Source organism: Eleutherodactylus coqui, chromosome 4, assembly GCF_035609145.1.
Source record: "Eleutherodactylus coqui strain aEleCoq1 chromosome 4, aEleCoq1.hap1, whole genome shotgun sequence".
NCBI classification, from domain to species: Eukaryota; Metazoa; Chordata; class Amphibia; order Anura; family Eleutherodactylidae; genus Eleutherodactylus; species Eleutherodactylus coqui.
In genome coordinates this window covers 68,080,820-68,657,535 of record NC_089840.1, presented here as the reverse complement: position 1 = coordinate 68,657,535, position 576,716 = coordinate 68,080,820, and the positions used below count along the sequence as shown (strand labels likewise).

Below are 576,716 nucleotides of genomic sequence, written 5' to 3'. Positions count from 1 at the left end.
ACAGGAGATGATCTGGCAAACAAAATGAGCAGGAAAGTATAAAACATTAATAGAATGGAGACACAAATCAATACGTTTCTGGTCTGCTTCATACCCTAATTGGATTGGCAACTTCTTGATAAATGGCAAGTGCGTACCTGAACTGCATTGATTTGTGTCTCAATCCTAATAAAGACATTTTATATTTATCTATCCACAGTGTATTCTAGTTCATCTCCTGCGTCTTCTTTCCAGATTCGCATCTCGGATGCACCTCCTGTGTGGTGTTGATTGAACCCAACCAGTAGAGCCCTGCTTCGAGTCAAAATTTTCCCAAAGTTTTGTTCAGCATGAACCTCAATCAAGCTTTTAACAAAGTTCTACAGAAAACAGGGTTCTACTGGTTTGATTCGCTTAACACAAGTCCCGAACACTGGTGTATAACACTATCTAAGATCTATCTATCTAAGATGCATCGGCCCCTAATTGGATTCGTGACTTCACGATGAATGGCGACTGCGTACCTGAAACACATTGATTTGTGTCTCAATTCTAATGAAGACATTTTATATTTATCTATCCACAGTGTATTCTAGTTCATCTCCTGCATCTTCTATCCAGATTTGCATCTCGGACGAGCCTCCTGTGTAGTGTTGATTGAACTGAACATGTAGAGCATGGCTTTGGGTCAAACTTTACAAAAACTTTCGTTCAGCATGAATCTCAATCAAGCTTTTAACAAAGTCCTACAGAAAACAGAGTTCTACTGGTTTGGTTCACTTAACACAAGTCCAGAACACTATCTAAGAGCCATAAAAGCTTTGAATAAAATTCTTAGACAGCTTTAGGGATTTTGGTACATTTTTGTTTCTGTTCAAGCTAATTCAGACCAAACCGAACTTTTTCCAAAAGTTCCTTGAACACTTGCCAAACCAGACTTTTCAAAAGTTCACTCATCATTTCTATTGTGTCCTGTTGTGCCATTAAAGCAGGCAGCAACCACGGTGTGAGGAATGTATTTAGTCTTGTGTTACATAGAGTTGACTCAAGTGAGCAGTTCCACTCACAGATCGCTTAAAATTGTTGGAATGAGTCTTTACTTCTAGTGTCAATCTCTCCTTGCAAAATAAATTAAAGAAGGCAACAGTAGGCTGTGGTGCCAAACGACGGTAGGTTAAATGAAAGAAGGGGTAGTGTTGTTTCTAATATGATAGTAATGTTTTTTCCTCTTTGGATTGACATTGTAAAAGAAAAATAGGACAAATAGCATAAAAAAGAAATGCATGTAGTCAACCATATTTATAAGGAGTGCATTGCTCTCCCTTCTCCATGCCTCCTGCCATCTTCAATATTCAGCGTCGGCTGCCTCTCTAAACTGAATGCTGTAATGGCCATCATTCCAAACTCATAAGCATGTACTGTAAAGGGTTAATATAGATGACAAGATTTGTTTGTGTTGTTCATACGTCATATACGCTACCCATCTGATGCATTGGTTTCTGATGCATGTGTTTAGATGGATGATTTTCTGCTGCATAAATGCGCCCAGCTGTCCAAGATAGCGCATATGGTGCGCATTCCGGCCGGGCGCTTTTACGCTGGCCAGAAAAGATAGTTCTGGAGCATCTTTTCCGGCTGGAGTACAGCCGCTGCATAGACTCATATGAGAGCCTATGGCAGTTGCCGCAGAAGGGAGGTGGGGGGAGTTTAACAGCGTGACTGCTGAACTCGCAACCCTTTTCCTCCACCTCTCCGCCCCTTGCTGGCTATCTGCAATGGGGATGGGGGATGGGGCGGGAGCTAGTCTGCTAAAGTCCCGCCCCTTCCCATAGGCTAGAGCAGGGAAGGGACTAGGTCTGCTAAGCTCCTTCTCATTCACGTGATTTTCGGCCACAATGTGGCAGTGACATGGTTAGCTAAAAATCGTCATGTTTGTGTAAATGAAGCCTGACTTCTGCTGATATGAAAAAAGTGTGATGAAAGCGTGTATAAAAACAGTTATAAAACATATGTGTAAATCTGAAGCAAGTGTGTTTTAATCGTAAAAATGCATCGTGCATGCAAGGAAATTGAGGTGAAACTACAGGTGAAATGTCCAGTTTTTCACTGACCTATATCACACCTGTCTATGTTAATACAGTCTTAGGTCTCCAGCACACTAGTGTATTTGGGTTTGTGTGCTGTCCGTGTTAGGCCCATTATAGCCTATGGGGCTATGCACACTACGTATCCCGGACAAAACCTAGGATATGCAAATATATGTCAACGTGCAGGCCATCCGTATATCGCACAGTGCATTGACAGGTATCCATGAGGTGTCCAATATGAGTTGTGCCCAAACCTGGCTATAATGGGGTCCAGTTGGGTCCCACTTAGCTTTCCAGCTTTTTTCTTCTGGAATGGAGGTTCCAGTGCAGATGTCAAAGCAGCCTTATCACATCCTGTATTGTGACAGTCACTTACAGTTTGGTATGACTATAGCGAATGACAGTTGTGAAGTTTATTTATCATTCTCTTCTAGTCTTCTGTACTTGGCTTTATCCTATTTACGGTGTAGTATTTGGTCGCTTCCTTTGCTGGACCTCCTTTTTGAGGCGATCGTGCTGCCTATTTTTAGGGATTTAGTGATAGAATCTATAAAGGCAATGTCTCCCCTCTTTTTCTCAGCTCGTTGTCAGATCAATATTTGTAGTGAGGGTACATATTTTTGTTTGCCCTTGTGCTTAGACCATAACTCTGTATAACACTCCCTGATTGCTGAAGAGAATGATGTTTCTAATTTGATTACTATTGTTATACGATTTGCTGAGTTGATTTATCATGTATCAATAAAGGATACACTTTAGAGTTTAGCGCTTTCAGTGATATCTAGTGAGGATGTAACATATAATTTTGATTATTTATGCTTATCCTATTTGAACTATAGGAAAGTGAATTTACCATCTGCTATACATAGGAGTTAAAAAAAGGTTGCAGTTGGCCTCACAGCATGGGAAAGAGTTTTATAGTTTAATACTACATTGAATGGACACTTTATTAAAGACATCTGCTCTTTCGCGAAATAAAAATGATACATAAAATCAATTGAGCATAGTATGTCAAGCTGAAAAAAGACATATGTCCATCTAGTTTAGCTTATTACCCCCAAATGTTGATTTAGAGGAAAGCATATGTCGGTGTAGAAACCTTCTTTCCTCTTGATGTAGAGGGCGCCCCCTTGTTACAGTTACAGTCCTGGTATAAATAGATGATGGGAGAGATCTCTGTATTGTCCTCTGATATATCTATACATAGTTATTAGGTTACCCCTCAGCCGTCTTTTTTCTAAATTAAGTAACCACAATTTTGAAAACCTCTCTGGGTATTGTAGTCCACCCATTCCATTTATTACTTTAGTTGCCCACCTTTGTACCCACTCAAACTCTGATATGTCCTTCTTGAGTGCCCAAATCTTTACACAATATTCCATGTGTGGTCTGACCAGTAACTTGTAAAGAAAAAGACCAATGTTCTCATCATGTGCCCCATGACTTTATTTTGATGCACCCCATGATCCTATTTGCCTTGGCAGCAGCTGCCTGACACTGGTTGCTCCAGTTAAGCTTAAAGTTAACTAAAATCCCCAAGTCCTTTTCCATGTCAGATTTACCCAGTGGTTTCCCATTAAGGCCTTAGTCACACGGGCGTTTTTTCACGCAATTTGCGCATCGCATGACGGATGCGCATGCGCAAATCGCGTGACCGGCGCCGAAAAATCGGCCCAAAAATCGCCCGAAAATCTGCTCCTAGCCGCGTTTCATTAGAAACGGGCCGGAGCTGTCCAGCGCATTGCATTCAATGGAGACGGCAATACAGCGGCTCCATTGAATGCAAGCGCTGCGGGCGAGTGTGGGATGAATTGTCGGGAAGGGGTTAAATATATAACCCCTTTCCTGCAATGCATCCTGAAAAGTGAAAAAATAAAAAAAAAGTATGTACTTACCTGCTCCCGGCAGCTGGAGATCCCGGCGGCCGGCCTGCAGTGGGTGTGAAGGGGGTGTGACTCAGGCTTGCCCCTGATTGGCTCAGCGCTGAGCCAATCAGAAGCAAGTCTCAGTCACACCCATTCATGAATTCATGAATGGGTGTGACTGAGATCAGCCTCTGATTGGCTCAGGCTGAGCCAATCAGGGGCAAGCCTGAGTCACACCCCCTTCACACCCACTGCAGGACCGCCGCAGGGATCTCAGGCTGCCGGGAGCAGGTGAGTACATCCTTTTTTTTTATTTTTTCACTTTTCAGGATGCATTGCAGGAAAGGGGTTATATATTTAACCCCTTCCCGACAATTAACCCCGCGCACGCCGGCAGCCCATTGCTTTCAATGGAGCGGCTGTATTGCCGCTCCATTGAATTCAATGGGCAAACATCGTTCTTCTCTGCCACAGCTGTTCCAGCTGTGGCAGAGAAGAATGATTTGTCTTCTATATGTTCTCATTGGGGTCGGCGCTGCTGCCGCCGGCCCCATTGAGCGCATATTGAGAAGAGAACAGGAATCGCAGATCGCAGATAGGTGCGATCTGCGATTTCTGTTCTCTAATTTATCGGACGAGCGCATAAAAAGCGCTCATGTGTCCGATACCATTGCAAAGCAATGGTTTTAAAAAATCGCCGGACGCATGCGCATGCGCAAATCGCGGCAATAAACGCCCGTGTGACTGAGCCCTTAGTATGTAATGGTGAAATGTATTTCCTCTGCCCATGTGTATACTTACATTTATCAATGTTAAACTTCATTTGCCACTTTTCTGCCCAAGCCCCCAACTTATCCAAATCCATTTGCAACCAACCACATTGTGTTCTGTCCTGTGTTACATAGTGTTGTATAATCTGCAATATAAATTTCCCATATAAATCATTTTAACACCTAGTGAAATCTATGCTGTGCTTGATAAGGACAAAGAAAATCCAACGTGCTACTAGATGGGTGTCCTCAATAAAGTAGCCACTCAGTGTATACCCAATGTAATGTATGATGCTTATGTAATGTGTGTGCATGAATGTGCAGTGATTCGAGAATGACTGAAACTCAATAACTTGTCACTGATTCATTAAGCACAGTAATTATTTTTAGAACATTGCTTTACCCCGTAGTTAAAATCATCTTAAGCAATGATAATTGAAATAACAGCTAATAATTTGCTCAAGCACAAAAATATAATAAAAATATAAAGAAACTGAGGATTATCAGCAGCTTTCCCAATATGTGGTGAGTATAAGACTCTTCACATAATTTCTTATAATATTTTAATTATCTTGGTGTCTGTATATTACTTTACTTTTTAGAAACATTTTTCTATTGCTTGACTGTTTTGTGTGCCAATCAAGTCATAAAAATGTCAAAAAAGCCCTAAAATTAGATTTGCTTTGGAAGGTCCAGCTGTTCTCTTGAGTGGCAAATTTGATCTAAAAATAACAGAACTCATTAGATGGAGTCTGTCCTATTCAGTCTGTGATTTGTGACTAGCCAAGGGAGAATATCCGATATCTAGGAGAATGCCAAAACTGTTCTAGCTTCTTTAAAGTAGCCAATATTCAACATAGATTTCTCTAGATTCAGAATGTGACTCACTCAGACGTCAGAGAACGATATCCTGCTTCACATCTGGGTAGAAGCAGAAAACAAAGGAACAGGTGGAAATAAGGCTTTAAAAATAGCAATCAAAGGAAATTAAAATAATGAAGCATAAACAAATGAGGGCTTACATCTAATGTACTGTAAGCCTATTGTGATGTACTTTGCAGGTTATGTAGCAGAATTAAACTGAGCTAGAATTAAAGGGGATGTCCAGTGGGAGAGATTCTAAAGCTATGCAATGCATTAAAATAACAGACTAATTTATACTTACTCTATAATGTAACAACTTTACAGTCTCCATCTGTATTCTTTGCCATGGTGATCAGCCTATCATGGGAAGTCTGGGTGAAGTGTATTCAAATTCATGGTGGCTTCAGACTAGCATGTTTTTGTGCATGCATACATGCGCACAAAAACACGCCTCAATTGCAAGCAATGCATTCCCTATGGTGTGTTCACATGTCCGTGTTTTACAGGTGCGTGCCTGTAATGATAGGACATGTGTGCACAATAGGGAATGCAGGCATTGTCTTCAAGGGAGCCGCGGCTGCTGCCAGCGTCTCCATTGAAGACAATGGTCGGCCAGCACCCTGTAATTGTTTTTCAGGGAAGGGCTTTAAATATAAGCCATAAAAAGAATTCCCTACCACAGTTGTCACAGATGACAGCTGCGGTAGTGGATCAAGCTGCCAGCATCCAGTAATTGTTTTTCAGGGAAGGTCTTCAAATATAAGCCCTTTCCTGAAAAACAAGAAAAAATGGTGATAAAAATAGAAAAAATCTATACTCACCTTGCTTCAGCTACTGGGGCTCAGCGTGTCCAGCCAGCTCTTCTCCTGCACTGCTGTGAGGAGTATTCAGCAGGGGGGAATTTAAAATCCCCGCCTGCTTAATGGTCTGCCTCTGATTGTCTGAGCACTGTGACCAATCAGAGGCAGCTCTCAGCTATTGAATGACAATCAGAGGCAGCACTCACTCACCTATTCATAAATTCAGGCTAGTGTACATCCTGGCTGCAGAGTACTTAACGCAACAGGACGTACACTTACGCCCTGTGGACGCCGAGAGGTCAGAAGAGATCCTGCACCACCCGGCTATGTTACTGATGTAAATGAAGCTCCCTCTGTATATAGCTGTCCTTATTCACCCCCGCTGTTGCAGTGGGAGCCTTCATTTACACACTAATAAGCTCTTAAGTAGCTAATTAGCTACTTAAGAGCTTATGCAAAGTGAATGTTCAAAACTGTCACTCAAACTGCAGTTTGACCAAATTTTGAGCAACCATCTTGCCATATAAATGCACACAATTATCGCTCAAAAGATTGCTTTTGAGCGATAATTGTTTTTTCTAAATGGGCCTTAACAGCAGTATTTATAGGGTTACTAGACCCAAATCTGTGTTAAGATTTGTGAAAACAGATTTGTGATTGTCCGACCACCGAGACCCCCAGTGATCCGATAGCCCTACTTCCAGTCAAAGCTGCACTGCAGCACTGACTGGAGTGAAACGAGCACTGGCCATGCATGCATGTTGCTTCATTCATTTCATTGGAGCTGGCAGGAATAGCCAAGTGCTATGCTCTGTTATTTTTGTCAGCCTCATTAAAATAAATGAAGCGGCATGTGTGGCTAGTCCTCCATTTAAAGTGACATCACTCTGGTCGGAGTTGCAGTGCAGAAGCTACCTAGAAGTTGGGCAAGTGCGACCCCTGTTCTCGGGATCAGTTGGGGTTTCATAAATAATAATATAATAGGCATAAAGCAATGCACCAGTTTTGCCATGTATGTCCCATTAACAAATACTCACTGACAGTCCTAATTTTTAGCTGCCCTTACATCCTCCTCTGCAAACGAAAGGAAAATGTTTCTGGAGTTAATATCTGCATGAAACAAAGTTCCCACATCCAACTTTTTTCAGATTCTCATTAATTCGAAATATTATTCACACAGAATATGTGAGGAAGATTTAATATTTCTCAAAAGAATCATAGCTCAAAACCTGAGCAGTAAAACATATTCCTTTTCCCCTTTTTCCTTTCTACGACACTGAGCTGTCTTTATTATTATATATGCACTGCTATGACTCTGTCACAAGTAGTGAATAAAGCGTCGCTGAAAATATCATTGAGACAGAAAATTGATTGAAACATTATCCTTCCATTTATCAGGAACACAGTTTATTGTTCTATGATGTTATGTTTTTGTGGTGATTGTAATGCCAGAAATAATTGCCTAGGATGATGTCATCAACTGGAAGAAGAAAAGTAACGACATTTAATGGCTCAGTGACCTATTCTTTCCACATCAATACGAACTATTCTAAATATTCAATAGAATACAGCATCTTGTTAATAATTAGCATTTTTTCACAGGCAATGTACTGTATAGATTTGTTAATGTCTGTTCCTTGATACATTGGCAGATCATTATCTTTTTCAAATGTCTTTGGGCGAAGCTGGTAATGAGGAATGACATCTCTGGGTTTTCTATATTAATGGTTATATTGTGAAAAGGTCACCTTACCATTTAATCTGTGTGTTCTTTATATCATAAATGCAGACAACCTACTGAATATAAAATAAAGGACATGAAATTAGTTTTAAAGAAAGGAAGGACACTAACTTTTGCATTTTTATTTTATAGACATATATATGAGATAGATAGATAGATATAAGATAGATAGATAGATAGATAGATAGATAGATAGATAGATATGCCATAGATAGATAGATATGAGATAGATAGAAAGAAAGATATGAGATAGATATTAGATAGATAGATAGATAGATAGATAGATAGATAGATAGATAGATAGATAGATAGATAGATATGAGATCGATAGATAGACAGATAGATAGATATAAAATAGATAGATAGATATGAGATCAATATATATGAGATCAATAGGTATGAGATCGATAGATAGATAGATAGATGTAGGATAGATAGATATGAGATAGATAGAATAGATAGATATAAGATAGATAGATAGAATAGATAGATATAAGATAGATAGATAGATATGACATAGATAGATAGATAGATAGATAGATAGATAGATAGATAGATAGATATGAGATAGATAGATGGATAGATAGATAGATAGATAGATAGATAGATAGATAGATAGATAGATATGACATAGATAGAATAGATAGATATAAGATAGATAGATAGATAGATAGATAGATATGACATAGATAGAATAGATAGATATAAGATAGATAGATAGAAAGAAAGATATGAGATAGATATACATATAGATAGAAGATAGATAAATAGATATGAGATCGATAGATAGACAGATAGATAGATTTAAGATAGATAGGTAGATAGATATGAGATCAATAGATAGACAGGTAGATAGATATAAGATAGATAGATAGATAGATAGATAGATAGTCAGATAGATATGAGATCGATAGATAGACAGATCGATAAATATAAGATAGATAGATAGATATGAGATCAATAGATATGAGATTGATATATATATATATATATATATATATATATTAGATCAATAGATATGAGATCGATAGATAGATATGAGATTAATAGATATGAGATCAATAGACCGACAGATAGATAGAAAAGATAGATATGAGATCAATAGATATGAGACAGCTAGATAGATAGATATAAGATAGATAGATATGAGATCGTTAGATAGACAGATAGATATAAGATAGATTGAAAGATAGATATGAGATTGATAAATAGACAGATAGATAGATATGAGATCGATAGATAGATAAATAGATATGAGATCAATAGGTATTAGATCAATATACAGATACATAGATATGAGATAGATAGAATAGATAGATATGAGATCAATAGATATGAGATTGATAGATAGATAGACAAATAGATAGAACAATAAAGATCTTTTGACCTTAACAGTGGCTGTGAAGAGCTACCAAGATTTTACTAAGTTAGTATTTGACAGACTAAGGCCCCCAGTCCACGGCCGAGGTGAAATATCGCTAGCAATATTCCACCGTGGGGGATGAGGGGGGAGACCTGTCAGGTCTATGCCTTGAGCCTATTTGACAGATTTGAATACCACAAGCGGAGAATCGCTATGATTCTCTGCTCATGAATAGGGGGCTTCGCTTTCCATAGCAACGCTATGGAAAGCGTTCACTGCGTTACCCGTGGCCAGATTATCGCCGCAGATAACGCAGTGAACAATTGCCCATGGACAGGCAGCCTAAGGTGTCAGAACTATGAAGCAATTAGGGCTTTTACCCCTTACCTAATGTTACGCTACCTGCAGCAGTAGATTGCTTTTTTCCACAAAGCATTTACACAAGCTAAACCACATACAAAACTAAATTTAGCATGACTTTTAATGAGTTAAGATAACTTTGTGTGCCGCAGCCTGTTTGCCCTCCAGGTTTTGTGGATTCCACAAAGAGTGTGAAGATGTCATTTAGTATCTGGCACCAAGATATTATTAACAGGCCAAGAGTTAAGTCCAAGCCGGTGCCAAAAAACACATTGTCCGGATTGGGCAAATTAGTTGTCCAAAAAGACAGATATACACACCTGCTATAACTCAGAGAACAAAAGTATTATTAACAAAATAGAATAAAGAGCAGAAGGGGAATGTTACCATGCCATACTAATATGGGAAAACCCTGCCTAAAGGTGGGGCAAACGTCCTGAAGACAGCGATCCTACAACTGGAATCTTGGGGCTATCTAACCTATTCTTAGATGGTAAAGTGAGATACAATTAACAGATATAAATATCAATAGTGACAACAGTACTAAGTAACAAATGTACAAGACCAGAGAAAATATTAATACTGAGGACTTAGCTGAGTCAGAGATGGCACCTAAAGGACCTAGACCGGATCAAGAACTCAGAGGAATAACTGGCACCTTATGAGAAGAGGGGCAGAATATTTATTGGGCAATCATGATTGATTGGTCATCTAGTAAAACAACCTCCCTCTGACCAATCAAACCCCACACCAGCAGATTGAATTTTTACATATTGGTACTCAATGCCGAATGACAGGATGCACTTGGGCTGGACTGACATTGTGACATCAGCCCGGATCCACTTCGATGTTGTGGTTGACGCACCACAACACCTGTTTACCTTGAACTTTTTGTCACGATCCTCAAACCACTCCTGAATAATTTTGCAGTATGGCCGGGTGCATTATTTTGCTGAAAGAGACTACTGCCACTAGGGACTACTTTTGTCATGACGATGTATACTTGGCCTGCAACAACGTTTAGGTAGGAGGTAGGTGTCAAAACAACATGTATATGAACTTGATAACCCAAGGTTTCCCCAAAGAAAATTGTCCAGATTATCACACCACCTCTGGCCTACCTTATTCCCAATGTGCATCCTGGTGCCATCTCCTTGCTAGGTAAGAGACACACATGTATTCGGCTATCCATGTGATTTTTTAATTTTATTTTTGTCAAGCCCAGGATTGATTTTTCAGCAATTTGTGCTGCAGTAGCTCTTCTGTGAGGTCTGATCAGATGGGCTACCTATTCATTGCACCCCATATGCATTAATATGTTTTGGTTATCCATGACCTTGTGCCTGGTTCCTTGGATGACTTTTGGTAGATATTAATCACTACATATTGAGCACACCCCACAAGACCTTCTGTTTCGGTGATGCTCTGATTGAGTTGTCTAGCCATCATAATTTTTCCTTCGAAATGGCTGTTAACCATGTAAATGCCGCTTTCAGTTCTAAAAGCGACATTTAAATCCCCCAAACAGTTTTGCAGGGTCCTGAACTGCCCCCAACGATGAGATCACAAGGTGCTGTTCGCTTGCCACAGCAGTCTGTGGACTTCTGAAATCCCCAACACTTCCACGGCTGATTGTCTATCAAGGAAAATCTGAAAAAGAATCTGAAAACCTACCTCTTTAAAAAAGCCTACAACCTACAGTAGCCCTGCTGCCACCACTATTTGAGACCTTTCAGGGCTCAGTCACATGGGCGCCCATCCGCTGGTGTTTCAGGACGGGAAGACGGCAGTACGGACGAATCTCTGCACCTGCCAGAAAAAGTACATATGGCTGGCAATGGAGCCGGTCATGCGGAGATTCGTCCGACACGCGGTGCGGCCATCTTCCCATCCTGAAACACGGGTGGATCGGCGCCCTTGTGACTGAGTCCTAACCCTCACCTACTGCCTATTTCCCCTTCCCTTGTAGATTTGTAAGCTCTTCCGGGCAGGGTGCTCTCTCTACATATATTACTGCAGTTTGTAACTCATGTTGCGTATGTCTATTGTTTCTGTTGTTTTTCATATGTAATATATTTAAAGCCTTATTCTCATATGTTCAAGCCCAAAAATTAATAGAACTTTGAAATAAAATTGTATTCTAATATTTTTAATGCTGACATTATGCATAGCTGTTCATTATATTTGGACATAAAAAAATCTAAATATCAAATGACTGTATCTAGCGCTAAAGAAAATCATACCATTGAGTGTATTCGTGATGAAGCTGATTATGTGGAGCTGTTGAACATTCAAAAGATTTTCCGAGTATTACATAAATGTTACGTAAGCCGTTTTTAGAACAGTCTGTAACAGTAATACTGTACTTCCATGTTGATGGGGTCATTTAGGTTCAGCTTTCTTGATGACAACGGTACACTGGTTCAACTTTTTCTGAAATATTATGAAAAATGAATGTAGAGGCTGACAGCTTTTTCATGTTTAAATTTAGCAGAAGTACTAAATCTAAATGTGTCTCTTAATCCTAGGGCATTACATTATTTAAGGTCATTACTATAATAAAAGGCTTCTTGAGTTTTGCTCAGGGAGCAATTTTACTGTATGACCTAGAGTTATGGCTCTGCAAAAATAGGCTACTGTATGTGTATGTTAAGAAGGGAATATGCATGCATCAACTCGGATTATACAGCTGGGATTAAATTACATTAATATTATTGCATGCATTTATCAAATACTACCGTTAAGATTGTAAAATTATACTGACAAAATAAGGGGATAGAGATGTCATTTTCATGAATAAAGAATGAAAATGTCCTCCTAAGTGATGTCATGTAACAGTTGTTTGCAATAGCTGTAGTACTTTAGTGTTGAAGTACATCTCCAGAAACACAGGATGATGTAATCACTTGAGTATGGCGCATGTTGACTTGCCTGACATTACTTAGGATGTCACAACATCTGTGGCCACATTGGTTAGATACTAAATAAAAATTTGTGTTGGAGAGCCCCAGCTAAAATTTTTAAAGGGAACCTGACATCAGTTCTACAGCGATTAAACACCCTACACTGATAAAACAACAGAGTAATGCACATTTCCAAATTCTGTTAGACTTCCTTGGCAAAGCAAACCTTAAAAACAAAGGAATTTACTTTTCCAGTGCCGAATATAAATTATCATTGGTGGGCCAGACTGTCTCTGGGGGCTGACTGGACCGTCACTGTGGACTTGCATACCTTCCCTAATGCTGCTCCTCTCTGATACTCTGATGTGGAGACACCTCACATCATCAATGTGGCAATCAAACTCTTGCATGTAGTGGAAGCTCGGGGAAATAGTGCATGCACAGATGAACCGAACATGCGCCAGTACCTGAGTTCCTGGTTCATGCTTGACAGTATGATTGCTGTATTGATGACATTTCACATGCAAGTAGCAGAGAGGGGCAGTGTTAGGTGAGGTAAGCAGGCCTGCAGTGATGGTCTGGTACGCCCATTGGAGTAATGCACTTGTGGCATTACTTTTGGAATGCGATGATTTGGGAATCACTTCTGCACTGATTAATAATAAAAGTGATCTGATTTATAGACAAGCACAAAATAATTATGCTGATAACACACAAACATTGTATCATTCATGTCTATTAGTAAAGATCTACAGCTCTCTCCCACAGTCTCTCATCCTATTCCCCATTATGGTAATTACATCCAAAGCTTCACTTTTTCCCCTACAATAATCACAAAGACTAACCCCCTACCTCCTGCAGCAGTCACTTTCTGGGATGACACCTTCCCCCTTGCAGTAATGAGAATTCAGAGCTCAACCATCATCCCCCGAAGTAATCATATTCAACCTTTGATAGTCCATCATACATATGCGGATCATAGTAGTAGACAGCAGCACTTACAGTGATGGCTCTCCCACTCATCTTTTGCTCTTCTCTGGCAAGAAGTATGCGTATAATGGGAAATATGGAAGGTGCAGAAATTTATTTTTTTGGGGGGGGGGGGAGGGCGGTGTCACCTTCTTGAGTACTGGAACGTTATGCCGCACCAGGGTGCAGTATCATTCGTGCTGCAAATCACTAGGTTAACACATCAGGTTATATGTTTATTTATTACAAATAGAATAGTTCCATTTCTCTGTTCTTGCAACTATTTTGCCAAACGTTTCTTCTCTTAAAAACAATTTTTGTATACACTTTTATGAATCAAAAATAAGCCAATACTGAGAAAATTTGAATCAAAGTACAAACTCTAATTTGTTCACTAACTTTGGCCTTTTTTTGCAACCATCATTAATTGTTGGATAAGGAGTGTTAAATCATAAAGCAGAAGTAGTCTTATAGAACAAAGTAATAGTATAATGTTTCCATGGAAACTTGGAAAGTTGTCATTTCTTATAGCTAGCCAGCATGAGAGCAAGTAACATTTTCAGAAATCTCTTATTTAGTGTCATCTGTGTGAGTGAATTAAAAAAAAGTGCTTTGTTAGAGGAGAAAAGATAATAGCTTGTTTCCTATGTTGGACAATACTGGATATTACTTTTATTTACTCTTTTTTTCCCTATAATTTAAAAACACTAAAATGTTGGCTTTTTCAACAAATTAAGATTTTGGAGCATTCCTGCTATTCATTAGATATTATTTCTTTGGATTGATACCAGTTGTTAGGCATTTCTTAATCCAATCTATTACAAATAATTTGCAGCAAACACAAAATATTATATAAATGCTCCCCACATTTATTTAAATAGTAAACTCTTAGAATACAAGTACAGGGACAATCCAATCATTTAATACAGTAATCCATGTAAAAAAAACTAAGGCCCATTTAGACACAACGATTATCACTCAAAATTTGTTTAAAAGCCATCTTTTGAGCGATAATCGTTGTGTGTAAATGTGCCCATTTTTCACTGTTCAGCCAAACAATGGAAGTGAGTTCTGCCTGAAAACCATCCTTCAGTAGAATAGCTGATAAGCAGGACAGCATGCTGTGTTCTGTCGGGGAAGCGCTGATAACAGCTGATTGCTTTGTCTCAGCTGTTCTCAGCTGTCAGCCCCGTCAGCAGAAAAAAGCGAAAGTAATCAGGTAACAGCGGGAGGTCTGTTCCCTGATTACAGCTCCCGGCGGCTCACGCGCTGCTACTTGGTACTAACATGCATTAGTACCAAGTAAATAATCCAAAAAAGAGAGATGTGGGCTCACCTCACCAGCAGTAACTTTCAGTGTTGCAGGAAGATCTGGGATCCAACAGGAGCTCCATCCTCAGGTAGCCAACGGCAAACGGCCAGATTCCATATGAGCAGAAAATAGAGATGGAGGGGAGCTGCTACCGTTAAAAATTTCCTTCTTTATTGAATAAAATAAAGCATACAGCTCACAAGTGCACGCTGAACGCGTTTCGGCAAAAGCCTTAGTACCAAGTAGTAGTTTATGCAAAATGATCGCTCAAAAGCCATCTTTTGAGCGATTATCTTTGTAGTGTAAATGCACCTTAATAGTGGTACTACAATCACCAATAGAAAATATAATTAAATGGGTTGTACCAAGATTACAAGTTATCCCCTATCCATAAAATAGGGAATAATTTGCTAATCAGTGGGGCTTTCATGCCCCCCTCTGCCTGTCACTGAAAGATCACTTTGTCTTCCTCAGTGATGTCAGAATGAATGGTGCACTGGCCTAGCCAGTCTGTACTCTATTCATTTCACTGGGGCTGATGGAAGAATTCTAATGCTTGCCGCGCAGTTATCTCCGCAGTCACATTGAAAGTGAATGGAGTTTTAGCGCACTCAGCAAGTTACCCCCTATCTTGTGGATAGGGGATAACTTGTAAACTTGGTAGAACCCCTATTTATTCATGTCAGGCCGCTGTCAGAGGGAAGCAAAGGTGTGCACAGCTGTGTGACATTTCTAGGGTCCATGCCCCCTTTAAACATTATGAACTGTGTAACTATACAGTACCTATTGCATTTGGAAGAACACACAATGCTTATATTTTTCTATTACAACCTATATTGCCTATAATGTCACACACAGCTGTGCTACATGCACGTCACACACATACAGCTCTGCTACATACATTCTTCATCCCATACATCAGGGATCACAACTGACCAAGCAGAGTCCTGCACACACTGATCACCCCCTTGTCATGTGACTCCAGACTCCTCCCACACAGGTGACTGATCACATGCTGCTCTATCTATTACATGCACAGCTCTGCTCCTCTGCCTCACACATGCATGGCTCTGTCTAACATATACATGGCTCTGCTTATCCGTCTCACACATGCACAGCTCTGCTGCTCCATCTGTCACACGCACGGCTCTGCTGCTCTGACTGTCACACGCACGGCTCTGCTGCTCCGTCTGTCACACACATGGCTCTGCTCCTCTGTCTGTCACACGCACGGCTCTGCTGCTCCATATGTTCCATGCATGGCTCTGCAAAGTGAAGGACCTGTGATGCATTGTCGAGGATATGTGCAGAGTCTGAAGAGAGGGCTAATACAGATGACACAATTCTGTCCCCGACAAATTTTTTGGGCATTCAACACTCTGAAGACCTCCTAACAAAGCTTAAGGGAGGATACAAAAATGACCTGTTCTTGAGTTGTCCTTCTAAGGATATAAAGCCTTCCTTTACAGAAAGGCTTTGCAAGCAAGAACACAAACTGTATGTTCCTTAGGCTGGTCGGCCATGAAGTCCTTAAATTAGTCCACGATTCCAAGCTGCCCAGTCACCTGGGGATCACAAAGACTTCAGAACTTCTACTTTGTTCCTTCTGGTGGCCTGACTGCAGGAGGGAAGTGAAGAAGTAGGTCATCTCTTGCAAGGTATATGCTCGGAACAAGATGCCAGGAGCTCACCCTCTGAGGTTGCTAAAGCCCCTTCCAGTCCCATCCAGACCCTGGGAATCTACATCCATGGATTTTGAAGTGGATCTGCTCCCCTCAAAAGATATGACTACTTTCGTTGTGGTCAAGGATTGACTTATGAAAATAGCCCACTTTATCCCCATAGAGAGGATTCCCACCACCAAGCATACCACGAAGTTAAAGGGGTTGTTCCGCGAAACAAGTTTACAAAGGCAGTATAGGTCCAAGTATAAACTTGAGAAAGACTTAACTGTATGGACCGTAAAGCTAATAATATTAAAAAGTAACTTTTATTAGAAATAACTAAAATAAGGAAAAGAGAAAAACAAAACAAACAATTAATAAATCGTATAAGACGATAATGAGAGCATTTGCCACACATAGATGGAGACCAATCGGGTTAGAGTCGACCGGTACCGCTCAGCCCGCAAAGTCAAAGTAAAGCACTAAGACTCGACCTGTGTAGGTTATTGGTCAACAAACGTGACTAAAATAGTCAGTCCTGTTAGTTGTGTGTCATGTATAAAATAGAATTGACACGCATTTAGGCGTTAACCAGTGTTACCCTATGCGTTTCACCCACTTGGTGGGTTCCTCAGGGGTATCAATACGCTATACCAGTAGTGTACTGGGTTGTGGCTAGCATAATTGTTTTGACGAGAATTCAGGGGTGTCTGGAAGAATAGAGCCAGACAACTCAGTCTCGAATATACAGCTGTCTGGAAGTGGCTCTAAGGCCTTAGTCACACGGGCGTTTTTTCACGCGATTTGCGCATCGCATGACGGATGCGCATGCGCAAATCGCGTGACCGGCGCCGAAAAATCGGCCCAAAAATCGCCCGAAAATCTGCTCCTAGCCGCGTTTCATTAGAAACGGGCCGGAGCTGTCCAGCGAATTGCATTCGATGGAGCCGGCAATACAGCGGCTCCATTGAATGCAAGCGCTGCGGGCGTGCGCGGGGTTAATTGTCGGGAAGGGGTTAAATATATAACCCCTTACCTGCAATGCATCCTTAAATGTGAAAAAATTAAAAAAAAGGATGTACTCACCTGCTCCCGGCAGCTGGAGATCCCGGCGGTCGGCCTGCAGTGGGTGTGAAGGAGGTGTGACTCAGGCTTGCCCCTGATTGGCTCAGCGCTGAGCCAATCAGAAGCAAGTCTCAGTCACACCCATTCATGAATTCATGAATGGGTGTGACTGAGCTCAGCCTCTGATTGGCTCAGGCTGAGCCAATCAGGGGCAAGCCTGAGTCACACCTCCTTCACACCCACTGCAGGCCGACCGCCGGGATCTCCAGCTGCCGGGAGCAGGTGAGAACATCCTTTTTTTTTATTTTTTCACATTTAAGGATGCATTGCAGGTAAGGGGTTATATATTTAACCCCTTCCCGACAATTAACCCCGCGCACGCCGGCAGCCCATTGCTTTCAATGGAGCGGCTGTATTGCCGCTCCATTGAATTCAATGGGCAAACATCGTTCTTCTCTGCCACAGCTGTTACAGCTGTGGCAGAGAAGAATGATTTATCTTCTATATGTTCTCAATGGGGTCGGCGCTGCTGCCGCCGGCCCCGTTGAGCGCATATAGAGAAGAGAACAGGAATCGCAGATCGCAGATAGGTGCGATCTGCGATTTCTGTTCTCTAATTTATCGGACGAGCGCATAAAAAGCGCTCATGTGTCCGATACCATTGCAAAGCAATGGTTTTAAAAAGTCGCCGGACGCATGCGCATGCGCAAATCGCGGCAATAAACGCCCGTGTGACTAAGCCCTTAAGACCAGAGCCAGTTAATTGTATGATCGTCTTCACAGACAAACTGTGTCCAAGACATAAGCAAAAAGGAGTAATCTGATCGTGATAGTTATCAGATTACTCTCAGAATATGGTCTAGTCTCAAACAGATAAATTAGCCCGGGATGATAAGCCTGGGGCTAATATAGCCGTTACGGGGTAAGATAACTACCTGGGACACTATGGTGCTGTGCGGGTTATTATAGGTAGATTCTAGCTGCAGTAAACTTCTAGATAAAGCAAAACTCTGCATCTAAAGATTTAGGCACAGATATAGCCATAAAGGGTTAAATGGTTTTAAAGATACCCAGATGCTGTGCAGGTTATACTAGGTAGTTTCTATCTGCAGTAGTCTTTTGAATAAACTAAACCCTACATCTAAAGTCCCAGGAAAAATTGAAATCAAAATAAATAAATGAAAAAAACTGGCAGCATGTCAGTCCTGGTGGTGGGCTGACAGCATAATGAGCAAGCAGTCCTCTCTGCTTTATATAGTAATCCCATGATACCGCCCATCAGAAGTGTGTAAAGATCCAACCAATAGGTGATGCGATGGGAGTGGTATTATGTGGTGGATGTTGCTATAGTTACTGAGACAACACCCAGCTAAGACGCAGCCGTGATCAATAAAAGCAAAACTTTAATTTAAAAAAAAAAAAAGGGGGAAGAAAAAAAAAGGAAAAAGAGAGCGTATCTGGAGATACAGGGAACGCCCGCCCATCAGGGCATTAACAAATGGAAGTCACATTTGCTTGCGATCGCGTACCAGCTCATGATAGTGTATGTAAGTATCGGAGCTGTCATTCAGGACGTGATGACGCATCGACGTCAGGTGACGTCACTCCGTGATCACGTGATGTCTACGGAGCATACACGGAGATTGTAGCGTGTCTTCTTCCACTATGCGACCCCAGTCGGGTCGCATAGTGGAAGAAGTACTTCCGCTTTCACTTCTTAGTACATAGCGCTCATTGAGTGTTATGTAGCCATGATAGGAGAAGGTAGAAGCAGTTAAAAAACACTTTTTCCTTCTCCTCCAGGTTAGTCACAGCTGAGAACTCGACCTGCTCCTGCTTGATTGCAGGAGCAGAGGCTTTAATCCCACGCCATACTTTTGTATCGGCCAGGATTAAAGCCCAGAACTAAGTGCTGTATATTTACCGTGCTCGGTCCTTAAGGAGTTAATCATAATGTGGAATACTGTAACATTTGCATGCATCATGCCAAGACTAGGTTTACACTGTGTTCAGGCATTACGTCCCCAAATATATGTTCCAGACCTTTGTAAGTCTATTTCTATGCAGTTGCATATGTCAGCCATTGACTTTGAAGTAAACATATACAATGAATGTGAATCTAACCTTAGAGCTGATTCATAGTGTCAGCCTACATCCCACATCGTTTCTGTCAGGGCAGCATAACACTATGTGAGGTGATAAGTACTCACAACAGGCAATGATATAATGGAGGGCAGCAGATACCATCACATTTTCTGAAAATCTAATAGACATCAGATGATGCACCACCTATTATATCTCTACTTTTTCATAAAAAGAGAGAAAGATGCTATATTCAAGCAGATTTTTACAAGTGCACTTTTCATGCATGTCATGTTACAGTACATTGATTTTGATTTGTAATGTCAGACTGACCTGGATTCCATTTTTCTCCGGTTTCATGAAAAAACATTTACAAATCACCACAAAGGCAGATTTGCTTTTTCATTTTTTCATATTCATTATTTTTCCTGAGCTTCCAGCTTATATGATCATTTAAGTTCTTGCTGCTACCATACTAGCTAACTTCTTTACTTCTGATTGGTACTGACTTTGCATAGGGAATAGCATGGGAGTATTAATGTGGTTAAAAAGACTGGCCGCATCCACCCTGGCCTACAGCCAATGATTGTCCAGTCTCTCAGGACTCGTTCATATGAGTGTGCATTTGCATATGCGTAGGTGTGCACAAATCCGCGCGTCCACGCACGTACCAAAACATGCGTGAATGAAGCGCCGTGCAGCACTGCTCTCAATGGGGCCACCGCTGCTGCTGGCGGCCCCACTGAAAGCAATGGTCTGCTGGAAACTCCTGCAGTGATTTTCGGGGAAGGGCTTTAAATATAAGCCCTTCCCTGAAAACATCCCTAGCTGTAGTAAAAAATAAAAAAATATATATACTAACCTCTCCACCACGGCCTGGGCTCAGGTGCGTCTAGCCACTTTTTCTCCCTGCTCTGTAATGAACTTGAATTCACTGAATGGCCGAGTGCTGCCTGTGATTGGCTGAGCACTGTGACCAATCACAGGCAGTGCTCAGCTGTCATTCAATGAATGGCTGAGCACTGCCTGTGATTGGCTGAGCGTTCAGCCAATCAGATACAGCCCTTTCAGTAGGCACGGATTTTAAATCCTCGCCTGCTGAAAGAACCGCAGAGCAGTGCAGGCAGAACAGGTGGCTTGATGCTCCTGAGCCCCAGCAGCGGCGGAGGGTGGGATGGGTGTATCTAGCCTGCAGATCATGAATATCCAGAACTACTTCAAGTAGTCCTCTACAAATATGCTACTACTGATACAATGCAGGTTTCTTAAAAACTACTCCAGTGATACATACAGCAAACATATCACTGCAATCAGTGTGACTATTCACTATTTTATGATGCTTTCAGAGAGGGGTGTAAAAAGATAGTGGCAGGGTCTCTTTAAAGGAGTTTTCTGGGTTAGGTCAATAGTTGATCAGCTCACATCCACCACTGGGATCCACCATTTTGCTCTCACCAGCAAAACAGAGGTTATGGAGTGGAAGCAGATAGCTATGACACCTGTGTAGTGGCCATTGCTGTTCTTATTTTGTTTTTAGCACTCTCTATTTGCATACAATGGCTTCTATTACTTTAAAGGCTTGAGTCAATCAACTGTAACATGGGTGGTTTCTATCACCCAGTGTCAATTAAATGTCACATCAGCAATTAACAAAGAGGTGGAGACTGCCCACTTTGGAATTCCTAGAATGGTAGAGTTAGAAGGGACCTCCAGGGTCATCAGGTCCAACCCCCTGCTCAGTGCAGGATTCACTAAATCATCCCAGACAGATATTTGTCCAGCCTTTGTTTGAACACTTCCATTGAAAGAGAACTCATCAACTCCTGTGGCAACTTGTTTTACTCATTGATCACTCTCACGGTCAGAACATTTTTTTCTCATTTCTATTATGTGTCTCCTCGCTTTCAGTTTCATCCCATTGCCTCTAGTCTTTCCTTATGCAAATGAGAATAGGGCTGATCCCTCTGCACTGTGACAACCCTTCAGATATTTGTAGACGCTGTTAAGTCTCCTCTCAGCGTTCTTTTTTGCAAGCTTAGCATTATGAGATCCTTTAACTGTTCCTCATAGGACATGATTTGCAGACGACTCATCATCCTGGTAACTCTTCTATGAACTTGCTCCAGTTTGTCAAAGTATTTTAAAAACAGGATGCCCAGAACTGGACACAGTATTGCAGATGAGGTCTGACTAAGGAAGAGTAGAGGGGGATAATTACCTCACGTGATCTAGACTCAATGCTTCTCTTAATACATCCCAGAATTGTTTTTGCCTTTTTTGCTGCTGCATTACGTTGTTGACTTATGTTCAGTCTATGATCTATTAGTATACCCAAGTCTTTTTCACATATGCTGCTTAACCCAATTCCTCCCATTCTATATGTTTTCCTTTTCATTTTTCTTGCCTAGACGTAGGACTTTGCATTTCTTTTTGTTAAATACCTTTCTGTTAGTCACCACACACTGTTCAAGTTTGTACAGATCTTTTTGAATCCTCCCTCTCTCTTCTCTAGTGTTAGCTAGCTATCCCTCCTAGCTTTGTGTCGTCGGCAAATTTGATTAGTTTTCCCTCAATTCCCTCGTCCTTGTCATTTATAAAAATGTTGAAAAACACTGGGCACAGGACCGAGCCTTCTGGTACCCTACATGAGACATTCTTCCATTTGGATGTGCAGCCACTTATGACCATTCTTTGAGTATGATTACTCAGCCAGTTGTGAATCCACCTAAAGTTGCCTTGTCAATCCCATATTTGGTCATTTTTTCAATAACTATGGTATGAGATACTTTGTCAAATGCTTTACTAAAGTCAACCCAGTCCACAATTTTGTCATAGAAGGATATTCGATTAGTCTGGCATGACTTGTTTGTTACAAACTCATGCTGGCTCTGGTTAATTACTACTTTCTCATATAAGTACTTGCATTCATGCTCTTTAATAATTTGTTCAAAGATCTTTCCCAGTATAGAAGTCAGGCTCACAGGCCTGTAGTGTCCTGGATCCACCTTATTCCTTTTTTAAGGTAGGGACAACATTTTCCCTTTTCCAATCTTCTTGGACTTCTCCTTTTCTCCAGGAATTTTCAAAGATTATGGCAAGTGGTCCAGCAATTAACTCTGTTGCTTCCTTTAGTATCCTAGGATGTAATTCTTCTGAACCTAGAGACCTGAATTAATTTAAGTTAGTTAAGTGTTCCCTCACCATCTCTCTGCTTATAGATAGTCTGCATTCTTTTATTTCCCCAATAGCACTAGGAAGACTAGTTGATGTTACATCTACTTTCGAAGAGAAAACAGATACAAAATAGGAATTTAAAAGTCCGGCCTTCTTAACATCATTCATAACCAATTCACCATTTTAATTCTGTAAACATCCTATAGCATCTTTGATTTTTCTTTTTCTTTTGACATACCCCCCAAATCCTTTTTTTATTGCTTTTAGCCTCTGTTGCAAGTCTCAAGCCATAATTAGCTTTAGCTACAGTTTCTGCAGGTTGCATTATATTCTTCTTTAAATATGCCTCATCTTTTCATTTGATAAACATATTTTTCTTCCTTTTTAACAGCTATGTAAGCTCTGTGTTCATTCATTCTGATTTCTCTAAATGCTTCACATTCTTTCTTCTTTTAGGGATTATTAATGATTGTGCTTTGAGAATCTCATTTAGCAATATTTACCAACCTTCTTGGACATTTCTGTCCATTGGATCCTCCCTACCCTCTTTAAAATCCATTAAAATCTGCCTTTCTGAAATCCAACCTTGAGGTCTGAGTCTTTTCAGGTCTTTATCCCCTTGTTATCAAAAATTCAAGGATAACATGATCACTGCCTCTTAAGGTCTCAGCCATGCCTACTTTTGCTCAACCATTTTCTCCCTGTTGGTAATAAATAGGTCCAAGATAATAGATCCCCTTGTTCTCTCTTCTACCTTTTTGTAGATAAAGCTGTCAACAAGAGCAGATAAGAATTTGTTGGATCCATTACTTTTGCCTGAGAGAGATTCTCAACAAATGTCTGGATAGTTAACATCTCCCATGATCACTATGTCCTGCTTTTTTGAGAGCTTGGCCATCTGATGTAGAACAAGTAGATCCATGTCTTCTACTTGTTCAGGCAGCTTATAGTAAATGCCTACAATGATTATTTCTGTTGTCCTCTTCTTGTATTCTTACTCAAACAGTTTCTACAGAACTGCCATGCTCTGAAGCTTGAATCTCTGTGGAGATTAATGTTTTCCTAACATAAAATGCAATACCCCCCCCCCCCTCCTTTTAATATCTGGTTCTTATAAATAAGTTGTATCCTTCAAGCCTTGTATTCCAATCCTATGTATCATCCCACCACGTTTTCATGAGGTTTATGACATCACATTTCTCTTTCTGTGTTAGGAGCTCCCACTCCCCTTGTTTATTCCCCACAATCTGTGCATTTGTGCAAAAACATTTTAGTTTGTGATCGGTGTCTCTTGCTCCTCTACTTTCCCTCTGGATTTTTTGTCTTTGTTTTTTCTTTCCACTTCTAATAGCACGATTCTCAAATGTAATAATTAGCTGTATATTTTTACCTGTCCTTTTACTTCCACTCCCATATTGTTCTAGTTTAAAGCTTTCCTTATGAGTGTGTCAAGGTGCCTGCCAAATATATGATTACCTATTTTTGTAAAGTGCAAACCTGTCTCTAGCAAGTACTCCATTATAGGTAACTGCCTCCATGGTCTAGAAATCCAAATTTTTGCTGACGGCAACATCAAGATAGCCAACTGTTCACCTCTAGAATGGGTAGTGTTCTGTAGGACTGAAGAGTATTGATAGCCTGTGAAACACATCTTTTATTTGTGCACCTGGAAGACAGCACACCTCTAGTGAGGTTATGCCAGGTCTGCAGACAGCGGCCTCTGTTCCTCTCAGTAGGGAATCCCCCACAACCACCACATCTCCTTTTCTTCATCACAACAGCACTTCTTTTTCTCCATCCAAGAGGACTCTGTGTGCTGTGTCTCTTCACTGTTCCCCTGTGTGAGAACCTGGTAGCGGTTGCTGAGCAGTATTGGTGCTCACTAGAGATGAGCGAACGTACTAGTTTAGGGCGATTTCACAATCGAGCATTGCTTTTTTCGAGTAACTGACTACTTGAGCGAACAGATTCGGGGGGCGCTAGGGGGCGGCGTGGTGGAGCGGGGGTAGCAGTGGGGAACAGGGGGGAGCTCTCTCTCTCCCCCCCACTCCCCTCTGCAACCCCCCACTCACCCTCGGCGCCCCCTGAATCTTTTCGCTCGAGTAGTCAGTTACTCGAAAAAAGTGATGCTCGATTGCGAAATCGCCCTAAACTAGTACGTTCGCTCATCTCTAGTGCTGACTAACACCTGATCCTCCTGCTCCTTTGGGTCACATGCTACCATTCCTCTGTTCAGGTACACTGAACATTTCTTTAATGAGTTTCTCATCTTCTTTAATGAGTTTCAGTGGTTGTTCTCTCCTGAAGATTTTGCACTTTTTCCTCCAGTAGAGACACAAGCTTGCATTTCTGGCAGGTGAAGTTTGGCTTTTCCTCTGGTACGTCTCTAAACATATAGCATACATTGCAGTTCACCAAATAACTCTTCTCCTCTTCCATGTTGTCAGTCGATGTCCACTTCCAAACGAAAAGAATTGTAGTGAAGATATAAAAACTATAACATGCTACTACGTGTACAACTTCTGTTGATGTCCTCTGAGCAGCTAAACCAGGCTAATCTCACAGTCACCCTTCACTCTTCCTAGAATGCACAGGAAATATGTAAATAATCCAATGAACAGGCGGACCCGGAGATCCAACAAGAGAAATCGCCATATGGACACTAATAAGTTTGGGTTCATGTCTGTCACATCAGATTCCACAGATGACTCTTCACACGCATCCACGAAATCCATGAATTTTTTAGCAACACGCCAAATGAGATCTTCCAAGCTGAGATGAGACGGCCAAGGTACCAGCGGCGAGGGGGCCGTAAGCACCATCGATTCCGTAAAAGGACCACAATTTATGATGACGCGATCTACCAACAAGAAGCCACCACCACATGCGACTATATGAATACGGTTGTGAACATTTCTTCTAGGACTTTGACAACCCTTGAGACGAAGGTACTTTGCAAAGGTTTGTCATTTTGCCCTACCCCTTTGACAGATTGGTTCTCCTTGGATCTTGATCTAAGGAGTTTCTACAGGAGATTAAGATTGAAGGCGCATTTCTCTAACGTGACCTCATTGTCAAATGTTGATGTACCTGTCATATCATCTGCAGATAAGGCAACATTTACATAACAGGATACGGGCCTACGTAATAAGAGCACTTTTCAGCCACCGAATAATATACATGCCATTGAGACATACATAGACCTTGTAAACCGTGATATACAAAAATTGAGATCATCATGTACAAGGGTGCGATAGAATAACAACTTAAATTATGCTGAACGTCAGGCTCTATCTAAGCTCTCTTGTGACAGATCCATCACTATAAAACCAGCCGACAAGGGCGGTGCGGTTGTAGTGATAGATTCTGTTAAATATGAGCAGGAGATATGTAGACAATTAAACGACACTACTGTATATGAATTATGTCATATAATCCTACGGACAGCTATCAGGCTGAGCTGAGAGGTATTTTGAACGAGGCACTCTGCGAAGGTAACATTGACCTAGCCCTAAGTAAATACTTGTATATACAATATCCAAGTATACCTACTATATACGTATTACCTAAAATTCATAAACATCTCACTGAGCCCCCTGGATGCCCAATTGTGTCAGGGCGAAACTCTATGTTTAATCATATTTCCATTTTTCTTGATCGCATCCTGCGTGAGTATTCCACGAACAACAGTTCTTATGTCAAGGATACCAGTGACTTCTTAATTAAATTGAAGTCCATTCCTTGTCATGAAAACACAATACTGGCATCATTCGATGTCACAGCTCTATACACATCAATTTCCCATGAACTTGGTTTGGAGGCAGTCAGACAAAAAATGTCATCAGCGTTAGTACCCATTGAATGTGAACACGTAATTTTGACTCTTTTGGAATTTGTACTTACCAGGAGTTATTTTTCCTTTTGTGGGAGATTCTATAGACAGCGCCAGGGGACCGCCATGGGTGCCAATATGGCCCCTAGTTATGCTAACATATACATGGGCATTTTTGAAGACCTGTTTGTATATACATCGGCATATTGGCCCCTGGCAGTCTCCTGGCTGCGTTACATCGATGACATATTTGTCATCTGGTCTGGCTCTGTGGAGGAACTACTTTTGTTCCACCACGAACTTAACAGCATCAGACCAGAGCTGCAATTTACCTTAAAATATTCCAACAGCAGCATAGAATTTTTGAATGTAGCGATTACTAAAACAAGTACCGGTTTTTCAACCGACCTCTACATTAAACCAACTGATCGGAACAACCTCCTGGAGTACACGAGTTCTCACCCTCAAACTACAATTGACTCACTCCCATGGAGTCAGGTTCTAAGGGTCAGGCGCATTACTAATGACGAACAAGTAGGGGAACGTCTAACACAGATGTGTAAGAAATTCCTCAGTCGGGGTTATCCCATAAATTTAGTGTCAGAGAAAATGGAACGAGTGAAAATGCTCACGCAGGATGCACTGCTAAAACCCCAAAATAGAGTTGACAAGAAGGAACGCATTCCATTTGTTTCTACATTCACAACTGTGAGTAGACAGGTATCATCTATTTTACGCAGGCATTGGCCACTACTACAGTTAGCCCCACAAGCAATTGAATTTGGTGAACAACCAATCATGTCGTATAAACGTTGCGCGAGTCTGCGCGACAAATTGGTACCATCGACTTAGGTAAAAAGGTTTTAGATATCGTAAGAGGGATTTTTTCATATCAGAAGGGGTGGTTACCCGTGTTTGGGCTGTTCCAGCTGTTAAAACATGGTTGAAGGTGATCAATTTTTTCACTCACAAACAGGGAAATGTTTTCACATCAAGGGTCGCTATACGTGCTCTTCGTCACACGTTATCTATTTACTCACCTGCCCGTGTAGCCTACAGTATGTAGGTCAAACTACGCAGGAAGTGAGAAGTAGAATCTCTAGTTACAAGAGTGCGATTCGCACTAAAAAATTAGACCTTCCGGTACCGCGTCACTTTTATGATAGTGGACATTCAGTGAGACAATTAAAATTCCGGATTATTGACTCCGTACCAGAAACACCTAAGGGAGGGGATAGAATGCGAGCACTATTAAAAAAAAAGAGTTACGCTGGATTTTTACGCTAGATACAATGACCCCAAAGGGCTCGAACCATGAATATGATACCCATATGTTCTTGTAATTATTCTGGCTATTTTTGCATTGGTTATGCCATTTTTATTATGGATTTTAATTCACTGATATATTTTTTTTTGTGTTTTCACAGTGCATTTGTGAGGTCATCATGGCTCGAAGGATATACGTGATGCATTTGGACTGATATATATGTAAATTGCAAACTTGATTGGATTAAGATATATTAATCTATATGAAGACAATTACGACAATTTTGTGGTAGTCTGTTTTTTATATATGGTGCAGTGCGAGATATGGACTCGAGTAGTGATAAATATTTATTAATATATGATGGATAGAAGCATTAGCATATATATAGTATAAGAAGATTAATGTATATAATATATATCAGCATAATAACAAATACATAAGATGCTAGCGCTGAATCCTTTATTAGGTACTATATACCATTACACGATGCCCGTATGCAATTCACTTTTTGTCCAGCACCAGTATTTAAGAGTTAATAAGAGGAAGTGGTTCTCCCGGATGATGTTAAAATCCCTTGGGGAGGAGCCAATAGGAATAGCAATAGTCCATTAGCCAATTAGCCCTCCATGTGTAGGATGACGTGGTACGTCATTACACGTGACCACGTTTCACCGACGTGACGCTATGACGTCACGAGGATCGAGAGAGGTGTATACACCCCATGACCAATAGGAGCCCTGTAAACTAGGTTACCACGACAACACAGCCGTTGTATGAGGAAGTAGAAGGCTGTTAACATGACGGTTGGCCATGTCTGAAATCTAACAACACATTGGTGCGTGCCATGATGACATCAACGAATGCAGGTGAATTTTATTATGTGATTTGTTGTGATTGGTTAATGTGATACTAGACACACTATATATTTGTATGTTGTTCACTTGTTGTCCATACTTGACAAAGAGTCATGGAGTCGAAACGTCGTGTTTACATGTTTTGGGAGGAATAAAGAAACCTTTATTGCTTTGCACCGCAAACTGCTGCCTTCACCGTTTCTTCAAAATCTACACCAGGAATGGTTTGGTCTGGATCCCAACCCTAGTGGGCGTGCAGGATATTTGTTCAACCTTAGGGCGCCCACCCACTGGCGTTTTTTTTTTCCCTGCGAAATTCGCAGCATTTTTTTTCTGCACGGGTCTATGGGACTTGTAATGTTAAAATCGCGATCGCGCAAAATTGCAATTTACCGCGAAATCGCGATTTTGCGCGATCGCGATTTTAACATTACAAGTCCCATAGACCCCTGCAGAGAAAAAAATGCTGCAAATTTCGCAGGGAAAAAAAACGCCAGTGGGTGGGCGCCCTTATTAGTATTTACACAGTGCTGCTGATATCTCTCTCCTCTTAAATATATGATTACCTATTTTTGTAAGGTGCAAACCTGTCTCTAGCAAGTACTCCACTATATAGGTAATTCCCTCCATGGCCTAGAAATCCAGATTTTTGCTGACGGCAACATCAAGATAGCCAACTGTTCACCTCTAGAACGGGTAGTGTTCTGTAGGACTGAAGAGTATTGATAGCCTATGAAACGCATCTTTAATTTGTGCACCTGGAAGACCGCACACCTCTAGTGAGGTTATGCCAGGTCTGCAGACAGCGGCCTCTGTTCCTTTCAGTAGGGAATCCCCCACAACCACCACTCTCCTTTTCTTCATCACAACAGCACTTCTTTTTCTCCATCCAAGAGGACTCTGTGTGCTGTGTCTCTTCACTGTTCCCCTGTGTGAGAACCTGGTAGCGGTTGCTGAGCAGTATTGGTGCTCACTAGAGATGAGCGTACGTACTAGTTTAGGGCGATTTCGCAATCGAGCATCGCTTTTTTCGAGTAACTGACTACTCCAGCGAAAAGATTCAGGGGGCGCTGGGGGGCGGCGTGGTTGAGCGGGGGTAGCAGTGGGGAACAGGGGGGAGCTCTCTCTCTCCCCCCCACTCCCCTCTGCAACCCCTGAATCTTTTCGCTCGAGTAGTCAGTTACTTGAAAAAAGTGATGCTCGATTGCGAAATCGCCCTAAACTAGTACGTTCGCTCATCTCTAGTGCTGACTAACACCTGATCCTCCTGCTCCTTTGGGTCACATGCTTCCATTCCTCTGCTTCTGCAGGTACACTGAACATTTCTTTAAGGAGTTTCTCATCTTTTTTAATGAGTTTCAGTGGTTGTTCTCTCCTGAAGATTTTGCACTTTTTCCTCCAGTAGAGACACAAGCTTGCATTTCTGGCAGGGGAAGTTTGGCTTTTCCTCTGGTACGTCTCTAAACATATAGCATACATTGCAGTTCACCATATAACTCTTCTCCTCTTCCATGTTGTCAATCAATGTTTACTTCCAAACGAAAAGAATTGTAGTGAAGATATAAAAACTATAATATGCTACTACGTGTACAATGTCTGGTGATGTCCTCTGAGCAGCCAGACCAGGCTAATCTCAGCAATCTTTCCATTCACAGTCACTCTTCCTAGAATGCACAGGAAATATGTAAATTATCTTCCTGCAGCTCCCATCTCTGGTCTGGCGATATCCTCGAAGCAGTTAGACCCTGCTAATCTCAGCAATCTTCCTGCTCACACTTCTACTGTTTTTTGTTAATTTTTTAAAATCATAACACAATGTATTTCAATCTCGTAGAAGGTGTTATTAAAAACATCTAAATAACCATTTATTTTGTAATTTTAAGCAGATAAATTACAAAAATGAAACAAATAAATAGTTTTGGGTTATTTTGCTCTTTACATCTTCTTGCCCATACTTACATGTCACTTTTCTTTTTGCATGGACTCAGAATATGAATACCTATAACTACAAATGACACTGATATATTGTGCTATAATATGCACATTCATTTCCATTTTAAGAGTTAAGCTTTTTCTTATGCCAGGGACTGTGTTGAAGTGCAATGGCTCTATCTCACTGAAAATTGAAAAATCCTTATAAAGTAATGATATTTATGAAGATGTTCTAAGTTTTTCAAGTATTGGCATTTTTGGAACTGATAAAATATATTTTTCATATGCATTTTTCCTCATGACTTAGCTTTGTAATTTAAAAAGTTGAAAAACTTATAAAAGAAGTTTCATGATGTACAGCAAAAATAGAGAGGTAGAAAAATCTATGTGATGTTAAATACTTTTGTGTAAAAAAGACAAAAGTATTATAACAGTGATAGCTTTATACCTAACCAGAAAAAAAATATATTCACAAGCTTTTGGAGCACAGCTACAAATCAATAAACTAGATAACAAATGAATAAGTTATCAAAAAATTTGTACATAGGGTGGTACAACATTAAAGGGGTTGTCCCGCGGCAAAACACAATTTTTTTTTTTTTGCCCAGTCCCCCTGGTACTCCAAAGGAATACCGCTGCCATGTGTTATTTAAAAAAAAAAAATCTCTTACCTGGATCCCAGTTCTGCAACTTTGAAGATTCTTCTTTCCAAGATGGCGCCGCTGGTCTTCTCCCATGGTGCACCGTGGATGTTCTTCTGCTGTCTGGGCTCCACTGCCGATTCCAGCCACCTCATTGGCTGATCAACACCACGTGATGGAGATGGAGCTACGCGATGACGCGGAGAAGAGGGAGGAGCCAGGACGCAGCTCGTGAGCCCGGACCATCCAGAAGAGGAATCTTCAGTGCGCAAGCGTGACTGTTCCTGCGACCAGAGGAGAAGTTTGGTCGACGCCATGGAAACGAGGACACCAGCACAGGGTAGTGGGGACCCCCTGTAGGTAAGTAAATAACTTCTGTATGGCCAATATTTAATGCACGATGTATATTACAAAGTGCATTAATATGGCCATACAGAAGTGTATAACCCCACTTGCTTTTACGGGACAACCCCTTTAAGATAAGATAAAATAATAAAATTGAGGTTTATGTTACCATTTACACATAACCATTATCGCTCTAAATTTGTTCAAACAAACTCAATTAAGCAATAATCGTTTGTGGTTTTTGTTTATCACTGACTGTTACTGTAGTGGATCATATATCCAAGTGCTAGATTGAGACCTTCTGTCTATGACTTGACGATCACCTTCAATTGTCTGAGATAATTTTTAAAAATAAGTCCACCATGGCAAAAAATAATAAACCAGTAAACATTCACCCCTCCGAGCTCCCCTCAAGTTCCCTGTTGACAGCTCCAGGTCTCTGTGACATAGTGTTTACAGGCTGCAGCTGACTGTGTCACAGGCTGCTGCAGCCAATCACAGAGCTCCACAATCAAGTACTAGTCTCCATGATTAGCTGCAGCAGCCTGTGTTATACTGTCTATAGGCTGCTGTAGGTTATATACAATATGTCAGAGAGGAGACCCAGAGCTGTTGAAAGGCGAGAGGTGAGTATTAGCTGGTTTAGTATTTTTTGATATGGGGACCTGATTTTAACAAAAAGTTTTATCTTGGACAAAACTTTTAGTAAAAGAATATAATTATTAGAGATGAGCGAACGCGTTCGTCCGAGCTTGATATTCGTGCGAATATTAGGGTGTTCGGGATGTTCGTTATTCGTAACGAACACCATGCGGTGTTCTGGTTACTTTCACTTCCTTCCCTGAGACGTTAGCGCGCTTTTCTGGCCAATTGAAAGACAGGGAAGGCATTACAACTTCCCCCTGTGACGTTCAAGCCCTATACCACCCCCCTGCTGTGAGTGGCTGGGGAGATCAGGTGTCACCCGAACATAAAAGTCGGCCCCTCCCGCGGTTCGCCTCAGATGCGGTGTGAGTTAGATGAGGGACAGTGCTGTTTGTACCGGAGCTGCTGTAGGGAAAGAATTGGTAGTTAGTGTAGGCTTCAAGACCCCCCAAAGGTCCTTATTAGGGCCACTGATAGCTGTGTGTTGGCTGCTGTTAGCGGTGGCAAATTTTTTTTTCTCAAAATCGCCTCTGCAGACCGCTGCACCTGGCATTAGGGACAGAAGTGCTGCATAGGCAGGGAGAGTGTTAGGAGTGAGTGTAGCCTTCAAGAACCTCAACGGTCCTTTCTAGGGCCATATTTATCCGTGTGCAGTACTGTCCAGGCTGCTGTTAGCTGTGCTGCATTTTTTTTTGCTTCTCAAAATCGCCTCTGCAGACCATTGCACCCTCCATTGATACTGCAGGGAAAGAATTGTATAGGCAGGGCCACAACACAGTTATTATTCATAGAATATACGCAGTGCTGCCTTTTGGTGGAAAAAAACTGAAAACAAATCTATTTGTCCAGCCTCTGTCCGTCCTAAGGGCTGTGGACACGTGTGAGCTGCTTGAACAACATTGCTAAATCAGACGCACCCAGCTACGCTTTACTGCTGGCTTCGCCATTTGCTTTCCTTAATTGGGAAAAAAATACCTGCTCTCCAAGAGTTATAATAACTCTGCTACCCTCACGTTCTGTGACACATAAGCAGGGACACAGCACAGTTATTAAACTTCTCATGTTCATTGAATATACGCAGTGCTGCCTTTTGGTGGAAAAAAACTGAAAACAAATCTATTTGTCCAGCCTCTGTCCGTCCTAAGGGCGGTGGACACGTGTGAGCTGCTTGAACAACATTGCTAAATCAGACGCACCCAGCTACGCTTTACTGCTGGCTTCGCCATTTGCTTTCCTTAATTGGGAAAAAAATACCTGCTCTCCAAGAGTTATAATAACTCTGCTACCCTCACGTTCTGTGACACATAAGCAGGGACACAGCACAGTTATTAAACTTCTCATGTTCATTGAATATACGCAGTGCTGCCTTTTGGTGGAAAAAAACTGAAAACAAATCTATTTGTCCAGCCTCTGTCCGTCCTAAGGGCGGTGGACACGTGTGAGCTGCTTGAACAACATTGCTAAATCAGACGCACCCAGCTACGCTTTACTGCTGGCTTCGCCATTTGCTTTCCTTAATTGGGAAAAAAATACCTGCTCTCCAAGAGTTATAATAACTCTGCTACCCTCACGTTCTGTGACACATTAGCAGGGACACAGCACAGTTATTAAACTTAGATTATTCATTCACTAGAGGCAGTGGGGCCTTTCGTTTTCCAAAAAGGGAAAAAATTATATTTGGCCTGCAGTCTTGCGCCAATTTATTTCCTGCCTGTGAAATCAAATCACTGGTAATACAGCATGCTGAGGGGTAGGGGTAGGCCTAGAGGACGTGGACGCGGCCGAGGACGCGGAGGGCCAAGTCAGGGTGTGGGCACAGGCCGAGCTCCTGATCCCGGTGTGTCGCAGCCGACTGCTGCGCGATTAGGAGAGAGGCACGTTTCTGGCGTCCCCACATTCATCGCCCAATTAATGGGTCCACGCGGGAGACGGTTATTAGAAAATGAGCAGTGTGAGCAGGTCCTGTCCTGGATGGCAGAAAGTGCTTCGAGCAACCTATCGTCAACACGCAGTTCTGCGCCGTCCACTGCTGCAAATCCGAATCCTCTGTCTGCTGCTCCTCCTTCCTCCCAGCCTCCTCACTCCACTACAATGACACCTGCTCAGGAGCGGGAACACTCCCAGAAACTGTTCTCGGGCCCCTGCTTAGATTGGGCAGCAGCGGTTCCTCTCCCACCAGAGGAGTTTATCGTGACTGATGCCCAACCATTCGAAAGTTCCCGGGGTCCGAGGGAAGAGGCTGGGGACTTCCGCCAACTGTCTCAACAACTTTCTGTGGGTGAGGAGGATGATGACGATCAGACACAGTTGTCTTGCAGTGAGGTAGTAGTAAGGGCAGTAAGTCCAAGGGAGCAGCGCACAGAGGATTCGGAGGAAGAGCAGCAGGACGATGAGGTGACTGACCCCACCTGGTGTGCAACGCTTACTCAGGAGGACAGGTCTTCAGAGGGGGAGTCAAGGGCATCAGCAGGGCAGGTTGCAAGAGGCAGTGCGGTGGCCAGGGCCAGGGGTAGAGGCAGGGCCAGACCGAATAATCCACCAAGTGTTTCCCAAAGCGCCCCCTCGCGCCATGCCACCCTGCAGAGGCCGAGGTGCTCTAAGGTCTGGCAGTTTTTCACAGAGACGCCTGACGACCGACGAACAGTGGTGTGCAACCTTTGTTGCGCAAAGCTCAGCCGGGGAGCCAACACCAACAGCCTCACCACCACCACCATGCGCAGACATATGATGGCCAAGCACCCCACAAGGTGGGACGAAGGCCGTTCAGCGCCTCCGGTTTGCACCCCTGCCTCTCCCCCTGTGCCCCAACCTGCCACTGAGATGCAACCCCCCTCTCAGGACACAGGCACTACCGCCTCATGGCCTGCACCCACACCCTCATCTCCGCTGTCCTCGGCCCCATCCAGCAGTGTAGTTCAGCGCACCGTTCAGCCGTCGCTTGCGCAAGTGTTCGAGCGCAAGCGCAAGTACGCCGCCACGCACCCGCACGCTCAAACGTTAACCGTCCGCATAGCAAAATTCATCAGCCTTGAGATGCTGCCGTATAGGGTTGTGGAAACTGAGTCCTTCAAAAGTATCATGGAGGCGGCGGCCCCGCGCTACTCAGTTCCCAGTCGCCACTACTTTTCCCGATGTGCCGTCCCAGCCCTGCACGACCACGTCTCCCGCAACATTGTGCGCGCCCTCACCAACGCGGTTACTGCCACGGTCCACTTAACTACGGACACGTGGACAAGCACAGGCGGGCAGGGCCACTACATCTCCCTGACGGCACATTGGGTGAATTTAGTGGAGGCTGGGACAGAGTCAGAGCCTGGGACCGCTCACGTCCTACCCACCCCCAGAATTGCGGGCCCCAGCTCGGTGCTGGTATCTGCGGAGGTGTATGCTTCCTCCACTAAAGCACCCTCCTCCTCCTCCTCTGTCTCGCAATCAAGATGTGTTAGCAGCAGCATGTCGCCAGCAGTCGGTGTCGCGCGGTGTGGCAGCACAGCGGTGGGCAAGCGTCAGCAGGCCGTGCTGAAACTACTCAGCTTAGGCGATAAGAGGCACACGGCCCACGAACTGCTGCAGGGTCTGACACAGCAGACCGACCGCTGGCTTGCGCCGCTGAGCCTCCAACCGGGCATGGTCGTGTGTGACAACGGGCGTAACCTGGTGGCGGCTCTGCAGCTTGGCAGCCTCACGCACGTGCCATGCCTGGCCCACGTCTTTAATTTGGTGGTTCAGCGCTTTCTGAAAAGCTACCCACGCTTGTCAGACCTGCTCGTAAAGGCGCGCCGGCGCACATTTCCGCAAGTCCCACACGGACGCTGCCACCCTGCGCACCCTGCAACATCACTTTAAGCTGCCAGTGCACCGACTGCTGTGCGACGTGCCCACACGGTGGAACTCTACGCTCCACATGTTGGCCAGGCTCTATGAACAACGTAGAGCTATAGTCGAATACCAACTCCAACATGGGCGGCGCAGTGGGAGTCAGCCTCCTCAATTCCTTTCAGAAGAGTGGGCCTGGTTGGCAGACATCTGCCATGTCCTTGGTAATTTTGAGGAGTCTACCCAGGTGGTGAGCGGCGATGCTACAATCATTAGCGTCACCATTCCTCTGCTATGCATCTTGAGAAATTCCCTGCAAACCATAAAGGCAGCTGCTTTGCGCTCGGAAACGGGGGCGGGAGAAGACAGTATGCCGCTGGATAGTCAGGGCACCCTCCTGTCTATTTCTCAGCGCATACAGGAGGAGGAGGAGGAGCATGAGGAGGATGAGGAGGAGGGGGAAGAGACAGCTTGGGCCGCTGCTGACGGTACACCGGCTGATTGCCTGTCATCCTTTCAGCGTGTATGGCCTGAGGAGGAGGAGGAGGAGGAGGAGGATCCTGAAAGTGATCTTCCTAGTGAGGACAGCCATGTGTTGCGTACTGGTACCCTGGCACACATGGCTGACTTCATGTTAGGATGCCTTTCTCGTGACCCTCGCGTTGCACGCATTCTGGCCACGACGGATTACTGGGTGTACACACTGCTCGATCCACGGTATAAGGAGAACCTGCCCACTCTGATTCCCGAAGAGGAAAGGGGTTCGAGAGTGTTGCTATACCACAGGACCCTTGCGGACAAGCTGATGGTAAAATTCCCAGCCGACAGCGCTAGTGGCAGAAGGCGCAGTACCGAGGGCAAGGTAGCAGGGGATGTGCGTAGATCGAGCAGCATGTACATCCCAGGTAGTGCAACAGTCTTTAAGGGCCTGGCCAGCTTTATGGCTCCCCACCAAGACTGTGTCACCGCTCCCCAGTCACGGCTGAGTCGGCGGGAGCACTGTAAAAGGATGGTGAGGGAGTATGTAGCGGATTGCACGACCATCCTTGGTGACGCCTCTGCCCCCTACAACTACTGGGTGTCGAAGCTGGACATGTGGCCTGAACTAGCGCTGTATGCCCTGGAGGTGCTTGCTTGTCCTGCGGCTAGCGTCTTGTCGGAGAGGGTGTTTAGTGCGGCTGGGGGAATCATCACAGATAAGCGTAGCCGCTTGTCAACCGACAGTGCCGACAGGCTAACACTCATCAAGATGAACAAAGGCTGGATTTCCCCAGACTTCTGTTCTCCACCAGCGGACAGCAGCGATACGTAAGCAATACGTAGGCTGCACCCGCGGATGGAAGCTACGTTCTCTCTCACCATCCAAAACGGGGACATTTCTGCTTCATCAATCTGTGTCTAATAATCCTCCTCCTCCTCCTCCTGCTCCTCCTCCTGAAACCTCACGTAATCACGCTGAACGGGCAATTTTTCTTAGGGCCACAAGGCTCACTCAAATAATTTTTCAGAACAATGCTTAAAAGCATTGGAACTTTAACTTGAACCAATTTTTCGTTACACTGGGCTGCCTCCAGGCCTAGTTACCACTTAAGCCACATTAACCAAAGCGATTAATGGGTTTCACCTGCCCTCTTGGCTGGCCATGGCCAATTTTTGGGATGTACATTAGTACTGTTGATACAGCAATTTTTGTGGGCCCTCGCCTACAGTGTAATCAAATTAATTTTTAGCCCACCTGCATTCCAGCTGACGTTACCTCAGCTGTGTTGGGCAATGCAATGGGATATTTTTGTGTACCGCCGGTGGGTTCCAGGGAGCCACCCATGCTGTAGGTGCACACGGAGTTTTTAATACGTGTCCACTTCTAAAGAACCCCAGTCTGACTGGGGCATGCAGTGTGGGCCGAAGCCCACCTGTATTACGCACGACATTACTACCTCAGCTGTGTTGGGCAATGCAATGGGATATTTCTATGTACCGCCGGTGGCTTCCTGGCACCCACCCAGGCAGTGGGTCCACAGGGAGTTTAACCTACATGTGTCCACTTGTAAAGAACCCCAGTCTGACTGGGGCATGCAGTGTGGGCCGAAACCCACCTGCATTAACCCTTTCCAGTCCACTGTGTGACCTGTGAAGACATTAGGGTTTAAGGCTGTACAGCTCCGTTGTTGGTAGACGTCCGTCGGGGTTCTCTTACTGTATATTGCCAGCCTCTCTGCTGTCGGAGCCTATCCTACGTGTCAGCTCATGCAGTACTGGCTTTAGCCAGCATATAGCGCCGTTGTATAACAGCAGAAAAAGAGTAAGCCCCCTAGGAAAACCATATACAAATTGGATTGGAAAGGGTTAAGCACAACATTACTACCTCAGCTGTGTTGGGCAATGCAATGGGATATTTCTATGTACCGCCGGTGGCTTCCTGGCACCCACCCATGCTGTAGGTGCACACGGAGTTTTTACTACATCTGTACACTTATAAAGAACCCCAGTCAGACTGGGGCATGCAGTGTGGGCCGAAGCCCACCTGCATTAAGCACGACATTACTACCTCAGCTGTGTTGGGCAATGCAATGGGATATTTCTGTGTACCGCCGGTGGGTTCCAGGGAGCCACCCATGCTGTGGGTCGACAGGGACTTCACAATAGGGAGTTGTACCTGCCTGTGTCTATGAATTAAAAAGCCCGGTCTGACTGGGGCATGCAGACACCTTGACAGAATGAATAGTGTGTGGCACATAGGTTCCCCATTGCTATGCCCACGTGTGCAGCTCCTGATGGCGGTGGCACAGGATTCTATTTCTCATTGCTTCTGTACAGCATTGTGGGCTATCGCTCCGCCACTTTTAAAGAGGGTCGCTGCCTAGCCGTGCCAACCTCTGCAGTGTGTGCCTGCGGTCCCTCGTCATGGCAGACGCAATTCTAAATAGACATGAGCGTGGTGTGGCATGAGGGCAGCTGAAGGCTGCCCAGGGACACTTTGGTGTGCGCTGTGGGGGGGGAGGGGGGGCGGTTGGGCAGCATGTAACCCAGGAGAAGTGTCAGTGGAGTGTCATGCAGGCAGTGATTGTGCTTTGTTGGAGGTAGTGTGGTGCTTAGCAAAGGTATGCCATGCTAATGAGGGCTTTTCAGAAGTAAAAGTTGTTGGGAGGGGGGGGGGGCCCACTCTTGCCGGTATTGTGGCTTAATAGTGGGACCTGTGAACTTGAGATGCAGCCCAACACGTAGCCCCTCGCCTGCCCTATCCGTTTCTGTGTCATTCCCATCACTTTCTTGAATTGCCCAGATTTTCACACATGAAAACCTTAGCGAGCATCGGCGAAATACAAAAATGTTCTGGTCGCCCATTGACTTCAATGGGGTTCGTTGTTCGAAACGAACCCTCGAGCATCACGGGAAGTTCGTTCCGAATAACGAACACCCGAACATTTTGGTGTTCGCTCATCTCTAATAATTATGTAAGAATTATAAATTGATGTTTTAAACAGGTAAATAAAACAAAATTGTACTTGTATGCCATAAAATAGATGGACTTGCATTTTCTGGTGGTCAACTGCTAGTAGTGCCCTAGAATGGTGTAACATATAGCACGAATAAGTGAAAACAAGATCATGAATGAAAATGTGTGCAGAGCTTTATACAGCCAAGTCAAGTTATTCACAAAGGTCATTGTTGTTCCTTCCTGTGTATATGGATGGAGTCACAAAATAGAGCATAAGAAAAGTCATCTCCTGTAAAAGTCACAACGTAGCAAATATACAGTCTGTTATAATATATTTGTATGTTGTAACCCAGAGATCTAACGAGGTACTTACTATTGTCATCAATGTGCAATAATCTACCATTAGAAAGTGCCTAGGCAACTTTGATTTAGGCCTCATTAACACAAGCGCGGTTTTAGCGGAGAATAGGCGAGTAAAAAAATTGCGTCTATTAGAACCAATGGTTTCCTATAGTGACGTTCATACGAAGAAATTTTAGACACGCAAAAAACTTGAACTTTAAAAAGATAGATGCGTGCCGCATGAAAAGATAGGGCCTGACCTATCTTTGGTGTGCACTGCACAGGAGATTCCATTAACTCCTATGGGAGCAGGACAAAAAGGGAGGGGGATGGAATTTATCTGTGAACCACGCTCAGAAAAGATTTAAGCTCGCCTTAATTAGGCATTTAATTGCCAATGCAAGCCATGGTGAAGGGTGTTAGACGCAAGCGTGTAAAGGGTTGTAATATCCGCCGGAAAGCCCCATAGCGAGAATAGTTTTTGCAGTATACTCATCAGGTGTTTTAACGGCTGCTTACTACGCTCCCCTGTTTGTTTGCATCTGTTAAATGTCGCTTCTCCCCATGCAAAACGTTCATTCACAAAAACGTTTAAGTATGTTTAATTATGCACGCTGCCTCACCTCTATGGGCGTCCACTATAAAAAGCCTCATTGCATACCGATTCAAGTATAACAGACATTTATATCTTGTCTATTTGCACAAGCCCTATTATCTTGAGATTTTCCACCAAAAAAATTTCTTGGAAATATGGGCAAGACTGTGCTAACAGCAGCAGTGGAAGCCCGCCCGGCCCTCTAGGACACATGCTGCTAAAATGTTAGCCACGCCAATTCCCTCATGTGAATGCACAATTTTTGCCCGAGTGAAGCTTGGGCCTTCTGTGCGGCAGATTCCTCCGTTCACACGATTTTCAACCAAGATAGCTGCAACTTTTTTGCACTGCTATTAGAGCTTGAATGGTCAGGTCAAAGTCCTAGTCTTTTTAAATCCCATTGTGAATGAATGTGGATTAAAAGTGGGTTTTGCTTGCTGAAACCCCTCAAGCATCCCACAGCTGAAAAAATTCTACGTGACTTAAAGGGAAAAAATCCTCACATCATATTTCATAGACACGTAGAAAACTAGAAGAAAAACGTCTACTGAAGGTTGTGCAATGCCAAATCTTAGAGCTAAAGGAGTACTTTCGACAGAGAAATAATTTAAAAGCATTACATTGGGTGCCCTTTCACTTTTACATGACCGTATAATGTAGAATATATTTGATTGTGCAAAAAAAAAAAATTACAGTTGGAAAAAAGATTCCATTATGTGGTAGGTCACTGAGGCAGAAATTCTTCAAAAATAAATGTAAGGGTAATCACTGAAGAAGAATTAATTAAAAAACTAACTTTATTAATAATAATTAAAATCAAACTGGACAGAACACAACATATATCTTAGGTTGAGGTATTAGGAAAAACCCTTCACTCCTCTGAACCTAAGTAGGTCCCTCAGCAATGACTTCCACTAGTAATTATTAGGTGTCTCAGTTCTCATGTGCAAATTTATGAAGCACATGAGATGACAATCTTCCTTTATTGATGTGGCATTAGTCATTGAAGTGAGTGAGGTTTAAACCACCTCCTGCTGATAAATAAATAAATTATGGGGTTACCCTCATGATAGGTCCCCAAAATCAGACAGAAGTTCCAGATAGAGAACAAGGTGTTATGTATATTGCTCAGATGCAATACTGTGCTTAAATATACTTGAGTTGAGACCCTCCTCCGGAGATATATAAAGAGGAGGATTAGATTATGAGCACAGTGTTTAAATACTCCCTATATAACCCTTTATTCAGATGTAGTAAATGGTGGTTATTCACCACTCAAGGAGAGGAGAGGGTTAAGTGTCAAAGAAAGGACCAGCTGAGAGAGAGCCAAAAACTGATATTAATAAGAGTGGGGTAATGGAGAGCCTCCACTTTAAATATCAGTATAGATGTGTAATATAAGGCCCAATTAAGGTTCAGAAGGTCCAGTTAGCAAAGGGTTAAATAGTGCCAAGAAAGAGTGGATAGGAAGAACCAGTGATAAATACAGAGAATGAAATGGTTTTTCTCTCGTAGTTATATATGCTCCTCATTCAAGCAACTCCAAATTATAATCAACCGAAATAGGTAGATCAAAAAGAGGAGAGGAGAGGGTTAACTAGTATATAGAGAGCCCTTCCACTCAAGAAATATATGGCACCAGTTCAAAACTACTACCCTGAATATTAATACACAATTCAGGGAGTAGTTGCTAACTCTTGCACCAAACCAGCACTTAAAGGGTTAAAAGTGCCTGAAAGTCTGCAGCGCTGAAGAGTGCTGTTCCAGTAGTACAGATCACTTGAAATACTAATGAGGATGCAGGACTCTAGGTGAAAAAACCCTGTACTTGTACACAGCAGCGCTGTGAGTAGGGAGAAGCTAAGTCGGCACCGATGTAGCTGCCCGACAGAGGGTATCGGGCAGCCGTCTAGTTCTAACACCTGAACTAACTATCTGGAAGGTTACTGACTCACTAAAACCACGTCATCGACGCGTTTCTACAGTTCTCTTTGGTGTATGCACTGTTTCATCAGGATGCATTAGTAGGTAACAGAGGGAGCAGCCGTGATATCTGGCGGCATCCCTGTGGTGAGGTTATGTGGTAGGAGTGACTTAGATTTGTAATAATCTGACGAAATGTGACACTTTTGATCAAGGGCAGTACTCGTATGTAGAGATAAGCGAGCACCAAAATGCTCGGGTGCTCGTTACTCGAGTCAAACTTTCAGTGATGCTCGAGAGTTCGTTTCGAGTAACGAGCCCCATTGAAGTCAATGGGTGACTCGAGCATTTTTGTATATCGCCGATGCTCGCTAAGGTTTTCATTTGTGAAAACCTGGGAAATTCAAGAAAGTGATGGGAACGACACAGAAACGGATAGGGCAGGCGAGGGGCACTGTCAGCATAAAGATCGTTCTCCTCTGCCACAGCTGTAACAGCTGTGGCAGAGAAGAACGATGTTAGCCCAGTGAATTCAATGGAGCCGGCAATACAGCTGGCTCCATTGAAAGCAATGGGCTGCCGGCGATCGCGGGATGAATTGTCGGGAAGGGCTTAAATATATAAGCCCTTCCCTGCAATTCATCCAGAAATGTGTAAAAATAAAAAAAAAATACTCACCTTGTCCCGACAGAACGATGTTAGCCCATTGAATTCAATGGAGTCGGCAATACAGCTGGCTCCATTGAAAGCAATGGGCTGCCGGCGATCGCGGGATGAATTGTCGGGAAGGGGTTAAATATATAAGCCCTTCCCTGCAATTCATCCAGAAATGTGTAAAAATAAAAAATATATATATACTCACCTGGTCCCGGCAGACGGAGTTCAGCGTGGCCAGCGGCAGTCCTCCTGAACTGCTCTGAACAGCTGTGAGTAGTATTCAGCAGGCGGGGATTTAAAATCCCCGCCTGCTGAATGAGCTGCCTCTAATTGGACACAGCCTGACCAATCAGAGGCAGATTCCACTCACACACCCATTCACGAATTTATGAATGGGTGAGTGACTGCTGCCTCTCATCTGATTGGTCCCGCTGAGCCAATCAGAGGCAGCAGTCACACACCCATTCATAAATATGTTCAGGACACGAGTTGCCTCTTATGGCAGGGCATTTTCCAACGGGATAATGCTCAGCTGCACATAGCTCTACAACATTTCCACACTTCCGTGGCCTGCCTGGACACTAGATTTATTGTCAATAGAATATTTATCACATCCTGCATCCAAGCTTGAGGTGGTACAACACAGTACTACAGCCTCCCTTTAAGTGTTCAGTTTTACGCAATAAATTTTCCTTTTGCTCTGATATTGAAAGTTGCACTCCATTACGATAACACCTTGAAAGTGCTCGTTTTTTTTGGCGGGGGGGGGGGTGTGACAATGAGTGTATATCTTGCAAGAAGAGGAGATATCAGTGAGAAAAGGAGTATTGAAAAATGTCTACAGCGTAAAGTCGAGAACATGCTTAGGAATTGTCTGAGTCCAAAAATGCCAATACCTGTTTTGCAGAGATCAAAGCTAAGATCATTTCCTGAAGGAAGGCAGGTTTAAGTAAAAAGAAAGTAAAACTTTGCACCATGACAAGTCATCTTTAAGTGAACAGTACATGGCTGTATTTTATGGTCAACTAGCGTACCCGTCGCGCGTTGCTGCGAAGACAGACATACATACATACATTCGTTTTTATATATCTAGATGACGGCAGCAGCGACCACTGAGGTTTTGTAGGCCGCTGCTTCCCCCTTGCAGGCTGAATAAAATAGCCGTTGTGTGGAACATCCAATTTATCCGGCTGCTGTGGCTTCTTGGGAAGATAGCCTAGTACATGTTTGCCCACTTCCAACTCCAATGGAGACTGACTGTAAATGGCTGGCGTGCTCTAGTATTTATGGTTTCAAGCTGTACGTGTCATTGCATACAGTCTATCTATCTATCTATCTATCTATCTATCTATCTATCTATCTATCAGGGTTATTGCATACAGTCTATCTATCTATCTATGACATCAGGAAATGAGAGAATTAGATTCCGTACGTAAAATTTGAACGCTAATTCTTTGGCGCTTTGAATTGAATAATCGAGTTGGGACCCATTAACTTTTCCTATTTATGACATAATCAATGCTCGTGCCAAATTTTAAGTTTCTATGACATTGGGAAGTGAGAGAATTAAGTTGGGATGAGACATAAGGCCTTGCCCATAAGCATTCCCCAACCTCCAAGAACTGAACCTACCTACCTGAATGAGATTTTGTAGGCCGCTGCTTCCCCCTTGCGGGCTGAATAAAATAGCCGTTGGGTGGAACATACAATTTATCCGGCTGCTGTGGCTTCTTAGGAAGATATCCTAGTACTTGTTTACCCACTTCCAACTCCAATGGTAATTGGCTGGCGTGCTCTAGTGGTTCCAAGCTGTACGTGTCATAATACAGCCTTAATGACATCACAATGCAGCTTTATAGAACATGTTGGGGCATGTTCAAGGGCGTCCGATGTTGATGACATCAGTGATGACATCACAATAGCAGGTGGCTTACTTATTCGATCTACGTGGGGGGGGGCGTAACTTTCGACGACGCTCGCGCGCCATTTATCGTAGGATATTTGTACTATGCCTATAATCTTCCCAGGAGTGTACTTAACAACTTCCCAAAGTTTCATGGCGATCGGATGAATGGTGTAGTAGCGCATAAAGGACAAACAGACACGCACGCAGACACGCACGCAGACAGACATACATTCAATTTTATATATATAGATGTGCAGTATAACTGTGCACCGCGTGATGGTATCATTTGGTTCTATGTAGCAATGTTATTAGGACTCTACGTGTTGCTATTAATCAGACTCAATGTGGCGGTGTTGTGTGAGCAGTTTATTTTATTTTTTTTGTTAGTTATAAAGTTGTGTTAAAAAACATTACTTTTGAAAGAATGTTTGCAGCTTGGTACATTGCAGCTCTAGGCTCATTACATTTTTAATCTGACACAAGAAGTGACAATAAAGACTTGCTGTATTATATATATTTAAGTGAAATACTTTGGTTTAGAAATATTTATGAATAAATTACTATGCTGTGATTCACTGTTTTTTGAATCCCAAGACTCTGGTTTGAATTTGGGTACAAAGCAGTATGTGCTGCTCTAAACATATCTCAGTCTGCCCTGAGGATATCTTTTGGTGATGCGACTGAGCTGGTGAAATGAAAAGTGACATTTCATGTCAAGTGCTGTTAAGTCTATGTCATTTCAATTTTCAAACAGATTGTGCTGGCAAAAAATAAATGGCACTTTTCAGAAGCCCAGAATGGATGTAGAAGAATGGGGATGTGATTACTACCCATTGAGTGTGCATTCATACTCTCGGTATTGGGAGATATGAGTGCTGGTTAGTAATATTATCTCATGTACAAATCGTCTTGCATTGCAGGATTGAAGTGGTAGAAAGTAGTTAATATTACCGTAAGCAATGAAATCAGGAAATGCATGATAGATAAAAATGTGGATCTAGTCAACCATGAGCAACAAGAAGATTAAAATGGATTATGATTTGCACATTTTTTGGGAGGCATTGATTAGTATCAGGCTCAGAAAAGACAATGACACGCTGGCTCACATTTATTAACAATGGTGTATTGCGTGTTAATGAAATTGGAGGGGACAGTTGGGGATGATTCCACCAAATGTACTGAAATAATAAGTTAGGCACATTTTAAACTATTTGAATTTTTTTTCAGCCTGTTATGAGCAGCTGTATCTTTAGGCTACAAATTTGCACCTTTGTTTAACCTTAACCTTGATAAATGAATCTAAAACCCCATTTACTACCCAACAACACATACTTTTTGACACATTTTTTGCAATAAAAAAATAAATGTCACAAATGTTAATATAATTTTAACAAACAGAACAGTCATCAAGTTTACTCCCTCTCCCACTGGACAAAACTATTAAATATTACACCGCCCTTTTACCCCATTCACTGAACATCAGTGAATATTAACTACTCTTTAGGCATTAAGATGATATTGTTACCTTTTCTCTGTCTACTTTGTAAACTTTGTAAATGTTTAATTTACTGTACTACTCTTCTTACATAACCCAAAGGGCACTAGGGATTATTACCTACCCTGCTTTGTTCTTGCTTCCTATTAAACGCTGTAGATGATAACATTAAGATGAGCGAGCACCAAAATGCTCGGGTGCTCGGTACTCGAGTGAAACTTTTCCTAATGCTCGAGAGCTCGTTTTGAGTAACAAACCTATTGAAGTAAATGGGGGACTGGAGCATTTTTGTATGGGATTGATGCTCTGCATAGGGGATGATTTGCGAAACACCTTAAAACATCAGAAAGTCAGGGAAACACCACAGAAACAGATAGGGAAAGGCAGGGGCAGCATTGTCTCGCGGCAGCAAGTGGGGTTATACACTTCTGTATGGCCATATTAATGCACTTTGTAATATACATCGTGCATTAAATATGAGCCATACAGAAGTTATTCACTTACCTGCTCCGTTGCTAGCGTCCACGTCTCCATGGCTCCGTCTAATTTCGCTGTCTGCTTGCTTTTTCAGACGCGCTTGCGCAGAAGGGTCTTCTTCTCCTGGTTCGTCCGGGCACGAGCGGCATTCTGGCTCCGCCCCCTTCTACACGTCATCGCGTAGCTCTGCCCCATCGCGTGTGCCGATTCCAGCCAATCAGGAGGCTGGAATCGGCAATGGAACGCACAGAGCCCATGGTGCACCATGGGAGAAGACCGGCGGTGCACCATGGGAAGTACCGGCGGCCATCTTTGGGAAACGTTTTATAAGTTGATGAAACACAAGAACTGTGAGTAGAAACCTGCTTTAAAAGCCATTTACACTGATGCATAGTAATGTATGCTTAAGAAGGGGGACTGGGCAAAAAAAAAATCACTGTTGCCTGGAGACAAGCCCTTTAAGCCAAAGTGGGGGCAAGAGCCTGGTGGTCACCCCTCTAACAATTTATTTGGGACAGACCCTTATTAGCAAGGCACACGCGCTGGCACATCTTAGCTAAGCACCACACTAGCTGCAAACAAAGGACAATCACTGCCTGCGGGTGACACCACTGCCTCCTCTCCTGGGTTACATGCTGGCATTGCTGTCCAACCCCCCACATGACCCTGCGTCCACAGCACACACAAAATTTTCCCTGCGCAGCATTCAGCTGCCCTCATGCCACACGCTCGCTTCATAGCCACACCACCCTCATGTCGATTTATAAGTGCATCTGTGAGGAGGAGGAACCAGAGACACACATTGCAGTGGGTTGGCAGGGCCAGGCAGTGACCCTCTTCGAAAGTGTGGGCGATAGCTCACAATGCTGATGAGAATTGATGATAAGTTAGCGTACGATCATCATTCCAATCCCGTGCCACCTCCGTCACAAAATTGTCAGGAGCCGCAAATCTGGGCATAAAGGGGACTCAGGTGCCAGCACTTCTACACATCTCCACAATGCAGCAGCACATACTAACACCAAAGATTGGTTTGAAGCAGGAGGTGTCGCAAAAGTAGCCACCACACGTATACAGTGACCCTGTTAAAGTCTCATGAAATCACTAACACTTCCTGTGAATGCTCCAATCCAGTATCTCAGATAACTGTGGTAATTTGTAGCACGAGAGATAAAACATGTTGACCAACGCTGATCCCCAGACCCCAAGCAGGAGGAGGAGGTGGCTTAATAAGCCCGAGAAACCGTGACCGAGGTAGGACCCGCAATACTCTGTGTGGGAAGCACGTGAGTGGGCCCAGGGTCTGGCTTCGTCCTAGCCTCCACCTTGTGTGATCCAAGTTGTCGCGAGTTACATAGCAATGGTAAATCCATGTGTCCCCACACAATTCATTCTGTGTAGGTGTCAGATAGCTGAACACCACAATGGGAAAGCCATTTGCACCCTACCCAAGTCAGTCAGTGTATTTGTGCTAGATAGCTAAAACAACGCAATGGGAAATCTTTGTGCACCCACAGCATAAGCGAGCCCATGAAACCCAAGGAAAGTATTAAACATGAAGCAATTACAGTGCCCAAACAAGGCAGAGTTTCACCCCGCCCAGGACCTCAGCCTCTGCACACACCCTCAGCAATCATGGGCATAAAGCAGACTAGTAAAGCAGTGAACGTTTCATTAAATCAGTTGCAGTTGCTTTCATCGCTGCAAAGACTGGATGAACCACAAAGAAGTTCCACAGGTCAAACCTGGCACAGTTGCATTCCCCTTGCACTTCGGCCTCTGCCCACATCCTCAGCAATCGTGGGCATAAAGCGGACTTGGATGCTAGTAGAGCTGTGAATGTCTCCTTAATTCGGTTACACTTCTTTTGATTGGTCTAAACCAGTGTCTCAGATAACTGTGGTAGCACGAGAGAAAATACATAAAATACATGTCGACCAACGCTGATCCCCAGACCCTAAGCAGGAGGAGGAGGTGGCACCCTGCACCCTACCCAAGTCATTCACTGTATTTGTGCAAGACAGGTAAAACACCACAAGGGGAACTCTTTGTGCACACACAGCATAGGCGAGCCCATGAAACTCAAAGACAGTATTACACATAAAGGAATCAGAGTGCCCAAACATGGCAGAGTTTCACCCTGCCAAGGATCTCTGCCTCGCCCCACATTTCTGCCCAATTCATTCTTTGTATGTGTCAGATAGCTGAACAACACAATGGGAAAGCCTTTGTGCACCCACAGTATAGGCGAGCCCCCGGAACCCAGGGACAGTATTAAACAGGAAGAAAAGAGAGTGCCCAAACATGGCAGAGTTTCACCCCACCAAGGACCTCGGCCTCGGTCCACATTTCTGCCCAATTCTTTCTTGTATGTGTCAGATAGCTGAACAACGCAATGGGAAAGTCTTTGTGCACCCACAGCATAGGCGAGCCCATGAAACCCAAGGAAAGTATTAAACATGAAGCAATTACAGTGCCCAAACATGGCAGAGTTTCACCCCGCCCAGGACCTCGGCCCACACTTTTGCCCGAATCATTCAGAGTATTTGTGACAGACAGGTAAAACAACGCAATGGGAAGTCTTTGTGCACCCACATCTTAGGCGAGCCCATGAAACTCAAAGACGGTAGTATAGCTGTGAACGTCTCATTAAATTAGTTACTGTTGCTTTCATCGCTCCAAAGACTGGATGAACCACCAAGAAGTTCCACAGACCAAACCTGGGGCAGTTGATTCTTCCCCCCCCAGGACCTCGGCCTCTGCCCACACCCTCAGTAATCGTGGGCCTAAAGCGGACTCGGATGCTAGTACAGCTGTGAGCGTCTCATTAATTCAATAACGCTCCTTTTGTTTGGCCCAAACCACTGTCTCAGATAACTGTGCTAACACGAGAGCAAATGCATGTTGCGCAGCCCTGATCCCCAGACCCCAAGCAGGAGGAGGAGGTGCCATAATAAGGCCAAAAAACCATGACCGCAAAACTCTGTGTGGGAAGTACGTGAGCGGGCCCTGGGTCAGTCTCAGTTCCAGTCTCCACCTTGTGTGACCCAAGGTGCCGTGAGTTACATAGCTATAGGAAATCCATGTGTCCCCACGCACTTCATTCTGTGTATGTGTCAGGCAGTTGAACACCGCTATGGGAAACCTTTGTGCACCAACAGTATAGGCAGACCCCTGAAACCTTTCTGCTGCAAGAGTATAGGCGAACCCCTCAAACCTTTCAGTAGGAAGTGTATAGGCAGACCACTGAAACTTTTCTGTTGCAAGAGTATAGGCAAACCCCTCAAACCTTTTAATAGCAAGTGTATAGGTGGACCCCAGTAACATTTATGTAGCAAGAGTATTGGTGAACCGCTCAAACCTTACAGTAGCAAGTGTATAGGTGGACTCCAGTAACACTTATGTAGAAAGAGTATAGGCGGACCCCAGTAACATTTCTGTAGCAAGAGTATAGGTGGACCCCTGTAACATTTCTGTAGCAAGAGTATAGGTGGACCCCTGTAACATTTATGTAGCAAGAGTATAGGCGGACCCCAGTAACATTTCTGTAGCAAGAGTATAGGCGGACCCCTGTAACATTTCTGTAGCAAGAGTATAGCCGGACCCCAGTAACCTTTCAGTAGCAACAGTATAGCGGACCCCAGTAACATTTCTGTCGCAAGAGTGTAGGCGAACTCCTGAAACATTGGTGTACCAAAAGTATAGGCGAACACCTAAAAAAATTTGGTTACCAAGAGTGTAGGTGAAGGCCGGAAAAATTAGTTAAATAACAGTATAGGCGAGGGCCTGAAAAATTGGTGTACCAAGAGTACATGTGTACCCCTGAAAAATTGCTCAACCACGAGGGCAGGTGAAACCCATAAAGATATAGCTCGCTGCTGCTTAATTTGTAACGGAGCCTGGAGGCAGCCCTCCGAAAAAAATTGGTTTCTGTTAAAGAATCAATACTTTTGAAACTTTGAAAAATTGTAAAAAACTTTTAAACAGAGCCTTTTGGGCCACAAAATTGGAGGTTCGGCGTGATAACATGCTGTTTTAGGAGTAGGAGTAGGAGTAGGAGGAGGAGTAGTAATATCCGAGAAGGATTGACAAAGCTAATTTCCCCCTTTTTTGTGGTGATAGAGGATGCATTTTTCTCCTGTTGCAGCGGAAGTAATCACTAGGTTACACTGCTTTCCGCTGGGGAAGAAGAGAAGTCTGAGGAAATCCAGCCTTTGTTCATCTTTATGAGTGTAAACATGTTGACGCTGGCAGTTGACAGGCGGGTATGCTTATCCGTGATGATTCACCCAGCTGCACTAAACACCCTCTCTGACAAGATGCTAGCAGCATGGCAGGCCAGAACCTTCAGGTCGTACAGTGCAAGTTCGCACCACGTGTCCAGCTTTGACACCCAATAGTTGTATGGAGCAGAGGCATCGCGGAGGTCGGTGGTATGATCGGCTACATACTTCCTCACCATCTTTTTACAGTGCTCCCTCTGACTCAGCCTTGACTTGGGAGTGGTGACACAGTCTTGCTGGGGAACCATAAAACTGGCAAAGGCCTTGGAGAGTGTTCCCCTGCCTGCGCTGGACATGCTGCCTGATCCCCACGCCTCCCCTGCTAGTTGGCCCTCGGAACTGCGTCTTCTGCCGCTAGCGCTGTCAGATGGGAACTTTAGCATCAGTTTGTCCACCAGGGCCCTATGGTATTGCATCACTCTCGTACCCCTTTCCTCTATGGGAATGAGAGTGGAAAGGTTCTCCTTATACCGTGAGTCTAGAAGGGTGTACACCCAGTAGTCCGTGTTGGCCAGAATGCGTCTAACGTGAGGGTCACGAGAAAGGCAGCCTAACATGAAGTCAGCCATGTGTGCCAGGGTCCCAATACACAACACATCGCTGTCCTCACTAGAAAGATGACTTTTAGGATCCTCCTCCTCCTCTTCAGGCCATACACGCTGAACAGATGAGCGGCAAGCAGCATGGGTACCCTCTGCAGTGTGGCCAGCTGTCTCTTCCCCCTCCTCCTCCTCCCCCTTCCTCTCCTCCCCCTTTAAATTGCCCATGTTGCAGCTGGTATTCTACTATTGCTCTATGCTGCTCGTACAGCTTGGCCAACATGTGCAGCGTAGAATTCCAGTGTGTGGACACGTCGTACAGCAGTTGGTGCTCTGGCAGCTGAAACCGACGTTGCAGGATCTTCAGGGTGGCAGCGTCCATGGTGGACTTGCAGAAATATGCGCAGACACGGCACACCTTGCCGAGCAGGTCAGATAAGTGGGGGTAGTTTTTCAGAAACCGCTGAACCACCAGACTGAAGATTTTGGCCCGGCATGGCACGTGCATGAGGCTGCCAAGCTGTAGAGCCGCCACCAGGTAACGGCCGTTGTCACACATGCCCATGCCTGATTAGTTTCAGCACGGCTGGCTGATGCTTGCCCACCGCTGTGCTGCCGCACCACGCGCTACCGACTGATGACGACGTGCTCACACTTCTTAATTGAGAAGTAGAGGTGGCGGAGGAGGAGGAAGGGGAGGGTTTGGAGGAGGTGGCATAAAACGCCGCAGATACCAGCACCGAGGTAGGGCCCTTCCTGCCAGTACTTGTCCATGTGTCCGTGGTTAAGTGGACCTTCCCAGTAACCGCGTTGGTGATGGCACAATTTATGTTGTAGAAGACGTGCTGGTGTAGGGTGGGGACGGCACACCAGGAAAAATAGTGGCGAGGGACCGAGTAGCGCGGGTCCGCCGCCGCCATCGTGTTTTTGAAAGCCCTCGTTTCCACAAGCCTGTATGGCAGCATCTCCAGGCTGATTAATTTGGCAATGTGCACATCTAAAGCTTGTGCGTGCGGTTGGGTGGCAGCGTATTTGCGCTTTTGCTCCAACACTTGTGTTAGCGGCAGCTGAACGTTGCACTGAGAGACATTGCTGGATGGAGTGGACCACAGTGGAGGTGAGGGTGCAGGCCAGGAGGCGCTCATGCCTACATCCTGGGAGGGGGATCGGATCTGTGTGCGTGGCTGTGGCACAGGGGAAGAGACAGCGGTGTGACCCAGAGGCGGTGAATGGCCTTCGGCCCATCTTGTGGGGTGCTTGGCCATCATATGTCTGCGCATGCTGGTGGTGGTGAGGCTGGTAGTGGTGGCTCCCCGGCTGATCTTGGTGCGGCATAGGTTGCACACGACTGTTCATCGGTTGTCTGCGCTCTCACTAAAAAACATCCACACCTTTGAACACCTAGCCCTCGGCATGGAGGCTTGCCGCGAGGGGGTGCTTTGGGAAACAGTTGGGAATTCTTCGCTCTGGTCCTGCCTCTACCCCTGGCCACTCCACTGCCTCTTCCAACCTGTCCTGCTGCTGCACTTGCCTCCCCCTCTGAAGCCCCGTCCTCAGTAGGCTTAGCAAGCAAGGTGGGGTCAGTCACCTCATCGTCCAGCAGCTCTTCCTCCGAATCCTCTGTGTGTTCCTCCCTCGGACTTACTGCCCTTACTACTACCTCACTGACAAACAACTGTGTCTCATCATCCTCATCCACTGAAAGCTCTTGAGACAGTTGCCGGAAGTCCCCAGCCTCATCACCCGGACTCCGGGAACTTTCCAAAGGTTGGGCATCAGTCACGACAAACTCCTCAGGTGAGAAAGGAACCTTTTTTTCCCCACTCAGGGCAGGGACCCGAGAACAGTTCCTGGGAGTCTGCCTGCCCAAATTAGGTCATTTTCATGGAGTGAGAAGGCTGGGAGGAAGGAGAAGCAGCCAGAGGATTCAAAGTTGCAGTTTGTAGGCCGGGAGTAGTGAACTGCGTAGAAGACTAGGTGTTTGATACATTGCTGGACGCGTTTTCTACCATCCATGACAGGACCTGCTTGCACTGCTCTGTTTGTAATAAACATCTACCACGTGGACCTGCAAATTGTGATATGAAGCTGGGGAGGCCAGAAACTTGCCTCTCTCCTAATCCCGCAGCAGCCGGCTGTGATTCACCATGCCCAGAAACTCGGCCTGTGCCCACACCCTTACTTGTACGCCCGCGTCCGCATCCTCGACCCTTACCCCTACTCCTCATCATGGCGGATTAGGGATAGAGCAGGGCCCAAATAAATTACCCCTCTGTACAGCACTGACAACTGTGGCTAATTCATCGCACACAGAGACTTGTAGATAGTGGAGGCTCTATGCTGTGACTTGAAAAAAATTAACCCGCTGTCTTGCGCTGATACCTAGGGGTAATTTACCGCTCACAGAGCCTTGTAGATAAGAGAGGCTGTATGGAGTCCGAGAAGACTCTAAAGTCAGTGGATAGTGCTGGTAACTGCGGCTATCTCAACCCCACCAAGGAAATGGTATTGTGAAACGCTCTGCACAGTGGCAGAGCTGAAATAGTTTGGTGTTAAATTACCTCGGTGTAATGCACTGCGGGCTGAGAACACTATTACTGGAAGGCTGGGAACAGGCCTAGATGCGTAATACAAAAGTTGGTGCACTACTGCTCCCAGCCAGCCACAACTGTAATGCACACGGTGAGATGTAGCCCTAAGAAGGAGCGTTGGGGTTCTTGTACGGAGGATCAGGACTGTAAAACTTTTCTTATAGAAGCAGCTCTGTCCCTAAACTCTGCCTTATGCACGGCACACACAGAACCGTATAACTGAACTACTTTGCAGTAGGCTAGGAATTTTTAGAGTGCAGAAATGAATATACGAATGGTCTTATTTTCAGGGAAACACTGTATTTGAAGAAAAATATTGAACAATATAAATAAATAATAAATGAAGTGATTAGTAATTAGAGATGAGTGAGCACCAAAATGCTCGGGTGCTCGTTACTCGGGACGAACTTTTCGCGATGCTCGAGGGTTCGTTTCGAGTAACGAACCCCATTGAAGTCAATGGGCGACCCGAGCATTTTTGTATTTCGCCGATGCTCGCTAAGGTTTTCATGTGTGAAAATCTGGGCAATTCAAGAAAGTGATGGGAACGACACAGCAACGGATAGGGCAGGCGAGGGGCTACGTGTTGGGCTGCATCTCAAGTTCACAGGTCCCACTATTAAGCCACAATACCGGCAAGAGTGGCCCCCCCCCCCCTCCCAACAACTTTTACTTCTGAAAAGCCCTCATTAGCATCGCATACCTTAGCTAAGCACCACACTACCTACAACAAAGCACAATCACTGCCTGGATGACACTCCGCTGCCACTTCTCCTGGGTTACATGCTGCCCACCCACCCCCCCCCCCCCCACCCCCGCACGACGCAGTGTCCACAGCGCACAACAAACTGTCCCTGCGCAGCCTTCAGCTGCCATCATGCCACACCACCCTCATGTCTATTTATAAGTGCGTCTGCCATGAGGAAGAACCGCAGGCACACACTGCAGAGGGGTTGGCACGGCTAGGCAGCGACCCTCTTTAAAAGTGGTGGGGCGATAGCCCACAATGCTGTACAGAAGCAATGAGAAATAGAATCCTGTGCCACCGCCATCAGGAGCTGCACACGTGGGCATAGCAATGGGGAACCTATGTGCCACACACTATTCATTCTGTAAAGGTGTCTGCATGCCCCAGTCAGACTGGTAATATGTACCTTAACAGTAACCGCGTTGGTGGTAATGTGGTGGCGACTGCGGACCTAGTAGCGCGGTTTTATTTTGTTGGTTTTCGGAATGTGGCCAGGATTAAGTGGGCCGTGGCGGGGGGATGGTGGGGGGGCTCTCTTGTAGTGTCGGTAAAGGTGAAATTCTTGGACTGCCACCAGACGAACCAATGCAAAGGCATTTGCCAAGAATGTTTTCCCTGTTGGAGGAGGAGGGGGATGTTTTTGAGGCACTACGTGTCCTCTCCACGTGTCCGTGGTTATATGCACCTTAACAGTAACCGCGTTGGTGGGAAATGGCCTCGCCGCCATCATGTCTTTGGGAAGCCTCTGTTTCCACACCCCAGAGACATACCATTAGCAGCGGTATAGGCAGAGCCCAGAATTCGTAACATTTCAGCCGTAGCATTAGGACAGGCCCCACTAACATATCACTAGCAGCATTATAGGAGGAGCGCAGTCTTCGTTCCATGTCAGCAATAGTAGCACTCAAGACAGGCCCCAGTAACAATTCCGAAGCAGCAGTATAGTGGGAGCGCAGTCTTAGTTCCATGTCAGCAATAGTAGCACTCAAGACAGGCCCCAGTAACAATTCCGAAGCAGCAGTATAGCGGGAGCGCAGTCTTCGTTCCATGTCAGCAATAGTAGCACTCAAGACAGGCCCCAGTAACAATTCCGAAGTAGCAGTATAGTGGGAGCGCAGTCTTAGTTCCATGTCAGCAATAGTAGCACTCAAGACAGGCCCCAGTAACAATTCCGAAGCAGCAGTATAGCGGGAGCGCAGTCTTCGTTCCATGTCAGCAATAGTAGCACTCAAGACAGGCCCCAGTAACAATTCCGAAGCAGCAGTATAGTGGGAGCGCAGTCTTAGTTCCATGTCAGCAATAGTAGCACTCAAGACAGGCCCCAGTAACAATTCCGAAGCAGCAGTATAGCGGGAGCGCAGTCTTCGTTCCATGTCAGCAATAGTAGCACTCAAGACAGGCCCCAGTAACAATTCCGAAGTAGCAGTATAGTGGGAGCGCAGTCTTAGTTCCATGTCAGCAATAGTAGCACTCAAGACAGGCCCCAGTAACAATTCCGAAGCAGCAGTATAGCGGGAGCGCAGTCTTCGTTCCATGTCAGCAATAGTAGCACTCAAGACAGGCCCCAGTAACAATTCCGAAGTAGCAGTATAGTGGGAGCACAGTCTTAGTTCCATTTCAGTAGCTGCAGTATAGCCAAGGTCCAAGTTACATTTATGTAGCTAAAGTGTAGGCCAACCCCACACACACTTCTGTACCATGAGTGCAGGCGAAAAACATAGAAATTGCTATGATTACACTGTAGGTGAGGGCCCCAAAAAATTGGTGTACCAACAGTACTAATGTACCTCAGTAAAAATTGGCCATGCCCAACCAAGATGGCAGGTGAAACCCATTAATCACTTTGGTTAATGTGGCTTAAGTGGTAACTAGGCCTGGAGGCAGCCCAGTTTAACGAAAAATTGGTTCAAGTTAAAGTTTCAACGCTTTTAAGAGCATTGAAACATATAAAAATTGTTTAGAAAAATTAGATGAGTGAGCCTTGTGGCCCTAAGAAAAATTGCCCGTTCAGCGTGATTACGTGAGGTTTCAGGAGGAGGAGCAGGAGGAGGAGGAGGAATATTAGACACAGATTGATGAAGCAGAAATGTCCCCGTTTTGGATGGTGAGAGAGAACGTAGCTTCCATCTGCGGGTGCAGCCTACGTATTGCTTAGGTATCGCTGCTGTCCGCTGGTGGAGAAGAGAAGTCTGGGGAAATCCAGGCTTTGTTCATCTTGATGAGTGTTAGCCTGTCGGCACTGTCGGTTGACAGGCGGGTACGCTTATCTGTGATGATTCCCCCAGCCGCACTAAACACCCTCTCCGACAAGACGCTAGCCGGAGGACAAGCAAGCACCTCCAGGGCATACAGCGCTAGTTCAGGCCACGTGTCCAGCTTCGACACCCAGTAGTTGTAGGTGGCAGAGGCGTCAGGGAGGACGGTCGTGCGATCCGCTACGTACTCCCTCACCATCCTTTTACAGTGCTCCCGCCGACTCAGCCTTGACTGGGGAGCGGTGACACAGTCTTGGTGGGGAGCCATAAAGCTGTCCAGGCCCTTAAAGACTGTTGCACTGCCTGGGCTGTACATGCTGCTCGATCTCCGCACCTCCCCTGCTACCTGGCCCTCGGAACTGCGCCTTCTGCCACTAGCGCTGTTGGATGGGAATTTTACCATCAGCTTGTCCGCCAGGGTCCTGTGGTATAGCAACACTCTCGAACCCCTTTCCTCTTCGGGAATGAGACTGGGAAGGTTCTCTTTATAGCGTGGGTCGAGCAGTGTGTACACCCAGTAATCCGTAGTGGCCAGAATGCGTGCAACGCGAGGGTCACGAGAAAGGCATCCTAACATGAAGTCAGCCATGTGTGCCAGGGTACCCGTACGCAACACATGGCTGTCTTCACTAGGAAGATCACTTTCAGGATCCTCCTTCTCCTCCTCCTCCTCCTCCTCCTCATCCTCCTCAGGCCATACACGCTGAAAGGATGACAGGCAAGCAGCATGGGTACCCTCACCAGTGGGCCAAGCTGTCTCTTCCCCCTCCTCCTCATCCTCCTCATGCTCCTCCTCCTCCTCCTCCTCCTCCTCCTGAATGCGCTGAGATATAGACAGGAGGGTGCTCTGACTATCCAGCGACATACTGTCTTCCCCCGCCTCCGTTTACGAGCGCAAAGCGGCTGCCTTTATGGTTTGCAGGGAACTTCTCAAGATGCATAGCAGAGGAATGGTGACGCTAATGATTGCAGCATCGCCGCTCACCACCTGGGTAGACTGCTCAAAGTTTCCAAGGACCTGGCAGATGTCTGCCAACCATGCCCACTCTTCTGAAAAGAATTGAGGAGGCTGACTCCCACTGCACCGCCCATGTTGGAGTTGGTATTCCACGATAGCTCTACGCTGCTCATAGAGCCTGGCCAACATGTGGAGCGTAGAGTTCCACCGTGTGGGCACGTCGCACAGCAGTCGGTGCACTGGCAGATTAAAGCGATGTTGCAGGGTGCGCAGGGTGGCAGCGTCCGTGTGGGACTTGCGGAAATGTGCGCAGAGCCGGCGCACCTTTACGAGCAGGTCTGACAAGCGTGGGTAGCTTTTCAGAAAGCGCTGAACCACCAAATTAAAGACATGGGCCAGGCATGGCACGTGCGTGAGGCTGCCGAGCTGCAGAGCCGCCACCAGGTTACGGCCGTTGTCACACACGACCATGCCCGGTTGGAGGCTCAGCGGCGCAAGCCAGCGGTCGGTCTGCTCTGTCAGACCCTGCAGCAGTTCGTGGGCCGTGTGCCTCCTATCTCCTAAGCTGAGTAGTTTCAGCACGGCCTGCTGACGCTTGCCCACCGCTGTGCTGCCACGCCGCGCGACACCGACTGCTGGCGACGTCCTGCTGCTGCTGACACATCTAGATTGTGAGACAGAGGTTGAGGTGGAGGAGGAGGAGGAGGGTGCTTTAGTGGAGGAAGCATACACCGCCGCAGATACCAGCACCGAGCTGGGGCCCGCAATTCTGGGGGTGGGTAGGACGTGAGCGGTCCCAGGCTCTGACTCTGTCCCAGCCTCCACTAAATTCACCCAATGTGCCGTCAGGGAGATGTAGTGGCCCTGCCCGCCTGTGCTTGTCCACGTGTCCGTAGTTAAGTGGACCTTGCCACTAACCGCATTGGTGAGGGCGCGTACAATGTTGCGGGAGACGTGGTCGTGCAGGGCTGGGACGGCACATCGGGAAAAGTAGTGGCGACTGGGAACTGAGTAGCGCGGGGCCGCCGCCGCCATCATAGCTTTGAAAGCCTCCGTTTCCACAACCCTATACGGCAGCATCTCAAGGCTGATAAATTTAGCTATGTGGACGGTTAACGATTGAGTGTGCGGGTGCGTGGCGGCGTACTTGCGCTTGCGCTCCAACACTTGCGCTAGCGACGGCTGGACTGTGCTGTGCGAGACATTGCTGGATGGGGCCGAGGACAGCGGAGGTGAGGGTGTGGGTGCAGGCCATGAGACGGTAGTGCCTGTGTCCTGAGAGGGGGGTTGTATCTCAGTGGCAGGTTGGGGCACAGGGGGAGAGGCAGCGGTGCAAACCGGAGGCGGTGAACGGCCTTCGTCCCACCTTGTGGGGTGCTTGGCCATCATATGTCTGCGCATGCTGGTGGTGGTGAGGCTGTTGGTGGTGGCTCCCCGGCTGATCTTGGTGCGACAAAGGTTGCACACCACTGTTCGTCGGTCGTCAGGCGTCTCTGTGAAAAACTGCCAGACCTTAGAGCACCTCGGCCTCTGCAGGGTGGCATGGCGCGAGGGTGCGCTTTGGGAAACAGTTGGTGGATTATTCGGTCTGGCCCTGCCTCTACCCCTGGCCACCGCACTGCCTCTTGCAACCTGCCCTGCTGCTGCCCGTGCCTCCCCCTCTGAAGACCTGTCCTGTGTAGGCGTTGCACACCAGGTGGGGTCAGTCACCTCATCGTCCTGCTGCTCTTTCTCCGAATCCTCTGTGCGCTCCTCCCTCGGACTTACTGCCCTTACTACTACCTCACTGCAAGACAACTGTGTCTCATCGTCATCGTCCTCCTCACCCACAGAAAGTTCTTGAGACAGTTGGCGGAAGTCCCCAGCCTCATCCCCCGGACCCCGGGAACTTTCCAATGGTTGTGCATCAGTGACGATAAACTCCTCTGGTGGGAGAGGAACCACTGCTGCCCAATCTGAGCAGGGGCCCGAGAACAGTTCCTGGGAGTGTTCCCGCTCCTGAGCATGTGTCATTGTAGTGGAGTGAGGAGGCTGGGAGGAAGGAGGAGCAGCAGACAGAGGATTCGGATTTGCAGCAGTGGACGGCGCAGAACTGTGGCTGGACGATAGGTTGCTCGAAGCACTTTCTGCCATCCAGGACAGGACCTGTTCACACTGCTCATTTTCTAATAAAGGTCTCCCGCGTGGACCCATTAATTGGGCGATGAATGTGGGGACGCCAGAAACGTGCCTCTCTCCTAATCGCGCAGCAGTCGGCTGCGACACACCTGGATCAGGAGCTCGGCCTGTGCCCACACCCTCACTTGGCCCTCCGCGTCCTCGGCCGCGTCCACGTCCTCTAGGCCTACCCCTCAGCATGCTGTATTACCAGTGATTTGATTTCACAGGCAGGAAATAAATTGGCGCAAGCCTGCAGGTCAAATATAATTTTTTCCCTTTTTTGCAAAGGAAAGGCCCCACTGTGTATATTCAATGAACAATACGTTTAATAACTGGTGTGGCCCAGAAAAAGTGTCACACAACTTTAGTGTAGCAGAGTTATTAACTCTGGCAGAGCAGGTATTTGCCAGTCAGGAAAGAAAATGGCGCAAGCCTGCAGTAAACCGTAGCTGGTTGCGTCTGATTTTTGTACGTTCTCCACGCAGCAAACACGTACACGGAGACCTTAGGACTGACACAGGCAGGCCAAATATAATTTTTTTCCTTTTTTGCAAAGGAAAGGCCCCACTGTGTATATTCAATGAACAATACGTTTAATAACTGTGGTGTGGCCCAGAAAAAGTGTCACACAACTTTAGTGTAGCAGAGTTATTAACTCTGGCAGAGCAGGTATTTGCCAGTCAGGAAAGAAAATGGCGCAAGCCTGCAGTAAACCGTAGCTGGTTGCGTCTGATTTTTGTACGTTCTCCACGCAGCACACACGTACACGGAGACCTTAGGACTGACACAGGCAGGCCAAATATAATTTTTTCCCTTTTTTGCAAAGGAAAGGCCCCACTGCGTATATTCAATGAACAATACGTTTAATAACTGTGGTGTGGCCCAGAAAAAGTGTCACACAACTTTAGTGTAGCAGAGTTATTAACTCTGGCAGAGCAGGTATTTGACAGTCAGGAAAGAAAATGGCGCAAGCCTGCAGTAAACCGTAGCTGGTTGCGTCTGATTTTTGTACGTTCTCCACGCAGCACACACGTACACGGAGACCTTAGGACTGACACAGGCAGGCCAAATATGATTTTTTCCCTTTTTTGCAAAGGAAAGGCCCCACTGCGTATATTCAATGAACAATACGTTTAATAACTGTGGTGTGGCCCAGAAAAAGTGTCACACAACTTTAGTGTAGCAGAGTTATTAACTCTGGCAGAGCAGGTATTTGCCAGTCAGGAAAGAAAATGGCGCAAGCCTGCAGTAAACTGTAGCTGGTTGCGTCTGATTTTTGTACGTTCTCCACGCAGCACACACGTACACGGAGACCTTAGGACTGACACAGGCAGGCCAAATATAATTTTTTTCCCCTTTTTTGCAAAGGAAAGGCCCCACTGTGTATATTCAATGAACAATACGTTTAATAACTGTGGTGTGGCCCAGAAAAAGTGTCACACAACTTTAGTGTAGCAGAGTTATTAACTCTGGCAGAGCAGGTATTTGCCAGTCAGGAAAGACAATGGTGCAAGCCTGCAGTAAACCGTAGCTGGTTGCGTCTGATTTTTGTACGTTCTCCACGCAGCACACACGTACACGGAGACCTTAGGACTGACACAGGCAGGCCAAATATAATTTTTTCCCTTTTTTGCAAAGTAAAGGCCCCACTGCGTATATTCAATGAACAATAACTGTGTTGTGGCCCTGCCTACACAATTCTGTCCCTGTAGTATCAATGGAGGGTGCAATGCTCTGCACAGACGATTTTTAGAAAAAAAAAAATATGCAACACTGCTAGCAGCAGCCAGCACAGTACTGCACACGGTTAAATTTGGCCCTAGAAAGGACCGTTGAGGTTCTTGAAGGCTACACTCACTCCTAACACTCTCCCTGCCTAAGCACCACTTCTGTCCCTAATGCCGGGTGCAATGCTCTGCACTGCCGATTTTGAGAAAAAAAAAAAAAAAACACTGCTAGCAGCAGCCTGCACACAGGTAGATGTGGCCCTAAGAAGGACCTTTGGGGTTCTTGAAGCCTACACTAACTCCTAACGCTCTCCCTACAGCAGCTCCAGCATGATACCACTGTCCCTCAGCTATCTCACAAGGCATGTGTGGTGAGCCGCGGGAGGGGCCGACTTTTATATTCGGGTGACATCTGATCTCCCCAGCCACTCACAGCAGGGGGGTGGCATAGGGCTGGAACAACACTGGAGGAAGTTGTAATGCCTTCCCTGTCTTTCAATTGGCCAGAAAAGCGCGCAAATTTCTCAGGGAAGAAAGTGAAAGTAACCCGAACACCGCGTGGTACTCGTTACGAGTAACGAGCATCCCGAACACCCTAATATTCGCCCGAGCATCGAGCTCGGACGAGTACGTTCGCTCATCTCTATTAGTAATCCAAAACTCTATTTAGTGACAAAGAAAAAAAATCTGAAATGGTAAATATGCAGAAATTGCTAGATAATTAAATTATTCAAAAAAGGTTCGGAAAAAAGACAGAAAAGAAACTACCCTCCCTTCCCCCTTAAATGCTCACATAGTAGAGTCATAAAATGGAAACACTATAATATGGTACATGCAATACAAGGCAGAAACAACAAATTGAACCAGCATTAGGTCAACTGGGGAAAAATATATTACATAAATACCATTAAAATGTCATTCACAGAGCATGCTGCCTACTTTAAGTGATATTCTAATTGACATTATTTGTGAAATACAGACAGCTACAGAGAGATTATTTGAAGAAACAAGGATGACTCATTTCTGCAAATTCCTGTAAGCATGAGATACATTTATTGCAAGGCTTTAGCTAATAGAAAGATTAGCATGGCTAAAATCTGGAGAAATATGTATCTAATGGCTGGATTAGAATTTTGTGCCCGGCCTCATCCATTTAGAGTCATTTTTCAACCAGGCCAGAGAAAGATTTACAGTTTTTAGTAAAAGACAAAAATACTGTACATTTGAAGGTGCAAAATAAAGTGCTTACAATCTACGTATTTATGAAGCAATCTAAAGGTTTCATCAATCAGAGTGATAATAAAGATGCCCTTGTGCATTACATGGATATTGCAACAAGAAACAAGTTTGGTTACATGCTTGCCATATTTATTTATAAATACACATAATATGTGTGTTTGTATGTAATGAGCACAGAAATGGCATGATCAATTGGCATGTAAAAAAATAACAGCATGAGCTTGGAGAGTAAATCCTTTATCATTGTTTCTTTACAATTAAGGATTTACTTTCCATCTCATCCAGTTATTTTGCTATTTTTTATTCTAATTAATCAGGGCATGTCTGTGCTCTTTGGTGTGTGTATATATCTGTATTGATATATATGGCATCTATCTATCTATCTATCTATCTATCTATCTATCTGTCTGTCTAGCTCCTCGCTTACGGGATTGCCATCTTCTCCTCCTAAGATGGTTGGCACCACCTGCATAAAGGCTCAGAACCACCAAATTACTTCCTTTCTAGCATCTGCCAGCTTTTTTAATACACAGTAAATGGTTTTTAGCATTAATACGCAGGAACATAACATAATTTTCAGGATTCATAACGCGCAAGGTCCTAATCACTATTCCCCACCCAGGGTGTCTAGAGGGCGTCCTCCTCTGTCAGACAGGTGATTGGCCCAGTCTGGTCAGCGCCGGACCTCAGGATCCTAGTTCCTGATACTGCCACCGCAGCCTCTCTCTCTGGCTTGCAGTACTATTGCAGTATTATGCAGTACTTTTGCCTGATTTTCAAGCTTGTGCAATGCATTTTCGTGTTAGAAACACACAATTTGCATAGCTGCATATGTTTTTCACAGACGTGAAAAAAATCGCATGTGCCTTCAACAGTTAGGGCTCCTGCACACTTGCGTTTTTCTTGCGCGTTTTTTTCACGCTGTGTTTTTTTCATGCCATTGTCAATAGGACGTTCTAATGTTAAAAACGCATGGTAAGTGGGTGCTTTGCAAATTTTGTGCGATGCGTTTTTTTTTTGTTTTTTTTTAAACAATCTCGTTTTTTATTCAATAAACAAGAAATCGCTTACAATCAAAGGAAGTAATCTCACAGAGTTGATGCCGTTGTAGATCATTACTGTACAGATTATGAACGTTACAGACTGGGGAAGCAGTATAGTATAATGATTCGTCCATCTCAAACCCTCAACCCCCTGGGGGGGGGGGGGGGAGGTTTTAGCCGCTCTCTGGACATTATTAGTTGCAGAGGTTTACATTTAGTATAATCGGCTGAGTTATAAAGCGTGTGTAGGCGGGCGCCACCCCCCCCATCACGGCAGGGCCCCATCCAGGTGTCCAGCCACCGGGGTAGGAGGTGGTCTTTGGGTGACAAGATCTGGTGTGTCAGGTCAGTTGATGGCACCCGTCCACCCATGCTCCAGCAATGCAATGCGTTTTTAACATTAGAAAGTCCCGTTGACAATCGCGTGAAAAAAACGCAATGATATTGCGTGAAAAAATCCGCAAAAAAATGCAAGTGTGCAGGAGTCCTAAAATCATATTCACATGCAAATTTCATTTACATGTGAAAGCAATTTGTTTTTTGGCTCCCATACAGAATAATGGATGATTCTTCCATCAAAATCCCCCACAAATAAAACATGCTGCGATTTTTAGATTTTAGATTCTCAGTCTAAGAAAAAAAATTGCTCAGGTAAATTAACTTATTTAAATAATGGGCTCCTGTCTCCTAATCGCCCAGAACTCGTGAATGATTATCACCTGTGTAAAAACAGCTTCAGGGCTTATTCGCACATGAGTATTTTTCATCAGCATTTTGTAAGCCAAAAAAAGGAGTGGAATATACAGAGAGAAAGTATAATGCAAAGATTTCTATTTTTTTCCGTACTTTGGACACAAGACTGGCTTTTGCTTAGAAAATACTGATGAAAAATATTAACATGTGAATAAGCCCTTGCTGAGAGCAATAAAATGAAGGCCATTAAAAAAGCACCCACTTAAGTTTCTGCCCCCTACAGGTGATGGAGAGACAGTGGGATTTGATGTGGTGAAAGCAGCCCAGAGCACTGCAGCTACCAATATAGTCTGCCTTGGAGATTTAGCAATAAAGAGAAGCTGATATACATCCAGTAAAAAGAGGGTGCGAGGATAGTTCTACCCAGGGCAGGAGAGTAAGTAATGAGAGCCTTGGAAGTAATCCCACCACAGTGACTCACTCAAAGAGAGTTCCCTTCTCAAGCTGTACATAAGCAATGTAATAAAGGAGGACCTATGCAATCCATCCAGCAAAATCATACTGTGGAAAATGCTGGGGTAGCACATGGCAGAGAAGTCATTCTAGGTGCATCATGTATTGAGCCTTTATTTCAGCATGATTACCCGTTAATCCATGAGTGTCGGCAGCAGAGAACAACTATAACACCAACAGTGCTAAGAATGTAGAAAATACTGTAATGGAAAAACATCCTGGAGAAGGTTACTTTGAGAAGGTGGACTGGGCAATGCAAAAGCGGGAACAATGGGAGATCAAGTTAAGTGAATCTCACTTCATGTATCTTTTATGTTTGTGCAATACCTGACCTGCTTTCATTCTTTTTTCTCTGCCTGGATAACCTCTTTTAACTTGCAATCCTGGAAGATAAACATTGTTGTAAGAACTTTTAGTTTTGTTGGTCTGATGAACTGGAAAATATAACGGCCTAGTAGCTGAATTTGACTGTTTTAATATCTTGCTCACATGATCATCTGCATGTGTCCCTCTATGAACACAGAAACTAGAAACGTGGCACTATTACGTATATATTGATTTTACATGGGTGGAAGTACAAGAAATGGCTTATTCCAATTCCAATTCTACTTGTTCTCTCATGTCCGACTCTTGGATACTTTGTAGGCCAGTTCTCCCCATGCTTCTCTATTCTCTTTGGCTGCTTGCAATTGTGTGATGTCCATTCCTGTGTCCTTCTTGATGGTGTCCAGCCAACATATATTGTGTCTTCCTGGTTTCCTTTTACCACTGACCATATCAGGTAGCAACTCTTTTTCCAGCAAATTTGCCCTCATCATGTGAGGGTATATGTATATATTGCCATATGTTTTTTATGCTTTTATACCTGTATGCAAGTTCTATTCAAAGTTAAAATGAGAAAAAACTTATATGTCGCCTTACATCAGATATGCCAAGATGCTTTGCAAGGCAAACAAAGAAAGAATGTCCAAAGGAACCAGACGAAGGATGAAGGTTAAAGTGGAGGAGGAAAGAGATACGAAGAATGCATGCTTGAGCCGCTTTCTTAGAATTGAGTGGGTGATTCTTTGCACTGGAGTTAATTGAATACGTGATTTTCTGTACATAAGCCAGAGGCGCCAGTATTAAGATAACGACTGTTCAACTATGCATCTGAACTTTCACTGTCTCAGGCCGGAAATCCGGACTTCCCGTATATGGTTATGAGCCCATCACCCATTCCTGGTGATGAGACAAAGGGTATAAGATCTCATGTAATCTGTAATAAAGCGCGAAGCGCAGTCATGTCCCGTGTGAGGAACTATACCAGACTTCCGTGTGTGGTGTCTCTTCTTACCGCCGGCAGCGGGGCAAGTGGGGTGGGCCTGATTGGTGCTGTACTTAGAAAATTACCCTGACAATTTGGCGCCCGAACGTGGGGCGGTAAAACACCGGAGCGTACAACGCATTCCACCCGGATCCACGCCGCGGAGAAGCCGTCCAGCTGCAAACCGAGCCTGATCAACTCACAGAACTCCAGGTAAGACCAGCATATATTTATGTTGTGTTTTACGCTGAGAGTCTTGCAGCGGGACTGACTATCTGTGGTTTGTGACCGGACGGGTTGGGTTAAGAGTTCTACACGGTAACTTGTGTGGGCTCCGGGTTTGCCGTCATGGACCACTGACCGTGATATGCGCACCAATCGCTCACCCAGAAACTAGTCTGTAGTCTATTTGTACTTTGAAGTCCGTAGTGTTTTAGCAATAGTGAAGGTTGTTTGTTGTATCTGCAGAATTTTTTTTCCTCTTTTTCTTTTCATTTGGTCTCGCAGAAGAAGGAACCCTCGGTTATTTTAGTTGTTGATGGTTTAGCTAAGGAGAGGGAAGCACTCTGTGAGACAGGTCCCATAGAAGAAGAGACCCTCGGTTTTAGTTTAGTTTAGTTGTTGATGGTTTAGCTGAGGAGAGGGATGCACTCTTTGGGACTGGTTCCATAGAAGAAGATGCCTTCGGTTGTTTTGCCATATATAAGGGGCTGACAATTCGGGTCAGAAGGATGCACTCTATGGAGCGTCTTATTATTATTGTTGTTGTTGTAATATGCGTAAGATCTTATTAAAGAAGATAGAGCCCCTCAAGGGCTGCCGACGTGCGGATCAATTGATGGCGGAGAGACAAGGGTCACAATCTGTAAAATGTAACAAAACTTATGAAAATGTGTAACATCGACCCGCACGGTAGATTACAGCATGGTGTCAGGTTTGCTAGAAAGTGCTGGAGGAGGAGGAGAGAGAGACAGTCAGAGAAAGTTAAGTATATACACATTTTTTGTTTAAGAAAGTATCCGTAAGTGAAATGTTGAAAAGTACAGTAAGTGATCAAGAGGGTGTCGGGAGAGTGTCTATTGAAGGTTATATTGGCAGTTAGGTAGGGAGAAAGTGCTGAAGGAACAAGCAAAGTCGAGAAGAAAGTTACAATGCATGTGATTTGTTGGCAGAGAGAAAGAAGAAAAGGTGTATAATACAAGATAGATGATAGATATGGATATATATGTGTGTATATATATGTATATACTGTATGTGCAAACGGTTAACTGAGCTTGCTTTTAGAAGAGAAGGTTTTGTTGACATGTAGCTGCAGTCTGTGTAAGCTTTTCAAGGTCAAGAAGATAACAAAGCGAGAGAAAATGCAATAATAACCCTGGATAATATCTTTGCTTGCTGTAAAGGAATGAAGGTTTGAAATGAATTTAATTAATTATACTGTCTTAGTAGGCAGGAAATATAGCAATTTCTAAGGTATATTCTTACTTATACAGGGGTTGAAAATGAATGTTGCAAGGTCCCAGCATATGTGTTATTTATGAGTTCAAATGTAGGGAATAGTTAAACTAAAACAACTTATTCAGTCTGTGTTTCATATTCGTAGAGAGATAACAGATGTTTTGAAAAGCTGGGGGCTTTCAGACTTCACTTTTTGTTCAGGGTCAAATACAGAGAAGTACAGAGAAAGAAAGGCAGGGGGGCTGAAAAAATACAGCATATAATAGCTTCAGTAAATAAGAAAGATAGAATGTCTCAATCACTTAGCAAATTTTTTACATAATTTGTTAAAGATAGCGCTCATTCACAATCTCATCTCAATAGAATCATGTACTTTATAACATTATAGCACTCACCTCAATGTTTTTCAACTGATGTATGTATGTTTGTCAAACTTTTTTTGTCTGTGCATCTGTATGTACTGGTCCAACTACAATAGGGGGTGACAGAGCAGACTTGAGAGCATGGATGGATGAGAGTTAGTGACCCGTGTTCGGGCTGTGGTGAGTGTGTGATGCAGATATTGACTGGGGATAAAAGTTCCCCCCATGCATGGGACTTTGCTTGGTTGAGATGTGGACGTGTAGACTGTTAAGCTGAAATGAGCTGTGAAAAAAGACGCACGCAGCCAATATCGAGGGGGTGGAGCTAGATGATGTAATAGTACGTAATGTTTCATTCCTCTTCTCGACAAGGGAGGGGGTGAGGATCTTGAGCAGCTAGTAAAAGTTTTTTTTGTTTTTTTTTTCTCTCTCAAATTTGATAAGACATTGCAGGCAGGATCAGACTAATAATGAATTTGCTTAAAGGGATATCACATTTCCAATATTAATAGATGTTTGTAGATTATTCTGCCCCGGTGTAACTCATTTCTCTGTTATTGGTGCTAGCATCTTACAGGCCTTATCTGCATCCATCAAATCTTTTTACAATGTTGTACTACCTTGAAACCCGGCTACTATTCTTCCAATTGCGTACCCGGGTTCAAAGGGGGGAAGATAAGAAGGCATAGGTGATCTAGGTATTGCAAATCAGCCATTTTTAACCATTTTTAAATTTTTTGCAAGCCATTTTTAAATTTTTACATTTTTTGCAACAAGGTTCTAATCTATTTGAAATAGAATACCAGCCTGATTGTAAGCCCTTCTTAACAATGCATATTTTGAGTTGTTTTTTATAGATGGTACCAGGGTGATTGATGACTCCACTCCGGTTATGCAGTCGTAACACAACATGACACGGTAAAAGCAGAACCTCTGCCTCCGCATGTCGCAGTACAAGAAGCGGAACTAAAAGCACTCACGGAGGCGTGTAGAGTGGAGGAAGGTAAGACGGCAAACATTTACACTGACTCCCGGTATGCATTTGGCATAGCTCATGATTACGGCCCAACATGGAAGGCCAGACAGTTTTTTACCTCAGCAGGACAGCCAATTAAGAATGATGCAGCGGGCAGAGTCTCACGGAGGCCCTACTTCTACCTGACAAGGTGGAAAGCTCACACCAATTTCTACACCAGAGAAGCAAGAGGCAACGCCATCACAGACCACACAGCAAAAGCAGCAGCCCTCAAGCCATGGAAGAAAAGAAGAAAAGAAGAATTTAACAATAACCTTGGACTTTGATAATAACTTTGGACTTTGATAAAAATTTGGACTTTGATATGCTAAAGACTTTACAGTTACAAGCCAGCAAGGAAGAAAAGGAAAAATGGACTAAAAAGGGACGGCATATGGTGAACAGTCAATAGAACTTGCCTACCACGGTCCCTGTGCCCCATGATGGCCCAGCTGACGCACGGAAAGACGCACCTCTCAAAGCAGCAATGATTTCGGCGCTTGAACAAGGACAGGTGGATCCCTGGTTTTCTGTAGCTGCTGCATCATTTGTCCAATTTTGCATGATCTTTGCCGTAAGCAACAGGGCAGAAGTAAATTTGCCACATCACACTTGCCTAGACCACTCTACCCATTTCAGGGATTGCAAATTGGCTACATTCAGCTCCCACTTGTTGGGAAGCATGAATATGTGCTTGTTGTTGTTGATTTCTTTTCAGGTTGGAGACCTACCCTGTTACCAAAGTAAATAAGCAGGTAACCGCACAGAAGCTCATGAATGAGGTAATCCGCAGATATGGGGTACCGGAAGTGATTGAGTCAAACAAAGGTACACACTTCACAGGTGAAATAATGTAACACATCATGTCTGTTTTAGGTATATTCCAGGCTTTTCACACACCCTACCATCCGCGGAGTAGTGGGAAAGTAGATCCAAAAGGCAATGAAGAAAATGGGCAAATCTTGAATTGAGTGTCTTCTATTAGTTTTTCTTTTTCTTAGGAGGATACATGTCACAGTGGCCGAGTTTGGGGAATGATTTTCTTGTTAATTTTGTCATAGGCCTCTCCAAGGAATTGTCAATAATGCATTCTGTAGTCTCTGCTTTTCTCCCAGGTCCTACAGATGAGTGTCACAATCTGAAACCAGGTGACAGGGTCTATGTAAAAAAGTTTGAGAGAAACCCGGTTTAAAGGTCCCTACCAGATGTTGCTTACCACCCCAACTGCAGTCAAGCTCGAAGGAAAGCCCACTTGGATCCACACTTCGCACTGCAAAAACTCATGATCCTGCATATCCTTTACATGCTATAATGTGGTACAATTCCTCTAACACACACCTTTGACTACTGTACACTAGCCCCCTGTTTCAGAACAAATTAATACAAGCAAATGTGCAATATGTAGACTACACTGAGGGTGAGAATCCAACACTGCATCGTGCTAAGAGAGAAGTTGACACTCAAGGTGGCAGGTTTGATCCACATGTATACATAGATGCAATAGGAGTGCCAAGGGGGGTGCCAGATGAATTTAATTCTAGAAAGCAGGTTTTGATTTCTTATTTGCTTTTGTCACTGTTAATAATAATGTAGATTGGATGAATTATATCTATTACAATCAGTAGAGGTTTGTAAACTACACCAGGCATACTTTACAAGGGTTAGCTGACCAGTTAGGGCCCACTGCATCCATGGCCCTAGAGTGGCCCTGGATATGATTTTAGCAGAAAGAGGTGGGATATGTAATTTCCTGTTTGTGTATTATCCCTTTGATCAAAAAGAGTATGAGTAAGGGACTGGACAATGTGACACCAAAATTTCCCTTGTTTGAAAAAGATGAAGAGCCAGTTCCGATAATGCCAACCACGTACGTTACCAGAAAAATGGAGAAATGTACTAGTACTGCGCCGCCCCGGTCTCATAAGATGGACTGTCAGTGGACTTCCCATTTGCCTAGGGATAGTGCAGAAGACCTTAGGTTCCGGCGAGGGCACACCCTGTGGGGTGTTAACTCGTACAGATAGAGGGTATGGATGCCCGGAAATAAGCCCAGGGAATCCATGGCCTCCTTCTGAGGTGAGGTAGGGATCCCCCCCTCTTAGGAGTAGGGACTTACGGGCAGTGGAGAAACCCTGATGCAAGGGAGAGGCGACCGAGGAAGAGTGCAAGGTCTGGTACTTGATCTCCATATTAAGTTTTTTAGGGGGGTTTGTGAGGGTATATGTATATATTGCCATATGTTTTTTATGCTTTTATACCTGTATGCAAGTTCTATTCAAAGTTAAAATGAGAAAAAACTTATATGTCGCCTTACATCAGATATGTCAAGATGCCTTGCAAGGCATAACATAGAAAGAATGTCCAAAGGAACCAGGATGAAGGTTAAAGTGGAGGAGGAAAGAGATATGAAGAATGCATGCTTGAGCCGCTTTCTTAGAATTGAGTGGGTGATTCTTTGCACTGGAGTTAATTGAATATGTGATTTTCTGTACATAAGCCAGAGGCGCCAGTATTAAGATAACGACTGTTCAACTATGCATCTGAACTTTCACTGTCTCAGGCCGGAAATCCGGACTTCCCGTATATGGTTATGAGCCCATCACCCATTCCTGGTGATGAGACAAAGGGTATAAGATCTCATGTAATCTGTAATAAAGCGCGAAGCGCAGTCATGTCCCATGTGAGGAACTATGCCAGACCTCCGTGTGTGGTGTCTCTTCTTACCGCCGGCAGCGGGGCAAGTGGGGTGGGCCTGATTGGTGCTGTACTTAGAAAATTACCCTGACAATTACGTGTCCAAAGTATTCTCTATCTCGTGATCTTGCCTCCCAGGAATACCTCAGGGTTGATATAGTCCAGGATAGCTTTGTTGGTGACCCTAGTTGTCCAGGAGATTCGTACAAGTTTTTTCCAATACCACAGCTCGAAAGTATAAATTTTTATTCTGTCTGTTATCCTCAATGTCCACATCTCACAGCTATATATTACAATCAGGAAGACAATGATTGACCTTCGTTTGATAGTGAGTAAAAGATGAAAAAGGAGGGTGGAGCAAGACCCAGTGAGGGTGGTGGAATATTTCTGGAGTAGAAAGTGTTTCCAATGATGAAGTATTTCGAATGGTGGAGGTGCTGCCTACCAGATGAAGCTCCACTAGGGTGGGCGCGAGTGTAGCGAAAAGGATATAGAAAAATACTGGTATGGAGGCGCAACACTCTAAGCTACAAAAAGATGAAGATAAAGGTCCAATATGTGATGGTGAAAGCACTTCTTTTTTATTAATTCACAAATAGCTAAAGCACTTTTTTCTCCCCTGTCCCCCTGCACATAGAGGACCTCTGACACATCCAAAACACCTTTGGAATTGTGTCACCCCCAGGCATCCTGTTGTCCTATACAGCCGAACTGACGAAAGGGTGCGTCCCCGAAGAGTGTTTTCAATTGCTGGTTTTCATTTTGTGCTTTCACCATCACATATTGGACTTTTATCTTCATCTTCTAGTAGCTTAGAGGGTGGCGCCTCCATACCAGTATTTTTCTATATCCTTTTCGCTTCATTTGATAGTGACTGAGACATCTTTGCACTATATAACCCAACCAATCTGCCCATTAGCAGCAGAAGAGGTCACTCTGACAGCGCCCAGTGATGAAATGACAGTGAGCACGCACTGGAGTAAGGTCACAGTGACCAGGACTGATGGTATGGCATCACCCAGACCCAATCCTCACGATGCAGCTAGTGGTGCTGTGACCCTACAGATGTGTTTTCCATAGTTTCCATAGTTTGCATTGGCAGAAATAGATCAATGTTTATCTTATAGGAAGAATTGCTATCATTAAAAGTAAAAATTAACTATGCAAAACAACAGACATCACTTAATTGCTATAATTAAACTGATATATTAAACTTTTATTTGAATCTAGTGTGTATCACCTTTTTGTTGATCACCTACTATGCTGTATAACTATTTATTTATATTAAAGTTTTGCATATATAACTCTTTTATGTTTTCATAGAAAATTTTCAAATTGTCATAAAAACATCTTGTAAACACATAATTGTTTTCTGCATTGCCAGATGTGTCAAACAAAGAAGCCTATTTTTTCTGTCTCAAAATAGATAACAATGTCCTAGAGCACCTTCTTCGTTGGTAAGACAACAGCACTTTCTAAATGACAATTTATATTGAAACATGATTGGAACTTTTGTATGAAAGTTGTTGTTTTAATTGTATGGCATTTCTACAGTCGCACTATTTTCTTAATATTCCCATATAATCTGTAATTAGTATATTGACTTCTTATTTAAATAATATACACTTCAATGTAAAAAAAAAAAAAAAACCCCTAGAAGGACTTGTTAGAATCGAATGAAACTTTATATGTGTAATTTTAGTGTTGATATAAGGCCATGGAAGTATGGCAATGGTGTGAAGGTATTCTTGTGACACCCTTGCTGTGTGTGGCTGAGCATTATCCTGCTGGAAAATGCCCCTTGGAAGTCCTGCCATGAGAGGCAACACATGCAGGATGCCCTGAGCATACCGCTTAGCTGTCATTGTCCCTTATACTACTACTAGGGTGGACCAACTGCCATATGCGATAGCCCCTAAGGCCATCACACAAGTAGTGGGGTCAGTGTGCCGCTCCACAGCACAAACAGGATTGAAACACTCACCCCAAGGTCTCCAGACACAAACATGGCTATCATTATTACCCAAGCTAAACCAGGATATATCACTTAAGACAACCCAATTCAACTCTGTAGCAGTTCAGTTCTGTAGTTCATGACACCACTGTAAATGAAAACGATGGTGGGCGGGTGACAAAAGCAGTACACGTACAAAACACCGTGAGACCAAATGCCCTTTAGCCAAGTGCCTAGAAATGATTTAGGTTGACACAAGGGCCTGTATCCATGGTGCCACCTAACCCTGGATGGTGGACAATGAAACAGTTGGAACTGCTTATGCTTGTCAGATGATCCAATGATCCTCTCTACTGGTGGTCTGTCAAGCAAGTCCCAAGGCCAGTCACCTTGTGTGTGTGCCCTCACATATTCACTCATTTCAACACCTCCTAAGACTCTGGTCAAAACTGCCCAGTTATAGGGCAATTCCTTGGTACAACCATCCAGCTTCTTGCATTACAATAATGGGTTCCCTCTTAAACTCTGTTAACTGGGCAAAATCTCTTAGATTACTTCATAGAGGCATGTGTAGTGGTCAACATGTTTATGCACAGCTGGTTATGGGTATAAATCAGGCAACCATTACCTTCTTATCCTATTCTTCAGTTCTGTTGTTTGACCACGTTGCTATTTTCCAAGAAGGCTGCTGCATCCCTGTTTATATGCAGCTTGAAACGGCATTTCACACAATTCCCTGCTCTGTACTTAATGCCTGTGCATGTCACTACTAAGCACTGTCCAGTTATTGGTTAGCAATTTGATCCTGAGAGATGCATAGGGAAAAAGCAATCCTTGGTCATTCCTACTGAGCAAGCCTGACATGTAGCAGTAACATACCTACAAGTCGCATCCAGGATGTTATACACCTTGGTTTTAGACAGTTTAAGCCATGGCTCCTCAATCTTTTTCTACTAGGGCCATAATAGGCAAAACATGGTGATGCTTAGGACTCACTAGAAGTCAAAGTCAATGTGAAAATGTAAAATATACATAATTTTTTTTCCATTTATCTTCTAAGTCTATTATAATATTCAATGTGACACCTGCCCACAGGCCGTGTGTTACTGCAGCTTAGCACCTTGAAGGAGTTGTCCTACAATGGACATTTATCTCATATCCAAATGACAGTTGGAAAACGTTTGATCATTCAGAACTCCATCACTGAAACCCTCACTGATTACTAGAATGGGGACCCAAACCTCGCATTTCTGCAAAACCACATTGAGGAAGAGTTTATATGGAATGGTGGTCGAGCGTGTGTGGTGTCACCCCTTTACTGTCTACTGTTCTAGTAATCAGTAAGAGTCCTAGCAGTGGAGCCTTCAATGATCAGACATATAAAAACTATCATTGTCAAATTACCCTTTAACTTCAAAGAAGCTGAGCTGCAATAGTGGACATAAATAATGACCAGGTGTAGCACTGTTTCTGAAAGGCCAAATGCACGTGGGCGGAAATTCCTCAGTGGGATTCCGTGTGGAATTTCCGCTGTTGAACGCTGCCATAGGATTGCATTGGTTTACACAAGCCAATGCAGATGGCTGCGATTTTGATCACAGAAAACTTGCACGATAAAAAAAATTGTGGAATGTCCTATTTCAGTGTGAGCCTCGCATGGCTGCGTCATCGCTGATGCGCTGGCTCTGCACTGCGCATGTGCGGCTGTGCACCAGCTTGCAGAGCGAAAACGCCGGACAGGTAAGCCGCGGGTCACTGCATGGGCACAGGGTCGCATCCCACTGCAAGAATCTCGCAGTCAGAATCCAACCCAGCCGTCTGCATTCGGCAAAACAAAACTTCCATGTTTGATTAATCCTATACAGCGTCTTTAATATAAAGAGCTAATTATATTACCAAAGCAAACTGTTTTCCTAGCTGTGCATTACCAGTAAGACTGCCCTCCAGTTTGAGAATCACAGATCTAAGCCAAGAAGCGGCATTTAGTGCATATAGATTTTGCCTTTGCTACCAAACTAATCCAAAAAACAGCACAATGCTATCTTTATAGTTTGTCTACAGTGCACACGTCAAGACCCATGGATAAAATCCAGCCTGCCACCTTATTTTATGTGGCCCACTGGCTGTGCAGCAACCTAACAGGCATTCCACTCACTCAGCTTGCAGCAGTGGTCCGGCACAAATGCTGAGGGGATTGGTCAGTGTTCACAGTCTGGAGTTGCAGGCTGGGTGCATGTAATGCCTGTAAAGATGCTGCCTGGTCAGAGGCCAATAGGGTGTGTGTGTGTGGAGGGGGTTACTTATTACTTCTGGAACCACTGTAGAGGACACTTACTACTGGGGCTACTATGGGGGACCATATTACCACTGAGGCCACTATGGGGGTCACTATTATTACTGGTGTTAATATGGGGGGTCACTATTACAACTGTAGCTACTATGGGGGACACTATTACTACTGGTGTTGGTATGGTGCTCACTATTACAACTGGGGCAACTATGAGGGGGTACTAATATTACTGGTGTTAGTATGGGGATCACTATTACAACTGGGGCTACTATAAGGGGCACTATTACTACTATGCCCACTATGGGGGTCACTATTACTATACAGTCTTACAATTGCAATCAGTCCTTTGAATATAACTATAGGCTAATGTGGCTTGGCATTAACTATTCAGGTACAAAACTGTATTAGTAAAAGAAATGTATTTTTCCTCAAATTAAGTTTGCTTTTTAAACTAAAAAAAAACTAAACATAATTATTTGTCGCTGACGAATGTAGTGACATTATAAAAATCCCTCGAGAATTGTAGCTACACTATTCCTAGCTTTCCTTTATTATTTTATTTGTTTTTTAAGAGTTTTATTGCCCAGGCATATGAGAGGTATTCAGCGCTTGTGTATTATTAGAAGCAATTTTCTCAGAATAACCAAATAATGATTTAAATTGGGATTAATCTTTGATCTCTTGTAATCGATGGGGGACCCAATAGTTGTACCCCAGCAATCATTCACTTATTCCTTATACCTTTTTCCATGGATAAGAGATGCATTTAAATATTGGGACAATTCTTTTAAGTTCTAAATGAAAGGACATAATTAATATTGCCACTATGCTACTTTAAATAGTGCATATTTTATTAATATGGGCATGTCACATTATGCAGGTGCTAGAATGGATTTGATGATTGGAGGAGCCACGAAGTCCAATTTAGAGGAGGACTAGACGTCTGTCTAGCCTCTGAGCTCTAAGCTCATGGGAGGACCTAGAGTCTACAAATAGCCCCAACCAGTTCTAGAAAAATAAATAGTTATTTACCAGTTAGAGAGTGCAGTTATCAGGAAGAGTGCATTCACACCAGCGTGCGCGTACATAGGTGCACACAAAACCGTGCTCCCACTCACGTGCACAAACACGCATGAATGCAGGTCCGTGCAGCACTGCTTTCAATGGGGCCGTGGCTGCTCCCGGCGGCCCCATTAAAAGCAATGGGATGCCAGCAACCCCTGCAGTGATTTTCAGGGAAGGGCTTGAAATATAAGCCCTTCCCTGAAAATCATCCCTAGTTTGTGTAAAAAAAAATTATGTATATACTCATCTCTCCGCTGCTGCTGTGTAAATATTCCCTGCGGAGAGTCCCCTTGTCAGTGAACGGTGTGACAGCACTGTCACAGTGTTCAATGACAAGGAGACTACCCTTGGGGAGTGAAGAATCCTCCGGCCACAGCTGTCACATCTGTGGCAGAGGATCGCGATGTTCTCCCATTGCTTTTAATTGAACCGGCACTTCTGCAGCCCATTGAAAGCAATGGGCTGCCAGCAAGCCCTGCAGGGATTTTCGGGGAAGGGCTTTAAATATAAGCCCTTCCCTGAAAATCATCCCTAGAATGTGTTAAATCCCCGCCTGCCGAAAGGGCTGTATCTGATTGGCTGAGCGCTTAGCCAATCACAGGCAGCAGTCAGCCATTCATTGAATGACAGCTGAGTGCTGCCTGTGATTGGTCAGAACTAGAGATGAGCGAGCACCAAAATGCTCGGGTGCTCGTTACTCGGGTCGAACTTTTCGCGATGCTCGAGGGTTCGTTTCAAGTAACGAACCCCATTGAAGTCAATGGGCGACCTGAGCATTTTTGTATATCACCGATGCTCGCTAAGGTTTTCATTTGTGAAAATCTGCAAAATCCAAGAAAGTACTGGAAACAACACAGAAACGGATAGGGCAGGCGAGGGGCTACATGTTGGGCTGCATTTCATGTTCCCAGGTCCCACTATTAAGTCACAATAGCGGCAAGAATGCCCCCCCCCACCAATTTTTACTTCAGACAAACCCTCATTAGCAAGGCGCACCTTAGCTAAGCACCACACTACCTCAAACAAAGCACAAGCACTGCCTGCGGGACACACCCCTGCCTCTTCTCTTGGGTTACATGCTGCCCCCCCCCCCCCGCACGACCCAGTGTCCACAGCGCACACCAAAGTGTCCCTGCGCAGCCTTCAGCTGCCCTCATGCCACACGCTGGCCTCACAGCCACACCACCCTCATGTCTATTTATAAGTGCGTCTGCCATGAGGAGGAACCGCAGGCACACACTGCAGAGGGTTGGCAGGGCCAGGCAGCGACCCACTTTAAAAGGAGGCGGGGCGATAGCCCACAATGCTGTACAGAAGCAATGAAAACTTCAATCCTGTGCCACCTCCATCAGGAGCTGCAAACGTGGGCATAGCAATGGGGAATCCATGTGCCACACAGTATTCATTCTGTCAAGGTGTCACATAGCTCAATCCACACTGCAAGGGGAAAGCCGTCAGCGCTCTGCCCTCTACCCAAGTCAGTCAGTGCCTTTGTGCCAGACAGGTCAAACACCGGGGGGGGGGGGGGGGGGGGGGTCCTAGGAAGCCCAAGACATGAACCAAAAATTGATCTGAGCGTCCAAACATGGCAGACTTGCACCGCGCCCACGACATAGGCCTCGGCCCACAGCTTCAGCAATCCTAGGCAGGAAGCGGACTTTCACTGCACCAAGGACATAGGCCTCTGCACAAACCGTCAGCAATCGCGGGCCTACAGCGGACTCCAATGCTAGCGTAGCTGTGCACGTCTCATTAACGCTGTATTGCTCCTGTAGTTTGTCCCAATGCAGTGCCCTGGATAGTAGAGCTAACGTCACATTAAATACAGGTGGGCTTTGGCCCACACTGCATTCCCCAGTCAGACTGGGGTTTTTAATACATTGACTCAGGCAGGTATAACTCACTAATGTGAAGTCCCTGTGGACCCACAGCATGGGTGGCTCCCTGGAACCCACCGGCGGTAAATAAAGAAATCCCATTGCAGTGCCCAGCACAGCTGAGGTAATGTCAGGTTTAATGCAGGTGGGCTTCGGCCCACACTGCATGCCCCAGTCAGACTGGGGTTCTTTATAAGTAGACACATGCAGTTACAACTCCGTGTGGACCGACAGCATAGGTGGGTCCCAGGAAGCCACCTGCAGTACATAAATTTATCCCATTGCATTGCCCAGCACAGCTGAGGTTACGTCCGATTAAATGCAGGTGGGCTTCGGCCCACACTGCATGCCCCAGTCTGACCGGGGTTTTTAATACATAGACACTGGCAGGTACAAATCCCTAATGTGAAGTCCCTGTGGACCAACAGCATGGGTGGCTCTCTGGAACCCACCGGCGGTACATAAATAAATCCCTTTGCAGTGCCCTCTCAGCAGAGCTAACGTCTCATACAATACAGGTGTGCTTCGGCCCACAGTGCATGCCCCAGTCAGACTGGTAATATGTACCTTAACAGTAACCACGTCGGTGGGAATGTGGTGGTGACTGCGGACCTAGTAGCGCTTGCCCACTGCTGTGCTGCCATGCCGCGCGACACCGACTGCTGGCGACGTGCTGCTGCTGACACATCTTGATTGCGAGACAGAGGTTGCGTAGGAGGGGGAGGAGGAGGAGGGTGGTTTAGTGGAGGAAGCATACACCGCCACAGATACCACCACCGAGCTGGGGGTAGGTAGGACGTGAGCGGTCCCAGGCTCTGACTCGGTCCCAGCCTCCACTAAATTCACCCAATGTGCCGTCAGGAGATATAGTGTCCATGCCCGCCTGTGCTTGTCCACGTGTCCGTTGTTAAGTGGACCTTGCCAGTAACCTCATTGGTTAAGGCGCGTACAATGTTGCGGGAGACGTGGTCGTGCAGGGCTGGGACGGCACATCGGGAAAAGTAGTGGCGACTGGGGACCGAGTATCGCGGGGCCGGCGCCGCCATCATGTTTTTGAAAGCCTCCGTTTCCATAAGCCTATATGGCTGCATCTCCAGGCTGATCAATTTGGCTATGTGCACGTTTAACGCTTAAGCGTGCGGGTGCGTGGCGGCGTACTTGCGCTTGCGCTCAAACAGTTGCGCTAGCGACGGCTGGACGCTGCGCTGAGAGACATTGCTAGATGGGGCCGAGGACAGCGGAGGTGAGCGTGTGGGTGCAGGCCGGGAGACGGCCGTGCCTGTGTCTTGAGAGGGGGGTTGGATCTCAGTGGCAGGTTGGGGCACAGGGGGAGAGGCAGTGGTGCAAACCGGAGGCGGTGAACGGCCTTCATCCCACCTGGTGGGGTGCTTGGCCATCATATGCCTGCGCATGCTGGTAGTGGTGAGGCTGGTGGTGGTGGCTCCCCGGCTGATCTTGGTGCGACAAACCTTGCACACCATAGTTCATCGGTCGTCTGCACTCTCAGTGAAAAACTTCCACACCTTTGAGCACCTCGGCCTCTGCAGGGTGGCATGGCACGAGGGCGTGCTTTGGGAAACGGTGGATTATTCGGTCTGGCCCTGCCTCTACCCCTGGCCACCGCACTGCCTCTTCCAACCTGCCCTGCTGCTGCACTTGCCTCCCCCTCTGAAGACCTGTCCTCAGTAGGCTTAGCAAACCAGGTGGGGTCAGTAACCTCATCGTTCAGCTGCTCTTCCTCCAAATCCTCTGTGCGCTCCTCCCTCGGACTTACTGAAATTACTACTACCTCACTGATAGACAACTGTGTCTCATCGTCATCGTCCTCCTCACCCACTGAAAGATCTTGAGACAGTTGCCGGAGGTCCCCAGCCTCATCCCCCGGACCCCGGGAACTTTCCAAAGGTTGGGCATCGGTCACGATAAACTCCTCCGGTGGGAGAGGAACCATTGCTGCCCAATCTTGGCAGGGGCCCGTGAACAGTTCCTGGGAGTCTGCCTGCTCCTCAGAATGTGTCATTTTCATGGAGTGAGGAGGCTGGGAGGAAGGAGGAGCAGCAGCCAGAGGATTCAGAGTTGCAGCTGTGGACGGCCTAGAAGACTGTGTGGTCAATAGATTGCTGGATGCACTTTCTGCCATCCACGACAGCTCACACTGCTCAGTTTCTAATAAAGGTCTACGACGTGGACCCATTAATTGTGAGATGAATCTGGGGACCCCAGAAACTTGCCTCTCTCCTAATCCCGCAGCAGTCGGCTGCGATACACCTGGACCAGGAGTTCGGCCTGTGCCCACACCCTGACTTGGGCCTCCGCGTCCTCGCCCCGTCCACGTCCTCTAGGCCTACCCCTACCCCTCAGCATGGTGTAATACAAGATTAGCAGAAACAGAACGCTGTAATTAAATGTGCCGCTTATTGGCCTGTGGTTGGAGGCTGACTTCGCGTACGTAACGCACTGCAGAGCAGGCAACAATTATGCGCAAGGCTGGGTATTAATTCACCAACTACTACCCCCAGCAGAGACGCAGTAAACTGAAGGCAGTGACAGGCAGGCCAAATACAGTATTTTTTTGAAGTTTTTGAGAACAACCACACTGCCTGTGACATACACTGTATTTCGATTTCCCTGTTGGAGGCTGACTTCGCGTACGTAACACACTGCAGAGGCAGGAAACAATTATGCGCAAGGCTGGGTATTAATTCAACAACTACTACCCCCAGCAGAGACGCAGTAAACTGAAGGCAGTGACAGGCAGGCCAAATATAGTATTTTTTTGAAGTTTTTGGGAGCAACCACACTGCCTGTGATATACACTGTATTTCGATGTCCCTGTTGGAGGCTGACTTCGCGTACGTAACGCACTGCAGAGGCAGGAAACAATTATGCGCAAGGCTGGGTATTAATTCAACAACTACTACCCCCAGCAGAGACGCAGTAAGCTGAAGGCAGTGACAGGCAGGCCAAATACAGTATTTTTTTGAACTTTTTGGGAAAAAGCCCACTGCCTATATAGCCAGTATACCTCTTTCCCTGTACCACTGTCCCTGCCTCACCAGTACTGCCCCTATACTCTGTAAAATGACTGCAGACTGAGGACGCTATGGTCTGCATGCCCGATATACAAAAAAAAAAAAAAGTGTGCAACACTGCTAAAAGCAGCCTCAACAGTACTGCACACGGTCAGATGTGGCCCTAAGAAGGACCGCTGGGGTTCTTAAAGACTAAAATAACACCTAACACTCTCCCTATAGCAGCTCCGGCATCAGCAGCACTGTCCCTGATCTATGTCAGCATGCATCTGTGGGGAGCCGCGGGCGGGGCAGATTTAAATACTCCGGTGTCATCTGATCTCCCCAGCCACTCACTGCAGGGGGGTGGTATAAGGCTGGAATGTCACAGGAGGAAGTTGTAATGCCTTCCCTATCTTTCTATTGGCCAGAAAAGCGCGTAAATTTCTCAGAGATGAAAGTGAAAGTAAATCGAACATCGCGTGGTACTCGCCTCTAGTAACGAGCATCTCGAAACCCTAATACTCGAACGAGCATGAAGCTCGGACGAGTATGCTCGCTCATCCCTAGTCAGAACACTCGGCCAAACACAGGCAGCGCTTGATCATTCATTGAATTTATTGCTTTTACACAGAGTGCTTATTATTCATTAGCTGTTTGCCAACATATTGTTTGTAGGGAAGGATCTCTATGCAAATTCATTCTCAAGTAATTCAAATACGAACGGCTGTGACTTTACACTAGTCAACTTTTGATCAGCCAGGAACTATTTTAGGTGAACTGAAAGGAAATGACTAATGAGTGAATTATCGCTTGTCACTCTGCTGGCGGTCGTGTTTACAAGAAATCACTATCGTCTGCATTAACTTTTTTGAGTAATTATTCGGATGATTTTCATCTTTAAAGGAATGATTTGAGTAAATGTAGCCACCCACAACCCTATGGTTAATTTTTATTGACAATAAAAAGTAATATTGAGAGAAATCCTGTTATAGCAGCAACCTAAAACTTAACTTATAATATTAAATGTTAAAAATAGAGCACATAACTTTCCCTTTACTTTTTTCAGTAATGTGCTCTATTTTTAACATTTAATATTGAAGGTTAACTTTAAGGTTTCTCCCTTCTACAGGATTCCCTATATAATTGTGAACCTTATAAGCCCTTTGTAATGTCTAATGTTCAGAGAAGCGGTATAAATATATCGAGTAATGGATGGGTATTGTGAGAGTATAAATTTGTCATTTTAGTGTAAAAAGCAACCGTAATAGGACAGAATGGGAATACTCCTTTAACTTTAGAGTTTACTTTGTCTTAACCCTTTCCAGTCCACTGTCTGACGTCTGAAGACATTATGATTTAGGGCTGTACAGCTCCGATGTAGGAAGACGTCCGTCGGGGTTCTCTTAATGTATATTGCCAGCCTTTTGCTGTCGGAACCTATCCAACGTGTCACCTCATGCAGTAATGGCTTTAGCCAGCATATAGCGCCGTTGTATAATGGCAGAAAAAGAGTAAGTAACCAGGATACAAATTAGATTGGAAAGGGTTAAAGTAGACCTTAATATTTCCCCCTTAACTAGGCTCCAGTCACACAGTATATGCATGGCAATTATAGGACAACCCTCTGTTTGTGAGTGCAGGGTTAGTCACTTGTAGTTTATAATTACTCTGTTACCACTATGATGGTAGAATACTATTGATGAGCGAACGTACTCGTCCGAGCTTGATGCTCGGGCGAATATTAGGGTGTTCGGGATGCTCGTTACTCTTAACGAGCACCACGCGATGTTCGGGTTACTTTCACTTTCCTCTGTGAGACGTTAGCGCGCTTTTCTGGCCAATTGAAAGACAGGGAAGGCATTACAACTTCCCCCTGTGACGTTCAAGCCCTATACCACCCCCCCTGCTGTGAGTGGCTGGGGAGATCAGATGTCACCCGAGTATAAAAGTCAGCCCCTCCCGCGGCTCGCCTCAGATGCCTTGTGAGTTAGCTGAGGGTAAGTGCTGCTGCTGGTGCTGCTGTAGGGAGAGTGTTAGGAGTGAGTGTAGGCTTCAAGAACCCCAACAGTCCTTCTCAGGGCCACATCTATCCGTGTGCAGTACTGTGGAGGGTGCTGTTAGCAGTGTTGCACAAATTTTTATTTTTCAAAATCGGCTGTCTGCAGAGCATTACGCCCTGCAGTAATAGTCCAGGGACAGAAGTGGTGGTTAGGCAGGGAGAGTGTTAGGAGTGAGTGTAGGCTTCAAGAACCCCAACGGTCCTTCTTAGGGCCACATTTAACCGTGTGCAGTACTGTGCAGGCTGCTGTTAGCAGTGTTGCATTTTTTTTTTTTTTCAAAATCGGCTGTGCAGAGCATTGCGCTCTGCAGTAATACTACAGGGAGAGAATTGTGTAGGCAGGGCCAGAAGACATATATTATTGATTGAATATAGTCAGTGGGCCTTCCCTTTAAAAAAAAAAGGGAAAAATTCTATTTGGCCTGCCTCTGTCAGTCCTCAGCGTTCTGTGTACGTGTGTGGTGGGTGGAGATAGTAAAAAAATCATACGCAGCCAGCTACGTTTAACAGCAGTCTTGCGCCAATTTATTTCCTGCCTGGGAAAAATCACCGCTCTGCTGCACTTCATATAACTGCATTTCTGTGGAACACATTTCTTATCTGATTGAATATAGTCAGTGGGCCTTCCCTTTAAAAAAAAAAGGGAAAAATTCTATTTGGCCTGCCTCTGTCAGTCCTCAGCGTTCTGTGTACGTGTGTGGTGGGTGGAGATAGTAAAAAAATCATACGCAGCCAGCTACGTTTAACAGCAGTCTTGCGCCAATTTATTTCCTGCCTGGGAAAAATCACCGCTCTGCTGCACTTCATATAACTGCATTTCTGTGGAACACATTTCTTATCTGATTGAATATAGTCAGTGGGCCTTCCCTTTAAAAAAAAAGGGAAAAATTCTATTTGGCCTGCTCTGTCAGCCCTCAGCGTTCTGTGTACGTGTGTGGTGGGTGGAGATAGTAAAAAAATCATACGCAGCCAGCTACGTTTAACAGCAGTCTTGCGCCAATTTATTTCCTGCCTGGGAAAAATCACCGCTCTGCTGCACTTCATATAACTGCATTTCTGTGGAACACATTTCTTATCTGATTGAATATAGTCAGTGGGCCTTCCCTTTAAAAAAAAAAGGGAAAAATTCTATTTGGCCTGCCTCTGTCAGTCCTCAGCGTTCTGTGTACGTGTGTGGTGGGTGGAGATAGTAAAAAAATCGTACGCAGCCAGCTACGTTTAACAGCAGTCTTGCGCCAATTTATTTCCTGCCTGGGAAAAATCACCGCTCTGCTGCACTTCATATAACTGCATTTCTGTGGAACACATTTCTTATCTGATTGAATATAGTCAGTGGGCCTTCCCTTTAAAAAAAAGGGAAAAATTCTATTTGGCCTGCCTCTTTCAGTCCTCAGCGTTCTGTGTACGTGTGTGGTGGGTGGAGATAGTAAAAAAATCATACGCAGCCAGCTACGTTTAACAGCAGTCTTGCGCCAATTTATTTCCTGCCTGGGAAAAATCACCGCTCTGCTGCACTTCATATAACTGCATTTCTGTGGAACATATATATTTCTTATCTGATTGAATATAGTCAGTGGGCCTTCCCTTTAAAAAAAAGGGAAAAATTCTATTTGTCCTGCAGGCTTGCGCCAATTTATTTCCTGCCTGGGAAATCACTGGTAATACAGCATGCTGAGGGGTAGGCCTAGAGGACGTGGACGCGGCCGAGGATGCGTAGGCCCAAGTGAGGGTGTGGGCACAGGCCGAGCTCCTGATCCAGGTGTATCGCAGCCGACTGCTGCGCGATTAGGAGAGAGGCACGTTTCTGGCGTCCCCACATTCATCGCCCAATTAATGGGTCCATGCGGGAGACCTTTATTAGAAAATGAGCAGTGTGAGCAGGTCCTGTCGTGGATGGCAGAAAGTGCTTCGAGCAAGCTATCATCCACCCACAGTTCTGCGCCGTCCAGTGCTGCAAATCCGAATCCTCTGGCTGCTGCTCCTCCTTCCTCCAGCCTCCACACTCCACTACAATGACACATGCTCAGGAGCGAGACGACTCCCAGGAACTGTTCTCGGGCCCCTGCTCAGATTGGGCAGCAGTGGTTCCTCTCCCACCAGAGGAGTTTATCGTGACTGATGCCCAACCATTCGAAAGTTCCCGGGGTCCGGGGGATGAGGCTGGGGACTTCCGGCAACTGTCTCAAGACCTTTCAGTGGGTGAGGAGGACGATGATGATGAGACACAGTTGTCTTGCAGTGAGGTAGTAGTAAGGGCAGTAAGTGCGATGGAGGAGCGCACAGAGGATTCGGAGGAAGAGCAGCAGGACGATGAGGTGACTGACCCCACCTGGTGTGCAACGCCTACTCAGGACAGGTCTTCAGAGGGGGAGGCAAGGACAGCAGCAGGGCAGGTTGCAAGAGGCAGTGCGGTGCCCAGGGGTAGAGGCAGAGCCATACCGAATAATCCACCAAGTGTTTCCCAAAGCACACCCTCGCGCCATGCCACCCTGCAGAGGCCGAGGTGCTCTAAGGTCTGGCAGTTTTTCACAGAGACGCCTGACGACCGACGAACAGTGGTGTGCAACCTTTGTCGCGCCAAGATCAGCCGGGGAGCCACCACCAACAGCCTCACCACCACCAGCATGCGCAGACATATGATGGCCAAGCACCCCACAAGGTGGGACGAAGGCCGTTCACCGCCTCCGGTTTGCACCGCTGCCTCTCCCCCTGTGCCCCAACCTGCCACTGAGATCCAACCCCACTCTCAGGACACAGGCACTACCGTCTCCTGGCCTGCACCCACACCCTCACCTCCGGTGTCCTCGGCCCCATCCAGCAATGTCTCGCACCGCACCGTCCAGCCGTCGCTAGCGCAAGTCTTTGAGCGGAAGCGCAAGTACGCCGCCACGCACCCGCACGCTCAAGCGTTAACCGTCCACATAGCGAAATTTATCAGCCTTGAGATGCTGCCGTATAGGGTTGTGGAAACGGAGTCCTTCAAAAGTATGATGGCGGCGGCGGCCCCGCGCTACTCAGTTCCCAGTCGCCACTACTTTTCCCGATATGCCATCCCAGCCCTGCACGACCACGTCTCCCGCAACATTGTACGCGCCCTCACCAATGCGGTTAGCGGCAAGGTCCACTTAACAACGGACACGTGGACAAGCACAGGCGGGCAGGGCCACTACATCTCCCTGACGGCACATTGGGTGAATTTAGTGGAGGCTGGGACAGAGTCAGAGCCTGGGACCGCTCACGTCCTACCCACCCCCAGAATTGCAGGCCCCAGCTCGGTGGTGGTATGTTCGGCGGTGTATGCTTCCTCCACTAAAGCACCCTCCTCCTCCTCCTCTTCCTCAACCGCTGTCTCGCAATCTAAATGTGTCAGCAGCAGCAGGACGTCGCCAGCAGCCGGTGTCGCGCGGCGTGGCAGCACAGCGGTGGGCAAGCATCAGCAGGCCGTGCTGAAACTACTCAGCTTAGGAGAGAAGAGGCACACGGCCCACGAACTGCTGCAGGGTCTGACAGAGCAGACCGACCGTTGGCTTGCGCCGCTGAGCCTCCAACCGGACATAGTCGTGTGTGACAACGGCCGTAACCTGGTGGCGGCTCTGCAGCTCGGCAGCCTCCCGCACGTGCCATGCCTGGCCCACGTCTTTAATTTGGTGGTTCAGCGCTTTCTGAAAAGCTACCCACGCTTGTCAGACCTGCTCGTAAAGGTGCGCCGGCTCTGCGCACATTTCCGCAAGTCCCACATGGACGCTGCCACCCTGCGCACCCTGCAACATCGGTTTAATCTGCCAGTGCACCAACTGCTGTGCGACGTGCCCACACGGTGGAACTCTACGCTCCACATGTTGGCCAGGCTCTATGAGCAGCGTAGAGCTATAGTGGAATACCAACTCCAACATGGGCAGCGCAGTGGGAGTCAGCCTCCTCAATTATTTTCAGAAGAGTGGGCCTGGTTGGCAGACATCTGCCAGGTCCTTGGAAAGTTTGAGGAGTCTACCCAGGTGATGAGCGGCGATGCTGCAATCATTAGCGTCACCATTCCTCTGCTATGCCTCTTGAGAAGTTCCCTGCAAAGCATAAAGGCAAATGCTTTGCGCTCGGAAACGGAGGCGGGGGAAGACAGTATGTCGCTGGATAGTCAGAGCACCCTCCTGTCTATATCTCAGCGCGTTGAGGAGGAGGAGGAGGAGCATGAGGAGGATGAGGAGGAGGGGGAAGAGACAGCTTGGCCCACTGCTGACGGTACCCATGCTGCTTGCCTGTCATCCTTTCAGCGTGTATGGCCTGAGGAGGAGGAGGCGGAGGAGGAGGAGGATCCTGAAAGTGATCTTCCTAGTGAAGACAGCCATGTGTTGCGTACAGGTACCCTGGCACACATGGCTGACTTCATGTTAGGATGCCTTTCTCGTGACCCTCGTGTTGCACGCATTCTGGCCACTACGGATTACTGGGTATACACACTGCTCGACCCACGGTATAAGGAGAACCTTTCCACTCTCATTCCCGAAGAGGAAAGGGGTTCGAGAGTGTTGCTATACCACAGGACCCTGGCGGACAAGCTGATGGTAAAATTCCTCTCCGACAGCGCTAGTGGCAGAAGGCGCAGTTCCGAGGGCCAAGTAGCAGGGGAGGTGCGGAGATCAAACAACATGTTCAGCACAGGCAGTGCAACACTCTTTAAGGCCCTGGACAGCTTTATGGCTCCCCACCAAGACTGTGTCACCGCTCCCCAGTCAAGGCTGAGTCGGCGGGAGCACTGTAAAAGGATGGTGAGGGAGTACATAGCCGATCGCACGACCGTCCTTCGTGACGCCTCTGCCCCCTACAACTACTGGGTGTCGAAGCTGGACACGTGGCCTGAACTCGCGCTGTATGCCCTGGAGGTGCTTGCTTGTCCTGCGGCTAGCGTCTTGTCAGAGAGGGTGTTTAGTGCGGCTGGGGGAATCATCACAGATAAGCGTACACGCCTGTCAACCGACAGTGCCGACAGGCTTACACTCATCAAGATGAACAAAGCCTGGATTTCCCCAGACTTCTCTTCTCCACCAGCGGACAGCAGTGATACCTAAGCAATAGGTAGGCTGCACCCGCGGATGGAAGCATCGTACTGTATCACCATCCAAAACGGTGACATTTCTGCTTCATCAATCTGTGTATAATATCCCTCCTCCTCCTCCTCCTGCTCCTCCTCCTGAAACCTCACGTAATCACGCCGAACGGGCAATTTTTCTTTGGGCCACAAGGCTCACTCATATAATTTTTCCAAACAAATTTTATACGTTTCAATGCTCTTACAAACTTTAACTTGAACCGATTTTTCGTTAAACTGGGCTGCCTCCAGGCCTAGTTACCACTTAAGCCACATTAACCAAAGCGATTAATGGGTTTCACCTGCCATCTTGGTTGGGCATGGCCAATTTTTTCTGAGGTACATTAGTACTGTTGCTACACCAATTTTTTTGGGCCCTCACCTACAGTGTGATCATTGTAATTTATATGTTCTTCGCCTGCACTCATGGTACAGAAAGGTGTGTGGGGTTGGCCTACACTTTTGCTACATAAATGTAACTGGGGCCTTGTCTATACTGCAGCTACTGAAATGTGAAAGAGACTGTTATCTCCCTAAACTGCTGCAATGGGAATTGTTACTGGGGCTTGTCTTGAGTGCTACTATTACTGAAATGGAACTAAGACTGCGCTCCTCCTATACTGCTGCTTCGGAATTGTTACTGGGGCCTATCTTCAGTGCTACTATTACTGAAATGGAACTAAGACTGCGCTCCCCCTATACTGCTGCTAGTGATATGTTAGTGGGGCCTGTCCCTAATACTACCGCTGAAATGTGAATAATTCTTGGCTGTGCCTATACCGCAGCTAATGGTATGTCACTGGGGTGTGGAAACAGAGGCTTCACAAAGCCATGATGGCGGCGAGGCCATTTCCCACCAACGCTGTTACTGTTAATGTGCATATAACCACGGACACGTGGAGAGGACACATAGTGCCTCCAAAACATCCCCCTCCTCCTCCAACAATGAAAACATTCTTGGCAAATACCTTTGCATTGGTCCGTCTGGTGGCAGTCCAAGAATTTCACCTTTAACGACACTACAAGAGAGCACCGCCACCATCCCCCCGCCACGGCCCACTTAATCATGGCCACATTCCGAAAACCAACGACATAAAACCGCGCTACTAGGTCCGCAGTCACCACCACATTACCACCAACGAGGTTACTGTTAAGGTACATATTACCAGTCTGACTGGGGCATGCAGTGTGGGCCAAAGCCCACCTGTATTGTATCTGACGTTAGCTCTGCTGAGTAGGGCACTGCAATGGGATATTTTTATGTGCCGCCGGTGGGTTCCAGGGAGCCATGCTGTAGGTGCACACGGAGTTTAACCTACATCTGTCCACTTCTAAAGAACCCCAGTCTGACTGGGGCATGCAGTGTGGGCCGAAGCCCACCTGCATTAAGCACGACATTACTACCTCAGCTGTGTTGGGCAATGCAATGGGATATATTAATGTACCGCCGGTGGCTTCCTGGCACCCACCCATGCTGTGGGTCCACAGGGAGTTGTAACTGCATGTGTCCACTTCTAAAGAACCCCAGTCTGACTGGGGCATGCAGTGTGGGCCGAAGCCCACCTGCATTAAGCACGACATTACTACCTCAGCTGTGTTGGGCAATGCAATGGGATATTTTTATGCACCGCCGGTGGGTTCCAGGGAGCCACCCATGCTGTGGGTGCACACGGAATTCCCATTTCGGAGTTGTACCTGCCTGTGACTATTTATAAAAAACTGCGGTCTGACTGGGGCGTGCAGACACCTTGACAGAATGAATAGTGTGTGGCACATAGGTTCCCCATTGCTATGCCCACGTGTGCAGCTCCAGATGGAGGTGGCACAGGATTGGATTTCTCATTGCTTCTGTACAGCATTGTGGACTATCACCCCGCCCCTTTTAAAGAGGGTCGCTGCCTAGCCGTGCCAACCCTCTGCAGTGTGTGCCTGCGGTTCCTCTGGCAGACGCACTTATAAATAGACATGAGGGTGGCGTGGCATGAGGGCAGCTGAAGGCTGGGCAGGGACAGTTTGGTGTGCGCTGTGGACACTGGGTCGTGGGGGGTTTGGGGGGTTGGGCAGCATGTTACCCAGGAGAAGTGGCAGCGGAGTGTCATGCAGGCAGTGATTGTGCTTTGTTGGAGGTAGTGTGGTGCTTAGCTAAGGTATGCCATGCTAATGAGGGCTTTTCAGAAGTAAAGGTTGTTGGGAGGGGGGGGCACCCACTCTTGCCGGTATTGTGGCTTAATAGTGGGACCTGTGAACTTGAGATGCAGCCCAACATGTAGCCCCTCGCCTGCCCTATCCGTTGCTGTGTCGTTCCCATCACTTTCTTGAATTGCCCAGATTTTCACACATGAAAACCTTAGCGAGCATCGGCGAAATACAAAAATGCTCGGGTCGCCCATTGACTTCAATGGGGTTCGTTATTCGAAACGAACCCTCGAGCATCGTGAAAAGTTCGTCTCGAGTAACGAGCACCCGAGCATTTTGGTGCTCGCTCATCTCTATAGAATACACAAATATTACTATATAATTTCCTTTGTATGTAATAATTACTATTAACCCAGATTATAATTTTGGTAAGCATCTAAAGTAGAGCAGTGTTACACTGACAGCATTGAATAGTTCTACAGCTTTAAGTGATCACATTACATTGCAGAAGTATTCAACTGCACATATGAAAATTAAGGTAGGCTTAAAAATACCCTGCAGATTTGAAGCTCCATCTTTGCCTTCTTCCTGTGGTGCTTTTAAAGCCTGAAGATCTCCCTAGAATAATTAAGCTAATAGCATTGAGCATATGAACACTTTGAAATGATACACTTATTGTCAAGATGCTCTGCGTACAGATGTTACTTGAGTAAGCACAACTCTTTATGGTACTAACATTTACCATTTGCCTTTCTCAGATGTTGCATGGATTACGAAAAGCCCATTTGCTTTCCATTTAGTCATCTGGAAGTACCGCACAAACTTATGTGAAGGAAATGTAATGTTACTTGTTCTTCTACTTGCATACCTACAAAAATGTCTTTCATTTCAAAATGTAATCTAATGTTATGCATCACAAACAACGCTGTTATAGAAGGCATTGCCTTTGATTAGAAGAAATGGGTTGCATTCTTTAAAAGGAGCCTGGCATCAACTGTAAGAAACATAAACTAAGTCATGGTGCTTATAGTTTAGGAGACGTGGAGTCCAGGGAGGCTCTTTTCATACTCATCCAGACCCCAATTTATGCAGTTTGCTCTGGAGAAGTCTCCACGCATACCAGTTTGACTTTCTTAACCCTTTCCAATCCAATTTTGAATTCAGGGTTTCCTAAAAGGCTTTTTCTTTTTGCTGTTTTACAACGGTGCCATCTGCTGGTTAAAGCCAGTGTGTGTGCACCAGAGAGGCTCCGACAGTGGAGTGGCTGGCAATAGATGGTAAGAATACCCTGTTGGACATCTTCTGACATTGGAGACTCTAGCTCTAAATTACTCCTATGAGGAACTAACCGTGTTTCAGCAGGATAAATTGAGGTAGTTCAAGAAACGTTGGGAACCCTGGACTAGACTAGTTCAGAGTAAGCAGAAGGGACACCCAATCTAAGATACGCACACGGGCCTTAACTTATATTAGCCTGTATCTCCTACCAAGCTGGGAACCAAGCAATCTGCCCCATAAGGAAGTGCCTCCCTCCCGCTCCCTTCCTACCCAACCTCTGTTCCCTTTTCAGCTTTCTTTGTTGTATTGTTTTTGCATTTGCTGACCTGTGCATTACTAATGATGTAAGATTGAAAACCAAATTAAAAAACTACATATCAAGATCATGTTGTATTGATATTTAAAGTTAACTTTTAAATTAATCGGGAGCTTTGAATATAATCAAAGTGGAATAATGGAACTATAGGCTGCAATATACTACCAACGTCCATCTACTACACAGTGTGAAGGAAGAGAAACTTCTGAAAGTGCTCCATTTTGACTATTACCAGTGATTGCTAGAGTGGTAATTAGAGTTGAGCGAACATACTCTGCCGAGCTTGATGCTCGTTCGAGTATTAGCGTATTCGATTGTGCTCGTTACATCAAGCCGTGTTCGACCCCCCCCCCCAGTTTTTGGCTCCTCCCCGCTGTGACGCGCCTATTTTAGCCCCTCCCCGCCGCAACACAGCGTGCATCATTGGCAAATTTTTTGTCTGGTAGGTAGGGGAGAGAGAGAGAGAGAGAGACAGACAGACAGACAGACACGAACATAGAAAGAAAAAAAAAAGCTCGTACCCTGAGTCCCACATGCAAAAATGCTCGAGTCTCCCATTGTAGTCAATGGGGTTCATTACTCGAGTAGAGCTCTCGAATTTTACGAAAAGCTCACCCGAATAACGCGGACTCGAGCATTTTGGTGCTAAAACTAAACTGTCATTGCTAACTCTGAAGTGTGCTTTATACTATAATAAATATTGTCTTATATTGTGTGGCACAGAGTGTTAAGGCAGCAGAATGCAGTCCTAAGCTCTCACTTACAGCATGAAGGTTGTGAGTTCAGTCCCCACATGGGTTAGGTAGCTTGACTCAATGTTGACTCAGCCTTCCATGCTTCCAAGGTCCGTAAAATGAGTACCCAGCTTGCTGGGGGGTAATAAACAAATTACCTGAAAGAGCTGCGGAATAAGATGGCACTATACAAATAACAAGTCCCTTTCCCCTAAATATATTTGTGATTGTGAATTACTTGTCTTGTCCAAAGTTCCTTGGATATTTTTTATATTCAGAGATCAGAACATGTTTGAGTTTATTGATAATTGCTCAGTGCTAGAGATGAGCGAGCGTACTAGTCCAAGCTTGATGCTCGTTCGAGTATTAGGGTGTTCGAGATGCTCGATACTCGAGACGAGCACCACGCGGTGCTCGACTCCATTACATTTCCTTCCCTGAGAAATTTGCGCGCTTTTCTGGCCAATAGAAACACAGGGAAGGCATTACAACTTCCTCCTGTGACATTCCAGCCCTATCCCACCCCTCTGCAGTGAGTGGCTGGGGAGATCAGATGACACCCGAGTATTTAAATCTGACCCGCCCGCGGCTTGCCACAGATGCATGCTGAGAGAGATCAGGGAAAGTGCTGTCTTGCTGTAGCTGCTATAGGGAGAGTGTTAGATGTTATTTTAGTCTTCAAGAACACCAACGGTACTTCTTAGGGCCACATTTGACCGTGTGCAGTACTTTTGAAGCTGCTTTTAGCAGTGTTGCACAATTTATTTATTTTTTTGTATATCGGCTGTGCAGACCATAGCGTCCTCAGTCTGCAGTCATTTTACAGAGTATAGGGGCAGTACTGCTGAGGTAGGGACAGTGGTACAGGGAAAGAGATATACTGGCTATATAGGCAGTGGGCTTTTTCCCAAAAAGTGGAAAAAAATACTATATTTGGCCTGCCTGTGACTGTCTTCAGTTTACGGCGTGTGTGCTGGGGGTAGTAGTCGCTGATTAATACCCAGCCTTGCGCATAATTGTTTCCTGGCTGCACTGTGCTTTCAGTAACCACAGTCATCCTCCAACAGGGAAATCCATATACAGGCTATATCACAGGCAGTGGGCTTTTTCCCAAAAAGTGGGAAAAAATCCTATATCTGGCCTGCCTGTGACTGTCTTCAGTTTACGGCGTGTCTGCTGGGAGTAGTAGTCGCTGATTAATACCCAGCCTTGCGCATAATTATTTCCTGGCTCTGCTGTGTCCGTTACATGATCGCCGTCATCCCGCCAGAGGGAAAGAGTATACATATATACGCTGCATACGATGTCTGTCTGGTTTTTCACCTCACCATTTTAAAAAATTGAAGTAAAATACTTAAGGCCTACCACTGGCCTTTGGCCACTTGACTGGTTCTTCGCTGTGAATTCCAGTAGCTCAGTCATACACACCTAGGTCTCACTACAGGCTTGCGCATAAGTGTTTCCTGGCTCTGCTGTGTCCGTTACATGATCGCCGTCATCTCGCCAGAGGGAAAGAGTATATATATATACGCTGCTTATGGTGTCTGTCTGGTTTTTCACCTCACCATTTTAAAAAATTGAAGCAAAATACTTAAAGGGGTTGTCCGGCCATAAACATTAGGTCTCATTACTTCTGTTTGCCAATTTCCATGCACTTTGTAATATACATTGTGCATGGAAAATGAAGCAAACAGAAGTTTTGGACTTACCTGAAGGGATGTCCCCCCCCCTGTGTTGCTCCTCCGTCGTCCCTGGTTACCCCAAGAATCTTTTCTTCTTGTCGGCCAAGCTCTTGTCGGCGCGGGAGCGAGCCCCTTCTCATCCGCGCATGCGCAGTTCTTCTCTCTGCAGCCGGGACCGATATACGATCTTCTTGTGTGCAGGAGGGGGGGGGGGGGGGGATGGAAGAGCCTCAGAGCAGGAACTGAGCTCCCGCCCCCTCTCTGCCTCCTTTCCGCCCCTCTGCACTATTTTCAATGAGGAGAGGCGGGACGGGGGTGGGGCTAAGGTCCGAGAATTAGCCCCGCCCCCGTCTCGGCTCTCCCCATTGCAAATAGTGCAGAGGGGCGGAGAGGAGGCAGAGAGGGGGCGGGAGCTCAGTTCCTGCTCTGAGGCTCTTCCATCCTCCCCCCCCCCCCCTGCACACAAGAAGATCGTATATCGGTCCCGGCTGCAGAGAGAAGAACTGCGCATGCGCGGATGAGAAGGGGCTCGTTCCCGCGCCGACAAGAGCTGCTGCGGCCCAACAAGAAGAGAAGATTCTTGTGGTAACCAGGGACGACGGAGGAGCAACACAGGGGGGGGCATCCCTTCAGGTAAGTCCAAAACTTCTGTTTGCTTCATTTTCCATGCACAATGTATATTACAAAGTGCATGGAAATTGGCAAACAGAAGTAATGAGACCTAATGTTTATGGCCGGACAACCCCTTTAAGGCCTACCACTGGCCTTTGGCCACTTGACTGGTTCTGCCCTGTGAATTCCAGTAGCTCAGTCATACGCACCTAGGTCTGACTACAGGCTTGCGCATAATTGTTTCCTCGCTCTGCTGTGCGTTCCGTAGGCGAACTCAGCCTCCAACCACAGGCCAATAAGCGGCACATTTAATTACAGCGTTCTGTTTCTGCTCTACTCGTAATACACCATACTGAGGGGTAGCTGTAGGCCTAGAGGAGGTGGACGGGGGCGAGGACGTGGAGGCCCAAGTCAGGGTGTGGGCACAGGCTGAGCTCCTGGGCCAGGCGTATCGCAGCCGACTGCTGCGGGATTAGGAGAGAGGCAAGTTTCTGGGGTCCCCAGATTCATCTCACAATTAATGGGTCCACGCGGTAGACCTTTATTAGAAACTGAGCAGTGTGAGCAGGTCCTGTCGTGGATGGCAGAAAGTGCATCCAGCAATCTATCGACCACCCAGTCTTCTACGCCGTCCACAGCTGCAACTCTGAATCCTCTGGCTGCTGCTCCTCCTTCCTCCCAGCCTCCTCACTCCATGAAAATGACACATTCTGAGGAGCAGGCAGACTCACAGGAACTGTTCTCAGGCCCCTGCCCAGATTGGGCAGCAATGGTTCCTCTCCCACCGGAGGAGTTTGTTGTGACCGATGCCCAACCTTTGGAAAGTTCCTGGGGTCCGGGGGATGAGGCTGGGGACTTCCAGCAACTGTCTCAAGAGCTTTCAGTGGGTGAGGAGGACGATGACGATGAGACACAGTTGTCTTTCAGTGAGGTAGTAGTAAGGGAAGTAGGCTCGAGGGAGGAGCGCACAGAGGATTCGGAGGAAGAGCAGCTGGACGATGAGGTGGTCTGCTAAGCCTACTGAGGACAGGTCTTCAGAGGGGGAGGCAAGTGCAGCAGCAGGGCAGGTTGGAAGAGGCAGTGCAGTGGCCAGGGGTAGAGGCAGGGCCAGACCGAATAATCCACCAACTGTTTCCCAAAGCGCCCCCTCGCGCCATGCCACCCTGCAGAGGCCGAGGTGCTCAGAGGTGTGGCAGTTTTTTACTGAGAGTGCAGACGACTGACGAACTGTGGTGTGCAAGGTTTGTCGCGCCAAGATCAGCCGGGGAGCCACCACCACCAGCCTCACCACCACCAGCATGCGCAGGCATATAATGGCCAAGCACCCCACAAGGTGGGACGAAGGCCGTTCAGCGCCTCCGGTTTGCACCACTGCCTCTCCCCCTGTGCCCCAACCTGCCACTAAGATCCAACCCCCCTCTCAGGACACAGGCACGACCGACTCCCAGCCTGCACCCACGCGCTCACCTCCGCTGTCCTCGGCCCCATCCAGCAATGTCTATCAGCGCAGCGTCCAGCCATCGCTAGCGCAAGTGTTGGAGCGCAAGCGCAAGTACGCCGCCACGCACCCGCACGCTGAAGCGTTAAACGTGCACATAGACAACTTGATCAGCCTGGAGATGATGCCATACAGGCTTGTGGAATCGGAGGCTTTCAAAAACATGATGGCGGCGGCGGCCCCGCGATAGTCGGTTCCCAGTCGTCACTACTTTTCCCGATGTGCCGTCCCAGCCCTGCACGACCACGTCTCCCGCAACATTGTACGCGCTCTCACCAACGCGGTTACTGGCAAGGTCCACTTAACAACGGACACGTGGACAAGCACAGGTGGACAGGGCCACTATATATCCCTGACGGCACATTGGGTGAATTTAGTGGAGGCTGGGACCGAGTCAGAGCCTAGGACCGCTCACGTCCTACCCACCCCCAGAATTGCGGGCCCCAGCTCGGTGCTGGTATCTGCGGCGGTGTATGCTTCCTCCACTAAACCACCCTCCTCCTCTTCCTCCGCAACCTCTGTCTCGCAATCAAGATGTGTCAGCAGCAGCACGTCGCCAGCAGTCGGTGTCGCACGGCGTGGCAGCACAGCGGTGGGCAAGCGTCAGCAGGCCGTGCTGAAACTACTCAGCTTAGGAGAGAAGAGGCACATGGCCCACGAACTGCTGCAGGGTCTGACAGAGCAGACCGACTGCAGGCTTTCACCACTGAGCCTCCAACAAGGCATGGTCGTGTGTGACAACGGCCGTAACCTGGTGGCGGCTCTGCAGCTCGGCAACCTCACGCATGTGCCATGCCTGGCCCACATCTTTAATTTGGTGGTTCAGTGGTTTCTGAAAAGCTACCCACGCTTGTCAGACCTGCTCCGAAAGGTGCGCCGGGTCAGCGCACATTTCCGCAAGTCCAAGACGGACGCTGCCACCCTGCGGACCCTGCAACATCGGTTTAATCTGCCAGTGCACCGACTGCTGTGCTACGTGCCCACATGGTGGAACTCTACGCTCCACATGTTGGCCAGGCTCTATGAGCAGCGTAGAGCTATAGTGGAAAACCAACTCCAACATGGGCGGCGTAGTGGGAGTCAGCCTCCTCAATTCTTTACAGAAGAGTGGGCCTGCTTGGCAGACATCTGCCAGGTCCTTGGAAAGTTTGAGGAGTCTACCCAGGTGGTGAGCGGCGATGCTGCAATCATTATGCCTCTTGAGAAGTTCCTTGCAAAGCATAAAGGCAGACGCTTTGCGCTCGGAAACGGAGGCGGGGGAAGACAGTATGTCGCTGGATAGTCAGAGCACCCTCATGTCTATATCTCAGCGCGTTTTGGAGGAGGAGGGGGAGAAGCATGAGGAGGAGGGGGAAGAGACAGCTTGGCCCACTGCTGAGGGTACCCATGCTGCTTGCCTGTCATCCTTTCAGCGTGTATAGCCTGAGGAGGAGGAGGATCCTGAAAGCGATCTTCCTAGTGAGGACAGCCATGTGTTGCGTACAGGTACCCTGGCACACATGGCTGACTTCATGTTAGGATGCCTTTCTCGTGACCCTCGCGTTACACGCATTCTGGCCACTACGGATTACTGGGTGTACACACTGCTCGACCCACGGTATAAGGAGAACCTTTCCACTCTCATACCCGAAGAGGAAAGGGGTTCGAGAGGAATGCTATACCACAGGACCCTGGTGGACACACTGATGGTAAAATTCCCATCCGAAAGCGCTAGTTGCAGAAGGCGCAGTTCCGAGGGCCAGGTAGCAGGGGAGGCGCGGAGATCAGGCAGCATGTACAGCACAGAGGGGAACACTCTCCAAGGCCTTTGCCAGCTTTATGGCAACCCAGCAAGACTGTGTCACCGCTCCCCAGTCAAGGCTGAGTCGGCGGAGCACTGTAAAAGGATGGTGAGGGAGTGCATAGCCGATCGCACGACCATCCTCAGTGACGCCTCTGCTCCCTACAACTACTGGGTGTTGAAGCTGGACACGTGGCCTGAACTCGCGCTGTATACCCTGGAGGTGCTTGCTTGCCCTGCGGCTAGCGTCTTGTCAGAAAGGGTGTTTAGTGCGGCTGGGGGAATCATCATGGATAAACGTACCCGCCTGTCAACTGACAGTGCTGACAGGCTTACACTCATAAAGATGAACAAAGCCTGGATTTCCCCAGACTGCTCTTCTCCACCAGCGGACAGCAGCGGTACCTAAACAATACGTAGGCTGCACCAGCGGATGGAAGCATCGTTCTCTATCACCATAAAAAACGGGGACCTTTTAGCTTCATCAATCTGTGTATTATATTCATCCTCCTGCTCCTCCTCCTGCTCCTCCTCCTGAAACCTCACGTAATCACGCCGAACGGGCAATTTTTCTTAGGCCCACAAGGCTCAGTCATATTACTTTTGTAAACAATGTTTATACGTTTCAATTCTCATTAAAGCGTTGAAACTTGCACCTGAACCAATTTTTATTTTAACTGGGCTGCCTCCAGGCCTAGTTACAAATTAAGCCACAGTAACCAAAGCGATTAATGGGTTTCACCTGCCCTCTTGGTTGGGCATGGGCAATTTTTCTGAGGTACATTAGTACTGTTGGTACACCAATTTTTTTGGGCCCTCGCCTACAGTGTAATCCAAGTAATTTTTATGGGCTTCGCCTGCACTCATGGTACAGCAAGGTGTGTGGGGTTGGCCTACACTTTTGCTACATAAATGTAACTGGGGCCTTGTCTTTACTGCAACTACTGAAATGTGAAAGAGACTGTTATCTTCCTAAACTGCTGCAACGGGAATGTTACTGTGGCCTGTCTTGACTGCTACTACTACTGAAATGGAACTAAGACTGTGCTCCCCCTATACTGCTGCTTCGGAATTGTTACTGGGGCCTGTCTTGACTGCTACTACTACTGAAATGGAACTAATACTGTGCTCCCCCTATACTGCTGCTAGTGATATTTTACTGGGGCCTGTCCAGACTGCTACTACTACTGAAATGGAACTAATACTGTGCTCCCCCTATACTGCTGCTAGTGATATGTTACTGGGGCCTGTCTTGACTACTACTATTACTGAAATGAAACTAATACTATGCTCCCCCTATACTGATGCTAGTGATATGTTACTGGGCCCTGTCTTGACTGCTACTACTACTGAAATGGAACTAATACTGTGCTCCCCCTATACTGCTGCTAGTGATATGTTACTGGGGCCTGTCCCTAATGCTACCGCTGAAATGTTACTAATTATGGGCTGTGCCTGTACCGCTGCTAATGCTATGTCACTGGGGTGTGGAAACAGAGGCTTCACAAAGACATGATGGCGGCAAGGCCATTTCCCACCAACGCGGTTACTGTTAAGGTGCATATAACCACGGACACGTGGAGAGGACACGTAGTGCCTCAAAAACATTCCCCTCCTCCTCCAACAATGAAAACATTCTTGGCAAATACCTTAGCATTGGTCCGCCTGGTGGCAGTCCAAGAATTTCACCTTTAACGACACAACAAGAGAGCCCCCCCACCATCCCCCCGCCACGGCCCAGTTAATGCTGGCCACATTTCGAAAACCAACTAAATAAAACCGCGCTACTAGGTCCGCAGTCGCGACCACATTCCCAGCAAAGCGGTTACTGTTAAGGTACATATTACCAGTCTGACTGGGGCATGCACTGTGGGCCGAAGCCCACCTGTATTGCTGAGCAGGGCACTGCAATGGGATACATTTATGTACCGCCGATGGGTTCCAGGGAGCCACCCATGCTGTGGGTCCACAGGGACTTCGCATTACGGATTTGTACCTGCCAGTGTCTATGTATTAAAAACCCCGGTCAGACTGGGGCATGCAGTGTGGGCCGAAGCCCACCTGCATTTAATCTGACGTTACCTCAGTTGTGCTGGGCACTGCAATGGGAATTGTTTATGTACCGCTGGTGGGTTCCAGGGAGCCACCCATGCTTTGGGTCCACACGGACTTCACATTAGGGAGTTGTATCTGCCTGTGTCTACTTATAAAAAAAACCCAGTCTGACTGGGGCATGCAGTGTGGGCTGAAGCCCACCTGCTTTTAATCTGATGTTACCTCAGCCGTGCTGGGCAATGCAATGGGATTTATTTATGTAACGCCGGTGGCTTCCTGGGACCCACGCATGCTGTCAGTCCACACGGAGTTGTACCTGCCTGTGTCTACTTATAAAGAACCCCAGTCTGACTGGGGCATGCAGTGTGGGCCGAAGCCCAGCTGTATTTAATCTGACGTTAGCTCTACTATCCGGGGCACTGCATTGGGACAAACTACAGGAGCAATAGAGCACTGATGAGACGTGCACAGCTACGCTAGCATTGGAGTCCGCTGTAGGCACGCGATTGCTGAGGGTTTGTGCAGAGGCCTATGTCCTGGGTGCAGTTAAAGTCCACTTCCAGCCTAGGATTGCTGAATCTGTTGGCCGAGGCCTATCCCGTGGGCGTGGTGCAAGTCTGCCATCTTTGGCCGCTCAGATCAATTTTTTGCTCATGTCTCGGGTTTCCTAGGACCCACCTATGCTGTTGGTGCAAACTTAGTTCCCATCGCGGTGTTTGACCTGTCTGGCACAAAGGCACTGACTGACTTGGGTAGAGGGCAGAGCGCTGACGGCTTTTCACTTGCAGTGTGGATTGAGCTATGCAGACACCTTGACAGAATGAATACTGTGTGGCACATGGATTCCCCATTGCTATGCCCACGTTTGCAGCTCCTGACAGAGGTGGCACAGGATTGGAGTTCTCATTGCTTCTGTACAGCATTGTGGGCTATCGCCCCACCCCTTTTAAAGAGGGTCGCTACCTGGCCCTGCCAAGCTACTGCAATGTGAGCCTCCGGTTCCTCCTCATGGCAGACACACTTATAAATAGACATGAGGGTGGTGTGGCTATGAGGCCAGCGTGTGGCATGAGGGCAGCTGAAGGCTGCGCAGGGACACTTTGGTGTGTGCTGTGGACACTGGGTCGTGCGGGGGGGTTGCGCAGCATGTAACCCAGGAGAAGTGGCAGCGGAGTGTCATGCAGGCAGTGATTGTGCTTTGTTGGAGGTAGTGTGGTGCTTAGCTAAGGTATGCCTTGCTAATGAGGGTTTTTCAGAAGTAAAAATTGTTGGGGGGGGGGCCACTCTTGCCGCTATTGTGGCTTAATAGTGGGACCTGGGAACTTGAGATGCAGCCCAACATGTAGCCCCTCGCCTGCCCTATCCGTTGCTGTGTCGTTCCAATCACTTTCTTGAATTTCCCAGATTTTCACAAATGAAAACCTTAGCGGAGCATAGGTCCCATACAAAAATGCTCGGGTCGCCCATTGACTTCAATGGGGTTCGTTACTCGAAACGAACCCACGAGCATCGCGGGAAGTTCGACTCGAGTAACGAGCACCCGAGCATTTTGGTGCTCGCTCATCTCTATTAATAATCTAAATATGGTTTGAATACAGGACCCCTGTCAAGTGATCTAGAAGCAGTTTTTAAACTATTGAAAGCATTTCTGGTCAAGAAATAACTTTGTACAGGGATCTGGCATCATGAGGCAAATAATTAAGTGACGTTGATTGCAGAAAGTCTTAGGTGACAATCCTCACAACTCTTTGGCTATGGATGATTTTTTTTTAAATCAGTGTGCCTTTAAGGGCACAAAGTTTATTATTCATGTGAGGGAAATCAAATGGAGAAAATAATAATTGATGATTTTAAATCACAGTTGGAGCTATTTGGAACTCTAGACCATTATATGGAGTTATCAGTGCAGAAAACAGCTTAAAAGGTATAGATCAACGTGAGAGTCAAGAAGCATAAAGAATATTTGTAAGTAAAATCTGAATATGAGAATAATCGTTCAGATGGATGTTCAGATTTTTGCATTTTAGGTTAAGAGGAGAAATGACACTACAGTAATTTTCCTGTGCAGGAGTATGATGGTAGTTATAGAAACAGTTATTATCCACAGGAGAGATCTTTGAGTAAACATTTCAATGTCTTATAGTCCTGCTTAGCCTTATAGATATCAAAACGGTTTTTAATTTCAATTATAAAATTTAAACTGACACATATCATGCTATATTAAATAAAGGTATTCAATTTGCCCTGATTAAAAAACTTTAGATGTTTTCTACCTTTATTGATATTCTTAAATGTATTTACTCCATTATTTTAGATTTTAAGCATTTTTGAGCACCAAAAGTTGAAATGTTTTTGAAAAAAATTGATTGCTGGTGTACCCTGAGTATTGAAAGAAAAATTTGAAGTTATGGTAGCTGGTCATGGCTCGTGGAGTTTCCAACTTCCTCCTGCCATCAAGTGCTGTGTCTCCATGTCCTCTGTGGTAGATGCCATACCAGCTGTCAGTTTCCTGAGTTCATAGGATGTATACATGAAGCTGGACTACCTCTTAAGGGCCAGTGTGATCACTCAACTTTTCCACCCTTGGCCAATCTGAATAAGCCTCTGTCTATTTAAGGCACCCTACCAGACTAGAGGATGATTGATCAATTAGTTCTGTCTGGCATGCAAAGATGGTTCTGACTCCGAGTTCTGGTTTGACCCATGCTTGTTCTACTCAGGTTTCCCATCTTTTCCACTCCTGACCTCAGCTTATTTCTGGACCATACTATACCTATCTGTTGCTTGCCCTGACCCTTGGTTTGTCATATTCATACACAAGAATTCCATCTGTCCTTGGGACCCTAGTTACCATCCTCGGGAGTAGCCCAAGCCAAATCGGTTTGTGGCCTGATAGATTCACACCCACTGTTCTGACATTCAATTTTAACTCCAAATTTATGAATAATGACTGTGTGAAAGAATTTAGGAGATTTCTGGTCAATCAATGTGATAAAGTGGTTCCAAAAAGCTGGTATAAGAATTTAAATAAAGAAGAAAAGCTGTGACATAACTTGAAGAATGACAAACACTTAGGCCTCATGTCCACGGGCAAAAGAAGAATTAAAATCCGCAGCGGATTTTAACTTTTCTCCTGCCCGCGGATCCGCATCCCATAGGGATGCATTGACCACCCGCGGGTAGATATATACCCACGGATGGTCAATAATAGTGATTTTAAAAAAAAATGGAGCATGAAAAAATCTGGACCATGCTCCATGCTGCCAATACCCTTTTACTTAAATATATCGATAACGATGATAGAAACAGTTCAGACTGAGGATGATACTGTACTGTTTCTCTTTGCTAACTATACTGCGCTGCTACTTATAACCTTCGCTCCAGCTACAACGAGGAATTCTGGGTGAACGTCTCTACCCAATCTTAGGACTGCTTTTGAGGGTGACTTTATCCTAAAGGTATCAATGAACTTCTGTTGTTTAGCTGTTATCTCTAATGGTGGCACTAGGATATTGGCTTCAGAAATAGTTGTGTGCCTACAGGGAGGGCTTTATATACCCCCCAGGATCGGAATTCCCATTTGGATTTTTGAGGTGTTGTATTCTTTGTCATATGAAGAATTCAAAGTTTATTCCTAAGTCCCCTTGTTACTATCTTTTTCAGTATTAGCAGAAGTGGGGAATATGGACTGTTCCCAGTATTCCCTGTCTGCTTTCCAGTAATGACTTATTGGGTTGAGACTCATTTGAGCCTCACTGGTCGCATAAAGAATACTGGCTGGTCAGTCCAGTACTGAAATGGTTAACCAGCGCCGATGACCCTGATGTTTGTCAACAGCTGTTTAGATATATTGTATAGCCTTAGTGCTATGCTGTGTCTATCTTGAGCTATATAGCATTGATTACATACTAGGAGCCCACAGCTCATTGTCCTGGATAGTTGCGGCGGCATGGCCATTTCTCAGTAGCCAGGAGCATTTTGGCAGCAGATCTAAGGAGTGGAGACCACTGTAGAACACGCCCATTGATATGATGAGTAGGTCCATTACACGCCTCCATTGACATCAGGCTATTATGCTGGACGGTCATGTGACAGTTGTCACATGATCGGTCATGTGATATTGGCAAAATGGCCGGGCACAGGGCCCTCCACAGTTTCCTGCAGTGTTATGGAGGAAAGGAGGACCTTTATAATGAGCGTGATATGAGATGCAGACAGCCACGATTGGAGGATACACTGATTACCTTTTGCTCTACATTAAGATACCATTAAAGGTTGGACATTAAACAAGGCTGCATGTTTCCCCTTCCACAAGATGCTGCTGAGGGTGGAGATAGTGATGAAGACCTAAATGATTGGTGCTCGAGAATGAGCCCCCTTGTGGGCAGGAACTAATCAGGGCTTATTGGACCATTCTGTGACTAAGGCTGGTCATTAGTCTCCAGTAGAGATGAGCGAGCACCCAAGTTGCTCGAGTCAAACTTTTCATAATGCTTGAGAGCTCATTTCGAGTAACGAACCCCATTGAAGTCGATGGGGGACTTGAGCATTTTTGTATGGGACCGATGCTCCGCATAGGTGATGACTTGTGAAACACCAAAAAACATCAGAAAGTCATGAAAACACCACAGAAACAGATAGGAAAGGGCAGGGGCAGCATGCATGGCTGCATCTGAGGCTCCCAGGTCCCACTATTAAGCCAAAATGGGGGCAAAAGCTTAGCGGTCACCCCCCTAACAATTTACTTGGGACAAACCCTCATTAGCAAGGCACACACGCTGGCACATCTTAGCTAAGCACCACACTACCTGTAACCATTGACAATCACTGCCAGCAGCTCTTCCTCCGAATCCTCTGTGCGCTCCTCCCTCGGACTTACTGCTCTTACTGCTACCTCACTGACAGACAACTGTGTCTCATCATCCTCATCCACAAAAAGCTCTTGAGACAGTTGCTGGAAGTCCCCAGCCTCATCACCCGGACTCCAGAAACTTTCCAAAGGTTGGGCATCGGTCACGACAAACTCCTCAGGTGAGAGAGGAACCGTTTTTTCATACTCAGGGCAGGGACCCGAGAACAGTTTCTGGGAGTCTGCCTGCTCAGAATATGGGATTTTCATGGAGTGAGGAGGCTGAGAGGAAGGAGGAGCAGCCAGAGGATTCAGAATTCCAGTCCCTAGGCCGGGAGTAGTGGACTGCGTAGAAGACTGGGTGGTCGATATATTTCTGGGCGCGTTTTCTGCCATCCACGACAGGACCTGCTCGTACTGCTCTGTTTGTAATAAAGGTCTACCACGCGGACCCGCAAATTGTGATATGAAGCTGGGGAGGCCTAAAATTGCCTCTCTCCTAATCCCTCAGCAGCCGGCTATGATTCACCACGCCCAGGAACTCGGCCTGTGCCCACACCCTCACTTGGACGCCCGCGTCCGTGTCCGCGTCCACGTCCTCGACCCTTACCCCTATCCTCATCATGGCGGATTAAGAATAGAGCAGGGCCCAAATAAATTACCCCATTGTACAGCGATGACAACTGTGGCTTATTCACCGCACACAGAGACTTGTAGATAGCGGAGGATCTATGCTGTGACTTGAAAAAATTAACAAGCTGTCTTGCGCTGATACTTAGGGGTAATTTACTGCTTACAGAGACTTGTAGATAAGAGAGACTGTATGCAGTGTGAGAAGACTCTAAAGCCAGTGGATAGTGCTGGTAACTGCGACTATCTCAGCCCCCCCAAGGGGGCAGAGCTGAAATAGTTTGGTGTTAAATTATCTCGGTGGAATGCACTGCAGGCTGAGAACGCTATAACTGAAAGGCTGGGAACAGGCCTAGATGCGTAATACAAAAGTTGGTGCACTACTGCTCCCAGCCAGCCACAACTATAATGCACACGGTGAGATGTAGCCCTAAGAAGGACTGTTTGGGTTCTTGTACAGAGGATCATGACTGTAAAACTTTCCCTATATAAGTAGCTGTGTCCCTAAACTCTGCTTTATGCACTGCACACACAGACGGGAAAACTGAAATACTTTGCAGTAGCCTAGGAAATTTTAGAGTGCAGTTTCACGGTGAGAGCTCGTTGTAATGCACTGCAGGCTGAGAATGCTATAACTGAAAGGCTGGGAACAGGCCTAGATGTGTAATACAAAAATTGGTGCACTACCGCTCCCAGCCAGCCACAACTATAACACACACGGTGAGATGTAGCCCTAAGGGTTCTTGTATAGAGGATCAGGAGGACTGTAACACTTCCCCTATATAAGTAGCTGTGTCACTGCACTCTGCCTTATGCACTGCACACACAGAACAGTATAGCTGAAATGGCCTGCACAGCCCTAAATGCTTTTTTAAAAAAAATTGGTGCACTACTGCTCCCAGCCAGCCACAACAGTAGTAATGCACACTATCAGGAGTAGCCCTAAGAAGGACGGCTGAGGTTCTTGACGACAGGATCCTACTCTAACACTGTCCCTATATCAGCAGCAGCACTTTCCCTAACCTCTGCCAGCATGCGTCTGAGGCAAGCCTCGGGCGGGACCATTTTAAGTACTCGGCGGTCCCCTGATCGGCCCAGCCATTCACTGCTGTTGGCGTGCAGAGGGCAGGCACGTCACAGCAGGAAGTGGTAATGCCTTCCCGCATGTTTATTGGCTAGAAAATGGCGCTAAACATGCAGGGAAGGGAAATGCAATTGACTCGAGTACCGCGTGGTGTTCGTCTCGAGTAAAGAGCATCTCAAGTACCCTAATACTCGAAAGAGCATCATGCTCGGATGAGTGTGCTCTCTCATCTCTAGTCTCCAGCCTACCTTCAAGGCTGGAGGCTCTGCTAGACCTGTTTGGTTCATTTATTTTTGATTGTGGTTCCAGTTTCTCTAGACATCTACATTTAGTTCAGGGATCTAACTTGAGGAAACTCAGGTCATTGTACCAGATCACTTTTAGGGTCCAGTTGGAGACATTGCTCTGTTTTGAAGGGCACTGCTAGGTTTTAGGCTGAGATAGTGTAAGGCATTGTTCCATTCTGAGTAGGCAATATTAGGGCTTAAGCCTATCAGATGCTTATATATCCTTTTTGTCCTACCCAGGCTAGCAGACCTGTTAGGGCCCATACTTTGTAACAAGGGACATGCTGTATTTTGGCAGAGTTCTAAAAAGGTTCCTGATGAAGTTGATGACTCAACAGAAACGCGTTGAACCACATGTAGTAGAACTGAACCATATGAATTGGAACTGAAATATATTAAGATAATATTCTCATTTTTTATCACACTAAGATTTTTTAATGACAAGAAGAGATTTGTAGTTTAGTATTTTCAGCCCTCTATCAGGATAGTGGATAACATCAGTTTTCATCAGCATCTTCTAACACAGTCACCCTCACCTAGGAATAGGGCGAGGAGTACTATGTTCCATAAGAGGTCACGATCTACAAACAAATGTGCAAGCTACATTTTGCACATTGCCCCAAAATGCGTTGCATACACCTTCTCTATGTAGCTTGTACATTTGTTTGTTTTTTCATTTTGGTTTTGTTAGAATTAAATAAATATATCTGTAATTAACCTAAGGAGACCACTGTTGAACGTTGAACCACGCTTGGAAGCCTGATGTGGTGGTGTACGTAGCATAAAGGCTTGCATTCCAGGACGGGGGGGGGGGGTCCACATGGAGAGAACCTCCAACAATAATAGTATTTGAAGAGGAAATTGCCTTGCTTCCATAAGGAGCACAGGATAATATTGTTTTGCGGTTTTTTTCCTACTATTTTTTTAGCAGTGCAATTCAGAAAGTAATCTGCAAAATTTAAGTATAAAAAGTTTAGAGTTTGTGTCCAATCCCTGGCAAAAAAATTAGCTTTTCTGGACAACTAAAGGGGTTTTGTCATTAAAACAAAACCTTGTTTCCCAGCTGTGCCCTCCCTAAAGTAAAAGTAAGTGCATACTCACTTCTCCTAGGGTCCTAGGAAGCAGCTGACATCTGGTGCTGGCATCGACAGTGGCTTCTGGGTAGATGGGCTGGGCGGAAGCATGTGACCACTGTGGCCAATCAGAGGCCATAGCGTCAAATCCCTAAGCTCCTGGCATCATGGCGGCCAGGATATGAGCGCTGATGCTAGGAGAGCGAGTGGTGACACTGCAGCTTTTGTTTGCCCACGGCTCATCTACTTAGAAGTCACCATCGACACCAGTGCTGGGTGTCAGCTGCATCTTGGGGCCCCAGGAGAAGTGAGTATACATTCATTCATAATTTTAGGCAGGGCCCAACTGGGGGACAAGGTTTGGTTTTAATAATAAAACCTCATTGCAGTCTTATAATACCTGCCCCCTGAGCCTGCTCGGACAAGAATGCAGTTACTCAAGAAGAGCAATGCTCTATATATATAAAAACTTTTCATCGATTTATGGATGACCTTTTTATAGTCGGGGCGGGCTCAGAGGCTGCATTTCAGATGTCTGTAGAATATCTGTATAATAATGACATGAATATAAGATATAAATCTAAAATTAATCATGAAGGTATGGTGTTTTTGGACATCCAGGTGAAAATAGACAAAGACAAGTTGTGTACAGAACGTTTTTTTTTAAGAAAACCTACAAAAAAATACATACTTGCATTTCAATAGTTACCATCCAAAGTATGTGAAAAGGCAATGTTCTATAGAGAGTTTCTGTGCCTGAAAAGCTTAAATAGTGATAAGAACACATTTATTCAACAAGCCTGTGATTTGAAGGCTCAATTTTTAAATAGAAGGTATCCAGTAGATATTGTAGGAACAGCAATGAAGAAGGCCTTTTAAAAAAAAATGTTCAGAATTATTAAAGAAAGGGAGAAAGAAGAGAGTCTCTGGTAGACAAAAAAGAGGTTTTCTTTACTTTTAAATAAGCCCCCTTCCACCATTGATTAGATCTAGCATCCCTCAGAATTGGCACCTGAGTGAGCAAGATCCTGTATTAGCTTGTAGTAAACAATGTGTGTCATTCAGACATAGCGTTAATTTGAAGGAAAAGTCTGCAAGTGTCACGTGCGTACAGGCCATAGGGACAACGACCTACACGGATGTAACTCAAACATGGGTTGTTCACTCCATTGCATTCACCCTGAACAAAGGACGCACCACGTCCACCACCATGCCCAAAATGAACACAAGGTTGTGTTCACACAGGGAGAGAGATCATGCATAGACAATAACACAGACAACAGATGTCAATAACCATCTTTTATTGTAATGCTACAACAGATACACCTGAGTGTGCAAACAACCAACAACAGAGAAATGCCAAAACACTTCCCAATAATATCAAAATGTATAAGCATATTTTAAAACAGGGGCAGGGCTCCAGAAGTTCACCATAGGAATTAGAATTTTATGAAGGTAGCTAACTCAGTGTGAACAGCCTATCCTCCTGATGGATGGCTGCCACACCTTAATCCACAATGGCATTGTGAGCAATATAAATCCACTTTTGGTTGGAACCCCTCATCCTACTTGGGACATCCAAGGATTGAGAGTGCCTATGGAACTCCATGGGTGGATTTACAGTGGATAAGTATGTAACCAAACAAAATTTTAAAAGTTCTAAAATTCAAAAAACTTCTAACGCTTTAGAGGTTGTGTAGATGACATGTTTAAAAAAGCAGCATGCAAAAAAAGCAAATGACACTTAAGTTTTTTGTGCTTTAAATCGATCACTGCAGAGATAAAGTCCACGAGAGGGGTCCTCGTTGTCTCATGAGTCCCTACTCTAAGGCCTCACTCGCATATTCACTTATAAAATGCTGCATTTGGAATCGTGGCATTTTACCACGATTTTGAGCAGCATTTTTGAATGCATGTTACAGCAATTGACACCATTTTGTAATGCACCCCATCATTGGGATGAGGTGCGTTAAAAAAATCTTAAATGTGCAAAAATAGAGCAGGCATTGCTTGAAAATTACAGCATTAGAATCGCCGCATTTGAGCGCAGGTCTGCAATGCCCCCATTGAAATCAATGAATCTTGCACCATGAGTAGTGCAGCGTTTGAATGCCGCTCTAAAAAGTAAGCTGTGTAAGAGTGGCCTAACAATACAACTGAAACTCCAGGAGTGTTGCCTACATGGGATCGTTAGGGATGGCCATACTCTGGAACCTAGAGCCTTGGATCGCTCTAGATGGTAACTGGCAGAAACAGAGCAAATACAAACAAGACAACAAACCAACAAGCAGGACCTAGTTCACACAAAGTGTCTGCATACCTACAAACAGACAAAACAAGGTCCTAGTGTGCACCCATCAATGGACGAAGGGGACAGGACAAGGATCTGCCATTCGTCCACCAACAGACAGGTAGGACAAACAAACATGAACCGGGTGACTGACAAACAATGAACAGGTGAAACAGAATATCAGACAGAATTCAGACAAGGGAAATACAGACTAAAAAGCATGCAAGCAGACCACAAAGAAGACTGACTGACAGAACAAGACACAAAGATCTGCATAGGTATAAATAACCAGCACCCTCTAGCAGGAGGAGCTGGTATTTAAGTGCACAAACTGATAGTGATTGGCCACGTGGAGAACTCCACACCATCAGCCAGCCAAATCAATCACACCTGCAGTAGGGAGCTACTGGAAACCTACAGAACTTCAGGTTCCAGGAGCACAAGCATGATAGTAAGGAGCAAATATCCCAAACAATCTTCTTGCTGGCTTGAAAAGCTGGTACCAGTTGGGAACATTAAATGTGACGGCTAAGATTCGAATGTACAACTTAAAACAATTAAGGTTGGAGGTTTTACATTTAACGTTAATCATTTTTTGAACAATAAATCAACATTTGTTGTCTATGTTATTTTTTGCCCTCGTGGCTTGTTTTACATAGGCAAAACTATACAAAACTTATATAAACGGATCACTTTGCAGGAATTGAAAGGATCAATTTCCCAAGAAATGGTAGAGATATAGACAAATTTTTACTCTGGAGAGAGGCAAGATGGATTAGTTAAAACCAATGTCTTAGGGGAGGGAGTGAGGTAGGATTAAATGATTGGAATGAATTGCATGCATTCTTGTAATGTTTTTTTAAACGTAAATGTAGTTGTTGCTCTGTTACTAGCCTACAATGGGACGCTGACTATTTAAGTTACGTCCTGATGTAGCTGCTAGAGAAAGTGCTGATTGACGCAAAAGTGTTATCGTATATGTGTACAGAATCCTTGTTATATGTTTATGCACTTTTTGTATTGACGTGTGGATAACATTATTTACACCACACAGTGGACGTCAAAAAAATAAATTAAAAAACAGTGAAATTGCAGTTCTTTAATTTCCATCCTCCCCATAAAAGTCATTTTCTACATTATATGTACCCCCAAATTGTTACTACGAAAGCTACAATTTACACAATATAAACTGTCACATGGCTACAATGAAGAAAAAAAATACATTATGATTGCTGGAGCACAGGAAAAAAAGATGAAATTAAGGAACACAGGATTCTTAAGGTTAAAATTAGTTATGTCACCAAGGGCATAAAATGCAGTTGAGTCCCTTCAGTTATGTGTCAACTATATTTACTTTAGATAGGAAGTCAAAACTGACATTTTTTGGAGGCGCGGTTGTCTAACTTTAATATGACAGGGGGTTAAGGAACACAGACACTTGTTCTCAGAAACCTTTTAAGATCTTTCAAATATTCTTATGTTCAGGCGCCTTTAGCTTTTGAAAATGACTGCAAAAATATAATTTTTCTGCATTTGTATAACAATGACACACTGTGTACTGTTGTAAAACACTAGTACTTTGGGAGGGTGGGGTCACACGAGTGTGTTTTTGTGCGTGCATACGAATGCACAAAAACACGCTTGTATTTGCAACATTGCATTCCCCATGGTATGTGCACATGTCCGTACTTTGCAGGTGCGTGCCTGCAAAGATAAGACATGCGTGCACCATTGGGAATGCACGCATTTTTTCAATGGAGCCAAGGCTGCTGCTGGCGGCTCAGTTGAAAACAATGGTCAGCTGGCACCACTGCATTCTTTTTTTAGGGAAGGGCTTTACATATAAGCCCTTCCCTGAAAAAGAAAGATTTTAGTGTAAAAAGAAAAAAAAAGTTAAAAAAAACATACCTGTCCGCTGCTACCATGTCCCGCAGGGATGTAGAACACATCTGCCGCGAGCGGCAGATGTTTCCTGCATCCCCGCAAGGAAAAAGAATTCCCTGAAAGAATTCCCTGCTGCTACATCCACCACATCTGTGACAGACGCAGCAGAGGAATTCTAAATTCCTGCGGAGAATAAAGGATTCCCTACCGCAGCTGTCACACATGACAGCTGCAGTGGACGATCCTGCTGCCGGCACCCCTGAAATGTTTTTCAGGGAAGGGCTTATATTTAAAGCTCTTCCCTGAAAAATCAAAGAAAAGTGTTAAAATAGACAAAAAAAAATACATTCTCAACTCCCTTCGGCTGCCGGACTCAGCCGCGTCTTCTCCTGGCTGTCCCCAGCTCTGTAGATCTCAGCTATCAGCAGGCGGGGATTTAAAATCCTGCCTGCTGGTAGCTCTGATTGTGATTGGCTGAGCCAAGTAAGAAAATTCATAAATTACCAACTGAATATACAAAACTCTTCAGCTAAACTATGCTATGCACAAAGAAATAAGGTTGTTCAAGTGCAACTATCATTAAAGGGGTTCTGTCATTAAAAAAAAAAAGAATCAATACTCACCTATTACTCCCCAGGCAGCCTTCTTACTGCATCTTCTCCTCGCAGATCTTCTCCAGTCCCCCAGGTCACCTCACTGTAAGCTGGCCAGACCCTCTTCTTCATATGATGTGTAGATTCTCGTCAGTGTTCTTCTTGCAGGTCAGTGTAGGTTATGTCACTAGTGATGTAACGTTCACTGCCTAGGAAGGAATGCCGATCTATTGCCGAGACTGCGCATGCATGCTATCTCGTCGTGAGAGTTCCTATACTGTTGCAGAGAGACAGCGCACATGCGCAGTCTCTGCAATAGCTTGGCAATCTCTGATAGGCTATGAATGCTACATCACTATTGACTTAGCGTTCATTGCCCTGAAGGAAAGAGAGTGGTGAGAATCGTCCAGCTGGAGTTGAGGTGACCCGATGGACTGCAGGACACAGTAGAAGATCGGTGAGGACAAGATGTGGTAGGAAGACTGATGACGGAGGAATAGGTGAGTATAGAATTTTTGTTTTCTAATGACAGAACGCCTTTAAGAAAGGAAATCCTTTGAAGGTTTTTGAAATATTGGGACTCTTAAATGGGTTAAAGATTTTCAGTAAGTAATTTAACAAATTACTGGAGTTGGTTGTCAAACTTATTCTTTATGGAATTTGAGCTTCAAGACAGTAACCTCTTGAAATTGTTTCTGTACACGAGTCCCACTGTCTTATATAGAAAACCTAAGCAAATGAAAAATGTGTAATTGCAAACTGAGACAAAAATTAATTTGTAGACTAATGTGTTGTCTCGGCAGGAGATCTTTCTGCTGTATGTTAGGCACTGCCCAATGTATTTATACCCAATTCACGGAAACATTTCTTAAAAACACAAATTATATAGAATTTTTTATTAAGCCCATTTATTAATACAAGTTCAAAATGAATCATATTATTTTGATTTGCAGCGAGGTCTTTAGATGACACGTTTGAACAATATGCACAGGCAGTAAGCTGTACGCACACGCTGACTATTTGAACCATATGAAATTGTGCTTAAGTTGAGCAAAATATGACATATAAAACTCACATTTAGGGTATAAGAAAATACAATTCAAAACGATTAAAAAATTTTAAATGTGCATATATCTCTGAAGAGTACTGCCATAATTTTCAGTTTTCTGCGTAAAACTGTAAATTTGTACCTGCTCATTTATTTCACTTTGAAAGAAAATGCTAATTTTGTACTGTAATTTTCGGGGCAGTGACCATTTTGTTCATCCACTCATTCTATCTTCTATCATTAATTATCTTGTATAATTTTGTGTCATCTGCAAATATTTTTTTCATCAATAAATTTTTATTGTTCTCATACAGTGAAGAAGTTACATCTATGAATAAAGACATTTGCAACAAGATTTGTAAATATTGTAACATACAAAATTGGGAGTCTCTTGAAGATGAAGAACTTCCGTTGGAGAATAATCCGCTTTAGATTCTCCTTGTTGGTTTCTTGGTAAAAAACCTAGAGAATTTTTGGAGAAAGGGGGGAAGGAGTGGAGGGTAGGAGGGATGGGAGGGATGGGAGGGTGAAACGATGAGGGGAGTTACGGAAAGATGGTAGGGGGAAATGGTATAACAGTAACAACATTAACCAGGTCTACAGTGATTAGATTTTACTTCTGGATTGGGAATAGAGTGAGCCATGGGTTCCAAGATTTCTCGAAATTGGGTAAGCTATCATTGCGGAGGGCTAAGATGTATTCATAAATACTGTGTTCGGAGATTAATTGAGTTAACTCGTTCACAATTGGTGGACTATCCGACCTCCACTTCCTGGCTATTAAGAGCTTTGCACACAGGAGAATATGTCCTATTAGTTTTTTACTAGTAGGAGGGATTGTCCCTGGATCTAGGAGTAGGAGAGCCGTTTTTGGAGTGAATGGGACTCTCAGGCCTGTCACTTTGAGTATAAGGTCGTAGGTGGACTTCCAGAAAGGGAGAATATGGGGGCAGGCCCAAAAGATGTGGATCAGGGAGCCCTGTTGGTCGCATTTCCTCCAACAAAGGTTATTGTTGGATAGACCTCTTCTAGCCAGGATGGATGGGGTGAAGTACCAGCGTGTAATCAGCTTTTGGTGTGTTTCAATTAGGTTAGCGCAATGAGAGGCTTGTCCTGACCATTTAAAGGCCTTAAGCCATGCAATAGTGGGGACTTTTTGGCCGAGGTCCTTCTCCCAGTTCAACAAATGGCTCTTACCCGCTGGCCTTAATGCTCCAGTTAAGTTGTCATAAAAGAGACGCGTATGTGTTTTAGGAGAGCTGGAACAAAGTGTCTTGTATATGATCTCAGGAACTTTAAGCTCTCGTAGCTGGTGATTATGAAGAATGGAGCATACTTGCGAGTACCTAAAATACTCTGAGTTGGTCAACCTAAATTTGGATTGTAATGTTTGAAAAGATAGAGGGCCTCGCGGGGAGAGAAAGTCTGATATGAAGTGGATTCCTTTTTTGACCCAGGCGTGTAGCTGGAGATTGGGAACAAAGTATTCTAGGATTCTAATAGGAATGTGCTTTAGATTTCTAGTATTGTTTTTATCTGAGTTAAAGAATAAGTTTTTCCAGGCCTCTATAGAAGCTAGCATAGGGGGTGACAGGTTCGGAGTTGTAAAGCATGACAAGAGTTTTGGGGACGACCATGCGGCGAGAAGAGCTATCAGCAAGTATTTCAATGGTCTTTGGTGGTTGTTTTCCGTTTCTATAGAGACCCAGCTAACCTGTTGTGTTTGGCGAGTCCACAAACCTAATTGGCTTAGAATTGTGGCTGTTCGGTAGGAGTTTAAATTGGGTAAACCAAGGCCTCCCTGGTATCTGTTGAGGGACAGGATAGAGAGAGCAATTCTAGGCTTTTTATCGAGCCAAATGAATTTAGATAATTGACTTTGGAAGTTTGCCATGGTTTGTCTTGGAATTAATATAGGGAGAGTTCTAAAGTAGTGTAGAATTTTGGGCAAGATGAGCATTTTATAGATGTTTATGCGTCCAAGCCAAGAAATCGGCCGAGAACGGTAAGAGTCCAGCTCCTTTTGGAGAGCTGCAAGAAGAGGTGGAAAATTGACTGTAATTAAAGGGGTTGTCCCGAGGCAGCAAGTGGGTCTATACACTTCTGCATGGCCATAATAATGCACTTTGTAATGTACATTGTGCATTAATTATGAGCCATACAGAAGTTATAAAAAGTTTTATACTTACCTGCTCCGTTGCTGGCGTCCTCGTCTCCATGGTGCCGACTAATTTTCGCCCTCCGATGGCCAAATTAGCCGCGCTTGCGCAGTCCGGGTCTTCTCCTCTTCTCTATGGGGCTCCGTGTAGCTCCGTGTAGCTCCGCCCCGTCACGTGCCGATTCCAGCCAATCAGGAGGCTGGAATCGGCAATGGACCGCACAGAAGCCCTGCGGTCCATGAAGACAGAGGATCCCGGCGGCCATCTTCAGCAGGTGAGTATGAAGACGCCGGACCGCCGGGATTCAGGTAAGCGCTGTGCGGGTGGGTTTTTTAACCCCTGCATCGGGGTTGTCTCGCGCCGAACGGGGGGGGGGGTTTAAAAAAAAAAAAACCCGTTTCGGCGCGGGACATCTCCTTTAAGTCCGTTGTTGGGAAGCATAAGTTAATGCCTAGATAAGGAATGCTTTTAGATTGCCACTGAAATGGGAATTCTTTTTCTATGTCTTGTTTAAGATCCTTGCTAACGTTAATGCCTAGAATTTGGGATTTGGTTATGTTTAATTTGTAGTAGGATATGGAGGAAAATATGGACAAAGTATTTTGGACTGTTCTCAGGGAAAGGGTTGGGTTTGTGAGAGTGAGTAAAATATCGTCAGCGAATAAGCTGATTTTATGTTGGCGGAGACCTGCGGTAATTCCCTGAATATCTGGGTGAGTCCTTATGTGTTCCGCTAAAGGCTCCATTACCAAAGTGAATATTAGGGGTGATAAGGGGCAACCTTGGCGTGTTCCATTAGAGATAGTAAAGGGATTAGATAAGAGACCATCTACCATGATTTTTGCCGATGGAGCGGAATAGAGGGCTTTGATAGCCTTGAAGATATAGCCTGAAAAGCCAAATTTATTTAAAGTGGAGAAGGCATACCCCCAGTGTAACCTATCAAATGCCTTTTCGGCGTCAAGGGCAACCAGGATTGAGGGAATTTTTGTGGATTCAGATTTATGTATAAGATTAAGAATCCTTCTGGTCCCATCCAAGGCCTGTCTCCCCTTTGTAAAGCCCACCTGGTCGGAGTGCACGATATCAGGCAAGATTTTGAGAAGTCTATCCGCCAGCACCTTAGCAAAAAGTTTAATGTCGCAGTTCAAAAGGGAGATAGGTCTGAAGTTGGCAGGTGATGTGGGGGCCTTGCCTGGTTTTGGGATTGTTATAACCGTAGCTTCCAACATTTCTTTGGGAAAGGAGCTTTGTTCTATGCCTTGATTGAAGGCCTGAGATATATGAGGAGCTAGGGAGGCGGAAAATAGTTTGTAATAATCGTTAGAAAAGCCGTCAGGACCAGGGGCTTTGTGGGATTTTAGGGTTTTAATAGTATTTATAATTTCTATAGGGAGTATTTGGGTGTTAAGGGAAGTGAGTTGAGATGGCGAGAGTGTAGGGAGATTTGTTTCTTTCAGAAAATTTTTGATAGCTTGGGTAGATGGTTGGGGTGTGTCTTTGTCATCTTTTAGGTTGTAGAGATTAGAATAATATTGGCGAAAAGTTTCTGTGATTTGTGTTGGGTGGAAGAGTTTTGTTGAGGGATTGTGGGGGTCTAAGATATATGGAATCTTAGATTTGAATGGTTTTTTTTTAACCAAATTAGCCAACATACGCGTGGGTTTGTTTTTTGAGGCGTATAAAGATGAACGAGAGGCTGTCATTTCTCTTTCAAAGTTGTCCATCAGGATAGATCTGAGTTTTTGTCTAGTAGCGAATAGTTGTTTATGTAATGAGTCTGATGGATTTTTATTTATTTGTCTTTCTATAGAGGAGAGTTGGGCTAAAATTGTGTCCAGTTGTCGGGATTTTTCCCGTTTATGTTGGGCACCGATCTTGATAAGCTCCCCCCTGATAAAGGCCTTGTGGGCGTTCCAGATGGTCAAAGGGGAAACATCTGGAGTGGTGTTGTGAAGGAAATATTCTTCCAGCGCTAGTTTAATGTTGGAATGGTATTTTGGGATTTTTAGTAGGAAAGTATTGTTCCGCCAAGGTTTGGGTCTTTCTTTTATTGCCTCAAGAGAGACATTGATTGAGACGGGGGAATGGTCCGACCAAGTGGCTGGACCAATCTGGGCTTTTTCTACCAGAGGAAGAGTGGATCTGTTCACCAAGATCAGATCAATTCTAGAAGAAGATTTGTGTCTGGCTGAGTAGAAAGAGTACTCTTTAGATGAGGCGTTTAGACACCTAAACGTGTCGAAAAGGGATTCTGTTTGTAGCCAAGGGAGCAGGGAAGTCGCCGATCTCAGAGAACCCCTTGAGGAGTCCAGGGAACCATCCGGAAAAGCGTTAAAATCTCCACATATAAATAGGTGACCCACCTCGCACCTTCCAGCTTTTTTTATTGTTTTATTTAAAAAGCGGATTTGGGCTTGGTTTGGAGCATATAAATTTACTAGAGTAAAGGGTTTGTTGTTTAATGAGCCAGATATAATGATATATCTGCCTTTAGGGTCTATAACCTGTGAGATGACTTCCAGTTGTAGCGAATCTTTAAAGGCAATTAAAACTCCTGCTTGTTTCCTTGGGGAGCAGGCTGAAAAAATTTTTGGGAATTTTTTGTGGGAGAATTTTGGACAGGCGGAAGCCGCGAAGTGGGTCTCCTGCACACAAATAATATCAGCGTTAGAGGAAAGAGCCTCCTTCCAAAGCAGAGATCTTTTAAAAGGTGAATTTAACCCATTTGCGTTGATTGAAATAATTTTAACTGACATTATGAAAGCTCATAATTCTTTTGAGCCGGAATATTAATACAAATTGAGCAGTAGACCAAAAATAGAAGGTAATAAGGGATGTAACATGAAACAGGTGTAGAAAACAGAGCAGATTATAGGGTGCCCTTATCATCTTGTGTAAGATGATATTTCCGTTTGTGGAAAATATTATGGGCAGAAAAGAGTAGTACACTCAAAATTACAGCGTAAGGTGGAGAGATACGCATAGAACTATTACAGGCTGGAGGGCCTGAATAGCTGTATTGGGGAGCGAATAAAGTTCGTCTGGCGGAGAACTGTCCGGAACCGCCTGAGTGCAAAGCTGGATGGGTCCCAACCTCAGTCGACGTCGCGGACTTGGACTTGGGCTGGAATTTGCGCTCTTTTGGAAGAAGGATGGTGAGTGGACGAAGAAGGTATATCAATCTTCCAGGATTTGAGGAAGTGGATTGCGTCTTCTGGTTTTTGAAAGGTATGAGTGGTGTCATCTCTACGAATCAGGAGTTTTACAGGAAATCCCCATCTGTATGGGATTCTAGCTTGTCGTAGGGCATCGGTGACAGAGGAAAACTTTTTTCTATTCAACATGGTGGTTTGTGAGAGATCCGTGAATAGACGTATTTTTTCGTACGGTGATGGAAGATGGGGTAGGTTTCGCGCTGCAGACATGACCGCATCCTTTATGTGATAGAAATGAATGCGTGCTATAATGTCTCTGGGGACAGAGTCGGCAATGAATCTCAGCTTGGGGAGCCTGTGAGCTCTGTCAATAGTTAGGTCTAGGTTGCTAGTTTCTGGGAGCAGCGCACCCATAAGTTGTTTCAGGTAGATAGGGATATCCGAGGAGGAGACGGATTCAGGAATTCCGCGGAATTTGATGTTATTGCGTCTATTCCTGTCTTCAATATCCGCCAATTTTGTTTTTAGCTGCTCAACCTCCTCCACTAACTCGTAGTGAGCGTCAATTAAGGCATTGTGTGACTGAGAAAATTCACCCATTTTATTTTCCGTGTGGGAAACACGGTCACCGATCTCGTCTATGGTATTTTTAATAGAGGTGTTTAGTGATAGGAAGCTGACTTGAATAGAATCACTTAAGGCTACCACCATGTCCTTTATGAAGGATTCAGATGCTGGTTGTGAGGTAGATGGCATGGATGACACGAACTCTCTCAGGGATGGTGTTTGAGGTATTGAGGGAGCTGCAATGTCAGTCCTAGGCTTTTGTTTTTGGGGACTATCGGATGAGGAGGAGGACTGTGACATGTGCGGGGAGGATGTCGGCGCCATTTTAAATGCATGCTGTGAGTGTGAGAAATGTCTCTTTCCTCCTGGTGGTGTCTGGAGTGGGGGCGATGTATCAGCACTCACCCGTCCCTGCTGGTGTAGTCTCGGCGGGGAGCTGTCATCAGCTTGAAGCGGAGCTGTTCCCTCTTCGTTCTGTGTGTCGGGCACGGTTGGAAGCGGAGCGGTAGCTGCCGGAGCGCTCCGGGAAGCCGAGGCTGAAAAGAAGTCGTCCAGGCGCTTGGGCTGAGCGCGGGAGTCCCTGCGGCGAGGCATAGCAGCTGTCACCGAAATCTCCGACAGCGCCGGAGCGAGGAGAGGACCCGTTAGGTGCTTTGAGGTAGCTTACAGGCTAGGACCGGAGCGGAGCTCAGGGATTAAGCGGCCATCTTCCTGCGCTGCCAGGCCACGCCCCCCTGTCATCTGCAAATATTGATATTTTACTGAGGGGCTGCACAGTAAAATATCAATATTTGCAGATGACACAAAATTATACAATATAATCAATGCAACGAAGGACAATGTGCAGCTACAAACGGACCTGGATAAGCTGGGGGCTTGGGCAGAAAAATGGCAAATGAAGTTCAATGTTAATAAATGTAAGGTTATGCACATGGGCAGGAGAAACGGATGTCACCAATATACACTAAATGGGGTTACTGCTAGGGAAAAGTGAGATGGAAAAAGACCTCAGGGTACTAGTGCATTGTAGAATAAACTGGAGTAACCAATGCCAGTCAGCTGCTGCAAAAGCTAATAAAGTCTTGGGGTGCATTAAAAGAGGTATAGGGGCGAGGGACGAGAACATTATTCTACCACTATATAAGGCACTTGTCAGGCCTCACATGGAATACTATGTACAGTTCTGGTCACCGGTGCTCAGGAAGGATGTTGCAGTGCTTGAGAGGGTTCAAAGAAGAGCAACTAAACTAATAAATGGAATGAAGGGACTGGAATACCCAGAGAGGCTATCCAAATTAGGATTATTTACCCTGGAAAAAAAGACAGCTAAGGGGTGATCAAATACCTTTTCAAATTACTATGATCTGTTTATACCCAGGACTTCGTTGGTAACAAGAGGGCATCCTCTATGTCTAGAAGAAAGCAGGTTATCACCACCAACACAGAAAGGGGTTCTTTACTGTAAGAGCAGTGAGACTGTGGAACTCTTTGCCTTAAGACGTGGTGATGGCAAAATCCATGGAGGAGTTTAAGAGGGGCTAGATGTCTTTCTAGAGTGGATGGATATTACAGGATATAAACATTAGGTGACCAGAGGGTTGTTGATCTGGGTCTTACAGACAGGTAGGAACTATTAAAGGGATTAGTCTGAATGCCATTAGGGAGTCGGGAAGGAATTTTTTCCCCAAAAGGGTTAATTGACTTCTGCCTCTTGGGGTTATTTGTCTTCCTCTGGATCAACAAGGAGGTTGAAACAGGCTGAACTAGATGGACATTGTCTTCATTCAGCCTAAAATACTATGTTACTATGTTATCTGTCCACAGCTCTTTTTAATTAGAGAAGAATAAAGTGTCTATCCACGTGTATATGTCTCCCTTTTATACATATTGTAACTTTAAAGTGGTTTTCCAACATTAACCCCTTCCCGCCCCAGGACGTACCGGTACGTCCTGGGAGCCTGGTACTTCCCGCAACAGGACGTACCGGTACGTCCTGGGGATAGCACGAGATCATGACTGACCTCGCGCTATCCCGCAGCGGGAGCCGGCTGTCAGTTACAGCCGGCGTCCCGCTGTGACAGCGGCGGGACATCGGAGATGCGCCCCCCCCGCTGTTAACCCCTTCCCTGCCGCGATCTAAGTAGAAGTAGATCGCGGCAGGGAAAGAGTTCACAGAGGGAGCGCGCTCCCCCTGTGTCTCTGGCCGGCTCTCGCGATGTCATCGCGAGAGCCTGGCCTGTTACCATGGCAACAGGACGCCAGACACCGGCGTCCTGTATTGCCAATGCCTATGATCTCTGTATAAGCGATAAGGCATGGCAGAGCAGTAGCTCTGCCATGCCTTATGACAGCGATCATAAGCATAGTGCTGCAAGTTCCTCAGAGGGACTCAAATAGTGTAAAAAATAAATAAAAATGTAAAAAAAAGAAAAATGTAAAAAAAAAAAATGTTAAAAAACCCCCCTTTTTTATGCTTTTTCTAATATTAGCATAAAAAAGGTAAAAAAAATATTAAAACCCCACATATTGGGTATTGACGCGTTCGTAATGACGTGTACAAAAAGGTGAACATGCCTTTTATTTTGTACGCCAAAAAGCGTAACAAAAACGCTAAAAAACAGAGGCAAAATGCTAATTTTTAGCATTTTGCCTCACAAAAAATGCAATAAAAGTGATCAAAATAGCCATACATTCGCGAATATGGAACCAACAAAAACTACAGCTCGTCTTTCAAATAATAAGCCCTTATAGAGTTCCGTACATAGAAAAATAAAAAAGTTACAGGACTTTGAATGCAGCTATAGAGGAAAAAAAGATTTAAAAAAAAAAGGGTTTTTATTGCAAAAAAGTGTAAGAACCTAAAAAAATATAAGAATTTTGGTATCGTTGTAACCATACCGACCCGAAGAAAAAATTTAGTGTGTCATTTATGCTGCATGATTAACGCTATAAAAAAAAATAAAAAATCTATGGCAGAATTGATGTGTTTTCTCTCCCTGTTATCATAAAAAAAATAATAAAAGTTTTACGATATAGCCTATGTACCCAGAAGTGGCACCGATAAAAACTACAGCTCGCCACGCAAAAAAACAAGCCCTTATAAGGCCGCGTTGACGGAAAAATAAGAAAGTTATGGCTTTTGAAAAATGGAGATGGAAAAATACCAAAACTCACTTGGTCCTCAACGCCAAAATAGGCCTTGTCATTAAGGGGTTAAAAAAATGTATGGACAGGGAATGGGTTAAAATAAAAAATAAGCAATACTGACTGCTTAGAAATTGTTGCCAGTTCAGCACAAAAGCCCTGGTCCCTGTGATCCTGGAAGAAACCACAGCGGTCATGTACCATTCATTGTAGAAATGACAACTCAACCAATCACAGGCTTCAGCTGTCACATGCCATTCTTAGAAGAATCACAGGAATAATCTCTGAGTGGTTAGTATGGCTTTCTTTTTTATTTCAACTCATTTTTTTAATCAATTTCCAACACATACATTTTTGTGTGCTGTCAGAAAACTGCCTTAAAGGAGATGTCCCGAGGCAGCAAGTGGGTCTATACACTTCTGTATGGCCATAATAATGCACTTTGTAATGTACATTGTGCATTAATTATGAGCCATACAGAAGTTATAAAAAGTTTTATACTTACCTGCTCCGTTGCTAGCGTCCTCGTTCCCATGGAGCCGACTAATTTTTGGCCTCCGATGGCCAAATTAGCCGCGCTTGCGCAGTCCGGGTCTTCAGCAGTCTTCTATGGAGCCGCTCGTGCCAGAGAGCGGCTCCGTGTAGCTCCGCCCCGTCACGTGCCGATTCCAGCCAATCAGGAGGCTGGAATCGGCAGTGGACCGCACAGAAGAGCTGCGGTCCACGAAGGTAGAAGATCCCGGCGGCCATCTTCAGCGGTAAGTATTGAAGTCACCGGACCGCCGGGATTCAGGTAAGCGCTGTGCGGGTGGTTTTTTTAACCCCTGCATCGGGGTTGTCTCGCGCCGAACGGGGGGGGGTTTAAAAAAAAAAAAACCCGTTTCGGCGCGGGACATCTCCTTTAATATAGTCTGCTTTCTTAAAAAGGTCTTAGGGACCTTTCACACAGGACAAAATATTCTGCAACATACTGCTAGCTGTGAATTTTGGTGTGGAATTGCTGGCAGGATTCTGCTATTTTCAAGTCGTCACCAAAATCAGCACATTAGCAGTTAAAATTTTGGTGCTGAATATTACGCAGGAGGACATATTAAGGTCCTTTATGTTTGCTGGCGAGACTGTATGTATCATATTTTTGCCTTACACTTGGGACATACACTCTATGGACAAAAGTATTTGTAAATTGCAGAAAATCAGCAAATATGCAAATACTGAGTTTGCCGTATGGTATGCTGGGATGGGCTTGGGTAAAACAAAAAGCTGCTAATTTTGTAATAACTATTCATTCATCCAATCAACCACTTGTGGGATAAACCAGAGCGACGGGTACGACACCGCCACCCACGGCCATCTTCACAACAATCTCTTCTCACAGCCTGGTACAAGGAATGGCGAGCTATTCCTGCCCAGACTTACAGAGAACTTGTGGAAGGTATGCCTCGACATGCTGCCGCTGTAATACAAGCAAAAGGAGGGGTGACACATTACTAAATACAAGGTAACGCTGTAATACAAGCAAAAGGAGGACTGACACGGCACTAAACATTCAGTGTCATACAATAAAAGAAAAAAAATTAAGGTTAAGCATAACATATAGCACACAAGCTTGAAAATGTAGATTAAAATATGTCTCAGGGCTCAGTCAGAAGAGCCGAGATTTGCGCATTTTTCCGCGTGGAAAAAAAGCGCAATGCGTGTGTGGGAAAAATCCGTACCTACAAAAAATAGTACATATGGGTGGCAATGGATGTGGTCATGCAGATTTTTTCCCACACGCGCGAATTTCTGCTTGTCTGATTGAGCTTTAAGATGTTTGCAACATGCTTTAAAGTTCATCTGCTTGACTTGGCTCTTACCGCCTGCAGCATGTTGTCTCCTCTCCTTGTTTGTGTATAGGGAGAGAGCTGTTTGGGCTCCTACTTACGGACGGATATTTGCTGTGGAATTTGTGGTCGGCGTCCGCACCGCAGATTCACAACAAATGTTGCCCATAGCATGCTATGGGAAATTCATTCTTCCTGCACACCTGCGGAAACCAATTGCGGTTTCCACAAGCAGGGGAGAATTCACGGCATGCTCCATTTTTCCACGAATTCTGCTTGGACAGCTTCCATTAAAGTTAATGGAAGCCGTCCAATCCACAGCCCTTTCGCAATGACATTGCGGAAAGGTCAAGGATTCCGCGTCATCGTTAGGCGATGACACGGCAGAAGCGGGAGTTTAAAAAAAAATCCTCTGCAGATCTCCGCATGCGGATTCCGGCTCTGCCATGTGCAGGAGCCCTTTGCTTCATTCCTGTGTCAAACAGGCAAGCTTCAAGGTATGTTTATTCTGAAATGCCACATCATTTCAGGATAACACATACACAGGAGTACTGTGCATAGCTGTCTCAGGTTCATGCTGCCCATAGTTTGGACAGCATGAACCTGGTGATAGGTTTCCTTTAAGACAAACTTGCATTTATTCATATATACACATATATTGTCACACAGTATTGGTAAGTGATGTTTTAACACTGAATATGTTGTAGCCCATATATACTGTAGCTATAGTTTCATTTTCTCCACACCTCAACCTCCCCATAAACAAGCATGCTCGGCTAGAATAGACAGTCCAACTAGATCATGTTTTCCATAAATAGTAAACACATAAGCACAATAAAAAATCTAAATACAAAAGTGAAGCTATACCATAATGATTCAATCATCTGAGTTTAACACCAGACGTAATGCTTTTGAAATTATTGTATGATATTATACTAAATGTTTTTCTATGATTTAGGAACTCTATAAGTCCCAAAAGTTCAAAAATCAATAAGACACACATTGTATTCATTCAGAAAAGCCCCTCTCTATTGATATATCAATAATAGTATACACAATCTTCAAATCCCTGAAGAAAATGGCTTGAATGTAACAGTGCCACTACCAGAGTTGAAATATGTAATTCATTCCAAAACAAAGATACCCACCAGCTATGAACTTATGTTCAATGAACATTCACCTGTAATGGCTTTACATCCCCCTGGCTGTACAGCTCCTGTTGAGAATATTACATCTCCAGAAAGGTGTAATGGAATTATTTTATCCAAACACAAAAAAGTAATAGAAGCCAGGGAGTTTGCAAACCATCTGGATAAACTATGATATGTCAGTGTCTTTATACTATAAAGAACTAGAAACACCACCCACCAGTCCATGACTTGTGTCTAATATTGCAGCTCATTTGTGGACAAATGACGCATAGTTTATGGAAAAATCAGCCATGCTGACAATACATGTATATGTATGCTGTGACTTCATCTGCTCAAGATACCAGTTAATCATATCATTTGTCTTGGAGAGCATTGGTCTTAAAGGATAAAGGGGGAAAGGGACTTGTTATTTGTATAGCGCCAACTTATTCCTAATTTATTCATTACCTCCCAGCAAGCTGGGTACTCATTTTACTGACCTCGGAAGGATGGAAGGCTGAGTCAACCTTGGGCCGGCTACCTGAGCTATGCAGGGATGGAACTCGCAACCTTCAGGTTGTGAGTGAGAGGTTAACACTCTGCGCCACACGAGGCGCAATAAAAATATAAATGAAGGGGTATCAAAAAAAAACAGGAATCTTTTTCTGGTGGGCGGGGTGTTGCTAGTACAGGCTTCAGTTGCTAGGTGAATGTCTGTGGAAACCTTCTGAAGGGATATGCCAGCCAACATTATTTTTTTGTGGCAGGTACATTGTCATAATGGAAGAACCAGTCATCTGTTTGCTTACACAGCTTGGAGTGTTAAGCAATTTTGGCAAAAAACGTCATGACACCCCTGTGTATTCACCTGATCTCACACTTTTGGAATAATCCCTTAATTTAGGTGATACTCAAAGTGTATTGAAGCTTCATCAACCAGTTATTCCCAATTGTCTGTACGGTGCACCAGAGATGAACACAACATGAAGAAAATGAGTGTTGTTTCAAAAATTAGAAATCAGCTCACTCACAGCAGTTTTTTTTTTTGCACAAAATTAGAACAAAGAAATGTATAATAGTCCAATCACAGTGGACAATGCCTTACGTTACACCTTTTTGCGGTAGTAAAATAGCAAATCATTATAATAGTTTGATATTAATTAAACAATAAATAACATGACGTGTGCATGCATTAGCTACTTTGATAAGAGAAGAATAAATTAATACAATGACTAAATATGGTCTCCAGGAAATGCTCAAACATTCCAGTATCAAGGATAGTTCAGTCCAACTTACACTGCTTCATGAGCTTCAGACTAATGTGTATTAACCCCTGAATAATAAGTGTTTAAATGGATCATCTTAATACTTTCACTTATTCCTTCCTTTTGATTATACTTTTACTCTCAAACCAGGTATGTCAATAGGCTAACCCCATGGAGGAGACTTTGGTGCTTCATCTTCCTAGTGATAGCCTCCAAAGTGAACTTCTCTTCTCTTGTCTTCACTCCATTCCCTAATTTGAAAGCTCCTCTGTGTTAAATTAACCCTGAGTGCTTGATGACACAGATTATAGTTATGACAGGGGGTGAGCATTTTTACATAGACGTCCCCTAGGGTAACCCACTTGGTATTTTCTCTTACAAATTTTAAGTAAATAAGGTAAACAAACCATTAAGTTTTTAAATGCAGCATAAACAGCTATGTAAGCAATAATATTTGGAATAAAGTTACAACTATACCCATAATCTATCCTCCGATGGATTTCAACCAATCACTAGGACTGAATACTGTAAATGTGTCACTCCACCATGTATCCTGCTTTTGCTCACATTCTTTTAGTTATTTATCTCTCATCTCAGTCACTACCTGCTCACTAGATTTAATTTGCATACTACCTTCAGGTTTCACATAAAGGCAACAAGTTGATTATATTATTTGACACATCCCACCCTGGGCAGCTGTAAGGTAATGCATTACTATGGTATGTTGATTGGTTACCACATTCAACTGGGCTTGTGTCACATTGATTTAATTGACTAATTCCAATACTGCAAATATTTGGTCATCCAAATAGTCAGTAGCCTCTACTAATTTATCCCACATCTCTATGATCATTGGATAGACAAACAATGTACTAACAACCATATTACCTGGACTCATATACACCATATGAAGTCTTGACTTATTATCCGTTGCTCTTCTAAAAGGGTGTGTTTGGGAACACTCATATATGAGAGACCATCATGTGGGTTACAAAGATGGCAGGTATAAGCCGAGCAATGGTACATAACTCTGTCTTGTTTAATGGAAGCAGCTAACCACTGAGCCAGGATAGCATCTACTGCCTTAGGGCTCATGTCCACGGGCAAAATGACATTTAAAATGGGCAGCGGATCTCCCGCGCGCGGATCCGCACCCCATAGGGATGCATTGACCACCCGCGGGTACATAAATACCCGCGGATCGTCAATAAAAGTGATTTTAAAAAAAATGGAGCATGAAAAAATCTGGACCATGCTCCATTTTCATGCGGGTCTCCCGCGGGGACGGCTCCCGCGGGCTTCTATTGAAGCCTATGGAAGCCGTCCGGATCCGCGGGAGACCTAAAATAGGAATTTAAAGCATTTACTCACCCGCAGCGGGCCGCGAAGCTCTGCTCTTCCTCACGGCTGCATCTCCCTTGCTTCGGCTCGGCGGATGTGCCCGGCGCATGCGCGCGGCACGTCGACGACGTGCCGGCGATGTGCCGCCGGCGTCAGGAATTCATCCGCCGGCCGAAAATGAAGATCCGGCCGTGAGGAACAGCTGATCTTCGCCGTCCGCTACGGAAAGGTAAATGCTTTTAAATTGCTATTTTCAGCGCTCATGTCCGCGGGGCAGGAGGGACCCGCTGCAGATTCTACATGTAGAATCTGCAGCGGATCTGATTTTCCCCGTGGACATGAGGCCTTATAGTAAGACTCTTTGATAAAGTCTTTAGCTAATATGAGGGCTAGTTGGAGGGTTTCATACTCCCTTGATTGCTAATACCCCTATGCAATGAGTTTCGGACTCTTCTTCCAAACACGTTTCACCATTATTTGCTTTAAGAGCAATATGCTCCACATGATCTGGTGGTCTGGGCCTATCTTATAGTAGTGCACTGTATGGCCGCGACTAGGGCTTTCTTACGTATGCGGGCTTAGACATCACGGTTGCCATGGTGACGCATTCTCTAGGTACCTTCAGAACAGTATGGTAAGGACTTTAGAACGCTGTGGACCATGATCTCAAGTGCGCATGCGCAGTCTCGCTATATATTGCGAGAATTGACAGGATCAGGGCCTTCTTAGGCATGTGTGCACTGATGTTACGGTTACCCTGGCGATACATCTCATTGGCATCTCCATGACAGTGTGGTGAAGAATACAGAACGCTGCAGACTAGGATCTTTAGTGCGCATGTGCAATCTTGCCATCTACCGCGAGACTTGACAGGAGAGACCAGACGCTGCTGTATGCTCATTGGAGTGCAGGGGATGACTTCACAGTTTGGGGGGCAGGAATATAGGTATTTGAGCCTCTTTTTGAGCCTACCACCTCTGACATTTCTATCACAGCCGCAAAGGCTGCCATCACAGTCGTTTAGGCTGTTAAACATCCTCATGTTTCTCTAACCAATTGTTTCGGCCATAAAGGCCTGTCTATATATGCTTTAAAGCTCCATCCTGATAAAACAATCTGCATCTATCTGATTGTGGAAACGTGTTGATGGGGGGAAGGGCCATTTGGAAACAATACATTAGGTTCCTAAGCAAAAATCTTTAAGCTCCTAAGTGAAGAGCTATTAGCGTTTTAGTATAGCGATCTTTGATATCTGCTACTTGCAGAATGAGTATGGGATTAGGCAGTTGGTCTTTTATATGCTTGGTTATTCATCTCCAAGCATGAGAAGCACTTTGACATATCTGCTATATCACGGGCTAGCTCGCTGTGAGGCAATCTGTGCCATACCATAATACGCTATTCCTGCATATTCTACTCAGGATTATCTATAGAGATGCCTATATTATTACTGGGTATCCATAGATATGACACATGATTATAGGGGCATTTGATATCTTTGATGCCATCTGATTCATCTCAGCTCCCATAATCTGGGTAACTGAGAAGCCTTTTGATTAACAAATATTGGTGCCTTTAGACTCTTAGTGGTGGTGCCTAAATAAAGGGGTCATTTAATATGAGCACACGGGAATTCCATAATTTCCTGTGACCAGACCTTGATATTGGTCTCACAAGATATCAATATTTAGGGTTTCTCCCAGCTCATGAATAGAAGGCCTCCTATACCTATATACATCTATGTGCAGTGGATTTACTGTATTAATAAAAGTGTAAGTACAGTTATATTTATATGGAAGGCATATCATCAGTAACTCTGACCAGTCACATCCAAGACCCTGATGTTACTCTTTATAAATTTGAGCTGTATACTTAAATAGAAAGAACAGTAGAGCTCCCCAAATAGTGACTAGAACTATATGTCAGGTTAAAGAAATCAGATATTAAGTTGATAAAAAGAGGCTGAATGATATTAGTGGAGTCCCTTTAGGAGTTATTATGTATGGCTCAACTGAGTAATAATATTCTATGAAATCATGAATAGGTGAGTGCTGCCTCTGATTGACTGAGCACAGGGACCAATCAGAGGCAGCTCTCAGCTGTCATTCAATAGCTGAGAGCTGCCTCTGGTTGGTCACAGTGCTCAGCCAATCAGAGGCAGCCCTTTCAGCTGGCGGGGATTTTAAATCTCCGCCTGCTGAAAGCTTCTCATACCAGTTAGACATGGCTGAGCCCCAGCAGCTGCAGAGAGGTGAGTATAGATTTTTTTTTTTTACACATTTTTAGATTGATTTTCAGGGAAGGGCTTATATTTTAAGCCCTACCCCGAAAATCAATGCAGGGCTTGCCGGAATCCCATTGCTTTCAGTGGAGCTGGCTGTATTGCCGGCTCTATTGAATTCAATTGGAGGACATCTCGATCCTCTGCTACAGCTGTGGCAGAGGATTTCTTTATCTCCGCGGGGAGTCCCATTGCTGTCACAGTGTTCAGTGACAAAGGGACTCCCTGCGGAGATGAATAAATCCTCTGCCACAGCTGTCATAGCTGTAGCAGAGGATCACAATGTTCTCTGTAGGTCAATGGGGCCGTCACAGCTGCCGCTGGCCCCATTGATCACTGGTGAAACCCCTGGATGTGACAGCATCCAGGGGTTTCACATCCAAGGAATCCCCTGCTGCAACTGTCACAGCCACAGCAGGGGATAGCGGGCAGCTCTCTTTTTGAGCGGATAAACACTTCTAGGTGTGTTTTTTCTGCAGTGATGCCCGCTTCGGTTACGCAAATTTTTGAACGCATCAGTTATGCGGACAAAAATTTGTGCGGCAAAAAGCCCATGTGACCGAGCCCTAAAGAAGCAGTAATTGGAGGAATAAAAACAATAGAGTAATATGAGATGTTAATAAAGGCATCAACTACACTCATAAGCCAAAAAATGCAGACCATAAATCGGCTTCTTAATAAGATAATTAAAGGGGTTGTCCCGAGGCAGCAAGTGGGTCTATACACTTCTGTATGGCCATATTAATGCACTTTGTAATGTACATTGTGCATTAATTATGAGCCATACAGAAGTTATAAAAAGTTTTATACTTACCTGCTCCGTTGCTGGCGTCCTCGTCTCGTCTCCATGGTGCCGACTAATTTTCGCCCTCCGATGGCCAAATTAGCCGCGCTTGCGCAGTCCGGGTCTTCTCCTCTTCTCTATGGGGCTCCGTGTAGCTCCGTGTAGCTCCGCCCCGTCACGTGCCGATTCCAGCCAATCAGGAGGCTGGAATCGGCAATGGACCGCACAGAAGCCCTGCGGTCCATGAAGACAGAGGATCCCGGCGGCCATCTTCAGCAGGTGAGTATGAAGACGCCGGACCGCCGGGATTCAGGTAAGCGCTGTGCGGGTGGTTTTTTTAACCCCTGCATCGGGGTTGTCTCGCGCCGAACGGGGGGGGGGGGTTAAAAAAAAAAAAAACCCGTTTCGGCGCGGGACATCTCCTTTAATAAATGGATATAAAAAACCATTATAATATTACCAGAGCATCACAATTAGAAAGCGTCAAAAACAGAACATATATGAAACAAACATCATAGGTAGATAGTATAATACATCAGATAATATGAATAAATAAGGAAATAATTAATATAAAACACCAATAAAAATTGTTTGTAGATTAATTAAAAATAATCCATAATACGTCTTAGTGATAAAAAATGAATAATCTATAACCTCATGGGAACATGGTACAGATGAGAGCTGGTTTTAGTGCACAATTGGATAGTGTATGTTATATGAAATAAATACATTTTAAAAAAAGAAGGGAAAAGAAAAAAAAATTGGGGAAGATAAAGCATAATAATAATAAAGTTACTAGGAATACTAAAAGAGTTTTATTACTTAAAAAGTTATTAGTAAAAGATATCTAAATAAATATATTTGATTGGTGCAATTTCTCAGTGGTGGGGCAGAAGAAGAATAAGGAAAAAAATAAATGCATACTAGTCAAAACGTACGTTGACATCTATTAGGAAGTAAACAACATACTGGAGTGATAATAGACAGAATAATGTCATATGTAGTATGCGAAGTGCAGCACTGTGTAGTCGTAGGAACATGTAATTGCTTGTGGGGTGATGGGAGATATTACAATTATGGAGATGCAGCATTAATAAACAGGATTATACCTCAAAAAACCTTAGAATAACGAAACTTACCGAAACATAAAAAAATGTATTATCTGTCGCACTATAAGTCATAGGAACAACGGGTGCTAGCAGGAGGACTTGGGTTGTAACATAAAGCTGGCGGTAGTGGTGGGAATTTTTGGAAAAAACAATCACAGTGCTTTGCCAGGCAGTATTGGCATCCATTCAATGGGCACAGGACTGGAAAAGATCTGTCTTCATCTCTTCATCTCTTACCAAAGAAAGGCAACTCCCAGAATTGCTCCAACTATCCAACAATAGCCCTCATTCCACATGCAACAAGATCCTTCTCAAAATCATGCAGGAAAGACTGAGATCAGTAGTTGAAGCTGCACTCCTTGATGCGCACACAGGATTTCGACGGGGACGTGGCACCCACAACCATATTGCAAACCTGCGATGAATCATGCAAAAAGCTCAAGAACAGCAAATGACTATCTACATGTGCTTCATTGACTATATCAAGGCTTTTGACTGCGTGGACTATGACCAAGAGCTGGGCACATCAGCATATGTAGTCAATATATATATATATATATATATATATATATATATATACAAATACATAATTAAAACACAATAAATAAGTGAAGAAATAAATAATCAAATAAAGAGTAGAAGAACAAAAAAATAATGTTGCACAATCTAGAGGCTCAGTTAAAGAAAAATGTATGCCTCCATGCCCACCCATATCACATTGCAACCAAGCTAGCAGCGGACCAACAGGGTACCAGACCCTCCCTAAGTGTTTAGTTCCACAATAAATTATCCTATTGATCTGATATTGTAATCACTTACTTATATTAACTTTGCAATTACACAGAAAGTTTCACTAGATCCCGACAACTGCTAGGTGCTTGATTATTTTTACTATATACTGTATATACTCGAGTATAAGCCTAGTTTTTCAGCACAATTTTTTGGTGCTGAAAATACCCCCCTCGGCTTATACTCGAGTCAGAGAAGGCTTTAAAAAACCCCTCCATTCTCACCTCCCAGCCAGCGTCTGTGTCTCCGGCGGCGGTGTGGCAGGCTGCTTGAATTCTCTCTGCTGTCATCCCCCGCCGTCCTCTTTGCTCGGCTCTGTAATCCCCCACCGTCAGCGCTGTGTAAGTAAGAGCTGTGATCGAGTGTCAGCCAATCCTGTGTGGTGCTTTATCATTCACAGCCAATCAAGCTGCTTTAGAATTCTCCCTGCTCGGCTTTCAAATCCCCTGCCGTCAGTGCTGTGTAAGCAAGAGCTGTGATTGGATCGAGCACCAGCTGTGATTGGCTGGCGCTCAATCCAATCACAGCACTTACTTACACAGCACTGACAGAGCCGAGCAGAGAGGACAGTGGGGGATGACAGCAGGGAGAATTCAAGCAGCCTGCCGCACAGACACAAATGCTGGCTGGGAGGTGGGAGGTGAGTATGGAGGGTTTTTTTTTACCTAGTATATACTCAAGTATAGCTCGGCTTATACTCGAGTCAATAAGTTTTCCAAGTTTTTTGTGGTGAAACTTATTGTCTCGGCTTATACTCGGGTCGGCTAATACTCGAGTATATACGGTATACATATTACATTTCTAATAAACAAACTGAGTGCATGATTCTGATTAGAGATGAGCGAGCACCAAAATTCTCGGGTGCTCGTTACTCGGGACGAAATTTTTGCGATGCTCGAGGGTTCATTTCGAGTAACAAACCCCATTGAAGTCAATGGGCGACTCGAGCATTTTTGTATATCGCCGATGCTCGCTAAGGTTTCCATTTGTGAAAATCTGGGCAATTCAAGAAAGTGATGGGAACGACACAGCAACGGATAGGGCAGGCGAGGGGCTACATGTTGGGCTGCATCTCAAGTTCCCAGGTCCCACTATTAAGCCACAATAGCGGCAAGAGTGGGCCCCCCCCCCCTCTCCCAACAACTTTTACTTCTGAAAAGCCCTCATTAGCAATGCATACCTTAGCTAAGCACCACACTACCTCCAACAAAGCACAATCACTGCCTGCATGACACTTCGCTGCCACTTCTTCTGGATTACATGCTGCCCAACCCCCCCCCCCCCCCTCCCGCACGACGCAGTGTCCACAGCGCACACCAAAGTGTCCCTGCGCAGCCTTCAGCTGCACTCATGCCACACCACCCTCATGTCTATTTATAAGTGCGTCTGCCATGAGGAGGAACCGCAGGCACACACTGCAGAGGGTTGGCACGGCTAGGCAGCGACCCTCTTTAAAAGGGGCGGGGCGATAGCCCACAATGCTGTACAGAAGCAATGAGAAATAGAATCCTGTGCCACCGCCATCAGGAGCTGCACACGTGGGCATAGCAATGGGGAACCTATGTGCCACACACTATTCATTCTGTCAAGGTGTCTGCATGCCCCAGTCAGACCGCGTTTTTTTATAAATAGTCACAGGCAGGTACAACTCCGCAATGGGAATTCCGTGTGCACCCACAGCATGGGTGGCTCCCTGGAACCCACCGGCTGTACATAAATGTATCCCATTGCAGTGCCCATCACAGCTGAGGTAACGTCCGATTAAATGCAGGTGGGCTTCGGCCCACACTGCATGCCCCAGTCAGACTGGGGTTCTTTAGAAGTGGACACATGCAGTTACAACTCCGTGTGGACCGACAGCATGGGTGGCTCCCTGGAACCCACCGGCTGTACATAAATGTATCCCATTGCAGTGCCCATCAAAGCTGAGGTAATGTCATGTTTAATGCAGGTGGGCTTCGGCCCACACTGCATTCCCCAGTCAGACCGGGGTTCTTTAGAAGTGGACACATGCAGTTACCACTCCCTGTGGACCCACAGCATGGGTGGCTCCCTGGAACCCACCGGTGGTACATAAATATATCCCATTGCAGTGCCCAGCACAGCTGATGTAACGTCAGCTTTAATGCAGGTGGGCAAAAAATTAATTGGATTACACCGTAGGCGAGGGCCCCAAAAGATTGGTGTACCAACAGTACTAATGTATGTCAGAAAAATTGCCCATGCCCAACCAAGAGGGCAGGTGAAACCCATTAATCGCTTTGGTTAATGTGGCTTAATTTGTAACTAGGCCTGGAGGCAGCCCAGTTAAAATAAAAATTGGTTCAGGGCAAGTTTCAACGCTTTAATGAGCATTGAAACGTATAAAAATTGTTTACAAAAATTATATGACTGAGCCTTGTGGGCCTAAGAAAAATTGCCCATTTGGCGTGATTACGTCAGGTTTCAGGAGGAGGAGCAGGAGGAGGAGGCTAAATATTATACACAGATTGATGAAGCTAAAAGGTCCACGTTTTTGATGGTGATAGAGAACAATGCTTCCATCCGCGGGTGCAGCCTACATATTGTTTGCGCTAGCGACGGCTGGACGGTGCACTGAGAGACATTGGTGGATGGGGCCGAGCACAGCGGAGGTGAGGGTGTGGGTGCAGGCCAGGAGATGGTAGTGCCTGTGTCCTGAGAGGGGGGGTTGGATCTCAGTGGCAGGTTGGGGTACAGGGGGAGAGGCAGCGGTGCAAACCGGAGGCGGTGAATGGCCTTCGTCCCACCTTGTGGGGTGCTTGGCCATCATATGTCTGCGAATGCTGGTGGTGGTGAGGCTGGTGGTGGTGGCTCCCCGGCTGATCTTGGCGCGACAAAGGTTGCACACCACTGTTCGTCGGTCGTCTGCACTCTCAGTGAAAAACTGCCAGACCTTTGAGGACCTCAGCCTCTGCAGGGTGGCATGGCGCGAGGGGGCGCTTTGGGAAACAGTTGGTGGATTATTCGGTCTGGCGCTGCCTCTACCCCTGGCCACCACACTGCCTCTTCCAACCTGCCCTGCTGCTGCACTTGCCTCCCCCTCTGAAGACCTGTCCTCAGAAGACGTAGCAAACCAGGTGGGGTCAGTCACCTCATCGTCCTGCTGCTCTTCCTCCGAATCCTCTGTGCGCTCCTCCCTCGGACTTACTCCAATTACTACCACCTGAGTGATAGACAACTGTGTCTCATCGTCATCGTCCTCCTCACCCACTGAAAGCTCTTGAGACAGTTGCTGGAAGTCCCCAGCCTCATCCCCCGGACCCCGGGAACTTTCCAAAGGTTGGGCATCGGTCACGACAAACTCCTCCAGTGGGAGAGGATTCGGAACCATTGCTGCCCATTCTGGGCAGGAGCCCGAGAACAGTTCCTGGGAGTCTGCCTGCTCCTCAGAATGTGTCATTGTAATGGAGTGAGGAGGCTGGGAGGAAGGAGGAGCAGCAGCCAGAGGATTCAGAGTTGCAGCAGTGGACGGCGCAGAATTCTGGGTGGTCGATAGATTGCTGGATGCACTTTCTGCCATCCACGACAGGACCTGCTCACACTGCTCATTTTCTAATAAAGGTCTACCGCGTGGACCCATTAATTGTGAGATGAATGTGGGGACGCCAGAAACGTGCCTCTCTCCTAATCCCGCAGCAGTCGACTGCGATACACCTGGATCAGGAGCTCGGCCTGTGCCCACACCCTGACTTGGGCCTCCGCGTCCTCGCCCGTGTCCACGTCCTCTAGGCCTACCCCTACCCCTCAGCATGCTGTATTACCAGTAGTGCAGAAACAGAACGCTGTAATTAAATGTGCCGCTTATTGGCCTGTGGTTGGAGGCTGACTTCCCTTACGGAACGCACAGCAGAGCCAGGAAACAATTTTGTGCACGCCTGTAGTGAGACGTAGGTGCGTATGACTGAGCTAGTGGAATTCACAGTGCAGAAGCAGTCAAGTGGCCAAAGGCCAGTAGTAGGCCTTAAGTATTTTGCTTCTATTTTTTTTTTAAATGCTGAGCTGATACAGCAGACAGATACTGTAGGCAGCGTATAATATTATGTATACTCTTTCCTTCTGTCGGGATGACGGCGATCATGTAACAGAGACAGCAGATCCAGGAAACAATTTTGCGCAAGCCTGCTGTAACGCTTAGCTGCGTATTAATTAGGACTACTACCCCCAGCAGATAGATACTGTAGGCAGCATATAATATTATGTATACTGTTTCCCTCTGGCGGGATGACGGCGCTGATGTAACAGAGACAGCAGATCCAGGAAACAATTTTGCGCAAGCCTGCTGTAACGCTTAGCTGCGTATTAATTAGGACTACTACCCCCAGCAGACACGCAGTAAACTGAAGACGGTCACAGGCAGCCCAAATATAGTATTTTTCCCCAATTTTTTGGAAAAAGCCCACTGCCTATATAGCCTGAGTATCTCTTTCCCTGCCTCACCAGTACTGGCCCTATACTCTGTACAATGACTGCAGACTGCGGACGCAATGCTCTGCACGGCCGATATACAAAAAAAAAAAATTGTGCAACACTGCTAAAAGCAGCCTCAACAGTACTGCACACGGTCAGATGTGGCCCTAAGAAGGACCGTTGGGGTTCTTGAAGCCTAAAATAACTCCTAACACTCTCCCTATAGCAGCTCCGGCACCAGTAGCACTTTCCCTGATCTCTGTCAGAATGCATCTGTGGAGAGCCGCGGGAGGGGCCGATTTATATACTCGGGTGACACCTGATCTCGCCAGCCACTCACTGCAGGGGGGTGGTATAGGGCTTGAACGTCGCAGGGGGAAGTTGTAATGCCTTCCCTGTCTTTCTATTGGCCAGAAAAGCGCGCTAACGTCTCAGAGATGAAAGTGAAAGTAACCCGAACATCGCGTGGTACTCGTCTCGAGTAACGAGCATCTCGGACACGCTAATACTCGAACGAGTATCAAGCTCGGACGAGTACGTTCGCTCATCCCTAATTCTGATGAATCTGGGCTGTTAAACTATTTGTAAGTGTATGGAAACTGTTAACAGCTTCAAATACTTGATGCTAATGCAACCATAGCAGTTTTGTCTTCTTACCTGGTCTGAAACTACTGGAGATGAATCAATGTAAATCAATCTCTTCTTTGAAGTTGTCATGCAAGAAGATTTTCCTTTAAAGGTTTAGACTTTGCTAAATGAAATGTGCACAAAGGCCGGATTACTTGTTCGTCTTGAGGGGTCAAAGATAGGTTATGGGAAAATTATTGTATGTATCCCTTATATACATTTTATAAAACTTTCTTTTACTAATCATTTTGAGTAGAGAGTACAACCGAGAAACAAACATATTTTATCATTGTACGAGAAAACATCAAAACAAATGCTTCTCGAATTCAAGCTGACAGCCACATGTCTGGTTTCAGAAATCACATGTTATCAGTGGGACACTATTTGTTCAACTGCTAAAATAGTAAAACCTTTAAAATTACATTTATGCATATATATCTCATGGCTTGAAACTCTGTGCTTTGCGTACCCATTACTAACATTCTATCTATGTCTATTTACTTGTTCCCTAAGAGTACGTGTGGTCCGTCCAATATACTAGAGGCCACAGTTGCACTATATTTAGAGATGAGCGCGGGGGGTAGCAGCGGGGAACAGGGGGGAGCCCTCTCTCTCTCCCTCTCCCCCCCCCCCCCCACTCCCCGCTGCAACCCCCCACTCACCCACGGCGCCCCCCGAATCTTTTCGCCCGAGTATGGAAGTACTCGAAAATCGTGGTACTCGGGCGAAAAAGGGGCGTGGCCGAGTACGCTCGCTCATCTCGAACTATATTTTAAATAGTTAATAATTAGTTTGGACTAATATCACTCTATGTTAATTTGAAATCACAGAGGTGAGAGAAAAACAACAAAGACATTCACTGAAAGAGACAAAAAATGCAATACCTTTTGCATGGCGATTGTGCCTGCCTTACGGCTATTGTGCCTATCAGGTATTGCATTCTTTTGGCTCTTTCAGTGAATGTCTATGTTACCCCTTTCCAATCCAGTGTCTGAAGTCTGAAGACATTATGATTTAGGGCTGTACAGCTCCGATGTTGGAAGACATCTGTCGGGGGTTCTCTTACTGTATATTGCCAGCCTTTCTGCTATCAGAGCCTATCCAACGTGTCACCTCATGCAGTACTGGCTTTAGCCAGCAGATAGCGCTGTTGTATAATGACAGAAAAAGAGTAAGCCCCCTAGGAAAACCAGGATACAGATTGGACTGGAAAGGGTTAACTTGAAAAAGCAGACTCTAAGCCCTGTAATGCGTTGTTTTTACGGAGACTTTGTGACTAAATATTTCTAATCATATGGAGATTTGCACATTCATATGAATTGGTTTTGTCTACTTTGCAGGGCACCAGAGAGTCTTTAAGATGCTTAGGAAATTTTCCTAATGCCCAATAGAATAACAAAATTGACCAATGCAAATATGATCATAGCTTTACTAGCTTGAGTAGGCTGAAAACAAAGAATAATATTACATTTATTATCTCACTGTTAACGGTTTTTAATTTTAAGCAGCAATTAAGGTTCTGCATCACATGCTCCATTCAATGTTTGGTACAAAAACAGAAAATATGTTGCATAAAACTCTGTTAACTGATGCTAATACAATAATTTTAAAATTAAATTAAATTTAAATGTACAGAATAGGCAATTCTAAACATTTTCGCACTATGCTTTATTTGGCTATTCCTTACATTTTTCTTTGAAAACCCCTCTTTTGCAGTGCAGCTAGGAGAAGGTATTGCTAGCAAGTTGCTAGAGAAATCCATATTCACCTAGCTGCATAGCAATATAAAAAGGTGCTCCTACTGTGTTTGCACTGTTCCTAATAGTGCAGCTGCAGACACAGATGTTGGCATTGTAACACTGTACTGAATAAATATTTGCTTTCCATTTTATTCTTTTTTAACTCTTTTACTCATCTTCCCCATGTCAGTGTTATAACTCACCGCTAGTCTCGGTGACTCTGTTCCCGAAGGCAGGTGCCTCGAAGGAGAAGCCATTCATTAACTGTTTCAGACAGCTTCTCCCCTCCACAGCACCCGCTCTCCTCCAGACCCAATGCGCTGTCAGGGCCTTAGTGTATCAGGTATGTATGTCACAACTAGTGTTGCTCATCTTGGTTGGCCAGGCAACAAAATCACCCCGATCTTTGCCAAATCAGATTGGCTAAGTCAGAACTGATTTTTATCAAAAATTGTAAAAAAATACCAGCTTTCTGCAGAAAGGACAGATGTGTTGGCTTTGTGGTGCTGCCTTGCAGTGCTAGAGCTATAGACTTAAATCTGACCTTTATGCAGATTTGAACCTGGGGCCTCACAGCTACAAGGCTGTAGTGCTAACCACTGGGCTGCTGCCCCTACCTTCACTGTTGGAAGTCAAATTAGATGACCTGATTTATACTCCCATTGATTTTAATGGAAGTTGGATTCGGGGGCCTTGATTCACAATTATGAATGTGCTTTAAAATGGAGTAGGTCACTCCTGACCCAATTATTTCAACAGCTCAACACTAGTCCCATCTCCATTTTTTGCACACCTCTGTACTTAGAACATATACGCTATTGACAATATACAACAATGGAGCTCATGCTTACAATAAGGGGTATGATCAGAATGTTTTTGATTGTAACATTTTGATTTCTGTGAAGAACTGCCAAATTCTAAATCATCTTGTCATTGGCAGTTGGACTGGTGCCGTTACTTAGCAACCACCATTTGCCTTCAGAATATTCAGTTTAAAGGAAATTTCAATTCAAATCCCAAACTAAAGGGTTTGAGGGAACAGCGCTACATTCATGATCATTTCCATTTGAAATAAAAATAAGCGAGGTGGGGGGGAGTAGAATTATTTTGGAGATCCTTTTATCCTGTTCAAAGCTTTTATCCAGTCCTCGTTTCTATTTCATGCAAAGATAGGTAGTAGATATCAATGCAATATCACATTTCTACTGTAACACCAAGCAATGCTGAACAATGTACAATATGACATTCAACAGATGAATTTAATGGGCATGATAATGTGTAATGTTAATACTTTGAGTTGTTTTGTCACTTTTATTAAATACTTTTGTTTGTTTCTGGCACTTTGTGGGGGCGCGCGCTTTGCAATTCTATCTTTGGGCTGCATATTAGAAGTCACATCTTAGACCAAAATTCAGTGTATTTTTTATCATAACTTGACTTGAGTGCAGACATCGCAAATGAGAATGAAATCATTGAAAATCATTGGTTTCAAAATCATGTGTTTTTACTCACTCTCGCGTCCCAAGAAAATCTATCGCCAGTGTGCAAGAGCCCTTATCAGCAATCCACATGGAAGAATTTCTTACACAAGGCATCACATACATAAAAGCAAAAAACAACACCAAAGACCCAGCACAATACAGACCAATTACATGTCTACTAGAGATGAGCGAGCACCAAAATGCTCGGGTGCTCGTTACTCGAGTCGAACTTTCAGTGATGCTCGAGAGTTCGTTTCGAGTAACGAACCCCATTGAAGTCAATGGGTGACTCGAGCATTTTTGTATATCGCGGATGCTCGCTAAGGTTTTCATTTGTGAAAATCTGCAAAACACAAGAAAGTGATGGAAACGACACAGAAACGAATAGGGCAGGCGAGGAGCTACATTTTGGGCTGTATCTCAAGTTCCCAGGTCCCACTATTAAGCCACAATAGCGGCAAGAGTGAGACCCCCCACTGTCAGCATAACCATCGTTCTCCTCTGCCACAGCTGTAACAGCTGTGGCAGAGAAGAACGATGTTAGCCCATTGAATTCAATGGAGCCGTCAATACAGCCGACTCCATTGAAAGCAATGGACTGCCGGCGATCGCGGGATGAATTGTCGGGAAAGGGTTAAATATATAAGCCCTTCCCTGCAATTCATCCAGAAATGTGTAAAAATAAAAAATATATATATACTCACCTGGTGCCGGCAGACGGAGTTCAGTGCGGCAGGCTGCAGTTCTCCTGAACTGCTCTGAACAGCTGTGAGTAGTATTCAGCAGCCGGGGATTTAAAATCCCCGCCTGCTGAATAAGATGCCTCTGATTGGTCACAGGGGCAGGAGAGCTGCCCCTGAGCCAATCAAAGGCAGCCCTCACTCACCCATTCATGAATTCATGAATGGGTGTGAGTGAGGGCTGGCCTCTGATTGGTCAGGCTGTGACCAATCAGAGGCATCTTATTCAGCAGGCGGGGATTTTAAATCCCCGGCTGCTGAATACTACTAACAGCTGTTCAGAGCAGTTCAGGAGAACTGCAGCCTGCCGCGCTGAACTCCGTCTGCCGGCACCAGGTGAGTATATATATATTTTTTATTTTTACACATTTCTGGATGAATTGCAGGGAAGGGCTTATATATTTAACCCTTTCCCGACAATTCATCCCGCGATCGCCGGCAGCCCATTGCTTTCAATGGAGTCGGCTGTATTGCGGCTCCATTGAATTCAATGGGCTAACATCGTTCTGCCGGGACAAGGTAAGTATATATATATTTTTTATTTTTACACATTTCTAGATGAATTGCAGGGAAGGGCTTATATATTTAAGTCCTTCCCGACAATTCATCCCGCGTACGCAGGCAGCCCATTGCTTTCAATGGAGTCGGCTGTATTGCCGGCTCCATTGAATTCAATGGTCAGTGCTCGTTTAATCGAGACGAGTATCGCGTGGAGCTCGTCTCGAGTAACGAGCATCTCGAGCACCCTAATACTCGAACGAGCATCAAGCTCGGACGAGTATGCTCGCTCATCTCTAATGTCTACCAACACTCTACAAAATTCCGACATCTTGGCTTACTAACAAAATATATACGCATATTGAGGAACACAATGTTCTTACTGAGCAACAAAAAAATTGTCGTAGTAATCACATGGGACGCAAAGATCAATTACTGATTGACTCGGTTATTCTACGGCAATCACAGAAAAATACACATGGCATACCTTGACTACAAAAAAGCTTTCAATAGCATCCCTCATGCTTGGCTACGCATTTACGGAATCCATCCAACTGTCAGCTCATTTCTTCAACACACTAAGCAGCAGCGGAGAACAACAACTACCTCTCCCACTTCCTCACATATCCGTAAAAACGAATCAAATACACATTAGGCAAGGAATCTTCCAAGGATGCTCCTTGAGTCCACTGTGGTTCTGTTTAGTTTTAAACCCACTATCCAATGGTGTAATGGCCACGACATGGCTCAATGATTTCTGCAGTGAACGAGTGTATTTAGCGCTCGTGCCTGTTCAAATACAAAGCAGGCATAGAGCGTGTTTGTGCAGGCACCATTAGTTCACACAGGCAATGGAAAGACCCTGATTTAAAGGGCTATTTTGTCTAACAAGGTGCCAATGATCATGGGTTTGCAATGCTTTTAGCGCATACCCGCGCGGGCAGATGTTTTCACAGCCCCATAGACCTCTATGGGGCTCTTTGGTGCACAAACACGCACATGATAGGGCAGGTCTTATTTTTTGAAATGAATGGGTTCTATTCTCTGTGTTATGCATGCATGAATTTCCCACGTTCATAATCAGGGTGTATCATGCTCCTCTGTTTAAGCCCTCAGGGCTTAGGCTGCCTTCATATGGGTGAGAAAATCGTGCAGGATTTGTGCATTGCAGAATGCACAAATCATGCACAAATATGAACCTGATTCTTTTGAATGGGGTCATATACATAAGCAATGTTTTCCTGCATTGCCCCGTAATGCGGGAAATTAATCACGGCATGATCTATCTTTGTGTGTGTTCTTGTATTGCATCTCATATTGTTTTAGTGGGGCCAGCGGGAGAATCGCACCACGTGCTGATTGCACACAATACGATGCAAGGTCTTAAATTGAAAACAATAGGAGAAACTCTGTGATCCTCTGCCATGGCTTTCAGCTGCAGCGGGCCATCGCTTCCTCCCCAAAGTGATGCAAGGCTGTTATTTTTTTTCAAAGGCATTTAATTGTTGTTAATTATTATCTGCCACCATCTTCTGCACACAATAACTTTTTTATTTTTCCTTTTTTTTCAACAATTAGTAAGACTTTTGTTCTCATTTTTACTCTTTTTTTATTCCCTACAGGGGACAACAACTTGCAATGCTTTGATCGCTCCTGCAGTATGATGTAATGCTATAGCATTACATCATACTGCGATTGGGCAGGCAGTCTATTAAGCCACCCCACGGGGATGGCTTGATAGGCATTCTACCAAGACAGTCCTGGGGTCTTTCAGAAGGCCCCTGGCTGCCATCAAGCCTGCACGTCTCCCTGCGATCCATTAACTTTAACTTTTATTTACAATTTTTTACACTTTTATGCAATGATACTGCCGATCACGTGACTAGGAGGGAGGGTGGTTCCGGCAGCCCCCTATGACAGCTCCAGGCTGTCTCCAGGTAGCCGACAGAATGGAGCTATCGCATCCACAGCCCACGTGGCTTTAACCCTTTCAAATCCACTGTCTGACGTCTGAAGACATTCTGATTGAAGGCTGTACAGCTCCGATGTCGGAAGACGTCCAGCAGGGTATTCTTACTGTATATTACTGGCCGCTCTGTTGTCTGGGGCCTCTCCAGTATGTCACATACTGCAGTACAGACTCTAGCCAGCAGATGGCGCCATTGTATAATGGCAGAAAGGGAAAGCCTCCTGGGAAACCCTGAACTCAAAATTGGATTGCAAAGGGTTAATCCCCAGAGCAAGCGTGTTTCTACTGCCCTTGGGATTAAAGCCTATGAGGTGATCACTAATGGTTTAATATTACACACATTTTCCAATGACATATACATGGAGTCTGACCTAGACAAATGTAAAACACTATACTTAGAAATAGGAATTCTAAAGAAGGAAAACTATGCTTTCAAATAGAGACATTATTTAGAATTCCAGTAGGCTAAACTTACAGAACATGCACAAAAAAAACAACAATTATCTAAAGCCTACAATAGCTGAATAAACTCCATTCTAAAAACACACTTACATACCAAACATACAAGCAAAGCTATAAATATATATGGCATCCCAATGCTCACTTATTCCCTGGACACACACAGAAGTAGAACAACTCCAAAGAAAAACACGAACAATACTAACAAGGCATAAACAGCACCATCCAAAGTCTGCAATAGAGAGGCTGGTTGTTGCTCGTAAAGAGGAGGACAAGGACTTGTCCACGTAATAAACCTACACTACAAACAAATCTAGACACTGCGAGAGTGCTTTTCCTGAAAACAAGCCACATAAAGCAGTAACTCCAGCAGACAGAAACAACACACCACTAAACTTACAGTCCTGTAATCTAGACCAGTGTTTCTCAACTTTAGTCCTCTGGGACCCCCAACAGGTCATATTTTCAGGAATTCCTCAGTATTGCACATGTGATGTAATTAATGTCAGTGCCTCAGACATTGCCACAGGTTTTCTTACTATAGGATATCCTGGAAACATGACCTGTTGAGGTCCCTGAGGACTGGAGTTGAGAAACACTGATTTAGAAATTGTACAACACACCAACACCATTATGCAATCATGGGCCAAGAAGGAGCCCCGTGGTAGCCATGACTTCCACCTCAGTCGAGATCATTTTGACAAAACGTCCTCAAACTGCTGGCTGGCTCAAGGTAACTCTTTGGAGAAACAGAGGAGTTCATGATTGCCATAGAGAATAAAGTCATGAACAAAAAAGCCCCCACACTTACTGATAACACGTGCAGAAAATGCTGCATGGTGGCAGAAACAATGTATGTGCTCATAAGAAAATCAATAAATACCCTGAAACTCTGGCAGGTGGTGAGATGTATGTGGAGAACGGATGGGGTACTTATTGCGCTGTCATCCTTTTTACCATCAGGGTTGTACCACATGTGCTACGCAAAAGTCTATAAACTTTACATCTAAACAAAAACATATTCATGTTGCTGCAGAAAGCAACCATACTAAATACACGTCACATTGTCAGGAAGTTTCTAGACTGAGAAAGAGAGCGTGGCAACATAGGTGGTGAAAACATATCAAACTTTATTCCTCCATGATAAGGATTAGAGATGAGCGAGCACCAAAATGCTCGGGTGCTCGTTACTCGGGACGAAATTATCGCGATGCTCGAGGGTTCGTTTCGAATAACGAACCCCATTGAAGTCAATGGGCGACCCGAGCATTTTTGTATTTCGCCGATGCTCGCTAAGGTTTTCATGTGTGAAAATCTGGGCAATTCAAGAAAGTGATGGGAACGACACAGCAACGGATAGGGCAGGCGAGGGGCTACATGTTGGGCTGCATCTCAAGTTCACAGGTCCCACTATTAAGCCACAATACCGGCAAGAGTGGGCCCCCCCCCCCCCCCCTCCCAAAAACTTTTACTTCTGAAAAGCCCTCATTAGCAATGGATACCTTAGCTAAGCACCACACTACCTCCAACAAAGCACAATCACTGCCTGCATGACACTCCGCTGCCACTTCTCCTGGGTTACATGCTGCCCAACCCCCCCCCCCCGCACGACCCAGTGTCCACAGCGCACACAAAAGTGTCCCTGCGCAGCCTTCAGCTGCCCTCATGCCACACCACCCTCATGTCTATTTATAAGTGCGTCTGCCATGACGAGGAACCGCAGGCACACACTGCAGAGGGTTGGCACGGCTAGGCAGCGACCCTCTTTAAAAGGGGCGGGGCGATAGCCCACAATGCTGTACAGAAGCAATGAGAAATATAATCCTGTGCCACCGCCATCAGGAGCTGCACACGTGGGCATAGCAATGGGGAACCTATGTGCCACACACTATTCATTCTGTCAAGGTGCCTGCATGCCCCAGTCAGACCGCGGTTTTTAATTCATAGACACAGGCAGGTACAACTCCCTATTGTGAAGTCCCTGTGGACCGACAGCATGGGTGGCTCCCTGGAACCCACCGGCGGTACATAAAAATATCCCATTGCATTGCCCAACACAGCTGAGTTAGTAATGTCGTGGTTAATGCAGGTGGGCTTCGGCCCACACTGCATGCCCCAGTCTGACTGGGGTTCTTTAGAACTGGAAACAGATGCATTTATAATTCCCTGTGGACCCACAGCATGGGTGGCTCCCTGGAACCCACCGGCGGTACATAAAAATATCCCATTGCATTGCCCAACACAGCTGAGGTACTAATGTCGTGCTTAATGCAGGTGGGCTTCGGCCCACACTGCATGCCCCAGTCTGACTGGGGTTCTTTAGAAGTGGAAACAGATGCATTTATAATTCTCTGTGGACCCACAGCATGGGTGGGTGCCAGGAAGCCACCGGCGGTACATAAAAATATCCCATTGCATTGCCCAACACAGCTGAGGTAGTAATGTCGTGCTTAATGCAGGTGGGCTTCGGCCCACACTGCATGCCCCAGTCAGACTGGGGTTCTTTAGAAGTGGAAACAGATGCATTTATAATTCTCTGTGGACCCACAGCATGGGTGGCTCCCTGGAACCCACCGGCGGTACATAAAAATATCGCATTGCATTGCCCAACACAGCGGATGTAACGTCAGCTGTAATGCAGGTGGGCTAAAAATTAATTTGATTACACTGTAGGCGAGGGCCCACAAAAATTGCTGTATCAACAGTACTAATGTACATCAGAAAAATTGGCCCTGGCCAACCAAGAGGGCAGGTGAAACCCATTAATCGCTTTGGTTAATGTGGCTTAAGTGGTAACTAGGCCTGGAGGCAGCCCAGTTTAACGAAAAATTGGTTCAAGTTAAAGTTTCAACGCTTTTAAGAGCATTGAAACGTATAAAAATTTTTAAGAAAAATTATATGAGTGAGCCTTGTGGCCCTAAGAAAAATTGCCCGTTCGGCGTCATTAGTGAAGTTTCAGGAGGAGGAGCAGGAGGAGGAGGAGGAGGAATATTATACACAGATTGATGAAGCAGAAATGTCCCCGTTTTGGATGGTGAGAGAGAACGATGCTTCCATCCGCGGGTGCAGCCTACGTATTGCTTAGGTATCGCTCTTGTCCGCTGGTGGAGAAGAGAAGTCTGGGGAAATCCAGGCTTTGTTCATCTTGATGAGTGTAAGCCTGTCGGCACTGTCGGTTGACAGGCGGGTACGCTTATCTGTGATGATTCCCCCAGCCGCACTAAACACCCTCTCTGACAGGACGCTAGCCGCAGGACAAGGAAGCACCTCCAGGGCATACAGCGCGAGTTCAGGCCACGTGTCCAGCTTCGACACCCAGTAGTTGTAGGTGGCAGAGGCGTTAGGGAGGACGGTCGTGCGATCGGCTACGTACTCCCTCACCATCCTTTTACAGTGCTCCCGCCGACTCAGCCTTGACTGGGGAGCGGTGACACAGTCTTGCTGGGGAGTCATAAAGCTGTCCAGGGCCTTAAAGACTGTTGTATTGCCTGTGCTGTACATGCTGCTCGATCTCCGCACCTCCCCTGCTCCCTGGCCCTCGGAAGTGCGCCTTCTGCCACTAGCGCTGTCGGATGGGAATTTTACCATCAGCTTGTCCGCCAGGGTCCTGTGGTATAGCAACACTCTCGAACCCCTTTCCTCTTCGGGAATGAGAGTGGAAAGGTTCTCCTTATACCGTGGGTTGAGCAGTGTGTACACCCAGTAATCCGTAGTGGCCAGAATGCGTGCAACGCGAGGGTCACGAGAAAGGCATCCTAACATGAAGTCAGCCATGTGTGCCAGGGTACCTCTACGCAACACATGGCTGTCTTCACTAGGAAGATCACTTTCAGGATCCTCCTCCTCCTCCGGCCATACACGCTGAAAGGATGACAGGCAAGCAGCATGGGTACCGTCAGCAGTGGGCCAAGCTGTCTCTTCCCCCTCCTCCTCATCCTCCTCATGCTCCTCCTCCTCCTCCTGAACGCGCTGAGATATAGACAGGAGGGTGCTCTGACTATCAAGCGACATACTGTCCACTAAACTCACCCAATGTGCTGTCAGGGAGATATAGTGGCCCTGCCCGCCTGTGCTTGTCCACGTGTCCGTTGTTAAGTTGACCTTGGCAGTAACCGCGTTGGTGAGGGCGCGTACAATGTTGTGGGAGACGTGGTCGTGCAGGGCTGGGACGGCACATCGGGAAAAGTAGTGGCGACTGGGAACTGAGTAGCGCGGGGCCGCCGCCGCCATCATACTTTTGAACTTTTGAAGGACTCCGTTTCCACAACCCTATACGGCAGCATCTCAAGGCTGATAAATTTGGCTATGTGGACGGTTAACGCTTGAGCGTGCGGGTGCGTGGTGGCGTACTTGCGCTTGCGCTCAAACACTTGCGCTAGCGACGGCTGGACGGTGCAGTGAGAGACATTGCTGGATTGGGCCGAGGACAGCGGAGGTGAGGGTGTGGGTGCAGGCCAGGAGACGGTAGTGCCTGTGTCCTCAGAGTGGGGTTGGATCTCAGTGGCAGGTTGGGGCACAGGGGGAGAGGCAGCGGTGCAAACCGGAGGCGGTGAACGGCCTTCGTCCGACCTTGTGGGGTGCTTGGCCATCATATGTCTGCGCATGCTGGTGGTGGTGAGGCTGTTGGTGGTGGCTCCCCGGCTGATCTTGGCGCGACAAAGGTTGCACACCACTGTTCGTCAGTCGTCAGGCGTCTCTGTGAAAAACTGCCAGACCTTAGAGCACCTTGGCCTCTGCAGGGTGGCATGGCGCGAGGGTGCGCTTTGGGAAACAGTTGGTGGATTATTCGGTCTGGCCCTGCCTCTACCCCTGGCCACCGCACTGCCTCTTGCAACCTGCCCTGCTGATGCCCTTGCCTCCCCCTCTGAAGACCTGTCCGACCTGTCCTGAGTAGGCGTTGCACACCAGGTGGGGTCAGTCACCTCATCGTCCTGCTGCTCTTCCTCCGAATCCTCTGTGTGCTCCTCCCTTGGACTTACTGCCCTTACTACTTCCTCACCGATAGACAACTGTGTCTCATCGTCATCGTCCTCCTCACCCACTGAAAGGTCTTGAGACAGTTGCCGAAAGTCCCCAGCCTCATCCCCCGGACCCCGGGAACTTTCCAATGGTTGGGCATCAGTGACGATAAACTCCTCTGGTGGGAGAGGAACCACTGCTGCCCAATCTGAGCAGGGGCCCGAGAACAGTTCCTTGGAGTCTTCCCGCTCCTGAGCATGTGTCATTGTAGTGGAGTGAGGAGGCTGGGAGGAAGGAGGAGCAGCAGCCAGAGGATTGGGATTTGCAGCACTGGACGGCGCAGAACTGTGGGTGGATGATAGCTTGCTCGAAGCACTTTCTGCCATCCACGACAGGACCTGCTCACACTGCTCATTTTCTAATAAAGGTCTCCCGCGTTGACCCATTAATTGGGCGATGAATGTGGGGACGCCAGAAATGTGCCTCTCTCCTAATCGCGCAGCAGTCGGCTGCGATACACCTGGATCAGGAGCTCGGCCTGTGCCCACACCCTCACTTGGGCCTACGCGTCCTCGGCCACGTCCACGTCCTCTAGGCCTACCCCTACCCCTCAGCATGCTGTATTACCAGTGATTTCCCAGGCAGGAAATAAATTGGCGCAAGCCTGCAGGACAAATAGAATTTTTCCCTTTTTTTTAAAGAAAAGGCCCACTGACTATATTCAATCAGATAAGAAATCTGTTCCACAGAAATGCAGTTATATGAAGTGCAGCAGAGCGGTGATTTTCCCCAGGCAGGAAGGAAATAAATTGGCGCAAGACTGCTGTTAAACGTAGCTGGCTGCGTATGATTTTTTTACTATCTCCACCCACCACACACGTACCCAGAACGCTGAGGACTGACAGAGGCAGGCCACATAGAATTTTTCCCTTTTTTAAAAAAGAAAAGGCCCACTGACTATATTCAATCAGATAAGAAATCTGTTCCACAGAAATGCAGTTATATGAAGTGCAGCAGAGCGGTGATTTTCCCCAGGCAGGAAGGAAATTAATTGGCGCAAGACTGCTGTTAAACGTAGCTGGCTGCGTATGATTTTTTTTACTATCTCCACCCACCACACACGTACACAGAATGCTGAGGACTGACAGAGGCAGGCCAAATAGAATTTTTCCCTTTTTTTTTAAAGAAAAGGCCCACTGACTATATTCAATCAATAATATATGTCTTCTGGCCCTGCCTACACAATTCTCTCCCTGTAGTATTACTGCAGGGCGCAATGCTCTGCACAGCCGATTTTGAAAAAAAAAATATGCAACACTGCTAACAGCAGCCTGCACAATACTGCACACGGTTAAATGTGGCCCTAAGAAGGACCGTTGGGGTTCTTGAAGCCTACACTCACTCCTAACACTCTCCCTGCCTAACCACCACTTCTGTCCCTGGACTATTACTGCAGGGCGCAATGCTCTGCAGACAGCCGATTTTGAAAAAAAAAAATTGTGCAACACTGCTAACAGCACCCTCCACAGTACTGCACACGGATAGATGTGGCCCTGAGAAGGACCGTTGGGGTTCTTGAAGCCTACACTCACTCCTAACACTCTCCCTACAGCAGCACCAGCAGCAGCACTTTCCCTCAGCTAACTCACAAGGCATCTGAGGCGAGCCGCGGGAGGGGCCGACTTTTATACTCGGGTGACATCTGATCTCCCCAGCCACTCACAGCAGGGGGGTGGTATAGGGCTTGAACGTCACAGGGGGAAGTTGTAATGCCTTCCCTGTCTTTCAATTGGCCAGAAAAGCGCGCTAACGTCTCACAGAGGAAAGTGAAAGTAACCCGAACACCGCATGGTGCTCGTTAAGAGTAACGAGCATCCCGAACACCCTAATATTCGCCCGAGCATCAAGCTCGGACGAGTACGTTCGCTCATCACTAATAAGGATTCCTCTTTGTCAAGCTTGGTGGATCTTGTTTTATTTACATATAGGTGTTACCTTTTAGTGCGATCCTGCCTGTGATGTTGGTGAGATAACTGCTGCAAAGTTTTCTCTACAGAACAGGAAGTGATCGACTAGTATTAGGCTCTCTGTTCAGCGTGAAAAATTATGGATTTAAGATTTTTTCAAAATACAGATTGTGGCCGAATATTAAAAATAAAATCCCCAAAAATTCTTAACAAATATATTTAACACAAAAATATGATTTATATACTGGGTCATTTTCTGACGACACATTCCCTTTAAATTTTCTATGCTTTCAAAAGATTTTTTGTGTGTGTAATTAAAATTTCACTAGATACGGTATGTGCTATTTTTAGTCTCTTATATTCTCTCACATTCATGTTTCAATTCTTAAAAATTGAATTTATAATTTTTTTGCAAAACGTGATATACTTTTTCTAATAAATAAAATTTTGTTTTACATATTTATTTAAAATAAAATCCCATTAATTTTAATGTTGCCAGTACTAGTAGTATTCATATTCGTCACAGGGAAATTACACAAGGGGGAATATTTAGTAGTGACTAGAGATGAGCGATGGGTCCGCGTTATTCGAGTCGAGCTTTTCGTAAAATTTGAGAGCTCTACTCGAGTAATGAACCCCATTGACTACAATGGGAGACTCAAGCATTTTTGTATGTGGGACGCCGGGTGCCGAGCTTTTTTTTTTTTTTTTCTTGGTTCCTGTGGTTCTCTCTCTCTCTCTCTCTCTCTCTCTCCTCCCCCCAAAAAAAAATTGCCATTGACGCGCGCTGCGGCGGGGAGGGGCCAAAACAGGCACGTCACAGCGGGGAGGAGCCAAAAACTGGTTAACAAACAATATGTAGTATTTATTATTTTCCTTTTGGTAAAGAATAAGACTGAAAGCCTTAGGGCTCAGTCAGACAAGCGACGATCCACTTGGCAAAAAAAATGCAGCTCTCACCGAATGAATGACATGCGAGAACTGCCTTTGATTGGCTGAGCATCTCAGCCAATCACAATTAGCTCTTTCAGCAGGCGCGGATTACAAATCCCAGCCTGCTCAAAAAACAGCACTACGGAGCCCAGAGCACAGAGAAGAAGCGGCTCAGCCCCGACAGCTGAGGGAAGGTGAGTATTTTTTAAAATTTTTTATACCCCTTTTACTGTTTTTTCAGGGAAGGGCTTATATTTAAAGCCCTTCTCTAAAATCCAATGACGGTGTCGGCAGCAGAATCCTCTGTCATGTGTGACAGCTGCGGTAGAAAATTGAAGAATTTCTTTGCTGCATCTGTCACAGGGAATTCTTTTTTTCTAGCAGGAATGAAATAAACATCTGCCGCATGTGGCAGATGTGTTTTTCATCCCCACAGGGGACACGGCAGCAGGGGACAGGTACGTTTTTTTTTGTTTATTTTTATTTTTTTACACTAAAATTCTTGTTTTTCAGGGAAGGGCTCATATGTAAAATCCTTCCATGAAAAACAATTCAGGGGTGCCGGCAGACCGTTGTCTTCAATGGAGCCGCCGCTCCATTGAAAACAATGCGTGCATTTACAATGGTGCATGCATGTCCTATTTTTGCAGGCACATGCCTGTAAAGAACGGACATGTGAACACACCATAGAGAATGCATTGAGGCTAATAGACGCGTGTTTTTGTGAGTGCATATGCACACGCAAAAGCACGCTCGTGTGAAGCCACCCTTATACAGTAGAACCTTACCCAGCCTGCTTCTTTACTTGTTCATATAGCAGCTAGATGTTTGAAGCTAGTTATAGAGTTTGCTTTTTATTATTTTTCATTTAAAAGAAAAACACATCCGTATCACACAGAATGGTCTTGCCCAGTATGCTGCTCTATAGTTTCGCAAAGCAGATTATAGACACTGCAGGAATAGGAACAGAGCATCTCACTAACCTTATGTTTGATATATGTGCACTACCAGTGGTGTTAATCTGCCTTCACTCCCAACACTAAAAGAGAGCGTGTCCTAGCTTTTATTGCCATATCCTTTTCAGCAGAGTGATTTTATGTGGAGTTTAGAACATAACCACATGCTGATAACATGCTCAAAAATCACAGCATTCTCACTTTAACCTAGCCTGTCTGTCTATTATTCATTACAAGTTGTACTTTCTTAACAAAGCAGTTTTCTGTGGAGTTTAGAGCAGTGCATGCATATTATAGTAATGGTAACTGATACCCATATACGACTGCTCTCTTAGTATGAAAAGACATACCTAGTGTGCGGCTTCAGTGATCTAATACAAGGTGGTCGGAGCAGAAGCTTCTGCTCCAACCCTGGTGCAGTGGCTGGTGATTGTAATTGTAGGTACAGCTCCTATTAATTTTAATTGGGAGCCATATCAGCAATTATAATCTACAGCCACTACACTGGGGGTTGGAACAGCAACCTCTGAGCCCACCCCTGAGTATTGTTTCGCTAATGGCAGGAGCTTGATCAGCTGATTGGTCAGGGTTCCCAAGCGGCAGATCCCAGCCAATCAATTATTGATTTATCCTGAGGATAAATTATCAATAGTATTTTCCTGGAATACTCTTTTAAAAGGAATTTGTCCAGTCCTATGAGCTTATCAGCTCAAAACACCTCGGCCACTGAGTCTGAAGGTAATATTGTTGTTCTCTTCTGCCTTATCATTCCCATACGGTCAGCCCCCAAACTAGCCAATTGTGCTTTGAAATGGACTCCTTCAGCGAGATATCAGTTGCACTATAAAGGAGCAGGCAGGTAGCGTAGTAAGAGGAAGGCCAGGGGCCAGTAACAGGTAGGTATCAGTGGCAGTACCAAGGAGAAGGCAGGTAGCATAGTCTGAGGAAGCCCAGAGGTCAGTAATGCATAGGTATCAGTTGCAGTACAAAGGAGCAGGCAAGTAGCACAGTCAGAGAAAAGCCAAAGGTCAATAATGGGTAGGTATCAATTGCAGTACAAAGGAGCAGGCAGCTAGCATAGTCAGAGGAAGGCTAGGGGTCCCTAATGGGTAGGTATTAGTTGCAGTACAAAGAGCAGGCAAGCAGCATACTCAGAGGAAGGTCAGAGGTCAATGACCGATAGGTATCAGTTGCAGTACAAAGAACAGACAGGTAGTGTACTCAGAGGAAGGCTGGAGGTCGGTAATGGGTAAGTATCAGTTTGCAGTGTGGAGGAGCAGGCAGGTGGAGCTTGACTACTGGCTGGGAGCTCAATAATTCCGCAATGAGGAAGTAGAAGAGCCAGGCTTTTATAGAACATCCAATCATGGGCGGAGAGCATCCAACAGGGCAGAGACCAAACAGAGAACTGGACCAAGAGCAAGGAAACATGGACAGGGTCATGCAGAGAAGCTATCTAACCCTTTAAATAGTTCAGCAAGGAGAGACACTGCCTGGAGCACAGGAGCTCCTGGGTTAGATTCCTGATACATAATGAGAGGATAGTACACAAGTACAGAAGGAGTCAGTTTCATACAAAGAGAACTGAGTTTGCAGACTGACAGCATTGGGATGAGGAGGCGGGTCAGTATATGAATACCATCCCTGGACTCAATGGTTCCAGTCCTGTGAGCCAATAACTTTAGTTTATGAGGCTCATAGGACCTGACAGATTTTCTTCAAGCTAAAGTTAGAGCAAAGTAACTGTACCTGGGTGAGAGGTGAACTGAGGGACAGCCGGTATATATCATGAAGGTTACTAGCATCCATGATATAGATCTGGTCCGTTCCTCATTCCAGTATGGAGTTCCACCTGAGCAGGACAGGTGGTGGATATAAAATGGGTCCAGCTGACATGTAGAGGTGGTGTCCTGAGAGACAGAGAGAGAGAGAGAGAGAGAGAGAGAGAGGGGGGTTCTGTAATTAAAAAAGAAAAATGCTATACTTATCTATTCCTCCCCCATCAGTCTATTTACCAGATCTTCACCCCCCTTATCTTCTCCTGTCTCCTGCAGTCCAGGGGGTCACTTCACCTACAGCTGCCTGATTTTTCTCCTTCCTGTGAGGTTATGTACATTTGGTTGGCAATCTTCCAATGTACGTTACATCACAGCTCACAGGCCAGTAGGAGGACTGCCTGTCTTCTTCAGAGATTGCTCATGCAAGCTGTCTTTGAAATAGATTACAATTCCTTCCTAGGCAGTGAAGCTACAGCACAGGGATGTGACCTTCACTGACCCAGCCGGAAGGAATTTGTGATAAGCAGCCCTCATAACAAGTTGGGCCCAGCCTGCAGTGAGCTGACCTGTGGTACTGGAGAAGCTCAACCAGGAGAAGATGTGATAAAGAGACTAACAGGGAAGGGATAGCTAAGTTTAGATAATTTTTTTTAATGACAAAACCCCTTTAATGAACCAAAGAGACTTTTGCGTTTAATCTTGCTGAACTGCTGATTTAAAAAGGGCTTTTCTTATCATTTCTGTTGTCTGGAGACTGCCAGTAATTTATGTTCTATACAGCAAGCGTGAATAAAAACAAGATGCTCAGCATTTTGACTGTGACCTGCTGTGTTTTCCCCCTGCACTGTGACATACCACGTCCTAGAAGTGCTTTTGACCAGCTAGTCTACAGTATCTGGGTGTTTCTAAGTCTTATGGTTGCCTGATCTCCTAGGAAAGCTTGATAATTGATTTATCAGCTTTATCCTTGCAGTAATTACCACATAGTTACAACTCGTAATCTGTTAACCTAGGATCGAAGGTCATTAAAGTATTTTGGACAAATGCAATCTGATTTTTTATTTTTTATTTTGTGGTCTACCAATATTTTTTGTTTTTCTTTCTTGTGCGACATTCAGGCCATTTTTAGGATAAAAAAAGAACCACTATCTTTTCAATTTGTCAGCTTTATACAGAGAAAGTGGACGCAAATAGGAAAAAATGCTACTTTCCTTGGTTCTTTCTCCTTGTACTCTGATCTAGTTGGTAAAAAAATTTAAATATGCCACATTAAAAATGAATCTACTAATTCTCCTGAGGGCTCAGTCACACGGGCGCATCGACGCCCATGTTACTGCAGCCAGCAGACGGCCGTACCTGAAGACGGACGTCTCTCTGCTGCGCCGGGAGGAAGAACATGTGACCGACTCCATTGCTGGTCATGTGTTCTTTCATCTGCGCTGGAGAGAGACGGCCGTCTTCAGGTACGGCTGTCTTCTGTCAGTCACACGGGCGCATCGGCGCCGGTGTACGGGTGCCGATGCGCCCGTGTGACTGAGCCCTCAGGATAAAGATACCAGATATGTAGACATTACTTGTTGACTCATATAGCCATTACCCAGAGGCATAGCTAAAGGTTCATAGATCCTGGTAGAAAAGCTTTACTTGGGGCCCCCAGAAGCTTTTTTGCATTGCCAACGGCCATGGTCCACCCCAAAAATACATACACACACACACACACATATATATATATATATATATATATATATATATATATCAGATGGTTTATCTTAAGAAAATATTTATAACATGACAATTTAAATACAGTGGCTTAGCTCTAGTAACCCCTAAATATTTCAGTCATCAGGTAATAGGCAGATATCAGATCCAGGCAGTGTTACAGATTACAGAGCAGTTACCTCCAGTCATCATACGTGATGTCTTCTCCGATTGGTGTTGTCCACTTCTCTTTTCCTCTCCATCCAGCCCAGATTGTCATGATTTTGTAAGGCTAAATCTCGACTACACTGTTAATGCTACACTCTCCCCATTCCTGCCACTACTCCAAATTCCCATATGAGTACCTCCGACAGTAAAAGTGCGCAATCTTGTGCCTCATAAAATAGCAGTGTCTGCAGTAATTGTTTCCCTGTAGTGCCGACCAAAAGAAATAATGCCACCTTTATAACCCACATAGTAATAATTCCTCATTGTGCTCCCCAACAAAGCAATAATGCTCCCTTTGTGAGCATAGAGGGGTATTAATACTTTTTTGGGGTAGAAAGTAATAGTAGTCCCTTTGTGCCCTTTAAGGTGAATGTCTGAGTTAATTTTTTTTAATGCACCCCCATGTATACAAATAATACACAATCGTATAGTCACTTCTCTTGGCTCCATTCTTGGCATTGGATCTGTGCTGATAGAAGGCAGCAGCTTATTTTACAGGATGTCACAGGCTGCTGCAATCACTGACGTTAGCACTTGAAGACTTTGGTCTGTGATGGGCTGCAGCAGCCTGTGATTGTCTGTACACAAGCTACTGCAGGCTATCAATACAATGTCATAGCAGAGACTCAAGGATGGGATGCTGGAGCTGTGGTGAAGCCAGAAGGTGTGTATATGATTGTTAATTTTTATACATGTGGAGCACTTTTTTAAAATGTAACTTGAACATCACATTTAAAGTAATAGAACCCCCCACTATGGCCTCTCCCCCTCCAAATAAAAGGCTCCCTGAAACTGAGTTCCTCCTGAATCTCCATCAAACCTCCGTCCACTGAAGCAGTAAGAAGACACAACCTTCCTGATTCACCAATAGCAGTGCTGCACTCATGCTGCTTGTTGGGTTACGTGACCAGTAGTGATGGGCCAGTAGTATGAGTGGGCTTCTTCTAGTGAACTATGGCAGCCTACTATGTCTTAGGCCTCCCTCACACAGGGCGTTTTATACAGCGTTTAGCGCTGCCTTTTCAGCCCAGCGCTAAACGCTGTACAACACTCCCATTCATTTCAATGGGGCTGCTCACACAGGGCTGAAAACGCAGCGCCTTGCAATGCTGCGCTTTGACAGCGATGCAAATTCTATTTTGGGGCGTTTTCAGCCCTGCGTCGCCCATTGAAATGAATGGGCAGCGGTTTTAGCACTGCTGAAAACGCGGCAACACTTGGTGCCGCGTTTTTGGCAGCGTTAACCGCTCGCCGATTTTCGGGGTGAGGGCTTGCAATAGAAGCCCTACCCCAAAAATCTGCCACAGCGGGCTAGAGAAAAAAAAGAAAATAATACTCCCCTAGCCGCTGCAGTCCGGGTCGCGGCCGCTGGTCTCTGCCGCTGATTCGGGCTTCCCCTGCATTCACAAGTCTATTGCCGTAGGCCAGGTTTGAGAACCCCGCCTCCGGCAATAGAGTGCTATGATTGGTTATCGGCACGCTCGATGCCCAATCACAGCCCTTCGTTGACTGTCTCAGCCAATCAGAGCCGGAAAGCTCTGATTGGCTGAGACAGTCAATGAAGGGCTTTGATTGGGCATTGAGCAAGCACCGACAACCAATCACAGCACTCTATTGCCGGAGGCGGGGTTCTCAAACCTGGCCTCCGGCAATAGATTTGGGAGTGCCGAGGAAGCCCGGATCAGCGGCAGAGACTAGCAGCCGCGACCCGGACTGCAGCGGCTAGGTGAGTATTACTTTTTTTTTTCTTTTCAGCATTCTTGGCTGCGCTTTCAGCCGAGCTGAAAACGCAGCCAAAACGCTAGCATAAAGTATGCCAGCGCTGCTGAAACGGGGCGGAATCTGCAGTAACGCAGCGTTGAAAAACACTGCGTTTCTGCAAACGCCCTGTGTGAGGGAGGCCTAAGAGTTAGAAAGAGCTCCTGTAAGTTATAGACTGTAACCACTTCACTGCTGGAAAGGTATCATGTGCACCTCATATTGCAGTGAAGCATTAGAGGAGTTTAGGAGCATGCTCACAGATTTGATGTGGATTTTCCATGGGAACATGCTCTTAGGGTTAATCAATGTAAGCATTCTATGGCCACCGAGCCCTGTACCAGGGTTGTGAAGGATACATTATACACTGAGCCCTCTGAGGAATTACTGACAGACAACACCTCAGGGGCATTCAGCAGGGGCAGAAACAAGGCAGCACAAATGTCTGTCATTTGTAAGTTTATGTGAGTCTTCCCCACAGGGAATTGCCGTCTATGGAAAATGTATATGTTGTTGTTTTATTACATTCACTTCAAGTAAAAGAGGACTGTTATATGTGTGGAGCAAAGCCCAGTGGTTATAATAGTGAGGAAAACCTTTGGGCCTCCGTAGTCTAGGGACCCTGCTCCAATTGCGACCCCTGCAACCCTTATTACTATGACAGTTCTGTCGTGGATGACCTTTGGGGGTCCACGGCATGATCAATAGGAATGTTTGCATCCTGCCAAATTAATGTTATGAGGCTGTGCGCACAGTCTGAAGCAATCACACTGACACAAGTTCAGCATATGAAAACTTCCTCATTTCTGCTTTATTTGTGGGCATGTAGCCTCCTTTATTGAGTTTAACATATCCACCCTTTATGGGCAGGCCAAAGATTGCATAGATAAAACGTATGGATAGGCAATTGGATAAGTTCTTTAAGGTTCTTCCTGCATCCGGTCATCTGTTGTTCTTGGCGTTGCCCGTCCCATGGTATCAGTCAGGAGGGGACAAGATGGATGAGCGAGTTGTCTTAGGTGCTACGTGTGGATGGTGCGGTATGATTGGAGGTTCTGACTTGAATTATTTGCATAAATTTCACGTAAACTGCTTATGCTGATTAGTGCGTTTGCTAAAAGCGGTAATGTTAAGACTGCGGTTTCATGTGTCTGGCTTGCTTCTGCTAAAGTCTGCTAGGAATTGGGAAACAGAGAGTTTTACTGTATATTCTTATATGAAGAAATAAAAAGATATATATGTGCAAGTAAACAAGGGATGGGAAAATACTGTCATAGGTAAATAGAAGATAAAGAATGTATAGTATGTAAAGAATATATGAGGGAGAATGTCCTATATATGAGAGTATATGTCCACTGTCACTGAAGTATAGATATTGGGTATATCCACTACAAACCCCCCTTGAAACTGTCTGCTTCACTAACTGTCCCTACTTGTTTAGTTTTTTTTATATTCCTAAGCAGGTTGACCCCCTCAGTACGTAATCCCATATTGTGGTTGCCCACGGGTTTTTCACAGCTCTTGCGACTGGACCACAGCTTGCCCATGGTTCCCTGTAGTGACCGACTAGTGCCAGGGGGTGATCTGACCCTAAGGTGCATTATAGACGGGGGCTGGAGCTGTCATGGGGGTGTTGGATTGTTCAGTATCCTCATATACTTCTAGATTCATGATGACGGGGCCTGTATTGACAGTGGACTTTCTGGTAAACATTATAGTGAAGCAGGCGGTCATCAGGGTTAAAATATACTGTATGCAACAACAAACAGAAATTAGGATAACTATAAAGGTGACAGATATAATCAGCAACTTTTTTTTTATCAGAGAAAACCCAAACCATGACCCCGTTAACTAATCGAACCACCCTTGATCCACTCCTTGTTTGATACTAGTGGCTATATATTTTAGTTGGTTAATTTTCTGATGGATAGATACGGAGTTATCAGTGAGGTTAAAACAACACATCCCTTCAAACTCTAAGGAGATTTATGGGGGCTCTGTTCTGCAGGGTAGCTTTCCTAATGTTTTGTATGTCTAAGAGAAGTAGCACTCAGACCCTTTATTATTTCGCATGCTAAGCCATTAATCACTCTTGCGTTATACTGGGCCAATGCGGGGGTACCCACAATACTAAAGGCTAGTGCAGAGTGTTCTGAAAAACTCAGTAGAGTGGGAGGTCCTTCACAACTGTCGTTCAGGCCATGAATGCCCCTTTGATTCCTAAGTGTGGGTTCATGGGGATCAGGTCTTTGGTACATGAAAATACTTAACCGGGACAGTGCGCATGGCCCTCCCGAAATATTGGTGGGGATATATGTGTAGGTCAAATTACCACAGGACAAGACTAGAGATGAGCGAACCTACTCGTTTCGAGTAATTACTCAATCGAGCACCGCGATTTTCGAGTACTTCAGTACTCGGGTGAAAAGATTCAGGGGGCACTGGGGGGCGTGGCATAGCGGGGGGTAGCAGCGGGGAACAGGAGGGAGCCCTCTCTCCCTCTCCCCCCCACTCCCCGCTGCAACCCCCCACTCACCCACGGCGCCCCCCCGAATCTTTTCGCCCGAGTACAGAAGTACTCGAAAATCGCAGCGAAAAAGGGGCGTGGCCGAGTAGGTTCGCTCATCTCTAGACAAGACCCATCTTGCTTTAACTTTATCTCTGGCTTTATATTCATCTGGTACCCTCATAGGTACCCCTACAGCATCTAGGGGTACACATGGAGGTCTAAGCTACCACCTGGGATCTCGATTTCTCTTTTTGCTCGGTGTGGGAGTTTGTTCTCTGAAGCATCTGTATTGTCGGGACATTAAGTTAGAAGAGGTTCGGCTTTTACTACTTCATGTAAACACTACATAACTTGTGTAGAACCTGCCTTCTTGACCATACCTCGATTCATTCACAAAGAGAGTGTAAAATCAGGGCTATCTAATGACTAATCAACATGACTGAATCCCCTGTCTCATTAGTTAGTGCATAATCATATCTATCAATCTGAAAGAAAAAACTATCAGGTGATTATTCCCACTTCCCTTTTCCAAAGGCAGCAAGGTAGTGGGACCGGAGGTGTTGTAACGCTGGCATGTTGAGTGGCATGAGCAGAGTGCACTGTTGATAAAATGAAGCAAAATCCTAGCGAAAACCTATGACAGTGTTCTAAATACACAATGTTTTAAAACTTAAAGGGGTTGTCCCGCGCCGAAACGGGTTTTTTTTTTTTTCAATAGCCCCCCCGTTCGGCGCGAGACAAACCCGATGCAGGGGTTTAAAAAAAAAAAACGCATAGTACTTACCCGAATCCCCGCGCTCCGGTGACTTCTTACTTACCTTGCGAAGATGGCCGCCGGGATCTTCACCCACGGTGGACCGCAGGTCTTCTCCCATGGTGCACCGTGGGCTCTGTGCGTTCCATTGCCGATTCCAGCCTCCTGATTGGCTGGAATCGGCACACGTGACGGGGCGGAGCTACGAGGAGCAGCTCTCCAGCACGAGCGACCCCATTCAGAAGGGAGAAGACCGGACTGCGCAAGCGCGTCTAATCGGGAGATTAGACGCTGAAATTAGATGGCACCATGGAGACGGGGACGCTAGCAACGGAGCAGGTAAGTGAATAACTTCTGTATGGCTCATATTTAATGCACGATGTATATTACAAAGTGCATTAATATGGCCATACAGAAGTGTATACCCCCACTTGCTTTCGCGGGACAACCCCTTTAATTTTTCTTCTCCTGCTAGGTATGTACCTAACTGAGGAAATGGGACAATAAATGGCACTTAGTCCGTTTTCTCCATTGCCTTTTGTATCTTAGATTTTAGGGTACCATTCATCTTTTCTACTTTCCCACTACTCCGTGGATGGTAGGGTGTGTGAAAGGCCTGGGATGTACCCAGAGCAGACATGATGTGTTACATTGCTTCACCTGTGAAGTGTGTACCTTTGCTTGCTTCAATCCCTTCTGGTACCCCGTATCTTAAGATTACCTCATTCATGAACTTCTGTGTGGTTACCTGCTTATTTACCTTGGTAACAGGGTAGGCTTCCAACCTGAAAAGACATCAACAACAACAAGCACATATTCATACTTCCAAAAAAAGGGGGAGATGAATGTAGTCAATTTGCAATCTCTGAAATGGGTAGAGTGGTCTAGGCAAGTGTTATATGGCCCATTTACTTCTGTTCTGACTCGCCTATGGCACAGATCATGCAAAACTGGATAAATGATGCAGCAGCTACAGAGAACCCAGGAGTCACCCGTTCTCATTCAGCACCGACGTCATTGCTGCTTTTGATAGGTGCGTCTTTCTGTGTACCAGTTGGGACATCATGGGGCACAGGGACTGTTGTAGGCAAGTTCTGTTGACTGTTCGCCATACACCGTCCTGTTCTGTTGCTCCCATCTTTAGTCCATTTTTACTTTTCTTGCTTGCTGGCTTGTAACTGTAAAGTCCTTAGCATATCAATGTCCAAAGTTTTTTGTTAATGTCCAAAGTTTTTGTCACTGTCCAAAGTTTTTGTCACTGACGTATGCTGTCAGTATCTTCTTTTTGCTTCTCCACTTTGTCAGGTAGAAGTAGGGCCTCCATGAGACTCTGCACCGCTGCAACATTCTTAATTGGCTGTCCTACTTAGGTAAGAAACTGTCTGGCCTTCCACATTGGGCCATAGTCATGAGCTATTCCAAATGCATACCGGAAATCAGTTTAAATGTTCGCTTTCTTACCTTCTGCCACTCTACTCGCCTCAGTGAGGACCTTCAGTTCCGCTTCTTGTACTGAGACATGCGGAGGCAGAGCTCCTGCTTTTAGGACATCTTGTTGCGTGAGCTCTGCATATCTGGTTTGGAGTCATCAATCCTCACCCTGATACCTTCTACAAAAGAAAACTCAAAATATGCATGGTTAACAGTGGGTTCCAATAACAGTTTTTTTTTTCTCTGTACCTGAATTTTCTTGTTGCATCAATGCTAGATAATCATACTGATATTCTATTTCAAATAGAATTGCAAAAAAATTAAAAATAGCTGATCTGCAATACCTAGATCACCTATGCCTCCCCCAAGAGCACATTGTAGCCAGATCTGACAGGCCAGAGATAAGTGCTTGGGTTTCACTTGTGTGAGTATGCTCTGGATGTCACGAGGGGTGAGGACCACTATGGGGTAGTCCAATAACCACTGAGAAGATTTGTCAACCATTGCCTGTACTGCTGCCACCGCACAAATACATGAGGGAGCTCCTCGAGCCACTGGATCCAGCCTCATGAAGTAGTATCCAAGTGGCCGTGGTTGTCCTCTGTGCTTTTGTGTCAATACTGACGCCGAATGGCCAGAAAGTTAAGTACAAAAAAGAGTAAAGGGTAAAGTGTAGTTGGGAATATCCAAGGCTTGGGAGCTGAGAATGAGAGTGTAAAAGTTGTCTGTTGCTTCAGAGGAATGGAGAGCTGAGGTTGCTTCAGGGGTGAAAGAGAAAGAGATGATTGAAAGACAGTCATAGATGGTTGCATAAGAAAGGAAGCAGAGTGGATCCATGGGCGGCAGTATAAAACAAGGTCCAGAAAGGTGCAGAGTTTGGCAACGGGCGTAGGTACGGGTGTGGCCTGGACAGCAGCCTTTCATCCCTCTGTCAGATGTCTATTTCAGTGGGCTAAGCAATGACCTAGGAGAACACCCCCTGTTTTGCAGAACTGGAGCTTGTCTTTGGAGGCCTTACAGCCATTTTCTGCAAGAGAAATTAACAGTGAAATTGTTGCCTGTTTCCAGATATACCATCATAGGTGGTACATTCAATTTCCTTATGTCTGTCTTGGAGGTGGCCCACCATTTGTCAAGACCTGCGGGAAATTTAGTTTCTGCAGCAGCTGTCAGGACAAACACATAAGCCGACTCCACCAAAAGAGCAGTTAATTTTCCAAAAACTCTTCTGAACTGGCATCTGAGGTCTCAACCTATAGCAATTCATCCGGTGCCAATTTGATAGATGCAGATAAGGCTTGTAAGATGTCAGTGCCAATAACAGAGACATGAATTACATCAGGACAGAATAATCCACAAACATTTATCCATATCTGAAATGTGATATCCTTTAAGTAAATTTATTATTAATCTGATCCTGTTTGCAATGTCTCATCAATCTTGAGACAATAAAAACACTTTTCCTGGCTGCCCAAGATTCTCACTCCCTGCTTTGTGGACAAGAGAGGGATGACCCATTTTGTACTTTTGCATCATCTAGCTCCACCCCTCTGATTGTGGCTGTATACCTACTTCCTTATATGTTCACTCGAAGTTTGCAGTCCTCGAATTCACATCACAAACAAGTAAAGTCTTATGCAGAGGGGGAAAGTAACTTTTATCTGCAACACACAATTTACATTCATCACAGGCCGAACATGGGTCAAGTCTGCCCACTGGGCCTTATCATTACTTGCTTGTTTCCCATTCTTTAGCTTCTCCGCTTAACTTGGATCTATGCCTAACTCCCTGTAATTTGTTCAATTTTATTCTGTCTGCTAGTTTATCTACCCTGGCACCGCTGGGCACAGTAGTACTAATGCTTTTCCCAGCAAGTTCCTCTTTTTACATTCTCCCTATACAGCCTCTCCTTTCTCCCCCGCAGACCACAATGTACATTAACTCTATAAAATAGAAAGGAAGAGACAAAGAGACAGGAGTATTAGGGATAAAGTGGTTATTTTACTGTTATAACAGTTTTGTTAGTAATCCCCCATAATACACTTGGTATACATTACAAACATGCTATTTGCATATATACACAGAAAAAATTGATTGATCGATTACTGATGACTGCTTCTATCGTTTCCTGATTGTCCACACTTCTCTGGAGGGTGTAAGAACTGACCTTGATACAATGTCTGCTGCCTCTCATTCTCATCTATGGCAGCAAGATTTATGATCATAGGATTATCCTCGGATGCCGGAAACAGTGTGTCCCGCCCTAGAGTCTCCTGGATTTCTGCTACCACACAGTTTAATAATCTACCTACGGACAGTGGTATCCACTCGTGGACGTTCAAACGGTAAACATATATATGGCCAATGCACCAGAAGGTAAGACGGTAAACATATATATGTGCACAATGACCCTCAACCAGTGGACCAAAGCCACACCAGTGGGCAGGGCATGGGCTGTTTTGCTTACAGATCTCCCCACCCCATGTGCTTATAGTTAATAAAAACCCTTTCTTACAATCGGGACAAGACATAGAAGTGAGGTGACATGGATGAGTGCTATTTTTGACAAATTGCGTGAAAAAGTTTGCTGAGTGACTGAGATATTATTCTATCTCCTTATTTACTGAAACTGTTATACAGTTAAATTGTTATATTAAATGCTGGTGTCACTGGCATGCGTGGGTACCAGTGCCATTTCAGCCCCCCCCCCCCCTCTCTTCCCCTGACTGACATTCAGGGAAATTCTAACGTCTCATATGTAACTACTATGTTGTAAATTTACGGTCACAGTTGTGACCACCTAACATTGTATGTGATTACAATTGAATTTGGGGACTTGGCAAACATAGATGTATTTTCCGGTGGGCATGGTGGACTATGCAGTTTGTTACATAAAAATGAAGTCTGAGAGTGACAGCACCCATCTTTGCAAAACAACTCTATTATCTCTGTGTGAATATGAAACACAAACCGAACAAAGTTGATTTAGTTTAACTATTCCCTGCAGGAAAGAAAACATATGCCAGCTGCTTCTGGCAACGCAACATTTTCTACTTTCTTTAACCCTTGTATTCTTAAAAAGCCCCCACAGGATGTGAGTGGGGTATAACTTTTTTACACTTGTACAAAGGACGTACAACAAAGATTAGATTACAAGACATACAATACAAACAGTAGTGGTTATTTGTCACAGATTCTCCATGAACTTGCTTCCTCTTCTACCGCTTGGGTCTAATGAACCTGCTCTGACAATTTAGTACATCACTGAATGTCCACCTTTGACCTTAGACACCAGTAAGAATGTACCTTAAAACTTCTATCTTTCCTGCCTTCTAAGACAGTATAATTCATTACATTCATTATAACCCTCTATTCTATTAAAGCAAACAAAACAACTCCCTTAATTTAGTGTTACATTTTTCTCTCCCTTCTTATGAGGCTTTTCTCAGCCCGCAGCTTCGAGTAAGCAGCCTTTCTCTCACTAAAAGCAAGCCATTTGTATATATTCACATACATATACATCCATATCTATCTATCTAGTATCATACACCTTTTCCTATATATAGGTGACACATTCACACTCTTACACTATATATATATATATATATATATATATATATATATATATATATATATATATATATATATATAGTATCGATCCTCTCTCGCTCTGCCTCCAATGACAATGATGTCATTGAATGGCTGTGATTGGCTGACGGCGTGTGTTAGCTAATCACAGTAGCTTTCTGGAGGCGGGGATTTCAAGCCCTGCGTCCAGAAAGCAATGCTCTGCCAGGGACCAGGAGGGAGCGACATCCTGCAGCAGCGCCGCAGAACGCCGGGGGAGGTGAGTAATGATTTTTATTCTTTGCTCCGCTGTATTCCCGGAGTATAAGGTGACAGTTGGGGGGTCGTCTTATACGCCCCGTCGCCTTATACGCCGGTATATACGGTATATATTTTTATTGTAACACATTTCTGGATGAATTGCAGGGAAGGGCTTATATATTTAAGCCCTTCCCGACAATTCATCCCGCGATCGCCGGCAGCCCATTGCTTTCAGTGGAACCTGCTGTATTGCCGGCTCCATTGAATTCAATGGGCAAACATCGTTCTTCTCTGCCACAGCTGTTACAGCTGTGGCAGAGAAGAATGATTTGTCTTCTATATGTTCTCAATGGGGTCGGCGCTGCTGCCGCCGGCCCCATTGAGCGCATATAGAGAAGAGAACAGGAATCGCAGATCGCACATAGGTGCGATCTGCGGTTTCTATGGCCTAAGAAGGACCGTTGGGGTTCTTGAAGCCTAAAATCACTCCTAACGCTTTCCCTATAGCAGCTCCGGCATCAACAGCACTTTCCCTGAACTATGTCAGAATGCATCTGTGGCGAGCCACGGGCGGGCAGATTTTAATACTCGGATGACACCTAATCTCGCCAGCCACTCACTGCACAGGGGGGTGGTATAGGGCTTGAACGTCACAGGGGGAAGTTGTAATGCCTTCCCTGTCTTTCTATTGGCCAGAAAAGCGCGCAAATTTCTCAGGGAAGAAAATGAAAGTGACTCGAACATCGCGTGGTACTCGTCTCGAGTAACGAGCATCTCGAACACCCTAATACTCGAACGAGTATCAAGCTCGGGCGAGTATGCTCGCTCATCTCTAAATAAGACCAGATAGGAGTAAGGTGGCAAGTGACTTAAATTGAGAACAATGATTATTTTTTGTAAGTTTGAGAAGCTCCCATTCTGTGTGATGTGGGTACGCTATGCAATGGGACAGTGTCATTCTGATAGGGCATTTATTTTATCCAGAATGCATGATGACTCTGTGTCTCTACTGGAAGATGAGGAGCTTTGGTCATTTCTGTTTTTTTATTTTTATGATTTTAGTTGTTTTAGGAAAGTAAAAAGTGCTTACTTTTAATTTTGGGAACCTGGCCATATACATTGGAAATTATCTATCTATCTATCTATCTATCTATCTATCTATCTATCTATCTATCTATCTATCTATCTATCTATCTATCTATCTATCTATCTATCTATCTATCGTACCTACCTCTTGGGAGTATTTTATCATATAAAGTAGCAACTTCCTGAACTCTGCAGAGCTGTGTTGGAAAATATTGTAAAGTTATTATCAATATTTAATTAAAGAGATTGTTCAACTTTAAAATTATTGTAGGTAGTCTAGTCCACACATACAGTTGAGTCATACCTTACCTTTCCGCCTTGGGTCAATATACTGTATCCTGGGCTTAGTGGTACGAGGGGACTGAAAAAAAAATTGATTTATGAAATTTTTTGAAGACATCTTTATGCTATATGTGTTTGTATGTGACCATACAGTGGTTTCGAGACCTTGTTGAGAAAATTTATTAAATTTGTATTGTGAGAGATTGGAATCTTTAAAAAAATTGTAGAAAGGAAAAGCTGGGCAAATCAGTAGTTTTCTACTTTACTTCTTTAATCTTAACTAACTTCTAAAGCAGTGTTTCCAAAGCTCTAGTCCTCAAGAAAAACCCCACAGGTCATGTTTTCTGGATTTTCTCAGTATTGCACAGGTGATGTAATTATTGCCACGGGTCTTCTTACTATAAAATATCCTGAAAACATGACCTGTTGGGGTTCATGAGGACTAGAGTTTGGTAAACACTGTTTGATTGGGGGCCACTTAACTTTCTTTCAACAGATGAAGTCAGGGGCAAGAAGAATTGCAAATGTTAAATTTCAACACCTGATCCTTTTGTTCCAATGGATAGGGAGTCACCCTGGCCTACACCTTGATCAGTGACTCTCTCTTCACTAGCTTCACACCCTTACAATGTTTTCTATTAATAAAATCTTCTTGAGATGATCACCCACAATTCGCATGATAATTGGTCTACTGCATTAAAAACATGCATGATTCTGTATTGCAAATCACTATATAGACTCAGGAAAACTTAGAGAAATCATTGTCTGTGAAAATAGTTTGCTGTGCAATTCACAAATGCAAGTTAGAGCAGTATCATGCAAAGAAGAAGTCATATATAAACACAATCTAAAAAAGGCAGCGTTTTCTCTAGGCGGAAGCTTATTTAAAATGGACTGAGGCAAAATGCAAAACTGTCCTGTGATCAGATGCATACAAATTTAAAATTCTTTTTGGAAACCACGGATGCCGTGATCTGTAAACTCAAGCAGAGAGGATACCATACAGCTTGTAATCAGCACACAGTTCAAAAGCCTGCATCTCTGATGGTATGTGGTTGCATTAGTGCCTATGGCTGGACAGCTTAAACATCTTGAGCAGTATATAGAGGTTTTAGAGCAACATATGCTCCCATCCAGACAATGTCTCTTTCAGGGAAGGTCTTTCCCATTTGAGCAAGACAATGCTAAACCACATACTGCATCCAACACAACAGTAATGCCCCTTGCACACGGGCGGATTTGAATTGTGGAATCCGCAATCGGCACCTGCGTGGACAATCTGCTGTTAAAGTCCCCCAAAGCAAAACATGAGCTTCCACAGCTTCGTGCACACATGCAGATTTGAATTGCAGATTCCGCGAGCAGAAAATAAAGCAGCATGCTCTATTTTAGCACAGATTCCGCGCGGACAGGCTCTATTGATCTCTATGGAAGTGTTTGACTGGCAATGCATCTACAATTACATTGCAGATGCATTGTGGATTTGTAGGTGGATACTTCTTGTTAAAGACCAGGTTGCTTGGAGACCAGGCAGGGAGGTACGGAAAGGCACCATTGGGCTTGTGGGGTTTTTTTCCACGTGAATGATCCGCTGTGCATCCGCGTAATCCACTTGGAAAAACTCGCGAATCTGCGATCGTCCACAATCATTTATAACTAATTTCTGCAATAAATCACAGGTCTTCCGCAGTGGAAATCCGCCTCTGCTGTGTGTAGGCAGCCTAAGCCTTCACAGAAGAAGAGTCTGGGTGCTGCAGTGGCCTACCTGCAGTGCAGGACTTTCACTAATAGAAAACATTTTAAGCATTATGAAAACAAAAATCTAGATAAGTAGAATCCTACATCAGGCAAAAATGGAGAATATTCTTGTCCCAAAACTCCAGCAATTGGTCTCCTCACTTCACACACCTTTAGACCTTGTAAAAAGAAAATGTGATACTACACAATGGTAGACATGGCCCTGGCCCAACTTTTGTGAGATGTGTTACTGCTAGAGATGAGCGAGCACCAAAATGCTCGGGTGCTCGTTTCTCGGGACAAAAATTTCGCGATGCTCGAGGGTTTGTTTCGAATAACGTACCCCATTGAAGTCAATGGGCGACCCGAGCATTTTTGTATATCGCCGATGCTCGCTAAGGTTTCCATTTGTGAAAATCTTGGCAATTCAAGAAAGTGATGGGAACGACACAGCAACGGATAGGGCGGGTGAGGGGCTACATGTTGGGCTGCATCTCAAGTTCCCAGGTCCCACTATTAAGCCACAATAGCAGCAAGAGTGCCCCCCCCCCTCCCAACAATTTTTACTTCTGAAAAGCCCTCATTAGCAATGCATACCTTAGCTAAGCACCACACTACCTCCAACAAAGCACAATCACTGCCTACATGACACTCCGCTGCCACTTTTCCTGGGTTACATGCTGCCCAACCCCCCCCCCCACACACACACACAACCCAGTGTCCACAGCACACACCAAAGTGTCCCTGCGCAGCCTTCAGATGCCCTCATGCCACGCCACACTCATGTCTATTTATAAGTGCGTCTGCCAGGAGGAGGAACCGCAGGCACACACTGCAGAGGGTTGGCACGGCTAGGCAGCGACCCTCTTTAAAAGGGGCAGGACGATAGCCCACAATGCTGTACAGAAGCAATGAGAAATATAATCCTGTGCCACTGCCATCAGGAGCTGCACACGTGGGCATAGCAATGGGGAACCTATGTGCCACACACTATTCATTCTGTCAAGGTGTCTGCATGCCCCAGTCAGACCGCGGTTTTTTATAAATAGTCACAGGCAGGTACAACTCCGCAATGGGAATTCCGTGTGCACCCACAGCATGGGTGGCTCCCTGGAACCCACCCGCTGTACATAAATGTATCCCATTGCAGTGCCCTGGACAGCAGAGCTAACGTCAGAATAAATGCAGGTGGGCTTCGGCCCAAACTGCATGCCCCAGTCAGGCTCGAGTTTTTTATAAGTATACACAGGCACGTACATCTCCCTAATGGGAAGTCCATGTGGACCGACAGCATGGGTGGGTCCCAGGAAGCCACTGGCGGTACATAAATATATCCCATTGCAGTGCCCAGCACAGCTGATGTAACGTCAGCTTTAATGCAGGTGGGCAAAAAATTAATTGGATTACACTGTAGGCGAGGGCCCAAAAAAATTGGTGTACCAACAGTACTAATGTACCTCAGAAAAATTGCCCATGCCCAACCAAGGGGGCAGGTGAAACCCATTAATCGCTTTGGTTAATGTGGCTTAATTGGTAACTAGGCCTGGAGGCAGCCCAGTTAAAATAAAAATTGGTTCAGGTGCAAGTTTCAACGCTTTAATGAGCATTGAAACGTATAAAAATTGTTTACAAAAATTATATGACTGAGCCTTGTGGGCCTAAGAAAAATTGCCCGTTCGGCGTGATTACGTGAGGTTTCAGGAGGAGGAGCAGGAGGAGGAGGATGAATAGAATACACAGATTGATGAAGCAAAAAGGTCCCCGTTTTTGATGGTGATAGAGAATGATGCTTCCATCCGCGGGTGCAGCCTACGTATTGCTTAGGTATCGCTGCTGTCCGCTGGTGGAGAAGAGAAGTCTGCGGAAATCCAGGCTTTGTTCATCTTGATGAGTGTAAGCCTGTCGGCACTGTCAGTTGACAGGCGGGTACGCTTATCCGTGATGATTCCCCCAGCCGCACTAAACACCCTCTCTGACAAGACACTAGCCGCAGGACAAGCAAACACCTCCAGGGCATACAGCGCGAGTTCAGGCCACGTGTCCAGCTTCGACACCCAGTAGTTGTAGGGGGCAGAGGCATCACCGAGGACGGTCGTGTGATCGGCTACGTACTCCTTCAACATCCTTTTACAGTGCTCCCGCCAACTCAGCCTTGACTGGGGAGCGGTGACACAGTCTTGCTGGGGAGCCATAAAGCTGGCAAAGGCCTTGGAGAATGTCCCCCTGCCTGCGCTGTACATGCTGCCTGATCTCTGCACCTCCCCTTCTACCTGGCCCTCGGAACTGCACCTTCTGCCACTAGCGCTGTCGGATGGGAATGTTACCATCAGTTTGTCCGCCAGGGTCCTGTGGTATAGCATCACTCTCGAACCCCTTTCCTCTTCAGGTATGAGAGTGGAAAGGTTCTCCTTATACCGGGGGTCGAGCAGTGTGTACACTCAGTAATCCGTACTGGCCAGAATGCGTGTAACGCGAGCGTCTCGAGAAAGGCATCCTAACATGAAGTCAGCCCTGTGTGCCAGGGTACCTGTACGCAACACATGGCTGTCCTCACTAGGAAGATCACTTTCAGGATCCTCCTCCTCCTCCTCCTCAGGCCATACACGCTGAAAGGATGACAGGCAAGCAGCATGGGTACCCTCAGCAGTGGGCCAAGCTGTCTCTTCCCCCTCCTCCTCATGCTCCTCCCCCTCCTCCTCAACGCGCTGAGATATAGACATGAGGGTGCTCTGACTATCCAGCGACATACTGTCTTCCCCCGCCTCTGTTTCCGAGTGCAAAGCGTCTGCCTTTATGCTTTGCAGGGAACTTCTCAAGAGGCATAGCAGAGGAATGGTGACGCTAATGATTGCAGCATCCCCGCTCACCATCTGGGTAGACTCCTCAAAGTTTCCAAGGACCTGGCAGATGGCTGCACACCAGGCCAACTCTTCTGTAAAGAATTGAGGAGGCTGACTCCCACTACGCCGCCCATGTTGGAGTTGGTATTCCACTATAGCTCTACACTGCTCATAGAGCCTGGCCAACGCGTAGAGTTCCACTGTGTGGGCATGTCGCACAGCAGTCAGTGCACTGGCAGATTAAACCGATGTTGCAGGGTCTGCAGGGTGGCAGCGTCCGTCTTGGACTTGCAGAAATGTGCGCTGAACCGGCGCACCTTTCCGAGCAGGTATGACAAGTGTGGGTAGCTTTTCAGAAAGTGCTGAACCACCAAATTAAAGACATGCGCCAGGCATGGCACGTGCGTGAGGCTGCCGAGCTGCAGAGCCGCCACCAGGTTACGGCCGTTGTCACACACGGCCATGCCTGGTTGGAGGCTCAGCGGCGAAAGCCAGTGGTCGGTCTGCTCTGTAAGACCCTGCAGCAGTTCGTGGGCCGTGTGCCTCTTCTCTCCTAAGCTGAGTAGTTTCAGCACCGCCTGCTGACGCTTGCCCACCGCTGTGCTGCCACGCCGCGCGACACCGACTGCTGGCGACGTGCTGCTGCTGACACATCTTGATTGCGAGACAGAGGTTGCGTTGGAGGAGGAGGAGGAAGAGGGTGGTTTAGTGGAGGAAGCATACACCGCCGCAGATACCACCACCGAGCTGGGGCCCGCGATTCTGGGGGTGGGTAGGACGTGAGCAGTCCCAGGCTCTGACTCTGTCCCAGCCTCCACTAAATTCACCCAATGTGCCGTCAGGGAGATATAGTGGCCCTGCCCGCCTGTGCTTGTCCACGTGTCCGTTGTTAAGTGGACCTTGGCAGTAACCGCCTTGGTGAGGGCACGTACAATGTTGCGGGAGACGTGGTCGTGCAGGGCTGGGACAGCACATCGAGAAAAGTAGTGGCGACTGGGAACCGAGTAGCGCGGGGCCGCCGCCGCCGTCATGCTTTTGAAAGCCTCCGTTTCCACAAGCCTATACGGCAGCATCTCCAGGCTGATCAATTTGGCTATGTGCACGTTTAACGCTTGAGCGTGCGGGTGCGTGACGGCGTACTTGCGCTTGCGCTCAAACAGTTGCGCTAGCGACGTCTGGACGCTGCGCTGAGAGACATTGCTGGATGGGGCTGAGGACAGCGGAGGTGAGGGTGTGGGTGCAGGCCGGTAGGCACTCGTGCCTGTGTCCTCAGAGGGGGGTTGGATCTCAGTGGCAGGTTGGGGCACAGGGGGAGAGGCAGTGGTGCAAACCGGAGGCGGTGAACGGCCTTCGTCCCACCTTGTGGGGTGCTTGGCCATCATATGCCTGCGCATGGTGGTGGTGGTGGCTCCCAAGCTGATCTTGGCGTGACAAAGGTTGCACACCACTGTTCGTCGGTCGTCAGGCGTCTCTGTGAAAAACTGCCACACCTTAGAGCACCTTGGCCTCTGCAGGGTGGCATGGCGCGAGGGGGCGCTTTGGGAAACAGTTGGTGGATTATTCAGTCTGGCCCTGCCTCTACCCCTGGCCACCGCACTGGCTCGGCCTGTGCCCACACCCTGACTTGGGCCTCCGCGTCCTCGCCCGCGTCCACGTCCTCTAGGCCTACCCCTACCCCTCAGCATGCTGTATTACCAGTAGTGCAGAAACAGAACGCTGTAATTAAATGTGCCGCTTATTGGCCGGTGTTTGGAGGTTGACTTCGCTTATGGAACGCACAGCAGAGCCAGGAAAGAATTTTGCGCAAACCTGCTGTAACACTTAGCTGGCTGCGTATGAATTAGGACAACTACCCCCAGCAGAGACCCAGTACACTGAGGACGGTCACAGGCAGCCCAAATAGATTTTTTTTCCCAAATGTTTTTGGAAAGGCCCACTGCCTATATACACTAAATATGTCTTCGGTCCCTGCCTCACCACTACAGGCCCTGGACTATGTAAAATTACTGCAGACTGTTTCACTGTGGACAGGAATACAGCGGTGATGTAACAGGCAACACAGAGCCAGGAAAGAATTTTGCGCAAGCCTGCTGTAACACTTAGCTGGCTGCGTATGAATTAGGACAACTACCCCCAGCAGAGACCCAGTACACTGGGGACGGTCACAGGCAGCCCAAATAGATTTTTTTTCCCAAATGTTTTTGGAAAGGCCCACTGCCTATATACACTAAATATGTCTTCTGTCCCTGCCTCACCACTACTGGCCCTGGACTATGTAAAATTACTGCAGGACGCAATGCTCTGCACGGCCGATATACAAAAAAAAAAAATGTGCAACACTGCAAAAAGCAGCCTCCACACTACTGCACACGGTTAGATGTGGCCCTAAGAAGGACCGTTGGGGTTCTTGAAGCCTAAAATAACTCCTAACACTCTCCCTATAGCAACTCCAGCAAGACAACACTTTCCCTGAACTATGTCAGAATGCATCTGTGGCGAGCCGCGGGAGGGGCCGATTTATATACTGGGTGACACCTGATCTCACCAGCCACTCACTGCAGGGGGGTGGTATAGGGCTGGAATGTCACAGGGGGAAGTTGTAATGCCTTCCCTGTCTTTCTATTGGCCAGAAAAGCGCGCTAACGTCTCAGAGATGAAAGTGAAAGTAACTCGAACATCGCGTGGTGCTCGTTTCGAATAACGAGCATCTCGAACACGCTAATACTCGAATGAGCATCAAGCTCGGACGAGTACATTCGCTCATCTCTAGTTACTGCCATCAATTTCTAATTTTCTTAAATGAAATGGAAAAATGTCTCACTTTCACCTTCTGATGTGTTCTATTGTTAATAAAATGTGGGTATATGAGATTTCCAAACTATTGCATTCTTTTCTTCTTTAGATTTATTTACATTTTACACAGGGTCAAAACTTTTTGGGAATTGGGGTTGTATATATAGACTATGGGGGCACATAAATTCCCTCTGTATTCTGACTAAAAGGGCTGTATGTATTTTCCACTGTATCATGCCAGCATTACATTGAATGAAATCCCCAATTATCCTTTTTGCAGACTTGTGACTACCTGCCGTGATAAATAAATACATAGTTCAGTTTCTAGATCTAGTTTGGAGAGTCTTCCCTGGAATGAAATGTGGCTGCTACAACAACAAAATAATTAAATAGGGACTTGGAAGTGCAAATAGAAGCTACTCATGTGCAAACCGCAGGTGTTTAGGAAGATTGGCTGAAGTATAAAAATAGGACTCTTCCTGCATTAGCATTGAAGCACCAAACAGAATAACAACCCAATTCATTATGTAAGTGTCGTTTAAGCCCATTTACTTTAATGGTATTAATTCCTGGAACCGCTGGACAAAAATATGATGACAGTTTGTTGCTGAAATTTACGGAAAACACCAATTATGACAAACAGCCTAACAAAGGCTTAGCAAAGAATGCTGTATACATAGTATTGCTAAATGCCCTACCATTAACACTTTGATAGAACTGATACAACTGGAAACTGGTGAGTTTATTTTCATAGGATATTTGTATTATATTTATAGTCCACTCTCATTTATATAATTTCTCATTAAAATTGCAAAAGTATAGTTTATTCTAAAGGCACTGAATTTGGGTGTTAATCATCCTTCCAGGATCCAGGCCAGTTCTTCCAGAATGCCTGCCTCTGACAGACTCTAGCCTGGCTCTTATCCGCTGTGTGAGACAGCCTGAAGATGATGTCAGGGGCAGCAATCTTAAAACCCTTTTCCTGATCTGAAGACCTCACCTGAGTATAGACTGCTAGGACTCCTATAGTTGTCTACTACTACTGATCTCTGAATTGCCTCTAACTCTTCCTCTGTTTATCTCCAGGCTTACTATTATGTATAGATGACACTTGGCTTGTTTACTGGACTTTGCTTATTCTGGATACCTAGGGTTGCCGCCCAGTTTTTAATTCACCAGCCCAGCTTGTAATTAAATTCAAAGGCCAATGTTGGTATTTATTTCTTACAAGCCATACAAATGACTTGCAAAAAATAATTGTTACCTGTGAGCATGGCCAGGCCGGAACCACACCATTAAGTACTTTAACTTAATCTCTAGCTTCAGCTTGGCCGCCAGTGATGTAATCAGAGACTCTGACCATTGACCTCTCCCCTCAGCATTTGTGTCCCACTCCCTACACTTATTGTACACAGTGTAGGTGCAGAGGGCAGTGGCCAGTCTCTGGTTACATCAGTGATGGCCATACCAGAGCTAAAGGGTAAGTTAAGGTACTTCATGGTGTGGTTCCTGCCTGGCTGGAGATACAAGAGTGAAGAGGGCAAAAAGGGGGTATTATTATTATTATTATTGGGGCACTATGGTGTCACTGTTACTACTGAGGGCACTAAGGGGGATAATTACAATTAAAGGGGTTGTCCCGCGCCGAAACAGGGTTTTTATTTTCAAACCCCCCCCCCCCCCCCGTTCGGCGCGAGACAACCCCGATGCAGGGGTTAAAAAAGAACACCGGACAGCTCTTACCTTAATCCCCGCGCTCCGGTGACTTCTTACTTACCCGGTGAAGATGGCCGCCGGGATCTTCTACCTCCGTGGACCGCAGCTCTTCTGTGCGGTCCATTGCCGATTCCAGCCTCCTGATTGGCTGGAATCGGCACGTGACGGGGCGGAGCTACACGGAGCTACACCGAGCCCCATTGAGAAGAGCAGAAGACCCGGACTGCGCAAGCGCGTCTAATTTGGCCATTAGACGGCGAAAATTAGACGGCAACCATGGAGACGAGGACGCCAGCAACGGAACAGGTAAGTGAATAACTTTTGATAACTTCTGTATGGCTCATAATTAATGCACAATGTACATTACAAAGTGCATTAATATGGCCATACAGAAGTGTATAGACCCACTTGCTGCCGCGGGACAACCCCTTTAAGGGCACTAATGGAATTATTATTACTACTGGGGGCACTATTACTACTTGGGTCACTATTACTACAGGGGTCACTAAAGCGGTCAATAACACTATTGTGGCCACTAAAGAGGGCATTATTAGTATTGGAGACAGTAGATGGGGCACTATTACTATAAGGGTCACTGGGAGGGGAAAGTTATTACTACTGTGAATAACCAAGGTAAAAGCATATGTTGTGATAAGCCATGCCCCTAAGGCCTAGTGCCCACGGCCGTGTCAGGCTTTGCAAGCGGAATTCCGCAGCGGAGTCCATCACGGCGCCCCCCGAGAGACTCCATACTCACCTCCGGATCCGCTGCCTGATGTCCTGCACCTCGTGCCGGTGCACATCCACAGTACAGCGCATGATGCACCGGCAGTGTCATGTGACACGCCGGCAGCGTCATATGACATGCCCACAGCATCACATGACACGCCGGCTGCATCATATGACGTGGGCATCAGTGGGCGTGGAAGCGTTTTCACGCTATCTACCGCTGTGCTACAGTGGAAGATAGTGTGACGGATGGCTTCCATGGACTGCAATGAAAGCCGTCCGCGCGTACGCCCGCGGCAAATAGAACATGCTGTGGGTGATTACGGGTGATTTCGCGGGGCGGAATTCCACAGTGGAATTCCGCACCATGAGCATTGCGCTATTAGGTTCAATAGAACCTAATAGCTGCGCGGCAACTCCACAGATTTCTGCCGCGTATCTGCCCGTGGGAATTAGGCCTAACAGTGACAGCTAAACCACACACCTTTTTACTTTGGGCAGTATTTTATAGGTGACAGAGGTGGCAGCCATACTGCTACTGTTGGTACCTTAGCTGACCTCATATTTCCTAACCCTGCTTGCTTGATTACACTTTTGTCTCTGTTTCTACTAGTATCACCAATCCAGACTACTTGGGGTGCAATGAACCTGGGGATTTCCTGCCGTTAAATTCATATCTCCATGAGGAAGTTCAAAGGTGAACCCACATAATCCTTTAGACTATGTCTGGTTTAGCCTGCACAAATGGAGATAGCATAATAGAATCATAGAATAGTAGAGTTGGAAGGGACCTCCAGGGTTATCAGGTCCAACCCTCTGCTTAATGCAGGATTCACAAAAAAATCCCAGACAGGTATCAGGGATCAATGGTATAGTTGCAAATAAGGAAGATGAAAAAATAATTCTGCAGCATCTCCTATTGGATGGCAACATCCCTACTAACAAGTCATAACAATGATTTGGAATAGGAAGCTAGAGAATCATGCACATACAGCTGTTTTAGGATGTTTGCCCCTCATCAGTGTGCAGTAGATTTCTGGCTTAGTTCGTGAGAGGCATGCAACGTGGGTCATGAGGGGTGTCGTGTCTCCTTAACGGGAGCACCCAAAAATTGTGTGAAGACACCTAGGGGATGAGTTGGTGGGAGGATAGTATAGTCTCTCCCCAAGGAGGGAGACACCTAGAAGTGAGTGAGGAGACATATAAGGCCATGCTAGCTCCTCTGGGTAATTTATGCAAATAAGAAAGATGGAAAAATACCTCTGCAGCGCCACCTATTGGATTGCAGTATTCCTACAAATCAATGTGACTTTTCTAACAAGTCTTAACAATGATTGGGAATAAGAAGCCAAAAACCATGCACATACAGCTGTTTCGAGGGGGTGTGCAGTAGGTTTCTGGCTTAGTTCGTGAGAGGCTTGTGACATGCGTCAGGAGGGGTGTTGTGTCTTCTTAAAAAACATCCAAAAAGTGTGTGGAGACACCCAGGGGGTGAGTGGGTATGAGGATGGTATAGTGTCTCCCCAAGGAAAGTACACAAAAAGTATAGTTGACACAAATACAAACTTCAGCAAATAGAGCAAGATGAACAACAAACACAGGTAAACTCCCCGAGACGAGGAAATGGATCAGACAAGACATAGTTCACACCAAGTGTCTGCACACCTATCAACAGAGGGGAATTGAGACATGAACCATAGAATCGTAGAATGGTAGAGTTGGAAAGGATCGCCAAAGTCATCAGGTTCAACCCTTGCTCAATACAGGATCACTAAATCATCCCAGACAGAGTTCTGTCCTGCCTCTGTTTGAAGACTTCCATTAAAGGAGAACTTACCACCTTCCGTGGAAACCTGTTGATCACCCTCACTGTCAAAACATTTTTTTCTAATATCTAATCTGTGTCTCCTCCCTTTAAGTTCCATCCCATTGCTTCTAGTCTTCCCTTGTGCAAATGAGAATAGGGCTGATTCCTCTGCACTGTGACAGCCCTTCAGATATTTGTAGACAGCTATTAGGTCTCTTCTCAGCCTTCTTTTTTACAATCTAAACTTTCCTAATGGATCCTTTAACTGTTCCTGATTGTACATAATTTGCAGACCACCGAGTATCCTGGTGGCTCTTCTCTGAACTTGCTCCAGTTTGTCTATTTTGTTTTTTAAATGGGGATACCCAGAACTGGACACAGTATTCCAGATGAATCTTTATGGAGATGTATGCTTCAGAGAATGGTATTCTGTGGAAACTGTTTGGGTCAGACTACAAGGAGAGAACAACAGAAAGGACAATATTGTAGGCATTTACTATTAGCCACCTGGACAAGCAGAAGATATGGATAAATTCTTTGTATATCAGATGGCCAAGTTCTCAAAAAGCACAACATACTGATTAAGGAAGATTTTAACTATCCAGACATTTGTTGGGAATATCTCTCAAGCAAATGTAATGATTCCAACAAATTCTTTTCCGACCTTGCTGACAATTTTATCTTCCCAAAGGTAGAAGATAAAACAAGAGCATCTACTATCTTGGACGTAATTCTTACCAACAGGGAGGAAATGGTTGAGGAAGTAAGGGACCTTAGGAGGCAGTGATCATGCTATCCTTGAATTTTGGATAACAAGAGGAGGAAGACATGAGAAGACTCAGGCCTCAAGGTTGGATTTCCGAAAGGCAGATTTTAATGGACTCAGAAAGAAGGTAGGAAGAATGCAATGACTGGATGTTCTTAAGGATAGAAATGTCCAAGACAGTAGGAAATATTGGCATATCATTGGGAAGGGGGTCAAAGTCCTAAGTGCTTCATAGTTCTGATTCCTTAGTCCCTCAATTACTACCTTTGTAAAATCTTGGTGGCTCTAGGGTAAATTATGCATAATTGTGTCAGTTCAGGGCAGCCATGCCCACTCCTGACAAGACACACCTCTTTTCTGGAAATTGGTGTAGAGCCCCGAAATTCTGTGACATTTTATGCTAAAATGTGAAGTAAACTGTTATCAATTACCCCTGTATCTTTAACTTCACACAAATAAAGTTATACATTGCACAAAATGTGTTTTTCAGCTTCTTTTACATTAACTATCTACCTTTCCATCAATCTGTCTGTCTGTCTGTCTGTCTAATATCCATTGTCTTACATTAGTAGTTGCCATTACGTTTTTTATATAAAAAAAAATTACAGGGCTTTGACTCCCCAGTGTAAGAGGACAGGCAGTGTATACAGCTTGTCTAGTACCATGGCAAAGTTTCAGATATTCTTAGCTTCCCATATATTATGATAAATATATGTCAAAATCCTAGACACATGGTAACCCATCAAGGTAAAAATGATTAAACTGTGTGTTACTCATGGTTTGACAGCTTGCTCATAAATATCAGTTAGCTTTATGTCTGATAAATTGGTGTACTGACATGGTAATATAACTCAAGGCTAAGTATTGTTCTGCAAAGACTATAGAACAAACTCGTAAAACATATTTCATAAACGAGTCTTTAAAATTAGTGTTGCAAAAAAAAAAGTTGATATAATGAAAAAAATTAAACTTGAATTAATCACACTTCATGATTAGATAAAAGAAATGAAATATGTTCAAATATACTTTAATTTTTGATAAAATGTATTTTTAGTTTTCTGTCTTGATTCAGATACCTGCACAGTAAAGTGGCTGGCTGGTACTAGTAACTAGTGAGGATGGCAAAAATACTATTGCTTTAATTCTAATCAGCTTGTATTAAAAGCTGAGTTTTTTTCCTACGTTTAATCCACACTTTTCACTCTAGCCAATTATTCATCTCCAAATAATTAACAATCAAGTAATAGTTAACATTGCAACTAATAGCATTGATTATCTTTTCGTCATTCTAGCCCCTTGTATTTACATACAAGCTTTCTTCCAATATTAAAACATTGGTGGACATTCATAAAAGATTTTATGCATTTCTGGCATAAAAAAATTTGCCCAAAAATCTGTGACTTTTCACTGTTTGCACTACCATTTACCACTTTTTTTTAAAAAAGGGTGAGGCTTCCTTTGAGGGGCATGGCTGCCCCCCACCAACCCATTTATGTAAAATTTATGCCAGAGACTAGCACACATTATACCAGAAATAAATGCCAGATCCGATCTGGCATATATTTCTGTGTAGGTCCAAGGAGGAGCTGAGATTAGCCTAATCTATGAAGAGCCATGTGCATTTTCACGAATTAGGTAAATTATGTGTTGGTGGAAATATTAGTAAGACTGGTGTTTGTTATGCCCGTCTAAAAAAATTTTCTCCAATTGTGTAACTGAAACTAAGCTAGTGAAAGGAGGAGTCCATGGCTGAGGAGATATGGCGTCCTCATCAACTAGATCACTACTATCTACTGGCATTGGCTCCAGTTATGAAACAATTCTTCAAAGCTCTGGGTATTACCTCTGGCTGTATTTTTATACTGTAGAGTCAACACATAATGTCATTGATTACATGCAAAGCAGGCAAAAATGGCAGAGAGGTAAAACATTATGTATCATGTCTGACAGTATTCCTAAGATGTCAGTAAAACAGGAGAGAGAGGGAAAGTTGAATCTTGTGGAGGAAGTTACATTTTTGTTCCTTTTTTAGTCTAGAGCTCCATGTGATTTGTTAATAGTTGTCACTGACTATATACTGTAAGTAGAACTTATTTTGGGAATTGATACTGTAAGTTTAAAGGGGTTGTCCCGCGAAAGCAAGTGGGTCTATACACTTCTGTATGGCCATATTAATGCACTTTGTAATGTACATTGTGCATTAATTATGAGCCATACAGAAGTTATCAGAAGTTATTCACTTACCTGTTCCGTTGCTAGCGTCCCCGTCTCCATGGTGCCGTCTAATTTTCAGCGTCTAATCGCCAGATTAGACACGCTTGCGCAGTCCGGGTCTTCTTCTTTGCTGAATGGGGCCGCTCGTGCCGGAGAGCGGCTCCTTGTAGCTCCGCCCGTCACGTGCCGATTCCAGCCAATCAGGAGGCTGGAATCGGCAATGGACCGCACAGAAGCCCTGCGGTCCACCGAGGGAGAAGATCCCGGCGGCCATCTTCAGCAGGTAAGTAAGAAGTCACCGGAGCGCGGGGATTCAGGTAAGCACTGTGCGGTTTTTATTTTTAACCCCTGCATCGGGGTTGTCTCGCGCCGAACGGGGGGGCTGTTGAAGAAAAAAAAAAACGTTTTGGTGCGGGACAACCCCTTTAAGGTTGAGTGGGTTGGAGTTAAAAAGTGATTGGCATTGGAAAGAAATTGGTTATTTGCATGAAGAATTGTTTCAAAATTTGTATACTGAAGTGTAAATGTATACTTTGACAATAGATACTTTACAGAACATTAAAAACATGTATATCTAGGGTCACCTTTAAAGCATACAGATGTGTCCTTACTAACCATTCCTCTTGGTTTTTGGTTTGACATATCCTGAGACATGTGATACAAGATTATCAGCTTTCAAAAATACATGATTTTGTATATTTGTATAAATGGGGCCACTCAGTGGTTGTAATCTTTGAAGAATGCTGAGGGTTTTGCTAGAATTTAACAAACATGTATTGAGTTTATATTATGGGAAATTACAGTCCTTAAAAACCTTTGGGAAGTTAAGGGTGGACACATCTATATCTACTGTAGTGTTATAATTGTTTTACATAAATGAGTAGTACCTCTGAATGTATATATCTTGTTGGAAGGCAAAATCCCAAAATCTATTCTTCCTTTGTTAATCACTTACTGCATGATATCTATATGTATGAGTGATACTTTCAATGTCACCATTTAGTATACCATAAAGTCTGGTAAAATTGTTGAAACCATTTAAAATGTGTGGGTATTTATAACATTTTTAAAAATTATTTACATTTTTTTTTTCAGTCCTAGAATATGTATTTACTTGATTGTTTATATAATATGCTGCAATGTTTCTGTATTGCAGTGCATTAAGCCTGTCAGCATTGTATTATTATATCTTGACTCCGGCAGAATGTGATAGGAGTACTGTACTGTCAGGATGCGATCTGTCTGGTAGTCTGTATTTTTCATCTATCCATCTGTTTTGTCAATCTTTTGACTTGGTCTAGCCAGCAAATCACCATTCCATCTGAGTACCAGTTGTTCTCGAGGATGAAGAAGAGAAGACGTGTTGCCACATGCTGGCAAAATTAAGAAATATATGCTCTGTCACTACAGAGATTCCTTGTGATGGCTGTTGAGAAAACCTCTGGGTTGTCTTCTTCTCTTCCCTGCTGCACCATCCCCTGTAGTGCATGTTCTAATTGGTTGTCAGGAAGTTGGTACCTCTGGTCAACGAATTAGCGATAACATGATGCTATATAATTAGAGATGAGCGCGCATACTCATCCGAGCTTTGATGCTCGCTCGAGTATTAGGGTGCTCGAGATGCTCGTTACTCAAGACGAGCACCACGCGGTACTCGTCTCAATTAAACGAGCACTGACCATTGAATTCAATGGAGCCGGCAATACAGCCGACTCCATTGAAAGCAATGGGCTGCCGGCGAGCGTGGGATGAATTTTTGGGAAGGGCTTAAAAATATAAGCCCTTACCTGAAAATCATCCTAAAATGTGTAAAAATACTGCTCTGAACTGCTCTGAGTAGTATTCAGCAGCCGGGGATTTAAAATCCCCGCCCGCTGAATGAGCTGCCTCTGATTGGTCACAGCCTCACCAATCAGAGGCAGCTCTCATTCACACCCATTCATGAATTCATGAATGGGTGAGTGCTGCCTCTGATTGGCTCAGCACAGAGACCAATCAGAGGCAGCTCTCAGCAAACCCTTTCGTCCGACAATCACATTAGAAGGGGGAGGGGCAATCATATGACTGAGGGTATCCATTCCTTCCCTCTCTCTAATGTTTTTGACTGTGGAATTTAAGTGAATAAAGAAATTGTACACTGGGAAAAATTTTGAAAAGCATGGGTTTTATTAAAATAACAAATTAACTTATACTCACTCTATTAACCCTTTCCAATCCACTGTCTGACGTCTGAAGGCATTATGATTTAAGGCTGTACAGCTCCGATGTTGGAAGACATCCGTTGGGGTACTCTTTCTGTATATTGCCAGCCTCTCTGCTGTCGGAGTCTATCCAACGTGTCATCTCATGCAGTACTGGCTTTAGCCAGCATATAGCGCTGTTGTATAACAGCAGAAAAAGGGTAAGCCCCCTAGGAAAACCAGGATGCAAATTGGACTGGAAAGGGTTAATGTCTAAAACAGTCTGGTTTCCTGTGAATCTGGTAACAGTCTACATCCAGGCAACTGATCACATAAAACATAACCACTGGGGTCAATCACTGCAGTAACAACATCAGAGCTCCACAATCTTGCATCAGAAACAATTGTCACTCAGAGATCCTCCTGTCCCTTGTAGATTAATAACTACAGTATATCAGAACATGAATATTATTGCTACCTGATTCAAGCTAATTTTTACACGTCGTCATATCCTCTATCCTAAAGTTGATGAACACTGCAGACTCTGTATATATAACATTTCACTGTGCCCATTTGTTCCTCAAGATAATTTTATGTTTAGCTCCTGAGTCACATACAGAATAGTAAAGAGTACATTGAGCGGCTAGAATGCATCTTCTTTCGTCATATCCATCTAAATCTTATTTACAGAATTCAAACAAACAAGCTTGAATGAAGTTTAACTGCTCCAATCAGACCACTCTATTGGTAGAAGCGTACATACTTCTCCATCTCACTCATTACTAATATCTGACCACTCAACAGTAAAATTCTCTGGTTGCTATGGCAACTTCATTTTCATCACATCCTATCGCGTAGATAAACACATCTACTTTATTTTCCCTAGTATCAATAAAAAAACAAGGCTCTCCAAATGTGAAGAAATACAATCCTACTAAAATAGTAAAGTATGCTTAAAGGGGTATTTAAATCTTGGTAAGCTATCCCCTTTATACAGTATAAGGGGAAACTTGCTGATTGTTGGGGGTCCGATTGCTGGTACCCCCACCGATCCAGACATAGATTTCTTGGCAGCGGTGATCTTCACTTCAATGGGAACTGCCGGTGGATAGCTGAGTTCAAGTGCTTGGCAATATCCAGCGATTCCATTTACTTCACATTGGGACTGCCGGACATTGCAGAGTGCTTGGACGTGGCTGTCTCCAGCGTTGGCATGTGTGCATAGCCACTGCTGTCAAAACTTAGGAATGCACTGGGAGAGATATTACTGGAAGGGTGTGGGGGAGCAAACCCAGGACCTCCTGTACTCCAGCCAGATGCTCTTCATATTGAGCTATCCATCTCTCAGGATAAGCTCCCTTGCTGAATCTTTGTTTCTAGCTTCTGCCTTTCTTTCCTTACCCCGTCTCTAGATAGTGCCTGGTTATTTTTTGCATGACCGAAATGGGCATGCAGAATTCGGAAAAGTGAATGAACCCATTGAAATCAATAGGTTCTATCTTCTGCGTATTGCGCGCGAAAATTTGCCTTGGTGTGTGGATTTTTTTTTGCAAGAATTAGCACATAATTAACCCCTTTTTCCCTTTGGACGTACATTTACATGCCACAGAGGTGCAGGGTGGGTATGAAATAGGCTTAAGAGCCAAGCCCACTGCTTACCTGGTAGGTGCCGTCTCCAATGGCAGTTGGCAGTTGTTTGACAGCTTACATCCAATCAATCCCACAGTAACCCTCAGCCTAGTGAAAGCAGTAAGGGCTTTCATGTGTTTAACCCTATTATTAGTGGCCTGCGGCTGGGCTTAATATATTATCATTAAAATTACAATATTCTGTAATACTGAAGAATTGCAGTATATTGTAGAAGGTAGCAAATGATTGCAGGTTCTACATTATCTCTTCTATAGTTGAAAGAATAGAGCAGCAGGTAAATGTGAAGACGATTCATTCTGTTGTGTAGATTTTTTTCTCTTTCTCAGCTGATAATAATTCCTGCTTCCCTTTTTATATATTCTGCTACTTTATACAGAAGAAAAGGTTACAGATTTCTGCCTTCATATTTCATGCCCTCTGGAAGTCTATGGCTGCATTTACTTTTTTGTTTCAAGTTCTACCTTGTTTCTTTATTCTAAGCAGCTCTTTAGAGGATTGCACTTTGACCAAACTTTGGCACCGGGATGTTTCTTCAGGGAATAGAAGTCAACTATAACGTTGATCTTGCTCACTAATTTTGAAGTCTTCATGCATTAACATTTGCAAAATCCTTTCAGATTTCTAAAGGTATTTCTGTGGTCTGGGTTACATTTTAATATTTGAAAGCACAGTTGAAAGTCTAATAACATGTACTGCAGCATTAAAGTATAAAACAAGCACTTTTCTGCCATGGGAGTACTTTTTTTTAGGGTAGAGTGCAACCTTCTGACTGCCAATATAAACTGGACACTGAATCATGACATTAAGCTTGCTTTCACATGGGTGATAAAAATCACAAGATTTCTCACAATCTGACAGCACTACAAATCCAATGTATGTGAAGCCCATGCTTTCCAATGGATTCCTTCACATTTGCAATGATTTCTCTGATGCTATGTTATGAGAAAAAAAAATACTCCTGCTGCTGTCTGCAGCTCCACCATGCATCCTGCAGTCCTCATTCGCCCACAGAAGATCACTTCCGGGTTGTGGGACACAAAACTCCTGCCTCCAGGAAGCGATGGCTCTGATTGGGTCATCCAGTGCTTCTCAGCCAATCAATGAACCAATGCGAGGGCTGTGAGTGGTTCATCCAGCTCTGAATTGATTGGCTGAGCAGAAATTGAAGAACCAATCATGTTATGGAGGCGGGATTTATGAATGGGCCAATCAATGCCGCGGCTCATCTAATTTCATAAACAAAAAACAAGACCTATGTGTGAAACTACTCCTGCTGTTCTAAGGCAACTGAAAAATTAGATTTTTCTGACAGGTATTACTTTTATGAAACTCTCATCTCTATTAAAGAGGTTTACCAGCAAGACATGCTTTCAGTGCCAGAAATCACCGTGGTCAGAACAGAAGTTGCTGCTCTGACCCCGTATATAGTGGCTGTTACTTGCAATTACAGGCATGGTTATATTGATATCAATGAGAGCTGCACTTGTAATTATGAGTGCCGACCACTGAACAGGGGTTGGAGAAGCAATTTGCCCTCCTACCCCGATGTATCTCAGCACTAACAGTGGGCACTGCTTGTAAAACCTCTTTAGGGGTATGCTCACATGGATCAAAACTGCTGCAGTTTTACAGAAAATCTGCAGCATTTACAGCACAATCACTGTGCAGATGTTGCAATCATTAGCACGACTGATGCAATTGGATGATTCAATATGCAGTATTGCAGTACATTGTAGTTACTGTATCATAAAACATTAAATGTCATGTTAACATTTGCTACATTTGTACATGAGATTATAAGAAATTCCATCCACACACTGCAGAGAAAATCCACAGTGCACAATTGTACTGCACTGTGGATTTTACAGCTGCAGCACATCAACTTATACTGTAGATTTTCACATCTGATGACACCCCTTAAAATGAGGGTGTGAAATCTACGCAAAAAATGCAGCAAAGTCTGCACTATCCCTTTCCTCTCCATAGACATCTATAGACTACGGCTATAACTTGATCCCCCCAGTTTCTAACTTCTGTGTGTAGATGTTATCAGTACATTCAGGGTGAGTGATCAGGAGAAGGATAAGTAGATTTCCACCTGCAGCATTTTAACTGAAAGCTGTCTTCCTGCATGATGGTAGGGAGAAACCTGTTAGTCAACATGCAGTGGGTTGGGAGAACAGAGTGTGGTCCACCTCTTTGACTTGAGAGCTTGGTTCCTGAGTCAAACAGACAAACATGGGAGCACGATGCATACCTGTCCTGGGTTCATATTTCTCATGGTGTTATGTCCTACCGATGCTGGATTGCAGCTGCAGGTGTAGGCTTTTATAGGAAGCCCTAATTAGTAGGACAGGGAGACGGGAAGTGAACTTAGCAGGAAACATAACAAGCCTGGGTTTCAGCAAGTAACTGTCTAAATCCTGGATAGCCCAAGCAAGAGAGCTGCTGACTGGAGAACAAGAGGTCCCAGGTTTGAGTCCTGACACATGGTTTTGGCGACACTGTAAGTGTCACGGCTGGCGAGCCAGCGCGCATGCACAGTGCAGGAATGATGTGCCAGCGCTGGGCACATCATTCCTGCGATACTTCTGCAGTGCTCACAGTGGAGGTGTTGCAGGATGGATAGCTTCCATTGATTGCAATGGAAGCTGTTCATGCGATTTTCTACACGAAATAGAGTATAATGCAATTTTCCCCCATGAGCTGAAAATCGCAGTTGATTTCCACTCGTAGCAAGGAAAGAAATTTTTAATATAGCATGTCTGTGGACGGACATTGCTGCGGATTTCGTGGCGTGCGTCTGGCTATGAATTCTGCAGCGAAAATCCGTCCGTGGGCATTGGGCTTTAGGACCTACTTTGGGAACTGAGAACACACAGATTTACAGATGAAGTAGAATTTGACTTGAGATAAAGATTCTATGACAACTTTGCATGCCACAGTTTGTTTACTCTTTTAATAGCTCAGCAATTTGTTGTGTCATCTTAAAGATAAGAGAACAATAGTTTTTTGATGATTTAAGATAAAATAACTTGTAGCAGAAAGTTATACACAAGGTAAACTTTGCTACATCAGTACTAAATTCATTCATATACAGTAGAGTGCAAGAAAATGTTCCTATAAATGTTTTATTTTAAAAAACGGACCTTTTTTAATGTAGCTACCATTAAAGGAGTATTCCCATTTCAGCTTTTCACAGCTGAGATAGAAATCCACTCCAGTAGTGTTAGGTCACTCGTCCAGTAATTGCAAAGAACAGCCAAGTGATTGAGCACAGAGCTGTTTGTGTGGCTCCCATTTAAGTGAATAGGAGCTATAGAAACAGCATAGAGTACTTGACTGTTTCCGTAACTCCGGGGTTACAGAAAGAGCGTAGCATGGCGTGCCACACTATTTACATAACAATCATTCTCTTTAATAAGAACTACGTAAACAGTGCTACTCTGAAACACTTGGTTGTTTCCAAAAGGTGGTCGGAAACAGAAGGCCAGGTTTTCCATCTAAAGGCCCATTTACACGAGTCGATGGTCGCTTGTTTGAGCAACAGCTTTGAGCAATCATTTTGCATAAACTATTAAGTAGCTACTCAGCTACTTAAGAGCAATTAAGTTTGCAAATGAAGCCTTAGCTGAAAGCAATTAATAGCTCGAGGGCTCTTATCTGCTTTCAGTTTTTTTGTTCTCCAGCGGGAAACAATATTATCAGCACTACCCATGGAGAACTGCTGATAAGGCTGAAGGACGATTTTTAGGTTGGACTGAATTTAACGATCAGCTAGCAGTGCATAAAAAGTGCACAATGGGCACACATTTAGAGGCAACGATTATCGCTTTTTTAGCTATCATCGGCTCATTTAAATGGGCCTTTAGCCATGAATATCCGAGATGTGAATACCCTTTTATATTAATTTTAAAATACAATTACTACAATTGAACATCATCTCTACGGTGGTTACATTGTTTTTTCTTGTCCTGAAGTATTCAAATCAAACCAAGAACAACATCTGCATGTAGATTCTATGTTCTCTCAATGATTGCATGGGGTTTTCTCTGGTCACCATACACCCTCCAAAGACATAATGATAGGTTAATTAGCACCCAACAAAATTGTCCTATTGTGTGTTTGACCTAGGGAACTTTGATTGGATTGATATAAATGATGACAACTTCTGTACAGCTCTTCAGAATACATTAGCACCACATGTTGTTGTTAGCCATCGAATCATTCGCGACCCTCGGCAACCCTAAAGCCGAGCTCCCTCTGTGTTCTTCGGTTTTGCACTGCTTCTTTTAGTTATGTGATATCCATGCCAATATCAGCTTTGACAGTATCAGCCATCGTGTTCTTTGGCGGCCAGTTCTTCTTTTGCATAGCGCCACATAATCAATAGTAAATAAGTAATAAATCCACAATCTTCAAATTAGAGACAAAGTCTCTGTCTATGTTTAAAAGTAATATACAATGCCTTCTGTTTAAGGATACTTCTTGAACATCAATCTGAGAAGGACAAAATTGAAATACATTTTCGTGAGTAACAGTGTTTTCCTGTGTAAATCATTCAGTTATTTGGTTTTAACATTGCCCTGTATAGCTACAGCTTTGATATGCATTGACCTTAATGGCAAGTAAAGTTCCGGGGAATCTCAGTGTGTTGCACTGGTTGAAGGTTTGATGTGTGCATTTTTGGAATAAATAAGTCCACTGGGTAAAACTCAAGTACTTTGAAATCTTTACTTCTTAGAAGATACACATACTTATTTTTTCTCTTGTAAAACTTCTCTGCTGATTGAAACATAATAAATGTTTTATCTGATGTTAACATGGTGGAGAAAAAACTGTTGAAAGCACTACCGAACTGACCATGGCCCATGTAGGATTCAACACAATGGGTTACATGATGGTTCTTAGATTATTTCACTTTGGATTTGTATCTGACAGATTGCAATAAACTACATTTTATTTGGAAAGCTATTTTATTTTCTACAAAACCAGTAGTTTAACATATGGTGCGGTATATTTTGTTTCCAGAATATGTCTGCTTGGCATCCATGTGATTAAAATATATATAAACCTGTTCAGCAGAAGCAAATATACTAAAAATAGATCAGAATTCATAAAATACTTTCAAAAAGACACACAACAATTAAATTCATCACCTAAAATTGTATATTATGCCTATAACTATAAATATAGTGTATATATATATATATATATATATATTTTTTTTTTTTTTTTTTTTTTTTTTTTCTTCACACAGTAATCGTTAGAATGGCTACATTCATTGCAGGAATTACCTTATGAACTGAACCTTGAAAAAATGTGTTTATGAAGGGCTGCACTCTATATTTAGTAAACCTAATATTTCTTACAATTAATGCAATGCATTATCAGTTAGTGATGAGCAAACCTTTGAAAAGTTCAGTTTGGCTGGTTCGCCAAATTTTTGCAAAAAGTTTGCTTCGGTCCAAATTAGTTCAAATCGAGCTGAATGTTCACCAAAACCGGTAAACTGGTGTATAACACTTTCTAAGAGCCTCACTGAGGAAGAGACTAGGGTTCTGGTCTCGATACGCATTGGAGTTTTTTAGGCTTTTTTTTAGAGATGAGCGAACGCGTTCGTCCGAGCTTGATATTCGTGCGAATATTAGGGTGTTCGGGATGTTCGTTATTCGTAACGAACACCATGCGGTGTTCTGGTTACTTTCACTTCCTTCCCTGAGACGTTAGCGCGCTTTTCTGGCCAATTGAAAGACAGGGAAGGCATTACAACTTCCCCCTGCAACGTTTAAGCCCTATACCACCCCCCTGCTGTGAGTGGCTGGCGAGATCAGGTGTTCGCCTAATATAAAAGTCGGCCCCTCCCGCGGCTCGCCTCAGATGCCTGGTGAGTTAGATGAGGGACAGTGCTGTTTATACCGGAGCTGCTGTAGGGAAAGAATTGGTAGTTAGTGTAGGCTTCAAGACCCCCCAAAGGTCCTTATTAGGGCCACTGATAGCTGTGTGTTGGCTGCTGTTAGCAGTGGCATTTTTTTTTTCTCAAAATCGGCTCTGCAGAGCGTTGCACCTGGCATTAGGGACAGAAGTGCTGCATAGGCAGGGAGAGTGTTAGGAGTGAGTGTAGCCTTCAAGAACCTCAACGGTCCTTTCTAGGGCCATATTTATCCGTGTGCAGTACTGTCCAGGCTGCTGTTAGCTGTGCTGCATTTTTTTTGGGCTTCTCAAAATCGCCTCTGCAGAGCATTCCACCCTCCATTGATACTGCAGGGAAAGAATTGTATAGGCAGGGCCACAACACAGTTATTATTCATAGAATATACGCAGTGCTGCCTTTTGGTGGAAAAACAAGTGAAAACAAATCTATTTGTCCAGCCTCTGTCCGTCCTTACGGGCGGTGGACACGTGTGAGCTGCGTGAAAAACATTGCTAAATCATACGCACCCAGCTACGCTTTACTGCTGGCTTCGCCATTTGCTTTCCTTAATTGGGAAAAAAAATACCTGCTCTGCCAGAGTTATAATAACTCTGCTACCCTCACGTTCTGTGACACATTAGCAGGGACACAGCACAGTTATTAAACTTCTCATGTTCATTGAATATACGCAGTGCTGCCTTTTGGTGGAAAAACAAGTGGAAACAAATCTATTTGTCCAGCCTCTGTCCGTCCTTACGGGCGGTGGACACGTGTGAGCTGCGTGAAAAACATTGCTAAATCATACGCACCCAGCTACGCTTTACTGCTGGCTTCGCCATTTGCTTTCCTTAATTGGGAAAAAAAATACCTGCTCTGCCAGAGTTATAATAACTCTGCTACCCTCACGTTCTGTGACACATTAGCAGGGACACAGCACAGTTATTAAACTTAGATTATTCATTCACTAGAGGCAGTGGGGCCTTTCGTTTTCCAAAAAGGGAAAAAATTATATTTGGCCTGCAGTCTTGCGCCAATTTATTTCCTGCTGTGAAATCAAATCACTGGTAATACAGCATGCTGAGGGGTAGGGGTAGGCCTAGAGGACGTGGACGCGGCCGAGGACGCGGAGGGCCAAGTCAGGGTGTGGGCACAGGCCGAGCTCCTGATCCCGGTGTGTCGCAGCCGACTGCTGCGCGATTAGGAGAGAGGCACGTTTCTGGCGTCCCCACATTCATCGCCCAATTAATGGGTCCACGCGGGAGACGGTTATTAGAAAATGAGCAGTATGAGCAGGTCCTGTCCTGGATGGCAGAAAGTGCTTCGAGCAACCTATCGTCAACACGCAGTTCTGCGCCGTCCACTGCTGCAAATCCGAATCCTCTGTCTGCTGCTCCTCCTTCCTCCCAGCCTCCTCACTCCACTACAATGACACCTGCTCAGGAGCGGGAACACTCCCAGGAACTGTTCTCGGGCCCCTGCTTAGATTGGGCAGCAGCGGTTCCTCTCCCACCAGAGGAGTTTATCGTCACTGATGCCCAACCATTCGAAAGTTCCCGGGGTCCGAGGGAAGAGGCTGGGGACTTCCGCCAACTGTCTCAACAACTTTCTGTGGGTGAGGAGGACGATGACGATCAGACACAGTTGTCTTGCAGTGAGGTAGTAGTAAGGGCAGTAAGTCCAAGGGAGCAGCGCACAGAGGATTCGGAGGAAGAGCAGCAGGACGATGAGGTGACTGACCCCACCTGGTGTGCAACGCTTACTCAGGAGGACAGGTCTTCAGAGGGGGAGTCAAGGGCATCAGCAGGGCAGGTTGCAAGAGGCAGTGCGGTGGCCAGGGCCAGGGGTAGAGGCAGGGCCAGACCGAATAATCCACCAAGTGTTTCCCAAAGCGCCCCCTCGCGCCATGCCACCCTGCAGAGGCCGAGGTGCTCTAAGGTCTGGCAGTTTTTCACAGAGACGCCTGACGACCGACGAACAGTGGTGTGCAACCTTTGTTGCGCAAAGCTCAGCCGGGGAGCCAACACCAACAGCCTCACCACCACCACCATGCGCAGACATATGATGGCCAAGCACCCCACAAGGTGGGACGAAGGCCGTTCACCGCCTCCGGTTTGCACCCCTGCCTCTCCCCCTGTGCCCCAACCTGCCACTGAGATGCAACCCCCCTCTCAGGACACAGGCACTACCGCCTCATGGCCTGCACCCACACCCTCATCTCTGCTGTCCTCGGCCCCATCCAGCAGTGTAGTTCAGCGCACCGTTCAGCCGTCGCTTGCGCAAGTGTTCGAGCGCAAGCGCAAGTACGCCGCCACGCACCCGCACGCTCAAACGTTAACCGTCCGCATAGCAAAATTCATCAGCCTTGAGATGCTGCCGTATAGGGTTGTGGAAACTGAGTCCTTCAAAAGTATCATGGAGGCGGCGGCCCCGCGCTACTCAGTTCCCAGTCGCCACTACTTTTCCCGATGTGCCGTCCCAGCCCTGCACGACCACGTCTCCCGCAACATTGTGCGCACCCTCACCAACGCGGTTACTGCCACGGTCCACTTAACTACGGACACATGGACAAGCACAGGCGGGCAGGGCCACTACATCTCCCTGACGGCACATTGGGTGAATTTAGTGGAGGCTGGGACAGAGTCAGAGCCCGGGACCGCTCACGTCCTACCCACCCCCAGAATTGCGGGCCCCAGCTCGGTGGTGGTATCTGCGGAGGTGTATGCTTCCTCCACTAAAGCACCCTCCTCCTCCTCCTCTGTCTCGCAATCAAGATGTGTTAGCAGCAGCATGTCGCCAGCAGTCGGTGTCGCGCGGTGTGGCAGCACAGCGGTGGGCAAGCGTCAGCAGGCCGTGCTGAAACTACTCAGCTTAGGCGATAAGAGGCACACGGCCCACGAACTGCTGCAGGGTCTGACACAGCAGACCGACCGCTGGCTTGCGCCGCTGAGCCTCCAACCGGGCATGGTCGTGTGTGACAACGGCCGTAACCTGGTGGCGGCTCTGCAGCTCGGCAGCCTCACGCACGTGCCATGCCTGGCCCACGTCTTTAATTTGGTGGTTCAGCGCTTTCTGAAAAGCTACCCACGCTCGTCAGACCTGCTCGTAAAGGCGCGCCGGCTCTGCGCACATTTCCGCAAGTCCCACACGGACGCTGCCACCCTGCGCACCCTGCAACATCACTTTAAGCTGCCAGTGCACCGACTGCTGTGCGACGTGCCCACACGGTGGAACTCTACGCTCCACATGTTGGCCAGGCTCTATGAACAACGTAGAGCTATAGTCGAATACCAACTCCAACATGGGCGGCGCAGTGGGAGTCAGCCTCCTCAATTCCTTTCAGAAGAGTGGGCCTGGTTGGCAGACATCTGCCATGTCCTTGGTAATTTTGAGGAGTCTACCCAGGTGGTGAGCGGCGATGCTACAATCATTAGCGTCACCATTCCTCTGCTATGCATCTTGAGAAATTCCCTGCAAACCATAAAGGCAGCTGCTTTGCGCTCGGAAACGGGGGCGGGGGAAGACAGTATGCCGCTGGATAGTCAGGGCACCCTCCTGTCTATTTCTCAGCGCGTACAGGAGGAGGAGGAGGAGCATGAGGAGGATGAGGAGGAGGGGGAAGAGACAGCTTGGGCCGCTGCTGACGGTACACCGGCTGATTGCCTGTCATCCTTTCAGCGTGTATGGCCTGAGGAGGAGGAGGAGGAGGAGGAGGAGGATCCTGAAAGTGATCTTCCTAGTGAAGACAGCCATGTGTTGCGTACAGGTACCCTGGCACACATGGCTGACTTCATGTTAGGATGCCTTTCTCGTGACCCTCGCGTTGCACGCATTCTGGCCACTACGGATTACTGGGTGTACACACTGCTCGATCCACGGTATAAGGAGAACCTGCCCACTCTGATTCCCGAAGAGGAAAGGGGTTCGAGAGTGTTGCTATACCACAGGACCCTTGCGGACAAGCTGATGGTAAAATTCCCAGCCGACAGCGCTAGTGGCAGAAGGCGCAGTACCGAGGGCAAGGTAGCAGGGGATGTGCGTAGATCGAGCAGCATGTACATCCCAGGCAGTGCAACAGTCTTTAAGGGCCTGGCCAGCTTTATGGCTCCCCACCAAGACTGTGTCACCGCTCCCCAGTCACGGCTGAGTCGGCGGGAGCACTGTAAAAGGATGGTGAGGGAGTACGTAGCGGATCGCACGACCATCCTTGGTGACGCCTCTGCCCCCTACAACTACTGGGTGTCGAAGCTGGACATGTGGCCTGAACTAGCGCTGTATGCCCTGGAGGTGCTTGCTTGTCCTGCGGCTAGCGTGTTGTCGGAGAGGGTGTTTAGTGCGGCTGGGGGAATCATCACAGATAAGCGTAGCCGCTTGTCAACCGACAGTGCCGACAGGCTAACACTCATCAAGATGAACAAAGGCTGGATTTCCCCAGACTTCTCTTCTCCACCAGCGGACAGCAGCGATACGTAAGCAATACGTAGGCTGCACCCGCGGATGGAAGCTACGTTCTCTCTCACCATCCAAAACGGGGACATTTCTGCTTCATCAATCTGTGTCTAATATTCCTCCTCCTCCTCCTCCTGCTCCTCCTCCTGAAACCTCACGTAATCACGCTGAACGGGCAATTTTTCTTAGGGCCACAAGGCTCACTCAAATAATTTTTCAGAACAATTTTTATAAGTTTCAATGCGCTTAAAAGCGTTGGAACTTTAACTTGAACCAATTTTTCGTTACACTGGGCTGCCTCCAGGCCTAGTTACCACTTAAGCCACATTAACCAAAGCGATTAATGGGTTTCACCTGCCCTCTTGGCTGGCCATGGCCAATTTTTGGGATGTACATTAGTACTGTTGATACAGCAATTTTTGTGGGCCCTCGCCTACAGTGTAATCAAATTAATTTTTAGGCCACCTGCATTACAGCTGACGTTACCTCAGCTGTGTTGGGCAATGCAATGGGATATTTTTGTGTACCGCCGGTGGGTTCCAGGGAGCCACCCATGCTGTAGGTGCACACTGAGTTTTTAATACATCTGTACACTTCTAAAGAACCCGTCTGACTGGGGCATGCAGTGTGGGCCGAAGCCCACCTGTATTACGCACGACATTACTACCTCAGCTGTGTTGGGCAATGCAATGGGATATTTCTATGTACCGCCGGTGGCTTCCTGGCACCCACCCAGGCAGTGGGTCCACAGGGAGTTTAACCTACATGTGTCCACTTGTAAAGAACCCCAGTCTGACTGGGGCATGCAGTGTGGGCCGAAGCCCACCTGCATTAAGCACGACATTACTACCTCAGCTGTGTTGGGCAATGCAATGGGATATTTTTGTGTACCGCCGGTGGGTTCCAGGGAGCCACCCATGCTGTAGGTGCACACTGAGTTTTTAATACATCTGTACACTTCTAAAGAACCCGTCTGACTGGGGCATGCAGTGTGGGCCGAAGCCCACCTGTATTACGCACGACATTACTACCTCAGCTGTGTTGGGCAATGCAATGGGATATTTCTATGTACCGCCGGTGGCTTCCTGGCACCCACCCAGGCAGTGGGTCCACAGGGAGTTTAACCTACATGTGTCCACTTGTAAAGAACCCCAGTCTGACTGGGGCATGCAGTGTGGGCCGAAACCCACCTGCATTAACCCTTTCCAGTCCACTGTGTGACCTGTGAAGACATTAGGGTTTAAGGCTGTACAGCTCCGTTGTTGGTAGACGTCCGTCGGGGTTCTCTTACTGTATATTGCCAGCCTCTCTGCTGTCGGAGCCTATCCTACGTGTCAGCTCATGCAGTACTGGCTTTAGCCAGCATATAGCGCCGTTGTATAACAGCAGAAAAAGAGTAAGCCCCCTAGGAAAACCATATACAAATTGGATTGGAAAGGGTTAAGCACAACATTACTACCTCAGCTGTGTTGGGCAATGCAATGGGATATTTCTATGTACCGCCGGTGGCTTCCTGGCACCCACCCATGCTGTAGGTGCACACGGAGTTTTTACTACATCTGTACACCTATAAAGAACCCCAGTCAGACTGGGGCATGCAGTGTGGGCCGAAGCCCACCTGCATTAAGCACGACATTACTACCTCAGCTGTGTTGGGCAATGCAATGGGATATTTCTGTGTACCGCCGGTGGGTTCCAGGGAGCCACCCATGCTGTGGGTCGACAGGGACTTCACAATAGGGAGTTGTACCTGCCTGTGTCTATGAATTAAAAAGCCCGGTCTGACTGGGGCATGCAGACACCTTGACAGAATGAATAGTGTGTGGCACATAGGTTCCCCATTGCTATGCCCACGTGTGCAGCTCCTGATGGCGGTGGCACAGGATTCTATTTCTCATTGCTTCTGTACAGCATTGTGGGCTATCGCTCCGCCACTTTTAAAGAGGGTCGCTGCCTAGCCGTGCCAACCTCTGCAGTGTGTGCCTGCGGTCCCTCGTCATGGCAGACGCAATTCTAAATAGACATGAGCGTGGTGTGGCATGAGGGCAGCTGAAGGCTGCCCAGGGACACTTTGGTGTGCGCTGTGGGGGGGGAGGGGGGGCGGTTGGGCAGCATGTAACCCAGGAGAAGTGTCAGTGGAGTGTCATGCAGGCAGTGATTGTGCTTTGTTGGAGGTAGTGTGGTGCTTAGCAAAGGTATGCCATGCTAATGAGGGCTTTTCAGAAGTAAAAGTTGTTGGGAGGGGGGGGGGCCCACTCTTGCCGGTATTGTGGCTTAATAGTGGGACCTGTGAACTTGAGATGCAGCCCAACACGTAGCCCCTCGCCTGCCCTATCCGTCACTGTGTCATTCCCATCACTTTCCTGAATTGCCCAGATTTTCACACATGAAAACCTTAGCGAGCATCGGCGAAATACAAAAATGTTCTGGTCGCCCATTGACTTCAATGGGGTTCGTTGTTCGAAACGAACCCTCGAGCATCACGGGAAGTTCGTTCCGAATAACGAACACCCGAACATTTTGGTGTTCGCTCATCTCTACTTTTTTTAGCTTCCGTAGTAAGTAAGGCTAGGTGACGTTCACCCCCAACCTGCAGTGTCTGTGCATGCAGCCGCTACCGGCAGGAGTAGCTGTAGCTCACACTTGTGCTTTCTCTGTACTGCTGGCTATTGCCTTCTGTTCCCGTTCTCTGCCTGCTGCTGCTGGGTGAGTGTTTTTTACATTGATACATTATACTTAATTTACTTTTATTGCTATTTTTTTCTTGTATTTTTTAACATTGCTATATTGCCTTTTTGTACTCCATCCTGCTGCATCCCATATGCTCCTCTCCTTGGTTGTACTTATATAGGCACATTAGGCACCATTTGCATATTATTGTTTTTGCACTTTCTGAGTGCCATAAAAGCCATATATGATACTCTGACAGTGCTATATAGGGCTTTTATGGCTCTTGGGGCTAATGCCCACGGCCGGATTTATGCTGCGTTCCCGGCGGCGTAAATCCGCGGTTGAATAACGTAGCTATTAGGTTCTATTGAACCTAATGGTTCAGTCCACACATGCAGGATTCTGCCGCGGATTTACGCAGCGGGGAAAAAAACCATGTTCTATTTTACCGCGTTTTTCCCTGGAGGGAGGTCTCCATTAATATAGTATTTAATGGAGACCACAGAAAAACGCCATAAAAAGCATGTTTTTCCACAATCGCCAGCAGGCACTTTCTTGTTTATCTCCGCAGGATTCCCGTGGCGGTAAACCGCGGGCGTATACCGCTCTGTCCGTGGGCAGGAAGCTTTAGACAGTGTTATACACCAATGTTCAGGACTAGTGTTGAGTGGACTGAACCAGTAGAACCTGGTTTCTGGTAGAATTTGCTAAATGCTTGGTTTGGGTTCGTGCTGAACAAAACCATCTCTAAAAATATAAATCTGAAAGAAGATTTATTAGAGTGCTTAGGTTTTCAAAAAGATTCAGTATTGCTGTAATTTTTTGCAGTATGGAAAGAGCTGAAAGTTTGAAATGTACTTCTCATTGCATATTTGTCCCTAAGCTGAAATCTGAGTGTCCTTGACTTTGGATACCGAGCGGGTTATTTATTATTTGGTTAGTAGTACCCATGTGTGGTGCAGTTTGCACTTGTTTGTATTAGTTTGCCAATGTGATTGCTTTATCATATTGTTGTGCCTGATTCTTGCTGTTTTGTGCCACATCTGGCAATTTTGCATTTTCTTGGAGGAAGGAGGTATAGTTTATATATTTAGGACACATTTATCATTTGCGACTTTCAAAAGGTCACATTTTTTTTCAAGCCCACTACAGAGCTGAAGTGACATAGCCTTCATGGGCTAATATGAAAAACATAATTGAAAGCTCTGATTTATCAGGACGGACGTTTTGTATGCTGGTGTTAATATAAATTCCGATGGAGCAAGATATAACAAATAGAGATGAGCGAGCATACTCGTCCGAGCTTGATGCTCGTTCGAGTATTAGGGTGCTCGAGATGCTCGTTACTCGAGACGAGCACCGTGTGGTACTCGTCTCGATTAAACGAGCACTGACCATTGAATTCAATGGAGCCGGCAATACAGCCGGCTCCATTGAAAGCAATAGGCTGCCGGCGATCTCAGGATGAATTTTCGGGAAGGGCTTAAAAATATAAGCCCTTACCTGAAAATCATCCTAAAATGTGTAAAAATAAAAAAATTAAAAAATGTCAGCATAAAGATCGTTCTCCTCTGCCATAGCTGTAACAGCTGTGGCAGAGAAGAACGATGTTAGCCCATTGAATTCAATGGAGCCGGCAATACAGCTGGCTTCATTGAAAGCAATGGGCTGCTGCGAGCACGGGATGAATTTTCGGGAAGGGCTTAAAAATATAAGCCCTTACCTGAAAATTATCCTAAAATGTGTAAAAATAAAAATGCAGGCATTCTCTTCAATGGAGCCGCTGCCGGCGACTCCATTGAAGACAATGGTCTGCTGGCACACCTGAATTCATTTTCAGGGAGGGGCTTTACATATAAGCCATTCCCTGGAAATGAATTAAAAGTGATTTAAAAAACAAAAAAAATAGATACCTCCCTTCAGCTGCCCGGGCACAGCCGCGTCTTCTCCTGCTGTCCCCTGCACTGTGGTGCTGAACTGCTGATGTATCACCAGCCGGGGAGCACCTCAGCCAATTACATTCAGCTCTTTCAGCAGGCGGGGATTTTAAATCCCCGGCTGGTGATAGATCAGCAGTTCAGCAACACAGTGCAGGTGACAGCAGGAGAAGACGCGGCTTTGCCCCGGCAGCTGAAGGGAAGTGAGTACCTATTTTTTTTTATTTTTTTTTTACTATTTTAAAAGGCTTTTCAGGGAAGGGCTTATGAAGCCCTTCCCTGCAAAGCCACTAACAGCTGCCGGGGCTCAGCGGGGACTTCTGCCGCTGTCCCCGGCTCTGTAGCGCTGCTGAGCTATCAGCAGCTGGGGATTTTAAATCCCCGGCTGCTGATAGCTCAGAACTACAGAGCCTGGGACAGCGCTAGAAGTCGCGGCTGAGCCCCGGCAACTGAAGGGAGGTGAGAATTGTTTTTTGGGGTTTTTTTGCACTAATTTAAATGGCTTTTCAGGGAAGGGCTTATGAAGCCCTTCCCTGAAAAGCCATTGACAGGATGCCGGCAGCAGGATTCTCTACCACAGCTGTCATGTGTGACCGCTGCGGTTGAGAACTGAAGAATTACTTTTGTTGCATCGGCCACAGATGTGGCAGATGAAGCAGCAGGGAATTCTTTTAACTAGCGGGGGTGAAGGATACATCTGCCGCATGCGGCAGATGTGTTCTTCATGCCCGCGGGGGTCACAGCAGCGGCGGAGAGGTACGTTTTTTTTTAATTCTCTTTTTGTTTTGCACTAAAATGTTTCTTTTTCAGGGAAGGGCATATATTTTTGGCTTAATAGTGAGACCTCGGAGCCTGAAATGCAGCCCTGCATGTTGCTCCTCGCCTACCCTATCCATTTCTGTGTTTTTTACATGACTTTGGTGATTTGCTAAGATTTTCACAAATGAAAACCTTAGCGGAGCACCAGTCATATACAAAAATGCTCGGGTCGCCCATTGACTTCAATGGGGTTCGTTACTCGAAACGAACTCTCGAGCATCACTGAAAGTTCGACTCGAGTATCGAGCACTCGAGCATTTTGGTGCTCGCTCATCTCTAATAACAAATAAAGAACTACCCACCCCTTAATAATACATAATACCATTGGTTCCTACAGAAGCGAGTTCTGTGCGCTGCTTAGCATTGTGAAAATAGCGCTCCTCTGAACAAGCCCTTAGTCATAGAGATCACTGGCATATGTTATCATTTTCTGTACTACTCCATTGCACTGGGGTATTTCATTGTCATTACAAACAAAAGTGCCACTGAAGGGAGGCTTTGCCTGTCCCTGTATTATGCTAATGTAAAGGTGCTAGAAAGAACTCTTAATAAGTAGAAAGACTTTGAAAATAATTATTACGTAAAAGTATAAGGAAGGCTAAATTTCAGTAAGGTTAGGTGCATATATGATATATCCGATATTTAAAATGAAAAGCTCTGCTCGCACACTGACCAGAGGTAGTAAGGTCAGTAAAATCTTTGTCATATTTCATAAGGTCTTAGCATCACTGCCTGCACCTTTTGATATATATGTATATATGCCTTAGCATGTCCTAAATGTAGTGGTTGGATGATCACATGACAGTTGTTTATACCATATAGGACATTGTGGCCTGCGCTCACCAGCTAGGGGGTGGTGTTTAAGGGAGAATGATGCCATCCCACCCACTCATCAGTGTAGTGGAGAGATGCTCCCACTATACTCTTAGTCAGCGCCCAAGTCAAAGCACTATGCAAGAATGTACAGAGTGATGTGGGCACTACCAGTGAAGGTGTAGAAAGAAGCCATCTCATCCAAAATCATTCCATTTTACCATGAGCCCTGTACTCAGCAGTGTAGACTCCCTCTACACTAAACTGCGCATTTTGCTCAACTGCTTCACCAACATGGATTCACCCACTCCTACTGCATTCAGCCCCCAAATCAAAGTGCTGTACAAGTATGTCCAGTATGATTGGGTAGTACCCAGCCGGGGGGGTGCTCACCGGCTTCTGTGCCCAGAGGTTACTGCTGCATTCATCGCTCACATTGAAGCACTGTACGGGAGTTTACAGTGTGATATAGGCACTAGCAAGCATAGGGGGTCCACGCTTTGCCGTTCCTGTGCCAAATGGGTTTTTGCTGCTGAATCACAGGGGGGGGGGGGGGGGGGAAGAATAGTGAAAAATATTTGCCTACATATGCTAACACTAAAAGCAGGCTTAAGAAAAATTCTGCCACTGTCTATAAAAGTAGGCCAGTGGAGTGGGGCAACACGCAAAGGGACCTCTACTTTGGTTTTTTATTACAGTCATCAGCCTAGGACGGGCTATCTACTAGTATATAATATGAAAGGTATTTTAGTACACTATTTTACTATTTCGAACCATATCTTTGCATTATAGGCAAAAATGTGAAATTCTATAGCCTTTTTTCAACATATTTTTATGACTACAGGAATTCTGATTGCACTCACCTAAATGGTTCTTAAAAATTCCATAAAACAAAACAAGTATTCTGAGATGTTTGGTGTCAAAAATACGTTGTATTGAAAATTAGGGCCTTACAATTCCATCTTTTGTTCGTTGTTCGCAATGAATTAAAAAATGCTTAAAATCAAAGACAAAAATCATTTTTTTACAAATGAAATGCAGTTTTCTTTGCACCCTTAAAAATACAATAACATGTTTATTTGAAAATAAGTATACTGGAAAATCTGTTCTTTTAACTCTGTACTGTACAATTCTTCTGTTTTTCCTCCAAGAAAAGGATGAATACATTTTCCTGAAGACTTAGTACCTTTTTCTCCAACTGAGACACAAGCTTGCACTTCTGGCAGATGATGTCTGACTTTTCCTCCAGTAGGTCTGTAGACATATAACATATGTTGCAGCTCACTATATGGATACTTTTTCTTTCCGTGTTGATGTCGACTTCCAAAGTTCTTCAAGTCAAGAATGCTTGTGATGATATATGACCTATAAGATGCTACTAAGTGTAAAACTTTGCTTGTCTGATGACCTGGCGATGTCCTTTGAGCGGCTAGATCCGGCCAAACCCAGCAATTGTCCCACTGACACTGAATCTTTTTGCAAAATGCACTAGCAATGTGCAAATTATCTTCCCGGAGCTCCAATCGCTTATCATTCATTGTAGATATGACTGTCCAGCCAATCACAAGTTCAGCAGTGACACTGCCATGAGTGACACATGAAGCTTATTATTGGCTGAGCGGTCATGTGTACAACGAAGGGCATGTGACACCTGCAGATTCTTCTGGGAGTGAAGCAGCAGGAAATGGGGCTTCTTCACTGGACTAGAGGGAACAAAAACTGATACAAAACACATAAGGTGAGGTCAAGCGCTGGCACTTAATGCCCTGCATTAGATATGATATTTTCCTGAAGTATTATTATTTTTTATTTGAGTCCATTACCTACTCAGATTACCTGATTCAAATCCAGAAATTGAATTATTAAACTTATTTAAAGAGCCACTCCACCAAAAACACATTTTTCCATCCTTCCCCCCTCACCTGGTTGCCTCTCATACTCTGGATGTCTTCTCTGCTTATTACAGTCACTTACATGCAGTGCAGCCCCCGGTCAGATGCTTGTCAGGCACCATCTTGATGTTGCTTTTGCTTTCACTCTTCTGTGCTATCAATTCCAGGATGCATCAGTACAGCATTACATGAGCAGCTAAAGATTGTACAATCTCTGCTGAAGGGAAAACACTACCATTACCATTTTACATCCCCCTAAATAAGCTACAAACCACATGTATACAGTCAGGTGGCTGAGCTGTGATCTCCTCTATTATAACTATGTGACAGGAGCTATGTGATCATCATCAGTAACTGTGATAGGAGTGTTTGCATCCCCTACAAGCAATTTCTGTCGTAGGGTCCATCAATGTTTACTGAGAAACTGATTACAACCTCAATTCCAAAAAACTTAGTACACTATGTAAAATGTAAATAAATGTAAAGAGAAAAATCTCATATAATCATATCCGAAGCTGAAAATGGGAAATCTTTCCATTTTATTTTAAAAAAACAACTCATTTAGAAATTGATGGCAGCAACACATCTCACAAAAGTTGGGACAGAACCATGTCTACCATTGTGTAGCATCACCTCTTTTTTTTTACCGCAGTCTGTAAATCTCTGGGAAGTGAGGAGACCAATTACTGGAGTATTGGGAGAGGAATGTTGCCCCATTCTTGTCTAATGTAGGATTTAGAGACGAGCGAGCATACTTGTCCGAGCTTGATGCTCGTTCGAGTATTAGGGTGCTCGAGATGCTCGTTACTCGAAACGAGCACCACGCGGTACTCGTCTCGATTAAACGAGCACTGACCATTGAATTCAATGGAGCTGGCAATACAGCCGGCTCCATTGAAAGCAATGGGCTGCCGTCGATCTCAGGATGATTTTTCGGGAAGGGCTTAAAAATATAAGCCCTTACCTAAAAATCATCCTAAAATGTGTAAAAAAAATTAAAAAAAATATGTCAGCATAAAGATCATTCTCCTCTGCCATAGCTGTAACAGCTGTGGCAGAGAAGAACGATGTTAGCCCATTGAATTCAATGGAGCCGGCAAAAAGCAATGGGCTGCCGGCGAGCGCGGGATGAATTTTCGGGAAGGGCTTAAAAATATAAGCCCTTACCTGAAAATCATCCTAAAATGTGTAAAAATAAAAAAAAAATGTATACTCACCTTTCCGCTGAAGCCGGAGTTCAGCCGCGTCCGGCCGGCAGTTCTCCTGAACTGCTCTGAGTAGTATTCAGCAGCCGGGGATTTAAAATCCCCGCCTGCTGAATGAGCTGCCTCTGATTGGTCACAGCCTCACCAATCAGAGGCAGCTCTCAGCGCAGGGACCAATCAGGGGCAGCTCTCAGCTATCAATCAGAGGCAGCACTCACTCACCCATTCATGAATTCATGAATGGGTGTGAGTGAGAGCTGCCTTTGATTGGTGAGGCTGTGACCAATCAGAGGCAGCTCATTCAGCAGGCGGGGATTTTAAATCCCCGGCTGCTGAATACTACTCAGAGCAGTTCAGGAGAACTGCCGGCCGGACGCGGCTGAACTCCGGCTTCAGCGGAAAGGTGAGTATACATTTTTTTTTTATACACATTTTAGGATGATTTTCAGGTAAGGGCTTATATTTTTAAGCCCTTCCCGAAAATTCATCCCGCGCTCACCGGCAGCCCATTGCTTTCAATGGAGCCGGCTGTATTGCCGGCTCCATTGAATTCAATGGGCTAACATCGTTCTTCTCTGCCACAGCTGTTACAGCTATGGCAGAGGAGAACGATCTTTATGCTGACAGTGCGGGGGTGGGGGGTGGGGTCTCACTCCCGCGCTCGCCGGCAGCCCATTGCTTTCAATGGAGCCGGCTGTATTGCCGGCTCCATTGAATACATTGGGCTAACATCGTTCTTCTCTGCCTCAGCTGTTATAGCTATGGCAGAGGAGAATGATCTTTATGCTGACATTTTTTTTTATTTATTATTTTTACACATTTTAGGATGATTTTCAGGTAAGGGCTTATATTTTTAAGCCCTTCCCGAAAATTCTTCCTGAGATCGCCGGCAGCCCATTGCTTTCAATGGAGCCGTATGGAGCTGTATTGCCGGCTCCATTGAATTCAATGGGCTAACATCGTTCTTCTCTGCCACAGCTGTTACAGCTGTGGCAGAGGGGAACGATCTTTATGCTGACAGTGCGGGGGGGGGGGGGCACTCTTGCCGCTATTGTGGCTTAATAGTGGGACCTGGGAACTTGAAATGCAGCCCAACATGTAGCCCCTCACCTGCCCTATCCGTTGCTGTGTCGTTCCCATCACTTTCGTGAATTTCCCAGATTTTTACAAATGAAAACCTTAGCAAGCATTGGCGATATACAAAAATGCTCGAGTCGCCCATTGACTTTAATGGGGTTCGTTACTCGAAACAAACCCTCGAGCATCGCGGGAAGTTTGACTCGAGTAACGAGCACTCAAGCATTTTGGTGCTCGCTCATCTCTAGTAGGATTCTAGTTGCTCAGCAGTCTTGGGTCATCAGCCGGATTTTTCATTTCATAATGTGCCAAATGTTTTCTATTGGTGAAAGGTCTGAACTGCAGGCAGCAGCTTCTGCACCCGGACTCTTCTTCTGCGAAGCCATGCTGTTGTAATGGATGCAGTATGTTGCTTAGCATGAAATATGCAAAGTCTTCCCTGAATGAGATGTTATCTGGATGGGAGCATGTATTGTTCTAAAACCTTGATATACTGTTCAGCATTGATAGTGCCTTTCAAGATATGTAAGTTGCCAATAAGATTACAGATGCAGGCTTTTGAACTCTGAGCTGATAATAAGCAGAATGGTGCTTCTCCTATTGAGTCCACAAGACACTGCGTTTACAAAAAGAATTTCAAATGTTGATTTATATGACCACTGTACATATTTCCATTTTGTCTCAGTACATTTTAAAATAGCTTTGGCCCAGAAAAGATTTGGAGTAACTGGATTGTGTTTAAATTTGACTTCTTCTTTGCATGATAAAGCTTTAACTTGCATTTGTGGTTTTCACAGCAAACCATGTTCATAGACAATGATTGCGGGAAGTATTCATGAGTCTGTGCATTCATCTGCATTACAGAATCATGCCTGTTTTTAATGCAGTGCAGCTTGAAGGGGCATAGATCTTGAGCATCAATACTGACCTTCAGCCTTGTCCTTTGTGCACACACATTTCTCCTGATTCTCTGAATATTTTAATGATCTTCTGTACTGTAGATGATGGAATATTCAAAGTCTTAACAATTTTACGTGATGCAAGAAACGGCTCCAACCGGCGGCGTCCGTGGATTAATGTGAGTCCAATTATTTTATATAAATGTGCTTTTGTGTTTGTTAATTGTATGCCTGAAGAGAGCGGGTTATCCCGCAGAAACGCGTAGCAACCGAAGGAATAAATGATTTAAAGTTACCTTGCGGACATTGCGTCCTTTACTGTTGCTGGAACCCACGAGCGCGGGGGTAATTTTTCTTTTAAGTACGACAACAATTTTACTTTGAGGAACATTTTTCTGAAATTGCTACATAATTTTACCGTATTTTCCAACATATAAGACGATGGGGCGTATAAGACGACCCCCAACTTTTCGTCTTATCTGCCGGGAATACAGTGTGGAAAAAAAAAATCAATACTCACCTTTGGCAGCGCTGCTGCAGGCTGTCGCTCCCTTGTGCACGCTGGCAGAGCTTTGCTTTCTGCAAGCAGGGCTTGAATGCCCCGCCTCCAGAAAGCTAATGCTCTAATTGGCTAACTTAGTCTGCCAATTGATGAACCTCTAACTATCTTTGCTTCTGAGAGCCTCACTGACATGCTCTTTTTATACACAGACATGTGACTTACTAGAAAATTGTATTTCATTAGTACCACTTACTTTTCCAGCGTTTCGTTACTCCTGTTCCAACTTTTGTGAGATGTGTTGCTGCCATTAATTTCTAAACAAGTTAAATTTTAAATGAAATTATAAAATGACTCACTTTCTACTCCTGATATGCGTTTTATGTTCTACTGTAAATATAAAATAACATAAAATATAGTAATATGAGATATCCAAATCATTGCATTCTCTTATTTACTTACATTTTTCTCAGCGTCCCAACTCTTTTTTGGAACTGGGGTTGTAGTTTGAAATAGCATAAACCCAATTAAATCAGAGTTGATCAGAATTGAGATCCCATAACCATCAGAGAAGAAAGAGGCCATGAAATCCAGAAAGAATGGAATAACTAACCAAGGTAATACTAGCCGATTTATATATACTGGAGGCTAAATACATATTTCATGAAAACAAATCCCCAGAGTGGCCCTTTAACTTGTCTTGTTATAATTATTTTTGCTATAGTTTTTTGTGTTTTATGTGATATAATTGAATTCAAAATATATCTCCAGTATACATATTTGTCACTATACAGTATGTATCCTTGCAGCTTAATAAAATGTTATTCCCTCTGCCTCTAGAAAGTCAGTATGCATTTAGGAGTCCATCCTAGTAAGGGTTATTTTCTCGCTACTTCCAGTCTCAGCACTTGCTTTCACTATAGCGCATCAATAATAAATGCTTTGTTCCATTATGAAAATAGGCTGCTATCATAAAACCTCCCCTCTCCCTGGCTTCTGTTGCAATTAATAGAGCAAAGTGTAGGTCTTTACACAGTGTGAGGGCTCTCCGGCAAACAAATAGCCTTGTAAGGAGAATTTAATTATGTCAGAGTTTGGCTGGAAAATTGCATCTATAGTTTTGCATTAGGAAAACTGAAACTTAGTTCACGCTAGAGCTAACAAATAGGAAATAAATAAGTAAATAAGCATGTATGTATCTTTCTGCTTGCTTGACTCAACATTTGGCAAGTTAATTAATGTGTAGTACTATAGGAAGTAAAAAAATGTGTAAGGCCTCAGTCAGACAGGCGTATTTTCACGCGATTTGCACATGCGCATGTGATCTGCAGATCTATAGACCCAATGCTTCGCAATGGGATCGATCACATGTCCGCTTTTTATGCGGATCTGCGATAAATTAAAGGACACGATGAATTGCAGAACGCGCCTATCTGCATTCTGCGATTCCTTGTGTTCTGTATATGTGCTCAATGGGGCTGGCGGCAGCAGCGCCGACCCCATTGAGAACATATACTATAAAGATCGTTCTCCTCTGCCACAGCTGTAACAGCTGTGGCAGAGAAGAACGATGTTCGGCCATTGAATTGGGCTGCCGGCGAGCGCGGGATGAATTTTCAGGAAGGGCTTAAAAATATAAGCCCTTCCCTGAAAACCATCCTAAAATGTGTAAAAAAAAAAAAAGTATACTCACCTTTTCCCTGCAGGCGGAGTTCAGCCGCGTCCGGCCGGCAGTTCTCCTGAACTGCTCTGTGTAGTATTCAGCAGGCGGAGATTTTAAATCCCCGCCTGCTGAATGGGCTGCCTTTGATTGGTCACAGCTCTCACCAATCATAGGCAGCTCTCACTCACCCACTCATGAATGGGTAAGTGAGTGCTGCCTCTGATTGGCTGAGCACAGGGACCAATCAGAGGCAGCTCTCAGCTATTGAATGACAGCTGAGAGCTTCCTCTGATTGGTCCCTGCGCTCAGCCAATCAGAGGCAGCACTCACTCACCCATTCATGAATTCATGAATGGGTGAGTGAGAGCTGCCTCTGATTGGTGAGAGCTGTGACCAATCAGAGGCAGCCCATTCAGCAGGCAGGGATTTTAAATCCCCGCCTGCTGAATACTACACAAAGCAGTTCAGGAGAACTGCCGGCCGGACGCGGCTGAACTCCGTCTGCAGGGAAAAGGTGAGTATATATTTTTTTTTACACATTTCAGGATGGTTTGCAGGGAAGGGCTTACATTTTTAAGCCCTTCCCGAAAATTAATCCCGCGCTTGCCGACAGCCCATTGCTTTCAATGGAGCCAGCTGTATTGCCAGCTCCATTGAATTCAATGGCCGAACATCGTTCTTCTCTGCCACAGCTGTTACAGCTGTGGCAGAGGAGAACGATCTTTATAGTATATGTTCTCAATGGGGTCGGCGCTGCTGCCGCCAGCCCCATTGAGCGCATATACAGAACACAAGGAATCGCAGCATGCAGCTGTGGCAGAGGATAGCGGGCAGCGCTGGGCCGTTTCGTCGAAAACGCTGCTAGCTGCAGATTTTCAGTGAATCGTCAGCCCCAGTCACGCGATTTGCGGATGCGCATCTGTCATGCGATCCGCAAATCGTGTGAAAAAAAACGCCCATCTGACTGAGGCCTAAGGGTGCTTTCACACATACTGGAGTAATCCACCGCAAGGAAAAATCCGCACCAACATTCATAGGTCTAACATATGGATTTTGACACAGATTTGAAAATTGTTAAATTCTGCTGCAATCCACCTCAAAATCAGACAAACAAATAGATTTAGGCGCGGATTTCTGCAACGAATATTCTACTGCATCTTTCAGAATATTCTGGTTTGTGTGAAAAAATCCTAAAGGGGTTCTGGAAAGTTTTGAAGGGGAAAACTCCTTGAAAGGGCACATTGAAACTTCTGTATTTTTCATGCAATGTTACAATTGTATATTTCAGACAAAGGTTTTCCGTTATATAATTGTGGCCGCTTGTTCAACAAGTCAGCAAAGGCCAATATACATAGTCATATTACAACTCCGTACAAAAGCTATATATTTTGAAAAGGAAATCTTAGCACATTTGAGACCCATAAAATACATTATGGGGGGCAAAGGTAAGGAAACCAGTGTCCTACGAAGTTGTGTCTCATACTTATGGGATCCCGTGTTTCAGCGCTGTGCCCACAAGAAAGCAGCTGGCACATACAATGTGCCTCTTTTTAGAAGGCCTTCTGAAGAGTCATGCTGTGTGCGCCTCCTCTCTCTCCGGAGCACATTGCTGGAATGGGGGACCAGGTGAGTATGAGACAGAGCTCCCCGTACCAATTATTACCTCACCTTTGAGTCCCATAATGTAGTTGATGGGGCTCAAACATGCTGACAGGTACCTTATAAGCCATAGATGTGATCATGTGTGTGTAGTGCCTAGAGTGCGTTACATATCTGCCCATGTAAACTATATTGTATTTTGAATATAGGAGCTGTCATTGTGAAATAGAAACATTTGGAAGTAACAGGTGTAGGCATAGAATTCTCACAGAAGCAGAATGTATCCAATGGTAATGCCTGTAGCACTTTACAACTGCCTGTTCTTCATTGTCCTTCTGTACTGCTATCATTTCGATTGCCAAGGCTGAGATCTCCATACATATAGTCATTGACAAAAAAATAACTCGCCCAGACAGAAATGTTGGATTGCTGCAAAATATGATATGCAGCTATGTCTCAAGTAGATATGTAAATGATTGCAGGCGTGGTCTGGTTAGGCACTGAGTCTTCTCACCAGAAACTGTAAAACTGCTTGTGTATCCTATAAAAAGCCTTCGAGAGGCCACTTTTGTGTTGAGTACCTCTTGTTGAGAGATCGTTGAACATTAGATATGCCTATATAACAAAATGATACTTGAAGAAATTTTGTTCAGTTAACAGGCTTTGAGAGGGGGCGCATCATTAGAATGAGAGAAGCAAGATAGTCATTTCAACAATTTGCCTGTCATATAGGCTGTCCTGACCAAGCTAGTTTGGAAGTAGTGGTTACATGAGGGCATGCACACATAGATCAACAGTCACTGGATGGCCCAGACAGACCACCAGTAGATAGAATTATTTGATCAACCAATAAGCAAGCGTAGATACAACAGTCTACTATCCAGAGAGAGGTCGTATCTTCATTAAAGACCATTTCCAGTCACTTAGCAGAAGTAAATTTGGAGCCACTGCACCCATTATATGCTCTGCATTAACACCCCAACAGCATCATCTTCATTTGCAGTGGTATATTGAATGAGAAACCTGGACTGCTATGAAATAGAACAGTATTATCTTCAGGTTCTGTTTGTGAGCCAATGATGGTTGTGTTCAAGAATGGAGACCTTGTACTGAGCACATCAATCTTGCCTGTGGAGTGGCACACTACCCCAACTGCTGATGTTATGATCTAGGTCACCATTTCACACAACAGTCTGTCATCCCCAGTAGTGATATGAAGTTCACTAATTCACATATCTTGCCTCTAATGGCAAGGCTTCCAACCAGCATTTTTCACCAGAATATATTATAAGGGTTTCCCAAGAATGTCTCCACCAGGTTGCCACACTTCCTTGGCCTGCCTGGTGGGCAGATATATAGCTGATTGAGCATTTATGGGACTAGCTGGACGCCAGCTTTGGCAGCTTACAAGTGTGCAGGATCTAGAGGCTCAGTTGCAACATCTGTGGGCAAATGTGTTGCAGGATAACATACAGAGCATTACGTTCACTCGCAGGACTTATTTACCTTGCCAGCATGAACATACATAACCCCTAATTAGACAGTAAGTGTCTGGACATAAATAAACACCCCTTGGATATACAAAATACATTACACTTTTATTATAGAAGAAAAGTATGCAATACAAATATATTGTCATACCAATAGCAGGGAAACATCTGAACCTTGACTTCACCTACAAGGGAAACCTGCCTATAAGCGAAGTAATCATTTCAATGAGGATGGTCCCACAACAGGAACCTAAAGCCAAACTCACTCTCCCTAAAAAAGGTCACAGGAAACAGTGGTACAGTTAACACATAATATAAACTCCAGCAAATAGAGAGATGAACAACAAACACAGGCAAACTCCCAAAGACCAGGAAATGGATCATACAAGACATAGTTCAGACCAGGCGTCTGCACACCTACTGTTACCATGCAGTGTTTGCTGATCCTCCCAGGGCAGCAGTGTGCGGGTTCGCGTGGTCGGAGCACATCCCCCCGCTTGTTGTCCAGCTGCCGGGGGCGCGGGTGCCTGGCCAGCGTAGGTGGCATGGGGCTGGTGGTGCCGGCACCGTGCGCACGCGCACCTGTGATTGCAGCTGCCATGCACGAGCTCCCTTTTATTATGTTCTGTGGGGAGTTGGCTGTCTCCCTCTCTCTGCCCCTAGGTGGAGGCTTTTGTTTAAAGGTCGGCCAGAGGCTGGCAATCACCGCCAGTTATTGGTTTCCCTCAGTATGCTAGCTAGTCTTTCTTGGTTGGTCTCCTGCTTCTTTCTCTTGTCTGCTATACTTTGCTATTATCCACCAGGTTTTTCCATCTGTCTGAGTTTTGCTTAGTTTTGTTTGTGTTGGTTATTTACATCTGCCTTTTCTGTCAGTATTCTACCCTTTCCATCCAGGTATGCCAGCATCCCTTTTTCGGTCCCTAGTGAGAGTAGGGATTGCCGCCCAGTTGCCCGCCTGAGGTTAGCCAGGAATGGAGGCAATAGGCAGGGACAAGGGTTGTGGGTGAGATCTAGGGCACCCGAGATGGCATATCAAGGGTAGTTATACCGTAACACCTACAGATGGAGGGGAATTCAGAGTTGGAAAGGATCACCAGGGTAATCAAGTTCAACCCCCTGCTCTGTACAGCATCACCAAATCATCCCAGATAAAGTTCTATCCAGCCTCTATTTGAACACTTCCATTGAAGGAGAACTCACCACCTCCAGTGGTAACCTGTTCCACTCATTGATCACCCTCACTGTCAGAAAGTTTTTTCTAATATCTAATCTGTGTCTCCTCCCCTTCAGTTTCATCCCATTGCTTCTAGTCTTTTCTTGTACAAATGAGAATGGGGCTGATCCCTCTGCACTGTGACAGTCCTTCAGATATTTGTAGACAGCTATTAAGTCTCCTCTCAGCCTTTTGTTTTGCAAGCAGGAGTTATGCTGCATTTACACATAATGATTATAATTCAATTATTGTTTAAAAAAATCATTCAAACGAGCGAAAGTGAATGATCGTTCAGTTCAAGCGCAAGCCAATGACCAAACGATCAACGAGAATCACTTTGCATTTGTCGTTCAGTTTCAACCAGCATAAAAATCATCGTTGCTCGTTCATGTATTATTGCATTTAAACTATCCTCACTCAATGTTTCACATAGAAATGTGAAACTCCGAACAAGAAGTGAATGATTATCAACAATGATCTGCTTGTCTAAACAGGCCGAGTGACTGCGAATGAGTTAGCGGTGACGTCACTCGCCTGTTTGAATGAGAATCGGCTTATCTAAAAGGGGCATTAGCTCAGGAGGAAATTTTAAGCATTCTCACACTTAAAGACAGAGGGAATTCAGACAAAAGCAAACAGGACATAGTTCAGAACAAGCGTCTACACATCTACAGATGAAGGGGAATTTAGGCGTCCTCATACCTAATGATAGAAAGGGATTCAGACAGAAATGCATGCATGCTATCACCAGTGCTCAGAAAGTAGATGATGAGGTATAATGACCAGCACGTTCTAACAAGAAGAGCAGGTATTTATGTGCGCAGACCCCAGGTGGTTGGTTGGCTGGAGCAATCCATGCAACAGCCAGCCAAATCAGCCCTCCCTTGCATCGATGTACTCCTAAAAGTGCTTAGCACTACAAGATCTAGGAGCACAAACTATTATGACATAACATGGAGCCTGCATGCCTCCATGCGCTACTGTTTCTTATTAGATATTGGGGCTAGCTGTGGCCCATCAGGGTACTAGAGACTCTGTTGAATTGTACAGTGTTCTCCAAAAACGTATCCTTTAGTTCCAATATTGTAATAACTTACATATATAATCATTATATTCACACATATAAAGTTTCATTCTATTCCAAAAACAACATCTTCGGTGTCATGGCATGTTGGCTACAATACAGAGACAGACCAGTCACTCTGCCACTATGCAGGTCACTGGTTAAAACACATTGTTTAAGGGCTGCTGGCTGCTATCAGTACCTGAGAGTCCTACCTGTGAGGGATGGTTTGGGGTATGGTTTCTTCTCTGTGCTACCTATCAGCAGGTGAGGAGAGCTTTATATTCCTACTCCTTCTCTTGTCAATTGCTGTTTATTCAGTTCAGTTGGTGGCAGTGGTTGGAGCCCCTATTTTGGGTGAAAGCTATATACATACAGATAAGTGCTGATTTACTTTCCTTTTGCTATGTTAGTGTTTGCACTGTCAACTTGTGGTGTTTAGTGCATCTCTCCAGGCGCCCTCACAAGGACAGTCAGGTTCTAGATGAAGATCGTGGGGCCGTCCTTACCAGGACGCTAACTCTGCATTTAGGCAAGAGTTCCTCATCTTCCTGACAACTAAAGAGCATGTTTCTCCATCTTCCATTGCTTGGAGTGCTGTAGCCTTTCTCAGTATTATATTGTGTGTGCTTTTGCGATTCTGTGTGAATGCTGCCCTGCATTTGTACTGGACGTGGCGCTCTAGCATCACTCGGACACAACAAGAACACTGAAACACTGCATAATTCTTCTGTTAAAAGAAAACTTCTGAAACCAATAGCCATTTCAATTGGTACGTCTTTGTTTGCTGCACACAAATTAACATGCACTGTGGGGGGAAAAGTACAGTATAATACACTAATGTGCACCCAAAAAAGCATTATTCATTTTGCAAATACACAGCGCTCAGGGGCGCACAAATACGCTTACGGCCATGTAAAGCCAGCCTAAATCTGCACAAAATCCATATCATCTTCATTATGTGCAGATTTTATTGAAGATTTTGGTGTGGATTTGTGGTTTCTTCCCCTGTGTGAAGAAAGTCTAAAGGCCCATTTACACTTAATAATTATAGCTTAGAATTTTTTCAAACTAGCGAAAATTAGCGATAATTGTTGTGTGTAAACGCTGCCATCGTGCACTGATTTTAAGGTAACTTAAAATCCATCATTCAGCCGCAGAGAGATAAAGTATCTCTGAACAGGCTGCATGCTGTGTTCTCTGCGGTAGAAAGGAGATTACATTGTATTCTGCCAGCAGCCCCGAGGAGAACAATGCAGCTGTTTGCACAGCAGGTCGTGTGATTAGTCACATGCTGGGCTCTGCAAACTGTTCTTAGAGGCCCACTTACATGTAAATGAAGATGATAAAGTGGTAATGGACATTAGTGTCCATTAATACTTTATGCAAAAAGTTAGCTAAAACTTTTAATCTTTCAATCAAATGTAAATGAGCCTTAACATTGATCCATCTTTTCCTATATTCTTCTCACAAGATAACAAAAGGCTGATATTTCTATCTTCTGTTGATGAATTATTACATTTTTGCCCCACATTTCTTTAACATAAAACAAAACAGGAGGAATCTTTGGGACCAATTACATTTTGAGTTTTCGATTTCTCATTTACCTCTCAGCAAATTTAATGAGAAACTCCAGTAGGAATTTATTTATCAATAACTCTTCGGGAAAGTAGAACAAAATAGGTGCTCTTACATAAGTTTCCGTACAGGCATGTTATTCTAGGTTAGCTTTTAAGATATCTAAGCACTATAACACTACTGCAGTAAGAGTTTGAATAAGCGTAAACCTAACTTTAGCACTCAGAGATTTCCCAGAAGGGTGAAAGAAGCCCGGCTCCCTATACAGTCATGTCTCATTGCTGCTGATTTCCAAACGAATGTAGGTTAAAAAATTGCTATTGCACATTAGTTTGTGTAAAGTCGAAATGTGTCAGCCTCTCACTCCCACTGGAATTGAATTTGCAGGGTAAAGCTTGTATTCCTAGAACTGAAAGAATGTTAAAATGCATATAATGGAATCTGAACGATACAACAAAATACCTAATGATATCTAGTTAGATTTTGATCTCCCTGGAGGTTTAATATTGTCAAAAAAATATAGAAATCAAGAGTATAGAGAACAACACATACAATGTAACAAATCTACCTAATTAATAATTCCATAGAGCTTGCTCAGAATTCTATGCTTCCGTTCTCTCTTTTACAATGTATTAAATGAGGAATGATAAAGCTTTGATGTGGCATTCACTACATGATTAACATAGAATGTGGCTAGTGTGCATTTAATTTTAATGAAGTCAGTGGGCATTTAAGCTGAATGGCCACTTATTAGAGACACCTGCCCTTTAATGATTGGAGCTTCCCTGTATGAAAGTTAGTCATGTGACCCCAGGGTACAGCATATAATCAAGTGAGCATGTTTAAATGGATCATTTTCAGTGTAAGTCCATATTAGATTGAGAAAATCAAACAATCTGAGTGACTTCGAACAAGGCCTGGTCATCGGGGCTAGACTTGCCATGGCCAGGATTTCATACACTGCCAACCTTGTGGGGTTTTCTCTTGTAGCAGCATCAAGTATACCAAAAAGGTGGTCAGAGGAGGATGTTAAGAACTGTTTTGCGAACAGCCAAGCAAATTGCGGCTGAATACAATGTTAGTGCTTTAACTAATGAGTCCGAACACACAACTATTCATTCATTTGTACAGATAGGCTTTACTAGTCCATGACTAGTTTGAGTGTCATTGCTACGAATGACAGAGAGGCAAGACTACAGTGGGCAAAAGAGCTTTTTTGTCTGCATTATATTCCCGCAGAGCAATTTCAATGCCTAGTGTAGTCTATGCCACAATGAATTGCTGGGGTTCTGATGGCTAAAGTAGGTCCAACTCACTAATAGATAGGTGTCTGTAATAAAGCGGTGTAAAGGCCCTGTGGTGTAGACAGATAGATAGATAGATAGATAGATGGATAGATAGATAGACAGACAGACAGACAGACAGACAGACAGATAGATAGATAGATAGATAGATAGATAGATAGATAAATTTCCAATTTACTTCATAGGCCTAGTGTGTTTCTTGTGCTCTGACCTGACATATGTAGTGTAGAGGTGAAGTGACTTATTGGTGACTTTGACATGGCTACAACATTTTTTTTAAAATCAAAACCATATTGTTTTCACAACCTCTAGATTTTATTGCACATCTACAGTGCCATAAAGGGATTCTGTCCCCAGGTTCATGAAGTTTGACTTGGCACTGAGCTCTGAGTCACGGTGGCAGACCATGCCAGTCTCTTCTCACCCACAGCATGTAGTCTGACAGCTCTCTCCCTATAAACAAAAGGGAAGAGTGTTATCAGTCTGCATGTTGTGGGCAGGGAGAGGCTAGCACGGCCCGCCTCCATAACTCGGAGTCAGTGCTCAGGAACCTGGTGACAGAATCCCTTTAAGAAGCATTAAAGGGACCTCAGATGGGATATTTTAGCTTCCTCCCTAGTCTCTTTGGTCACTCAGAATTACTGTACCTCTCTATAAACTATGGTCCTTTGTTAAAGATGTCTGCCTAACATACCTTCAATGGAACAGCTTTAATACATTTGCACAAGAGGACTGAATCCAAGGATGCATGTTTCTTAGATGTGCCCATAATTAATCTTTATGCTCATGAATGGAGAGAGGAGTATTATTTGATTAATCCTCAACATCATTTATGGATATGTTCACCCTGTTTACAAACCAAATGGAGCCTGAAAATATTGAGGATATAAAAAAAAAACTCTTAAATATTGAGAGAACACATCAAACAATAATGGTTATTGTCAGTGTGATCTGCCCATGTCACTGATGGGTCAAAACATGGAATGAAACAAACTTAACCTAAGAACTTGTGCCTTTTGTTGCAGAAGGAAAAGGAAAAATAAAATTTATATTGGATACCATTTTTGTTCCTTTTTTTTTTTTTTTTCTTATCTGTGCAAGTTTGCAGATATCATAATGGGATACTCAAACATGATATAAATAGTGCTTTAACACTTTTTTACACTGTCCAATTATCAGGCAAATATGTTTCTCTGATTGATTGTTCGCCCTACAATTGGATCATGTTAAAGGGTCAGTGATCGGCTGTTTGTTTGTCGGCTGATCATTTATTTCAAGTGAGCAGAAAAAAATGCTTGCTAAATGGCAGTACATCTCCCCACCTGAGTAGGAAGATGTACACCTGGCCCATAGGGTCCTGCTAACAATTGTTCATCTCCATAGAAGCAATTAGCATGCTTGTGGATTGGCATTCATTTACATTGGGTCAAGGAACCTTATCTTACCACATCAACAGACCATCTATAGATACGAGGTGCATTCAAGTTCTAAGGTCTCCAATTTTTTTTCTAAAAAACTACTTACCCCAAAAGGCTGAAAGCTTTGTCACTTTTCAACATAAACTCTCTCTTGGCATATACATTTTTCACAACATTGATACCATTGATGCATTCTTCAGCCCATTAATGCCACGGGATGTATGTGTACATCCTGGCAGGGTGGTAGCTTAGGCAGTAGGATGTAAACTTACATCCTGTGGATGGGGCAGGTTCAGAGGTGACTAATAGATGGCCTCCCAAAGCAACAGCGGGGATCGATGAGAATGCCGATCCCCACTCTTAACATCTTACATGCCACAATCAATGTACATTTTGACATGAAAATGGTTCACAAAAAAGCATGATCACTCTGTGATGTCATCGTCCCTCCAGGATGTAATCATCATGTCCGTAACAACCTGTACAATTAATTGAACACACTATTGATCTTGCATGGCAAAAACCATAAGAGAACTCTACAAAATGCAAACTGCTTATTTTGTTTGCTTTGCCTAAAAAAAGGCAATAAAAGTGATCAAAAAAGCCATATGTACCAGAAATGTTACCAATATAAACTACAGCTCTTTACACAAAAGATAAGCCCTCATAGAGCTCTGTCCATTTAAGTATGAAAAAAGTTACTGGACTTTGGATGTAAATGTAAAAAAAAGAAATAATTTTCAAATACATATAAGCTCTTCCCTGAAAAACAAGAACTTTAGTGTAAAAAAAATAAAAAATACCTGTCCGCCACTGCCATGTCCCCGCGGGGATGAAGAACACATCTGCTGCATGCAGCAGATTTTCCTTCATCCCCATGAGGACAAAAAATTCCCTGCTGCACCTGCCACATCTGTGACAGATGCAGCAAAGGAATTTTTCCTCCCTCTGGGGAATAAAGAATTCCCTACCACAGCTATCCCATATGAAATCATGAATGAGTGAGCGTTGCCTCTGATTAGGTGAGTGCAGGGACCAATCAGAGGCAGCTCTCAGCTGTCATTCAATAGCTGAGAGCTGTTCTGATTGGTCACAGTGCTCAGCCAATCAGAGGCAGCCTATTCAGCAGGTGGGGATTTTAAATGCCTGCCTGCTGAATACTCCTCACAGCAGTGCAGGGAAAGAGCTGGCTGGATGCGCCTGAGCCCTGGCAGCTGAAGAAAGGTGAGTATTTTTTTTTTATTATTATTACCATTTTTTCTTGTTTTTCAGAGAAGGGCTTATATTTAAAGCCCTTCCCTAAAAAACAATTACAGGATGCTGGCAGCTGGATCCCCTACCGCAGCTGTCATCTGTGATAGCTGTGGTAGGGAATTCTTTATTCACTGCAGGGATGAAGAATTCCTTTGCTACATCTGTCACAGATGTGGCAGGTGCAGCAAGGAATTCTTTTTCCTCGTGGGGATAAGACAGCGGCGGACAGATAAGTATTTTTTATTTATTTATTTAATTATTTTATACTAAAATTCTTGTTTTTCAGGGAAGGGCTTATATCTAAAGTCCTTCCCTGAAAAACAATTCAGGGGTGCCAGCAGACCATTGCCTTCAATTCAGGGGTGCCACCAGACCATTGCAGCTGCGGCTCCATTGAAGGCAATGCACGGACCTTCATACACACGTGTTCTTGCACGTACATAGGTGCGCACCTATGTACGCACCTATGTACACACAAAAACAAGCTCGTGTGAAGCCACCCTTATTGCACAAAAGTAGGAAAACCTAAAAAATTATTTTTTTGGTATTGTTGTAATTGCACCAGCCCACAGAAAAAAATGTAATATGTCATTAATGCTGCATGATTAACACAAAAAATGCCAGAATCTATGTGTTTTCTCTCCCTGCCCTCCCAAAAAATTATAAAAGTAGTACAATACATTATATGTACTAAAAAATGGTACCAATCAAAAAAGTTTGCCACACGAAAACAAACCCTCATATGGCCATATCAAAGGAAAAATAAAAAAGTTATGGGTTTTGAAAAGTATAGATGAAAATCCCCCCCAAATTCTTGTGTTCTTGTCGCCAAATAGACTCAAAGTTGTTATTATGAAGAAACTCCTCAATAAGGGCTGCCTGGTAAACAGGAGGGTTGTCTTGATGGATTAGCGGCACCTACATGGAGAAATCTCTAGGTCTTCACTAGAGATGGGAAGGTCTGGAAAAAAAAATCCGAAAAAATGTGAAAAAACGTCTCTCTTCCCCATTTTTTTCCAAAGCCATTTTTATGTTATATAGTTTGAATACCATGTCATAGATATATTATATATCATTGGAAAAGAACATATTCTACACACTTTTTATTTTCAATTTTTCCGCAAAAAATAACTTGGGGGGGAGGGGGACTGTTTTTCTCTCAAATTTTCCATTTTTTTTCCAGGCCTTCCCATCTCTAGTCTTCACCTAGGATGGTGTGCACAGATCCTATGAAAAGTTTCTTCCACAGTCAATCTGCAGTCTGCAATAACTACTTCACAGAGGCAGTAAGGTCCCAATTACTTAATTAAGCTCACTTTTAGGACCCAAAAATATAAATTCATAAAAATTAACTTTTAATAAATATTGCTTAAAAACCTTATGGACACACAAACAACAAAAAAACAAAAAAAAAAAATGCACTATCCGGTTGGGAATGTGAAATTGTATCATACAGTAACACTTCAAGATCAGTATCGATCTTGGACGTTTTCTTTATTATGTCTTTTACGTCCAAAAGATAGCTCTTTTTTGGGGGGGTTTCTTGGTTTTAATGTTCCAAAAAACCTATGCATTTTTTCCGAACCTGAACATGATGTCGTAATCAGCCGGAATCTACATGCAACTCATATAGTCCAATGTATAATAGACACGAGATGTTTTTATGTACAGAATAGACCTTGTAATTTCCCTACGCGTTTCGCCCACTGCGTGGGCTCCTCAGGGGCTCAAGTATCTCCTGGGATGATTCCCTGGAGAAAGGGTTGTCATCAGTCATCAACTGAGTATAGAAAATTGTTTATAGATTAGGACTATAAACCATTAAAGGCAATGAGTAAGTATAGGTAAGGTACTGTATTGAATTAGCACCCCACTATGAGGAGTGGTCGCTGCAATAATTCCTCTTAAGCTGATATGCGGTACTTGATAGCCTAATAATATTTCCTAGAGGAACAGTGCCCAGTTATCACTTAGAGTGATGTCTTGGTCAATACCCAGATAGTCTGCGCACTAAAAAAAGTTCCCCAGGTAATACATCGCTGTCTATTAGATCCTTTTAGTAGGTGAGTTTTAATATACTCAAAAGCTATCAATAGTATAGCTCCCACTAAATAGGGTTTTTCTGCAGTCAGGCAAATTCTCAGCCTAGTGAAGGGTTGTAAGGTTTCCCCCCCTATCAGGATCAGATAAAGCAGAATGAAATCATAAAATAAATAGAACAAGCGGCAGCATGACAGTCCTGGTGGTGGACTGCCAGCATACTGAATCCTTGTAGCCTAGCTTCTTAAATAAGGCTTGCATAGCTACACCCATTAAGGGTGTGTACCCCACAGCGGCCAATCCACACAGCAGGTATACTAATGCAACGCCCATACACATCCAGGTAACCATGGTAATCAAGTGGAACACAATCGCTTTAAAAATGACTTCTTCCTCCTTTATGAACATTAGTAATTGACGTTTTCTTTACCTGGGGGATGTAGCATGAGTCCTCCCTGCACATTGCTAAATGGCATAGCATCTTTGATGAAGTAAAAAGTTCGTTTTGATCAGTGGCTTCCTGGGAGCAATAGGTCATGTGACCTGCTCCCGGTCACCTGACCATACGCATCACGTCGTGACATCATCACGGGGCGTGGTTTGGAGGGGGGCTGTCTGAGTGTTAGAGCTCATGTCATGTGATCGCATACATCATCTAGTGATGCGGCCGCCTCATTAGCACATTACAACCCGCCCCCCCACCCCCCCCCGGCATCCAATGCTAGAGGAACAGTTTTACTCTATCACAAGGGGCGGAACAAAGCAGGCCCATGTAAATCTGCATCGCATGATCGCATAATCGCTCAAGCATCTCTGATTTAACCCTTTAATATCATTTAAGGCTCCGTTTAAGCATTCCATGGTATTAAATCAGTTGGAAGCCTTAGAGAAGGTAGAGATCAATGAACTAATTCAGATTAATATTGCATGAGCCCACAGCTGTTTCCTTAGTCATAATCCTCCAACTTCTTTCTTCCATTATGCTATGTTGATTAACCTAGACGGATCTCGTATTTGACTCTTATCGTATAGTCCCTTTTCAAAAGGAATAGATACCAATCCGCATGATAATATTGCTTCAGTATCACTAAAGGGCCACTTATATAAGATGCCTCATATGTACATGCCATTATAGTAATGTACTTGTGTATAATTGTGCACATTCATTGCTCCAAAGCAATTGTATTTTTATCATGGTGGTGTGTACCTCTGTTAAAAAGAGGTAAAGCACGTAATTCCTGAGAAGGATTTATTGTGTTCATACTCGTCAACCTATTAAAGGGATGGTGTATAGCGTCCAAAACTGCTTATATAAGACTTATATGCATGTTTAGATGTTCATAAGATTTTATGATGCAAAATAATTGATGGTAAACGCACTAGTTGTACTGGCGTAATGATTACAAGACTTCTGATGGAACAACCATGCATAAATGCATAAGTTCAGGCAAATGACAACTGGGGCTATAATTACAGTGAAATACATGTCCCAATATGCATAGATTTCAGACAGATGTCAGGCGAAGCTGTTGAAGGATATACTCTCATTTAGCCCAAGAGGGATGACTGACTGCATGCGGAAGATCCAGCTCGTTTCTTTCTGTAGTAATAATTTGTCTAAGTCACCTCTGCGACCATCTGGTCGGATCGTTTCAATTCCCTGGAATCGTATTTGTGTAATGTCCCCACCATGCACTTCCCACATGTGGGATGCCACTGGTGTGCTTTCGTGGCGCCTGATATTCCCTACATGATCTAGTATGCGGCGGCGGAATTGCCGATTCGTCTTGCCCACATAGTCACGTGGGCATGTGCAGGTTGCCAGATATATTACATTTGTTGAACGACAATTTATAAATTCACGATTCGTGTATTCAACTGAGGTTACTGAACAACAGAATTTGGGGCTTTTTTTAATAAACGTACAAGCAGCACAGTTCGAACATGGAAATGTTCCCAAGAATCTGTGTCTACCCAGCCACATTGTGCTAGGGATGTTAAGTTTTAAGTGACTCCTCACCAACCTATCACGTAGATTACGTCCTCTTCTGAACGTGATTGATGGAATGGTCGGTAAGACTTCTCGCAGATCCTCATCGTCCCTTAGGATATCCCAGAAACTCGTGAGGATCTGTCTGATTTTGGAGGCACCTGTATCGTAGGTGCCTATAATGCGGAGCACGTCTGATTGTTCCCTTTGACGGGGCTGTAGTAGTTGAGATCTTGTTTGTTGTGCTGCATGATCATATGCTTCGTCTATTAAGATTTCAGGGTAGCCCCTTTCTTTGAAACGTGTGGCAAGTTTGTTTCCTTCCATCATATAGTCCTTCTCCAAGGAACAGTTCCTGCGAATCCGCAGGAACTGACCTTTGGGTATACCACGTTTGAGCGGATACGGATGATGGCTATGCCAGGTTAGTAAGGAATTGGTGGCTGTTTCCTTACGAAAATTAGTTGTTATTAGCATGCCATCCTCACCCTTGGAAATTCTCAGATCCAGGAACGTGATGGTAGATGAATCGCATTCCGCAGTAAATTTTAAATTCAGGTTGTTGTTGTTCAGTTTTTCCACAAACATCTCAAAGTCGATTTTACTCCCTGTCCACAGAATGAAAATGTCATCGATATACCTAGCCCATGTTAGAATGTTACCAGTTTGAGACACATTTTCCTCTGAAAATATGAATTTCTCCTCCCACCAGCCCAGGAGCAAGTTGGCATACGATGGGGCACACGATGTCCCCATCGCGGTGCCCCTGAGCTGGTGGAAGAAGTGTCCCCGAAATAGGAAGTAGTTATGTGTCAGCACATAGCTAAGTAGCTCCCTCACAAAGATGTTATGTTCTGTGAAGTGGACTCCTTTTTGATCCAAAAAGTGTGCTACAGCTTTTAGTCCAAGATCGTGGGGGATTGAGCTGTAAAGACTTTCCACGTCAAGGGTTGCCAACAAAACATGTGTCTCGACGTGAATGCCGTCCAGTTGACGTAGCATGTCAAGCGTATCCTCGACATGTGACGGGAGCGCCGAGACGAACGGTCTTAATATTTTGTCAATGTATATGCTGGCATTTTGGGAGATGTTGTTTATCCCGGAGACGATTGGTCGACCCCGTAACGGTGACAGCCCTTGACGTGGAAAGTCTTTACAGCTCAATCCCCCACGATCTTGGACTAAAAGCTGTAGCACACTTTTTGGATCAAAAAGGAGTCCACTTCACAGAACATAACATCTTTGTGAGGGAGCTACTTAGCTATGTGCTGACACATAACTACTTCCTATTTCGGGGACACTTCTTCCACCAGCTCAGGGGCACCGCGATGGGGACATCGTGTGCCCCATCGTATGCCAACTTGCTCCTGGGCTGGTGGGAGGAGAAATTCGTATTTTCAGAGGAAAATGTGTCTCAAACTGGTAACATTCTAACATGGGCTAGGTATATCGATGACATTTTCATTCTGTGGACAGGGAGTAAAATCGACTTTGAGATGTTTGTGGAAAAACTGAACAACAACAACCTGAATTTAAAATTTACTGCGGAATGCGATTCATCTACCATCACGTTCCTGGATCTGAGAATTTCCAAGGGTGAGGATGGCATGCTAATAACAACTAATTTTCGTAAGGAAACAGCCACCAATTCCTTACTAACCTGGCATAGCCATCATCCGTATCCGCTCAAACGTGGTATACGCAAAGGTCAGTTCCTGCGGATTCGCAGGAACTGTTCCTTGGAGAAGGACTATATGATGGAAGGAAACAAACTTGCCACACGTTTCAAAGAAAGGGGCTACCCTGAAATCTTAATAGACGAAGCATATGATCATGCAGCACAACAAACAAGATCTCAACTACTACAGCCCCGTCAAAGGGAACAATCAGACGTGCTCCGCATTATAGGCACCTACGATACAGGTGCCTCCAAAATCAGACAGATCCTCACGAGTTTCTGGGATATCCTAAGGGACGATGAGGATCTGCGAGAAGTCTTACCGACCATTCCATCAATCACGTTCAGAAGAGGACGTAATCTACGCGATAGGTTGGTGAGGAGTCACTTAAAACTTAACATCCCTAGCACAATGTGGCTGGGTAGACACAGATTCTTGGGAACATTTCCATGTTCGAACTGTGCTGCTTGTACGTTTATTAAAAAAAGCCCCAAATTCTGTTGTTCAGTAACCTCAGTTGAATACACGAATCGTGAATTTATAAATTGTCGTTCAACAAATGTAATATATCTGGCAACCTGCACATGCCCACGTGACTATGTGGGCAAGACGAATCGGCAATTCCGCCGCCGCATACTAGATCATGTAGGGAATATCAGGCGCCACGAAAGCACACCAGTGGCATCCCACATGTGGGAAGTGCATGGTGGGGACATTACACAAATACGATTCCAGGGAATTGAAACGATCCGACCAGATGGTCGCAGAGGTGACTTAGACAAATTATTACTACAGAAAGAAACGAGCTGGATCTTCCGCATGCAGTCAGTCATCCCTCTTGGGCTAAATGAGAGTATATCCTTCAACAGCTTCGCCTGACATCTGTCTGAAATCTATGCATATTGGGACATGTATTTCACTGTAATTATAGCCCCAGTTGTCATTTGCCTGAACTTATGCATTTATGCATGGTTGTTCCATCAGAAGTCTTGTAATCATTACGCCAGTACAACTAGTGCGTTTACCATCAATTATTTTGCATCATAAAATCTTATGAACATCTAAACATGCATATAAGTCTTATATAAGCAGTTTTGGACGCTATACACCATCCCTTTAATAGGTTGACGAGTATGAACACAATAAATCCTTCTCAGGAATTACGTGCTTTACCTCTTTTTAACAGAGGTACACACCACCATGATAAAAATACAATTGCTTTGGAGCAATGAATGTGCACAATTATACACAAGTACATTACTATAATGGCATGTACATATGAGGCATCTTATATAAGTGGCCCTTTAGTGATACTGAAGCAATATTATCATGCGGATTGGTATCTATTCCTTTTGAAAAGGGACTATACGATAAGAGTCAAATACGAGATCCGTCTAGGTTAATCAACATAGCATAATGGAAGAAAGAAGTTGGAGGATTATGACTAAGGAAATAGCTGTGGGCTCATGCAATATGAATCTGAATTAGCTCATTGATCTCTACCTTCTCTAAGGCTTCCAACTGATTTAATACCATGGAATGCTTAAACGGAGCCTTAAATGATATTAAAGGGTTAAATCAGAGATGCTTGAGCGATTATGCGATCATGCGATGCAGATTTACATGGGCCTGCTTTGTTCCGCCCCTTGTGATAGATTAAAACTGTTCCTCTAGCATTGGATGCCGGGGGGGGGCGGGATGTAATGTGCTAATGAGGCGGCCGCATCACTAGATGATGTATGCGATCACATGACATGAGCTCTGACACTCAGACAGCCCCCCTCCAAACCACGCCCCGTGATGATGTCACGACGTGATGCGTATGGTCAGGTGACCGGGAGCAGGTCACATGACCTATTGCTCCCAGGAAGCCACTGATCAAAACGAACTTTTTACTTCATCAAAGATGCTATGCCATTTAGCAATGTGCAGGGAGGACTCATGCTACATCCCCCAGGTAAAGAAAACGTCAATTACTAATGTTCATAAAGGAGGAAGAAGTCATTTTTAAAGCGATTGTGTTCCACTTGATTACCATGGTTACCTGGATGTGTATGGGCGTTGCATTAGTATACCTGCTGTGTGGATTGGCCGCTGTGGGGTACACACCCTTAATGGGTGTAGCTATGCAAGCCTTATTTAAGAAGCTAGGCTACAAGGATTCAGTATGCTGGCAGTCCACCACCAGGACTGTCATGCTGCCGCTTGTTCTATTTATTTTATGATTTCATTCTGCTTTATCTGATCCTGATAGGGGGGGAAACCTTACAACCCTTCACTAGGCTGAGAATTTGCCTGACTGCAGAAAAACCCTATTTAGTGGGAGCTATACTATTGATAGCTTTTGAGTATATTAAAACTCACCTACTAAAAGGATCTAATAGACAGCGATGTATTACCTGGGGAACTTTTTTTAGTGCGCAGACTATCTGGGTATTGACCAAGACATCACTCTAAGTGATAACTGGGCACTGTTCCTCTAGGAAATATTATTAGGCTATCAAGTACCGCATATCAGCTTAAGAGGAATTATTGCACCGACCACTCCTCATAGTGGGGTGCTAATTCAATACAGTACCTTACCTATACTTACTCATTGCCTTTAATGGTTTATAGTCCTAATCTATAAACAATTTTCTATACTCAGTTGATGACTGATGACAACCCTTTCTCCAGGGAATCATCCCAGGAGATACTTGAGCCCCTGAGGAGCCCACGCAGTGGGCGAAACGCGTAGGGCAATTACAAGGTCTATTCTGTACATAAAAACATCTCGTGTCTATTATACATTGGACTATATGAGTTGCATGTAGATTCCGGCTGATTACGACATCATGTTCAGGTTCGGAAAAAATGCATAGGTTTTGTGGAACATTAAAACCAAGAAACCCCCCCAAAAAAGAGCTATCTTTTGGACGTAAAAGACATAATAAAGAAAACGTCCAAGATCGATATTGATCTTGAAGTGTTACTGTATGATACAATTTCACATTCCCAACCGGATAGTGCAGTCTGCAATAACCACTTGTTCCACTCCTGCAATCATGCTGTTGGACTGGCAGGTGCATTGCTGAGGCTCCTTTGGTTTATTCGCACCCAATGTTCAGCCTTCTTAGAACTGTCGCACCCATTAACATACATTTTTCACATCCATGACACCTTCCCTAAATTGACAATGGGTGTCATTCATCACAAGTGAAGAAAACGAGTGATTACACGCTGTTTTTGGTAGAGGAATATGGACATTTTAAGTACTGAAGATGCTTCTAACTCCTGTCGCTGTTGTGTGGGTTCTATGCACTGGACAATGCTTCCATCTGTTTCACTCATTCCCGAAGAATGCCAACGTCTTCTAAAATGCATCCCATGATTCAACCTGCTCCTTTTCCGAAAAAAAAATTTAGGAGACCTTAGAACTTGAATGCACCTCATATCTTGCAGATATTGCTGACAGTGTCCTAACAATATGTGCTTATGCTCCATAATAACATTTTCAATTACTTTTGCACATGGAAATGTCTATGAATCTATTTTATATTATACATACAAAATGCAACTGTGGTCCTTTCAATGGTATATATATATATATATACATATATATATATATATATATATATATATATATATATATATATATATGTGTGTGTGTGTGTATATATATATATATATATATATATATATATATATATATACATATATACATATATATATATATATATATGTGTGTGTGTGTGTGTGTATATATATATATATATATGTTTTTTTTTATATATATATATATACAAAAAGCATTACATTAGGATCCAGTTAATAGCATTTATCATGGTTGCTGATGGACTGAAGTATGCACTTTCTAGAGTAGATGTATTCATAATCCTTTCATCAACCTGCCTGTAAAAAGAAGAATTTCTTTAAAAAGCTGACTTATTTGGACATTTAGCCCTAGCTAGCAACAGTTAAGGTTGAATAGCATTTTTTCCAGACTGTGAATGCAGACGTTCAATGACAGAGCACTGTGGTGGTCTGTGATGTGCTGATTTGCACCAGTGAGTGTACACACTGTGACATGGCAGCCAGCAGGAAAGATAAGACGAGTTCTGCCACCTTGTCCACTAGTTTAAGAAGTAAAAAACAAAAAGAACATTGTGTCTGTCTGTGTGCAGCACAGCTCTAACTTTAGTATCTGAATAAGAAATACATTTAACTGCTTCTTTTCAGTACATTGTCTGCTAAGAAGCTATGAGCTTATCTTTGTTGTTTAAGGGATCCTTCACACCGGCATATTTTTGTCATGGTTTGGTAAGCCAAAACCAGGAGCGGGTCCGAAATCAGAAGAAATACAAATCTTTCCATTATACTTTCTCTCTGTACGTTCCACTTCTCTTTGGCCCACAAAATACTGATGTGTGAAGAAGCCCTTGCACTGATGGCCAAAAGTAGATCTGTCTGGCTACATACTGGTTTGACTTAGTGGTAAGGAGGCAGCACTTGAGGAACCTCAGTTTTAACCCTAAAGCTCTCCAAGAGGGATTTGGTGTTTGCCTTTGGGTCCCCAAACCATTACTCTCAAAGATAGCCACGCTGGTGATCTGCTGATACTTTAATGGGCCAAAGTGCAATGCCTGATGGTGTGAAGAGGTACAAAGCCAAAGAGCAGGAAATGGTCAGGGTTGACAGCACAGTATCAATATTGACGTCCAGGCAAATGATCAGGGCAGGCAGCAAGCAACAATGAAGTCTAGTATACAGAGCACAGGTCAAGGAGAAATCAGACAATCGGGTAAAAAAGAGGTCAGAACTGAGGTGAACGGTACAGGGACTTCCTTAATGGGGTGATGATGCCTAATGTAGCTGGAGGTAGATGACGATTGGAGGGGGACCTAATAGGAAAGCACGTGTTGAGCCTTTAAGAGAGCGGGAGGACACACACATGCCCTACGAACAGATATGAAGGAGCTAACAGAGGAGCAAGTGCGGCATGCAGCATGTGAAGGGGGATGGTGCCCTACTACAGCCCCAGTGGCAGGTGAACAAGGGGAGGGGGGAAGCATGTTGTGACAAATACAATAAGAAATGTGCAATGATGAGAATGTAATACTGGACATGTGCCTGAATGTTCCATACATGTATTTTCTGAATTACTACGTAACGCAAGCAGCAAAATTTACTATGAAGAAATTATCTGAAACACAAACAAAACATTGATACACTATATAACTATTACTCTAGTAATACCAAAGTTGAATATTATTAATGATAGTCCAACACTATGGGTCATGGGTGGCACACACTTGACAGAGTCAGTCTACATAATTGTATTTACTAGAGATGAGCGAGCACCAAAATGCTCGGGTGCTCGTTACTCGAGACAAATTTTTCGCGATGCTCGAGGGTTCGTTTCGAGTAACGAACCCCATTGAAGTCAATGGGCGACTCGAGCATTTTTGTATATCGCCGATGCTCGCTAAGGTGCTTTGTGAAAATCGGGGCAATTCAAGAAAGTGATGGGAACGACACAGAAACGGATAGGGCAGGCGAGGGGCTACATGTTGGGCTGCATCTCAAGTTCACAGGTCCCACTATTAAGCCACAATAGCGGCAAGAGTGCCCCCCCCCCCCAACAATTTTTACTTCTGAAAAGCCCTCATTAGCAATGCATACCTTAGCTAAGCACCACACTACCTCCAACAAAGCACAATCACTGCCTGCATGACACTCCGCTGCCTACTTCTCCTGGGTTGCATGCTGCCAATTCCCCCCCCCCCCCCACGACCCAGTGTCCACAGCGCACACCAAACTGTCCCTGCCCAGCCTTCAGCTGCCCTCATGCCACGCCACCCTCATGTCTATTTATAAGTGCGTCTGCCACAGGAAAAGCAGGCACACACTGCAGAGGGTTGGCACGGCTAGGCAGCAACCCTCTTTAAAAGGGGCGGGGTGATAGTCCACAATGCTGTACAGAAGCAATGAGAAATCCAATCCTGTGCCACCTCCATCTGGAGCTGCACACGAGGGCATAGCAATGGGGAACCTATGTGCCACACACTATTCATTCTGTCAAGGTGTCTGCACGCCCCAGTCAGACCGCGGTTTTTTATAAATAGTCACAGGCAGGTACAACTCCGCAATGGGAATTCCGTGTGCACCCACAGCATGGGTGGCTCCCTGGAACCCACCGGCGGTACATAAAAATATCCCATTGCAGTGCCCATCACAGCTGAGGTAGTAATGTCATGCTTAATGCAGGTGGGCTTCGGCCCACACTGAATGCCCCAGTCAGACTGGGGTTCTTTAGAAGTGGAAACAGATGCATTTACAACTCCCTGTGGACCCACAGCATGGGTGGCTCCCTGGAACCCACTGGCGGTACATAAATATATCCCATTGCATTGCCCATCACAGCTGAGGTAATGTCATGTTAAATGCAGGTGGGCTTCGGCCCACACTGCATGCCCCAGTCAGACTGGGGTTCTTTAGAAGTGGAAACAGATGCATTTACAACTCCCTGTGGACCCACAGCATGGGTGGCTCCCTGGAACCCACCGGCGGTACATAAATATATCCCATTGCATTGCCCATCACAGCTGAGGTAATGTCATGTTAAATGCAAGTGGGCTTCGGCCCACACTGCATGCCCCAGTCAGACTGGGGTTCTTTAGAAGTGGAAAAAGATGCATTTACAACTCCCTGTGGACCCACAGCATGGGTGGCTCCCTGGAACCCACTGGCGGTACATAAATATATCCCATTGCATTGCCCAACACAGCTGAGGTAGTAATGTCATGTTTAATGCAGGTGGGCTTCGGCCCACACTGCATGCCCCAGTCAGACTGGGGTTCTTTAGAAGTGGAAACAGATGCATTTACAACTCCCTGTGGACCCACAGCATGGGTGGGTGCCAGGAAGCCACTGGCGGTACATAAATATATCCCATTGCATTGCCCAACACAGCTGAGGTAGTAATGTCATGTTTAATGCAGGTGGGCTTCGGCCCACACTGCATGCCCCAGTCAGACTGGGGTTCTTTAGAAGTGGAAACTGATGCATTTACAACTCACTGTGGACCCACAGCATGGGTGGCTCCCTGGAACCCACCGGCGGTACATAAAAATATCCCATTGCATTGCCCAACACAGCGGATGTAACGTCAGCTGTAATGCAGGTGGGCTAAAAATTCATTTGATTACACTGTAGGCGAGGGCCCACAAAAATTGCTGTATCAACAGTACTAATGTGCATCAGAAAAATTGGCCATGGCCAACCCAGAGGGCAGGTGAAACCCATTAATCGCTTTGGTTAATGTGGCTTAATTGGTAACTAGGCCAGGAGGCAGCCCAGTTAAAATAAAAATTGGTGGAGGTGAAAGTTTCAACGCTTTAATGAGCATTGAAACGTATAAACATTTTTTATAAAAATTATATAACTGAGCCTTGTGGGCCTAAGAAAAATTGCTCGTTCGGCGTGATTATGTGAGGTTTCAGGAGGAGGAGCAGGAGGAGGAGGAGGAATATTATACACAGATTGATGAAGCGAAAAGGTCCCCGTTTTTGATGGGGATACAGAACGATGCTTCCATCTGCCGGTGCAGCCTACCTATTGCTTAGGTATCGCTGCTGTCCGCTGGTGGAGAAGAGAAGTCTGGGGAAATCCAGGCTTTGTTCATCTTGATGAGTGTTAGCCTGTCGGCACTGTCGGTTGACAGGCGGGTACGCTTATCTGTGATGATTCCCCCAGCCGCACTAAACACACTCTCTGACAAGACGCTAGCCGCAGGACAAGCAAGCACCTCCAGGGCATACAGTTCAGGCCACGTGTCCAGCTTCGACACCCAGTAGTTGTAGGGGGCAGAGGCGTCACGGAGGACGGTCGTGCGATCGGCTACGTACTCCCTCACCATCCTTTTACAGTGCTCCCGCCGACTCAGCCTTGACTGGGGAGCGGTGACACAGTCTTGCTGGGGAGCCATAAAGCTGTCAAGGGCCTTAAAGAGTGTTGGCCTGCCTGTGCTGTACATGCTGCCTGATCTCCGCGCCTCCCCTGCTACCTGGCCCTCGGAACTGCGCCTTCGGCCACTAGCGCTGTCGTATGGGAATTTTACCATCAGTTTGTCCGCCAGGGTCCTGTGGTATAGCAATACTCTCGAACCCCTTTCCTCTTCGGGTATGAGAGTGGAAAGGTTTTCCTTATACCGTGGGTCGAGCAGTGTGTACACCCAGTAATCCGTAGTGGCCAGAATGCGTGTAACGCGAGGGTCACGAGAAAGGCATCCTAACATGAAGTCAGCCATGTGTGCCAGGGTACCTGTACGCAACACATGGCTGTCCTCACTAGGAAGATCACTTTCAGGATCCTCCTCCTCCTCCTCCTCCTCCTCAGGCCATACACGCTGAAAGGATGACAGGCCAGCAGCATGTGTACCCTCACCAGTGGGCCAAGCTGTGTCTTCCCCCTCCTCCTCATCTTCCTCCTCCTCCTCCTCCTCACCGCGCTGAGATATAGACAGGAGGGTGCTCTGACTATCTAGCGACATACTATCTTCCCCCGGCTCTGTTTCCGAGTGCAAAGCGTCTGCCTTTATGCTTTGCAGGGAACTTCTCAAGAGGCATAAAAGAGGAATGGTGATGCTAATGATTGCAGCATCGCCGCTCACCACCTGGGTAGACTCCTCAAAGTTTCGAAGGACCTGGCAGATGTCTGCCAACCAGGCCCACTCTTCTGAAAATAATTGAGGAGGCTGACTCCCACTGCGCCGCCCATGTTGGAGTTGGTATTCCACTATAGCTCTACGCTGCTCATAGAGCCTGGCCAACATGTGGAGCGTAGAGTTCCACCGTGTGGGCACGTCGCACAGCAGTCGGTGCACTGGCAGATGAAACCGATGTTGCAGGGTGCGCAGGGTGGCAGCGTCCGTGTGGGACTAGCGGAAATGTGCGCAGAGCCGGCGTACCTTTCCAAGCAGGTCTGACAAGCGTGGGTAGCTTTTCAGAAAGCGCTGAACCACCAAATTAAAGACGTGGGCCAGGCATGGCACGTGCGTGAGACTGCCGAGCTGCAGAGCCGCCACCAGGTTACGGCCGTTGTCACACACGACCATGCCCGGTTGGAGGCTCAGCGGCGCAAGCCAGCGGTCGGTCTGCTCTGTCAGACCCTGCAGCAGTTCGTGGGCCGTGTGCCTCCTATCTCCTAAGCTGAGTAGTTTCAGCACGGCCGGCTGACGCTTGCCCACCGCTGTGCTGCCACGACGCGCGACACCGACTGCTGCCGATGTGCTGCTGCTGCTGACACATCTTGATTGCGAGACAGAGGTTGCGTTGGAGGAGGAGGAGGAGGGTGGTTTAGTGGAGGAAGCATACACCGCCACAGATACCACCACCGAGCTGTGGCCCGCAATTCTGGGGATGGGTAGGACGTGAGCGGTCCCAGGCTCTGACTCGGTCCCAGCCTCCACTAAATTCACCCAATGTGCTGTCAGGGAGATATAGTGGCCCTGCCCGCCTGTGCTTGTCCATGTGTCCGTTGTTAAGTGGACCTTGGCAGTAACCGCGTTGGTGAGGGCGCGTACAATGTTGCGGGAGACGTGGTCGTGCAGGGCTGGGACGGCACATCGGGAAAAGTAGTGGCGACTGGGAACTGAGTAGCGCGGGGCCGCCGCCGCCATCATACTTTTGAAGGACTCCGTTTCCACAACCCTATACGGCAGCATCTCCAGGCTGATAAATTTGGCTACGTGCACGTTTAACGCTTGAGCGTGCGGGTGCGTGGCGGCGTACTTGCGCTTGCGCTCAAACACTTGCGCTAGCGACGGCTGGACGCTGCGCTGACAGACATTGCTGGATGGGACCGAGGACAGCGGAGGTGAGGGTGTGGGTGCAGGCCAGGAGACGGTAGTGCCTGTGTCCTCAGAGCGGGGTTGGATCTCAGTGGCAGGTTGGGGCACAGGGGGAGAGGCAGCGGTGCAAATCGGAGGCGGTGAACGGCCTTTGTCCCACCTTGTGGGGTGCTTGGCCATCATATGTCTGCGCATGCTGGTGGTGGTGAGGCTGGTGGTGGTGGCTCCCCGGCTGATCTTGGCGCGACAAAGGTTGCACACCACTGTTCGTCGGTCGTCTGCACTCTCAGTGAAAAACTGCCAGGCCTTTGAGCACCTCGGCCTCTGCAGGGTGGCATGGCGCGAGGGGGCGCTTTGGGAAACAGTTGGTGGATTATTCGGTCTGGCCCTGCCTCTACCCCTGGCCACCGCACTGCCTCTTGCAACCTGCCCTGCTGCTGCCCTTGCCTCCCCCTCTGAAGACCTGTCCTCAGTAGGCGTAGCAAACCAGGTGGGGTCAGTCACCTCATTGTCCTGCTGCTCTTCCTCAGAATCCTCGGTGCGCTCCTCCCTCGGACTTAATGCCCTTACTACTACCTCACTGATAGACAACTGTGTCTCATAGTCATCAGCCTCCTCACCCACTGAAAGGTCTTGAGACAGTTGCCGGAAGTCCCCAGCCTCATCACCCGGACCCCGGGAACTTTGCAATGGTTGGGCATCAGTCACGATAAACTCCTCTGGTGGGAGAGGAACCACTGCTGCCCAATCTGAGCAGGGGCCCGAGAACAGTTCCTGGGAGTCTGCCCGCTCCTCAGAATGTCTCATTTTCATGGAGTGAGGAGGCTGGGAGGAATGAGGAGCAGCAGCCAGAGGATTCTGAGTTGCAGCAGTGGACGGCGCAGAACTCTGGGTGGACGATAGGTTGCTGGAAGCACTTTCTGCCATCCACGACAGGACCTGCTCACACTGCTCATTTTCTAATAAAGGTCTACCGCGTGGACCCATTAAATGTGCTATGAATGTGGGGACGCCAGAAACGTGCCTCTCTCCTAATCCCGCAGCAGTCGGCTGCGATACACCTGGATCAGGAGCTCGGCCTGTGCCCACACCCGGACTAGGGCCTCCGCGTCCTCGGCTGCGCCCACGTCCTCTAGGAATACCCCTACCCCTCAGCATGCTGTATTACCAGGAATGCAGAAACAAAACACTGTAATTAAATGGGCCGCTTATTGGCCTGTGGTTGGAGGGTGAGTTCGCTTACGGAACGCCAGGAAATAATTTGGCGCAAGCCTGCTGTAACACTTAGCTGGCTGCGTATTTATTTGAAGAAATACTATCCCCAGCAGACACGGACCCAGAACACTGAGCAGAGTGACAGGCAGGCCAAATAGATTTTTTTCAAATATTTTTTTCTAAAGGACCACTGCGTATATTCAATCTATAATATATGTCTTCTGGCCCTGCCTACACAATTCTGTCCCTGATGTGTGTGTCACGGAACTGCAGTGTTGCACTGTTATTAACTGCTACAGACCGGTGATTTCGGAGCCAGGAAATAATTTGGCGCAAGCCTGCTGTAACACTTAGCTGGCTGCGTATTTATTTGGAGAAATACTACCCCCAGCAGACACGGACCCAGAACACTGAGCAGAGTGACAGGCAGGCCAAATAGATTTTTTTCAAATATTTTTTTCTAAAGGACCACTGCGTATATTCAATCTATAATATATGTCTTCTGGCCCTGCCTACACAATTCTATCCCTGGAGTATTACTGCAGGGCGCAATGCTCTGCACGGCCGATATACCAAAAAAAAAAAAATGTACAACACTGCTAAAAGCAGCCTCCACACTACTGCACACGGTTAGATGTGGCCCTAAGAAGGACCGTTGGGGTTCTTGAAGCCTAGAATCACTCCTAACACTCTCCCTGCCTAACCACCACTTCTGTCCCTGTAGTATTACTGCAGGGCGCAATGCTCTGCACGGCCGATATACCAAAAAAAAGTGCAACACTGCGAAAAGCAGCCTCCACACTACTGCACACGGTTAGATGTGGCCCTAAGAAGGACCGTTGGGGTTCTTGAAGCCTACACTAACTCCTAACACTCTCCCTACAGCAGCTCCAACACGATACCACTGTCCCTCAGCTATCTCACAACGCATCTGAGGCGAGCCGCGGGAGGGGCCGATTTTTATACTCGGGTGACACCTGATCTCCCTAGCCACTCACTGCAGGGGGGTGGTATAGGGCTTGAACGTCGCAGGGGAAGTTGTAATGCCTTCCCTGTCTTTCAATTGGCCAGAAAAGCGCGCTAGCGTCTCAGAGAGGAAAGTGAAAGTAACCCGAACATTGCGTGGTACTCGTTACGAGTAACGAGCATCTCGAACACGCTAATACTCGAACGAGTATCAAGCTCGGACAAGTACGTTCGCTCATCTCTAGTATTTACCCAAAGTCCTCTCAAGTAGCATACCTAACAGAATGCTTTACAATCTGCTTCTAGAGGAACATAGAAATTGCAGAGGGCCATGTGGAAAGAATGTACTGCCCCCCCCCCCTCTCCCCTCAAAAAAAATGTAGGTTACAAAAGAATTTGGGCTTAGCAGCTCCAATCTAGTATACCTCTAAATAATGCAGTTACCAGAAAATAGTCAAAGAGCATTTCTACAGAGTGGTAGTGATTACAGTAAAATTACCTCTAGTGATCACGTGTGACATCTCCTGTGATTGGAGTTCTCAGTTTTAATTTTTCTTATCTGCGTTCAGATCACCATGAAGATTTTTTCCAGCCACAATTCATTTCTGCACACTATGCCCATTCTACTTCTACCCCCAATGCCCCTGTGACTACCCCCCAGTAGTACTATTGCAACCTATGTGCTCCTACAACATAACAGTGCCTACATTTTTCCCCACTTAATAGTAGTGCTCTCTCTGTGATCTCATTTAGTAACAGTGTACCTTGTGTAGCTCCACTGAGGGATAGTCCCTCTTTGTGGCACCTGTTAGTGACAGTTATCCCTCTGTGGTACGACTTAGTAATAGTGCCTCTCTGTGACCCCAATTGGTAATATTGCCCCTTCAGAGGCCCCACCTGGTGATAGTATCCATTCTGTGTCAAAATCTCCTGATTTTTTAAAAACATGATAAAATGTAGGCAGCCTGCATTCACCACTAGAGGAGGCTATCTCTTCTTTAAAAGAAACCTGTCACCAACTCTAAACACCATAAGGGAATGCAGCACAATGCGTAATGTAGCTGCATAGGGACTGGGGGCTAGAAAGGGTCAAGCTAGTAGAACGAGCTCAGGGGGATGGAGGTGCCGAGAAGAGCGAGAAGAGAGAGAAGACGGTGGAAGGAGCGAGTGGAAGAAGAAGATAGTGAAGATAAGAAGAAACCCGCCCACCCAGCCCAGTTTGAAGAGTAATGGAGGAGAAGGGGTTATTATCGTTGTGAAGGAGTCAAGGGTTTAGGAAGTCTTCACAGCTTGTGTGAGGGCATAGAGCTTCCATGCCTGAGGTGTTTTTCGAGGAAGGTTAGCAAGCCCGGAACGAGAACGGGGCTTTCAAACACCCAGGATGGTTTTCTACGGAATGGAAAATGTGCAGTTTCAAGCATGGAAGAGTTGGAAATATTAAAGTTAAATTTTTGAAGTTATAAAACCAATTAGAGTTAATAAAAGCTGTGGCCTACCCCACAAATATTAGCAACAAGAAGTAGTGAGAGTTTTTTTTGTTATAGGTTTAGCGAGTTCAAGGGAGTTTTCGATAAGTGCCCACAGTCACTAAATTATGGTACCTATACCTTTAGATGATAGGGAGTCCGGGAAGCGTCTTTTCATGAAATCTTCCATAACTATTCTGAGTTTATTTGTAATTTTATATTATCTTTCTTCAGCTCTATGAGGTCTTTTTTTTATGAAATGATGTCTGAACCTTGATTGTATTCATCATGAGCCACCATCAAAGCTTTTGAAACACCTTATTTTCTTTTGCACAATATCTTGTTCGATATAGATGCAGCAGCTTCCCATTGTATGCTTAAAATGTGCCTTATAATGTTGATCGAACCGAAGCAGTAGAACCCTGTTTCAGGTCGAATTTTGCTAAAATTTTGGTTCAGTGAGAACCTGAACCCTAGGTGGTTCATTTTGGCTGACTTGGAGTTTTATTAAATCCTCTAAATCTGCTATTGTCTATGAGAAAGGATGTTGTCATATGTTGAAATCTGACCATGGACAACATCTGCATTGACTCCATGCAGATGTTGTCAGTGGTCAGGTTTGAACCTAGAATTTTAGCACTGCAAGGTGAGAGTGCTAAACACTCAGCTACCATGATTTGTCTTCTTTCCTCCTTCTCCTTTGTATTCCTCTTACTCCTTCAGAGGGGAAATAGGACCAAAGATGAAGAAAGTAAAGAAGAAATAGAAGGAGAAATGTAATAATGATAAAATGATCTTCACTTTCTTTTTTTCTCCTTCTCCTGCAGAGGAAGAAGAAGTAGTAGGAGGGAGAGGGAAGAAAAAGCTTAGTGGCTTAGTAGTTAGCACTGTTCCTTGCAGCACTGGAGTCCTAGGTTAAAAATCTAATCAAGGACAGCAATTGTATGGGGTTTTTATGTTCAACCCATATTGTTTCTTCTTCTTTCTCTTCTTCTCCTCTGGAGTAGAGACGAGCATGGTGGTTCTGTGGTTATTGGTGCTGGAGTTCTAGATTAACATCTGCATAGAATTTTGCAACCACCCTGTAGGTGTTGTCCTTGGGCAGATTTGAGCCCAGGAGCCCTGCACTGCAAGGTGACAGTGATAATTACTGGATCACTGCTGCCGCTACCACTACCATGCTCTTAGACGGCATTCAATAGTAGTTTAAGGTTTTTTTTCTAACTTCTGGTTTGGTTCAAACTAATTCGGAGCTAACCAAACTCTTTGACAAAAGTCGTAGAACTGGCCAAACCAAACTTTTGAAAAGTTTTCTCCTCTCTCATGCCTTATTTGTAATGACACCTTATGTATTATAGACCCAATGGTCGTCTAGTTAAGATATAGATGGGACAAGACCATTCAACAACAAATTATTCAAAACTGTAGATAAGACTCCACACATCAATGCAGCGAGTCCTCATATTGTATTTCTACAAAGAATATGGCCAACCTATTCAACAAGACTTACTTTGTGCTGTTAATTTGTGGTGCTCTATACCTTATTAACGATAACAAATATTTGAGATTGAAATAACATTTGTAAGGTTGTGAGTAGAAGCATAATAGCAAAGTGCACTTAAGTTCACATTAAATAATAGACTTCTACAATGCATTTAATAAGACCTTTACTGTCTTTTATTACTTCAAGTCCATTATAGCTTTATTTTTTTCAGCCCCTTCAAACACTTTTCAAAACATTCCACCTCCCCCATTTCATTTGTACTCTCCATTGCCTAATTTTTTTTTCCAGACATGCTATTTCTCTGTCGGGTCCCTTTATCGATAGCTACCTTTTCAGTGTAATAGCATAATAGCATCAAAGGGGTAGCAAACACTGTTTCTGTCAAACTAAAGAGTACTGTGCTTACACAGGAATGAACTGTCCAGAGACAGGAGCAGCAAGTTTAGGTTGTATCCATTAAGAAAACACATTGTTAGACATGTTGAAATCCCACCGAGTCTGAGACTTGCAAAGACTTTTTTGATAATAGAACAACAAAGTATCTATAAATTAGCCAGGTCTCTGACATGTACTTTTGGATAGACCTGTACAGATGTACAGAATATTGTGTTAAATAGATATATAAGCTACTTAATTTTTCAGGTTCAAAAGATCCAGAAATGTGAAAGGGTGCTGAAAAGTTCCCAGCCTGACCAAGAAGGGAATGAGCTTGGGGCATGAAACTTTAATGCTATTCAACATATTCCCTCTGAAATTCAGCATACTTGTCACATCATTTCTGATGTTTCTTTAACACTTCCAAAAAGTATTCAGATGGTTGGTCACTCAAAAACTGCTATGTTGCTGTTATCATCTGGGAATCATTCAAAAGTGTATGTCCCTTCAAGTTTTTTTTTTAGATTTGGAAATATGTAATAGTCTGATGAAGCAAGATCTGGTGAGTAAATTATATCATCTATGCACTGAATTCCCAAACTCTTCAAAAGATCCATTGACTTGGTAGCCTTGTGTGAAGGAGCATAGTCCTGAAGGAGAAACACACCTTTTTGCAGTTTTCTGTGTCTTTTATTTTTAACAGTGGCCTTTCATTTGCCTGGCAAGTGACAGTAGTATTTTGCATTGATAGTTTGGACCTTCTGAAAATAGTCTGTTAATAAAATACCTGTGCTATGCCAAAAAAATGGTGGCCATTGACCTTTCCTGCTGCCCTCTGTGTCTCGAATTTCTTTGGCCGCAGAGATACATACTGCCGCAACGTTGAGGACTGTTAGGTCTCAGGATCATAGCGATGGAAGCAAGTTTCATCAACAGTTACTAGTTGTTCCTAAAAATTAGCACTGGATTCCTTAAAATACTTTAAAATCACATTGGCAGTTCTCACTTAATTGCGTTTCCGGTCATCGGTCCTATCTCATAAACACATTCAACAATTTCAAGTGTTGATACTGTGATGGGTCTCCCAGATCTTGCAGCATATTGGGTGGAAAAATCACCCTGCTTAAAGTTTGCACAACATTTCTTCACAGTTAAGCATCATGGGTACTAGTCACCCAATATTTCTATTGTACACTCATGAATTTCCTTTGGTGTTTTATTCTGTATGAACAGGAACTTCATAATGCCGCTCAGTCAGGGGCAAATTGGAAAATAAAAATAGCCCTGGAAAAAAATTACAAAGTGGACCCCTGTTGTAGGTAGACCCAAACCAGTAGAAACTGGGGCAAATACAAGTAAGTAAGAGTCAGCAAATTGCCTGCCTCAACCACGAATATGGTAGGAGAGGAGAATCCTTGGTGTTGTGAATAGCTCAATGCAGCAAATTTATGGTGGAGTGCAGAACACGCCAGAACTGGAGCCATATATTAAGGTGCCACCTATTTCTAACCTGTTAAGCCTCCATGACGTAAATGAACAGTATAGACTGGCTTGAACTTCTATGACAGACATTTATGTCATGTGTCCTGTGCCCACATGATTCCTGTGTTGACTGACAGCTGAGCTCTCGCTGCAATGGCCAGGATCAAAAAAATTCTGATCCCTGTCATTTAACTCCCTAGATTCTAATAGTGACCATGGTATCTAGGGGATTAGATAGGGAGGGAAACCCTTTCCTCATTCCCCCCCCCCCCCCCACACACACACACACACACACATCAAGAGGTTTAGGAAAGGCTTGCAGGCATGCCACAGTTGTATATCTATTAGGCTGACCCATCGGCACCACCTAATAGATTGCTTTGCAGTTTTAGACACAAAAGGAATAATTTTTGCTATACTGAGTAAACCAAATATCACATTGTGATGTCCCTAGTGGGTCTAAATAAATAATGGAATATAGTTTAATAAAGTTTATTAAACTATTAATGAAAAAGGATGTACATCTACGTCTTGTGCATTCAGGGCTTGTATAGAGGGGGATCGGGGGTCAATTCTGGCTGTTTCCTACATCTGACACCCAGCAGCAACAGCAGCGTGGCTTGTATAATTGCCTTTATATGGTCACTGGACAAAACCCAATACACCAAGACCAACATTACCAATAATAACAATACATAATGGGTAAATAATACTGCCACATCATGATAACATATTACCACCACAGTGATTAATACCAACATACTGTCACTGAATAAAGTCCACTACAAAGATCAGTATGAGCAATAATAACACTATATGAGGGCTAAATATTACCATACAATGTAATACTATACAAAAACCAACATTACCCTGATACTGTGACCATACAGTAGTATATACTAGATCTACACAGGCACTTTGTAGAACGTATAAATGATTACAGTACTTTTATATCCAGTGGTCACAGGTAACATCCCATTTGACTGGAGTTGTTCACTTTCTTTTTTAATTCATCTGTCTCTGCAGAATTTGACATCTCAATTTTCTAAGGACCTGTCTTTATTTTCCAAACTTCTACATAATCTCCCCATGCATAGTACCTCAGTTAGTAGTAATGCCACTTGAGATGATGCACACAATACTAATATCTCCCTTTCTGTGCTTCCTGTAAGCCCCAAATAGTCAGTGTCGCTGTTCATGTCACACACACAGTAAAAGTGCTCATATTCAATAATAATGATTCACTTGTACCCCATTTAGTAATAATGCCCCAAATAGGCTCACACTCAGTAATAATGCCCCATATAGTCAACAATCGGTAATAATGTCCCTTATAAGCCCCCACTCAGTAATAATTCCCTTTATACGCTCCCACTCAGTAAAAATCCCCCATATAGACCCCTGTGCAATAATAATTCCCCTTACAGGCCCCCAATTAGTAATAATGCTCAATATAGGCTTCAACTCAGTAATAATGCCCCATAGAGGCCTCTCCACTCAATAATAATCCTCTTCAAAAGCCCACACAATATTACACAAGCCCTCATTCAGTAACAGTGCCCCTCAGTGTTGTCCTTCACAGCCCACCCTCCTCCACTCAGTGCCTGATATATATACTGAGAAAATAAAAGTTATACTTACCTGCTATGTCGTTCCTCCAACTCCTGCAGTCCATGCTGGTGCTTGCACTGTTCCAGCTGAGTTCCGGTAGAGCGATCATGTGATAAAATAACACACTTTATAGCAACAATGACAATATTTTGTCTGTATTTGAAGATGGGGGTTGGGTCGAGAGCTTTTTAGCCTCTCTCATAACTGCCTAATGGCCTATTGGGCAGTGACAACCCACTGAAGTTTCAGAAAAATAAAACAGGTAAAATAGCGTACATTTATCAGTAATGCGGAAGGGTTAATGGAGGTACTGGTCAGAAAATCCTCCCAATTTACCTTATTCTGTGCCTCCAATGTGTAATGCAAAAGACACTTTAAGCTACTGAAGTGCCCATCCATAATCACATGTGAAAGGGACTTCAGACAAGACATTACATCTTACAGTATTCAGACAGGGCATAGGTTCAGGCAGGCAGACTGACTGCATTCAGACTCAGGCAGTCATACTCCGTGTCTGAGTGGATTCAGATGCGACACACCATAAAGACAAAGCACAGATGAAGAGATCTGATCAGCATGCATAATCAAACCATTGTGAAGTGAGGAGAATAACCAGCAACCTCTGAGAGGAGGGGCCGGAATATATGTGCAGAGAACAATGGTGATTGGCTAGCTATACAATCCACCTCACAGCCAGCCCAATCAATAAACATCGGCAGAGTTGTGCTTCTGTTAGTGCATAGTACCAAAATAACTACACAGACACATCGTGACACCTTGGCACTAAAGAGAGTCTTGTCATATAAGACATCTAGTTCTCAGAAAGTTCCTCCCATACAACAATATAAATAGTGCTTGTCACAATAGATATAAAAAAAATTTAGTTCATAAAAACAAAATTCCATATTGTACGAAACATGTTTTTGATTGAAAGTTTATTGCTAATTGTTTCTCATAGATATTTTTAACTGTTTTCAGAATGTGTGAGACTTGTGATTAACTTTGTTCTGTAGAGAAACACTCTTCAGTGCAAACAGTAATGTTCATGGAGAAGAAAATTAATTAACCAACATTAGAAAAGTTCCAGATTTTAGTATTTCTGAATTAGTTCATGAATCTTGAATCAAATTAATTATTATCTCACTAAGCCTTATTACCATATTGATCAACAATTTGTATTCCACATAGCAGTATTGTGCTACTTGCCTTGTTCCAGTTTACCATCAGTAGATACATTTCACAAAAGGAAATTCTGATATTAAGACATGAATGTTATAGAAGTGTGATATTCTTGTATTCACACCTCCTCTCTGCTATTGCAGTCTGATATTACTGCATTCATACATCCTTTCCCAGCCTGTTTTGTTAATATTCATTGGTTTCTTGGTCAGTACCTGAATGGGACTTTGATCTGGTTATTCCCCTGTCCAAGATGTTCCATTAGCATTTGTATACTTTTCCTGTGTGTAGCTAGACTCTGTGTCTCTGGATTACCCCAGAAGAGTACTGTATAAGAAATAGGGGGATTAATACATAAGATTATGGATCATCTGTGAGGCATAGATTGAAAATAATCATATCGCCAGGATCGTGAGATGTTAATTCCAAAGCATTGGCTCCATTCTTTGCGCCTCCCCCGGAATCAGGCCGAAATTTATATCATTTGAATCATTAATCTCTCTAATACCTTGTTTGGTGTCTGTAAACAGATAAAATCATGCCACAGAATATGGTGGTCATAGTTTCCCTCTAGAAGTCCTTTCTGGGGTGATATGACCAACATATTGAACTGTATAATCATCATTAAGTTTCATGCATCCACTCAGCCTGCCTACCTCTGATACCACCAGTGAGAGATCGGAGGTGTGGCTGGGGGAGCCCTTAAACACCAGGGATGCAGAACCCATTTGTCAGAATTCCAAGAGATTGTACCAGATACAAGATCTGCTTGTCCCCAGCTCATCTCCTAGTGCCTAAATTTATTAACTCCTTAATGCCACAGGACATAAGTTTATCTCCTTGATGCAGGTTACTTAACGCAACAGGATGTAAACTTACATCCTGCGGATAGGTTCAGAGAGGGAGTGTGCTCCTTCTGTGACGTCACTGGCCTTCTGTGATATTATCGCGGAGGGTCAAGGAATTGCATGGCAACTGGATGCCAAATAATAGTATCCTAGCTTGACATTGCCTATGATTGCTATTGTAAGTGATAAGGCATTATCATAGCTGTGATGGTTCAGGTCCCCTACAGAGACATAAAAAATAAATAAATACAATGTAAAAAAAAACACCCTTTTTTGTGCACTTTCCCCTATTTGTATTTTAAAAAAATTAAAAATCCCACATATTTGGTACCATCATATCCATAACGCCCTGTACAATAAATTGGACAAACTATTTATCCTGCATGGCAAAAACTGTAAATAAAAAATAAAAAGGGAGACAAAATGCTTATAAAAACATTATGGGACTTTGAATGAATCAATGCAGAAAAAAATTAATTTTCAAAAAAGGTTTAAATTGTGCAAAAGTGGAGAAACCTAAAAATAATAATTTGGGAATAGTAATAATCGTATTGACCTGCTGAAAAAAAACCACACTGGTAGAATTGATGTGCTTTCTCTCCCTGCTATCAAAAAAAGTAATAAAAAAGTTTTATAGTACATTATATGTACCCAAAAATTGTTCCAATATAAACTGCAGTTTGACACGTAAAAAATAAGCCATGATATGGCCATGTCAACAGAAAGATAAGAAAGTTATGGCTTTTGAAAATTGGAGATGAAAATCACCCCAAAAATCGTTGCATCTTGTAGGCCACAATAGTTCATGTCCTTAAGAGGTTAAAGGGATTGCCCAAGTTATGTCTCCTATATAGTTTTAGGCTCCCTATGTCCAAAACTATATATTAAAAAAAATATACTCACCGCAGTGCTGAACCGCTGTTTCGGCAGTACTCAGTATCTGACAGGTGACCTCGCCTGGCCAGTGGGTCTTATCTAGAGATGAGCGAATGTACTCGTCCGAGCTTGATACTCGTTCGAGTATTAGCGTGTTCGAGATGCTCGTTACTCGTAACGAGCACCACGCGATGTTCGGGTTACTTTCACTTTCATCTCTGAGACGTTAGCGCGCTTTTCTGGCCAATTGAAAGACAGGGAAGGCATTACAACTTCCCCCTGCGACGTTCAAGCCCTATACCACCCCCCTGCAGTGAGTTGCTGGCGAGATCAGGTGTCACCCGAGTATATAAATCGGCCCCTCCCGCGGCTCGCCGCAGATGCATTCTGACAGAGATCAGGGAAAGTGCTGCTGATGCCGGAGCTGCTATAGGGAGAGAGTTAGGATTAATTTTAGGCTTCAAGAACCCCAACGGTCCTTCTTAGGGCCACATCTAACTGTGTGCAGTACTGTGGAGGCTGCTTTTTGCAGTGTTGCACTTTTTTTTTTTTTGCTATATCGGCCGTGCAGAGCATTGCGCCCTGCAGTAATACTACAGGGACAGAAGTGGTGGTTAGGCAGGGAGAGTGTTAGGAGTGATTGTAGGCTTCAAGAACCCCAACGGTCCTTCTTAGGGCCACATCTAACCGTGTGCAGTACTGTGGAGGCTGCTTTTTGCAGTGTTCCACATTTTTTTTTTTTGGTATATCGGCCGTGCAGAGCATTGCGCCCTGCAGTAATACTCCAGGGACAGAATTGTGTAGGCAGGGCCAGAAGACATATATTATTGAGTGAATATACGCAGTGGTCCTTTTCAAAAAAATATTGGGCAAAAAATCTATTTGGCCTGCCTGTCACTGTGCTCAGTGTTCTGGGTCCGTGTGTGCTGGGTATAGTAGTTCTACAAATAAATACGCAGGCAGCTAAGTGTTACAGCAGGCGTGCGCCAAACTATTTCCTGGCGTTCCGTAAGCGAAGTCAGCCTCCAACCACAGGCCAATAAGCGGCACATTTAATTACAGCGTTCTGTTTCTGCATTACTGGTAATACACCATGCAGAGGGGTAGGGGTAGGACTAGAGGATGTGGGCGCGGCCGAGGACGCGGAGGCCCTAGTCCGGGTGTGGGCACAGGCCGAGCTCCTGATCCAGGTGTATCGCAGCCGACTGCTGCGGGATTAGGGGAGAGGCACTTTTCTGGCGTCCCCACATTCATAGCACATTTAATGGGTCCACACGGTAGACCTTTATTAGAAAATGAGCAGTGTGAGCAGGTCCTGTCGTGGATGGCAGAAAGTGCTTTCAGCAACCTATCGTCCACCCACAGTTCTGCGCCGTCCACTGCTGCAACTCAGAATCCTCTGGCTGCTGCTCCTCCTTCCTCCCAGCCTCCTCACTCCATGAAAATGAGACATTCTGAGGAGCGGGCAGACTCCCAGGAACTGTTCTCGGGCCCCTGCTCAGATTGGGCAGCAGTGGTTCCTCTCCCACCAGAGGAGTTTATCCTGACTGATGCCCAACCATTGGAAAAATCCCGGGGTCCGGGGGATCAAGCTGGGGACTTCCGGCAACTGTCTCAAGACCTTTCAGTGGGTGAGGAGGCCGATGACGATGAGACACAGTTGTCTATTAGTGAGGTAGTAGTAAGGGCATTAAGTCCGAGGGAGGAGCGCACTGAGGATTCTGAGGAAGAGCAGCAGGACAATGAGGTGACTGACCCCACCTGGTTTGCTACGCTTACTGAGGACAGGTCTTCAGAGGGGGAGGCAAGGGCAGCAGCAGGGCAGGTTGCAAGAGGCAGTGCGGTGGCCAGGGGTAGAGGCAGGGCCAGACCGAATAATCCACCAACTGTTTCCCAAAGCGCCCCCTCGCGCCATGCCACCCTGCAGAGGCCAAGGTGCTCAAAGGTCTGGCAGTTTTTCACTGAGAGTGCAGACGACCGACGAACAGTGGTGTGCAACCTTTGTCGCGCCAAGATGAGCCGGGGAGCCACCACCACCAGCCTCACAAACCACCAGCATGCGCAGACATATGATGGCCAAGCACCCCACAAGGTGGGACGAAGGCTGTTCACCGCCTCCGGTTTGCACCGCTGCCTCTCCCCCTGTGCCCCAACCTGCCACTGAGATCCAACCCCGCTCTGAGGACACAGGCACTACCGTCTCCTGGCCTGCACCCACACCCTCACCTCCGCTGTCCTCGGCCCCATCCACCAATGTCTCTCAGCGCACCGTCCAGCCGTCGCTAGCGCAAGTGTTTGAGCGCAAGCGCAAGTACGCCGCCATGCACCCGCACGCTCAAGCGTTAAACGTGCACGTAGCCAAATTTATCAGCCTGGAGATGCTGCCGTATAGGGTTGTGGAAACGGAGTCCTTCAAAAGTATGATGGCGGCGGCGGCCCTGCGCTACTCAGTTCCCAGTCGCCACTATTTTTCCCGATGTGCCGTCCCAGCCCTGCACGACCACGTCTCCCGCAACATTGTACGCGCCCTCACCAACGCGGTTACTGGCAAGGTCCACTTAACAACGGATACGTGGACAAGCACAGGCGGGCAGGGCCACTATATCTCCCTGACGGCACATTGGGTGAATTTAGTGGAGGCTGGGACAGAGTCAGAGCCTGGGACCGCTCACGTCCTACCCACCCCCAGAATTGCGGGCCCCAGCTCGGTGGTGGTATCTGCGGCGGTGTATGCTTCCTCCAGTAAACCACCCTCCTCCTCCTCCTCCAACGCAACCTCTGTCTCACAATCAAGATGTGTCAGCAGCAGCAGCACGACGCCAGCAGTCGGTGTCGCGCGTCGTGGCAGCACAGCGGTGGGCAAGCGTCAGCAGTCCGTGCTGAAACTACTCAGCTTAGGAGAGAAGAGGCACACGGCCCACGAACTGCTGCAGGGTCTGACAGAGGAGACCGACCGCTGGCTTGCGCCGCTAAGCCTCCAACCGGGCATGGTCGTGTGTGACAACAGCCGTAACCTGGTGGCGGCTCTGCAGCTCGGCAGCCTCACGCACGTGCCATGCCTGGCCCACGTCTTTAATTTGGTGGTTCAGCGCTTTCTGAAAAGCTACCCACGCTTGTCAGACCTGCTCGTAAAGGTGAGCCGGCTCTGCGCACATTTCTGCAAGTCCCACACGGACGCTGCCACCCTGCGCACCCTGCAACATCGGTTTAATCTGCCAGTGCACTGACTGCTGTGCGACGTGCCCACACGGTGGAACTCTATGCTCCACATGTTGGCCAGGCTCTATGAGCAGCATAGAGCTATAGTGGAATACCAACTCCAACATGGGCAGCGCAGTGGGAGTCAGCCTCCTCAATTATTTTCAGAAGAGTGGGCCTGGTTGGCAGACATCTGCCAGGTCCTGGGAAAGTTTGAGGAGTCTACCCAGGTGGTGAGCGGGGATGCTGCAATCATTAGCGTCACCATTCCTCTGCTATACTTGTTGAGAAGTTCCCTGCAAAGCATAAAGGCAGACGCTTTGCACTCGGAAACAGAGCCGGGGGAAGACAGTATGTCGCTGGATAGTCAGAGCACCCTCCTGTCTATATCTCAGCGCGGTGAGGAGGAGGAGGAAGATGAGGAGGAGGGGGAAGAGACAGCTTGGCCCACTGGTGAGGGTACACATGCTGCTGGCCTGTCATTCTTTCAGCGTGTATGGCCTAAGGAGGAGGAGGAGGAGGAGGAGGATCCTGAAAGTGATCTTCCTAGTGAGGACAGTCATGTGTTGTGTACAGGTACCCTGGCATACATGGCTGACTTCATGTTAGGATGCCTTTCTCGTGACCCTCGCGTTACACGCATTCTGGCCACTACGGATTACTGGGTGTACACACTGCTCGACCCACGGTATAAGAAAAACCTTTCCACTCTCATACCCGAAGAGGAAAGGGGTTCGAGAGTGTTGCTATACCACAGGACCCTGGCGGACAAACTGATGGTCAAATTCCCATACGACAGTGCTAGTGGCCGAAGGCGCAGTTCCGAGGGCCAGGTAGCAGGGGAGGCGCGGAGATCAGGCAGCATGTACAGCACAGGCAGGGCAACACTCTTTAAGGCCCTTGACTGCTTTATGGCTCCCCAGCAAGACTGTGTCACCACTCCCCAGTCACGGCTGAGTCGGCGGGAGCACTGTAAAAGGATGGTGAGGGCGTACGTAGCCGATCGCACGACCGTCCTCGGTGACGCCTCTGCCCCCTACAACTACTGGGTGTCGAAGCTGGACACGTGGCCTGAACTCACGCTGTATGCCCTGGAGGTGCTTGCTTGTCCTGCGGCTAGCGTCTTGTCAGAGAGGGTGTTTAGTGGCGGCTAGGGGAATCATCACAGATAAGCGTACCCGCCTGTCAACCGACAGTGCCGACAGGCTAACACTCATCAAGATGAATAAAGCCTGGATTTCCCCAGACTTCTCTTCTCCACAAGCGGACAGCAGCGATACCTAAGCAATACGTAGGCTGCACCCGCGGATGGAAGCATCGTTTTGTATCCCCATCAAAAACGGGGACCTTTTCGCTTCATCAATCTGTGTATAATATTCTTCCTCCTCCTCCTGCTCCTCCTCCTGAAATCTCACATAATCACGCCGAACGGGCAATTTTTCTTAGGCCCACAAGGCTCAGTCATATAATTTTTCTAAACAATTTTTATACGTTTCAATGCTCATTAAAGCGTTGAAACTTTCACCTCAACCAATTTTTATTTTAACTGGGCTGCCTCCTGGCCTAGTTACCAATTATGCCACATTAACCAAAGCGATTAATGGGTTTCACCTGCCCTCTTGGTTGGCCATGGCCAATTTTTCTGATGTACATTAGTACTGTTGATACACCAATTTTTGGGGGCCCTCGCCTACAGTGTAATTAAATTAAATTTTAGCCCACCTGCATTACAGCTGACGTTACATCAGCTGTGTTGGGCACTGCAATGGGATGTATTTATGTACCGCCGGTGGGTTCCAGGGAGCCACCCATGCTGTGGGTCCACAGGGAGTTGTAAATGCATCTGTGTCCACTTCTAAAGAACCCCAGTCTGACTGGGGCAGGCAGTGTGGGCCGAAGCCCACCTGCATTAAACATGACATTATTACCTCAGCTGTGATGGGCAATGCAATGGGATATTTTTATGTACCGCCGGTGGGTTCCAGGGAGCCACCCATGCTGTGGGTCCACAGGGAGTTGTAAATGCATCTGTGTCGACTTCTAAAGAACCCCAGTCTCACTGGGGCATGCAGTGTGGGACGAAGCCCACCTGCATTAAACATGACATTACTACGTCAGCTGTGTTGGGCAATGCAATGGGATATATTTATGTACCACCGGTGGCTTCCTGGCACCCACCCATGCTGTGGGTCCACAGGGAGTTGTAAATGCATCTGTTTCCACTTCTAAAGAACCCCAGTCTGACTGGGGCATGCAGCGTGGGCCGAAGCCCACCTGCATTAAGCACGACATTACAACTGCTGTGATGGGCACTGCAATGGGATATATTTATGTACCACCGGTGGCTTCCTGGCACCCACCCATGCTGTGGGTCCACAGGGAGTTGTAAATGCATCTGTTTCCACTTCTAAAGAACCCCAGTCTGACTGGGGCATGCAGTGTGGGCCGAAGCCCACCTGCATTAAGCACGACATTACAACTGCTGTGATGGGCAATGCAATGGGATATTTTTATGTACCGCCGGTGGGTTCCAGGGAGCCACCCATGCTGTGGGTGCACACGGAATTCCCATTGCGGAGTTGTACCTGCCTGTGACTATATATATAAAAAAACACGGTCTGACTGGGGCATGCAGACACCTTGACAGAATGAATAGTGTGTGGCACATAGGTTCCCCATTGCTATGCCCACGTGTGCAGCTCCAGATGGAGGTGGCACAGGATTGGATTTCTCATTGCTTCTGTACAGCATTGTGGGTTATCGCCCCGCCCCTTTTAAAGAGGGTCGCTGCCTAGCCGTGCCAACCCTCTGCAGTGTGTGCCTGATTTTCCTGTGGCAGACGCACTTATAAATAGACATGAGGGGGGCGTGGCATGAGGGCAGCTGAAGGCTGGGCAGGGACAGTTTGGTGTGCGCTGTGGACACTGGGTCGTGGGGGGGGGGGGGATTTGGCAGCATGTAACCCAGGAGAAGTGGCAGTGGAGTGTCATGCAGGCAGTGATTGTGCTTTGTTGGAGGTAGTGTCGTGCTTAGCTAAGGTATGCATCGCTAATGAGGGCTTTTCAGATGTAAAAGTTGTGGGGGGGGGGGCCCACTCTTGCTGCTATTGTGGCTTAATAGTGGGACCTGGGAACTTGAGATGCAGCCCAACATGTAGCCCCTCACCTGCCCTATCCGTTTCTGTGTCGTTTTCATCACTTTCTTGAATTGCCCCGATTTTCACAAATGAAAACCTTAGCGAGCATCGGCGATATACAAAAATGCTCGAGTCGCCCATTGACTTCAATGGGGTTCGTTACTCGAAACGAACCCTCGAGCATCGCGAAAAATTCGTCTCGAGTAACGAGCACCCGAGCATTTTAGTCTTATATATTTAAGCCCTTCCCGACAATTCATCCCGCGATCGTCGGCAGCCCATTGCTTTCAATCGAGTCGGCTGTATTGCTGGCTCCATTGAATTCAATGGGCTAACATCGTTCTTCTCTGCCACAGCTGTTACAGCTGTGGCAGAGAAGAATGATTTCTCTTCTATATTTTCTCAATGGGGTCGGTGCTGCTGCCGCTGGCCCCATTGAGCGCATATAGAGAGGAGAACAGGAATCGCAGATCACAGATAGGTGCGATCTGCGATTTCTGTTCTATAATTTATCGGACGAGCGCATAAAAAGCGCTCATGTGTCCGATAAAAATTCGCCGGACGCATGCGCAAATCGCTGTGGCAGAGAAGAATGATTTGTCTTCTATATGTTCTCAATGGGGTCGGCGCTGCTGCCGCCGGCCCCATTGAGCGCATATAGAGAAGAAGGACCGTTGGGGTTCTTGAAGCCTAAAATCACTCCTAACACTCTCCCTATAGCAGCCCCGGCATCAACAGCACTTTCCCTCAGCTAAGTGAGAACGCATCTGTGGCGAGCCACGTGCCGGCAGATTTTAATACTCGGGTGACACCTAATCTCGCCAGCCACTCACTGCAGGGGGTTGGTATAGGGCTTGAACGTTGCAGGGGGAAGTTGTAATGCCTTCCCTGTCTTTCTATTGGCCAGAAAAGCGCGTAAATTTCTCAGGGAAGAAAATGAAAGTAACTCGAACATCGCGTTGTACTCGTTACGAGTAACGAGCATCTCGAACACCCTAATACTCGAACGAGTATCAAGCTCGGACGAGTATGCTCGCTCATCTCTAATTAACACCACAATGCCAAAAACTCTCTGCAGTACAAGGAAAAATAAACAAGGTTATTCCAAGACCACCAAAACATGTCTGCGATGTTCCTCCAGATTGTTGGAGAATATGAGGATGTCGTCGAGATATGCCACTACGAATTAATCCAACAGGTCTCGAAACAAACTTGATAAAGTGCTGGAAAGCAGCAGGAGCATTGCGAAGACCGAACATCACTAGGGATTCAAAGTGTCCATATCTTGTCCTGAAGGCCGTCTTCCACTCGTCTCCAGGCCGGATCTACACCAGATTATTTGCTCCTCTGAGGTCCAGTTTCGTAAAGACTTTGGCTGCCCGAAGCTTCTCCAGCAGTTCTGGGATAAGCGGGAGAGGGTAGCGATTCTTAATGGTGATCTTGTTTAGTTCCCTGTAGTCGATGCACAGACGAAGAGTCGAATCTTTCTTTTTAACAAAGAAAATTGGGGATCCTGCCAGAAAGGAAGAAGACTGAATGAAGCCTTTTTCTTCATTTTCATCCAGATGTTCCTGAAGGGTCCCTAACTCTGGTTCTGCAAGGTTGAAGAAATGCCCAAATGGAATAGAAGAACCAGAGAGCGGCTCAACAGGACAGTTGTGCAGCCGGTGAGGTGGCAACTCGTCTACCTTCTATTTGCTGCAAATGTCCCTGAACATCTGGTAGTCAACTGGTAATTTCTCTAAGTCCTGTTGATTGTCCTGGAGATTTTGCACTGGTTTAGGGGTGGGTGGTACCATCTGGCAGTTTTCCTTACAGTAGTCTGAAGGGAAGGCAATGGTCCTGGTTTCCCAGTTCATAGTGGGATTATGGGTAGAAAACCAGGGGATGCTTAGAATCACTGGAAACCTGGGGGATGAGATGAACTGGAAGCTGATTGTCTCATAGTGGTCAGGGTTCATGTGGAGCTCCAGTTCAACTGTCTCCTGTGTGACAAGAGTGACCCATCCAAGGTTTCCCTATTGATCGGTATGGACTTGAGTGGGGTTGCAATGTCCTTGTCACGAGTGAATGTTAAGTCTATGAAGTTCTCCCCCACTCCAGAATTCAACATTGCTGAGTACTGAGTCTTCTGATTGCCTTCTATAATCTCAATTGGGAGGACAAAATGGTGGAGTGGGGAAGAGTTTCCACATTGTCCTGAATTACTAGTACAAAGGTGTGTTGGATGGCATCCCCTTGTTTTATAACAGCTGGATTGACCATGGGCTTGGTGTGGGTCAAGGCGAGAGTCCTTTGAAGCTTACTTGGACAGTTTAGGCCATTATGTCCTGAGCTCCCACAATAGAGGAACAGATTTTCAGCCCGGTGTCTTTTTTTTCCGTGATAGACAGAAGTCTGTGGATGACGTCCAGCTGCATGGGTTCTGGGGAAGCTTCAATTCTTGATTGGGGACTAAATGTGGGTTGACTGAAAGAGTATGGGGTGCGGGCGCCCAAACCCCACAATCTCTCCCTTCACTGCTTGAAAAGTCTCTGGTCAATTTTAATGCATAACTGGATGAAGTCTTTTAGATTATCAGGAGTCTCCACTTTGACAACTGCATCTTTTACCCACTCAGATAATCCCTGGAAAAATTGTCTCTGTTAAGCAGTAGGATTCCATGTGGTGTTATTTGCCCAGCGATGAAATTCTAACATATATTCTGAAACGGATCATTGCCCTTGTCATAGGCTATGCAATCTCTCTTTAGCCATGGCACAACTGTTTGGATCATCAAAGATTTAATCCATAGCGGTCGTGAAGGATTCAAGGCTGATGAGGAGATTGCTGGTGGTCTCTATGTATGGCAAGGCGCGGGCAATCACCTTGTCAGTGAGGAGATTAATAATAAATAAAACCTTTTTCTGGTCACTGTAAACAGGGTAGGCTACATTTGGAAATAAATCCGGCATTGATTTAAGAAACCTCAGTATTGGTGACGGTCACCTGCAACTTTCACTTGCAGCGACATGTGGACGTCTGGCGCAGAGTTACGCATCTCCAAGAGCCGCTCTGTAGCCTCTCGATCTCCCGTTGCATACCAAGAACCTTCTCTTGGTAGGAGGCCCAAAATTCCTAGAGTTCTGTGACTTGTTTCCTGAGTGTAGCCACTATGGACTCCATTTTTGAGGTGTGATTATTTTGTAAAGTCTTACCAGCATTCTATTGGAGCCTAGGCGTAGTAGCCAAGCTGGACTGGAGAGTAGTCAGGAGGAAGCCGGGTCGTTGGCAGGTGGTAACGTTTTGCAGTACAGAGGATGAGGCAGGAAGCATAATCAAGTGGAAGCCGGGTCATTAGCAGGAGGTCTCTAGTTCGGGAGCAGAGGATCAACCAACAGTGGAGCTTGATTACAGGCTGGAAGCTCAATAATCACGCACCGAGGGAGTGGCGGGGCTAGGCTTATATGGAAAGTGCAATCAGGAACAGGGGCGCGGTCAGGACCAGGAGGCAGGAACTAGGTAACTGGGAAATACAGAACATGGCTAGGTTTCAGCAGGTGAACTGTCCAAGTCCTGGATAGCCTAGCAGAGTGGGCTGCTGACTGGAATGCAAGAGGTTGTGGGTTTGAGCCCTGAGACTTACTCTAAAACAGTCATTGGTGTCAGCATGTATTTTTGTGGTGCAACCTATACAACATCTTGCAATGAGTGCATGACAAAGCGAGTGAAATTAGGTGATCTCGTGCAGTAACATGCTGTGAGACCTCATCTGCGACAAATTAATATTGAATGGAAGATTGTGACAATTTATGGAAATAAAATAAAAATCAAAATGAAAAAAAATAATATATAAATTCACATTACCTTAATTATTATCTCACTAAGTCTCATGACACTTTACATAACCAACTCTACTTTTAGAATTCGTGTGAAACTCTGATGTAGTTTTAGGTCAAATATAAGCAAATATACAAAAAATTCTAAGAGTTCACAAACTTTGAAGCACCACTGTATGTGTATGGTTAAATCAACTTTGCTGCTGAAATAGTAGTCTATCTCAAATTTTACTATTCTGATCGTTTCTATTTGTTTGTACAGTCACCAGCATTTGAGTGGCCATTTTGCTTCAAACTGGCTTAAATAAAGAATCACACAGCATTTTTAAAAATGTAACTTAAGTCACAGAGAACAGTGACATTCAAAAGATAAGGTTTTTGTAAAGGGATTGCACATTTAAAATCCTAAATAAAAAAGGCAATTTAAAAGGAGCTGTACCAATAGCGACAGCAACAGATGGTCTCCGTAACAGTGGAAGGGAGAACATATTTTCTCATCAAACATAGTGGATTGGTTTTTTATACAACACATTCAGGATTTCATTTATAATGAACTATTATGTTTATCCGCTGAAAGGTATTACAGCTGATAATACAACCAACTACCTCATGTTTAAAAATGTGTTTTACCTACATACATTCCAGTATAATGAAAAACATTCTGGGAGTTATAAAATCTCGTATCTCATATGGATTGGATGGATTTTAATGGCTAGTATGGATCATGAAAGCACAGTCAATGCCATAATAATGCTCTCACTGTACTCTATGTATTTCAAATTATTAAGGGAGCTGGTGCATCAGGTTTCATTACCAGAATAAGTCATTTTGTGCTGTTTTTCAAAAGCATCCTACATAAGCTGCAAAAAAAACAAATAATTTAACCCCTTTGTAACCGACCACTGTAAACAACATAAATTTATGTTTTTTATTATGTGGTCGATCACGTGCCTAAGAGTGGGTGAAACAACTGAAACAGGCTGCTAATAACAGACTATAGTTTGTGTGCTGTCATTACGACCTGATTGGTTCAGGTCCCAATGACATCATCAGAGTGACAATCGCCCCTAGCGCTGACAGGGAAAGTTTGTTAAAGGGGTTGTCTCGAGGAAGCAGTGAATTTTTTTTTTGCCCAGTCCCCCTAATTAAGCATACATTACTAAGCCCCCCTGTAAATGACTTTTCTAGCTGGTTTGTACTTACAGTTCCAGTGTTTCAGCAACTTATAAAAAGTTTCCCCAAGATGGCCGCCGGATCTTTTCCCGTCGCTTGCTGTAGCCCGACGTGCGCGCTCCCGAGACGCTACCAGCTGTGTCTCCCTGACAACCAGACGCCCCGCAGCTGCCGACCGGACCCAGGGATTGAACGCGGCCGACCAGTCACCCACCGCCAGGCAGCAGGTAACCGGCGCTAGCCCCCAGCTCCCCGCGCTAGCCCCCGACTTCCCCGCGCTACCCCCGGCTTCCCTGCGCGACCCCCGGCTTCCCCGCGCTAGCCCCGGCTCCCCAGCGGTAGGCCCCGGGGCCCAGCGGTAGGCTCCGGGGCCCAGCGGTAGGCCCCGGGGCCCAGCGGTAGGCTCCGGGGCCCAGCGGTAGGCTCCGGGACCCAGCGGTAGGCCCCGGCTCCCCAGCGGTAGGCCCCGGGGCCCAGCGGTAGGCTCCGGGGCCCAGCGGTAGGCTCCGGGGCCACAGCGGCAGTCAGTCACGCGTCACCCCCGTCAGTCCGTCACCCATCACTTACCTGGGCGGCTGGGCTAGGCTGGGCTGCGCGGCTCTGCTGGGCTGCTGGGCTGGGCTTCTCGGCTGGGCGGCTCTAGTTTCTGCACCTTCCTCTAACAGAGGATGGTAGCAGAATGGCCGCTCCAGCGCGCTCCCGAGAAGATACAGCTCGTCTGCTTATGCGCAGAAGAGCTGTAGCAGCGAGCACACTGAAGCGGCTCGTGCTCAGAGCAGAAGACTGGACTGCGCAAGCGCATCTAAAAAAGCAAGCCGCCAGCGAATTTATACGGAACCATGGAGACGAGGACGCCAGCAACGGAGCAGGTAAGTGAATAACTTCTGTATGGCTCATATTTAATGCACGATGTATATTACAAAGTGCATTAATATGGCCATACAGAAGTGTATAACCCCACTTGATTTCGCGAGACAACCCCTTTAAGTGCTGTAACAGCCTTTCTCCTGTCAGATTGGAGGAGAGAGAACCTGGAAATGCTGTAACACACCACATTAGCCCCCAAATTAACCCCTTCTATTACAATCAGCTATACAAAGTATTTCGTTACTTTATGCAACACAGTTAAACAATAGAATTGTAAATAGAACAAAAGTAGCTAATATTTATGGATTTGATGCTGCTAAAAACAAAAATGACAGGCAAAATGGATAATTAGCTCTAGTTTTTATTTTACAAGTGTCAGAATAGAGAATTCTAATGCATTAAATGTAATGGAAAGGACATTTAAAAGACTGGACTGCAAAATAAACACTTCAACCTGGTACAAGAAATGTACAAAATGAACCATTGGTTGACTGTAATATTTTACTCCCTCCGCTACACATCAAACTAGGACTAATGAAAAACTTTGTAAAGAGCCTGCAAAAAAAAAGTGAAGGTTTCAAGTTTTTGACATCAAAATTTCCTCAATAAGTCATGCAAAGTTGAAAGAGGGTATTTTGTTGGCCAACAGATTAGGGAGTTTTTCAAGGAAAATCTGTTTCACGGCGTTCTTCAGGCTGATGAGAAGGCAGCATGGAAGAGTGTTTGTTCAGGATTTTTGGGCAACGAGCGAGCATCCAATTCACTGTGCAATCAATGTTTTAAAAAAATTTTCATAACAGAAAGTAATTGATATGTTTCTGTAAAATTAAAACACTGGTAAGATTGAATAGCAGCACATCTGACTTTCAAGTTACAAACCATATCCTTTATTTAAAATGATAACAGTTTGGATGTGCCGTAATATTACTATGCGGCTGTTTTTGCTGGAAATATAAAGCTTGGATCTTGACTTTCTCCTAGAAGAAACATTACTTTCCCTCTGTAAGACCAGCAAAAGTTGCCCATCATATTCGGATTGTACTTCCCTTTGTAACGGTCTTCAATGACTGAGATGTCTTGTGTGCGTAATACACAGTGAATAGAACCCATTGATTTTAATGGGTTCGTTCACATAAGTGTATTTTTTCGCACGATGTACAATCTCGTGAAAAAATACACAGCATGACCTTGTTGGGGCGTATTACACACTGCAATAAGCCATTAAAGTGAATGAGTGGGCACAAATATGCAGTGGGTACGAAGGAAACCTGCTTATGTGCACACCTTTTTAATGAGCCTGTCTACGTTCTTTTTTGCATGCGCAAATATGCAGTGTATTTGTCCACTTAAAAACACGCCAGAGCAGGCAAAAAACGTAGGTGATTTTTGGTTGCGCAAAAACATATCACATTTGCACAATTGAAATACACAATAGTAACCCCTATAGTAGCCCCAGTAATAATAGAGATTCCCACAGTGGCCTCAGTAGTAAGTGACTCCCATAGTGGCCAAAGTAGTAAGTGTCCCCTATATTGGCACCAGTAGTAACAGTGTCCCCTATATTGGCCCAAGTAGTAATAGTGACTATAGTAATCCCAGGGATGCTACCCAGCCAGAGGCAAATAGCAACCCTTCAATTAGATCAGGAATAGGTAATCTGGCGTCATGAAGCACAGATTTTATTGAAGACGATATACCTGGATACAGAATTTTATCTGTCTGTTTACTGGAGAAACCTTTGGTATCTGTCATGCAGTAAAACCAGTTAGTATGGTGGTCTCTTTATTTTCACCATACCATTGGGATTGTGAATGGTATTCTACTCTTGGCTTTCAGCCACTGTGTGAGATGAGTGTTACATGACACACAGATGATGTGCGGTGCCACTTCTTATCTTGTTGACCAGCCTATTCTGAAATACTTCTGATAGGCCACTTTACCAAGGATATTATGTTCCTCTGATGTGTCTTTGTTGTGAACTGTTCGCAGACATAACAGAAATTGTCTGGGTCGTTCAGACATCCGCGCCACTCAGCCATATTGTTATTAGATTTAGAAAAATAGTCCCAGTCCAATGGTCTGTAAAAACACAGTTCATTAATTACAACTTACTGGTGGATTATCCACAGCATTTCCGCCTAAATGTTACATAAACCTACCCTTATAGTGTTCAGTCAGCATGCGGTGTGTAACAGCGATTACAAAATAGTTGCGCAATCACTTTTGTTATTAAGCAAGGTTAATGGCGAGCCGACTGGATTAATTGATAGGCAAATTTCCACAAAATACAATACAATGGCAATTGGATTACATTATTCCCCATAATCGGAAAACCTTACGTAGCAGGAAAAAACGGATATCATATTTGAATTCAGCGCACTAAAGTTACTATGAGGCACCTATTGGTTACAAACATTGTGTTGCACAGTGTATAGTGTTGGGTTCATTTTTATTAATTTATCCAGAAGTAAATTAAATTTATAAAGTACATTCACACATAGTATACTTTACACTGTGGAATTGGGTGTAGATCCACTCCAAAATCCATTTCAAAATCCTCACCTTTTTCAATTGAAGGATTGAAGTCTGCTTCGAATGTACATCACATAATGTCATGCAGAATTTGATGCAGATTTTGATTCTGATTTTTCGCTATGGAAAATATATACCAATTCCACTATGTGTGAACATGCCATTCCATTAAAATATTATATCAATTAGTTATGGCATTAATTAATTTAATTTAGTCATTAATACTATTTTTACATAAATAAAATATTATAATAAAATGCATAAATTTAATAAAAATCATAATTAACCCCTTAACGACCACCCCATAGCCTTTTTACATCTTGCCCAAGTGGGCTTTATTCTCTGAGGACGTAAAAACATGCGTCCTACAGGGAATAAAGCCCCGTGGGCTCTGGATGTGGCAGCTCCATGCTGTCGGTGCCCACAGGTAGCCGACAGCATGGAGCTGTCATCCCGGACTGCGGGCAGTCCCCCCGGCATTGCGATCGGCGCTATCCAATGGATAACGTCGATCGCAATAAAGTTAAAAAAAGTTTAAAAAGTTAAAGATTCAGCTGCCCTGATGGATCTCATCCATCAGGGCAGCTGAAAGTACTCACCCGGCTTCCCCGATGTCCGCCGCGGTGAAAGGGTCCTCCGGGACCCGATGCGGCTGTTCTGCGCGTGCGCGCCAGACGAATAACGTCACGCACATGCGCAGAAGACTGGGAACCCCAGGGAGTTTAAAATCTCCTGGTTCCCGGCTCCGAAAGGTAGCCGGGAACCAGGAGATGTACCCGGGGACTGCGGCGAGCGGTCCCTGGGCCCGCGATCGCCGCTATCCAGTGGATAGCGGCGATCACGAAAAAGTTTTTAAAAAAGTAAAAATAAAGTTATTTTCACCTCCCTTCATGGATCGGATCCATGAGGGGAGGTGAAAATACTCACCCCCCGTCCTCAGCGGTGTCCCGGTCTTCCGGGACCTCAGTCCCCTTCTGCGCATGCGCGCCCGAAGATTGACATCGGCCGCGTGCACAGAGGGGCTCAGGACCTGGGAAATTAAAAATCCCTCTGCTCCTGGCTACCATGTGCAGCCAAGAGCAGAGGGATGTCACTGCAGAAATGATCACTGTTATCCAATGTATAGCAGTGATCATTTAAAGTAAAAAAAAGTGTTTGAAAAAGTTAAAAAAAAAGTTTAAAATGCTTACATTTCATCTCCCCTCACGGATCATATCTGTGAGGGAAGATGAAATTATGTACCTAAGGCCCCTGGATTTATCCGCGGACCTTACCACAGCTTCTGCGCACACAGCTGTCGTCAAAGCGGCAGACGCATGCGCAAAAGCCGTGGATTGCCAGGATAACTTAAAATCTCCCTGCTCTTGGCTACAAAACTAAGCCTAGAGCCTGGAAATTTCACGGGGGGGGGGGGGGGGGGCGCATTGTGTGGTTCCTGATCACGTGTTCGCTGTTATCCAATGGATAATGGCGATCACGTAAAAGTTTTTTTAAAAAGTTAGCTTCATCTCCCCTCACCGATGCGATCGGTGAGAGGAGATGAAACTTTTTACCGGAGGCCTCCGTATTTGCACCCCGACGTGATCCTCATCCATGAACTTACCTGGATTCTGCACATGCGACCGTCGGCAAAATACCGGACACATACGCAGGAGTCAGGGAGCCCAGGAAACGTAAAATCTCCTTGCGCTTGGCGACCAACGGTCGCCGAGAGCCTGGAGCAGTGACGGGTGGCCTCATTGAGCGGTCCCCGGTCACGTAATAAAAAAGTAGCGATCTAACATAGGTCGGTCTCACATGACCGGATAGGAATTATGGATTCCACATGTGTCTGATCTGCGGTAATACGCAGATCAATCACATTGGATTACAGAATTCCGCCCACATTAGTGGGTTGGAATTATGTAAACTACTCGCAGAAAAAAAGAACGCAGCAGGTTCTATTTTACTGCAGCTATCCGCAGCATAGAGCCTATTGTGCTCCATGGTCGTGGATATACCCGCTGCCCATACGCAACTACGTTGTATACGGGCTGGGGGTACCCGTGTCATCACTAAGCGACGGTGCGGGAAATACAAATAAAAAAAAATTTGTACTGCAAATGACCGCCTGTGTGAGTAGGCAGTTATGCGCAGTACATTACGCGGCCGTATGCAGGGTCACAGCCGGGCTCACAGCTGGGATCTGCTGCGGGCCTCCGCAAGCGGATTCCGCCTACGGCTACGTGAGCCCAGCGTTATTCAGACCGCTACCTGTAATACGTATTTTACAAAAAGCCCCGGGAACGCTCACCTTCCTGCAGTTCCAGGAGCAGCTTGTTGAGCGTCTTCTGTGCGAGACCGCCAGACCTCCGCAAGCTTACGAAGACTTACGAAACGCTACTTTTTACACCCCATACCCACCACTGAGGTCAAGAAATGACCCCCAAAAAGCATGAGAGGAGGGGGGATACCGGTTTTATTGCCCCATGTGCCCATTCCAACCAGCCTCCGTAATAACCGCTGTCTTCGGAAATACCACACAGTTCACATTATTACTTTTATCTAAGATTTGGGGAACGCCGAAAAGGGCGCGGAGGGGGGGGGGGGGAGAGGGGGGATATTTTTAGGGAGTCAATTTTTATTCTGTACAAATGAGCAATGGGGCCTGGAATGTATTCAGTTGTGCCCTGCAATCCAACGGGTGCTCCTTCCATTATAGGCTTTGCCATGGGCCCTGTAAGTAGATTAGGGCCACAATAGGTATGTTTCTGAACTCGGGACAAACAGGGGTATCCATTTTGGGGGTGAACGTCTTCATTCCTATGTACGCTGTACAAAAAAACTGTTTTTAAATTGAAAAAATTCTCAAAAAAAATTGAAAATCGTAATTTTTTCCTTCTGCTTTGATAAGATTCAGTCAAATACTGTGGGATCAAAATACGCAGTATAACCCTAGATGAATTTGTTAAGGGGTCTAGTTTTCAAAATGGGGTCATTTGAGGGGGTTCCTTATTGTTTTAGCTGCTCAATGGCTCTATAAGTGGGCGATGGGACCTGGAATTTATTCAGTTGTACCCTGAAATCCAACGGGTGTTCCTTTCATTATAGGCCTAGCCATGTGTCCTGTAAGTAGATTAAAGTCACAATGGGTATGTTTCTGTTCACGGGACAAACAGGGGTATCCATTTTGGGGTGAAAGTCTTCATTTATATGTGTGCTGTACAAAAAAACCTGTTTTTAAATTGACGCAATTGCCCAAAAAATGAAAATCGTAATTTTTTCCTACTGCTTTGCTTAGATCTATTCTATTCAAAAATTGTACAGTTAAAATACACAGTACACCCCTAGATAAACTCGTTTAGAGGTCTAGTTTTCAAAATGAGGTCATTTGTGGGGGTTCTCTATTGTTTTGGGCGCTCAAGAACTCTACAAGTGTGCTATGGAGCATCAATCAAGGCCTTCAAGCTAAATTTATCTTCTAAAAGCCACCACTTTCATTTTGGGCCACGTTGTGCATGCGGACATAAGATTAGGGCCACAATTGGTATATTTCTGAAAACAGCACAAACAGGGGTATCCATTTTGGGGTGCAAGTCTTCATTCACATGTGTGCTGTACAAAAAAGCTGTTTTTAAAGTGACAGAATTGCCAAAAAAATGAAAATCACAATTTTTTCCTTTTGCTTTGCTTGAATTCATTCAAAAACCGTGGGGTCAAAATGGGCAGTACACCCCTAGATAAATTTGTTAAGGGGTCTAGTTTTCAAAATTGGGTCATTTGTGGTAGTTTTCTATGGTTTTATCGCTCAAGAACTCTACAAGTGTGCTATGGGGCCTAAAACACCTTCAAGCTAAATTTCTGTTGTGAAAGACACTGACTACTCCTTTCATTTTGGGCCCCGTTGTGCACTCAGATATAAGATTAGGGCCACAATGGGTAAATTTCTGAAAACAGCACAAACAGGGGTATCCATTTTGGGGTGCAAGTCTTCATTCACATGTGTGCTGTACAAAAAAGCTGTTTTTAAAGTGACAGAATTTGCCAAAAAAATGAAAATCACAATTTTTTCCTTTTGCTTTGCTTGAATTCATTCAAAAACTATGGCATCAAAATAGGTAGTACACCCCTAGATAAATTCATTAAGGCGTCTAGTTTTCAAAATGACGTCATTTGTTGGCGTTCTCTATTGTTTTGGGCGCTCAAAAACTCTACAAGTGTGTTATGGGGCATAAAAGGCCTTCAAGCAAAATTTATGTTCTAAAAGCCACCGACTGCTCCTTTCATTTTGGGCCCCGTTGTGCATGCGGACATAAGATTAGGGCCACAAAGGGTATATTTCTGAAAACAGCACAAACAGGGGTATCCATTTTGGGGTGCAAGTCTTCATTCACATGTGTGCTGTACAAAAAAGCTGTTTTTAAAGTGACAGAATTGCCAAAAAAATGAAAATCACAATTTTTTCCTTTTGCTTTGCTTAAATTCATTCAAAAACTGTGGGATCAAAATAGGTAGTACACCCCTAGATAAATTCGTTAAGGGGTCTAGTTTTCAAAATGGGGTCATTTGTGGGTCTTTTCTATTGTTTTGGGTGCTCAAAAACTCTACAAGTGTGCTATGAGGCATAAAAGGTCTTCAAGCAAAATCTATGTTCTGAAAACCACCAATTACTTCTTTCATTTTGGGACCCGTTGTGCATGCGGACATAAGATTAGGGCCACAATGGGTATATTTCTGAACACAGCTCAAACAGGGGTATCCATTTTGGGGTGCAAGTCTTCATTTATAGTTGTGCTGTACAAAAAAAGCTGTTTTTAAAATGACAGAATTGCCAAAAAAAACGAAAATCCCAATTTTTTCCTTTTTCTTTGCTTGAATTCATTCAAAAACCGTGGGGTCAAAATGGGCAGTGGACCACTAGATAAATTCGTTAAGGGGTCTAGTTTTCAAAAAGGGGTCATTTGTGGTAGTTTTCTATGGTTTTGTCGCTCAAGAACTCTACATGTGTGCTATGGGGCCTAAAACGCCTTCAAGCTAAATTTCTGTTGTGAAAGACACTGACTACTCCTTTCATTTTGGGCCCCGTTGTGCACTCAGATATAAGATTAGGGCCACATTGAGTATATTTTTGAACACAGGACAAACAGGGGGATCCATTTTGGGGTGTAAATCCTCATTTTCATGTAAACTATAGAAAAAAAATATGTCTTTAAAATGACATATTTGCAAAAATATGAAATTTTAATTTTTCTCCTCTAAATTGAATTAATTCCTGAAAAAAAACCTGTGGGGTCAAAATACTCATGACACCCCTCAGTGAATACATTTAGGGGTGTAGTTTTTAAAATAGGACATTTGCGGGGGTGTCTATTATTCTGACACTCATGAGCCTTTGCAAACTTGGCTTGGTGCAGGAAAACAAAGGGATTCCTCAAAATGCTGAAAAGTAATGTTAAATGGTTAAAGAAAAACATAAAAGTTTTTCAAATGTGCATTCAGAATAAAGTAAATAGATGGAAATATATATCTTAGCAAAAGTTTGTACAGTATGTTTGCACATATTTGATATATTACAATTGAAATTGTGAAAAAACGATATTTTTTTCAAATTGTTCCCAATATTGGCACTTTTAATAAATATACACAAATTATATTGGACTATTTTCACCACCTCAATGAAGTACAACATGTGGCGAAAAAACATTGTCAGAATCACTTGGATATGCAAAACCTTTACGGAGCTATTCTATGTTAAAGTACACGTCAGATTTCCAAAATTTGGCCTGGTCATTAAGGCGCAAACAGGCTTGGTCACTAAGGGGTTAAAAACAATAATCAATATTTTAACATTTTAAAAATTAATATTAAATTAGTAAGCATTCTAAATTTCTCAGACACATGAAAAAGTTTCTAATGTGCCTCCAAAATAAACAAATGGAAATACATATCTGACCAAAAAATGAGTAAAATTTGTACTGTATGCGACATCCTGCTATTGAAAATATGAAACCATTTCAATTTTTTTAAAATGTTTCTCAATTTTATTTTATTTTTATTAATATATGCAAATCATATTGATCTACCTTTATTACCTAAATAACTTACAATACGTGATAAAAAGACAACGTCAGGATGTGTAAAACCTTTGTCACAGTGATACATACTAGATTTCCAAAATTTGGCTTGGTCACAGACAGGCTTGGTCTTAATAGGTTTAAAGTAGTTATTCAATGAAAACCATTTATCACGTATCAGGATAGATTATAAATGATTAGTCGATGGGGGTCTGATCACTGGGAGCCACTACAATAATGAGAATGGCACACTCCGAATCTGCCCAGGTGAATGGAGGGGTGATGTACATGTGACTACCAATCCATTTATTTCAATAAGGCTGCCTGCACACAGAATCTGTGGTCAGCGTCCACACGGAGGATCTGCAGCAAACACTTTTCGAAGCATGCTATGTAAACTCGCTTTTTCCTTCACACTCACAGAAACGAAACGTGATTTACGTGAGCAGAGGAAAAATCGCAGCATGCTCTATTCTGCTGCACACTCCACGCAGATGGCTTCCATCGAAGTCAATGGAAGCTGTCTAACCCACATTGTGAATGGGCCGTGGGTATCTGCGTTATCACCTAGCAACGGCACGGCAAAAACAAACATTTAAAAAAATTCTGTACTGCACATGACCAACAGCAAACGTTCGCAGAAATCCGCAGTACAGGAAGAAAAAGTTTGCAGTGTCGTTGGCCGTGGTTAGAGCCAGAATCCGCTGCAGGAACCCGCATGCAGAATCCAGTTCTGCCATGTGCAGGCAGCCTAAGGCTGATAAAGATAGTTGAGTTCAGCATTTGGCTATCGCTTTAGATAGTGAATCAGACTGGGAAGATGAGCTTTTCTGAAGACTGTGGGGGGTTCTAGCAGTCAGACCACCATCAATCAATCCTTTATCATCTATCACAAATTTGGCCCATGATCTACAACACAATTCCATTGCACATAATGGGATGCAGAAACCACATATACTCTCTATATGGAGAAAAGAGGCCTTATGTGCCCCCAAAGGCTCCTGGGCCCAGGTGCATCTGCATCACCTATAGTTACACCAGTGATTGCTATATCTTTAATTCCTTGCTACTGTGTAATGGGGGTGCACATGCAGTGAACATGCAAACTCCCGTTGCTTCCCCTCTTGAGTCATGATTCTTTGTTTCTTTGTTAATCTGGAAATAATAGAAGATCTATTGTGCCCAGTTATTTGGTCAACAGCAACCTCATGTGGTTAAATATACTGTATATTGCATTTCTGATGCCTTTGTACTTTGGCAAACTCACATGTTAGTCACAAGGGTGGATGCTGAGGCTGACATTGGATTTGGATACAAAAGGGGCCTTGAGTATCATTTGAGAGAAAGAGGAGAAATTGCGCTCTACTGCAGTTGTGTTGTGGCGGAAGGTAACTGCATCAGCCGGCTGGCCACAATGCTGTGGTCTTCTCTGCTATGCTGGAAAGGAAACTGCTTAAGGCTGCCTTCACATGAGCGGGTCAGTCCCCACATGCGAGATTCCCGCAGCGGAGTTCGACCCGGTAGCTGGCCGGTGACCCCTGTGTACCTGTCCAGCGCTTTGCAGGGACATGTATCTCACAATACTTCCAGGGACAGGAAATCGTGGATTGCCATAGTAGGCTTTGGGCTGGATTTGCTGCCGAATCCCGCTCCAGATTTTGCAATGCAAATCCGCCAGTATGAAGGTGGACAAAAAAAATGTACTTCATCCGGAAACTGGAGAACTGATCTTTTGTTGTTGAGAAACTATTGGCACGGCCAATGCTTCCGACCTGATGACTACCACATGACCTCAAGCATTCTTCTATTATAAGTGCATGAAGTTACGCTTTTTGTTACGGCCGGCCGACCCAGGACTGTTTGTGTTTTGTTGACCCTTCCTGTAACCATGTTAACCAAGTATGCAAGAGAGCTGTTATATCTCTGCACTCAAGATAACTGTTATCTTTCATCTGATTACAGAAGAGAGACATGCCAGTATTCAAGGTGCAAAATTTAAGAGTCTTTATTCCTCCAAGAGACAAAAGAGGGAGATACGTTCGGAATCCAATCCAGTTTTATTTTAATCAAAATCAAAAACGCCATAAGCTAAAACCTGGAATTGGGTCCCTTTAAAAAATACCTTTTATTGAATTACACAAAGATTCCACATGGAAGCAAAAATATTTAAAGCCCAGTATGTTCTGCAGACACACATATATATATATATATATATATATATATATATATATATATATATATTGTGATTTATTACTATCCTCATTGTCAACGCTATCCCGTATTCCGATAGCTGTCAGTCTATGGTTATAGTTGTATTTGCATTTGTTATTCAGCAGGTCAGTACAGTAGAGGATGATCAAATGGTCAAGAAAATAAAAAAACGCGGCATGCGTTCCCCAAGGAAACCAATAGCACCAAATAAATTATCCTAGCTGGAGATACAGGGAAGCCTCCAGAGTACTGTCTATAGCATCTGACTAAATGATCTGACCGTTAGAACCTGCTACACCATCCTCCAGCATTTAACATGGAGGGAAGCTGCATGACTGTCCTGCTATATTCCGACTAATAGTAATGATAGCAAGCGATAACAATGCCTGCGGTCTAATACTGATATTAAAAGGTAGAACAGAGCTCCCTCAACATGTTTCACAGCCTACAGTAAGTGACGTCTTCAGGGGAATGTAGGCGCTATGAGGATGCCGCCCGATGATGTCAGTATTTAAATAGGGGAAGGATGGGTCCATCCTCAGAGCTTTAGTCTGTGATTGTAGAAGCTCTGGAGACTGATAATCCTAATAGCCTATGGTAGGGAGGCTGTAATGACTGTAATCAAATGCACTCTCAGTAGGAGATAGGGGCCATATCCTAGGAGTTTTTCTTACCCACTCATGATAAGCACAGCAGCAGAAGGAAGTCCCATAACAATCATCCTTATAAACGCTAAAACTCATATATTCACATATAAAGTGATGGAAGACTGAATAATGGATTCCGTCACTATTTTCCTGAATATTCATGTATACGCGCCATAACATAAGTCTGGCTGATTACCAGACTAGCTAGAAGCACAGCCAGTCTAATAACATAGAGGGATGGACGCCATCTGTGTATTTCTGCCGTGCCGACATGTTTTAACAATAGGTCCTGTTTAAAAAATGATGAGATGTAGTTACAATAAAGTGATAGAAATATAGTTGAAAATAGGACTTGATAGCAATTAGCAAATGAAATATTATGTAATTACAAATGAGTGTCATTCCAGGAATGAGATCTACAATATACACAGGCCACCTATCAAGGACAGAAAATTATAGCGAATGTATTACACTATGTTAGTACTGAGAACGACTCCAATCTATAGTATTTATGAAAAAATACAGAGGACATCGGAACCTATATCAAAAGTGTTCCCCTCATATACTACACCAGTCAATGTTGACTGAGGCCTAGGCGTCAGACATACGCAATCTACAAATTTGGAATATTCCTAATCATGTCAGTGATAGTAATGGTACATAAAGTCCCCTAAGAAGAATATATTTGTGTGCGCAATCTATGAAACCTTATAGTAGATAAGGTTTCATAGAAATACTCCGAACGAGAATCCCTCATTCAGCCAGCGTCATTGCGTGGTGATGTCACGACACAGAAGAGAGCTGGAGAGTATTTAAGGAAGGGATTTACACATATAGGGATGCTTGTAAAAGGGGCGCTGCTGTCCCGAAACGCGTTGCATCGTGTAGGACAACATTTGTTTTTTGTTATGTTATGTTTGTTTAAGAACTTGTTTGTTTAATAATTTAGTGCTTAGTTTGGAAGATCGTGACTTTGGACAGCTTGTCTGAGGAGAAATCTCAAGGCTTTATTCATCCATAGGGGGGTCTTCAGGGAGGGGACTTCCCCGTGAAGTAAGTGCTCCATTCACGAAAATTTATACTTATCCTATCCATTAAGAAGCGCAAAAACATACACATTTTTCTTTTTTCTTGATTACAAATTCCGGGGTTCCTGTCTTTGGACCTGGTGTTGAAGTTTCTGCTGCTCACCAGAGGGCCTTATCTGGTTAAAGTAGGGGATCTACATAGGAACCATTGTGGTGATCGATTTCTGGTTTCCCTCTATTGGGGAAATGGGACCACAAGCACCAGGTGAGTCCCCTCTCTCTACATATATATATATATATATATATTGGATAGCATACACCCTGAGCGCTATTCCTGATACATTCTCTTTATATTTGGAAAAGCTAGATGAAGCAGGGAGTCAATATGATCAATGAATAAGATTAAGTGCATACTATGCCATATTTTACATGTCTTTTGCAAATGCCCTTGGCACCTATAATAGAACCAGCCACAGTTATTGCCTCATAACTGTACATATGAGGAACTTGAGGAAAAATATTTCCCACTTCATACAGCACCAAATATGATTGCATAAAAAAATTACCACAAGCTATTGTTAGTATCCCCATAGCGTTACCAGTCATTACTGGTGTGTTTCTATACCAGCCGTAGAATATAATAGGTACCTTCACACTCCATGCAACTACTACCTGCGCAGAGGGCCAGAGAACTCTGTCTAAGGAATAATGACATTCAAAAACAGTGGGATCCAATCTAGCATTGGCTACCTACTCTCAATAACTTTCTTTACCCATTGTGTGCTAAAAAAATGAGGCAGAGCTCTTCCTAGGGCAACAGTAGAAACCTGATAGTGGATCTGTCTGTTGACCTGAATGGCTGTATGAACAGGTAATCAGTGGAGGTATCTGATAAGATAATTAGAGAGTTGTGTAAAGTGCTGCCGTCTCAAGGTCACTGTCATCCAAACTGGTATGAACAGCAATGGAGAATCGTGTGAAAGTGTGCAGAACCAAAGCATGAGATGTGGCACAACTTTACTGTGCAAATCAGAACTCCATAGCTTTAAAAGTTTAAACCTCTTGGTTATTAATATATAACACATTTTGGGTTTTTTCGCCTCTTCTTCCGAGAGCTGGGCATAAACATGGTGGCTCCTGCTGGAAGAGTTTGATGTCACCAATAGAGAAAAAAACATATTCCCTCCGAGCAGGAGTCCACCCCAGCTTTCTGAAGAAGAGGTGAAAGGCTTCGAAACGTGTTAGTTGCTGGTTACTAATAACAAAGAGGATTAAACTTTTAAAGCTATGGAGTTTTGATTTGGACCAGTAAAGTTGCATCAGATCTCTTGATTCAATATAACAGCACCTCACACCTTCACATGATTCAATGACTTTGTTACTTCTATGAATTCTACCTTTAATGTGTCAATTATAAGATTTTAAACTTGACATTTTCTCTTTTTTTAACGGTTGTTTTCACAGTTTCTGAGCAAAATGAAGTATAATAAGTGAAAGACAGGCATACAAGATAGAAGTGCTAGACCATTCTTTCTACCAGTTGCAGTGGTTACCTTGTCTTCTGTTTGTCAAAAGGAAATGAAACCAGAGTGACTATATTAACTGCCCTAACTTTGCAATTAATAAAAAAATATTATTTTTTTAATCAAAGTGCTATTAAATGGATTTCATGATATATGATTCTCATATAACTGTAAACACCTAATCACATCAAAGAATATATAAAAGTTAAATGGATAAAACAATACAGATGCAGGGGCAGCGAATAACTAATAAGAGTAATATGAATGCATGAGTCCAAGTTTGAGAGGTTTAGACTAACATTAGGATGTAGAGCAAATGAAAGAACGCTAGAGGAATACTTGATGCCTCCAGCCAAGCATGGTGATGGAAATCTAATAGTATGGGGATGCAAGGAATAATGACTCAGAAAGTTGACCACTCAGTTGCGGATGGATAATGATCCAAAGCATATTTGTAAGCTATGCAAAAACTTTATGCTAAAGAAGCAGGGAGTCAAAGAAATGTCCTTGATGGACTGGCAAGCAAAATGTCCAGTCATTCTTTGCTGAATATAAAATCTGATTAAGAGAATTGTTACATCAAGTACAAATAAATTCTGACATTGGCAATGTATTTCCACTATGATTTCTGATTGATTACTGCAGTTTTTGGATTAAGACCTCATGTTCATGGGTGGATGTGAACTGGAGAATCTGCGCAGGGCGCCCGCACAGATGATCCGCAATTCAAGCTGCTCATAGGGAGACATGGCGTCTGCAGCTTAATTAAAGCATGTGGATTTGTTTTGCAGACCCTCTACTCCTTTTTGCTGTGGACCCCGCACGGACATCTATCATTGAAGTCAATGGAAGCGTCCGATCCGCAATTGAATTGTGGACGGGTCGTGGATTTCGCGGGAAAGCAGGAGATTAGAAAAAAAAAAACTCCACTGCACATGTGTGGTGGCGCGCCAACTGGCGCACCCACACACATCCGCAGAGGAGAAAATGAAGACACGCAGAAGACCCAGGCGGGTAAGTAGAGAGCCCGCAGTATCCTATGCCACGGGCATGGTCGGTTTCGCCAAGTCCAACCGCCCGTGGAAGTGAGGCCTAAACGATGTACGTGATGGAAAGACGCACACAGGTTTTAACAAAAAAAAAAAAAAACATTTTTCAGACTATGGCCTCATTCACATGAGCGGTTTTTTTGCGCACAAATAGCCACGCAAAAAGGTTGCATGTATTAGAACCAATGGTTTCCTATTGAAGCGTTTACATGAATAATTTTTAGACGCACAAAACACTTGCACCTGCAAAAGATAGGACATGCGTTGGTACAATGCCTGCATCTAAGGTACATGCTGCCTGAAATGATAGGACCTGACCTATCTTTGGTGCGTGATGCACAGGAGTTCCCATTGACTCCTATGGGAGCTGGATTAACACGCAGCACGCAACATGCATTGTGTGAATGAGTAAATTATGCGTGAATGTAGATCCTTTAGCTTTGTTCACGCGTTTTTTTTACACGCCAACGGCAATTTTTTTTGCGCGACTATTTGTGTGTAGAAAAAACGCCTGTCTGAACGAGGCCTCAGCCTGGCTCCACACAGGCGAGAAAATCGCACGAGATTTGTACGTTGTGAGACGAGTCATACACATGAGTGTTTTCCTGCATCGTGGCATGTCCTATCTTGGAGTGTGCCCTCAAACTGCATCTCCCATTGTGTTCAACAGGGCCAGCAGTAGCATCGCACCATGTGCTAGTTGTGCGCGGTGCGATGCAAGGTTTTCCCTTTGAAAACAATGGGAGAAACTATGTGATCCCTGAAGTGATGTCAGGCAGTTTTGAAGCAAAATCTTATGTTGGCAAGCATGAAATTGCGCCGTGATTCACAGCCTAATATCGCGCTCGTCCATGGGAAGTTACCCTGATGGTAAAAATCGGGCTGATTTTTTTGTGTGATTTTCATGTGATTTGTATGCATTTCTCTGATTTTTCTGTGCAATTTCCATCAGATTTCCTAAAAAAAAAAAAAAAACATGATGGATTCTGCACACTTCCTAGTTCTGCTCACTGTTTAAGGACACCATGCTTACATGCAATAAAATTAGATCGCAGTCATCAAATGGCAACAAAATCTCATCGGAAAAACGCTACAAAATAGGACATGCTGTGATTTTTTTTTGCTCTAATTATTCATTTAATTAAAAAAATGCATGTATGAACATGAATCAAAAAATGGTAGAGTTGGAAGGGACCTCCAGGGTCATCTGGTCCAACCCCCTGCTCAATGCAGGATTCACTAAATCATCCCAGACAGATATTTGCCCAGCCTTTGTTTGAACACTTCCATTGAAGAACTTACCACCTCCTGTTGTAACCTGTTCCACTCATTGTCCTCAGTGTCAGAAAGCTTTTTCTAATATGTAATCTGTGTCTCCTCCCTTTCAGTTTCATCCCATTGCTTCTAGTCTTTCCTTGTGCAAATGAGAAAAGGGTTAACCCCTCTGCCCTGTGACAGTACTTCAGATATTAGTAGACAGTCATGATAAGTGAGCATACTCGCTAAGGGCAATTGCTCGATCGAGCATTGCCCTTAGCGAGTACCTGCCCGCTCGAGAGCAAAGATTCGGCTGCCGGTGGCGGCCGGGGAGCTGCGGGGGAGAGCGGGGAGGAACGGAGGGGAGATCTCTCTCTCCCTCTCTCCCCCCTGTTGACTGCCGCAACTCACCTGTCACCCGCGCCGGCAGCTGAACCTTTTCTCTCGAGCGGGGAGATACTCGCTAAGGACAATGCTCGATCAAGCAATTGTCCTTAGCGAGTATGCTCGCTCATCTCTAGTAAACAGCTATTAAGTCTCCTCTCAGCCTTCTTTTTTGCAAGCCAAATGTTCCAAGATCCTTTAACTGTTCCTCATAGGACATGATTTGCAGACCGCTCACTATCTTGGCAACTCTTCTCTGAACTTGGACCAGTTGGTCTATGTCTGACTAAGGAAGAGTAGAGGGGGATAATTACCTCACGTGATCTAGACTCTATGCATCTCTTAATACATCCCAGAATTGTGTTTGCCTTTTTAGCTGCTGCATCACATTGTTGACTCATGTTCAGTCTATGATTTATTCTGCATGTGCTTTTTTCATTTGTCTTGTCCAGATGTATGACTTTGCATTTCTCCTTCTTAAATATCATTCTGTTAGTCGCTGTCCACTGTTCAAGCTTTTCTAGATCTTTTTGAACACTCTTTCCCTCTTCTCTAGTGTTAGCTATCCCTCCTAGCTTTGTGTCGTCAGCAAATTTGATCAGTTTCCAATCAATTCCCTGCTCCAGATCATTTTTAAAAATGTAGAACAATACTGGGCTTACGACAGAGTCTTGTGGTACCCCACTTGATACATTCTTCCACTTGGGTGTGCAGCCATTTATGACCACTCTTTAAATATGATTACTCAGTCAGTTGTGAATCCACCTAACAGTAGCCTTGTCAATCCCATATTCGGTCATTTTTTCAATAAGTATGGTATAAGATACTTTGTCAAATGCTTTACTAAAGTCAAGATATATTATTTCCACCACATTTCCCTGATTAACCCAGTCGGTGATTCTGTCATAGAAGATTCGTCTGGCATGATTTGTTTGTTACAGACTCATTCTGGCTCTGGTTAATTATTCCATTTTTATCCAAGTACTTGCATACACACTGTTCAATAATTTGTTGAAAGATCTTTCCAGTATAGAAGTCAGGCTCACAGGTCTGTAGTTTCCTGGATCCACCTTCTTCCCTTTCTTGAAGATAGGGGCAACATTTGCCCTTTTCCAATCTTCTGGGACTTCTCCTGTTCTCCGGGAATTTTGAAAGATTATGGTGAGTGGTTCAACTCCTTGGCTGCTTCCTTTAGTATTCTAGGATGTAATTCATCTGGACCTGGGACTTGAATTCATTTAAGTTAGCTAAGTGTTCCCTACCATCTCTCTGCTTATATACAGCCTGCATTCTTTTATTTCCCCAATAGCACAGGGAAGATCAGTTGATGTTCCATCTACTTTCTGAGAGAAAACAGGTACAAAATAGGAATTTAAATGTTTGGTCTTCTCAACATCATTCTTAACCAATTCACCATTTTCATCCTGTAAGCATCCAGTAGCATCTTTGACTTTTCTTTTGCTTTTGACATACCCCCCCAAATCCTTTTTTATTGATTTTGGCTTGTGTTACAAGCCTCAATTCATTATTAGCTTTAGCTTTTCTGACACTTGCCCTACAGTTTCTGCAGACCACATTATATTCTTCTTTAGATATTCCCCCTTCTTTCCATTTGATAAACATTTTTTTTTTCATTTTTAACATGTGTGCAAGTTCTGTGTTCATCCATCCTGGTTTCTTTAAATACTTCCCATTCTTCCTTCTTTTAGGGGTTGTTAACAATTGTGCTATGAGAAACTCATTTCACAATATTTCCCAACCTTCTTGGACATTTCTGTCCTTAAGAACATCCAGCCATTGGATTCCTCCTATCTTCTTTTTGAGTTCATTAAAATCTGCCTTTCTGAAATCCAACCTTGAGGTCTGAGTCTTCTCAAGTTTTCCTCCTTTTATAATCCAAAATTCAAGGATAGCATGATCACTGCCCCCTAAGGGCCCAGGTGAGCATGACCATTTAAAATAAGATGCTTTATATCTGTCTAATTTTGGTCTGATTTTTACAGACAAAATGTAGGATGGAAGAATCAGTCATGTTAATATACCCTTATAGAATTAAAACGTTCCCGCTGCTCTAAGGAAGTGGAGGGTTTACTGCCACTAAATGTTGATTCACATCATCAGAAGTTCCTTTTGGAACCTCCATCGCAAGTATCTGCTAAAAAGCAGCATGCTGTGCAATTTCATCCTATAAAATGTCAGACCGCTGAGTGGAAACCGAACAGACGCTGTTATAGTCAATGGATGCATTCAGCGCTATTCATTTCCATCATGGAGGAGAAAAACGAAAACCCCTAGTACTGATGTGAGCAGGTCGTTTACTTTGGTAGTCTAGGGTAGTTACTCCTTTTTTGGTAGTCTGCGGTAGAAGCATGGGTTAATATTTTATTCCAAAGTGATGACAGTAGTAGGGGTCAATATCTGTAATCCAGGTTATATTAGGGCAATTAATTCACATCAATGCCTTTTTTTTGTAGGTTTGCACCAAAGTTCATCAGTGGCACAATGTATCGTCAGTCAACTAATACAAACAGTCTGGCTGGAAAAATCTGTATTGCAAAAGGCAAAGTTACAGGTCATTATTAACATGAAATCTTTTGGACTTTTGCCCTGAGTTTTTGTCTTCTGCTTGCAAAACAGACCTGAGAAGGTTGAAACGCGTCCTCGGGACGGTTGTATTTTTCTTGTCATTATGGGCACATACTGAATAAATAGAAGAAAGCTTTTATCTCTATGCATCCAAGCTCCTATCATTTAAATGCACATGTGTCTAATAATTAGACAGCGTGAACGTTCACTAGACAGTCTTAAAATGTGCCAGATTTTTCACAGTGGCTCAGACTGGATGATAAATCTGGCATATTTTTAAACTGTCTAGTCTAACTGTACACCACCTACTCGTATTAGTTGGCTTAGTTTACGTAGTACCAAAATTTTGGCCCAAATTTGGAGCAATTTTTCACTCAAAATGTTATACTTAGGCCTTGTCCATTTTCACCAAAACCCAGTCCCTTTTATGGTTGTGGTTAAATAGTGTCTAAAACACATCACTATGGCTGGTTCATATGAGTGCTGTCTGCTTTTGGCCTCATGTCCACGGGGAAAATCAGGCCCGCTAAGGATTCTACATGTAGAATCCGTAGCGGGTCCCTCGTGCCCCGCGGACATGAGTGCCTAAAATAGGAATTTAAAAGAATTAACTCACCCGCAGCGGACCGGGAAGGTCTTCTCTTCCTCACGGCCGGATCTTCTTTTTCGGCCGGCGGATAGAAGCCTTGCGGGAGCCGTCCCCGCGGGAGACCCGCATGAAAATGGAGCATGGTCCAGATTTTTTCATGCTCCATTTTTTTTTAAATCACTTTTATTGACCATCCGCGAGTATTTATCTACCCGTGGGTGGTCAATGCATCCCTACGGGGTGCGGATCCGCGTGCGGGAGAAGAGTTAAAATCCGCTGCGAATTTTAATTCTTCTTTTGCCCATGGACATGAGACCTTTGTCTGGTTTCCTATAAAAGCGTTTACATGAAGGAATTCTAGAAGCACAAAATACTCGCATTTCTCAACGATAGGACATGTGTGGCTACATTGCCCGTAACTTAGGTCCGTGGTGTAAGAAAAGATAAGACCTGTCCTGTCATTGGTGCGTGCTGCACAGCAGTTTCCATTGACTCCTATGGGAGCAGGAGTCTATGGAAACTCCTGTACAGGAAAATAAGATTTTTGCCGACCAAGGGAATACCCCGCTGCTTAGAGTGGGACATTTAAAATATTCACCCCAGAAATGCATTTTAAATGTCCTGTTGTAAACTCCTGTTAGTCCCTGCGGGGATGAAGGGATTTGCTGAGGGTTCCCTTAATCCCCGCGGGGACTAACAGGAATTTACAAAGTGACATTTAAATGTGCTTCTGGACAGCCCATTTTTGAGGTCCTGCCTTAAGCAGTGGGGTATTTCTCCAGTCCAGTTGCTGGACAATTCCCCAGCAGCGGGGGGCATCAGGGGACTCCCTTCATCTCTCTTCCCAAGGGCCTCCCAAGAGCGTGGGAGGAGTTGATGCTAGAGGGATCCACCCTCTAGCCCCACCCATCTGCCCCCGCCCACTCTTTGTTTGCTATGGGGAATCCCTGTAATAAGCCCTATAGCCCCGCGCTTCAATAGCCACGCCCACTCTTTCTGCACTATGGGGATAGCCCTCGGGGATTCCCATAGCAGGGAGAGAGAGAATAGGGCTATTAGTTAATTCCTCATAGCAGGGAGAGAGAGCTGGGCTATGGGGGATTAACCTATAGGAGGGTGAGACAGAGCGAGGCTATGGGTTAATCCCCCATAGCCCAGCTCCCCCCCCCCCCCCCCCTGCTATGGGGAAATCCAGACGCCCTGTGGGGCTTCTTCTCTCTCCTTCTAGAGCAGCTGCGCTTTTTTAAGTTCAGATGCTCCAGTGAATGGGCGATTTTCATGCGCAGGTCTTCTGTGCATTAAACATTGCCCATTCACGTGATTTTTAGTGCAGCGTAGACATTCTTTCTTTGTGTACCTATACTGCGCTAAAACAGCTTTTGTTTGAATTAGGCCTAAATGTGTGGCAAAGCATGTAAGGTAGTTTTCTGGGGAAATTTATGCAAAAAATGGCAAATTTTCAAAGGAAAATCTGGCGTATTGTGTTCAGCTTATTCCCCTCTCCCTACCCAGCAATGATCATACAGATCATCGCTGGGCAGGTAGAGAGAGATGTGTGCAGCTATGAATAATTGCATATTTCTCTCCATTGCAGAATATTGAATGTAATGTGCACATTGTGTTCAGCTTCCTTTTAGCCACACAGATATGTTCCACTTAGGAGGAAAGAGAAATATGCACATTCAAATATGAATGGCCACACAGTTCACTCAAGGATCAGGCAGAGCACTTTACGAGTGCACTGTTAGGCCACCCTGAATTTTTAGTAAGATGTTTTTCTTGCTTAAACATACATTTGATAGTCAGAAAAATGTGACAACTCAAAAACTACATAGAGAACTCAAAATGTCAAAATGTGCTGAGTAAGCATGGCCTAAGAGCAATTGCTGAATCAAAAGAAAATGATTTCCTTTTTCACAGAAAGGCCTCTTGTCAGATATATATATATATATATATATATATATATATATATACAGTAATGGGAGGATAACTACTGATATCCAGGAGTAACTCTGATCTGATGCCTCATAAGTGAACCGTGCCTTAAGGGCTGCTCATATCACGTTTTAGCCATCTGTCAAACATATATGTTTAAATTAAGAAAAACGTATTCAAATGTATTGTTTGATATTACCCATATACCACAATTGATCAAATAGCTAAAAAGTGCATAGTTTGTGTACTTTTGACTACATTTTACCTTGCTTACATTTGTGCATGCTTAATTGTAGTATAGAATAGTGTAGCATACCATGCTTTCTTGTCTTAAAAAAATAAATGATAACCTAATTATTTTCTTTACCCTATAGGTGATTTGTGTCTTCCTCAACCTTGGGTCTTTTAAGAGAGGCCTGGGAGTTCGAGAGTTCTGCGCATAATCTTGGTTTTTCCTAGTATTGTACTCTTCTGGATAGTGTGCTCGGATGTTGTTCCTGGGATTTGTTGGAGTCAGTGCCATAGCAGCAGAGTTACAGACCCCAAGTGCTACAGCCGCCATCAAACCCCGTCCATCCACTTTCACCTTGGTGTACAGTCCCTTGGTATTGGACTTAAGGTGGAAACCTCCATTCATTGTGAGTAGCTTCTGGGTTTTCACTTTGGCAGCCTCCATGTCTTCTTTTGGCCAGCTCATTATACCAGCAGGGTATCTGATGGCTGGCAGGGCATACATGTTGAGGACATGGATCCTGTTATTCCCATTAAGCTGGCTCCTTAGCACCAGTTTTGATCTTTGGCGGTACTTGAATGTTGCTGTCTTCCTTGCCTCTTCATCATGGTTTGGGCAACTGTTTTGTCTATGAGCAACTGGTGTTTGGTCACAAGGAGTATTTTATGATATTCTCAATCCCTCCTAACACTCATATTCCTCCTCTCGCTTCCTCAGCTCCTCCCACTTACCACATAAATAATAGAATCTTGAGTGATGGTCGAGGACAACAAGTTTGGCATCATAAGAGTGCCCATTCATATGCCCAATATAATAGGCAACAACTCTAGATATGACTACCATCAGCAATGTCTAATCTCATGAATGGGACAGCTGAAATTAAAATACAGTATAATGAGAACAAGAAGCAAAAATGTTTCCATAAAAGCAGCAAATCTCCAAGGAGCACGGATTTAGGGTCCACATATCTAAAGTAATGCGATCCATTACTGAGTCCATTCCCTATAAAACACAGAATAGCATACCGAGGGGGTAGACCAATGATGTTATACAATATAAAAAAAAGAAAGGAGCATAGAATGTTCTGAGGATAGAACATCAATAGTTTACAACTGGAAAACCCCTTTAAGAAAAATGTGTTCAACTAAAAAAACTTTATTGAAAAGAAAGATTTTACAGTACAGTGTATAACTTTTTAATTAAAAATGGACACAAAGCTCTGGAAACATATTGCTATACATTTAACATAGACATTAAACACCATACACATATGCCTAAAATTACATAGGTTTTTTCCATGTATTATAAATGTTTACGTGAAACATACATTAAAAATATGATGTAAACAGCAACTTAACATATGCGTTTCCTGTCATGGACATGCTTCATCAGGCACATGCATATCATACTGTTAAGCAGCGGCGTACCTAAAGGCTCATGGGCCTGGGTGCAAAAGTTTATCTTGGGGCCTCCCAACTTCTCTTAGCCCTTTAACGCAGAGGCGTAACTTGAAGCTTCTGGGCCCCAATGCAAAACCTGTAACGGGGCCCCCAACTATAATGCTTTTTTCATAGTACTGGGCTCCCTATATGGAGAAGAGAGACCTTATGGGCACCCTAAGGCTCCTGGGCCCGGGTGCAACCGCTTCCCCTGCATCCCCTATAGTTACACCAGTGCTGCTAAGCATAGCTCTATTTTAGAGTATATTTTATATGTTCATTTTCATGAAGTTGTACTTACCATTCTATAACTCTGTGCGGGTGTTTATGTACATAGGAGTAGCCTGAATCTTCTGGGCCCCAATGGAAAATCTGTAACAGGGATCCCCACTTACTATGCACCAATTATGACGTTGGTGCCTTTTTATGTATCTGCAAGACCTTTGATAACCTTCATACACCAGGGCCCAAGTGCGATCGTCATATTTCTGTACTACATAAATACCGGAAAATACATAAGGCCGCCTGCTTACGGGTGGATTTGCATTGTGGTATCTGGAGCGTGCGTCAACGTCCGGATTCCGCAGCAAATACCGCCCATAAAATGCTACTGGAAAACGCTTTTTCCTCTACATGAGTGAAAATTAATTGGGATTTTCCGCTTGCGGAGGAAAAATCGTAACATGTTCTATTTTTTGCACGGATTCCGCGATGACATTGCGGAAAGGTCACAGATTCTATGTCATCACTAGGTGATGACGCGAGAGAAGAAGGATTAAAAAAAAAATCTGTACTGTGCGTGTCTGATACTCGTGCGAGATTTGGGCAAAGCACAAAACTCACGTGATTTTCTCAACCATAAAAGTGGCCTTGGGAATCACTATACACATTCGGCCTCATGCAGACGGCCGGATTGGATCCCGCTGTGAGAATTCTCACAGCGGGATGCGAGCGGTGCCCCTGCAGTGACCCCTGCGGCTCACCTCCTCCGGCGTCTTCTCCGCTCTGCTATGTGCCAGCTGCCACCCACCTGGCACGTGCGCAGAGCAGTGCTGGTGCGTCAGCGGTGACATTTCTGTGCGGGGCTCGCACAAAAATACGACATGCTGCGATTGGTTTACCGCACGGGTTTTCACGTGGTCAAAACGCGGCTGTCCGCAATGGGTTAAATAATTGGAAATTCCGCTCATGTGCATTTACCCTATAGCTAATATTTTTCTGCAGATTTACTAAAAGTGACAATTACACTTCAATAATGTAGTTCTAAAGCTAATAATTACACATCTACAGCATAATTAGAAGATGACAACAACAATAAAAACCTCAACATAATGATATGTCCTCTTGATTTTATTCAAATATTATGCTTGACTGCTGATTAAAGCATTAATAGATAATGGATAGAGTATAGTCCCCTCACATAAGACTAAGCATATCACTAAACTGCTTTTTCGGTGGTTGTTCAACTACCCTATATGACCTATTAGGGTATGTGCACAACTCAGTGTGGGGTGCCTCTATAAGCCAGAACAGAGAGGCACTCTGTAACAGCAGTTCCTACGCTAGTGGACTTAAAAGGGGGGTTTGTCAAAGTTCTAGAATTACTGTAAACTCAGCTCCATACTCACCTGTCCCTGCTCCTACTGTGTTCCACACTGGTGTCCGGTCCCCTGCTCCTGCGTTTGTGTACAGGCTGCAGTCCCACCCAATTTACAGGATGTCACAGGCACTGCGGCCAATAATAGAGCTCAGCAATCAATCGTGAGCTCTGTTATTGGCCGCAGAAACTATGACCTTCCACAAACAGGCTTTTACTAAAAATGTTGCTATTTTCGCTCCACCTAAGGCACCATAGGAGTCTATGGGGGTACACAATGAACTGCGTAATTTCACGGGGAAAGCGATAACATTGGGGACTAATTACGCAGCCTTTTTAACCACAGAGCAGGACACACCCACAAAAAATATGCAACATTCTATTTTCCTTGGCATTTGTGCACAAAAATAGCATATATTGAACAAATTAACTTATTTGCCCATTTCAATGAATAGCATCATGCTTGTGTGTGGGGGTTTTGCGTGCGCAAAAAGTAGAGCAAAGCACACACTTGAATATGCAAATACGCAGTGCGCAAATATGTGGTGTAAATACACCTAAGCCCATGTGACACCAGCGAAATGCCTAAATATTCAACTCATGGGAAAGAGCCCTAATACATCCAATTTGACCATCATTGAAAAGAAAAGAGTGTGACTCGTTGACATTTCTATACCCGATGATGCCGGGTCACTGGGAAATAACAACTGAAAATTACTAGGTATGAAGATTTGAAGGTCAGAATACATTGTTTCTGGCACAAGCTGGCAGTTGTGGCCCTGGTGGTAATCAGCATACGAGTCTGAAGACCTTCAACGGCACTTCAAGCAACTCAATATCGCCAAAGTTATGGGGAGGGGAGGGAGAGGATGGTGGCTCAGTCCTTAGCAGTGCTGCAGTTGTAGGTTCAAATCTGGCCAAGAATGATGTCTGTCTGGTAGGTTTTGATGTGATGCTTTCAGATTTCTGTTTTTAATAAAATCGAATCAGTCAAAAAAACGCTACCGTGAATGTGGCCCTGCTATTATTATTATTACCATTATTAATAATGATAACAATACTTCATTCCTTTAGGTATAATACTAAGTTTTAGGCTGCATTCACACAAACGTATATCGGCTCGGTTTTCACGCCGAGCCGATATACGTCATCATCATCTGCAGGGGGGGGGGGGAATGGAAGAGCCAGGAGCAGTATTTTGAGCTCCCACCCCCTCTCTGCCTCCTCTCCGCCCCTTTGCACTATTTGCAATTAGGAGAGGCGGGGCAGGGCGGGGCTAATTCTCGGAACTTAGCCCCGCCCCAGCCCGCCTCCTTTCATTGCAAATAGTGCAGAGAGGAGGAGAGGAGGCAGAGAGGGAGCGGGAGCTCAGTTCCTGCTCCTGGCTCTTCCATCCTCCCCCCCTCCCCCCCCCCCCCCGCAGATGAGGACGACATATATCGGCTCGGCGTGAAAACCGAGCCGATATACGTTCGTGTGAATGCAGCCTTACACTGCTTTCCCATCTGTGTTGGAACCTCTATTCAGAAGTTCTATCAATACTATTTTTCATCTTGTAAAATGCTGGTCAGCTGAACGGAAACTGAACGGACCCCATTATAGTCAATGCGATTTATTCGGTGCCGTTTGGTTCCGGCATAAGACAGATCTGTTCTGCAGGGAATTTCCCTTTCCTGCTCCCATGATGGAGCAAGAAAACAGAACTCCCAATGCGGATGTGACAGCAGCCTGAGGGCTCTTTCTCACAAGCGTATATCGGCCTACCATTTTCACGGTTGGCCGATATATGCTATGATCCAATGCATCAGATGACATGGCCGTATTCCCGCTACATAAAAGCCCACAGTGCTGGGTGCTGTTACGTCGAGCCCAAAAGATAGTCCTGGAACTATCTTCCAGGCCGGAATACTTCGGCCACTGCATGGGCTCCTATGGAAGTCAATGACAGCAACCGGAGAAGGGAGGTGGGAGGAAGTTCAGAAGCATGACTGCTCAACTCCCTCCCCCTTTTCTCCTCCCCTCCAGCTGATTGCAATGGGAGGGGGCAGGATGAGGGCAGAGCTAAGTGCGTATATGCGCCAGAGCTCATGCCGTCTGAACGGGCACACAAATGTTAGATTTGTGCGCCCATTCACAAGTTTTTACGCCTCAGTGTATATCGGACGGCCATGAAAACGGCGGCCAATATACGCTTATGTGAAAGAGCCCTTAGGCTAGCTACACATATTTGCATGTATGAAAATTGTGTGTACTATACACAGAGAATAGAACCAATTGATTTCAATGGGCTTATTTACATTTCCGTATTTTGTGTGCACTTTTCGGTTATGCAAAAAAAAAATACAATATGTTCTACTTTTCTGAGTATTTGCGTACCGAAGGTCTCCGAAAAAGTCAATAAGGTACATGAAAATTGCAGCGCAATACGCAACAAGCTGCATGAAACACTGCATAACTCTGCAGGAAAAATAACACATCTGGAACTCATTGGAAGAACTAGCCATTTTAATTGGTGCGGCTTTGTGTCTGTTGTGCCCGTGAGCAGAAAAAGTACAGTAAGGCTGGGTTCACACGGGGTGTATTCCCGACGGAAATCCCGCGGTTTGGCCGCAGCAAAAACCGCGAGATTTCCGCCGGGAGAACCGCCACGGCTTTGAAGCGGCCCGTCCGCTCGCTTTTCCATTGCGGCCAGCACTCCCATAGAGGAGAGCGCGGCCGCGGCGGAAAGAAAAGATAAATAGACATGCTGCATATTCTGTAACCGTGGCTGCGACCGCCGCAGCCGTGGTTCCAGCCTGACTTACCGCAGCAGATTGGCCGTCCCGTGTGAACGAGATTTCAGAGAAATCTCGTCCACATGGCTGGCTAATCCCAAGATTAGCGGCCGTGGGCGGATTTGCCGCGGTGAAATTCCGCGGCAAATCCGCCCCGTGTGCACCCAGCCTAAAATACCCTGAAACACGCACAAAAAAGCCTCGTTCAGTGTACAAATATGTTGAGCTGAGACACAAGCATACGCTCATGTGAAGCCTTCCTTAGAAATCATTCCCACTAGCGTTATATCACAGCGTATTACGCATGCGACGCACACCTATGTAGTATGCGGTGAATGGAGTCAAAGTACATTGATTTTCATTGATCCATTCAAATTAGTGTGAAAAAAACATGGCATGCTCTATTTCACCATGTATTACACTCGTACAGCCCTATTATTTGCTATGGGTAACATATTCAACGCTGTCCATGCATAATACATTGCATACGAGCGATGAGACAGAGGGGGAATTTAAAAAAAAGAAACAAGTCACCCTGTGCATGACAGTGTGTGTGAGATACGCTGCCATGCACAGTTGCCAAGTGCGTTTTACGCATGCACCCAAGGGAATGAGCCCTAAGACCAGTTTCACAAGGGCAACAAAATCACGTGATTATTCGAAGATGCAATAGCGCGAGAAAACGCATGTTTGTGAAGCCCATGCTTTTCAATAGTTTCCTTCACATTAGCGATATTTTCACGGATCCAATGTTGCGGGGAAAGAAATCGCGGCACGCTCTATCTTTCTGCGATGTGCTATTTTTTTTTAGCTCCCATGTTTCCCTATGGAGCCTCCTTGTTTATCAGAATGCAAAGCACAAACTTGCGGTTTTCGGGCAATGTGACGCGTTTTTAACATAAGAAAGTCCTATTGACTTTCACAATAAATTTCGAAAATAAGTCCTATTGACTTTCGCAAATTGCATGCAAAAATTGTTATCGCGGGCAGCGGCGATGAGATACGAGATTATTCTCAAGAACAGGCTCCTTTACACTGGCGAGAAAATCACACAATTTTCTCCCGATGCGGGGGTGAGTGAGGGCTCAGTCGTCCGCACCTGCAGTGCAGCGGTCTTATCGTGCAGAAACATGGGTGGATCGGCGCCAGTGTGACTGACCCTGAAAAAGCAGATAAGATCGTGATCCCCTGCCGCGGCTGTGACAGCCGCAGCGGAGATGAAGAAAACCCCCTTAGTGATGCAAGGTTGTTTCCTTGTGAAAAAGCCTCGCATCCAGTGGTTTTCAGAAGGACTGCGAGGGCGATATCGGGCCCGATATTGCCCTCACCAGTGTGCAGGACCTCAAACTGAAATAAAACTGAAAAAAAGATTTTTTTCCCCTCATTGGGTTATAAAAAAAAAAAAACAGCGCTATTTTTTTAGGTGAAAAAAATTCCCGAAAAACTGACAGAATGGAAAAAAAAGAAGCCTTTCCGTTTTTTTTTAACCCCTTTAAAATCAATGGGGGGGGGGGGGGGGGGAGTGAAAGTTTTTTTTTTTACTTTTCATATCAGTTTCTCTCTGGGCTGAACTGACCCTAACGCTGGGGAGGAAGCAGCCTTATTATTATATCATACATGATTTTAATCTACTTTCCAACAAGATGCTGCATTTCTTCGCATGCTCACAATGTGATAATAGTAATTAGCTCTTCATCCCTAATGAGTGTTCTGCACCCATCGGCAGCAGCAGCTCCCCCATCTGTCCCGTCCTATGCCATACCTATGTCCTCCCCTCAGTGCTGATGAAGCTGGAGCCCCCCAGCCCTGCACCCGCTGGAGCTCCGGAGCCGTGCACAGTCCCAGGTGCGGCGGCGGCGGGGTGGCATCTGCAGCGCAGCTGTGCGGGCTCTGTCTCACCTCCTGCATCCCCTACGCTGTGGTCAGCAGTGGTCGCTAGGACCCCGCAGATGGCAGCGAGGGGATGGCAGCAGCAGTGAAGGGCAGCACTGAGCATGCGCGGATTGGGGCTTCTTGCTTGCTGCTCGGTTAGTTACTGATATAAACAGCTGGAGGTAGTGGAGCACACAGAATGCAGGCACAGAGCACTGTGTGACTACTGAGTACATCTCACCCTGTGCATGGGCACAAGAGGCTGGCATGGCATGCCACAGGGAGCTGGATTTAGCCTCTCATTCTGCATAGCCTATTGGAGTGTTACTTTTTCCTCCTCCTATAGCTCACAGGTAAGTTTTCTGTGTCCATCTGTGGATATCAGCGTACTCTTCTCTGCCAACTTGCACTATTTATGAATGCACTGACTGTTGTGCTTGGAATGTTACATTGTAGCCAAAGAGGCCACTTTTACATAGCAGTGTTTACAAATAATCTTATTCTGTGTTGGAAGGATTTGCTACAGGATTTCAGAATTTGTAATATAATAGCAGATACATTGAGGTTATAGTGAAAATGTGGCTTAATTCATCTCACATTGCTTTAAATAGTCAGAACATTGTATATTTTGGGCATTGGGTATAATAATAAATGCCATAATATGTCTCAATTGTGGTTAAAAAGTCTAATAATATACAACAAATATTTCCAACAGTCCTTTGCTGTAATTTAGTATACTTGAAAATGTCACTTTTTTTTTTAGTCTATGCGTCTTAAATAGTTTTTAGACATACCATAAGTGTCCCAAACTACATCAAAAAGTCTCAAAGTGCTTTATGGGATGCAAGCGAATGCGCCATGCCATAACTCTGAGCTACGATATTTCCCTCCACTTTTTATCCATCGTCCAATTAGAAGTAGAAAATGATTTTTTGGTATTCTTATATATTTTACATAGTGTATTAAGCCTTTTATTAAAGTTCAGCATCTGTCAGTAAGCGTGCTTTACTTCTATGCGCCTTTTCCTGTTGAATCAGCTAATGACACATTGTAAGTCTATTCAAACTCGTCACTATCATAGAGTATGCAGATTGTTCGCACTCATTGGCAGGCGCGGTTAGCTCTTTGTATTTATGATTCCCATCCATTGCACTCATTACCTTCCCATAAGCCTTCCCTGCTTTCCGACGTGTGACTGTTGATTATGGAAAAAAAAAGGCTATGTACAGTACATGGCTGACAGTATAGAAATAGAATGCAAATGATAATTGCAGATCATGAGCGCACAGGGCGAATAACTGTGTCTTGTTAAGGAAATGGGTTAAATGCAGCTATTTTTTAAGCTTTGCAGGGCGACAATTTGTCTTTTTTTCTGTATTGCATCTCCTTATGGGAGTTGTGTTTCTTTAAGAAGCCCAGGCTGCAGAGAACAGTACAATAATACATGTGAATGTAACACATTCTGAATGGTTATTTAACTCACTACGTGCCAGGGAGAGATGCCAGCCCTTATCAAGTCTCCTTAGTGCCAAGATTACCAATTTATGCTTCCAATGAGAAGTGTGTTTACGCATCATTTTAATGCTTTGTAGTACATTACTGAAAACCTGAAGTTTTCCTTATTTGACTAAGGCTTAGTCAATGACAAATAATCAAGACAATGTGATATATTTTCCAAAACTAAGTAGATTTTGCGCTAAACTTGCTAAAATCCATGGGGAAATCCATAATTTCTAAAATTGCTTAAAAAAAACATTGACTAGCAGAGAGGGCATCCATTAAGTCATTGTTCTAAATCATATTTAATCTCTCCATTACGTGTAGATTTTGATTTAGTGTTTCTGGGCAAGATTGTAAATTAACCTTCTTAAACAGTATATATAAAAAAATGATCTGGCAATGTGAATTATAGCGCAAAAAAAATATATTACCAATATATAATGAGCTCAAAGTGCCAGTTTGAAATTGCCTTACGGAAAGTTCTAAAATGAGAAATGATAATAATATGCATTAATTTGCTATTTGCCCTGAGAAAACAGAATATTATGGCATGACAGTGACAAAGAACATGACTAAAATTCTGGGAAACTGCCTTTTTTACTGCATAAACTTATTCTTTTGGCATTAGTATCATGATTGCTTATTACTGTGTGGCTTTTGAGCCTTGAACAAGCATAAAGGATAGGTGTAGCAGCAGAACTCGTGTTATATGTAGATCTATATGGGGCTAGTAGTAAACTATATGTGTCTTTATTTAATCCTAATTTGAAAGTTACATTATACCAATTTGGCATCTGAAGAGAAGCAAAATCTATAGCAGAGCAAATGGTTCATCCTGTTATTTATTACAATTGGTGTTGTGTTTTTACATCTATTTCTATGACTTTCCCTTTAAGCCATAAACTACTAGAATTCACCTATGTGGTACTTATGGGGCCAATGTTATGTTGTCATCTTCACAACAGTGGACAGGGTCAGATAGTCTCTAAAGTCCAGCTTCATATTGCATCCTTAAGTTCCTGGGATCCTTTTCTGAGAAGTATTCCCAAGCTATCTTTTTCACTGCTTTGTTTTGCTTTAACTTTCCTCATGAGCCGAACATAGTAGACTTACTGTTTGGAAAGATCAATCAGACACTCAGTGTAACACCCTGAGTCCAATGGTAGATGGCAGCCCATGAGCTATTGAAAACATTTATAGAGGCAGTCTTTTAGTCTCGTCACTTTACGTTACTCTGAGTTACATTAATAGGGTTGTATTGGTTACATTGTTTAGAGCCCAGTCTACATTTTGCATCTGATCTCCTTATTTTCTTATTAATCAGATTTTTCTGCTATGCTTTTAAATTGTTTCTAAGGATTCTACTTGTCAGTGAGGGATCAATAGAGATCTGTGCTCACACATCTCGAAGAATTCCCCAGTATGTGAATTTATAGGCTAGCTGGCTACTTGAAAGCTTATAGAGAACTGGTCTGTTGCCGCAATCAGGTAGTGGAGCTGGGGTGAAGTCACGGCATCAGCCCTGGCCCACATGCTCGTGCAAGTGGCAAAGGTGCTCTGTAATTTGGAGTTGGGCGCAATGAGTGCTATCTTCCTGTCACTGCAGAAGGCCCCTGAGGTGCCGTATGTCAGAAATTCCTTAGTGGGCTAGGTATGTCAGGTACCCTTTATGGCAACCCTTCTGCAACATCTCTTGTGATGTATGGATTGATTGGCCAACAGGGAGGTGTTTTCTCTAGCCAGCCAATCATCCATAATGAAAGTGTTTTTATTTTTGGCCCGCCTCTACATGGCCACTAGTTATTGTCCTCCCTAAACTGTTCAGCAAAGCAGCAGACTCCGGTCAGCTAGGTACTTGCAACTATTTAAACTGTTATATACATTACTATTTCCTACTGCATTGAACCTTTTCCCGTTCCCCGATCTAGGAACAGACTAAGCCCCCTTGGTAACTGATGTGGGGCTGTCCTTATCTGGGAAATCGCCTTGCTTCTAGGCAGGATTTGTCATACCAAAGTTGGGTAGGGATAACATTCTCAGTCTTGTAGTTCTTATTACTGTTATTTGCCCTATCTAGTTTTCCTACATTCTAGTGTTATAGTATGTCTGCGTTGGTCCTTTATGCATTTATTACATCTTAGTCTGATATGTTGGTGGCATCTATAAGGGACGACGTATTTGTGCCCTATACAAATATAACGCCATCACTTTTGTTTGTAGGCAATTCAGTAACCATGCTTTTAGGAAACTTTAGGTGCCCATACACCTCGAATAGCTGTTGGCTGAACACTTGTTTGGCCGGCAGCTAGACTTCCCATACACACGAACACTCAGTTTGGCTGAGCATTCTTATATTTTCCATGGACAGAGGAGAGTATTGGTACTTTTGCCAATAGTTACCCAAGTAATCATTCAAAAGAGCAATTACGGGTGACTGCTGTCCTTTTGTAAACATGGGACTCAACAGGGCAATCAAAAATCGTTCACTTATCGGAGTTGCTTAGTTTTTAGCTCACCTAAAAACCAAGCGACTGTTGGTTTGTTTAAGCAGGCAGTTGTTTATCTATGAATGACTGCATGTTTACTCTGAATTGAGGCGAACAACTGGCAGAGATCTCCGATACGCTGCACTTTCATTCAGTGAGCAATCAGCACTCCTGTGTGAAAGAACAGTAGCAATAATCATCCCATGTGAAAGTATCCTAAGCCCCTGCCAGATACCTCTGGTGGAGGTATATCTTCAGTGAGAACAAAAGGATAGGGCATTGGAATTCAATGTGCCATTTCCTTCTTTTCCCTGACATCAGCTGTCAGGGGAGAGTCAGGAAGCCTCCATGTACATATGATGGTAGTTCACTCTTGCTGAAATCATTGGGTTCAGACAACTTTTCCCTAATGTATATGGAGCCCTTCTATGATTCAAAGAAATTAAAAAACAAGGGTTTGCATCTAAAAGCATGTCCCTCAGATATTAGATACATGGCAGTTGCCTCCTTTAACATTCACAAGGCTTTAGAAAATTATTCGGGCTATCTTGTATTATTTGATTAATTATCTGGGGGCACACCTGAGATGTAATAAGAAAACTCCTGTATCACAACTTACTGAGCATCAGATTTTTCCAGAACCTCATTATGATTAGTGCTAAAAAACTGATATTGTCGCAGTAAAAAAAAACAAAAAACTTCTCTATAGGCACATGCCCTGGCAATCAATTGAAAGTACAACTCCTTGTAATCTGCTGTTATAGACACTAAATGTTGTTCGGACATACATAGTATCAGTATTATAATACTATTATAATAGTTTACTGCCAAGTATATTATTACATGCCATGTAATATGACAGAGCTGGAGCAGTCTTTTGTACTCGGCTGTAACTGGACAGGGGTTGTCTTTATGAGACTACTCTTATAGCAAGCAAAACAAAAGCTGACAAGTGTTCTTTGAAGTTACCTGTTACCACCAGGCCCGAATCGTGGTTTGTGAAGGCCCCTTGGAAAACTTGTGTGGGAAAATGAAAAGTAGCACTTGCACAAAACTGTCTCGATTTTAGCGAAGTAATACACTGGACAATGCCAATTCAGAGTGATATGTCAAAAGTTTTACTTAGTGGAGGTTCCACTGCTGAGACCCACGCTGATCGCTACAATGATTGAGCTGCAGTGCTTACCTAAGCACTGTTCCCGTTCAGCTGTCTTTGTTGCTTGCAGCTCCTCTCGACAGCTGAAGACAAACTCATAGAGGTCTATAAACTTCTTCTATACACCTCTATGCATCTGTCTTCAGTTGCCCAGAGAAGCCAACAGGCAGTGGAGACAGCCAGAGGGTCACGGTGCTTGGGTGTTCCTCTGACATGTCGAAAGTTTGTAAAAAAATAAAATAAAAAAGTTACTCTTTAAATGGGGTTTTCTGACTTAGTTATTTATATTGTCTTGGGCCCCTGCGCTCAAAATTATATAAAAGAGGTATGCTCACCACGGCGCTGACCAAATTTTGGCAGTCTGGCATAGCATCATCTGACTGGTGACGTCACCTCACCACAAGGTCTGGTGACATCCCAATAACCTGTCATGTGGGCTTGTAATGTAGAAACCTCTGACAGGTTTATAGAATGACTTCAATGATGTCCTTGTCAGGCCTTCTATTGGTTGCATCCTCCCAATGTTACCCACTGCCACCAATTACCTCAGGGAACTCCTTTAAGCCAATGATGAGAAAGGATTGTAGTGGCCTTTGGGGCAATTGCATTTTTTGTCAAGCTTATATCCAGCCCCAGTCATAAGGAGAACTTTACTTTATCTTAGAACATTGAAAAGATGCCCTAATAACATTGAACTAGAATGTGCAAAACAGTCATTAAAATTCCAGTTGGATGGAGATGTCAGAAGAGCCTTGTGACACCCTGTGATCCAGAATGCATTTAGAAATGGAAAATGCTCAGTTAGTAAGCAGTCTGGGGTCACTGCCACTTTTCCTGGCCATGGTTGACACTCAGGGTGGGTACATTTACTAAACGTAGTGTTTTTGCTTTTACTTGTTCAGTTATCTACAATACAAATGACTGTTGATTAGAAAGAGGTAAACATTGCACCTAGTAGTTTTCATGCAAAACATTAAATAAGTTGTCTAATTACTAGCTTTTTTGCTGCAGGAATCATACAGCTTTGTACATTGCGCAGTAGCCCATGTTGGTACTGCAGGCTCAGTCTTACCATGGTTCCCTAAAAATAAGACCCACCCCAATAGTAAGCCCTACCCTGTTTTTCATGGGTAGAGGGGCCTGAAATATAAGCCCTCCCCCCAAAATAAGCCCTAGCTACACTACATGGGGAAAAAAGCTATAATCACCTAGTAGACGGCCTGCGGTAGCCTCCGTTGCTGCTGCAGTCTTCCATGTACTCCTGAATGCCGACAGAGCATTTCTTCTTGGTAGCGGGGCTTGAATACCCCGCCCCCAGCAACCGATTGCTCTGATTGGTTTATTGAGCGCCGTATCAGCCAATCAGATCCGGTGCTCGATTAACCAATTACAGCCACTCAATGATGTCCTTCAATGGACCTGAACACCGGCTGTAGGTGAGTATTAAGACACCCCCAAAAATAAGACACTGTGCCTCTTTAGGGGGGAAAATTAATATAAGACAGTGTTTAATTGTCAGGGAAACGTGGTATTAACTTGAATATGACTCAACCTGCAGTACCAACCTGGGCCACTGTGCAATGTACAGAAGACAAAACTGCTAGAAATGAGACAACCCCTTTAAGGAGCTTAGTAGATTGTTCACAAAAATATGAGTATTCTAGGGAGACATTATAAATCATTTGTTTCCCCTTACGTGAAATAAACAATAAGGTTTACTTAATTTCACAAGAAACCTATGTCTTGTCAGTTGCGAATTGGGGCCTCTGTAGATTGGACTTGTTTTTCTAGCGCATAACATGATGATGATGATTATCCGTTCAGTTGAGGCCAACTTTTAATCACTTTATGGATCATCGTTCTCCAAGCTTTCCTATCCTTGACCACTTCTTTTAGTTCTTCCATGTGCCTGTTTGTATCTGCCTTGATTGCATGTTCTTTGGCGTCCGCTTGTTTGGAACCCACTAACTATGCAGCACATCACACAATTGTTCAAATTTAAATTTGGGAAACTTGGAGACCAAGTTCCTCAAACCACACTTCGACTATTTTTTACAGTATGGGAGATAGCATTATTCTGCTGAAAGAGCCCACTGCCAGTGGGAAATATCAAAGCCATCAAGGGTCACACTTGGTCTGCAACACTATTTAGGTAGGTGGTACATGTCAAAGTAACATCCACATAAAGGCAAGGACCCAATTTTTCCCAATAGGATGATGCCCAGATTATACTCCGCTAGCTTATCTTCTTTTCACAATATATCCTAGTACGATCTCTTTCTCCAAGAAGCAACATTCACACACACACCCAGTCATCCACGTAACGTGAAAGAAAAATGATTCGACCAGGCCTCCTTCTGTTATTACTTCCTGGTCCATTTCCGATGTGCAAATACCCAATCTAGGCATTGTTTCGGTGGACAGATGTCACTATGGGCACTCTGACTAGTCTGCAGCGATGCAACTGTAGCACACTATAATTGCCTATGTGTTCGGACATCTTCCTATCATAGCCAGCAGTGAGTTTTTCGGCAATTTGCGCTGCCGTAGCTCTTCTGTGGGATTGCATCAGACAGGCTAACCATTCCTTCTTCTGCATCAATGAGCGCTGGACACCTATGAGCACTAGTTGTACTGTCTTGGACAACTTTTGATTGGTGCCAGGAACACCTCACAAGACCTGCTGTTTCGGACATGCTCTGACGCAATCATCTTGTCATCACAATTTGTCCCTTGTCACTTGGATGCTTATACTTGTCCAATTTTCCTTCTTTCAACACATCAACTTCAAGAACTGACTGTTCATTTGCTGCCTAATATATTCAACCCTTTGACAGGTGTTATTGTCACAATATACATAATCAGTACTCTTCTCTTCACCTGTCAGTGGTTCAGTGCTATGGTTCATCGGGTACATGCAGTACATTTGCTGCATAGCTGAATGTGCTGTTTAAGGCATATCTCGCAGGAATTTTTGTTTAATTTTCGAAAACGGTGTATGTAATTATATTGAACATTTTCTACTGCGTGCATTAAGAGGTTGGTGCTTCATTTATTCAGTATGGAACACTGATCCTCCATTCCTCTAACAAAGTAAAAACTGCAATGAATTTCATTTTTACATTTACCTTCATATAATGATGCCTTTTAGAAAATACATAGAAAAAAAAGTCCCACCTAGAGCATTCTGTGTTTTGAAACAAAAGCCACTGACCTTGAAAGAAAAACAGCAGCACAAGTGAATAAAATGCAACATAAAATGCAATGTTTAGGGCTACTACCCACTAGCATTTTTTTAAAGCTGCGTTTTTTAATGCAAATGTCAATGGACTTTCTAATGTTAAAATGCATCGCAAGTTTGTGCTTTGTGATTTTTGTGCGATGCGTTTTTAACATAAGAAAGTCCCATTGACATTTGCGTTAAAAAAATGCAGCATTAAAAAAACGCAAGTGCGTTGGAGCCCTATAGTGCGTTTTATATTTCCCTATTGGTTTTTAAAGAACATCTGGCGACAGCATGTTTTTTTGTGGGTTTTTTTGTGCGGCTTTAAAATGCCAGGGGGAGCCCAGGGTGGCAGTGCCAATGTGGTTCACTTTTTATGGTGCAGGGCAACCCGCTAAATTATTATGCCGTCATTAATAGGTTGCTGGTCTGCATGGTGCACTACATGTATCATAAGGTTTGCCACTTTGTATCCACTCTGTGTGGGAGTATACACCAAGCAGCTACCCCCCTCTATATCAAAAAGGCAATGTGAGTGGCTGTTTCATCGGTGTCCCTTACAGGTGCAATCAGCTCCCTCATTTGGTAGTTTGCTGCCTGCATGTTTGAAGAGTTGCAGTTCTCTGCCCTCCTTAGTCAGTAAGTATACGGCCATTTTCTGTGAATGTTTTTTTGTTTTTTTTTTGCTTTTAAATAAGGAAAAAGCACCAACAAAATTGCTGTGAAACCACCCTTGTAGGAGAAATGGAACTCTGATTCCTATTTAAACATATTAGATCCCAGTATTTTTAGTAGTATTCAGTAACATTCAAAGGTCTTTCCTTGGTTAAAATCATGTAGATTAGGTACAAAGATAACGTCACCTTTTCTGTTTCTTCTTCCTCGTCTTGCAATGTAAGGAAGGAGCAGAATCTGCACAGTATCACACTTATCTCTTTTATCCTTGGCCTAGCCAAGACACAAGAATTCTTGCTCCTGTGTATAGTTTACGGAGTGATCACCTATTGGTTCGCAAAGGAGGTACATGTAGGAGTCACAATGAATACTTCAAACTTCAGTTATATGCCAATTACTTGGACACAAAAAAGTGAATGTCAGAAGTTCCCTAACTAATGATACATTGTGGTTCATTTGACTTGACCAGATTTCATGTTGACGTGATCGTAGACCGGTCGCCAGTAAAGAGGAAGAAAGGTATCTCAATTTCAAAAGAATTTCAAAATATAATTATTAATGCAAAATGCACAAAAATTATGGCCAGACCATTGTATAGAACATCATATTCTGATGCTCTGTGCACCAGTCAGTGTCTCTACCCTGGATGTGTCACTGACAGGCTTGCATACAGAATGTCACAGAGCAGCTGATGTCACTTAGTCTTGAGTGGAGGAGAGGACATGCTCCTCCACCACCTTAAATGTACATGGATATACTTGTCTGGCCAACATCGCTAGTCATGTTGTAAGGCCCATTGAAATGTTGGATGATGACTCCATAGGGTAGCTGCTATTTCAGTAAGTGGTGTTATGGAGGATTATTCTATCACTGATTGGCATTTCTCTACTTATCATAGACAATGAAACCCATTGCACTAGTGTGATCAGAGGAGTATTCACATGTTTCTTTTTTCTTGAAGTTAGATGTGTTACATATCAAAGAAAAGGGTATTGATATGAAAATTAAACTTTTTAAGAAATACTCAAAATTTACAGACCCACGAACAAAACAAAGTCCAGAAATGCACCCCGTTGAGTAGATCACACTTGTATTCGGTATAGCACAGCACCAGTACAGAAACTGCATCTGAAATAATCAAACACAAAAAAGAAATGATCCATATTGCAGGCCAAGATCTCATTCTCTTCAATGCAAGCAGGGCATGCAATACCAAGCCTGAACACTGCAGTGGGAACGGAGCTGTCCGCTTCCTGCAGAAATCAGCTCAGTACAAGAGCACACAGGCCCAGCAAACAACTGATTGTCAGGGGTCTCTGGCAACGTACCCATATCAATCCACTATTGGCGACCTATTCTGCTGATAGTCCATCAACAGTTTACAACTGGACTTTAACTTTACAGGGGTTTTCAAACTAAATACATTTATGAACTATCCGAAGGATAGGTAATAAATATGTGATCAATGATGGTTTGACAGCTGGGACCTCGAGTGATCATGAGAACAGCGCTACCCCAAGTGAATGTGCACATGTGTGGCTAGCACTGCACTCACTGTCTGTCAAGATCTCTATCAGTCTGTTAGAAATGAATAGAGCCATAGTCATATATTGGCACCACAGCTGCACTCACTTGACAGACTCAGGGACTGCTGTTTTCATGAGTTCTGGGGGTTCCAAAGGTTGGATCCCCAGTGATCATACTTTTGTCACCTATTCTATGATAAATGTATTTATTAGGGAAACTCTTTTAAATAATTAGTTGCTAATTAATAAATAAATAAATAAAATTATGCTTTTATTAGTTTATCACCACAAACAAGTAGTCTGCATGGACCGCCACTTCACAGCTGTGTTGTTTGCTTTTTTTGTTTTTTTCTTCTACTCTCCTCTGCAGTCTTCTGGTCAAATACAGATCAAGGTTTGGCAACTATTTAGTAAAATAGTTTTTTGAAGCCAACTTACATTAGGTGTTCAATTGTGACGTACGTCTGTTTGATTTTTAAAGCTGATGTTCAAGTAGAAATACCGGTAAAGTAAACTGCAATTGTCCATATGCTAAGCAAACCTGCAGAGTGAATAGAGCCATTCTCACAATTAACTTTTATGTAGCTCAGTCAAAAGACTAGATCAGTGGAAGGACTCTCCATCATCTCTTCTTTCGACTAAGATGTATTTGTACCTAGTTTTTGATTGGCTTCCAGCATTTCATTAACTGTAATTTGTGAACACTTATAGTTCTTATTTCCTGCTGTCGAGCGGTTTCCTCACTTCATTGTTCTTCGGTATTGATTGTTGTTCTTCTGGATAACAAAATTTTGTCAGTGGGGAAACAATGCTAATCAAATTACGTGTTTCTGCCCCGTCCTCGGAACGCACTTCAATAATACTCCATAAATAATAAAGCCACTGTGGATAAGGCTTGTATGAAAAAATACCATCAAATTACTATTTGTTTAATATAGATATAGCAAAGTAGTTGATGTTATAGCTAAATTAGGCCAGGGCTGATCTTAACCACATCTGGAAGCCTTCTCCAAAAGGTCAAAGCCAGTAATGACACACTATAGGGCTGAGTCTGCATGGCAGCCAGGGATGGTGTCACATGTTGCTTGATATTTTGGCTCCCAATTGTCAGAGTTCTCATCAGAAGTTACAGAAATTTGTCATCCCCAGGGTCATAGAAGGGTTTTTCTTCAGCCAAGACAGAGGATGAGTTCACAATTGTTACCCTGTGTTTAAATATCTTGGCCAAAAAAGAGTTGCCCCGCCATTAAACAGAGTTCAGCAATGTGCATTCCTATTGGTTCCTCTGTTATAAAAGTGACTTTCTATGAGACTGTCTTCTTGTATTAGGCCTGCCGCATTTCCCCGATAATAAGCCCTCACCCGAAAATAAGCCCTAGATAGGATACATGTAAAAAACATACTCGCCTAGCAGCCAGCGTTTGAGTCCCTCACGATGGCCTGCCATGTCCTCCATCACGCCAACAGAGCAGTTCTCCCTGGTAGCGGGGCTTGAATACCCCACTTCTAAGCTAATAGTTTAATTGGTTAATTGAGAGCTGCGTCAGCCAATGAAAGCTGGTGCTGGATTAACCAATCACAGCCATTCAATGATGTCATTCAATAAATGGCTGTGAATGGTTAATTGAGCGCCGCTCTCTTTGGCTGACGTGGCGCTCGATTAACCAATCAGAGCATTAGCTTGCTGGAAGTGGGGTATTAACACCCCGCTACCAGGAAGAACTGCTATGTCGGCGTGAAACAGAACACGGCAGCCTGCAGCAGCGCTGCACGCCATCCAGAGGGACCCGAACGCCGGCTGCCAGGTAAGTAGTATTAGAAACCCCCCGTTAATAAGACACTGTGCCTCTTTTATTTTCGGGGAAACACGATATTACATAAATGTTTCATTATATCATATGTAAATTGTGAATGAAGGGGGAATTCTGGTACACATAGGGCCATATGCACACGGGTGGGTTGGATTCCGCATGCAGAATCCCTAAGTAGAATCAGACCCTGCCCGCTGTCGGCAAGCCATCGGACATGTGTAATACAGAATTTTTTTTTTTTTTTAAATAGCTGCTTTTCTCGCATTGTTGCCATTGTGGAAGGGCGCGGATTGGACTTTAATGGAAGCAGTCTGCGCGGAATCCACGCTGGAATAGGACATGCTTCGATCTTCTTTCCCAGAGCAGAAAATCGCAATTGATTTCCGCTCGTGGAGATGGAAAAGTGATTTTGCATAGCATGTCTATGGGCAGTATTTGCTGCAGAATCCATAGGCAGACGCCCGCTCTGGATTCTGCAATTAAAATACACCCGTGTGCGTTCGGCCTAAGGATGTGACCTTCTGGATTTTTTTTGTAATTTGTGAAGATAATATACAGTATGCACTGGGATAGGGCATTCTGCTTTCCAATGACCATACAATCATTATGGGCTTTTATAGCATCACTTTATAAACATCCTGTTCAAGGAGCCATGAAACATGCAACATATGGTAAATATGGTGACTTCCTGCTGAAGAAGCCTTGACTGCATAAGGGTGCTGGGCCAAGCAGGCAGGCACTGTAGTTCCCATACACTGAACATTGCAATAGCACCTGCTAAAGCAGAATACTATAAGCATGTTATAGGTGCTCCTTCGTAAATGATCACTGAGCTTTCAGCAAACTTTGCATAAGTCCATAAAGTACAGGCGAATGTGATAAACTTTGTAATACATCATATCATAGTTAAATTTTTCTTTCTACACTTGTCGGGAGTTCCCAAACTATGTACTCAGTCTGATAATGGCTAAAGTTAGAGATGGAAAGGCCTGGAAAAAAAATGGAAAAATTGGGGAAAAAACATTTTTTCCCGTTTTTTTCCAAAGCCATTTTTTATGTTATATAGTTTGAATACCATGTCATAGATATATTATTTATCATTGAAAAGAACATATTCTACACACTTTCCCCCCCCCCCCAATTTTTCCAGAAAAAAAGACTTTGGAAAACAACTTGTTTTTCTTCCCAATTTTTCTGTTTTTTTCCAGGCCTTCCTATCTCTAGCTAAAATATATTTTTTGATAGAAAACATGGACTAACAGATCACTGAAAAAAGAGATTACAAACCGCCCATAGAAGTTTATGAAGAGGAAAACGGGAAAGTGGGAAGAGAAGTTGAGTGAGAGAAGAAACACACAGAGAAACTACTGCGGCTAATAGTGTTTTGCTGTCTTACAGGCCCTGGATTTGCATCTAAATTGCTCAATACTTCTCTATAATGTCTTCCATGCTGCTGCTTCTCTTTATGTGAGAGATAGTGATAGGAGAACAGTCTCTCTTCTGTGTGTGTGCAATGTATAGAAGACATCATAACCACTAGTCTCCACTCACCAGCTGAGGAAATCTGAGAATTAGAGTGCATTCAGACGAGTGTGTGCTGGTGCGTACATAGGTGTGCACAAAACTGGCGCACCCACATACGTGCACAAACACCCGTGAATGCAGATACGTGCAGCATTGCTTTCAATGGGGCCGTGGCTGCTGCTAGCGGCCCTATTGAATGCAATGGTCTGCCAGTAAGCCCTGCAGTGATTTTCAGGTAAGCGCTTTAAAGGCTTATATTTAAAGCCCTTCCCTGAAAATCATTGCTATCTGGTGTAAAAAAAAAATATAACATAGTAACATAGTATGTTAAGCTGAATGAAGACAATATCCATCTAGTTCAGCCTGTTTCAACCCCTAGTTGATCCAGAGGGAGGCAAAAACTTCATTACAGTGACGGGACCCAAGCGGCTAGACGCGCCTGAGCCCTGGCAGCGGTGGAGAGGTGAGTATATATATTTTTTTATTTTTTACACCAGATAGGATTGATTTTCAGGGAAGGGCTTATATTTAAAGCCCTTCCCCAAAAATCACTGCCAGGGTGCCGGCATCCTATTGCTTTCATTGGGGCTGCCGGCAGCAGCGGCCTCATTGAAATCAATCGGAGAACTTTGTGATCCTCTGCCACAGCTGTGACAGCTGTGGCAGAGGATTCTTTACTCCCCGTGGGGAGTCCCCTTGTCACTGAACACTGTGACAGTGCTGTCACAGTGTTCAGTGATGAAAGGACTCCCCGCGGGTAATATTGACGTGCATCACGGACCTATGGCTCACGCATGTCCTATGTTTTGTAGATACGTGCGTTTGCACGCCTGTAAAACACGGACATGTGAACACACCATAGGGAACTAATGGTTCTATTAAATGCGTGGTTATGTGCGCACATATGTACGCACATAAACACGCTCGTCTGAATGCATCCTTAGGCTAAAGCTAAACGGCGACTTTGAGGTTGCGTGACCAAAGATCGCTGTGTAGCACTGGAACATTGTATTGCCATTGAACTGAATAAAGTTGCATTACGAGCCGAGTTACAATTTTTGCAATAGCAACGTCATGGTCGTGGTAACCTGTGGCTTGCAGTTGGGCTGAATTGATTTTTTTTTAATAGAAACCCCCATAGTGGCCAATGTCCTGAGCTTTAGAGATAGAGCCCGCAGAGGGGAAAATTGTTTATATGACAACCAAAAAATAGTACTATTTCTCAACTGCACACAACACTTTGAGTTAGTTATAGATTCAGTTAAATATTTGTTAAAACATATTTTTTTTGTTTCTGATGATGATTTTTTTTTTTTTTTTGCAATCACGTGAAGCCCTGGTGGGTGCAATATTTTCCCCCCTCCCTGGCCGGGATTTACATGTCATGGTGGAAGGAAAAATATATTTTTTTCACCCAGTAACTGGTTTTCTGATTTAATATTTTGCCCGGGAGATATATACCAAATTTTATTTCATATATAAACCACAATGACAACAATTTGAAGTCTACCTAGAGTCATCATTATACCAAAATTTAATTTCTTGATGTAATGTTATTAGGGAATCCAAATGAAAATAAGGGTTATAACATCTTTATTTTGTAAGCTTTCATCAGGCAACAGCATTTTATATGCGGAAAGCTCACACCCGGGACATACATTAAAAGCTGTGCAGGTAGGTGAATTAATCAGAATTAATTGGGTATGCACTAGGGAAATAGTTTATAAGAAACATGAACTTGCTGCAATCAATAGATTAAAACATCAGGGTTATCATCATTGGTCTCTCAATCGTGCCGCTAATATTGTAGCAAACAAAACCGGATTGATCTATTGAGTGACAATTCTTTCACAAATAGACTTGTCAATGAGAACACACACATTAGGAATAAGCTGGTTTTCTCAACCCAAGGCTGGATTCACACGCCCGCTGGCGTTGTTATGTGTGCCCGCCGGCACTGTAAAACCGTGTGAACTGGCGCACAAATCTAATGTTTATGCGCCCGTTCAGACGGCCCAAGCCCGGCACATATATGCCAAGCCCACAATGCCGTTGGGCGGGGGAGACAGTTTAGCCCCGCTAAGCTGTTCTCCCACTTCCCTCCCCCTCACCATCTCACTGCAAAGGAGGAGGAGGGACGGGGTGGGAGCTACTTTGCTACGCTCCTACCCCCTCTCCGTCCCTTGTCGCCAGCAATGGAAGGGGTGGAGCTTACCTACGCCCCGCCCCACCCCCTTGCATTGCAAACAGCCAGCAAGGAGCGGAGAGAAGCAGGGAAGTGGGTGGGAGTTTAGCAGTCATAATGCTAAACTCTCTCCCACCTCTCTTCTCCGGCAGCTGTCATAGGCTACCATAGGAGCACCCGGCCGTAATGCGCTATATTGGCCATCTGGGCGCTTTTATGCCACGGAAATATGCCCATGTGCACTGATGCATTGTAAACCAATGCATCAAAGGGGCTGCGTAAATCGACCGGGTGTGAAAACCCATCCAATATACGCCCATGTGAATCCAGCCCAATATAGTGTTAACTACAAACAAATTGTTGGCATTATACGAAAACTATACCAATATTATATCAGGTTGTTGCTCTAGCAGACATTTTGTAAAGGTTTAGCCATGCCCCTATTATGTTCAGAGTGAAAAGGAGTTTTCTATGCAGTGCTGCAATATATGTATGTTTCACCTTTACATTACCTATAGGATAATGGATTTTAGCAGTTATAAGTCTGATCCTATAGTTCATCTTATTGAATGTACTACATGCCTTTGAAATATATGGGTTGTATTATCTGCATATTAAAGCGCAGAATGGCCGAGCACATTTATGATATCATTACATACAGTCTCTAGCAAAATAATTTGCCCCAAGCACTTTATTCGGGCGCACAATAGTTAGCATGGATGGGTGAAAGACTATCAGCAATAGAGATTGGACTTTTATTGGGTGTCTTAATTTTTGTGAAAGATCAGGATGGATATTTTAGTGGATGCGAGCTTTATCAATATCTCTTGTTGACCACCTGATGTTCCATAGAATTTTTTGTGAATACTCCATTCTCCCCGTATTCTATTTTTAAGGGAAGTTCATCTATTTTTATAGATTTAGATAGCAGAACACTACCTTGTTCAGTTATTTGTTCTTTATCTTTTTCCATCAGTTTCTATTTGGGTTGGATTGCCAGATTTGGGTGGGGCGGGGCAGGGGGCTATCAATCTTCTAAACTTGTACTGTCCCTCTCCATTAGTATTCCACAGGTGGAATTCCATTATAGACAAAATAAAAATTTCCTTTGGTGGGGCCATTCTACTTCCTAATTATTTGGTATCGGTATCTATAGGAATGGCATGGTGGGAAAATCTTCTGGACATATGTCCATCTAGTATCTGCCCTTGTTTTTATTATTTATATTACTAAAAGTAACCTTTTATACCCCCAGGATATAAGTCTTCATTTAAAAATAAGACATTTGACAAGAATAGCACCCTTACCTATAGCATAAGGGTTTTTATCAGTTGTGAGTCTGATTACATAGTTTATCTTATTGAATGTACTATGAGCCTTTTGAAATATATGGGTTGTATCAACCGCAAATTAAAGCACAGAATGACTGAACTTATTACAATCTTTAGCAAAACTAATTTTTCTGTGCCCCCAAGCATTTTATTCAGGTGCACAATAGTAATATCACTAGTTTCCAATTTTTTTATGGTATCAGAAAAGTATCTAAGCAACGCGAGGTGTGAATTAGCAAAAGTTGGTTCTTTGGCGTGAAGCCCTCTGGATCTTACATTTAAAGACCAGATTTCCCTCTGGTATGAATTATAAACATGATCTCATGTATTTATATTAAGATTTCATTTAATATATAAGGTCTCCACCTTAATACTGATTGGCTGTAATAGGTCATGTGATTACGGCTAATTAAGTGTGCAACTGGCTTTGGTTTTAAATAGCTTGCTTTTTATATTATATATTGCCATGATTAAGACCATGTTTTTTGTTCTTTTTTTATTAACTTGAAACGTATTGATTTTTTTTTTCTTTTTCCCTATATTTTCATTGGGAATGCCCGGCCAATGTTTTTAAAAATGGCTTGAAAAAACTTTGCTATTTTGAAAATTCATTCGAGACACCTGAATAAATTGAAAAAGGTCATTGGGAATGCCATCTCGTGTGTAACATGTTGTTAAGGGGAAAGGGGGAAATCTGAGAGAGGCGGTGTCCAGTGTGGTGGCCATTTTAAAAGCTGCCATCTTGGAACCAAGTTGATATTTTGAGATAGGAAGGGGTGCATATGACATATGTATCTGTAGAGAATTTGATGAGTAATCTAAATATGTGCCTAAACGTCATGTACCTTTACTTCTACCAAGTTATTATCACATGATACAGAGGATGGCACTCCCAACCACCAATTTTTATTTACTCAGTTGTGTCCATATATTTGGACCGCCATATATTTGTAGTATTTGCTGTAGTAAAAAACATTATTTAGCATAAAATATATTTATTTGTTGAGAAGAATTGAGATACAAAAGAACTAACTCAATAATGGAATCTGACTCCCCTGCTTTAGTCTTTTTTGAAGCTTCTGATTCTCTGTTGTTGTTTGAATGCACAGATGTGGTTGTGGCTGGCACATCTACCAAAGGACAAACCAATTGTAATTGATTTGCCTTTCAGAATGCCCAAACAAATTACGCAAATTAAATTAAGACCTTGATGGAGAAACAATTGCTTATAAAATCTACTTTCAGCTGAAATTGAGTTATTTTGCACAGATTTCACATCCTACATCTAGACACATCTTTATTTAACCAGTTCTTTGTTAATGCCTGCGAAAGACCAGAAATAGACATGGCAGCACATGCAGTGCCCAGTACTATAAGTCAGGAGATTGGAGGATGTTTAACCTGCTCTTTGAGAGTTCATCGTAGTGATATAACCTATGTTGTCTTGGATCTCTATGGTAAAAAATCATTATGGCTTGAAACACTATGTTGCTATTGCAACGAAAGATAAAGTTGTTTAGTGGAGAACTTGATGTAGGTTGCAAGTGATTTATGTTGACTGTTATTTAAATTATTCACCACCAAAAAATGTATTTGCTCCGTTACAGCTCCAATAACATGATGTTGGCTTGTCAAAATTCATTGCTGCCCAGGCTACATAGTTTGTTATGGTTTATGTTAATCTTTGTGATTTTACTGCAGACAGCATTTAATGTTAAAATACAAAAAGAATGTTGTACCATGTCAGCCGGTAAGAATATATGGTATTATGCAGGATTTCAGTCAGATCTAATCCTCTTGTCATTGCTGAATTCCTAAAGAAACACTTATAAAAGCACAAAAATGTGTGATAGATTTAGAGAAAACCTAGAGGTGGGGTGCATAACAAAGACATTCAAAGAATACCAGAGAGAGTAGCCTTGTGTTATGGACCGCCCCTAACTTCCTTTACTAAATTTAACACAGTTTATCAGTTTTGTCTGCATTATTGTGTTAAAGGAGTTGTAAAAAGATACCCAAACAGCTGCGCTCCTTTCATTCGGACTTGACTGTGGGGGAAGAAATTACCCATGCAGTGACAGACAGAGAGGAACACAGGACTTCCACTCTTGAGATTGGAATGGGTTCTCAGTGGTGATATTCCCACTGATCAGCAAGTTATCCCCTATCCTATGGATAGGGAATGACTCCATCCATAGGATGGGGGATAACTTGCTGATTGGTGGGAGTACCATCACAGAGAACCCCTCCAATCTCAAGAGCAGGGGTCCTATGTCCTACTCTGTCTGTCACTGTGGAAGAGGTCACTTCTTCTCTCACAGTGATGTTAGAATGAATGAAGCACATCTGCTCGGGTATCTCGGTAGTTCCTTTTAAAGTGAATGGAGTGCCAGCATGCTTGCCCAACAGCACTCCATTTAGTCTCGTCCTCACTGTGGTAACACAGTAAGAATGATGGAGGACCCCCACTGATCAGAAAGTTATCCCCTATTATGTGGATATTGAATAACTTGAAATCTTGCTACAACCACTTTAAAGAGTTTAGTCATGGCAGGAAATCTTCACTTGCTGATAAAGAATTTTATACTATGTCCTATTGCCTCAAATGCTCATTCTACATAATAATAGCCATCCTTTTTGCTCTTCCTTATAATTTCCTTGTAAGGAACTGACTGCCATTTTTAGGGTGGTCCTACAGCATGCAATGGTCTCAATCTCCATATTGTAGCTCTTATAGTTTGGCATTGATAAATTTAGTTTAACCTGTTTGTAACAGATCTTCCATAAACAATACATCTACATAAAGTTGGACGTAAACTGAAGATGCAACACAGTAAATGATTAAGTATAAAGGTCAATCAAAATTCTTAAAAGGGTAGCCTGGAGTTGAACTAAAGTTCAACTTTTTTATAATTAATCATCTGGCGCTCAATCAATGGAATGGAAACTTGCAGAAACCACCAAAGCACTCATAACTGTAGGCCTTACAAAGAAATATCACCACCGTTTATTGACCAAAGTCCATAAAACTTCATAAAACCATCAAGGTAGGGTAAAGCGTAATGGATAAATTAAAACAAGGATTTAAAAAAAGAAATTGCCTGTTTGGCCTAAAAAAAATCATGTCAGTGGTGCACTACAGGTGATATATCTAGGGAAAATGCAACTACTAAGGGTACTTGTTATAGAGTCGTCAAGTAATTGCTCAAAAAAGATTCTGGCAACTGTTGACCTCTGTAATCATGGGACCTGATAGAGCAAGTGAGAATCATTCAATTGTCAGAGTTGCTTGGTTTTTACAATATTAAACAGCCAGTTGTTTATCTATGAACCACTGCCTGTTTACTCTGAATGAAGGCGGACAGGCAGAAGTTATCTCCATCCCGCTTGGCCTACATTCGAGCACAGGAGTCATAATCTTTGGGACAGCTTTCGGTCTTGCAGTCAGTTGCCCCATGTAAAAGTTACTTGTTTTGGTAACTTCCAAGATACTCTCAGCTTTCCTGATGGGCGTATCCGTTACCATTTCATGGCGTTGACTTATTGGTTATAGTTTTTCGACTCCTGATACTTCCCCATTTTAAGCTGAAATTACACATCCTACAAACACATTTCCCAGAGGATTACAACATTTTTATTAAAGCACTGCATTTTATCCATGTATTAAATGTAGCTCAAAGACAAGCATATCATGTGATGGTCTGTTGCCCAATTGCTTGCAGTTAACGCATTCTGTCATTCATTTGTTCCATAGATTAAGCACTGAGTAATCAATATGAAGAACTCAAGATGCTACATGAATCTCTTGTTCTCTAATGACTGAAGTACGTTATGATTGACCCATCTTCTGGCACTATAATGATATTTATTATGTTCTGCCTATCAACATTGCTTCCTTGGTAAATTACAGAGGTGGTTTACCAATGTGCTCATTGAAGGATTATGAATCTGTGTCATAGCTAATAATACTTCTTTTATCATTATCTCGAAATTATGTTTGCTTCTGCTAAAGGAAAAAGAAAGAGCAAAAAATAAAAGTAGATAATAATCACATAAAGAGTGGTAACCTCAGTCTACTACACCAGTCTTCATAAAATGACTATTCCAATAGGCAACACTATACACAAGCCAGTAGGAATGTATTCATACTCCAATGGCTTACACATGATTAGTGGACTATATTGAAAGTACTGAGGAAAAGAGTTGGGAAGTGTGTTAAATAAAAGATGAAACATTTTTTGAATTTATTGTGTACTAATGGGACGGAAACACAAAAGACGACACACATCTCCTTCCCATTCCCCGTGTGGGAATAACAAATAACAAAAAGAATGAGCAAGGCGTATTGATGAGTGACAGGAATGTCGGTACAATTTTCAGAAGCTGAGAGCTGTGTTTATATTAATAATTGTATATCCAACCTACTGTCACAATGTAGTCTTATTGATCGTTTTATATTGAAAGGTAGATTTGTTTAGTTTTAATAGATTTTTATGGTATGTAGAATTAAATGCCCCTATCTACATTGTAGTCTGAACTGTCGGAGATTATAGACAGTATAATTTGACTTTATTGAGTGTTTGCGTACATCGTGTTCTAGGTGCTGAAGTTAAAAGACTGGATAAGGTACTGTCTCAAAATAAATTGGTGATAAGTAGAGATGAGCGAGCACCAAAATGCTCGGGTGCTCGTTACTTGAGTCGAACTTTCAGTGATGCTCGAGAGTTCGTTTCGAGTAACGAACCCCATTGAAGTCAATGGGCGACTCGAGCATTTTTGTATATGACTGGTGCTCCGCTAAGGTTTTCATTTGTGAAAATCTTAGCAAATCACCAAAGTCATGTAAAAAACATAGAAATGGATAGGGCAGGCGAGGAGCAACATGCAGGGGTGCATTTCGGGCTCCGAGGTCTCACTATTAAGCCACAATAGTGGCAAGAGTGAGACCCCCCCCCCCCACTGTCAGCATAACGATCGTTCTCCTCTGCCACAGCTGTAACAGCTGTGGCAGAGAAGAACGATGTTAGCCCATTGAATTCAATGGAGCCGGTAATACAGCCGGCTCCATTGAAAGCAATGGGCTGCCGGCGAGCGCGGGATGAATTTTCGGGAAGGGCTTAAAAATATAAGCCCTTACCTGAAAAAGAAAGATTTTAGTGTAAAAAAGAATAAAAATGCAGGCATTCTCTTCAATGGAGCCGCTGCTGCTGCCGGCGACTCCATTGAAGACAATGGTCCGCTGGCACACCTGAATTATTTTTCAGGGAAGGGCTTTACATATAAGCCATTCCCTGGAAATGAATTAAAATGATTTAAAAAACAAAAAAAACAGATACTCACCTCCCTTCAGCTGCCTGGGCACAGCCGCGTCTTCTCCTGCTGTCCCCTGCACTGTGGTGCTGAACTGCTGTCATTCAGCTGAGAGCTGCGCTGAGCCAATTAGGGGCAACACTCACTCACCCATTCATGAATTCATGAATGGGTGTGAGTGAGATCTGCCTCTGATTGGCTCAGCGCTGAGCCAATCAGGAGCATGTCTGACTCATACCCCCTTCACACCCACTGCAGGCCGGCCGCACTGAACTCCGTCTGCCGGGACAAGGTCAGTATATATATATATATTTTTTTTTTACACATTTATGGATGAATTGCAGGGAAAGGCTTATATATTTAAGCCCTTCCCGACAATTCATCCCGCGATCGCTGGCAGCCCATTGCTTTCAATGGAGCCGGCTGTATTGCCTGCTCCATTGAATTCAATGGGCTAACATCGTTCTGCCGGGACAAAGTGAGTATATTTTTTTATTTTTGCACATTTCTGGATGAATTGCAGGGAAGGGCTTATATATTTAAGCCCTTCCCGACAATTCATCCCGCGATCGCCGGCATCCCATTGCTTTCAATGGAGTCGGCTGTATTGCCTGCTCCATTGAATTCAATGGTCAGTGCTCGTTTAATCAAGACGAGTACCGCATGGTGCTCGTCTCGAGTAACGAGCATCTCGAGCACCCTAATACTCGAATGAGCATCAAGCTCGGACGAGTATGCTCGCTCGACTCTAGTGATAAGTATAATCCAAAATCAAAAATGAAAACTCCTATATAATTGCCTCAGCAAAGTCACAATTTCCCAATTTAATGATCTGCCAATGACGTGCACATCATGCAATATCTAGATTTGACTAGGATCAATGTCACGGCACGCTGATGACCCTCCCCTGGGTTGCTTCCTAGTGGGGCTATTGAGACAGGCTGTGCTATGTCTCCTCTGCCTTCCTGGTGTCTGCCTTTAGGGTGTGCATGCTCCCACCCCTTTTCCTATAGGGCCAGTGCAGGTGCCCTAAACATGCCCCCACCAATTCCTAACCAGGTCGTGTTAAATTAGGCATTGGAACTTGTTATTGCACCTATGTCGCCAGACCTGACCATAGCCTGTCCTCTGGACTCACACCTTATTCACACCATCTGCTTTCGCACCTTGATGATGCATCACAAGCCAAACTACTGGGACTTTCTCTGTACGGGGACTCTGCAGCAAAGACCTGATCCGACTTGGAAGGGTCAAAGGTGAAAACTGGGGTTCTTCTATTAGAGAAGCCACCTCCGTCTTTTCACAAACATCAGACAATATCTCTCTTCTAGACAGTAACCAGCAATATTGGACAGGTCTTAAAGGGAACTTGTCAATAGGTTCATACTGCTAGGAACCATGGGCACCATGAACCTGGGACAGATATGCACACTGCCCTCATGTACGTGTCATTCTGAAATGCTGAGATGGTTCAGAATAAACACACTTAGAAGTTTGCCTGTTTGACTTGGGATATGGAGCTTTCGAGTCAAATGGGTGGGCTATGCCAGGCTATTGATCACCTACGGAATGTTGACTGACAGCTCTCTCTGTATACACAAGCATGCAGAGATGCTGTCAGTCTACATGATCAGGGCAGGGAAAGCCCAGTGGGACCCATCTCTGACTCTAAAGCTCCATTCCCGAGTAAAATGTGATTGTTGTCAGCAAGAGAAACCAAGTAATCTTGCAGATATGATACCTTTAAATGGTTAACAAAAATACATGATGTTATAGCAAGCTTTCCAACCTACTTCTTCCTCAGGCTTATGGGATGAAGAAACATGCATTTATATATACATACATATGACAATGCTCTACGATCCTGTATAAAGGGTTAAGCATTGATTTGAAGGAATGCTGCCATCCAATAGGTGGCATTGCAGAGGTATTGTTCCATCTTCCTTATTTATGTATGATAAGGCACAGACACTTAAAAAAATACCAGAACAGGATGAGTAGAGAAGTAAATACTTAATTAGTCCACTGATAAGGATGTGAAAATGTTATGGTCTCTGAATTTGTGTTAGGGGGGCACCAGGCCCATTCCTGAGTCAAAGGCAAACATCAAAGTGTGTTTCTTCTAAACTGTCTCAGCATTTCAGAATAACACTTACATGTTCCGGGCTCGTGCTGACAGTGGTTGAGGAAACATGAACCCAATGACAGGTTCCCTTTAAATTCATGGAACTATTTTTGTATTATTACATGCTGTACTGGGATCTATGGGAGGAAATATCCAGCAGAAATTTGACTTCCAACATTTTTTATTTATTAAGAATTCCCTCACATTCCCAAATAAACGAGTTTTTACTCACACTGTTTGCTTAGCAATGACCTGAATATGCTTGAACTGCTGCTTAGCTACACACACCACAGGAAGCGGGTGACACCGCTGTACTATATCTCCTAACTCCTGTGGAGATCTGACGGTGTCACCTTCATTATGAGTCAAGGGCTGGTGTCACGTCCTCCATGCTGGAGTTCTAGCTATGTTGTATATGACTAGGGAGGAAACCAGCAGGGAACTTGTAGTCTCCCTTCCACAGTAGTTTTTATTTCTCTTCACTGATGCTAATAACAGGCTAGAGTTTGTTTTCCTCCAGACTTTCTGATTATGTTCCCTTAGTACGTCTAATCTGAATCATGGCATTGCCTATAAAAGGGAAAAAGCAAACAAACCTGAATTACAGCAACAAGTTAGTTTATAGTTGGAGATGCTTTAACTTTCATTCATTTTTTTAAATATAATGTACAGTATCAGTTTTCCATATAGGACGCACCGGATGATAAGACGCACCCCCGTTTAGAGGAGGAAAATTGGGAAAAAAATATTTTGAACTCACCCGGGGACAGTGCAGGGGATAGTACTGCGGCACTTTATAAAAGTTACCTTTACCGCCAATAATGAATCTTCTGCTTTTAACAAATATATGCTTGGCTTGTGTCATATAGCAAATAACGCTATGCAGAGGCGTAACTTAAAGCTTCGGGGCCCCGGTGCAAAATCTGTAACAGGGCCCCCCACTATAATGCTTTTTTCATAGTACTGGTGCAACCGCATCCCCTATAGTTACGCCCCTGACGCTATGTCAACACCTCAATTTCGATATTGAGGTGACAGAATCCCTTTAAAGAAATTATACAAAAATGCACTTGTGCTGCTAATTTGACCAGTACTGTATATGCCCACTTTTAATTATACTATATTGTAAAAGTTGTAATGAAACTACTAACGACCGCTTGTCCGTCCAATTTGTATGTGTTTGTGACGCCACTGTCGGATCACATGACAGTGACATTATCACAGGTCCTTTATCCACCTTCTGCAGTGAATGAGGAATTATGGGCAGATGGCAGATTACATTCCCCACAAACCCCTGCGGCCTCAGGTGCTATGCATACAGCAGTAATCAGCCTGCCAGTTTGTACCTGGTTGTCAGACTGCTGCACACCTCCAATAAATGACACCTCACAAATTGACACATACTGGCTTTTAGCTTCACCCCCTGATCACATGATGGTGATGTCATCACAGGTACTTTACACATACATAGCTGGAAGTGCATTTGGACAAACGGCATTGAAGCATAGTCCTTCCCCACTATCTTCACATCTCATGAACGTGATATCATGTCATCCTAAGTGCTAATGCCGCCAACACCAGTCCAGCCTTCATCTAATCATCAACTGTTGTCCAGTGTGGAAACAAACTGTCGCTGTTATGCAACGTGTAAGCTAATGCAGCTTACATGACACAGCGACAAGCCATGATTTCACCTCAGCCACTAGCTGAAGTTCGTAAAACACATGCAGCTCATATATGAAAACTATGTAACAGAGCTGTGTGTGTAACGTGCATGTAGCAGAGCTGTGTGTATGTGATGTACATGTAGCAGATCTATGTGTGTTTGACGTACATGTAGCAAAGCTGTGTGTGAGTGATGTGCATGTAGCAAAGCTGTGTATGAGTGACATGCATGTAGCAAAGCTGTGTGTAAGTGACGTGCATGTAGCAAAGCTGTGTGTGAGTGACGTGCATGTAGCAAAGCTGTGTGTGAGTGACGTGCATGTAGCAAAGCTGTGTGTGAGTGACGTGCATGTAGCAAAGCTGTTTGTGAGTGACGCGCATGTAGCAGAGCTGTGTGTGAGTGACCAGGCAGAGGGTATCAATAAGTTCTAAGGATCTGTTTAAATCAGGGTTGTGATCATGTCCAGTGTATGAGCTATATATTTAATAGTAATGCCATGACTGATTTTAGACTGAAATATTCTTTAATATGCATTTTAAAAATTAAAGTACCATAATTATAGTTCTGTATATTTGCTGACATTGAGCAAAGTCAAAATACAAGAGAGTTTTCTATAGACGTTTAGTTTGTGGCTTGTACATATCAGACCCTTGTGCTTTGTTTACACAGCTTCATACAGGGACTGTACAGTAATCTAAAAATTCTCTGTACAAATCCTTCGCATGCTTGACATGAGAGATTCTGATGTGTTTTTGTGGTGTTTTAATGCTTGCTTTTTACTGCAAACACAATCCACTGTCCCAAATTTTGGTTTGGAAAATGTTGTTGGAATTATCTGATATATACAATATAGTATGTATACATAACAGAGACACATCTTTATGTATTCACAATATATTCAATCCTCTTATTAGACCTTTGTAGTAATCCTCCATAGTAACACTCACATAGAATTTTCCGGATTAACCCAATAAGAACCGAGCACAGTAGATATACAGCGCTTGGTCCTGGGCTTCAATCCTGCTTCATTGTGAAAATACAATGTGGGATTAAACAGTAGGTCAGGTGCACAGCTGTGATGTGTGAATGGACCCGAAAGCTCTTAAATGACGTAGAGGGGACATATATGTTACAAAAAAGAGTTACAAAAAAATTACAGAATAAAATGTAAATAATTGAAACAAGCTAAAAAAATTATATATATATATAAATAAATAATGTGTGTGTGTAAATTAGTATATTAAAAAAAGAAAATCACCAGTTGCCTAAGGGCTCAGTCAGATGAGCAAATTTTACATGCATTATAGGTGCAGGAAAAAAAAATCACACATTGCGTGTAGAAAAAATTGCGTGACCGGGTGCATTGGAACTCATATGTCCTATCTTTTGAATTTCATGAATGACCCAGTGCTGCCTGTGATTGGCTGAGCGCTGTGACCAATCACAGGCAGTGCTCAGCTGTCATTCAATCAATGGCTGAGTGCTGCCTGTGATTGGCTGAATGCTCAGCCAATCAGATACAGCCCTTTCAGCAGGTGGGGATTTTAAATCCCTGCCTGCTGAAAAACATTTAGAGCAGCTCAGGGAGAAGACACAGCTGGATGCGCCTGAGCCCCGGCAGCTGCAGAGAGGTGAGTATATATATATCTTTATTTTTAACACATTTTGGGGGGGATTTTTTTTTTAAGGGAAGGGCTTATATTTAAAGCCCTTCCCCGAAAATCCCTGCAGGGCTTTCAATGGGGCTGCAGAAGCACCAGTCCCATTGAATCAATGGGAGAACATTGTGTTCCTATGCCACAGCTGTGACAGCTGTGGCAGTAGAATCCTTCAGCCTCGAGGGTAGTTGCTGTCACAGTGTTCAGTAAATAGGGGACTTTTCGCAGAGATGAAGAAATCGTCTGCCACAGCTGTCATAGCTGTGACAGCTGTGGCAGGGGATTCTTTACTGCCCTTGGGGAGTCCCCTTGTCACTGAACAGTGCGACAATGCTGGTACAGTGTTCAGTGACAAGGGCATTCCCAGCGGGGAATATTTACATGCACAATGGACCTATGGTGCACGCATGTCCTATCTTTTACAGCCGTGCGTTTGCATGCCTGTAAAACATGGACATGTGAACACTCCATAGGGAAGCAGTGGTTCTAACAGGCACGCGTTTGTGCACACAATTGTGGGCACATAAACATGCTCGTCTGAATCCACCCGAGCCCTAAGTCAGCATAAATCATTGCCATATCCTGTAACCAGAGAATATACAAATATATATCAAAACAACCAAAATAAAATGGCAAACCTATTCCTGTACAGATAGTCCCCGACTTGCGAACATTCGACTTACGAATTTCGCTAGATATGAACTATCTCTTCTGCACAGTATGATGTAATGCTATAGCATTACATCATACTGTGCAGGGACCGGACAGGCTTCTATCAAGCCTGATAGAAGCCTGTCCGGTCACATCGCGGTTGCTGGGCAGCCGGGGGCCTTCTGAAAGGCCCTAGGGCTGTCTATGCAGAGCGCCTAGCAAGCCGTGCGCTCGATAGGCACTCTGCATAGGCAGCCCTGGGGCCTTTCAGGAGGTCCCCGGCTGCCTAGCAACCACACAGCGTCCCGCGATCTCATCATGGGACGCTGTACGGGCCCCCTGAACGTCGGGTGCAGGCTGTTTCTTACAGCGGGCACCCGGCGGCAGCAGTTCCGACGAGCCGCGCCGCTCGTCAGAACTGTTAACACTTTAAATACCGCTGTCAGAGCGGTATTTAAAGTGTTAACAGTTCCGACAAGCGCCACGGCTCGTCGGAACTGCTGCCGCCGGGTGCCCGCTGTAAGAACAGCCGGCACCCGACGTTGTATGGAGCGGGATCCACCCGCGATCCCGCTCTATACTACCATTTGTTCGACTTGCGAACAAAACGGACTTGCGAACCAGCTCCCGGAACGGAACCTGTTCGCAAGTCGGGGACTAACTGTACTTTGTTTTAGTGCAAATTATTATAGTTTTAAAAATACGTAAATATAAATAAAAAAAATAAATATATATCTGCTAATAAAACACTGAGAATGGGAAAAAAATTATAGGTAACCTATCAAGTTTTTACAATGCAATCTACGATAAACCTTTAACAGTGCTGCTAATGAGATTTCCTTATGACTAATTAGCTTTGCAATAAATGCCCCTTGTACTTTTACATTCTGCCTTTGAAATTTTCCCTTAGCACCATGCCAGGAATGCCCCGGTTCTTAGTTGGCGTGCATACTGATCTCTCTTCTTCACTGCCGGTGCCGTAGCAAGCCCTGCCTGCAGCTGCGCACCTCCACTTTCCGTTACTTGCTGAGACTTCAGTGTGGAAATGTGCATGTGTATTGAGAATCGTTACTCCCATACTCATTTGACCTCAGCTGCTGTGGGAGTAACGATCTTCAAGGCGCATAAGCAGGAATCTGCTACTGGTTACAGCTAGTAAAGGAGAGCAGAGGTGCACAGGCAGTGTTTGCTACAGCTCCTGCGTAGGATTACAGCGAAGAAGAGAAATGAGTAGACATGGCAATCAAGGACAGGACCATATTAGCATGACACTGATGTAAAAAATCGGACTCTTGTCAGCTCATTGGAATACAGCATAGAAAAAGTTCAAAAGCAGATTATAAAGGCAACGGGGGCATGTATTACAAAACGTGATAGCGATAAGGAAATCTCATTAGTAGAACCGTTAAAGCTTTATCATGGGCTGCATTGTAAAAACTTGATGACAGGTTCCGTTTTGGTGAAAAAATGTATTTAAAAATAGCCTCACATGTAATTTAAAAAAAAAACAAAAAACGTAGCAAAAATAATTTTGTCAGCCCAAGGAAAAAAAATAAGACCATAAAACCACCGCATGGGTAAAATTGCTAAAAAGTGGATGGTTCTGTAGGAATGAAAAACTCTGGTCTTTAAGGAGTTAAAATTACACTCAGACTTGCATACAGTATTTTAAAGTACAGTTAGTAACTGGCACAACTCATCACTGAACTGATAACTTTACACATGGTTCATGCTGTGCATCCCGCATTCAAATGGTCACTGACTCGTCAAACAACTTGTTTTAATATGGTAGATAAGGTGATAACTTGCAAAACTGCAAATATATACTTTTATTTACTTAAAATAACTCTTTTATGATGAAAAGTCCCTCCAAGGTTCTCCATTTAATCTAATTTGTTGTTCATTGCCTATTAAGTGAAGTTAATTTATAGTGTCAGAGATAACAAGATGGAGAATAGGAAATGGAAGAGGTGTTGACTCATGGTGCCCATAGAAATGTATGGAGTGGAGAAGGGGAGGAGCAGGAAAAGAAACTCAAATGCGCTGTTGCTAATAGTAAGTTATTTACTGTCACCTATATCCTGAAATCAATGTACAATACTGCCCTACACTGTCCTACATGTGCTGTTATTTATGTGTACGCTATAGAGAGAAGAATATGGTGCTTTCTTAATGCATAGTGTATAGAAAACATCATAGATACCTCGACTAATGCCTAGAGATTAGAGATGAGCGAACGTGTTTTTCCGAGCTTGATATTCGTGCGAATATTAGGGTGTTCGGGATGTTCGTTATTCGTAACGAACACCATGCGGTGTTCTGGTTACTTTCACTTCCTTCCCTGAGACGTTAGCGCGCTTTTCTGGCCAATTGAAAGACAGGGAAGGCATTACAACTTCCCCCTGTGACATTCAAGCCCTATACCACCCCCCTGCTGTGAGTGGCTGGGAAGATCAGGTGTCACCCGAACATAAAAGTCGGCCCCTCCCGCGGTTCGCCTCAGATGCCGTGTGAGTTAGATGAGGGACAGTGCTGTTTGTACCGGAGCTGCTGTAGGGAAAGAATTGGTAGTTAGTGTAGGCTTCAAGACCCCCCAAAGGTCCTTATTAGGGCCACTGATAGCTGTGTGTTGGCTGCTGTTAGCAGTGGCAATTTTTTTTTTCTCAAAATCGGCTCTGCAGAGCGTTGCACCCGGCATTAGGGACAGAAGTGCTGCATAGGCAGGGAGAGTGTTAGGAGTGAGTGTAGCCTTCAAGAACCTCAACGGTCCTTTCTAGGGCCATATTTAACCGTGTGCAGTACTGTACAGGCTGCTGTTAGCTGTGCTGCATTTTTTTTTGCTTCTCAAAATCGCCTCTGCAGAGCATTGCACCCTCCATTGATACTGCAGGGAAAGAATTGTATAGGCAGGGCCACAACACAGTTATTATTCATTGAATATACGCAGTGCTGCCTTTTGCTTGTAAAACAAGTGAAAATAATTCTATTTGTCCTGCCTCTGTCCGTCCTAAGGGCGGTGGACACGTGTCGGCTGCGTGTGCAACCTGTAAAAATCAGACGCACCCAGCTACGTTTTACTCCTGGCTTCGCCATTTGCTTTCCTTAATTGGGAAAAAAAATACCTGCTCTGCCACAGTTAATAACTCTGCTACCCTCACGTTCTGTGACACATTAGCAGGAAAACAGCACAGTTATTAAACTTCTCATGTTCATAGAATATACGCAGTGCTGCCTTTTGGTGCAAAAAAACGGAAAATAATTCTATTTGTCCTGCCTCTGTCCGTCCTAAGGGCGGTGGACACGTGTCGGCTGCGTGTGCAACCTGTAAAAATCAGACGCACCCAGCTACGTTTTACTCCTGGCTTCGCCATTTGCTTTCCTTAATTGGGAAAAAAAATACCTGCTCTGCCACAGTTAATAACTCTGCTACCCTCACGTTCTGTGACACATTAGCAGGAAAACAGCACAGTTATTAAACTTAGATTATACATTCACTAGAGGCAGTGGGGCCTTTCGTTTTCAAAAAAGGGAAAAAATTATATTTGGCCTGCAGTCTTGCGCCAATTTATTAGCTGCCTGTGAAATCAAATCACTGGTAATACAGCATGCTGAGGGGTAGGGGTAGGCCTAGAGGACGTGGACGCGGCCGAGGACGCGGAGGGCCAAGTCAGGGTGTGGGCACAGGCCGAGCTCCTTATCCAGGTGTGTCGTAGCCGACTGCTGCGCGATTAGGAGAGAGGCACGTTTCTGGTGTCCCCACATTCATCGCCCAATTAATGGGTCCACGCGGGAGACGGTTATTAGAAAATGAGCAGTGTGAGCAGGTCCTGTCCTGGATGGCAGAAAGTGCTTCGAGCAACCTATCGTCTACCCGCAGTTCTGCGACGTCCACTGCTGCAAATCCGAATCCTCTGTCTGCTGCTCCTCCTTCCTCCCAGCCTCCTCACTCCACTACAATGACACCTGCTCAGGAGCGGGAACACTCCCAGGAACTGTTCTCGGGCCCCTGCTTAGATTGGGCAGCAGCGGTTCCTCTCCCACCAGAGGAGTTTATCGTCACTGATGCCCAACCATTCGAAAGTTCCCGGGGTCCGGGGGAAGAGGCTGGGGACTTCCGCCAACTGTCTCAACAACTTTCTGTGGGTGAGGAGGACGATGACGATCAGACACAGTTGTCTTGCAGTGAGGTAGTAGTAAGGGCAGTAAGTCCGAGGGAGCAGCGCACAGAGGATTCGGAGGAAGAGCAGCAGGACGATGAGGTGACTGACCCCACCTGGTGTGCAACGCTTACTCAGGAGGACAGGTCTTCAGAGGGGGAGTCAAGGGCATCAGCAGGGCAGGTTGCAAGAGGCAGTGCGGTGGCCAGGGGTAGAGGCAGGGCCAGACCGAATAATCCACCAAGTGTTTCCCAAAGCGCCCCCTCGCGCCATGCCACCCTGCAGAGGCCGAGGTGCTCTAAGGTCTGGCAGTTTTTCACAGAGACGCCTGACGACCGACGAACAGTGGTGTGCAACCTTTGTCGCGCAAAGCTCAGCCGGGGAGCCAACACCAACAGCCTCACCACCACCACCATGCGCAGACATATGATGGCCAAGCACCCCGCAAGGTGGGACGAAGGCCGTTCAGCGCCTCCGGTTTGCACCCCTGCCTCTCCCCCTGTGCCCCAACCTGCCACTGAGATGCAACCCCCCTCTCAGGACACAGGCACTACCGTCTCCTGGCCTGCACCCACACCCTCACCTCCGCTGTCCTCGGCCCCATCCAGCAGTGTAGTTCAGCGCACCGTCCAGCCGTTGCTTGCGCAACTGTTGGAGCGCAAGCGCAAGTACGCCGCCACGCACCCGCACGCTCAAACGTTAACCGTCCGCATAGCAAAATTCATCAGCCTTGAGATGCTGCCGTATAGGGTTGTGGAAACGGAGTCCTTCAAAAGTATCATGGAGGCGGCGGCCCCGCGCTACTCAGTTCCCAGTCGCCACTACTTTTCCCGATGTGCCGTCCCAGCCCTGCACGACCACGTCTCCCGCAACATTGTACGCGCCCTCACCAACTCGGTTACTGCCACGGTCCACTTAACTACGGACACGTGGACAAGCACAGGCGGGCAGGGCCACTACATCTCCCTGACGGCACATTGGGTGAATTTAGTGGAGGCTGGGACAGAGTCAGAGCCTGGGACCGCTCATGTCCTACCCACCCCCAGAATTGCGGGCCCCAGCTCGGTGGTGGTATCTGCGGAGGTGTATGCTTCCTCCACTAAAGCACCCTCCTCCTCCTCCTCCTCTGTCTCGCAATCAAGATGTGTTAGCAGCAGCATGTCGCCAGCAGTCGGTGTCGCGCGGTGTGGCAGCACAGCGGTGGGCAAGCGTCAGCAGGCCGTGCTGAAACTACTCAGCTTAGGCGATAAGAGGCACACGGCCCACGAACTGCTCTAGGGTCTGACACAGCAGACCGACCGCTGGCTTGCGCCGCTGAGCCTCCAACCGGGCATGGTCGTGTGTGACAACGGCCGTAACCTGGTGGCGGCTCTGCAACTCGGCAGCCTCACGCACGTGCCATGCCTGGCCCACGTCTTTAATTTGGTGGTTCAGCGCTTTCTGAAAAGCTACCCACGCTTGTCAGACCTGCTCGTAAAGGCGCGCCGGCTCTGCGCACGTTTTCGCAAGTCCCACACGGACGCTGCCACCCTGCGCACCCTGCAACATCACTTTAAGCTGCCAGTGCACCGACTGCTGTGCGACGTGCCCACACGGTGGAACTCTACGCTCCACATGTTGGCCAGGCTCTATGAACAACGTAGAGCTATAGTCGAATACCAACTCCAACATGGGCGGCGCAGTGGGAGTCAGCCTCCTCAATTCCTTTCAGAAGAGTGGGCCTGGTTGGCAGACATCTGCCATGTCCTTGGTAATTTTGAGGAGTCTACCCAGGTGGTGAGCGGCGATGCTACAATCATTAGCGTCACCATTCCTCTACTATGCATCTTGAGAAATTCCCTGCAAACCATAAAGGCAGCTGCTTTGCGCTCGGAAACGGGGGCGGGGGAAGACAGTATGCCGCTGGATAGTCAGGGCACCCTCCTGTCTATTTCTCAGCGCGTACAGGAGGAGGAGGAGGAGCATGAGGAGGATGAGGAGGAGGGGGAAGAGACAGCTTGGGCCGCTGCTGACGGTACACCGGCTGATTGCCTGTCATCCTTTCAGCGTGTATGGCCTGAGGAGGAGGAGGAGGAGGATCCTGAAAGTGATCTTCCTAGTGAAGACAGCCATGTGTTGCGTACAGGTACCCTGGCACACATGGCTGACTTCATGTTAGGATGCCTTTCTCGTGACCCTCGCGTTGCACGCATTCTGGCCACGACGGATTACTGGGTGTACACACTGCTCGATCCACGGTATAAGGATAACCTGCCCACTCTGATTCCCGAAGAGGAAAGGGGTTCGAGAGTGTTGCTATACCACAGGACCCTTGCGGACAAGCTGATGGTAAAATTCCCAGCCGACAGCGCTAGTGGCAGAAGGCGCAGTACCGAGGGCAAGGTAGCAGGGGATGTGCGTAGATCGAGCAGCATGTACATCCCAGGCAGTGCAACAGTCTTTAAGGGCCTGGCCAGCTTTATGGCTCCCCACCAAGACTGTGTCACCGCTCCCCAGTCACGGCTGAGTCGGCGGGAGCACTGTAAAAGGATGGTGAGGGAGTACGTAGCGGATCGCACGACCATCCTTGGTGACGCCTCTGCCCCCTACAACTACTGGGTGTCGAAGCTGGACACGTGGCCTGAACTAGCGCTGTATGCCCTGGAGGTGCTTGCTTGTCCTGCGGCTAGCGTCTTGTCGGAGAGGGTGTTTAGTGCGGCTGGGGGAATCATCACAGATAAGCGTAGCCGCTTGTCAACCGACAGTGCCGACAGGCTAACACTCATCAAGATGAACAAAGGCTGGATTTCGCCAGACTTCTGTTCTCCACCAGCGGACAGCAGCGATACGTAAGCAATACGTAGGCTGCACCCGCGGATGGAAGCTACGTTCTCTCTCACCATCCAAAACGGGGACATTTCTGCTTCATCAATCTGTGTCTAATATTCCTCCTCCTCCTCCTGCTCCTCCTCCTGAAACCTCACGTAATCACGCTGAACGGGCAATTTTTCTTAGGGCCACAAGGCTCACTCAAATAATTTTTCTGAACAATTTTTATAAGTTTCAATGCGCTTAAAAGCGTTGGAACTTTAACTTGAACCAATTTTTCGTTACACTGGGCTGCCTCCAGGCCTAGTTACCACTTAAGCCACATTAACCAAAGCGATTAATGGGTTTCACCTGCCCTCTTGGCTGGCCATGGCCAATTTTTGGGATGTACATTAGTACTGTTGATACAGCAATTTTTGTGGGCCCTCGCCTACAGTGTAATCAAATTAATTTTTAGCCCACCTGCATTACAGCTGACGTTACCTCAGCTGTGTTGGGCAATGCAATGGGATATTTTTATGTACCGCCGGTGGGTTCCAGGGAGCCACCCATGCTGTAGGTGCACACGGAGTTTTTAATACATCTGTACACTTCTAAAGAACCCCAGTCTGACTGGGGCATGCAGTGTGGGCCGAAGCCCACCTGTATTACGCACGACATTACTACCTCAGCTGTGTTGGGCAATGCAATGGGATATTTCTATGTACCGCCGGTGGCTTCCTGGCACCCACCCAGGCAGTGGGTCCACAGGGAGTTTAACCTACATGTGTCCACTTGTAAAGAACCCCAGTCTGACTGGGGCATGCAGTGTGGGCCGAAGCCCACCTGCATTAAGCACGACATTACTACCTCAGCTGTGTTGGGCAATGCAATGGGATATTTCTATGTACCGCCGGTGGCTTCCTGGCACCCACCCAGGCAGTGGGTCCACAGGGAGTTTAACCTACATGTGTCCACTTGTAAAGAACCCCAGTCTGACTGGGGCATGCAGTGTGGGCCGAAGCCCACCTGCATTAAGCACGACATTACTACCTCAGCTGTGTTGGGCAATGCAATGGGATATTTTTATGTACCGCCGGTGGGTTCCAGGGAGCCACCCATGCTGTAGGTGCACACGGAGTTTTTAATACATCTGTACAGTTCTAAAGAACCCCAGTCTGACTGGGGCATGCAGTGTGGGCCGAAGCCCACCTGTATTACGCACGACTTTACTACCTCAGCTGTGTTGGGCAATGCAATGGGATATTTCTATGTACCGCCGGTGGCTTCCTGGCACCCACCCAGGCAGTGGGTCCACAGGGAGTTTAACCTACATGTGTCCACTTGTAAAGAACCCCAGTCTGACTGGGGCATGCAGTGTGGGCCGAAGTCCACCTGCATTAAGCACGACATTACTACCTCAGCTGTGTTGGGCAATGCAATGGGATATTTCTATGTACCGCCGGTGGGTTCCAGGGAGCCACCCATGCTGTAGGTGCACACGGAGTGTAACCTACATGTGTCCACTTGTAAAGAACCCCGGTCAGACTGGGGCATGCAGTGTGGGCCGAAGCCCACCTGTATTACGCACGACATTACTACCTCAGCTGTGTTGGGCAATGCAATGGGATATTTCTATGTACCGCCGGTGGCTTCCTGGCACCCACCCATGCTGTGGGTCGACAGGGACTTCACAATAGGGAGTTGTACCTGCCTGTGTCTATGAATTAAAAAGCCCGGTCTAACTGGGGCATGCAGACACCTTGACAGAATGAATAGTGTGTGGCACATAGGTTCCCCATTGCTATGCCTACGTGTGCAGCTCCTGATGGCGGTGGCACAGGATTCTATTTCTCATTGCTTCTGTACAGCATTGTGGGCTATCGCCCCGCCCCTTTTAAAGAGGGCCGCTGCCTAGCCATGCCAACCCTCTGCAGTGTGTGCCTGCGGTTCCTCCTCATGGCAGACGCACTTCTAAATAGACATGAGTGTGGCGTGGCATGAGGGCAGCTGAAGGCTGCGCAGGGACACTTTGGTGTGCGCTGTGGGGGGGAGGGGGGGCGGTTGGTCAGCATGTAACCCAGGAGAAGTGGCAGCGGAGTGTCATCCAGGCAGTGATTGTGCTTTGTTGTAGCTAGTGTGGTGCTTAGCAAAGGTATGCCATGCTAATGAGGGCTTTTCAGAAGTAAAAGTTGTTGGGAGGGGGGGGGGCCCACTCTTGCCGGTATTGTGGCTTAATAGTGGGACCTGTGAACTTGAGATGCAGCCCAACATGTAGCCCCTCGCCTGCCCTATCCGTTTCTGTGTCATTCCCATCACTTTCTTGAATTGCCCAGATTTTCACACATGAAAACCTTAGCGAGCATCGGCGAAATACAAAAATGCTCTGGTCGCCCATTGACTTCAATGGGGTTCGTTGTTCGAAACGAACCCTCGAACATCGCGGGAAGTTCGTTCCGAATAACGAACACCCGAACATTTTGGTGTTCGCTCATCTCTACTAGAGATCAAATAATTCCAATCAAGGAATTACTGAAGATGGACGAAAACACAAAATTTAGTTTTTTACAGATGATATTTTAATTTAGGCATCCAATACTTGTGTTGAGCTTCCTGTTTTTTCCCGGGAATTTGAACTCTGTGGATCTCTCAGTAACATGTTGCTCATGTCTAGGATTGTCAGGATTAATGCAATCAAATTGGATGACCTTCCTAAAATTCTTTATTTTTTCCAGACTCTCCCCATAATGCTCTCTAAACATGTTTTTAATAAAAATATAAAAGATGGTAAGGAATTTTGTTTGATTCAGAAAGGGCGGGGATCCCTTTCACTCTATTCTAACTAGGAGATAAACTAAAGGGGGCTTGGGTCTTCCAAATTTAAAAATTTCTCATAGTGCTACATTGTTTAGTTGTATTCTTGAACTTTTCCGAGATGATGGGTCGAGATTATGGGTAGATATTAAAATTCCTCTGTCTCAATTGCCAATGTATTCTCTGTTCTGGCTTAAACCATTACAAATAAGATAATACTTTTTACCTTAAAGGCCGTAAAATGCTGGTTTATTGGTGTGATCTCTATGTGAAAGATCAGGACTAGTATCCCTCAAAGAGAATTTATACGGATTTTTGGGAAGCCATTGTTTCTTGCCAGTTTACGGAGGTCAGAGTTCTTGGACTTGTCTAGAGCGAGAGCTGCTTGCTTGGGGGAAGTTAAGTAAAATGGGTGATTGAAATCCTTAGGTGACCTCTTTGATTACAACTAGAGATGAGCGAGCATACTCGTCCGAGCTTGATACTCGTTCGAGTATTAGGGTGTTCGAGATGCTCGTTACTCGTAACGAGTACCACGCGGTGTTCGGGTTACTTTCATTTTCTTCCCTGACAAATTTGCGCGCTTTTCTGGCCAATAGAAAGACAGGGAAGGCATTACAACTTCCCCCTGCAACGTTCAAGCCCTATACCACCCCCCTGCAGTGAGTGGCTGGCGAGATCAGGTGTCACCCGAGTATAAAAATCTGCCCCTCCCGCGGCTCGCCACAGATGCATTCTGACATAGTTTAGGGAAAGTGTTGTTGATGCCGGAGCTGCTATAGGGAGAGTGTTAGGAGTGATTTTAGGCTTCAAGAACCCCAACGGTCCTTCTTAGGCCATAGAAATCGCAGATCGCACCTATATTTCTGTTCTCTTCTCTATATGCGCTCAATGGGGCCGGCGGCAGCAGCGCCGACCCCATTGAGAACATATAGAAGACAAATCATTCTTCTCTGCCACAGCTGTAACAGCTGTGGCAGAGATGAACGATGTTTGCCCATTGAATTCAATGGAGCCAGCAATACAGCAGGTTCCACTGAAAGCAATGGGCTGCCGGCGATCGCGGGATGAATTGTCGGGAAGGGCTTAAATATATAAGCCCTTCCCTGCAATTCATCCAGAAATGTGTTACAATAAAAATATATACCGGAGTATAAGGCGACGGGGCGTATAAGACGACCCCCCAACTGTCACCTTATACGCCGGCAATACAGCGGAGCAAAGAATAAAAATCATTACTCACTTCTCCTGGTGTTCTGCGCCGCTGCTGCAGGCTGTCGCTCCCTCCTGGTTCCCGGCAGAGCATTGCTTTCTCTACGAAGGGCTTTAAATCCCTGCCTCCAGAAACACACGTGCCTTCAGCCAATCACAGCCAATGACAATGATGTCATTGAATGGCTGTGATTGGCTGAAGGCACGTGTGTTTCTGGAGGCGGGGATTTCAACCACTGCGTCCAGAAAGCAATGCTCTGCCGGGGACCAGGAGGGAGCGACAGCCTGCAGGAGCACCGCAGAAGCACCGGTGAAGTGAGTAATGATTTTTATTCTTTGCTCCACTGTATTCCCGGCGTATAAGGTGACAGTTGGGGGGTCGTCTTATACGCCCCGTCGCCTTATACGCCGGTATATATTTTTATTGTAACACATTTCTGGATGAATTGGAGGGAAGGGCTTATATATTTAAGCCCTTCCCGACAATTCATCCCGCGATCGCCGGCAGCCCATTGCTTTCAGTGGAACCTGCTGTATTGCTGGCTCCATTGAATTCAATGGGCAAACATCGTTCTTCTCTGCCACAGCTGTTACAGCTATGGCAGAGGAGAACGATCTTTATGCTGACAGTGGGGGGGAGGGGGCCCACTCTTGCCGCTATTGTGGCTTAATAGTGGGACCTGGGAACTTGAGATGCAGCCCCACATGTAGCCCCTCGGCCGCCCTATCCGTTGCTGTGTCGTTCCCATCACTTTCTTGAATTGCCCCGATTTTCACAAATGAAAACCTTAGCGAGCATCGGTGATATACAAAAATGCTCGGGTCGCCCATTGACTTCAATGGGGTTCGTTACTCGAAACGAACCCTCGAGCATCGCGAAAATTTCGTCCCGAGTAACGAGCACCCGAGCATTTTGGTGCTCGCTCATCTCTAATTACAACCCTTTCCCAAATGGGGCCTGGTTCATGTATTTCCAGTTAAGAGATTTCTTTAGATCAGTCACTACTTCAGAGGCATTTGAGAATTTATGCACTCAGTAATATCCACTACGACATGTTGTATTCACAATCTACCAAATTTTTTGTTGGAGTCATCTAAACCTCTATATTATTAAGTGCTTTCCAGTAGGTGGTAGAAAAGTTTTTACTGAATACTGATGGTGCTACATTGAAGCCCACGCTATTAAAACAGTTGTGCAAGGATTACCACTGAGACTCCCTCAATCGTGAAAACATGGGTTCTTTGTTTTCTATTTTCCTCACTGCAAGCTTACTTCACCCCGTGTGGTGAGGAGGAAGCTGAATGGAGTGTTGGTCATGCAAGCACACTTGCTCTCTATTCAATGGGACTGCCAAGCAACAAGCAATTGGGTATATCTATAAGCCCCATTGAAATGTCTAGAGCTATGGCTGCACACGCTCAGCCAATGCTCCATTCATTCTGACATCACTGCAGAGACTGAAGCAACCCCTACAGTAACAGGCAGAGGGGGACACATGGACTCCCATTCTTGAGATCAGTGATGAGACCCCCACCAATCGTCAAGTTATCTATCCCTTTCCTGTGGATAGTGGATAATTTGTGATCCTCGTAAAATCTGTTTAAAGAGTCCATGTACTGCTGTTGAGTCTGGGGTATCAATTGTTACCATTATTATTGGTTAATGAATTTAAAAGAAGACTGTTAAATGCAAAATGGTTCATTGGAACGCCTATAATAGAGATGTCTTTAAGCAGTTGAGGACCAGGCACTGTAAATTTACGGTGCCTGGTCCTGGGCTTAAAGGTTAGCTATATGTAAAATTGCGGGGACGCTTTAAGCCTCTTGGCTCTGTAATCAGTCAGAGGCAGGAACAGGTTATCAGCTGTTAGTGACAGCTGATAACCTGGAGGAGAAGGCAGGAGGGGTATTTAACCTTTTCTGCCATCTGCTTCCCTGAGTACACAGCGCTTATTGAGCACTGTGTACTAGAAGGCGAAAGTAAAGTGTAACTTTCACTCTGGGAGGCGGGGAGTCGTGACCGCCAGGGTTCCCTGCTACAGCAGAGCTGGAGGGTCATACTAGACCCTGGCCAGCTCTGCCAGTGACTAATGTCACTGCAGAGGTTGTTTTCCCCTGTAACTGGGGCTTCTATGGATGCCCCAGCTACAGTAGGAAAGTGTCAAATAAAAAAAAACAAAAAAACATGTGAATGTCCCCCAGAGGTCTTACATGACGTCATGGGGGACATAGAAAGTGAAAAACATAATTACATACATCAGTAAGACAAAATTACAGAATAAAATAACAATTCATACATAAGAGAGAAAATAACCCAAAACCGATGCCAAGCTAAAACGTCACTATAAGCGCCCTGTAATCCAAAACCATATATACTATATATCACAACGTCTGAAACGAAATGAGGAATCTGCTCCCATACTTTATTTTAGTGTAAATGTACTAATAAAAAAAATAACTAGAAATATTTAAAAAATCATTTTTTTTGCTTTTTACCCCCAATAAATCTAAAAAATTGAAAAAAAAAGTCAGTAAAAAAAGATATAAAAAAAATAGCCCTATATGTCACGGAAAAAAAATACAGCAAAAATAATTTACAGCAAAAATAATGTACAGCTAAAGTAAAGAAAATTAGGGCAGTAAAACTACCACATGTGTAAAATCCCTAAAAATTGTCTGGTCTTTAAGGTACAAAACAGCCCGGTCCTTAACGGGTTAATAAAAATACAACACTTCCATTGTCCTATGATTATCCCAGTACCCTCAATACTGGCCCATCAAATGTTCCCTGGAAGTGGGAGTTAACATAGGAACATTTTTTTTATGTACAAATGGTCTGAGGAGAAAAATGTCATTTAAGTCTTCTCAGTTCTGCATAAAACCATGAAAAGTCATACTCCTCTCTCTGGTTCTGATGGTGGTTGGTCCTATGCTCCAGCGATGATGCCCCATCATAGGCACATGTGACTGCTGCAGTCAGTTACTGTAAATTGTATGACCTGTAAAAAGGGGTGCTTTGCGGGAACATGTATAAAACCTTCCACATCATATTTTTTTTAACTGTAAAAATGGCGCATGCGCCATATTTATAAAACCTCAATATAGTGAGTTTGTTTATTGCGCACCCAATAAGTTTTCTGAAATTTTTACTCTCATAAAACTGTTGGCATGAAGACCGTTTTTTTTTTTTTTAAACATGTGCTTTAGTGAGTAGCCAACTGAGCTAGGCTTTATTAAAATATATAAAAAAAGAAGAAACGGGAGACATGACCGAACTCATTGACTTTACCAGCTAAAGGTTGTCATATCCTGAGGCATTACAGAGCAAAGTCTAAACATCCAAGAGAAGCACACTTCAAATGCATAATAAAGTATAGTCTTTTATCTCTTTTCTTCTTCTCCATGGTTTGGAATAATATTCTCAAGACTCACCCCTATTAAAGATGCAAGGAGGTGCTACTGTACCTGAACTGGAGTAATGTCAATCAATGCTGATTCTTGGGGCCTCCCAGCAGTGCAAGTTCACATGATACTTGATAAAAGATCCTTAAGTTACAGTGAAAATTCTACCTATGGTTTTAGAAGAAAGACAGTATGAATTCTTGCTGTACATGAGATCGCTTATAAAAAATGTAAAGGCAGATCGGCCCACTATGAACATGTAGAATACTGAATTGAAGGAATACAACATACCGGGAGAATAAACCGTAATGAAAGAAAACATCAATTACAAGATAACATAACAAATCATCTAACACATATATTTAACAACTGTGACCTACCCTGATTTTTGAGGTGGAGGGATGTGGGGGTGGGGGGAGGGGGGTGGAGGGCTTGAAATATAAGCCCTCCCACAAAAATAAGCCCTAGCTACACTACATGAAAAAAAAAATCACCTCGCAAGCGCCATCCCCGTCCCTCTCGCTTCTCTCCAGGCACTTTGGCAGTTTTGTGTCATCCTCACTGCTAAAAGAGCATTCTCTTCCTGGTAACGTGGGTTGAATTCCTCCACCTCCAGCAACAAAATGCTGTGATTGGCTCAGGAACTCAGCCTCAGCCAATCACAGCCGGCACTCGATGAGTCAATCACAGCCATTCAATCATGTCATTCACTGAATAGCTGTTATTGGCTCATCAAGCGCCAGCTGTGATTGGCTGAGGCTGTGGTCCTGAGCCAATCACAGCATTCTCTTGGTGGAAGTAACGTATTCAACCCATGTTACCAGAAAGAGAATGCTCTGTCATCGCTGAGGACAACACAGAAGACTGCTGGTGCACCTGGAGAGCAGGGAGAGGGATAGGGACGGTGCCTGCCATGTAAGTATTAAGATCCCTCCCCTGAAAATAAGACTCTGTGCCTCTTTTGGGGCAAAAAGTTATGTAAGACAGTGTCTTATTTTCAGGGAAACACGGTATTGTTTTGTGAATAGTGAAGTTTGGCACATTGACTCTCAATTGTTAACACGGGCATGTCCAATTTTGGTGCATGGAAAAAAGACTGAATTAATTCATATGCATGTTTGAGTAATAATTGTATACTTTGCATGTGTCCCCTTTTTTTTCTCTGTGTCATCCGTTTTTTTTCTCACAAACAAAAAACTGAAGAGGCCTCATTTTTTTTTCTAGAATTGTTTAACATCAGTCAGTGACAATCAGAGCACACATGTATATCCTTTTGTGTGTGTTCCATTTTTTTTTTAGCACTTATTGACAACCGAGAAGCTGGACCAGAATAGAATGTGCTCCAATTTTTTCCAGTCTATCTGTATAGCCTGTAAGGAATTAGGTAGTGGAACAGTTGTCTCCTGGGGTAAACTCAATACTCTTCAGCAGGCACATGAGTAAATTGTAGTCCACACAGTAAGGATCTAGTTCAACTCACATCAGTCAGCTTTATTGCATCTCTTTATGCTGTATATCAGTAGCTCAGTCATATTTCAAAACATTTCAAACAAGCCCTAGCTGTCTAGCCTTTAACTAAATATTTCACAAAGACCCTTCCTCATAGGCCTAGTGCCCCAGAACATCTGCATATAGTATAGCACATTTGGTTTCATACCATAAGCATGGTTCCGACAGGCCTTTGGCAATAGACTATCACTCCCCAAGTTGAGAGCAGCTCACACCTCTTTTACAGACCACTCCCTGTTGGCTGACAATTACCTCATTAGCAACTCAGCTTCTCTGGCTTTTCATCCATCTCACCCAGATTTCCGCAGATGGGATATGGCCAAATCAAACACTTCAGTAGTTGCCTTGCTACAAGCCCCATTGACTGTAACGGGTCAGTCTGCTGTCCATGTGCAGTGAGTTGCAAATACGGACAGCATACAAACGTAAAACTCACTCGTCTGAATACGCCATAACTGGAAAATTCTTTTGCTGAAAACATATAGTTGTATAGTATGTTATCAAGGTCAAGTATTAGTCCAAAAATGGTGGTGGCTCCTAGACTAGCTAGGTCTATGGTATTATGTCAATATAGTCAATGTCACAGTTGTAACATTGAAAGATGTATCGGTACTATAGCACGTTCTGTCACTAGGTTTATACAGTATGCCATGTTTCCAGAGACTGAAAGATCATTTTAAATCTTGAGCTGTCTATAGACACCTATGTTACATGTTCCACTTTATCATGGTTTGTGCTTCCTATCTAAGAATACCACGAGATCTTCAGGTTTTATTGAAGTGGCCACTTACTGCAATAATGTAACACAAATTTTTGATTGTCATAATGTAGCGCCATATACTTTAGTTTCTGAATAGGACCTAATTAGAGTGTTCTAAATTCAGGGAATTTCCTCATGGCACATTTCCTTTGAGTTAAAAAAACAAATTAGTTTGTATATAAGAATATTTGTCTGTCGTCCATTATATTTTATTGAAAACTGTTCCCACTGGTTGTTAAGGTCATTGATTTGTATTAGAATCAGCTCAATTGGCTAATGTAGTATTTTCTACCATTGCAAGTAATTTTCAATCCATTTTACACTAAATGGCCACTAACTTATTAGTCACACTTTCCAGTGTTGGGTTGGGACCCCTCAAGGTAGCCTGATTTTTTTTTTAAAGCATTAAAGGGTTTGTACCAGGATCACATGTTACCCATATCCAAGGATAAGAAGTAACGTGCTGATCAGTGCGGGTCTCTCCACTGAGACCTCCACCGATCCCAACCATGGGGGTTCCATGTCCCTTATCCTGCTCACTGTGGGCTTACTGACTCTCCCCCCTGCTCCACAGTGAGGAGGAGACTGCATAAAGTGCTGTTCTTGTAAGTGCGCTGCCATTCCATTCACTTTCATTGTGACTGCCGGAGCTAGCCATGTGGTATTTCTGTAGCTCCATTGAAATGAATAGAGCAGTGGCTGCATATGTTCAGCCAGGGCTCCATTCACTCTGAAACCACAGGGGGTGAGAAAGCACCTACTTTGAAAGAAGAAGGAGGACATGGGACCCTGTTCTTGCGAGCAGTGGGGGATTTCACTGGTGAGAACCCCATCGAATAGCAAGTTATACCATATCCTGTAGAAAGGAGATATCTTGTGATCCTGATACAACCACTTTAATTCACAAGGCAATGTAAGAGAGATTCTAATGCGCGTTGATGGACGGGCATCATGATGTTGCTATCGATTTATTGGTTCGCATTATTCTTGTATATCTTAAATCCTCTCTAAAATAGGCTATACTAGATTGTGCTTAGCTCTTTATTAAGGTTATGAATGAGCTGAAGATTATGTGTGCTCGTGACATGATATGTTATTCCCCAGTAAGAAACCATTAGAAGATAGGTGGACTGTGGCCATGAAAGCATGAATGTGATCAAAAGCAAAACTTTAGTAGACAACGTCATTGAAATAAACATCACTGAGTTTTAAGCGCCACAAAAGCATTACGCAAACCCAAACATAACCACAATCATAGAGGCCCCTTTTCTTATGTCATTTGACTTACTTCAGTTTCGGATTCTTAACTTTTGCTTTGTACAGAAGAATATATGGATGCCCAATTTGGTCACATTGTGCCCTCTGTAGCCTTAGGACCTTTTTAGACTGGACATGTGTTAGACACTGTGGCATTTCCGACTCTAGGTTTAGAGTTGTGGGTGTAGTAGCCATGCAGGAATAGGGAGCAGTCAGAAGAGAGCCAGGAGTCGGCAACAGGTGGTCTCAGGTCATGGTACAAAGGAGAAGGCAGGTATCATTGCCAGGAGGAAAGCCAGAGGTCGGTATCATAAGTGTTCATGTTGTGGTACTTAGAAGAAGGCAGGTATCATGGTCAGGAAGAAAGACAGAGGTCGGTATTGGTAGTTCTCAGGTTGTAGAGAAGCAAGTACAACAGGCTGTGAAGCACAATAATGACTCATTTGAGCAGTGGCATGGTCAGGCTTTTATAGAAGCCTAATTAGGAAATGGATGGAGCTAGAACTGGGAAACAGGCCAGGGATACACGGGATTATTGCTGTATTTTAACAGAGGAGCAGAGGAGCTGTCCAAGGGCTGGGTGGCTTAACAAGGAGAGCTGCTGGCAGGAGCAGAGGAGGCCCCGCATCCGCTCCCTGACAGACACCTTCACACAGGAGTGAGCATAACTCACTGAATGGAGGCAAGCAGGTCAGAATAATCTCTGTCCCACCTACCTCCATTCACAGTAAACAGGCCAACGTTCAGAGAAGACCCCCTGATCATTGTTTGACTTTTATGCCTGCAGAAACTGAACAATTAATTAATTATTGTTCGTCATTAGTCACTGCATGAATTTATCCAGTCCTATCAGTATTCAGACTCCTGAGATCTAGCGTGAATCCAAAAAAATAATTGGGCCATGTAAAAGGGACCTTAGCTTCTCTTTCTTAGTTGAGGGGTGTGGAGCACCCTGAGTTTAAACTACAGGATTTGTTAGCAGATTAGGCTTGACAGGGAAAGTATTAACTGGTCCCATTGCAGACATTGCAGTCATAACTGAGCTTCATATACTTTCATGAAGCCATGGATTCTCATAATGATTGCTTCCCGCAGCTGAGGACAGCGCTGAGACTAGATGGTAGGATTGTTTCAGATTTTTTTTCATTTCTGGAACACAATGCTTGGTGCCAGGTGTTAGGTTCCAAACGTACTCTTCTGCATTGTACTTGCTAAGCAATGCTCTTTGAGTTTATGCTATATAGAAAAAAAGTGCATGCAACAAGCTTCTTTTCAATGTTCATTTCTTTTATATATGCAGTCTTTAGAAAAGCAAACTATGCCTAGAGTTCAAAGCATGTATAATATAATATTTACACATTATGACATAGACCAAAATTGGCTTATAGGAATCCTTTCAAATAATCAATAGCAGCATGAGTCCACATGTAAGTGCAGCACATGATAACTGAACACATGATAAAAGTAACCTATTCTAAAAGCAATGAGACAAAAAAAAAACATAAATTCAACATATAATTGAAGACTATGTACGCCTTGTACTGTTTGGATGTATCTGTGAGCACAGACCCAGGAGATTGGCTAGCAGGAAGTACCACACCCAGCCAGCTCAATCAATTAACCCTGTAAGGGCTGTGCTGCTAGGAAGCTTAGAACTACAGATCCCAGCAGCACACACAACACAAAGTATGAGGCTTTCTAATTGCATGAGAAGGAAAACTGAATGCAAAAAAAACCCACAGATAATTGTATTATTTTTTTCTGCATTGACTTAGTAAGATATGTGTGTTTTGATTTTTCATGCACCACAGTTTACACAGCCTTTAATGTTTTAAAAACAAATAATTGCAAATCTATGTAGTTAATGCGTATATGTAATATTATGTACTTTTGCTACAATGCTTTTTGGTTTTTAGTTATTATGACACATCAACTATTTTGCCTGGCTATTTTTTTTTCACAGAAATAGCATAACTATAGAACTTTTTAAAATGTATTGATTTATTTTTTATTTTTGGTGGAAATGCTCTTTAAATTATAACCTTTTAAAGAATACCTTCTGTTGAAGTAGATAGGCTTTACTTCTCCTTAATAGTGGGATAAAAAGCTAAAAAGGGCTCCTTATATAGAAACTACTTATTCCAACATTGTAAAGCTTCTTAAAGAATCTCCGGGCCCTGCTGTGTTTTGAACCTGCTGCATCAATGAAATTCCTTCCCACACCCAGGGGAGCTTCTGATGATCTAAGAAATTGCAGCAATATGGTATAGAGAGCAGGTTCTAGTTTCTCCAATGCACTGTACCATGTCTGTTCTTTATTCTATCACACTGAGCAGTGCAGACGATTCTGCAATTTCAAGAATGGAATCACAGTGTTTGTCGCCTTGGTGTTTTCATGATTTTGTTACCTTCTTATATTTCAGTTGCACATTTCCTTCACTCAGGTTATAATTTACCTGACAATCTTAGTGGTTACACAAATACTTCATGGTTATCATATTAAACCGGTGTCAGTGTATTCCAATGAAATAGATCCTCTGTTGACAGCTTGTAATCTTTGACTTATTCCTGGAGATTGAAAGTATTTACATTCCAGTTCATCTCCGTCCGTATGTTGCCGATCTCTGTTAACTAATACATTCCATAATCCTGTCATTTCAGAGTGGAGCGTACTGCAGAGCCTGTTCTGTATGATTTTTGTTTTCTTAGAAGGGGGAATTTTACAGCTCGTAATGCTTTATTCTTTAAACTGGAATTAAAGGGAAGTATGTGTTATTGCAGAATACATAGTCCTAAACCCATTTCTGGAATGGGCAGTTACATCAATATTGCATCATTAATTGGGTGATACATTGAGTATATCCCCCTACGACGTTGTACTTTAACTCATCACTAAGATGCACAATAATGTACCTTGCAATGCATTTTCCCAATAAGTATGAGAATTATGGCCCATTCAATCTTGATATATAAAGCAGAGCAATAAAACTATTCTAATCCGCAATTAGAGTTCCAGCTAACTGTGACCAACTTGCCAATTGTTGCCACAGCTATTAGACCACCGATGTTTGGTATTCAATGTGTGCTGCTTACTAAGATTGATGTAATTATTATTATTATAATACATTAATCTTTTTGTATATTAGAAAAATGAATATTTATTGAAATTTTCTAATATATAGTATTTTTAGGTACACTCTCTTCATCCCATAAAATACAGAATTAGCTAATTTTCATGTTGTTCCACTGTGCTAGACTCATAGAAAGTGGTCCATCCTTTATTCCACAGTATATAGTGTTGTGTACACTTGCAAGAAAAAATTACCCTATTGAGATGCATCACCTTGACCTGAAAAGGGCTGTGCATGCCAAGCATCCCAGAAATATTGATGAGCGGAAACACATGTGCAGGGAGAAATGGTCCAAATTGCCTCCTCAACGTTCAGCAAATATTACTTGCAACTACAGAAAAAAATATTGGAGGTGATTGCTGCAAAAAGGGGGGATCTCCAGGTCACTTACTTTTTCTTCCCGCAATGTGAAGCTAGCTTAGCGTGTTCAATGAAAGACATGAACAGTACAACCACTTGTGTGTTATTAATTAGAAAGTTATCTTAGTCACAATTATAGAAAAACACAATCAGACAATATTTCATTAGTAATCAATGCAGAAGTCACGGTAATTCCAAATGGTTCACTTATTTATTCTTCTTGTCTGCTGCTTAAGGAAAAAATGTAGACATTTCTCCTTATAGACTAAAATCAACTTTTCGTTGATAAACATATAGAAATGTTTTCTGAGTGTATTGAACAGAATGCAATTTTGTTCTGTCCCTGATCAATAATCTTAAATACCTTGTAGGCATACAGTCTTGGCACATTTTGTTATGAGTGACGGGCATAAAAATGTAAATATGCATGAAATGGAATATGAAATGTAGCAAGTAATACAACGTGTTCTTTACAGTAGTACCTATTTCATTTCTAAGGACTATTTTTAGTTAAAGGTGTATTCCAATCACAGAAAATAATCCCCTATTCACAGGAGGGGTTTTGACCAGTATTATTGTATCTTGTCACCACTGGAAGCTAGGGGTTTGACAGGCCTTACATGGAGGAACGCCCCTCTCATACTCCTAGCTCCTGATTGGTGAAATTATTGAATGTCCTAGCAGCGTGTGTATGGCAGGCAATGCACGCTGCTAAGAGCTTGACGGCTATCTCACCTATTGTCCCCTGGAGGCTGAAAGATGATCCGGCCCTCCGTTTCTCTCTCGAAGCCTGTAAGTTTTTTGGGGCCTTTCGTCCCTCCATTCCTTCAGGACCCTGCTAGAAGCGGCTTCCCCGGCGCCGGTGTAGAAGGCGGCCCCCCTTCCCCACTCTGTATTTCACCGCAGAGGGGGGGGGGGGGGGGGCTGCAGCAGAGACTGCATTTCTTTGGCCCACAGGTGGAAGCAGCTTTCCCGCCACCGGTGCAGAAGCCGGCCCCTCTGCTCTGTATTTCACTGCAGACGGGGGGTCGGCAGTAGGGACAGCAGATGCAGCTTCCCCGAATGGCACAGCGCACTTGACAGCACGGAGGCCACAGCGTTGGGGGACACACTCTCACAGCCAGTGGCCACAGACTACAGGAGGAGGAGAGCAGGGATGGCAGACAGTGCGCTTGCCAGCAAGGAGCCCACAGCGGCAGGGGACACACACTAATAGCCGGTGGCTGCAGACTGCAGGAGGAGCAGACCAAGGACGTCAGTGCAACGGGGAAGACTGAGTCACTGCTGGCAGATGCACAAGGAAGGAAGAGGACAGCAGGGAGCCTACAGTGCAGGGGGACAGTGAGTGAGTGCCGCACGCAACTTACATAGAGCCCGGGAAGGAGAGTCACACGGGGGGCAAAAATGCTTCCTAAGACCTTCAAGGACCTTCCTCTATTCACCCAATCTGAAGCTAGGGGTGGGACAGGGGCATTCCTCCATGGAAGCCCTGTCAAACCCCTAGCTTTCAGTGGTGATAAGATACAATAATACCAGCTTGACCACTGGGAAACCCACTGATCCCAAGATTGCAGCCCTGAATGATCCCAAAATGTGGGCATTGGAGGACCTCATCTGCATTCTCTTCAGATAGTTGAGCACTTGAATTCAGCTATTTCTGGAAGTTCGTTGAAGTAAAATAGGTGGGAGGTGTGCATTTATGTCCTTCAATGCCCACACTCCAAGATGTGCCTGGGCTGCAGTCTCGGGATCGGTTGAGGTGACAAAATAAAGAAAACTCATACCTGCCTTCAGACTAATCAGAGCTTCTTTTCATTTTTCTGGGATTACTAGTATATAGGCAGACTAAGATACTGTAGTCACAGATTGCAGCTTGGCCGTACTAGAACAGATTTTCAAACTACAACCTCCAATCAGGAAGTACTTAGAAAAATACATAGCAGGGAAGCATCGTCGATAGACAATAATTACTGTAAATATTATTATTTTTAAAGGGGTTATGCCAAGATTGACTTTTATCACCTATCATTCGGGCTTTTATCCCCTATTGAGCGGCAGTCGAGCATGCACATTGCGGTTTCATTCATCATTGGTGAAAGTGCCCCTATTGAAATGAATGGAGTGGCACTGTGTATGCTCAACCACTATTCTAATCAGTCTCCATGCCACTGCGGGGGAATAGGTGATAAAAGTCAATTTTGGGAATACTCCTTTAATTCACAAGTGAACATCCACTTTAATTTGGGAATTGAAGCTAGAAGCAGTTAGTCTTTATAAGTGCTGAAAACTGGGTGAGTGACAGACATAATTTTAAATGGTCTTATAGCATGGCATTATGCCAATGTAATGAGCTCCATAACAATGGCAATTATTGAGCCATAATTAATTTCTCATGCTGAGTGAATAGTAGACACATCTATTTGTCAAAGTTAGTTTTTATAATTAGTTACATTCCAGTGAAATTGCTTAGAAATAAAAGCATCGGCGCTCAATGGGTTGAGTTACCACTAAGGCCGTTCTTGGATTCTAATTGAAAGGAAAAATAAATGTTATTTGCTTTATTTAATTATTCCTCCATTAATTCCTGTGGGTATTTATACATATGGTAAAGACCAATTAATTCTATTTGACAGTATTGTTGTGTGATGTCGTATTTTGGTTTTGCATCAACTTTTTTCATTAACTGGTGAATAGAAATTGCAGTCTTCTTCACTGTGGGATCATGGCGACTGTAGACCATATGGAAACTCGCTAAACTATATGAGAACGGTTTAAGTTATTCTATGTCATTCTCACACCACACTGAACTGCATTGGAATATACAGTAGTATCTAGTGGTCACCACAGTCATTCTCATACAGTGGGAATGCTGTCTGCATGGTGTAGTTCACACTCAATAGATAACTGTTTTACCAGCAGTAAATGTGCTCTTCATGGTGTTAGGTTTGGGGATAGTTGACTTTATGGCCACTTTCCGATGAGCGTATCAAAATATAAGTATTTGTAGATGATACAAAACTATGTAAGGTAATTAACACATTGAAAATGGATCAGGAAAAGTTGGGTGATTAGGCAGAAAAGTGGCAAATGAGGTTTAACACTGATAAATGTAAGGTTTTGCACATGGGCAGAGGAAATACATGTCCCCATTACACACTAAATGGGAAGCCACTGGGTAACACTGACATGGAAAAGGACTTGGGGGTGTTGGTTAACTGTAAGCTTAACTGGAGTAACCAATGTGAGGCAGCTGCTGCCAAGGCAAATAGGATCATGGGGTGCATCAAAAGAGGGCTAGGGGCACATGATGAGAACATTGTTCTTCCTCTTTACAAGTCATTGGTAGAACCACACATGGAATATTGTGTACAGTTTTGGGTACTTAAGGATTTATTAGAGCTTGAGCTAGTGCAGAGATGGGCAACTAAAATAACAAATGGAATGGATGGACTACAATACCCAGAGAGGTTATCAAAATTGAGATTATTTAGTTTAGAAAAAAGATGGCTGAGGGTTGATCTAATAACTATATATAAATTTATTAGGGGTCAAAACAGAGATCTCTCTCATTATCAATTTATACCTAGGACTGTTTATATAACAAGGGGCGTCCTCTACCTCTAGAGGAAAGAAGGTTTCTACACCGACATAGAAGGGAGTTCTTCACTGTAAGAGCAGTGAGACTGTGGAACTTTCTGCCTGAGGACTTGGTGATGGTGAACTCGCTAAAAGAATTTAAGAGGAACCTGGATGCTTTTCTTGAGTGTATTACAATATTACATGTTGTAGTCACGGTTTATTTGAGAGGGGTTGTTGATCCAGGGATTATTGTGATTGACAAATTAGAGTTGCGAAAGATTTTTCTTTCCACCTAAAAAAAGGCTTCTACCCCTTCTTCTTTGCCTTCCTCTGGATCAATATTGCAGGATAAAAGGCTGAACTGGATAGACATGTTTTTCAGCCTTACACATTGTTACTATGTTACTAGGTATTTAGGTCCATGATTTGTGAACCATATTAGAGAGCTAAAATGAATCTAGGTGCGTTTGTTTTCTTGGGTGCATTTGAAATAAGCATCATGACTAGAGATGAGCGAACATACTCGTTTCGAGTAATTACTCGATCGAGTACCGCTATTTTCGAGTACTTCAGTACTCGGGTGAAAAGATTCGGGGGGCGCCGGGAGGCGTGGGGGCGCGGGGGTAGCAGCGGGGAACAGGGGGGAGCCCTCTCTCTCTCCCTCTCCCCCCCACTCCCCGCTGCAACCCCCCACTCACCCACGGCGCCCCCCGAATCTTTTCGCCCGAGTACGGAAGTACTCGAAAATCGCGGTACTCGGGCGAAAAAGGGGCGTGGCCGAGTAGGCTCGCTCATCTCTAATCATGACCTATTTTTTTGCTTTTTTGCCTACTTATTTGCATTCATTGATATTATTTTCTGTTGGGCAGATACATGTTAACTCAGCGCAAAATAAAACCAATTACAGCATATAGGCAGGCAAATACTGATGACATATGGTTACAATGTTATCTGTAACATGTCCGTATAATGGATGTGTGACAACACGCTTGTCTGAAATTGGCCTATTGCAGTTAATCTTGAGCTGAACAGTTGTCAGATTTTTACTCTTGGGTACATCAGTGAGATTGCTGACTCACACACCATTGTTATGCTGATTTCGCAGTGTACCACATATCAATAAAATGTATGCAAATATTCCACAAGTAAAGAGATGTCTAAATCTAACTTATGCGGAAGTTATGATTCCGTACAAGTCTTGGAAACAATCCAGACAAAGTACAGTCCTGTCTGACAGTGATAGCACCTTCTGAAAGATGATTTCTTCATCATTATTAGAGATGAGCGAGCACCCAAATGCTCGGGTCCGCGTTATTCGAGTCGAGCTTTTTGTAAAATTCGAGAGCTCTACTCGAGTAATGAACCCCATTGACTATAATGGGAGACTTGAGCATTTTTGCATGTGGGGCGCCGGGTGCTGAGCTTTCTTTTCCCTAGGTTCGTACCTCTCTCTCTCTCTCTCTCTCTCTCTCTCTCTCTCTCTCTCTCTCTCTCTCTCTAGAGAGAGAGAGAGAGAGAGAGAGAGAGAGAGAGAGAGAGAGAGAGACATAGGAAATATACCAGGATTGGATGAGAGAATAAGGAAAGAAGAGGAGTAAGTGCTACCATGTAGATGGGATGGATGTAACACCTTCATACTCGCCAATGATCCAGATTTAGAAGCAGCTTGCCTGACTATTTTTAATCTGTTTCTTTGTCACATGGAGTTTGGTCTTTCTGTTGGAGCGCATTGTAACAGCAAGCTGGGTGGGTAGCGGTGGTCTTGGATTTCTCTTATTGAGGTGGTTGGGGCACACCAGAGGTATAGTGACCACTCTTAAAATCAAATAGTTTGAGAAATGATACATACACTAGCCTACCAAAGGTAATTTGGCACCTGAGCAAGAATCAAAATGAGTATTTATTTACATATGTTAGTACTTAGTGAGGCACCTTTGGCCCTTAATGACATTAAATACTCTCCATGACATACTTTCTGCTAATGTCTTATGCAATTCAGCTGGTATTCCCCCCCATTCATCCTACAAATATCTGGAGAGTTCTCTCAAAAAAGACGGCGTTATTCATATTTCCTGACCCAAAGTTCCAGGTCATCCAAAGATGATAAGAAGGCTTCACATCAAGACTCTGGGCAGGCCAGTCCAGTTATGGACATCCATATTCTCAAACCAATTAAAAACACTGTTGGTTTTGTGACAAGGCAGATCGTCTTGTTTGAAGTATTTCTGACCATTCCCAGAGTATTGCCACATTTTCTGCAGCACATTATTGTCTAGGGTGTCAAGGTACACCTCCATGCTCATAGTTCTTGCCACTACAACACATAAAATCAAAGGGTTTGAAAGTAATTTACAAAAGTTTAGAAACCTGTAGGAATAGTTTGCATCCAGTTTCAAACCATAATTTGTTTTCTATGCTACAGAGCAGCTGCCCTTGATGTGTTTCTTGAAAGAAGCCTTATGGCTAAAATGATAAATTCAGTTTATTGTTGCGTTTCAGGTTAAAACATCATATCTTTATGTTTTTAACTTTTTACCCATTTCATGTTATATGCTGGACTTGAACTGTGTTAATGTAAAAAATAACTGGATTTGAAGTGTTCTAGAACTTTTGACCAGTAGTGTATATGTTTGAGAAAGTGGGATGAGACAGCATTGCCAATTGTTATAGATATGTCTTAAACTCTAGAATAACTTAGGAATCCATTAATTAGGCTACCTTGTAATCGTAAAACTGGTACGTTTTTGCTGTTATTAGCATGGTCATGCTTGGGACTATATTTACCTGTGCTGGCACTTAAAAAGAGATGCCAGGCTTAGTAGGCACCAATGTTGCCTACATGGAAAGTTCATATTCTCCATCATATGTAGGTGAAGACTTTGTCTGGGATACACCGTAGGCCACCAACTACATTTGTACAGTTCATTGGACATCATGAATAGAAACAGCAGCACTTTAACTCCTTGAAAGGATTGTGCTAAATTGTTAAGTTATTCCCTATCAGCAGGTTAGGGGATAACTTTAAGATTGGTGGAGGTCTGACTGTTGGGATCCCCACCTCTCCCCAGAACAGGAGTCCTGACAGTCACCTAGTAAATGGATTCAATGACAGGCGCCGGAGATTGCTGAAGCATTTGAACTATATAATCTGTAGTTATAATCACTGTCATTGAAGTGAATGGATCAGTGGCATGCCTACTTGATCTCCGCTCCATTGACTCGGGAACTGATTGGACTTCCCCCTTCTCAGGAGTGGTGGGGGGTAATAGCGGTCGGACCTCCACTGATCATAAAGTTATCCCCAACCCTGTGGATAAGCAATTACTTTATGACTCGGCTCAACCCTGTTAACAAAATTCTATGGCACAGTTTATTTGCTGTTTCAAGAGCATTTCAATGTTTTTTGTTGGGTTAAAATAAGACAATACTAGAGATGAGCGAGCATGCTCGTCCGAGCTTGAAGATCTTCGAGCATTAGGCTACTCGAGATACTCGTTACTCGAGATGAGTACCACGGGGTGCTCGGGTGCTCGATAAACATTTCCCCACATGTTTTCAATGGAGCCCTTCCCTGAAAAGCCATTGACGGCTGCCGGGGCTCAGCGGCGACTTCTGTCATGTGTGACAGCTGCGGTAGGGAATCCTTTATCTCCCGCAGGGATTTAGAATGCCTCTGCTACATCTGTCACAGATGTGGCCGGTGCAGCAGGGAATTCTTTTTCCTTGCAGGGATGCAGGAAACATCTGCCGTGTTCTGCATCCCCACAGGACATGGCAGTGGCGGAGTGGTAAGTTTTTATTTTTTTTATTATTATTATTTTTTTTAACACTAACATTTTTGTTTTTTCAGGGAAGGGCTTATATGTAAAGCCCTTCCCTGTAAAACATTTCAGGGGTGCCGGCAGACTATTGTTTTCAATGGAGCCGCGGCTCCATTGAAAACAAGTCCGGCAGCTACCGAGCATCGGTTACCCTGAAAAATGTTCAGGTCTTCCATTGACTTCAATGGGGTTCGTTACTCGAAACGAGCTCTTGAGCATTACAAAATGCTTGGCTCGAGTAACGAGCACCCAAACATTTGGGTGCTCGCTCATCTCTAGACAATACCTTTTCAATGGCTTTAAAAACTTGTCACAGAAAATTATTACACTCAAGTTGAACTTTGCTAAATCTGTAGTACGCATTGTTATATTTTTGAAGTAGCTTGAAATATTGTACTTTTTCAAGGTATCATGAAACATTTTTATTCATTAGGATGTTGATTATAATATACTGTCTATATAATATTATCATGTTGTTGATCCAGGGGTTGTTGATCTGGATCTTGGAGTCAAGTAGGAACTTTCAAATATTGATCCAGGGATTATTCTGACTGCCATTATGGAGTCGTGAAGGAATTTTTTTCCACCAAATGGGGTAAATTAGCATCTGCCTGATTGCTTTTTTTTATTTTTGCTGTCCTTTTGATCAACAAGGGGGGGGGGGGGGTGGAAACAGGCTGAGCTGGATGGACATTGTCTTGTTTTCAGCCTTGCATACTATGCTACTATGTTATGTTGTCATTTCGTAATTGTATAATTTAGTTAAATACCGAATACCATTGGTAAAGCTACAACCTCTTGATATATTCTTAGTAGAACAGCTTTCCATTCAGTTCCGTTTTACTGGATGTTCCTTTCTCCATAAAGAACATTGGGACAAACACTTAGTGGAGAGTTTTCTCCCGTTGCTGTATATTCACATTTTCTCACTACACTTCAAAGTAAAAGAAAGTTAGAAAAGAACCCCTGAATGTGAATGGAATAAAAATGGTTATGCAAATTTATTCTCCCATGCGTTCATGACTTTGATGAATAGACCCCACAGGCTTTGTGGAGAGAAAGAACGGAGCGCAGTGAAGCTGGACACATTTCTGAAGATATCATTTAGAAAGCTAAAATCTGATCCAGGTGCCTGCGTTCAAGTAGCAGCAAAATATTTGTAAGAGCGCTTGAGATCCTTGTAGATGAGAGTATGTATGACAGATGCCGGTGATATATACGCTCACCCTGCAGCTTATTTATCAGTCTGAATGGTAAAATGGAACAGACGAATACAAAGTATTTGGTTCATCTGTCGTACACTTTAATCAATACTCAACATTAATAGCTAAGCAATTCAATTTCTTCCTAGCTCCAGTTCTGTCCTAAATTGATACGGTAGATAAACAATGGCACTTCAAATCTTTTTTTTTCCACAAATGTTTGTGCAGATACTTGTTATATGGTCAGGTCATCATCCTTTATAACAAGACTCACTTTTTCTAATAGAGCGCACATTATAATTTAACCTTTTCCAATCCACTGTCTGACGTCTAAAGACATTATGATTTAAGGCTGTACAGCTCCGATGTTGGAAGACGTCCGTCGAGGTTCTCTTACTGTATATTGCCAGCCTCTCTGCTGTTGGGCCTATCCAATGTGTCCCCTCATGCAGTACTGGCTTTAGCCAGCATATAGCGCCGTTGTATAACAGCAGAACAAGTGTAAGCCCTCTAGGAAAACCAGAATACAAATTGGATTGGAAAAGATTTTCCACGGAAATACTATTGATGATTGAGGTCATTAATAATTGATCGGCCGGGGTCCGTCACTCAGGACCCCAACAAATCAGCTGTGCAGGCGCATGCTGTCAGTGCCACAATAGCACAGAGGTTGGCGTGGAAGGACGCTATCTGCATGGAGTTTGCATGAATGTTTGTAGATATGCAGATGTTGTCCTTGGTCAGATTTGAACCTAATATCTAAATGCTGCAAGGTAACAGTGCTAACCACTGAGCCAAAGGTGCAACTACACATGCTGGTACGGAGCGTAGTTGCCCCTGAGTCAGTTTTTTTCTCCTAACATTGCCAGCTGCTCAAACCCTGTGTATTCAGTCACTACGTGCAGGAAATATAGGGCAGGTCCTATCTTTTCTTGCCCATACAATTAACAGGGAAGAATTCCGATAGTAAAAACAAAAGCATTGAAATCAGTGGTTTCATTTTGTCCCGTTATCATGACCACATAATGGGAGAAAGCCACGTTCATCTGAAACTGCCCTCAGACAGTTTTAGGGGTATTGTTGAAGTTCCGGTTTGGTTCAAACTAATTAGGACCAAACTTGCCAAACTAAACTTTTCGCTCAACAATACTTAGAATTCAACACAGGAGTCTGTCTGTTCTCTCTACATTTGTGTGGATTCTCTTCAGATACTTTGTTTTCCCCCATACTCCAAAAGACTAAAGCCCTATTTACATGAGATGACTGTCGGCAAACGATGCCCTACAGTCGTCCCCACAAGTACTCACTCCCATGCTGTTGCACTAGAGCGAGTATCGTTGCTCGCAGTGGGGCAGCTGGAAGAGATTTCTCTCCTCATTCTCCCCCACTCATCTCTATTCGCTTAACACAGCGGCCATTCAGTACTGAATGGCTGCTGTGTTAAGCGAATGGAGATGGGCGAGGGAGAGCGAGGAGTGAAATCTCCTCCAGCCACCCCAGCCACCTGTTGGCTGCTCTATCAGAGACCCAGTGATACTCGCTCCTTTGTAAACAGCACGGGAGCGAGTACACACAGGGACGAGTGTGGGGCATTGTTTGCCCGACATTCTTCCTGTGTAAATGGGGCTACATAGGGTAGGTATATTAGCTTTCCATGAAATTGTCCTGAGTCAGGAAAATTATATGTAAGTAAGGATTATGTTTAAAACATGCTGGCAAACAGACTGGGTCTTCTGTTGGGTTTTTAAATGCCTATGCAATAAAGTCTTGGATTTCATCAGAATCAACTCTGGTGCTGGATCCTATTGCTGTTATCATTGGGGATAAAGAGCAATGTGAATGATGACAATCTGTATGGCACTGGGTAATACATTGAATGGCCACTGTAGTAGAGACACCCGCCCTTTCACAATTGGATCTTTCCTGTATGGAAATTAGACCCGTGGCCTTGTAGAGGAGCATAAAATCAAGTGAGAATGTTCTCAGTGGCTCAGTTTCAGTGTGAATCCACGTTAGAATGGGAAAATGCAGGGATCTGAGCAATTTTCAACAAGTTTATCGCTGCTATAGAAGCCCGGGCCAGGATTTCTTGGACAATCTTGTGGGATTTTCTTATGTAAGATTGTCCAGAGTATATAGAGAGTGGTGTGATTGATGAAAAACATCCAGTGAAAGAAGATCCTGTAAATCTACACCACTTATTAACGCAATGGGTCAAGGAGGATTTCAAAAAAATTTCTAATGGACATTAGGGACACAGTCAAGCTAATTGCAGCCAAATACAAGGCTGGTGGCACCTGCTAACACATCTGAACACTCATCGTTACTTAGCATGCATAGGCTATAAAAGCAGGTGTCCAGTTCGAGTGCCATTGCCATCAAAGAGAAAGTCAAGAATCTGGTGGGCAAAACTGTGCAAAAATCACTGAGCACTAGAAAAATATAATCTGGTCAGATGAATGCAGACCTCTGTTGCATGTCATTACCTTCATCTAATTTGCAGCAACTCCATGAAGCTACAATGTCCACATAGGCCAATATTCCTGCAGTTGATTTCAATACCTAGTAGAATCTATGCCAAGACTAATTGCTACAGTTCTGAAGGCCAAAGGATGTCCAATGTTCTACTAGATGAGTGTCTCTAATCAATTGGCCATTCAGATTATGTTGGTGCCAAGTAAGCAATAGCAAACAAATAAAACTTTTGTTTGCCAATATACTCCCTAGTAAAACTCACACAGCATTTCATAAAACACCTTAGGACTGACAATTAAAATGGTTAGCTTGGTTGAATGTGCATATCAATTCTATGCAGGTGCTACGAGGTGAGATATGGTACTTTTTCAAAGGAAGAAAAGAATAACACACAAAGAAAAGATTTTTCCCTCCTGCTTTGATCTGTTCCCATTTCTCACTTAAAAAGGGAAAACATAGCTCCTGCAAATGCTGTCACCAAAATGTGAAAACTCTAGTAATAAAATCATGGAAATAGCAATAATACTATTAACCCCTTAATGACGCGGCCATTTTTCTTTTTCAATTTTCGTTTTTTCCTCCCCCCTTTAAAAAAATCGTAACTCCTTTATTTATCCATCGCCGTCGCTGTATGAGGGCTTGTTTTTTGCGGGATGAGTTGTATTTTTCAATGGTGCTATTTAAAGTACCATATAATGTACTGAAAAACTTTTAAAAAATTCTAAGTGGAGTAAAATGAAAAAAAAACGACATTTTGCCATATTTTAGTGCGTCTTGCTTCTACGGCGCACAAACGGCAACAAAAACTACATCATAACTTTATTCTATGGGTCGGTACGATTACTACGATACCAAACTTGTATAGTTTTTTTTTACTACACTACTCTTTTTTTTTTTTTCAAAGACATTACATTTTTTAAAATTATTTTCTGCCGTCATTTTGTGCGTGCGATAACTTTTTTATTTTTCGGTCGACGTAGTTGAGCAAGGGCTCATTTTTTGCAAGATGTCCTGTAGTTTCTGATCGTACCATTTTGGAATACATACGACTTTTTGATCGCTTTTTATTGCGTTTTTTCTGGGAGACAGGGTAACTAAAAAAGTGCATTTCTGGCGTTCTTCATTTTTTTTTTTGGAAGATGTTCACCGTGCGGGAAAATTAATGTGCTACTTTGATAGTTCGGACTTTTACGGACGCGGCGATACCAAATACATATTTTTAATTTATTATTTAGATTTTTTAATAATAGATATGGCAAAAGGGGGGTGATTTAAACTTTTACAACTTTTTTTCTTTTTTCAATTAAAAAAAACTTTATTGATTGTTTTTTTTTACATTACTTTGAAGTCCCCCTGGGGGACTTTAAGATGCGATGCTTTGATCGCTCCTGCAGTATGACGTAATGCTATAGCATTACGTCATACTACTTTTTGACAGGCAGTCTCTCAAGCCACCCTGTGTGGATGGCTTGACAGGCAGTCTGTTAAGGCAGCCCTGGGGCCTTTCATTAGGTCCCCGGCTGCCATGACACCTGCACGGCTTCCCCGATCTCACCGCGGGGGGGCCGTGCGGGACACCCAAACAGCGTTCGGAGGATTTAAATGCCGCTGTCTAAATTGACAGCGGCATTTAAATGGTTAATAGCCGCGATCGGCCGCGCGGCCGCTCGCGGCTATTGCCCGCAGGTGTCAGCTGTTATAAACAGCTGATGCCCGCACTGTATGAAGAGAGGTTGCATCGCAACCTCTTTTCATACATACCCCGCGGCCACAGGACGTACCGGTACGTCCTTGGTCGTTAAGGGGTTAAAGGGAACCTTTCAACAGGTTCCTGCTATCTGAACAATGGGCAGCATGAGACTGAAATGCTACGGTGTTTCAGAATAAGCATACCATACCATACCAGTCTCTTCCCACCCTGATTATCTAGTGTAACCGTGCTCTCCCTATGCATAATGAATCCTAGAATGGTAGAGTTGGAAGGGACTTCCAGGGTCATCGGTTCCAACCCCCTGCTCAGTGCAGGATACACTAAATCATCCCAGACAGATATTTGTCCAGCCTCTGTTTGAACACTTCCGCTGAAGGAGAACTCACCACCTCCCGTGGTAACCTGTTCCACTTATTCATCACCCTCACTGTGAGAAAGTTTTTTCTTATATCTAATTTGTGTCTCCTCCCTTTCAGTTTCATCCCATTGCTTCTAGTCTTTCCTTGTGTAAATGAGAATAGGGCTGATCCCACTGCACTGTGACAGCCCTTCAGTTATTTGTAGACTGCTATTAAGTCTCCTCTCAGCCATCTCTTCTGCAAGCTAAACATTCCCGGATCCTTTAACCGTTCCTCATAGGACATGATTTGTAGACCGCTCACCATCTTGGTAACTCTGAACTTGCTCCAGTTTGTCTATGTCTTTTTTAAAGTGGGGTGCCCAGAACTGGACACAGTATTCCAGATTAGGTCTGACCAAGGAAGAGTAGAGGGGGATAATGACCTCAAGTGCTCTAGACTCTATGCTTTTCTTAATACAAGGGGTTGACAAAATATGGAAACACAACCCAAAATTCATTAACCATTAGCACTGAGCTGCCGTTTTGGCTCCTGCTTGGGTAAGAGCTTTCCCGACAAATTTGTGTTTACTTCACCTCTTGCCCTGCTCTGGGTAGTTTTGGGAGCCAGCTGGAAACAGCAGCTGAGTGGCTCAAACTCCTGACCCATGGAACATTGTTGCTCGGGCAGATATTCACATCTGCCCACCAGCATCTGTGTCATATTACCTCTACTTAAGTTACATAGGATTATTCATATTTCAATAGGACATGTAGAGATCGATTTGTAGGCATGCATTTCATACGGTGTTTCCATATTTTTGTCCACTGCCTGTATATGCACGCACTGCACATACCTGTCTCAGGTTCATTCTACCTGTGATATGGGCACATTGTTGTATTAGAATGTGTATTGACCTCACCTATTATTTTACACAACTTTGTTATCACCTTGTCTGATCATACATGCTCCAATAACCTCATGTGTTTATTTTACCACAATAATGGACGTTATATTTTAGCATTTTTAATAAGAAAATCTGTAATCACTTAGATCTCAAAGATATAATAAGCCAAATTATTTTCAGCCACCACGTTACTTCCCTTACTGGTGAATAACTGTCATATAATGCAAAATCAGTGCAAGTGTTTAGACAGAGAGGGGAAGAATGGAACACAATGTTAATATACTGTTAATTAAGATGGAAAGGCTATAGATTACCTGAGGTAGACATATGGGAACGTAGCTGTGAATTCAAGGGGATATTATTAGATTTGACAATAACACCGATAGCAAGATAGTGAGAATCAGGTACTCTGGCACCCTGCCAGTCTTGAGGCTATGAACTAATTTTGACTTAGAACCAAGAACACCTATGCTAAAGCTTAGCGTGCCTCCTCATTGTGATATTGTAATATTCCTTTCAGTTTTATCAGACTTTAAAGAGACTCTGTCAGTTACTTTGAGCCTATAAGCTAAGCTTATGGGCTCAAAGTAGCTGACACGCTGAGTCTGAGTATGTACGTTTTATACTTACCTTCCTCGCTGTTCCCCCTGCTGTCAGCTCTCAAACCCGCTGCTGCAGTGCCTTCTGCAAACTACACGGTGTATGCTACGTAGTCCTTTCATCCTATGTGCATGCCTATGTAGTCTTCTGGAAGCGTTATAACAGCTAACACAGAGAAGGTCAAGGAAGGTAAGTATAAACATCCCTGGACTCAGGGGTCACCAACTTTGAGAACATAAGCTTAGCTTATAGAAGTTATATTATCTGGCAGATTCCCTTTAACATATTTAAAGGGGTTTCCTGAATTATAACATTAATTGGCCCATCCAATACTGCAGCTCAGTCCCATTAAAGTGACTATGATTGAGCAAATTGGCAGACAGTCACAAAAAGATTTATGGTGCAGTGTCTACAAGGAAAGGGACATGGTATATGCTGGAGCACTGAAGGCTCTTCATTCATCTGATTAAAGGGGTGGCAGGATAGGGACCGCCGATTAGAGATTTATGGCATCAATATTTCCGTCCAGAGAACCCTTTTACTGCAGATCACTTCATAGGATGAAACTAACCATTTAGTCTAATGATTGATTTGGCAAAATACTACAAGTAGTCCGCCACTTGTGAATGTTTGAGTTACGAACTTTGCTAGATACGAACAGAATTGTCCTGCAGTATGATGTAATGCTATACATTTAGATCACACTGTACAACAACCGAGCTGCTTAAGCAGCCCTGGGACCTTCCAGGGGGGCAGTGCTGGATCGCCAAACATTGGGTGCCGGCTATCTCTTACAGCCAACATCAGCCCGCAACAGCTCCGATAAGCCGTGCTGCTCATCGGAGCTATAGTTCTTGCATGCGGGTGTTGGCTGTAAGAAACAGCCAGCACCTGCCTTGTATGAAGCAGGATCGTCTCGCGACCTCCCTCCATACAAGCATTTGTTCGGACTTACGAACAGCTTCCCGGAATGGATCCTGCTCATAAGTAGGGGACTATCTGTACTCATATGACCCTGGCTGTTTTTTTTTTACTTTTTTTTGTACAGACTGAAAACCTCTAAATGTTGCCTAAAGTGCTTTTAGTCATGGGTAAGCCAGGTAATGTTTAGCAATGGCTGTAGAACTGTAGAGTTAGGAAGAACGTAAATATCCTGACTGATGACAAGAACCCGATTCTTAAAACACGATGGCTACTTGTCAGAGGTAGCACTAAAGGACATCTAAATCAAACATTGTGGCAAGAAGCTTATCATGAGGTATAGAGTAAGTGTAAAGAATATGGCTTTGTCAGTCAACGCATTGCCGTCTCGATCTATCTTTTTATTTATCTCTTAAGCCTTAGAAAGCAACATTAATGTAATAGCCGGAGGTTTCGCAACCACTGTTTCAACTGAGAGGAAAAGAAATCTCCCCTTTTTTCTCTGCTCGGCTCACTGATGCAGCTGCCAAATGTTATTTTCTTGTTCCTTGTGGCCCTTCAGAAATGTGGCTTGTTTCTGTCAGCTACAATGAGTTTTAGGAGTGTAAATCAAATCTCCTAAGATCTCCTGCTGGCTGCGCTACCCTAGTTGTGAGCAATGACTTAGAAAAAAATGTTATCATCATTGATGTTCAAAGTTTATCCTTTACTCTAGAGCAGAGGCGGGGAATATTTAGGGCTTCAGCTGTTGCTGAACTAAATCACTCATGATGCTCAACCAACAATCTCAAGTGTCGAGGGTTGCCAATGCATATAGAACATTTCAGTCTGTTGTGCATTAAGAAGGACTGAATAGAGAAATTATTTAATATGTCATTTTTTTTTGTTCTTCGCTTCATATTAATTTTATCCAAGATAACCCGTTCTTATTAAATTATTACATACCCAGAATCTGTCTCAACTGCAAACGAAGTGGGAGCACAGGTCAAGATACGCATTCTAGCAATTGGGGAATTCCTGAGATCTGTATCGGCTCGGCTAATTCAATGCAGACGTCTTATTTTTATTAGTGTGGGACAATGGCAGTAAGGTAACTCATCATGTCTGATGCACTGTTTGGCTAATATATTTGAAGGGCTCGGAGAAAGAATGACCCAAGTCAACTTTCACTGAAAATTAACCCCTTCCTCTCTCACTTTCGTTTTTCTTCCCCACTTTCAAAAAATTATAGCTCTTATTTTTAAAGTGGCCTAGATACATGATGAGGCAAAGTTGTATTTTTCAATGGTACCATGCATTGTGCTGTATAATGCATTGAAAAACCTTTAAAAAATTCTATGTAAGGCAAAATTAAAGGAAAAAAAAATATCTTTGCAGTCTTCACAGTTCAGTTACCTTTCTTCTGTGTGTCAGTATAATTACAACAATACAAATTTTTTGTTTTTTCCCCCCCTTTATGCAGTGCTGCTTAAGGGCTCCTGCCCATGGACGGATATTTGCTGCAGAATCCACAGTCGGCGTCCACACCGCGGATCTGCAGCAAATGGCACTCATAACATGCTATGGGAAATCAATTCTTCCTGCACACTTGCAGAAACCAATTACGGTTTCTGCAAGCGCAGGAAAAAACGCAGCATGCTCCATTTTTTCTTTATGCCATGCGGACGGCTTCCATTGAAGTTAATGGAAGCTGTCCGATCTGCAGCCCTTCTGTAATCATATCATCCACCGATGACGTGGGAGAAGCAGTAGCTTTAAAAAAAAAACTGCACTGCGCATGCCCGACAGCGAGCCATGCGGACCATCCGCAGTACAGAAGAAAAAGAAACTAACTTGGTAAACGCGGACGCCGCTGCAGACAGAGTCGGATTCTGCTGTGGGAATCCATCTCTGCAGTGTGCAGGGGGCCTAAAAAAAATTGCTTTCCATTGTCCTTCTTTGACCTTCATAACTTTTTCATTCTTTCATCCATAGAGTGGTGCGTAGGTTCTTATTTTTGCGAGGTGACCTATAGTTTTCGTGACCGATTTTGGGGTATATGCAACTTTTCGATAGCTTTTTATTCAATATTTTTCTAGGAGACAAAGAGACCAAAGTGCAATCCTGGTGCTGCGTTTTTTTTCTTCTGATTGCGTTTATCATACAAGATTAATAATATCAAGATGCCGCAATCATTCCTGGCAGTCCTAGGGAGCTTCAGAAGGGCCCTGGATGCCATGACACCCAGTTGGCTCCCCACAATCTCATCTGGGAAGGGGACGTTTGGGACCCCCAAATGACAATTGGGACATTTAAAGGGTAACAGTCGAAATTAGTGTTATCTCCATTTGCGACTGTTGTGACCAAGTGTCAGCTGTTAAAGATGGCCAACTATTGTGTACAGAGCGGGCTTGGCTCCTGGGTCTGTGCCATACACTGACACCCAACGTGCACTGTACATGTATGGCACACATCGGGAACAGATTGATCCACAGACTGGCAGGTTCTGCTTAAAAAATTTAAAAAGTGGACTTTGAACATTCTTTCTTAGAACCCTTCATTTTATTGCTCTGTAATAGTTCTTATTGTGAAATTCATCATTCATTGATTATTGCAATTCAAAGTTGAGGAGAACAGGGGAGTTAAGAAGGGCCATAGGCATAAATTGCGACATGAAAAAAGTTGCACATTCGGTAAGCTGTACTTGCTAAAAATGTGACAATTTTCCCCTTTTTTTCTGATATCCTCACCACTTTAAAAAAAACAAAAAAACAAAGCATGGGTGAGACTTCGTGGAAAAGGCAACAAATTTACTATAGGTTTAAGACTGAAACTGAAGTGAATTATAGTACAAATCTCCATCAACCTATTGTTGGCGTAGATTTAACTTTCTGGCACATAGCCAAAGATGCACCAAATTTATTATAGGATTTGTCTTTAGAAATTTGTTGCATCTTAACTAGAGATGAGCGAGCATACTCGCTAGGGACAATTGCTCGAATGATCATTGTCCTTAGCGAGTACCTGCCCGCTCGGAAGAAAAGGTTCGGCGGGCGGGGAGTGGCGGGGGAGACCAATGCTGGTCTTAATATATGTGCCTCTACATATTTTTTCCTCTAAAAGTGCTGTTATGGGCTGTTTATGGTATTGTACCATTCAAGTGAATCAGGATGAGTTGCAGTACCAGTCACAGCACATGCAGAGACATGATGGTGTTTCTGTAAAAAATCTAGCCTTTTTATTCTTGTGCAAAGCCTATAAAGGGTAAGTATCATGAGAACATGACCTATTATATAAATAACATTTTTGTGTTAAACATATATTTAAGATTTTTTGGTGATTTTTTAAAATTTATTTATTTAACTTTTTGGTCACAATTAGTATTTTTTTAAAAATCATACATTTTCATGTTGACAACAAAGCCTAATATCTGACACTTCCAGATATCTTTAGAGAAAAGTTTGCAGCCGTAATCTCACTAACATCACATACAAGATTACACTGAAAGCTATGACCTATATTTAGTTAACACAAGATTCACCAATCACAAGAGCCGGTATACACTGTGACTATTTATCCCCTCCCTGCAATATGACCTCTGCTTGGGTCTAGAATAGTTCCTCAAACAAGTCAATAGATCCCCCGCTGTTTATTGTGTGAAGGGCCCATGAGGCTGCTGTAAAGCATATCTTCTAAATGCTGGTAAATGCAGCTGAGGAAAGATGGTGGCCCGATAGTCATGCGTAGACAACGGAATAAAAAATGTTACAATCAGAAAATAAAAACATTCGAAAAATGGAAAATGTTTGTCGATCTGGTTTTAATTCATAAAAAATGGAGATATAGTCCCATTAAATAGAAACCTTGATTGTGAAATTGTGGTGTGCATTAAAAGAGGTATAGGGGTGAGAGAGGAGAACATTATTCTTCCACTATAAAAGACACTTGTCAGGGCCTTACATGGACTACTGTATAAAGTTAGGGACACCACTGCTCAGGAAAGAGGTTGGAGTGCTTGAGGGGGTTCAAAGAACGGCAACTAAATTAATAAACGGAATGGGAGGACTGGAATACCCAGAGAGGCTATCAAAATTGGGATTATTCACCATGGAAAAAAGATGATTAAGGGGTAACCAAATTACTATGTTTAAATACCTTAGAGAACAATACCAGGATCTCTTCCATCATCTGTTTATACGCAGCACTGCAACAGTAACAAGAGGGCATGCTCTACGGGTAGAGGAAAAAAGATACCACCACCAACACAGAAGGGGTTCTTTACTGTAAGAGCAGTGAGACTGTGGAACTCTCTGCCTGAGGACATGGTGATGGCAAAATCGAGGAGTTTAAGAGGGGACTAGATGTCTTTCTAGAGCGCTATGATATTACAGGATATAGACATTAAATAACCGACGGGGTTGTTAATCCGTGTCTTGGAGTCAGGTAGGAACTTTCAAAACGTTGATCCAGGGTTAATCTGCCATTATGGAGTCGCGAAAGAATTTGTTTCCCCTCATTGGGCTTAATTGGCTTTTGCCTCATTGAGGGGTTTTTTTGCCTTCCTCTGGAACAACAAGTAGGAGTGGAAACAGGCTGAACTAGATGGACATTGTCTCTCTTTAGTCTATCATACTATGTTAGGTGATGCTGAGAACTAAGCTTATACCCCTGTACCTGTTGTACAGTACTGGTAATTGCCCCTTATCTGATAAAAAAGTAGTGTGATGAAAATTGTTTGAATTATTTCATTACCACTTCTATTTTACCACCATGAATTATTCATTGTGTCTGTATAAATGTAGCTTTTATTTACTGCCCTCTCGAATGTAGGCAACAAAACATTTCTCTAGTTCACAATACATTCTTTTTTTTTAATGGTTCAGCTGTGCGAGGTTGGAAATATACAGTCCCACATTCAATATCCTATCACTGACACGAACAAATACACCTTGCTTTAAAGCCCAAAAAAGAAGCCTTTCGTTATCTGTAGTGCTCTTGTTCTAGATGATATGAATAGCCTCTTTGCAGCCTACAGACACAGGAGCCTTCTATGAGCTACACAAAAGCTGGAACCATTTTCTCCACCACATTTATGTTGAAAAATCTCCCTCTAAGCTTTCACAGTTTCACAGAAAGGGAATTGAGTTGGACGAAGGGAGGGGACCCAGTCACCCCGGGCATGATGCCGGCTTTTATTTGCAACAAGAGGTGAAAGGTCCCCTCGAGCACAAAGAAGCTCTTTTTTGCTTGGACAATTCTATCCCTGTGAGGAATAGATATGCTAACAGTCTCTGCAAAGCAAACTTGAAGAGAAAACATTACCGAGTCCAAATTATTTAAAATAAGCTTTAGATTTACTGATGAAGACAGATGCGCACACATCCAGAGCTGATTTATCAAAGTTTTCCTCTCATTTTAGAACATCAATGTTTACAGCTGTGTTTTCTTCACTGAATGTAGCTAGAGATTTCCATTACGTGATTGAAAGAACACTTCTTTGGAATTTAGTAGCTAAGCTTTTCTTAATACACTTATAATGATTAACCGCGGCAAAAAAGGCTTTGTGCTCTCACTAGTTTCGTAGAAGTATTCGTAAGTCCTTCTTTCAAAGACGTAAAACAGTTAGAAGGACAAGTATAGGAGAAATTGCACCCATTAATGCTTAAATTGCCTTCAGTTTAATAAATGCACAAAGTTATCACATGGGTATTCTAAGGGTACTTTTAAATGGGCCAACTATTGGCCAAAATATCACTGAAATGAGAGATTTTGACTGATAGGGTTCTAAATGAGAAATTGCTTGTTAGTTGTTTTGTTTCAGGAAGCAAAGCAACTAGTGAGCAAGTTCTTGCTTAGTATAATCAGGCAGTTGCTCATCCATGAATGACTGCCTGTTCACATTTAATGAAAGAGGGTGACCGGAAGAGATCACCAACATGCTCTGCCTCCATTCACTGCACGTCTATCACTCTGATGGGAAAGGACAGGAGTAATAGTTGAACCGTCTAATGCCTCTTTTACAGCAGCCGATTGTTGTTTGAATGAGCGCACAAGCGTGTGACCTCACTGCTAATGCGTTCGTTGTTGCTCGTGCAGAATGCTTAGACAGGCGGATCATCATTGGGAATTGTTCCCTTTTCGTAATTACAATCGTAATGTGTAAATGGGCTTTAAAAATACCCAAAAGACAAAAAATATCCCATAAGGTATAATTATCCGCATTTCAGTTTGTAAAATAAAGGCATCTTTTGACTTTATTGGATAGAGAGCTGGTATTGACCCCTGCTTAGGCAATGTGAGGATTGAGGTGGATTTCCAGTTGTGATACGTAACAGTACCTATAGGTCATACTAACTTGCTATTTATTTATCTCAGTTTTTGGCAGTTTTTTTTAACAACGCACCATTAGGTCAGAGCTGTATTCTGTGACTTTAGCTTATGTATAATGCCTACATGGAGTCTAATGGTACTTTTACACTGAGCGATTACGGGCAATTGTTATCCTATGTAAACACAGCTCCCAACTAGGCAGGTGAGTGAGAATCACTCTCTTGTAAGAGTTACTTAGTTTTCAGCTCACCTAAATAAAATAGGCAACTGTTAGCCCTATTAAACAGGCAGTCGTTCATCTATGAATGACTGCCTATTTACTCTGAATGGAGATGGGTGGTCGGAGAAGATTTCAAGCGTGCTCTGTTGCCATTCAATGAGTGATCTTGTGTAAAAGAATGGGAGCAATGATCACTGGATGACTATTGGATGCTTAAGCCCTTGTAAAAGTACCCTCAGAGTCTGAAAATCCCCCGCTTACTCATCAGACCACTGCTCTCCGTCCCACTGCAGCTCTACCTTTTCATATTAGCTGCTGTGTAACGACTAGCTGATTATATGCTCAGCAGGAAGTCAGTACTTACAGAGCCGATGTCCAGTACAGCCAGGACAGAATGTGAATTCTCCCACAATATGCAAAAAATGATGCTGGCTTTTTACTTTTTTTTTCTGAATATACATCTACATCACCAAACAATTGGAAAATAACGAAAGAAGACAATGAACATTTACCAGTAAACCATTTCTATTGCATTTAGAATTCTAAGATGATGAAGGTCGTTCATTTAAGTGGTTGCAAAACAAAGGCTTTCAAGAATGTTCTACATCTACTTGCAGTACTTCTGAACCTTTCAGTGGAAGACTGAACATGTCAAGTACTTTTTCCTTGAATATTGCCAATGTATAGAAAAAGTTCAGGCAGAAAAGATTGTTAGAGACATCACTTGTTTGCAGCTAAGACTCATGCTGCATGTGACATCTTTTATTTATTGAATGGAATATTCAGTAGCTGCATTAATAGGCACAACAAGATATATGGAGCTATGCCTTGTAAGCAATGAAGAAGCCACCACTCTCCTCTGAGTGCCATGGCTGATCAGTGGGGGTGCAGAAATTTGGACCCGCACTGCACTAGTGTTGATGGCCTATCCTAAAGATACTATAGATCATTAATATAAAAAGTCATGGAAAACTCAAGGAAAAACATAATGCTTGACCTGTTGAAGTTCCTTGAAAACTGGATAGAGCAACCATGAATTAATGAATAAAGTAAGCAAATGGAAAACAAGCAAAAGTTAATTCTCTTGTCATAAAACCATAAAAACCTCACTATTGGTGATATCTACTGTGTGTATGTTAGAACATTTTTAAATGCATGAACTCTGTTCCATGGATTAATGAAAAAAGTTTGGTACTGTGTTAGCCAGTAGAACAAAAAGTTATTGTTCTTAGTAAGAGAAACAAAATAATCATGTTGACCTGGTTTAAAGAGAACCTATCATCACCTTTGAGACCCATAAACTATACTATGGGGTTCAAAGATGATGGATGGGGGAGTCCGGGAAGTTGTGTTTTATACCCATTGGGTGCACCATTCCTGCACTGTGTCCCTGCAAAGTTGCCGCATGCACAAAGCCTGACTTGGGTGTGTGCACACGATCTCCCATTCATCTCTATGGGAGGGCATGCACACACAGCCTATTGAGAAGTATCATGCTGTGTGTGTGTGGCAACTTTGTGTGACAGCGCCAGAATGATGTGGCACGTGGGTATGAAACATCTCTTTCCAGACTCCCCGCCCCATCATCGTGGAGTCCATAATGTAATTTATGGGGCTCGAAGATAATGACAGGTTCCCTTTAAAGTAGTTTGTATCATTGGTGGTCAATTCTTTATTTGACAACATAGGTTATGTAAAATATTAAAGACAGAATTATGCTTTTTCTGCAGTCTCATCTGAAACTCTAAAAGAATTGCCTATAACCTTTTTAACTAATGAAAGAAAATCGTCAAGACACTAATTCATTTAGATATGCTTTTATACTTTTAATGTTCTAAGTTTCCTTTTATTTCCATGTTCAGTATTTCAATTTGATTTACATAAAACAGGTATAACCTACACTTCTTATTCAATCATTTAATTAGACAGTTGTTATGCACTGAGTTACGCATATAGCACTATTTATAATTATTAGGAAACAGTTGTCTCTTCGTCTACATTTTATATATTGCTAAATCTATATGAACTTGAGCAAATTCTCCTGGAATGACACAGTGATTTAAATGTTCTTCTATAAAAAATATAGAATAATGTACATAAAAGCAGAATTTGTATTGAATGGTGTCTGAATCCATATATATTGTTCTTTAGGGAGAGTCATACTTGGCTAATACTTGCTTTGGCTCTTAGAGAGGAATCTTGAACAGGTGACTCCCAATTTGATGTCTAGTGTTGAGTGAACCCATGCAGATATTGCTCTTAGTTGGATTTGAACCTAGCTTGAACAGCTCGGCAAGGCAATCTCTGATCTACCATGTTTCGTCTTCCTCCTTCTCCTCAATAAATGTATGCAATAATTAAATAAAGTTGATTATTATGGATAAAAAAACATACAAACACAGACGGAACATACAAACTCTGTGTGGATGTTGTCTTTGGTCAGATTTGAACCAAGGACCCTAGTCCTCTTCCTCCACCGCCTTCCCCCTCTCCCCAATCTTGCAGCACTTGGGTACTAGGTTGAAATCTGACCAAGGGAAACCTCTGCATGGATTTTGTATGTTCTCCCTGTATTTGTGTATTGGGGTTTTTTTTTGCACACTTCAAGAGAATATTAATATAGACTGTGAGCCCCAATGGGGACAGAATATAAAGTGATGCAAATCTCTGCATAATATGCATGTGCTATATATGAGTGGGATAAAAATATGGAAACACCGTTGGAAATGCTTGTCTTAAAATCAGTATCTACATGTCTTACCGAAATATGATTTATAATCCCATATAACTTAAAGGGGTGTTGTCATTTAAAAAAAAATCTAAACTTACCTATTCCTTTCCTGTCTGTCTCCTTATCACATCTTCTCCTGGTTGAGTTTCTCCAGTGCCCCAAGTCAGCTCACTGCAGGCTGGGCCCAGCTTGTTATGAGGGATGCATATCTCAAATTCCTTCCGGCTGGGTCAGTGAAGGTCAGGTCCCTGTGCTGTAGCTTCACTGCCTAGGAATGAATTATAATCTATTTCAGCGACAGCTCGCTTGAACAATCTCTGAAGAAGATAGGCAGTCCCCCTGCTGGCCTGTGAGCTGTGACATAACGTTCATTGGTTGGCAGGCAGAAGACTGCCAACCAAATGTACGTATCCTCACAGGAAGGAGAAGAATCAGGCAGCTGGAGGTGAAGTGACTCCCTGAACTGCAGGAGACAGGAGAAAATAGGGAAAGTGAAGATCTGGTAAATAGACTGACAGGGAAAGAATAGATAAGTATAGAATTTTTCTTTTTTAGTGACCGAACCCCTTTAAGTGCAGGTAACATGACACAGATGCTTCTGGAAAGAAGTGAACATCTGCCCGAGCAACAAGGTTCCATTGGTCAGGGATTTGCGCCACTCAGCTGCTGTTACCAGCTGGTTCCGAAAACCACCCAGAGCAGGGCAAGAGGTGAAGTAAACACATTTGGCAGGAGAGCTCTCAGCCAAGCAGGAGCCAAAATGGCAGCTCACTACTAATGGTTGATGCATTTTGGGTTGTGTTTCCATATTTTTGTCAACACCTTGTAAATAAAGGTGATTATTATGAAACACAGGGAGAGCATACAAACTCCATGCAGATGTTGTCAGATTTCAACCTTGAACTTCAGTACTGCAAGGTAAGAGTGATAACTGCTGAGCCACAGCACTATCATTGCAGTTTAGCTAGGATCATTATTCTAAGGATATTGATGAAGTTCCAATTCGATTCAAAGTAAACCGGACAGACCCAATTTTTCAAAAGTTCACTCATCTATAGAGAAAACTATACATCCTAATAGTTGACATGGACAAAGGTGTTCTCATAAATGTATTCTGACTTTTGTCATTTATCAGTGAGTATGGTAGCTCCACATTTAGCCTATGAAAGTGTATATAGTGAAATTGTCAAGATAATAACTTTACTTAACGTTTTTCTTTCAGGAGCTTTGAAATACTCCAGGATTTAAAGAATCCAATATTATGGAGCAGACTTTTGAAATCCTCGAACAGAATTTACAGAGGCAGTGTCATACATGACTAAAATGTGGCCATGTTTCATGGGAACTTTGAATGGACATGAGTTGAATTTCCTGAAGGATATAATTTAATAAAATTAATTCAAACGATTGGGGGGGAGACCACATCCCCCATTTTATGTTTCTTTTTTTTAAATTTTTTTTTATACCTTAGTTTTTTGTTGAGGGCATGGCCAAACCTTTTTTTAGTCTACAGAAATTTCTAAGGCGGGCTCAGTTTTTTCTCTTCTTTCTGACCATTGCCTACTTAATGGCTGGAAGTCTGCTACTTTTACAAAGGTCTTATTTGGTGATCCAGCAAAATAACCGAGGAACTTCTAATGTGCCAGGTTCTGCAATTGATGGTTTGATGCCTCTTGATCGATACCTGGAACAAAGGATGTTTCGATCTTCATACTGGAATACAAAAGGATTAGCAGGTGGAAATATTCAAGGAAAACCAGAAACTAATACTTTACTGGACCAGCCAATCTGGTTGATATCACGAAACTCAGAGCTAAGACAATTGAGAAGAAGATGGTTTCATAATTTTGTGAGTGATCGTGAACCTAGTCAGGGTGTAATATCAAAACTACAGAAGCACACAACTGTAAATCAAGGTAAGTCTATGGTCTTCATTTTTAGTATATTAGCCTCTTTTTTCCACTATAAGCATCAGACTAGAGATTGATTTTGGATAGCATTCAAATTTTAACATTTGTGCTTATTGAATTGAAACCTTAATTAAAGAGGTTCTTTGAGTTATTAACAAAGTTTGGGAATGGTATAAAACTAGAAAAGAAGTTAAAAAAAAGCTGATAGACTCTCTTTAAGAGGTGTTCAGTTCTCTTCCAATGTGGCTTCGACAGAGAAGAGAAAGTACCAATATTTCCACGATTACAAAAATAAATATTTAAGCATGTAGGAGAACATTTGGCAAGCCTTTCTGGAGTAATGTACCACCCAAAAAGGAGCTTAGAAGAAGTTTCTTTTATATTGTTAGAGTGAGAGATGATGCAGGAGCATTACGTCCTATCGAATATCCGATTGCCAAGAACAATAATGAACAATTACACTGCTAAGAAATGATAGAATTTAGTTTTAGGTCCTTCGTTATTATGGAATATCTTTAACGACCCACAAACATGTCCATATTATGCCTATGTATAGTGCCAAAGATGGGTTCTAATTAGAGATGAGCGAGTATACTCGCTAAGGCTAACTACTCAAGGGAGTAGTGCCTTAGCCGAGTTTCCTCCCGCTCATCTCTAAAGATTCGGGGGCCGGCGGGGGCCGGGGAGAGCGGGGAGGAATGGAGGGAAGATCTCTCTCTCCCTCTCTCCCCTACGCTCCCCTCTGCTCACAGCCGCAACTCACCTGTCACCCGCGCCGGCAGCCGAATTTTTACAGACGAGCGGGAGGATACTCGGCTAAGGCACTACTCGCTCGAGTAGTTAGCCTTAGCGAGTGTACTCGGTCATCTCTAGTTCTGATGCTATTCTGAGAGATCAGGAACGCCTTATTCAGCTTTGGACTGTGACTGGATTCAATCCCATGTTCAGGGTTAAATATATGGCTCATGGATGGATTGTTAATATGGCCGTAAATCAATAATGTCACTTATATCATTTTCCTAAGTACTGTTCTGTTTTTAAGGTCCTTTAAGAATTGACCAATCTACTCAAAGTAGAAGTGCTTTTTGTTATTCTATTATACTTATCCAACAGAACCATTAGTAACATTTACATGTGTCTTTAGCAGAGGAAGATAAGGTTAAATAAATTCCAAATGGTTTCAATTGTGTTTTTCTCCATAGTTTGTCCTGGAACAACAGAATTGTCTTTTCTCTTGTAGTCAGTGCAAAATGTACAATGTAAAACAATTACATAGCTTGTGAATGGTACAAAGACCTGAAGGTCTATTATAATATTCCATTTTTGAATAGTGCAACAATTCGATGTCAAAGTAGATACCATGGGTCAGAGCAGTTTATGCACCAACAGGAGTGAGGCTGACCTAGAAGACATGATGGGCTGAATATATCATAAATGTCTCTGAGATAAAGAAAAATTGTCATTCCTGAGAAGTAGATGGATAGTTTTAGACATATAGCACAGAGCTGATATTGTTTTGGGGATAATCAGAGGGTCAAAGTCTTTATGTAATTTTGCTTTGGAGCCCTGAGTCATGTTCCTATATATTCTGAATCTCATTTGGATTAGTCTATAGTACATTCTGTTTTTCTTTCATACACAAAATCTACAACCAGTAACAGCTTTATGTGAGCCATTGGGTGTAATAGAAAGACGGATAGTAAAACAGTTATCAGTTTATATCAATCCAAGCACCATTTATTTTTTAAAGCAGTACTGCTATGGTCCATTTGATATATTTGTTAAAATGACATTTATGCAATATTCAGTTTGTTAAAGTGGTGTTTCAATGCTCTGCTGGGTATTATTGTTAGATAAATTTTTCTTTTCTACTAGGGGAATTGATTTTGTTGCCATGTGTGATTTTTGTAGACGTTCGATCGCTCTGTGATACTCGCTATCTCTTGCTAAATTCCATCAAGCCACAATCTTTGATATTCTTGTTTTGCAAGGTTTATCCACATTTGAATTAATCTGTTGAGTTTGGAATCATGTACATAACCGTATAACAGCTCCATCCGATTTTAGAGTTGTATAGGCTGTAATAAAGGTCCTTCAGAAATCTGAGGGCCCAAGGTTTTTTTTTTGCCTTCCTCTGGATCAACATTGAGGGGGAGTAGGAGTGAATATGTGTCTTTTTTTCAACCTTACACACCAGGTTAGTATATTACTATACTATACCCCTTCTTCTATATGAGGGCATGTGAATGTTCCATTTATGGAGGTCATGCCAGAATCCACAGGACAGGGAATAACTTGCTAATCGGTGGGAGACTCATTGCTGAGACTCGCATCGATCTCGAGAATGGGGTCCTGTTTTCTCCCTCCGCGTCACTGCAAATTTACTGCATTCCCTCACAGTGGGGAAAAGACTTAATGGAGCTGTGGCTGTGCAAGTGCTTTGGCGCTATATTAATTTTCAGTCCCATTGCAGCAAACGCTGGGGTATTTCTGTTAGCCCCATTGAAATAAACAAAGCGCTGACCGCACATGCTCTAGTAGTACTCCATTCATTATGATGTCACTGCGGGGGAAAGTAGTGACCATCAGTGAGAGGCAGAGGAGGACACAAGACTCCCATTCTCAGGTCAATAGGGGTCTCCGTGGTGAGACTCCCACCATCAGCATCGTGCATAGGGGGTAACTTGCAATTCTAGTACAACCTATTTAATGTCCTGTTATAAAAATATTTCCCCTACATACCTTTAAATACCTTGCTGAAATGAGACACCATACAGCAGGGGGACACAGTACCTACAGCTCCATATTGTGGAACTTTACTTACTCCATGTGCCGCCATACATGGTGCATGCTCATGGCTCTGTACTATGCATGTGATCATAAAAGAGTTATCTAGGGAGAAAAAGAATTCAAAGCACCTTACTCTGATTGCAAATCATAAAAAAGCCAAGATTACCTCACCTTATCCCCTGCATGTTCTCATTCTGCTGGTGCTCAGTCCCCCACTAGTGCTTCGTATCCTGCTGCTGCAGCGATTACATCCCGACATAGGGACATGTGACCACTCCAACTAATCACTGGATGAAGTGAACCTGTGATTGGCTGCAGCAGTCACATGTCTCTGGTCATTGCTGGTTTGCTGCTGCAAGAAAGAAAGACCAGCAGGGGACCAGGAGCAAGGGTAGTAGGAGCATCAGGGGATGAGATGAGGGGACTATGGCCTTTTCATGTTTTAGAATTTTCTTTCTTCTCAGATAACCCCTTTAACTGCCATGTTGATGATGAAGCATGCTGAAACCTCAGTCAATGAATTGTTGGAGGGAAAAATGGGGGACATTGGATACCTTATTAGAGTAGAATTTTGATAGCATGAGTGTTATTTGCTGCAGATGGCATTTTGCACACCACACCAGGACTGGCATTCTAAAAAATATAGCATTAAAAAATTTGAGAGTGCCTACAGTGGCCTGGTTGGATGTTCATGTATTTTTAATGGATGCTCAAGCAAAGATAGTCTTTTATGGTGCACTATGAAAATAACTAATGATGAAGCTTTTGTTCATTGGTCAGAATTAGCTGAACTAATGTCTGTTGGCCTGATTCAGATATGATATCTGAAGCTACAGGGTGGAGCGCGGTAATTTGCTAATTTGGGAGTGAAATAAAAAAATAATGAACTTGTAAAATTTTATATTTTATTTACATTGAACAGTAGTGGAATTTACAAATTATTTGGTTTTAAATATTGTATCTGGCAAATGTTGACCTTCGCTACGAACATCGAACGAGTTAAAGCAGCAGTATTGCAATCTCCGAAATGCTCTGCTCGGAAGCAAGCACTTGCTCTTGGCATTTCAAGACGTTCTCTCCACCGGATTCTTCATAGTGAACTGAATTTTCACCCATATAAAATGTGCGTGGTCCAACAATTGTCAGCACGGGATTATGTTACACGACGAACATCTGTATTGCAACCGTCCCAACACCCTGGAAGCCTTAAGGAACAATATTGACGCTGAGATTGCCAGAATACCAGTCGACATGCTTGAAAGAGTGCATGAGAACTTCAGAAAACGTATGCAGCAGTGTGTGGATAGCGAAGGTCAACATTTGCCAGATACAATATTTAAAACCAAATAATTTGTAAATTCCACTACTGTTCAATGTAAATAAAATATAAAATAAAGTTTTTACAAGTTCATTATTTTTTTATTTCACTCCCAAATTAGCAAATTACCACGCTCCACCCTGTATAATCATCAACTTGAAGCAGAAGTCATGAAAGGCCTATTCTCACTGGTTAAGATGGGCCAAAAACCTTTCATGGCATGCAGTGGCACAATTAAGCACAAAAATGGGAAGGAACTAAATGACCAAAAGAGTATCAAGGATAGGTGGAGGGAATACACAGAGTAACTATATGCCTGAAACCACATACCTCGACCATTGAGTGAGGTAGAGCCTGTGGACTTGGAGCCCTCCATTATGGAGTCAAAAGTGGTTATGGCAATGATACAACTAGCCAAAAATAAAATGCCAGGCATAGATATCTTACCAGCAGAGCTATTGCTGCCAGTATCAGTAAAAAACCACCATGGTGCTGTGCCAGGCAGTATTGGTATCCACACAATGGCCACAGAACTGAAAAAGATCTGTCTTCACTCTCTACCAAAGAAAGGCGACTCCCAGAATTGCTCCAACTACCAAACAATACCCCTCATTTTACATGCAAGCAAAATCCTTCTCAAAATTTTAGAGGAAAGACTGAGATCAGTAGCTGAAGCGATTCTCCCTGATGCACAGGCATGATTCCGGCAAGGACACAGCACCTGTGACCATATTGCAAACCAGCGATGGATCATGGAAAAAGTTCGAGAATGTCAAAAGAATATCTACAGGTGCTTCATCGGCTACATCAAGGCCTTTGATTGCGTGGACCATAACAAGCTATGGCATGCCATACAAGAACTGGGTGTATCGACACATCCAGTCAAGCTGATAAAATCACTTTATACCAATCAAGAAGCCACTATGAGAACACAGTATGGGGACACAGATTAGTTTGGGATTGGCAAAGGTATCCGATAAGGCTGCATCCTCTCACCCTTCTTGTTTAACCTGTATGTGAAAGTAATCATGCGGAAAATGGACCTAGATGAATTGAAAACCGAGTCGAGAACAGGTGGTAGAAACATCAACAATCTCCATTATGCAGATGACATAACTCTGCTTGCAGAAACTGAAGCAGGCCTGAAGCAGCTGACATGTAAGATTAAAAATGGGCTTCTGTCTGAATTTAAAGAAGCAAAATGGCCAAATTCAAATCAAAATCGACAACAAGGCCATAGAATGCGTGTGAGACTTCATCTTCCTTGGTTCGAAAATTGACCAGGAAGGAGAATCTTTGCCAGAGATAAAATGTAGGATAGTATTGGGGCAAAGTGAAATGCTAAACATGAATAAAAACCTGGAAAAGTAGGGATATTGGCATTGCAACTAAATGCAGGATAGTGCAGACCATGGTTTTCCCCAATAGCCATGTATGCATGTGAAAACTGGACTGAAAAAAAGTTGATAGAAGGAGGATTGATGTGTTTGAGCTGTGGTGCTGATGAAGGCTGCTGTGTATATCCTGGATGGCGAGAGTAACAAATAGAGAAGTCCTGAACCGTATAAGACCCAATATATCACTGGAGGGCAAGATGATGAGGCTTTGGAATTTTGGCCATGTAATGCAAGCAGAGTCGCTAGAAAAATCTATAATGCTTGGACAGATCAGTGGTAAAAGAAGACCTGGCGCCAAAGAACACGATGGCTGATACTGTCAAAGCCGATACTGGCATAGATATCAGACAACTGAAAGAAGTAGTGCAAAATCAAAATACATGGAGGGAACCTTTAGGGTCATCGAGGATCGTGAACGACTATACGGCTAACAAAAACAATAAAGGCAGTTGGCAGTTGCCAATATAAATTTGACATCCTATATTTTTTTTATATTTTGGAGCTACTTTATAGCAAGACATATACCATAACTACTAAACTGTTTAAGTGATAGCCCATTATAGTTGGCTTTTACTATTTTTATCACAAGAGATTATAAATTGACCTATTAAATTACGAGAACTATATCTATGTATCTTGAATATACAGTTTCAATGGGTTTGTGTGGATAAAAGATAACTCTTAACATTTGGAGCCATATCACTTATTAAAACAAACAGGTAATTTCCCTTCTCAGCCCTGGCAATAAAGCTATACAGCTTCATGATTCACCAGGTCTCTGTTGAAAGCAGAAGTCAGGTGACCGCCACCTGCCAATCAGAGACCGCAGCATCACCACATATTGTCCTGGCATCAGCACTCATTTTGATGCAGGGAGTTCCCAATGATAATGCTCCAACTTCTGTTCTGTCTGACTTCTGAGCAGGTGAATTGTGGGGTTGTAGCCATGAATCGCCAAGGCTGAGAGGGGTACATATCCATTTGTTTTAAGTGACATGGTTCTAAATTCTAAATAATAGAAAAGATCATTCTAAATATTTCAGTTGCAAATCCATAGGACGATCATCAGAACATGGCAGCCATAATACCTCTATAGGCATTAAGACATAATAAAACGGAAACGGAGGTGGAATGCTACAGATATAAGTAAGGGGTTTCATATTAGAGACTAATTCTACTGTATATCTTCTATCAGATTGCAAATTGGTTCAAATCTCTTTGTAAAGGCAATAATTAGCATATTTAATTGAATTAGTATTGCACATAGTTCAAAATGAAACGTGCCATATGAAAATATTGAAGCTTTTGGCAAACTGACTATAAATGTTATAGGCAATTAATACATTTTCTTTTAAGAAATGTTACTAAAACCTGTTAAGGTGCAAAAGTCTGAATCAGAAGTGTCAATAACAATTTCACCTCTTTGCTAGGAATAGCTGTACTTTACTATTTACAGTCAACTTTTCTTCAGTGAAATATGTGCAATAGTCAAATGTTTGTTCCCTGATCCATTTTCAATAGACTTTTACTGCTGTAATTAATAAGTTTAGCTAAGCATGGTACAATAAAAGGTTATCCGTCAATTTTCCATATGAATACCTAATTCTTAGCCGGTTACGGCTGCCTAATAAGGCATCTAAGTCAGTAAAGTATCAGAATGCACAAAGTAAACTCTTTACTGACAACTTTAACTTAGTAAAAGTAGCACAGGTTACTTGCCTTAGGTCCACATGTGACATGCTGGGTCTCAAGTAGAAGCTAAGCCTGTCTGATTATTCACTTACCTAGGGTGTGGTTAGATCTTATCACTGTACTTTTGTGGTTCAGTTACTTGCGTAACATTTAACCTTTGCCACATTGCCCATCACCAACTAGGGAGAATTAGGATTGCCCCAAGTTCCTTATGTGGGACCGTCCTTATCAGGACGATTACCACGTTCATAGGTAGGGTCTCCTCACATCAGTTGGTTAGGGTCAGTTACTCTGTCTTTATGTTTCCTTATATATACTTAGTGTTGTCCACATTTGTACTACAGTGTATATTTACATCCTCGTTGGACGTTTAGGTTGCGCTCTGCATGGATGTAACACATCAATAGTAGCTCTACAACCACTTTCAATCATGGAGAGGACTGTCAGGGATTCCCTATGGTGAATAAGTTTATGCAATGATTGTAAAAATTTCAACAACTTGCTTACCTTGTATAAAAATGTCCCATGCCCAAACCTTCACAGAATAACAATGTTTTAAAAGTGTACTAAAAAGAAAATAATGCTTCACTGCTGAAGCACAATTTGGTGAAAATAGAGTACAATGTCATAGAAATCAATACCTTCTACTTATATGAATATTATAAACTCATCTTATTAGTAGAGAGTGTAGCACATCCTGTTCAATGACAGCAAAGCAGAGATTTTGCATAAATCTTGAGGGATTAATTATATAAAGTATACTGGGCGACATATAACTAGAAGAAAAACAAATCCTTCTTCACAGTACTTTATAGTGATTATCATTTGTGATGCCAAAGGCAAGAAGTAGAAGTGCCAAGAATTTCCTAAAAATCACAAAATATTTAACAAATGTATTTAAACCCTAAAAAAATGCAGAAATAAAACGAACATACTCCCATCATTACTGTGTACGAACACTTTCATATAATGTTTCAGAATAAGGGTGGATTCAAACGAGCGTGTCTGGTGCGTACATAGGTGCGCACCCCTGTACGCGCAAAAACACGCATGTATGAGGGTCCGTGCATTGCCTTCAATGGAGCTGTTGTTGCTGCCGGCGGCTCCATTGAAGGCAATGGTCTGCTGACACCACTGAACTGATTTTCAGGGAAGAGCTTTAAATATAAGCTCTTCCCTGAAAATCATCCCTTTTAGTGTAAAAAATAAATAAATATATATATATATATACTTACCTGTTCGCCGCTGCCGTGTCCCCTGTGGGTATGAAGAACACATCTGCCACATGCGCTAGGGGATCTAGCTGCCAGCACGCCTTAATTGTTTTTCAGGGAAGGGTTTTACATATAATCCCTTCCCTAAAAAACAACCCAAACTGGTGTAAAAAATAAGAAAAAATCATACTCACCTTTCCTCAGCTGCTGGGGCTCAGCCGCATCCTGTCTCCGCTGTCCCCAGCTCTGCACTGAAGTTCTTTCAGCAGGCGGGGAATTAAAATCCCCGCCTGCTAAAAGAGCTGCTTTGCTGGGGTGTGGTGCTCAGCCAATCACAGGCAGCTCTCGGCTTAGTGTAAATATACTAATTAAAAAAAAAAAACAAACAACTATAAATGTTAGAAAAAATTATATTTTTAGCTTTTTACCCCCAATAAAACTAAAAAATGAAACAAAAAGCCAGTGAAAAAAGATATTAAAAAAACAGCCCCATATGTCACGGAAAAAAATGCAGCAAAAAAAAAGAAAAAAAATCAGTGCAGTAAAACCACCACGTCGGTAAAATCCCTAAAAAGTGTCTGGTCCTTAAGGTACAAAACAACCTGGTCCTTCAGCGGTTAAATAAGACCAGCTTCTGATCATGAATCCTACTTCAAGTACTTTCTTTACATTATCGTTCGCCACCCACCACCCCCACCACCGCACACACTCACACTCCACTACTCAAATTTTTTTTTTCTTTCCCTATTTCACCCACTACATCGCAGCTTCAGAACACTACCGATACGACTGCCTTTATAGGTTATTTATTTTCGTTTTTTAATTTTGCTTTCTGTTTTGTTTGTCAACCTCTCAAATCAATGTAAAAGCAGCACAATACTTGACCAACTTGTTGGTACTAGGCGGTTATGCAAATGCTATTTAATAGGGGTCTGTGTGTCCCATTCTTTAAAACCTTTACCTGGTCTTATAGCTTGCATTAAGTTAACCCCTTAGTGATGGCCCAATAGTCTTTTTACATCCTGCGGTTGCAGGACGTGTATGAAGAGAGATAGCGCCGCTATCTCCCTCCATACAGTGTGGGCATCAGCTGTTTATTACCCTATAAATTGACAGCGGCATTTAAATTCGGGGGTCCCGTACGGCGCCCCCGCGGTGAGATTGGGGGAGCCGTGCAGGTGTCATGGCAGCCAGGGGCCTTCTAAAAGGCCCTAGGGCTGCCTTAGCACACTGCCTATCAAGCCATCCCTGTGGGGTGGCTTGATAGACTGCCTGTCAAAAAGCAGTATGACATAGGTCATACTGCAGGAGCGATCAAAGCATTGCTGGTTGTAGTCCTCTAGGAGGATTAAAAGAAAGTATAAAAATAAGAACCAAAAACTTTTACTAATTATTAGGGATGAGCGAGTATACTCGCTAAGGCACTACTCGCTCGAGTAATGTGCCTTAGCCGAGTATCTCCCTGCTTGTCCCTAAAGATTCGGGGGCCGCCGTAGCTGACAGGTGAGTTGCGGCGGGGAGCTGGGGAGAGCGGGCGGGAGAGAGGGAGAGAGAGATCTTCCCTCCGTTCCTCCCTGCTCTCCCCCGCAGCTCCCTGCCCCGCGGCGGCACCCGAATCTTTAGGGACGAGTGGGGAGATACTCGGCTAAGGCACATTACTCGAGCGAGTAGTGCCTTAGCGAGTATACTCGCTCATCCCTACTAATTATTTAAAATTAAAAAAGTAATAAAAGTTTAAAAAAAAAAACCTTTTGCCATATTTGCAATAAAAAAAGAACACCAGAAATGCACTTTTCTGGTCACGCTATCTCGGAGAAAAAAATGGAATAAAAAGCGATCAAAAAGTCAATTGTATGCAACAATGGTACCAACGGAAATGACGGGACGTACCGCACAAAATAAGCCTTCACTCAACTATGTCGACGGAACAATAAAAAAGTAATTAAGCGCAGAAAATGGACACAAAAAATAATTTTAAAAAATTAAATATCTTAAAAAAAAATACAAGTACTACAGCAAAAAAAAAACTATACAAGTTTGGTATCGTAGTAATTGTACTGACCCATAGAATACAGTTATCAGGTCATTTTTGTTGCAGTTTGTGCGCCGTAGAAACAGGAGGCACCGAAAGATGGTGGAAAGTCGTTTTTTTTTTTCATTTCTCTCCACTTAGAATTTTTTTAAAGATTTTCAGTACATTGTATGGTATAATAAATAAGACTATTGAAAACTACAACTCATCCCTCGAAAAACAATCCCTCATACAGCAACGTTGATGGATAAATAAAGGATTTCAGATATGTAATATATATGGAATGCTTCCACTAAAATACTTTAAAGGGAACTTGTTACCTTGAAACATCACCATAAACTAAGTTACGTGCTATTTGGGGAGGTGATAAGGAGCCAAGGGATATATTTTTTTATAGTCACCAGTTCCCGCGGTGTCCACTGGTGAAGTGCACACGGTCTGAAACTTGGGCTCTTTTCAGACCACTGTGCGCATGCTCTCCATAGAATTCCACCAGAGTATGCACACACAGCAGTCTGAAAAGAGTCCGATTTTCTGATCGCCCATGAACTTCACCAGCAGATAGCTTGTAAACAGGAAAGTGGGTGAGTAGAGAAAAATACATCCCCAGCTCCCTATCCCCTCCCAAAATAGCACAGTAACTTAGTTTACGGTGCTGTACTGACATGTAAGGTTCTCCTTAGGGCTCAGTCAGACGGGCGTTTTTTCGCGCGATTTGCGGATCGCATGACGGATGCGCATCCGCAAATCGCGTGACCGGTGCGCGCAAGTCGCCCGCAAATCGCCCGAAAATCTGCTCCTAGCCGCGTTTCATTAGAAACGGGCCGGAGCTGTCCAGCGCAGTGCATTCAATGGAGACGGCAATACAGCCGTCTCCATTGAAAACAATGCGCTGCGGGCGAGCCCGGGATGAATTGTCGGTAAGGGCTTAAATATATAAGCCCTTACCTGCAATTCATCCTAAAATGTGTTAAAATTAAAAAAAAATTGTATACTCACCTTCTGCCGGCAGCCGAAGCTCCGCGCGGCCGTCCTGCAGTGGGTGTGAAGGGGGTGTGAGTCAGACCTGCCCCCTGATTGGCTCAGCGCTGAGCCAATCAGAGGCATGCCTCACTCACACCCATTCATGAATTCATGAATGGATGTGAGTCAGACCTGCCCCTAAGGCAGCAGTCACTCACCCATTCATGAATTCATGAATGGGTGTGTGAGTGTTTTCAGCCTCTGATTGGTCAGGGCTGTGACCAATCAGAGGCAGATCATTCAGCAGGCGGGGATTTTAAAGCCCCGCTGGCTGAATAGTGCCAAGAAGCAGTTCAGGAGAACTGACAGCGGCCGCGGCTGGACTCCGGCTGCAGCGGAAAGGTGAGTATACAATTTTTTTAAATTTTAACACATTTTAGGATGAATTGCAGGGAAGGGCTTATATATTTAACCCCTTCCCGACAATTAACCCCGCGCACGCGGGAACCCATTGCTTTCAATGGAGCGGCTGTATTGCCGCTCCATTGAATTCAATGGGCAAACATCGTTCTTCTCTGCCACAGCTCTCTGTGTCTTCTATATGTTCTCAATGGGGTCGGCGCTGCTGCCGCCGGCCCGATTGAGCGCATATACAGAAGAGAACAGGAATCGCAGATCGCAGATAGGTGCGATCTGCGATTTTTTTTTTGTTCTATAATTTATCGGACGAGCGCATAAAAAGCGCTCATGTGTCCGAAACCATTGCAAAGCAATGGTTTTAAAAAATCGCCGGACGCATGCGCATGCGCAAATCGCGGCTAAAAACGCCCGTCTGACTAAGCCCTTAAACTGTACTGAGTCTCCGTTCCCTGCTACATTATGTTTGTACTTTTTCCTTTCTTTTTTCTTTTATAAGTTATATAACAGGACTTTTTAGTAAATTGTACCGTTAGTACAGCGTTTGAGCAAAACAAAATAATACAGCTGAACTAAACAGCTTTGTCCTTGATTTCTGTGATTAGGATCTACAGGTCCATCCCTACAGTGATCATTATTTTATCTAGCACATTATATATTTATCTATGTGGATGTATCTTGATTTATGACCTACTGTAGCTTCACTACAGTGTTAACTGTTTCAGAGAATGTCAGTTATATTTTTTTCTGTCTTTTAGTTGCTGTATGAGCTTTTCATTATTTTAAATTGTACAGAACTAAAATAAAGCTGGTTTCACATCAGCATCTGAACCTCCAGGCGGAGGTTCCATCACCGATCCGGCTAAAAATACTGGAAGAAAAAGCGTTGTATGCCGCACTTTTCTTTCCGTCCAAAAGCCGGGAAGCTAGGCAGGGAGCGGACAGACCCATTATAGTTAATGGGGTCCCTCCGGGGCTTGCTCGGTTCTGTCCAGAGACGGAGCCGTTTGCCCGCAGGGATTCCACTTTACTGCTCTCCAAACGGAGCAGGAAAGCGAAACCCCGAGCGCAAATGTGAAACCACCCTAACTTTTTTGCAGTAACAGCAAATTTATATCAATTACTATGATGCAACATTGCGGAATGTAGGTTGCAGTGCATTTATTGCCCAGCTGCCAATTTAAATGCGGTCTAAAATAGTGTTTCTCAAACTCCAGTCCTCGCCACGTGCCAACAGGTCATAATTTGAAGATATCCTTTAGTAAGAACACCTATTGAAATATCTGAGGCACCGACCATAATTATATCACCTGTACAATACCGAGGAAGTCCTGAAAACATGACCTGTTGGGGGGTTGTGAGGACTGGAGTTTGGGGAGCACTGCTCTAAAAGAGCTGAATTTGTGTACAATAAGCTAAGTGCTCAATACATTTTTGTCTGCGTTAGGGTGAACACCCACTTGCGTTTTTTTTGCGCGTTTTTTCACGCGATATCGCTGCATTTTTTTAACGCGATTGTCAGTGGGACTTTCTAATGTGAAAAACGCATTGCACAAACTTGCAATGTGTTTTTAACATTAGAAAGTCCCATTGACAATCGCGTGAAAAAAACGCGCCAGAAAAATGCAGGTGGGTATTCACCCTTACAGTTCACTGCCTTTCTTTTCTACACAGGAATGGTGAGCTCTCTCCTACTCAAATAATTCACTGCAGTTTATGATGTAACTGTATATAAAACTTTTATAACTTTTAAATTCTGTTATTCCTGTTTAAAGGCAAACATTACCCAACAAAGGGATGGAAGCATTAATTGTAACATACAAATTAGCCTGCAGCGTCCAATCAGGCATCTTCTCAAATTGCTCTTAAGGTGGTCATTTGCATTAGATGAACTTCATCCAGGACCACTAACCATCTGATGTCTATGGAAGTGTCCTAACTTTCCCCTAATGGCAAATGTCAGGGGAAAGGGGGGGCGGGCGTGTTAGATTTCAACATGCCCAATCCTTTTGTTCTCAAGTAGATGAGCCCCCGCCTGGGGTGTTTAGCAGTGGCTTATTCCCTTCTCCATGTGGAGAACCTATGTACGCATTACCTACCTAGCATGCATATGTAAAAGGGGTTTGAAGGAATAACTGGTGGCTGACAACAATCTAAGGAGTATGGCCACCTTAACTGTTTGTTTGGTTGTAAGTTCATAGACCAATTGCAGATTACAATAGGGGTGGTAGAGGCAACAAGGCTCCACGAGAACCCACTGCCACCCAAACCATCCCTATTATAATTTTCTACTGTCCACCATCCACCATCCTACAAAGAGGCTGAGTTCAGCCACGACCTATTCAGTCCACGAAGCTTCCCCTCTGTGCTCCAAGTAACGTCATCCCACCACACAGGCCCCTCCTCTTTGACATTGTGACCCCCCTTTCCTGACGATATTACCATGCTGCTAACGTAGAGACAAGGAGGCAGCGCACCACTTTCCCTTCCCCCGAAATACAACTGTGCCGATGACAAGGAGGGTAGTGCTGGAGAACTTGAACAGCTTCACTCCTCTGGATGTGGTGTATTCCTCCACATGTTCTGTGTGTGAAGGTATGCCTGTGTATCTATGTGGAGTGATTGTATTTATGTATGTGGGCAAGTGTGCATATATGCTTATAAGGGTTCACACTGCATTTCTGTTGGCGATCAGCTTTTCCATCCAGAGTTCTGTCTGCGTCACCAAAAATGACATACAGACAGAACTCTGGACAAAACCGTGCAATGGTATTACTTAAATGGAAACCACCTTGGTCTCGATTTTAGCAGGTTTCCATTTGAACAGCATAGACAATGACTCTATGTCCTGAAAAAATGTCAGAAAGGAGTGGAATCCCGTTAGAATGGAGATTGATGTGATCTCCAGTTGACTAATGACGGCGTACAATTTTTGAATGAATGACATTTTTGGTAGAATACCGGACAGAAAAGCGGGACAAACACTGAAATGCAGTTTGAACCTAGCCTAAGGCTGGACTCACGTGACCGAATCTCTCAGAGTGTGGACTGTGAGATATACGCGCGTGGCACACAGCTGGTATCCAATGCCATCTTTTGACTGCCACAGCTTTTTTTTATCTTTCCGTCAATAAGGTTATGCAATGGCACATTTTTTGCAGGATGACTCGTGGATTCTATTGGTACTATTTTAAAAGACGCACAACTTTTTTGATTGTTTTTTAAGGGAGTCAGGGTGAACGAAAAAGAGCAATTCTGACGTTGTGTATTTTTTTCTGACGTTCACGATTCGGGATAAATCATGTTTTATTTTGATAGAACAAGCATTTATGGACATGGCAGTACTAAATATATGTTAGTTTTGATTTTTTTTTTTTTAATGAGAAATACAGGAATATGTTGTTTTTTTTCACTTTTAATATATTTTATTTTTTACAATAATGAAAAACTTTATTTACCGTTTATTTTTACTCTTTTTTTTCTTTCCCCTTAGGGGACTGGAACTTGTGATTGTTTGATCACTTATACCTAGAGATGAGCGAGCACCAAAATGCTCGGGTGCTCGTTACTTGGGACGAACTTTTCGCGATGCTCGAGGGTTCGTTTCGAGTAACGAACCCCATTGAAGTCAACGGGCGACCCGAGCATTTTTGTATATCGCCGATGCTCGCTAAGGTTTTCATTTGTGAAAATCTGAGCAATTCAAGAAAGTGATGGGAACGACACAGAAACGGATAGGGCAGGCGAGGGGCTACATGTTGGGCTGCATCTCAAGTTCCCAGGTCCCACTATTAAGTCACAATAGCGGCAAGAGTGGGCCCCCCCCCTCCCAACAACTTTTACTTCTGAAAAGCTCTCATTAGCAATGCATACCTTAGCTAAGCACCACACTACCTCCAACAAAGCACAATCACTGCCTGCATGACACTCCGCTGCCACTTCTCCTGGGTTACATGCTGACCAACCCCCCCCCCTCACGACCCAGTGTCCACAGCGCACACCAAACTGTCCCTGCGCAGCCTTCAGCTGCCCTCATGCCACGCCACCCTCATGTCTATTTATAAGTGCGTCTGCCATGAGAAGGAACCGCAGGCACACACTGCAGAGGGTTGGCACGGCTAGGCAGCGACCCTCTTTAAAAGGGGCGGGGCAATAGCTCACAATGCTGTACAGAAGCAATGAGAAATCCACTCCTGTGCCACCTCCATCAGGAGGTGCACACGTGGGCATAGCAATGGGGAACCTATGTGCCACACACTATTCATTCTGTCAAGGTGTCTGCATGCCCCAGTCAGACCGCGGTTTTTTATAAATAGTCACAGGCAGGTACAACTCCGCAATGGGAATTCCGTGTGCACCCACAGCATGGGTGGCTCCCTGGAACCCACCGGCTGTACATTAATGTATCCCATTGCAGTGCCCATCACAGCTGAGGTAACGTCCGATTAAATGCAGGTGGGCTTCGGCCCACACTGCATGCCCCAGTCAGACTGGGGTTCTTTAGAAGTGGACACATGCAGTTACAACTCCCTGTGGACCCACAGCATGGGTGGGTGCCAGGAAGCCACCGGTGGTACATAAATATATCCCATTGCAGTGCCCAACACAGCTGAGGTAATGTCATGCTTAATGCAGGTGGGCTTCGGCCCACACTGCATGCCCCAGTCAGACTGGGGTTCTTTAGAAGTGGACACATGCAGTTACAACTCCCTGTGGACCCACGGCATGGGTGGCTCCCTGGAACCCACCGGCGGTACATAAATATATCCCATTGCAGTGCCCAACACAGCTGATGTAACGTCAGCTGTAATGCAGATGGGCTAAAAATTCATTGGATTACACTGTAGGCGAGGGCCCCCAAAAATTGGTGTACCAACAGTACTAATGTACCTGAGAAAAATTGCCCATGCCCAACCAAGAGGGCAGGTGAAATCCATTAATCGCTTTGGTTAATGTGGCTTAATTGGTAACTAGGCCTGGAGGCAGCCCAGTTAAAATAAAAATTGGTTCAGGTGAAAGTTTCAACGCTTTAATGAGCATTGAAACGTATAAAAATTGTTTACAAAAATTATATGACTTAGCCTTGTGGGCCTAAGAAAAATTGCCCATTCGACGTGATTTTGTGAGGTTTCAGGAGGAGGAGCAGGAGGAGGAATATTATACACAGATTGATGAAGCAAAAAGGTCCCCGTTTTTGATGGTGATAGAGAACGATGCTTCCCTCCGCGGGTGCAGCGTACGTATTGCTTAGGTATCGCTGCTGTCCGCTGGTGGAGAAGAGAAGTCTGGGGAAATCCAGGCTTTGTTCATCTTGATGAGTGTAAGCCCTTTCGGCACTGTCGGTTGACAGGCGGGTACGCTTATTCGTGATGATTCCCATAGCCGCACTAAACACCCTCTCTGACAAGACGCTAGCCGCAGGACAAGCAAGCACCTCCAGGGCATACAGAGCGAGTTCAGGCCACGTGTCCAGCTTCGACACCCAGTAGTTGTAGGGGGCAGAGGCGTCACGGAGGACGGTCGTGCGATCGGCTACGTACTCCCTCACCATCCTTTTACAGTGCTCCCGCCGACTCAGCCTTGACTAGGGAGCGGTGACACAGTCTTGCTGGGGAGCCATAAAGCTGTCCAGGGCCTTAGAGAGTGTTCCCCTGCCTGCGCTGTACATGCTGCCTGATATCCGCGTCTCCCCTGCTACCTGATCCTCGGAACTGCGCCTTCGGCCACTAGCGCTGTTGGATGGGAATTTTACCATCAGTTTGTCCGCCAGGGTCCTGTGGTATAGCATCACTCTCGAACCCCTTTCCTCTTCGGGTATGAGAGTGGAAAGGTTCTCCTTATAGCGTGGGTCAAGCAGTGTGTACACCCAGTAATCCGTAGTGGCCAGAATGTGTGTAACGCGAGGGTCACGAGAAAGGCATCCTAACATGAAGTCAGCCATGTGTGCCAGGGTACCTGTACGCAACACATGGCTGTCCTCACTAGGAAGATCACTTTCAGGATCCTCCTCCTTCTCCTCCTCCTCCTCCTCCGGCCATACACGCTGAAAGGATGACAGGCAAGCAGCATGTGTACCCTCAGCAGTGGGCCAAGCTGTCTCTTCCCCCTCCTCCTCATGCTCCTCCTCCTCCTCCTCACCGCGCTGAGATATAGACAGGAGGGTGCTCTGACTATCCAGTGACATACTGTCTTCCCCTGGCTCTGTTTCCAAGCCCAAAGTGTCTGCCTTTATGCTTTGCAGGGAACTTCTCAAGAGGCATAGCAGAGGAATGGTGACGCTAATGATTGCAGCATCGCCGCTCACCACCTGGGTAGACTCCTCAAACTTTCCAAGGACCTGGCAGATGTCTGCCAACCAGGCCCACTCTTCTGAAAAGAATTGAGGAGGCTGACTCCCACTGCGCCGCCCATGTTGGAGTTGGTATTCCACTATAGCTCTACGCTGCTCATAGAGCCTGGCCAACATGTGGAGCGTAGAGTTCCACCGTGTGGGCACGTCGCACAGCAGTCGGTGCACTGGCAGATTAAACCGATGTTGCAGGGTGCGCAGGGTGGCAGCGTCCGTGTGGGACTTGCGGAAATGTGCGCAGAGCCAGCGCACCTTTCTGAGGAGGTCTGTCAAGCGTGGGTAGCTTTTCAGAAAACGCTAAACCACCAAATTAAAGACGTGGGCCAGGCATGGCACGTGCGTGAGGCTGCCGAGCTGCAGAGCCGTCACCAGGTTACGGCCGTTGTCACACACGACCATGCCCGGTTGGAAGCTCAGCGGCGCAAGCCAGCGGTCGGTCTGCTCTGTCAGACCCTGCAGCAGTTCGTGGGCCGTGTGCCTCTTCTCTCCTAAGCTGAGTAGTTTCAGCACGGCCTGCTGACGCTTGCCCACCGCTGTGATGCCACGCCGCGCGACACCGACTGCTGGCGACGTGCTGCTGCTGCTGACACATCTTGATTGCGAGACAGAGGTTGCGTTGGAGGAGGAGGAGGAGGGTGGTTTAGTGGAGGAAGCATACACCGCCGCAGATACCAGCACCGAGCTGGGGCCCGCAATTCTGGGGGTGGGTAGGACGTGAGCGGTCCCAGGCTCTGACTCTGTCCCAGCCTCCACTAAATTCACCCAATGTACCGTCACGGAGATATAGTGGCCCTGCCCGCCTGTGCTTGTCCACGTGTCCGTTGTTAAGTGGACTTTGGCAGTAACCGCGTTGGTGAGGGCGCGTACAATGTTGCGGGAGACGTGGTCGTGCAGGGCTGGGACAGCACATCGGGAAAAGTAGTGGCGACTGGGAACTGAGTAGCCCGGGGCCGCCACCGCCATCATATTTTTGAAAGACTCCGTTTCCACAACCCTATACGGCAGCATCTCCAGGCTGATAAATTTGACAATGTGCACGTTTAACGCTTGAGCGTGCGGGTGCGTGGCGGCGTACCTGCGTTTGCGCTCAAACACTTGCGTTAGCAACGGCTGGACGGTGCGCTGACAGACATTGGTGGATGAGGCCGAGGACAGCGGAGGTGAGGGTGTGGGTGCAGGCCAGGAGATGGTAGTGCCTGTGTCCTCAGAGGGGGGTTGGATCTCAGTGGCAGGTAGGGGCACAGGGCGAGAGGCAGTGGTGCAAACCGGATGCGGTGAACGTCCTTCGTCCCACCTTGTGGGGTGCTTGGCCATCATATGTCTGCGCATGCTGGTGGTGGTGAGGCTGGTGGTGGTGGCTCCCCGGCTGATCTTGGCGCGACAAAGGTTGCACACCACTGTTCGTCGGTCGTCTGCACTCTCAGTGAAAAACTGCCAGACCTTTGAGCACCTCGGCCTCTGCAGGGTAGCATGGCACGAGGGGGCGCTTTGGGAAACAGTTGGTGGATTATTCAGTCTGGCCCTGCCTCTACCCCTGGACACCGCACTGCCTCTTGCAACCTGCCCTGCTGCTGCCCTTGCCTCCCCCTCTGAAGACCTGTCCTCAGTAGGCGTAGCAAACCAGGTGGGGTCAGTCACCTCATTGTCCTGCTGCTCTTCCTCCGAATCCTCTGTGCGCTCCTCCCTCGGACTTACTGCCCTTACTACTACCTCACTGATAGACAACTGTGTCTCATCGTCATCGTCCTCCTCACCCACTGAAAGGTCTTGAGACAGTTGCCGGAAGTCCCCAGCCTCATCCCCTGGACCCCGGGAACTTTCAAATGGTTGGGCATCAGTCACGATAAACTCCTCTGGTGGGAGAGGAACCACTGCTGCCCAATCTGAGCAGGGGCCCGAGAACAGTTCCTGGGAGTCTGCCCGCTCCTCAGAATGTGTCATTGTAATGGAGTGAGGAGGCTGGGAGGAAGGAGGAGCAGCAGCCAGAGGATTCTGAGTTGCAGCAGTGGACGGCGCAGAACTGTGGGTGGACGATAGATTGCTGGATGCACTTTCTGCCATCCACGACAGGACCTGCTCACACTGCTCATTTTCTAATAAAGGTCTACCGCGTGGACCCATTAATTGTGAGATGAATGTGGGGACGCCAGCAACGTGCCTCTCTCCTAATCGCGCAGCAGTCGGCTGCGATACACCTGGATCAGGACCTCGGCCTGTGCCCACACCCTGACTTGGGCCTCCGCGTCCTCGGCCGCGTCCACGTCCTCTAGGCCTACCCCTACCCCTCAGCATGCTGTATTACCAGTAATGCAGAAACAGAACGCTGTAATTAAATGTGCCGCTTATTGGCCTGTGGTTGGAGGCTGACTTCGCTTATGGAACGCCAGGAAATAATTTTGCGCAAGCCTGCTGTAACACTTAGCTGGCTGCGTATAAATTTGGAGGACTACTACACCCAGCAGAGACCCAGAACACTGAGGACAGTCACAGGCAGCCCAAATAGATTTTTTTCCCCAAATGCTTTTGCAAAGGCCCACTGCCTATATTCAATCAATATATCTCTTCTCTCTCTGCGTCACCACTTCTGTCCCTGGAGTATGTCAAAGAACTGCAGAGTGTTGCACTGTGGACTGCAATACAGCGGTGATTTAACAGCCCAGACAGAGCCAGGAAATAATTTTGCGCAAGCCTGCTGTAACACTTAGCTGGCTGCGTATGAATTTGGAGGACTACGACACCCAGCAGAGACCCAGAACACTGAGGACACTCACAGGCAGCCCAAATAGATTTTTTTTCCCAAAATGTTTTTGCAAAGGCCCACTGCCTATATTCAATCAATATATCTCTTCTCTCTCTGCGTCACCACTTCTGTCCCTGGAGTATGTCAAAGAACTGCAGAGTGTTGCACTGTGGACTGCAATACAGCGGTGATTTAACAGCCCAGACAGAGCCAGGAAATAATTTTGCGCAAGCCTGCTGTAACACTTAGCTGGCTGCGTATGAATTTGGAGGACTACTACACCCAGCAGAGACCCAGAACACTGAGGACACTCACAGGCAGCCCAAATAGATTTTTTTCCCCAAATGTTTTTGCAAAGACCCACTGCCTATATTCAATCAATATGTCTTCTGTCCCTGCCTCACAATATATGTGTTCTGTCCCTGCCTCACAATATATGTCTTCTGTCCCTGCCTCACCACTACTGGCCCTGCACTATGTCTAATTACTGCAGGGCGCAATGCTCTGCACGGCCGATATACTCCAAAAAAAAAAAGTGCAACACTGCAAAAAGCAGCCTCCACACTACTGCACATGGTTAGATGTGGCCCTAAGAAGGACCGTTGGGGTTCTTGAAGCCTAAAATACTCCTAACACTCTCCCTATAGCTGCTCCACCAAGACAGCACTTTCCCTCCTCTATGTCAGAACAAATGTGTGGCGAGCCGCGGGAGGGGCCAATTTTTATACTCGGGTGACACCTGATATCGCCAGCCACTCACTGCAGGGGGGTGGTATAGGGCTTGAACGTCGCAGGGGGAAGTTGTAATGCCTTCCCTGTCTTTCTATTGGCCAGAAAAGCGCGCTAACGTCTCAGAGATGAAAGTGAAAGTAACCCGAACATCGCGTGGTACTCGTCACGAGTAACAAGCATCTCGAACACGCTAATACTCGAACGAGTATCAAGCTCGGACGAGTACGTTCGCTCATCTCGACTTATACCATATAATGGAATACTACAGTATTTCAATAGATAGTATTTCTGCCAGCATCCTATTAGACCTGGCCACAGTCTTTTCTTAATAGGCAGAAATACATGACCGCTCTGGGGGCCTTCAGAACGCCCTGGGTTTCCAAGACAACCAAACAGCATCTCATCACTGATTAGGGCATTTGAATATCACTGCAGAATTGCCAGTGGCATTTAAAGGGTTAACAGCTGCAATCAGTGTCAGTTCTGCAAGCGGGTTTTAGCTATCAAAGATATCATCTATACCCATTGTGTATGGCGTGGGATCGGCTCTGCACCTGGAGTACATGCAAGTATGTCTTTTTGGGTGAAGGGGTTAATATATTAATATAGTACAAAAAAGGGACACAACTGTATGTTATCTGACTGATGTTTTTGATAGATCTTTTTTTTGTTGTTGCTTTTACACTGATAGTGGACATATTATGGTGACTTTTGGCTGCAACAGGGGTTGCACAACCAAAAAGTGATCTCACTGAAATTAATGGGTTCATGGTGTGATTCCCACATTGCTGTAACCCACAGATCACAAAAGAATTAATTAAGATTGGATTCTTTCTGTGTATGTAACTTGTAGTAAATTTGGTTCTAGTATTGTCTCTATGTAGTAAATGTCAGATTATTTTAGAACTTTAGACTCGTCGTGGAGGGGGCACACAATTTCCATACAGTCCTAGGCCCTTGGTAGCCTTAATCTACCCCTGCCATAATCATATATATGATACGCCCATGGACCCACTGGATATTGCCGTTCAGGGCTGCTGCTATTATTGTGGGACTGTGATAGTGATTGGCGAAGCATTGTTCAATGCAGATGCAATGCAAATTACTAGTAAGAGGATGAACCAATCATAAGGCAATGCAAATTTCAGTGTGAATTTGTGGTTTGGAATTTGGCATGATTGCCTCTTTGGATTTATGTTGATTCCAGGGGCTTTCAATGCAAATAGTTATTTGAATCTCCCGCTGGTGACAGTGGATGACTTCCTGGATGATCTGCCTCTGTCGAAGAAGAAGGCCACTTCAAGCATGCCTTCCTTACTTATGTAGAGAGAGATGTATAAAGCTGATTTCTGCTTCTTACATGTTACTCTTCAACTTTGCAATTGGGTTTTACGCTCTATCTCTTACAGGGGCCACAACAGAAAATTGTAATCGATGTTCCAGGGCATGTATGCCATACCAACGTATAGTGCATGCATGCCTTCCTATGCAAGTACACTATTGATATTTCAATATAGGACAGCGGTATTGAGCTATTTTGACTACATTCTGTACATATATATTTACTTTAGGCAAAAACCCCCATGAGGAAGAAACTAATTTTTCTCATTTTAGGGAAAGAATTCCTTCCCAACTCCAAATCTGGCAATCAGAATAACTCCCCAGATTAACAACCCTTCTCACGTAATCTAATGACTGCGACCTGTAATTTTGATACAATCAAGAAAGCATTAAATCACAGATGTGAGGGAAAAAACAAAGACATTATTCACAGAAAAAGCCAAAAATACAATACCTGAAGGTCTGCAAAGCAGACACGGTCTCCATAGGCACAATCACCATAAGGCAGGCACAATCGCCACCGGCACAATCGCCGTAGGGCAGGCGCAATGGCCAAGCCCTGGAGGTATGCAGTCAGCAAGACAATGTGGAGGAGCAGCTTGTTCTTGGCAGGCTAATATGCAGTCACCCACTCAACCCAGCCCAGATTGGGGAGGAGTGACTGCATATACTAATAGCCTGCACATGTAAACGATACCAAAGATGCCAGCCATAGATGGATGGTGACCCACCATACAGGATGTCAACCCTGGCTGATATAACAGCGGGTTGCCCTGTATCTCTAAAATGGGCCACACTGGCTGACATCTTGGGCTCCCCCACCAACTAGCAAACTACATACAAAAGTACTAATGCATACTAATAAAATGCGGGTGTTGGTACTGCATTTTGGCCAAAACGCATAGGCTGATGGGCCACGCCGAGGCCACACCGCTTCCGTCAGTACCTACGCTAACTCACCATAAAGTACATAAAATCACAGAGGTGAGGGAAAAACAAAGACATTATTCACAGAAAAAGCCAAAAATACAATACCTGAAGGTCTGCAAAGCAGACACGGTCGCCATAGGCACGATCGCCATAAGGCAGGCACGATCGCCATAAGGCAGGCACATTCGCCACCGGCACAATCGCAGTAGCGCAGGCGCAATGGCCGTAAGCCCTGGAGGTATGCTGTCAGCCAGACAATAATGTGGAGGAGCAGCTTGTTCTTGGCAGGCTAATATGCAGTCACCCACTCAACCCAGCCCAGATTGGGGAGGAGTGACTGCATATACTAATGGCCTGCACATGTGAACGATACCAAAGATGCCAGCCATAGATGGATGGTGACCCACCATACAGGATATCAACCCTGGCTGATATAACAGCGGGTTGCCCTGTATCTCTAAAATGGGCCACACTGGCTGACATCTTGGGCTCCCCCACCAACTAGCAAACTACATACAAAAGTACTAATGAATACTAATAAAATGCGGGTGTTGGTACTGCATTTTGGCCAAAACGCATAGGCTGACGGGCCGCGCCGAGGCCACACCGCTTCCGTCAGTACCTACGCTAACTCACTATAAATTACATAAAATCACAGAGGTGAGGGAAAAAACAAAGACATTATTCATAGAAAAAGCCAAAATACAATACCTGAAGGTCTGCAAAGCAGACACGGTCGCCATAGGCACGATCGCCATAAGGCAGGCACAATCGCCACCGGCACAATCGCAGTAGGGCAGGCGCAATGGCCAAGCCCTGGAGGTATGCAGTCAGCAAGACAATGTGGAGGAGCAGCTTGTTCTTGGCAGGCTAATATGCAGTCACCCACTCAACCCAGCCCAGATTGGGGAGGAGTGACTGCATATACTAATAGCCTGCACATGTAAACGATACCAAAGATGCCAGCCATAGATGGATGGTGACCCACCATACAGGATGTCAACCCTGGCTGATATGACAGCGGGTTGCCCTGTATCTCTAAAATGGGCCACACTGGCTGACATCTTGGGCTCCCCCACCAACTAGCAAACTACATACAAAAGTACTAATGCATACTAATAAAATGCGGGTGTTGGTACTGCATTTTGGCCAAAACGCATAGGCTGACGGGCCACGCCGAGGCCACACCGCTTCCGTCAGTACCTACGCTAACTCACCATAAAGTACATAAAATCACAGAGGTGAGGGAAAAACAAAGACATTATTCACAGAAAAAGCCAAAAATACAATACCTGAAGGTCTGTAAAGCAGACACGGTCGCCATAGGCACGATCGCCATAAGGCAGGCACGATCGCCATAAGGCACGCACATTCGCCACCGGCACAATCGCAGTAGCGCAGGCGCAATGGCCGTAAGCCCTGGAGGTATGCTGTCAGCCAGACAATAATGTGGAGGAGCAGCTTGTTCTTGGCAGGCTAATATGCAGTCACCCACTCAACCCAGCCCAGATTGGGGAGGAGTGACTGCATATACTAATGGCCTGCACATGTGAACGATACCAAAGATGCCAGCCATAGATGGATGGTGACCCACCATACAGGATATCAACCCTGGCTGATATAACAGCGGGTTGCCCTGTATCTCTAAAATGGGCCACACTGGCTGACATCTTGGGCTCCCCCACCAACTAGCAAACTACATACAAAAGTACTAATGAATACTAATAAAATGCGGGTGTTGGTACTGCATTTTGGCCAAAACGCATAGGCTGACGGGCCGCGCCGAGGCCACACCGCTTCCGTCAGTACCTACGCTAACTCACTATAAATTACATAAAATCACAGAGGTGAGGGAAAAAACAAAGACATTATTCATAGAAAAAGCCAAAATACAATACCTGAAGGTCTGCAAAGCAGACACGGTCGCCATAGGCACGATCGCCATAAGGCAGGCACAATCGCCACCGGCACAATCGCCGTAGGGCAGGCGCAATGGCCGTAAGCCCTGGAGGTATGCAGTCAGCCAGACAATAATGTGGAAGAACAGCTTGTTCTTGGCAGGCTAATATGCAGTCACCCACTCAACCCAGCCCAGATTGGGGAGGAGCGACTGCATATACTAATAGCCTGCACATGTGAACGATACCAAAGATGCCAGCCATAGATGGATGGTGACCCACCATACAGGATATCAACCCTGGCTGATATAACAGCGGGTTGCCCTGTATCTCTAAAATGGGCCGATGGCGATTGTGCCTGCCTTATGGCGATCGTGCCTATGGCAATCGTGTCTGCTTTGCAGACCTTCAGGTATTGTATTTTTGGCTTTTTCTGTGAATAATCAAGAAAGCATTGGTTGACTTTCTATTCATAATGGAAGGTCTTTGTAGAATGATATCCTTAAGTTTTAGAACACCCTAGTATTTTTTTTTTAAGTGAACATTTTTACCACACTGGATGATGAACGTAAAATATTTGTGCTTGGAATTTTCTTCCTTCTTTTCTCTCACTTGAGTAGATCCTCTCTCTGTTATTTATAATGTGAGGTTACCTACTGTATCCTCAGGATAGGTTATCAATAGTTGATTGATGGGTCCCTCGCTCTAGATAATTACCTGATTGGGCGCCTGTTGTCAGCACTACAACACATGGGGAACGGATCAAAAGCAGTTATCTCTGATACCTATGTGTTGTGGTGCTGGCAGCGGGCGCTCAATCGATTGATTGGCCAAGGTCCAGAGCAGTGAACCCGAGGATCAACTGTTGATGACCTATCCTGAGGATAGATCATCCATAATAATATCTATTACTTTAGTCCCATAACCCTTCTCTTTAAACTTTAATAAACCAATTTTTTTCAATGAAATCTTCATGTTTTGTACAATTGCAACTGAGTGGAGTATGCCATGCAAGAAGCCGACATAGGGTGAAACTTAAGTTGGGCTGGGAGAACCGCCATGTGGATTTTAGCTTGTATGGTATGCACTGTTTTTGTACTCTATGAGTATAATAGATGATTTGTCCATGAGATTCTGTCTTTCTCCACAACTGTTATTGTAGTATGTTGCCTTTCTGTTTTGATTAAATACAGTGGAAACAAGTTAAGCAGAACGGACTGTGCTGAAGGTTTCTGGATTGTCATCTATTTCTGGTGAATAAAAGGATAAAAATCACCTCTGTTCAGGAATCATTCTCTAAGACCTCTGGAACACAGTTACACGGGCGCTTGCAATATCAGTCAGAAAAATCTGACCAACTTTTAAACAATTTCCCAGTTATTTTGATGCGTGTCTGATGAGTTTTCGCATTAAAAAGTTCTCTACTTGCATCAGATTTACTAGCATTTTTCGCAGGTGTGAAAAAAATCTCAAATGGTTCCAGAAGTACAATGCTAGAAAAAGACACCATACCTACATGCAAATCGCATAGCGTGATGTATTTTTTTCAAGCTTCCATGGGAAATAAGGGTGATTCTTGAACTATATTCGCCCAAAAATGGGACATGCTGTGATTTTTCAATCTCATATCAGTCCAAAAGAAAAATCTCTCATGTGTATAAGCTATATCACAATCGGACAGCACTTGCATGCGAAAATCACCCATGTAAATGCGGCATAAGAGTGGTTTCACATCTGTGTTAGGGATTCCGCTTTCCTGCTCTCTTCAAGAAGCAGGATAGGGGAATCCATATGGCAGAACGGCTCTGTCTCTGGATGGAACCGAACAGCGCCGGATGGACCCCATTGACTATAATTGGGACTATTGCGGAATGAAAAGGGCTTAAATCAGCCTGTAAATCCTTAACAAAAGCCGCAGTTAGAGGATTTTGATGCAGAATCCCGCACGGCCAATTCCACTGTGTCCCGGCAGACATAGTCCATCCATGTGAAACGTCCCTTTTATTTATTTGAATAGCGCCAACTTATTCCGCAGCTCTTAGTGGTTTAGAACCCACATGCCCTTCCATGCATGCTGGCATTTTCATCCTTTTTTTTTAACAATATCTCATCCAAATGTAATAAACAGGAAAAATAAATAAGAAAACAGAAAATTAATTTACTTAACTGATTTATTTGTTGATACTAAATAAAGCTGTGGCTGGCCCCTGAGTCAACCCACAAAGTTAACAAACAACTTGTTTTCGTTTTTATTTTTAGTTCATTAACAACACTCTTCTAAATTCCTATCTTTGGGCAGTCTACTGAAATTAGGAGATTATAGTGAGGATAGTCAAGACTCAAGTTTAAAAATATGCAAATATAGGTTTTTGCCCTCTGGAGGTGAAGTGTCTGTATATTATATTTTCCCAGGTAAAGAACATAGGCTGAAATTCTTATTCTTTTTGGTTCTCCCTAAGGCGTCTTTCATTATGTTTTTGTGATCTGCAGTATTCCATCCAGACACATCCTGTAAAAAATGTATCCATTAAATGGTTTCCATTATAGCCGATGGCTGACGAATGCCACTCCATGGCATCTATCACAGGCATCCTTTTAATGGATATATTATGAGCTTTTCCGTAAGTTTTTATAGCACATCCATTAAACAGATGTCATTATAGTTTCTGGATGAGGATTGCGGTAAAAGGATCAATTTTTTAACAGGATTTTAGTATATCCTGTGGGTTATGGATACCACTCTTAAGCGTCCATCAACGAAAGCTGTTTTTGAGACCCATAAATTATGTTATAGGGCTCAAAGGAGGGGAGAAATAGATTAACTGGGGCAGCTGTTGTGCAATGTGCAGTGCCACTCCATTCATTTTCAATGGTACTGTTGGAGATAACCGAGTACAAGTGCTCAACTATTTCCTTCAGTCCCATTGAAATGAATGGAACATTGGTCACACGTGCTGGGCCACTGCTCTATTTATTCTAATGTCACTACAGGGGGTGAAGTGATCCCACAGTGACAGGAAGAGAGGGACACAAAGATTGGTAGGGTGTCAACAGTGAAATTCCCACCTATCAGACTTTTATCACCTATCCTAGGGATACATGATAAAAGGTGATTCTGGTAGAACCCCTTTAACAACAGAACCAAGTATTGTATGTCTAAAGATGGGTATCTTTCTTAGTTTTTAGCTAGGTATCTAAGTGGGCCTATTTCCTGGGGTACATGAACATTTCATTGGGTGTATATGGATTCAAACTGTTTAATTGATCAAAGGAACAGATGAAAAAGAAAACCCAATAACTAACCATGTCCCACTAAAAATTGTCCTGACTACCAGGATCTGTTTGAGCCCAATACTCAAGGATCAGAGCAATAAGTCCCTATGAACCCTGAACCATTTGAAAATCTATTGCAGTCAGTGAGCCACAATTGCTGGCTAAATGGATCCAACCAACTGTTCTCACTTCAACAGCCAGGCCTTCTCAAATATGTTTTCCAGAAATCTTTTAGTAAAACAAGCAATTTCCATGCTGCAAGATTCATTGGTTGTTTTTAAAATATATGTGACATAAATCTATAGGCCTTCAACAGCTTTTACAAAACTCTTGTTAAACAGGTCATGTTCTAAGGTTGGCCATGCACTATAGAAAAAGAACTGGAAAAACCATGGAAAACAGTCCAGCAAATGGAGAAGACGATTCAGCCTTAAAATTCCACCATTATAAGAGACACAAGATCTAACAGTCTATACTTTTCTCATGCACACCGTGTCCTTACTCATGGCCAAGACTATGCAAGAGTACAAGGGCGTTACTGTGTTACACACTCATTTTAGTACCGTAGTTTACACAAGAGTGTAGTGATTGCTGGAACCATCATGTCATTACGAGCGTATGCTCTAATTTTATATATTGACACTTCAAGAATAGTCTGTGTGGAGGAGAGGGTTGAACTGACACTATAACCTAGTATTAGGGCTCCTTCACACAGGCGCTGTGATTCTCAGCTGCCCGTGTTGCAGCCACATTGCGGCCAAAAATCGCATGAGCGAGAGGCAGCCGTGACCAAGTCGCGGTTGCATTTCACGTTTTGTAGCCCATTGAGATGGCCGGGGCTGCAAAGTATATACGCCGCAGCCTGGAATATCGTTGGGTGGGTGGAGAGAGTTTAGCTCTGCTAAACTCCCTCCCCTTTCCCTCCCACTCCCCACCCCTTTCCAGCTGCAAGCAAGGGGAGGAGGGTAGGATGGGGCACAAGCTAGTGTGCTAATTAGAGATGAGCGAACGTACTCGTAATGAGTACTTACGCACCCGAGTACCGCCATTTTCGAGTACTTCAGTACTCGGGCGTAAAGATTCGGGGGGCGCCGGGGGGCGGGGAGAGGCGCGGCGGTGCGGGGGGGAGCAGCGGGGAACAGGGGGGAGCCCTCTCTCTCTCCCTCTCCCCCCCACTCCCCACTGCTACCCCCCGTGCTGCCACGGCGCCCCCCGAATCTTTACGCGCGAGTACTGCTGTACTCGAAAATGGCGGTGCTCGGGTGCGTAAGTACTCGTAACGAGTACGTTCGCTCATCTCTAGTGCTAATCTCTCACCGTGTCCCGACCCCTCCCTTTGCCGGCAGCCGGCAAAGAGCTACTGCTAAACTCCCTCCCACCTCCCATAGGACCAACTATTCTATTCCTGCAAAAGACAGGTACAGACCTATCTTTTTCAGTCCCGCGTAAAAGCATCTGGCCAGAATGTGCTCTGTGTGCGCTATTTTTTCGGGCCAACTGATTTTACGCCCCCCAAAATTGCCAATCTTAACAAGTGCGTTGAAATCCAATGCTTTAGATGTTCGCGATTTTCAGCTGGCGTTTTATCACGACAAAATTGCTGCGATAAAACACCCCTGTGAATAAAGCCTTAGTCTGAGACAGTGGAAGAACTGAAAGACATTGGGACTGTAACCACAGAAGGTCTGAGACAGTGGGTGCGAACTAAACTACTGACTGACACCAGGGCTGGATATAGAGAAAAGTGAGCTGTCATCCTGGGGACCAATGCACTGTGTACCTGTAATAAGTAAAGTATGTTTTCCTCAAGGGATGTTTTGCAGTTAAATTATGTTTTCATAAAGTGACTTAAAAAAAAGTGACTATAGCCCTCGAGGCTAGGAGTTGTAGAAACTAAGGCACTGACCCTTCCTAGGACCAAACCAGTTCTAAGGACTTTTTCAGTTTGACCTGATTGTGTTATGAAGAAAGTTTTAGCATAGTTGACAAGAAAGTCATTACACTGTTTCTGCTGTGTCTGTCTCTCTGTGGCTGTTCCTAGAATGTGACTGCCTCGCTCTTGGGGACCGTCATGTATATATTTGTATTGAGAAGGATTCAAGTTTGTAGGTCCAAAGCCTAGCTATTTTTTGTTGGCATGCATAAATCATTCCTTGCAGTAAGGATACTGTCTCCTGCACAATATTTTGGTTTCATGTCTGCGAATAAACCATCCCACTTGAGACATCTATACATCATAAGTAACCTAATAAAAATAATAATTCCATATCACATTGAAAGCAAGGAAAATATAGAGGAATAAGGCCAAAATAATATACTACACTTTATAATAGAAAATGAATATACTTTATTAGACACAATTCATCATAAAATATAGCACACAAGAAGAAAAGAAAAAGGGAAGCAATACGAGGTAGTCACAGACATATATATATATATATATATATATATAATGTTCCATAATGCAGTAATATCTTTAGGGGTCAAGCCAATTAACACATAGGAACCACCCAAAATAATAATGTATACCTCCAATATCCACAGATTTTTCTGGCTAATAAAAAATCAAATCCATATACAAGATATCATAATATTGTAAAGTGGCAAGAAATATAATGGAATATTTTTTATGAAAAACCAAATAAATGGTATGTATACTATGATAAAAAAGTATCTTATATTCGCAAGTATTGCTGGCTATCATATACCAATTCATATGCAAGGTGCCATAGTGTCAGGGCTCGAACCCACAACCTCTTGTGTTCCAGTCAGCAGGTCTCTCCACTAGGCTATCCAGGACATGGACAATTCCTGGTCCTGATCCCACCCCTGTTCCTGATTGCACTTCCTATATAAGCCAAGTCCTGCCACTCCTTAAGTGCATGATTATTGTGCTCCACCACTTTGATCAAGCTCCTCTTCCTCCTGCTCATCTGCAATTGTACTGATACCTTGTACCAATACGTACTGCTGCTGATCTCTGGTTTCCATTTGACTACACTTCCGTCTCATCCCATTGTACTGCATACTGATACCTTCTGCTGCTGACCTCTGGCTTCCATTTAACCATGCTTCCGTCTAATCCCATTGTATTACATTCTGTGACTTCCTGATAACAACTCCTGGCTTCCTTGACTACTCTCCAGTGACCGGCTCGGCTACTAAATCCGGGCTCCAATCCAGTGCCTGTAAGATTTTGCACATAGTGCTATAAACTACCAAGAAATGCAACATAGCTAGATACCACATTAGCCCAACTTACCCTAGTTTTTAATAATTCGCACTTTATAACAACTGCACATATATAAACAAAAAACACCTTGACGCACGTTTCGTCAGTCGAGTTACGTCAGGAGCGGTACACAACACAATCTTCCTCCTGCAATGTATTGTGTATTGCCTCCTGATGAAGCTTGACAATTGAAACGCGTATTGGAATATTTCTTTACTTTATATGCACAGTTGTTACAGTCAGTGATTATGAGGAACCTGGGTGAGTTGGGCTAATGTGGTAAACTCTGTTAGTATCTAACCATATCGTATTACTTATTTTAGAGTATTATGGCACTTTGCATATGATAGCCAGCAATACTTGCGGGTATTAGATACTTTTGTTTATCATAATGTATATACCATTTGATTTTTCAATAATAATATATTATATTATTCTCGGCTTTGTCATTATATTCCTTGGCATTCCATAATATTATGATATCTTGTACATGTGTTGATTTATATTAGCTAGAAACACCTGTGTATACTGAATATATACATTTTTCTTTTGGGTGGTTTCTATGTTAAACTTTATATGTTAATTGGCTTGACCCCTAGATACATTTATTGCATTATGGAACTATATATATATATATATATATATATATATATATATATATATATATAATTTCATGTGTCTGTAACTACCTCGTATTGCATCCCTGTTTCTTCTTTTCTCTTGGTGTGATGTATTTTTATGATGAATTGTGTCTAATAAAGTATACTCATTTTCTATTATAAAGTGTAGAATATTATTTTTGCCCTATCCATCTATATCATCTACACATCTGAGAAGTTATTGCCCAGAGAGACTATCAAAATTGGGATTATTCACCCTGGAAAAAAGATGGTTAATGGGTGACCAAATTATTATGTATAAATACATTACGGGACAATACAAGGATCTCTACCATGATCTGTTTATACTCAGGACTGTGACAATAACAAGGGGGCATCCTCTACGGTTAGAGAAGAGAAGGTTTCATCACCAACACAGAAGGGGGTTCTTTACTGTAAGAGCAGTGAGACTGTGGAACTCTCTGCCTGAGGACGTGCTGATGGCAAAATCGATAGAAGGGATTAGACATCTTTTTAGAGCACTATGATATAACAGGATAAAGACATTAAATAACCAGCGGCGTTGTTGGCCCGGGTCTTGGAGTTAGGTAGGAACTTTCAAATAAATTATAATAATCATTATAATGATTCAGGGAGTATTCTGACTGCCATTCTGGAGTTGGGAAGGGATTTTATTTCCCCCAAATAGGTTAAAATGGCTTCTGCCTCATTGGAGTTTTTTTTTTGCTTTCCTCTGGATCAACAAGGGGGGTGGAAACACGCTGAACTAGTTGGACCTGGTCTTTTTTCAGCCTAACATACTATATTACTATGAAAAATGCATATTTGACTATATCATGTACACTCATGACATGTTCATTCTGAACAGTCAACTGAAATGATAGCTACACCTAAATGACCATACATATCCAAAAAGGATGTCCTTTTAGAATACGGTTGGTCACTAAATGTCGACGTCCAACTGTACTGAACAGTTTAGTTATATTTGCACTGAAATACTACTGTAAATAGGAAAGAACATATACCATGCAGTTTTTTTTTAATGGCAGTCTGTGGCCAACATGGTGTATGCAACTGTATGGTCAAGTGAGGTATGAATTCGGCCTAACTATGTTCAGTTGAGCAAAATTGAAGATGTGATTTTCAAAGTGACTTAAAGGGGTTGTCTCGCGAAAGCAAGTGGGGTTAAGTACTTCTGTATGGCCATATTAATGCACTTTGTAATATACATCGTGCATTAAATATGAGCCATACAGAAGTTATTCACTTACCTGCTCCGTTGCTGGCGTCCCCGTCTCCATCTAATTTCAGCGTCTAATCTCCCGATTAGACGCGCTTGCGCAGAAGGGTCTTCTCCCATCTCTTCGGTCCGGCACGAGCAGCATCCCAGCCAATCAGGAGGCTGGAATCGGCACATGTGACGGGGGCGGAGCTACGTGATGATGCGTAGAAGGGGCGGGGCCAGAATGCCGCTCGTGCCGGACCGAAGAGATGGGAGAAGACCCTTCTGCGCAAGCGCGTCTAATCGGGAGATTAGACGCTGAAATTAGACAGAGCCATGGAGACAGGGACGCCAGCGCAGGGAAGGTAAGTGAATAACTTCTGTATGGCTCATATTTAGTGCACGATGTATATTACAAAGTGCATTAATATGGACATACAGAAGTGCTGAACCCCACTTGCTTTCGCGAGACAACCCCTTTAAGTCCAACAGATACCATTTCCACAAAACAGGATTTTCCGTGGTGCGACTTTCGACATTTTGGAATAAAACGCAATCTTTGCAGTGAGTGTTTTGTGAGTGATTTTGGCTAAAACATGTTGCTTCAGTTTCTTCACATATAAATCACTTTGGAAATCACCAACTAGGAAAATATTAAAGTATGCTCTAATGCTGTAGATATTTTGCTACCATAACCGCTAACAGGAATGTCGGCCAAATGTTGCAAAATGAGTCAAATGCCAACTTTGACCTTTTCTGCACTGTAGGACTAAAGTTGGCTGTCTACAGCTTTATCGTTTAATCAAGATACTTTAGAAACTTGGCACATGTTTGCCTTCAACACAGGCTATCCGTTCCCTCACTGAAAGCTGTCAGGCAAGAAGAGAGCATGCACAAAAGGGGTGTTCTGGAGACTTGATTTAAAGGGATATTCCCGGAAACTGCATTTTTTTGCAAGTTTTCACCCATTTATTGGGTAGTTCAAAACTGATAGATCTGTGGATGTCCAGCCCCTAGGACCCCCCACCAATCTTAAGAACAAGGCTCCTATTTCCCCATTCCTCCTCACTTCTGGGTGGCGTTTTCCACAAACAGTGAAGTCAGTTTGAATGGAGCACTGGCTGCACATGTGCAGCCACCACTCCATTAATTTTAGTGGGGTTGATGGAAATTGCCAAGCGCTTTACACTCGGCTATCTTCAGAAAATCAATTAAAAATGAGTGGTATTGTGCATGCGCAACTGCTGCTCCATTCAGTGTCTTCTTCACTGCAGGGGATGCAGTAAACATGCAGTTAGGAGGAATGGGCACACAGAACACCTGTTCTCAGGATTGTGGGGTCTCAGTTGTTGGTCCCCCACTGATCTATCAGTCTTTTAGTCTTCAACTATCCAGTGGATGGGTGAAAACTTAAAGAAATGTCCAGTCTCCGGAATACCTTTTTAAATACACATAAAATTACTTTAAAATTAAGCACTGTTATTTCAAGGACAAACAAAGATGGCTACAGCACTTCTCTAATTGTTTGATGCATACTGCGCATTTGTATGCATCAGTAGTCTAAAACATTACCTGCTACTCTGACTGGCCAGTACTACTCACATGGGCAACACTGGCCAATCATAGCAGTGTGTATTCTCTGATCTATACTAATGCACAGTGTGCATCAGGTAGTCAAAGAAGCTCTGCAGCCATCCTTGTTTGCCTAGCATCGTCGAGTCGCTTTAATTCCACAAGCCATACTATTCTGTATTACAATATTCAAAATGTGTAGGTTTCTGTTTCTTTAAAGTCTACCAATCCCCTCCAGACGCTGGAGATGGATGCATGATTAATCAGTTTTCATCAGATTGCACGCTATTGATTACTAAAGACATATGTGAGGTACAGGTGTAAATTAACTAAGGCTTGGTATATTAATCATCATTATCAACACATTATCCCAGAGTACACAGGTGGTGACGATGACATATGGTGCATTCATTTCAGCTTTCATCTTTTTTTCTTCAGGTACATACATTGGATGCTTCATGGAAAATGTGGAAGATAGGACTCTGAAGGCTACAGTATTCTACGATCTGAGGAAGATGACTATAAGTCATTGTCAGAGTGCCTGTGCAGAAAGGTAATGTTTCGGCTAACAGACTGGGGTATGGAGTAAATTTCACACTAAACTGAACAGCCTTCCTAATGAACTGTAGTGTTAAAATGATATGAAAAGCTGCAAACTGTATCTGAAACCTTTACTGTATTATTATCTAGGGCACATGGCAGGACTCAACTATAATACATTTTACACAATGACACCAGAAAGACAAAAGAATGTTCTGCAAAAAGGTATTGAAAAGTTCCAGTTAGGGGATGGATAGACGAGCATTTCCAAGTCATTATATATCCCTCAGAATGTACTTAGTGTAGCTCCCATTGAAATGTTCTCTGCAGGGGTCAGATAAGTCCTTTTGACGTAGACTACGTCTATAGTTTCGGAATTGTACTTTGGCCGGTGAGCGTTACAAAAACATGAAAGACTTAAAATCAAAATACTTTCTAGACAATCTATACGATGACAGTGTTAAATATCTCATTGTAAAGAGGAAGGACCACTGTAACTAGCAGTAAGAGTCTGACCAGGGTATGACGTTATCCCGTGATGCAGTAGGGCTGCCATCTTGAGGTACTAAAATTGCTGTGCCATAAAAATGAGAGTAGCTGTGGTCTCTAGGGTGCTATCACATTGTGGGAGGTGTTGTTTAATTCATCTCAGTGAGTTCAACAAGCATATGGTGAAAAAAGTTCATAGTGAACATTTGAGGAAATGGTGGCGCAATGAAGTGTGAAACATTTCTTTTTTTTGGCAAAATGTCACGACCTATGGCTAGTAAAGGGCTTCGAAAGGATTAAAAACGCATTCGAGAGGATAGAGCTGCGTATGAGAATTTTTAAAAAGTCTAAAATCACTAATTACGAATGTCAAAAGGCTTATTGGGAGCGTCTCAAAGTTAAGGCGGCCGAGCGTCGTGACATGAGTTTCAGGCTACTGGAGCCCTAGCTGAGCACATCTAATGCCCCAGTGGTGTAACCGGAATTGGGAAACGATTTGGAGCACATGATATGGATACTAATCATACTGTTGATGATGAAGTGGTCACGAACATACAAGAAAAGAGGCAAATACAGTAGGATTTGGGGATGGATGACTACACATCTTAATGCAGTGCTCTACAATAATTAATTTGGATTTTTCTTGTGATATTAAAAAATGAAATAAGATAAAAATTGGGGCAGTCCATAAAATTCCAATTTTTTAAAGTATCACAGTGATCGACAAAGAGAAGGTCACTGTGCATGTAACATATCCCTAAGTGTTGGACAGATACAGAATACTTGAGATGAGCGAGTATACTCGCTAAGGCACATTACTCGAGCGAGTAGTGCCTTAGCCGAGTATCCTCCCGCTCATCTCTAAAGATTCGGGGGCCGGCGTGGGTGACAGGTGAGTTGCGTCGGGAAGCAGGGTGGAGCGGGGGGAGAGAGGGAGAGAGAGATCCCCTACGTTGGTCCCTGCTCTCCCCCGCCACTCCCCGCCCCCAGCCGGCCCCCGAATCTTTAGAGACGAGCGGGGAGATACTCGGCTAAGGCACTACTCACTCGAGTAATGTGCCTTAGCGAGTATACTCGCTCATCTCTATTAACCACCCATCGGACTGTCATTTTCATATCACACAGGAATTGCATCAGCATTCATATTTCTGGATTGGAGTATTTCTCCAATATATTAAAGTAACTATTATCATCAGCAAGTCCCACGTTTTAGAATACAATTAGTTTACACTGTCAAAATGAGGTGACAAACTTCCTCCAACCCCTTTACGAACGGAGTGTTTTGGTCCTAAAGGGCCAGGCACTTTCTGGCTAATTTACCCATGTGGTGGTTTTACTGCCTTATTTTTTTCCCCACCTACCAAAATCATTTTTGCTACTTTTTTTTCTGTGACAAATAAGGATACTTTTTATATCTTTTTTCACTGACTTTGTTTCTGTGTTTTAGATTTCTTGAGGGTAAAAATCTAAATAAAACCATTTTTTAACTTATAGTTTATTTCAAAACTAGTATATTTATTCTAAAATCAAGCACAGAAATGGGTTGTTCATTTTGTTTTGGACATTGTGATTTATAATTGACTAGCTTACCCGTCGCACGTTGCTGCGAAGACAGACAGACATACATTCATTCGTTTTTATATATCTAGATAACAACCAATCACAGCGCAGCTTTCATGTTACCTCAGTGGTATAATATATAACAACCAATCACAGCGCAGCTTTCATGTTACCTTAGCAGTATAAAATATAACAATTAATCACAGCGCAGCTTTCATGTTACCTCAGCAGTAAGAGAAATAACAACCAATCACAGCGCAACTTTTATTCTGCCTCAGCAATATAAAAAATAGCAACCAATCACAGCGCAGCTTTCATGTTACCTCAGCGGTATTATATATAGCAACCAATCACAGCGCAGCTTTCATGTTACCTCAGTGGTATAATATATAACAACGAATCGCAGCACAGCTTTCATGCAGCCTCAGTAGTATAAGAAGTAGCCACCAATCACAGCACAGCTTTCATGTTACCTCAGCAGTATAAGAAATAGCAATCAATCACAGCACAGCTTTCATGTTACCTCAGCATTCTCAATATCCAGCAATTGTCTTGCGAAACGTTCGGCGGATGCATCATTTTCTGGTTGAACACTCATCCCGTCGCTCGTAATGCCTTTTGCTTTTGTGCTTGAGATGGAAATCAAACGATCTTTGTCTGGGGGGCATAACTGTCGACGATGCCCACATGTGCGCCACCTGTCGTAGGATAGTTGTACTATGCCTATAATCTTCCCAGGAGTGTACTCAACAACTTCCCAAAGTCTCATGGCAATTGGATGAATGGTGTAGTAATGCATAAAGGACAGACAGACAGACATACATTCATTTATATATATCAGGAAATGAGAGAATTAGATTCCGTACGTAAAATTTGGACACTAATTCTTTTGCGCATAGAATTGAATAATCGAGTTGGGACCCATTAGCGTTTCCTATTTATGACATATTCAATGCCCGTGCCAAATTTGATGTTTCTATGTGAGAAAATTACATTCCGTACGTAAAATTTGGACGCTAATTCATAGGCGCATAGAATTGAATAATGAAGTTGGGACCCATTAGCGTTTCCTATTTATGACATATTCAATGCCCGTGCCAAATTTCAAGTTTCTATGTGAGAAAATTAGATTCCGTACGTAAAATTTGGACGCTAATTCATTGGCGCATAGAATTGAATAATCGAGTTGGGACCCATTAGCGTTTCCTATTTATGACATATTCAATGCCCGTGCCAAATTTCAAGTTTCTATGTGAGAAAATTAGATTCCGTACGTAAAATTTGGACGCTAATTCTTTTGCGCTAGAATTGAATAATCGAGTTGGGACCCATTAGCTTTTCCTATTTATGACATATTCAATGCCCGTGCCAAATTTCATGTTTCTATGTGAGAAAATTAGATTCCGTACGTAAAATTTGGACGCTAATTCTTTGGCGCTTAGAATTGCATAATCGAGTTGGGACCTATTACCTTTTCCTATTTATGACATAATCAATGCTCGTGCCAAATTTCATGTTTCTACAACATCGGGAAGTAAGAGAATTAGTGGCAATGATGGAAATCGAACGATCTACGTGGGGGGTATCACCGAGGCAAATAGGTTCCCGTAGGATTAATATATTAATATTAATATATTTCACCGTGAAATATCTACGTGGGGGGGGTCGTAACTGTCGACGACGCACGCACGCGCGCTATTTATCGTAACATAAATGTACTATGCCTATAATCTTCCCAGGAGTGTACTCAACAACTTCCCAAAGTTTCATGGCGATCGGATGAATGGTGTAGTAGCGCATAAAGGACAGACAGACAGACAGACACACACGCAGACAGACACACACGCATACATTCAATTTTATATATATAGATATAGTTTTGGATTACAGGGCACTTATGGCGACGGTTTTGGTTGGCACCGGTGGTGGTTCATTTTCCTTTTTATGTACATATTTTTATTTCTTCCTGTAGTTTTTTTAACTTATTTTAGTAACAGTTTTTTAAATTTATGTCCCCATTACATCATATAAGACCTCTGGGGGTCATTCACATTGTCTTTTTTATTATTATTATTTCGTACTTTTCCACCTGTAACTGGGGAATCCATAGGAGCCCTGGTTACAGAGGAAGGCATCCCCCTGTCGTGACATCAGTCACTAATAGAGCGATCAGGGTCTGCTAGGACACTGCAGCTCTGCTGTGCCATTGGGCATCCAGTGTTCATGTGACCACTTGGTCGAATAGCTGAAGTAACATTTCCGCTTTCTCTCTCGTACATAGCGCACATTGAGCACTATGTATCCTGTAACGGAGCAGGCAAAAGCAGTTAAAACTGACTTCTGCCTTTTCCTATTGGTCCTCAGCTGTGACCAACAGCCAAGAACCCGACCTGCACCTGCTAACTTGCAGGAACTTTAATAGGTACTTTTGCTATTGGCTGGGATTAAAGGCCATGACCAAATGCCGTATATTATCGTGCTTGGTCCTTAAAGGGTTATGTAAACTATAGGCATTCGGCTAGTCCTCAAACTTACTGTATGCAAGCTCTCTCAACTCACTTTTTAATAATAATGTTTCAATTGTTTATCAAAGAAACTTTAGTGTGGAGTATTGTCAGGGAAAATTTCTAAGTACAGCACCAATCAGGCCCACCCCACTTGCCCCGCTGCCGGCGGTAAAGAAGAGACACCACACGGAGGTCTGGTATAGTTCCTCACACGGGGACATGACTGCGCTGCCCGCTTTATTACAGATTACATGGGATCTTATACCCTTTGGTCTCATCACTAGAAATGGGTGATGGGCTCATTGGCTCAAATTCACCGCATAACCATATATGGGAAGTCCGGATTTCCGGCCTGAGACAGTGAAAGTTCAGATGCATAGTTGAACGGTCTTCATCTTGATAAGGCATATTTGATCTCTGGTTTATGTACAGAAAATCACGTATTTAATTAACTCCAGTGCAAAGAATCACCCACTCAATTCTAAGAAAGCGGCTAAGCATGCATTCTCCATATCTCTTTTCTCCTCCACTTTAACCTTCATCCTTCATCTGGTTTCTTTGGACATTCTTTCTCTGTTTGCCTTGCAAAGCATTTTGGCATATCTGATATAAGGCGAAGTATTATGTTTTTCATAGAGTTAGTACATATGAGAATAAAGTTAGTATACATATAAAAAGAAAGGCACATAACTATATCTATATAAATGTATATATTTCAGTGTTTTCTTTTCTACCTACAAGGATATATATATATGTATCCTTCTCAGTATGTCCAGGACATCGTTCATCTAACGTTTGAAATGCTGTGTGTTGTGCATGTTAACATTACCTTTCATTAGCAGGACACTGAACCTTTAAGAGAAAGAAACTAGTGATGACTATCATTAATCTATTTTGTGCATCCAGCCTGTGTTCAATGTATTATGTCAAAAATGTACTGTTTCAAAGAAGAAGTGCACCACCCTATTAACATGTTAATGTTTAATGTGCGTAGCATTCACTCATGACACTAGGTGTCACTGTTGTGTAACATGTAAGTGCTACGGTAGCAACGGGTAGCAGGAGTAGTGCGTAGCTGAAACCACATGGTGTGAGAGAGGAAGCTGCTCTAACAAACTGTGGGTCTCCACTAAGGAGTTGGGATAAAATGGCAAAGCAATTAGCCAGGTAGGGCAAAGCTGCCAAGGAGAGGCTGGAGGATTGTTGTGTGACACAGAGGGATTGTAAGGAGGTGCCCACTAGTCAGCAGGGACACTGAGACTTGAGTGATATGCTGTGTATGGCAGGCAGTGCCAAATAAACCCGACTGCAAGAAGACAAACATTCCCCTGCAAACACTGTAGGCCTCTTAAAGTCCAACTGGCCTATAGGAAACATCAGTTTTCATTGCAGCAAGTTAGCCCAGTCTGTAAAAGCTGCCTTGTGAAACTGCTACACATTTGATCCCTATATTGAGAGTAACAACCAAGAATCTGTACCTAGCTTATGTAACCATTAGGCCTGACAACTATATATGGATTGTAAATGCCAATGTCATCTGTTTGCCTCTAAGTGAGCTAAAGTTGAGTTCCAACAATGACAACTGTGTCTACTGCCAAGTAATTTCTGCTGCTCCTAAATTCTTTCTGCAGCATTCCCTACCACATGGGCATATTACATAAGCACAGCTAAAATATGTTATTCTATTCCATACAGCAAGTACATTTTCATTTCTTGGATGGAAAGCTACATATTGCGCTGGCAAAAGTCCAATCCTTGGTTCAAAGATGACCAAACTGAAACAGCTTTCATAATAATTACATCAGTTTTATGTTATTTGTTAAAATGGAAGCTTTTCCGTGCATCAGATTGCCAGGAAACTTAAGATTTTATAAAAGTATTCTTTACATAAGAGGATATGAAAATCTGTCTTTAGTTTAGAAACGGAAATTACAGCCCAAAGACTGTAAATTAGTGACTAATTTAAATAATACACATACACTATCCTACCAAAAATAATCGGACACCTGAGCAAGAATCAAAAGTAGTACTTATTTCCATATGTTAATAGTTAGTGGGGCTTCTTTTGACCTTAATGACATCAGGTACTCACTATGGCATACTTTCTACAAATGTCTGATAATCTCCAGCTGGTATTTCCTACCATTCATCCTGTAACTGTCTGGCGAGTTCTCTCAGAGAATATGGATTTTGTTTCCATCTTCTGACCCGACAATACAGTTTGTCTTAAAGATGCTCAGTAGGGTTCAGGTCGGGACTCTGTACAGGCCAATCCAATTGTGGAACATCCATATCAGCATTGGACTTGTGACAAGGCACGTTATCTTATTCAAAGTATTGTTGATTCTTCCCAGAGTATTGCCACATTGTCAACAGCACATTATTATCTACAATGTCAAGGTATACCTCCATGTTTATGGTTCTTGCCATTGTGTTTATGGTTCTTGCCATCCCCAGATCATAACGGAACCTCCGCTGTACTCAACTGTTGGCACAACACACTCAGACACAAGGCGTTCCTCCACACCTAGGTACGTCCATCTAATATGAAGAAGCAGTAGTGTGATTCATCACTCCACAGAACGTTCTTCCATTACTCAACTGTCCAATGACAATGGTCATTGCACCATTGTAGTTGGGCCAATGTGGCCAATGCCTTTTTCTTCGAGGAAACTTGCAAGATGTTTGCAGGATAAATGGAAGGAAATACCAGCTGAAGTGTATCAGACTTTATTTGAAAGGATGCCATGGAAAGTCTCCAATGTTATCAGGGCTAAACATGACCCCACTAAGTATTAACCTATACAAATAAATACTACTTTGATTCTTGCTCAAGTGTACAATTACTTTTTGTAGGATAGTGTATTGTCACCTGCAACACTAAAAAGAGACAAAAAAAATGTTTGCTTTGCTAGAAAGCCATATTTTTAACTGAAAAAGAAAGGGATAAAATGTACAAAAGAACACTAATTGAATTGTAGATGACTGGAATAGTTTAGAATGGGGGATGGGTTTAAGCCTGATTTGTTGTGATCAGCGGAGAGAACATACAGAATGTAAGATATAGAACAAATGAAAGAATGCTGGAGGAGATTAGAATGATGTTGGATGAGCTTATATGGAACCGCAAAAGAGTTAGGCTGAACAGAACTTTTTTTTACATTTCCCGTAGATAGTAGAGGATCATGGGCTTACAGTTCTTAAAGGGTACATCTACTATTCGCACATTTAGCGCTGATGGTAAACTGGTCTGGTTATGTTTATGTAACGTGAATAGTAAAAGACAGTAGAGGAAACCGCAAATATTTTTTAAGCGTTAGAAGCTTAACAAGTCAACGCTGTATTATACGGTAAAAGCAGAAAACTTCATAAAGAAAATATGGGCAATAGTTAGATTGATATGTAATGGGACTATATCACCTACATTTTTTACTAATTGAAACCAGAGAAACATACTGTATTCCATTGGACTAATCTGCTTTTATTTTCTCAACTACATTTAACAGGATTTAGAGCATTTAGAGATATACGTTACAGCAGCTTCATGGGCAATTCACACAATGGACAGGAGGGGATCCAGTGGCTTGTATGGGTTGTATGGGACACTGTATGTGAAATCACCCTGAAGGACAAATTTTACATTACAGTATGGCAATTGAAATCCATATGCAGACTATCTGAGTCTTCCAGAGAGGAGCTGGTTTGTGTTATAGCTCTCCGATTCAGTTAGTAGAAGGGGTCTAAATTACGCACGTTCTCTTAGAGACCTTTCACACATGTGGAATAATTCCACAGTACATACCTAGAGACTCAGCTTAATCTGCCGCTGTGGATTTCCGCTCCATAACCCAAATATATGCATGCAGATTTTGGTGTAGAATTTGCCATGTCTTTAGGTGCGTATTGCAATAAATAAAGGAACCTTTCACAAAAGGCGGAATTAGACACAAGATGTACTGTGAGCTGCAGTATATTCTGCACCCAAATCCACAGGCTACCTGCAGATTTGATGCAGAATTGAAAATGGCTTAAAACCTGCTGCAAATCTACAACAAAATCTGTGGTTAGACCAATGGATTTTGGTGTGCAATTCCACAGTTGTCAAATTTTCGCAGGACGTACCTAAAAATTCAATTTGATCTGCAGCTGCAGATTTCTGCTTTGCTTTGGTGCAGAATTTTCTGCATCTCTAGGTCATCTTGCAGAAATATTCCGCACACGTTAAAGGACCCGAATCCGTTTTTTGGGGCAGCTTTTGCTGCAATTTTTAGAGCCAAAAGCAGGAGTGGATACAAATGAGTGGAGATTAGAGATGAGCGAACCTACTCGGCCACGCCCCTTTTTCGCCCGAGCGCCGCGATTTTCGAGTACTTCTGTACTCAGGTGAAAAGATTCGGGGGGGCGCCGTGGGTGAGTGGGGGGTTGCAGCGGGGAGTGGGGGGGAGAGGGAGAGAGAGAGGGCTTCCCCCTGTTCCCCGCTGCTACCCCCCACTCCGCCACGCCGCCCCCTGGCGCCCCCCGAATCTTTTCACCCGAGTACGGAAGTACTCGTAAATCGCGGTGCTCGATTGAGTAATTACTCGAAACGAGTATATTCGCTCATCTCTAGTGGAGACAGATTTGCCTTTTCTTCATACTTCAGCTTATCTTTGGATAGACTAACGTCTGGCTCCTAAATCTGCATCAAACACTGCTTTGAAAACCTCCACAAAAATTGCATGTGTGGTTTTAGCATCACATCCATTTGCCCTAACATTACACACAGATAGGGCTAAAACAATTAGACAAAAAGTGAAATCTGCTCACACATTATAGTTTTGCAAGACTTGATATTAACACACTAGTTGAGAAATATTGGAACTGAATATTAGCTGCTTTTTTGATGAGAATGGGATATTTTTTTATTATACTTTTTTCTGTTTTAGAACATATATTTATGCCGGTTTATCCTATGGATCTGAATGTTACTGTGGCAACAATTTGCCCCCAAACGGAGCCAAAGAAGAAGAATGCAACAACGAGTGCAAAGGAGAAAAAGGATCTATCTGTGGAGGTGTTAACCGTCTCTCCGTCTTCCAGCTGGACAAACTACAGACCATGGCCAAGCAGAGTAAGTTCTGTTGAACTCGTAAATAGATGCAGCATGAGTTTACTGACCTGTGCATGAACCACTTCACAGCATTACACTTAAGAGATGAGTCAGTTTCAATTAACGTTAACGGGAAAATGTACCATTTTAAAAGACTAAATCTTCTCAGTCTCAGATTAGTAAAGTGTAAGAGCTGATATGAGTGCTGTGCCTGCACCATTCATTGCTGTAGGCAGTGGCTGAAATGAAGGCTTCTGCACACTAAATTAAGTAAGATATTTTTTTTAATGCTTTCATTACAAAATATCAAATATTATATATAAATATTAGGAAGACAGAATCCACAAAATTATGCTTTTGCCTCAAAAGTATTATATTTTATTGTATTATTGTCACTTATTTTCCTAATCGAACAGGGATTGTCAGCATTTACATTTGTATCCATCCCTTTTGAAGTTCACAATGTAACTTCTAAATTAACTTATCAGTTTGTTTTTGGTGTGTAAGAGGAAACTGGAGTACCCAGAGGGAACCTATGCCAATATTGTCTTTGGTCGGTATAGAGAACCTATCCTAATATTGTCCTTGGTCGGTTATGTACCCTGGACCACATTGAACCACCATGCTTCCCATTTTCTTCTTTTCTCCCAAATCAACTGTCAATAATGTCTACTTTTTCCCCTCATTTTTATATGGAGCCACCCTGAGAATTATTTAGGGTCCTTCTTTTTTGAAAAGAGCCTAAGACACTGGTAGACATATGGTAAGACCTGAACTCTAGTGCTGTCTATTGGCTGGAAAGACCCATAATAGGAAAAAGATGACTATAGCTAATCATCATCATGTGTTTTAATCATCATCATGTGTCACAATTGGCATTAGAGGAACCATTAAAGGGGTTGTGCCAAGTTATAGTTATCCACCAGATAGGGAATACATTTATAATCGGTGAGGGTCTGACTAATGGGACCCTGAATGATCCTGAGAGTGGGGGTCCAGTTGCTCCCTGGGTGAATGGAAAGGAGGTGGTGTAAACAAACTGCTGCTCCATTCACTTCAATGACAGTGCAAGATCTTACTCAGTTTAAGTGCTACTGCAGTCTCATTGAAGTGAATGGGGAAGCAGTGCTCTTGTGTGACCTCCACTGCATTCATTTGGGGACCAATACGGAAGACCGTTCAAGAGATCTTTGGGGGTCATAGCAGTCAGCTCCCATGATCTTAAATTTATTCCCTATTCTGTGGACGGGGGATAACATTATACTGTAACTTGGTATTACCCTTCTAAGTGCTAATAGTTTTTTAAGAACCTTGCATTTTCCTTTTGCCAGAACGCTAACTTTTCAGGACCTCTCTAGCACATTAAAATATAAGATAATTGATTGTCTGGTCCTTCATGTTAGAGCTTATTGTTGTATGGTAGAAATGCAGTTCTCGAATTAGAAATATTGGTGGTTGATCAATTAACAAATGTCATTGTCATGCAGGATCAATACAACTAATAAAGATAGAACAAAGAAGTGAGCATTTAATATAAAAGTCTACATTCATTTTAGTTACTATACTGTATCCACACCACAGCTCCCCAGTATCATGCCCACCTAATTAACCATTTGCTTCCTATGGGATTTTCACTAATATTCTCCACATTGTATCATCTGTTGATACAGTCATTTTATTACTTATTGCAAATTTCCCCTTTGCAGTTGAGTCCTCGGCTATAAATCACTTGCAAAGGATATTTCTGCTTCCAATAAATTTTTACCTGATTAGAGGTTCCCTACTCTGTGATTGAAGCCATGGTACTTTTTTTGACAATTTATTTCCTGTACTTCCCACTGGCAGCTATGCAAGTAAATTACTTCTTATATGTGTGGAAATGGCTCAAGTGCCATATAAAGTATCTTTAAATGAAAAGCAAACCTCTGTAATTTAATCACATAGCTGTGATATTCGAGCTGTCAAATATTGGGAGCTTACTGCACAAGCCAAGTCTCCACAAAAATGGGAAACTATGCCATGAATGACATTATTAGACTGTTTTCTCAATCCATCAGTAACATAGCTTATGAACCACCATGTACACTATCCTACTAAAAATAATCGGACACCTGAGCAAGAACAAAAATAGTATTTATGTACCTATATTAATACTTAGTGGGGCTACTTTGGAACTAATAACATCAGATACTCTCCATGGCTTACTTTCTACTAACGTCTGATACACTTCAACTTCAATCCATCCTGCAAACATCTAGGAAATTCTCTCAACGAAAATGGCTGCTCATATTTCCTGACTCAATGTTCCGGAATATGCAAATAAGGGAGATGGAATAAATCCTCCACAGTGCCACCCATTGAAAGGCAGCATTCCTTCAAGTCAAAGTCAGACTTTTTATACAAGCCTTGTTACAATGACTGAGAATTACAAGCAAAGCCTGACTCCATGTACAGACAGCTGTTTCATGGTTTTTGCCTTTCATCAGTGTACAGTAGGAGTCTGGCTTTGCTAGTGAGAGGCCTGGGACGAGTGTCAGAAACGCTCTTTTCTCCTTAGGGAGAGCAACTATATACTATAAACTAAGTGAGGAGACTCAAATGGCCACGCACGCCCCTCTGGGTAATATGCAAATAAGGGAGATGAAATAAATCCTCTACAGTGCCACCTATTGAAAGGCAGCATTCCTTCAAGTCTGGCTTTGCTTGTAATTCCCAGTCATTGTAACAAGGCTTGTATAAAAAGTCTGACTTTGACTTGAAGGAATGCTGCCTTTCAATAGGTGGCACTGTGGAGGATTCATTCCATCTCCCTTATTTGCAAAAACCGCTGTTGAACACAGTACCCTGCTTTCGTAAACGGCAATAAAAATTGCTTTGCCAACATCATGTGTGTGAGTGGCCTAAAAATTTGTAATAACAAAACTCCAAACAGTGTAAAGAAACCAAGGGAAGTATTGGACATGAGTAGCCTTTTAAGAATCTCTTGCAATGAACACAAGATGTATTACAAGTTTAGAAATGGAGAGCAACTAAATTAATCTTTAAACATCATCTTCTCCATTGATTTGAAATGTTACAAATCAACTTTGTTTTCCTTTCTACTTTTTTTCCCCATTTTTTATTGATTAAAGACAAAAATAGAGCACAGCCAGAACAGAAAGAGACTGTTGCATATAAACAACTGCAGATAGATGCATATGTTGGTAAAAAAAAGTTAAAGTACATAAAATGTAGATAGGGAAAATGGTGAATGTCTTGTTCTCCCTTCAAACGAATATGGTTACGGTGTATGTAGGGGAGTCTATATGTAGTACTTCAATTTAAGTGTTGAAATGCTGCCAAACTTTTATTGAAATGATTGAAAAAAAATAAAATTATAAAGCATTACTGTAAGTAACTGTACCTGAGTAGTGTAATTACAGATAAGGGGGAATGGCATAGGTCTATCACCTTTGTCTCCAAATCGAAATTACACTCACATTGGATTTATAGCAAAGCAAAAAAAACTGAACTGATGGGGATGTAAGCTGATCAAGGAGCCATTTCATTCATTGTAGTTGCTCTTTGGTCATATCTGTGGGTTGCTTATCGAGGTTGTTTGTTTGACTTCTGTGTGTCTTGTATATCAAAAAAGATCTATGTTTGCTTAAAGGGAATCTGTTAGCTACTTTGGGCTTTATATGCTAAGCCTATGAGCTGAAAGTAGCTGACCCTCTGAGTCCAGGGATGTAAGTTTTATACTTACATTTCCTGCCGTTTCCCGTTCGTGTGCAAACCTACCGCTGAATGCATTGAGGTGCATGCTAGGTAGTCCTCCTATTCTGGGCTAGTGTCTTTAAAAGGATTCTGGCACCAGGTTCATGAAGATCAACCCTGAGCTGAGCTTCAAGTCTTGGTGGTGGGCCACACCGGCCTCTCCCTATACATAAAAGGGGAGAGAGTTTTCAGACTGCAGGATGCGAGTGAGGAGAAGAATTCATTAGCTTCTCGCTCATTATTCAGTTTCTGCATGTAGAAAATGAACAACGGATCAGCCCATGAAAACAGGCAGCCGTTTACTTATGAACGACTGCCTGTTTACTGTGAATGGAGGCGGGCAGCTGAAAACGATCTCCAGCCCATTCTGCCTCCATTCCTAAGAGATGATCGTTTCTCTGTAAAAGCACAGGAAGATTATTACTGGGACGACCTGTCGATCATCTGCTTTTGTTATGTCATATCCTGTTACCTTTTAAATTACTTGCTTCTTGTACAGACTATATGCTATGAATAAGGCTTAGTTTTTTTGCTGGAACACGTAGATCCCTGTTCACAACCTTGAGCATTTTTTTTAAATTTTTGAATGACATATTCTAATAACGATTAATTTTTATGAGAAGCGCTGGAGCTATAGACATTCTTTTTTCCACATTGCGTTCTTGAGAAACCGTCACTCCGCGCCCTCCTCTTATTGGATATTCATATATATTGAATCCTTGCCATACTCCATGATATTATCAAGCTAATACTTTATTGACAGTTATTTGTTGCTTATGGCTTCTCCTACAATGGATATTTTGTCTACTGTGTCATATCCAGTTTTAACTAACCCAGCACATTAAAATAAAGTTCATGAAATGCTTTCTCGACAGTCTAATATGTATGATGATACCTATTAGTGATGAGCGAGCATACTCGCTAAGGGCAATTGTTTGAGCGAGCATTGCCCTTAGCGAGTACCTGCCCGCTCGAGAAAAAAGGTTCGGGTGCCGGCGGCGGGCAGGGAGCTGTGGGGGAGAGCGGGGAGAATTCTCTCTCTCCCTCTCTCCCCTCCGCTCTCCCCTGCTGACTGCCGCAACTCACCGATCCCACGCGCCGGCACCCGAACCTTTTCTCTCGAGCGGGCAGGTACTCGATAAGGGCAATGCTCGCTCGAGCAATTGCCCTTAGCGAGTATGCTCGCTCATCTCTAATACCTATAATAACATAAAAAGCCTCATGAACACCTTGAAAAAACCAGATGATACAGCAATTGTGTATTTGGTGGGATGTTACTACTTTAGAACATTATGTCACTATACAAATGATTCCACGTGGCTTACGAATTAAAAAGACTCCCACATTTGAATATCCAGAATGCTTTTTGGCTCAGTGGAACAATATACTTTTCACATGTTCACTTGATTTGATGCAGCTGATCATCTCGTTTGAATACGAGGAACTTAAACACCTTGATTCAGTCATCCAGGAAATCCTGCATTGAGCAAGAGGTTGGACCAGATGACCCTGGAAGTCCCTTCCAACTCTACCATTCTATGAAACTCAATCTTTACTACAATGTGCAATGTGCTGGGTATTTTGCAAACACCCAGTGTACTGCCAAAAATCCATCAAAAAACAAAGGAAAGCTGGAAGAAAACACCAGAAAAAAACTGGTATATACAGAAATGCAACAACAAACATCCCATGTGAACAATATTTTACCAGTTGTCAACTTATCTGTGACAATTTTGAATTTGGCTACCTTTTCTTTCAAAGAACACCAACATGTAATATGAACCTGTACCAGATGATCCGGGATGTTTACGATGCAATTAAAAAGATTTTGCCTAATTTGAGAGAGGGCGTATTGGAATTCTAGAAGCTGATGGTTGTATTGACGAATTGTCCGCCAACTGGGCCATTCTGACCAGGCTGTTAGGAGGTATTGAGACCAGTAGATGCATGAGGGCATGCACACAAGGCAAACGGACTTAGGATGCCCTCGAAGGATCACCAGTACAGGGGACCATCTGACTGTCCAACTAACACGAGCTTCTCCAACTGTTTCATTGTCCGTCATCCAGAGACAGGTGGCAACATTGTTATAGGCGCCTGTATCTATCAGAAGCATTTACAGATGCTTGTCTGAAGGATGTTTGCTCTCATGGTTCCCATTACATGTAGTGCTTTTGACACCGACCATTGTCTCTGTTTGTCGTGGAATCATGAGTGACGAAACTGGACTGCTTTGGAGTGGAACTGGGTTGTCTTCAGTGATGAATCCAGGGCAATGACGATGGTCATGTTCGTATTGAGAGACCACATGGTAAGCAGCTCAATCTTGCCTATGCTACGGAACAGTACGCTACCCCCACTGCTTGTGTGATGGTCACGGGGTGCCATTGCATATCACCCCTAGTAGTGGTATGAGGGCCAATGACATTTCAGCGATATCTTCCAGACATACTGCAGCCACTGGTATTGCTTCTCATGACAGGGCTTCCAAAGGTATTTTCCAGCAGGATAATGCTCAGCCACACACAGCAAGGGTGTCACAGGAATGCCTCCACATGTTTGGGACCATCTGGGATGCCAACTTCGAAATCCTATGAGTTTGCACGATATAGAGGCTCAGTTATAGCTAATGTGGACTGATATGCCATAAAATACCATACAGAATCTGTATGCTACCATATATTGAGATAGTATTATTAGGGAAAGAGTTGAAGCCAATTATTCCACCTAAGATGGTATTTATGAAAATTATCATTATGTAAAGCAAGTAATCTCTCATAGGAGTTATGTTCAGAGATTAAGTTTATTAGGTCTCTGATCATGGGATACCTGGAAGATTTCCAGTTTCTAGTTATTAGGAGCTTGGTAGACAAGACAATATGACAAATAATAAGTCTTCTAGATGCTGGGGGCAGTTGATTGCTATCAAGTAGTAAAAAAGCTAATTTTGGTTTAAGTGTTGAATTTCATCTGGAAATCCAGTTTATAAGGGAAGATACTACTTTCCAAAAGGGATAAAAGAGTGGACAGCTCCAGAAAATGTGGTATAATGAGCCCAATTGCCCATAGTTTCGCCAACACAGGCCACTGAATCCGGGAAAGCATTTGACGATCTTTTCAGGGGTATAGTACTACCTCATCAGCAGTTTATAGTGAACCTCTAAGAAATTGGATATAAGATCGATTTATTGACCCAATAAAAATAGGATATCCATTGAATTGGGGTAAACTGTGTTCCCAAGTTTCTCTCCCAATTCAAGAGATGTGCTTTTTTTGAAACACCTTTTTTTCCAGAGAAAAAGTCATAGAGTGTTCTTACGAGTGCCTTAGAGTGGGGAGAATTGTTAGATAGCAAAGAATCAGTTACCTGGGAAATCACTGTCTCTTGTATGGCAGAGAAATTCAGAAAAGAGCTGATTTGATTGTATTGGTGTAAATATTCATGAGTGACCCCAAATTCTCTCATCAGATCAGTGAAAGGTTTTATCTTTTGTGTGCTGAAAAGATCTGAAATATGGTTTATACATATTTTTAACCCAGTTTTTAAAATGTAGGTCGGGATGAAGTAAATTCCATGATTGGATAGAAGCCTGCATGGGAAGGGACATTGTCTGGGTATTATTGGAGGGAAGTGGTTTTTGTATGGTCTCTTTTATAATGGAGGCTAGTATAAGGGATTTAAGAGGTCTACTTTTATTAAGCTGAGTTTCTATATGGGGCCAGCTGGAGTTACAAGAGTTGGTGAGCCAGGCTCATGTTTGATTAATAATGGTGGACTGATCATAGGACCAAAGATTATGTAGCCCCAGTCCTCCCTGTGCATGAAGCAACTCTTGGTTTCTTTCCCCACCAAATAAAATCCATCATCTGCTTTTGGAATTTTGCTTTGACTGAATAGGGAACTGGGAATATGAGAGTATAAATTTTTCTGTAGAATAAGCATCTTCCTAGCCACAAAGATTTCTTTATTGATAAGTCAATAGTTTCTCCCTGAAGGGAGGTGAGTAGCCAGAAAAAGTTAGTGAGAATGAGATAGGACAGAGGGTAGCAGATTGTAATGCCAAGATAAGGAATATTGTCTTTTTGCCATTGAAAAAAGAATTCTGTTTGGATGGAAAGTTTTAAGGCATTATTAATGTTAGGGGCAAGAATCTGAGATTTGTTAGTGTTTAGTTTATAGTAAGAGACTTGGCTAAATTGAAGAATAATATCTTGTATGCTCTTAATGAGGTTAATGGATTTAAAAGTGTCAACAGAATGTCATCTTAGAACAGACCAATTTTGTGCTGACACAATCCTGCAGAAATACTTCAGGAATATCGCGAGATAGCATCAGTCGCTCGTAGCTCAGCAAAACGTTCCATTATTAAAGTAAATAATAATGGAGATAACGGCCATCTCTCATGAGTTCCATTAGTAATTTGAAATGATTTTGAAAGGGCACCATCTATAGGGACTCTGGCAGATAGAGTGCCATATAGGGCATGAATTGCTCTTAAAATGTTTCCTTTGATGCCAAATTTACTTATGGTTGCAAATGCAAATCCCCAATGTAGTCTGCATCCAAAGCAAGAAGCAGAGAAGGGGTCTGAGAGGCACTTGCCTTTGTGACAATGTCTAACACTCTCCTTGTGCCTTTGAAGGCCTATCGACCCTTTGTGAATCCCACCTGGTCGTTGCATATTATTTTAGGTAGGACTTCAAGAAGTCTCTGAGCTAATATTTTGGTGTCACAGTAATAAGTGGTATTGGTCTAAAATTGCTTAGTGATTGTGGAGAATTCCCTGGTTTAGGGATAGTTACAATGAGAACTTAAAGCATTTCCTCTGGGAGAGGATTTCAGAACATCGCTTCATTAATGGTTTTAATTAAATATAGGGCTAACACAGGGAAGAATATTTAGTAGTACTCATTGGCGAAGCCATCTGGCCTTGGAGAGTTAGGAAACTTGAGGGTTTTTATTGCATCACTGACTTCTGTTAGTGACATAAGGGGATTACGTTTTTTAAGTTGTTCCTGCATAACACAAAACAGGTTGATTTTCCGAAGAAATTCTTCTATCACTTGGTTGGGAAGTCCTGTTAGCATTTTTCAAATCATATACACTAGCATAGTAAGCGCTAAATTTGATGGCTATACCTTGAGGGTGAGATCATTTGTGTCCTGAGCCATCTATTTTCATAATAAAAGGGATTTTTGCTTTAATCTGGGTTTTTTTTAATGAGTTTGGCCATCAGTTTGGAAGTTTTGTTATAAGATGAGTAGTACATCATGCGTGAAAGTTTTGCTCTCTTATTACAGTCTTTTAAGAGATGCTGTCTCAGATTCTATCTCAATTTAGCTAACTTTTCATGGAGCGAATCAGAAGGTCAGCGTTGAAGCATCTGTTCTAGATTGGCGATTTTGTGATAACAAATCATTTAGAGTTTGTTTTTTTGTCTGCTATGTTTTGAGCCTAATTTTATCAGTATTCCGCAAATTAACACTTTATGAGCATTCCATGTAGAAAAAATATCTATGTTAGGTCTTGTATTAAAAGCAAAATACTTAAATAAAGCCTCTGAAATTAATTTTTTGTATTAGGTAATTTTCATAAGCTATGTATTATTAGGCCAAACTCTGGGTAAGCCTGTAGGATTTGTTAAAGAAACTGTTAAGAAGATGGGAAAAGTGATATGACCACATAGCTAGTCCTATTTCTGAAGACCCGATCAGAGGAAGGGTCCATCTATCCACCAGGAATAGGTCTATGCAGGAGAAAAATTTGTGATGAGGGGAGTAGTAGCTATACTCTCTAGATAAAGAGAGTATCGTATAGTGATTCTTTATGGAGCCAAGGGGCTAAGGTGGGAGATGTTCTAATTGAGTGTGATGTGGAGTCAAGGCCTGAATCTGGAATTATATTAGTCTCCGCACATAATAAGCCTGCCACCCTGGAGTTTGCATATTTTTCTTATAATTGTATTAAAGAAAGTGATTTGGGAGGAGATGGGAGCATTAATATTTTCTAGGGTCAGATGAGTATCATCTACTGAACCCGAAAGAATAATAATTCTCTCTCCAGGGTCAGCAAACACTTCAAAGAGGTTAAACTGAACTTTGTCCCTGAACGCGATCAAAACTCCAACATGTTTTTTATCTGCACATGCCAAGTATGTTGTCGGAAATGTTTCGTGGGTAAATTCTGGATGAGAAGCAGCTGCAGAGTATGTCTCCTGGAGGCATACTACGTCAACATTGTTACACTGCGCATTCTTCCATACCATGGATCTTTTAAAAGGGAAATTGAGTCCTCTCGCGTTCAGGGAGAGAATCTTAAGTGCCATAATAGTGAGTTATAAGAGGATCAACAGAGTGGAATCTTAGAAAACTGCCTTTTAAAAGAAAGAAATTAAATGAAAACATAAAGAACGTTGCAGGTCTATAGTGGCTAATGGGCCACTCACAAGTATATACTCCCTCCAGTTTGAAGACCTGCAGAAGAAGAGAAAATGGCAACATAATAGTTTTAGCATGACTCAAAACCTGCAAGTTATCGGGAGGGGGGGGGGGGGGAGTTTGCCCGGCATCCATTTCACATGTTTATGAAAGAAGGACCTCAACGGGCTGAAGATTTGTCATTCCAATCTTTGGGTATTTTGTTGGATTTTTTTTGTGGGGTTGCTTGGTGGGACATAAGAGGTCTGTAGGCCCCACTTCTTTAGAAGTTCAGTTTCTTCCTGGGGCGTATTAAGAATTTGTGCTCATCCCTCTTTATGGATTAGGACTAGGGATGAGCGAGTATACTCGCTAAAGCACTACTCGTTCGAGTAATGTGCTTTAGACGAGTATCTCCCTGCTCGTCCCTGAAGATTCGGGGGCCGCCGCGGAGCGGGGAGCTGCGGGGGAGAGCGGGGAGGAACGGAGGGGAGATCTCTCTCTCCCGCCCGCTCTCCCCTGCTCCCCGCCGCAACTCACCTGTCAGCTGCAGCGGCTCCCGAATCTTTAGGGACAAGCAGGGAGATACTCGTCTAAAGCACATTACTCGAGCGAGTAGTGCTTTAGCGAGTATACTCGCTCATCCCTAATTAGGACCTTTGTAGTGAATCAGAGATCTGCTCTGTAAGGGCACTTCATGTTTTGTTGGACTTCAGTTGTCCTTATATTACAGGACATCTGAATGGCCATCATGTATTACCCACTGCAGTGAAAGTGCGGGGCTGGCTGCTGCTTCCACCAATGCATTCAGCTGCTTTTACTAAAAATAATAATCATCATAACTAGTAAAGAGCAAACTTTTGAAAAGTTTGGTTCAGTCAGTTCACCGAAAGTCTACAAAGTTTGGTTTGGTCCAAATAAAGTTTGAATTGAACCAGAAATTCACCAAAGCCCTAAAACTGGTGTATAACACAAAGAGCCATAAAAATCCTGTGTAACGCTCTGAAACTGTAATACAAGTTTTTTTTATGGTTCTTAGACAGTGTTATACACCAGTGTTCAAGAATAGTATTGAGCAAACAGAACCAGTAAAACACTGGTCGAACTTTTCAAAAAGCTCAGTTCTATTTCATTCTGAACTGAGAATGAACCAATATCTACACATGTACATAAGTGTACTCCATGATCAGCTGATGGCATTCTAAAATAGTTATTGCTGATGGGACATGCATTTTAAAAAATCCTCTTCCTTATCTCGTCATGGGAAGTTTTTTCCAGAATTAATTACTTACAAATGCTGGTTTTTCCTAAAGGCTGTATTTCATATATTGTTTTTTTTGATTCGCTGCATATTATGTGTGCGTAATTTTCTGTAACAAGCCTTTGTTTGACCTAACAAATCTGCTGCATTTCCATAAATAATATATTCATAAAAGTCATTGTGTGTTAATAGTACCGCAGTAACACAAGGGATTAGGTGCATCAAATGCTTTGTATTATCTATTTGACATGTGCGGCATTATTTTATGTTTTCCGACATTAATTACGATGATAGCTCATCTATGTGTCAGTAATCTGCCTATTCATTTAGTGAAGTAAGCTCTCTTTCTGTTCTTGCTGGTAATGAGTCCAAAAGATAAGAACATATCAGGGAAGGCTTGGAGGGCAAGTCAGCAAGTTTCCAAATAAATAAACAGAGGAACAAGTCAAGAGAAAAAGACTGATTCCTTCATAGAGGGAAGTCAGTTATCAGGCAATTGGTTCTATGTATATCTTTACTGAATATAGAACTTATTTTGATTTGATCCATAGGCTGTTTTTACCATTCTGAATTTGCATATTATTATCTTTGTTTTGACTTTTTTTAAATTGAAGAATAATTCATTTATTTAAACAAGTACAGTATAAATATTTTGCTTTATACATTAGATTTAATGAATACTTATAGTCATATTTTGTAATATCATTATTGATATAACTATAAATAATACTATTTAAAACACTGTATGTGTTACGTTCATGTGGGCAAATAAGCACCGGGCCCACACGAACATGCCCAAACAGGGGTTGGGGACGACCAGAACAGTGTCAGGAAACGGACTCAGACTGGACGTACTGGCAAAAGACACAAAGAGGAACCGACTTACGACACACACTTGCCATGCACACCGGAACACATAAGCAGGTGATATAGCTATAAAAGTACAAGGTATTGGTTCGTACATTGGCCAATGAACTTAAGCCGCAAAGCCAGGACAAGGCTCCTCGTGTATTGCGGTCCCTATACTAGCAAGACACATCTAGTAGGGGACCCTTAGGGCCACTCTAGCGCCAAAATGACAAACAAACTCAGCTGAACAAACTGACACAAAACTGACAGAGAATAAACATACAAACAGACATGAACCAACAACATACCAAACACACAGCAAGCTGCAACAGACAAGGATTTATGACTTAGCAACATCAGACACAGTTCACGCAGAAAGCAGCAACAGCACAGAAATAACAGGACACAAGTCATACCGCAAGCTGCAACACAGAAATAACAGGACTGCTCACCCTGGACACTAAACAAACACTAACAGGAGCTGGGTATATATGTGAGCAAAGACCCAGGAGATTGACTAGCAGGAAATCCCCACACCCAGCCAGCTCAAATCATTCCACACCTGTGGGCTTGTGCTACTAGAAACCATAGTACTACAGGTCCCAGCAGCACAACCTAACAGTATGTTTATTTGTTTTACATTTATCTATCAATATACTGAATGGCAACTTTATTAGAGACATTTGCCCTTTTGTGATTGATGCTTGGGAAAATAGAGCAATCTGAATTAATTTAAATGAAACATAGTCATCAGTGCTAGACTAGCCAGAACCAATATTTCATACACTTATATCTTGTGGGGTTGGAATAGTGTGGAGCATATACCAGGAAAAGTATGATCGAGGATATCATCCAACGAAGGAAATCCTGTGATCGTAAACAACTAAGAGGTCAGAAGGGGGTTGTCAAGAATCATTCTGATTAACAGGCAGAGGATGTAAAAATTGCAGCTGAAAATAATGCTAGTACTCCATATAATGTGTCCGAATGCACAACTCATTACTTAGCATGGATGAGCTATAACAGCAGCTGACCAGTTTGAGTGCTATAGCTATGAGAAACAGAAAAAGCAACACTCCAGTGGGCAAAAGAGTACAAAAACTGTGTCCTTGAACAGTGAAAAAACATCGCCTGGTCAGATGAATCCAGATTTCTGCTGCACTATGCAGATGGGAGGGTCAGAATTTGGTGCAAGTAGACTGAATTAATGAACCCCTCCTGTCAGCTGTTCAGAAGAGGGCAGTACCTTCATCTATTGTGAGGCAACTACAATAAAGGCCCATTTAGACCGAATGATTCTCGCTCAAAAGTTGCTCAAAGCCTTCTTTTGAGCGAGAATCGCTGGGTCTAAACGTGCGGCCATCATGCAGTTTTTGTTATTCAATTGCTCATCATTGTCTTTCAGCAAGCTGAGTCTTATCAGGACCACACGCTGAGTTGTCAGTGGGATACCGCTGATACTATTGTTTCAGTTGATATTCCACTTGGAGTACACAGCAAAAGTATGCAGAAGACAGCGCTAAAGCTGTCTTCTGTATACCCCGCTCAGCTGGATACCTTCTGAATGTTCCGAGAAGACAACAGCTGCATTCAGAAGATAGCAGTCACGTTTGTCTTCTGCATACAGCGTGAACCTTCATTTATACACTTATGCAAAGTGAACGCTCAAAACTGTCACTCAAACTGCCGTTTGAGCGAATTTTGAGCGATCATCTTGTCGTCTAAATGCACACAACGATTATCGCTTAAAAGATGTCCTTTGAGTGAATTTTGAGTGATAATCCTTGTGTCTAAATGGGTCTTAACATAAGTCATCCTGTCTGCATAGACCAACATTTCTACATAACTATTTTAATACCTTGTGGAATCTATGCCACAATGAATATCAGTGGCTGGGAATGCCAAAGGAGGACCATTGTGGTATTACATGACTGTTGTGCTAATAAAGTGGACATTCAGTATCTATCTATCTATCTATCTATCGATCCAAGTTTAGCTTGCGTGTGTGAAACTATTAAGATGATCTGTGTAAAGGTCCATTTACATACGACAATTATCGCTCAAAATTTATCCAAACTAACGAAAATGAGCGATAATAGTTTAATGTAAACGCGGGCATCGTGCACTTTTCATTTGAATGATGATTTTGGTTCACTTAAAATCCACCATTCAGCCGCTGATTGACTGAGCAAATACACTCCATTTGAATGTATTTCACTCATGTTTCAAAAGACTGCAGGATGTTTTCCCCCGCGACATGTTTACACTAGCCACGAGGAGAACAATGGAATATTTTGGCACATATTTGCACAGCTTGGAGTGTGTTTGAACACACACTGAGCTCTGCAAACAATTCACAGATGTCCTTTTACATGCAAATGAACACGATAAAGTGTTAATGGCCATTAGCATCCATTAACGCTTTATGCAAATAGATTGCAAAATTTTTCAATCTTTCATTCATTTGAAAGATAATTTTTGTGTGTAAAAGGGTCTTTTCACTTGCTATTTGATGGTTGATACAGCTTAGTCTGAAGGTCTTAAAACAGCACAAATCTGACTGACGTGTCCTTGTAGTAGGAGTTTGAGCATTTCCTGACCGTATTTAGTCATAGTATCTGTATTCTTTTACTCTTATCAAAGTAGTAATGCATGTACACATCACATTATTATTCATCAGTGCTTAACAATTTGTTACTTTTGGCGTGTTGTCTCCCTGTGATTGGAGCACTTCACCTTTCTTTGTTCTACTTTGCACTATTAATACAGCTAATACTGAGCTGATCCCTCAGAAAGAGGATGGCAGTGACTTCACATAGTTGGTGTCTCTTGTTGTGTTCCCATAGACTTAACTATAGAAAGCAAAACCTGACGTCCACGAGCGGAGAATCCGCGATGTTCTGCTTGTGAGTTTCAAATCGTGACGTGCTGCAATTTGCCACAATTCTCCGTGGTGAGCCTGTCTATCAGATAGGCATTTCGCAGAGACTTGTCAGTCCCCGCTCCCCCGTGGCGGAATATCGCTAGTAATATTCCGTCACGGCCGTGGAGAGGCAGCTTTAATTGCTCCTTTAAAAGCTCTCAAAAGCACTGCAAAATTCTTCTTTTGATGAGTCTAAAGTCCACCATAATGCTAAATAACCAGCATGATGTGGAAATGTCCTACAACTCTGTGGAGGGGTAAGTAAAGTTTTGATTATTATTTTACTACAGACAGGCCTATTAAAGGGATGTTGTCTGGTAACTGGACAACCCCTTTAAGCTTACAATAATGGGTATTCCAAATACTAAGACAGACCATAACATGGTGCATTTACTTAATTTTTACTTATTTTCAGTTACTTATATTAAACTGTGCAGCACAATTTTTGTAACAGATAAGCGCATGGGCGGCTTATAGTAGCTTTAGTGCGCTGAATTCAAATTTGATATCCGTTTTTTTTCTGCCACGTAAAGTTTTTCAATTATTGTGAATAATGTAATCCAATTGCTGTTGTATTGTATGTTTTGGAAATATGCCTATACAATTTAACCAGTAGGCTCACCATTAACCTTGCTTAATAAAAAGAATAACAAAAGTGATTGTGCAACTATTTTGCAAACACTGTTGCAAACCACACAAGGGTAGGTGTATGTAATATATAGGGTATATTTCTATGTGGCAATATGGAAATCCACCAGTAAGTTATAATGAATGAACTGTGTTTTTACAGGTCGTTGGTTAGACTAAATAAAAGAGTCAAAATCATAAAACAAAAAAACATGTTTGGTATCGCTGCGTCCATAAAAGTCTGATCTATCAAAGTAATGTATTTTTTACCCCACACAGTGAACGTCGTCCAAAAAAAAAAATAAGAACCCCAGAAATGCACTTTTTTAGTCATTCTGTCTCCAGGAAAAAAAGCAATAAAAAGCTATCAAAAAGTCATATGTATTCCAAAATGGTACTAACGCAAACTACAGAAAATAATTAAAAATAAATAAATGTCTTTGAAAAAAAATAAAAGTAGTGCAGCAAAAAAAAAAAAAAAAAGACTACATAAGTTTGGTATCATACTTTTCGTACTGACCCATAGAATAAAGTTATGTCATTTTTGTTCCAGTTTGTGGGCCGTAGAAATAAGATGCACCAAAAGGCGGCAGAACTTTGGTTTTTTTTTTCCTTTTACTCCACTTAGAGGTTTTTAAAAGTTTTTCAGTAGAGATGAGGGAGCACCAAAATGCTCGAGTGCTCGTTACTCGAGTTGAACTTTCCGCGATGCTCGAGAGTTCGTTTCGAGTAACGAACCCCATTGAAGCCAATGGGCGACTCGAGAATTTTTGTATATGACTGGCGCTCCGCTAAGGTTTTCATTTGTGAAAATCTTAGCAAATCACCAAAGTCATGTAAAAAACACAGAAATGTATAGGGCAGGCGAGGAGCAACATGCAGGGCTGCATTTCGGGCTCCGAGGTCTCACTTTTAAGCCACAATAGTGGCAAGAGTGAGACCTCCCCCCCGCACTGTCAGCATAACAATCGTTCTCCTCTGCCACAGCTGTAACAGCTGTGGCAGAGCAGAACGATGTTAGCCCATTGAATTCAATGGAGCCGGCAATACAGCCGGCTCCATTGAAAGCAATGGGCTGCCGGCGAGCGCGGAATGAATTTTCGGGAAGGGCTTAAAAATATAAGCCCTTACCTGAAAATCATCCTAAAATGTGTAAAAAGTAAAAAAAAAATATACTCACCTTGTCCCGGCAGAACGATGTTAGCCCATTGAATTCAATGGAGCCGGCAATACGGCCGGCTCCATTGAAAGCAATGGGCTGCCGGCGATCGCACAATGAATTTTCGGGAAGGGCTTAAATATATAAGCCCTTCCCTGCAATTCATCCAGAAATGTGTAAAAATAAAAAATATATATATACTCACCTGGTCCCAGCAGACAGAGTTCAGCTGCGGCCAGCTGGCAGTTCTCCTGAACTGCTATCTGTAGTATTCAGCAGCCGGGGATTTAAAATCCCCGCCTGCTGAATGAGCTGCCTCTGATTGGTCACAGCCTGACCAATCAGAGGCAGCTCTCACTCACACCCATTCATGAATTCATGAATGGGTGAGTGAGTGCTGCCACTGATTGGCTCAGCTCAGCTGTCATTCAGCTGAGAGCCCTTCCTGAAAATTCATTTTGCGATCGCCGCCAGCACATTGCTTTTAATGGAGCCGGCTGTATTGCCGGCTCCATTGAATTCAATGGGCTAACATTGTTCTGCCGGGACAAGGTGAGTATATTTTTTTTTTTACTTTTTACACATTTTAGGATGATTTTCAGGTAAGGGCTTATATTTTTAAGCCCTCCCCGAAAATTCATCCCGCGCTCGCCGGCTGTCCATTGCTTTCAATGGAGCCGGCTGTTTTGCTGGCTCTATTGAATTCAATGGTCAGTGCTCGTTTAATCGAGACGAGCACCGCATGGTGCTCGTCTTGAGTAACGAGCATCTCGAGCACCCTAATCAAGCTCGGACGAGTATGCTCGCTCATCTCTATTTTTCAGTACATTATACGATACATTAAATAGTACCATTAAAAAATACAACTCGTTCTGCAAAAAACAAGCCCTCATACAGCTACATCTATGGATAAATAAAGGAGTTACGATCTTTTTAAATGAAAAAAAGCTTGGTCAGTAAGGGGTTAAATAACTTGAAAATGAGATGTGCCGCTATTATTCCGTTTTACCAGTGTAATTAACAGGTTTTAATTTTACAGAAACATATCAATTACTTTTGTTTATGACATTTTTTTTAATGTGTTGCACAGTGTTATGTCAGCATATTCCTCAGACCTCTACAGTGATTGTCACTATAAGCCCCAGTCCTCAGTGGGTTGACAATCTAATTTTTCTAATATTTTAGGCACACACCAGGTGGAATTTAATAGGAAGCCAATATTATATTTTCACGAATATGAGTGTCAGGAAACCGGAATACCAAGAGAAAAACCCATGCAAACATGAGAAGAACTTGCAAACAACATACAGATATTATCACTGCTTAGATTTATAGACTGGAACCCAATGCTGTAGGCTGCAGAGCCACCCACTCCGTGACAGCTCTTACTGACTTTTCATAGATGTGTAGTCAGTATCAAATGGTAAATGTACTTGTCTTTACAAATATTGCAAAAGGTTAAACAGGAAGCCATGTGCTTTACCACTGAATGGATCCCCATGCAGTGACTCCCTGCTGAGCCTGTAGTGAGCTTGTACTTGTAAAGAGCAGTCAGTCTTAACAAACAGCACCTGTTTATAAAGAACAGTGCTGTGACAGAAAAACTATTTAAGCCTCAGAAGAAAAAAAAAATAGCTTGATTATTATAATACCCCGTTTCCCAAAAAATAAGACCTATCCTTAAAATAAGCCCTAGTCTTTTTTAAGATTTTAGGGTAGGCTTGAAATATAAGCCCTACCTCGAAAATTACCGCTAGTTATGCTACATATAAAAAATAAAAAGTAAATACATTACCTAGCAGGCTCGGTCCAGGTCCCCCCTGCTGCTCTCCAGAGCTCCACATGGTTCCCACAGTCCTCGGCTGCACACACAATTTCCCTTCCTGGTTACAAGACTCATAAATCTTGCCTCCAGGAGCCGATGGCTGTGATTGGTTTTTTGACACTCGATGAATCAGTTCATCCAGCGCTGCATTGATTGGTTAATTCGATTGCTGCTCAGTCAATCGATGCAGTGCTGAATGAACCAATACAATGGCTGTGATTGGTTCATCGAGTGCTGCATTGATTGGCAAAGGAGCAGTCGAAGAACCAATCACAGCCATCGCTTCCTGAAGGAGGGATTTATGAATCCTGTAACCAGGAAGTAATCTTTTATGAGAACCAAGGACTGCAGGAACTGCGCTGGAAGTCTGGAGGGAGGGACCTGGACCGAGCCTGCTAGGTAAGTAAAATAAGACCTAGCGCCTCTTTTAGGGCAAAAATTAATATAAGACAGGGTCTTATTTTTGGGGAAACACAGTATGGCTCAACACAATTTCTACCCTATTGCACATTCCAATTTCAAACAGAGGCATTTACAGATATGAGTGAGACAAAAAAAATGTAGTAAGCCACATCAGATGGGATAATAATGAAATATTTCTCCTTAGAAACATTTTTAAAAGATCAATGCTGTACAGTGGTACCATACAGTGGCTAGAAGAGTGCCTATGGCTTCATAATATATAGCCACTGTGAGTCCTTGTCTACCATAGATGTTCTATGCAACTCTATTTAGTGTAGGAGATCTGAAGCTGCAACAGTCAGTTTCACACGGGAGAGGAAAATTGCGCGATTTATGTCTGATGCAATAGTCAGTATAAAAGCAGATTATAAAAACCAATGATTTTCAATGGTTTCCTTCCTATCTGCGATGATTTCACAAAAAATCACAGCATGCTTTATCTTTCAGTGATGTGCGATCTTTTTTTTTTTTAACTCCCATGTTTCCCTATGGAGCTAGCTTTTTATCACATTGCAACACAGCAAACATGCATTGCGATGCGATTTTAAAATTAGACGGTCCCATTGACTTTCGGGATAACAAAACTCACAATTTTATCGTGGGTGGCAGCATTGTGAGCTGATTTTATTTTAAAAAAGCATCGCTGATGCACAAAAATCACAGGAACAAAGACACGATTTTGCCGCGATTCTCTCACGGCAAAATCGTGATCGCCAGTGTAAAACTAGCCTCACAGTTAAGTGTTTACCGAGGGCTAGGATATTGATATCTGTGCTTCGGATAGGTCATCAATATCAAATTTGTGAGGCTTCGTCACCTGCGACATCCAGTGATTAGCTGTTTGAAGAGACCATGGTGTTCGAGTGAGTGTTGTAACCTCATCATAAGCCAGCTGTTATGATTCGCCAGCCATGAAGCAGGATCAGGCCAAAGTGATGGCACAGCATCAGCCCTGGCCCATGTAATCCTCATGCTGGAGCCTGCTCAATGTCATTTGGATGCTGGACGTTGACAAAGACACTTTTCTGCTGGTCTGTTGACTGGTTGGTTGGCTGGGAGGTGACTATGCCAGCCAGCCAATCAGCTTTAGTTTGTGTATATTTATTCTGACTCCTTATCACCAGGGATGCCACTTATACTCTAAGTCATGTTTCTGGCCCTGTCGTCTGCTCCCGATCTTGTTCTATGTCTGAGTTATAATAAGTCTCCCAGTGATTTTTTTTAGTCTGGAGTGTTTAAACTTATTAGTCCCCATATACTTGTGGTTTAATATACATTGTACAGTAAACCCTTGAGTAGCATTGCTCTTAAGTAACACTGTTTTCAACTTAAGTTGATGTGTCAGGGCAGCAGCGGTCCCTCAAATAAAGTTGCATTCCTCAGATAAGGGCGCCGACTGCTCCATGACCCCGGGCGCTGCTCAGTGAGCCGGCGCGCAGCTGATGCTGGTAACTTTCTGCTTCTCCTGCATCCGCGCGCCTACTCCTCCCCTTCCCCTCTCCAGAGTGTACAGTGCCGGCTGAACGTTGCTGTGTCTGCCTGCCTCCTGACACAGTACAGCAGCTGAATCCCCAAATTGCCGGCTGAACGTTGCCTGGCTTCTAAATCCCCACTGTACTGCAAAATGTAAGTACTGTACAGATGAGTACAGTACAGTAAAGAAACGTTTGCAAATAAATACTGCGGTCCTATGTCAAACCACAGATAACACAGTGATAATCTTTTTATTATAAAAGTAAAAAACATTACAGGGCGTAATAACAAAAATAGCAAAATAACAGAAAAATTTGCCAAATACAATCACGAGAAGCATATATACACACACACATTTACAAAACAGAAATATTTGCAAAAATAACAGAAATTAACAGAAATATTTGCAAGAAGTAATAGCCAAACATTCATATTTACAAAAAAAACTGTACAGGAGTGAAAATTTACCGGTCTGGCCGCATCCCCAATCTCACACGTCCCATTTACACTACAAAATTGACATAAGAAAACATCACACCAAAAACTAGACAACCTATTCCATAATCCCGTGGTGCTGCATATTCCAACCTACTAAACAGAGAAAAAAAAAACACACATTAGTAAAACAAGAATATATATAAATGTTTTTTTTTTTTGTTGTTTTTTTTTATTTTTTTTTATTTAGTTATTTATTATTATTATTTATTCCCCCCCCCCTCCCCTCTAAACTACACACACATTACCCTCTACCCATCCCCTGGTCCGCTGCCAATACCTGCCAATCATGCTTATGAACATATACACATATATATATATATATATATATATATATATATATATATATATATATATATATATATATATATATATATATACATATATACACACACATATACACATACATACCTATATATATACATATACACATACATATTTTTTTTTGTATTTTTATTTTTTATTTTTTGTGAATACACAGAACGTAATACTAACCCCCCACAAAAACTCATAATACGACCCATAAAGATACCACCCACGAAAAACCAAACAAACAAACATAATACCACCCACAAACCCATATAATGCATAATAATCCACAGCCTAAATATACAGAAAAATATATAAATAACAAAAATATAACCATTACCTCCAGCCCTGGTTCGGGTCCCGTAAGCCTTTTATTCAACTTTTAACTTAAAACAAAACAAAAAGCTAGGGTGAAAGAATCCAGCCCCCCACCGGGAAACAGTTCTCCAGGCTAGGGAACCCCAAAGCAAAAACCCCTCCAAAGGAAGGCTGCTCGAGGCCTAACCAACCTTTCAAACTCCAGAGAACGCACCTTCACCAGGTCACCGAGAATATTCCTACTTACCTCGTCCTCGGGGAGGATTTTATGCTGCGTCGATACTATACACCGTGCGCTCCACTTGTGATACCTAACCACTAGACTTACTAAAAATAAAGTGCAGCGGTCCCTGCCACCCAGATCTCTGAATGCTCCATAACACCACTCGGCGTAGGTAAGGTCAGCCAGCCGAGGCCAACCGATGGAAGCCCCTACCCTCTTGTATACCTCTATATTGAAGGGACAATGAAGCAGGAAGTGGTCCATGCTCTCCAGAGTGTTGCCACATGCCTCCCGGGGACAGCCTCTGTCCTCGGTGTTCTTGTGCTTCAAGTTGTCCCCCACATATAGCTTACCATGGAAGCAGCGCCAGGTCAAGTCCCAATACTTTGAGGGGATTCTTACCGAATTTAAAAGAAACAAACCCACCCTCAAATCCCCACCTGGGCAGTCTCTGAGGGCCAATGGATTCTGAAAGTGGGTTGCCAAGACCCTCTGGTCCAGCACACGCCTGGCCAGCGTCCTGACTTCCCCCACGGTCAGCCCCCATTGGCGTAAAACCTTCAGAACCGGTGCAACGTAAGCCGGAAGATGTCCGTGCGGTGTACGAAAGTCCTTCACACGCCCTCCTGTCTCCCACTCCTGGAAGAACGGCCGAAACCATCCCTTACAGGAGGATACCCACGGAGGAGCCCTCTCTTTCCAGAGGTTTGCGATATTAGCTTTCAAAAAGGTATTCACGAGGAATACCACTGGGTTGACCATACCCAACCCGCCTAGTCTCCTCGTACGGTAAGTAACCTCCCTCTTGACTGGGTTCAGCCTATTCCCCCATAACAGCTGGAAGAACAGGCTGTAGACCCGTGACCAAAGAGGTTCTGGCAAAATGCAAACACTTCCCAGGTACATTAACAAAGGGAGCAGGTAAGTCTTGATCAAGCAAACCCTTTCTCTCAGGGTCAAAGACCACCCTTTCCATTGATCCACCTTTTGAGCGGCATTCCTCAATCTGCCTTCCCAGTTTTTCTCGGGATAATTCCCTTGGTCGAAATCGATGCCTAAAATTTTAGCTGAATCTTGGGGTTCTGGGAGAGCGTCCGGAAGATCAAAAGCAGGATCTCCCCCTCCCAGCCAGAGACTCTCACACTTTTCCCGATTGATCTTTGACCCGGAGACCTCCGAGTAGCGGACAACTTCCGACATCACCCACCCCGCCTCCTCCTGAGAGGAGACAAAGATAGTAACGTCATCAGCGTACGCCACTGTCCTCAAGGCCAGGTCCGGGACCCCTGGGTCCATCCTCACCCCCGCCAACGGTCCCCCATCTACCCTTCTGAGGAAGGGATCGACAGCGAACGCGTAAAGCAAGGGGCTCAGAGGGCATCCCTGACGAACTCCAGACCCGACTACAAAAGGACGGCCAACCCAACCGTTCACGAGCGGGAAACTCTCAGCCCCTGAATACAATGTTTTTAACCATTTTACGAACCCCACCGGCAGACCGTATCTCAAAAGGACAGACCAAAGGTACTCGTTGTTTACTCGATCAAAAGCTTTAGCCTGATCCAGGGAAAGTAAAAACCCCTTCCAGAGACCCGCCCTGCCCCGTTCCACAGCCTCCCGGACACTCAGCACGGCGCTAAACGTGCTTCGACCGGGAACAGAGCAGTGCTGAGCCCCAGAAAGGAGCTGGGGTGCAAATTTCACCAACCTACTGAACAGCACTTTTGCCAGAATCTTTCTGTCCGTATTGAGGAGCGCTATGGGACGCCAATTCTCAATACGGAGCGGATCTTTACCCTTTGACAGAATTATTAGGGCCGACTTCCTCATTGACTCTGGCAGAACGCCCAAGGATAGACATTCATTAAAAACCTCGGTCAAGAGGGGAACTAAAACTTCCTTAAAGGATTTATAAAACTCAGATGTTAAGCCGTCTGGGCCTGGCGACTTTTTGGACCGGAGCCCATCAATCGCCAGTCCTGGAGACTCTGGAGATCTCCTCGCGGCTACCTCCAGTCGAGACCAAATGCTCGAGTTTCCTCCTCAGGCTCTGATACATACGCTTTCTGTTCAGGCTTCTGAGGTTGGAGATCTGTCGGAAGAACCTTCTTACCCGATGTTTGAACATCTCCCACCACTCTGACTTACTGCTGCATAGGCCCAGTAGTGGTTCCTGGCTCTGAAGAAAATCCTCAAAGGACCGTCTTATTTCCGCTTCTTCCAGGAGTGACGAATTCAACTTCCATAAACCTTTGCCCATCCGAGGGGTCTCTGTGACATTCAGAGAAAAAAGAATCATACAGTGGTCGGAGAACTCCACCTCCACCACCGATAACGGTGAGGAGACGGCTTCCTCCTTTAAATAAAACCTATCTATCCTAGACCTGCAATAACTACCTCTAAACCAAGTGAATCCCGTGCGCCCTGGGGTGTGCCGAACGTGGACATCCACAAGGCGTGCCTCACTAACTACTCTATTTAACGCGACGCTATCATAGCCTGGCTGGTTATTGGAACCTCCTCTATCACAGAGCCTCGTGACATTATTAAAGTCTCCTCCAAAGACCACTTGCCGGCTTGTAAAAAGGAAAGGCTTAATTCTCATAAAGAGGTCTTTGCGCCCCTCCTTTGACTGGGGTCCATAGATGTTAATAAGACGCAACTCTTGACCTCCCATGAGAATATCCAAGATCAGGCACCTCCCCATTTCCAGCTCGATAACCCGTCTGCATTCTACCTGTGCGGTCTTAAAAAGGACCGCCACCCCGCTATACGGCTCGGCCGCAAGAGACCAATAGGAGGCTCCGCACCTCCACTCACGCTTGGCTTTGTTCATGACCGACAAATCTGTCAGCCTGGTCTCTTGCAAAAATAAAACGTCAGCTTCAACTCGGCTGAGAAAATCAAAGGCCGCAAACCTAGCCGCATCTGACTTAATGCTGGCAACATTAATGGATGCCAGCGTCAACAGGGTGAGTGCCGCCATCATTGGTGATCGAGCTGGATGGCTTTCCTCTTACTCTCCCCCTCCTCCCTGTCGGAAGAAGAGGTCTCTCCTTTATTTCTTTTTAATGAAATTGAAACATCCATATCACCACACTCATCCTTACCTTCACCTTCCGGCTTCAGGGTGGCCCCCTTCCCGGAAGAAACCGGGTCCCCCACAGAAAGAGACCCAGCGTCCCCCGGGGTTCCTTCCTCAATTATCTCCGCCACCACCTCCGGTACCTCACCCCCAGCCTCTCCCCCTGGCAGGGAAGAGGAGGTGTTATTGAGAGCTTGGTACCGGTTAGAGAGGTCGACCGTAAGGGAACTGATGGGGCCTTCCTTTGGTATCTGCACCAGAGTGAGTGGGACCGAGTCATCCCACTCTAGAGAGGAAGAACCCCTATTTTTCTTTCTTGTTCTTCCCTTACCCTTTTTTTTCTGCTTTTGCCATTTCTCGCTTTCCTCGTCCGCACTTTCTTCACGGGAGGATCCGGCAGAACTGGCAGCCACCTCCTCTCTCTCCATCCTTCTGGTTTCCTCATCCACATCGCTATCCCTTGGGGCCTCAGCAGCTCGACTCCCCTCCTGCCCTGGCTGGCCAGGAACCCCGCCGAGACCCCGTAGCTCTTCCTCCTCCCTGCTGCCACCAGCTTCGCCCCCGGAGCGACGGGCCCGCTGGCCCTCTGACTGGGCTCGGCCGATGTTGGCACAGGATAAGGGACAACGACTGAATGGGTGCCCTAAAGCACCACACAGGTTACACCGAATGCTGCCACAGGAGGAGGATGGGTGGTCTCTGCCCCCACACAGCGCACACACCAGCACCTTACACTGTGCGCTGAAATGTGTGGGGTCCCCGCACCTGTGGCAGACCTTCGGCTGCCCCTGGTAGAAAACCAGAATCCTGTCCCTTCCCAGGAACGCAGAAGAAGGGATGTGGGTAACGGAATTACCTGCACGTTTCAACTTTACCATGAAAGTCCAGGCCCCTGACCAGATACCGTGTGCGTCCCTGTTTTTCTGGGGAGGATGGAGAATCTCCCCATACCTGCCCATCCAGGTCATGATGTCAACATAAGAGACAGACTCGTTACTAGTCAGAACGGTCACTCTCTTAGTGTCATTCTGGCGGGTAATTGCTTGAACTGCAAAATCCCGCCACTCGGGCTCCGTCTGAGCCAGCTCGTATTTTGACCAGAAGAGCTCGAGCCCCTCTGGTCTCACGAAGCTAACATCAAACAGGGAGGTCCCAAAGGGGTGGATCAGGGCAAAGATGTCACTCACCCTGAATTCCATCCCGAGGAGAAGCTCCACCACCCTAGCACGGTTAGGGCAGGCTTCACTGCCTCCCCATCGGAGACGAACCACATTCCTTCTGGACCCCCCCTGCCCGGCTGTAGGAAGCGACCATGCCTCTTCTCCCTGCCTTTGCTCTCGGAAGGCCCCTGTGCCAAACCTATCTATCCAAAAGGATAGGTCACGCTTTTCACCCTCTATAGTGACCGACCTCTCTCCCCTCTTTAAGGCGGATAGGTATAGCTCGTGTGACCTGGGGTCCCTGAAGCCGGGAGGTGAAGGTCCCCCACTTACCCCGGCGGCAACACTAGCGTAGCTTCTAGGAGCAGTCACCGCCGGGGCGGCAGCTGGACCAGGGCCCCCACTCCTCCCCAAACCACCAGACACTCCACCCTCACTTGTGACTTTTGTAAATTTACCTGTACCTCCCTCCGATACTCCTCCACCAGCAGACACCCCAACATTTAATCTTGTATTATTTAAATTCCCCACACCCCTGGACTCTCCCTCACGCACACCTCTCACCATGATGTTGCTCCCTTCATCCCTTTCACACACCTCCATGCCTTCCATACTCTCACGCTCATCATTCTCCCTATTCTTTGCGACCAGACCGGTAATGGCTTCTCTCTTGGCCGGAAGAGTAAGGGGCACCTGGCGGCTCGGAGGTTTCCCAGCCGCTCCCCCCTTGCCTGCAGGGGAGCAACCCAGGGTGGGTTTCTTAAATATAGTCCCCTCCGAGCCTCCAGACCCACCCCCCTTAGCACTGGGGGGAAAGGGACTTCCAGCCACGCATTCACGACCTTTGGCTCCGCCTCCTGCCATCATATTTCGTGTAACCCCGGCAAAGGAATTCCGGCGTTTTGGGTCTCCACTTTTTTTAGGGTCCACCGCAGGGCCCTTATTGGGGCCACCCGACGCCGGATGGCCCCCCAAACTCCCAGGATGTTTGGGATCACCCGACGCCGGGCAATCCCCTTTTTCCAGGCCCACCGCAGGGCCTTTCTGGGGGCCACCCGACGCCGGATGACCCCCCACCTTCCGTGAACCTATGGGATCACCTGCTGGTGGGTGACCCCCCTTACTTAGGCCCGCCGCAGGGCCTTTCTGGGGGCCAGCCGACGCCGGATGACCCCCCATCTTTTCCTCCACCTTCCTTGAACTCTTGGGATCACCCGGCGCCGGGAGACCCCCCTTACTTAGGCCCGCCGCAGGGCCTTTCTGGTGGCCACCCAACGCCGGGCAACCCCCTTTATCCAGGCCCACCGCAGGGCCCTTCGGGGGGCCAGCCGACGCCGAATGACCCCCCATCTTTTCCTCCACCTTCCCTGAACTCTTGGGATCACCCGACGCCGGGAGACCCCCCTTACTTAGGCCCGCCGCAGGGCCTTTCTGGGGGCCACCTGATGCCGGTGCACCCCCCACCTCCGCAACCTTTTTTGTCATTGTATCTGGATCATCCGACGCCGGATGACCCCCCACCTTCGCAGCCTTTTTTGATATTTTACCTGGATCATTTGACGCCGGATGACCCCCACTCTTAGGAATCTCTGTCAGACACCAGCTTCTGCCCGTCACCCCTCCTTTTATTACGAACCGGGGGGGTGTTTGGATTAGGATGCCTAGTACTCTCCCCCTTCCTTTGCACTGAACCCACATTAGCAGAGTCCAGGCTGGGTCGGACCTGGGGGCTACCCATGCAGCTACCCCCCTCCCCTGGTTCAGAGGCTTGCCCAGGGAGGCTGACGTACCTGTACTCCACCTGGGTGATCTTTTTGCCACTTTTCTTCTTTTTAGCCTGGGGGGTCTCGCTCAGGAAGGTCATTGCCAAAATAGAGACCCTCCAGGCCTCCAGGGGATTCCAGGTGACTTATGTACGCCATTAGTTGCCCCCCTGGGCCGCTGTCCTCGCCCTCTTCCCCAGAGGAGTCTGAGCTTGAAATAATAGTAGCTTGCCCAGCTGGAAGGTCACTGCACAGGGACTGCTGACTATCCGCTGTCTGCAGTTCTCCAGCAGGGGCCTGCTCCATCTTGGACACTAGGCCCTTCATATCCTCACAGACCCCAGCCAGAGCCGGCTGAGACCCTTCAAACCGGTCACCATTCACCAACTTCTCTGCGAACGGACCTGCACCCCTTAAGATGTCCGCCCTCCTCTCAACCAGGGTGAGGATCTCGCTTTTCAATTCCTGGACGGCCTGGTTGTATTGGGCCCTCCTTGACCCACCTGAATTGTTGGCCAGGGACCTGGCTGCCTTTAACTCCTCCTGAAGCCTTCTGATGGTGCCACCGGCCTCACGGTACTCCTGGGTCCTTGAAGCGAGCCTGGCAGCAAAGACGGTTACATCCTCCCTAGGCCGCAGTGTCCCCCAGTGCTCGATGGTAGGACTGGGGTTTCCCCCAGGAGTACCTGGCCTGGCTCCAGGAGGGCCTTTGCTGGAAGTCCCAGCAGCCGAGGTCCCGGAGGGCCGCCGTCCCTCACCCTGGCTAGCCCGACGGCCACCTCGGGTGGTCTCCAGGAGGGGTGCAGGAGACACATCGCTGCGTCTCCTGCTAGATCTCCTCAGCCCCTCCTGGGTAGCCGGTTGTGAAGCATCCCCATCCTCCGCCGGCTGGCTCCGGAGAGTGGGGGTAGTAGTCCTCCCTCTCGCCATAGCCCAGGACCTCACTCCCTCCTGGGTAGGAGAGAGCAAAAAGTCCCAGGCCCTGGAGGAGAAAGAGAGAGGCCTGGAGCTGCAAGCACCTGCTCACTAGTGAACCACACCCTGCAACTGGAAGTGAGGGGGTGTGTCCCTGCAGTCCTATGTCAAAGCACTGTATGCTAAATGTCCAAAAACCTGTTAAATGTTAATTTATTCTTTATAGTTGTGTTTTATATTCATTCAGTATTGTTATTGTTTTTGGTATTAAAGACCAGAGTTATTCTCTATTTAATGGGGTTTGGTGTGTTTTTGGAACGTCTAGAACCAATCCATGGATTTACATTAATTCCTATAGAAATATTGTCCTCAACTAACATTGATTTCTACTAAAGTCCATTGCTTCCGGTCGGATTAATGACATTAGTTGAAGTTCTACTGTATGTCATCTAACCTTTGTGAGTATTCCTTGTCACCATCTAGGGAAAGACAGGGTCACCCCAGGTGTCTGATGTTGTTTACATCAGGGCAAGTGTCCTGCTAATAGGTAGAGTCTTCTCCAACTTACAATTTAGGGTTCATTTTCCCATTTTTCCCATTTTGTGTTTCAATATTTCCGGTCCGGGACGTAACACCAGCAATATTTTGTTCATTTGTCACTTGGAGTTTCAGCAGCTCTCTCCTTTGCAAGTTAATGTGATTGAGCTGCTATACCAGGTGCAGCTGCTGCCTGGTGTTCAGTTAAAAGGCCATGGCCTCTTCAAAGAGTTGATCGGCAGGGGTCCTAGGCTGGCAAGCCCCTACCAATCTGATATTGATCACCTACTCTGAGGATAGATCATCAATGTCCAATTCCCAGAAAACCCCTTTGAATGGAAAAGAAGAAAAAGGCAACCAAACAACCAAAAATTAAGAAAATACAATACACATTCTTGGTGAAGACCTATTGAAAAGAATCAAGAATACATGAAATGACAGGCTGACTCAGAAAACTCTGTTAGGACTGAGATTAGTGGTATGCAAATAAACAATAGAGAAGAAAAATTGTCATGTCTTTACCTTATCTGCCTGTTGGATATTTACTCAGTTATTATGTAGATGATGGCATCTGTTGTCCAGTACATTACAGTTTATCAATGCTTAGTAGTCAGTCTAATCATGGACACCGTAATTAGTGTAAATATTTGCGGGATTGCATTTGCTTTTTTTTTTTTAACTTTTTGAATACTGGGTGTAGCAAAAACTGTTCATTGAAATGGTTAATCTTTTCTTCCAAGTACCAATTTTTCTGCTTCAATGCAGATCAAAAGAAAAATCAATAGAAAAGGTAGAGTGAAGGGAATCAGCATTTATTTTTCAGCTTATTTTGTCAGTATATGACATTTGAACCTGTAATGAAATATCACAATATAAGTCTTGCTCTAATTGCTAAGCAGACTGGCCCTTCACCTGCCAGGAAAACAAATACGAGGTAGATTGCATCTGAATGCTGGCTCTTTCTTATTAAATATTAGATTTTTCCCTGAGGACTTTGATACCAGGATGGAAACATGTAGGCAGCTCTTGGATCTCTCTCTATGACGTCTAGAAATTGTCTCATGGCACAATGCTATGCTTTGTTACAAAATATCAGTCAATGATTTTCAACAGATACATGTACCCTGATAACAAGTGTGAAGAGAGCTTAATAGCAATGTTCAAAGGTTCGATAAAAAGAGCATTTAGGAATGTACTAAACACAGTTACTATAAAAAAAATATATCACATTGTATAAATGCTTTAAATTCAAATCGATGAGCTTAACTTCCACATCCTGCCGGACACAACTAAAGGATCAGGACTGGGGTGACGTCACAATGCCAGCCCCGGCCAACGAGATCCACACGCAGGCTCATGCTCACTGTCATTTTGGCTTTGCATGCTGTCAGTGTGAGTTCTACTCCTGCATACAGGCAGATTGATTGGCTAAGAGTTGGGACAGCCCAGCCAACCAGTCAGCATTAATAGTCTGTAAATATTTATTCTAGCCCCTCCTCTCAGGAGGACGCCAGTTATTCTCTGGTCAGATTCTTGTCGGATTTGGCTATAGGCGCTTTGTCTGAAGGTGTTTTGGTCATGTCACGGCTGCTAGTCCTGACCAGTGTCTCAATTAAAGACAAGTCTGTTGGTAATTTATTGATTTATCTGTGGTGTTAAACATCTTGTTCCCTGCACTAGTAGTTGTATATATTTTTGTTTGTCACTATTCCCTGCCACCATCTAGAGAAAGTCAGGGTTGCCCAATGTTCCAGATTTGAGGATGCTCTCATCAGGGCATTCACCCGCCATATAGGTATGATCTTTCTGTACTTGAGAGGTCATGGTTAGTTTCCCTTTATTTCCCGTTTTGTGTTTCCTTATCAAAATAAGTGTATTTTGTGTCGAAAGCATTTATTGAAATATGTATATTTTATTCTAAATAGTATGTTAAGGTTACATCCCATATTGACATAACAATATCAAAGGACCTACCATTCATAATAGGTGATGTCACAACTCACCTCCTCCTCTTCCCTCACAGTGACCTCCGCACAGGTCAGAGGGCATACCCATAACACTCTCCAATAGAAGTAAAAGACTAATCTCCAAACTACAGATCCCTATGTTCTATGTGGCTGCTTTTAAGCATATCTCTGAATGCTGTTGATAGCAGCTCAGTCAAGATTGTCACCCCGTAAACATGTACGAAAAAAGGAATAAAAAATCTGCAGTCAAAGAATAAAAACAAATTAAAACGGCATGGTAAATCTGTTGAATTTTAAGACTGTCTAGTTTAAGTTTATACCACCTATTAGTTGGCTTAGTTTACATCAAAAATTGTGCCAAAATGTTGGTGCAATTTGGACCATAACTAGAGATGAGCGAACATACTCGTCCGAGCTTGATGCTCGCTCGAGTATTAGGGTACTCGAGATGCTCGTTACTCCAGACGAGCACCACGCGGTACTCGAGTCAATTCCATTTCCTTCCCTGCATGTTTTGCGCCATTTTCTGGCCAATAGACATCCAGGGAAGGCATTACAACTTCCTCCTGTGATGTTCCAGCCCTATCCCACCCCGCTGCAGTGAGTGGCTGGGGAGATCAAGTGACCGCTGAGTATTTAAAGTGGTCCCACCTGTGGCTTGCCTCACACACACGCTGGCAGAGATTAGGGAGAGTGCTGTTCCTGCTGTTCCTGCTATAGGGAGAGTGTTAGGCTACTGTTTGTGTCTTCAAGAACCCCAACGGTCTTTCTTAGGGCCACATCTGACCGTGTGCATTACTGTTGGGGCTGCTGGGAGCAGTTTTGCACAACTGCGCAGACTATTGTGTTCTCAGTCTGCAGTCAATTATACAGAGTATAGGGGCAGCACTGGTCAGGCAGGGACATTTGTAGTGTAGAATCCTGTCAACAATTACCCCAAAAAAGCTCCTTCTTAGGGCTACCTGTGACCGTGTGCATTTTACTGCGTGGCTGCTGGGAGTTGCCTCACTATTACCCAGCTAGGCCTTTTTGCAGCCTTGCGTATAATTATTTTGGGACTGCAGTGTGCGTTACATAACCGCTGTGAGCCTCCAACTGCACGCCAATAATTGCATATTTTTTTACACCGCTCTGTGTGTGCCTGCAAATTCACGCACAGCGTGCGGCAACAGCCCCTGATAGAGGGAAAGACATATATGCGTTCTGTAGGCTGTTAGCTTTTTCAAAAAAATTTTGAAAAAAACGCTCCTTCTTAGGGCTACCTGTGACCGTGTGCATTTTACTGCGTGGCTGCTGGGAGTAGCCTAACTATTACCCAGCTAGGCCTTTTTGCAGCCTTGCGTATTATTTTTTTGGGACTGCAGTGTGCGTTACATAACCGCTGTGAGCCTCCAACTGCACGCCAATAATTGCATAATTATTCAGACCGCTCTGTGTCTGCTCTATTCGTAATCCACCATGCTGAGGGGTAGGGGTAGGCCTAGAGGACGTGGACGCGGGCGAGGACGCGGAGGTCCAAGTGAGGGTGTGGGCACAGGCCGAGTTCCTGGTCCAGGAGAATCGCAGCCGGCAGCTCCGGGATTAGGAGAGAGGCAAGCTTCATATCACAATTAGGGCGAGCACCCACTGGCGATTGCGTTTTCCGCGGGAAAAAAACGCAGTGTTTTCGCCGCGTTTCCCGCGATTTTTCCGCGCGTTTTTCGCCGCGGTTTTCGCGGCGTTTTCGCGGCATTTTCGCAGCTTTTCCGTTAATTTCCATTGACATTCATGGGTGCATTAGGAGAAAAATAAGGACACATATGCAACTGACAGTTCCTATGTTAAAAACGCAAACGCAACGCAAAAAAAACGCCAGTGGACAGGAACACATGTTATCTCTATGCCTGTGCAGGAAAATCGCAAAACGCAGGTAAAAAAACGCCAGTGGGTGCTCGCCCTTACTGGGTCCACGGGGTAGACCTTTATTATAAACTGAACAGTGTAAGCAGGTCCTGTCGTGGATGGCAGAAAATGCATCCAGCAATGTATCGACCACCCAGTCTTCTACGCCGTCCACTGCTGCAACTCTGAATCCTCTCGCTGCTGCTCCTCCTTCCTCCCAGCCTCTTCACTTCATGAAAATGACACATTCTGATGAGCAGACAGACTCCCAGGAACTGTTCTCGGGCCCTGCCTTGATTGGGAAAAAATGGTTCCTCTCCCACCGGAGGAGTTTGTCGTGACCGATGCCCAACCTTTGGAAAGTTCCCGGGGTCCGGGTGATGAGGCTGGGGACTTCCGGCAACTGTCTCAAGAGCTTTCAGTGGGTGAGGAGGTCGATGATGATGAGACACAGTTGTCTATCTGTGAGGTAGTAGTAAGGGCAGTAAGTCCGAGGGAGGAGCGCACAGAGGATTCGGAGGAAGAGCCGCTGGATGATGAGGTGACTGACCCCACCTGGTTCGCTAAGCCAACTGAGGAGAGGTCTTCAGAGGGGGAGGCAAGTGCAGCAGCAGGACAGGTTGGAAGAGGCAGTGGGGTGGCCAGGGGTAAAGGCAGGGCCAGAGCGAAGACTCCCCCAACTGTTTCCCAAAGCACCCCCTCGTGCCAAGCCACCCTGCAGAGGCCTAGGTCTTCAAAGGTGTGGATGTTTTTCAGTGAGAGCGGGGATGACCGACGAACAGTGGTGTGCAACCTTTGTCGCGCCAAGATCAGCCGGGGAGCCACCAGTACTAGCCTCACCACCACCAGCATGCGCAGGCATAAGATGGCCAAGCACCCCACAAGGTGGGACGAAGGCTGTTCACCGCCTCCGGGTCGCACCACTGCCTCTCCCCCTGTGCCTCAACCTGCCACTCAGATCCAACCCCCCTCTCAGGACACAGGCACGAGCGCCTCCCTGCCTGCACCCACACCCTCACTTCCACTGTCCTCGGCCCCATCCAGCAATGTCTCTCTGCGCAGCATCCAGCTGTCGCTAGCGCAAGCGCAAATACGCCACCACGCACCCACACGCTCAAGCTTTAAACGTGCACATTGCGAAATTGATCAGCCTGGAGATACTGCCGTACAGGCTTGTGGAAACGGAGGCTTTCAAAAACATGACGGCGGCGGCGGTCCCACGCTACTCGGTCCCCAGTCGCCACTATTTTTCTGGCACTTTAAAAAAAAGAAAAAAAATGTTTAGGGCATGGCGTGTGGGCCACAGCTAACATTTATTTCCTCTCATGTAACCTCAGCTATCCGGGGCATGGCAATAGGATTTATTTTTGTACCGTCTGTGGGTTCCTGCTAGCCACCCATGCTGCGGGTGCACACAGACTTGCCATAGCGGAGTTGTAACTGCCTGACACTTTAAAAAAAAAAACAGAATGTCTAGGGCATGGCATGTGGGCTGCAGCCAACATGTATTTCCTCTCACGTAACCTCAGTTATCCGGGGCACTGCAATGGGATTTCTTTATGTACCGTCTGTGGGTTCCTGCTAGCCACCCGTGCTGCGGGTGCACACAAACTTGCCATAGCGGAGTTGTACCTGCCTGGGACTTTTTTAAAAAAAACAGAATGCCTAGGTCATGGCGTGTGGGCCGCAGCCAACAGGTATTTCCTCTCATGTAACCTCAGCTATCTGGGGCACTGCAATGGGATTTCTTTCTGTACTGTCTGTGGGTTCCTGCTAGCCACCCGTGCTGTGGGTGCACACAGACTTGGCATAGCGGAGTTGTACCTGCCTGTCCCCAAAACACTGACAGACTTGGGTAGGGTGCAGAGTGCTGATGGTTTACCCCTTGCGCTGTCGATGAGGTATTTGACACCCAAACAGAATGAGTAGTGTGTGGACACATGGAGTCCCCATTGCTATGTCACTCGCAGCACCTTGGGCCACACAAGGTGTTTGCTGGGACAGAGGCTGACCCAGTGCCCGCTCACATACTTCCTACACCGAGTATTGCTGCATTGTGGAGATGTGTAGAAGTGCTGGGCTAGCAGCTGAGTCCTCTTTATGCCCACGTTTGCAGCTCCTGACGGAGGTGGCACAGGATTGGAATGAAGATTGAACGTCAATCTATTATCAATTCTCAATAGCATTGTGGCTATCACCCACACTTTCAAAGAGGGTCGCTGCCTGGCCCTGCCAACCCTCTGCAGTGTGTGCCTCCGGTTCCTCCTCATGGCAGACTTATAAATAAACATGAGGGTGGTGTGGCTATGAAGCTAGTGTGTGGCATGAGGGCAGCTGAAGGCTGCTCAGGGGCACTTTTATGAGCACTGCGGACGCAGGGTCGTGCGGGGGGGTTGGGCAGCATGTAACCCAGGAGAAGAGGCAGCGGTGTGTCCCGCAGGCAGTGATTGTGCTTGGTTGGAGGTAGTGTGGTGCTTAGCTAAGGTGTGCCTTGCTGATGAGGGTTTGTCCGAAGTAAAAATTGTTAGGGGGGATGGGGGGGCACTCTTGCCGCTATTGTGGCTTAGTAGTGAGACCTGGGAACCTGAGATGCAGCCCAACATGTTGCCCCTCGCCTGCCCTATCTGTTTCTGTGTCGTTTCCATCACTTTCGTAGGTTTTACAGATTTACATAAATGAAAACCTTAGCAAGCATCGGTCATATACAAAAATGCTCGAGTCGCCCATTGAATTCAATGGGGTTCGTTACTCGAAACGAACTCTCGAGCATCGCGGAAAGCTCGACTCGAGCAACGAGCACCCGAGCATTTTGGTGCTCGCTCATCTCTAACCATAACACTTTTTGGATCAGTTGGAAAAATTGGCAAAAAGTTTCTAAAACAAAGTAAGTATGTCACAAAGCATGTAAGAAAACTGTTGTATTTTGAATAGTAAATCTGCTCCATTGTTGTGGTGGCGGCAAAGTTATTTTATGATGTGCCATCTTTAGCTTTATGATCAATTGAAGTATGATCGAATTGAGACAATTTTTCCAAGGTTGAGAGGAATTTTTGTCTCGTGTTGTTCTTCAAAGCCAGCAAGTCTTCAAACCTGTAGATTTGGTTGACTTTTTCAACTTATTGTTTATTGTAGAGAGTTGATTGGGAAATAGTGAACAAGAATTAAAAATCTAGCTGCAGTTGCAATGTTGTGCTTATCATGTCTAAAGGGTAACCAGAGCAGAATTAACTCAGATGAAAAGCTAATCTCTGAGACAGACATTCTTAATTACTTGTTAGACCCTGTTTCAAAAAACCTTGAGTTTAGAGCATGAGAGCCAGAGGTGTGCCCAGGTGCAGATTGGCATCTCCAGCAAATACCAGAGGCAGATAAGTGTGCCCTCTTTAGAAAAACAGGAGTTTTGTACCATCTCGAAACAAGTTTAAAAGCGTTTTGCTATCTTTTTATATAAAGAAGCCATTAACATGCTTGAGTATTCGTTTCACCTCGTCTTCAGAAAATTTCTTGTCGAACATAAACTGGCTTCTTAAGGTACAATGGTTGGGTGCATAAGTGCCTGACACAGGGGAGCAATAGTCTGTCAGAGAATGATGGTGGAGTGTGGCAGAGATCTGTTCCAGACTCCATTCACTATAAATAGGCAGTCACTCGAAGATTGAGCGACTTTTGTTTCCATTGAGTGAGAAGTTGCACCATAGTCGTTCTGTTTCAGGTCACTAAAATGGAATGACTAGCAACTTCTTGCTCAGTGTCCTGTCAGAGACCATGTGTACACGAGGCGAACATCGTTCTTAATTGCTCATTTGAGCAATTATTTTGGTGATCATTGGCCCATTTGAAAGTACCTTTAGGTGCAGTAGTGTCAAGTTATAACTCGAATATTTTAGATCTAAGCTTAAGGCGGGATGTTAGGAAGGAGAAGACAATCTTTGAGCCAATTAGTGTCTCTGAGTTGGAGAACATGCTTTCTAACAAAGTTCCTGCATGCCTGTCTGTAAGGCAGTTTGTGAACAAAATTGAGATACTTTCATAATTGGAGGTATTGGTTCCATTTAGTCAGATAAGTAACCATCTCTGGGATGGATTTAATAGCGAGCCCTTTGAGAGAGGACCATGGCTGAGTGTCCCTGGAAGAAGGAGGAGATAAGACACAGCGGAATGAGTGGTGAGGCAGAAGATGAGGCAACTTGGCATTCCTGCACGTAGCGCCATACATGTATAATACCCTTTGTGATATCACTAGTGATTTCACTACCCATGGAGAGCTTGACAGAAGACCTGAAGCAGAGAAGATAGCTGCTATCTAACACATTTTTCCTATTGCAAAGTAAGGGTCATCCTGTACCATCAATGAAAGCCAACAAGTGATGATTTGCCCTGTTGTGTGCTTGGATATCTAACAGACCGACAGAGCAACCCCCCCCCCCCCCCATTTTGCCTGAATAAGTGTGTTTAGTATTTCATGGAAATCTAATAAATAGACTTATGATTTCATGTATATCTTAACTTAAATTCTGCTTTGTTTTTGAAATATAGGTAATTATTCAGTCCCTGAGAATAAAAGTGTTTGGTTCATATGTGACAGTAACTATATGTATCGATTACTGCTCTTTATTGGGTTGTCATTAGCACATACTGCACTATAAATAATGTTCCACTGACGAGAGAATAATCTTTCTACTACATCTTTCCTATTTTTGTATCGTTGCTTCCACCCTGAAGTTGCTTGACTTCCTCATCTCTGCTCTTAGGTCTAAATGGCTTAAAGGGTTTATTCATAATTAGAACAAACTGGTCTGCTTTAAATATTCAAAATGCAATCCTCTTCCTATTTATGGATTATGTATCCTTCCCTATTTTGGGATAGATAAGTAGAAAAAAAGGATGAAGTGGAGCAAGCCTAGATGAGTACTATAGGGCATTTTTAGTACTTCTTCTTAAGGTTGGTTGTACCAACTTCAGGGATCACAGGGTCAGAGTATAGAAAAAAATTGAGGTTGAGGCAGGACAACCCTATACCCTGATGGACATAATGGTGTCTTATACCCTGAAAGCTTTTCTAACCAAACTGGCAGCATTGGCTTATGGTATCCGGGCTGCAGATACTTACATCATTTTGTTTCTGTAACCCGGGATAGCCATTCTCGATAAAAACAGATGGTTATCGTCTTACTCAGCATTTTCTGGTGTATGGTCTAAGAGAAACCTCCATCACATATAGACACACACCTAAATGCTGATTTTTGTACACTTGCGGTGTATCGTCTAGGGATAATTTTCGTAATATATGGACACACACCCGAGTGTTTGATCCCTTATGCATCTGGTTCTATCTACGTACATGGCTTCTGATGAATCGCGGAGGCGATAGCAACACGTTGAGCTGAGTTTATATAGAGCCGAGAATTTGGACAAAAAAAAGTCCTTTCCATTATCTATTCTAATTACACACTAAGGCCTTAGTCAGACGGGCGTTTTTTTGCGCGATTTGCGCATGCGTCCGGCGATTTTATAAAACCATTGCTTTGCAATGGTATCGGACACATGAGCGCTTTTTATGCGCTCGGCCGATAAATTATAGAACAGAAATCGCAGATCGCACCTATCTGCGATCTGCGATTCCTGTTCTCTTCTCTATATGCGCTCAATGGGGCCAGCGGCAGCAGCGCCGACCCCATTGAGAGCATATACTAGACAAATCATTCAAACGATGTTTGCCCATTGAATTCAATGGAGCCGGCAATACAGCCGGCTCCATTAAAAGCAATGGGCTGCCGGCGATCGCGGGATGAATTGTCGGGAAGGGCTTAAATATATAAGCCCTTCCCTGCAATTCATCCAGAAATGTGTAAAAATAAAAAAAATATATATACTCACCTTGTCCCGGCAGACGGAGTTCAACGCGGCTGGCTGGCAGTGGGTGTGAGTGGGTGTGAGTGAGCAGGGACCAATCAGGGGCAGCTCTCACTCACACCCATTCATGAATTCATGAATGGGTGTGAGTGAGTGCTGCCTCTGATTGGCTCAGCGCAGGGACCAATCAGGGGCAGCTCTCACTCACACCCACTCACACCAACTGCCGGCCGGCCGTGCTGAACTCCGTCTGCCGGGACAAGGTGAGTATATATATTTTTTTTATTTTTACACATTTCTGGATGAATTGCAGGGAAGGGCTTATATATTTAAGCTCTTCCCGACAATTCATCGTGAGATCGCCCGCAGTGCATTGCTTTCAATGGAGCTGGCTGTATTGCCGGCTCCATTGAATTCAATGCGCTGGACAGCTCCAGCCCGTTTCTATTGAAACGCGGCTAGGAGCAGTTTTTTCGGGCGATTTTTCGGCCCCGGTCACGCGATTTGCGGATGCGCATCCGTCATGCGATCCGCAAATCGCGGCAAAAAACGCCCATGTGTCTAAGGCCTTAGGATCATAGATGTTGGTATGCACCACTGTATATTAAAGCCGGACAATTAAACTGGCACTATTGCTATGTTAAATTTAGTCTTGGCTATTAGCGAAATTCCCTATTGTGGGACACTGGGTTAAAGGTAGACTCTGGACCTGGTCCTTGAATAGACCCGGTGGGTTACCTAACCAGATATACGAAGATGCATAACGGAAAGAATCATCTGTAAATCATTATTTGTTTATATGAGGCCCTCTTCCTTTGCATATTTTAGGAAAGTATAATTAAAAGTTACGTTTTAGTTTCTAAAGGATTTCAGTCTGTGAAATTAACGAATAAGTCTACTGATCCCCCTGCAGCTGTGATTTTTCACATCTGACCAGGGACAACGTCTGTATTGAGTTTCTATATTCTCCTTGTTGCTTGTGTGGGTTTCTTTTCCATAATAATCACCTTTACTAATAGAGAGTACATTTATTAAGAAGAAATCAAACTTTGATGACCCTTACACAGTGCTAGGAACCAGTTTTAGGGGTATTGGTGACATTCCAAATCGGTTTGAACTAATTTAGACTGAACCAAACTTTTCGCTGAAGTTTGAAACTTTTTAAAAGTTCACTGAACAGTATTGCCAATCATGCCTGACAGTTGCAGGAGAGGGCATTAGGCAGCAGTTGCAGCACAGCTCTCATGATTGCAGTGGACTCATAACTATCAGTCAGCTGTATTCTTTTATGAATGCTATTAATGGCATAATACTGTTTTTTACAGTTGGGGCTAATAGTATATTGGACCTGTCTCTATACTATGCTGCCCTTAAACAGTATGGTGACAGATCTACTTTAATGGGGCTAAACACTCCCACCTTGCTTCATCTGGTTCACATTTATTTTCTTTCTCTTACAGGGAGGAATTCTACCTACCGAGGTTGCTTTCGAGCCCCAGAAAATGGGACCCTTGTATTTCCTGCATCATTTGTCAACCTCTCCACAGATATGTGCTTAGATTTCTGCTCTGCTAAAGTAAGTACATGTTCTTGCTATATAGTATTTCACACCTACTGATATTCAAGTGTTTCACTTTTAATATATAATTAAACAACAATTGCACCACATTAAGTGTCCACTCTAAGTGCATTTCAATTGAGACTTATTAATGTTATATGCAATTTGTGTTAAAGATCAAGCAAGCCTAATACAGGGCTGCTAACAATGCATGAAAATGTATGTATTTAAGTTTTATGAAGTACCCAGATAGGTGAGCAATCAAGTGACTAAACCTTTCCAGGGGTTGATAGTTTCTATAGCAAAAGACCATCGGTCGTAGACTTGTAGGTCTCCCTGCAGTGTGTTACACATGTTGCATCCATACGCTATGCTGGCAGAGACCTGTATGGTTTTGCGCCTGCCCGCGAATCACATGCACATGGAAATGCGCAGTGTGATTTTTTTTTTTACATTTCCCGCTCTGTTCAGGAATTTCCCAGCAGCACAGATGCCTGGGTTTCCCTGCAGTGGAGACGAAGTAATTCCCTCTTAGCGGGGAGGGAAGGGTTCCCCTGCAGAGGAGAAGAAGGAATTCCCCAACAGCAGGAAGAGAGGGGGGAAATCCCTCCCTCCCCACTCCTAGGGAAATCCCTCTCTCCCCACTCCTGGGGAATTCCTTCTTTTCCCTGCTGCTGGGGAATTCCTTCCTTCCTTTACCCGCTACAGGGGAATTCCTCCTTCTCTCCTGTAGGGGAACCCGGGCATCTGCGCTGCTGGGGAATTAATCACCCTTTGTCGGCTGCCTCGCATAGTCTCTGATAGAATTCTATGTAGGCTTCTGTGATTTTCTGCAACAAGATAGGTGAAGACTAGAGATGAGCGAGCGTACTCGTCCGAGCTTGATACTCGTTCGAGTATTAGGGTGTTCGAGATGCTCGTTACTCGAGACGAGTACCACGCGGTGTTCGAGTCACTTTCATTTTCTACCCTGAGAAATTTGCGCGCTTTTCTGGACAATAGAAAGACAGGGAAGGCATTACAACTTCCTCCTGTGATGTTCCAGCCCTATACCACCCCCCTGCAGTGAGTGGCTGGCAAGATCAGGTGTCACCCGAGTATTAAAATCTGCCCGCCCGCGGCTCGCCACAGATGCATTCTGACAGAGATCAGGGAAAGTGTTGCTGGTGCCAGAGCTGCTATAGGGAGAGCATTAGGAGTGATTTTAGGCCTTAAGAACCCCAACGGTCCTTCTTAGGCCATAGTCAGAAATCGCAGATCGCACCTATCTGCGATCTGCGATTCCTGTTCTCTTCTCTATATGCGCTCAATGGGGCCGGCGGCAGCAGCGCCGACCCCATTGAGAACATATAGAAGACAAATCATTCTTCTCTGCCACAGCTGTAACAGCTGTGGCAGAGAAGAACGATGTTTGCCCATTGAATTTAATGGAGCCGGCAATACAGCAGGTTCCACTGAAAGCAATGGGCTGCCGGCGTGCGCGGGATGAATTGTCGGGAAGGGCTTAAATATAGACACCCCCTTCACACCCACTGCCGGCCGCGCTGAACTCCGTCTGCCGGGACAAGGTAAGTATATATATTTTTTTTATTTTAACACATTTCTGGATGAATTGCAGGGAAGGGCTTCTATATTTAAGCCCTTCCCGACAATTCATCCCGCGCACGCCGGCAGCCCATTGCTTTCAGTGGAACCGGCTATAAGCATGTAACCCAGGAGAAGTGGCAGCGGAGTGTCATGCAGGCAGTGATTGTGCTTTGTTGGAGGTAGTGTGGTGCTTAGCTAAGGTATGCATTGCTAATGAGGGTTTTTCAGAAGTAAAAATTGTTGGGGGGGGGGGGGCCACTCTTGCCACTATTGTGGCTTAATAGTGGGACCTGAGAACTTGAGATGCAGCCCAACATGTAGCCCCTCGCCTGCCCTATCCGTTGCTGTGTCGTTCCCATCACTTTCTTGAATTGCCCAGATTTTCACAAATGAAAACCTTAGCGAGCATCGGCGATATACAAAAATGCTCGGGTCGCCCATTGACTTCAATGGGGTTCGTTACTCGAAATGAACCCTCAAGCATCGCGATAATTTCGTCTCGAGTAACGAGCACCCGAGCATTTTGGTGCTCACTCATCTCTAGTGAAGACCTATATTTTCACGCTGCAGGGAATTTCAATTGCTGAATTCTGCCACTGGTGTCCTATCTTTTTTGGTGCAATTTTTTGACACAGCTACAAATCGTTCATCTGAAGTTTTCCATAGGAAACCACTGATTCTATGAGACGTGATGTTTTGATGCATGTAACTTTGTTGCAGAAAATCGTCCATGTGAAGGAGGCCTTAAAGGTGTTGTCCCGCGATAGCAAGTGGGGGTGTACACTTCTGTATGGCCATATTACTGCACTTTGTAATATACATCGTGCATTAAATATTGGCCATACAGAAGTTATACACTTAGCCCCTCCGGTGCTGGCGTCCCCGTCTCCATGGCGCCGACCAAAGCCGCCTTCTCCCTGGATTAGACGCGCTTGCGCTGAAGGGGCCGCTCCGGTATGCTCGCGCCGCACAGGTCTTGTGCGGCGCGAGCACGCCGGAGCGGGACAGAAGAGGGCAGACAGCGCAAGCGCGTCTAATCCAGGCAGAAGGCGGCTTTGGTCGGCGCCATGGAGACGGGGACGCCAGCACCGGAGGGGGTAAGTGTATAACTTCTGTATGGCCAATATTTAATGCACGATGTATATTACAAAGTGCATTAATATGGCCATACAGAAGTGCTTAACCCCACTTGCTATCGCGGGACAACCCCTTTAAGATATAATTAAGCAGAGATCTCTCTCAGCCAGTAATGCTGTGCTATTTTCTTGGACTGTAAAATGATCTTCATACTCTGTAGAATATTTATAGAATACAGTTAGTTAATGATATCAGCATCCATAAGTCTTAGTCATGTGCTGTAAATCTGACAGTTGTTAATTAGTGTTGTCCGCTGACAGAGGCAATTTACCTGGTGCAGACACCATAGTTCATCCCTTATGTCAACTGAAAAGTCAACATTTTCCCTCTACAGGTCATTTGTGCTCTTGTTATATTGTATATTGCACTGTATAAAAAATAATAAAAATATGAAATATAGCAAAGAAAACGCAATGTTATATTACAAAACGTCTGGCAATTATTCAGTAACAAATGTTTTGCTAGCAAAGGACAGTAATTTAGCTAGTCCTTTAGAGCATAAGCTGCAGTGCCATGCTTTCTTCTGTATGTAATTAGAATACAAATTAGATATCTCTTTTTTAATTGCATGCCCCTGAACCCAAGGAATAAAAAATCAGTTAATCAGATGGACTTAAATAGATGATCTAATTAGTAAGCATGTATTGCTTGCTAAGCCAAACTTAAAGGGATATTACACTTTCTGCGAATAAAGCTTATTACTGGTGTGACAAAAAGTTATACAATTTTCCAGTAAACTTTGTACTTCACGGTTTGTAGAATTGCTACTTGCAGCCATTCAATGTGAAGTTCATTGCTTAGTTCCAGGCAGGGGCGTAACCAAAGGCTCATGGGCCCAGGTGCAAATGTTTATCTTGGGGCCCCCCAACTTCTCCTAACCTCTTAATGCAGAGTCATAACTTGAAGCTCCTGGGCCCTAATGCAAAATCTGTAACAGGGCCCCCAACTATAATGCTTTATTCATAGTACTGGGCTCCCTATATGGAGAAGAGAGGCCTTATGGGCCCCCTAAGGCTTCTGGGCCCGGGTGCAACGACATCCCCTAAATCCCCTACAGTTACGCCAGTGTTTACAGGGGATAGAAATCTGTGTTGGCTGTATGATGATTACACGGGCTCAGAGCCTGTAAAAGTGAGGCCATGATCACACATCACAGAGTAAATCTACACCATAATTCAAGTGCCAAAATGTTGTGTACTTTTGTTTAAGCGCAGTGTTGTCTTTGCATCAAAACATACTTTTTTGAATTACTGCCAAAACATTCAGCCTCTATTTTTGGCAGACTTGATATAGGTTTTGGCAAAACATAGCTCGGATGTTTTTCTTAGAAAAGGCTTCTGTCTTGCTACCCTATTCCACATCCCAGACATATGAAGAATATGGGATATGGTTGGCACATGCACTACACAACCAGTACTTGCCAGATATTCCAGCAGCTTCCTTGGGAGCCTCCCGGACCAATATGTTTTCATCAATTTTTCAGGGACGTCCAGTTCTTAGTAATCTGTTGTGCCAAATTTAATCCACTTCTTGATGACAATTTTCAATGTGTTCCTTGGTATATGTAATGCCTTGGAAATTTTTTGTTACCCTTCTCCTGACTGATGGTGAAGTAAAGTCCCCTGGTGCAAGCACTGAGTCATGACTGACTCCTAGGGTGACTTGGCAGACTGTTTTTGTGGGGTGGTTTGCCATTGCCTTTCCCCCAAGTCATTTTTACCTCCAAGCAAGCTGGATAATTATTTTACTGACCTCAGAAGAATGGAAGGCTGAGTCAACAAGTGGGGCCTGAACCCGCAACCTTCAGGTCATGAGCGTGAGCAGAGCTTAGGACTGCATTTCTGGTCCCTTAACACTCTGCCACACTGATACCTTTCCACAGTCAGATCCTTTGGATGTATTCTAAGCTGTTTATGGACCAACTAAGAAAATGTCAGGAAAATCCTACTATAACAGCTGAACTTTATATTGGGTAAATAAGAATCACTGTAAATAATGGCAGCGGAGTACTGACTACTAAACGTGATTGGCTAATTCTGTACACAAACATATCCCCCAATATTTCTCGCAGCATAAGAAAAAAAAAACGCTAGTGGGTGTACACCCTTTATGATTTCAGTTTTTCTTTCAATAGAATTGTACAGATAACAGGTCACCTGTATAGATGAGCGAGTATATTCGCTAAAGGCAATTGCTCGAGCGAGCATTGCCTTTAGCGAGTATCTCCCCCACTCGAGACTGAAGGTTCGGGTGCCGGCAGCGGGCACGGAGCTGCGGGGGAAAGCGAGGCAGAACGAAGGGGAGATCTCTCTCTCCCCCCCCCCGCTCCCTCCTGCTGACAGCCACTACTCACCGCTCCCCCACGCTGGTACCCAAACCTTCCGTCTCGAGCGGGGAGATACTTGCTAAAGGCAATGCTCGCTCGAGCAATTGCCTTTAGCGAGTATACTCGCTCATCTGGAGGTGGAAATAAATCTGAAATGATTCATCTTCGTCAGATTCGTTAACATGACAAAAACATGGCATGTTAACAGGGTTGTGTAGACTTTTTATATCCACTGTACATTTACAGGGCAATGGCAGAGAATGTGAAATTCCCAACAGCCTAGATGTAATTATCATGACAATCATGCCAATGAAATTGCTATTTATTCACATGGAATATTCTTAAAACCCTGATTGTTAAGCGTTCTGTTATTCTGCACTGTTCATTAATGAGATGCGAAATCCATAAAAAAATTGAAATAAAAAATGCTTTCTAGATATCTAGAATCCTCCTACTCTACTCCACACCAGGCAGGATCCTCTGTGAGAATACTACATTCAAAATCATTTCATGCAAATCAGGCTATTTTTTCACACCAAGTCCTGATATGTTCATGTAACCAGTTTTATAACAAGTTTTTTTTTTTCCTAGGCGTTTGATGCACTCAGTGGCTTTCTTATTAAGATGCATATCACCATCTGCTAATCATGCAGCATTCTCTGGTGATGGAGCTGCATATCAAAGTATATTTTTGCATTTCATTTCCTAACTATTTGCATAGCGTATTTTTACAAAAAGGAAAAAAAAATATTCATATGCAGAGTATATTTGCACTGGTTGCTTAAAGTGCAAATATATGGAGGGCTAGAATAGGCAGAAAAAATAATAGCAATCTGAATTTTAGCACGTAACAGACATGTGTAAAATATATGCAGCGCGTGGCAGGGATATTTTCATCTTTATTGTAGAATTTGAATACAATCATGGAAGTTTCTAAGCAGAAAGAAGATCATTTGTAATGATACAAATGATACAAAGTGATCTGCAGCTTGTGGACTTGACCCGTCCATTTATTATGAGGCAGTTATCCATTTGAATGGCCAAATGTAGCACTATAGTTCTCAGGGTAGTTCATCAATAGTTGATCGGCTGGCGTCCACTGTTCGACCCTATGTAGTGACCGGGGCTTGTAATGGCAAGAGCAGCTCCCATTGATACAAGAGCCAGACATTAGATAGGGGTCGAAACAGTTGCTTCCACTCCTACCCCAGTATGTAGCAGCGCTGACAGTATGCACCCACTTAGCTGATCAGCTGGCTTCTCAAGTGGTGGACTATAGTTGGTCAACTATTGGTGGCCAATCCTGAATTAAGCCATATTCAAATCTGCTCCAAGCTGATTTTGGTGCTGATTTGCCCACATAATGGAATATTTTGCAGTGCCTTGTGGAATATTTTGGTGTAGATGAAAGCTCCCAAAAGGGACCCTCGTCATAGAAAGTGATGGCATATCGCTAGGGTTGATTGCTGGGACTTCCACAATTTCGAAAATTAAGGGTCTACAGCATTGGTTTTCCATGCACAGCACATTTGGCAGCATATAAGTAAGACAAGGAACCTATTTTGAAATCCTAGAAGCCCACTCCTTGTACCAGCCCTAGAGTGACCCAAAATATGGTCCCATACAATTATTGAAACAGTGGCCCCTAAACAGTGTTAGTCATAGTGACCCTGGAAATGGCATTCATTAAGCCAAATAATAGAGCCTGAAGACAGAAAAAAACACAATACCCCAGTCTCCCTTATCACATCACATTGGGCAGACGACAGAGAAGAACAACTGCAGGTAATATACCTTCACCGTGTCTGGTCCTGGGACAGAATTTTGTCCTGAAAATGGACTGTTGCTTTAAGAAAGATGGGAAACACATTACTGATTAAACACAATATTATATAATCACAAATAAGCAATCTTTTATTTTGCATTCCAGTTTTCTGAGCTCTCTGTTCTTCCTTTTGTCCTTTTCCCTGAAGGCTTTAGTGTACAGTCATCCTAGTTTGTTTTCCCAATATTGTTAACTTCTGCCTTATATTTTCAATGTTATTGAGTTGCTTTTAGTAAACATCCTCCTCTACAAAAACATTTCCTTTTCTGGGAATTAGAGGATTAATTATATTTACTCATCTCCAACTGTCCTTATACAAACCTTGCAGTAGGGAACTTGTGTGTGAGGTAGGAAGCCTGGAGGTTTTCTATCATGTACAGGATTTCCTATTTCCATCCATCTTAAGATCCATTAACTTTTTTTGGAATGCAGGCTGCATTTTACCAAGAGGTGATTTATATTTTATTCCACAAGATAAATTTCTGAGTTTAGTTTTCAATACTGATAGATATAAACATGCAATTAAGTCATTTTGTCTACTCTCTGTACTACTGTACTACTACTCTCATAGAATCATAGAATGGTAGAGTTTAAAGGGACCTCCGGGATCATTGGAGCCAACCCCCTGCTCAGTGCAGGATTTATGACTGACTCCTAGGGTGACGTCACATCGTGACGTTTTCTTGGCAGACTGTTTTTTTGCGGGGTGGTTTGCCACTGCCTTCCCCAGTTATATTTTACCCTCCAGCAGGCTGGGTACTCATTTTTTACTGACCTCGGAAGGATGGAAGGCTGAGTCAACCTTGAGCCGGCTACCTGAACCAAGCAAGGATTAAATAACCTTCAGATCATGAGCAAGAGCTTAGGACTGCATTTCTTAACACTCTGCACCACAAGAAGCCCTCTAAAGATGTCCATTTCTTTTTTTATAGCAAGAAACTGGAGTCACACACAACACATAGATGTGTAATCTAAAACAATTCTTTGCTTACATTGAATGGCCAGTGTATTAGATATACCCATCTAGTAATGTGTTGGACCTCTTTCGGTCTTCAGAAACACAGTAATTCTTTGGATCAAGAGTGGGTCAAGAAACATTCCCCACACCATTACTCCACCAGCCTGAACTCTTGATACCTGAACAGGAAGGGTTCATTGATTCATGCTGCTACCACCAAATTCTACCCCCCCCCCACACACACACACACACACACACACACCATCAGCACAATGCAACAGAAATCTGGATTCACCTGACCAGGTGATGTTTTTCTACTGCTCAGTGATCCAATTTTACGATCCCTTGCCCCTTGGAGTCCTGCCTTTCTTTTTATCTGAAAATGGTCATCTGTGCTAAGGAATGATGAGTTGTGCAATCAGAGAAGTTAGTTGAAGCATCAGCATTGTATTCAGGTACAATTAGTTGGTTGCATACCGCCTTTCTGTTAGAACATTTCTTGACATCCTCCTCTGAGCCTTTTTGTCAATTAGTTGCTTTATGTCCACAGTATCCCCTCTCACTGAATGTTCTTTCTCAATCATACCATCCTCTGTCTCTCTTAACACCTTTGTACAAGAACACCCCATAAGGTTGGCAGTTTTTGAAATACTGGCCCTGGCTAGTTTGCGACCGATGACCAGGCCTCATTCAATGCCACTCAAATCACTCACTTTTGCCTAATCATACTGAAACTGATGCATGGAAAACTTGCTCACCTGATTTTATGCTGGGCGCCGGGGTCAAGGGTCTAATTTCCATATAAGACAACTCCAATTGTGAAAAGCCCAGTGCTTCTAATAAAGTGGCCATTCAGTGTATAGATAGGTAAAAATGCATTTTGTATATATAAGAACTTTTCAGTTATTTGGAAATAGCATCTCCTTGACTATTAGAAATGTACAGACATGTTCAATACCATTTTAGAATCACAGTGACCCTGTAAAAAGTTCATAGATTGTACATCTAGAATTACTGACTTAGAACAGAAAATCTATGTGAAGTCAAAACCATAATAAAGGCTACAACGTTTTGCCAGTCTACCAGGTTTTTGATAATTTAATGGGAATTGAATAATTTGCATTGCTCTTCTTACACTCGAAAATGCAAGAACCACCACACAAAAATGAAGGAGCCCATGATTAGTTAATGGTTTCTTTCAGGATCCATTGGTATTCATCCAAAAAGTCGATAAGCGTCATAGCTTCATTCTAACAGACCCATCCCAGTTGCACACCTTTATGCAAAGGAACCTAAATCCATACTTGGGGACTTAATTTGGGAGATTTACTAACACTGGTGCAAGGAAAACCCACTGAGCAGGGGGTTGGACCCGATGACCCTGGAGGTCCACTCCAAGTGTACCATTCTATGATTCTATGAGAAAATGGAGTAGTTGCCTATAGCAACTAATTAGGTGGCCATCTCTTCAAAAGTCTCTGATAAATTAGAGCTGAACTGTGATTGGTTGCTAGGGATAGCTGATCTACCTCTGCCTTGCACTGGTTTTGAAAATTGCCCTGAAGTTGCAGTCCCCATTTCATTCTGAAAATCAAAAGAAGAAACAAACTGACTGCTGTGGGTACTGGTCTCCAGAGCCTGACAAAAACTATGCCGGACTGACTCTAAAGTGAAGATATTCTGTCACAGCACTGCTAGTGCTGACTGGGGCTGAACACAGGTGCAGGTCTGGGCTGATATCATCATGCTGGTAACGGACCAGGAGATGTGTCTTTTGCTGCATGCATGATATCATTCTGCACTTTCCAATGAGAGAGAGGTATCTCCCTTCTGTCTCTGTACAGACAGTTGGCTGAGCAGCCAGCCTTTCAGCAATCTCTTGTGGGGTGTTTAAACTAGTTCCTTCTTGAAGAGGATGCCAGTTATAATTTTTGCATACTGGCTAGTGTTCTGTATTCAGTGTTCAGTGTTTGGAGGTTAGTGGTCAGTTGCCCTTGTTCCTCTCTGACTTGGACTTTACTTCCTTCCAGCAGAGGGGTCACCCTTTTCAGGGTGGGTGCTCTGCTTAAGTTGTGTATCCAGTTGGGGCAGATCAAGGAACACTTTGTAGCTTTATTTCCGGTCATTTGCCATCATCATTTTTTGTCTTTTATATCTGGCTCATATATTCCCTCGTACTCATCACTCAGTCTGTCATGGTGTCTAACTCCCAAGGTTTTTACTATCGATTGCACTAACAGGACTAAGCAGATGTCATAGAATCATAGAATGGTAGAGTTGGAAGGGACCTCCAGGGTCATCGGGTCCAACCCCCTGCTCAGTGCAGGATTTACTAAATAATCCCAGACAGATATTTGTTCAGCCTTTGTTTCAACACTTCCATTGAAGGAGAACTCACCACCTCCCATGGTAAACTGTTTCACTTATTGATCACCCTCACTATCAGAAATTGTTTTCTAATATCTTATTTGTGTCTCCTCCCTTTCAGTTTCAACCCATTGCTTCCAGTCTTTCCTTGTGCAAATGAGAATAGGGCTGATCCATCTGCAGTGTGACAACCCTTCAGATATTTGTAAACCGCTATTAAGTCTCCTCACAGCCTTCTTTTTTGCAAGCTAAACATTCCCAGATCCTTTAACCGTTCTTCATGGGACATGATTTGCAGACTGCTTACCATCTTGGTAACTCTTCTCTGAACTTTCTCCAGTTTGTCTATATCTTTTTTTAAAGTGGGGTGCCCAGAACTGGACACAGTATTTTAGATGAGGTCTGACTAAGGAAGAGTAGAGGGAGATAATGACCTCACGTGATCTAGACTTTATGCTTCTCTTAATACATCCCAGAATTGTGTTTGCCTTTTTGGCTGCTGCATCACATTATTGTCTCATGTTCAGTCTATGATCTATTAGTATACTGTCACGTCTCAGTCAGTACATAGGTAATTATTTGCCAGCACTCCTTGTTTCTGTAGGTTCTGTTCAGACTAGCAAGGGTTAACAAACAGCTCCTGTGCCTTCTAGTCTAGGTTAATTACCCTGCTAGTATCTGAGAGGGGTGCTGGTGATTGACATGTCTGTCTGCCTATCAGCTTCTCTCACCTCCCTATAAGATCCAGCTCTGGCTGCCTAGGAGGGCCGATTATTCTCCAGTGATCCCTGAGCAGTCCTGCTGCTCAGACCTGCTGAGTTCTGTCTCTGGTACTTTGGCCTGTTCCCTGTTTGTCCCAAGTGTTCTGCTACTGCAGATAGTAGCTGCTGTGTCTTTACCAGTTATTAGTTATTGCTTCCGTTCCCTGTGTGTCTGCCTTCGGTCCTGCGCCAATGGAAGTTACCTTGGTCTATCCTTTTGGCCTAGCCTGTATGTACTAGTAAGTTGTCTTCTGCATAGGTACAACGGTTCCTTCCTGTCTTGCCATCAGGCAGCGTAGAGTCAGTGTTGGCGGCCTGGACCTGTCCACCTTTGGGGTTACCTCCAGGAAGGGGCATTGGCATGGGTGAGGGTCAGGGAGTCCCGCGCCGTGCGTACCTGTGCACACTACTAGTATTGTAAGAGTCCTGCGCCGTGCGTACCTGTGCACACTACTAGTATTGTAACATGTACCCAAGTCTTTTTCACATGTGACATCTTTTCATTATCATTAAGTAGCATAAAGCTACTTGTTTCACCCCCAGTACGGGGTCTTCCTCAGACAGTAAAGATCAGTAAGGTAAAAAATATTTTACCCCTTCAGCAATGTGAGGGCTTTTTTTGTTGGTGTGAGCTATAGTCTTTACTGTTACTATTTTGGGTTGCATACAATGTTGTACTCCTATTTTTGAATTCCATTTTTTGGGAGGCAAGGTGACCAAAGAACTGAAAGCACATACTCACACTGTTTGTAATGACAGAAACAATTAACTGCATCAAAAGGGAATATTCCAACATACTTGGCATATATGACTATAAAGAAAGAACCTTGAATTAATAATGACAAAAATATTCAAAATGAGCTTTAAAATGATGTTTTTTCCTCCCTTTGATGAACTATTGTCATAGATGAATTGAGATTTATGTAAAGGGCTTCTGAAATTATTCCCTCATGCATTCAGTGTCATAATGATTGACATTTCTTGATTTATAAGCTTGTCTATTATCTCATGAGGACAGCAGCTTTGTGCAACCATCTGTGAACAAACTTGGAGAGAGAAAGAGCTTATGCATATGCTATATAAAGGCATAGTGAATGTAGCTACTCTTCAAGCAAAGTTGTTCTAAGCTTAGACCCCAGTTAGTGGATAGCTTGTAGAAAGTTACAGAGTTAGTTATCTATCCACTGTCAGTTTCTTGATATTGTTTATCAATTTACTGTGTATTCCCAAAATTTTCGAATGATCCTTGCCATGACTTATCACTTCTGGTCAGAGTGACAAACTCTATAATATGTGGCACCCTCAGTTTATGTTTTAAGCGTGCCTAAACTTTTCAATGACTTTGCAGAATAAGTTGTTGTTTACATGAGAAATAACATTGTATCTGGCCATTATAAAATTTGTTTCCTGCATTTCTTTCAGCAATTTTCCCCTTTTCACTTCATCTTTAATTCTCATTTTTTCCCTCAATTAGTGGGTGGGAACTTGCTGCTGTCATCTCTCTTACACTGCACACATAGAAGAAGAGAACCTGCTTACCTCCTATTTCTAATTATCATATAAAGAGAAGCCACAGCAACAGTATGGAAGACATTATAGAGAAATACTGAGCAATGTAGATGTGAGCTCTGTAGCTGTGAGACAGTAAAACACTTATCGATGTTTGATGGAGGGGGAGGAAGAAATGACTCTGATAAGTGGAGAAAAATGCATTTTTCTACAATAAAGTACGGGGGTGGACAAAAATATGGAAACAACGTACAAAATGCCATCCCTAAATTAAATGGGATTATAAATCATAGTTCAATAAAACATGTAGAGACCAATTTTAAATGGAGTTTATATTACACAGATGCTGCCAGGCAGAAGTGAACATCTGCCTGAGCAACAAGATTTCATTGGTCAGGGGTTTGAGCCACTCAGCTGCTGTTACCAGATCACTCCCAAAACCATCCGGAGCAGGGCAAGAGGGGAAGTAAACACAAATTTGGCAGGAAAGCTCTTAGCCAAGCAGGGGTCAAAAGAGCAGCTTACTTGTAATGATTAAAATCCAATGCATTTCGTACAATGTTTCCATATTTTTGTTCACCCCCTACTCAGCCCTGGTGATCCAACGTTGCAACCCCACGATTCTAACGGACTGTGTTGACAGCAGACCCATTCTCCTGGCATCAGTGCTGGGCATATAAACCAGTGATGCTGCGGCCCCTGATTGGGAGGCAGTGTTCACCTGACTTCCACTGGAGAACTGCGGGGCTGAATCGCTAGGGCTGAGGACAGATAAGTACCATTTGTTTTTGTTTTTAACACATTTGGGTCTAATTTTTTTAACAAGTCAATTTGTAACGGCACAACCTATTTAATGGGGTTGTACTAGGATCACAAGTTATTCCCTATGAATCCCGAGAATGGGGGTTCTGTGTCCACTGTCCTCACTGCAGGCTTACTGCACTCCCTGTGTTTGCACAATCACACTGACCCATTCTCTTACAATGGAACTGCAGAGATAGCCAAGCAGCAGGTGCTCGTGTATTTCGGTCAGACCCATTGAAATGAATGGAGCACCAATCGTACATGTTCAACCGGCAATCCCTTCATTGTGGCAGAAGGGAAATCGGGTCCCGTTGTTGAGATCAGTAGGACTCTCAGTGGTAACACCCCCACCGATCAGGATGTTATCTCCTATCCTGTGGATAGAGGATAACTTGTGATCCTGGTACAACCTAAAATAGTATTACTGTCACTAAATATGAATGGCATATACCGATAACAGACTAGGGGAGCCAAAGATCTAATCAAAGAGACATAAAGAGACATGGCACTTGGAGGAGCTCTGACCACCCCCAACCCCCCACTGAAGACACCATGCGATATGCTCCATGTCACTAGTTTAAAACTAAACTTTTCTTTACATTTTGAATTAGAGAGTTACTTTTGAGCTGCTTTTACTGTTCAATATTTCATCATTTTCATTAGATTTTTTAATAGTTTGTCAATTTATTTTCTGGTGGTAAACCGTGCATTTTGTGCAATAATAATATGTCAATCACTCCATTGGCGTATTCAAGACACAGGAAATTTGAAAAAAGCAAACAATTTATTATCCAGCAACAGGTGTACATTGTATCAACTCGGAAAACATATCAGCTGGATTACAGGAAATTTAAAAAGTGATATTTCCTGAACCAGGGAAAACTCTTGAGTAGGTCAGTGGCGATTTAGCACAGGGATGTAGCTTCAAACTGCGTAGCAAAATGAAAGCTGTAAAGTAGTTTTCTCACCTGGAGAGATGTGAATAGAAATACCCACAACATAAGTTTTTATATCAATTATTTAACAGACTATGAAGCTGAATTGCTGGTGCATTCATAGCTGGACTGTCATTCTGAACATTGTGTTGAAGTCCTTGAATTAGTTGAAAATGAAGTCAGACTAAAAAGAAACAATGATAGATTAACTTTATGCTAGAGACAATCCATTTCTGTGCATAAACATTGCATCAGATGAACTTCATGGTGATATTTTATCCAAGTATGTATGCCACTGACGGTGATGAAAATTGTTCAGAATGTAATTTACTGCTATGATTGCTATTTTTTCCTAGACTAAACAAGCACAGAATGCTTATTACTAGAGATGAGCGAACACCAAAATGTTCGGGTGTTCGTTATTCGTAACGAACTTCCCGTGATGCTCGAGGGTTCGTTTCGAACAACGAACCCCATTGAAGTCAATGGGCGACCGGAACATTTTTGTATTTCGCCGATGCTCGCTAAGGTTTTCATGTGTGAAAATCTGGGCAATTCAGGAAAGTGATGGGAATGACACAGTGACGGATAGGGCAGGCGAGGGGCTACATGGTGGGCTGCATCTCAAGTTCACAGGTCCCACTATTAAGCCACAATAGCGGCAAGAGTGCCCCCCCCCCCCCCCCCCACTGTCAGCATAAAGATCGTCCTCCTCTGGCACAGCTGTAACAGCTGTAGCAGAGAAGAACGATGTTTGCCCATTGAATTCAATGGAACCGGCAATACAGCCGACTCCACTGAATGCAATGGGCTGCCGGCGATCGCAGGATGAATGGTCGGAAAGGGGTTAAATATATAACCCCTTTCCTGCAATTCATCCAGAAATGTGTTACACTAAAAATATATACCGGCGTATAAGGCGACGGGGCGTATAAGACGACCCCCCAACTGTCACCTTATACGCCGGTAATACAGTGGAGCAAAGAATAAAAAGCATTACTTACGTTTTTAGATGATCTGCGGCGCTCCTGCAGGCTGTCACTCCCTCCTGGTCCACGGCAGACAAGCTTTCTCCACGAAAGACTTTAAATCCCTGCCTCCAGAAGCACATGTGCCTTCAGCCAATCACAGCCAATGACAATGATGTCATTGAATGGCTGTGATTGGCTGTGTTTCTGGAGGCGGGGATTTCAAGCCTTGAAATCCCCGCCTCCAGAAACACAGCCAATCACAGCCATTCAATGACATCATTGTCATTGGCTGTGATTGGCTGAAGGCACGTGTCTTTCTGGAGGCAGGGATTTAAAGTCTTTCGTGGAGAAAGGAATACTCTGCCGTGGATTAGGAGGGAGCGACAGCCTGCAGGAGCGCCGCAGATCATCTAAAAACGTAAGTAATGCTTTTTATTCTTTTCTCCACTGTATTACCGGCGTATAAGGTGACAGTTGGGGGGTCGTCTTATACGCCCGGTCGCCTTATACGCCGGTATATATTTTTAGTGTAACACATTTCTGGATGAATTGCAGGAAAGGGGTTATATATTTAACCCCTTTCCGACCATTCATCCTGCGATCGCCGGCAGCCCATTGCATTCAGTGGAGTCGGCTGTATTGCCGGTTCCATTGAATTCAATGGGCAAACATCGTTCTTCTCTGCTACAGCTGTTACAGCTGTGCCAGAGAAGAAGGATTTGTCTTCTATATGTTCTCAATGGGGTCAGCGCTGCTGCCGCTGGCCCCATTGAGCGCATATAGAATGCATCCATAGCGAGCAGCGGGAGGGGCAGACTTTCATATCAGGCGGACACCTTATCTCCCCAGCCACTCACAGCAGGGGGGTGGTATAGGGCTTAAACGTTGCAGGGGGAAGTTGTAATGCCTTCCCTGTCTTTATATTGGCCAAAAAAAAGCGCTAACGTCTCAGGGAAGAAAGTTTAATTTACCAGAACACCGCATGGTGTTCGTTACGAATAACGAACATCCCGAACACCCTAATATTCGCACGAATAGCAAGCTCGGACGAACGCGTTCGCTCATCTCTACTTATTACATCTCTCAACAATGTATTGCACTTTCTTATTTTTTTAACAAAGTAACATAGTATACTAGGCTGAATGAAGAAAATGTCCGTCTAATTCAGCCTGTTTCGGTCCCCCCCTTTTCCTTGATGATCCAGAGGAAGGCAAAAAAACAAACAAACAATGAGGCAGATGCCAATTTAGCTCCTTTGGAGGAAAAAAATCCTTACCGACTCCATAATGGCAGTCAGAATAATCCCTGGATCAATGTTTGAGTTCTACCTAACTCAAAGACATGGATCAACAACCCCGCTAGTCACCTAATGTCTATATCCTGTAATATCATAGCGCTCTAGAAAGACATCTAGTCCCCTCTTAAACTCCTCTACTAATTTTGCCAGCACCATTCCTCAGGCAGAGAGTTCCACAGTATCACTGCTCTTACGGTAATGAACCCCTTTCTGTGTTGGTGATGAAACCTGCTTTCTTCTAGACGTAGAGGATACCTTCTTGTTACCTTCGTAGTCTTGGATATAAACAGATCCTGGGAGAGATCCTTGTATTGTCCCCTTATGTATTTATACATAGCTATTTGGTTGCCACTTAACCATCTCTTTTCCAGGGTGAAAATTTTCCAATTTTGATAGCCTCTCTGGGTATTCTAGTTCTCCCATCCCATTTATTAATTTAGTTGCCCTTCTTTGGACCCCTTCAAGCACTGAAACATCTTTCCTGAGCATCGGTGTGCTGAACTGTACACTTATATTCCATGTGAGGCCTAACAAGTGCCTTATATATCAGAAGAATGTTCTCATTCCTCGCCCCTATACCTCTTTTAATGCACCCCAAGACTTTATTTGCTTTTGCAGCAGCTGACTGGCATTGACTGCTCCAATTAAGTCTACAGTTCACTAGTACCCCCAGGTCCTTTTCTATCTCACTTTTGCCTAGCAGTACCCCATTTAGTGTATATTGGTGGCATCCATTTCTTCTGCCCATGTGCATAACCTTACATTTATCAATATTGAACTTCATTTCGAACAAAATGGGGTCTAGTACTGAACCCTGTGATACCCCACTAGCAATCGTGGCCCAGTCAGAGTACGATCCATTTATTACCAACCTCTGCTTTCTATCTCCGAGACAGTTTTTTACCCAACTTTACACGTTTTCTCCCAGTCCAAGCTGTCTCATTTTATATATCAGCCTATTATGTGGCACGGTGTCAAATGCTTTAGAAAAATCCAGATATACAAGATCAATAGACTCTCCCAGGTCCAGCCTAGAATTTACTTCATTGTAGAAGCTGATCAGATTGGTCTGACATGATCGACCCCTCATGAACCCATGCTGATGAGGAGCTATACCATTGTTTTCCTTGAGGTATTCTGTGATGGCATCTCTCAGAAACCCCCAATATTGATCCAGAGGAAGGCAAAAACCCCAATGAGTTAGGGAAAAAAATCTTTTGTGTCTCCAAATCTGGCAATCAGAATAATCCCTGGATCAACAACTCTTCTGAAGTAATTAGTGACAACAACATGTAATATTACACTCAAGAAAAATGTTCAGGCTCCACTTGAACTTTTTTAGTGAATTTGCCATTACCATGTTCTCAGGCAGAGATTTCCATAGTCTTGCTGCTCTGACAGTAAAGAACCCCCTTCTATGTTGATGTAGAAACCTTCTTTCCTCTAGATGTAGAGGGTGTCCACTTGTTACAATCACAGTACTTGGTACAAATAGATTCTGTGAGAGATCTCTGTTCTCACCCCTGATATATTTATGCATAGCTATTAGGTTCTCCCCAAGCCATCTTTTTTCTAAACTAAATAATCCCAATTTTGATAACCTCTCTGGGTATTTTACTCCACCCATTCCAGTTATTGACTTAGATGCCCATCTTTGAACCTGCTCAAGTTCAAGTTCTCCTTGAGTACCCAAAACTGGACACAATATTCCATGTCTAGTCTGACCAGTGACTCATAAAGAGGAAGAACGATGTACTCGTCATGTGCCCCTAGACCTTTTTCGATTCACCCCATTATCATTTTAGCCTTGGCAGCAGCTGCCTGACACTGGTTGCCAAAGTTAAGCTTACAGTTAACTAAAACCCCCAAGTCATTTTCCATGATAGTGTTTCACAGTGGGTTCCCATCAAGGGCTCATTCAGACGAGCATGTTTACGTGCGTACATATGACCGCACAAAACCATGCGTTTATTAGAACCATTGGTTCCCTATGGTGTGTTCACATGTCCGTGTTTTACAGGCATGCAAACGCACGTACCTGCAAAACATAGGACATGTGTGCACCATAGGTCTGTGGTGCACGTCAATATTCCCTGTGGGGAGTCCCCTTGTCACTGAGCACTGTGACAGCACTGTCACTGGGTTCAGTGACAAGGGGACTCCCTGCGGGGAGTAAAGAATTCCCTGCCACAGCTGTGGCAGAGGATCGCGATGTTCTGCCATTGCTTTCAATGGGGCCACTGCTGCTAGCGGACCCATTGAAAACAATAGGATGCCGGAAACCCCTGCAGTGATTTTCAAGGAAGGGCTTTAAATATAAGCTCTTCCCTGAAAATCATCCCCAGCTGGTGTAAAAAATAATTTAAAAAAAAGTACTCACCTCTCCGCTGCTGCCGGGGCTCAGGCACATCTAGCTGCTTGGGTCCTGGCACTGTAATGAAGTTCTTTCAGCAGGCGAAAATTTTAAATCCCCACCTGCTGAAAAGGCTGTATCTGATTGGCTGAACACTCAGCCAATCACAGGCAGCGCTCAGCCATTCATTGAATGACAGCTGAGCGCTGCCTGTGATTAGTCACAGCGCTCAGCTAATCACAGGCAGTGCTCGGCCATTCATTGAATGGCTTCAGAACACTGCCAGGGAGCCAAGCGGCAAGACGTGCTGGAGTCTTGACAGCGGCGGAGAGGTTTACACATGCTAGGGATGACTTTCAGGGAAGGGCTTATATTTAAAGCCCTGAAAATCACTGCAGGAGTTGCCGGCAGACCATTGCTTTCAATGGGGCTCCCGACAGCAGCTGCAGCCCCATTGAAAGCAATGCTGCACGGACCTGCATTCACACATATGGGTGCGCCAGTTTTGTGCGCACCTATGTACGCACCAGCACACACCCATGTGAAAGAGCCCTTAGTGTGTAATGGTGAAATGTATGTTCCTTGCCAATGTGCACAACCTTACATTTATCAGTATTAAACCTTATTTGCAACTTTTCTGCCCAAACTTCCAATTTATCCAGATCCCTTTGCAAATGTATACTGTCTTATTGGTGCGTAATTGAAAATAGCAAAATTATGATGAAAATTTCACATCGAAATAAGCAGTTAGCCATGGATATTTTGGTGCAGAATTCCTGGATAGCATATACCGCACTGTTGCTGAATATTCTGTACAGTGTGAAAGGTCCCAAAATGAACATTTTTCAAACTTTTTTTTTCCTGCCTTCTGAGCCTGTACCACTCATAGGACGTAAAATTGCAACCAATTGCGGAAACTGCTTCCCACCCAAGACGTAAGTTTACATCCTGCGGTAGGAAGGGGTTAATAAAGAGAAGTTGGGTTATCAGTTTCCTGCCTCTTGTTTCTCTTCACTTGGGAAAGGTTGTTATGTTACTGGCTTTTTTTTTGTTTACCTCTCACTGGTACTTACTATTCATGGCCATATTACCACTGACGCCAGTGATTGGCTGAGTGCTCATGTGCCCAATTTACAATATGTGACCTGCAGATTTTTAACTACTTCTGGGATTAGAGTGGTTGGAGTTGAGGCTACTACACTGTATTGGCGGTCAATATAAAGAGATGACCATGGCTTACTTTTTCCATTTAACAACCATTAGATTTTTTTTTCTTAGTTCAAGAAAACCCCTTTAACCTGCCAAACAGATCAGGGTTTGTGATGCCTGTATACATGATCTCAACATTGTATAGAGTAGCATGTCTAAATATGGCTATTCTCTAATCTTGAGCTAATAACCTTCATAAGAATCAAATAACTTTTTTAGAATAGATTTTCATTCTACCTCATTCAATTTAAAGCATATTGTCGAAGAGTTCTTGTTGCCCCCTTTGACACAGGCAAATACTGCTGAAAATACATAAACACTAGTGTTTTTTGTCACTCTGTGTTTGTCTTATGTAATTCGGCATGAAATAAAGAGTTTTCCACATGGTAATTTGAATCAGCATGTATGTTCTGTAGTTGAGGTCTTTTTTTGTTCCAGTGGATGAAAGCTGTAAATGCTAATTATGAATATGAAGTGCCTATTTGAGATCATAGAAAATGCATGATCTAATGACCTATTTACCATCATCTTTGAAGAATTTGCATTTTCTTTCTTTGTTGTGCTAAGCTACATTCGGCCTTCCCACTAGTGTCATTACTAGTCTCAGCAAATTAAGTTTTTGATTAGGGAAAAAAAATCTGAGAAAAAGTCAAGTATGCATATATTACCCTGTAATCATACTGAAACAGAAAATCTGAATAATTAGCTCTTTTTCAGAATTACATAAGTAATCTTTTTACTCAATAAGCCCTCTAGGTTTCTTGGGTAGGACGTCTAAGGCAGTGTTTTTCCACTCCAGTCCTCATCTACCCACAACAGGTCATCTATTGAAGATTTCCTCCATATTGTACCGGCTATTTGATTAGTGTCAATGTGAACAGTGAGGGGTACTTAAGGACTGAAGCCAAGAAACTGAGAGAGTTTGCATAAATATGCATCAATAAATTATACGATTATGATTCACAGCCATGGGTGATGCTAAACGGAGAAATTTCTGCCCCACTTCATTCAATGAGATTGACCTGCCAGAATTGCCCCTTGTCTTTTTTGTTATTTGCTTTGGCTATTGAACCTCTTGAATTGATTATCGGATAGAAGAATAGATGGTTTTAGTTATGGTAAAAATCAGCAGAAGATCTTCCTCTATACTGATGATATCTTATTGTACAGTACCTTTGTAATACCACTAAAAGCTTTTATTATAACTAGAGATGAGCGAACACGTTCGGCCCCGCCCCTTTTTCGCCCGAACACCGAACTTTGCGAACACCTCGGTGTTCGGGCGAAAAAGTTCGGGGGCCGCCGTGGCAGCGCGGGGGGGTGCGGCGGGGAGTGGGGGGGAGAGGGAGAGAGAGAGGGCTCCCCCCTGTTCCCCGCTACTGCCGCCCGCGCCGCCGCGCATCTCCCCGCCCCCCGGCGGCACCCGGACACTTACGCGCGAACACTGCAGTGTTCGCTAAAGCCGGTGTCCGGGTGCGGATGTGTCCGTAACGGACACGTTCGCTCATCTCTAATTATAACCATTAGTAGGGTTGCATGAACCTTTGATTCAGCCAATTCACTAATTTTCAGCAAAAAGTTAGGTCAAAATTAGTTTAAAGTGAACTGAAACTTCAGTAATACCCCTAGAAATGGTGTATAACACTGTCAAAGAGCCATAAAAGCCCTGTATAACACTCTTAGGTCACCTAGGAGTATATCTAACTACTTTTGAGCAGTTTTTAAAGCGAAGAAGATGATCTTTCTCTCTTCCTCTTCTTCTGGTGCAATCAGCAAAGGTGAATTGCCCGAGGTTGGGGTTGACATCAAACTGAACTTTTTGCAAAGTTCGACCTGAAACAGGATTCTACTATCAGTTCGCTTAACACTAATTCTTAGCCATTTTGAAAAATTTGTTTTTAATTCTGGTCATTGAATTTGTTGGCATCAATCTGTCTTGCTTTCTCTTGGTGCAGTTACCCTGGATTTCATTCTACAAGTTATACTGCCAAACAAACCCTTCAATTATTTGGGGATGATGGTTTCCAGAAGGGTTCATGGATTCACAATCAGCATAAAATTCTGATAGGAATTTCAAAGAAAAGATAGTTAAATAAGTAGCCAGGAATGGGGAGAAGAGTGATCGAGGAGGCTCCTCGATGTCTTCACGCCAGCCTGGCAAGGCTATATTGATAGCCATCTCCATATTTCTGTATAGGGATAGACCTGTCAACAGGGCCAGACTGGGATTTAAAGGAACCCTGGCACATAAGTCTCTCCATTCCCTGTAGTACATAAGAGCTATATTATCCTACATGTAGTAAGAAATAGCCATAATGTCACCCTGCAATAATAAATAGCCATAATGTCCCAATGTAGTAATATAGAGCCATAATGACTACTTGTAATAGTAAATAACCATAATGTCCCTTGTAGTAATTAATAGGCATAATTCCTCCTGCAGTAGCCATAATGTCCCCTTTAGTAATAGCCATAATCTCCCCTGTAGTAATCATAATTTCCCCTTCAGTAATAGCCCTACTGTCCGCCATACTAAAATAATAAAGTCACTCACCTCTCACAAAGTCCCGCGGCACCTTCTGTCCTCTTCTTAGCTTCTTCTGATCATCATCTTGCAGAACAAAACAGATGACATGATGATGACATGATGATGTCATTGCTCCACCTATGTGTATAACTCTATGATTCTATGTAGAAAGCGATGGAGCAGGTAGCCCAGCATTTCGTACGATACAGACACTGCTTTTGCTAATTATATCTGCATCTTAAAGATGTGGATACTATTAACTTCAAATACAGCCATAGAGAACTGCTAGGTGGTGCCTGCGGCCCACAGAGCCCGCACCTCTTTACTCGATAAATTCAATCTCAAGATTCCAGATTCCTGCTGGAGATGCTTATCCCAGAGGTAAACTCTCCAACACCTCCTCTGGGTCTGTCACCTCATCCAGCCTTTTTGGCTATTAGTGCATGCCATCCTGCAGCAAGACTTCTCTGTAGGTATTCTTATGGACCCCTTAATCTGTATGCTAAATGTTTCTCCCAAAACTTGATGCTGCTCCTCCATATCTTAACAACAGCTTATCATGTTATTGTGAAATGTGTGATTGTTCTCAGCGGGAGAAACCAAGTAATCTTGTAGATATGATACCTTTCAATGGCTAACAAAAATACATGATGTTACAGCAAGCTTTCGGGGATACCGCCCCCTTCGTCAGGCTATTGAATGAAACTTGTTTGGATGGCAGTGATTCCACATGTTCATCTCCTGTCCCTATATCTTCCCATAGCCTTGGCATTAAGTACAATTTAACATACAGACACACCCCTCCCTCTTTCTGTTCACCACGGTCTCTTCTAAAGAGATTGTAACCCTGTAAATTCACCGCCCAATCGCACTTATCATCAAGCCATGTTTCCGTTATTCCAACTATCTAATAGTTTCCATCAGTCATTCTCACTTCAAGTTTGCCCACTTTGCTGATCAGACTTGCTGCATTCGTAGCCATACAATTTATACGGTTGTTTTTGTTCTTTAAATTCATTTTGCTATTAATGGTACTATTGGCTGATCTGTCGACTCTAACTGTACTAACCCCTGCTCCTATGGAAAGCTTTACAGAGCATTATCTGCGGGCGATTTATCACCAGCGGATCATCGCTTGTGGACAGGCAGCCTTAAAAAAATGAGTTGTCTTTACTTTGACCACACATGCTAATGATAAGCTAAATAATGGGATATCTACAAGTCTGACTAAGGAACCTTTCACACAGAACAGAATTTGTCCGCGCAGACATTTTCGCTTCACACTATTATCCCTATGGGACTTGAATTCTGCATCTGTTAAAATCTGAGCCTCTTTACTTAAAAAATGCAAGATTCAATTCCACTGTGGAAAAGCTTTCTGCTGTGAAATTAAAGACGTCTTGTGGAATTGCTTTGCGGATTTCTAACATACAAAAGACGTTCTACAGAACACATTCCTCAGTTAAAAACGCAACAAAATCAGCATGGGTTGCCAAAATTTGCATCAGCACTGCGTCCTGTGGACAATTTCATCCCATGTAAAAAGTCCCTAAAAGCAACACATAGTGGCTGACTCTGTAGCATATAATAGCAAGCTGTAAAAAATATCTAATCAAATGTTGACCAGTGAATTCTTAATTTAATTTAGTAATACATGATTGCGATAAAGATCAGTGTGATACATAAAAAAGAAAACAAACTTTCTCTAACTTGGTGATAGCATCATTCATTTCAGGATTTGCATTCATTAACATAATTAATATGCAAAATTAGATTGTCTTGTTTCTTGTGTGCATATTTTACATATTATAATTGCGTAATCTATGCGGTTAATATGGGCACGTGTGTAGAAGCATAACATATATGAGTATGGATTCAGCACTGATCTAGAAAACATTAAAGGAGAATGTCCAGTAATCATTTTTTAGTTGTCTCATTCACATGGGCGAGCGCGATATATGACCGAAATATCCAGTTTCCCAATGTGTGTTTCATACACGGATGTGAGGCGTTTTTAATTCAAAAACTTCTTGCTTCACTTTTGTGAAATTGCCATCCTCTGGCGAGGATGGCAACTGCTTTAACCCCTTTAAGGGGTTTTCTAGAAAAAATATTACTGATGACCTATCCTTAGGGTAGGTCATTAATAGTTGACTGTGTGGGGTTCATTGCTTGGGACCCCGACCGATCAGCTGAGCAGGTGCATGCTGTTAGTGCCGCAAATACACAGAGGTCACGGCTAAATCAGGGGAAGTCTCTGCGACGACCTCTTTGTAGTGTCCAGAGCTTGTAACTGCAGGCATAGCTCGCGTTGATTTCAGTGACAGCCGTGCCTGCAATTACAAGCATCAGCCACTAGACAGAGTTCAGCGCAGACTTCCGCTGCCTTATCTCCAAACTCTGTATATTTGTGGCACTGACAGCATGCGCCCACTCAGCTGATCAGTTGGGGTTCCGAGCGACAGACCCCAGCTGATCAACTATTGATGACCTATCCTGAGGATAGGTCATCAGTTGTATTCTTCCTGGAAAACCCCTTTAAAGACGTGCTCAATTTTTTATTGATTTTGTTTTTGCCCACTTTCAAAAAATCCTAACTCTTAATTTTTCCATCAACGTAGCTGTCAGAGGGCTTCTTTCTTGTGGGATAAGTTGCATTTTCAATGGTACTATTTAATGTATTAGTTGCTATTAGAAATGAGCGAGCATCTCTAATACCGTTGCTATTAGAGATGAGCGAGCATACTCGCTAAGAGCAATTACTCGATCGAGTATTGCCCTTAGCGAGCACCTGCCCGCTCGGGAGCAAAGATTTGGCTGCCGGCAGCGGGCGGGGAGCAGCGGGGGAGAGTGGGGAGGAACGAAGGGGAGATCTCTCTCTCCTTCTCTCCCCCCCGCTACCCCCTGCTCATGGCCGCAACTCCCCTGTCACCCGCGTCGGCAGCCAAACCTTTTCTTCCGAGCCGGGAGATACTCGCTAAGGACAATGCTCGATCGAGCAATTATCCTTACTTAGCAAGTATGCTCGCTCATCTCTAGTTGCTATACTTCATTGTACCATAAAAACTAGGGATACTGTATGACAGGCACGTTTCCTATCACAAATCTGTATTTTCCTAATACAAGACAATGGAGCCTGAAATGCATTGCTATTCTTTAGATCCCTATCTTAGTCTCTATTGTCTTCGAAGACTGAACTACCACTGTGATAGGAAATTTGCCTATAGGCAACACAAAAACAAAGCAATGTTTTACACATTTCCTAATCTAATTAAAACATTTTTTTTATATACTGCAGTTCCACCCAGGAATTTTATAGATTATGCAAAAACCCACTCTGTACTTGACAAATGTCATAGCTTGATGCAAGAAATCATAGGCTGGTCTGTAGGTGTTCATTCTTCAGCCCTGTAATAGGATCTAGAGAGGACTGCAGGAGACATTTAATAAAACTATTGTATTAATTTGATTTGTTGCCTTTAATTTCTGCTTGAAAGAAGAGTTACGGTAGTAATTATAGTATAAATCTTGCATTAACAAAAGCTTTCTGTTAATACCTTATACATTATCTCATCCAATGAAGTTGCTCTGATTTCTTTAATCACATTTTAGGACTACAGCCAAACTGTTCCGTAGCACCAAAGTGCACAGCACCTCTCTTCCACAATTCCACAGGCTGTAAAATTCAAAAGACAGGCTCTCAGAAAAGCTCAGTGGGAATGCCTGTTTTAACTCTTGATAATACATTATAGTGACAGCCAAGGACATTCTCATTAATTGATCGCGGTAGATGCTGTGATCCAGACACAAGGGTTATATCCAGCTCTAGATTATGTTCTGTATGCTTCATAGTGCTACACGGTATATTGCATCCAAAGTGCAGTTACGTTATTTAGAAATGAGGAAGCAGAATGTAGTCTTTTGAATCACAGCAAAAAGTTTCTATACTTTCCTTAATACATTTAGTGTACTATAGGTTATGATTCACTTGGTGGCCTCTATCTTACTTGACCTTCTCTCTAACTACTCAGGCTTGCTCCTTAGCCTCTCTCTGCTGCCCAAAGGGCAAGTGTGTACACATGCTCACAGTCCTTAAGGGCCAATGCAAACTTTAACTATTTTGTCTCCTGCCAATCATAGAGCACCTCTGTTTATATCGGGTACCTTCCCCCTAAGTAAGGCGTCTAAGCTTTTGGTCCAGCTGAAGATACTATTAATTTGTGTTGACTTCCTGGTTTCTGACTGTGGCTATTTCTGACTTTGCTTACTTCTCCAGTCTTGATCATGGGTTGTTATATTGACTTGTTGCATTCACCTGTTTGCTGCCTGCCCTAACTACAGGCTAGTTGCATAGTACTGAATCTGCTCTGTTTGTCCTGACCTCTGGCTTATACTATATATTGAAGTTGCCCTGTCTATCTTAATTCTGGAACTCTCTGACTACGCCTCTGTTCACACACTCTGGTATTGCTTTGGTTTATTGTGGTGTTAACTGTTGCATAACTAGGACTACTTCTTGTTTCACAGCCTGGAGCCTGCAGTGAAGCTTAGATCCCGAATGGTGGGCTGAATGGGTGAAGATCAGGGATTCTTAGGTGTCGCCTCTGGATTTGGCCTAAAGTTAAACGTGTGTGTGGCACAGCGGGTCCAGATCTGCTGATCCTAACACTGTACCTACATATTTTTGAATGATTTCCAAATTGTTCAAAAATTATTTTCATTGTAATTTTCAAGGGTTCAGAACTCTGTTTCCATCATGTACCATTTCAAATCCTCTGCTTCTTTTAAGCTGTACAATTGTTTGGTTTAGTTGGACAGTCCCTTGCCATAGGCAGTAGAAACCACTGGCAATCAGTTGGTATCATCAATAGAAGCTGAATGGGTGACCATGAAATGTATAACCTTCCAGTGAAGTGTGCTGCAATCTTCGCACTGGCTAACCCTGTTATAATGTCCATCTGTCCTTTTAGCATATACATTAATGGGACAACTCCTCTAAATATTAGAATTCCAGCAGTAGGCTCCCACATATAGAGAGAGCAGACTGCATGTGCATTTATAGGGTTCAACCAATTACTGAGGAAATAAAAGGGATTATTCCCTTTTTTTTGAAAATTTTCAAAAAAGGGTTTAAAATTCGTGTGGGCAACTTAGCACTAGGCCCACACAAACGTGCCCAGGGGAACATGTGGAACTACCACAGATTCACAGCTATCCCTATATACTACAAGGGTTAGTGACATAGACCTACCTGAGCGGGGACATCGCCCCGATAAAGGGTGGACCAGCGGTCTTCGGATCTGGGCCCTAGCTGCTCCTAGGAACCATGCACCCAGAATAGGACACATAAACATGCCACCACAATAGGGACAACTGGACAGAGTAAGCTGACACACAGAGCCGGAATCACACCATACAGCAGACAAAATGCAAACGCTAGTAGCAGGTGTTAAGCTATAAATGCCAGGTATTAGTTGACATTTTGATCAAAATATGGAAGCTAGTGGGACACTTCACGGCTCCTGGTATACCACTAGTCCCTACACTAACAAAGAGTCCAGCGACACCAACCTTTCTTGCAGCCACCACACATAGAACCTGTTCACACCACAAACAGAGATAGAATGAGCACTGAACAGGACTGTCCACACCTGATGTCTGGCCACCTGCACAGACACTGGACAAGACACTTTTCACACACATAACACATATACAGGCATGCAGAACAACAAACCCTAGAGAGAAGGGATACCAGTTTTCTCTTACAGAGGGCATTGTGAATATATATTCAGCAGACCCATGGGGATTAGCTGGCAGGAGGAACTCCACACCCAGCCAGCTCAATTATACCTCATCTGTGAAGGTGTGCTCCTGGAACCCTGTAGTACAACACTGCACATTGCACAGCTCTGATCTCTGATCTGATCTCGCTGCAGTGGCTAAGCGTGCTATTACAAGCCAAGCTTCCACTGAAGTAAATTGGAACTTGGCTTACAATACCAAGCCTATCCAATGCAATTAGAACAGAGCTGTTTGCCTATTGCAGAAATCATATCAGTGCATGAATGCACAGACCCATAAAACAGCTGATCGGCAAGGATCCCAGGTGGTGGACACTCACTGACCTACTATTGATGACCTATCCTGGACACGGTTCATCAATAGTTCAGTTCTAGACAACTGCTTTAACTGTCTGCTTTCACATTGTCTTATCTATTCCATTTCTGAGTAATGTCCACTACACACTTCTGTGCCTTCTAACCTAAAATATTGGGATATTATTGCCTACACGTGATCCAGTGGATTGCCTATTGCACTGTTGAAAATGTGATGAGCTGATATTGGACTTTCTGCTTCATTATTTCTTTTATTCTTAGCTTTTTTCTTCTTCAATATTACTTCTTTCTATGAAAAAAATAAAATTCACAGTTTAAGAAAGTTATCACAATAAATATTCTATGAGCATGTAAGGGAGTGATGTCTTATATTTTTGAAAATATGGATCTGAGCATAGTGTACAGTTGTTTTACTTCACTAACTCGAAAGGTACAAATAAGCAGCAGTAATTGCACATTGCAGAATTGCTTGTGTAGCTTACCTTTCACACACGTTGCCATACATTGCTCATTAGGATGCCCAGTTAGGTGACACCAAGTACAGTCTAACTTTTAATGAGCTCAGTAACTCCACCAGCAGCTTTGGCTTCTAAATACAGATATTTATTACAAGACCCCCTATGCCTTCAAGTAAATGTGTTAGCATGCTTAATGATTATCTCCACAAAGTCCAATATTTAATGAGCACTTATATGCAGTGGATATAAAGATTCTACACACCCCTGTTAAAATGCCATGCTTTTGTCATGTTAAAGAATCCGACAAAGATGAATCATTTCAGATTTATTCCCACCTTCAATGTGACCCGGTATCTGTACAATCCCATTGAAAAACAAACTGAAATAATATAGGGTGGACAAATGAAAATAACAAAAATCAAATAATGTGGTTGCATAAGTGTGAACACCCTCTTATATTTGGGGATGTGGTTGTATTCAGAATAAGCCAATCACATTTAAACACATGTCTAATAGTAGTCAGTACTCTGCTGCCATTATGTAAAGTGATTTTGATTTACCCCATATAAAGTTCAGCAGTTCTAGTAGGATTTTCTTGACATTTTATTGCTTAGTTCATAAAGAGATTAGAGCTCATCAAGGGGATCCGATTGTTGAAAGGTATCAGTCAGGAGAAGGTGACCAAAAAATGTCCAAGTCATTACATGTACCATGGAACACAGTGAAGACTGTCATCAAGTTGTGGATTAAATTTAGCACAACAGTGACATTACCAAAATCTGGGCATCCCACAGAAATTGATGAAAAGACCAGAAGAAAACTGGTCCGGGAGGCTGCCAAGAGGCCTACAACAACATCAAAGGAGCTGCTGGAAGTTCTAGCAAGTATTGGTTGTGTAGTGCATGCAACGCCATCTCCAGTATTCAACATTTGTCTGGCTGTAGGGTAGAGTTGCAAAATGAAAGCCTTTTCTAAGAAAGAGAAACATCCATGCCTGGCTATATTTTGCCAAAACCTACATGACGTCTGCCAAAAGTATGTGAGAGAAAGTGTTATGGTCTGCTGAGACCAAAGTTGAACCTTTTGGCCATAATTCCAAAAAGGTATGTTTGGCATTTAAACAATACTGCACATCAGTAAAAGAACACCGTACCCACAGTGAAGACGGTGGAGGCAGCATTATGCTTTAGGGCTGTTTTTCTGCTGCTGGAATTGGGGCTTTAGTCAAGGTGGAGGGAATTATGGCCAGTTCCAAATATTAGTCCATTTTGGTGCAAAACTGTCAGTCCTCTGCTAAGAAGATGAGGAGGAATTTTTCCTTTTGGCACGACAACGACCCAAAGCATACCTCCAAATTCAGCAAAAGAATGGCTTTGCCAGACGATCAGTTTGGAATGGCCTAGCCAGAGTCCAGACTTGAATTCCTTGAAGATGTTTGTGTGACCTGAAGAGGGTGCTACATATGAGTTACCCTTGCAATCTGACAGTTTTTTGCTCTTTTCCAAAGAAGAGTGGGCAAAGATTGCCAAGCCAAGATGTGCCATGCTAATAGACATCTACCCAAAAACACTGAATGCTATCATAATATAAAAGGGAATAAGTTGGCGCTTTACAAAAAAAGATTATTATTATTACTATTCGTTTTTTAGGATGTGCATATTTTAGTTTTTTTCCCACCCTAAAAGATTTCAGTGGAACCATACAGATACCGGGTCACATTGAAGGTGGAAATTAAATCTGAAATGATTCATGTTTATCTGATTTTTTTACATGACAAAAACATAGCATTTTAACTGGGGTGTGCAGATTTTTTATATCCACTATATTTCTTGCCCGATTTCATTAATTAGCCCTAACAAATTAGTCCAAGGTGAGCCTGCAGAGCATTGATTAAAATGTCCTTGAATGCATTTCTAAATTAAGTAACTCCCCTAGTACTCAAATCTGTTTGCTGGGAATCAAAACATCTTGTTTTAATCTACTCATTATAAACAACCAGCGCTGGGTCATATTTCATTTATACTGTAGAGTAGTGGTGGAGTTGAAAATGTTTTCATGGCCGGCAGTTTTCTACTTCTGGATACGGTTCGAAATGTTGCAGTATTCACGTATCTTGGTTACAAAGAATGTGTATTTGTCGCCAATGATTGTGGAATATTAGGCATTACTTGCACAAGTTCTGCAGAAGGTCCAGTAGAAGGCAAACCTACTTGAGGCCAATTGGAGCTGATCATGTACTACTACAGACCCTTCCTCTCGTTTTTATTCATTCATATGAGATATTTATTTGTGACAATTGATAACATATAATTCAGGTTGAAATTAAAAGTGCACAGTTTTTGTATGGATGAATAGTAGACCCTCAAAATAGTTTCCTCTAGTGGCAGCTAGAGGAATGTGGATAGGAACATATTCTGCAAAGTTGCATAAATGTAACAAAGTATGCTTAAAATCCAAATAATATTTATGAGAATACAAACTAATTTGAAAAAATAATTTTAGCAAGTTTGTGATTCAAAGCTGTTTTTTCTACTTTGTTTGGCTATGGACATTGCCACCAGCATCGCAACTGATGAAATTTGCTTTCACCCAGTCAAAGGCTGCAACTCGCAGTGACCTCATTAGCACTGTACTAGCAATGAAAATAAACCCTTACTGAGGGCCAGGCTACTTCATACATTATTGTAAATTGCCCATAAGACACCACTGTCTGTTAACTAGAGATGAGCGAACGTGTTCTTCCGAGCTTGATATTCGTGCGAATATTAGGGTGTTCGGGATGTTCGTTATTCGTAACGAACACCATGCGGTGTTCTGGTTACTTTCACTTCCTTCCCTGAGACGTTAGCACGCTTTTTTTGGCCAATTGAAAGACAGGGAAGGCATTACAACTTCCCCCTGTGACGTTCAAGCCCTATACCACCCCCCTGCTGTGAGTGGCTGGGAAGATCAGGTGTCACCCGAACATAAAAGTCGGCCCCTCCCGCGGTTCGGCTCAGATGCCGTGTGAGTTAGATGAGGGACAGTGCTGTTTGTACCGGAGCTGCTGTAGGGAAAGAATTGGTAGTTAGTGTAGGCTTCAAGACCCCCCAAAGGTCCTTATTAGGGCCACTGATAGCTGTGTGTTGGCTGCTGTTAGCAGTGCCATTTTTTTTTTCTCAAAATCGGCTCTGCAGAGCGTTGCACCCGGCATTAGGGACAGAAGTGCTGCATAGGCAGGGAGAGTGTTAGGAGTGAGTGTAGCCTTCAAGAACCTCAACGGTCCTTTCTAGGGCCATATTTATCCGTGTGCAGTACTGTCCAGGCTGCTGTTAGCTGTGCTGCATTTTTTTTTGCTTCTCAAAATCGCCTCTGCAGAGCATTCCACCCTCCATTGATACTGCAGGGAAAGAATTGTATAGGCAGGGCCACAACACAGTTATTATTCATTGAATATACGCAGTGCTGCCTTTTGCTTGTAAAACAAGTGAAAATAATTCTATTTGTCCTGCCTCTGTCCGTCCTAACGCCGGTGGACACGCGTCGGCTGCGTGTGCAACCTGTAAAAATCATACGCACCCAGCTACGTTTTACTCCTGGCTTCGCCATTTGCTTTCCTTAATTGGGAAAAAAAATACCTGCTCTGCCACAGTTAATAACTCTGCTACCCTCACGTTCTGTGACACATTAGCAGGAAAACAGCACAGTTATTAAACTTCTCATGTTCATAGAATATACGCAGTGCTGCCTTTTGGTGCAAAAAAACGGAAAATAATTCTATTTGTCCTGCCTCTGTCCGTACTAACGCCGGTGGACACGTGTCGGCTGCGTGTGCAACCTGTAAAAATCATACGCACCCAGCTACGTTTTACTCCTGGCTTCGCCATTTGCTTTCCTTAATTTGGAAAAAAAATACCTGCTCTGCCACAGTTAATAACTCTGCTACCCTCACGTTCTGTGACACATTAGCAGGAAAACAGCACAGTTATTAAACTTCTCATGTTCATAGAATATACGCAGTGCTGCCTTTTGGTGCAAAAAAACGGAAAATAATTCTATTTGTCCTGCCTCTATCCGTACTAACACCGGTGGACACGTGTTGGCTGCGTGTGCAACCTGTAAAAATCAGACGCACCCAGCTACGTTTTACTCCTGGCTTCGCCATTTGCTTTCCTTAATTGGGAAAAAAAATACCTGCTCTGCCACAGTTAATAACTCTGCTACCCTCACGTTCTGTGACACATTAGCAGGAAAACAGCACAGTTATTAAACTTAGATTATTCATTCACTAGAGGCAGTGGGGCCTTTCGTTTTCAAAAAAGGGAAAAAATTATATTTGGCCTGCAGTCTTGCGCCAATTTATTAGCTGCCTGTGAAATCAAATCACTGGTAATACAGCATGCTGAGGGGTAGGGGTAGGCCTAGAGGACGTGGACGCGGCCGAGGACGCGGAGGGCCAAGTCAGGGTGTGGGCACAGGCCAAGCTCCTGATCCAGGTGTGTCGCAGCCGACTGCTGCGCGATTAGGAGAGAGGCACGTTTCTGGTGTCCCCACATTCATCGCCCAATTAATGGGTCCACGCGGGAGACGGTTATTAGAAAATGAGCAGTGTGAGCAGGTCCTGTCCTGGATGGCAGAAAGTGCTTCGAGCAACCTATCGTCTACCCGCAGTTCTGCGCCGTCCACTGCTGCCAATCCGAATCCTCTGTCTGCTGCTCCTCCTTCCTCCCAGCCTCCTCACTCCACTACAATAACACCTGCTCAGGAGCGGGAACACTCCCAGGAACTGTTCTCGGGCCCCTGCTTAGATTGGGCAGCAGCGGTTCCTCTCCCACCAGAGGAGTTTATCGTCACTGATGCCCAACCATTCGAAAGTTCCCGGGGTCCGGGGGAAGAGGCTGGGGACTTCCGCCAACTGTCTCAACAACTTTCTGTGGGTGAGGAGGACGATGACGATCAGACACAGTTGTCTTGCAGTGAGGTAGTAGTAAGGGCAGTAAGTCCGAGGGAGCAGCGCACAGAGGATTCGGAGGAAGAGCAGCAGGACGATGAGGTGACTGACCCCACCTGGTGTGCAACGCTTACTCAGGAGGACAGGTCTTCAGAGGGGGAGTCAAGGGCATCAGCAGGGCAGGTTGCAAGAGGCAGTGCGGTGGCCAGGGGTAGAGGCAGGGCCAGACCGAATAATCCACCAAGTGTTTCCCAAAGCGCCCCCTCGCGCCATGCCACCCTGCAGAGGCCGAGGTGCTCTAAGGTCTGGCAGTTTTTCACAGAGACGCCTGACGACCGACGAACAGTGGTGTGCAACCTTTGTCGCGCAAAGCTCAGCCGGGGAGCCAACACCAACAGCCTCACCACCACCACCATGCGCAGACATATGATGGCCAAGCACCCCGCAAGGTGGGACGAAGGCCGTTCAGCGCCTCCGGTTTGCACCCCTGCCTCTCCCCCTGTGCCCCAACCTGCCACTGAGATGCAACCCCCCTCTCAGGACACAGGCACTACCGTCTCCTGGCCTGCACCCACACCCTCACCTTCGCTGTCCTCAGCCCCATCCAGCAGTGTAGTTCAGCGCACCGTCCAGCCGTCGCTTGCGCAACTGTTGGAGCGCAAGCGCAAGTATGCCGCCACGCACCCGCACGCTCAAACGTTAACCGTCCGCATAGCAAAATTCATCAGCCTTGAGATGCTGCCGTATAGGGTTGTGGAAACGGAGTCCTTCAAAAGTATCATGGAGGCGGCGGCCCCGCGCTACTCAGTTCCCAGTCTCCACTACTTTTCCCGATGTGCCGTCCCAGCCCTGCACGACCACGTCTCCCGCAACATTGTACGCGCCCTCACCAACGCGGTTACTGCCACGGTCCACTTAACTACGGACACGTGGACAAGCACAGGCGGGCAGGGCCACTACATCTCCCTGACGGCACATTGGGTGAATTTAGTGGAGGCTGGGACAGAGTCAGAGCCTGGGACCGCTCACGTCCTACCCACCCCCAGAACTGCGGGCCCCAGCTCGGTGGTGGTATCTGCGGAGGTGTATGCTTCCTCCACTAAAGCACCCTTCTCCTCCTCCTCCTCTGTCTCGCAATCAAGATGTGTTAGCAGCAGCATGTCGCCAGCAGTCGGTGTCGCGTGGTGTGGCAGCACAGCGTGGGCAAGCGTCAGCAGGCCGTGCTGAAACTACTCAGCTTAGGCGATAAGAGGCACACGGCCCACGAACTGCTGCAGGGTCTGACACAGCAGACCGACCGCTGGCTTGCGCCGCTGAGCCTCCAACCGGGCATGGTCGTGTGTGACAACGGCCGTAACCTGGTGGCGGCTCTGCAGCTCGGCAGCCTCACGCACGTGCCATGCCTGGCCCACGTCTTTAATTTGGTGGTTCAGCGCTTTCTGAAAAGCTACCCACGCTTGTCAGACCTGCTCGGAAAGGCGCGTCGGCTCTGCGCACATTTTCACAAGTCCCACACGGACGCTGCCACCCTGCGCACCCTGCAACATCACTTTAAGCTGCCAGTGCACCGACTGCTGTGCGACGTGCCCACACGGTGGAACTCTACGCTCCACATGTTGGCCAGGCTCTATGAACAACGTAGAGCTATAGTCGAATACCAACTCCAACATGGGCGGCGCAGTGGGAGTCAGCCTCCTCAATTCCTTTCAGAAGAGTGGGCCTGGTTGGCAGACATCTGCCATGTCCTTGGTAATTTTGAGGAGTCTACCCAGGTGGTGAGCGGCGATGCTACAATCATTAGCGTCACCATTCCTCTGCTATGCATCTTGAGAAATTCCCTGCAAACCATAAAGGCAGCTGCTTTGCACTCGGAAACGGGGGCGGGGGAAGACAGTATGCCGCTGGATAGTCAGGGCACCCTCCTGTCTATTTCTCAGCGCGTACAGGAGGAGGAGGAGGAGCATGAGGAGGATGAGGAGGAGGGGGAAGAGACAGCTTGGGCCGCTGCTGACGGTACACCGGCTGATTGCCTGTCATCCTTTCAGCGTGTATGGCCTGAGGAGGAGGAGGAGAAGGAGGATCCTGAAAGTGATCTTCCTAGTGAAGACAGCCATGTGTTGCGTACAGGTACCCTGGCACACATGGCTGACTTCATGTTAGGATGCCTTTCTCGTGACCCTCGCGTTGCACGCATTCTGGCCACGACGGATTACTGGGTGTACACACTGCTCGATCCACGGTATAAGGAGAACCTGCCCACTCTGATTCCCGAAGAGGAAAGGGGTTCGAGAGTGTTGCTATACCACAGGACCCTTGCGGACAAGCTGATGGTAAAATTCCCAGCCGACAGCGCTAGTGGCAGAAGGCGCAGTACCGAGGGCAAGGTAGCAGGGGATGTGCGTAGATCGAGCAGCATGTACATCCCAGGCAGTGCAACAGTCTTTAAGGGCCTGGCCAGCTTTATGGCTCCCCACCAAGACTGTGTCACCGCTCCCCAGTCACGGCTGAGTCGGCGGGAGCACTGTAAAAGGATGGTGAGGGAGTACGTAGCGGATCGCACGACCATCCTTGGTGACGCCTCTGCCCCCTACAACTACTGGGTGTCGAAGCTGGACACGTGGCCTAAACTAGCGCTGTATGCCCTGGAGGTGCTTGCTTGTCCTGCGGCTAGCGTCTTGTCGGAGAGGGTGTTTAGTGCGGCTGGGGGAATCATCACAGATAAGCGTAGCCGCTTGTCAACCGACAGTGCCGACAGGCTAACACTCATCAAGATGAACAAAGGCTGGATTTCCCCAGACTTCTGTTCTCCACCAGCGGACAGCAGCGATACGTAAGCAATACGTAGGCTGCACCCGCGGATGGAAGCTACGTTCTCTCTCACCATCCAAAACGGGGACATTTCTGCTTCATCAATCTGTGTCTAATATTCCTCCTCCTCCTCCTGCTCCTCCTCCTGAAACCTCACGTAATCACGCTGAACGGGCAATTTTTCTTAGGGCCACAAGGCTCACTCAAATAATTTTTCTGAACAATTTTTATAAGTTTCAATGCGCTTAAAAGCGTTGGAACTTTAACTTGAACCAATTTTTCGTTACACTGGGCTGCCTCCAGGCCTAGTTACCACTTAAGCCACATTAACCAAAGCGATTAATGGGTTTCACCTGCCCTCTTGGCTGGCCATGGCCAATTTTTGGGATGTACATTAGTACTGTTGATACAGCAATTTTTGTGGGCCCTCGCCTACAGTGTAATCAAATTAATTTTTAGCCCACCTGCATTCCAGCTGACATTACCTCAGCTGTGTTGGGCAATGCAATGGGATATTTTTGTGTACCGCCGGTGGGTTCCAGGGAGCCACCCATGCTGTAGGTGCACACGGAGTTTTTAACACATCTGTACACTTGTAAAGAACCCCAGTCTGACTGGGGCATGCAGTGTGGGCCGAAGCCCACCTGTATTACGCACGACATTACTACCTCAGCTGTGTTGGGCAATGCAATGGGATATTTCTATGTACCGCCGGTGGCTTCCTGGCACCCACCCAGGCAGTGGGTCCACAGGGAGTTTAACCTACATGTGTCCACTTCTAAAGAACACCAGTCTGACTGGGGCATGCAGTGTGGGCCGAAGCCCACCTGTATTACGCACGACATTACTACCTCAGCTGTGTTGGGCAATGCAATGGGATATTTCTATGTACCGCCGGTGGCTTCCTGGCACCCACCCAGGCAGTGGGTCCACAGGGAGTTTAACCTACATGTGTCCACTTCTAAAGAACACCAGTCTGACTGGGGCATGCAGTGTGGGCCGAAGCCCACCTGTATTACGCACGACATTACTACCTCAGCTGTGTTGGGCAATGCAATGGGATATTTTTGTGTACCGCCGGTGGGTTCCAGGGAGCCACCCATGCTGTAGGTGCACACGGAGTTTTTAACACATCTGTACACTTGTAAAGAACCCCAGTCTGACTGGGGCATGCAGTGTGGGCCGAAGCCCACCTGTATTACGCACGACATTACTACCTCAGCTGTGTTGGGCAATGCAATGGGATATTTCTATGTACCGCCGGTTGCTTCCTGGCACCCACCCAGGCAGTGGGTCCACAGGGAGTTTAACCTACATGTGTCCTCTTCTAAAGAACCCCAGTCTGACTGGGGCATGCAGTGTGGGCCGAAGCCCACCTGCATTATGCACGACATTACTACCTCAGCTGTGTTGGGCAATGCAATGGGATATTTTTGTGTTCCGCCGGTGGGTTCCAGGGAGCCACCCATGCTGTAGGTGCGCACGGAGTTTTTAACACATCTGTACACTTGTAAAGAACCCCAGTCTGACTGGGGCATGCAGTGTGGGCCGAAGCCCACCTGTATTACGCACGACATTACTACCTCAGCTGTGTTGGGCAATGCAATGGGATATTTCTATGTACCGCCGGTGGCTTCCTGGCACCCACCCAGGCAGTGGGTCCACAGGGAGTTTAACCTACATGTGTCCACTTCTAAAGAACCCCAGTCTGACTGGGGCATGCAGTGTGGGCCGAAGCCCACCTGCATTATGCACGACATTACTACCTCAGCTGTGTTGGGCAATGCAATGGGATATTTTTGTGTACCGCCGGTGGGTTCCAGGGAGCCACCCATGCTGTAGGTGCACACGGAGTTTTTAACACATCTGTACACTTGTAAAGAACCCCAGTCTGACTGGGGCATGCAGTGTGGGCCGAAGCCCACCTGTATTACGCACGACATTACTACCTCAGCTGTGTTGGGCAATGCAATGGGATATTTCTATGTACCGCCGGTGGCTTCCTGGCACCCACCCAGGCAGTGGGTCCACAGGGAGTTTAACCTACATGTGTCCACTTCTAAAGAACACCAGTCTGACTGGGGCATGCAGTGTGGGCCGAAGCCCACCTGTATTACGCACGACATTACTACCTCAGCTGTGTTGGGCAATGCAATGGGATATTTCTATGTACCGCCGGTGGCTTCCTGGCACCCACCCATGCTGTCGGTCCACAGGGACTTCACAATAGGGAGTTGTACCTGCCTGTGTCTATGAATTAAAAAGCCCGGTCTAACTGGGGCATGCAGACACCTTGACAGAATGAATAGTGTGTGGCACATAGGTTCCCCATTGATATGCCTACGTGTGCAGCTCCTGATGGCGGTGGCACAGGATTCTATTTCTCATTGCTTCTGTACAGCATTGTGGGCTATCGACCTGCCACTTTTAAAGAGGGTCGCTGCCTAGCCGTGCCAACCCTCTGCAGTGTGTGCCTGCGGTTCCTCCTCATGGCAGACGCACTTCTAAATAGACATGAGGGTGGTGTGGCATGAGGGCAGCTGAAGGCTGCGCAGGGACACTTTGGTGTGCGCTGTGGGGGGGAGGGGGGGCGGTTGGTCAGCATGTAACCCAGGAGAAGTGGCAGCGGAGTGTCATCCAGGCAGTGATTGTGCTTTGTTGTAGCTAGTGTGGTGCTTAGCAAAGGTATGCCATGCTAATGAGGGCTTTTCAGAAGTAAAAGTTGTTGGGAGGGGGGGGGGCCCACTCTTGCCGGTATTGTGGCTTAATAGTGGGACCTGTGAACTTGAGATGCAGCCCAACATGTAGCCCCTCGCCTGCCCTATCCGTTTCTGTGTCATTCCCATCACTTTCTTGAATTGCCCAGATTTTCACACATGAAAACCTTAGCGAGCATCGGCGAAATACAAAAATGCTCTGGTCGCCCATTGACTTCAATGGGGTTCGTTGTTCGAAACGAACCCTCGAGCATCGCGGGAAGTTCGTTCCGAATAACGAGCACCCGAACATTTTGGTGTTCGCTCATCTCTACTGTTAACCCTTAACACTCCAAGACGTACATTTACATCCTGCAGCGTTGGGGTATGTTTGAAGAGAGATCGCAGGGCGACCTATCTTCTTTCAGTGTGGGCATCAGCAGTTTATTACAGCAGACACCTGCGAACATCCCCGTGGGGTGGCTTGATAGACATCATACTGCATGAGCGATCAAACCATCGCTAGTTGTGGTCCCCTAGGGGGGCTAAAAAAAAAGTAAAAATAAGTTTAATTAAGTTTTACTAATTGTTTAAAAAAAGTAATAAAAGTTTATATCATGTTTCTCTGTGTTGCCGGCATCATCAGAGGGTAGGGCTTAATGAAACATGTCAAGGGGGCTGGTGCCTGGTTCTAATAATGTCACTGCTAAATATAATATTCAGCAAATACATATTTTTCTTTCTTCTCACCTCCCTCCCACTCTTTTCTTTCCATGCTCTCCATGTGTATTAGGATAGTCATAGCTTTGTATTTAGAGCTCAGTCCCCATCCTTGGCTTTAAATATACAGGTTATGCCCAGAGCCCTAACCAGCTTATGTGCATGAGCGCTTACTCTCATAGCCAGTTTTCTGTCCTTTCTGTGCTTACCTTTATTAGTAAACACAAGGGTGGTTTCACCCACAATGTTTTTTGATAAAATGCTGCTCCAAATTTTGATACAATTTTTTGAGCCAAGCAAGAAAGTAAGAAAAAGTATGTATTTGGTCACATTTCTACTTAGTTTTCCATTGTTCAACTCCTATGACAAATTTGGTACATGCCGGACATGAATGGCACTTAATGTCCCCTTTCACTGTAATAGGAGCCATCAAGTTTCTGACATGGCACCCAACATTTTCCAAGACATTGCAGCATACTATGTAATTTGCCTCCATGTTTTGTGCCAGATCTGTGGTCCTGTCGAGCCTTCAATTTAGATGTAAAATATCTTAAGTCCTTTCTTTACATTTCGCATTCTTTCTGGATCATCTTCTGGCTTTGGCTCAAAAACTTGCATGGAATACCGCCACATAAGGGTTTGCATTTTTTTCCAGAAATGCAGTAAAGACACAATTGCTCCTTTTGTTATTTTGGTCTATAATATATTATTTCTATAGTAATTTAAAGGGGTAAACTGGGATTTATGTTCTACTTTTACAATTGGTGACCACCAGGATAACAAATAGATGATTGGTGGGGACCCACCACTTGGTTTCCCACTGACCTGCTAATTCCTGGATTTGCTGCCACAATTGTGCAGCAGCCCTAGTTGATATTGCAGGCACCACTCTCATTGAGTTCAATGGGAGATGCACTGCAGTATCAACCTGGACTGTGATATCTGCTTCCTGAACTGACAGAAGTGATAGCGCCTCAGGAACCAGTTGATCAACGGAGATCCGAGCAACGGATCCCTGCCGGTCATGTATTGATGACCTGTCAGTCATTCATAAATATAAAAAGTCCCAGAATAGCCTTTAAATGTTGAAGAAATAATGATGATTTAGTAGTAGTAAGAACAAAGCAATGCTGTTATTAGCAACTTAATACTAATTGCTACATATGGTTACTCAGTTTGACTTTCTAAGCAACATTCTTTCATGACGGAATATAAAATAACCCATATTTCTAAGTGCATGCAATAAATATCTTGAGATGTTGTATACAAATCATTTTCTTACTAACTAAGGAAATCTATGTAGCAGTGACTTGACACACAACAGCATTATGTATGTGTTAAAAGAGAGCTATAGCATAAGGCATTTGCATCACTCCTGTAAATAGCTTTTGTGTGTATTTGATTTATGCAGATTTATATACCCTGTACTATCATTATATTTGATTGAGTGCAGAGATTGCTGGAGTAACATAATGAGTTTTCCATTTTGGTTGTACATTGAGTCAGTTTGATAGTGTATGTCTATGTATTCATCAAGATAGCTCTGATGAAATGAACAATTATTAGCCTCTAGGAAGTTTGCATGCCTCCCTTTTTAGATGTGTGTTTTCGAGCTAGCAGCCTATCTACTGCATATGCCTTGGGCATGAATCTATTTTGAGCTCCACAAAATCAGCTTTTCTTAAATTGTCTAATGATTGTTACTACACATCAACATATACAGTAGCTTAAATGTTCTTTTCTGCCCATGTATAACTAATTACAGTACTGTGGAAAACCCCCGATATCACTTTGTGATTAGAATGAATTACAAGAAATGCACAGTAGCTTCTTTTTCATCTTTTAGGTACAAAATGTCACATTCTATAGATATATTTCATTATTCTAATTTGGACTCATGCTTCTCCTTTTCTTCAACAGAAATATTGTAATTATCCATTTAGTAATGGTACATTTTTGGTTGAATCACTGAGCTATATTGTTGCAAATACTTAAACACTTTTTCTAAGTTAGGGTGGCTTTACAAAGAACAACTGTATTTGGAATAGGCGTTCTATGGAATGTCAATTATTCCATGTAAGCATGGCATCAACCAGGTGACTAGAAATAATTTGCTCACTAGCTGCTTCATTTTAGCTTACCTAAAAGTAGTCACTGGTTGATTAATTATCATGTGGTATAAGCAGGTAATATTTATCTGTCAACGACTACCAAACACCTTTGTAGGCAGGCATGTGCTTGCTCTTCATGTACCATGCGCTTGTTCTTCATGCACCATGCGCTTGTTCTCCATGCACCTCCCACCAAACACTGATTGGCTCCTGCCTTTTCTTTAATATTTTACCCTCTAATTTAAGGCTCATTGGTTGCCAAAAACACATAAATATGTGAATGATTCTGAAGAGTCCCTGCTGGTCTTCAAAAAAACACTTAATGCTAATCTCTTTGGCTGGTTGTGATCCAGCAAGAGACTGTAAGAGCAATCTTTCACTCGAAGACTTCTCGTATGTATTTCCATGTGTTCAATGGACTCTGCAATCAATCAATGAACGTGCATTGGAGAGGACTTTAAATTTCAAATACACGCCTGCCTAAAAGCCTCACACTCTCTAACTAGTCAAAAAATGATATTTCAGCTTATGCAAATGCTCCCAAAATTCATAATTGAACAAGTGAACAAACGCTCTGTATAAAAGCACTCAAACAGTCATTGGTATGCTTTAGTGACTACTTTGAGTGACTGTTCAGATGATAGTTGTCTCATCTAAAGCTTCACTTAGCTGAAGGAGTTGTCTCATGAAGACAACCCTTGTTCATTTGCCATCAGGCATATAGGTGACATAGAGGGAGTCCTGAATGCTGTCCAATGCACTATGAGCCAGAACGGAGCTATGCTCTTCAACAGAAGTGCCCAAACTGACAAACTCAAGTTGTCCTTGTATTAAATAGATGGCCATTCATGTAAATACTAGAGTGAAATGCCTGGCTGACTGTGTTTCAGCTGTGTTTCCTGTCTGAAAATGTATTGCCAGCTAAGGGCACATATGTATAACATGACGATGGGCTATGTTCTGAAAATCGGGACAGTAAATTTGTCTAATTTGTTCATGCTTACGGCCATAGATATTTTCCTTGCTCTGATCTCCTATCGTTTTAGTGACAGGTAAGAGCTATTGCTCTTAACATATAATTCTCTATGACTATGGCAGAGACTATTTTTAGGTAAGTCTTTGGAGTGCACTATACCACTTGGATGCTGCACATAAGATGTACAATGAAGAGGTATGACTAAAATACTTCAAGGGTTTGTGGGTTGTGTTATTAATTCTCCGAGTCTGTATTTAACTTTACCAATCAGCCAAGCTTTTTAGGGCAGAGATAATAGGCTTCACAAAGTCAAGTGTTTTCGATCTAGTGTACAATATTTTCATTCTTACTGTCTATCAAGCTTAAACCGTATTGAGAACATTCCAAATAAGATTTGTTTTAAGAGTTGTGCAAGCCATTAGGGTTTTTAGAACTTCTTGACATACCAAATATGAAGAGTCTGTAGATCTTCATTGTTTTCTTAATATTTTAGGGGATAATTGACGCTGAGTACATTAGCGTGTAGAAAGTTTGATAATCACAGATAGGATATCAGTATTTTACAGTCCCCAGCACTATACAATAATTCCTATAAAGCCTGCTGTGAAGAATACACCTCCTAGGATGTACAGATGTAGCAATGTGTAACTTGAATGTGATAACTTTTTGCCAAAAGTTATCTTAAAGTGGTTGTATCAAAATAGCAAGTTATGCCCTATCCATAGGATAGTTCATAAGTTGCAGATTAATGGGAGTCTCACCGTGGGACCTCCTCTAATTTGAAGAACAGGAAACATGAGAGTGAGGAGGAGACTGAATGGAGTGTAGTATTTATTGAAGGAAAAAGATATGAAACATCAACTTTCCCTGTGAGAAAAGTAACTGCTCCTTTAAACAGGCATTTCTGATAACTGAAGGTCTGTCTTAAACATCTTCTCAACTCTTTAGAGAATTTATTTAGTTTAGCCATATTGGAGGGCATTTAAGCATGAACTGGCTAATTAAATAGGATTGTCATGTCCTTATCTCAATGTGGCCAGCTGCATAGCTTTGCAACTGCAGCACCTTATTTTTTATTGCCGTCTTTCTTTTCTTCATACCCGTTTTCATGTACCAGCTCTTCTTACATTCAGCTCCTTGTGCTTCAAATGTGTCAAATGAGCTGTCCCCATGGCTCACTATCAATGAAGACTGAGTACTGGGAAACCGGGATGAGTATGAACAAAAGAAAAGCTGCAGTAGAATCAATGTTGCCACTGCTGCTACATGAAGACATGATAGGCCTTCCTTAAGAGACCGTGATAGCATCTCAATATGAATCAAGTCAGGCTATTGCCCAGGCCTAATAGACCCTATGTTTTGTTTGTTTGGTTTTTTTTTTGAACATTCAATTTTTATTGAAAGATTTTTCAGATTTTTACAAAATCTGGAAAGAAACTCGTTGATGTGATATTAATCGTCTGATTTTGTACATAACACATAAAAGGTATAACTTGAACATGAAAAAAAGAAAACATAAGGGTCAGGTCATCGAACCAATACACAAATTTGCATACGTAGAATAATTCTTTTGAGCCATTCAGAATTGGATATTCTTGCTATATATCCCAAATGTGTATCTGCCAGAATTATAAGTTATTCACTATCCAAAGGATAGGGCATAACTTATTGATTGGTGGGGGTCTCACTGCTGAGACCCCCACTGATCCCGAGAATGGGGCTCCCATGTCCTCAAACCTATTCAGTAAATGGTTGGCCAACACTGCAGTCACTGTGACATTCAGGATGGTAAATGAGAGAAGCATCACCGTAGTGATGAGAAGAGACACGGGGCACCTATTCTCAGGGGAAAAATAGGGCAGGTGGCTAAGATAGTGGTGGTGTCAAACAGCCTAAATGTATCTTTAATATGAGTTCTTCTGCCATTTCGGCACAACTGTGATTACATTAAAACTATATATCACCAATATTGTACGTTATTTGAATTTCTGAAATTCAGACATATATATCCCTATTATTAAATTGTATCACAAATCTTATAAACAGTCCGATCACGGGCAAGAATGTTGTTTTTTTCCCCTTTTAAATTGCTTTTCATGCATTTTCCTCTCTACAGCTAAGCTAATTTTTAATAAGCGTTCAACAGTGTGAAAACATTTCCAATAATGCAATTTCTTTCTTCTCATCAACACATAGCTAATTTCTGGATACTAAGATGAAACCGACACATGAGTGGGCTAGACTGTCACTGTCCAAAAAGTATGTTAGGGAACTGCATATAATGTTACTTCTTAAAGAGGTTGTCTCATTATCCATTAGGAAAACTACTTTCTCTATAGTTCATTAGGTCCAGTCAGAGCCTAGAGTCTATTACAAAGGGGCTATTTGTGATATTGCCCTTTTAATAAACCATTTTTCTAAACAAGTGCCCCCTAGTCATAAAATGCCCCTAAGGCCTTAGTCACACGGGCGTTTTTTCCCGCGATTTGCAGATCTCATGACGGATGCGCATCCGCAAATCGCGTGACCGGGGCCAAAAAATCTCCCGAAAAAAAATTGCTCCTAGCCGCGTTTCAATAGAAACGCGCCGGAGCAGTCCAGCGCTGTCCAGTGCATTGAATTCAATGGAGCCGGCAATACAGCCGGCTCCATTGAAAGCAATGGGCTGCGGGCGATCTCACGATGAATTTTCGGGAAGGGCTTAAAAAGATAAGACCTTGCCGGAAATTCATCCAGAAATGTGTAAAAAATAAAAAATATATATATATATATATATATATATATACTCACCTGGTCCCGGCAGACGGAGTTCAGCCGCGCCGGACGGCAGTTCTCCTGAACTGCTCTGAGTAGTATTCAGCAGCCGGGGATTTAAAATCCCCATGTGCTGAATGAGCTGTCTCTGATTGGTCACAGCCTCACCAATCAGAGGCAGCTCTCACTTACCCATTCATGAATTCATGAATGGGTGAGTGAGTGCTGCCTCTGATTGGCTCAGCGCAGGGACCAATCAGGGGCAGCTCTCAGCTCTCATACTTGTAGAATTTACAGAACACATGTAATCTACTTTTAATCTGTCTTTACTGATTTTAAATGTGAATAATATGCCCCGGTCTTGGTGACTCATAACTGATCATGTGATCAGCAGGATGCCAGTAATTGGTGATGAGCAAACTTTTCAAAAGTTTACCGTGGCTAGTTTGCTGCATTTTAGCAAAAAGTTCAGTTTGGTTCAAATTTATTTGAACTTAAAGAAAAAGAATGGAGAAAAAAAAGATGATTTTAGTGGGTTTAGCCAAGACGAATAGCCCACAGGGTTCAAGTGTTTCAATTCACTTAACACTACCATTGATATGTGGGTCCTGATGGATCTAACTAGACTTTTTTAGATTCTGTCTAGGAAATTTGATGTCATATGAAATGTAACCGCTGATAGAACACTCTTAGTTATGAAAACGCAACAAAAACAGTCATGATTATAATTTAGCGACTAAACATTCTAGTATTAATATATTTTGTTATCGATTTAGGAGAATTCTACTATTTTTACATGAATATGAATTGGTGCATTTTTATTGATGCATTGTAATTTCTAGATAATGAGGGTATGGACTACAGAGATTTCACCATATATTCGATTTCACCGCACGTGTTCTCTCCAATCTTCTAAGTCAGTTTGCTGGTATCCAGCCAAGAATATTTATATTCAATTGGTCCCTATGCACTCTGCTACACATACATTACAAGCAATAAATATTAATTGCGTTTTGCTGATTCAGCAAGTCCATTCTCTACTGTAAATCTGTTAACCAAGCTCTGCTAAATAGTCTAAAGCACTAGTCTAGCTTTCTACAATTTTAACATGTTCCTATGGCTTCTTGTTGAGTCAAGCTGTTGTGAAATTAGCGAATTTTGTTGAGAAAACTGTAGAATGAAAATTTCCGAAAATCATCACATAATTAACTTATACTATTATGATCATATTCATCAGAATATTTCCAATATAAAAATGATCTCTTCTGACCATTGGGAATACTTTTTCACCATACAACATCTAGTTTCCAATTACTATTTGGATTATACCATGTGTTCATCACTAGGAAGTAATAGAGCTAATTAGTTTATAGCAATTAAAGCCTGTTTGCTGTTTAAAAAAACAAACAAAAACAAAACAAAAACTCCTTAAGGTCATTTTAGAAGGCTTGATTTCAGCCGGATAACAGGCACTAATCAAAAATAACGGTGCTCATATATCTGTCCCTCACACAGGCTGATTTAGACTACATGGGGATGAATGATAATTAACACAGTTATTAGTCCCCCATACAGTCTCATTGTTGCCAGCAGCATATACCCTGTTCACTTAGGGGAATATGCTGCTGACAACGATTTTACTGCTACACAAAAGACCCAATCCGTTGAAGAACGAGCATTTGCTCATTTCTCAACTAGTCAGGTACATAATCACATAGCGTGATGATCAGATAAACAAATGTTCATGCGAATGTTTGTGTCTGATCATTGGGCCATGTAAAATGCCCTTTAGGCAGCTGTGGATGTATGTTATCTTTAATGCAGCCAGAAGCTCTGTGTTTGATCTACAAAATGTTGGTGTTTTTTACTCTCTTTGCTGGTTTCTGTAAAATGTTTTGAAGATACTGTTATTATTGGGAGATTTCTTTCAACTTTTAGGCCAGTTTGACATGAGGGTATTACAGGTACATTTATGTGTCCGTAATATGAGTGAGACTCTCTGCCCGATTGCAGGTATCTTGACCCTAAGGCTGCCTGTCCATGTCCAAGACGGAAGATCGCTAACGCCTTGATAGTTCTCCGAGCAGGGGGGAGAACTGTAATCTTGTATTGTGGGACGCACCCATCTATTGGCTGGCTTCTATGGTATCATTCACATTGCAGACTAGGTTAGCCTGCAGTCACTCCTCTCCAATCTGGGCTGGGTTGAGTCGGTGGCTGCATATAAATCTGCAGTGAACAATTTAGCTCATCCAGTTTATAGTCTGGCTTGCTGCATTTTTTTAGGGTCTACAGCGATTGTGCCGGCCTTATGGAGATTGTGCCTGCTCTGCACCTTATCAGGTACTGCTTTTTTGGCTCATTTCCAGTGAAATGTTTTTGTGTTCCCCCTCACCTCTGTGATTTTAGTTTAGTTAACAGTGAAATAGTGTAGATTCTGATGGATGCGTGGTGGCCTTGCCGTCGGCCTGTCAGCTTATGCGTCTTGGCCAAAATGCTGAACTAACACCTGCATTTTATTAGTGTGTATCAATATTTCCTTTATGCAGTTTGCAATAGACGTTTGGGGGAGCCCAAGATGTCAGCCAGTGTGGCCCACTGTTGAGATACAGGGCAACCCACTGCCATGTCAGTGTGAGTTGTAATCTTGTACTGTGGGACACACCCATCCATTGGCTGGCTTCTATGGTATTGATCACATTGCAGACTATGCTTGTCTGCAGTCACTCCTCTCCAATCTGGGCTGGGTTGAGTGAGTGGCTACATATAAGTCTGCAGTCACTCCTCTCCAATCTGGGCTGGGTTGAGTGAGTGGCTACATATAAGTCTGCAGTGAACAATTTAGCTCCTCCAGTTTATAGTCTAGCTTGCTGCATTTTGTTAGGGTCTACGGTCATTGTGCCTACCCTACAGCCATTGTGCCGGCCTTATGGCGATTGTGCTCTGCACCTTATCAGGTACTGTATTGTTGGCTCTTTTCCAGTGAAATATGCTATTAGATTAGACTAGAAAGATATAGCATCCTGCTAGTATGAGTAGTGAAGGGGTTAAATGTAACCATTTCTATATACCAGGGAGTGTATGTTACTGGGTAGGACAGAGATAAGATAGTCCTCCAGACCGCCTCCCTTGCATTTCTTCCTAATAAGAAAATAACGGGGTTTTGTTTGCATCTGAGATGTCTGTCATAGTCACACCTTAAAAGGTGTGAACTTATGTTAATCATTTCAGTTATAGCCTATCATGTATTCTTATTAGTATTGGAGGTATATACTTTTCCTGTGATGTCACTTATGATATATAAACAACATGCAACTTTGAATACATTGGAAAAATCATTTGATACCGCAACAGGCTGGTGTGATTTTATATTTCTCCTAAGGGCCCATGCATCTACACGAGATCTGAGATTGTCTTCTACTTGGAAACAGAACAAATTCTCAACAATCAGCTAGTGGTTTGAAATAATAAAATAAGCTATACTCACCAGCTACTGAACAATTCCTGAAGCTTGTTGAAAGGGATGTGGTATTAAGGGTACCTACTTGCATATGTGGTGCTCTCTTCCAGTTATAAAGGCCTTCTAGAACACAATTTTTGCTTTCATCTACTCAGTGACTCGACAGGTAATATCTTTTAACCCGGCAATTACTCTCTTTTTATTACCGTATATACCGGCGTATAAGACGACTTTTGAACCCCCAAAAATCTGCTCTGAAGTCGGGGGTAGTCTTATACGCCGGTAATACAAAAAAAAGAAAGTGTCAAAAAAAAAAATCATTACTCACCTCCCCTGGCGTTCTGCGGCGCTGCTGCAGGATGTCGCTCCCTCCTGGTCCACGGCAGAGCATTGCTTTCTGAATGCGGGGCTTGAAATCCCCGCCTCCAGAAAGCTAATACTGTGATTACCTAACACGCCGTCAGCCAATCACGGCCATTCAATGACATCATTGAATGGCTGTGATTGGCTGAAGCCACGTGTTTTAGCCAATCACAGCTTTCAATGATGTCATTAAATGGCTGTGATTGGCTGACGGCGTGTGTTAGCTAATCACAGTATTAGCTTTCTGGAGGCGGGGATTTCAAGCCCTGCGTCCAGAAAGCAATGCTCTGCCGGGGACCAGGAGGGAGTGACAGCCTGCAGCAGCGCCGCAGAATGCCGGGGGAGGTGAGCAATGATTTTTTTTTTTTGCTCCGCTGTATTCCCGGCGTATAAGGTGACAGTTGGGGGGTCGTCTTATACGCCCTGTCGCCTTATACACCGGAATATACGGTATACACAAACCAAATTTCAGCTCCTTATGCAGTGGTTATATCACACATCTCACTTGTATCTTGAGCAATAATTGCTAAATATGGAAATCTTTGGAGGCCCCTTCACCTCCTGAGATCACCAATGCAGTGACTTTAGCATATTGGATGGTGCAATTCTATTCCTATAGATACATATCCTCCATCCCTTCAGATTCCTCTAGACTACATTGGATGCTGTATTTGACTGCCAACTCTTAGTAACTGATCCTTTCTATCACTTGAATTTAGAGCCATGGGGAGCAGTTATTATTGCTCTTTGGTCTAACCATCATTTACATGTTATATTGGTCATAAGAGGTTACTACCGCAAATTTTTATACAATGCAATTTTAGAATGTAAGTTATCCTTTTCTCAATTCTGCCTTTACTCTACTCTATTCTTGTTGTCGACGATGCAACTGTTTTTGCATCCTGTGGTCTTTCCCTGGCTTTACCACTTATTACTTTCTGATCTTGGGTCTTTTATGGTTGTGTTAATGGTTATAAGTTGTTAAAAAAAAACATTCTTGTAAATTTCTCACTAAAGAGATAATCATAAAAAACGCCACGCAATTTTCTTGAATTATATGAAAATAAAGACATAACAAGAAGATCAAGTCATCCATTCCCCATCCAATATATGAATGTGCCCTGACCCAGAACAGATAGTTGGATAGGAAGGTTTACCTTATTTTGTCTAGCCATCATAAGACCCATAGAAATAAAGATTATGGATGAAAACCACAACCTTTTCACACATCTGACATTTTAGGGCCATTGTTGAAAATGTAATAAATATATTTGCTGTTAAATGACGCACCTTCTTGAGCATTAAAATCAAGCCCCTCCGACAATTACTTTCAAGCTCTGTGTACGGAATACATAATTGAGATGTCTATTGAAATGCCTGTTTCATTGCAGGAAAAAAAAAATTGTCCACGTCATGTGTATTGGGGCCGGGGGATACTAACCAAGGCATCAGTTTATCAGGCCATTTTGCAAGAGCTATAATAATAACCATGTCCTTTTCTGAAAGAAGCATCTCATTAGACATGTGCTAGAATGTCATTATAGGAGGTACTCTAGTGTTGCAGACCGAAAGAGGAAAAAAAATCTCATTCTACGTCTTGCTCCAGATATTCACCTTTTGCAAAAGGTACGGAGAATTGACACTTAGAATAATAAATGCAACATTCCGTGCTTCTAAATTAAGAACTAAAACAAGTCCTCAATGTCAGGAAGGAGGCTGACAGCTTTTGTTGTTGGGGGAGTAGTATTTGATATATGGTAATTGACTACCTTGACAGTTTTTTACTTGTTTACAGGCCTCGCTGGCAACTGTACGTGGCTGTCAAACGTCTAAAAACAGATGGGGGAAAAAAAAAACCTTAACTCTCTGCAGCTACAATTTTTATAATGGAAAGTGTTCGGTAAGGGAAAGAAAGCAGAGGGTTTGAGAGATGATTCGGGAATCTGAACCAAGGAAATGTTCACCATCTAAATGACAGTTTTTTCCGGTTCCTGAAAACAAACTGCAAAATGCCAATATGTTTCTTAAGTACAGAACTTCGGATGTATGGAAACGGGCATTTATTACCCCGATATTAAAGGCATGATTGACGCTTAAGTTGCCATGGATACATCTGGTATAATAATCCCATATATATATTCTGTATCTTATACATGCAGCCTTCATGTTTTAATGCATACAGTGTCTATGGTTAGGGCAACATGACTTTCACACTGTTTTATTGCAGCTGAAGTTGTGTCAATACTTCCATAGAAAATAAAATGAAAGTTTCACAGCAGAAATCATGCTGGGAATCTGCATGACTTCATTTTTTTTTTCTTTGCAACTAGTCACTGTGATGTTTGAGCAAGCTGTGTCTGAAGCCATGATCTATGGTGTCGTAGAGTAATTCTCCTATGTAGCTTGCTGGAATATAAAATAATGGAGATCGAGTGTGCAAAAATGGGATGTACAGTAATTGTGACAGATGTTGGAAAGTTACAGGAATCGCATAATAAAACTTCTATTACTGAATTACTCTATTTATGAGTAAGAGTATCCAATAATAAAATGGTATAATCAAGCCATAAGAATCTATCAGCAGAATGCAAACTGCCTTTCCCCCGATGTTTGCTATTTTATTCGAGGAAGTATTGGATGTTGGTTTTCATATCGGATTGTTAACATACAGAGACTGTTTCTGTTAGATGACTAACAATGATTCAGGAACATATACAATTTCCTAATGTAGTAAGCCACAATAGGGTGGTGATAGTTTGGGCTCATGCTGTTGGCCCATGGTGAAAGTAAGTGAAACTATCCCCAAATGGCTACACTACAATTAGATATGGGGCAATTGTATATGGTTGGTCTTTACTCCCTGGTGTGATAATTTGGTGTAATGTGATACCCATGAGTGGAAGAGAATCCAAGGAGAAAGGAAAAGTAACCATTAACTTATTTTTACCTGGTACTTGTACATCAGACGATGATGTAGGCACAATTTCTTGTACAAATATATCCATTGTCTGTTTCTGAGGGTGGTGGCTTTTAGTGCTGCTGCTTTTCTGCTTTGTACTGCTAATGTGGATTTTTACCACGGCTCCGGAGTTTTCAGCCTACACTTGACACCTATTCTCCCTTAGTATCTAGATCCTGGAAGTATCTTCAGGAGTATGAGTACCTGTCCCCTAAATGAGCTGTCTTGTTCACTTTGCACTGCACCACTATCTATTCTCTTCACACCTTTGTAGAACATTACAGGAACTTATTTAACTCCTACTCCTCCCGCTTTGCCTTATACTGATTGGCTGATTGGTGGGAGGCTGTGATACAAGTCTATTTGATCCTTCTCTAAACTGAACTCCACTCCAGCCACCACCTTCAAGACAAGACATCAATAACATATATTTCACTTTGAAAGACACATATACACACCGTCCCAGAAATATTAATATTACATTGTAGTGGCAGTTCTGGGTCACTACACAAATTTACAAAGTTTAACCTATGCTTCAATTTGTGCATTAAAAGGGTACTTGTGGGCTTTCTGGCACCACTTTTTTTTAATTTATACCATTCAATGCTATCTTTATACCACCTGAATAATATTATAAATATTTATGTTTTGGAGAATTAAAAAGATTTAAAGAAATAAATTGTGTTGTTTAAACACATATGTATTGGTGAAACATTTGTGAAATTAATTTAAAAAGTGGTGACCCACAAGTACCGGGTTTTCTACTATAGTAAGTGATGGTATATTATGCCATCACTAACTGATCGAAGAAGTTTCCTTCACTTTGAAAAAAAAAACGGATTGCTAGATCATTGTCATTGTTTAGGACTGGCTTACTGCTCTCTGCACATTGGGTAATTGGGTGTATTGCTGTGCAGGTGTCAGACCCACACAATCATAATAATATATCTTAGAGCAGTACTATGCTATAATATTCAGTGATTGGAATGCCTTTTTAAGATGTTAGTCTACATCTTAATTAGTTTTCTTAAAAGATTTGTCATCAGGATTGGTCATCAATAGTTGATCGGCTGGGGTCCGCTGCTTGGAATACCAATCAATCAGCGGATTGCTTGGCTTTCTGTCAGTATGGACAGCAGTGGAAGCAGATAGTGCTGTCAACATTGCAGAGGTCTAGTTTGGCACTGCAGACATCGCTCCTATTGAATTGGATAATTAGGGGGGGACTGGCCGTTCAACCCAACGGGAAAATTCCCAGTGGGACAGTTAGATCCTGGGCCGGTAGAGGTGAGGAAGTTTTTGGGTGAAATTTAGAATTTATAAAAGTTATACTCACCTTACAATGTGAGGCCTACAGAGAGCATAAAAAGTGGAATATTAATACTGTGTGGGTCACCTCAAGTGGCATTACTACTATCTGGGGCACTATGGATGGGTAAGTTTGGAAAATGAAGCTAGGTCCCTGGGAAATTGAGGAACCAAGGATGCCTGTGTCAAATACTGCAGAGACAAGTTGTGATGAGGAGAAGCCATCACAACAGTCTGGGCCAGATAAGCAAACGTGAGAGGCTCCAATCAGAGAGGATATCACCTGTGATTACTGGATATAATGGTACTGTAGATTAGTACACACAGCTATATCATCACTGTGTGTGTCGTGTTGGAGTAATATTGGCCTATCTAAAGTGTTTTTTTCCAGCAACACTATGGTGGTATTATATGGTCATGGTCTGGGGACATTATTTAGCCCTCATATGTTATTATTAGTAGTATTGATCTTTGTAATAGTCTTTATTCAGTAACAGTATATTGATATTAATCACTATGGGGTGGTAATATGTGATCATGGTGTGGCTGTATTATTTGGCCCGATGCGGACCAAGGGAGCTCCCTCCCTCTGTCTAATCACCTACATATCATGGCTACTATTGACCGTGGCATCTAAGGAATTAAATGACAGGGATCAGAGTCTTTCTTATCTTTGCCATTACAGCAAGAGCTCTGATGTAATGAGTCAAGAAAGGGATCACGTAGGAGCAAAACACATGACAAATGTCTGTCATTGAAGCTAAAGACAAGCCAATCTACAATTTTCATTTACATCATGGACCCTTAAAGGGTTAGAAATAAGCTACATCTTAATGTATACCTCCAATTCTAATATGTTCTGTGCTTCATAGTAAATTCACATCACCACCGCAAAGGCTTTTCCCATCCTACCTTCTTCGTGGTTGCGGCAGGTGATTTGCTGACCCCTGCCTATTTGTATTCACCCCACTTGCTGCAGGTATGGGCCCACCTACAACATGGGGCCAGTTTGTAATTTTTTTCCAGGGCCACTTTGATTTCCCCTACTTACTACAGATGCTTTTAGATAAGCGTGTGCTTGTGCATATATAGGTGTACACAAAACCACGCATTTACTAGAACCATTGGTTCCCTATGGTCTGTTCACATGTCCGTGTTTTACAGGCGTACAAACGCACTGCCTGCAAAATATAGTACATCCGTGCACCATAGGTCTGTGGTGCATGCAATATTTCTCAGCGGGGAATAAAGAATCCCCTGCCACTGCTGTCACAGCTGTGACAGCCATGGCAGATGATTTCTTCATCTCCATGGGAAGTAAAGAATCCCCTGCCACAGCTGTGACAGCTGAGGCAGAGGATCACGATGTTCTCCCATTGCTTTGAAAGCAATTGGCTGCCAGCAAACCCTGCAGGGATTTTCGGGGGAAGGGCTTTAAATATAAACCCATCCCTGAAAATCATCCCTGGAATCTGTTAAAAATAAAAAAAATATATACTCACCTCTCCGCAGCTGCCGGGGCTCAGTCACGTCCAGTCTGTCTTCTCCCTGCACTGCTCTGACTCGCTTTCAGCAGACGGGGATTTAAAATCCCCGCCTGGTGAAAGGGCTGTATCCAATTGGTTGAGCGCTCAGCCAATCACAGGCAGCACTTGGCCATTCATTGAATTCAATGAATGGCCAAGCGCTGCCTGTGATTGTCACAGTGTTCAGTGACAAGGGGACTCCCCGCAGGGAATATTTACATGGCCGAGGCAGAGAGGTGATTGTATGTGTATGTGTATATATATATATATATATTTTTTTTATTTTTTTTTACACAAACTTGGGATTATTTTCCGGGAAAGGCTTATATTTCAAGCCCTTCCCCGAAATTCACTGCAGGGATTGCCAGCTGCACATTGAAGGCAATGGGCATGGACCTGCATTCACGCGTGTTTGTGCACTTACGTGGGTGCGCAGTTTTGTGCACACCTATGTACGCACACACACATAGTCGTGTGCGTACATAGTTGATGTGTAAACAAAATGTGCGCTATATTGCCAAAATGTATTAAGCTTAAAAAATAATAATCCTCTGTAAACTACTGTGATTCTACATAGAATTTACGAAATGAGAATTTCACAAAGGAAATGTGAACTGTGACCAAAGAGCTGTTCCTCAGAAATGTGCTGTTCCTCTAGAATTATTTGTAATGGAACATTATGAAGGATATCAATTTGACAGACCTCATGCATAAAGGTTGCAGAAAGGTTGTCTTTCTCTTTTTTAAGATAGACCAGGAAATCTTAAAAGTCTAATTGAAATCTCAAGGTTGTCACCAGAGATGTGAGAATTATCCAGTTTATCCTCGGCGGATCAGTCTGATTCGTGTGTCAGTGGGATTTCCGTGGTGCACATTTGATCACAGCACTTCTGAACATGAAAGTCAGATTACCTGGTGCAGATGACTATGAATAATGATAAACTTAATATAAGCAGGGTAAACAGTCACATTGGTTTAAAAAAAATTCTTCCAAGGACTTTCTCCAATTCCATTTGTGAGAAAAAAAATAATTAATATGTCTCAGTCAACAGTTCAGTCCAGGATCTTAGATATTATTTTACCATGTGATCAGTGGTAAATATATCTTAAAACTTTATGCTGATGGGAAATATACTGTTCTTAATTCTGCTTCTTTATCACATATGTACAGATGGGACAAATTTTACCTTAATTGCGATAGCACAGTGCAGAAAGTTATTTTATTTTACCCCATTAAAAAGCTATTGTTTTCTTATCTGAACACAGCAAAACCTATGGGAAAGTAATGCAAGATGTAAATAAGAAGTGATGAGGGATGAGTGAGAAAATTGGTTTTAATTGGGAACGGCCTGATTTTATCAAAATCATTGTGAATCCGAACAGATGATTTCGACTTCCAATAAAGGTCCATTGAGACGTGATGAATGTCTGGTAAATGATGCCCGACGCTTGTCCCTGCACATACTTGCTCTCATGCTGCTGCACGGGAGCTAGTATCGCTAGCGCACAGCGGGGCGGCTGGAGATTTCACTCTTTGATTTCCCCCACCCCTCTCCATTGACTTAACATAGCGGCCGTTCAATACTGAACGGCTGCTATTTACACTGAACGATCATCGTTCAGCTCATCGCCCATCGTTTATGCTACTCACCCTTCTCCAGCTTGGCTGTGGGCACTACTAAAATAGTACTGTAGTGTAATGTAAGTGGCCATGTTTACCCAGATAATACAGTAATAACTTGGGGCAGATAACACAGTGATGTCACCTGCAGTTCTAAGTAACACCACAGATAACACAGTGATAATGCTGAGGACAGATAATGATGCCACCTGCAGGCCTATGTAGCAGCACAGAGAACACAGTGATAACGTTGAGGACAGATGATGTACTGTAGTACAGCAGATGTCACTTGCAGTCTTATGTAACAGCACAGAGAACACAGTGATAACACTGAGGACAGATTATGTAGTAGGTGTGACCTGCAGTCCTATGTAACACCACAGATAACAAACAGTAACATGTTCAATAACACGTTAAATGTTTATTTAATCTTTACAGTAGTCTTTTTTTTATTCATTTATTATTGTTATTGTTTTTGGTATTAAAAACCATATGTATACTCTATTAATTGTGGTTTAGTGTGTTTTTTGGAATGTCTAGAACAAATTCCTATGGAATTAATTGCCTCGAGTTTCATTGATTTCAAGATTGGCCGGTTGCTTTTGGACAAATTACCAATGAAACTAGAGGTTTGACTGTACCAACATTACCACTGCAACAAATAAATATTGTATGTCCCTTCAATAAGCAGTTGTGTATAATCCGAGCCAAGAACATCATCTTACTCCTCAGATGCGAAATCCTTTTGCATCTATTTTGCGTAGGCATTACACTACTAGAGTAACTGTCCTAGTTCATTCTGTTAGTGAAAGAGTTGAGCTACTCTGTAATAGTTATAAGGCATTGTACTGCATTGCTTTTCACTTCCAGCATCTCCCTAGAAACTGTAAGTACAAATATAGTCTTTGTCTTGGCCAACAAAGGCATCATGGATCAAAATGTTATTAAACTAATTTTTCAAAATCACTGGAAGGCAGGACAGTGGTCACAGACCTTCTGTTGTGGATTCCGCGACGCATTTGTACCTTGTTAAAATCAAATTAAGCAATGTTTTCTTTCTGCTTGCTCTGTATAAGCTGAAAGTCTCTAATGCCTACTTCAAGGAAAAGAAGTTATCAATGTGAAACTAGGTGATTTGAAACATTGTTATGTTTCTCTTGTGGGATTCTTAGTAATTGAGCTTGCAGTCTTTTTATCTATTGTACTTTTATTAGACAATTAGGAGTATAAATTACGGACGCTTAATGAATATATACTGCTTGCCATTAAAGTTCTGAAACTGCATTTCTGAACTGTTGTGTTTGACAGACATTATAATGATTATAGTGAACTGTATCACCAGGCTGCTTCTCAGACACTTTTTATTGTTGAGTTGTGCTGATACTCTGGTAGATTTCTTTTTATTATTCAAACGTATGGAGTTGTACACTTTTAAGACTGGAAATACAGTAAAGTAAAACTGCACTTTACTACCGCATACAGTGCTTAAAATGTGGTCTTTAGGAACTGTGGCTTTTGGGTTTGACTTTTTCTTTAAATATGCCCCATTTGTAGAAACAGATATACACATAAACAGTTATTTACTAGAGATGAGCAAATATACTCGTTTCGAGTAATTACTCGATCGAGCACCGCGATTTTCGAGTACTTCCGGGGTGAAAAGAAAAAGATTCGGGGGGCGGGGGGAGGCGTGGCGGAGCGGGGGGTAGCAGCAGGGAACAGGGCGGAGCCCTCTCTCTCTCCCTCACCCCCCCCCCCCCGCTGCAAACCCCCACTCACCCACGGCACCCCCCGAATCTTTTCACCTGAGTACAGAAGTACTCAAAAATCGTGGCGCTCGGGTGAAAAAGGGGCGTGGCCGAGTAGGTTCACTCATCTCTATTATTTACATAGAGAGAAATTATAGATCAAGAGAACTTAAATGTTTCTTTTTCCAAAAATAAATTATAGGAGAATGCTAATTAGTTAACCAATAGAGGAAAAAGACACAGAACACATCTCTAGTGCATTTCGTTATTTCAGAAGACACATTAACTCTCCTATAGATTAACCAGGGTTCTGTTCGTTCTATAGGAAAAGGACATTACTCCTGTAGTTCTGGTTCTATAAAGGCTACTGACAAGATTCTTGGCTTTAAAATGAGACCAAAAGCTTGTCCATGGCACCAATAGAACCAATGCTACAACCTTATGAAATGGGGTTGGGAATACTGAATTTATAGCTGTTATATCACTGTGAACAGATCAGGGGGCAGAGGAACAGGCCTCAGAGAACCATCTGTGATTTTCCTGTCTGTTCCCAGGAGATGGTAACATGAATTTTGTTCATGTTTTTACCCCCCTCCACATCAATCAAGGAACATGTTTACTCTCTGATTGCCACATACGGCAGTATTTTGCCAGAAAAGGCATGAGAAGATGAGCACATGCCTGCTGATATGCAGATTGAAACTACATTTTGCATAATTTCCTGCTCTATAATTTTTTCCTGTGTGCTTTCCCACTAAGCTCTGCCCTGCTGTTGGTCAGCAATCCAGTCTCAAGAGCTGAAGAGAAAAAAAGCTGTTTCTGCTTGTTTCTAATCATAGAATAGAATCATAGAATGTTAGAGTTGGAAGGGACCTCCAGGGTCATTGAGTCCAACCCCCTGCTCAGTGCAGGATTCACTAAATCATCCTAGACAGATATCTGTCCAGCCATTGTTTGAACACTTCCATTGAAGGACAACTCACCACTTCCTGTGGTAACCTGTTCCATTCATTGATCACCCACACTGTCAGAAAGTTTTTTCTAACATCTAATTTGTGTCTCCTCCCTTTCAGTTTCATCCCATTGCTTCTGGTCTTTCCTTGTGCAAATGAGAATAGGGATGATCCCTCTGCACTACGACAGCCCTTCAGATATTTGTAGACAGCTATTAAGTCACTTCTCAGCCTTTTTTGCAAGCTAAACATTCCCAGATCCTTTAACCGCTCCTCAGACCGCTCACCATCTTGGTAACTCTTCTCTGAACTTGCTTCAGTTTGTCTATGTATTTTTTAACGTGGCGTGCCCAGAACTGGACACAGTATTCCAGATGAGGTCTGACTAAGAAAGAGTAGAGGGGGATAATTACCTTGCATGATCTAGACTCTATGCTTCTCTTAACACATCCCAGAATTGTGTTTGCCTTTTTGGCTGCTGCATCATATTGTTGGCTCATGTTCAGTCTATGATCTCTTAGTATACCCAAGTCCTTTTCACATGTGCTGCTTCTTAACCCAATTCCCCTATTCTGTATTTGCTTTTCTTCATTTTTCTTGCCCAGATATAGGACCTTGCATTTCTCCTTGTTAAATACCATTCTGTTAGTCACTGCCCACTGTTTAAGCTTTTTTAGATCTTTTTGAATACTCTTTCTCTCTTCTCTAGCGTTAGCTATCCCTCCTAGCTTTGTGTTGTCGGCAAATTAATGAGCAAGCCCGAGCTGTAGCGCTGGAGTGACCACAGGTCATATCCAGGACAACATGTGAATAAACACTTCTGAAGTGTCAGACACAGTGAATGCCTATAAAACCCCTAAACAATGGTGCAATAGCAGTTTTTTCATTGCCTCCTAGGATGAAATGTAATGAAACTCATTTAATACCAGAAATTGGTTCCTATAAAAACTAGAACTCCTCTTGCAAAATACAAGATCTGAATCAGACACATTGATGAAAAAAAAGGTTATCATAGAATTGTAGAGTTGGAAGGGATTTCCAGGGTCATCTGCTTCAATCCCCTGCTCAATGCAGGATTCATTAAATCATCCCAGATAGATGTTTGTCCAGACTTTGTTTGAAGACTTCCATTGAAGAATAACTCATCATCTCCCATGGCAACTTGTTCCCCTCATTGATCACCCTCACTGCCAGAAAGTTTTTTTTATAATATCTAATCTGTCACCTCCCTTAGCTTCTAGTCTTTCCTTGTGCAGATGAGAACAGGGCTGATCCATTTCCTCATAGGGCATGGTTTGTCGACATTCTTGGCAAGTCTTCTCTGAACTTGCTTCAGTTTATCTATGTCTGTTTTTAAATTATATAAATTAAATAGACACAGTATGTCAGATGAGGTCTGACCAAGGAAGATCTAGACTCTATGCTTCTCCTAATACATCCCAAAATTGTGTTTGCCTTTTTGCTACCGCATCACACTGTTGGCTCATGTTCAGTCTATGATCTATTAGTATACCCGTCTTTTTCACATGTGCTGCTGTTTCTGAATCCTCCCATTCTGTATGTGCTTTTGTATTCTTCTTTCCCAGATGTAGTACTTCATATTCCTCCTTGTGAAATATAATTTGTTAGTTGCCACACACTGTTGAAGCATGTCCAGATCTTTGTGAAACCTCTCTCTCTTATGTAGTATTAGCCATCTCTCCTAGCTTTGTGTCGTCGACAAGCTTGATCAGTTCCCCCTCAATTCCCTCCCAGTGCTCATTTATAAAAATGTTGAACAACACTGGGCCAACGACAGAGCCTTGTGGTACCCCCCTTGAGACATTCTCCCATTTGGATGTGTAGCCATTTATGATCACTCTTTGAGAACAATCACTCAGGCAGTTGTAAATGCATGTAACAGTTGCCTTGTCAATCCCATATTTGGTCATTTTTACAATAAGGATGGTATGAGATACTATGTGAAATGCTTTACTGAAGTCCAGATATAGCTATATCTACTGCATTTCATTAATCAACCATATTGGTGATTCTGTCACAGTAAGAAATTAAATTTGTCTGGCATGACTTGTTTGTTACAAACCCATGCTGGCTCTGGTTAATTACTACATTCATCCAAGTACTTGCATATATGCTGTTTAATAATTTGTTCAAATATCTTTGCCAGTATAGAAGTCAGGCTCACAATCCTGTAGTTTCCTCGATCCACCTTCTTCCCTTTTTGGAAAATAGACAACATTTGCTCTTTTACAAACGAAACTAGACTGCACACCCCTCTAATTCGAACTTCTCACTCCCGCCTCCAAGACTTCTCCAGAGCAGCACCGGTCCTCTGGAACGCACTACCAAAGGCTACCCGAGCAATCCAGGACTCGCAGAACTTCAGGCGTGCTCTAAAAACGCACCTCTTCAGGGAGGCATACCGCATTCCCTAAACAAACCCTTCTGTACTCTGCCTGATAACATGTTTCCTGACCTACTGACTGCAATCCCTGCTAGCCATCATAAACCGCTCCTGTAGTCATATTGATCCTGCCGTCGCATAGCTAAATGTCTGACTGTTGTCTGTATATAGCATCCCTCACTCTCCAGCACGCGATACTGTGCACACCTCCAGCCCCTTTACCTTCTGTATCACCCCATTACTTGTAGTATGTAAGCTCGTTGGAGCAGGACCCTCACCCCTATTGTTTCCATCAGCTGATTACGATTGTAACCGTGGTTCTGTAATTTTTTGTACTTTTGTCTTTCTGTATTTCCCCTGTCTACGTAAGCGCTGCGGAATATGTTGGCGCTATACAAATAGAGATTATTATTATTATTATTATCTTCTGAGACTTCTCCTGGTCTCCAGGAATATTCATTTAAGTTAGCTAAATGTTCTTTCACTATCTCTCTGTTTATAGATAGCCAGCATTTTTTATTTCCCCAATAGCACAGGGAAGATCAGTTGATATTAGAGATGAGCGAGCATACTCATCCGAGCTTGATGCTCGTTCGAGTATTAGGGTGCTCAAGATGCTCGTTACTCGAGGCAAGCACCACGCGGTGCTCATCTCGATTAAATGAGAACTGACCATTGAATTCAATGGAGCCGACAATACAGCCGGCTCCATTGAAAGCAATGGGCTACCGGCGAGCGCGGGATGAATTTTCGGGAAGGGCTTAAAAATATAAGCCCTTACCTGAAAATTATCCTAAAATGTGTAAAAAGTAAAAAAAAAAAATACTCTCCTTGTCCCGGCAGAACGATGTTAGCCCATTGAATTCAATGGAGCCGGCAATACAGCCGGCTCCATTGAAAGCAATGGGCTGCCGGCGATCGCACAATGAATTTTCGGGAAGGGCTTAAATATATAAGACCTTTCCTGCAATTCATCCAGAAATGTGTAAAAATAAAAAATATATATATACTCACCTTGTCCCGGCAGACGGAGTTCAGCTGCGGCCAGCTGGCAGTTCTCCCGAACTGCTCTCTGTAGTATTCAGCAGCCGGGGATTTAAAATCCCCGCCAGCTGAATGAGCTGCCTCTGATTGGTCACAGCCTGACCAGTCAGAGGCAGATCTCACTCACACCCATTCATGAATTCATGAATGGGTGAGTGAATGCTGCCTCTGATTGGCTCAGCGCAGCTCTCAGCTGAATGACAGCAGTTCAGCACTACAGTGCAGGGGACAGCAGGAGAAGACTCGGCTGTGCCCCGGCAGCTGAAGGGAGGTGAGTATCTATTTTTTTTGTTTTTTAAATCACTTTTAATTCATTTCCAGGTAAGGGCTTATATGTAAAGCCCTTCCCTGAAAAAGAATTCAGGTGTGCCAGCAGACCATTGTCTTCAATGGAGTCGCCGGCAGCAGCAGCGGCTCCATTGAAGAGAATGCCTGCATTTTTATTCTTTTTTACACTAAAATTTTTCTTTTTCAGGTAAGGGCTTATATTTTTAAGCCCTTCCCGAAAATTCATCCCGCGTTCGCCGGCAGCCCATTGCTTTCAATGGAGCCGGCTGTATTGCCGGCTCCATTGAATTCAATGGGCTAACATCGTTCTTCTCTGCCACAGCTGTTACAGTTGTGGCAGAGGAGAACGATCGTTATGCTGACAGTGGGTGGGGGGGGGGGTCTTACTCTTGCCACTATTGTGGCTTAATAGTGAGACCTCGGAGCCCGAAATGCAGCCCTGCATGTTGCTCCTCGCCTGCCCTATCCATTTCTGTGTTTTTTACATGACTTTGGTGATTTGCTAAGATTTTCACAAATGAAAACCTTAGCAGAGCACCAGTCATATACAAAAATGCTCGAGTCGCCCATTGACTTCAATGGGGTTCGTTACTCGAAACGAACTCTCGAGCATCACTGAAAGTTCGACTCGAGTAACGAGCACTCGAGCATTTTGGTGCTCGCTCATCTCTAGTTGATATTCCATCTACTTTCTGAGAGAAAACAGATAAGAATTAGGAATTTAAAAGTTTGGCTTTCGCAACATCATTTTAAACCAATTCACCATTTTCATCCTGTAAACATCCAATAGCATCTTTGACGTATCTTTTGCTTTTGACATTTCCCCCAAATCTCTTTTATTGCTTTTGGCCTCTCTTGCAAGCCTCAATTCATTTTTAGCTTTAACTTTTCTGACACTTGCCCTTCAGTTTCTGCGGACTGCATTCCATTCTTCTTTAGCTATGTCCCTACCCCCCACTTTCCATTTGATAAACACATTTTTCTTCCTTTTTCGCATGTATTTAAGTTATGTGTTCATCCATCCTGGTCTCTTTAAATGCTACCCGTTCTTCCCTCTTTTAGGGATTGTTAACGATTGTGCTTTGAGAATGTCATTTCTCAATATTTCCTAACCTTCTTAAGAACATTCAGCCATTGGGTCCTCCCTACCTCTTTCTGAGTTCATTAAAATCTACCTCTCTGTAAGCCAACCATGACTTTTGAGTCTTTTCAGGTCGTCTTCCCCTCGTTATCCAAAATTCAATGATAGCATGATTGCTGCCTCATATGGAACACAAAAGAGGAAATGATGTACTTGTTTTAGGGCTAATATTTAGTTATGTCACTAAAAGGGTTAAAAGTGGATTTATGGCGATAAATTCAAAATATACAATAAAAAAAGTGATATTTTCAGGGCTTTTTTTTCAATTTTAATATGTATTGTTAGAGAGCTAATGTCCTGATAAATTCATTTCCCAACTGGAAAGCATGACTTCTGCATTGGCAAAGCAAGTAATAGAATTGAGCGGTTAATTGAGAAGCTTATTTTCACAATAAAAAAGGCTGCGTTCATCCAGAAAGCACTTTTTAGGATCAGGGGTGCTGCATGGAACCATGGGGTCCCATAGTAGAACTTAAATAGGGCCCAACTCTAATGAACATTATCAGGAAGGGAATGTTTATTGTGTCTTCAGTCAGTCTTCTGCATTTCTTTCCTTTTTCACTTGATCTGCACTGAATTCTATAATAATTGTTAACTTTTTATGAAGATAGGCTCTCTTGTCTGCTGGACCCCAAAGCAATTGCTGCGCCATCTGTCCTGGTAGTTATGCCCATGATCTATATATATATATATAAAAATGAATGTATGTCTGTCTGTGTGTCTGTCTGTCTGTCTGTTTGTCCTTTATGTGCTACTACACCATTCAATTGCTCCAACATTTCAAAACCTACCTGAAGGTCATCAAAATTGATCTTATTGAATAGAAAATAGTAAGCACCAGTGTATCATTATGTTTTCTAGGTTAATGACTTTAGTACATACATAGTATTTTATCTACTAAACTGATGACACCGTCTAGTTATAATTTTGTCAATTTTTTAATGCATTCAAAGAAAGTAATTTTCTTTCTTTTTATAAGCTGGTTCCTAGATTACTGCTTACTAGACTGGCAAATTAGCTCTAATAACACTTATACTACTGCATTAGCTACAGCGCAACTATCTTTACTATGAATGTATATCATAAAATCATCATTAAACTTCAGAGTCGCATAAGCTCCTGAGTGATGAATATGTAGCACATACCATCTTCGGCAGATAATTATAGGCCTTTTTTAGGTCAGCCCAAAGCACACATTTGAGGCTAAACTTTGCCCCATGCCATTGCTTCCTTCACTTATGTGCTAAGATGAGACCTCTCAGCATGATACCCACTGTATATTGGGAAGATTCTAATCTCTTTGCTTCAATTATGTAAGTTAATATATGAATAAGTTGGCTTGGAATGATAAGTGACTTCATAAGTTCAGGTGGAAATGAGCCCATAAAGATATATAAAAAATTTTTTTTCTTATTCTTGTCAGATTGTATCTGAAGGATAATTGAAGTAAAATATCTAATTTTGTTCAAGTCGGAAACGGGTCTGAACTTGCTTTACATTTTAGTCTCCAAAGAATCATTTACACACCTCTACTTTCTGTGAAGTTTAAAGAAGGGAAGGTCACGAGATTAGAAAAGGATGCCATGGAGAGATAGGGGAAGACGTTTCGGCATATTAATGCTCAGCAAACAATACTCTGCCTATTAACAGCTCTGTATGAGTGTTTGGGAAATGTGCAAGTCACGGAGATCCATCATCTCACTCTGCAGGTTCTCTCACCAATTCTTTGCACAAATTTGTATAGTCTTAGAAGGATATTCGCAATATTCTGCATCTTCGTAGTCCATAATTTGTTTTACCTCTTGCTGGTATCATAAATAAAACATATGCATGCAAAGAGCTCATCTTATCGTCCAATGTGGTTTAATATAAACATTATATTGTATATTACTATCAATATAAACAGTTTCAATTCATCCAAACCTTCTATGATGTAGACATAGTAAAACTCTGCCTGGCTAGCTGTTAAATAGGTTTAATTTTAAGCTGACATTTTCTTGTCTAACCATGTACAATTGTTCTGTCTCCTCATAGGAATACCCGTTAGCAATTATCCAATGGCCGGAATGCTTCTGTGGTTACCCTACAGTTCAGTTTAACCTTTATGAATGCCTGGATGACTCTCTTTGTTCTGGGTCCCTGAATGACAGTAGTGGATCAGAAGTCCTAAGGGATGAGAATTACTACTCAGTCTACCAAACTCCCATGCAAGGTAAGGATACTAAATTGGACATGTTTAGTCTTTCTGGACCAGTGCATTGTAGCAGAAGCAAACATGGTAATTATATAGGGTGACTTATTTTATGAAATGGGCCTTGATGTGCTTGGGCTTTTTAATATTTAGAGATTCTGACCAAAAGGTTAATGCAAACATTAAGTTAATCATAAAACTTCAACTTTGCCATAAAATCTGGTAATAAAAATGACCCAGCCGAAGGATAGTAATTGAACATTTGATTTATTTTCACTAGTCTCTGGTAACTAAATTTAGTATCTCCTTCTGACCTTGCATAGGAAAATCTGATGCTCCAATGGCCTCATTAAGAATAAAAATGTGTTCAGTGACAGCTAGAATGGGTGTCCATTTTTATATATTATTACAAAAACAAAGTCTTTGAAGCATTTCAGTAATATAATGCTTTTTATGGTAACAAATAATCTATAGGCGTACAGTAGCATATTAATTGAATGTTCTTTGTACCACAAATGTTCATTTAGACTGATGTCCATTCATACACAATTTGTGTAACATGGCTTCTATAGTAAATTGTAGGCCATACTGCAAAAATACAGATGCGTCCTCTCTAGGTTTGGCCCTTGATTCTATATATACATAGATGTGTGCTGCAAGATGATGTCATGTACACTTTGACTTGTCCGTACGTCCGTAGACTACTACTGCACTACTCAGACCTGACTGACCAACGAAGTGGAGGACCTACTCTAAAAATTGCAACCCCCGTTGGTTGATGAGAAGCCCAAGAGCAACAGGCTACTCTGAGCCACATATAACTAATGGACTAATCATGTAAAATTAAGCACACAAACCCTGAGTGTGGAACCACTGAGTAAAATAAAATAACTCTTGTTATTTGTGTAGCACCAACCTATTCCCCAGCACTTTTAGGTAATTTATTTATTACCTTCACCAATCTGGGTTCTCGTTTTACCAACCTCGGAAGGAAGGCTGAGTCAACCTTGAGCTGGCTACCTAAACCATTCAGGGATTGAACTTGCAACCTTCAGGTCATGAGCGAGAGCTTAGGACTGCATTTCTGCTGCCTTAGCACTCTGTGCCACATGGGGCTCTGAAGCACAGAACTACTGAGGACTGACACAGAACCTCTGAGCACTTGACTAGAATACAAAAAGTATAACCGGTATCCTTTGCAAAAAAGTAGCCAGTTTAAATACCTTCACATGAACTGATAGGATGACTGGGCAAATAAATGGGCAGCCCAGTCAGCCTATCAATGTTGGAATCAAAGGGAGATGTTAGTCCCTCAGTGTCAACTGCTAAATAGCAATGTGTATGTGCTGGCCGATGTATCAGATGGTCCGAGGCTGACGTTGTGACATCACCCCAGACTAGAGCCATGAATCAGGAGGTCACGGTGCTGTCAGCATCATGACAAATGACCAGCTTTTCAAAAAATGATTTTACATTGCTGTCAAGGGTTCTGCTAGTATATTGGGATATTAAGTTGAATTGGTTTAATGAGAAATTGGAGTCCCTAACCGAATTAGAACTAGGGTAAGGTTGGACACAAATGGCTCATGCAAGCACAATGCAATTATTCACTAGCTTTTCATGAAGGTTTGTATGATGCTTGCTGTACATACACTATATTTCTCAAACTAGTTTAGGAAATTCAAGTTTAGAGCTATTTATATTGGATTCGTCTGAGTCTGCTCATTATTCATGTAAATTTTAGGTTCTCAGCCTATGATGCTTGTATAGTCCTTGGATGGTTACATGCCTTGTTTCTATGGGGTACTCATACTTTCCTCTTGCTGTGTTTTGTATTTATTGAGCTCCGTGCTGTTCTCTGTCCCCGTCACTTCCCCTCCAGTCTGCACATGAATTCTCCTCTCTTAAGATGAGTTTCCACAGCCTGCACTGACAGCAGCTATTTTATGCCATTCCTATGTAACTCTTTTTAATAAAACATACTTAGCCTAGCATCAAACTCAGGTAGAAGTTAGTTTTGAATTAGAACAATGAAAAACATAGATACTGAGTTGACGCTAGTGACATTACCCATCAATTTTTTAACTACCTGTCAACATAGCCCTTGTTATTATCAAATACTAGGATACCGCTTTTTAGGAATTTGGTAATATACAGGGTTAGTGAAATAAAACTTTCCCAACTTAGAGGCCTCTGGAGGGCATTCTGCTGTTCCACATGAGGGTGACTACCCACTAGCGTTTGCGAATTTTCTGCAGTTTTTTCCAGGTGTCTATGGGGCTTTCTAATGTTAAAAATGCATTGCAGCAAAATCGCAATTTACCGCGAAATCGCGATTTTAACATTAGCAAGTCCCATAGACCCCTGGAAAAAAAAAAACGCTGCGAATTTCGCAGTGAAAAAGAACTGCAGTGGGTAGTCACCCCGAGACAGAAATTTGGATAGTTGTAACTTCAGATGATGCGCTCACCATTTCTGGAAAAAAAAATAGTAACATGATCAGCAACAGTTAGCGCTGTAGCTATGCCAATCACACTACAAATATTTAATACGACCCCCTTGGTTTTCAACAATGCTCTCCAAACTATTTTTTTCACTACTGAACACAGTAAGGGCTCAGTCACACAAGCGTTTTGTTTTGCGCAATTTTTTTGGTATTTGCAATTCACATCTATTAGAACCAATGCTTGCCGGCAGCCCATTATTTTCAATGGGGCCTGCACTTCTGCAACCCACATGAAAATAATGGGCTGCCGGCAACCCCTGCAGTTATTTTCAGGGATGGGCTTTAAATATAAGGCCATCCCTGAAAATCATCCCTAGAATGTGTAAAAAAATAAAAAATATATATGCTCACCTCTCTGTCGCTGTTGGGGCTCAGGCGAGTCTAGCCGCTTGGTCCTTCTGAACTGCTCTGAAGTTCTTTCAGCAGGCAGGGATTTCAAATCCCTGACTGCTGAAAGGGCTGTGTCTGATTGGCTGGGTGCAGGGACCAATCACAGACAGTGCTTAGCCATTAATTGAATGACAGCTCAGTGCTGCCTGTGATTGGTCCCTACACTCAGCCAATCAGGGCAGCTCTCAGCCATTCATTGAATTCAATGAATGGCTGAATTCAATGAATGGCTGATCAGACACAGCCCTTTCATTTAAAATTGTCTGCCGCCATCTTCTGCACACAATAACTTTTTTATTTTTCCATCCACATAGTTGTGCAAGGGCTCATTTCTTGTGGGACGTCCTGTAGTTTGCGTTAGTACCATTTTGGAATACATACGACTTTTTAATCACTATTTTATTGCATTTTTTTCTGGGAGACAGAATGACCAAAAAAGTGCATTTCTGGCATTCTTAATTTTTTTTATCAGACAGTGTTCACCGAGTAGGGTAAATAATACATTACTTTGATAGATCTGACTTTTACGGATGCAGCGATACCAAATATGTATTTTATATTTTTGTTTAACAAATGACCTGTAAAAACACAGTTCAATAATTACAACTTACTGGTGGATGATCCGCAGTGTTTATGCCACTTGGAAATATTCCCTATATGTTACACATACCTACCCTTATAGTGTTCAGTCAGCACTGTGCGTAACAGTAATTGCAAAATTGTTGCATAATCACTTTTGTTATTCTTTTTAGTAAGCCAGGTTAATTGCGAGCTTACTGGATTAATTGTATAGGCAGATTTCAAAATAATACAATACAACAGCAATTGGATTACATTATTCCCCATAATTAGAGATGAGCGAACGTACTCGTTTCGAGTAATTACTCGATCGAGCACCGCGATTTTCGAGTACTTCAGTACTCGGGTGAAAAGATTCGGGGGGCGCCGGGGGGCGGGGGAGGCGTCGCAGCACGGGGGGTAGCAGCGGGGAACAGGGGGAGCCCTCTCTCTCTCCCTCTCCCCCCCACTCCCCGCTGCAACCCCCCACTCACCCACGGCGCCCCCCGAATCTTTTCGCCCGAGTACAGAAGTACTCGAAAACCGCGGTACTCGGGCGAAAAAGGGGCGTGGCCAAGTAGGTTCGCTCATCTCTACCCATAATTGCAAAATCTTACGCGGCAGAAAAAACGGATATCATATGTGAATGCAGCGCACTAAAGTTACTATAAGCCACCTATCTGATAATCGGTACAAAATCTGTATTACACAGTGAAATCAAAAAGGACAGAGATAAATACAAAATATAAATCAAAAGACCCAATGTCCAAACTTCAATCTTTGCATTGTTACATTAAATTGTGAATATTATAGAACGCCCCCAAGGCAGAAGGATCTAAAGAACCTAAAGTATTTTCACAGACGTATAAATCCCTTTACTATAAAACATAACTTTTACTCATTAGTTTTTAAAAATATATGGGCAAAAGACAGGCAAACATAAAATAAAGTGGAGATCTAACCCTGTCAGATGTATTTATATAGATGGATCAATCCCCTCAATAAGATCAAGCCAAACTCAATAACCCTGTGTCTCACTATAGGGGCTCTATTGGCTCATGCAGTGGCTTTATGGGCTCTAATAAGTCATCAAAGGATATATATTAGAGATGAGCGAACGTACTCGTCCGAGCTTGATGCTCGGGCTAATATTAGGGTGTTCGGGATGCTCGTTACTCTTAACGAGCACCACGCGTTGTTCGGGTTACTTTCACTTTCCTCTGTGAGACGTTAGCGCGCTTTTCTGGCCAATTGAAAGACAGGGAAGGCATTACAACTTCCCCCTGCAACGTTCAAGCCCTACACCACCCCCCTGCTGTGAGTGGCTGGGGAGATTAGGTGTCACCCGAGTATTGTAATCTGCCCCTCCCGCGGCTCGCTACGGATGCATTCTGACATTAGTTCAGGGAAAGTGGTATCGTGTTGGAGCTGCTATAGGGAGAGTGTTAGGTGTATTGTAGGCTTCAAGAACCCCAACGGTCCTTCTAAAGGCCATAAATCTTCTCTATATGCGCTCAATGGGGCCGGCAGCAGCAGCGCCGACCCCATTGAGAACATATAAAAGACAAATCCTTCTTTTCTGCCACAGCTGTAACAGCTGTGACAGAGGAGAACGATGTTTGCCCATTGAATTCAATGGAACCAGCAATACAGCAGGTTCCACTGAATGCAATGGGCTGCCGGCGATCGCAGGATGAATGGTCGGGAAGGGGTTAAATATATAACCCCTTCCCTGCAATTCATCCAGAAATGTGTTACACTAAAAATATATACCGGCGTATAAGGCGACGGGGCGTATAAGACGACCCCCCAACTGTCACCTTATACGCCGGCAATACAGTGGAGCAAAGAATAAAAAGCATTACTCACTTCTTCAGACGATCTGCGGCGCTCCTGCAGACTGTCACTCCTTCCTGGTGTTTGTAGGCTCTTGCTCCCTCCTGGTCCACGGCAGACTATAGCTTTCTCTACGAAAGGCTTTAAATCCACGCCTCCAGAAACACACGTGCCTTCAGCCAATCACAGCCAATGACAGTGATGTCATTGAATTGCTGTGATTGGCTGTGTTTCTGGAGGCGGGGATTTCAAGCCTTTCGTAGAGAAAGCTTTAGTCTGCCGTGAACCAGGAGCGAGCAAGAGCCTACAAACACCAGGAGGGAGTGACAGTCTGCAGGAGCTGCGCAGATCGTCTGAAGAAGTAAGTAATGCTTTTTATTCTTTGCTCCACTGTATTGCCGGCGTATAAGGTGACAGTTGGGGGGTCGTCTTATACGCCCCGTCGCCTTATACGCCGGTATATATTTTTAGTGTAACACATTTCTGGATGAATTGCAGGGAAGGGGTTATATATTTAAGCCCTTCCCGACCATTCATCCTGCGATCGCCGGCAGCCCATTGCATTCAGTGGAACCTGCTGTATTGCTGGCTCCATTGAATTCAATGGGCAAACATCGTTCTTCTCTGCTACAGCTGTTACAGCTGTGCCAGAGGAGAACGATCTTTACGCTGACAGTGCGGGGGGGGGGGGGCCCACTCTTGCCGCTATTGTGGCTTAATAGTGGGACCTGTGAACTTGAGATGCAGCCCACCATGTAGCCCCTCGCCTGCCCTATCCGTTGCTGTGTCGTTCCCATCACTTTCTTGAATTGCCCCGATTTTCACAAATGAAAACCTTAGCGAGCATCGGCGAAATACAAAAATGCTCGGGTCGCCCATTGACTTCAATGGGGTTCGTTACTCGAAACGAACCCTCGAGCATTGCGAAAATTTCGTGCCGAGTAACGAGCACCCGAGCATTTTGGTGTTCGCTCATCTCTAATATATATCAGTCTCTGATACCAATTAGAAGGGTAGCTATAGTGTAGTGGCTCTATTGCTTTAATCTCTAAAGCCCTCCAGAGTAACAACTCTAGTATAGGCGCTCTACTGGCTCGTGTAGTGGCTCTATTGGGTCAACGTGTTTCCTTTCTCACAAATTTCACCAGGAACCTCAATTGTAAGAGGGCACATCACAGAAAAATATAAAAGAATCAAAAATTAGGTAATCTGAAAAATAGACAAATTGTCTGTATCAGATATTAAATATAATTGGATATCACCCGTATAATAAGGAGTATATAAAGTCCTAGTTCCCTGTCTGCCTAACCAAAGTTCAATCCCCCCTCCCCCCCCGGTGATATCAGAAAATAGATAGATATAGTGTCAGAGAGAAAGTATGGTAAAGCTACTAGATTTGGTGGTGGGCCAGTAGCATATTGTGGTGTACCTAGATTTAAAGAAGATCAGGCATCATGCAAGATTTGACTTCACAATAGACTAGTTGATAAACAAAAAGCAAAAAAAAAAAGCAAACACAAAAATTAGGAATTGTATTCTGTACAATAAGAATAATTATAATATTAAAGGTAGGACTGAGATAAATACAAAATATGAATCAGAAAGCCCAGTGTCCAAACTACAATCTTGACATTGTTACATTAAATTGTGAATATTATAGATTACTGATGCCTAGGTTGTGTCTTTAGATTATTAGGATTTAGCCTAGAAACAGTAGGTTGTCGGTGCACTTAATGCCAGTATGACCTTGGAATAGTTTGGTATTGCAAATTATTGCGCTTACTCCATATTGAGCTTGCTCCACAGCATTTGGAAAACATCTTTGCTTTTGTCTTCACATCAAAAGTATTGATTTGTTAAATAATGGCTGGATGACACATTATCACCTCCATGTTTTGTGCAAATGAAATACTCATGCACTGACACAAGTCAGAGCCTCCTCAGTGAAGCTCCAGTATTTAATAATTCATGCATCCTTAGGCATAGCTGCTTGTTCTCTGAATTATCATATGAGTTCAGCTAAGTCTGAGCTGGATTTCTAGCCCTGCTGGGAAAAAGAATGAATTCGCTAATAAACAATCGGATTGGGTCACAGGTCTCTTGTTATTCTAACACGTTGATACACAAAAATGTGCTTCGTGTTTTGAAATGATCTGTTGATGAACCTAATGAAGCAGTCCATTCTCTGAATATAATTCCTTCCATAGACTATAAAATGCTGAAAAATATGTAACGTGGACAAATCACATGTAACCGGCGCGTGCTTGTCATTTCAGCTCAGCCTGAACACTTGTCTCAAACTAAAGGCTAACTAAATTAAAGTCATAATTGAAAGCAAATATTTAATTTGTTTTGCATTTGAGGATGAAGAAACTACATGTGCCCAAAAATGTCAATGAACAAATATTAAAGTCTGAAAACACAATACAAATGGAAATGCTCACTTATGGTTCGATCAATAGGGCGATTTATCATTATGACATTAAACAACTGGAGGATTTCTACCCAATTGTGTTTGTCTTTCCATGTATCTAACTCCAGTAAAAGCCTGCTGCATGCAATGCCCACAAAGTGCCATACAATTGTAATTTCTAATCTGCATGCAGGATTTTATCATTTCTGGGATTCTGACCATTTTTTGTGTCAATCATAGGTCAGTTTTATCTGAATACTGTAATGTCTGCCTATTAGAGATGAGCGAGTATACTCGCTAAGGCTAACTACTCGAGCGAGTAGTGTCTTAGCCGAGTATTTGCCCGCTCGTCTCTAAAGATTCGGGAGGGGCGGGGGAGAGCGGGGAGGAACGGAGGGGAGATCCCTCTCTCCCTCTTTCCCACCTGCTCACCGCCGCAACTCACCTGTTACCCGCGCTGACCCCCGAATCTTTAGAGATGAGCGGGCAGATACTCGACTAAGGCACTACTCACTCGAGTAGTTAGCCTTAGCGAGTATGCTCGCTCATCTCTACTGCCTATCTATCTACATTATCTTACAAAAGGTAATTGGACACCTGAACAAAAATCAAAAGTAGTATTTATTTATAAATGTTAAAACTTAATGGAGCCTCCCTTGACCTAATGACATTAGATATTCCACATGTCATACTTTCTATGGGTCGTACACTTCAGCGGGATTTTCTTCCATTCATGCTGCAAATGACTGGTGAGTTGTCTCAAAGAAGATACAATAGTCCATCTACAATGGTGCTAGGAGTGTGGTTATTGGACAGTTAGGCAAAGGAAGAACACTCTATGGAGTGATTAATCACAATACACCAAATCAGATGGATGTACCTGGATGTGGAGGATACTTAGGGAACACTTTTTGCCTCAGTGTTTTGTGCCAACAGTTAAGTATGGCGGAGGGTCTATTATGCTCTGAGAATGTTTTATGTGGCATAGTTTTGGGTCATTGGTTGTAGTGTCAACCACCATATACACAGAGGTATATCTTGACATTCTAGACAATAATATGCTGCCCAAAACATGGCTGTCATCTGCGAATAGTCAATAATACTTCCAACAAGACAATGCAACGTGCCAAAAATCTAAGACTGTTTTACATTGGTTTGAGGATATGAATGTTCCATGATTGGACTGGCCTCCACAGAGTCCCAACCTGAAACCTTTGGAATGTGTTTAGGATGCCACCTACCTATCCTTGTGGTGTCGGCTGTTACAATAGGGGTGAAAAAGTTTTGCAAGTCCTTCTGGGATCCTGTGCACTAGGCCACCAGTCAGATTGTAGCTGCATGATTGAGGGAGGCAAAGGCAGGGCAATAGGAGGGATTGTAAGGATACCTGAATGAAAGAAATGACCCCCCACGATATAAGGGGATGCTGTACTTGCCATAGACCTGCAAATGATTGTCATAGGTTGCAATTGTTTAATTAATTAAATTAATTATCATGTGACGTGGCTTAGGATGGTGGACGGATCGGTCAGCCATAGGCCTGAGTGGCCACCCAAACTATTGACCCACTACTACTCAGTTTGTTTATACGAAGAAGGATGTTTGCCTTAAAGGGGTTGCCTCTCACTTCTAGCTGTTTTGCTGCAGGAAGCAGATAGCTCCGTACATAGCGCAGTGCCTTCAGTAGGACTCAGCCTGTAGTAATAGCCAGGGCCACAGTGCAATATACCAAGCTGCCTGATTCCTGCAACATGACAAATGGAAGTGGGATAACCCATTTAAGAAATTGCTCCATACGTTAGACATTGAGTCTGCCACCCAAACTATTTGCTGGCTATCAAATATATAAGTTACATTCATATTGTAAGAACAGTAAAAGAAATACACAAGTCCGTCAAATTCAACATGTCATATTTCTATGGCTTCGCTCCAGGGAAAGGCAAGAAAGTAACAAGAAAGAGAAATGAATCATAAAGTTCTCTGGCATATTATTTCATCCATTCTGTAGTTCTCTTTCATTGTCAGTGTATTCATGATATCTTTCTAAAACCTGTCTAGTTCTATAAATGTAAAGCTGAAATGCTTTACACAATATACAAGTTATCATATCATTTAATGGATGGTGGATTTATTTATTCTAACAGAACTACAGACTTTGAAAGGAAACAACATTGTCTATGCATTTGGCTTTAATCCACATTTGCACATTACTATTTTTTTTGTTGCAGTGTTAATGGGGTGTCTACTTGAGATGGCTTCTTTTTATGAGTACACTTCCCTCTAGCTCAGACATGTGTCCACTACAATTCTCTATTGTCAAGGACAATAAATGTCCATTGAAATTAGAAGATACCCACAGGCTTTGAGTCTGATTTCTCTAGTGACAACATGTTATTATAGAAGTTCCCAGAGCAAGACACTACATCAGCTGCTTACAGGGTTGAACCTGTAATCGGAAAAGGAGCTGTCTACCTAGGTTGTCCATTTACTCTATCCTGCCAAAAGTATTTGGACACCCCTACATGGTCCGTTAGTTGTAGTTGCAATAACCATGAACACAGAGGTGTACCTTAACATCCTAGACAATAATGTGCCGATGACAGCATGGCAACACTATGGGAATAGTTAGCAATACTTCCAACAAGACAATCTTATCACAAATTCAGCACCGTTTTACGTTGATTTGAGGATATGGATGTTCAATGATTGCACTGGCTGGGACAACCTGGAATGTTGGGTTAGCAAATACAAACAGCATCCATCTTCTGTGAAAGAACTTGCCCTACTTTTGTAGACTGAATGGAGGGAAGTGTATCAGATGTTAGTAGAAAGTATGCCATGGAGAGTATCCAATGTCATTAGGGCAAAGGAAGTTCCACTAAGTATTGACATCTATATATATAAAGGTGAAAGTCTTCACTGACTGACTCACTCACTGACTAAATCGACACTAATTTTCTAATATCCCGGTGTCGTACAAACATGAAATTTGGCAGGAGCATTCTTTAGGTCCTAAATAGGAAAAGTAAAAAGGGTCACAACTCGATTATACAATGCTTTGTGCAAAAGTATCGGCACCCCTATGTAATGTACCTAATCTAATTCATTAACTTTCCGGTGCCATGCAAACATGAAATTTGGCATGACCATTATTCAAGTCCTAAATAGGAAAAGTAAAGGGGTCATGACTCATAACTTGATTATTCAATGCTAAGTGCAAAAGCATTGGCACCCCTATGTGATGTAACTTCTAGGTGTCGCACAAACATGAAATTTGGCACAACCATTCTTTAGGTCCTAAATAGGAAAAGTAAAGGGGTCACAGCTTGATTATTCAATGCTAAGTGCAAAAGTATTGGCACCCCTATGTAATATAACTTCCCGGTGTCGTACAAACTATCTCTCCCATGGCCCCTATAGGTGACTACCCTTTGGAGAACTTGGAAACAATATTTGAGTTATTAATAAAACCAGAAATACAGATTCTGTATTTAACTCTTTTATATAGCGCCAAAATATTCCACAGCGCTATACATATATTGTCATCACTCACATCAGTCCATGTCCCTACCGCAGCTCACTATTTAAATTTGCCTATCAATATTCCTTTGGCATTTTAGAGGAAAGTGTGCACAAGGAACCCATACAAACACGGAGAGAATATATAGACTCCATGCAGATGTTGCCTTTGGTTAAAGGGGTTGTCCAATTTTAAACTATAGATGGCCTATTCTTCGGATATGCCATCAACCCCCTATGATCAGCTGTTCTTTGGGCTGGTGTGCTCTGCCACTGAGCTGATTTCTGCAGGAAACATAGTTGTTTGTTTTCACTAGTGTAGCCAGGTTTGGTTTTACTGGCAAAGTTCACATTCACTTCCATGGGACCTTTAGCTGCAATACCATGCCTGGCCACTACAATGAGAATTGAGATGTCTGCTTCCTGCTGAATCCAGTTCAGTGAACAAGCCAATTTGCCTTGCAAACAGCTGATCAGTGGGAGGCTTGGGCAATAGAATGCCGATCTACTATTAATGGCTTGTCTTAGGGCTTTCTCACACGTGCTTTTTATCGTGATTACCATGGTGTTTTGAATGACGCGGTAATCGCGGTATAACGCTCCCATTGATTGCAATGTGGCCTCGCAGACATGCACTCGATCGTGACGTTTCTAGCGACCTGATTTTCAAGAGCTATCTGCTCTATTTCACCATGTTTAGAGCAACTCATCACAATGATGAGGTGCGCTAAAACCCACTGGCAGACGTAGGAACCGTGCGCACTTGTGAGAGTGGCCTTAGGAAGAGGCCATCAATAGTTTATAACTGGAAAAACTCTTTGACCTCTTGTCTCCAGCGTATTGACAGCATATCACCCTGTATAAACACAGATACGTGCTGCCGACCATAATGCAACTATATGTGCCTGAAGGATCATACTAATAACCATTTGTACACATGTGCTGATTGCGCCAAATAACTGGAACTTAAACACCAATTCATTTGAAACATTGTTGATTGGCGCTCATTCTTGTCAGAAAATGTGTCAGTGTAAAAGGGACTTTGTTGGGAAGTTGGAAGGATAAGAAATAGAATATTAAAGTATCACTCCTCGATGTCCCACCTTGTCATAGGACTTTGCAAACTGAGCAGTGTTCCCTAGCTAATGGCTTATAATTCACATGTGGATCAAAGACTCCACATTTTCAGATATAGTTGCTTGCTAAGGTACACTTTGGGTTGACCATTAGTGTGAGATGTAAGATTACAGAAACAGTAGTCTGTGTTGGTGTTGCTTGTTATAGCAGTTTGATAGATGAAGTCAGCAGTGTGTATAACATGAAGTGCAGTTCTGACTTCTCACAAATCTAAAGCCGGTAGCTTACATTGCAGAATAACGCATTCATTAGCTCTAAGTAGAAAACTAGATTCAACATTCCGAGATTCATTTTTTTTCTTCTACCTATTTTGTCTGATTCCTTATCAGATCGTTGCCATTGCATGGACAAGTGGGAGTGCACAAGATCATTTACTTAAGTGTTGTGGATGTAATGAAGTGATCATCATCTGGCACACACTGTTATCAGGATTTATCATAGTAGCACAGTATATGTACAGCAGCACTATGTCCTACACAGCATTACTGTATTGTATTAATACAAGGATAATAACGATCTTAGAGCCAGAATTAGGAACGTATTATTAGCTGACTCTAGTTTTAGATGCATATTTCCTGGGCCAAGATCCCTCACTGACTAACTGACTTGCCACTAATTCTCTAACTTCCCAGCGTCGTACAAACATGAAATTCAGCACAAACATACTTGAAGCACTAAATAGGAAAAGTAAAGGGGTCACAACTTGGTTATTCAATGCTAATTGCAAAACTAAGTGCACACCTTTGTTATGTACCTAATCTAATTTTCTAACTTCTCGGTGTTATATAAACTTGAAATGTGGCATGACCATTCCTCAGGTCCTAAATAGGAAAAGCGTAGGGGTCACAACTTAATTATTCAATGCTAAGTTTAAAAGTAAGTGCACCCCTATGTAATGTAACTTCCCAGTGTTGTACAAGCTTGAAATTTGGCACGACCATTCTTTACATCCTAATAGGAAAAGTAAAGGAGTTGCAACTTCAGTCTTCAATTCTAAGTGTGAAAAACTGTGAAAATCTGCAATACATGACATAGTTCTTTTCCCAGAAACCATAAAACCTAAGGAAATCATTTGTATACTGAGGACAATCTAACGCTCCTCAATATGTATATACTGAGGAGAATCTACCTCACCTCTATGTGTATATGCTGAGGAGAATCTACCTTGCCTTTATGTGTATATATACTGGGGAGAATATACTGAAAGGCTGTAACGTACATAAGGAAACAGCCATGGACTGCAGGAATGGAGCATGCCTTTAAGGCTAAGAAGGGGCTGCAACTTCTAGTCTGCTATTAAATTTGAATAAAAACACGTGTTACCTTTAAAGGTAAAAAGTGAGAAGAAAGGGAGGGGGTGGCACATTCTGCGGAGGGACATCAGTACATGCAGTCTGAGGAAAATCTAACGCTCCTCTATGTGCATACATATTTTATTCCTTGGTTCCTCTGAAGTAACCATGACTCTATAAAATTTTCTGCATGAACAACAGGTAAACACCTGTACCAAATTAACTCGGGCAAAGCCGAGTATATTAGCTAGTATAGTAATATAACAGTCTTGGCAGTAGACATCACAGAAGAATTAGACTTGCAGAAGCCCAATTTCAGTGCTGATTTATAATTTCACAGTTATCTCATCAACACTACCACTTTTTACAATGAAGCCAGCCAGGAGATCAAAAGAACACTGTATATCCATTTTCTTAAACCACTAGCACTCTGCTGCTATTGCCATTGGAAGCTGCAGCAGTTGATAAATGTGACATTTGATGGTAGTTATTCAAATGACTAGGGTGTAGGAGCTATCCTTATTTAGTTGCTCTTAGATATGCCTCAAAGATTATGGCTTTGAGTAGGAGACACCCTGCACCTCCTTCCTTCCCTGTGACATCCAAAAGCCCTAAAAGACCTGTAAGGGATTGTAACAAAATCATCTTTTATCACCAATTCATATGATAAGATGATAAAAGTCTGATCAGTGGGGGTCTCACTGCTGAATCCTCCAGCAATCCCAAGAACAAGGGTTCTGTGTCCACCTCTACTTCTAATTGAGGGCTCACTAACTCTCCGCAGTGAGAGAAAGATTAGATGGAACGGAGGTCACGCATCTGCGGCTCTGCTTCTTTCAACTTCAGGGGACTGCCATGCAATTGTACTTGCCTATTTCCATCAGCTCTTTTGAAATTAATGCACGTGCAATTCCTACGCAATTCAATTTCTACATCTCTGTGGGTAGGTACAGCGAGCCTGCTTTGGATAGAAGAAGGGGACATGGGAACCCTGTTCACGGGATCGGTAGAAGTTTCAGCAGTGAGAACCCCATTGATCAGACATTTATCACCTATCTTTTGGATGGGTGATAAAAGTCAATTTTGGGATAACATATTTAATTCTTTTACTGCTGAATACTAAAAACCAAATGGTATGGTTAAATGTGTTTCTTAAGCTGCAAAAATTTATGGACCGACCTCTGATATGCAGAAAGACATTTGGTGACACTATTCATTGTATAGATATTCAGCAGACAGGACAACGGGTATATGAATATTACACATCTAAATAATGCATGATCACCACACTGGAAAATTAGTTATTAATCTTATTAGCATTATATTTTTGGGAAAAATGCATCAAATCAAAATACCAGGGATCTAGTTAAAAGGTTTGTCTGTTCAGAAAAAACCCTTACAGAATGTGATATCCAGGGTAATCAGCTGATTGCGCAGCGTTCAGCTCCCTGAAAACATTTGAGCTGGCCACAGGAAGCCGCAGCCAGCCAGTTATTGTACTAGAATTTTTTTTTTACATGATGACTATTCAAATTAGTGGATGTCCTTGTCATGTCAGGACAGCTCAAGTCCAAGAGAATGGGTGCCAATCATACAGAACATCTATCTTTCTGTTCTGGCTCTTAGAAGGAGGTTGTGAATCGTGGATCCCCCTCTATGATGTTCAAATGCCTAGATAAAGTATATGGACAAAGGTTGCCTTCATTAAACAACTTGTTTAACATTTCAACATTACAGAGAGATGTGATCATATATATATATATATATATATATATATATATATATATATATAGGGCAATCATATTTAAACTATCACTATTGACAAATGTCTAGAGACATCTAATGGCCATAATTGAACCAAATTTGTTAATAATATTGTCCAGGACATACGGAAGTGATCCATGTGAAAAACACTTTCATCTCTGTTAATGTCTGTCTTGAAACAGCATGTACACTGCTTGTCCCTTACAGATTCTTTGTAGACTTCGGAACAGAACAACAGCTGTAGCAACATTTTCTGTTTGTTTTTAAGAGATTGGTTTCCATATTCTTCCAGGTCGGACTCCAAAACTTCCTGCTTCTTCAACTTTTACAACCACCCTTCTCTGTGCATTTGTTGTCACTGTCCTCTTCACATTTGACAAATTTGCCTAAAATCTCTTAGCTCTCTGGATGGTATTATTGCCAAGTTTAGTTCAATTATTCCTAGTAGATGTCTCTCTAAACATCTCTGAATAGGAATACTTTAATTATGATCATCCTGTATTGTAATTAGGCTGGACGTCTACAGAACTAAGACAATCATTGTGTTAGAGCAGTGCTTGATACATTAATTCATAGCGGTAGTATATGCCTTTAAAATTGAGCCATTTTTAAAGAGTATTCAATGCTACAACCACTGTTTCATCCTGTTTGGGGTGTTCTTGAGTTGTATCTACATAACAGACCTTTATTATATGTTAACTATAGCTCTGTTTTGGAGAAGGGCTTATATAACAGTTTATTGTTGTTTTTTTTAAGATACCCGTTGCACAGTAAGAAAGTTTTTGCCTACAAAGTCAAAAGTGTTTATAGCTTTGTCAAGCTTTCCCGGAGCAGGAAATACATGGGTGAGGCACCTTGTAGAGCATGCCACGGGATACTACACCGGAAGCTACTACTTTGATGGAACATTGTACAATAAAGGTATGTGCTGGTATTAATCTATAACTAGCTAAGTTTTCAAATGTGGCAATTATAGATGAGCGAGTATACTCGCTAAAGGCAATTGCTCGAGCGAGCATTGCCTTTAGCGAGTATCTTCCCCACTCGAGACGGAAGGTTCGGGTGTCGGCAGCGGGCAGGGAGCTGTGGGGGAGAGCGGGGCGGAACGGAGGGGAGATCTCTCTCCCCCCGCTCCCTCCTGCTGACAGCCGCTACTCACCGCTCCCCTGCGCCGGCACCCGAACCTTCTGTCTCGAGCGGGGGGAATACTCGCTGAAGGCAATGCTCGCTCGAGCAATTGCCTTTAGCGAGTATACTCGCTCATCTCTAGTGGCAATCACTAATTATTAGCACAGAATGCATCACTTCATCTATTGGTTTGTTACTAACGTGTAACTGTTACCATTTTGTTGGCTTTGACAAATTTAGTTTGTTTTTTCAGGGTTTAAAGGTGAAAAAGATCACTGGAGGAGTGGGCGGACAATATGTGTAAAAACCCATGAAAGTGGCAAGAGAGAGATTGAAATGTATGATTCCTCTATTCTACTGATCCGTAACCCTTATAAAGCCTTGATGGCAGAGTTTAACAGGAAATGTGCAGGTCATCTGGGATATGCAACAGAGAGGCATTGGAAAAGTAAAGGTAAGATATAGATTTAACATTAAAGGCAATTTTTTTTGCAACCAACTTGACTTTATTGGATCAAGAAAAATAAATTAATTAACTTTGCAAAAAGTTTTGCTTAATATTATCTTCTTATTCTGCTTATTTTCTGTCTATAACTCCCATTTAGCCCTATGCATTACCATAGTATATGACTACAAACAAACCCTGTGTAATCTTATCCTGCATTCATACTCACTTACAGCCACTTCCTACTTCTTGCTAACCTACTAAATGTATATCTTAGTATCTATTGTGCGATACAAAAATGATCTAAAACACATAATAAATCTGGTGCAAGGCATGTTTGCCAATTTTTGGCACAAATTGAGCCTGACTTCTGGGCCATTTAGCTTAGTAGCTTTCCCCCATTGTCTATTCATGTAATTAGTCACAGTAAATAAGGCAATTTTACACAAATTTACCTCAAGTCCTGAGTATATACAGTAATATGTGAAACATGAAAACTAACAAAGTACTTGATTTTTATAACCTTAAACATGTCAAAGAATATATGTAGGCACAACACAGTCACATCTATATATATATATAAAGACGAAAGCCTTCACTCGCTGACTCACTGACTCACTGACTCGCCACTAATTCTCCAACTTCCCGATGTCGTAGAAGCATGAAATTTGACACAAGCATAGATTATGTCCAAAATAGGTAAAGTACAGGGGTCTCAACTTGATTATTCAATTCTAGCGCAAAAGAATTAGCGTCCAAATTTTATGTACGGAATCTAATTCTCTCACTTCCCAATGTCATAAAAACTTGAAATTTGGCACGAGCATTGATTATCTCATAAATAGGAATAGGAAAAGTTAATGGGTCCCAACCCGATTATTCAAGACTAAGCACAAAAGAATTTGCGACCCAATTTTATGTACAGAATCTAATTCTCTCACTTCCTGATGCCATAAAAATGTTAAATTTGGCACGAGCATTGATTATCTCATAAATAGGAAAAGTTAATGGGTCCCAACTCGATTATTTAAGGCTAAGCACAAAAGAATTGGCGTCCAAATTTTACGTACAGAATCTAATTCTCTCACTTCCCGATGTCATAGAAACTTGAAGTTTGGCACAGGCATTGATTATGTAATAATTAAGAAAAGTTAATGGGTCTCAACTTGATTATTCAATTCTAAGCGCAAAAGAATTAGCATCCAAATTTTATGTACATAATCTAATTCTCTCACTTCCTGATGTCATAGAAACGTGAAATTTGGCATGAGCATTGATTATTATGTCAAAAATAGGAAAAGTTAATGGGTCCTAACTCGATTATTCAATTCTAAGTGCAAAAGAATTAGCATCCAAATTTTATGTACATAATCTAATTCTCTCACTTCCTGGTGTCATAGAAACTTGAAACTTGGCATGAGCATTGATTATTATGTCAAAAATAGGAAAAGTTAATGGGTCGTAACTCAATTATTCAATTCTAAGCACAAAAGAATTAGTGTCCAAATTTTACATACGGAATGTAATTCTCACTTCCCGATGTCATAGAAACTTGAAATTTGGCACGAGCATTGATTATGTTATAAATAGGAAAAGTTTATGGGTCCCAACTTCATAATTCAATTCTAAGCGCAAAAGAATTAGTGTCCAATCTAATGCTCTCACTTCCTGATGTCATTTTATATAAAGGAAACGTCGCATGGTTACCTCCACGTGGTGTTTCCTGGGTAACGCAAACTATTCACTGTAGGGTTCGAGAAGAAAACTGAAATATAACTTTTAATAAATAATATATTAAAAAGGAACTTGAATCTCAAGTTTCCAAAGGGACACACAAAAAAAAAACATAAACCAGTTGCTTCTTCAGTAGGTAATCCCCACAAGGCTAGTATAATGAGGGATACCGTATCATCTGAAGAGCAGAAAAGAGGGCTCATATCAAGTAAAAGACCATTTTGCGGCTTGGACGATAGTCAGAGGCTACCCTGTAATGAATATAGTGTAACCACTGCCGTTTACTGAAAGGGTCAACCCCACTTATATATTCAAGATTTAGTCAGAGGTTTCCTTGGTCTACTGATGGAGATTTTGATCATGAGTGTGCTTGGGAAGAAAAAAGTTTCACCTCACTAGCACATTTTTTAGAGACCAAACGGAAATTACTCCTAAGAGGAATAACACCCTAGCAGGAGAAAGTGCCTGGGATGTAAATAAATCCCCGTATTGTGCACAATCTAACCAACCAAAAAAGAAAATTAGGGTGGATTCCTTTCAAAAAAGGATGGTATCGGCAGACCAATACTAGCAAAAAAACAGCCTGGGGCTGTAAATAGAGGATAAAGACGTAGCTTTTTTTCAGTAAATTACGCAGTTCAACGCGTTTCTGCCGCAATCAATGCGGCGTCATCAGGAACCTATTTCTTAGCACAGCGTCTAATAGAGTAGTAGCAATATCCTCACTTGCTAGATAGTAGCGCTAGCTAAACTATAGCAAAGGATAGCGATAGGAGAGATAGATGATGCTATCACTAAGAAGGATTCAATATTCCCCCAAAGATTCCCCTTTAAAATAAAAAAGATCAGAGTGGTAGCAGCACCAGCCCTTGTGGTAGGCTGGCGGCTATCGTCCAAGCCGCAAAATACACTATATTCATTACAGGGTAGCCTCTGACTATCGTCCAAGCCGCAAAATGGTCTTTTACTTGATATGAGCCCTCCTTTCTGCTCGTCAGGTGATACGGAATCCCTCATTATACTAGCCTTGTGGGGATTACCTACTGAAGAAGCAACTGGTTTATGTTTTTTTTTTTGTGTGTCCCTTTGGAAACTTGAGATTCAAGTTCCTTTTTAATATATTATTTATTAAAAGTTATATTTTAGTTTTCTTCTCGAACCCTACAGTGAATAGTTTGAACTTATCATCAGGTGTTCGTCCTGCTACAGTGATTTCCTGGGTAACGCAAAGAACCATGCAAAATGGTGAACCTACTTTTTTCCTCAGTATCTCTAAAGTAACCACGACTTCATAAGATTTTCCGTGTGAACACCAGATAAACACCAGTACCAAATTAACTCGGGCGAAGCCGGGTATATCTGCTAGTATCATATATAGAACTAAGGTCTTACACCTCAGTCTCCATCATGGAAGTGGTCTAAAAATCTTTTGTTGCCTCACAAATTAAAATACATTAATCTTCTGACAATTGTAACATTTACAAGGTTACCAAATTTTCATCATATGGTCATATGATCTCAATTCTGACCAACTGAGAAGGTTATAGATTCATTTTCTAGTCTATTTCACATCCTGTGTGATGCTGTTGCATGAATCTATCACCGCAGCTGTATTAACAGGAAGGAAGACACTACTGTCACAGTTACTGATGATGATCACAAAGCTCCTGTCACGTATTACATTGAAAAGTCCTTACTCTGTTACCAACCATTATAGGAAATCCATGAAGTCAAGATGCTCGTGTCTACTCATGTAGATAGTGGTTGGGATTGAATACACGGCACCTTCGTAACATGTCTATTTTGGTATTGCTAAATAATAACATGATAACTATCATTACTGCAATAGATGTCTTCCCTGTCCCTATTCAGGTATATAACATTGTATTAAATGATTAGAATAGAAAACTTTGCATCACAAGTTTATTTATCATATAATATCTGTGTTATATTGATATTGGTTTGAATTGAATTGTTACAATGATCTTTTTGGTTTGAACTTCATTACTTTTAATGAGTAAGCACTCAATACATTTGAGTCAATCAATCACATTTGACTCAAATCAGTCATATGCAAAAGTCAATCAGTGACTTTTGCATACGTTTCAGTGAACCTTCAAAATCAGATTCTTTTCTTGGCCTTTAGTTATTTCATGTTTCCACTAAGTATTAAAAGGGATTGTCTGCACAACCTTTTATAGATGATATGCAGGTGTCATAGATGGTAGTGCCCTGTTTAAGACCCTACTTTATAAAGCAGGGTAGAGAGATGCTAAAAAGAATGGCTCCTACGCAGGGGCTGGCTGGCGAGCTTTTGCCTTGGGGGCAAGCAGAAAACACTAGCCCATAAGTAGCAGCCCATCATTAGAGCCCATTCACACAGGCATATGCAAGTTGTGCCTGAATGCTCGGGCAAAATGCACATTAGACAGCTTACAAACACAAGTCTGTGTGCTATCCAAGCCCTGCAGGCAGTGGGCCATTGCATGTCCTGTTCTGGTCAATGATATTGACCACAATAGGACATGCTGCAATATTTTTCGCATGGATCATTCGTTCTTGTGAAAACTTGCACTTGTAAATATCCTCATAGGCTACAATGGGTCGAGGAATAGGGGCCTACTAGGTCAAAGGACAGGGGGGCAAGCGCCCACCCGTGCAGGGCAGCCAATGCATATTTTGGAACGCCCCTTCCCAGTCCTAAAACTCAGGCTTTTAAAACGGGTTAAATTAATCAATAAATACACGCACACTAGCTGCAGTCTTTGTCTACTTGATGTGACTACTTCCCTTCTCCCACCTCCCCATAGCTCACTTACTGGGAGAAGACTAGAGCCAGGGTGAGTGTATTTGTTGATGAATTTAACCATTTCTTCTGGCCTGAGTCTTAAGAGTGGGGATGGGCAGCCTCAAACATGCATTGCAGGTCCAGCCTGGGGTGCACATGTCAGCCCCCTTTCCCCAGGCAAGCCTAATCCTGCTCCAGTTGGCTAAATATGGTTACATGGTTGCCCATTTATTTGAATGAAAACCATGTACAAATGTGGCGACCATTATCTTGACTTGAATTTAATTAAGGACTCCAATTTCTAATGATATAAAAATGATACTTTCTCGAGCCATCCAGTAAAAAAGTACATATAAGCATATATGTTTTTTTTTTAAATGGGGAAGCCTTTTGGTGACGGAAGGCCAATATGTGGTATTTGTAAGAGGCATCCATCATAGCCAGCCAGTAAAAGTATGTATACGTTAAATGTATTCTGTTTTTTACATGGCAGTCTTTGTTAATGGATAATTGACAGATGGTATCCTTAAATAAATGTACCTTTTTTTTCAACTTTGCACGATACATGTTAGGATATTTATTTTCCTCATTTTTATATAACACATACATATTCCACAGTACTGTACACAGATAAGGTTGAGTTAATGGCCAAGTTAAGTAAGGAAACACCTATAGGGAGCAACAGCACAACTGTTTAGAGGGGTTAGAGTAGCCACACCTGCGCTCACCAGCCAGGTTTGTCTGTGTAAATTTTTTTATATAGTTTTGGGCCGTCTGTGTCCAAAACTATATAAAATCAATATGGTTGTCATGGCAATGGACTGCCACTTTGCCACTTCCGCACCACAGCGCTTGACAGATGACATCAACGGGCCAGAAGACACAGTAAATATATTATGGTTCCACCCACTGCCACTAATGTAATCAGTACTCGGAAAATCTCTTTAATTTTACAGTCATATAAACTAATATTAATATATAACAATATACAAAAAAAAACTAATAGTGAAAATATTTCTAAACCTGAATTTTTTGTTTTTATTTAGAATGGCCAGAATTTGTTAACAGCTATGCATCATGGTGGGCTTCACATGCTCTGGATTGGCTTCAGTATGGCAAGAAACTTCTTGTTGTTAACTATGAAGACTTAAAGAAAGATCTTATTGAAAAGCTTAAGGAAATGGTGTCCTTTCTCAATGTTCCAGTAAATGAGGATCGTCTCCTTTGTGTGGAGAACAACAAAGATGGGAATTTTAAACGAGTAGGCTCACGTCAGACAGTCATGGATCCATTTACTCAAGACATGAAGAATACAATAGATGGATACATCAGGACGGTAGATAAAGCACTTAAGGCCAGAAACTTTACAGGCTTACCAGAGGAATATATGCCAAGATGATATCTGGAAAACAAGCAGTCTTTTGAGTTTATAAGACTTTATACACTACTGACAGCTGTGAAATCTCTCTACTGTTCTAAGCACTTCTAAGAAACTCAATGTTGAAATAGAAACAGAGTAAAGAAGAGTTGAGAGCTGGCAGAAAACCAAGGCTGAAGCTATTAGCATCGTTCCACTGTATGTACTGTATGTTCCTCCACTGTACTGATGGCTGGGAGATGTACACTGTGTTTTCTGGACCTGGTTCCTTTGTTGATGTGTGCTGCCTTTTAGCAATACCTTTCAGGAGTAGTTTCAAATGTTGCAGAGCCAGAACCTGCAGTATGTCAGAATTTCCTTCTGTACAAAAATGAATAAAGGTTGGGAGCAAAAAAAGGGCATATTTTCATTAAAACATAGCTTGTGTTTTTTTTTATTCCAAGGCACGTAAAATTGAGTTGGGGGGTGCGGGGGGGGGGGGGGGGGGTGTCACAGATGAGAAGTGGAGTAACATGTTATACTTTTATCAGCAGAGAGTTAGGCAGATATTTGTTATTCAGCCGTGTAAGGCAGAAGAAACCAACAAGTAATACAGAATCTGAAAAAAAATGGAAAACAACAAACTATAAGTATAAATTATTTACACAAGCCCAGAATAAAAGAGCATATATAGAAATACGTTGTATGAAGGAGCTAAGAAAGCACTGTTGTAAGACCGCAGAACAGGCATTTCAAAGAAAAATAGGTGATACGGAACAGATGGAAGACTGGTAATTTTTGATAAACAATGTGGTCAAGAGAAAATAAGAGATACAAGGAGAAGAACATGGGGCAGATTTACTAATCCTGATAATAGGCTGTAAAGTTAGACCAGGCTGTTTAAAAATGTGGCAAACGTATTACAGTGTCCAATGGGAGAGTTAGGAGGTGACAGGAAGATAGTATCTAAATAAAGATGTTCTATTCTCTGGATTGCGGGTATTGTATTCAGGAGGTTATGCAATTTGTAATAGAAGTCATAGAAATGATTTGAGATCTCAGAGGTGTGGAATATTTCTATGTCTTGGTTCCCGCTAGTACTGAAATGGAGGCACTATTTCATAGTTGTTTAACTAAAAATGTGTGGGCTTTATTGCCTCCTTTATAGTATTTTTGTCTGATATAAAATAGTAATTTTTCTATGTGCTCTCTGGTTTTCACTAAGCATCTCAAAGTAGAGAAAAGGGGATGCATTATCCTCATATCTAAGCAGTGAGATCATGTTTGCATTGAGCAGTATCTTTCGTTACATAACTGCTATTCACCTTGATTGACTTACCACAAAGCAGGAAACTAATCCTAAACGAGAAATATGAGTACAGTTGTGCACACGAGAAGTCAGTGGGCATTTGAGTAAAAACTCATTGAGTCTCCAGTCGTAGTTCTCCTTTTCTGAGCATTTTGATGAGCTATCCTCAGGATACGTCATTAGTAGTTGATCGACAGGGGTCTGCCACTCTGGATTCCTGCTGATCCTGCGACCCATTGTCAGTGCTGGCGAAGTCGGACATTTGCATTGGTGGTTAGAGCCAGAAGTTTAACCCCTTGAGTGGCGGGTTTCCTACCACCCTGTCGTGCCCACCAGGGCAGGTTTTTTAAAATGGTCTAATCATTGAATTTCAACTAATTTTGCAGTTGCGTCTCAAGAGCCATAACTTTTTCATTTTTCCATTGACATGGCCATATAAGGGCTTGTTTTTTGCGGGACAAGTTGTGATTTTTTTAAACAGGGGGGAGGAAAAAAAGAAATGGGGAAAAAAGAAAAAAGGGGCCATGTCATTAAGGGGTTAAATAATGTATTAACTTCCTTCTCTGGGTCATTACGACGCACACGGATACCACATGTGTGATTGTATTTTTGATGTTTTACAAAGTAAAGGGAGACAAGTGTTTTTTTTATTTTTTTAATAATTTTTTTACTTTTTTTTAAAAAAAATGTAAAAAAAAAATTTTTTTTTTGTCCCTTTAGGGGACTTCCACAGGGACCCATCAGGACCCCTGATCACATTCCAGGGGTCCGATGGTGACAGCCCTTTACATGCTGCAGTGACAGCCCTTTACATGCTGCAGTCACATAGACTGCAGCATGTAAAGGGTTAACACAGCAGAGATCGGAGGTTTTCTCTGATCTCTGCTGTAAGAGCTGGTACCTAGCTGTCCTCTGACAGCTAACAACCAGCTCTCCCTGCCACAGAGACCATCGGCTTGCTTCTGACAAGCCGATGGTCTCTATGGCAACCTGTAAACAAAGCAGGACATTGCCGACATGTCGGCAATATCTTCTGCTGGTTTTTCAAAGCCCTTGCACTGCTCTGTGTGGGTCTGTGCAGGCAGAGCACACTGTCACAGCTTGTGGCATTGTGCTCTGCAGCTCCCATAGTGATACATAGCCCGGAAATCTTCCGGGCTATGTTGCTATGAGCAGTGGAGCTCGTCACGGAACTTTTCCGGGCGTGCCACTCAAGGGGTTAATAGAAGGCTTCACACCCATTGAAATCAATGGGAGCTACACCTTCTATTACACTTCCAACTTTGATCGCAATGAGGAAAAGCAGTTGGTGGCTGCTTTGGGTCTGCATTTAGTGCCTCTGAGTACCATGTGGAATCTTCCTTGAACCTCATTGCCACGCCAACCTACTGAGTATCTGCATATGGAGCCATTGCTGTAGATACAACTGTGGCTTTCGATGGCACTGGACTGGAGCTCCACTCAAATGTGTCTGTTCACATCAGTTTCCCGGGAGCGCCTTGGTTATATCCATGCATGATGAAATTTTGCCCTCAGCAACTCTACAGCCACATACTGTTTTAACGTTGTTGGGGGGTACATTTAAAAACTACCTTTTCATGTCTGGAAAACAATAAAGGAAACTTGGAGATCGAGATCCTATGTGGTGGAAGTCCCTTGGCAATTGCTCCTTTTGCCTTCCTTAACCTTGTTTTCCAGTGATCTGTGCTATCAGTTACTGACTTTTATTCTCCACTTCTATCATGCAGAACATGTCACTCCTAAAAACTTGGGCCCTATAGACTACTTGGTCATATAGCTGGTGCTATGCCTGGTTCGATTCTCCTTAAAATAAAAAATGCAAATTTGGCTTTAGTTACAAAAACTTAAAATCAAAAACATCTATCAATAAAACCGGTTCATTGGGAGCTGGAGGTGTCATACTGTATCTTGGAACACCCTTGGGACTTACAATATGTTGGTATTATGTAAATGATGCATAATAAATTTTGTATCATGTAAGCACTATATTTTCTCAAGAGTAATGCTTTATACCAATTGTTTAATCACAATTTAATCTATTTAAATTTATGTAGATTTATTCACTACTGGAAACTTAAAAACATCACAGCACAGGTTATGAGGTTAATGTTGTAGATATGCAATTCTTCACAATTCCTACTTTAGCTTCTAAAAGTTCACTTATCTTTATTTGACAGTACGTACTTAAGAGGTATGTGCATCCCCGTTACATGCTGCTTTATGCTGTAACACCATTCCACTGTGAACGCTCACAAGGTACTTACATTTTATACAATGCTTATCAATGATTATTAAGTGCCTGTGATAATCAAATTACGGAACACCATGTAACTGTTTAGAAATCCACCTGGGAATTTCTCTCATAGATACTTCATATAATGAACGACAATTAAAGGACATAATACATGATTCATGGCAAAAATATTGTGAAAACCGATAGTATCATTGCTGATGCCTAATTACTTTCTGTTCTTTTACAACTTACTGTTATAATACATGTTATTAGATATTGCTGCTGCCTTAATTGAGGATATTAAGTTTTGTGTGTCTGTATCAATGTGTTTCGGCTTTGGAAAGTATTCTACACAAACAAGATTCTTAAAGACAAAGATAGGAAGATTAAAATGAGATTGCCTTAGAGTATATTCATTTTCCCTCTTCTTCTTCTCAGCTGTTTGTAATTTCAGCAGATAATTGATGAAAACCTCTAGTCCACCAGGACAAAAAGTGAAAGAAAACAACAAACCTAGAGCACTGCAATACATAAACAGTAGAAGATGCAATACATCTTCATAAGTGAGGGTTAACCTAAAGCCTATGTTCAACTTTGCATGTTTTTTTTCTTTTAATCAATATGATTTTGTAAATGAAAACTTTTTGTAATTTGTTTTTCATTGAAAATTTCTGATTGCTGGATTTCCATGCTTAGAATGTTTTCCAATGAAGGGTGGAAGACTGAAATCAAAGCAAATCCTGGCGGTCAGAGTTGTTTCTCAGCTCATTCTTAGACTACTCCTCTGTGGTGAATGTGTATTCACTGTATTTCCACTGAAATATTACAGAGGGCTGTATGACAGTGTCGGGGATGATGGAGAAGTACAGGAGGACAGAGAGCAGAGCATAGAAAGCTACTATTACAGAGGACTGTAACTAAAGGTCCATTTAAACACACAGATGATCGCTCAAAATGCGTCAGAAATGGACAGTTTTAAGTGATCATTTTGCATTAGCTACTAATGGGCTAATCAGCCCATTAGAAGATAACTAGCTTCATTTGAATGTGTTTAGAGAGCAGTAGGTGGTCTGTTCTCTAAATATGTTGCTATCCTTCTCCAGCAGGACAGCTGCTGAGAGTATGTTATCAGCGTGCGGTCCGTCTTATCAGTCCTAATGTATTTTAAGCTGAGCTGAACTCAGCGACGGACGGAAAGTGCACGATAAGTGCACGATGGGCACACATTTACACACAATGATTATTGCTCAAAAGATAGCTTTTGAGCGAATTTTGAGCGATAATCGTTGTGTGTAAAAGGGCCTTTACTCCAGGTGAATTTTCTGTTCTTATCAGCTGTGAAGGGGAATGGACCAGCAGTTACTCAGAGGACGAAATAGCTGTGTAGTATTGAGTGTGCTTGGTTAGGGTTCACAGCTTCTGTAAGATGAGAGAGGAGATGGAGCTGAGCCTCTGGTAGTTCATGAGAGAGATCCCCTGATCAGTGCTGAGAACGCCCCTGAGCTAGAAACATGATGTCTGCAAACCAAGTACGAGACTTTCTAAATACATGAGAAGGAAAACGTAAAGAAAAAAAAAGTTAAGTGCATAATTTTTTCTGCAGGGACTCATAGAGATATATGTGTATTAATTTGTCATGCACAAAGGTTTTCATAGCCTTTAAAATATCTGTATTCTGTACTAATCTGAAATAATCTATAAACTCCACTTTACTTATGAAATGGGATATCAAAACATTGATATTCATATGCTCTGTGATTGTTGGCTGTGTAAATAGGGACCATACAGAACCTCATACGTAATTGTTTTATTGTAAATGCCTCATTTTATATGCTCTATAAAGGATGATCACATGACAGACTACATCATTACTTCAAATTTACACGAGACATATTTTTTGCAGCAGAAAATCCATAAATAATTCACAGCAAATTCTGCATGTCTTTCATGTGGATTTACTATAAACTCTGCTGTGGATTTTTCATAGATTTCACCCCACTCATTTGTAGGAGTGATATTTGCCATGAACATGCAGAGCATAAATCGATGTCCTGCAGACTTCAAATTTTCATCTGAGGTCATTTTATGGTGAAAAGTTTTTCAGCAGCATGTGCATGAGATTTCTTTAAATCTCCTTTGCTTGTACTGTAATTCGAGTTGATCGAACGTACTCTGTCGAGCTTGATGCTCGTTCGAGTATTAGCATACTCGATGATGCTCGTTACTCAAACAAGCCTCACGCCGTGTTCCACCCCGCCCCAGTTTTTGGCTCCTCCCCACTGTGACGTGCCTGTTTTGGCCCCTCCCCGCCGAGACGGAGCGCACGCGTCAGTGTCAAATTTTTGGGCTGGCAGAAAGAGAGATAGAGAGAGAGACGAACCAAGAAAAGAAAAAAAAAAGCTCAGAACCCGGCGTCCCACATACAAAAATGCTCGAGTCTCCCATTGTAGCCAATGGGTTTCGTTACTCGAGTAGAGCTCTCAAATTTTACGAAAAGCTTGACTTGAATAACGCGAACCCGAGCATTTGGGTGCTCGCTCATCTCTAACTGTAATACAATGTGCATTTTCTGCATGCAAATGTGCAGCAGAAGGTATGCAGCATTCCCACAATGTGGGAATATAGCCTCATAAAGTCAATTAAATATGTCAATCCGTTGTTGATAGACACATTGGTTTAAAATAAATTATCTTTAATGATCAAGCAACTTTTTAGTTTTTTTCATCATCACATTCCAAGTGTCACAACTTTTATATTTTTCTGTCAACATAACCATACAAGCACTTGTTTTTTGTGGGACAAGTTATTTTTTTAATGGCACCATTTTCGGGGAAAATATAATGTGTTCTATACCGTGAGTGAGTAAAAAGTAAAATTCAATTCTGCCACTGCTTGTTAGTTTAGATTTTTATAATAGCATGCGCCATACAATATAATTGACCTTGCTAACTTTTTTCTGCAGGTCGATACAATTTTGATTATATCAAATTTCTGTTTCTTGGTTTTTTTATGTTTTACTGCTTTTGTACAGTAAAGCAGTTTTTAACTACTCAGTGACTTCCAATGCAGCTTTTTACAGTGTTTATTCAGGGGCCATTATTCTGAAGCTTATGCCATTTCCATTTTATGGTGCATAAGAGTAAATATGTCCATTTAGATGGGACGAATGTCGGGCAAACGATGCGCGACACTCGTTCCCACACATTCTAGCTCTCCTGCTGCTGCATCGGAGCTAGTATCACTGGCTCATAGTGGGGCAGCTGGAGGAGATATCTCTCCTCACGCTCCCCCGCCCCTCTCCATTGACTTAACATTGCGGGTGTTCAATACTGAATGGCTGCTATTTACACTGAACGATGATCGTTCAGCTCATCATGCATCGTTTATGCTGCATAAGTGTTTGACAATGAGCTGAACGATGATCATTCAGTGTAAATAGCAGCCATTCAGTATGAGAGTAAGTGTATGCGGGGACAAGTGTCAGGCATCGTTTGCTCAAAATTACCCCCATCTAAATGGACCTTTAGGCCGGTATTTCCTTTACCGGGGAAGGAAGGGGGGAGCGGGCACTCTACTGTCTGACGGCTTCTAACTCTAGCTGCTGGGGGGGAGAAACATTCTATTCCATCCATTTAACCCTCTACATGCTCCGGTCACCAATCAAACCCCTGATTGTGATCATGGGGCGCCATGGGGTTGCTATGCCACCCAGAAGCTTGACAATGGGTCTCACAGACTGATTTAATATACTGCAATACTAAAATATAAAAAACAGGAATAGAGCACTTAAATGAAACTGAAGACAGGATGAACAGAGCATTCTCAACCAGAGGGAAAATCGATTGTAGGACATGTTTAAGAGTAGCCAAAAGTAAAGAGAAAGTGGGGATGGGATATTTAGATGTTTATGTGCATTTTAAAAAAATGAGTGTATTTGCAGAGATCACCATAGTAATATAGTATGCAAGTCTGAAAGCAGACATATGTCCAACCATCTTAGCCTGTTACCCACCAATGTTGACCCAGAGAAAGGCAAAAGAAAACCCAATGAGGTAGAAGCAAATTTTCCTCATTTAAGGGAAAAAATTCCTTCCTGACTTCAATCTGGCAATTGTAATAATCTTTGGATCAACAACCCTTCTGAAGTTATAAGCGATTATAACATATAATATGGTATCGTTCAAAGAAGGTGTCCTGGCCCCCCTTAGGCTCTTGTCGAATTTGACATTACCACATCTTCAGGCAGAGAGTTCCATAGTCTCACTGCTCTCACAGTAAAGAACACCCTTAATGATTAGATATAGAACACACTGATCCACCAATGTGATCTTGGGAATACCCCTTTAAGGCCTTAGTCAGACGGGCGTTTTTAGCCGCGATTTGCGCATGCGCATGCGTCCGGCGATTTTATAAAACCATTGCTTTGCAATGGTATCGGACACATGAGCGCTTTTTATGCGCTCGTCCGATAAATTATAGAACAGAAATCGCAGATCACACCTATCTGCGATCTGCGATTCCTGTTCTCTTCTCTATATGCGCTCAGTGGGGCCGGCGGCAGCAGCGCCGACCCCATTGAGAACATATAGAAGACAAATCATTCTTTTCTGCCACAGCTGTAACAGCTGTGACAGAGAAGAACGATGTTTGCCCATTGAATTCAATGGAGCCGGCAATACAGCCGCTCCATTGAAAGCAATGGGCTGCCGGCGTGCGCGGGGTGAATTGTCGGGAAGGGCTTAAATATATAAGCCCTTCCCTGCAATTCATCCTAAAATGTGTTAAAATAAAAAAAAATTGTATACTCACCTTTCCGCTGCAGCCGGAGTCCAGCCGCGGCCGCTGTCAGTTCTCCTGAACTGCTTCTCGGCACTATTCAGCCGGCGGGGCTTTAAAATCCCCACCTGCTGAATGATCTGCCTCTGATTGGTCACAGCCCTGACCAATCAGAGGCAGGTTTCACTCACACACCCATTCATGAATTCATGAATGGGTGAGTGACTGCTGCCTCTCAGCGCTGAGCCAATCAGGGGCAGGTCTGACTCACATCCATTCATGAATTCATGAATGGGTGTGAGTGAGACATGCCTCTGATTGGCTCAGCGCTGAGCCAATCAGGGGGCAGGTCTGACTCACACCCCCTTCACACCCACTGCAGGACGGCCGTGCGGAGCTCCGGCTGCCGGGAGAAGGTGAGTATATATATATATTTTTTATTTTTACACATTTTAGGATGAATTGCAGGGAAGGGCTTATATATTTAAGCCCTTCCCGACAATTCATCCCGGGCTCGCCCGCAGCGCATTGCTTTAAATGGAGCCGGCTCTATTGCCGTCTCCATTGAATGCAATGCGCTGGACAGCTCCGGCCCGTTTCTAATGAAACGCGGCTAGGAGCAGATTTTCGGGCGATTTGCGCGCGACTTGCGCGCACCGGTCATGCGATTTGCGGATGCGCATCCGTCATGCGATCCGCAAATCGCGTGAAAAAACGCCCGTGTGACTAAGGCCTAAGGGTAACTTTGGAATATAAAGTGAGTAATCAACTGGATAGCAGATATGAACAATCATCCCCCAGACCTATAAACTCCTTTACTAGCCTAGACCACCAGGAATGTTAATATTGACCCCTTCAGTGCCCTATACCACCATGGTCCACATTAACCATACTTCCAATTAGGGAAAGCTGTCATTATTGTCATACAATAAATCACTAAGAATGTTGATATTAGCCTCTTTACTACCCTTAAACACTTCAGTTACTACCATTAACTCCTTAAGGACATGGCCTATTTTGGCGTTTAGGACCAAGCGATTTTTGGTATTTTTCCATCTCCATTTTTCAAAAGCCATAATATTTTTATTTTTCCGTCGACGCGGCCGTATAAGGGCTTGTTTTTAGCGTGGCGAGCTGTAGTTTTATTTGTTGCCACTTTTGGGTACATAGACTATATCGTAAAACTTTTAATATTTTTTTTATGATAACAGGGAGAGAAAACGCATCAATTCAGCCATAGATTTATTTTTTTTACAGCGTTAATCATGCAGCATACATGACACACAAAATTTTTTCTGCGGGTCGGTACAGTTACAACGATACCAAAATTCTTATATTTTTTTAAGGGTTTTACACTTTTTTGCAATAAAAACCCTTTTTTTTTGGAAATCTTTTTTTTTTCTCTATAGCTGCATTCAAAGTCCTGTAACTTTTTTATTTTTCTATGTACGGAGCTCTGTAAGGGCTTGTTTTTTGCAAAACGAGCTGTAGTTTTTATTGGTATCATTTTGGGGAATGTATGGCTTTTTTGATCACTTTTATTGCATTTTTTGGGACGCAAAATGCTAAAAATTAGCATTTTGCCTCTGTTTTTTAGCGTTTTTTTTTAACGCTTTTTGCCGTACAAAATAAAAAGCATGTTCACCTTTTTGTACACGTCGTCACGGACGCATCAATACCCAATATGTGGGGTTTAATTTTTTTTTTACCTTTTTTTATGCTAATATTAGAAAAAGCACAAAAAAAGGTTTTTTTTTTTACTTTTTTTTTAACATTTTTCTTTTCTTTTTTTTTTGAGTCCACAATTTGAGTTCCTCTGAGGGACATCGCGAGAGCCGGCCGGAGACACAGTGGGAGCGCGCTCCCTCTGTGAACTCTTTCCCTGCCGTGATCTACTGACAGCCGGCTCCCGCTGTGGGATAGCGCGAGGTTAGTACTCGCCTCCAATGATGTACCGGTACGTCATGGAGCGGGAAGGGGTTAAAGAGATATTCCGGGGAAGAGAATTTTCTAAAACTACAGATATAAAAAGTGTTTGTGCCAATCTTATACACAGCTGCTTATGGGTATAAATCTCACAGCCATTACCTTCTTATTCTCTCCTACATTTCTGATGTTTCCCGGCATCACTATTTTCCAAGATGGCTGCTGCACTCTGCTTATGTGTAGCTTGAAATTACATTTTCCACGATTCCTCGCTCTGCACTTCCTTCCTGTTCATATTTCCACTAAGCGCTGCCTTGGGACTGTTCAGCAATGTGGTCCCAAGAGCTGGAAAAAAAAATTCTGTCCCTGGTCTCTTCTACTGAGCAAGCCGCGCCTGTTGCATAGGAGTGCCTATAAGATGTATCCAATGCAACCCATGAATAAACACTTCTGAAGTACCAGGAGAAGGTGATGGTTTTTAGAGTTACAGACACAAAAGCAGAACCACATTGCAAACTTTAAAAAGATTAGATTATAATTCATTTGACAGCAATGTGGTGTAATGGGAATACCCATTTAACCTCTTACCTACCCTAGACTACTTGAGAAATTTCCATCATCCTTTGCGTTCAATATACCAAAAAGAGAGCAACATTTTCTTGTCAGGGAGCCCCAAAATTCTCCATTATAGCCAATTAAAAAAACTTTATCTGAAATATCTGTTGTATCTGACTACAGTATTTGTTCAGAACTATGTGACTCTGAGTTTCTGGCCTCTGCAGACCTAATAATTTATAAACTTATATTGCCTGGCTTAGACATTACTGTTCCTACAGTTAGTCCAGAGCTGTCCTCTTATTAGTTGCAAATAATTAATATTGCCTGGAAACATAATTAAAAAGAATGTCAGATATTACTTTTCTGTTTAGATGAAAGCTGAATCCAGCTCTGCTAAAGTCAGGCCGTGTCATTCAGGAGGTGACCTACAGAATCTCTGTATACAGCAATTTGGAGAGCTGACCTTCTTTTTTCTGACACCATGTCATTCCTTTCCTGAAAGTGTGGGTCATGTTAATATGATTTTTGATGGGAATTCAAGTCTGGACACACAGACTTGAATTCTGATGTATTTTAACTGATAAAGATAGAGTACAAGTAGAGCAAAAATATTTTGGGCACACATAAAATCCAAATTGTCTGTCACATGTACGCAACCCTAAGGGTGACTACCCACTACAGTTTTTTTTTTAATGCGAAGTTCGCAGGTTTTTTTTCCTGCAGGGATCTATGAGACTTGTAATGTTAAAATTGCGATCGCGCAAAATCGCAATTTACCGCGAAATCGCGATTTTAACATTACGAGTCCCATAGACCCCTGCAGAAAAAAAAAACCGCTGCGAATTTCGCAGTGAAAAAAAACAGTAGTGGGTAGTCACCCTAAGTTTACAAGGTTGATAGAGCTTCAGCTTTAGAATACAAGTAATCATGTGGTTAGAAACGCTCTTTTCTCCTTAGGGAGAGCAACTATATACTATAAACTAAGTGAGGAGACTCAAATGGCCATGCACGCTCCTCTGGATAATATGCAAATAAGGGAGATGGAATAAATCCTCCACAGTGCCACCTATTGAAAGGCAGCATTCCTTCGAGTCAAAGTGAGACTTTTTATACAAGTCTTGTTACAATGACTGAGAATTAAAAGCAAAGCCAAACTCCATGTACATACAGCTGTTTCCAGGTTATTGCCCTTCATCAGTGTACAGTAGGAGTCTTGCTTTTGCTAGTGAGAGGCCTGGGACAGGGGTCAGAAACGCTCTTTTCTCCTTAGGGAGAGCAACTATATACTAAGTGAGGAGACTCAAATGGCCACGCACGCTCCTCTGGGTAATAAGCAAATAAGGGAGATGGAATAAATCCTCCACAGTGCTACCTATTGAAAGGCAGCATTCCTTCAAGTCAAAGTGCGACTTTTTATACAAGTCTTGTTAAAATGACTGGGAATTAAAAGCAAAGCCAGACTCCATGTACATACAGCTGTTTCCGGGTTATTGCCCTTCATCAGTGTACAGTAGGAGTCTGGCTTTTGCTAGTGAGAGGCCTGGGACAGGGGTCAGAAACACTCTTTTCTCCTTAGGCAGAGCAACTATATACTATAAACTAAGTGAGGAGACTCAAATGGCCACGCACGCTCCTCTGGGTAATATGCAAATAAGGGAGATGGAATAAATCCTCCACAGTGCCACCTATTGAAAGGCAGCATTCCTTCGAGTCAAAGTGGGACTTTTTATACAAGTCTTGTTACAATGACTGGGAATTAAAAGCAAAGCCAGACTCCATGTACATACAGCTGTTTCCGGGTTATTGCCCTTCATCAGTGTACAGTAGGAATCTGGCTTTTGCTAGTGAGAGGCCTGGGACAGGGGTCAGAAACGCTCTTTTCTCCTTAGGGAGAGCAACTATATACTATAAACTAAGTGAGGAGACTCAAATGGCCACGCACGCACCTCTGATGAAGGGCAATAACCCGTGCGGCCGTACTGCAGTGGGTGTGAAGGGGGTGTGAGTCAGACCTGTCCCCTGATTGGTTCAGCGCTGAGCCAATCAGGGGGTAGGTCTGACTCATACCCCCTTCACACCCACTGCAGGCCGGCCGCGCGAAACTCCGGCTGCCGGGAGCAGGTAAGTATATATATATTCTTTATTTTAACACTTTTCTGGATGAATTGCAGGGAAGGGCTTATATATTTAAGCCCTTCCCGACAATTGATCCCACACTCACCCGCAGCGCATTGCTTTCAATGGAGCGGGCTGTATTGCCGCTCCATTGAATGCAATGCGCTGGACAGCTCCGGCCTGTTTCTAATGAAACGCGGCTAGGAGCAGATTTTTGGGCGATTTTCGGGCACCGGTCATGCGATTTGCGGATGCGCATCCGTCATGTGATCCGCAAATCGCGCGAAAAAACACCCGTCTGACTAAGGCCTAACTCCGTAAAGCTTTTGCATATCTAAGTAATTCTGGCAGTTTTTTCGCCACATATTTAACTTCATTTATGTGGTAAAAATAGATCGATAGAATTTGTGTATATTTGTTAAAAGTGCCAAAATTGGGAAATTTTGACAAATATTTTATTTTTTCACATTTTCAACTGCAATATCTCAAATATGTGCAAAAACACTGTACAAATTTCTGATGAGATATATATTTCCATGTGTTTACTTTATTCTGGATGCATAATGGAAAAAGCTTTAGGTTTTTTTAACCATTTAAGAGACGTACAGATTCAACATTTAGAGGAACATTTTGTTTTCCTACACAAAGCCAAGATTGCAAAGGATCATAGGTATCAGAATGATAGATACCCCCACAAATTATCCCATTTTAATAAATACCCATTTTAATGTATTCACTGGTGATGTCATGAGTATTTTGAGCCCACAGTTTCTTTTCACGAGTTAATGCAATTCAAAGAAGAAAAAATTAAATTTCATATTTTTGCAAATATGTCACTTTAAAGACAATTTTTTTTTCTGTAGTGTACATGAAATTGAGGTTTTACACTTCAAAATGGATATCCCCATTTGTCCTGTGTTCAGAAACATACACAAGAGTGCTCAGCCAATCAGACCCAGCACTTTCTGGAGGTGGGGATTTTGTAAATCCCCGGCCAGCAGAAAGTGCTTCAAAGCATTGCCAGGGACCAAGCGAGTAGACAAGTCAGAGACCCGACAGTTGCGGAAGGTGATTTATATTTTTTTCTTACTTTTTACAGCAGCTAGGCTTGATTTTCAGGGAAGGGCTTATATTTCAAGCCCTTTCCCGAAAATCACTGCCAGGGTTGCCTGCATTCCATTGCTTTCAATGAGGCGGCTGCAGCACTGACCCCATCGAAAGCAATGGGGAACATTGCGATCCTTTGCCACTGCTGTGACAGTTGTGGCAGAGAATTTGTTCAGTGATGAGGGGACTCCCCGTTGGGATATTTTACTCACAGCACTGGCCTTCCCAGCACACGGATGTCCTATCTTTTGAAGGTGCAAGTACTTTGCGCCTATAAATGACTGACAAGTGAATACTACATAGGGAACTAATGGTTCTATCAGACATATTTGCGCACATAGGCACGCACAAAAAAAACGCTCATCTTACTTCACCCTCAAGGCTGCTTTCAAACATGTTATGGCTCAGTTCAGGGTTTCCATTTCTCTGCAATGTTTTTGGAGGAGGCAAATTAATGGAAACCCAGTGGAATGGAATAAATGGAAGCCTCTCTGTTTGCTTTCGTTGTTTTTAAACCTCATTGAAATCAGTGGGGGAAAAAACTGATAATTTTTTTTCCGTTTTACATCACTTTCACTTCTCCAAAAATGGAGCAGAGGGATGGAAACCCTGAACTAAGCCCTAAGGGTGGCTTCACACGAGCGTGTTTTTATTAGAACCAATGCATTCCCTATGGTGTGTTCACATGTCCATGTTTACAGGCATGCACCTCAGCCAATCACAGGCAGCTCTCGCTGAATGAATGACAGGCAAAAGCTGCCTGTGATTGGCTGAGCGCCTTAGCCAATCAGAAGCAGCTCTTTCAGCAGATGGGGATTTTAACTCCCCGCCTGCTCAAAGAACTGCTTTGAAGAGCCAGGGACAGCGTAGAGAGGATGTGGCTGAGCACCGGCAGCTGAAGGAAGGTGAGTATGTTTTTTAATTTTTTTTATTTTTAACACTACTTTGCCTTGTTTTTCAGGGAAGGGCTTATATTTAATGCCCTTCCCTTCAAAGCAATTACAGGATGCCGGCAGCTTGGTCCTCTACCGCAGCTGTCATCTGTGACAGGTGCAGCAGGGAATTCTTTATTCCCTGCAGGGATAAAGAAAACCTCCGCCGCATGTGGCAAATGTGTTCTTTATCCCTGTGGGGGACACGGCAGCGGTGCACAGGTAAGTATATTTTTATTAATTTATTTTTTTTACACTAAAATTCTTGTTTTTCAGGCAGAGCTTATATTTAAAGCTCAGCAGCTACAGCTCCATTGAAGACAATGCGTACCTGCATACATGCGTGTTTTTGCGCGTACAGGGGTGCCCACATATGTACACACCTATGTACGCACATGCTCGTGTGCAGCCACCCTAAAAGATGTGTAAGCAGCTTAAGACTGGCGTATGAAAAATACATATTTTTTCACGAGGGTACGCATTTCTTTAAGTATAATGAATAAATGGTTTGCACAGCCTGAATATATTTTATGTTCCATGTCTAAAAGGGCTTTGAATACAAAGTTTACGTTAGTCAATTAAACTATTTACACGGATGTATTTATAATTATAGATATAGTTCAGTTCTCAGTCTGACACACAGCATGTTATTTTGCTGTTTGTATTGCATTTTCCCTATAAACATCAATAGAGCTTTAAAATAGGAAGTGTCTAGATTTGTATTAACATATACTCATTGTCGAAAAAATCGAACACCTAGAAGAAGTTGTCGGAATCAATGAAACTTTACCTGTGTGATTGTAACATTGATATAAGTAAGCGATATCAGAGCAAAAGGATAATTTATTGCCGAAAACAGAAGGGAGATTTTAATACCCTATTTGGTTGCCTCTAGCTTAGATGTAAGATGTAATACTGGCGGGTGTAAAGGCATACAGGTTACGTATGGTGTCCTGTAGCATATCGGTCCACATTTGCTGTAATCTAGATCGTGCAAACCTGTAGGCTGTCAAAGTTGGTGTCCCAGATGTTCTATTGGTGAGAAATCCAGTGACCAGGCAGGCCACAGAAGTGGGGCAATGTTGTGGAAGCATTCCTGTGACACCCTTGCTCTGTTTGGCTGAACACTATCTTTCTGGAAAATACCTTTTGGAAGCCCTGCCATGAGAGGAACACATGTGGCTGCTGGATGTCCTGAGCATATCACTGAGCTGTCATTGTACCTCTTGCAATTGCATGGGGTGACTTAAAGGGGTTGTCTCATGAAAGCATGTGGGGTTATGCACTTCTGTATGGCCATATTAATGCACTTTGTAATATACATCGTGCATTAATTATGAGCCATACAGAAGTTATTCACTTACCTGTTCCGTTGCTGGCGTCCTCGTCTCCATGGATCCGTCTAAAATCGCCTCTTCTGGCGATTTTAGACGCGCTTGCGCTGTGCGGTCTTCTCCCTTCTGAATGGGGCCGCTCGTGCCGGAGAGCTGCTCCTTGTAGCTCCGCCCCGTCACGTGTGCCGATTCCAGCCAATCAGGAGGCTGGAATCGGCAATGGACCTCACAGTGAAGATCCCGGCGGCCATCTTACTAAGGTAAGTAAGAAGAAGGAAGAAGTCGCCGCAGCGCGGGGATTCGGGTAAGTACTACCCGTTTTTTTTTTTTTAACACATGCATCGGGTTTGTCTCGCGCCGAACGGGGGGCCTATTGAATAAAAAAAAAAAACGTTTCGGCGTGAGACAACCCCTTTAATGTTATATACAATCCCCATCAAACCATCACACCAGCAGTAGATGCAGTGTGCTGCTTCACAGAAAAAGCATGATTGAGGCACTCATCCCTAGGTCTCCAGATATGAACAAGACCATCATGAGTGCGCAAACTAAACTGGGGTTTCCTGTTGAAGACAACTCAGTTCCATTCCATAGCAGTCCAGTTAAATTGTTCATGGTACCACTGCAAATAGAAGTAACAGTTGGTGTCGAAGGCAATACAGAGAGGGCATCTTGAGACAAAATGCGCCAAGCGCCTGGAAATGATTCCAACAAATGCAGGGGCCTGTAATGATGTTACCGCCTGTCTCTGTATGACAGACAACAAAACAGTTAAAGCTGCTCATGCTTGTCGGATGATGAGACGATCCTCTCTACTAGTGGTCTGTCGAGAGCATCCTAAGCCCGGTCACATGCACTGGTCCCAACAACTCCTAACAATCTGCTTTGAGTAGCCCAGGTGGTGGGCAGTTCATCAATACGACCATCCAACTTCTTGGAATCCAATAATGAGCCACCTCTCAAACTCTGTTAATTGGGTGAAATGTCCTTGATTGTATTGTAGAGGCATGTCTAGTGGTCAACAAGCTCTACACAAGTGGAAAAACAGGTCCACTACACACAAGTAACCTCTGAGAGCCTTTTTATAGGCCAATGGTAGAACCACTTTTAGCAAAACGGCAACTACTTCTAGATGCTTGATTATTCTTTTTTACAAAGAGTGTATATCTGCATCTATGTCTATTTGTGATCTGCATTTGTCTCAACAAAATAGAAATACAGATACAAATACAAATGGCGAAAGATATGCTGTATTTACAGTAATGAAAGTTACTTGCCATGGGTGCTGGTGTCTGAGATGGCCGAGCATCTTCTCTGCCACATAATTTCCAGTTTAAAAGCTATAAAAAAAAACCCACAGGGTCTGCCACAAAAGAATTGGTTAGGGATAATGTTCCCATTCACGTATTTCTGTCACCTTTATTTGACCTACCTTGTTTTCCCTGCATTCTAGTGATATAATATATGTCCATATTGACCATAATTGCATATCAAATATTGCATATCAAATCCCCTGATCTAATACCCCACCCCCCGCAACATGCTCCCTGTCTCTCCCTACGGCTCTCCACATTTTCTACTTGTCTCCCACAAATTTAGTTGTTGGGATAATCGGAGAAAAGTGAGAAAAAACATAGACCAACTCCAACCAGTCACAAAGTGACATACAGTACAATGCTGCAATTCTGTTTTCTATTGCATTGCCTTTAGTCAAGTTATAATACAGTAAGAGATGACTTGAGTCAATTTTTTTTGTAAATTTAGTTTTTTTAATTGAAGATACAAATAGCAGATTAAACATTGTTGTATGCATAACACAGAGGATTGTAACAACATCTTGCATGCACATTACAATTAGATGAAACATAAATTTTTCATTTTTCCAGAGGTATAGTAAAGGAAAAAAAGAGAGGTAATGGGACAAAGTAGGTGGGCAGGGGTGGAGTGGGGTGTTATAGGTTAGGGAACCAAGGTTGGGGGTAAGGAGGGGACAGTTTTGTAATTCTAGCTCCGAAAGAGTAGAGAGTGCCATGAACCAGACGATTGTCTATGGCGGAAGTAACTTCCTTTAGAGGTGGATGGAAAAGAAAGAATAATAGCTTAACATACATGTAAATCCCTGTTAAAAGCTACAACAGATATAGGTGGATCAAGACCTGAGCTTCCAAGGCTTCCATAGGGCTCTAAATTTGTTATGGGTTCTGCTAGCCCAACTCGTTAGCTCCTCAAACCTGCAGATTTCGCTTACCTTAGAGACCCATTGATTTAGTGTGGGTGCTGTAGATTGGAGCCATAGAAGCGGGATTAATGATTTGGCGGCCATAATGAAATAGGTGATGAGATTTGTCTTAGAAGGTTTATAAACAGTGGAGGGTTTGGAAAGAATCATAAATTCTGAGGAGAGTTTAAATTAAAACTGCTGTTCATTATATCACGTATTGTTTGCTCCACTAGGTTCCAGTATGAATTCAACACCAGGTATGGCCACCAGATATGGGTTAAGGAGCCCACATGTTTTTTGCAGCGCCAGCATAGGTTAGGGTCAGCGAGTTTGTAAGCGAAGAGCCATTCAGGTGATTTGTGCCATCTTGACAACAGTTCATAATGGTTTTCCTGTAGCTGTAGGCACTTAGAATGACCATATGAGCTACCTAAGATAAATTTCACCTCTTTGTCTGTCAGCTTAATATTAAATTCCTTTTCCCAGAAAACAATAAATGATGGTCTGAGGTCAGCTTGAGGGGAGATACATTTCCTTTTATGGAGAGAGAATTTCCTGCTTGAGCAGGATTGTGCTAAGATAATGCGTTCTAGTTTGGAAAGTGAGCAAGAGGATGAAAAGACTTTGTTGAATCTATCAAAAGTTTTAGAGAAGTGGATCTTTTGCAGGGGATTAAGAGGAAGAGTTTTTACTTGAGAGAGTAATCTTTCTAGAGATTGCGTGCTCTTGAGTGTATGATGGAACCAAAGGGCAGCAATTGAAATGTCACTTAAGAAAGACCATATTTACAACATATGGGCACCAAGATCTAGTCCCTGATACTCTGGTACTAAGCTCAGGGGGGCAGCAGGTGATGATGCAGGACTAACTCCTCTCGGACAGCATCCCAGATCTCGCATGGTCCTCTCAGGAGGGGATCAAATGATGTCCTCCTGTATATTTTTGGTGAATGGCTCATAAGTCCCTAAGGAAGGATGTTCCATAAGAAGCCTGAGCTAGATGTCTTACCGCTTGGTTTTTCAAAGGGTTTAATAATTCCATCTATTTGTTTAGCTGGATTGATTTATAATATTGGGGCATATTGGTAGGTTTATCCCATCATACTCCCTTCTCTAAGCCAGGAGATTATGAGCCAGGCGAAGTATTTTTTGCTTCCAGATGAATCTGGAGAAATTTGACTAAATGACTTGATTCTAATTTTTGGTCTCAATCATTTTAACTTTCTAATTTTTTAAATGGTCTGTAGCTAGTAGTAGAGCATCCTCTGTAATATACAGTAACATTATTCATACACATTAAGTTTGCCACAAGCTAACTGCTGGTGTGTGGTATCCTCTGAAGACCCAGTAGATGTAATATCTTGTAAAAGAGCCTCTGCCCTGGTTTGTGACATCCTTCTGTCAGTATGTCACACACTTGTGATTATGGGTGAATAAAGTTCAGACTCCAGTCTCCTTTGTACTATGGATTATTTCCTTGTAACAAGTGCAAAGTAATTCTGATGTCAAAGCTTTATCCTCAGTTGAATCACTGTAGGCTTTTGAGAAATTGTATTCTTGTCCTTGAGTGATCTACAAGATATGAGAACATTTTATAAGCACTCTATCTCTAGGTAACTTTCCATTGACAAGGAAAGCCTGCATGACTAATACACTTTCCTTGTGACATTGAGCCTTTTGAATCTATTGTTGCATAATCGCTAACATTTGTAATTTATTTAAAAAAACAGATCTAAAGCACAATCAAAAGGAGACAGACTAAATCAGGGTGTGAAGTCTTATTATGAGAAACAAAATCGCACTAGAGCAAAAATATACCTTTTTTATGCACAACTTTAGTCAAGGTGCTGTAAGGTGACAAAGAAGCACTTAGGTTGAAACGTAACTTTTGCTATTATGTTGTAAAGCCAAAAGATTAAAATCCCTAAAAGATTTCGTTTAACCCATTCCCGCTGCAGGGCGTAAGTTTACGTCCTGGCAGCAGGGTACTTCCCGCAACAGGACGTAAACTTACGTCCTGGAGATAGCGCGAGATCACATATGATCCAGCGCTATCCCGCAGCGGGAGCCGGCTGTCAGTCACAGCCGGCGTCCCGCTGTAACAGCGGGGGGACATCGGAGATGCGCCCCCTACTGTTAACCCCTTCCCTGCCGCGATCTAAGTAGATCGCGGCAGGGAAAGAGTTCACAGAGGGAGCGCGCTCCCTCTGTGTCTCCGGCCGGCTCTCGCGATGTTATCGCGAGAGCCCAGCCTGTCGCCCTGGTAACAGAACGCCAGACACTGGCGTCCTGCGTTACCAGTGCCTGAGATCGTTGTATAAGCGATAAGGCATGGCAGAGCAGTAGCTCTGCCATGCCTTATGACAGCGATCATCAGGGCAATGGTCAAAGTCCCCCAGGAGGACACAAATGTTGTAAAAAAAAAAAAGATTAAAAAAATGAATTAAAAAAATGTAAAAAAAAATAAAAAAAACATTTTTTTATGCTTTTTCTCAGATTAGCATAAAAAAAGGTAAAAAAAATGTCTCATTTATGCTGCATGATTAACGCTGTAAAAAAAAAAAAAAAAATCTATGGCAGAATTGATGCATTTTCTCTCCCTGCTATCATAAAAAAAAAAATAAAAGTTTTACAATATAGTTAATGTACCCAAAAATGACGCCGATAAAAATTACAGTTCGCCACGCAAAAAGCAAGCCCTTATACGGCTGCATCGACGGAAAAATAAAAAAGTTATGGCTTTTGATAAACGGAGAAGAAAATCCACCAAAAATTGTTGCGTCCTTAAGCCCAAAATAGGCCATGTCATGAAGGGGTTAATGATTGAGTCATATTGAAATATTCTGTTCTCAGATAGTAAAGGTAATAAAGATAATGCTGATACACAGCTATATGAAAGAATGTGGCTATGAGTCACATCACTTTTTTTAATAATAGACCAAGCAATAAGAGAACTGATTAAGGAACATCCCCATTAACCCCTTAATGACACAGTCATTTCTTTCATGCTTGTTTTCTCATAACTTCTTTTTTTTTAAATTTCTTTTTCATAGAGATGTAGCATACGTTAATATGGCTGATGCACTGTGGAAGTTCTATTTACAGCATGGTACTACATTGTAGTGAAGTTTTCACAACACATTGAATGTTAAGTTAACATTTGCTACATCTGTAGCTGTCTCAGCTTGTTTTCTGTGGGACAAGTTGTACCACATAATGTACTGAAAAACATAAAAAAATGTCTACACTGCGTTCCGAATTATTATGCAAGTTAAATATTATAAATAAATTAGACACAATTTGCAAATAAAGACACAATTTGCTTTGCGGGTATTACAATGTAACTAATAACTTCCTCATTTAACAGGAAAACACTCTGCACTACAATAGACATAGCCAGACAGAGATCACAAGCTCTTTCCAGACTAACGAAGATGACAAGAAACAAGAATAAAAAAAACAAGCAACTTAGAATAAGATTCTGCCTGGAGATTGATGATGAGTTCTTCAAGAGAAAGAAACCAAAGCTTGCATGTTTAAAATTTATGTTGCAATCACATATTGCACATATCAGACACTCCATTGTTTATATGCTATTATAAAAGTCTGTTGGGATGTAGAATAAGGCCAGGCTCACACGAACTGGTTGGATTCCACATGCATATTTCTGCAGTGGAAGACCTGTGATCATTTGTGGAAAGTGATTGGGAATGATAGCGGAAGATCGTGTATGCGAGCATTTTACTGCGCAGAAATATGCTATGCACAGCATATCATCCACTCGGAAGATGGATCTCTCTCTCCCCTGTAGCCAGCATTCCGGCTTTTCCTTTGACGTTGCAAGTGTTTCTGTTGCTCATATGCAATGTTAATTGCGTATCGGCGACAGAACACATTCGCACCCCTTGACTTGCTGAAATTTTTCTTCCAATTGTGGAATATGCAATTGATATCAACTAGTGGGATAAAAGCAAAAATGTATGCCTTTGAATGCCTGTGTTATACTGCAGATCTTCTGCACGGACTGCAATCGTGGATTTAGCAATTAAAATACGCCTCTTTTGTGAGCCTGGCCTATAGGGAAGCTATCTTACATACATACATTTATGTGTGACGTGTATTAGTTCTGTGAGGTACTTCACCTCATTCTTTTTTTTACATAATTAGATATGCCAAAATGTACCTTAAAGGAGATGTCCCGAGGCAGCAAGTGGGGTTATACACTTCTGTATGGCCATAATAATGCACTTTGTAATGTACATTGTGCATTAATTATGAGCCATACAGAAGTTATAAAAAGTTTTATACTTACCTGCTCCGTTGCTGGCGTCCTCGTCTCCATGGTGCCGACTAATTTTCGCCCTCCGATGGCCAAATTAGCCGCGCTTGCGCAGTCCGGGTCTTCTCCTCTTCTCTATGGGGCTCCATGTAGCTCCGTGTAGCTCCGCCCCGTCACGTGCCGATTCCAGCCAATCAGGAGGCTGGAATCGGCAATGGACCGCACAGAAGCCCTGCGGTCCATGAAGATAGAGGATCCCGGCGGCCATCTTCAGCAGGTGAGTATGAAGACGCCGGACCGCCGGGATTCAGGTAAGCGCTGTGCGGGTGGTTTTTTTAACCCCTGCATCGGGGTTGTCTCGCGCCGAACGGGGGGGGGGGTTTAAAAAAAAAAAAAACCCGTTTCGGCGCGGGACATCTCCTTTAAGCGTTTAGTATGCTAACAATTTTGACACCTCAGATGGGACTTCAACACTGGAATCTCACTCCAGATCCCAGCGAAGAAACTAGTGACTTTCTCTTCTCTGAGAAGGACAGAAAGAGCACTCTATAAACAAAAGGTAAGAAACTTTATTTCTTACAAAATTATCTGTCCTTCCCTGAGGTTGTGATTGTCCCTCTTTGCTGACCATGGAGGGCATCATTATCATGCTTTGATATCCATTGTTTAAGAATCAGACAGAAGGATATTGTGTATGTGGTTGAGTGGTTGCTGTGTGAAAGAATGACCATATGCTGTTGGAAGGTGATCTTGTTGGTTAATATATATAGATATAAGAAACTTCTGTCTTTTATCTCTGAATGGTGTAATCTGTCTGTAGGTTATGTAATATTGTAATGAGAGGAACACAAACCAGTGATATTTGATAGATATTATTGTACTGGTGAACAGATCATACATTCCTTTAACAGTTGTTTATTGCCTAGGAGAATTAGTAACCCCCATAGATGAAAGATATTGTTCTGATTGTTAAGATTGGAACTAAAAATTGCACTGCTGATAACTGTAGCATTGCTGTTTGTGGTTTTCGTGATTTGGGTAACTTTAAGGCCTTAGTCAGACGGGCGTTTTTTCGCGCAATTTGCGGATCGCATGATGGATGCGCATCCGCAAATCGCGTGACCGGTGCCCGAAAATCGCCCGAAAATATGCTCCTAGCCGCGTTTCATTAGAAACGGGCCGGAGCTGTCCAGCGCATTGCATTCAATGGAGCCGGCAATACAGCCGTCTCCATTGAAAGCAATGCGCTGCGGGCGAGTGTGGGATGAATTGTCAGGAAGGGCTTAAATATATAAGCCCTTCCCTGCAATTCATCCAGAAAAGTGTTAAAATAAAAAAAATATATATATACTCACCTGCTCCCAGCAGCCGGAATTCCGCGCGGCCGGCCTGCAGTGGGTGTGAAGGGGGTGTGAGTCAGACCTGCCCCCTGATTGGCTCAGCGCTGGGCCAATCAGGGGGCAGGTCTGACTCACACCCCCTTCACACCCACTGCCGGCCGCGCGGAACTCCGGCTGCCGGAACATGGTGAGTATATATATTTTTTATTTTAACACTTTTCTGGATGAATTGCAGGGAAGGGCTTATATATTTAAGCCCTTCCCGACAATTCATCCCGCGCACGCCCGCAGCCCATTGCTTTCAATGGAGCCGGCTGTATTGCCGGCTCCATTGAATTCAACGGGGAAACATCATTCTTCTCTGCCACAGCTGTTACAGCTGTGGCAGAGAAGAATGATTTGTCTTCTATATGTTCTCAATGGGGTCGGCGCTGCTGCCGCCGGCCCCATTGAGCGCATATAGAGAAGAGAACAGGAATCGCAGATCGCAGATAGGTGCGATCTGCGATTTCTGTTCTATAATTTATCGGACGAGCGCATAAAAAGCGCTCATGTGTCTGATACCATTGCAAAGCAATGGTTTTAAAAAATCGCCAGAGGCATGTGCATGCACAAATCGCGTGAAAAAACGCCCGTCTGACTAAGGCCTAAGAGTTATTTGCAGTCTGAGAAAAAGGCACCAACAGTACAATGTGTAATACTGCTATGAATGTAGTATTGATAGGTATGCCGGCACTGAATAATTGAATATATAGGCTTTCTTAATTGCAACCAGACAAGACTTTGAACCTGCGGTGAAGATTGTGAGATAAGTCTATAGTGAGTTACAACAGGGAACGCACAAGGATTGAAGACAGAAAAGGTAAAAGATGCAATGCAAGAATGTCAAGCAAAGAAAAAAACATATGATGTGTGGTTTTCTCTGAATGGAAGAATGCATCGTTGATAAAGCTAGTCTGAGACCAAAAATAGGCAAGGATGCTGCGAAAGGGTGTCAGAGTGTTGAAAAGAGCGGGAAGGACTTCCAGAGGAGGTTTGAACAGTTGTGCAAGTGAAAATCTGGCATGTATTGTGTTGTTGCCAGCATCAAATGACCAATAGTGGACAAACATCTCAAACCGCCGTAAGACCTTTATTACCTTTGCCTTGTTTAGTATCTGCCATTCAGCTGATCCTAGTTTCTTAATATGAACAAATAAATACATGATCTTGCTGTTTGTGCAATGTCAATTTGCAGTTTGTAAGGGGGAGGAAAGGATTTCACAGCGTTTTAACTAGAAGCAATTAATGATTTCTTATTTCCTTCTTCCTTTTTCACCTCAAAGATAAGGGAAAGGCTGTAGGCTTAGGAGAAATTTACACAGTAGATCAGAAGAATTGTAGCACATTATATAGGTGGTTTTAGAAAGTGAACATCATATAAGTGGTTTTAGGAAGTGAACATTATATAGGTGGTTTTAGAAAGTGGAAGTGAAGGCTGAATATCAGATTATGAAAAAAAAACTAAGAAAAAAATGGATGGGTGCATTAAAGTGTCACAGCAATGGTATGCCGAAGGCTACAAGGAAGTTGAATTGAAAGGATATTTATGTATGGTAATTTGAAGTTGTTTGCAGAAAATATGTGAACTTAAAATGTGTAAGATTGAAGGACGCATGTATGTGTTATATATGAGATTTCCTTATCTTTGATGTATGATGCTAAAATAAGATAATAATGTATTTGACAAACCTGATATGTGCATTACAAGCAGAATCAAATAAAGAAGAAAATTTGCTAAACGGGTACCACATTTCCAGTGTGGGTAGATTTTTGGTGTCAGAGACCTGTCTAGTCAACTTATTAGGGCAGACATACTTTCAGTGATACAAGCAGGAATTCAATATACCTTAAACGATATTAGGGGTATTAGACCTTCAATGAACCAGCAGTTAACCACCATATATGCAGTTCTTATGGTTATAGATTGTTAATTAATTCCCCTATCTGCAACAAGCTTTTGCGCAGGTACCAGAGGTGTTGTGGGCCCCTTACTGTCATGGTCCCTCCTTGCCTATGTATGTACAACCCCAATTCCAAAAAATGTTGTGTAAAATGGATATAGTTTTTAAGAAAAAAAGAATGCAATAATTTAAAAATCACATATTTCATTCACAATAGATCATAAAATACATATCAGAAGTAGAAAGTAAGACGTTTAACATTTTATTTTGTGTAATTGTCAATGGGACTGTTTAATGTTAAAAACGCATTGCATGTTGGTGCTTTGTGATTTTTGTGCGATGCATTTTTAACATTAGAAAGTCCCATTGACAATTGCATTAAAAAAAACGCAGCGATATCACAGCGTTAAAAAAAAACTCAAGTGGGTAAGCACCTTTTGGTAGATTGCTACCTTTTTATCACGTGACTGGGGACTGCCCAGCGAGGCCACTGGTCACTGCTCCAGGCTCTTGGCTTTGGTAGCCAGGAGCAAGGAGATTTTAAATTTCCTGGGCAATCCTTGACTCCTGCGCATGTGTCCATTCTGCTGGCAGGTGCATGTGCAGAAGCCGGGAAAGGTCTGTGGAGGATGATCTCTTTGGGGTTCAAATTTGGAGGCTTTGGTAAGAAGCTTCATCTCCCCTCACTGATTGCATCAGTGAGGGAAGATGAATTTTGAACTTTTTAAAAAACATTTATGTGATCGCCATTATCTATTAGATAACGGCGATCGCGTAACCAGGGACCACTCACCGTGGCTCTCCGTGACTGTTCACGGCTCTCGGCTACCTTTGGTAGCAAGCAGCAAGGAGATTTTAAATTTTACGGCCCTCCCTAGCCTCTGCACTTGCGTCAGTCAATGACAAGGGACAAGTCTGGGGGTCTTAGGTAATTAATTTCATTTCCCCTCACAGATATGATCCGTGAGAGGAAATGAAACTTTTTCAAAAACATTTTTTAACTTTACATGATCGCTGTTATCCATTAGATAACGGCGATCATGTGACTGTGGACCACATACTGCGGCCCTCGGAGCATCTCTCTGCTCTCGCCTAATTACAGTAGCCCAAAGCAGGGAGATTTTAAATGTCCTAGGCTCTCTGCCCTTCTGCACATGTGCCTGACATTTTACCTCTGATGCGCATGTGCAGAAGACCGCAGCAGGTCCTTGCCAAACCATATTGTTATGGGACATTGCGGAGGCCGGAGGTAAGTAGTTTAAGCTCTTCTCACAGATCGAATCCATTAGGGGAGATGGAACTTTAAATTTATTTAACTGTTTTTTTACTTGTATGCGATTGCCATTATCCATTGGATAAAAATGATCATGTGACCGCGCATGACAGCTCCAGGCTCTTGGCTACCTCCAGCAGCCGATAGGAGGGAGCTGTCACATGCAGAGACCCCAAGACTTTACTGTATAGGGCCAGTGTGTTTTTACGCCACTGTAGATTAAAGCCTAGGCATCCAACATAAAACATGAATGCATGGTCACTAAGGAGGTAATTTGTCTCTCTTTATCTATTTGTATGACATGTGTGAAGATCTGATGTGGCTTTAGATCATGTGTTAACAGAAATATGGAAAATTCTGGAAGGTTCACAGACTTTAAAGCACCATTGCATGTGCTATTGTTGACAAAAAAGTAATAAAATAAATTTAAAGCATTTTTGACAAGCTGAGGTTCTTGACGATTTACTAATTGTAAAGTATCCAATGTAAGGTTTTAGTACCAAAGATTTGCATCTTTTTAATACATGTTCTTTTGGGTAAACCTGAGAACTCCAGTTAAAAAACAGGATTTTAAAGGACTACAGGCAGAGTATCTAGAGACTGATGAATTATTCCAAGCTACTATATGAATTTTGTTGAATTCTTTATTAGATCTACTCATGAAAAAGTAAACATTTAGTAATATTAACTTATTCACAAGTATACTGCTGTAATATGCAGATGAGATACCCCCATAGAGCATTTGAACATAGCAAACTTTCTACATAATTATAATTATGGCAGAATCTCCTGAAAAACATGTGGATCAATTTGCAGAATTCATCCTGTGTAATTAGATTGGGGGAGCAGCGTTTAGTTGTATATAAATGAGATACAAAAACAATGGTGTTGAGAAGCGCCATAATTATATCTAGATCCTAATGAAGTCCCTAGCTAGCTCAAATTAGATATGGAAATGCATGAGCATAAGGAAATGTACTGTACAGAATTATGTATGTGCTATTGATGGACAAATAATCTAAACTCTTCTGGGATTCAGAAACATGAAGGGAGGAGCTGGGCAAAGAATTACTGAGCATCTAAGCTATTTTGTCTATTTGCTGAAGACAATGAAAATTAAGCAGAGTTTATGCTAGATTGGCATTGGTATGGTAACTTCTGCCAAAATGGTATTTGCGAAAAACAACTGTTTCTTTGCTCTTTCTTAAATTACTAACCAGCAAAAACAGGAAGGCAATAATTATCAATGTGAAGAAATCGGTCATACTTAGCTTTAGTTCTTTCAATGAGCCATTTCAGATATAGTAATTGCTCTTGAGCCAACAAAGCACATCATCAGAATATGCAATATCAACTTTTTAGGTGAACATCAATATAAAATTGTACCACTAACACACTGTAATACAGGGTGCCTCAAAAGTGTGGAAATACCCATATGGAATGAAAATGGTTTTGGCAGACAGTGATCCAATTTTGCATATATGCTGCAGCGGAAGGAAGGAACCTAAATAGAGATGAGCGTGCGTACTTGCTAAGGCAAACTACTCGAGCGAGTAGTGCCTTATGCGAGTACCTGCCTGCTCGTCTCTAAAGATTCAGCTGCCGGCGCCGGTGATAGGTGAGTTGCTGGAGTGAGCAGGGAGGATCGGGGGGAAGAGAGAGATAGATCTCCCCTCCGTTCCTCCCCGCTTTCCCCTGCCGCGGACAGGTACTCGAATAAGGGTATGCTTAGAATGCTCGCTCATCTCTAAATCTAAATCACCAAAATGATGGCCATTTTGAATGCTGCCATCTTAGATTTGCCTTTGATTTTTCTAATGAGAAGGTAAGTTTGTGATATATGAAACTAGAAGACAATTTCACCAGGAAACTGTAAGCTTGAAGAAGGTGCCCTTATGAGCACAGAAACGCGTTGTCAAGTATTATCCCGATTCAATGTGTCGGAAT

General features: G+C 43.6%; 1 protein-coding gene across 1 annotated transcript; it reads left to right on the top strand.

Annotated features, from left to right (window-relative positions):
* Positions 1-293,908: 293,908 nt before the first annotated feature.
* Positions 293,909-547,833, top strand: WSCD1 (WSC domain containing 1). Its single transcript, XM_066599620.1, has 9 exons — positions 293,909-294,075; positions 369,975-370,668; positions 406,833-406,947; positions 416,416-416,600; positions 457,298-457,413; positions 524,380-524,557; positions 540,708-540,872; positions 541,333-541,533; positions 547,093-547,833. The coding sequence occupies exons 2-9, from the start codon at positions 370,239-370,241 to the stop codon at positions 547,443-547,445; spliced, it is 1,743 nt and encodes a 580-aa protein (XP_066455717.1). The 5' UTR covers positions 293,909-294,075; positions 369,975-370,238; the 3' UTR covers positions 547,446-547,833.
* Positions 547,834-576,716: the final 28,883 nt, after the last annotated feature.

What these genes read in the sequence shown, in the direction of transcription:
- WSCD1 (XM_066599620.1), top strand. Translation starts at nt 370,239, where the DNA reads ATGGCCAAACCTTTTTTTAGTCTACAGAAATTTCTAAGGCGGGCTCAG. An exon ending in CAGAGTGCCTGTGCAGAAAG is followed by an intron (nt 406,948 to 416,415) that starts GTAATGTTTCGG and finishes TTTCTGTTTTAG; the next exon opens with AACATATATTTATGCCGGTT. An exon ending in ACAGACCATGGCCAAGCAGA is followed by an intron (nt 416,601 to 457,297) that starts GTAAGTTCTGTT and finishes TTTCTCTTACAG; the next exon opens with GGAGGAATTCTACCTACCGA.